The 431,587-nt window shown below is 40.1% G+C and overlaps 19 protein-coding genes, 9 long non-coding RNA genes and 3 pseudogenes across 40 annotated transcripts; 17 read left to right on the top strand and 14 right to left on the bottom strand.

Annotated features, from left to right (window-relative positions):
* Window positions 1-6,377: 6,377 nt before the first annotated feature.
* On the bottom strand, window positions 6,378-14,088 carry LOC106928566 (uncharacterized). Of its 2 annotated transcripts, XM_088015554.1 has the most exons (5): window positions 13,957-14,088; window positions 10,553-12,951; window positions 10,235-10,360; window positions 7,078-8,543; window positions 6,378-6,868 (listed from the first exon to the last, which is right to left on the bottom strand). In XM_088015554.1, exons 1-5 carry the CDS (start codon window positions 14,029-14,031, stop codon window positions 6,738-6,740), a joined length of 4,197 nt encoding a protein of 1,398 aa, XP_087871680.1. In that variant the 5' UTR covers window positions 14,032-14,088; the 3' UTR covers window positions 6,378-6,737. The 2 variants fall into 2 exon arrangements, with proteins under 2 accessions (XP_087871680.1, XP_014860385.2); XM_015004899.2 differs by having other exon boundaries at window positions 6,378-8,543.
* A 7-nt stretch (window positions 14,089-14,095) lies between these two features.
* Window positions 14,096-16,915, top strand: LOC148154403 (uncharacterized). The gene is made up of 4 exons (XR_015766097.1): window positions 14,096-14,232; window positions 14,840-14,966; window positions 15,589-15,774; window positions 16,328-16,915. It is a non-coding gene; the product is annotated as an uncharacterized LOC148154403 (long non-coding RNA).
* A 5,792-nt stretch (window positions 16,916-22,707) lies between these two features.
* On the bottom strand, window positions 22,708-25,969 carry LOC106928567 (uncharacterized). Of its 2 annotated transcripts, XM_088015718.1 has the most exons (3): window positions 25,884-25,969; window positions 25,265-25,432; window positions 22,708-23,382 (listed from the first exon to the last, which is right to left on the bottom strand). In XM_088015718.1, the coding sequence occupies exons 2-3, from the start codon at window positions 25,332-25,334 to the stop codon at window positions 22,949-22,951; spliced, it is 504 nt and encodes a 167-aa protein (XP_087871844.1). In that variant the 5' UTR covers window positions 25,335-25,432; window positions 25,884-25,969; the 3' UTR covers window positions 22,708-22,948. The 2 variants fall into 2 exon arrangements, with proteins under 2 accessions (XP_087871844.1, XP_087871845.1); XM_088015719.1 differs by lacking the exon at window positions 25,884-25,969 and having other exon boundaries at window positions 25,265-25,505.
* A 2,696-nt stretch (window positions 25,970-28,665) lies between these two features.
* Window positions 28,666-30,473, top strand: LOC106912237 (E3 SUMO-protein ligase ZBED1-like; annotated as a pseudogene).
* On the top strand, window positions 30,473-31,191 carry LOC148154404 (zinc finger BED domain-containing protein 4-like; annotated as a pseudogene).
* An 8,840-nt stretch (window positions 31,192-40,031) lies between these two features.
* LOC106928563 (atrial natriuretic peptide receptor 1) lies at window positions 40,032-53,687 on the bottom strand. Its single transcript, XM_088015226.1, has 23 exons — window positions 53,481-53,687; window positions 51,332-51,443; window positions 50,125-50,257; window positions 49,917-50,049; window positions 48,868-48,969; window positions 48,320-48,422; window positions 47,874-48,019; window positions 47,732-47,804; window positions 47,512-47,656; window positions 46,283-46,369; window positions 46,074-46,217; window positions 45,877-45,998; window positions 44,919-45,057; window positions 44,752-44,800; window positions 44,571-44,672; window positions 44,358-44,477; window positions 43,414-43,507; window positions 43,035-43,122; window positions 42,381-42,520; window positions 42,069-42,221; window positions 41,900-41,998; window positions 41,183-41,274; window positions 40,032-41,105 (listed from the first exon to the last, which is right to left on the bottom strand). The coding sequence occupies exons 1-23, from the start codon at window positions 53,685-53,687 to the stop codon at window positions 40,956-40,958; spliced, it is 2,733 nt and encodes a 910-aa protein (XP_087871352.1). The 3' UTR covers window positions 40,032-40,955.
* On the top strand, window positions 53,447-66,686 carry LOC106928576 (nephronectin). Its single transcript, XM_015004913.2, has 13 exons — window positions 53,447-54,131; window positions 55,714-55,814; window positions 56,907-56,999; window positions 57,502-57,621; window positions 58,169-58,288; window positions 58,363-58,494; window positions 59,445-59,519; window positions 59,740-60,453; window positions 61,139-61,222; window positions 65,100-65,198; window positions 65,270-65,456; window positions 65,545-65,629; window positions 65,727-66,686. Exons 1-13 carry the CDS (start codon window positions 53,995-53,997, stop codon window positions 65,811-65,813), a joined length of 2,034 nt encoding a protein of 677 aa, XP_014860399.2. The 5' UTR covers window positions 53,447-53,994; the 3' UTR covers window positions 65,814-66,686.
* A 4,039-nt stretch (window positions 66,687-70,725) lies between these two features.
* LOC106928577 (Fc receptor-like protein 1) lies at window positions 70,726-75,885 on the bottom strand. Of its 2 annotated transcripts, none has more exons than XM_088015644.1 (6): window positions 75,491-75,885; window positions 75,306-75,341; window positions 73,589-73,849; window positions 73,270-73,515; window positions 71,341-71,496; window positions 70,726-71,240 (listed from the first exon to the last, which is right to left on the bottom strand). In XM_088015644.1, exons 1-6 carry the CDS (start codon window positions 75,516-75,518, stop codon window positions 71,155-71,157), a joined length of 813 nt encoding a protein of 270 aa, XP_087871770.1. In that variant the 5' UTR covers window positions 75,519-75,885; the 3' UTR covers window positions 70,726-71,154. The 2 variants fall into 2 exon arrangements, with proteins under 2 accessions (XP_087871770.1, XP_087871769.1); XM_088015643.1 differs by having other exon boundaries at window positions 70,726-71,243; window positions 75,491-75,881.
* A 10,554-nt stretch (window positions 75,886-86,439) lies between these two features.
* LOC106906003 (myelin-oligodendrocyte glycoprotein-like) lies at window positions 86,440-91,453 on the top strand. Its single transcript, XM_014971074.2, has 5 exons — window positions 86,440-86,530; window positions 86,655-86,775; window positions 87,109-87,438; window positions 91,080-91,181; window positions 91,258-91,453. Exons 2-5 carry the CDS (start codon window positions 86,664-86,666, stop codon window positions 91,350-91,352), a joined length of 639 nt encoding a protein of 212 aa, XP_014826560.2. The 5' UTR covers window positions 86,440-86,530; window positions 86,655-86,663; the 3' UTR covers window positions 91,353-91,453.
* A 2,436-nt stretch (window positions 91,454-93,889) lies between these two features.
* Window positions 93,890-111,977, bottom strand: LOC106908306 (uncharacterized). Its single transcript, XM_088015597.1, has 10 exons — window positions 111,921-111,977; window positions 111,472-111,507; window positions 111,085-111,363; window positions 110,766-111,011; window positions 110,616-110,675; window positions 110,392-110,541; window positions 110,205-110,300; window positions 104,159-104,263; window positions 101,839-101,943; window positions 93,890-98,077 (listed from the first exon to the last, which is right to left on the bottom strand). The coding sequence occupies exons 1-10, from the start codon at window positions 111,949-111,951 to the stop codon at window positions 98,016-98,018; spliced, it is 1,170 nt and encodes a 389-aa protein (XP_087871723.1). The 5' UTR covers window positions 111,952-111,977; the 3' UTR covers window positions 93,890-98,015.
* A 20,203-nt stretch (window positions 111,978-132,180) lies between these two features.
* LOC148154405 (uncharacterized) lies at window positions 132,181-136,545 on the bottom strand. Its single transcript, XR_015766126.1, has 2 exons — window positions 132,876-136,545; window positions 132,181-132,810 (listed from the first exon to the last, which is right to left on the bottom strand). It is a non-coding gene; the product is annotated as an uncharacterized LOC148154405 (long non-coding RNA).
* A 157-nt stretch (window positions 136,546-136,702) lies between these two features.
* Window positions 136,703-163,788, top strand: LOC106910986 (uncharacterized). 3 transcript variants are annotated; one of them, XM_088015574.1, is made up of 10 exons: window positions 136,703-136,781; window positions 136,877-136,997; window positions 144,237-144,581; window positions 150,050-150,157; window positions 152,298-152,645; window positions 153,397-153,723; window positions 153,995-154,318; window positions 155,521-155,847; window positions 156,237-156,563; window positions 157,334-163,788. In XM_088015574.1, the coding sequence occupies exons 2-10, from the start codon at window positions 136,886-136,888 to the stop codon at window positions 157,420-157,422; spliced, it is 2,307 nt and encodes a 768-aa protein (XP_087871700.1). In that variant the 5' UTR covers window positions 136,703-136,781; window positions 136,877-136,885; the 3' UTR covers window positions 157,423-163,788. The 3 variants fall into 3 exon arrangements, with proteins under 3 accessions (XP_087871700.1, XP_087871701.1, XP_087871702.1); XM_088015575.1 differs by having other exon boundaries at window positions 157,337-163,788; XM_088015576.1 differs by lacking the exon at window positions 153,397-153,723.
* Window positions 163,789-166,047: 2,259 nt separating this feature from the next.
* LOC148154406 (uncharacterized) lies at window positions 166,048-167,488 on the bottom strand. The gene is made up of 2 exons (XR_015766124.1): window positions 166,748-167,488; window positions 166,048-166,467 (listed from the first exon to the last, which is right to left on the bottom strand). It is a non-coding gene; the product is annotated as an uncharacterized LOC148154406 (long non-coding RNA).
* Window positions 167,489-172,711: 5,223 nt separating this feature from the next.
* LOC106910198 (high affinity immunoglobulin epsilon receptor subunit alpha-like) lies at window positions 172,712-231,957 on the bottom strand. Of its 2 annotated transcripts, XM_088015621.1 has the most exons (8): window positions 231,873-231,937; window positions 231,351-231,386; window positions 230,954-231,232; window positions 230,635-230,880; window positions 181,228-181,353; window positions 181,005-181,091; window positions 174,325-174,411; window positions 172,712-173,724 (listed from the first exon to the last, which is right to left on the bottom strand). In XM_088015621.1, the coding sequence occupies exons 1-8, from the start codon at window positions 231,901-231,903 to the stop codon at window positions 173,681-173,683; spliced, it is 936 nt and encodes a 311-aa protein (XP_087871747.1). In that variant the 5' UTR covers window positions 231,904-231,937; the 3' UTR covers window positions 172,712-173,680. The 2 variants fall into 2 exon arrangements, with proteins under 2 accessions (XP_087871747.1, XP_087871748.1); XM_088015622.1 differs by lacking the exons at window positions 172,712-173,724; window positions 174,325-174,411; window positions 181,005-181,091; window positions 181,228-181,353 and adding exons at window positions 226,574-227,599; window positions 230,145-230,231; window positions 230,378-230,554 and having other exon boundaries at window positions 231,873-231,957.
* On the top strand, window positions 186,602-213,958 carry LOC106906656 (cell adhesion molecule CEACAM5-like). Its single transcript, XM_088015572.1, is given in 9 exon segments — window positions 186,602-187,116; window positions 188,203-188,547; window positions 196,855-197,199; window positions 199,381-199,725; window positions 201,902-202,240; window positions 204,422-204,766; window positions 206,925-207,269; window positions 209,452-209,796; window positions 213,406-213,958. Coding segments are annotated over 9 exon segments (2,778 nt in total). The 5' UTR covers window positions 186,602-187,040; the 3' UTR covers window positions 213,699-213,958.
* On the bottom strand, window positions 190,823-196,879 carry LOC148154407 (uncharacterized). Its single transcript, XM_088015553.1, has one exon. The coding sequence runs from the start codon at window positions 195,820-195,822 to the stop codon at window positions 191,359-191,361; it is 4,464 nt and encodes a 1,487-aa protein (XP_087871679.1). The 5' UTR covers window positions 195,823-196,879; the 3' UTR covers window positions 190,823-191,358.
* On the top strand, window positions 219,355-220,342 carry LOC148154408 (uncharacterized). The gene is made up of 2 exons (XR_015766117.1): window positions 219,355-219,494; window positions 219,946-220,342. It is a non-coding gene; the product is annotated as an uncharacterized LOC148154408 (long non-coding RNA).
* Window positions 225,194-300,817, bottom strand: LOC106906657 (putative high affinity immunoglobulin gamma Fc receptor IB). 2 transcript variants are annotated; one of them, XM_088015626.1, is made up of 7 exons: window positions 300,682-300,808; window positions 300,160-300,195; window positions 299,766-300,041; window positions 299,447-299,692; window positions 299,193-299,366; window positions 293,941-294,182; window positions 225,194-226,012 (listed from the first exon to the last, which is right to left on the bottom strand). In XM_088015626.1, the coding sequence occupies exons 1-6, from the start codon at window positions 300,710-300,712 to the stop codon at window positions 294,022-294,024; spliced, it is 924 nt and encodes a 307-aa protein (XP_087871752.1). In that variant the 5' UTR covers window positions 300,713-300,808; the 3' UTR covers window positions 225,194-226,012; window positions 293,941-294,021. The 2 variants fall into 2 exon arrangements, with proteins under 2 accessions (XP_087871752.1, XP_087871753.1); XM_088015627.1 differs by lacking the exons at window positions 225,194-226,012; window positions 293,941-294,182 and adding exons at window positions 296,681-297,285; window positions 298,978-299,064 and having other exon boundaries at window positions 300,682-300,817.
* LOC148154409 (uncharacterized) lies at window positions 241,148-242,809 on the top strand. Its single transcript, XR_015766103.1, has 2 exons — window positions 241,148-241,525; window positions 241,763-242,809. It is a non-coding gene; the product is annotated as an uncharacterized LOC148154409 (long non-coding RNA).
* On the top strand, window positions 260,494-280,945 carry LOC106912078 (butyrophilin-like protein 2). Of its 2 annotated transcripts, XM_088015593.1 has the most exons (8): window positions 260,494-260,598; window positions 270,908-271,255; window positions 272,021-272,344; window positions 273,204-273,524; window positions 273,915-274,238; window positions 274,957-275,280; window positions 275,671-276,000; window positions 277,743-280,945. In XM_088015593.1, exons 2-8 carry the CDS (start codon window positions 271,021-271,023, stop codon window positions 277,805-277,807), a joined length of 1,923 nt encoding a protein of 640 aa, XP_087871719.1. In that variant the 5' UTR covers window positions 260,494-260,598; window positions 270,908-271,020; the 3' UTR covers window positions 277,808-280,945. The 2 variants fall into 2 exon arrangements, with proteins under 2 accessions (XP_087871719.1, XP_087871718.1); XM_088015592.1 differs by lacking the exons at window positions 260,494-260,598; window positions 273,204-273,524 and having other exon boundaries at window positions 270,911-271,255.
* Window positions 300,818-310,126: 9,309 nt separating the features above from the next.
* Window positions 310,127-317,776, top strand: LOC106906654 (hepatitis A virus cellular receptor 1-like). The gene is made up of 2 exons (XM_088015713.1): window positions 310,127-310,390; window positions 317,123-317,776. The coding sequence occupies exons 1-2, from the start codon at window positions 310,321-310,323 to the stop codon at window positions 317,644-317,646; spliced, it is 594 nt and encodes a 197-aa protein (XP_087871839.1). The 5' UTR covers window positions 310,127-310,320; the 3' UTR covers window positions 317,647-317,776.
* Window positions 317,777-320,855: 3,079 nt separating this feature from the next.
* LOC148154410 (uncharacterized) lies at window positions 320,856-321,736 on the bottom strand. The gene is made up of 2 exons (XR_015766132.1): window positions 321,669-321,736; window positions 320,856-320,888 (listed from the first exon to the last, which is right to left on the bottom strand). It is a non-coding gene; the product is annotated as an uncharacterized LOC148154410 (long non-coding RNA).
* A 9,143-nt stretch (window positions 321,737-330,879) lies between these two features.
* Window positions 330,880-353,917, top strand: LOC106913621 (uncharacterized). The gene is made up of 8 exons (XM_088015583.1): window positions 330,880-330,963; window positions 344,288-344,635; window positions 345,403-345,726; window positions 346,104-346,427; window positions 346,817-347,140; window positions 347,859-348,182; window positions 348,573-348,902; window positions 350,049-353,917. Exons 2-8 carry the CDS (start codon window positions 344,401-344,403, stop codon window positions 350,111-350,113), a joined length of 1,926 nt encoding a protein of 641 aa, XP_087871709.1. The 5' UTR covers window positions 330,880-330,963; window positions 344,288-344,400; the 3' UTR covers window positions 350,114-353,917.
* Window position 353,918: 1 nt separating this feature from the next.
* On the top strand, window positions 353,919-364,785 carry LOC148154411 (uncharacterized; annotated as a pseudogene). Its single transcript, XR_015765999.1, has 3 exons — window positions 353,919-354,096; window positions 356,959-357,153; window positions 363,679-364,785. The product of XR_015765999.1 is annotated as an uncharacterized LOC148154411 (transcript).
* A 2,614-nt stretch (window positions 364,786-367,399) lies between these two features.
* On the bottom strand, window positions 367,400-376,323 carry LOC106910197 (high affinity immunoglobulin epsilon receptor subunit alpha-like). Of its 2 annotated transcripts, none has more exons than XM_088015624.1 (6): window positions 374,093-376,315; window positions 373,884-373,919; window positions 373,497-373,775; window positions 373,178-373,423; window positions 372,923-373,099; window positions 367,400-367,791 (listed from the first exon to the last, which is right to left on the bottom strand). In XM_088015624.1, the coding sequence occupies exons 1-6, from the start codon at window positions 374,121-374,123 to the stop codon at window positions 367,631-367,633; spliced, it is 930 nt and encodes a 309-aa protein (XP_087871750.1). In that variant the 5' UTR covers window positions 374,124-376,315; the 3' UTR covers window positions 367,400-367,630. The 2 variants fall into 2 exon arrangements, with proteins under 2 accessions (XP_087871750.1, XP_087871751.1); XM_088015625.1 differs by lacking the exon at window positions 367,400-367,791 and adding an exon at window positions 369,806-370,329 and having other exon boundaries at window positions 374,093-376,323.
* A 253-nt stretch (window positions 376,324-376,576) lies between these two features.
* LOC148154412 (uncharacterized) lies at window positions 376,577-377,763 on the bottom strand. Its single transcript, XR_015766122.1, has 2 exons — window positions 377,630-377,763; window positions 376,577-377,263 (listed from the first exon to the last, which is right to left on the bottom strand). It is a non-coding gene; the product is annotated as an uncharacterized LOC148154412 (long non-coding RNA).
* A 2,779-nt stretch (window positions 377,764-380,542) lies between these two features.
* Window positions 380,543-415,506, top strand: LOC148154413 (myelin-oligodendrocyte glycoprotein-like). 3 transcript variants are annotated; one of them, XM_088015661.1, is made up of 3 exons: window positions 380,543-380,834; window positions 413,796-414,155; window positions 414,329-415,506. In XM_088015661.1, the coding sequence occupies exons 1-3, from the start codon at window positions 380,762-380,764 to the stop codon at window positions 414,508-414,510; spliced, it is 615 nt and encodes a 204-aa protein (XP_087871787.1). In that variant the 5' UTR covers window positions 380,543-380,761; the 3' UTR covers window positions 414,511-415,506. The 3 variants fall into 3 exon arrangements, with proteins under 3 accessions (XP_087871787.1, XP_087871786.1, XP_087871788.1); XM_088015660.1 differs by lacking the exons at window positions 413,796-414,155; window positions 414,329-415,506 and adding exons at window positions 387,023-387,385; window positions 387,566-388,017 and having other exon boundaries at window positions 380,553-380,834; XM_088015662.1 differs by lacking the exon at window positions 380,543-380,834 and adding an exon at window positions 406,547-406,831.
* On the bottom strand, window positions 388,840-397,022 carry LOC106911191 (uncharacterized). Its single transcript, XM_088015649.1, has 6 exons — window positions 396,941-397,022; window positions 396,740-396,775; window positions 393,550-393,822; window positions 393,207-393,476; window positions 388,988-389,131; window positions 388,840-388,912 (listed from the first exon to the last, which is right to left on the bottom strand). The coding sequence occupies exons 1-6, from the start codon at window positions 396,972-396,974 to the stop codon at window positions 388,908-388,910; spliced, it is 762 nt and encodes a 253-aa protein (XP_087871775.1). The 5' UTR covers window positions 396,975-397,022; the 3' UTR covers window positions 388,840-388,907.
* On the top strand, window positions 389,300-392,710 carry LOC148154414 (uncharacterized). The gene is made up of 2 exons (XR_015766121.1): window positions 389,300-389,418; window positions 392,334-392,710. It is a non-coding gene; the product is annotated as an uncharacterized LOC148154414 (long non-coding RNA).
* Window positions 415,507-421,782: 6,276 nt separating the features above from the next.
* On the top strand, window positions 421,783-426,571 carry LOC106911757 (uncharacterized). The gene is made up of 7 exons (XM_088015617.1): window positions 421,783-422,101; window positions 422,175-422,420; window positions 422,494-422,655; window positions 422,882-422,968; window positions 424,394-424,492; window positions 425,228-425,326; window positions 426,303-426,571. Exons 1-7 carry the CDS (start codon window positions 421,804-421,806, stop codon window positions 426,365-426,367), a joined length of 1,056 nt encoding a protein of 351 aa, XP_087871743.1. The 5' UTR covers window positions 421,783-421,803; the 3' UTR covers window positions 426,368-426,571.
* Window positions 426,572-426,914: 343 nt separating this feature from the next.
* On the top strand, window positions 426,915-428,939 carry LOC148154415 (uncharacterized). The gene is made up of 2 exons (XR_015766127.1): window positions 426,915-428,377; window positions 428,456-428,939. It is a non-coding gene; the product is annotated as an uncharacterized LOC148154415 (long non-coding RNA).
* Window positions 428,940-431,587: the final 2,648 nt, after the last annotated feature.

The following is a 431,587-nucleotide window of genomic DNA, read 5'->3' on the forward strand; positions in this document are numbered from 1 at the left end:
GTCCCCCGAGCAGAACTCTGGGACCTCCGGGAACCGAGCGGAAAGAGATCGGATCATTCCACACTGCAACTGTGTCATTTCCCGTTTGTCGTTTGACAACACGCTCAGTGATTCCTTGTACACACCGAGACATTCTCATTAAAATTTTATCTTGAAAGCTCATTTTTGAGAAGTGATTTTGGTGGCAGAATGAACCGATTTGATTTCTCCAGGTGATTTCAGAGGATATGCAGCTGAGGTTCTTGTCAAACATTTGGACCTGAGTTCATTAATGAGGGCCACTTCTTACAGGAAGGAAACAACAGCATGCAGCTTAAAGGGCTGCCTGTTAATTGTCCATAAATCCAAATTGTAATGAGTTTTGAGACATCTCGCATAAGGAGGTCCGGCTTTTTTCATTGGTAGGTTGGAGCAGCGGTTCTGGAGCCAGCTGCACAGAACCAATGCAGAGAACTCAATCGGTTTAAATAATGCCAGAGAAACCCAGTTTAACACCAGAGAGCTAGCTCTTCCTCTGATCTTATCTGCATTTAATCATTGTAACATTAAAGGAACAGTCCTGTTACTGATTTATTAAACCATAAGCATTTTACATGTTTGCACCAAATTGGAAGCTGAAAATTTTATTTCAGGGAACAATCCACTTGATTTTTCTGAGTTTGACTTCTAATTGCAAATCAATCAGACATTTATCCTGAGTTTCATTTGCACTCAAATGTTGAGTTATTGAAGATCCAAATGAGAAAAATCGACTGGTGCAACTCCAGAACATAGATTATTAAACTGAAGCTGCTCTCTCAACATCTTGATGCGGTTTGTTAGTTTAACTTTTTATTTCTTCAGAAGGAATTAAAGTAGAAAAGTGTGGAGAAAAAAATGTGAACTCTGGAGAGGCTCAGATGCAGATGTCAACACCAAGCGGACTGGAGACAGCTCCTGCCCACAGCGCAGGGCATTCTGGGTAAATAGAACCAAAGCATTTCTCCTGTTAGCCAAGCATTAGCAGGAGAAATGGCTGAAGACAAAAGGGAAATCCTACAACTGCTAACATCTGATGCTACTTTGTTTTTATTTACATTTCATGAAGAAGGAAGTTATGCTTTGTGTCTTCTTCAGACGTTTTGTGTCGTTTGTGTCAGTGGTTCTTGGTGCAGCGCCCCCATAGGCAAGGAGAGGAACAGGTTGCTCAAAGGTTTGGCTGGTTTGACTCAGAGCAGCTGAAAATGTATCAAATGTTCCAACTTTGTCCTCAAATCGAACCGACGTGAGAACATCTTTACTGCTCATCCCTCTGATGTGTTCCCAACCCGACATCAAGATCCAAGATGGCAGCCAGAAATCTAAAATGTAAATCAGATCTCTGCCAGATCAGGACTGGTTGATTGATTAAAACACAGGGAGTTTTCCCCTGGACCCGGGTCGGTTTGGGTGTAAAACATTCCCATAAATTAGTTCTGACTGCAGGAGCAACAGGAAGGAAGCAGATCAGCTTTCTGAAGAGATCCACCGACGGCCTGAGGGTGTCTAAACTAACCTGCAGATGTTTACAGTGGAGCTGAAGGCATCGTGAACAACAGCTCTTTGTGTTGGAGTCCGAACTGCGTCTTTCACTCCCACATTCGTTCTCCTGCCGCACCTGAAGATGTGGAGGAAATGTTTACAGATATTTGTTTATCTTGGTGGGAGTCATGAGGAAATCGGCTCTTTGTGGGATCATCTGAACCCAAACATCCTCTGGATGAGGAGGAAGGAGCCTCCTCCTCCTCCTCCTGTAATCTGTCTGTGTGACCTCTTCATGTGCTGAATTATAATAAAGCATTTCAAAGATGAGGGGCGAGTGTGTGACACACACACACACACACACACGCAGGCAGAGTGGAGGGATGTCTGATGATTGCATCATGCGTTGCGGTGAGTAATGATGTGTGTGAGCAGGAGGAGGCAGCAGGCATGAAAATGAACAATATGTTTTCCTGTGTTTGTGTGAAATTTTCCTGCCTCAAGATGGAAGCTGAGTGTGTGTGTGTGTGGTGTGTGTGTGTGTGTGGTGTGTGTGTGTGAGCGTGGGCTTGTCATCTCTGTAATGCTGTTGCTATCTGACAGAGAAAGAAAGAAAGACAGAGGCTGGTTGTCCCTGACGACGGTGCGCCGTGTTGCCAGGCAACTGCGCTAACAATGGGGCCCACCAGCAGTGTTCTAGAATGTGGGCGTGGCCTGAGGAGCCGAGGGGCGGGGCTTCCCGCAGGCCTGACGTCAGCGAGGGCAGATGCCTCTGGATCCAACAGTTTCTGCTTCTAGAAACACAAAGTATTCACACCCCGCCCCCACATATTGTCTGGTTACAACTGTGGATAGAAATGAAAATTAGATGATTTCTAAAATTTAAATTTAATCTTTCTCGAGTCTTTTTCTACCTCAGCGTCTCCAGCAGCTTTAGAAACCAACAGACCAACATTTATGAATGTTTTTCTTTACAGAATATGCAATTTAATTCAATTTAAATAACCTTTTTCATCCCCAAAGGGCAATTTCAGTAAATAATAGATCAACATCAATCAGAGTGGAAGGAAACCAATCAGTTATCAATTGGATTTAGGTCTGGACTTTGACTAGGCCATTCTAACACATGAGTCAGCTTTGATTTAAGCCAGCAGTTAGGCTTGTTGCTACACAAACCTAACAAACAAACAAACAAACAAACAAACAAACAAAAAAACATAAATTTTGAAAACTGAAGAATAAAACTAATTTATAGTTTTTTGCTTGTCAAAGCAAACTTCCTGTGCAACCATTCAGGGAGAGTTTAAAGACAAGAACATCATTTTAAATGTGGGTTGTTTTTTTCATACTTCTGTATAGTTTCATGTGTCTTGACTGTTTATAAAAGCTCTAAGAAGAGGTGTACAATTAACCCTGTTGTACTGTGCAAAGACAATAAATCTAATCTAATCTAATCTAATCTAATCTAATCTAAATAATAAAGTAGTTAGAGATTTGTAGGAAATGTAAGTGTAAATTACTGTAGATAAAAACACAACAAAGTTTTTGCACATTTGTGTTGTTAAAAGAAAAATCTCTGAATTTTGGAGGATGACTTTCTATTATTTTGTCTATTTTTAGCAACTAAAATGTAAAAACTTGATATAAAAGACCATTTTGTTAAAAAGTGTTGCCAAGTAAAAGTCGTATTAACCACCAAATTAAAAGATGAGACCAGGGCGTTTCATCCCTTCACTGTTTACGTCCAGATTTACCGTCTGATTCTTCTGGTGCAGAATTATGACGCATGTCTCACATCAATGACGTAAAAGTCGGATGAAATGCCACATGCCTGTTCAGACCGATTTTAAAACTATCAGGTTTAATTTGGTTCATGGAAGTGGAACAAATTCAATGTTTTTGGGTGAAAAATCAGAACTGAGTCGATCAGAATGAGGTGAAGAAGTCGGATCAGAGTCACATTTTCCTGCTGTGTGAACGTAGATCAGAGAAACTTTGACTCCTTCTCGGAACACTGAGGTTAAATTAAACACAAATGGACCTTTTCACTTTACGAATCAGGTGATTGATGACAGTTGCTTCCACTGGGGTTTATTTAGGAGCATCGGAGTAAAGGAAGCTAAATACAAACACACCATATTTCAGATTTTTATTTTTAATGCCTCGTTTCTACCTAGTGGTACGGCACGAGTCGCACCGGTTTGACCGTGTCACTGGGGTCAAACCCAGACATCTAACCTGGCCTCAGGCAGCAGCATGTCCAGTCAGACTGATCTGACCGACGCCAGCAGCTCCATCCTGACCAAACCGTCTCATTGTCCTATGGATGGACAACTGAAGGGAACCAGAAACGGGTCGGTTGATCAGGCCACTTTTACACCAGAAACTTACAACTATATCTGAAAATCTTCCGATAACATCGGTAAATCACGATATCAGGTACGATGTATTCCTGTTTTCTTCTTTTCTGTCTTTATAACATTCTTTCTTTTTGGGAATGTTGTTTGTATGCCATTAGACTTTATTCTACTTGCTAAATATTAGCATGAAAAATAAAACTTACGAATTCGTAGGATATATTAGAATTATTCATCTCCAATCAGTTCTTTGGGATATGAATATTGCACATGCTGATATTGTGATGACGATATATTTGCGATGTATCATACAGGCCTAATGGAAACAAACAAAATAGCTCAGTGGAAACGAGGCTAACTGTCTTGAAAATCATGGATCCTTCCCGTATATTTCCCTCATTCTGTTGCATCAAAGCTAGTTAAAGTAGATTTAAGTTTTGTGGTTATTATGGAATAAATTGTGACAGTTGGAGTGGAGCGGATGCATTTGCAAGGCCGACTGTTCGTCCTCAGATCTAGGATTAAGAACATGAATTTAACCATTTTGTTTAGAAAACAGGAGATCCAGAGCTATTATCCACTTCTACAATCTCTTTTATCATTTAAGATCCACAGGAATTATGACAATAACATATATTTAACAACATAAGCAAATAAATCTAACAGTGTCAACTTAAACTACCGTTTTTCAGTCAAGGAATCGGATTTTTACACCTTCTGCTAACTTAAAGCTTCATAATGCTGACAGGTGTTGCAGGCGACTAATTAAAGTTTTCAAATGGAAGTGATGATGGAGGAGCTGGCAGCAGACGATGAAACAAAGATGTTTTTAACTTCCTTTCATTTGGTTTTAAGCCTCAGAAGCAGAGGAGGAAAATCTGAATGTCTGGTGATTTATTCGTCTCAAACAGGCTTGTTTCTTTCATGCATTGTGGGATTTGTATTTTTTTCTCACCAGAATAACACCAGGTTCCTCAGGAGGAGGTACAAATCATACGACTGGAAGAAAAATGATGGAAGAAGCCAAAAATAAGGGATGTACAATTTATTTTGATATAGTGTTAAATTCTGGCCTAAACTCAAATTTATAATACTTTACGCCTTTAGAATCTGAAATTAAATTAATATTTTTGGACCAGAGGGGAATGAGAGAGTAAACTATAATCTAGGATTTAAATCCAGGATTTTCTGGCCAGGAGGCAAAATAACTAATAAAATATGAAGAAAACTCATCAGTAACCATCCTATCGGTGCTAAAACGTTGTTAAAACTGTGTGGAAATGCTTAATCGATTCAGTTAAAATCAAAGAAAATCAGGCAGTGGCCTGAAAAACCTTCATATTTTGTTCACTTTGAATTTTTGCATAATTTTCTAGGTTCTGTTTTGCCATTTGGATAAATTAAATAAGTACTGGCGGAGCTTCCAGTCCATTAAGAGCCACAGATGCAGCCATTGAAACCACAAATAGAAAAACTTCCTCCCGGTTATTCTCGGTAAAAAGCATTCCCAGCTCTGCTGAGTCTCATTGCTCAGGCTGGTAATTGGCTGTGGCTCGGGCCTTGGCGCTGATCCGCCGCAGACTGTGTGTGTTTAACAGCCAGTTAATCGCACCCTGATAGGCTTAATTAGTGCAGCGGGGCCTCCGTCTCCGCCGATCCCCCGAGGCTCATTATCCCGCTCAGCTTCCTGCTCCTGAGGGCCGCAGAGGGCCGGGAGGAGGCGGCGGGAAGTCATGCGCCACCTGCTGGCGAGAAGCACCAGCTGCAGCCGACTTACTAGATCAAGCTATACTCACAATGAAAGGACGATTAATCGATTTTATGTTTTTTTATGAAGATTTTTTTTTTCTTCCACCAGTGATCTCATTGGGTTTCCATGAGCCGCCATTTTGTTTGTTTTTACCGCTATTTTAACTTTAAATTAATCTTTAGAATATTATGGTCAGGTAAAGATTTTTTATTTTGAATTAAAAGAATAAAATAAGTCTTCCTTAATGGAAAGACACAAATAATTTCTCTTTTATTAGCCATGTTTTAATTTCAATTTCATAGTGTGTAGCTATAATCATCCAAAAGCTTCTTACTAAAAACACTAAGATTACATCACATGTATTCTATTAAATTTAAGGTTTTTTTTATTATTATTCTTTTGCTGGAAGATTTTCTAAAACAAAATGAACTGAAAAATTACTCAAAAAGGCTGGAGACTGTCTGCATATTAAGACAAAAAGTTTGTTTCATTAAAATATTAGACCTTAAATTTATTGGTGAGCATTTATACAAAAATCTGATTTTATTTTTAAGTTGCAGCACTATCTGGGAAGAGTTCAAAGGTCATTTAGACTCCAAACAATCCCATCAGGCCTCAGTTTGCAGGTTCAAGGTCAAAGTTCACGCCAACTTTGCATTATAAAATGCGGAGATCTTTGCAGAAAACACGTCAGGACAAACTGTGAGGCACGGAGGTGGCAGTATGATGCTGCCACCTCCGCACAGCAATGAACTGAAACAACAGGATGATTTTCAGATCAACCTTTTATTCAGGTCTCCTTACAGAGCCAGTGAAGAGCGGTCCGGATGTCCACCAGAACCAGAACCAGAACCAGTTCCTGAAACACTTGAATCTGATTGTTTCTCCAGATGTTTCTAAACGGCTTCCACACATTTCTTTAGCATAAAAAAATTAAAAAGCATAAATATATTTGGATCAGAACACGATAAATGGGTTGCAGTCCCGACATTTAAAAACAACCTGGTCACTTTTCAGATCAACAACAGAGACAAGAAACAGAAAAATAGAAACAATAAAAAACAAAATGCTGAGTTTTTTCTGGAGAAATAAAAAATTTCTGTATTTATTTCTGTACATTTTCACCAGAATCAGGGAGGAATTTCTCCAGACGGCCGACCCAACAGCTGATTGTCTGACAGAGGTTCAAAGTTCCTGTGGGAGGATTGATGGGCGGAGCCAGATGGGAGGTGGGCGGGGCCAGAGAGGAAGTGGGCGGGCCAGAGGGTCGGCCGGAAGATTGTCTGTGGGCGGAGTCAAAGGAAAAATTGTGAGGGGAGACTGGGAGTCGGATGGGGTCATGTGTGTGGTGGGCGGTGCCATGTGTGTGGTGGGCGGGGTCATGTGTGTGGTGGGCGGGGTCATGTGTGTGGTGGATGGGGTCATGTGTGTGGTGGGCGGGGTCATGTGTGTGGTGGGCGGGGTCATGTGTGTGGTGGGCGGGGTCATGTCTTTGCGTGCCAAGTGGTTCAGTGTGCGGACTCTGCTCTTGGTTCTGGTCCTGTGAGCCCGGCAGGGCAGCGGAGCTCGGATTGTTCCGGTTCTGTGATGCCGAGTCGGACTCGGGGAGGCGAATCAGTTCAGAACGGGACTCAGACTGAGAACTGCGCTCTGATTGGATGAAGCAGAGGGCGTGTTGTGAAGGAGGCGGGGCTAAGGCCTTGTGGTTGGAGGCGGAGCCAGAGAGCGGCGGGACGCCGACCTCCTGACCTCCTGCAGCGGCGGCGCCGACAGGACGGACGCCCCCTGCTGGTGGCCGGTCCGGTCGGAAAGCAGCAGCGCCGTGAGAGTTCAGACCTGAGAAGAAGTCCCAGCCAGATGGACCGAGACCACCGGCACCGACCCGCCGGGTCGGGCTGACCGGGTTCCTGCGGTGAGCCGGGTGGAGGTCTGGGGAATGTGAGGAGGCCGCAGGGGTCAAAGGTAAATTCAGCTTCAAGCTTTCGCTGCTATGGAACGACTCGATGGAGGGAAAAGAACCGAACCTCAGGCTGGGGAGCCGATCAGAACCGGACCGGGCCGGGAGCCTGGGGGAGGCGGAGTGGAGCGTGGCGCCGCTGGCAGACGGCGACATGCTGAGCTGGTTCTGGATGGTTGGTATGGGAGGAATGGCGAGTGGGTTGAGACCCGGTGAGTTCCTGCTGGTCGGATTCGGGTCAGAGGACCGGCGCGGCCCAACATTTGGCGGGCTGGCGGCGCTGTGCGGCGGACTTCCAGCATCCTTGTGTTTGAGGGGCGGCGGCGTGTTCCTGTGGTACGACCCGACCGGACTGGCCCGCCGGAGGAGAGGCGGGACTTCCCGACCCTCCATCCTCTCCAGAGGAGGCGGGACGGAGTCCGGGTTCTGCTGACAGGCGGTAGGAGACGTTGGACCAGAACCGGTCCTCTCCTCCAGCCGGATAACTTCCTGCGGCGTCCGCTCTCTGTTCTCCGACAGGAAGCCGCCGTCCTGGGACAGGTTCTGTCGTGGTGGAGCGATCCGGTTCAGGTCGTCCAGGATGGCCTCCAGCAGGTACCGGTCGGACGGGTCCTCTCTGTGGCCCGGTCTCTTGGCCGCCGGTTGCTGGTCGTCAGACGTCTCCAGCAGGGAGACGGCGTCCTCCATGTTCTCGATGTCCACGTAGCTGTGGTCGCTGCGGTCGCCTCGGCGCGCCGCTCTGGACCGAACCGCCGCCTCCGACTCCGACCCGTCGGACCCACGGTCCAGAATGTCGGCGGGAAGCTCCCCGACCTCCACGGCCCCGCCCACTCCGGCGGAGGGAGCCAATGGGAGAGACGGGAGGTCGGAGAAGTCGATGGTCTGCTGGCTGCTGAGGGGGCTGCTGCTGCCGCTGTTGATCTTCTTCTGGCCGTTGTCATGGCTACTGTCGCTGTCCAGGGTGATGATGACCGGAGAGCTGAGGCAGGAAACACCGTCAGACAGGCGGCACAAACTTTACACATCATCAGTCCAAAGTCTAAACTCCTCTGAGATGGAGCACTTATTGTATCGCTCATCATTTATCGTGATAAATTTCTTGTCATGATAATAATTCAGATTTATTTTTGTCAAATAAATTCAAAATAATGTTTAAACCTCCAAAACTATTTACTTTGTTCAATGAAAACATCAATAAATTAAAATAAATCTGAAAAACTGTGTGCAGTTTAGTGACACCAATCACACGTTTGTCATGAGCAGCGTTTGAGTCTGTGGGGCTTTAACCGCTGTGACACACAGTCACCTGAAAAAGAATGAATTAATAAATCACTTCACCATTTTGTTGTAGGATTTTGTTTACATGTTTAGACTTTTACTTTTGTAAGTTTTTATTATTTTAATCAGACTGATTTTTACTGATGTGTTAAAACGTATTGATCAGGTCAGAGGTCGTCTGCTTAATCAGTTGTAACAGGAGGTTCCTGTTTTTATCTGAAAGCCCTTGTTGTTTTACACACACACACACACACACACACACACACACACACACACACACACACACACACACACACACTAAGGAACTGACTTCACAGGGCAACGCCCTCCGATAACCGTCTTTTCTCTCCCGGTGAGCTAACTCCGTATCGCCCAGCCGTTCTGAGGTTCACTGAAACAAAGCGGGTCGACCCGTTTGGGTCCAATGCTTTTTATTCTGTTTTTATTCTCAGCAACAAAAACAAGAACTTTCCTCAAAAGCCTCTATTTATCATAGATTTACGACTAAAACAACCCAGAATGTTTGAGGCAAAAAAGCTAAACAAGATGGCTACCAACGATTGGCTCGTTTAAGACATATTTACAGGCAAGGAAGGTTTTTTTTATCTTAAATGAAACAACAACTATAAATTGTTTGCGGAGTTGTGGCTTCATTTCTGTTCTGAGTGTGTTGTTCTTTTAGCAGATGGTCGTTTCTTTGAGTCTTTATACTCCAGCTAATGATTCACTTTCTGATTGGCTATCAACAGGCTGCCATATTGGGCCAAGACAATCAAAAAATATACTTTAAAGCAAATCAGTGCTCAAATGTTCATTTATTTAAGATTTTTATAAGACTTTTTTAGAGCCTAAAGCAGAGCTGGGAAGTCCTGGTCCTGGAGGGCCGGTGTCCTGCAGCTCTTCATGTCTCCCTGGTCCAACACACCTGGATCCAACAGCTGAATCTCCTCCTCAGTGCAGTCAGGTTCACCAGAGTCCTGCTAACGACCTCAGTATTTGACTCAGGTGTGTTGAAGTAGAGACACATCTAATAGTTGCAGGAGACCCTCCAGGCCTGGAGCTGCCCACCCAGGAACTAGAGTTTTAAATTATGCTTTTCTAACTTCCTGTTCCATCCAGCTGTGCTTCAGTGCCTTCTGTTGACCTTAATGTTGAGGAAACCAACTGTGAAATAATATTCATTTTATTTTCTGGCAGGATGTAAAACATTTAAAGTTTAGTTTTAGCAAACGTCTTTGAGCGTTTATATTTGAAAATTATTTGTTTTTAGAAAACATTTATTATGACATGAAGAGTGTGTGAGGTCAGGAGAAATGGTTGGACTGAGTTCTGTTGAAACAAACACAGCTCCTCTGATCAGAACTTCACCTGCTTCCTGTCATGTGACCTCACCTGGTGACCTGCGCCCTGCGGTGGCGTCTGCGGTGGCGCTTGTGAGCGGACGGCTGCGCGGCGCCGGAGTCGATGGTTCCCTCGTAGATGATCTCCACGCTGGGACTGCGGTCGTCTCTGGACCTCCTGCTGGTCAGAACACAGAGTCAGAAACACAGATTCTACAGGTGAGCCTGAAAACGAGCTGAGAACGGACAGAAAGACGGAAAAACACCGGAAACGATTCAACACATCCAACCCAGTTAGTCAGTTAGGATGGATAATCCAACAACACCATAAACACCACCACCACTTCCTCCAACAGGAAGTGTTTCTGACCTGCTTCCTGTCTTCAGGCTGCTGTCCCGCCTCTCCGCCTCCCTGCGGAGCCTCTTCTTGCGCTCCCTGTCGCGCTGCCGGCCGCGGCTCGGCCTCCATGACGAGTCCTTGCTGCTGTTCAGGTGCCGGCTCTTGTACTTCCTCTTCCCGCCGGGTTTCTCCACGTGATGCGGGCGCTTGGGGGAGCAGGGGGGGGAGGGCGGCGTTCCGGGGGAGGAGCAGAGCGGGGAGAAGGAGCGGGAGGGCGAGGAGACGGAGGAGGTGAGGGGGGACACCTGGCTGAAGCGGAGCTCCCAGCCGGAGTCCGGCGGGCTCGGCGGCGGCGAGGAGGCGGAGTCAGCGCTGGAGTCGAATGGCGACGGCGAGCAGCGGGACATCATGGGGGGGAAGATGGAGCGGTTGGGGTTGCAGAAGGTGCCGCTCTTCCCATGAGGCTCTCTGCTCCGGTCCCGCCCACGCTGCTTCTTCTTCTTCCTCCGGCGGTCGCCTTGCTGCTTCCTGTCCCTGCGGCGGCGATCCGGCGTTGCTGGGCTGAGGGAGCAGACCGACTTCCTGCTCCGTCCAGAACTCTCCGACCAGGAACCGGACCGTCGCCGGGAGTTCGCCTCCTTCTGCTGCTCCGCCCTGAAGGCTCCTGATGTGGAAGGAGGGATTATGGGTAGGTAAGGAGCAGGAGGGGGCGGAGTCTTATCGACTGTAGTTGAGCCAACTTCCACTTCCTCCTCCTCCTTCTTCTTCTCTCCCTCGTCTTCCTCGCTGTCGGAGGACAGCTGCACCAGCTCTGGAGTTCGCTCAGCGATCGGCTTCTTGTATCCGACGATCAGGCACTCCTCCTCCTCGCCGCGCGGCTCTGCTCCCTCCTGATTGGCCGGCTGCTGAGGTGCCGGGCTGAGCGGCGGCGGCGTGGTGAGCGAATGCGGCGGCTCTGCCGAGGTGTACGACGGTCCTGGCGTCTCATCGTCCCAGCCGGACAGGCTGAGGCTGCTTCCTGTTTGAATTACATCATCGTGACGTCCTGCCGCCGCCTCGGCTCTTCCTCCTCCCTCCTCTTCCTCCTCCTCGGAGATGGCGATGACGGAGCTGCCGTCGGAGGGACTGCTGAGCGGCTCCAGCTCCATGGCGGCGGCGGGCGGCTCGTACACCGCCAGCTGGTCGTAGCTCTCCATGCTGAGCGAGGACCGGGCGAAGCTCACCAGCTCGTGCACAAAGTGCTCGGTGCGGGCCAATAGGAACGGCCGCAGGTCTTCTTCTACGGCGGCGGCGTCCTCCAGGCCGCTGCGCAGGACGCGGGCGGTGATGGTGCGCAGCACCACGTCACTGAGCGGGGCGTGCGGGCCGAGCAGCACCGCCAGCTCCCGCCTCAGCCAGCCGTTCAGCCGGGTCAGGTGGCTGGTCCCCCGGCGAAACGTTTCCGCGGTGACGCTGCGAGGTCTTCCCTGGTTACCGCTGATGCCCCGCACTCGGATCCCGCTCTGGTAGAGCGCCTTGCGGAACGCCGTGACCTCCCTCTCCCTCATCTGGACGGTGCCGCCCTCCCTCTGCAGCCGCTGCCGGACCGCCAGGCGACACATGAGGCGGCGTGATGCGCGGGTGCTGGGTGCCGCTGCGCCCCGCAGGCCCGCCAGCTCCTCGCTGAGCACCTGCCGCCGCTCTTCGTCTCTCCTCATCATCTCCTCGGCGACCTCCTCCACCCGCATGTTGTCCATGATGAGCTCAGACATGTCCAGGTGGTACGGCGAGACGGGCAGCGGCGGAGAGTGCATGAAGAACTCCCACTCCCCGACGCGGTCTGTCGCCCTGCGGCCGCTCGCCGCCCGCTCACGCCGGCGCCGGCGCCGCACGGCGTCCCTGTCGGCCGCCACCAGGTGCCGCCTCAGCATCAGCCGAAGGTGATGCTGCGCGCCGTCCGCCGTCATGGCAGCCACAGTGGTGAGGAAGGTGCTAGCTGTGAGCTGGTTGGTGGCGCGTGGCGGCGGCTGCAGCGTGTACTCCTTGAAGTCGTCCTCAGCGCGCACCGAGTGCAAGATGGAGGCGAAGGGCTGCTTGCAGAGCGGACACTCCGCCTTATTGTGCGACCACTCCTGGATGCAGGGGAAGCAGAAGCGGTGCAGGCAGTGGTCCAGGTACGCCAGGTTGTTGAAGCGGTCCAGGCAGATGGGACACTTGGAGTCGGGTGACGCCTCAGCCGCCATGGCAGGTCGCGCGGCGCCAGATGAGGTGGAAGGAGGAGATGAGGCAGGGGCGGCTGGGGCAGAGGCCTTGGTGGCATTCTTCCTCCTGCTGCTCCGCCGGCTCTCTCTGGTTCTGTCTGCGTCTGCTTCCAGCGGAGCGCCTCCTGCTGGAGCGGCCGCAGCCACCGTGTCCCGCCGACGCAGCTTCATCCGAGTCGGCGCCATCACCTGAACACGGAGACACAGGGGCTCAGCATCACGTCAGAAACGCAGAACATTTCATTCACTTTGGGAAAACTCCCTCACTAGCATTTTACAGTATTTATCTGTTTTTAATAAGGATGCATGATAGAGAAACGTTTAATGTTATTGTTTACATCCGGAAAATTTGCATATGACGATTCATTTACCTGTCATCTACAGCGGCATAACATCACGCTGCAACGGGTCTATATTGGCATCAACATCTGTATCGGCCGGTTTTAGTCAATTTTTAACATGTCAGTATCGGTATGATAAATAAAACTGGGCCGATATTCATTTCCATCTTATTGTTTTCTGGAGGTTGGTCATGTGAGCATCATGCAGCGCAGGACTGTGGGGAGGTTAAGTGACACAAAGAAGGTAACTGTAGTAAGGGCAGTGAAATATATAAAATATGTAAAATATTAGTAAATATCAGTTATCAATGTTAACAGTGATATTATTATTGGATATCAATATCGGCCCAAACTTTCACATCAGTGAATCCCTAGTTTTTAACTTATACTTTACATTTTATAAAGGTTTACAGATATGTAAGGTTTCATGTGTGTGTGTGTGTTTTGGTTGTGTCTATCGTGTGTAATGTTCTCTCTTTGCACTAACCAGAACAGAACCACAGCTTCTTCTCTTATCGGAGGAACACAATCACACATCCTAACTCACATTTGTAAAGTATACACTCCCAGTTTAAGTCAGAATCTCTCAGATTCAAGATTGTTATGAATATTAAACACAAACTGAACGAACCAACTCCTGTTAGCCTAAAGCTAACGAGCTACAGTCAAGCTAACCTGTAAACTTTTAAAGACACAGCAATACGTCATTATTTTTAAACTAATTAAAGTTAATATCTACTGTTACATATAACTCGAATCGGAGTCATTACGTATTTAAAACCATAATTTTATTCCCTGTCTTTCTGCCTTCCTGACACTCTGTTATCATGCTAACTCTGTTAGCTCCACAGACCTCAGCTGAAAAACCCGTAGCTCGCTCCTCCTCATCCGGGCCTTTCTTCCTTCTTCTCCGCGCCGGTAGCGGCATTCACAGTCAGCAGAGAGGAACCGGCGTCCCCAGCTCAACGGTCCAGATCCAGATCCGTTCAGAACCTGTGAACAGTTCGGAACCAAAACATCAGGCTCTGGGTCGGCTGTTGTCCTAACTCAAGCTACAACCCAAGTAGCGGGGCATGATGGGAAACCAACAGACGTCCGCTCCTTCCCTTGAGCTGAAGATCGTCAAAGTGTGAGGAGAACTCACTAATACAAGAAATTGATTAATCTTATACATAATATTTTATGTAATTCAACCATTAGCTATTTCTGTTTTTACTTTTTTATTTCTGCATAACTCTCCATGGTATTTTATGTTTATTTGTTCTTTCCTAATAAGGTTTTGGAGACAACATGACATCGACAAAGCTCTTACTTGACCTAATGGTGCCATTGTTGTTGATATGTTGCACAATAAGTTTAATAAACATTTTATATTTCTTACACCCACTCTGCACCACAATAGTTTGTATCTTATTTTGTACCATTTGAATTCTTTATGCTAATTAGTCGGTCAATTTTATTATATTCTTCAAGTAAACCTAGCTCGAAGTGACACATCTTCTTCCGACCCGTCCTTTGGTTTCCATAGAAACGGATGTGCTCTTCTGTAACTGCGCCCAAAAGGCAGTTTTCGCAGAGCACCGGGGCATTTAAATCCAGTTTAACGGTCAATGTTTTAATGCAAAAATAATAACAACAATAATAAGAATGTCACAGAGAAAGTATTTAAGAAGCTAAAGCTGATGTTTAAGCTGTAAACAAACCTTTAACTTACAATTTACCCTCTTTGACACAAGATGGCGTCTTGGCGGCTGAAACGGTGTTTGAACTCAGCCGAAGAAGAAGCGAGAGCGTCTGAGTAAACAGACCCAGCGGAACATGGAGACTCTCAGCCGGAGGACCGTGGACAGGATTTATTCTGTGGTGAAACAGCTTAACCTGCTTTCAGATGATGTTTGCTTTAGAGTTGAAGGGTTTCCTGTTTGTAGCTGGAACACAGTGGACTATTTCAGATTTAAAATGATCACTGAGACACAAGAAAATATCAAGAAATCCACATGGAAAGGGAGAGGAAATTCCTAAAACATCTCAGAATATGGATGTGCTAATTAATTCTTAACTGTTTCTATGTTCATTTGAGTTGTAGCACCGTTTGAGGTGACGACGAAGCGGAAGTTGGCTTACGAGTTGAAAATGGTTAAAGGGCGATTCCGCCTTTTTTCTCTACCTTGAGCATCTTAAATTTGCTCTAATTTATAGTCTACAACACTTATACTCTATGCTCTCTAGAAGAACACCCCTCCTCCCTGTTTTAAAGCAAATGTACATTATTTTAATCGTAAACATGAACAACATGAAGAAAAACTATAGATTGTTTGTAGAACATTAATTACATGTGATTAAGTAAATCCTGGATCGGAACATAAACATGTAAGATGAGTGAGAACTGCTGACATCATACCTGATCTGGGGTAAAATCCTGTTACAGTCTGGATTAAACATGCTTCAGGTCTCTGGACTCTCCTGACCCGTCTCTGTCCTGCAGGTCCTACTGGGTCTGGTGGTTCTGTCCTGGTCTTATGTGATCTACGCCAGCAGGATCGCAGCTTATTGGCTGCTGGAGAAAAGGACTGGCCTGCTGCAGGAGGACTGATGGCGGCGCTGCAGGTTGGTGCTGGGAGACGTTCTGGTTCTGGACCAGAAACTACCAGCTGCAGGAATGAACAAACAGGTGGGTTCTGTTTACGCCTGTCAGGGTAACAAGTTTTGCTGGATGAAAAATGGTCGTTAATGAGATGAACAATAATATTGTTGTTGTTTTGAGACCATTTTCAAGTAACATAATGGTGATAATGGCTTAATAACGCAAGAACACATCAATAAACTTTAAATTCTAATGAATATTTAAAACTGGAACTGGAAAACATTTTAAATATCCAAAGTAAAACAAAACAACAGAAACTAAATAAAATGAATTATCAAGTCTGTAAACAAATTTGTTCTTTAAAAAGATAAATCATGCAAATGGAAATGATTGAGTTTTAATATATCATGCAATTGATTGATTTATTGCCAATTGTAACAGGCCAAGTCCTGTTTCAGTCCTGATAAGGTCGAGTCGAGCAAACAGGAAGAAGATCCTCCTCCAATATCATAAATATGATGAGGAATCTTCTTAGAGTCTTAGAGGGAGAAGGAAGCAAGGAGAGACGGTCAGACTGGATGGACTCAGCAGCCGACTGCAGCGTTCCTCAGGAACCAAACTGATGCTCTGTACCTTCCAGGTGGATCTGAGCCGTGGAGCCGTCAAAGAAGACGGAAGCAGAGAAGTTGGACAGGGACGCCTGGACAGTGACTCCAGTTTGGTCCTTGGAGAACTTCACACCGTGACCCGTCTGACCCGAGCCGTTCAGCGGCGACCCACAGAGACACAGCGGACTGTCAGAGCTCAGAGGCTGAGCCACAGGAACCTGCAGGTCTGTCTGAGAAAAGGAGCTGCAGGCGAGTCTGGAGGGGCTTCAGAAGGAGGCGCCCCCTGCTGGTGGAGCAGCAGAGAGACGCAGCTTCATCTACAAACTGCAGACGACAGCGGACCTGTGGCTCAGCTGCTCTGAAATGGTTCTGTAGCATGAGGAAAGCTTCACAATATATGTGTTAAATCAAAGAAAAAAAGGTTGTTTTTTTGCATTAAAACCAATAATGAAACAAACTTTGATGAGAAAATAGTTCATTAAAAACCTGAGGCAGCAGATTTTAATATCCAGGTTCATTTCCCAGCCTTGAGATGATCGATAACCAAAAGCCATTTATGTCTCTGTTTAATAAATTCACTATGTCCAAAGATGAACTGAGGAAATTCAGCTAAACCTGAATCAGACTCTTTCTGTTTTCTTTCTAAACATAGAAAACTCATTTATTAAAGTGTCTTCTTCTAATTTGTTCTGATTCCCAGAACAAATTAAAACCTGAAACTGATCCAGTTCTTTTGGGCTCAGGAGACGGGAAACCAGAAGAAGAAAGTCTAAGACAGAAAAAGGAAAATATTTTTTAAATAGTGAAATTTAAAGCTGAGAGTCGAACATCAGATCGTTTCTGGTGTTTTATTGCTGTAGCAGATCAGGCCTTCGAGTTAACATTTCCACTTCTTTTTAATTAAAACACAATATAATAAAACTAAATAAGTTGGAAATCAGTTTTTAAATTATGTGTCAACTGACAGCAGCAGATCTTTAATGTGTGGTGCTAAGCTGTTGGGTGATTTATAAACTTAAAGTTTTTCTCAGATCCTCTCCATCTTACTGGTTTCAGTCAGAAACAGCAATAAAGTGAATTTATTTTCATCTAAACATGTTTATAATGAAAACATGGGTGTTTATTAAAATGCAACATTAATAGATATTGATTTAAATATAATTACTAAAAATGAAAATATTTCAAACAATTCAATTAAGTTTTACTGAAAATAAAGACAAATTAAATTTATTGTACAACAAAACAAGCTATAAATCTGGAACAAAGTATAAAATAATGGCAATAACTCATCAGAAAAGTGATAAAACTTTTATTAAAAAAAAAATTAAGTCACTTAAAATTAGTACAAAATTATAGGACAGCCTGTAAATGTTGAAATTTTACACCATTGAATTTATTCACTCTGGTCAGTAAACCTCTTCACATTTCAACTGAATCTTTTTAACAGAATTATTCTGGAAACCACGACTGCCGTTTTTATTTTAAATTGTGTTTACATGCCGTTGCCTTGACAACCCCCAGTGGACCCAGAGGTGACACTCTGGAGGACCGCAGTCTGAGAACAGCTGAGAGTCGAGCAGGTTTCTGGATCAGAGCCGGCAACGTTTCCGGGTCTGAGCAGAACGCCTGAGAAACCGAGAGATGATTCAGTTCATCTGAGGAAAACTGGAACTTTAAAATGATTCAGTTTAAACTGGAACTTTAAAATGATTCAGTTTAAACTGGAACTTTAAAATGATTCAGTTTATCTGGGTTAAAACTGGAACTTTAAATGCTCAGTCTGGATTCAGAGGTTCTCTGACCCGATGATCTGCAGCTGCTCAGATCTGTGAATCCAAATGATAACTCAGTTTCAGGGTCATAGTTTGTAAAATTTACTGCTTCAACTTTGTTTCCTCCCACCAGAAATTCACCGACCTGCAGACATGCAGTCAGAACCAGAATAAAAACTGATTTAAGCTAAAATGTCTTGATAAAAACAGACAACAAAACAAAAAAATTAGACTTTAGGATTTGTAATTATTAACTCAAAGGTTTTCTGGACCTACCTTTTCAAACAAAGGGCTGGTGCGAACTGCAAAAGCTGTTTGTGAGCCAAAGTTCAAGAAACGAGTTATCAAACGAGTTAGCAGATTTAATCCAGTTAAGGTTTTTACAAAATGTAATTATGTAAAAATGTAGTTATGAAACATAAGTCATCAAATTAAATATCATGACTACATGTAGACAGGAAATACTAACAGCTCCATCCATCCATTTTGTTTGACATTTAGTGTTTAAATCATTTCTTAATCCTCACGCGGTCTGAAGACATTGTGTCATTTGGCTCTTTGCTCTGTGCGCGGTCCAGCAGGGTCGCAGTGACATTTTCTGAGTTTTGTGTTCAGTGAACTGACGGTCTGACGCTCTGGCTCCAGTGGCAGCTGGTGCGGTTTCCTGCTTTAACTCCACAATAGATGGAACTGAAACACAGAGACATGACAGATGACAGCCAGAGTGACCCATAAATCCTGGCTATGAAAGCAAACTACCTACCTGCCACTGATCATGAACTCAACCGTCACAGAAACAAAAAGTCTTTTCCTACTAGAGCCAGATGAATAAAATAAATAAAATCTCCCTGTTTGTCTCTGGCTTCCAGCAGAGAGACCCTCAGTTCAACGCAGGGTCTAGGGGGACAATCCTATGGGCCCTGACCAGCAGGGGGCCCTCCACAATTTAATTATTTATTTTTTGTTCATAGAACTTAAAAAAAAAATCAGGACCCTGTCAATTACAAAATTAATCATATTGTATTTTCAAAGATTGGTTTTAGCAGTAAAAGTTTAATGTTCCCCTCCCAGATCATAAAACACACATCCATATTTGCCCTGAACCCCCCCATCTGCGTTAAATGGTTCGTTCCTGCTTGGAGCTTCAGAGTGACGCTGTTCAGCTGCAGACAGTGGAAGACACCAACGACTGTGGCGGTTACTATGCTGCTAAGTTATAAAATCAGGTTTTCAAAAAAAAAGAAAAAAAAGAGGGAGAGAGAGAAAAAGGTAAGAGTGTTAATTTATAACCCAGTTTTTCCCATGAGAGGTGAGTAGACTGTGTGAGATTATCAAACATTTAGCATAATTAGTTTAGCTACAGATTACTGTTTGCCTCAATTTCACTAGCATTTAATGAATTAAGGAAAAAAATTACCAACATATTCATATATTTAACTTGTCCCTTTTACCTCTTAACAGATAAATCAATCAGCAGCAGCTCTAACCCACGTCCCTCCTGACCTGCCCTCTCCTGAGTGAAATTAAAGCTGCAGTATGTAACTTTATCAATATTTTTTTCACATATTTTTTTAAAACTGTCATTACGTTGTGACAGTGTGGTATGAGAGGTAATCTGTGAAAAATCTATTTCCTCTGCCTTTTCCTAGTGCTAGAAATAACAAGTCAGTGTCAGGAGAGTTTTAGTGCTGTCAATCACAAATCTCATGTGGTGCTACTCATCCTTCCTCCCCTCGCTCTGTGCTATTCTGCAGCTAGCATAGCACAGAGCTGTGCAGATTAAAACTGTGAATGCTTAGTTTAGTTAGCATAGCTACCAATGATGGCAGATAAACGGTTTCTTGTAATGATAAGTTGGTTCTCCCCCATTAGCACATTTAGCAGTGAGTGAATGAAGTTGATTGACAGCGCTAAGAGTGTCCTAGTGGTCCTGATTGTTTGTTTTGGTCAGAACGGTGCATTACTTTAACCAGTAATAGTAATTCAGGAAGCAGATGGAGGAGATTGATTGTTTTCACAGATTATCTGTCTCATAACAAACTGACATGATGACAGCTTTAACATAAATATAGAGTAAACATATTTTTTATTAAAGTTATACTGCAGCTTGAATAAAATGCAACTACACAGGATTTTTAGAAGTCTGGATTGCTTTATGTGCACGTTGCTTTTGACTGTTGCTCCTGGGGAGACATTTCAGTATCTAAAACTAATAGAAAAATGTAAGCAACCTACTTGCATACTGGATGTGGGACTGTTGGATGTTAAATTCATGAGCAGTAAATATTGCGCTATTTATCAGTATTGAACCAAAGAGCAAGGCAGATGCAGGCCTTTAAAATTGTGACGCTTTTTGTGGGTCAAACAGACTCAAATAATTGTAACAGCAGCTGCGCTGGGCAGGGGCCCAATCTATTTTTTCTCAGGGGGCCCAAGATTCCTGGCAGCGCCCCTGCTTGTAATAGTTATTTACATAATTCTGTACCACATGTGAATTTAAAATTAATTCCTTATTCTCATGTCTCCTTTTCAACAAAGTAAAATCTACTATTGAATAATTGTCCAAGGTTTTATTACTGGCAATGAAACAGTTTGACTTATGCTGATCTGACCTATTTTAAGTTCTGTTGTCAAAGTCCAAACAAACCTTCTATCTTTTTTTTTTCCCAACAAGGTTTAACAGTTTCTTGGGTTGGATGATCCTGTCTATGACCTCTTATATTAGCCAAATAATTTAATGTTAATATTTCTCCCATTTATACCAATAATGAAGCTGTTTAGTTGATCTAATTCTGTAAAGAGTCTCAATGTTTGATATTGAATATGATCTATCTTTTGTAAATTAGTATCTGCAGCTTCCAAAGTCTAATAATAATCTAATTAATCCAGTATTTATATAATCTTAAGCGCTGCCCTCTGTTCTCCATTCACTTCCAGTCAAACTCCTCATAACATTTAACACCTTCTTGCTTTTCTTTAAAACTTTTCTTGTCCATGTAATCCTCTCATCAAACCACAGGAAATATAAATTGCTTCTATTTCTTGATTATGTCATCAGTGATGCTTCTTCTCCTTCCATCAGGCAGGTTTAGGTGCGCATTAGCGCCACCAACTGGTCTGGCCTGTGATCAAAATAAAAAACAAACCAAAACAAAAATTTCATCAAATCTACCTAAATATTTAATATGCAAGTTAATATTTAGTTTAATTAAATATTTAGTTTGGAGCTCTGACATTCATAAATCTGGTGAAAATATTACTTTCAATTTTCTTCATGACAGAATAAATAAACCAAATGATTGCTGTTAATTTTTTTACTGCGTAGCTTTATAAATGGCGGCTCACAGAGTAAAATCAGTGGTGAGAGCAACACTTTGTGCTGTTGGTGGAGCTCCGAGCTCAGCGCAGCTCAGTGGTTGTGATTATTGGGAAAGTTAAACTTTGAAGTGCATTAAATCACTGAAGCCCTGAAATGAACTCTGCATCATCTGATTTTACATCCTTTTATCTTCTGCTTTTTCTGGACGATAAACTCTTCAGTCTGGTGTTTTGGTCTCAACTGGCTGTTTTTGAAGAACAATTTTGTTTCCAGCCTTCATGATTCATTATTTAATGTTGTTGTTTGTTTATTCTGGATATTTAAAATGTCTTCCAGTTCCAGTGTTAAATGCTCATTAGAAATGAGTTTATTGATCCTTATGAACTAGTTTTCAGACTAATCAGATGAACACAGATACATTTACACATTTACACATTTACCTTATGTCCAAGTAAAATATGTTATTTCACTAATGGAATTTATTAACTCATGTTATTTGTTTTCATTGAAACTAATTACAATTTACAAATTGTAATTAGATTACAATAACTACAGTTTATAATTAGCAATTTATAAAATGATAAATATCACTAAAACATTTGACTCATGGAGTTAATCTAAGCAATGGATGTTATTATAAACACATTATTACTATTAAATGTTAAAACATCACCTTCATGTGTAAACTCAGAATAAGCTTTAAGCTCATTCAGGTGTGTTAAAGCAATGATGTAGAACAATCTGCTGTGTGAGATTAAAGTTAACATTTAATTAAAAATTAGTCTCAGCGCCCCCTGCAGGATGAAGCTGCAGGATCAACCTGTGGCTGCAGCGGCTCACTGCAGTCCAGCGGTCAGAGGCAGCAGGACCAGCAGGCCCACTGGCAGGACGACGTTGGGTCTCAGGCCGTCTCCTCCGTGGCTGGTCTTGGCTGCAGAGAGGAGCCAGCAGACGGGACAGGTTTACATCCAAACACTGGAAACGCTGATGTGACTGAAGCAGAGGACAGACTCAGCTCTGAAACAGAGACGTCCTGCTCCGTCCTCAGCTTCCTGTCCAGATCTGCCACACATTTCATCCACAGGAACAAAATCAGCTCCCGTCAGTTACAGCAGTAACCTGTCTGTTCTGAATATTTACAGAATATTATAAATATACTCCAGCACTGAATGATTTCTGTACTTAGGATCACTTACCAGAATATCTCTAGGATATTATATTTTACATTTGTTGTTGGCTCACTAATTTGAGCACCTTTTGTTGATTTATTTTTTGTTCTTTAATAAAGTTACGAACATTTTAAGCCAATCAGAGGAGGACCTGCTGGTCTCAGCCTCCTGGCGGTTTTCAGTTTGTGTCCTAAAGCACGAACAGTTCAGAAACAATATGAAATGGGAAAAAAGTTATTAATTAACTGATTAAGTCGTGTTTTAGATTTTCTTGAAAAACTAATCAGTCTCGGCTGATTAGTGGGTGAACTCACTGCTGCACAGTGAACCCGTTTTTTACAGCAGACAGCCGCTCCCCTCTCTTGCAGGTACTGCGTACCCCCGCTAAATCTTTTAGGGGTACGCAGTACCCTGCCGTACCCGCCTACTTTCACCCCTGGTTCTGATACATAAAGACTGACCTTCCACTGTCAGCACAACGATGCTGACTGGGTCACTTTTCAGAGCGGAGCGGGCGCCGGTGCCTGTCGCAGCTTCGCCTGTCGCGCCTGCTCCCAGCTCAGCTCTGCACTCATACTTTCCAACGTCTTTGTCCACCACTTTCTTCAGCACCAGAGACAGGTCTCCTTTCTCTGCGTCTAGCAGAGACGTGCGGCCCTTATAGGCTTCCAGCTGACTTGCATCCACCTTCTTGTCCTTGTAGAGAAGAACCGGCGCCGAGGTCTGGTCGGGTCTGCTCCACTCTGCCTGGACAACAGCTTTGTCCCCAGCAGTTTTACAGGGCAGAATGACGTCTGCTCCAGCTTTAGCTTTGATTGGGACCGGATCTGCAGGAGGGGAACAACACAGAGGTCAGAGGTCACACCTCGAAGCATTAATTAATGATGTACTTTCTGAAACTGGCCTGATATCATAACAAATAGCATCAATAACATGTTGGTGGTGTGGCTGTGTTTTTGGGGATTTTGCAAACAATTATTTTATTGATCAAGTACTCAACGAAAAAGTTTGATCAAGTAAAATATTGGTAATTGCTGCCATAACATCAGTATTAAAATTGGATATCAACATCAGCTCAAATTTTCATGTTTGTGCTTCCCTACAAAGAAAAGACCCTCATTGGCTGATCGGACGCAGGAAATATGGCGGCCATCTTGGAGAGGTCGTCTATCCTACTTGGCTAAACCAAAACAGCAGAAGAAGTCAGATATGTTTGTTCGGATTGACAGACTGTTGGCGTGAGACAACATTTCACAAGTAAGATGTACATATTACCGTTTATATTTTGTGATTAGAATATTACTACATTGTATTTATGTCCAGTGGCAAAGTAAAGCTAATATTAGCTATAGTGCTGCTCGGTGTAACATCGGGGTTCAGCCTGCACGATGAAGGCCAAACAAGGTTTTGACCATCTTAAAAAGTTTTAATTATTTCCTGGCATTGATTCAGATTATCTGACACAAGAGCCGACCTTAGAAATAAAACATTATATGTTATTACAAATATACTATATAACATTCATCATCGGTTTACTCGGGTGGCAAAGACTATTATTTATATCTAATTCTTTCACTCTATAAAATGTAAGATACCTCAAAAAGCTCCGGTTTTAATTTTGAAGGTTTCCTAGAGACAATATGAGGAAGAAGTGGGGAATGTCTTTAAGAAGAGACGGATTCACTGCACAGGATGAATCTCAGATGCTGAATTTTTATTATTATTATAAAGTTTATTTGATAGGGACAGACACACATCGACATAGACCAGAGGTTCCCAAACTGTGGGGTGCGTCCCATAGGGGGGGCGCCGTGCCATTGCAGAGGGGGCGTGGGAAGCCATCCATTTTCTTTACACCCTTGTCCCTTAGAGGGATCGGGAGGGGTGCTGGTGCCTCTCCAGCTAACGTTCAGGGCGAGAGGCGGGGTCACCCTGGACAGGTCGCCAGTCTATGCAGGGCAACACACCTGTGCGGCAGCGAAGGAGAGCTGCTGCTGCTGTGCAGAGCTACACAGGTGTGTTAGAATCACGGCAGCAAACCAGCAAAATGCAAAGAACTTTTCACAGTTTTTCCCCCAAACTAACCGACTGTTTAGTAAAGCTGGTGGATGCAGGTAAAGTTAGCTAAAAGATGACGAGCTAATATCAATACAGCACCTTATGCGCCACTTTCATTTTCAACATGAAAGTGGCGCATTAAGGCTGGGGTTCATTTCCGGTTCGTCGGAAATGAATAAACAGGAAATTCTTTGCAGATATCAGAAGCAGTCTTATAATTTATGAAGTTTTGCTATCTTCGCATTTCCAACATTGTCGAGCTCTTTCTAATTTGTGGCAATTACTGACAATTTTGTGCAGGAAACATAAAATTCTGCAGGCAACTGTTTGGACACCTCAAAGGGGCTTCCACGTCATTCTTAATTCAGAGATCTAAAATTGTAATTTTGACTAGTCATAATTGTGTTGAAGATATCTTAAATCGTAATTACGGATATGTTTCCCGTCAAATGACAGATCCAGTGACGTCATTTGACTAGTCAAAATGCATTTTCAGATATCTGGAATGTAATTACGGATTGTCAGACGAAACCGAATTTATGTTAAAACGGCTTGCGCCTGCCAAACAGACCGACCGGTCCAAGATGGCGGCCCTAAGTGACGTCAGCGACAACAGGCAAGAGCGTTTCTATGGGAACAGCTGAATCTCACCTGGAGCAGTGACAAACTCCCAGAAGACCACAGACAGCAGGAATAGAGACGCCGTCAGAGAAGAAACCATGTCCTCGTTGCGTCGATCTCTCCGTCTAAAATTTAGATTCCTGCGACGTTTCTAAGTAGAAAATATCTCCAGGAAACACCAAAAAACCTGAAGTTTAACTGAAAACACAGCAGTCAGTTAGAATTGCGGAGAAAGTATGATAAATAAAGTAAACGACAGTGACCTGCACAGGCGGGAAAATGTGGAGGTGGAGCTAGCTTAGGGCTCCTGCTTCTTCTTCGTTTTTTACTTTTAGGTTTTGTTTGCAGTTTAGCAAAAACACTTTAGCAGCGCATTACCGCCACAGGTTATTTGGTAACCGAAATACAACGGAACATTTTTATAATTGAAATACAACAGAAGGAAAAAAATACATAATTGTCCAGTACGTTCATCTCAATTCTACACTGAGAAGGTCTTTATAACTGAAATGTAACGGAAGAAAATATACATTAACAGCCGATACGCATATATTAATGGTACACTCAAATATTATGTAAAAATATATGGATCAAAGAAAACACAACAGCCGCACGTATTTCTGAGTCATCCTAAAACATAAATACTTACAAAGACAAACGTTTTCCAAGCTACGAATCGTATAATGTACGTTCAATGTTCACAACCCGTTTACTTTCTGCTGACCAAACTACTGTTGACAAGGTTACTGAGAGAAGGACATCACAGATAGTTTGGTCCTAAGAACGCTCACTCGGTCATGTTTCTAAAAGTACAACACATTTTACGGTTATTTGTGTAATTACAAGACTTTGCAGGACATCGTGTTATTGTAGACTTAATAGGTAACATTATAATTACATTATTTTATGAATGATAGGTTTTGTGGGTGGTATGTCTGAGGCATGAAGCTCCAGAGCTGAAAGTAAGACCCAATGTTATGCCATTCGGTCAAGTACTGCAGGGGTAAAGGGGTGAAAAGTGAAGACAATTCCAGGGGCCCTGACCAGCAGGGGGCCCTCCACAATTTAGTTATTTGTATTTTGTTCATAGAAATACAATAAAAAATCGGGATCCTGTCAAATACAAAATTAATTATATTGTATTTTCAAAGATTGCTTTTAACAGTAAACATTTAATGTTACTCCTCCCAGACTAAAAAACACACATCTGTTTTTGCCCTGAACCCCCCTGGATCTGCATGAAATGGTTCGTTCCAGCTACAGTCGGTAGAAGCTGCAGCTCAGTACAGCGGCGACTGAAGCAGTTACTATGCTGCTCAGAAAAGTTATAAAATCAGATTTTCAAAACTAAAATAGAGGGGGAGAGAGAGAGAAAAAGGCAAGAGTGTTAATTTATAACCCAGTTTTTCTCCAAGAGAGGTGAGCAGACTGTGTGAGATTATCAACCATTTAGCTTAATTAGCTTAGCTACAGATTACTGTTTGCCTCCTTTTCACTAGCATTTAATGAATTAAGGAAAAAAATTATCAGCATATTCATACATTTAACTTGTTCCCTGTACCTTTAACCACTTAATAGATGAGTCAGTCAGCAGCAGCTCTAACCCACGTCCCTCCCGACCCATTCTCTCCTGAGTGAAATTAAAGCTGCAACTTTTTAATAAATAATTTTTTCACATATTTTTTAAAACTGTCATTACGTTGTGACAGTATGATATGAGAGGTAATCTATTTCCTCTGCTTTCTCCCAGGGTTGTCTAGAAACAACCAGTCAGTGGCAGGAGAGTTTCAGTGCTGTCAATCACAACCTCATGTGGTGCTACTCATCCTTCCTCCCCTCGCTCTGTGCTATTCTGCAACTAGCATAACACAGAGCTGTGCAGATTCAAACTGTGAATGCTCAGTTTAGTTTGTATAGCTACCAATGATGGCAGATAAACGGTTTCTTGTAAAGATAAGTTGTTTCTCCCTAAATTAGCACATTTAGCAGTGAGTGAATGAGGCTAATTGACAGCGCTAAGACCCTCCTCCTGGTTCTGATTGGTTGTTTTCATCAGAACGGTGCATTACTTTAACCAGTAATAGTAATTCATGGAGGAGATTGATTGTTTTCACACATTATCTGTCTCATAACAAACTGACATGGTGACAGCTTTAATAAATATGGAGAAAACATATTTTTTATTAAAGTTGTACTGCGGCTTGAATAAAATGCAACTACTTAGCATTTTTAGAAGTCTGGAATGCTTTATGTGAACTTTGCATGTTGCTTTTGACTATTGCTAATGGGGAGACATTTCAGTATCTAAAACTAATAGAAAAATTTAAGCAACCTACTTGCATACTGGATGTGGACTGTTGGGTGTTAAATTCATGAGCAGTAAATATTGTGCTAATTATCAGTATTGGACCAAAGAAAGCAAGGCTTTAAAATTAAGATGCTTTTTATGGGTCAAATAGACTCAAATAATTGTAACAGCAGCTGCACAGGGGGCCCAATCTAATTTTTTGTCAGGGGGCCCAAGATTCCTGGCGGCGCCCCTCGTTCAATGGCTCCAACAGGAAGCAGAACATAACTCAGAGACCCACTTCCTGTTAGAGCTGCTGTATGAAACTTTTAGCAACAATGTGTTTGTTTTCTCAGATTTATTAAGTGTCACCATTGTGTGACAGTTTAACATAAGACTGACAATCTGTGAAGAAATCTGTACTGTGTACTTCACTTTTTAGCATTCACTAACTTAAATAGCCTGTAAAGAATCTTTTAGCCAAACATTCACACCACTTGTTTAAGGATCAACACAGGATGATGAGAATCAAGTTATCCAATGTTCTATTTATTAAACAGAATGTTAGTTATTTTCTGACCTCTCCTGACTGATCAGAGGATCTCTGCAGCTCCGGATGATGGAAAATGACTGAATGCTTTAGGAAACTGTCATAATGGGTTCAAGTCTTTTCACCCACATGCAAGAACACAACCAGGAGAACAGATGAAAAAAAGGAGCAAAGTTTATTTTAAATAATTGAACAGGTTGAATGGTGGCTCAGATCCAGGGGAAGTGGGGAAAGGGAAACCAGGACTGCCAACGAGAGTAAATGGTTAGTGATGCGTTCAAGGGACGTAGAATAATACAAACAGGAGAACTGAGATGGATCCTACTTGGGTTCCAGACGAGTCTGGCTAAGGGGAAGGTGAACAGCAAAACCAGGGTTAATTTTCCGTGTTGGCTTGGGTGTGATGGTCCAAGGCTCCAAAGGTAGACCTGATACGGAGGATCTTGAATGAGGCGGTAGCGGCTGCGTTGGAGGGCGGACAGGCAGGTTCTGACAGTGGAGAATGAGCTGACGGCCAACTGTGGTCCAGGATCAGTGTTGAGCCTTCAGGGAGATGAATCAGCAGAGGGCTCGTGCATCCGGTAGGTAAAACCTATGGCGTCACGAGGAGGACTCACAGAGGAATCCAGGAAATGGAGCTTTCACAAGGAGCCCTCTCCTTGTGAAAGGCCAGTGAGCCGTGCTTCTTACCCATTTAAAGTTTGAGAATAGGTTGAGATCGTTTCGGCCCCAAGACCTCTAATCATTCGCTTTACAAGATAAACTGCTGCGAGAAGTCAATAGGAACTAGTGATGGGCTATCTGAAGCGAGGCTTCGAGGCGTGTACCGAGTAAAAAAGGGGCGTGGCCGATGAAGCCCCGCTTTGGAGCTTGTGTCACATTGAGCAAAATCACGTGATCAGCAACAAACGAGGCCTCGCATTGCATCTGCCACGTCATTGCTTCATTTTGCGTATCGTTTTTCAAAGTAAAAGCGCTATGAACCCTGTTGCTTCATGGGTTGTAGTAGGTGGTTTGGTGGCGCGTCAGCAGAGCCGTTTTCATCACCACTGGTTGAAACGGAGCCGTCAAAAAAGAGAGAAACCTCTCAGATCTGGGATTATTTTGAGATGACAGATCACAATAAGGTTTGTACAATGTTTGCACAAGATCTGACTACATTTGCATCATTAATAGCAACTTTGTGTGAACTTCGCCATCTTTTTATTTCAGGTGAAATGTTTGCTGTGTGACAGGGTGTTGGTCTACAACAACAACACATCATCAATGATTAGGCATTACAGGGCCCTACATGAAAATAAGTACACTTTAAACACAGGAGACACCAGCCAGAGTATGACAATGTTTTATGTGTTTAAAATTATTTCATTCATATATCTATCAGTATAATATTGTCATTTCAAGTGTTTTATACTTGAAAGTGTCTTACAGATTCCAGGAAGCATGTGCTAGATGAGGCTGTGGTAAACTTGATTGTAAAGGATTCCCAACCCTTTTCAGTAGTGGAGGATGAGGGAGCTCATTCATTTGCTGGATCCAACCTATGTTCTTCCTACCAGAAAGGTTTATATGTGTCAAAAATACCAGCTAATGTGGTAAATGGAAATCATTTCAGTTATTTAAATGCATTATTTTGCTTTTCATTTCAGGCATTAAAAAGGATGGTGGAAGAGAAATACTACAAAAGAAAAAGCCAAAGAAGACATCCAAAAGGTGTCTGCCGTCAGCCTGACCGCAGATATGTGGACGTCCATCAATATGGAGGCTTACCTGGCCCATAACATGCCACTTCATTGATCCCAATGACAAACTGGGCATTGCATTAATTGGAGTGGAGCATTTCCTTTCCACTCACACATCTGAGAATCTGGTCAGGGTGGTGCATAATCACATGGCGGAGTGGGGAATTACTGATAAGGTGAACTGTCTGGTGACTGATGCCGCAGCTAACATGATTGCATGTGCTAAGGTAATAAAGTCCAGGCACTCCATTTGCATTGCTCATGGTCTGAATTTATTAGTCCGAAAATCATTTGACCAGATCCCTGCCCTCTGTGACATCCGCGCAAAGGCTAAAATAATTGTGGCATATTTTCACTCAAGCACCACAGGTAAAGAAAAGCTAGAAGGGATTCAAATACAGATGGGAAGACAGTTGCAAAAGCTCATAATTGATGTGAACACATCCTGGAACAGCACCTACCTCATGTTGGAACATCTGTTTCAACAAAAAGAACCTGTGGCTGCGGCCCTCACAGCACTCAAAACTGATATAATCCCTCTGACTTCTCAGGATTATGAGATAAATGAGGAATCGTTACCGGTGTTGTTCCCATTTTTCCAAGCAACTTCAGAGCTCTCTGAAGAGAAAAGGGTGTCAATATCCAAGGTTATACCTTTAATGAACATGCTACACCATGCAGTGCTTACAAAGATGGCAAATATAAAAAGTTATGTTCCAAGACTTCTGTCTGAAAACCTATTGAGGCGTGTCAAAGAACAAATTGCAAAAATTGAATCATTAAGTGTCATGACAATGGCCACATTGCTGGACCCTAGGTTCAAAACTCTTGGTTTTGTCAGTCAAAGCAAGGCACAAGATCCAGTACGGCGGCTGAAAGCAAAATGTTCTGCACTAATTGCAAACAATGAAGGTAACCAGCTGCAGGATTCAGCAGATGCAGGAGAAGGCACCAGCAAATCTTGTGAGTTTTCTTTTTTATTTTCTTGTGACATTTGTACTACTGTATTTCAGTTGTTGGTGTGTTTTATCTGTAATGATTTTTTTGTTATTTATAGGTGAACTGTGGTCTCTGTTAGATTCTGCAGTGGACCAGAAGAGGCGTAGCTCTAATGCCACAGCAGATGCCATTGTTGAAGTGGAGCCGAAATGAACCTAAGGAGACGTGAAGATCCATTGGAGTATTGGCACACACACAAACATGTGCATCCCCATTTGTACCGTATGGCACTGAAGTTCCTCTGTTCACCTGCATCATCAGTGCCTTGTGAACGAGTTTTTTCCAAGGCGGGGGAGGTCACCTGCCGACGAAGAAACCGTCTAAAACCTGAAACAGTGAAAAAAGTCCTGTTCCTAAATAAAAACAATTAACCCTAAAATCTGAACAGTTCTTAATTATTTTTGTTTGATCAGGAGATACATCAGATTCACCCATCAAAAACAGACTAAAAACCATTGGAAGAGGCAAACTTTATTTGGACTGTTAAAAACCAGGACTACAACTCCCAAGACGAGATTATTTTAAACAAATTCTGTTTTTCAGGAAGCAAGTTTTTCACTCAAAGTATTCAGTCTGCCTCAACAATCACTCAATTCCCAATACAGCAAACAACATATCTTCATTGTCAAATAAGTCCATGACATAAAAGAAAACCCAACACAACCAGTGATGGTTAAGGATTAGATGGCTACAAATTATTTTAATAATTAAAACATGACAATTAAATGTGATTTAATTTATTATCCTGTTACTAAACATGAGTTTGATGAAAACTTTGTGACATTGCATTTACAATTTTTTTAAAAGTATGATCCAACTGAGTGACAAGGCTGTTAGAGTTTCACCAGCAGATGTCACTAGTGAGTGATGAATGAAGCATCGAGTAATGAACCTTTATGCAAAGCAAAGGGCTGGAAAGCTTCATGAGGCTTCGTTTGCCCATCACTAATAGGAACCACCTGAAGAAAGGTAACGACAAGGAGGATTACTAAGAGAATTCAAATCGCAGACAGAGTGAACGTGGACACTGGTTTCCAAAACAGGCAAACACTCAGGCGTTGAAGTGTCGGCCATCAGCTCCGTATATGCGCCACCTAGGAGCTGTCAGAATCAGACACAGGTGTGTCTACGGGGTCGACAGCCGCGCTCTCCAGGGGTGCAGCCTCCAGGCGCCATCTGGTGGATCAGGAAGGAAGCAGCAGGCAACAAAAGGAAAACGAAACAAAAACAACCAGGTTCTCAACAGAAACACTTTATAATGACTTTGGCTCTGACTATGACGTCACATGTTTAATCTAATTCTTCTTCTTGACTTGCAGAACTTACTGAGTCTGAATCAGGACCAGGAGTCTGACCAGTCAGAGATCATCTCTACTGAGGATCTTGTGTATGGACTTGGATCCATACACAGGAGGTTTATTCTCTATTCTTTGGTTCATCCCAGTCACATTTAAGCCCAAACTTTGACCATTCTGATTTATTCAGCTGGAACCTTGTTGATGTGCTTTGGATCATTGTTCTGGAGCTTGAAAGTAAAAATTTCACAGCATTCTCTTTAAAAATGACCCAAAACAATCACCAGTCAAACTGGTTTTACATACCAGTAATGCAAAACTGAGTCAGCTGCTCCAAGAGATTGTTGATGTTTGTACAGATGTTCCCTCACTGCACAAAGGTTTTTCTAAGCTTTTATGCTTTTCTAAGCATGAAAGCCTCACAGAGATCTGTCACACTGTGATCAGCTGACAGACGTCACAGCTGAGCTCGGTCACTGTCAGCTGTCAATGACATATTCTGATGGCAAATTACATTTATTTTGTCTTAGTTTTGATCAAAGTGTTCATGTCAATAATTTTTACATTTACACCAACTACTGATTAAACCTGTCCTGTTTTCAATCGGAAGCAAACAGGATTAATTTAATTTGAAATTTAAATTTGCCAGGGGTGTGAGTGCTTATGTTTATTATAACAATAACTCAGTTTGTAAATCTTGAGTTGTTTCTGTTAACTGTAGTTAACATGTTTATTCTCACAAACTTCCTGTTTGCTTCAGGCTCCAGTTTGTGGTCCAAACTGGTTCCAGTGACATCAGTATGAACAGATTCCAGTTTGATGTTTTTCTGCTTTCAGGAACAAAAACTGCAGATTCAACATGCTGAGTTTCAACAGATCAGATGAAGAAAACTTTCTTTACTTTGACTCTGTTACAGCACAGTTTCACTTTTGTAGCTCCTCAGAGGTCTGGGTGTTGTCCGTCTTTATGTCCTAATCAAAGTCTGAAGATGTCTGGTGGATTTAAAGGAGCTTCATGTTGGATCAGATTCCAGTTTGTTGCTTGATGCAGATGTTGTTCTCTGTGTTTAGCAGGAAACAGTGACATTTGTTTACATGTTTACTGTAAGGTTAATGTATTGTTGTCACTGAACGCTCCACCTCTCAGCTCCACCTTTTTCCATGAAGCCGTCGAGGTGAGTCCTTTATTCAAACTGAGATTTTCTCTCAATTACAGATAGTTAGCCTAAATTGGAGTTTCTTTTTTATCCTACCAGAGCTCGAACAGAAATTATTAAATTTAAACTCTGTTCACTGTTGTTCTTCAGAGGATTAATTTGAACCAGAGTTAAACTGGTTGAGGTGCCATATGAGGAAATGGTTGTTTTGACTCCGTCACACTTGCCTGTTGTGCTTTCTGTCATCTTCTTCATGCTTGTTTCTGCCGGTAAGTTTTATCTTAGATATTAAGATGGAATAACATGTTTTCATGAGACATGATGGGATTCAACAATATTTGTGTTGAGTATAAGAGCTCTGGGATCAACCCAACCTTTTGTTGATTTATACGCATCACTCTCAACTCTTCCTCTTTGTATTCTGTGGCTGAAAGCAAACCATGTTGTACTTATCCTATGGAGAATATGTTATTTATTATAGATGAGGTTTTTAATTAAATCTGGAGGTAACCTAAACATTTCCACATCTCCCAAATAATGTGATTCAATTCTGCTTTATGATCTGATAATTGCAGTCAGTTTATTGAAGTCAAATGATCACATTTCCTTTTATGCCAACATGTATTTGGTATAAAAAGTCCAGCAGATCCTCCATTTCTTACACAGAGGATCTGGTCTAAACCAGCTGAAACTGCAGGAGTTTAAAGGTCCAATCAGCTGCTCTGCTGCTAGAAACATCAGGAAGTTAAAACTGATATGATTTTAGCTGGAAACCAGGGAACTTTATGAAAATGATACTCGATTGTTTTCTCATTCTAAAGGCAGAATACCGATAAGAACCGATAACAAATATTAAAATAAGAAAGGCTAGTTGATTACTGTGAAATATTGCCATAGGCAGCTTTTTCAAGAAGACCACAATAGGTAATTGTGTGCATTTTTTCAGAAGATGTATGAAGCACATTTAAAATAAGTTCTGCTATTTTTCTAAAACGTTGTCGATCCATGGATGTCCTGTTGAGCAAGTAGGATTTGACAAAAACATTTTTGCTCTATAAAGGCAGAGAAACGGTTGAGTTGTTTTGTAGTTTGATTTTATTATTATTATTATTATTATTATTATTATTATTATTATTATTATTATTATTATTATTATTATTATTATCATTATTATTATTATTATCATTATTATTATTATTATTGTGTGTTTTTTTTCTTTAGATCAGTCTTGTTCATGTGATTCCAGTTTGTGTTTATTTCTTGTGTTTAGTCATTTTTTAGTTATTCAACTTTTATTAGGTTTAGTTATTCCTCAGTTTTTGATTTATTTCCTGTTCCTCTGTGTTCTCTCCCTTTCCTCACACCTGCGCTCAGTCAGCTCATCAGGTCTTGTGTTCAGCGTTCCTCCTCCCCAGTATTTGAACGTTTCTCAGTCAATGCTCACCACTTCCCCCTGTAAACTTCCCTGTTTTACCCTGTGAATTCTCCTCGCCATGCTTCTAGTGTCTCCGGTTCCTGTTAGTATTTGACTGCGATCCAGAAGAAGCTGTAGCAAAGCAGAGAGCAAGGGGAGGGTGTGGGTAGCATGCACATGAGGGTAATTGACAATGCTAAGACACTCCTCCTGGCTCTGATTGGTTGTTTCTGACTGAGTTTTGTGTTTCGTACTTGGGAGCACTGGGAGAAGACCAAGAAAATCACTTTTTAAAATAGATTTGATAACTGGTGACAGCTTTAGCAAATATATATAAAGACACATTTACATGCTGCTGGTTTAAGCCTGGCGTCAAAGATGTGAAGATCTGGTTAATTAAATCAAAAAACAATAATTTTGTTTTTTATTTACTATAAATTGAAGTTTATTATTTTAAATATTCATACTTTAACTTTGACCTCTGACCTCTCTGTTCTGTCGTTCTCTCTCCTGCAGATCAGATCAGTATGACAGCTAAACCTGGAGACAACGTCACTCTGCCATGCAGAGCTGCTGAAAACGAAGCTCTTATAGCAGCCGAGTGGAGCAGAACTGATCTGGAGTCAGAGCCGCTTCTTCTCTGCAGGGACACCATTTTTCCAGAGGGTCAGTGTTCATGCTTTCAGGACCAGGTGTCCCTGCAGAGTCAGGGTCACGGAGACGTGTCCTTGATTCTGAAGAATGTGACGACCAACGATACGGGAACGTATGAGTGTCGAGTCGTTCAGATGATAAACGATCGCAGGAAGAGATCCAGTCTGGACATCCAACCCATCCGCATCTTTAAGCTGAGAGTTGAACCAGGTCAGTGTTTCGGTCCTGGATCTGGGGCCTCGTGCGTTAAAGAGAGCTCAGTTTTCACACTAAAAGTTGGCATACGGAAAAATTTAGAAAAAAAATCCGGATGTATAAAGGATGTATAGAGCAGCTGCTGGATCGCCTGTCGCCTCCATAAATACATGTTAATGTTAAATAAATACCCAGAAGTCTGCCACCACGTGAAGCAGTAACCATGGCAACGTCCTTGTTTGAAGCAGTATGAGTATTTAAAATAATAATTATTATACATTTTATTTAAAAGGTGCTTTCAGGACACATAATGTCACCTCTCAACATTAAAATACATTTTAAAGAAACAAATTAAATCCAAATAAAAAAATAAAGATTTTGTGCAAAATGGCTGCCTAAACAGCAGCAAAGCGTCCAGCTGGGATTTAAAGAGGGACAGAGAGTCTTTGAGTGGGAATGTGGACGTTTAAATAGTAGAATCATGAGTATAAGTTGTACATTTACAGAATAAAGATGCTTTATGTCCATAAGGTTCATTCACAAAGCAGGCGGCTCCACTGAAGGATGGACCGGTATCGGTACCGCTCGGCTCCTTCTTTAAGTTCTGCTCAGAGATCCAGGATGATCAGTCTGGATTAATCTAAATACTAATAAAGCATCACCAACAGAAGATCAATGTGATCTCTGATCAGTCCTCCCTCTGAACATTGATGATGTTCTCCATCAGAACCACAGGGCTCCTCAGGTAGCGGCTCACCTTCATGCAGCTACTGATACGTGTGATTGTCTCCACACCTTCATCACCTGAACAATAATCAAACCTGTTGATTATTTTTAATCAGCAGGTTTGAGTTAATTTCACAGAGACTGAATAAAGACAGAAAACTCAAATCCCCAGAGTCTCTTTCAGAAGCCACGACTTTCCTGAACTTTCCGTCTTAAAGAGAAACATGCAGCTTCCTTCATTTACTGTGAAAGACAGAAATAAGATTTATAACGTAAAGCTGTTTAATTAAACCAAATAACTAGACCTAATTGCAAATCCACCTTAAATGATTATTATTATCTGGGAATATAATTTATATCTAACGTAAAGGTAGTTTACTAAAGATGCTGTTGATGAGACTGTAGAAAGATCAGACTGATACTTTTCTGGTTCTGTTCTGCAGGGAAGAAGGACAAACGGAAGAAGGACGGAGGAAACAATGTTGGTGAAAAGCAGAAACAAGCTGAAAATGGTGGAAATGCTCTTCACACTGTTGGTGTTGTTCTATTTATTGCAATTGTTTTCATTACTGGATGTTTGTTCTTATACTGTTGCAGGGATCAGTTGCAAACAGCATTCCGAAATTTTCCCCGTCTCTTCCCTATCCCATTTCTTCCCAGAGGAAACTGAAAAAAAAGTTTTCTAGGGAATTACAACCAAAACCATGCGTTTTGCATAATTTACATGTATTTACTTAGCAGCTTCTTATTTGCATTTGCCTTAGTTTCCTTGTTAGTTGCTTTTCTGAGATCTAGAATAGTAAAGTTTAAGACAACAGAGCTTAAAATCTACAGATTCTAAATTGTATGTTTGAATCCAGCTAAACTGCTGCATGGCCTTAAATTGAGCTTCTTAGTTTGGGTGAAGTTGAAGTTTGCTCACCTGTGCAGTTATCATACTGAAAGTTTGCAGTAGGGAGAAATTCTGAAACAGAAAAATATCTGATGCATAAAACTGTATGTCACTGCACATGTTGCCTTTATAAGTCTGAATTTGTGATGAATCTTGTTTATTTATTTGCGTTAGGGTCTGATGACATGTTTCCATATTTTAAATACATCCTGCCATATATTGCTCATGTTTCTTTACATATATTTCATTTATGTTTACATATATTTTTCTATATAAAATACATTTAAATTGTAATAAATGATGGAAATGACACTGATCAGCTCTGACAGGAGTTCGTTTTTTTTATTGCATTTTTGCTTTTTGAACCTACATGTACTTGTATTATGAATCTATCCTGCTTCTATAGAGAAGACAAAAAACAGGAAGTGAACATTTAGTTATTGTGAGATCCAGTAGAAAGCTTTGAGGTAATTTTCTGCCTGATCTTTATGTTTTTCATCTTTTCTTCTCTGGTTCTGGAGACATTGTGTCTGGAAACATTAAGGATTAATATAAAACTTGGGAGGAGGGGTTGAAAACACAGTAGACTTTGTTGCAGACGTTTTCCAGCAGGGGGCGCCGTCACATTGCTTTTAAACCCGTCTTTGCAGCATCTTTGCAGGAACCATCATCTGTTCGCCCTCTGAGCCTCTCCAGGGGGTTCCAGGATAATCCAGGTGTGTTTTCCTGCTGAAGCCGATAAAATCATGACGCCGTTAACAGCCGGAGATTCTTCTGGTCATAGACCAGTTCTCCCAGAACGTTCTCACCCCAGAACCAATCAGGCTCTGGAGGAACTTCCTGTCTGCAGCTCAGCATCTTTATAATTTTATTCAGAAAGTTAAAATCCTACAAGGTTTCAGATCATTAAACAATATTCTGTCCTCAACATGAAAAGTAAATCAGGCTAAAGAGGAACCTGAACCACCAATCTAAGACCACACAGAGAGAAAACCTGGAAAAGTTTCAACATTTCAACCTTTTTCTGATTCCTGCTCCTGTGAGCTGATTGGTTCCTGTGTTTCAGGTGTTTTACTTATTTATAAATGTATAGCAGAAACGTTTCACCAGAGCAGAAACCAAAACATCTCCAGACGACACACACACACACACACACACACACACACACACACACACACACACACACACACACACACACACACACACACACACACACACACACACACACACACACACACACACACACACGGCCTCTTTGATGCGGCTCCTCAGATGTGTAAATGTTGCCCTGAATGGGCGAGCGAGCAGCAGGCGGAGCTGGAGAGAGAGGTTGAGCACCCATTCAATCAGAAACACTTCAAACACACACACGTTGTGTTATCTGTAATTAAAACCAGGCTGTGTTTGGGGCCCCCGGGGCCTTCCTGCATATTAATCAGCCTCTTTGTGGGAACGGGTCGCATCGGTTCTGATCATCTGAATCATCCCTCGTTGTTCCCCAAGCAGCTCGTTTTAATCCTGATAAACTCATTTCATTAACTGAACCAGGGCTGCAGCTAACATGTAAGATTCAAATAAATACATGAATTACATTTTAAATAAGAAAATAAACATTTTATCACCTAAAATGCAAAACACAACTCCTTCAGTGAACCTTTGATCATCTGTAGTAAACGACGGATCTGCAGATAAAATACCAACACGAGAAAAATTCATCAGTTTCATCAGAGTCGGATTAATCTGGGGATTAATTTATGGATTAACTGATTAATAACTGGATGTCACAGATTTTATTTACAGAATTAGAATCAGGTGAAGCTAAAGCTACGAGTTCTGGGGAGATTTACAGAAAAAACACAGTTTTTCATCTTAAATCCAAAATGTAGATTTTTTTGAACAATTATAACTTAATTCCTGCTCTGAGTGAATTTTTTCATTAAATAGCATTTCGTTAGTGTCTGTTTACTTAACGATTAATTGATGAGTAAATTAACTGATGATTATTTAATCTGATTAACTGTTTCATCTCTTTACCAAATTCTTCCTCCATCCGTCCAGCAGATGAAGTTCAGACCAAACAGCAGAATAATCTAACAAGATCCAACCAGCTGCAACGGCCTAGTCAAAGTCCAGACCTCAGAGGCCTTAACGACCTGAAGCTGCTGCTCTTAGTTTTATGTTTTTTCTATTATCTGTAACTAGATTAGTAAATAATAATGAAGAATTTATTCTGTTTTCTCCTCCTCCATCATTAATCTCTACAGGTGAGATAATGAGGAACTGCATGAAGCACGGCGGTGGACGTATGATGATGTGGGAGCAAAGGGGATTCAGTTTTATGGCTTTAAGAGACAAGCAGCCAGAAATCTGTTCAATTTATTAACTGATTTAATGTTTTAGTATCGGTTCAGTTTGACGTCTGAGGTTCTGAGAACCGGATGAAGGTTCTGGTTCTGTTCATTGGTTCTGGTTCTGTCTGTTGGTTCTGTTCATTGGTTCTGGTTCTGTCTGTTGGTTCTGGTTCTGTCTGTTGGTTCTGGTTCTGTTCATTGGTTCTGGTTCTGTCTGTTGGTTCTGTCTGTTGGTTCTGGTTCTGTCTGTTGGTTCTGGTTCTGTCTGTTGGTTCTGGTTCTGTTCATTGGTTCTGGTTCTGTCCTTCATCTGCCGCCTGCAGATCGTCTCCAGTTGTTTAAATTCACCAACAGATTTTCTGAGCAGGAGGATCCAACATGGCCGCCTCCTTTCTGCAGACTCTCTGCTTCATATTCTGATTTATTTCAGTTTAATTTAATTCATTTATTTCAGGATGAATAAATTTTCCTCCAGAGAAACTGAGCAGAAAAACGACGAGACGTTTGGTTTGAGATAAAAACACAGAAAACTTCATTTCTTTACAGAATAACTTTATTTTATCTGTAACAATTAAAACCACATTTATGCATTTATTATGTTATTGGTCTGAGTTAATATTTTAACCTTAGATATAATATTTGTATTAACTACAAACAAGAAACTATAACCAATAGAAATAAAAGCTTTAAAACAATCTGTGAATAAACTATATGAAATACTGAAAAACTGTCATTATTTTTCTAACTTTTAGTGATTTTACATACAATATGAAAATAATAACTGAAGAAATAAATGTATTTATTCTAATGATATACGTGTATTATAAAATAAATACACATATAATACGAGGAAAACTCATGTAACTAAGAATAAAATATCAAAATAAATAAATAAACAAATAAATAAATAAATAAATAAATAAATAAGTTTCTAAAGGAGGAAAGTGATGATTCTTAATAAACTACATGAGCGCATCAGGACCAGGCTAAGAAATAATAACTTACAAGAATAAAGTGTTAAGATTACAAGAATAAAGTCAAAATATTCAGAGAATAAAATTTTATGAGAAAAAAGCCAGAATTGGACAAGAATAAATTTATGTTATTATGAAAACTTTGACGTGGAAAATCAGCCTCACAGCTGCGTTAAATGAGGAACATTGAGCCTCTAATGAAGTTATAGTTTAGTTTATCAAACAGGTGGATATTCAGGCAGGAGATCTAAGATATTTATGCTCCTTTTTAAACATCAGATTATCAGTAGCAGGCAGATTCCTGCTGCACTTTATTCTGATCATTTTATTTATTTTTTATCCTGGCCATCACACTCTGTCCTAATAAACAGACAAATTAACTCAATAAATTAACTTTAACTCTAGACTTTTCCACTCATCTACCACGGCCTGCGAACAGAAGCTGTAGATTTTAAAACTCGGATCGTCTGCGGTGAAGTTCTGGATCAGGCCGGGTCCAGGAGCAGATCGTCGCTGACGAACCCCGGCACCGGGAACGGATCCTTCTCTGGTTCCGTGTTCGGTTTGGCCGTCCTGCTGTCCGGCCCAGTCGTCTTCTTCCCCTCCAGCCAGTACGTCACCATGTCTCCTTTCCCCTGCAGGGACCAGGCTGTTACTGGGCGGCCTCCAGTGCTCCCAGTAGCAGCCTGAGTGGAGTCTGGTCAGGGCTCACCTTGACCTGGAGCGTTCCTCTGCACTCCAACACGTAGCCGCCGATCTCCTCCAGCAGGTAGAAGGCGCTGGAGCTGCACTGGATCTTCAGGGCTGGACGGACACAGAGGCAGCTTCTTAAAGGGCCATACCACCTAATTCAGGATACACCTGCCTGAGTGAAGAGTGTTTTCAGACTGCTGTGGTTCTCTTTCTCTGCACTGCGACAAACCAACCAAACCCTGTGAGCAACCTGTTCCCCTCCTGGCCTGTGGGGGCGCTGCACCAAGAACCACTGAAGAAAACGATACAAAAACTTCTGAAGACAATGAGAGCAACTTCCTTCTTCACCAAAAGGAAACAAAAATGGAGGCATCAGATTTTAGCAGTTGTAGGATTTCTCTTTAAGTCTTTGGCTAACGATCATGAGCCATTTCTCCTGCTAGGCTAACACGTTTGTTTTGGTTGTATTTACCCAGAATGCCCTGCTCTGTAGTCCACTTCCTGCTTTTGGAGCGTTCACATATGCATTCATATCACACCAGAGTTCACTTCAACCGAACCCAGGTTTGTAGTAGACCAGATTTCATGTTTTTGGTTTGTTTAACATTCACGCCTCCCCAAACAAACTGGACATTCTGAACAAACGGACTGGAGTTTGATTAAAGCAAACCAAACTGGACTGGTGTGAATGCAGCCTATAAAACCTGATCAGCTCGTGCAGTTTGGTCGTTGTTACCCAGGCTGGTGGACTCCATCCTGGACGACGTGTTGACCGTGTCTCCGAACAGACAGTACCGAGGCATCTTGGTCCCCACGACTCCGGCCACCACCGGACCTGAACAGAGGGACACGTTCAGAGAATAAATCATGACCAGTTTCAGCTTCCCAGCCGTCTGCATGCGTACCGGAGTGAATCCCCGCCCGAATCTGCAGCTGCATGCCGGGTTTGTGGGGAATCCTGAAGGTGCGACAGACGCCGACCAGATCCAGAGCCATGCTGGCGATCTCTGAGGCGTGCAGGATCCCGTTCTCCTGGGGGACGCCGGACACCACCATGTCTGCGCAGGGGGTGCCAAAACACAGGGTTAGCTACAGAGTTAGCTCTCAGTGTTAGCTAACAGGGTTAGCTCACAGAGTTAGCTCTCAGAGTTAGCTCACAGGGCTAGCTCTGAAAGGTGCATGAAGAAGCTTTAGCGTCAGCGTGTTTCTGCTCTTACAGGCGTCTCCGATGGTTTCCACCTTGTAGACGTCGTAGTTGTCGATGATGTCATCGAACGTTGTGTAGAGCTTGTTGAGGAAGTCGACCACCTGGTAGGGAGTGCTGCTGCTGGACAGCTGGGTGAACCCGACGATGTCACTGCAACGACCAGCAACGGCATCAGGCTGAGATCACACATCTCTAAGATCAATGCAGATTTTTAGCTGAAATCACATTTCCTTCATACTGCTAGTTAAATGCGACTGCAGTCAGACTTCTGTGTGAACAGTTTACAACCCCAAAGCGCAGAAGAAGAATGTTCACATCACACAGCAGTAAAGATGGCCGCCGCTGTCTGTGGATGGATTTATTTGGAGCCGACAGCATCAGATCATAAGACGAAGGAAGCTAAGAAAAAGAAGGTCCAGCAAACAGCGACGGCCTTTAGTGGAGCATTGACTGCAGCCTCTGACTCAGTTCTGACCAGATTTTGACATTTTTCAGAGTGTTGTGCCTCTGGTAAGGCACAGACCCACCAGGCAATGAGACTGATTGCTATGTTTTCAAACACGTTTACTAAATAAGTTCTCTAACGCGACACTTTGAAATGTGCATGAAAATCTATGACGGAAGTTCAGCTGCTGATCTGCAGGAGTTTAAGGAAATATGGTACCTGAAGAAGACGGTGGCGCTGACGTAGCTCTGAGCCTGTGATGGTTTCCCCTGACGCAGATCATCAGCTACCTGCTTCGGAAGCATACCTGCAGGAGACACACACAGACAGCAGGAGGACAGCTGGGGGACAACAAGAGGACAGCTGGAGGACAGCTGGAGGACAGCTGGAGGACGTCCATGCACGGTGGCCTGGATCTGTAAAACAAGGAAACCTGAACTGCTTCCCTCGCTGCCTGGAAAGTTCAGACTGAGGGATAAACCTCAGGAGTTTCCCTGTTTCCCCTGCAACACCGAGCCACTGAACTGAAGGATGGATTATTGATGATTGATCCACAGAAACTGATAACTCTGCTGTAGTTCTGTGTGGAGGATCTTACTGTACAGCAGCCGGTCGGTTTTCTGTTTCTCCAGCATCAGGTCCTGAGTCCTCTCGGCCACCAGGACCTCCAGGTGTTTGCTGTATTTCTCCATCTGAAACACAGAAACTTCAGTTCAGCCGACAGGAAACACAAACCTCACACATCAATCAGATCCTCCAGGTTTAATCTTCCCACAATCACAAAAATCAACAGGTTTTTACAGCTAATAGAACATTTGAGTTCATTTCAAACTTCTGACAAAAATAGTCACAAACTCTGGTTTAAGGTATAATAAACCACAGAAACACAAAATCTGACCAACTATTCTTCCTCTAGTTTCTATAGCAAATGTCTTAGTTCACTTGAAATGAAACAAAATTAACTTAGAAGTAACTTTTCAGCAAGATATATAAGCTTGTTTTAAATCAATAAAAAATGTGTTTTTATAAGTTAATCTGAAAGTGAAACTAGAACTTTTTCAGCAATATTCAGGAATTATTTACTTAAAACAACCTCTTAGTGAATCTCATCCTCCTGAAAAACCACTGCTAAGTTAGTTTTGTCTTATTTTAAGTGTAGTATAATATTTGCACCAGAAACTAGACAAAAATACTTGAAAATATTTTGTATTTTTCCAGTGTGACTCCCACCTGCAGGTGGCAGTATTACTCACTGCACTGCTGCCTCTTCCTTACTTGATGTCCAGTTATAGTCAGCGAGTAACAAAAAGTCATAATTATCGTCAAACATAATTGAAAATATAGCAAAGTTCCTTGCAAATGTTTCTAAAGTCGCACCAGAAAATTGGTCATTTTGATTACAAAAAAAAACCCAGACGCAATTTCAAAAACCTGGAGGGACTGACTGACATCGGCAGAACGCCAAACTTCCAGCGTCTGCTTCATTTCTCAGAAGAATCGTTGGATTCCAGGGAATTTGGACAAAGGTTTGCTCGTCTTTACCAGATTCATCATCATGTCCACTGGGCTGATTTTGATCGGGTTGATCCGGTGAACAAACTTCTTGACTTGATCAAAAGTGGGTCGGTGGACCGGGTTGTGGGAGCGACAGCGACGGATCAGCTTAAGAAAACCAGCAGATCAGGAGAGTGACGCTCAGAGTGAGCTGATATTAATCTGTAATTCACAAAAAGCAAAAGTTTCTGTGATTCACACCTCGGCATAGTCGGCAGGACAGGGACAGGTGTTGTCAGCTTTACTGGAGATCAGCTCAGGTAGCGGCAGACACCAGGCGCTCTCCAGGTTCGACTCTTCAGGCTGCACAGTTACAGTTACTTTAACTATTAGACTTTATTTTACCAGAGATAATCAGAGGCCTGGAGGAGCAGCTGCTTACTGGGACTGGGTCGCTGCGAGTCGCTATTTCCAGAAGAATGATGGAGTAGCTGGAGGGCAAATCCACAAAATGTTTCTGTTAGCAAAACTAAGATTTAGACATTTTCAGGTAGGGCTGAGCGATACGGCTCAAAAATAAAACTGGTCATAATGGGAACCGTTAAAAACCTGAACACGTCTCCAGCGAGTGTCAGCTCCATGCTGGAGTTCTGAAACTCGGGCGGCATGTAGACCTCCAGGAGCCTCCGCTGGTAGGAGGACAAAGGCTCGGCGCCGTCGTCCCTCCGGTATGTCCTCAACCCGAAGTCTGGAACAGGAGACAGAATAAACACTCTGAAACCGTCCTGAGACGAGGAGGCGGTGAAACTGTTGGGGGCTCGTCCGGGATCTGACAAGAACTGATGGATAGATGGGCCACACTTATTTACAATTTTATAGTAACTACTTAACTAAGTAAATAGTTAAGCAGTTACTTAGTTAGTCAGCTACTCAGTTAGCTATAGAATTAGATAGTGATTGTAGTGAATGTTAATCAGTTGGCTAACCAGCTAGCCAGTCAGCAATTTAATCAGTCAGTTTGCTAGTCAGTTAGCTGAATAATTCGATAGTGATTGTTAGTTAGATAGCTACTCAGTTAGCTACAGAATTAGATAGTGATTGTAGTGAATGTTAATAAGTTAGCTGGTAAGCTAGCTAATCAGTTAGCTGGTCAGTTAATGAGTTAGTTAGTGATTGAATTACATCTGTATATCTAAATAAAATGGGTGAATTAATTTCTGGCTGAATTATTTCTGAAATTTCAGTGTGACGGTCAAAGTTGGATGGGTTGGAAATGAGCTGTTGTCCGTTTAAAACGGGTCAAATGTGTCGAGTGTGAACACACCCAGAGTGAGTGAGTCTTTTTGGTAGTGACTTTACCAAACAGAAAGTTTATTCCTGTTTCTCCTTGGTTCACATCAACACAATATTTACTGTAGTTTGCATCCAAAATATAAAGGTTCAGTCAGAGCTAAATAAAATGATGATTTCAACTTGCTTTGAAAACATGAATGTTTAGATTTGAACTGGTTTATATAATCAAACTGCTGGACGTAGAGACGGTAACAGTAGCTGCGGTGCTGCTGACCTGTGATCTTGCACACCCAGCGGTCGTCTAACACACAGTTCAGGGACTTGAGTCGGCCATGACAGATCTTGTGCTGGTGGAGGTACGACATTCCTCTGGCGATGTCGCTGGCGAAGGAAAACCTGGCGGCCACAGCGAGGGAGAGTCATCATCACGTCACGCCGTCAACACGCTGCTGCTGCTCAGGTGGAGCTCACCTGAAGCCCCAGTTCAGGGGGATCTCCTCGTTCAGGAGGACGTCATGGAGACTTCCCTTTGGGCAGTACTCTGTTACTATGGCAACGTTCGGCACGTCGATGCATCCGCCGATGAACTTACACAGGTTAGGATGATCGAGCTCCCTGAACAGAGAGACAGAGTCAGAGACGTTTTCAGCTTAAATGAATCGCTTCCTGTCTTTTCTTACCGGACTTGTTTGACTTCCTGTCTGATGGTTTTGGACAGAGAGAAGGATTTGGTTTGGATCTTTTTGATGGCCACCGATCTGCCGTCGCTGCAGAGGAGAGATGTTTTTAACGGCAGGCGGTTTGAAAAGGCAAACAGGTTGAACATGTAGAATGAAACTCATCTGCATCATGAAGGGCCAGAATGTATCAATAAAACCCGTTAAACTGTTTTATAATAATGCATGTCTGTACTGCTTTAAATAGTGAACATCTTTTCACACCAATCTGTCCCTCCAGTATTTAATGATTTAAAAATTCTCATCATTCAGTCTCTGGAGATAAATTTGCAAGGAATTTTGCAGTAATTGCACTTATTTATGATGGGAAATTAGATTTTTTTTGTTACTGGAGGTGAGCAGAGTACTCAAAAAATTATACTCAAGTAAGAGTATCTCTACTTCAACATATTTTTAATCAAGTAAAAGTAAAAAGTATTTGGTAAAAAGTCGACTCAAGTACTGAGTAACTGATCAAATTATCAATCATTTAATATTTAAAATTGACATAATCAGACAGACCAAAATATAAAGTGGAAATATTGGTATAATAAGGACCAACATGATAATAATTCATATATAAAATAACACAATCAGGCAAAAGAAAATGTTTCCAAATCAGCTTCTTTCAATAAAAAACTAACAGAAACTTCAGGTGAGTGTCTGAGTCTGGTGGATCTTTGGTTGGTCTGTTTTTCACTCATTGGGGAAAAAATCCAGAAATTTTACTCAAGAGTAGAAAAACTTCAAAATTAAATTATTCAAGTAAAAGTAAAATGTTCAGCGTAGTAAAAATACTCCTAAAAGGACTTTAAAAAAGTTATTCAAGTAAATGTAGCTAGTTACTACCAGCTCTGGTCACATTGATCACAGACTTAACATCAAGTAAAACTGAATAAAAGTAAGAAATACTGCCCCCTGCAGGTGGGAGTTAGAATCTGTTTAACTCAAAGATCTTGCAGAAAATTAGCAATAAACTCACAATTATACATTAGAGTAATATTTTGTACATTCGCAAAATATTGGATGGACTGATTGATGCAGTTTAGTAGAATACAGATAAAGATAGTTTTAAGCAAAAGCTATTATCTTTAAGGTTTTATTTCTGCTTCCCTCTGGAGCCCAGAGGGCCTCATTAGCAGCTTTGGCGGGCCGTACTTGGCCCCCGGGCCCTCAGTTGGATGTGTGCGTACTAAATGCCGGTGCAGGTGAACGGCGCCCTCCGGCTGGCTGGCTGCGCGGTGCAGGAGCTGATGGCCGTCACACAGCTGATGTTGCTGTCGGTGTGTCCAGCCGGTACGCTCATGATGCTCCCCATGGTCAGGTGGGCCTCCGGGTCTACGGTCACAGCATCCAGTCATGACCCAGTCATGACCCAGTTCACCTCACCGCCCATCGGCTCACACCTGGTACCTTGTTTTATTGTGGAGAAGTCGATGATCCAGCTCTCGTCCCACAGCAGCTTCTCTTTCTGATACCTGAGCCACTGCAGAAACAGATTCCTGAGTGATTTCTGTCTTCATGGTGAAAGGATCGTCTGGTTTTCGTTTCTCACCACAGCCGTCAGGATGAAGGAGAGGCAGAGCAGGCTGAGCGGCAGGCCGATGGCCACCTTGGTGCCGGGACTCATGGGACATTCACCGCAGTCGGCCGGACAGGTGGAGCAGTCCTCTCCGTCCTCACAGGTTTTATCTCCACACACTGGAGGAAACATTCAGGAAGGAAAACACAGAGCAGAAATTAAGACAAAACTAGGAAAATGTAAAAACAATCTTCTTTCTCTGGAAAAAACCCAGAACTCCTCTAGCAGCAGTTTTAGCTTCACCTGGTTCATATTCTGTAAAATGACTCACCTTTTGTTATTAATCTGTTAATCCCATTAAAAATCACCAGATTAGCTGAGCACAGCTCAGGCTTTACTTTTACCAGTTAGATTATATTTCATATGTTTCCCCCCGTTGGACCATCAGAGCGTTGTGGTTGTTTCATTGACAGACGGACCTACAGCCGGCAGGACGGTGCTCTTCGCCTCCAGCGCCGCCTGCATGGTTCCCACCCTGATGTGAGCGATCAGTGAAGTCAGACCCGGATGGAACAGAACCACCTGCAAGACGACGCGCAGGGATCATTCACAAACATAATGAGGTTAAAGTATTTATGATCAAAATACCTGGAATCAAGAGGCCACATCTTTAAATGTGTTCCTGCTTAAAAATCCAAGATTTTTTCCACACCATATTTAATTTCTGAGTCTAACCTGTTTTTTTCTTTGCTTTCTTTATAAAAAATAAATAAGAAATTATAGAACATATTTTCAAAAAGTGTCTTTTATTTCAGTGATCCTTTGCTGGTTATCTGATGGAGTTATCAGGGTCAGACTATGAGAATCACTTTTCCTTTAAATATGTAAATTTTACTGCTAGTTATGAAACTGAACTGAATTTTTAAACGTTTTTCCCAGTTTGCTCTTTGAAGCTTCATTTAATTCATTTTAACTCGTTTTCAGGGTTTTAAATGTTTTGGACGTGTGACGCTCGGGTCCTCCTCGCCTTGGCGGTCCAGTTGGTCTGGGTCATCTTCCCAGTGGTGGAAATGGTGTGAGTGAAGATTTTCCCGTCATCAGGAATCCAGGGGCCACAGATGCTCTCAGTCTGTAAACAGCAGTTCAGTCTTAGGTAACAGTTTAATCATATTAACTTTAACTTAATGTAGTTTTATTTGTCCACAGGTTTAATCTCTGCAAAACATTCAACAAAAGTGAATATTTTTATAAATTCTCCAGTAGTTTTACGAAAAAAGACAAAGATGGAGGAGATTTTTACATTTATTATGAGTTAAAGTTTATTTTAATGTGGATGTAAAGTGTTTTATCACCACGGTACCAACAGAACCTCCTGAGCCTCACCATGGTACCATCAGAACCTCCTGAGCCTCACCATGGTACCATCAGAACCTCCTGAGCCTCACCATGGTACCAACAGAACCTCCTGAGCCTCACCATGGTACCAACAGAACCTCCTGAGCCTCACCACGGTACCAACAGAACCTCCTGAGCCTCACCACGGTACCAACAGAACCTCCTGAGCCTCACCACGGTACCAACAGAACCTCCTGAGCCTCACCACGGTACCAACAGAACCTCCTGAGCCTCACCACGGTACCAACAGAACCTCCTGAGCCTCACCACGGTACCAACAGAACCTCCTGAGCCTCACCACGGTACCAACAGAACCTCCTGAGCCTCACCACGGTACCAACAGAACCTCCTGAGCCTCACCACGGTACCAACAGAACCTCCTGAGCCTCACCACGGTACCAACAGAACCTCCTGAGCCTCACCATGGTACCAACAGAACCTCCTGAGCCTCATTATGGTACCAACAGAACCTCCAGAGCCTCACTATGGTACCATCAGAACCTCCTGAGCCTCACCATGGTACCAACAGAACCATGGTACCAACAGAACCTCCTGAGCCTCACTATGGTACCATCAGAACCTCCTGAGCCTCACTATGGTACCAACAGAACCATGGTACCAACAGAACCTCCTGAGCCTCATTATGGTACCAACAGAACCATGGTACCATCAGAACCTCACCATGTATCCCATCGGACAGGAGTGGATGTTGGCGTGATGGATGCAGCAGTTCTCTCCGTTCGCCTCGGTCCAGCTGGACGGACAGTCTTGATGTTCACAGAACCATCGGGCTGAAGCAGCATCTGTTATCGAACTGAAGACAGAACCACCAGGTTAGGAACCGGGTCCAGAACCGATGGGTTGTCTGGACCTGGTGGAACCGGCTGACCTTTGGGAGAAGACCCGGTTTTGGACGGCCCAATGGTAGAAGGAGTCCCGGGCCGTGACGGAGTAGATGACGGTGAAAACCTGACCGGTTTTTACCAGCTCTGGAGGCCGCAGAACCCAGGACATCTCCATGCCTGGACATCAGGAAACATGTTATAACAATGATAAACATCAGGAAACATGTTATAACAATGATAAACATCAGGAAACATGTTATAACAATGATAAACATCAGGAAACATGTTATAACAATGATAAACATGGAGATAATAAACATCAGGAAACATGTTATAACAATGATAAACATCAGGAAACATGTTATAACAATGATAAACATCAGGAAACATGTTATAACAATGATAAACATGGAGATAATAAACATCAGGAAACATGTTATAACAATGATAAACTTCAGGAAACATGTTATAACAGTGATAAACATGGAGATAAATGCCAGCAGAGGACTGGAGGTTGATCTGCCTTTATTAACATGCAGAGAACAAAACACTTTCACTTGGACTCGGCTAATATGAAATTCAATCCAAACTGATGTGATGAAGATGATGAGAGAAACATGAATGATTAGATTTTATCACCGTAAGTTAATTCAGTTTCTATGAAAAGAATGATTACATTTTTCATTTTCTTTTTTCCCCATCTTTCTGTCATGACTGATTTTATCGCCACCTACTGGGAACTCGTTGGTATTTCAGTGTTTTCTAAATTCACTTGAATAAATGTTAGAAGCATTTCTAGTAAAGTTCTCATGAACATTTCCTGACCCATCAAGTCCAACAAATCTGCCATATTTAAATCCCATGTTCGCCTCTCTTTCCCATTTTGAAGAGAAGCTAAAAGATCATGTTTGTTGGATTATTAGACTTCAAAAGAACTGAAAACATAATGCAGTAACCGTTCATTTTACAGAACTTTTAAGGAAAATCAATAGATAGGGCCCTGTTGATTTAGTTAAAACTATTATTTCTAAACTCATTTTTTGTTCTCCACTGATTAAACATTTTTTCACTAAAATTATAATTAAAAAATCTGTTAAAATGTAAATTACTGCAACAAAAAATGTATTATTTTATGTTAGCATCTTTAACACGGCTGACAGTAAACATGGCCTCTGCAGCTATAAACTATTAAAGTAATTATTCTAAACTTAATGCAGCTGCGTCTCTCTGTGCAGACAGACGAACTCTGACCTCCGCAGTCGATCATGTTGTACTCGTTGGGTCGGTCCAGAGGCCAGCAGTCGTACTCGCTGTTGTCCAGGTCGTGCCAACAGAACCCGGGCTGGACTCGGAAAACACAGACCTGGAAGCAACACGACACAAAAACACACCAGAGATCACAAACCTGCAAGATGAAGACACAAGAAACAACCATGCTGCTGCATAAGACAAAATAAATATAATTGTAATGGGTTTAAGATGGATGTTAAACAAAACTGGGTTTGAATTTTTTTTAAATAAAAACTTTCAGCCAAAAACACTCATCTGTGATAATAGAGTTCAGCTTTAGCTCTAAAAACAAAAACATCTTGGAAATGAAGAGTTGTTCTGAAAATACATATAATAATAATAATAATAATAATAATAATAATAATAATAATAATAATAATAATAATAATAATAATAATAATAATAAAATCCCATATTTCCCTGTAAGCTGCTTACCCACAGGAGAAACCAAAGTCTGAGCTGTTTCTTCATGTTGCTGCTGCTGCTGACAGAAACCTGCAGCTTCTGAGCTCCTCAGGCTGAGGAAGAGGAGGAAGAGGAGGATGAGGAGGAAGAGGAGGAAACTCAACCCGAAGTGACGAATCCAGGGATGAACCAACACCGCCCTCTGCTGGTGGGAACTGTCACTGCATGGCGAGTTTTACTCCGTTTAAAAATGAATTAGAGGGAATTAAAATATTTATTAATTTCTTGACATGAAGTCAATAAATTAACACATGAAACTTTATATTTTATGAAAATAAAACTCATTGGTAGCTCCTGAATTAGCTTTAATTGCCTTTAACTGAGCATTAGAAAAGTTTCTGAAGAGATCAAACATCCATAAAATCATCTTCTGTCCTCTTGAGTTTTCTTTCAGATTTTGGAGGATTTTTGATTTATATTCCTAAAAATGTAACATGAATGTCAGACCAGAGGAGACAGTAGGGGGGTAAATTTAAATTATGGGGGCATTTCCCTCATCCATCTGCTGGTGGCGCCACTGAATCGTTTGAGCAGCAAAACTGTTGAATAATCAGTTTAAAACACAAGAACAGCAGAACTTCATCTATTAAGAACAATTTTAGAGGGAATATTTACATTTTTAAATAATATTCTGATTCTTTCCTAAAAAGGCAGGTTTTAAAAAAGTTTATCCGTTTTTATTTATCATGGGAACTGATCTTCTACATCAGTCTATAAAATGAAAATAGATTTAAATATTTTATGTTTTGGTGAAGGTATTTTTCGATCCTTAAACGTTTCTTTAGTTTGTGATCCCACTGGAAGTTCTCCTGGTTCAGTGATTTGGTGTTTCTGTTGATTTCTTCTCTATTTTTGTTTATTTCATATCATATTAATACTCCAGACTCATTGTTGTCCCTTTCATAAAGCCGATGGTGCATCAGTTCTGTAAACTCTCTTTTCTCATAGAAAGTTCTCCTGGTTCAGCCGTGTCTCTTTCCTGGATGCAGACATGGATCCAGCTACTGCCAGACCCGATATTCATGTTTTATTGAGTCTCTTTTCTCAGCAGAATTAACTAATTTCTCTATTTTTGTCTAACTTTCTGTATTGAAAGTATTTGTGGCTCAAAGCTTCAGTGTTTGTCTCTTTATGCTACATTAACATTGTCTGCTTTAGTTCTATAGAAAGTTATTTCTGTCTTCATCTGGAGAGTTTGTCTTGCTTTAAGTGAGCTGTTCCTTTCTACAGTCGCCTGTGCATCATCAGTCATCAGCAGAACGTTTTTAGATAGATAACTTTTTACCAGGTGTTTAGTAGGCGTTAAAATTATTAATTGTGATTAATCAATTATTGAAATAATTATCAACTAATTTAGTAATCGATTAGTTTAAAAATGAATTTATTTGTTTATTTGCATCTTGCACATTTCTAATATTATATTAAAAAAGGCTTAAGTGATGAAACAGAAAGTCTGAAGAATGTGGCCGGTTTTTTTATCCGATTAATCGTCAGAGTAGTTGATTACTGAAATAACCGTTGCAGCTCCACTAAGCCTGACCTTTGGACTTTATTAGTGAAACATTTTGTTTTTGGGTTCTAAAATGAACTCGACCCGTGTTTCTAGTAAAAGAGACCCAAAAGGTGCTGATTAGAACTCCGTTACCAGATTAAAACCGGTCTGGGTTTTATAAATATCACCTATAAAGACGGATGAAGGGTTCTGGTCTCCAGAATTACAGAGCAGCCTGCGGTTCTGGATCAGATCAGAGTCCTGCGGCCCGGGGCGGTGGGTTCTGGTGGCTCCAGGGTTCCCGGTACCGCCCTCTCTGGGTTCGGGTTTCAGGCCGCCCTCGCTGCGAAGGAACCGCATGTTCTGTCCAGGTTCGGACGGCGGTGGCGCGTTTCCGGGAGGAAACAACAAAAACAAACCAGTTCCTTTGTTTGAACCCGGAGCGGCACGCGACTCTCACCGGTACCAACAACCGACCAATCAGAGGCGGCGCGAGGAGAGACTACCGGAGCGCGCGCGCTCAGCGGGCAGAGAGGAGAGTCCCGGAGGAGGAATGGAGCTGGTTTCTAACTGGTTTTAATGGTTAAACTGGGTAGGCTACAGAGCAGGAGGGTTCGTCTGACCGGCTAGAGCTTCACAGCATGCCAGGAAACTGGATTGTCCCCGGATGAACACTGGGAGCACTGGGAGCACTGGGACTGGAAAACCTCCCTGTTCTGTAACCTCAGGAAGGAGGATGCTGGTTCTGGTTTTCCTGTCCGGGTTCTGGATGTTGATCCAGGGACAGAGTCTGGACCATGACAGGTGGGTCATTCTGGTGACTTGAACTGGTTGAACTGGTTATACTGATGTTTTTATTATTATTATAAAAAATACAGTCTTATAATTAGAGTTACTGAACAGAAACTCCTCACTGCATCAGCTGTAAAATAATTTAGTTTTTAAAATGTGATCGCAGATTAATCGATTTTTTAAATAATGGTGAACTAATTTAGTGATTTATTTACTAACTGAAGTATACAGATTCCAAAAAGGACATTTACTGAAAGAACAACACAGTCAGAGCAGCAAATAAGACAAAGTCCCAAAAAATAAACATTTTGCATTTAAAATAAAAAACCTTCTTTGTCTGTAAACATGTTCCGGTCAGAAATCCTCAGTTTTAGCTTCACTGTTCAGATTATGCAAAATAAATCTCCTAAGCAGCTTTTTTATCCAGTTCTTATTGATTATTGGTAAAAATGTTTATTTTTTGGGTCGTACTGAGTTGAGCAGAAAGTTCTGAGCTTTTCATGTTATATTTTGCTTTTAAGATTATAAATATAAAAAAGTTCTCAGTGGTATAGTTGTAGCTTCATGTGATTCAAATTCTGTAAAAATAAAAGTAAAATCCCCTGTGAAGCAGTTTTTTCTGTCAGATTATTAATCTCTTGATCAATCTCTGTATTGATGTTAAGGTCTGAGATTTTCACATGTTGATATTTTGATATTTAACTGCAGATGCATATTTTGCTACAAATTACCAAGTTTTCACTAAGACAATGCTATTTCATCTTATTTAAAAATGAAACTGAATTGCCAATTTGCATTTTTAAATGTATTTCTAATGTTGCATAAAACACTCACGTGTTAAAAATGTGCAGCATGTATCATTTTGACTGATTAATCGTCAGAATAATTTCCTTTCACTTTGCAATCAAGCTTTTAGTTATAACCACAATAAAACGCTTTGATTTTTGTGGTTTTTATGAAAGAAACTAGAAAAGTTGGAGCAGAGTGAGTGTTTCTGTATGCAGAGTGTTTCTGTATGCAGAGTGTTTCTGTAGGCAGAGTGTTTCTGTAAAGTGTTTCTGTATGCAGAGTGCTTCTGCAGAGTGTTTCTGCAGAGTGTTTCTGCAGAGTGTTTCTGTATGCAGAGTGTTTCAGTAGGCAGAGTGTTTCTGCAGAGTGCTTCTGTAAAGTGTTTCTGTATGCAGAGTGTTTCTGCAGAGTGTTTCTGCAGAGTGTTTCTGCAGAGTGTTTCTGCAGAGTGTTTCTGTAAAGTGTTTCTGCAGAGTGTTTCTGTAGGCAGTGGGAGTTTCTGGGTCTCCAGACCGAAAGAGGAAAACCAAACAGAGGGATGGAAAGTATGCGCAGGAGGCCGAGGCGCCGCCGCCTCCTCATGTCAGGACAGGCTCCAGGAAACTGGAGATGTCAGGATGCTCCTCTGCTGGTCTCGACTAGCCGAGCTGACGCTAACCAAACACTCTGAGCGGAACCGGGCTGAAGGGGGGCGGGCTTTGACTAGACACTCACCCCGCTGCAGGAAATTAATCAGCGCGTTTTGATGAATCCAGCTGCAGGAAACGCAAACATGCTGCTTACTGGTGTGCGTCTGTGTTTGCAGCTGGACTGACCAGGCGGTGCTGTCCGACGGCCTCTGTCGCTATGGCAACGGCGTGGAGTGCTGCTGGGGCTGGAGGCGGACGGAGCGGGGCCGGTGTCAACGTGAGGACACCACAACACAACGACAGGAAGTTCAGGATGATTCAGACCAGATCCGACACCAGACTCTGGGGATTTACTGAATCATCAGAGTGTAAACAGAGTTTATCTGAATGATTTATGACAAACATTCAGATTATTTCCCTATAACCTCAACTCTGATTTATGGAATCATTCAGGCATGAAAAGCTCCTAAGCTGAAGAGATAAACCAGAGTTGTGTTTGCAAATGACCAGCAGCGCAGCAATAAATTAGATTATTAGTAAATAAAGGAAGCAAGATTTATTTATAAAGCAAATTAAATGCATAAAAATAGAGCAAAGTAAATCCAGGAAGGCAGTAAAACACTGATTAATAGTGATGATGAGCTCATAAACAGAAGTTTGACATTAGATTAGATCAGACCTCAGTGATCTGGAGGCCAAATGAGATCACAGCAGCTCAGAGACAACCAGAGGAAACGGTCTAGTTAAAGCTTAAAGGTCAACAAGGCACTGAGGCCTTGGAGTTGGAGGGTTGCAGGTTCTAATCCTGTTTTGGGGTCTTTCTGCATTGAGTTAGCACGTTCCCCCTCTGGGTTCTCCATCTTCCTCCCACAGTCCAGATACACGACTGCTGGGTGAATTGGCCTCTAACCTGTCCTCAGGGTGTGACCTTCCTCCTGCCCAGTCGCCTGCAGAGACAGATGGATGATGTTCTTGGCGTTGGGGCTCGTCTGAAGTCCTGGTGCGGTTCAGTTCAGACCACCTGAAGGGAGCAGCAGCCGGTCTGTCTGCGGTGGAGGAACAGAGGCAGGACGTCTGTCAACACAAACCCAAACAAACCGCACGCCGACTGACGGGTCGTTTATGTGAAACCCGCCTGGAGACCCGGGAACGAGCCCGAAGGATTTCCTGGAATCTGTTTGGGTTTCGCTGCTAATGAGCAAAAACATGTAGAACAGCAGCAGCTTCCAGGAAGATTAGACGCTGGGAAACGATCCGGCGTCAGCCGCTGGACGAGTTCATACATGACCGACCCGTCGCATGTTCACTGACGTGTGTGTGTGTCTGTATGTGTCTGTGTGGGTGTGCGTGTGTGTGCATGGGTGTGTAGCTGATTGTCAGCAGGGCTGCAAACATGGAGACTGCGTCGGACCAGACAGCTGCAAATGTCACCCAGGATACACCGGAAAAGCCTGTAACCAAGGTAACGAAGCATCCAGGTGAACGCAGGTTTGACGTGTTGGGAAGGTTTGGATTCCTGCAGCAGACAGACAGACAGACAGACACATTCCTGCAGTGGCTGTTTGACCTGTGAGAGCGTGTCGTACCTGCAGCTCCCCAAACACGCACACAACCACGCACACACACACACACACACACACACACAGGCACACACACACACACACACACACGCACACACACACACAGAAACACGCCATCTGCTGATTAGAGGCTTCAATGTGACTCACATCCTGACTTTAAGCACCCACTGGTTTCTGGCAGACGATTCATTCCCAGTTTAACCATCATCCTGCTGAGGATGAGGAGGCTCAACCTGCAGACACACGTTTCAATCCTCCTGTCATTAACAGAGCCAGAGGTCAGAGGTTAATCCAACAGGCCGACGTGAGGAGTGAAAGGAGAGAAAAGAGGAGCTCTCAGGCTGACGTTTGACCTCTGACCTCTGTGCTGTGGGTGTGTTTCAGACCTGAACGAGTGCGGAGTGAAGCCGCGGCCCTGTAAGCACCGCTGCATGAACACGGCCGGCAGCTTCAAGTGCTTCTGCCTGGACGGCTTCGCCCTGCAGCCAGATGGCAGCTGCAGGAGTGAGAGACCTTCAGACCTTCAGCTGCGACTCAGGCCGCAGACAACCATTTTAGCTATCGATTAATCGATTATTCTGACGATTAATCATCGATTACTCTGGCGATTAATTGGTTATCCTGGTGATTAATCGATTATTCTGACGATTAATCGATTATTCTGATGATTAATTAGTTAATCAGACAAAAAATTGCACATTCTGCTAATTTTTAAATTTTCCTTTTTAGTACAATATTAGAAATACGTCAAAAGATGTAAATAAATAATTCATTTTATAGACTAAAATGGATTAACAGCATCCCATTATTGAACATCGATCATTTGTAGCAAACGATGCATCTGCTGCTAAAAAATAAAAAAGACTGAAGGCTTTTATCACCGTTTTTGTAGAAAGAAAGAGAAATCATGCAAATATAAATTATTATATAACTAACTGATAAATTGATTTATTGCTTGTTGCAACAGGCCTAGTTGACATTTTGTTAACCGATTAATCAATTTACCGTTTCCTGATTCCTTGCCTGAATCGTTTTCATGTTGTGCTCTCAGACGTGCGGACCTGTTTCCATGCCAACTGCCAGTATGGCTGTGAGGTGATGAAGGGCGAGGTGCGGTGCACCTGTCCGTCTCCAGGGTTACGGCTGGGCCCGGACCGCCGCTCCTGTGTGGGTCAGTGTTGGGTTCTGGGCGGGTTGAACCCGGTTTGGTTTCCGTTTCCTCACCGCCGGCTGGCCTCTCCTCAGACATCGATGAGTGCGCGCTGGGCGCCGCCTGTCCGCGCCGCAGGAAGTGCGTCAACACGTTCGGGAGCTTCTTCTGTAAATGCCACCTGGGCTTCAAGCTGACGTTCATCGACGGGCGCTACGCCTGCATCGGTGAGGCTCAGCGGAGATTCACACTGCAAAACCACAAACGCTCATTCATTCATCTGCACAAAACAGAGACAAAACCACTGTGAGCATTTGTCTTAAACGCCTTTACAAAATAAATTACATTACATTCATCCAACTTCAAAAATCACCTGATTAGTAACGACCAAACCAAAGAGCAAAGCAAATCACTATCTCAGCCACAGCTGGGCGATCAATCTGTTTGATTGATTAATCAATTTTTTGTTTTTTTATGGTTGAATTTTTGGAAAATCAGGATATTTTCCTACCAATTTGCTCCTTGTGATGTCAGCGCAGCCGGGGCGGCCATCTTGTTTAACCATCGAGTTTTACAGCTTCTGTTTATTTGGGCTTTGATTTCAGGTCAACTCTGTGAACAAATATAACATTCAGGATAAGATTTTTATGAAAATAAACTCATAATGTTAAAAGAATATAGTCTTAGTAATACAAGAATAAAGTATAAATTTCACCTGATATTTAACCAGAAGCTCCATTTTAATCTGAAGCTCCATTTTAATCTGAAGCCCCAGTTTAATCTGAAGCTCCAGTTTAATCTGAAGCTCCAGTTTAATCTGAAGCTCCAGTTTAACCAGAAGCTCCATTTTAATCTGAAGCTCCAGTTTAATCTGAAGCTCCAGTTTAACCAGAAGCTCCATTTTAATCTGAAGCTCCAGTTTAATCTGAAGCTCCAGTTTTACTTCTTAAATTTAACTGAAGGTTTCATCCTGTCAGACATAGAAGATCTTTGATTAAAGCAGGAAACCAAGCTGCTGTTTCTCAGATCCAGACGGTTTTAAAGCTGTAAAACTTATTATTAATAATCTGAAACACCAGATTTTAACACTAAACTACCTGAATGTTTTTCCTGGACACAGAGTGATGTAGTTATTATCAGATAAAGTTCTAAAGATGTTTCCTCTGTTTGTGTCCAGATAAAGACACTCGGCCGTTCTGCTCCCTGAATCCTTCCTCTCCAAAGTGTCGGTGTAAAGATGGCAGCTGCAAAGGTAACGACTCCAGTTCTGACTCCTCAGAACCCGACCACTAAACCTTTAGACATTTAAAGGTTAAAGGTTAATGTCCTGATAGCTGATTAAACCTTTAAAGAAATCAATGAAGAAGAAATTTTATTCAAATAAATGTCTGAAAAAACTCAAAACCTGTAACTTCAGGCTGTTTGCTGAGTTCTGTTCATCAGCTCACAGGTTTGGGTTTTTCCTTCTCCAGGGATCCTCAGAGTGACTTTAGAGCCACACAGACCCAGAACTACAATTCCCACCACCGTTCCCACCACCACTGTTCCCACCACCGTTCCCACCACCACCACTGTTCCCACCACCGTTCCCACCACCACCACTGTTCCCACCACCGTTCCCACCACCACTGTTCCCACCACCACCACTGTTCCCACCACTGTTCCCACCACTGTTCCCACCACCACCACTGTTCCCACCACTGTTCCCACCACCACCACTGTTCCCACCACTGTTCCCACCACCACTGTTCCCACCACCACTGTTCCCACCACTGTTCCCACCACCACCACTGTTCCCACCACCACTGTTCCCACCTCCACCACTGTTCCCACCTCCACCTCTGCTTCTACCACCGTCTCCTCTACCGCTTACCAAACTACTGCTGCCTTGACGACCACTGTCATAGCAACCACCTCAATGGCTACCTCTACTGTTGCTATGACAACCAGATCCCCAATCACACAGCCTGCAACGACTGTCCCAACAACTCCGCCCACCGTCCCAGCTACCGCCGCTCCGACCACACCCACACCTCTTCCTGCTACCGCCGCTACGTCTGCTGCTCAGCCTACAGTTGCTATAGCAACCACGACGCTGCCCTCCAGCACCGGCGCCGTGGTGACGACAACGCTGAACAACCGGATCAACAAGGACGTGACGCAGAGACAGAGAGGAGACGTTCACAGTGAGGCCGCCCTCTGCCTGCTTGTTTCTAGACTAACAAAGAGTTTAATTTCCAGATATATTCATTAATTATTGATTAGGTTGTTTAAGATCCAGTGTGTAACTTTTACATAAATATTTTTTATTCCATATTTGTTAAAACTATCACCATGTTGTGACAGTTTGGAATGAAACAAATAATCTGTGAAAATATCCAGAAAAACAACCAATCAGAGCCAGGAGGTGGATCTTATCGCTGTCAATCAATCTCGTGTACGTGTTGCTAAATGTTTTAATAGTAGAGAATCAACATATCGTTACAGGAAAACCATTCATGTCATCAGTGGCTATGCTAACTAGCCTTAGCATTTGTAGCAGGCTATGCTGTGGCTAGCTAGCTGTAACGCAGAGAGAAAGGAGGAGGGGTTGAACACGAGAGTGATTGACAGCGCTAAGGCCCTCCTCCTGGCTCTGATTGGTTGATTCTGTCTGTAGTGTGTTTCTGCGACTTTTTTCACAGATTATCTCATTCTGTCATGAAATAATTATAATTTTAACAAATATGTCAAAAACCCTTTTTTAATCAAAGTTAGACACTGCAGCTTTAAATGTCTACATTTCATATGAATATTTATTAAATTAGTTTTAGTAGATAAATCAGAGGAGCAGCTGCCGTTTGCTCACTGTGGTCTGTTCCTGTGCTTCAGTTCCTCGGCAGCCTGGACAGAACCACGTCTGGGAGTTTGACATCGAGCTGGGGAACACGGCCCAGGACGCTCAGGACGACCCCGGTACCGCTTCCTGGGTTTCTGCTCAAATCTGCAGGGAAATGGAAAAACAACAGAGCATGAAGCTGAAGCAGCCAGAGTTTAGCTGCAAAAAAACAACTACTGGCCGAAACGCTCCTATTACAGTCAAAATTAGAACAACTGGAGACGATGACCCAGATTTATCGTAGCGATTCAGAGGAGAGGAGAGCTGCAGCTAATGATCCACTTAGTAATCAATTCATCTATATTATATAGATACAAAAATGCCACATGCTGTGGACTGGATCATTTTATGGCATCTGAAACGATTGATCAGATCAATCGCGAGTAACTGATTATTGAAGTAATCGTCAACTAATTTAGTAATTATTTAAACATGAACTGGAGTTAAATGAAAAGATTTTATTTGCCAAAGTTAAACCGATGGACAAAAAACATTTGTTTTTCTGTTTTTAACACATTTACTGGGATTATTAAAGTCTGAGAGGAAACTGGGTTTACCTTAAGCAGTTCTCCAACAAAACAAATTTGTCGTTGCTCTGACTCTGTCGTTGCTCTGACTCTGAAGTTGCTCTGACTCTGAAGTTGCTCTGACTCTGAATTTGCTCTGACTTTGAAGTTGCTCTGACTCTGTCGTTGCTCTGACTTTGAAGTTGCTCGGACTTTGAAGTTGCTCTGACTTTGAATTTGCTCTGACTTTGAAGTTGCTCTGACTCTGTCGTTGCTCTGACTTTGAAGTTGCTCGGACTTTGAAGTTGCTCTGACTTTGAAGTTGCTCTGACTCTGTCGTTGCTCTGACTCTGAAGTTGCTCCGACTTTGAAGTTGCTCTGACTCTGTCGTTGCTCTGACTTTGAATTTGCTCTGACTTTGAAGTTGCTCTGACTTTGAAGTTGCTCTGACTTTGAATTTGCTCTGACTTTGAAGTTGCTCTGACTCTGTCGTTGCTCTGACTTTGAAGTTGCTCGGACTTTGAAGTTGCTCTGACTCTGTCGTTGCTCTGACTCTGAAGTTGCTCCGACTTTGAAGTTGCTCTGACTCTGTCGTTGCTCTGACTCTGAAGTTGCTCTGACTTTGAAGTTGCTCTGACTCTGTCGTTGCTCTGACTTTGAAGTTGCTCTGACTTTGAAGTTGCTCTGACTCTGTCGTTGCTCTGACTCTGAAGTTGCTCCGACTTTGAAGTTGCTCTGACTCTGTCGTTGCTCTGACTCTGTCGTTGCTCTGACTTTGAAGTTGCTCTGACTCTGTCGTTGCTCTGACTTTGAAGTTGCTCTGACTTTGAAGTTGCTCTGACTTTGAATTTGCTCTGACTTTGAATTTGCTCTGACTTTGAAGTTGCTCTGACTTTGAAGTTGCTCTGACTCTGTCATTGCTCTGACTTTGAAGTTGCTCCGACTTTGAAGTTGCTCTGACTGTGTCGTTGCTCTGACTTTGAATTTGCTCTGACTTTGAAGTTGCTCTGACTCTGTCGTTGCTCTGACTTTGAAGTTGCTCGGACTTTGAAGTTGCTCTGACTTTGAATTTGCTCTGACTTTGAAGTTGCTCTGACTCTGTCGTTGCTCTGACTTTGAAGTTGCTCGGACTTTGAAGTTGCTCTGACTTTGAAGTTGCTCTGACTCTGTTGTTGCTCTGACTCTGAAGTTGCTCCGACTTTGAAGTTGCTCTGACTCTGTCGTTGCTCTGACTTTGAATTTGCTCTGACTTTGAAGTTGCTCTGACTTTGAAGTTGCTCTGACTTTGAAGTTGCTCTGACTCTGTCGTTGCTCTGACTCTGAAGTTGCTCTGACTTTGAAGTTGCTCTGACTCTGTCGTTGCTCTGACTCTGTCGTTGCTCTGACTCTGAAGTTGCTCCGACTTTGAAGTTGCTCTGACTCTGTCATTGCTCTGACTTTGAATTTGCTCTGACTTTGAAGTTGCTCTGACTCTGTCGTTGCTCTGACTTTGAAGTTGCTCTGACTCTGAAGTTGCTCTGACTCTGTCATTGCTCTGACTCTGTCGTTGCTCTGACTTTGAAGTTGCTCTGACTCTGAAGTTGCTCTGACTCTGTCGTTGCTCTGAGTCTGTCGTTGCTCTGACTTTGAAGTTGCTCTGACTCTGAAGTTGCTCTGACTCTGAAGTTGCTCTGACTCTGTCATTGCTCTGACTCTGAAGTTGCTCTGACTTTGAAGATGCTCTGACTCTGTCGATGCTCTGACTCCGTTGCTCTGACTCTGAAGATGCTCTGACTCTGTCGTTGCTCTGACTTTGAAGTTGCTCTGACTCTGTCATTGCTGTGACTCTGTCGTTGCTCTGACTTTGAAGTTGCTCTGACTTTGAAGATGCTCTGACTCTGTCGATGCTCTGACTCCGTTGCTCTGACTCTGAAGATGCTCTGACTCTGTCATTGTTCTGACTCTGACGTTGCTCTGACTTTGAAGTTGCTCTGACTTTGAAGATGCTCTGACTCTGTCGATGCTCTGACTCCGTTGCTCTGACTCTGAAGATGCTCTGACTCTGTCATTGTTCTGACTCTGTCGTTGCTCTGACTTTGAAGTTGCTCTGACTCTGTCATTGCTGTGACTCTGTCGTTGCTCTGACTTTGAAGTTGCTCTGACTTTGAAGATGCTCTGACTCTGTCGATGCTCTGACTCCGTTGCTCTGACTCTGAAGATGCTCTGACTCTGTCATTGTTCTGACTCTGACGTTGCTCTGACTTTGAAGTTGCTCTGACTTTGAAGATGCTCTGACTCTGTCGATGCTCTGACTCCGTTGCTCTGACTCTGAAGATGCTCTGACTCTGTCATTGTTCTGACTCTGTCGTTGCTCTGACTTTGAAGTTGCTCTGACTCTGTCATTGCTGTGACTCTGTCGTTGCTCTGACTTTGAAGTTGCTCTGACTTTGAAGATGCTCTGACTCTGTCGATGCTCTGACTCCGTTGCTCTGACTCTGCAGATGCTCTGACTTTGAAGTTGCTCTGACTCTGTCATTGTTCTGACTCTGTCGTTGCTCTGACTTTGAAGTTGCTCTGACTCTGTCATTGCTGTGACTCTGTCGTTGCTCTGACTTTGAAGTTGCTCTGACTTTGAAGATGCTCTGACTCTGTCGATGCTCTGACTCCGTTGCTCTGACTTTGAAGTTGCTCTGACTTTGAAGTTGCTCTGACTCTGTCATTGTTCTGACTCTGTCGTTGCTCTGACTTTGAAGTTGCTCTGACTTTGAAGATGCTCTGACTCTGTCGTTGCTCTGACTCTGTCGTTGCTCTGACTTTGAAGTTGCTCTGACTCTGAAGTTGCTCTGACTCTGTCATTGCTCTGACTCTGTCATTGCTCTGACTCTGTCATTGCTCTGACTCTGTCATTGCTCTGACTCTGTCGTTGCTCTGACTTTGAGGTTGCTCTGACTTTGAAGTTGCTCTGACTCTGTCGTTGCTCTGACTTTGAAGTTGCTCTGACTTTGAAGATGCTCTGACTGTGTTGCTCTGACTTTGTCGTTGCTCTGACTGAAGTTGCTCTGACTCTGTCGTTGCTCTGACTCTGTTGTTGCTCTGACTCTGTCGTTGCTCTGACTTTGAAGTTGCTCTGACTTTGAAGATGCTCTGACTCTGAAGTTGCTCTGACTCTGAAGTTGTTCTGACTCTGTTCCTCTGACTCTGTCGTTGCTCTGACTCTGAAGTTGCTCTGACTCCATTGCTCTGACTCCATTGCTCTGACTCCATTGCTCTGACTCTGAAGTTGCTCTGACTCCATTGCTCTGACTCCATTGCTCTGACTCTGAAGTTGCTCTGACTCTGTCGTTGCTCTGACTCTGAAGTTGCTCTGACTCTGTCGTTGCTCTGACTCCGTTGCTCTGACTCTGTCGTTGCTCTGACTCTGAAGTTGCTCTGACTCTGTCGTTGCTCTGACTCCGTTGCTCTGTTGCAGCGGCCGGTGATCTGCGCTGCAGCTTCAGTCGTGGCGTCTGCAGCTGGATCTCTGAGCGAGACGGAGATCTGTCCTGGGAATCTGTGGACGGTCCTGCAGGTAACGACACCTGGACATCAGCAGCTCTGTGGAGCAACATGACCCCAGAGTGATTCTGCCTCCTGGCCCAGGTGGGCGGTACCTGTCGGTCCCGGAGCTGAAGGAGGGCCAGCGCAGCGTCCGAGGCGCCCGATTGGCCGTCCAGATACTCCCTCCGTGGAACCGTGGCGACGCCTGCTTCTCCTTCTCCCATTGGCTGACGGGGCATCAGGTGGGAGTCCTGCAGCTATTCGTCCGCAAGAAAGGACGGGACCAAAGGTACCGCAGCGGCCGTGACCTCTGACCTCCAAGCAGTCTGCTGCTGGAGGGTGCTGGGTGAAAGCTTGACCCTGATTGGCTGTTTCAGGTATGGCTCCGCCCTCTGGAGCCGGACAGGTGGGCAGGGGTGGAGGCAGACACAGGTTACCTTGGAGACGCAGTCAGTGGACAAAGTAAGTTACATGATGATTATGATGAAGATTATTATAAATATTCAGAATTTGATCAGAATGATGATGATGATGATGATGATGATGATGATGTGTGCAGGTGCTGCTGAAGGCCGAGCGAAGACCCGGACGACGAGGCCAGATTGCGGTTGATGATGTCACACTGAGACGAGGGGCGTGCCGATGACATCATCAGTGGGATCTCATTTAAAGGGCCGGTCTGCTGTTTTCTATTTGGATAGAATCTCTTCCATCTCTGGCTGCAGATCTCGATGCTCAGATCAGATTTATTTATTGTTTGTTTGGTCGTTTGCATTACTTTTAAAATGTCGCCTCCTGCTGACCTCAGAGTGACCTGCTGACCTCAGAGTGACCTGAGGTCAGCAGGAAGCGTGAGGAGGAAGCGGTCGGTGAGGTTGAGGCGTTTTCTTACCCCTCAGGTGTTGAAGCCGTTTACAGGTGGAGGGAAAAACTCCGACTGAACAGAAACGGCTTTAACGCTTCTTCCACCATCACTGCCTCTGCTGTTTCCACGGTGATTTTAAGTCCCGCCCTGTTTTGGTTCTGGTTCCTGTTTGGATGAAATATGATGAGTTACTGTGACTGAGCTCCCATTGATACATTTTATTTATTTAAACCACATTTCCAAACAGATCAGATTAATAACATAGAAACAGAAGTGAAATGATCTGCTGATAATCCCTGTAAATTAATTATTACAGATTATTGATGTTGACAGTTTTCAGACCAAATAGTAAAACATTGTTAAATAATCTGTTTTAAATAATGTTTATTCATAACATTGTACTGTAATATCCAATGTTTATGTATATAAAACTGTGAAATAATAAACCTGTTTCTCTTTTTAATTAGCTCTTCTCTCAAAGTGAGTATAATTCTGTGAATCTGAGCAAATCTGGTGCTTTATTTCATATTTTACCTCAAATTTATGTGTTTTATATAATAGTAACTAAAATAACCAGTGTTTACTAATTAAATTAGTAAATGTAATACAAATGCAAACATTTTTATAATTTCTAATAAACAAATTTATGCAAAACTTATGAAACTCGTTTTGAATTCATCATGATGAAAACATTTTATATCAGCATTTTTTACAATCATTTTATAATCCTGTTTATATATTATTTGTCTGCTTTACCTGTTAAAGTGGGTGGGCGGGGCTAACACTGCTAGACACAAGGTGATTGGCTGGTTGTGTGACTAATGTTATTTTGATAATTTAGTTATTGAGCTGTAATGAGTCAAATTTTTATTTTTATTCATTTACCTGATGAATAACTGATACAATATCTTTATTTAATGTTTTTAATAGTTAAAAAACAGATATAAATATTAAATTGATTGGGTTTTGAGTTCTTGCTGGTTCAAAGCTTTTATTTATGATTGATTAAATATTTTGTCAAACAGATGAAACTACCAGGAGTTCAGAAGGTAAATGCATCTGGGAGGGCGGGACTTCCTGATGATTCATGTCAAACATCTGCTGCACAGAACCAGAACACATCTGGATTCCTGGGTTTATGGACTCAGCCTGTGATTTACAGCTGGTTCCCTCCTGCTAACGCTATAATTACCAAACAGGCTTCTCTTCTTCTCTGGTTTCTGCTGACGATCACATGACGTCATATGAGGAGGATAAACAGTAGACCAACAAGATGAGGAGAGTTTCTAATTTCATATTTATTTTTAAAGTTTTCTGGTGAATTTAAAGATGAAAAAGCGCCCCCTGCTGGAGGTTCCACGCACTACAACAGAGTTTTTCTTTCTATAAAAACTTGGGATATTTTGGTGCTAAAATGTAAGAACACTTTAAATAAAATTATTAAAGCTGAATTATTAAAGACTTGATTTGACTTGGAAAAAGTCTGAAAACATCAGTTATTTGAGGATCTGACAGTTTAAACTCTGGGTGGAGATCAGCGGACACGTTATAGCTCCACCTGGTGGCGGATGATGGGGGTTACATCGCGTAGGTCGCCATTCAAAATCTGATTGTCTCTGTAAAACAATCCAACAAGTTTATGGAAATAATAATAACCTTAAACATGTTTCATTAAGCTCACATTTCTGTATTAAAATGTGTGTTTTTATTGGTCTAATGTAATATTCTAATCTTTAATGTTATTTTCACTATTAGTTGTAAGTCTTAACTGAAATAAAGGATTGAAAACATAAATCTGTTATTTAGTCCATATATTTCATTTCAAATAGTGACTATCATTAACTAACTTTTCAAAAATATTCTAATTTATTGAATATGACTGTGTATTATGGCCTCTGTAAAATCTTCAGAAAAATCTTTACACTTTGTTGCTGATGTATGCCACAAAAAAGCTTGACTTGAACTGAAAGAGAAAATTTAAACATGGAAAATTGAGAGGTACTGCTTTTTCTTTTTGTTTTTTGTTTGTTTTTTTCTGATACAAAAATGTATCAGATATTGTGTAAAAAGTATAAGTGTTATTAACTAGTTGAGGAGAAATGTAAAATATTAAAATAATACTCTGTAAACATTGTTGAAATATGTGTAATTGAATAATAAAATTATAAAGAAACGTTAAACCTAGTTTTTTTTCTCCTCCTGGCCACCAGGGGGCGGTAGCGCCACCCGACCCAGCGGAAGACGTGTCTGCTGTCGGCTCCAGCTCATGACGAACAGGATCTGAGAGAAGGTCACTGCTCTCTCTACCTCAGCAGCGGTACCGGTTCGGCTTTTTGGACCTTTTCTCGAAGATTCTGGTGGTTTTTACGTAACACGGGAGATGTTTCTGTGTTAAATGACAGGAAGCCGGTGTGCAGCCGGTACCGGGCGGGTTCGGTTCTGTTTGTGTAGTTATTGGACCTCGCCGCCGCGGGTCGTTGGTCCTGAATGTTTGGGAAATCTGGTTTCGTTCATTAAACGGACCGATAAGCCGAACTCTCTGGACTGTGTTTGTTTTTCCAGCGACGCCTTTCTGTCCCTGCTGTCTGCTGTTCTGCTGGTGTCTCCCTGAGGGACCGTCTCCGATGGCTTCCCTGAAAATAACACTCTGCTCGGCCTTATATCTGCCCTCTGGGTCACCGGAACCAGCTCCCATTGTTACCTCTACTGGTCAGATGAACAGAGAGCAGAACATGGCTGTGAAGTGTAAATTACTGTGAGAACAGCTTAATAAATGTGTCTAAATAAAGCAAACAACTTCTGTCTGAGAAGCTGCATGTCCATTGGCTGTCAATGGGTCACGTGTTCACTCAGTTTACATAACGTCACCAAGCATTAAACACTAAATATTTAGTTTGGAGTTTAATTTTTGCAATTACAAAGACTATCTAGCTTCCTCAATATATATTTGAAACTAAATAAGTAACTTGCTGACTAAACTTCTGGTCAGAACAAAAATATTAATATATATTTTTGTTAAATATGCCAACTTATTGCTTTTAATGTTAAATTATGTAACTTTACAAATGGCATCCCATAAAATCTGTATTCCTTTAGTTGCAAACTAATTACGTAGTTTGGAGCTAAATATGTAGTTTGCTTAAATATTTGGATCAAGGCCAGAATCCTACCTGTTGGAGTTGCTTTTGAACCATAATTGAAACATTGCTCAAAATATTTGATGCATATTGATGATTAGCTCATTAAAATCTAATGTTTGTTGCTGGTTTTTCATTTGGTTATTGTATGATGTTTTTCTGACTTTATTTTTGTGTTTTATGATGTAAAACACCAAACTGCAGTGTTGCTGAAATGTTAAACATTTTTTTCTCCAGCTGCTGCTCTTCTTCTGTACTGTAGATCTCTTCACATGACTCCAGGGTATTCTAGATATTAATCTTATTCAAAATAAAGAATTTAGGAGCTTAAACACATTTTGTTGTAAGACACAACTTCACATATATTCAGTTTATAAAGAATTTGTTTAAATATTTTACTTAGACATGGTGCAGGTAGAATCAGTGTGTAATAAATAAAATCACATCATTCTGATTAAATAAGTTGTAATTACCAGTCTGTAAAATCTGTAGCTTGTGGATTTTCTTTTTAAGGGAGGCTAATTTGTTTATTTCATCAAAGAAATTAGAGGAATATCTCTTAAAACATTTTTATTCTCATAATCTCAGTAATGTGGCACTCTGTTTTTTTATGCTAGACCTGGTTGACTTGTTTCTGTGGTTCTGACAGGTAACTGAGATTGATTGAGGTGTAAAACATTTACATCCTGTAGATCAGGGTTCTCTGATCCAGCCTGAGGTCCTGCAACTTTTAAATGTTTCTCTGCTTCAACACACCTGAGTCAAATAATCAGGGTTTTGCAGGACTCTGGAGAACTTGAGGAAGTGATTCAGCCATTTGATTCAGGCGTGTTGGACCAGGTCAAGATCTAAGAGTTTCAGGACACCGGCACCTGACTGGATCTCAGGTGAAAAATAAAAGGTTTAAACGTCTATTTTCCCAGACTCTGGCAGCAGTCTGGGATGAGCTGCAGCTGAAAAATGTGATTTTTCACTCATATTTAGAGACAACTTTACAATAATCTGAAATCCTCACAAATTAAAGCAGAAATCAGATTGTATTTTTCAGGTTTTGGTAGGAAGCCTTTAATTATAGAATTGTTTTAAAATGGATGTAAGCTTATTTAGTCGTCCTCATATAAACATTAAAAGGTTTTCGGCTCTGCTTTGTAGTTTCTGTATTCACTTAAGCCTATTTTATGTTTGACCTCTGAACTTATTAGCATTTTGGAAACTAAAAACACAGCTGCTTTTCTTTTTCTAGATTAAGATGGATTAAATCCAGATCCTTTTAATCCTGACATTTCACTGTGACAGTAAGGAGGTTTGGCTTTCTGAGAGAAATAAAGTTGTGTTTTAGGAACACAGGTGTGATAAGAAATGCTGTCATATAATCTTATATAGGTGAATCATACATAAAAGTGGGCCAAGAACAAACCCTTGAGGAATCCCACATGTGATTTTCTTTTGCTCTGATGTTACAACTTTGTCCCAGTCTGCCCAGTAGAACCAGTTAAGTTCCCAACCCTCCATGTTATGATCCCATTTGTGCATTTAGAACATAAAAAGAGTAAAAGTTCAGTTTTATAAATGTCTATTTTTTATGAACACATGAAATATTACAACAAATAATATAAGGTCATCATATATTAAAGTCACTATAAACGATAAAAACATGTCAGTCTAGTTCATGAGCAGCAGGTGGCGCTGTAACAGCGCTGTAACATGCCAAAGTTTACCGTGAAACTGACAGTTTTCCTCATAAGGATTCTCCTCTATGCAGATGATATTGTGTTATTCTCATAATATTTTTTATTTCAGAAACTTCCTGAGGTTTTCTTCTTTAGGGTGTCAAATCTGCATCTCATATTTAAAATCTCTGACATGTTGAAGGAACATGTTTTCCCCTTCAGAATAAAGGGAGGCTTCAGTACCTTTGAAAGCTTAATAAACTGATCATGAAATATACATTTTGATACATTTTGACAGGAACATTGTCTCTGAAATTACACACAGTTCTTTGCGGTAACCTCGACCTTGACCTCTGTTCCCGGCTCAGACTCTGTGGGTGGGGGACTTTCCAGGTTGGTTTCTGCTGTCAAAGACATGGAAAGTGTTAAAACACAAACAGTCAACTCCGATGTTATTGTGAGTCAGAAGTTTCATCTTTGATGAGAAAGTTAAAGAGTTACCGAACGGTCTGGGCTGATATAATGACACCATGATGATGGTGGAGATGAAGTATGGACAGAACACCACCAGGTGGCGCAGCACTGTGTATGCGAGCTGTAGGGGGCCCGAGGCGGAGGGCGCGGCTCCGGAGGACGGCGGGGTGGCTGGAGGTTTGGCTGTAGATAAAACACATTTTAAATTAATGTTCTGAGTTCAGCAGGAGCTGAGAGGCAACATGCAGAAGTAACTTCATCTACAATCTGAGAGTCAGCAGCTCATTGGTTGGGTTGGTACAATCTGAGAGTCAGCAGCTCATTGGTTGGGTTGGTACAATCTGAGAGTCAGCAGCTCATTGGTTGAGTTGGTACAATCTGAGAGTCAGCAGCTCATTGGTTGGGTTGGTACAATCTGAGAGACAGCAGCTCATTGGTTGGGTTGGTATCTGAGAGACAGCAGCTCATTGGTTGAGTTGGTACAATCTGAGAGTCAGCAGCTCATTGGTTGGGTTGGTACAATCTGAGAGTCAGCAGCTCATTGGTTGGGTTGGTACAATCTGAGAGTCAGCAGCTCATTGGTTGAGTTGGTACAATCTGAGAGTCAGCAGCTCATTGGTTGGGTTGGTACAATCTGAGAGACAGCAGCTCATTGGTTGGGTTGGTATCTGAGAGACAGCAGCTCATTGGTTGAGTTGGTACAATCTGAGAGTCAGCAGCTCATTGGTTGGGTTGGTACAATCTGAGAGACAGCAGCTCATTGGTTGGGTTGGTACAATGTGAGAGTCAGTAGCTCATTGGTTGAGTTGGTACAATCTGAGAGTCAGCAGCTCATTGGTTGAGTTGGTACAATCTGAGAGACCAGCTAAGCTCCCGCTCCTCATTGCTCTCGCAGCTCATTGGTTGGGTTGAACGGTACAGGCCGGCCTTCGCCTGTATGACCCCCCATGACCTCATCAATGGTTCAAAACAGCGACTTCCTTAAACCACTTTGGGTAACTTCTCTCCACATCTCTTTAAGTCATGAGATTATTAATGTGTGACAGTGCAATGTTGAACAATGTTGCTTATGTTACACATATTTGCTGGCTTAAAGATGGAAAACCTAATAAGTGAGAACACCTTGATCAGACTACAGAAATAAAAGAGTGAGAATTATCTGGTATTGCTACATGCAGGCCTGAACTCGTTCTGCCTGACCCCAACCACAGCAGCTGCTGGTTCAGAGACGTTCTGATGTTTACAGGTTCAGTTTGGGCCTCAACAAACACGTTACAACCTCCATGTTGATTATTTTAACAGTTTCAAACACCTCAGCCTTCAGGACAAAAAGTGAACAAGCCAGCACAAAGAAGTGATATTTGCTCTCAGTCGCTAAACCGTTGATGATTGGTTGTTGGTGACGGTGGTAGGAGTCCCACCATGAGTGGGTTGCTGGTTCAATCCCTGCTCTGTCGTTGTGTCTTTGGGAAAGGCACTTCACCCTCCTGGCCTGCTGGCGGCGCTCAGAGGGCCCTGGCCTCAGTCAGACTGCCCCAGGGCAGCTGTGGCTACTATCCAGTAGCTCATCACCATCAGTGTGAATGACTGGATGTAGTGTGACGCTTTGGAGTCCTCTGAACTTGATAAAGCACAGATACAGGCTATTTGCCATCATAATGCTGTACTGGTGTAGGTTCCATCCTGACTGTTCTTATCGAGGCGTCAGGTGTGGATTTGAGGGATCAGTTCTTAGGAAGAGCCTCAGCTCAGTGTGTTGTCTACATCAGCAGGTGGTACCCAGAGGACCCTGAAGTATCCACCAGTTCAGGTGTGGCTTGTGAAACACAATGACTTCTAGATTATCAAGAAAAACTTAAAATGTGACATAATGTCATTATTCACTGAGAACATCACCTCATCACTTTTCCCTCAGTAGTTTTCTCAAGTTTCTGTGTTTTGTTTGTATTTTCTCACCTATGACAGAGATCCTGCTGGATGGAGACTCTCCCTGACCGCTGATGCTGCACTTATAGAGGCCTTCATCAGAGCTGGAGACATGGAGGAGGGTCATGTGACCTGAAGACTCATTGCCAATGAAGACACCATCTTTGTAGAAAGCAGCTGGGAGGTTGTGGGCTGGACTCTTTGCTCTGCAGCTCAGAGTGACGTCATCTCCCTCCATCACAGGGAGGACAGGACTCTGCAGGATCACTGATCCACCTCAACACAGAGACAAACTACAGCATTTCATCCATTTCCACACAGCAACACTAACTCCACAGTCTGATCTTACCAGAGACAGAGAGCTGGATGCTGCTGCTGGAGGATCCATTGTTGGACTCACACCAGTACACACCAGAGTCCTGTACAAAGAGGAATTCGATGGTGCAGGAGGAGTTGGTCCTTTTCCCCCAGCCGTCTCCACATGTTGACTGGCGTTTAGTTGTGTTTCTCTTCACGGTCCATCCTTCAGAGCCGTCGTCCGCCTCACACTTCAGAGTCACCCGGGTTCCTTCAAAAAGCTGAGAGGAGCTGAAATCCACAACAAGACGAGCTGCAAAGGAAGGAAGGGAAACTGATCAATGCTTAAAGCCGAACTTCAGGACTCCTGTCTGACGGTTCTGTTAGGAGTTTATTGCTTCTGGATTATGGACTATTTGTAAGTGGTCCTCTCCATCATCACTGTGTTTTGATAGTCTAAGATCACTTTTATTCAGTTAAAATCACTTTAAAAATGCTCATAAGATGCTGCACAATCAGACAAGGATGCAAACCAAACTTATCATTTCATCGTAAACCTTTTGATGAGGAAAGATATGACAATACAGCCGACAAGAACTGACAGCCCTCTGTGTTTCGAGCAAACACTTTTATAAGGTGAGAACATTAACATTCATATAGTTCATAAATAGGAGAGATTAATAAGAGGCAGTCAGTACTGCATCATGGAGAAGGTCCATCTAATCATTAGCAGCTGTGCAGAAAACGCCCCACCATCATGTAGCCTAGCATGTACGAGAAACGGAAACGTGTCTAGACTTTAAAGAGGCATGCTGCTTCTTCTTAGTTGTATAAATCTTGTGGCATAAATTCAGTTGAAGTTGATCATGATCAAATCAACAAACACGTAATTGGTTAAGATAACTAGTTCAAAGTCTAGTAAACACTAGAGACCCAACTGACATGTTAGCTTAACTTCAACAAGTCACAACAACTTGGGAAACAATCACAGTCACTTCCTGTCTCTCACTTCCGATGTCCATCATGGCGCCTCGATGTTATTAGGTCACGTAGTAGCAAAGGGTCAGTAGCTGCTCTGAGGTCGGTTCACACAGGTAACCGGTGCAGATGGGTCGTCTGCTGTGCCCAGACCAGATGACCGGTCTCTGAGTTCCCAGTCAGACCTGCTAGCAGCAGGACTGGCTTGAACTCTTCCCACAGGGAGGAGGAGGGCAGGATCAGTCTGGACTCTATCCGTCTGTCCAGAGCAGGGACGCCACTCAGACCACCGAATGACAGATCATCTCATTTTGGGGACATTTCAGTCATAATCTCACAGATTAAAGGTAAATCCAGAACATTAGCTTTTAGCTCAGAGTCTTTCTCAACCCGATAAACCAGAGCAGCATCTTTAGATCTGAAGACAAGCCGTCACCTCGTATTACATCAAACAAGTTTAATCCTGCCCTTTGAAATATAATCAAACTGTGAAGCTGACATTTTCTCTGAGTAGAGGCTCGTAGTGGCGCCGCTGTGACCTCACCAGGACTCTCATCCTGTTTTATTGTCCTGGTTTCAGGTCCGTTTCAGAGCAGAAGTGACACAAAGGCAACTTTTAGAAATAAGAAAGCAAATCAAACTTCATCCTAATCAGGCAGAAAAACTCTTTTAGTTCTCACCACTGCCATAAATAAATAACCACTAATATGTGATTTTAACCCACACAGAGTCTGTGATGCTTTGTGTCACCGTAGCAACCAGGAAGTAAATTTTCTCTAAAGTTTACTGACCTTGATGTGTCGAGCTGCACAGCAAAGAGGTCAGAACTACGAGAAACAACGAGGTTAGTTTTATCAGACACAGAAACATCATTAATAAAGTCATTTTATACATTTTGACCATCAACTTCCTGTTAATTTAAGCTGTTTTATCAATAAAAACAATAATCCAGACATTGAAAACATGTTTTACTCACAGAGCAGACGCAGAAAAACCATTTCCATCTTGACAGTGAGTTCAGAACGGTGAGCGCCTTCAGAGACCAGAAACCTCCCACTTCCTCCACTGGTTTCCTCCAACACCACTGGTGATGCTGAAACAGTTTTCCACAAAAACAACAGAAAACCTGTGAGACCAAACTTTAAAAACTAGAAAATAAAAGTTTAATCTGAACAAGTTTACGCTGCGTTCAGGGACCTTTAAAAAAAACTTGAAAGTGAACAGGTTTTAAATGAAACACCAAAAGCAGAACTTTTATTTTACATTGACTTTTTCTCCTGTTAAACAATAAAAATATGTATTTTATAAACAGATGAAGATCTTTCTGTTTGTGTTGGGCAACAGGAAGTGAAGGTCACACGCTTTCTGTCAGCGTTCAACACTTCAACCTGTGGTCGGAAAAAAGATCCTGAAGCTGCTCAGGGTGAAGAGACGCTTCAGCTGCAGGTTTTATTTACTGACGACCGAAACAACAACATGAGACCAAACGGTGAAAATCTGATCACTTTGTTCACAATACATCAACACAACGTCATTCAGCCAAAGGAAAACAAACATTTTCTGTTTCCACACGTTGATGTTTCCTCCACAGTCTGACTCTCAGTTGGTTTCAGTCACCTTGAGGTTCATGTTTACATGTTCAGTCATCGATGTACTGGGGCAGGTGTCAAAGGAAATGAGGCTTAACTGACTTCCTGCTCATATCTGTGGAAAAAATCTTAATATGAGCCGTTGGTGCTGCAGAAGCAGCATTTTTAAAACTCTGCAGCAGCAAAACGATCATCTGCAATCAGCCGCCGTCTGAGCAAAACGTGGGAAAAAACGGGCTGCAAGTTTCTCTGTCCAAAAGCAGAAAACACGGGTCCAATACAGACCACCATGTATGACAGTCTGCAGGGGATAATCTGGATAATCTGGTCCCAGCAGATTATCTGGGCTGGTACCAGATAATCTGGTGAATTTCACCAGACATAGCAGGAGGTTTCTGCGCCTCCACCACCGGAAAAAACAAAAGTTTCTTTGGAAACTTGACAACAATCAGTCCAGCTGTGGTGAAAATACAGACCAACTGGAAACAAGCTGCTGCTGAAATGCTAATGATGAGCATCATTAGCTGCCTTTCCATTACTACTGTGTGCTAAACTTGGTTGCTATTCCACTACCATCAACAAAACACAATGTTGTCATTTCAATGTTTCAGTTAATTGAGGAATGGAATTAAAATCACATGTGAATAAGTTTGTTTACACATTAAGGCATTAAAAACATGCAGTTTCAACTACAACTACTTCCTGTCATCCTCTTTGTCGTTTCCGCCAGTGGCAACATCCAGTGGTTGATCCCAGATTGTTTTTGTTCAGAACACTGATAAAGAAATGAGACTTTAAGTCTGGATGGGTTTTCCTGGTTAAATCATAACAATAATCTTTCTAACAGCTCAAGCCTGGTCTAAAATGGGTCATCAGCAGGACAAAAATCCCAAACACAGCAGGAAACCCACAACAAAATGGCTAAAAGAGGAAAGAAACAGGGATTTAATGGTCTAGTTAAAGTTCAGACCTTGACATTGAAGAAAAAAGAGGAAAGAAACACAGGGATTTAATGGTCTAGTCAAAGTTCAGACCTTGACACTGAAGAAAAGTGGGTCAAACTTTTTCCATAAAGATGAGAGAGACAGACAGTCAGACAGGAAACCACTGATGTTGGTTTACGAGCCGCTACAGCAGCAGAGGAACTCAGTTTGTCACTGAAGTAAAATATAAAGTATTAAAAACCTTTAAAGTTCAGGTCACTGGAGCATCAGGCTGATTTCAACCTGAACCACAGGGGGCGCTGTTGTTGAGGGGTAGTAAAACCTCACCTCATAAAGTTTCTGTTGATGATGAATCAGTAAAATCACCAAAGTGGACCAACAGAGTCTGACTGAGTTTTAACTGAACCAGGAACTCTGGAACAATATATATCATAATTTAAATGTTTTATCTATACTAATCATATTGTTGTCAAAATTAAAAAAATAATTTTTGGATTTAAAAGACATCAGTATAATTGAATTAGCTACAATAAAAAAATAACCAGATAAAAAATGTTAAAATGACTCAGATGGATTTGATGGAAAAATCTTTAGCAGCAGCTTAAACTGTTTAAACAGAACTGCTGGATTGAAATGTGTTTACAGTAGATAAAAGGTCAAAAGGTCAACTCTACTGTGGGGAAACAGGCAGGTGGTTTGGTTCATGAACAGCAGGGGGCGCTAAAACACATCAGGATTTAATTCAAAGGACAAAATTAACTTGTTTTGTTTAACTGACAGATGGACAAATATAATCTCATTCCCCACCACCCAAACTCTTCACTATCATAGTTTTTACTGTGGAGTGATTAATTTTAGATTTATTGATTAAATGCGCGGCTGGAAAGGTAAAACTGCAGTAAAAGTCTGTAAAGAGAGAAAATTTATTTGATGTTAGATTAGAAAACTTCCTGATGATTCAAATAAAACCTGCCTGTTTCTGAGAACTGCAGCGTTTCTGAAGAAAGGAAGTGAGTTGGAGGGGGTAGGGGGGCAGTTATTTCTGCTGTTGCCATGGAGACATGCTGACGTCAGTATACACTTTACTTAGCATTTCAACATGAGTTGAACTCTTGGACTGTCCAGCCAGTCTGAAGCTCCAGGTTCAATCAACACACAGAGGAGGAAATTATTTCTGGATCAAAGTCAAACTTTCTGCAGTTCAGAACCTCAAAGTGCGGAATCTTTGTTTAGTTTACAGGTTTGAGCCACTAGAGGGCGCCACTCGTGATTTATTCTATATTCACATCCCAGGAGTTTCTCTCAGTGTGTTAAATGAGCTGAAACATGAGAATCAGGATGAAAAATTAACAATAAAAAATCAAAGCAGCTCATGGTTTTATTAATGTTTTCATCTTAGACAAAGAACATAAAAACATTTGAGCTCAGAGAAAAATAAATCCTGCAGCAGTTTGAAGTTTTTTAGTCTTTAGCTCTTTTTGGGGAGGAACAAGAGAAGAAGAAAATCACAAAAACATAAGAAAATATTTGAAAAATACATTAAAACAATAATGAACAATCACCTGATATAAACACATAAAATGCAATATTTACATTCATTTTAAACATTGTTGTCTTTATTTAGCTCCATTATTGTCCTGCAGATTCCTCGCCGCTGCCAAAGAAAACCATGATACTGCCAATACTCTACATTCTTAATTGAATTTTAAAAAGTGAATTTGAAAGGAAAATCATGCAATATTATGAAAAAAAACAGCCTTTATTGAATCTAACCAACTTAGTCAAACTTGTATAGATTTAAAACCAGATCATATAACAGTAGCGCCTTCAGTTTACACCATTCTCTGCTGTAAATTACTATTATGTTATTTATTATTTGAACAGAATCTCAGTTCAGGGCGAGTTCCTGTTTCTGCTTTTCATTGTTCAGCAACAAAAACCCAACAAGTGACAAATATGACATCTGTCTTCATTGACGGCAACAGAAACACAAGAGAGGAACAAAGTTTGTTAAAACTCTAAAACTCAAATCCATTTGTGACCTTTTTGATGTGGATCTTATAATACAAACAGATTTATTGTGAAATGAAAAATAAAATGCTCTCTGTCTTTTCTGTCCTCCTGAGCATCGCTCTAAAACTGATGGAAACTGTCTGAACCAGTTGAAACATTTGCCAAAAGCAAACATTGCTGCTTCACCTTGTCCTCCTCTGGAAGTCAGACACCCCCTGAACCTGGGGTCTCCATCCTCCTCCTCCAGTTGATCTCCTGGCTTTGCTGCCATGGATGATGGAGAGTCCCAGGTCCAGGTAAGTAATCTTCACAAAATTACACTGTTAACAGCCATAGACATAATATAAGAGTAGACGCCGCATTGGCTGCTCCGGCGCAGGAAATCAATCAATCAATCAAATTTTATTTAGCACATTTCAGCAGCAAGGCATTTCAAAGTGCTTTATATAATTAAAATAAAAACAGCATGTGCCATTGAATAAGAAAGACATTTTGAAAAAGATTAAAAAAGATAAAAACATTAAAACCTGCACCCCTTTTAGGACTTAGACGTCGTTTAACTGGAACGTTTTCTGGGGGGCTTTACATCATTAAAACGTAAACAGTGAGAAAGAGAAATAAAAATAAATTAATAAATAGATAAAAAGTAAAGATAACATCGAAGACATCAAACCCACTCTAACCCTAATTTAGCTATTAGCAACTCTAACCAGGTGGGTTTTAAGTTGAGATTTAAAGGTCAGAGGTCATCACTTCTCCCAGGTTTCGGGCTGATCGCTGGTTTTCAGATGTAATAACTGAAGCTGAGCATTGATTCTAGTTCGCTCCTCTTTAGGTCCAAAGATGATAACTTCAGTTTGTTTCTGTTCAGCTGGAGAAAGTTTTGGCTCATCCACACATTGATCTGTTCTAAGCATCTATTCAGTGATTGGATGGGGTCAAAGGTCACCTGGTGACATCGTGATGTAGAGCTGTGTATCATAGTTATGGTAGCTGATCTTATTTCCTGCTATAACCTGAGCCAGTGGGAGCATGTAAATATTGAAAAGAAGGGGTCCTAGGATTGAACCTTGGGGTTCCCCACATGTGACCTTTGACCTCTCTGATGAGAAGTTTCCAATTGAAACAAAGAAATCCCTGTTCTTTATGTAAGATTCAAACCAGCTGAGCACTGGACCGGAGAGTCCGACCCAACTCTCCAGTCGATTCAGTAAAATGTCCTGGTCAACACTGAGGTCCAACAGAACCAGAACCAGAACCAGCACTGTGGTTCTCCCACAGTCTGTGTTTATATGGATGTCATTGAACACTTTGACTAGGCCAGTCTCTGTGCTGTGGTAACCATGGAAACCAGACTGGAAGGAGTCAAAGCGATTCATTATTGTTAGGAAGTTATTTAATTGTTTAAAAACAGCTTTTTCAATAACTTTGCTGATGAATGGGAGGTCAGAGGTCAGAGGTCGGCCTGTAATTCTGCAGCAGTGATTTGTCCAGATTGTTCTTTTTTATCAGTGGTTTGATAACTGCTGTTTTCAAAGAATGGAGGAAAACACCTGAAGAGAGCGATGAGTTACTATTTGGATCAGATCATTAATAACAGGCAGGACCTTCTTAAAGAAATGTGTGGGTAGGACATCCGGACAGCAGGAACTGGAGCTTCACTGACTTATCATTTCTTCAAGGGTTTTATAATGAAGTAGTTGAAATTGGGTCATTTTTCCTGCATTTGTTTTGTTTGGGCACAGCATTGGTACTGGCTTTGGAGTGGATGAGCATACCATAAGGTATGCTGGATTTACAGGTATGATAGACACTCAGAACACCTGTTCCCTTCGGAACCGTCAGTCACATCGCCAGTTGAACTAGAGATGTTGCTACAAAGCGATGGGTCACCAGGAAGCACCCTCCTTTATGCCTTAAGAAAATTAAAAATACTTTGGAAAAAATCCTGACATAAAGGATCATAATTCATGCATGAAAGAGTTAAAATGCTTGAAAGTTCTTGAATTTTACTGCTTGAAAAACCCTGAATCTTCCTCAAACACCTCAGTTTCTTTTCCCATGGTGGAAATAGGGTTTGACCTTTGACCTTGTTTCTCCTGTGCATTAGGATGTTTTCCACATCAAAAACTTGATGAAGGAAAGATGATTAAAGCAATGGAAAAAGAAGAAATATGTTGATTGTTTTATAGAAGAAAAGATCACTAAAGGTTTAAATGTACTTTAGTCTTGATAGGGAATTTAATACAGGTAAATGTTAATATGTAGAAGATCAATGGAACTATTGATGGAAATATAGAAATTAGAGTTGAAATGATTTATCAGATTAATCGTGATGAATATATTATTGAAATTATCAACTTCTATTAGTAAATGATTAATCATTACAAAACAAGATGAAAGAGCAACACACTCAGAGCATCCAAAACTACAAATATATATACATTTTGTAATTAAAATAATGATAAAACATTTGTCTGTAAATCTGTTTTGCCCAAAACTCCTCAGATGGCAGCTTTAGTTTTAATTTACAATACAAGAAATGGAGGGTTTTGTATTATTTGTATCCATAGGAAAATAAGTATTAATTGAAAATGAGGATGGCAAATGATCAGAGATACATGGCTGAAGGATTTCAATGGCATTCAAACAAAGCCCATGTGAAAACACCAGATCCAGAGTATGTCCCTTTGGCCCAACCACAGATTGTATAATTAATAGTTTTTTAAATAACTGTTACAAATTAGTGAAATATCTAAAGTTCTCACAAATTGATAAATGATCTCAAACTGAATCGTTTAATTTGAAGGATATGAGATTTATTTTGAGCGTTGCTGCAGTACACATCATACACCAGTTGGTGGCGGTAATGTGCACCTAATGTTTTGTGCTAAACGTCAACAAAACACTAAAACAAGAAGAAGAAGCAGCAGCGCTAAGCTAGCTCCATCTCCACATTTTCCAAGTACACTTCGCTGCAGCCTGCGGAAAGGGGCGGTGACGGACCACTGTCAGTCTCATACCTTATATGGAAATTGGACTATTACATTCCGGAAATGAAGGGGGCGCCAGTGACACCATTTCCTGTACCAGCCGTGTTTTAATAATTATAATAATAATAACGCATTTTATTTCACAACGCCTTTCAAAACACCCAAAAACACTTTTAACATTTAAAATTAATTACTAATTAGGAAATGACATACCACGTGTTACGTTATGTTAGTGACGTGGTATGTCAGTCACGTGGTATGTCAGTCACGTGGTATGTCCGCTTTTTTATCTTTATTAAATCTTTTTTTCGGATGTTAAAATTACATTAGTAACAAACAATCTACAATAAACAATAATAAGGAAATGAAGGGTGCGCCGTGTTTTCATAATTATAATAATAACGCATTTTATTTGACTACCCCTTTCAAAACTTACACTTTCAAAACTTTTCAAAACACCCAATAACACTTTTAACATTTAAAATTAATTACAAATTAAACGTTAAGGAAATGAGATACGTTATATATTACGTTTATTAAATCTTTCTTTTCGGATGTTAAAATTATATTAACAAACAATCTAAAAGAAGGAATCATGGAGATGTATTTATCTATCTTTACACCCTAACTATCCCAAACAAAAGTCATAAAACAAATTAAATTAATATTTTAGAGACAAATGTACATTACATTAAGAACACATCTATCCATTCCATTAATTATTATACACATATAGCGGGGTGGTGAGAGCTGCTGATGGACCCTGGACACATCGCCAGTCCATCCATAAACAAATACTTGCTGGTGTTGAAATTCAAATAATAGTTTTAGATGTTGTGAATGGTATTCTTAAAATAAATAAGTTAAAATCTAATATACAATGTCCTTTTCATTATTTCATAAGGACTAGATGGAAAAGAGGTTTGGTCAACAATTTTGGCCAACCTGGTCCGTTCATTCACAATTCTGTTTATTTGCCAAATATTTTTCTTATTATTCATATCTTGAATATAATTCACTAACAAATTAAATGACTTTTGAACTTCTAACAAGCTCAACTGTTATTGTTTACCATAATGTCTTAACCAGTAAACTGGTTGGTGTCCCACTATTCCATTTAGAAATTACAAATCTATTCTAATTGCAATCAATTTATAAACTGCGCTCCAAAGACCTTAAATATGCAATTGTTGCAGAACCCAGTGATTCATTTAAAACTTTAAATTCAGCTTCAACCTGGAAAGACTCACACAGAAAGTAGGTTTTAGAAATTTTATTTGATAAGAAATAATCTTCGGACCCGGCCGTAGACGCTGCGCTGGTCACCGCCAGAGAGAATGATCTGCTGTTCAGGAGTTATTTTTTTCTATATGAAAACCTTTTTTTAATAAATTCACTGGATACATAAATTAAACCTGTGTAAATTGTAACTATAACTGTCTTCATCTCACCTGATCACGGCGCCGGTCTTATCTCCTCCACCCTTCAGAAACTCCGGCTTGATGTGCAACTGCTCCTCACCTGAGCTTCCATCACTTCCACCTGATCTCTACTTTTGCTCAGCTTACCTTTAATCTTATGTTTGGATTATAACTTTGTAACTAAACAATGTTTCTGTATGTGCTTGCTTTATTATAAAACAGTTCATTCTGACTGTTAAAACAAGCAGAAACATTTGTGTTTCTGTTTGTGCCGTATGTCAGGTTTGTAAATGAAATTTGTATTGATTCCAGTCATTGTTGAAAAAGTATAGGAAACATTGTATTTACACATATAAAATATTGAAAATTATGAACTTAGCATGTATTTTAAATTGTTAAATCAAGGTTATCCAAATACTAAACAACACTGTTACAATATATTTACAACCATTTTATTGGCTCTACTCTACAACAAAATACAGCCACAATGTAACTGTGTGGAAATGACACCATTTCTATAAAAACTAAATAATTTCAATCAAATGAGTTACAACAAAAGTAACATTCAAAAATGTACATAATATTTTATTAACATATTTCAAAAACAAATGACTGAACAAGAAAAAAGGCAAATGTGCTTCATCATAAAAAAAAAAGAAAAAAAAACTAATATCTTCCTTGCATTTAGGGTATTTTCTTTTAACACTGAAACATAAGTTGTCAACCAGGATGTTGAGGGTAGTTTCAGACAGAGGTCCTTCTGAGTCTGTGGCGCGTGGACAAAAGCGTAATGATTGAATGTGTTCACACTCAAAAGGCAAAATCCCACTTCGCTTGGCAAATTGTGCATTCACATTACACCTGTCAAGCTCACACTCTGATCTGTGAAATTGTGACCAGGTGTTTTTGATTACATCTATAGGTTTTGATGGACCACAAAAGGATTTCTGAACAGCAAAAACACCTTTTTTTGCATCCACACACTGACTCCTTAAATGATGATTTTGTGAAATCAGCTCCACTTTTTCATGGTGTTTTCTTTTCAAATGAATACGAAGATTCTTTTTTCTCAGGCGCAGATTGCACATTTCACATGTAATCATATCTTCTGAGCGGACAGGCGCCTGTGTAGCCTGGATGTCTGTAGCTGCTGGACGGACAGGCGCCTGTGTAGCCTGGATGTCTGTAGCTGCTGGACGGACAGGCGCCTGTGTAGCCTGGATGTCTGTAGCTGGTAGGTGGACAGGTGGCTGGGCTGCTGCACAGCTGGACACCATGTGAAAAGTCATTCTGTGATTAACCAAATGATTAACAAACCTGTCCCTTCTGTCAATGGTGGAAAAACAGTAAGGACAATGGAAGTGAGTGGTGTCTCTACATGGTAGGCCACATCTGAAGATATGGAATTCTGCAGTAACAAAAAGAAATGAGTAAAATTTTAAAAAAGCATTTATATACATTGCAGATATGTTTAAACAAGATGTGATTCATTATCCCTCAGAACAGGGAGAATGAATCCCTGTTTTTCTTAGTAGCCTCATAGCTACTACAATAAAAGTAGTAGCTATTAAATACACAATTGATTGGTAGAAAAAAAGCCATGTTTGAATTAATCACTGTACATTCCTTAACATTGTTACTGTTTTGTAGGATTTAACAATTAATGGCTTCCAGATAACAAATATATATTCTGCAAAAAATGAATTTAAATTTTAGAAGTGATATTGCTCAATCTGCCATGGGCAGAGATTAACTAATCAGATTAACTCAATTACTCTGTAATTTTGACAAAAAAATAAATAATTAGGACCATTTTTCAAAATGTTATACTCTTACATGCAACATAATGTGAGTAACTTCACTGAATGAAGAACACATTTTAATACACAAAAAATTTAAACACGATACACAGATAAAAGTTGTTTATGTTAGGTTTCCTCTAACCTTAATTTGTTGTCTTGTATTAAAATGTTTCCTTTTTGGTTTTAAAATACCTAACAGTGCACATAACTTCATTTTTATTAATGTCTGCTTAAATAAATGGGTAATATTACATTGCACGTTATAATCAGTAAAACAGTACTTAATAATAGCCATTTCACAAAATACTTTGTTACTTTTAAATGTGTAGTTTGCTGCACAGTTACTAAAAATACATTGAAATACATTGAAAATACCCAGAGATGTACTCATCTCTGGGTACTATGATGGCAGCTGATAGCTTATAAAGAAAGCTGTTAGTTTATAAAAAATATTAGACTTTCCAGAAATTGAACATTGGTGTACAAAAACATATTTTAAAAAATATTAACCTTAAAAAATAAAATAAAATAAAAACACGAGAGAACTGATAAGTGTGTAAAAAAAAACATTCATTAGTGTATTTTTCCATACCGTTATGTTGAACCACAGCAGTTCTTGCAATGTGGTTCTTAACCTTGTAAGACTCATCCGCACTGTATGAGCAAAGGGGACAGTAGTACTTGTTGTTCATGCAGTACGGAACAATTTTAGCTCCGATCCCAGTGTTACAAATTGATACGTGCATCTGTGAAATTTAAATAAAAAAACAAATTTTGAGCATAAAATACATTTTTCAATTATACATTTTCTACTTTTAGATTTTTATCTAACGGTGGCCTGCACGAAATAATTAGCTATGCTACATGCTAAAATTAGCCTTCCCGAACTACGAATTTCACTCGTTTACAGCTGTCAATTATATTTTCTAACTAATCTAGAAAAGCGTATTGATTTACTCTGTAAAAAAAGATTTAATACGGTAGAAAGTACCTTTTGCTGACTTCCTGGTTTTTGCATTGTGGATCGCGTGGCAAATGTCAGTGGCGAAACCTCTCAAACTTCTTACACCGCTTCTTTAAGGTATTTATACTAGTGACTGTGAAAATAGCGCCCCCTTCATTTCCGGAATGTAATAGTCCAATTTCCATATAAGGTATGAGACTGACAGTGGTCCGTCACCGCCCCTTTCCGCAGGCTGCAGCGAAGACCCTCTCACATTTTCCCGCCTCAGCAGGGCTCTGTCGCATCGCGCAGTGAGTTATACATTTTTCTCAGTTTATTTTATTTAACCTAATTTATCCGCACTTCTAACTGACTGTTGTGTTTTCCGTCAACCTATATATTTTTTGGCGTTTCCTGGAAATGTTTTCCACTTAGAAACGTCGCATGAATCTAAATTTCGGACGGAGAGATCGACGCAACCAGGACATGGTTTCTTCTCTGACTGCGTCTCTGCTGCTGCTGTCTGTGGTCTCCATGCAGTTTGTCTCTGCTGCAGGTGAGATTCAGCTGTTTCACACAGACAGATCCTTCTCCATCAAACTAGTCGGATAGAATCACCAACGTTTATCTCCGCCATGTTGTGATTGGCATTTTTTAAAACTCCCCAGAGACAGTTTTTATACGCCGGTTTCAGGTTATTCTTTCTAAGTGTGTTTGTCATATTACTAACATGCAAGTGGCCACGACAAAACCAAGAACAAACCTCCACTAAAACACCTCAGAGTTCAGAGATCGGGTCCTTTCTTTGACTAACCATCTGTTAAAAGCTGATGTGGAAGAATAGAGGTCCACTGTGACCTCTGACCTCTGTGTGTTTCCTCTCCTTCAGAAGAGATCAACATCAAAGCTACCACTGGAGCAGAGGTCACTATGCCTTGCAGCGACCCTGACGATAACCCCATCGAGGTCGTAGAGTGGAGCAAATCCGGCCTGGGGGCAAAATTTGTCCTCCTGTTCAAAGACGGGATGATAGATCTAAGTAAGCAGCATCCAGATTTTAAGGACCGGGTGGAACTGTTGGACTACAAGATGAAGGGTGGAGACGTGTCTTTGGTTCTGAAGAAAGTGCAGATCAACGATACGGGAGAATATGAGTGTCGAGTCATCCAGAAGGTCGACGGGGAGGAACTCAGGATGAAGATCTACCTGGATGTAGTAGGTGAGTGTTGAGTCACTAAAACAAACAGTGAGATGAAACTCATCAGCTCCATCAACCTGCATGTAGCTCCGCCCCCTCCACCAGGTGAGTGTCTCTGGATCAGAACCTCCAGCTGCTTCCTGGTTCTGGTCAGATCAGATGATGATCGGTGACATGTTAAAGAATATCTCTATTAATCCCACACAATCTGTAATATTTCCAATAATTTATTTTCAATATGTGGTATTTGTGTATAATCTAAGAGGAAGTAGTTAGCAGCAGTTTGCAGATTTTAAACACACTTCCCATTAAGCCCATATTGTTGTTACAAATATTTTTTAGTGATATAATAATTAACAGTAATAGTTTTCTAAGCTGCTCTGGACAGTCATCATCATCATCAACAGAGACAGAGGCTGGAACACTGACAGAAATCAGTCAGTTTGGAGTTAATCTATATTACGTGTTACACTTGGTTCACACTGCAGCCTGAAGTGACCCAAGTCCGATTTTTTTTGTCAAATTTTTTTTTTTTTTTCAATTTTTTTTTTTTTTGCGGTTGCCGTTCACATTGCCACACACATGAAACCTGTATGCGTTCTGCAGTGTGAACGAGCAAATGACCTGAAAGTGTCCCGCATGCGCAGTAGAGGGCGCAATAACGTCAGTGTTCTGCCAACCGCCATAAAAAGAAGAAGTGCTCGGTGTTTAGTAAACATGGAGGCTAACGGTGGAGCTTAGCTTACATATTTGAAGTTGTTGTCCGGCCAGAGCAGCATATTAACAACTTAATCCTCATTATAGTCAGTCATGGTTGTTGTTTTTCTTCCCGCTTGTGGTATCAGGAAGCAGAATAGTGAGATTTGTTGAGTATCAGTGACATTCATTTCTGATGAATGCGACCTGGACGTTAGGTCGCATTTGAATGGACCTTACCACAGGGGCCGCATTTCATTGGCTAATGCCCATTTCACGTCACAGCGCAGCTACCACATGGTGACCATCTCACAAACACAAGCCACAGTAGTAAACACATGCTAATGTACATTGTGGACTAGCAGACCGGCAGAAAGTTTTTGCGTCAGGACTCGATAAAGAATGGTTCTCCACTGTCAGTGGGGAATCTGTTCAGGCGATGTCAGGTACCTGATCGTATTTGTGGAACTAAAATTCACAGATTTCTAAAATCTGAAACGGGATGCCTAGCTTGGATCAAAGCTTGTGCACGACCGCATTTGCAGCTCAACCGTCATAAGATCAATAAGAACAAAGGAGTGTGTGCTGGTGTGAGTATTATTACTTTGCTTTCTTTGTGTTTATTGAATGAAAAAAAGAAAGTTAATAATAAACACATCCGAGTATCAGGCCTAGGCACACTCAAACATTTGCCAACAACAGAAATCACTGATTTCAAAAGTAACCCTCAAAACCATGAATGCCGACTTACCCAGCCTTGCAAAAACAACAGACATCAGTGATCTTGTCCACAGCTATATTTATGCTGACGGTGTGAGGATCTGCTGTTTTCCTCATCGACCGGTAGCATTTAGCTGTGACAATGTTGGAGGCATCCCGTGGCTCAAACACCTTGATGTCGTCCATAAAAGATGACATGAACTTGTTGGTTCCCCTGTCCATTGTCGTGGCTGATATTTTGTGAAAATCCGGCAGAAATGCTACACTAGTCGACTCAGAAATACTTTGCAGAGAGTCAGTCGAAATGAAAGACGCCATGTTTACATAGAAACTAAGCTCCGCGAGGCTTTGTTTGTGAGACATGCAGCCACGTGGGATTTTAGGGGGCGTTTCTGGGCGGAGCTTGGTGAGGTCCATCGGATACGTATTAATATGGGTCGTATTCAAAAAGAATCCGACCTGTGCTGTTCAGACTGCCATGAAAAGATCGGATACAGGTCGCATTACGTCAAAAAAACCCTGATTGGGTCACTTCAGGCTGCAGTGTGAACACAGCCTTACTAGAGACTGCAAGAAATTAACTCTTCAATTTTCTAATTTACTGTTACTTTTGCCAACTGTAACATCTACTAGCTAACATTGTTATGGATTAAGTGAAGGAAACTGACTGGTGGTGACATGAAGACGATGCCTGAAGCAGGACTGTCCACTTATCTAGTCTGAACGCTTTGCTAACGTTAGCACTGCTATCTGTCCTTTTGGTAACATTAGCAGTGTTATCTGTCCTTTTGCTAATGTTAGCGCTGCTGTCCGTTGTTATTTCTTAACAAGATGATTCAAACTTTCCTTCCTCCACAGTTTGGATTGGCATCAATCTAATTGTGACAGTTTGGTAAAATGTTTCCATTGGTTGTTTGATTCATCATGTAAACACAGACATAAATGTACTGAATTATAATATTTGATCATTTCGATTGAGGCTCCTGCTAACTAGCTGCAAGTATAGCCTTGCTAGCTAGCTAGCTAAATTTTTGGCATCCATCATGACTAAGTGCAGATCTATTGGCCAGTTTAGTGGACGCTGCTCGTTTTCATGACAGAATCATTTCTGCTGCCGACCCAAACGATGACAGGTTCAGCAAAGCGTTGAAGCTCGGCGCTGCGGGGGTTAATGCTGTAGAGAAACACAAAGCTGCTGCCAGGAGCCTCAAGCAGAAATGTCAGGTTTTGAAAATCTTCACTCTAATGCAGTAAATTCATCCCTGATATTTATAGTTTCTACAGTCTGAACTTTTATTCAAAGTGGCTTTAAAAAGGTTCTGACATTTGACTCTGGATTTAACTGAACGTAGTTCATATGATGAGCTCAGCAGGTGCTCAGTTCCTCCAGGTCACAGGTGTCAAACTCCCGTCCTGCCGGCCCGCTGTCCAACCTTTAGATGAGCCTCTGCTGCACCACCTGAATAGAATAACTACATCGTTAAGGCTCTGGAGATCTGATCTACACTAGGAGGAGGGAATGAAGCCGTTTCATTCTAGTGTTTTGTACCTGTGGCACATCTAAAACCTGCAGGACTGAGGACTGGAGTTTGACACCGCTGCTCCAGGTGTTTGCTAATTGCTGCTGCCGCTAGTCTGGAGGAGCTGAGTGGGGAAGGAGGCTGCAGCTCTGAGTTTAGGCAGTGGTTGCCATGGAGATTAAAGGAGTTTCTCAGACGTTCATGAAAGAATCAAAACAATTTGCGACGTGTGTTTTAGATGAGGGAACAACATTTACATAACACCGCCCCTTTAACTGTTTAAAGGGGCGGCTTGTTAAGTGGCCGTTCAGAAAGTTCTGCTGCTTCCTTATTGGCTGACGAGGCGCCACTGGATGCAGCTTTGTGCCAATACGCTTCTGTTCGCCGCCATTTTTATGCTTAAAGTGTAACCTTTGAGATGTGGGTGTGGCCAGCAGCAGCTTAATGGGATTTAAAGTGACAGTGTCCCTAAAACAGCTTAAAATAAAAGTAAAATAATCTGAGAATGATTTTTATTTTATAAAACATGAAAATGTTTTGTATCCCAGATTTATACTAACATGTTGAGTAAGACAGATGGTAGTATGATGTTGTGTTACTTTGACTGGTCCATGTTTGTAGTCTCTCCTGGCTGTGTTACTTTGACTGGTCCATGTCTGTAGTCTCTCCTCGCTGTGGAGAGACTAGTTATCCGTTACTTTGACTGGTCCGCCTGTGTTCCCACAGCGCCGTTTCCTCCCTTTGTCATCATTCTGCTGGTTCTGCTCAGTGTGTGTCTGACTATTGCTACCGTCCTGGTGTATAAGAACAGACGCTACTTCAAGCAAGGTGAGTGAGTGGAACTGCGTTTCCCATAATGCCGCTGGCCCGGCCGGCCCGGCTCACCCTGTCTGTCCTCCTGCAGCCCGGGCGGCCCAGGAGCAAGAAGAGCAGAAGGAGGAGGAGGAGGAAGGGGAAAATGATTATGGTGATGACATAAAGTTGAACTCAGAGGATTAACATCATCAACGTCTCTGGACTCGCTAAACAAACATCAACATTTCAGAGGAACTTTATGTTTTTAAACTAAAATAAAACTAATTCCACTGGTTTTATTTAAATCTCAGGTTTGGTGGAAAATTAAACTTATTGAGTAAGTTTAAAACATCCAGTCTAAACATTAATATGCTCTGATTTTACTGGATTTATGTAAATAATCTGTAGTTAAGCTCCATCTAACAAACTGATTCATTTCAGTGATTTAGATTTTTGTTTTAATTCAGAAAAAGGAAATACCAGATCAGCAATTAATCAATTGATCACGTGATGAAGGTTTCATAAAATTACTATTTTATTCTGATACAACAGAAGAGCTTCAACAAACTGAGCAGAAACAAACCTGACTCCATAGGGCAAAGGTCAAATCGTTTTAACTTTATCATAATTATTGACAGATTAGATTTGATGATGAACATGAATTAGGTTACCCTAACCCTAACCCGCCCCCTTTAACCTGATAAACTGAGGCTCCGCCCCTTTAACCTGATAAGCTGAGGCTCCGCCCCTTTAACTTGATAAGCTGAGGCTCCGCCCCTTTAACCTGATAAGCTGAGGCTCCGCCCCCTTTAACCTGACAAGCTGAGGCTCCGCCCCTTTAACCTGACAAGCTGAGGCTCCGTCCCTTTAACCCAGGGGTGTCAAAGTCAAATGGACGGAGGGCCAAATAAAAAATTTTGCTACAAGCCGAGGGCCGGACTGATCGAATGTTCATTGAAATTTTTTTAAATGACTCATATAGTCTAGTGAACCTAATTGAACCTACTGAAAACCTAACAAATATATTCCAATATGATCAGATAAATAAAGCAATATTTTCTTATGGCTCTGTCAGTAATCTTTAATTTTCAACAGACACAACTGAAATATTTTTAAAATATAATTGGATTGAAATACAATAAAATAAAGTGCAAAAATCTATTAATCCACATATGTCAGAGTCAAGGCATTTAGATGTGTCGCCGGCGACACATCTAAATTTGCAGTACCGTAATTCCGCCACACGTAGCGCTAAGTGGAAAAATTCCAACGGTTTCTGAAAGGGGAGACGTTGCACTTTCCAGCAAGTATCGGGTTAATACGGTAACTTCGCAGCTGCAGCTGCAGAGAATGTAATTAATCCGGGGGGCACTCGTTTAATAGACGGTATATTTCGGCAATAACTTGGTGGATATTGAAAGTTCCGGTTGTTATGGATACATGGGTAAGTACATCATCTCACAGAACATTTAAAGAACTACTTACAGTTCAAATAAGGAAGATATTTTTTTTCAGACGGGGTGCCGGCTTGCTGCGGTCTGCGGGCCGGTTCTAATAATAAATCAAGATCATCCCAGGGGCCGCAAAAAACCTTCTCGCGGGCCGGATGTGGCCCGCGGGCCTTGACTCTGACATATGTGCTTTAACCTGATAAGCTGAGGCTCCGCCCCTTTAACTTCATAAGCTGAGGCTCCGCCCCTTTACCCTGATAAACTGAGGCTCCGCCCCTTAAACTACGGAGCCTGTAGAAAGTTTTCACCTCGGGATGTTTTAACGTTTTTATTGCTTGAACAAATCAATTATGATCAAGAAAATTTGGCTTTTGTGACAAAAATAAATAAAATATTTTTTCAGACGAATCTGTTGCTGAGAAATAAAAGGATTTTTAAACTGATGATCAGCCTCCTCTTCATCACCTCCGTCCTTCATCACTGGAGCAAATCAAACCTCCATCTAACTAAGATCTGTTGATAAAGACTCAAATAGTTTCAATCCAGATGTTTTTAACCGATGGACTGAAATGCGTTTACAGCAGATTAAAGGTCAAAGGTCAGAGTTGCTGTAGTGAAGCAGAAGCTGCAGGTGTGGGTATGACCAGCAGGTGGCGCTGCAGCACAGGATTACATTCAGAAAAACAGATGAACCAGGAAGTGAGACATTAGTGTGGAGGTGACGTCACGGTTCCACCAGATAATCTGAAGTGGCGCCCCCTGGAGACGACCCATTAAATAATCTGAATGTTTCCTCAAAACCAGGAAGTTTAACTTTGAAACGAGAAACTGGAAGAAACCTAAAGTTCAGATCAATATTTCTCCATGTGGACTGATTAGTTCTAGATTTATCTAGTAAATTTAATTATTTAAAAGTAAACATTCAGGAAATGTCTATAAAGTCTGCCTCCTTCTGAGAACTGGAATGTTTCAGAGGACAGGACGTGAGTTGGATGGAGTTTCCCGTTTCTGCTGTTGCCATGGAGACGTGCTGACATGAGTTAATGCTTTACTGCTAACATTTTGATCTGTGATGAACTTTAGACGGTCCAGTGAGCCTGAAGCTCCAGATTAAAGTAACAGTTAGACGCAGAGGAGGAATTACAGTCTGAGTTCAATCGTAGTTTACAGGTTTAAACCACCAGAGGGCGCTGTCCATGAGGTTTGCTCTAGATTCACATCCCAGAGTTTTAAATGAGCCAAACTGACTGAAACATGAGAATCAGGATAAAAAAAGAAACTGAGAAAGAAAGCAGTTTATGGTTTTATTTAGTTATTTAGACAATTAACAGAAAATCATCAGAGAGTAAAAAAGGTTTTAGCTATTTTTCTGTCTGCTGTCTTAGTGGTAGAAACAAAATCAGCAAAATATACAGAAATCAGAGCAATGAGCAATCACATTACACAAATACATAAAAATAAATACATAAAATGCAGTTTTCACAAACACTTCATCTCTTGTTTTTAGCTCCAATGTCCTGAACAGACCCACAGCATGATGCTGCCAACACTTTACAACCTCAGGAGAATTAAAACCTGAACTTGAACAAACAGCCTGGAGTGAGTTGAACACTGCAGGAACTTTTAGATTAATTTAGATTTTCAAAATAAAACGGTAATAATGCAGGTTCAGATGTTTACATACACTTCATGGACATTAATATCTTTATCCTGATTATTTAAAATAACTGCAGTGATTATTAAATAAGAACCAAGAACACCAGCTGATATTAAACAGATAATCTAAGAGAAAAATCTACATGTCAAAGTAAACATAACACAAACCTCCAGTAAAATCTGGTTAAATGTTGCACACAGATAAAGAGAAAAGCAGGATTTTAACCATTTTAACAGAACTGCTAAACATTATTAGACTGGTTCATTTCACACATTATTCATATATTTTCCATAAAGCTGAGGTTGAGTCCATTCCAGAATCAATATCCATAATAAAACCAGTTTGGATCTCATTCTGTTCCAGCAGCAAACTGGTTTCCATCAGACCAAACCAATCAACCTCAGACTGGAACCATCAACCACAGCGAGCCAGGTTAGCATCTCAGACAGGTTAGCATCTTAGCCAGGTTAGCATCTTAGCCAGGTTAGCATCTCAGGCAGGTTAGCATCTCAGGCAGGTTAGCATCTCAGGCAGGTTAGCGTTTCAGACAGGTTAGCATCTTTGACAGGTTAGCATCTTAGCCAGGTTAGCGTCTCAGACAGGTTAGCATCTTAGGCAGGTTAGCGTCTCAGACAGGTTAGCATCTCAGACAGGTTAGCATCTCAGACATGTTAGCATCTCAGGCAGCGCCAATCAATAAAAAACAGCAGTTCTAACTGTGACACCCTGAGATGAACTGAAAGCTGCAGCTAAAGGTTTTATAGTCACAGAAACGTGGAGCTGATTGGCCACAATGACAAGAAGAGTGTTTGGAAAACAACTGTCCAGCATGGTGGTGGCAGCATGATGCTGAGGGTCTGCTTTGCTCCCAGTGGTTCTGACAAAGATAATAATGCATAAAATTCTATAAAAATGAACAAATGAAAGTCAGACATTGTTTTTTTTAACATGATTCAACAGAATTATTTTAAAAATAAACTCATGAAACAGACCTGGACTAAATGATGGGACCCTGAATGAACATGTTAAATCCAGGTGTGTCACTAATTAGGTGTCTACATTCCTGTAATCAGTCAGTGGGCCTTTAGATGGCGCTACAGGTTGTCACTGTGCTGTTTGGTGACTTGGTGAGGACCAAACTCAACATGGACCAGAGGAAGAGAAGGAAAGAAAATTATAGACAATCATGTTAAAGGCCATCAGATCGTCTCCAAGCAGCTCGATGTTCCTGTGACTACAGCTGCAAACATTGTTCAGATATTTAAGGTCCATGGGACTGAAGCCAAAATAACTGGACATAATGGCTGCAGGAGGAAAACTGATGAGGAAACAAAGAGACGGAGGATATGAAGGGTCCAGAAAAACTTCATCAGGAACATCAGCATCAGATCAGACCATCTGATGTTTGAGCCAAAGTGAACTTAATGGGAGACGACAATGTTGAAGACAAATCAGAAAAAAACCTGGAATTTGCCAAATTACATGATGACACAAATATTCTGGGAGATTTTCCTCTGGACAGATGAGACAGAAACTGAACTGTCTGGCACATCAGCTCTACAAAATGAAGCATCCAGAAAAGATCACTGTCTACTGTGAAACACGGAGGAGGCTCTGTTATGCTCTGGGCTGCTATGCTGCATCTGATACAGGGTGTCTTCAATCTGTGCAGGTTATAATGAAATCTCCAGACTACCAAGGGATTCTAGAGAGAAATGTGCTGCTCAGTGTCAGAAAACTTTGGTCTCCTTATCCAGGTCAACAGGAAAATGATCCAAACACTCGGCTAAAAACACCCAGGAAACATTAAACTACTCTGAAGTGACCTCTGACCCCTGACCTGAATCCTGAAGTGACCTCTGACCCCTGACCTGAATCCTGAAGTGACCTCTATGACCTCTGACCTGAAGGAGCTGAAACATGTCGTCGTTTCAGACCTGAGAGCTGCAGCCGTTTGCTGCTGAGCAGAGATAAAATACCTGCTGAGGATCATAATCTCACTGACAGTTTCAGGAATCAGGTTAAACCAGAATGTCGACACTTTGCCTCATTTCTTTGGAAACTGAGTTAAACAGTTCAGAGAAATCAGATATTTATAACCACATGACTGATGTTTCAGGAGGAACAGGAAGCTGCAGCTTTTCCTGCTTCTGTTTTTAAACTCACACATTTCTCACCATGAACATCGTCAGGTTTTCACAGGTTTTAATCTCCCCTCAACAACTGGGCGGCTAATCACTAAATATAAATCAGAGGAACTGATCGGCTTCTCGTCTCTATCAGCAAAAATTATCACATTTCACCACAGAGCAGAAAAACTCTTCTAAAACTGATTGGAAAAAATGACCAGAAGCAGAAATGTTCAGATAGCAGCTGCAACATGTGAACTTCTGCTTTTAGATGTGAAAATAACCAGGAAATGTAAAGTTAGAGTGAAACTGAGAAGCTAAAAGGAGCTGATTTTAGTCTGACTGCAGCTTAAAGGAGCCAACAGATGAAGAAAAGTCTGGAAACATCAGATCCTGAGGCAACGATGGGAAGAAGGTCAAAGTTTAGATTCAGACAGGAAACAAAATGCAGAGTTTCTGCTGCTGGTGTTGGTTTATCATCAGGCGGCACTAAGTTACTGAAAACATAATTTAGATTATTAAACATTTAAAGTTCAGGTTACATTAGCAGTCAGGCTGATTTATGTTGCACAAAGACAAGCTGAGTTAGATCAGCCTCCTCTTCATCACTCCTTCATCCTGTCACTCCTTCATCCCCTCACTCCTTCATCCCCTCACTCCATCCTCTCACTCCTTCATCACTGAAGCTCTCAGCAGCTGAAGACGCTGTAATTAAAACCTTCAAATGAACTCAAATAAAAACTGAAAACTTATTTAGTTCATAAAACTGGTTTTAAAGGAAACGTTTCATGTTGAGTTGTATTAATATTTTAGAATCTCCAGCTTTTCATTCGTCCTGCAGCCTGATGTTACACATCAGGATAAACCAGAGCTCTGATATTCAATTTTAACCAAATTATATTTTAAGTTTTCACCTTAGTTTTCTGAAGTAAATTACAGTTTATATTTTAATTTATTCTGTTCAGGGTAACAGTAACAAATATGACACCTGTTGTCTCTGAATAAAACAGAAACACAAGAGAGGAACAAAGATTGTGGAGATTAATGGATCATAAAACTCACCTCTAAACCTGAGACTAACATGACATTAAAGTTACATAAAAACTAAATAAATTTATTCATTTATTAACATGGATTCTGATACTAGAAAATAATTTATTATGAAGCATTAAATAAAATCCCTTCCATCTTTAGAAGCTAAATTAGCATGAAGCTAATCTGAAATTTAAATTTCCAGATGAAAAACATTCAAACATTTCAACCCGGATCTTAAAATCCAACATGGCCGCCACACAGTAAAAGCTGCTGTAAGAAATGTTTTATATCCTCTGCTGGTCAACATGTTGCTGCAGAGTTTAAATGCAAGAAAAAATTAGCTTGGGCTGCTGTTAGTCATTAGCTCAGGCTGCTGTTAGCCGTTAGCTTGGGCTGCTGTTAGTCATTAGCTCAGGCTGCTGTTAGCCGTTAGCTTGGGCTGCTGTTAGCCATTAGCTCAGTCTGTGAGTGCATCACTTAGTTCATGCTACTGGTTTCCTTACCCGCTACTGGAAACCAGTTCAGCTAAACGTGATGTGATGGGCTGATCCCAGTAGATCCGACTCAGTGATGACAAGCCAACAGCTGCTGGAGGTCAGAGGTCAGCTCTGGGCGACCTCACTGAGGAGTAGAGAACATCTGGGTCTGGTTGATTCTCTGGAAACAAAAACAAAAATTTTGATAAAGAGTTTGAACTACAGCAAAGAAACAGGATAAAAACAAATAAACTTATTAATAAAGGCAGGATGTGAGCTGAGAAGTAATGAGTTTAAACAAACGTCACATTTTTCATATTTTATTCCTCAGGATTTATTTCCATGTGTCGACTTTCTGTATTTGTTTCAGTCATAAAGGGAAACGATCCTCCTGCCGTCACTTCAGATTCCTGACATCGACTTAAAGAGGAGAATAAAAAGATCAAATAGTTTTGATCGTATTTTGTAGATCTACATTTGATTTTTATTTCACTCAATAACAAATCGGAATAATTCATGTAACTCATAGAAATCATGAGAAAAGGAGCAGAAAGAAGTAGAAACATTTCTGTAAAGAGAATATTATCTGTTCACCTTAAAAACTATTTTAGACACAAAAACCCAGAAAACATCAGTTTGTTCCTGTTTGGTTTTGATTCTGTTTCCTCCTCTGTGATGGACCAGAGGTCGGTCCAGTCGGTTCTGCTGGTTCTGACCAACAGAACCAGAGGATGGACGGGTTTTCTCCTTCAAACTAACTTCTCCCTCTTTAGGCTGGAATATTCTGTTATTTTTTAAGAAGTTTACTAAGTGGATTATTTTGCGTTCAGATTGTGCTGTTTGGACCAGCAGGTGGACCGGTCAGTTCTGAACATTGATGGATCGGGTCGACCTGAACAGGCAGCAGGATGAAGTCAGAAACCATCAGACCTTTAAATGCTGCGGCTTGACAGCTGATTCTGATATTTATGAAAAACATCTTTAATTTACCAGATTCTCCCAAAGCTGGTAAATGAACCAGTAACATGTCTGCAACTGGACATAAAGTTTGGACCTGATCAGATCCAAACGGGACACTTCATCTGGATCCTGAAATGTTTTTATCAAAAATGATGAAATAAGAGATAAAACTCTGTTAGTAGAAAGTAGAGTTTAGGACAGAATGTCGACATTTTGCCACATTTCTCTGAAACCTGATCAGATCATCAGATTAATCTGGTATTTATAACGATGTGACTGATGTTTCAGGAGGAACATGAAGCTGCAGCTTTTCCCTCCTGTTTCTGTCATGAACATCATCAGGTTTTCTCTCATCTGCAGCTGCTCGGCCAAACTAAATATAAATCCTGCTGATGTGCTGAGAACAGGAACTGATCAACTTCCTGTCTCTATCAGAAAAACTTAACACATCTCACCACAGAGGAAAAAACAGCTCTAAACTTATGATTTGAAGAAATGAGCAGAAACAGAAGCAGAGACGTTCAGATAGCAGCTGGAGGAGGAAGAAGAACTTCTGCTTTTAGATGTGAAGAAAAAAACAGTAAAATGTAGTTAGGATGAAAACTGAGAGGCTAAAAGGAGCTGATGAAGCTGATGGCTGCTTTCAGGAGATGTTTACATGCATTATTATTATTATTATTAATTATTATCATCATCCAGCATCTTTGGACCAGATCAATACTCAGTGTATTGATCAGCTTCGTCTCTATTTTAAACTGTGACTTGAATAAAATCCAGTCTTCCCTCCTTCTTTCTTCCTAAAAGCATCAATCAGGCGTCTCTATTCAAACCAAACTGACTTTGTTTTTACCGTTTCAGTGAGAAACTTAAAGTTTGATGATCAGATTCTGTTCTGGTAAAAATCATTTCCTCATTTCAGCTCAGACCTAACAGACATCAGGAATCCCGACTCCAGTCCATGTTTCAATGCATCTCAAACACATGAATTAAATTAAATATCTCACGTCTGGTAAACAGACATGAACCTGTTCAGGTGTTCAGGCATCTAGAAGGATGACAACAGCTCTGAAGGACCTGAACAATCCTCAGGTAGTGAAACATTCATCAGGCTCTGATTCAGAAACATGAAGCTTGAAGCTTTGACAGGTTTCTATAACTCAGTTCTGCTCTTTGCTCCAAACTACAAGAACTCTGGGAAAATATTTAACTTTCTGTTCATGATCTGATGGAAAAATGAGGAAAACTTCATTATTCTGGAGAAAACAAAGATGAACAGATCAATTGTTTTCACGTTAAAAACTGTTTTGGTGTTTTCTCCTCTCTGCTTCTCGTTTTGATGGAAAGTTTCACCATAATGATGAAAGGATGATTGTGGTTTCACAGGAACAGTTTGTTTCGCCACAGACAGAAACAGAATGACGAAGCAAACAGAGACGGATCACTTCTGCTTTCTGCCACAATGAGACTCTGCTGCTGGGCTTTGACTAGGCCTTCTGTCTGAAAGCTGCTCCTCTGGTAAAGTTTAAATAAGGAGATGTTTTATTTACAGCAACTTGTAAAAGTACTGATAACCCTTAAACTTTTCATATTTTCACATTACAAACAAAAAAATAAATTTCACTGGAATTTAAGGTGAACGTCAAACAAAGTGGTTCATAATAGTGAAGAAAGAAAATTAAACATTCAAAACATTGTTTTACAAATAAAAACTGAAAAGTGTTTTTGCAGCCCTCTGTAAACGAGCTGAGCTGATTTAGCTCAGCCTGTTATAACGGATCCATTGGGATCCATTTAAATCCACTGAAGGTCCAGGAAGCCGTCGGTGTGTTTCTGCGACAGTCAGTGGGAAAAACCGCCGAGATTTTAGTCTGAACAGATTCACTTCACACTGACACAGAGAGAACGCTGCAGAAAATCCTCTGATAACCTGATTCACTATAAAGCCTCATCTGTAGCAGGTTACAGAGGAAATTATATATTTTCTGCTCATCAGCATCGTCTGCAGAAGCTGCTGTGGTGAAAAACCTCCTGATTATCTGACCATCTCACCTGCAGCAGCGTTTCTGATGCAGGAGGAAACATCTGTCAGGATTTTGGGTTTTTCTGGGATTAGAGTTATTATCATTTTTATCTGTTTTGGATTCATTAGTTTTGATCAGCTTGTGTTTTATTTAGATCAGTTTGTTCTTGGTTGTTTCAGTCAGATCGTGTTAATGTTTTAGTTTCTCCATGTTTCTGGTAGATTGATGTTTCTGTGAGCGTTAGGTTGTTTCTGTGGAGTCTCTGTTTTGTCCCCGATTGTCCTCGTCTGTCCCTCGTTTCCCCTGATTGTCTCCCTGTGTATTTAACCCCACCTGTCCTCCTGCTCCTGGTCTGATGTCATTGTCTGTAGTTGACACCAGTTGCTATCAGTTCTGAGTTTCCTGCCTTCTGCTCATTCTGTGCTGTCTGAGTTGTTGTTTATTCTCTATTAAATCATCATTAATGGAGTCGACTGCATCTGTTCTCACCTTCTAGCAGCAAATCATGACAGTTTTCTAAGCTCCTGTTTTCTTCTCTTCCCTCTCAGCTGCTGTCCTGGTTCATTTCTCCAGTAATCCTTCATTCATCCTGACATCAATATTTAACTGCTTCTCTTTATTTATCTCCTCTGTTTCCTCCTGTTCATCCATCTCAGGTTTTATAAATTGTTTTTCACATTTTTTAATGAAAACTTTATTTCATCAATGACCTTCTGCATTCTGCTTGCATTTTGGTCCAACTCCACACATCATGACATCAAGTCTGAAACCAGATACTGATCGACAGGCCAGCATGTTACCACCGTATTTTACTGTAGGTGGCGCTGTTGAGTTTTTACACTTTAACTTGACCTCAGAAAAAGAGAGAATCCTAAACTGAGAACAGAAGTTTGGGAGGAGAAGTCATGGAAAACAGAATCAAAGAAAGAAAAACCAGAAAACTCATCAGGAGAAGTTTTACCTCTGGCCTTTGACCTCTGCTTCTTCTTCTTCTCATTGATGACTATCTCTCCATACGTCACTTCTCCTGTTTTTACTGCTGAATAAACTCCAGCTGCTTCACTGCCTGAGAAAAGATAAAAACACATTTATTTGTCCAAACTGCTGCCTGCATGTAAAGATCATAAATCAGTCAATGCTGAATAAATAGCAACCAGTTAAAGTCTAGTTATAACCAGAATTAGAGCAGCAAGTGACAAATTAAACAGAAAATGAGATGCTTTGAGTTATTAGTCATGTTTTTTAGATTTAATTTGTCTGGATTTTAAATATCTGTTGTCGTTTTTTTTTTTTTTTTTTAATTAAAATCAGTGATCCTGAACAGAGCAGGATCAGTGCTCTGTTCAGTGATCCTGACACTGGTATTAACAGTGTTCAGATATTTTATTTTGTCCTGCAGTTTAACATGTTCTGCTTCACATTCAGATGAACAGAAACAGGAAACTGAACGACTGCAAAGCTGTTAGTCAATTAGCAGAAAAACCAAAAACTGCAGCACAAAGTCCAGATAAGAGAGAAAATTTTCACTGTGATCAGCTGGAATAAAACAGAGACTGACTGGAGTTTTACCTGATTTATTAATGAATAAAGGCATCAAACTACAAATAATTAACATTTTTAATCTAATGTTGAAAGTATAAAATATAAAGAAAAGGTTTTATCTCTCTAAATTAAATAAAAAGGAGCTCAAAACCAGATAAATCAGGAATATTTTCTACTTGTAAAGTTTTGCTTAAACAAATTTTATTCCTGCAAATTCATGTTTGGACTCGAGTCTCAGTGAGAAATGTTCTTGTTTTTTAGGACTTAGTTTTCTTATGCTCTACACACATAAACAGCTATTTTTTTATTTCTATTTAAAATTATTTAATCTGTGAATAAATGCAAAATAAGAAATGGGTGGATAATTGTTATATTTAATGATGCTGAATAAGGCAAGGCAAGTTTATTTATATAGCACTTTAAAACAGTATCACTGACCAAAGTGCTGTACAATCACAAAATTAATCAAATAAAAATCAAAATTAAAACACACTATAACCAACAATACAGTGACTTAAAACACCCTATATAATACATAAACATACCCAGATAAATACAGAAAAGCAGCATCTCAAACTGAATCAAAGGCCAACCGAAAAAGGTAAGTCTTAAGAGCAGATTTAAAAATTGCTAAAGAAGAGGCCTGTTTTACCGACATAGGTAAAGAATTCCAAAGTTTGGGAGCTGCAACAGCAAACGCCCTGTCTCCTCTCTGCCTCCTCGAAGTCCTCGAAGATTTTTTCAGCCAAAGCAACTCAAATCCATTTTTATTTTATTATGATTCTAAATTATAAATAACTTTTAAATGCTTTTAAGACACACCACATCAGTAATAAAGAACTATATGAAGATCTGACATTTTTATTTCAAATGCTTTAAAATTTTATGAAAATACATAATCATCTTTTTCTGCAAGAACTTACTGTGGTTATATTTTGCAATGCTTAAAAATTGTATTGGGGATAAAATTATTTGTTCTTAGAGAAATATAAATATTCAAATTTGGTTTCCAGAGTTCCAACATTCAAATGAATCTCCATCTCTCTTTTTTTTCTTTGTGTTTGTCATTAAAAAGCTTTGAATCCAAAGTTTCTGAATCTGTAAATAACTCAATAGATTTGATCCTGGTTTTGCTTCAGCCAGTCACAAGCTGATATTTTTTATTCATATTTCGGCATTATGTTTTGTTTTTGTTTTTCTTTTTTCAAAAGCTTCCAGGTTATGTCACCATGAAACTCCAAATCAATTCCCAGGTATGTTACTGAACTAGACAACAGTTTGAAAGAAATTATATAAACTCTATGTTTTATTTATTAATATTTCAAAGGGAATATGAGGAGTTTTATTAAACAATGTCCAGGTTATGCAGCCAAAAGGCTTCAGATGACGGCAGATTTATATTATCGTTTTATTACAATAACTTGATGCTTGAACTCATGTTGACCCAAAGATTTACTCAAGAATCATGAAGTTAACATTAAAATATTATTTCCAGCACAAACTCAGAAACCAATGATAATGAATGAGAAGCAGAAACTCACTTCTAAACATGCTGAATGTATTTTCATGTTTTTCTAAACTGAACAGTTTAATAAAGTTTCTCTGTGCTTAAACTGCAGGAACAGAGACGTCTTTGTTTCGTCATCTTTTCTGTTAAAAACATTTAAAAAAATAACTAAATAAACAGAACATTGAGAACACAGAACAGAAGAGCAGGAAGCTTTCTGCAGAAGTTTTACCTTTGGCCTTTGACCTCTGCTTCTTCTTCTTCTCATTGATGACTATCTCTCCATACGTCACTTCTCCTGTTTTTACTGCTGAATAAACTCCAGCTGCTTCACCACCTGAGAAAAGATAAAAACATTCATTTGTGTCCAAACTGCTGCCTGCATGTAAAGATCACAGATTGATCAAAATACCAACCTGTAGAACCAATATATAATCAATGCTGCAGCAGTAAATGTAAAATAAGAGGAAGAAAATCAGATACTTTGAACTATTGGTCGTTTATTAGATTCTGTTTGTCTGTAAAGGGGAAACAATTGTTAAAGTGCAATTTACATTTTAAATGTTTGGCATTTCTCATTAAAGATATTAATAAAATATTCTTTCAATAATTAGTGAAACACTGAGACAATCAGAGAAACGTGCATTTGTCTTTTACATATTTTAGTTTGAAAAATTAGACATCAGGCTAGTGAGAGATAGAGAAAAAATAATAATAAGAAGAGAAACTTAAACACATACAGTTCTCCTTTTATATCTTATCAGTCACATACACGGTGCCTCCTACCCGTCTCTCTCTCTCCTGTAGGGAGTTTCTCTCTGTTAAAAACTAAAGGGGCCTTTCAGTCTCTGGCTGTGGGACAGTTTATCCTTCCAGCTCGTTTTCTAACTCTGGAGGTTTATAAAAAGCAACTAAAACATTTTTATTTTCCCAGGCTTTTATTTATTCATTTTATTGTGTTTCTTATGTTAGTTTTATGTTTTGTATGGTTTTAAGGTTGATTTCTATTGTACAGCGTTTTGTGATTTATGTCTATGAGAAGAGCTTTATATATAAACTTTACTTACTTAGTTTCTCTCCTCTGGTTAATTGGTACCTCTGTCCCTAAATCAAACCCGATTCAAAGGAGTTTTAGTGGAAAGGAGAAGAAAAACACCTGCTCAGAAACCTTTGTTAGTTCATCTTCCCAGTAAAATAAGCCAAAGTTTATTCTGTCTTAAGACAACAATCCTGAACAGAACATCAGATATTTTATTTTTGTCCTGCAGTTTAACATGTTCAGCTCCACATTCGGCTGAAGAACAGAAACAGGAAGCTGGACGACCGCAGAGAAGTTAGTCAGTTAGTAGAAAAACCACACGGCTCCTACAGACTAGCGGCAGCATATGGAACGCCATGTATGTGACTTTAACATGTAAATAACATGTCTGCAGGTTGTTTACATGTTTTTTATGTTGTAAGTTTTTACGTATTGTTAAAGGGTAAACTCTGTGAGAACAAACATTTAAAACACAAGCTGTAAAAGGTGTTTTCCCTCTTTTCTAACTTTACTTCCTGTAAGCTTGCATCATGTCTCTTTTCATTGGCTGTTTCTGATCCTTAAATCATTTTAGTGACGATCAGTTTGACTATTTTAATTTCTTTATCAAGCCTTGCTACTTCTTGACTTTGAATAAAACTGTAATTTTTCATAAAAAATATGAAAACATTTACTTATTCAAATTCAATGTATAACCTATAGCCAGTTTTAAAGATGCGCATTGAGCATCCAGTGAGAATAATAGATATATCTCTGTGAACAAAGAACTATGTATGGCTTGTGTGTGTGTTAACATCTCACACACACTGATCCAGTGCATGGCTCTGTCTCTGTGCTGATAAAGTTTGTATGTGTTCCTCTGTTAAAGGACAAACAGCAGCTTTCACTCTCGCCTCATTGTTACGCAGCAGCACACAGTTTTGTTGCTGCGTCACGATGCCTCAAACTTCGCCAAACCAAATACCTTCTCTACTTCTGCTCCACTCCTGTCAGGCAGAGATCAGAAACTCGTCCCATGAAGCCCAAAAACAAACAAACATCCTCTGTGGCGCTTATTAATAACTCAGCAGTCATGAAGCCTTGTCCCTACCGGGGCCACAGGGCAATCAATGTATTGCAAGAAAACAATATGTATTGTGAGTGAATACAAAAGAAGTTGATATCCTGCCTTCTCCACTGCTGGTGGAAGAAATTGGACTTTGCTCTGACCTAAAGGTGCTCTATGAGGACGACTCTCTCTGGTCTGATCTGCTGGAGTCTCAGTGGGGAGAAGGATAAATTCATTGAGACAATCAGCAGGAAAAGGAGGCAAAAATATCTTTTTTTGTGGATGTGTTCTCACTTCACTGGGTTATGGACCTCAGAGCTGACATAACGTCCTGCAGACTCATTACTCACCACTGGCTCCTTTTATTTTCTCCATGCACCTGTTGCCCCGTCACACACTCTGCGTTTCCAGTATTTATGTCTTTTAACTTATTTCATTAAATTATGTATCTTGTAAACATTCCATTCTCCTGACTGCATTTGGTCCAACTTCGATTCCTGATCCCTACATGACAGAATCTGTCAATAACTGAAAACGCTGCCAAGCATTTTCTGCTTGTTCCCACTGTTGCTGTGATATGTCACATATGAGAAATACTGTTGGAGTTTTCGGTGAAGTGATAACGAGCCAATCAATGAATGTAATTAGCTGTAAAACAAATTGTTTTGTTGCTCTACCCAACTCGGTGCTGCTACTTCTACCCCTGAAGTTGATATGAAATCCTGAGAACAGCCAGAGCCGCATTGGATCTGCTAATTGAGAATGAATCTGGCGGAGGTGGACTGCAACAGAACTGGGACAGAACTGGGACAGAACTGGTGGGGAAGCGTTTACAGTCAGCCCAATCTGTAGGCGCCAGTCTGAGCTACTGGTCCTTCTCTACTCCAGTAGGAGTTTCCCAGCTGAACCATTTGTCCCCAGGCCAAACAGGATGCTTCACAAACCTTTAGATTTATTGTCCTGACATGTTTTCTGTTGTTAATGGACCCACAAAATGTGATTTAGTTCTGGGGTTTTATGTTTTTTGTACATTTATTGGTCATTGCATTTCACCTGGTTCAGATGAACATCTCTTGGTTGACATTCATGTCATAATTTGCTGAGGGTGCCAACATTTGTGAACAGTACATACATTTATATGTATCCATTATTAAGAATGAGAACATAAAACAGGTTTATGAGACTAGCAAAAGGAAAAAGGCCAGGTCCATAAATCTGGTGATAAAAATGCTTAAAATCTAACTTTATGAGTAAAACGTTTGATGTCAATGTCAAATTTATTTATATAGCACTTTAAAACAGGTGTAAAACGGCACCAAAGTCCTGCACAAAAACAATAATAAATAAGCTGATGAAAAGAAAAAGAGAAATACTACCAAAAAAATCCATATATATTGTTAAAATACTATAAGTAATAATTAATTTAAAAAAAAAATCTAAACAATAGAGTTACAGTATCAGGCCTCAAATGAATGCCAAAGAATAAAAATGAGTTCTGAGATTTAAACTGGTCCAGGCTGTGGGCAGATCTAATCTGGAAAGGTAGATTATTCCAGAGATTTGGAGCAGCAACAGAGAAAATCTCCTTTTGTCTTGAGTCCAGTCCGAGGGACTTTCTGTAGCAGCTGATTATTTGATTGTAAAATTCTGGACACAGAATGAAGTTTCAAAAGATCCTGAAGATAAGGAGGAGCTAACCCATTTAAAACTTTATAAGTTACTAAAACTTATAAAGTTCTGGGTAGCGCAGTTGGTAGCACTGTTGCCTTGCAGCAATTGGGGTCTTTCTGCATGGAGTCTGCATGCAAACAGCTGAAACACTGAGAGCCTTTAAATCTCAACTTAAAACCCACCAGTTTAGAGTTGCTTATGGCTAAATTATGATTAGAGTGGGTTTTGATGTCTTTGATGTTTTTAATGTTTTTATCTTTATTTTTCTTGTATTTATTACTATTTTTATTTCTTTTTTCCTTCTTTAATTATGTGAAGCACCTTGAAATGCCTTGCTGCTGAAATGTGCTATACAAATAAAATTTGATGTTTTGTTTTATTTGAGAGAGGAACCAGCAGCACTTCCTGACCCACTAAGGGGACAAGGTGTAAGAAAATGGATGGATAGTTTGATTCAGAACTGAAAAGAATTTATTGACTGGCAATTTCATCACAATATTTAAAGCCAGAAGCAGGAAATAGTCTTTACTGTCATAAATTTAGAGAGTTTTAAATCTGGTTCTGAGTTTTAGTCCATAAGTAACTAGTCAGTCGCTGCAAAATGAAAGAAACACTCATTACTGCACAGTACAACTACTGTTAAGACGCTACATTCATAAAAACATTTTTTATCTAGCTTTATAAAGAAGACTTGACAAACAGCAGCAAGTCTGCCGGTTTTTAAAACCGAACATTTAGTCCAACCAGATGAATCTGGTCGAGATGATTTTCAAAAACTGCAAGAGGAGAAAAAGTTTTAAAAACTGTAACACTATTTCAGTGAGTCACTAAAGACGTGATGGAAACTGATCTGATGCTCAGCAGCAGACCACAAACTTCTTGACCATCTTTGGAGATGAAACTTTTCACCACAAAGTAGAAAATAACAAAACTGTCAAAGTTTTAACCGAGTCAGAAACCAGTAAGACCACAGAGAGGCTAAACCAGTCGGAGCTGCTGGTCGTTACAAGATAAGGTTTCACTTCTTCTTTCACATCAGAGAGAAAGTAGAAATGGAATAAAGAACAAATTTAAAAGCTCTGGTTGATCTGCAGGTGAAGACACGACTAAATGTCCTGAATTATTTATTCTCTCTGCTTTCTAGAGCTCAACTTTACAATCAGCCTCAACATTATTAAGCTTCTCACTAAACCCAGAATTAGTTACTTTGTAACAAAGATTAGAAGTTTGTCAGTAAACTGAACTCCTTCACTGCCTGTATTGGTTCTTTGGGTTAAAATGTTTATTTTACACAGATATATTCCAGATAAAAAGTAACTGATCCATGTTGCACACATAAAGTTCCCTGACCTTAAATATTCAAGAACAGCTGAGAGACAAAGGCGTCAACATCTATGAGTCTAGAAAAGATCAGAGTCTTTCTGAGGGTTTCCAGAGAACCACAGAGAAAACATGAGGCAGCAGTGAAGCTTTCCAGGCTGACCAAACAAAATTACTCATTTTCAGATGTAAAGTATTGAAATAACATTTGTTTCAATACTGAATGTGTTAATATGTTGCTCTTCAACAAGTCATAGCAAAACACATTTGAACAGCAAAATATCTCCAGCAATAACTTAGGAAAGCAAAATTACTTTTACTGAACTTTTTAGCAGCACAAATACCCGACCACCGAACAGTCCTCCATTTTGGATGTGAAGTTACGACACAGAGCAGTTCTGTCACAATTCTCACATTGTTGCTGCTTGTATCCTGAACACTCAAAGCTTTATGTGACTTTGACTGAATCTACACTTCACAGAGGGGTGAAGGGTTCAGCCTGAGGATTGGGACCGGACTCAAGTCAACCTACCAGACCTGAGATGAACATGTTACTTATGACTGATGCGTGTCTGCCTCATATCTATTATTGATATTTTGTTCTTAGAAGGAAAAAATATTTGTTCCAAGTTGTAAAATAATCAAATAAAACGTTTCTATTGAACTTCCTCTGTCAGTGCTGGGTCCAGATCCAACATGGCCGCCCTGCCTCAGCATGCAGAGAACAAACCGTCTCTGTGTCTCATCAGATCCAGACTGAATCAGTCAGGATGATTATTTACTGCTGGATGGAGAGAAATCAGTTTTATGGACGTTTTGGTAAAACGGGCAGCTGGTTTCCAACCTGCTGAACTGAGACGACGTTCCCAGATCTGGGATCATCAAGAACCAGAGGAGAACAGACCGACTGGATCAGAACCAAACATGGCTGACCAACCTGACTGGATCAGAACCAAACATGGCTGACCAACAGCAGCATTGGACTTCACAAGATGGAGGAGAAGAAAAACATTGTTCTACTGTAACCAGATATAGATATATTTATATAAAGGTACCAATGTACAGTGATCAGCATTACGGCTTTGATTTAATTATAAACCATGTTCTTAAACTCCACCATCAACATGACATTAATAGAAACTTTTAATGGAGATACTGATCTGAAAATCTTACATAAACAAAAATATAAAAAATAATCACCATTTCTTGTTCCTGGTTTGGTTTTCTTCTGTTTACCCTGGGAGATCCTGATGTCACTGTAAGTGATGTCATCGTCTCCTCTTCCTCCTTTATTGTCTGAAATGAATCCAAAGCAGGAAGTTTTTCAGGAAGATCGGAAAACTTTCAGTGAATAAAATCATGAGATTTAACCAGAAGTTTGTCTCACCTTCAGGTTTATTTTGAAATTGTCGTTTCACCAGTAAAACCAGAACAACCAGCAACACCAGGAAAACCAAACCACAACCAGATGCAACAAGGAGATCCATTAAGGAAAAGCTGGAGGAAGAACCTGAACCAGAGATGATGGTGGGTCTCTCTAGAAAGAAGAAGCTGCTAAATAACCGTCTGCTGTGAAAATCAAGACTCAGAGATGAAGGAGAAGCTGCTCACCTGAGGAAGAGGAGGAGGAGGAAGGAGAGGAGGAGGGTGGAGAGGTGGTTGAAGGTTTCTCTAGAATAAAGATGGATGATTAATATATTACGAGATTGTGGATTCTAAGACATTATTAATGAGATTCACTGTTAGTGAATGACCTCTGACCTTCCACAGAGATCCTGCTGGATGGAGACTCTCCCTGACCACTGATGTTACAGTGGTAGAGGCCTTCATCAGACCTGTTCACTGAGTTTAGGGTCAGGTTACCAGTAGTTTCATGACCAATGAAGGAGCCATCTTTATAGAAAGCAGCTGGGAGGTTGTGGGCTGGACTCTTTGCTCTGCAGCTCAGAGTGACGTCATCTCCCTCCATCACAGGGAGGACAGGACTCTGCAGGATCACTGATCCACCTCAACACAGAGACAAACTACAGCATTTCATCCATTTCCACACAGCAACACTAACTCCACAGTCTGATCTTACCAGAGACAGAGAGCTGGATGCTGCTGCTGCTGCTGGAGGATCCAGACATGGACTCACACCAGTACAGGCCAGAGTCTGATAGGACCAAGTAGCTGATGCTGCAGGTAGAACCAGCTGGTTTCCCCCATCCATCTCCACATCGCTTCCTGGCTCCTCCAGTTGCGTTTCTCCTCACAGTTCCTCCATCAGAGCTGTTTTCATCCTCACAGGTCAGAGTCACTGATTCATATTCAAAGAACTGAGATCTGCTGGGACTCACAGTCAGACGAACTGGGAGGACTGGGATGGAAGAGATAAAGAACTCATCTGTTATTCCAGGATTTACTTGTTGAATCCAGAAAATCTTCAGACATTTTAAATATTTTATTAAAGTGAAAGATGACAAACCTTGGCCTGATGTCCAGAAGAGCAATGAGATCAGAACTGAAATGAAATAAAAGTTTTTCTCATTTTGAAATTAACCTTTCAACACAAAATGTTAGAGTCAGTACATAAATGTGAAGAATTGATAGTTTTTTATTCCTGTGCTAATATTTCAAAGGGTTAGATTTGTTTCTTGGATATTTATGTTTCTATCCTTAATCCAATCAGTTCTTAGGTGGTTTTAAGATTTTCACTGGTTATTGATCAACACTTTTGCTTATCCATTTTCTGATTGATCACTTGTTTAAGCGTTTCCCTTTCCTGCTGTTATGAGTTTGCGATGAGATTACACTTTAATTGCATGATTTGAAAAGTAAAGAAACTAGTTTTAATATTCAGACTTTGAACACATATTCTACATGCTGTTTCCCCTCAGCTCCATATCAGTTATTAAACATTATTTCTGTACTTACAGATCAGACGCTGAGCAGCTGCTTCCTTCATGGCTCTGACTGACTGAACCGTTTCACTAGAGGAGAGTTAGAGGAACCACCAGAGTCCGCCTCTTCCTTTATACGTGGCTTTTACAGTTTTAGCTTTTCTCCAATACAATTCACTTTTCCAAAAATGGTGCAGACTAAAAGTTTAAACACAGTAAAGGGGCATTTAATTATCTATACATAGATTAACAAACATAACTTTCAAATAAAATGGCCATTCTGCTTATACATAAAAAAAAAAAAATCAATGATGTAAACAGTGACATGCAGAAAATGCCGAGTAATTGGATCAGAGGTAATTTTTTTAACTCACAAAACAGAGTTAAATTAACTCTGTTTGGGATGCAATGGTTAACACTGATAAAATAACAAAAAAATAACTACTTTGTTAGTGTTAATTTAACACTTTCAAGTGTTAGGTATTTACTCCAAAATGTGTTACTTTATGATTCTGGTTAAAATTATTTATAATAAAGTAAAACTAAAACAAATTAGGGCTGTTGTAAACGAATATTTTAGTAATCGAGTAATCTATCGATTATTCTTACGATTAATCGAGTAATCGGATAAAAAAAATTATAAAATGAAATATTGGTAAATCTGGCATAATACCGGTGTTACTATCAGATATCAATATCAGTCCAATTTTTCATATTTGAGCATCCCTAACAGTTGCTTTTTTGTAGTTTAGAAAACTAACCTGTAACAATAATAGCTCACTTTCTAAGTTAACCAGAAGAAAAGTTATAGAAAAATCTGAAATTATATTGAATTTAATAACAAAGAGGCAGGCTCACAAATATGCTTATAAAAAATGTCTACAATCCAGCTTTTAGTTTATGTATTCATCTTCAGTGAGTTTAATAGATTAATTAAACTCACCTTGCCACCTAACCTGTCACGCTTTGGGTTTGAAAATACGGGAAATGCCGCCTGGAGTGGGAGGAGAGGGCGAATGAACGAACATGGGGTGGAGGGGAGGAAATAGACCAGCGGACTGACGAACCGTTAGACCGGGGGACGAACACGGGGGGAAGCAATACGGGATATTTACGACACCTTCACTGGTCACACTCAGAAACTCATCTACCAGCCATGTACGATGCGCTCCGCCACCCGTTTCTTCAGACCGGGATATGAAATTTATTGTGCGGTTCGTCGGTAAAGCTACATTTACACGGTAAGCATCAGCTACTCAGCCGCCCGCCCTGTTCAGGCTATCCGCTCACCTCAGCGCTCTTCCCGCCGTTCGCTTTCAACCAGCAGCCCCGGAGGAGAAATGCTGCCGTACTCCAGGCATTCCCCAGTCATTTTAAGGATGCTTATTGGTTCCCCAAAAACGATAAAAAGTCGGGCATTATCATCAATCAATAAAATCCCCACGGGCCAATCTTGAAGATTGGACTTTATGCCGCTGAGACTTAGCTTTTGTCAACAACTCAGAGGCGGAAGTGAGAGCTCCGCGCTACGCAAATGAAGTCCCGGCCGGAACACGGTGCGCTAACTAATAAAACATAAATTAACGAAGCTTCGAGGCAGGTAAATTTTCCTCGAGGAATTTTAGTAATCGAGGTACTCGAATCATTCGAGGAATCATTTCAGCCCTAAAACAAATAAATACATTTTAAACAATTGTTTTATTTTTGCAGCTGTGTTTCCAACATTTTAAACTGTTGTACAGTTAAACACTCATTAGCATTCCATATGAGTTTTGAATATCAAAAGGCTTATAAAATTTTAGATCTTTGATTTTCACAAGATATCTTTAACTATAAAAAACCCTGAAAGCATAAAAATGAACAAAGGTCTCTGTAAATAGCTGTTTAGGTAACAAAGGAAAAAGTGATTGTTAACTAAAAATATATCACTTGTCTTGCTCTTGTTGAGATTAGTTAAATTAGTTAAATCATTATGATTACTATTATGTGTTGAGATGCTTTACCAGGCCGAGAAAGAGTCACACGCTGTTAGACAAAGGGCCCATTTAAAGAGTTACATTTTTGATTCTGTTAGACACTAAGGTCCATTTCTCACGAGAAACAGAAACTTATCAGGCCACAGAGACATGGTGTGATTTCAGGGAGTGTCTTCAGTCCATATAATCAGCTGCCCTCCTCTTTCTCCTCAGATGCTGCACAGACTTTTTAGAAACTCTTCTCGGATGTAATGGTAAAGCGTCTCCTTTCAGCGCTGAAAGTTAATAAAATAAGTAAAGTCTGAATGTTTTTCTTGGCTGATTTTATGCTCCGTGTGTCAATACAAATTATGATTCATCGATTGAGACTCTCATTCTCAACAGTTGGTAGCAGAGGATGGTTTTGTGTTGACACATGAGCAGAGATTGGACTGGACGTTTAGGCGCAGACTTTCCGGAACAGTACTCTGGTGTAGGGCCCACATGAAAGGTAAGGACACTTGTTCTTTAATGTACACCACTGTACTGTTTCTCAGGTCTGTATAAATTTCAGATATCAGCCGTTGTCTGTACTGTTTCCCAGGTTTGTCTGCTTGTCACTCAGTTGTCTAAAATGTCAGCCATTGTTCGTTGTCAGCTGTTGTTCGTACTGCTTTTGATTTGTTTGTCTAAAGGCTTTCGAGTTATTCATAGGAGTAAGGTTAAAGTTAGTTAAATAGTTAATAGTCAAAGTAAAAGGTCGATTGGCTGGTTGCAGTCGGAGGTCGCCGTCCCCGGCTTTTCCCGGACGCGGGGAAGGTAAAGGCGAGGTTTTGTCGGTTTTATCCTTGGGGAGTTCTGCCCCCTAAAAAGAACGCGTTAGCCAATCTGTGACTTGCTCAAGAAACACAAAAGTGTTGAGAGGGGTCCACCATAGGAAAAAAGATGAGACAAGAGAATAAAGAGATAAGAGAATAAGATAAAGGTTGATCGCGATCTGTTCCTCTGTAGAGTAAATAAGTGAAGTAAATAAGTGAAGAAAATAAGTGATAAAAGAGGACATCATAGGAGCTGAAAAGCGTGGATCCATTTCTGTGTATCTGTCAGCTGTGTGTGTGTCTGTCAGCTGTGTGTGTAAGCTTCTGCCGCTGAGCAGACGTTATGTATTTAAATGTACTATTTTATGTTTATTGCAATGTGTTTTAAAACCATGGTCAAAATTGGGAAATTATAATCTGTGGGAGGTTTTTGACTTTGTCTGCTGTGTTTGATTTCCTCGCCGCCGTGCGAGCAAAACTGCTAAAAAAAAAAAAAAGAAAAAAAGGAGAAAAGAGAGAAGAGGTGATTTTTGAACCTAAATTTTGAACCTAAACAAATGGAGGGTGAATTTGAAAAGGAAAAATATGATCCAAAGTGGGGCATCGGGCCATGGATTGGGCTCGGTGAGCAAATAGAAGCATTAATAACCTATTCGTCAAAGCATGGTGAATATGAAAATAAGGGAGAAAGAGAAAAACTAAAGAAAAAAAAAAAAGGGGGCTAGAATACCTGGTGCAGAAAGGAGGCGACCTGTTAGACAGCCTTTGGGGAAATATTGGCTGGAAGCAATAAATTACACTAAGGGAAAACTTATTGAAACTAAACTAATCCTGCACAATTCACTAAATTCACATGTGGTAAAATGAACTGTATGAAGGATGAATGAAATTACATAACAGGTAAAATTGTAAACAAAATAAAGTGACATCTAATATGTTGAAATTCTAGAAATTTTTGCTTAGCTGTTGATGGGTTAAAATTTGAACTTAATGAAACTTTAAAAATGAGGTTTATACCAGACTTGAACTTTATCATGGATTAATCAATATTTGTCTCTCTCATTATCTTATCATAACAGGATTTCTTTTTATGTGAAACTTGGTCACCTTAAAATGTCTAAAGAGGGAACAGAATTGGTAAATAAATATGAGTATGTGTTTGATTTAAAAGGTGATTATGAAACAGCTCCAGATTCAATTAAGGCTCATTACAAAATATTCTTGTCTCAAAGACAATTTATGATTCTAAATCTACAGTAAATAATTCGGTTACCTTACTTCAAAATGAGAATGTTGGAAAAGGAGTAATCACATTTCAGCTTTGGTTTAAGACCAGACAGCATTTATTACAAGACTGCTTCATTTAGTTTGACATGTTTTCTTTTCTTTTCATTTTTATTAATATTAATATTATTGTTTTTATTTTTTCTAACAACTAACCAACTAATTTACTAACTGAACTAACTCTTGATTTCGAAACACATGTGTGTCTTGGTAGAAAGGCACAAATTGGACATGATGAAACTTTTAAAGTGGATATGATAATAATTGATTATGTAAAAACAAACTGATTGGACAACAAATGGCTCACAACATTTGTGCGCCTTAAATTTTGAGTGAATTGATACATAAATTCAAGTCCAACAAAACATTTGATTTGAAACGCAAAGACATCTTACAGTACTGCATAATTTTTGTCTACATCTTTTGCTCCTCTGCCTAAATTGATAAATTTTTCTTTTGTCAATCCAAAATAAACATTGACACTGCTTTTTAGGAAAGCAATCCAAATTCTGATCTGAACTCTTTAAAATAATGAAACTTTTGGCCTTTGCAGTACAGTTTCAGTTGGACATTTTAGACATATGTAAAAAAAAAAAAAAAAAGAGTCTGAACAATATTTTGTTTGTTTTCTATTTACATAAGAAAACAAAAGGGGGAAATGATAAATTATAAACATAAAACATTTCTGATAAATCTTTACATTTAGAACATCTCTTAGTCTACTTTCAATTCTAGACAGAAGTTTTGGAAAACTTGTGACACCCTGGAATATTTTAGTTTTGGAGAATAGTAACATGCAAAATTGCTTTCAAATTTTTAAATTATATCAACAGGGGGCAGAGAAGAAATAGACTCTAATTCCTAGTCGGTTTATAGATATGGTTAATTATGAATTTATTCATTTGACATTATTTAATGAGCTCTTACAGGGCCTTCCTGCATGACTGAAATACAGAGTCGTATAGAAGCCCTTACTAAATTGAAATCGGTAATTTAAAATTGAATAGCTTCAATCAATATCTATGCCATGTTTATTTAAATATTCATGAATTTCCTGCATCACCTCTAATTTTAATTGTATAAAGTTACAGTTGGATGTAATTGTTATCATTGAGAAAACTTTGGTCAAGAATACTATAAAATTCTACGGAGCCCCTTAAGAGGACACGGGCAAAAATTCAGATACAATGTGAACAATTTTTTAACCATACATAAATACAACACTCAGCAGTTTTGAAAAATATCAGGATAATGGTAACATGTTCATTAATGGTATAAGAATATTTGATTACAGTTTTCTTTTTGACCTAAATTATTAAGGAAATTTAACTAGTTGTCTTAAAGCGTGGCGATTTCACAAGGATGCTTTTGTGTAGAATTGGACACTATTAAATTAATTATTTTACATATGCATTTGAATAACCAATTTCTGAAAAGTGTATGTAGCTGAAATACTAAATTTTGTTTACATTTAATAATTTCTTAGAGTTTAATTTTTGATAGGAGTTGATTCCATAATCGGTTGATTCTGAAACATCTGAGGATGAATCATCTTAACGCATTTCTATTTCTCTTTGGAGCTCAGAGACAGAGGCAGTGGCCCTTATCTGAGCAGCTCCAGTGACCCTGAGCCTGGCTGAAACAAAAAAGAGGAAACAAAATAAAGAGCCAACTCTTCATCTACGTCACAAGCTAAAGAAAAGACATTTAATTTATAATTATGTGAGCAAAAGGTGGCATACACTTTTATTTTCTTAATTTACTTTGTGTTTTACTCTAGCAGTTCTGCTTCCTGTGGTCTGACGGACTGTAGGGGCCGGGTTTTATGGGTTCAGGGCCGTGTGAGGAGGTAATGCCCCGGCGTCAGGCCTCTGCTGTTCCCAGCCACGCTGACTTGGACATTTGCACTTTCTACACATGAATTGTGCCATCTTCTGCTGGACTGCTGTCTGAGAGCAAGGACCGACTGGACGATTCTTACAGCTTCTACAGAGGTCAGTGAGGCTGGGTTGATTTTTCCTGTTGTCACCTGAAGGCGGATTGCAGCTTGCAGGATCTCGCATTGGATGTCTGACTGTGATCTCTGAGGAAACACCTGGCTAAAGGACGAGGCCCAGGCGTCATTTCTGAGGGTCTCCTATGGCAGAAAAGACCAACAGCTTCTGCCCGACGTGAGACGGAGGTTTGAAAACAATGATTCATCTGCCGTATCTCCCTCTCCCACACAAGGGGGGCCACATACTTTGTCCAGATTTTTCTGCACAGCGGGACTGAATGCTGCCCTGGACAGATTCTGATGGGGCAAATGGAACATCACATGTAAAGTTGGACTGAGACTCAGAGGCGGTCCTGTTTGTTGCCATGGTTGGTCCTGGGATTTCCCTCAGTCTACAGGTTGGAGACAAAATGGCTGCCAACAAAACTTTGTAGCTCTTAATGATTTTTCTAGAATTTTCGAATTGTGTGATGTCACTTTTTCTCACCTTAAGTTTATTTACAGCAAATTCATTATCTACTGCCTTTGCACTCTGACCTCTGCTATTTGACCCCCAGGATAAGTTTAACGGTGCAGCAGGGTGTTAGAACTCTCTGCAGTTTACAGAAATATTGTTTGCCTGAATGATTATAACTCTGATTGTCCAACATCTGGTTAATATGTTTCTCTCCTCCACCAGGACAACAATTGAAACAGGATAAAAGTCGGTAAAATTGTTAATTTCCTGATTTACAAAAGCACATCCGACCACACTTCAAATACAAAAAAGGATAGTCTAAGTTCTAGTTGGTTCAAATTACAGTGGCTACAAATATAAAGACTATTATTTCAAGTTATGATTTAAGTTTATTTGGAATCCATTTCAAATCTTAGGAAAATCTACTCTTTGGAAAATTACTCAACCAAATTATGGGTTTACTGCACATATTTTCAATCAACTGTTAAATTCTTTCACTGAGGTGTAAACACCCTGGTTAAATTACATCCAACTGTTACAGTTAGCAATGAAACCCAATTTGGGCTAAATGATTTGCGTAGGTTTCTTAGGAGTTTCTGTACCGAAACACTAAACAGTGTTTCAATACAGAAACAGGGGGAGATGCATGGAATTACTCTATTCAAGCTAATTCTGAGTTAGCCACGGTGGAGGGGAGGAACACAGACTTCCTGGTCGACACCGGCGCCACACATTCCACACTGAACTCTGCCCCCCCTCTTTGTCTGGCATCACGAACAGTATCTTTAACAGGGTTCTCAGGGACTGAACAGAGTCTGCCATTCACTACGCCTTTGTCCTTCACATTGGGTAATCAGCACATGAAACACTCCTTCGTGAGTTCTCCCACAACTCCAGTTAATCTATTAGGAAGAGACTTACTGATAAAAATGGGAGCTACAGTGTTGTGTTCCGCTGATGGACTAACTGTTGCATTTCCTGATGGCACCTCCCAACGCTGTGGAAATTTTCACACAGATGGACAGTTTCTCATGCGATGCATGGAATCACTCTATTCAAGCAAATTCTGAGTTAATCTAATATATTGAGAAATTTTTCAGTTTTGGGCTTCAGCAAAATATAAAAGAGGTTAAATCAAAATTCACAAATGTTTTAATTACTCAAATGAGTTTCTAAACTAATACTGAATATTCTGAATTGAATACATGAAAATTAACAATGATGTCAAGATTTTAAATTATTTGATTGCTGCTTCTCTCTTGCTATAATTCAAAATTATTTGTTTAACCAAGTCATGCAGAAAGGTCTAACCTGAACATTATATCATTTAATAAATCTAGTTGTATCAAATTTCTCCCCAAAACTGCCAAAAACATTGATGAATATGATAAACACTACAAAGGAGTGTAGTTCAGTTAAGTAAACATTCTATAGAAGGGATTCCAGAGAACAAATTGTTCAAAGGTTAAAATTGTTGAACTTATGGGATTTAAAATCATGATGAGAATAAAATAAGTCAGTTAAATATGGAGTGACAGGGTTAACTTTGTTAACTTTATTCTTGTAAAAAATCAGGCTAATCATTCTTTGAGGGTTTAAAATGGGAAGAAAATATGAGGATTCACATAAAAAAAATTGGTCTAAATTGGGATTTACAAATTAGCAATGATGGAACTGATTAAAGGGGGTCAACAGATTGACAGAATAAAAAAAGAATCTAGTCCTATGTGTAATTGTTGATCCAATGCCTAAACATTTCTAATAATCATAATTTACAGTTTTTGGTCTGAGACAAAATAGGGTTGTCTTTTATTACATGAATGGAATATAATACAAGGGATCTTAATTCAACACGGATCATAAACTTTTCACACTATTGATGATATTTTACAAGCCTTTAGTGTAGAGGGTTACTTCTTATTAAATGAGGACTATTTGATTGAATCTCATTAAAATAACAAAAGCAAAAGATTTATATATGGTTTAAGATTTCTGGTAAAGTTTCTATTAGGGATAATCTTATATACATTTCAAATGATATTTCTTTGACAAAACATGACTGTGGGCAGTTTTGTACATTTATTTCATAATCTGATCTTTTACATGATTTTTTGTTTGGTTTCTGATTTTGTCTGATCCTATGAATATGCCAACACTTAAAACAAACAATGTTATTTTTGAAGGTTGAAATGTACAGGGTGTTACTGACTTTAAACATTTCTTTAGCTATTATTAAGAGGAGAACTTAAATAACAGATGTTACTGATATATTGATGCTCTATTGGCTTAGTAAGAAAAAACAACTTGATCTTCAGCTTCAAGGAGAAGCCTTTAAATAAAAAAAAGAACATTATGTTTACTAATTAGATGATGCAGAATCTTAAAGAACCTTCCTTGCTCTCCTCATCACCTGTGAATGCTGCTGTTCCCTGCCTGAGGTCCTCGGCTGCTCAGTGCATCATTTCCAACACAGAGAAGAGCAGCGGTACCGATAGAACCCACCTGCCTATCAGATGGTTTCCCAGAACCGAAAGACGACCGTGGACCTCCAGCTTTCTATAGTTTAAGGGCAGTACTAGTATCTAGTGACAAAACAACATTTTTTCATTCACTTTAATGTTCTTTATATAATCCATTGATTTCGCTTTTTGTTGTGTTTTTTCTGTTGCAGAATGAAGTCCAATCCTTTCTGGGTCGGGGTGTGAGACTGTGGGCGCCTTCCACGATTGGTGGACCGAGTTAAAGCTGAAACGCCACTGAAGCCTCCTGGGCCTGTCGGGGTTTCCTATCGAGCTGCGCCGGCTCAACATCTGGACACAAGCAGAAACTGATTTGACGTAGCAGGTCTCGCTATAGAGAGACTAATATGATTAGATTTTATTACTATTATTGCATTTTCCTTAGAGAGCATCTTTACTTGTTTCCTCATCACAGTTAATTCATATCAGTATATTTTGACTGTGCTGCCCTTGATCCTGATTTATTTTATTGGTTTGCTGCTTTATGAATGTGTTCATTGTTCTGTGCCTTTCAATACTCAGACTTCTAAGCTTTTCTTACCATTTCATTTTGTTTAACATTGCATCCTTTCTGTAGTTCATTAACTTTTAAATATTACAGTGAAATTTCAATAAGTTTGGTTTTTAAAAAACTAACACATTGTTTTACGCATCACTCATTATCGCTTCACTGACTTTAAAGGATAGTACCTTAACATTTCTAATTTTACTTTATTAAGTTTTAAGTAATATCTACTTTTTATTCATTTTACATTTTATTCATTTTAAAATATTAACCTAACACTTTATTCATTTTTGAATTTTATTAAGTTTTGAAATATAATCCTAACATTCTATTCAATTTACATTTTGGTTAACTCTAACAACTTAGTGAATATAATTTTAATACTTTTTTACTTTAAAGATGAAAATTATATCCTCCTAACACTTCACCCATTTTATATTTTCATAAAATTAACATTTATTCTTTTTAACTTGGATTACAAAAATATATAAAAACTAACACAAAAAATTTCAGACTTTGTTCTTTAATAGTTCATTACCCTTCTATGGCGTGACGTTGACCTGAGGTAACAAAAAGAAATAATAAATAAATAACAAGCAACATAAAGGTAATAATAATATTTGGTTCCAGAAAATGTAATGGTCCGACTTTATGATTGATGTGTAATTACAGATGATGAAGCTCTCACAAGTCTGCAGGAAAATATTTTCTTCTACAAAAAACAAAAAAAAAAAAAAAGTCATGCCATGGATGGTTGAATTTCCTTTTCCTAATTTTAACTCTAACATCCTTTAACAATTTTATTTCTTTACATGTTCTTCATTAGACTGTAAGAGGGACATTGTGGTTTCGATCCACCGCCTAAGAGGCATAGGGGTGCCCTGTCCGTTTTTACCCCCAAAATTGAAATGAAATGAAATGAGATGAAATGACATGAATGAAAGACAACAATGACTGAAATGATGAAATGTATGTCAAGATCTGTAAAAGCCTCGGGGGATGTTTTCCGGAAGGGACAGTGTCTACTCTAGGGTTTGTCTTCTCCTTTTTGGGCTCTTTTAGAGCCCAACAGGGGGTGTTGAGATTAGTAAATTAGTTAAATCATTATGATTACTATTATGTGTTGAGATGCTTTACCAGGCCGAGAAAGAGTCACACGCTGTTAGACAAAGGGCCCATAGTACAGAGTTACATTTTTGATTCTGTTAGACACCAAGGTCCATTTCTCACGAGAAACAGAAACTTATCAGGCCACAGAGACATGGTGTGATTTCAGGGAGTGTCTTCAGTTCATATAATCAGCTGCCCTCCTCCTTCTCCTCAGATGCTGCACAGACTTTTTAGAAACTCTTCTCGGATGTAATGGTAAAGTGTCTCCTTTCAGCGCTGAAAGTTAATAAAATAAGTAAAGTCTGAATGTTTTTCTTGGCTGATTTTATGCTCCGTGTGTCAATACAAATTATGATTCATCGATTGAGACTCTCGTTCTCAACACTCTCAAGTCCCCCACTCTAGGTGATTCCTTCATGTTGCCAACATCAATGTTATACAATGCAAAAATGTATAAAAATTCATTAATGCAGAGTCATAAAAGACATAACACAAAATGTCTTTTGAATAACTCATCAAATGCTGCAAGAAAGCAGTTTGCTTGGCATGGGATGAGTCACTTATCCATGATGATGTAGAGCAGTGGTTCCCAAACTTTTTCTTCTGCGCCCCCCCAGTGGTTTCCAAACATTTCCCGCGCCCCCCTATGGATTACAAATGGCTGTCTGGTTAAAACGACGCGTGTGAGGGGGGAGGGGGCATCGACTTTGTTGGGGGCAAAATGAATGTACATAGCTGAAAATAGACACCAACATCGGTAGCCTACAAGGTACTTGTTAAGCTTAAGGCTCTGTATTGATACTAGCTAGTCATCTTTTAGCTAACATTAGCTAGTCATCTTTTAGCTAACATTACCTGCATCCAGCAGCTTTACTCAACTCAGTCGGTTAGTTTGGAGGGAAAAACTGTGAAAAGTTCTTTGCGTTTTGCTGGTTTGCTGCTGTGATTCTAACACAAACCTACGTAGCTCCGCCCAGCAGCAGCAGGTCTCCTTCACAGGTGGAAACCCAGCGCGAGCGTCGTAGCGCTCATGTTGCGTTTACAGGCGGCTCGGAAAAACAGGTTACAACATGTTAACAACGGATTAAACAGTTTTAACTGCTGATAAAAGTGACAGAGGACACAGATATGGGAAGTGAGGAAGCCTCTACTGTATCAAACTGACATAGGAATAACAGAGAGTTGGCCATTCTAAGGTAAAAACCCAGCGCATACAGTGTTCATGTTTTTTTTTCATCCAGACGGCTTCCCACGCCCCCCCCTGCAATGACACGGCGCGCCCCACAGTTTGGGAACCTCTGATGTAGAGGATGTCAATCTTGCTCTGCTGACACCAAACAACAAGGAGGTATGGCTGCAGACCCTGTTGGTCCCTGAGATTTTCCTCTCAACTGCAGCATGACTAAAATTAAGGAATACATCCACCAAACATAAGAAACCAGACATATGGCTACAACCATATAAAACTTTAAGGATTCATACAAACCAATAAAATAAATGAATGTTTTCCCAGACATACTCAAAGCTGCCATTTAATCACCTGTTGAACGTAATGTCTATAACAGCAAAGTGATAAATTACTACACATACTTTTATTTCAATTACCTTATAAAAGACAGCAAGTCTCTCGACTGCATCCCATGCACTGATTCCTGGAGACTTCAGGTGGTTTTGGAAGGAGATGTCACCATCCTCAGGTACTCCTCTCTGATTCATTTAGCAGGAAGATGCCTAACAGGAGATTTCATTTTAGTGAAAAAATTGGGACTTTTTAACATAGATTTAGAAGTGTAAAAATACACTTACCTATTTTTATCAATCCCGTGAGCCATCAGTAGGTTCACCACTTGTCTTCTTATGTCATCATGTGAGGGTTTCTGTTGTTCCACACTGTAGTGGCGATTGTTTGTCAAACCAAACATCCAATAAAAGTTCCACCAAGGCACTATGAAGGCACTGGGGTCAAGTTTCTCAATGCAGGCAAAAGAAGGTTCAATGTCCAAACTTGTTGATTGTTTCTTGATTATTTATTTTCCTCTTTTTTGAAAACAATTACAGAGATCAAACTTTCCTCTGTTCTCATGCTACCTCTCTTACTCTGGTAAAAACCATCGGCCCCAAACCCAAATGCCTGCTGGTCCTTCACCAGGCCCCTGCACTTATAGGAAGTGGACTGACCCACATTACTTCCCGTCTAAATTTAGAAAATAAATAAATAAGAAAAATAAAACAAAAAATAAAGTCAACAATAATTAACCTACAAATAAACTGTAAATAATACAAAAACAGAAATTTAAGAATAAAGTAACAAAATTCAAATTGATAAAGAAAAATAGCTCCAACACACAGTCTTGCAGAATCTTTTGTAGAGCACCTTCAACCAGCTATGAAATGAAGAATAATTAAAGAAAAAGATATACATGGAGACATTTAGATTACCCAAAAATGGAACATGTTTAAGAGTTTAGGAGCACACTGAAATCATGTTACCTTTATAGCAGACACTGCATTATCAGCAGTGTCTGATACTTGACTTAACTTAAGACAAGTGTTCCTATGCACGTTGGAGGACATAACACTTCAGCGTTGGAATCGTTAAATGTAGCAGCAGAGCGATCAGAGCTCTGGAAGTCCTGTGCCGTGTCTGTAACATCAGTAAGTAATGTTTCTCCTCTGCAATTTCAGTTGGTTAAATCAAATTGTTTAAATTTAGAAACTGACTGAAGTCTCCTGCTTGGTACTGGGTGTGGCTGTAATTTATCCTCCCCAGTTCAGTTTAAGCAACATAAAACAGGTATGTATTGTTCTATCGCACTCATGCAGTTCAATGGGACAGAAATTACAACTACTTATATATAGAAAGTACTGGTAAGCTGATCCTCCAACTGTTGGGCCAGAAGGGGCTCTCTGGTCGGGGTGGAGTTATCCAGCTCTGGTAGACAATGGATTCCTCTACCTTATACCATTTTCTAAAATTGCTTACTAATCTGTAACTTAATTTCAGACATAAAGCTGCTGCAGCTCACTGGAGACCCTGCTGCTTTGTTTTATTTTCTGCTTTGTTTCCTAAATTTTCAGTTTGGTTTCTTAGTTTTGTGCTTTTGTTTAAATTTGTTTATTTTGGATCATTGTATGGTTCCGTGAGGGTAGCAGCTTTGGGTTCGTTTAGATTACTTTAGATTATTTATTATTATTTAGATTATTTTAGATTACTCAGTTAAAGTATTGATTTTTAATTACTGGTTATGTCTGAGGTTAGGGGTAACCTCATTTCCATGTCTGAATTGTAGTGTTTGTCTTTTTTTTTTTTTTTTGTATTTTGCTTTGTTTAACCCCACCCTTTTGTCTCCAGGCTGAGAGCTGAAGGCGGTGGGGGGCTTCCAGAGGGACTGGACCTGTGTGCTGTGCGAGTGACCGGTGTTGGGATTTCTTCATGATTGAGAGTCTGTTCACAAGTGTTTGGGGTGATTTATTTGGATTTATTAATTTGCTTTAGTAACCAGTTCCCCACATTTGGACTGCCCTCCCCCTGCTGGTAGCCTCAGTGCTGTTCACTTCCCTTCCCATTGTGGTTCCTTAAATTTTAATTGTCTTTTAAAATATGGAACAATACAGTGCATTTTTTGTGGAATAAAGTCTTGTTCTCATTGGTGATGAACCTTAAGTGCCTTACTGGTGATCTGTTTCCTTGGGTGCAATTCCCAAAGTAGCGTTATTGACACCTTCTGGTTGCCCTGCTTTGAGGTGCCGAGTATCAAAATTCATACCCTTGTGGTGCCACAAAGCGTAAAGAAATAGGTGGAATGAAGACAAAGGAAGGAGTTTATATGAAATAAAAAAGTCAGTGTTGCTAATACTAGTGAGAGAAACAGAAATTAATATATAATAATGAAGAGGTTAAGAGTTGGTCATACCTATTTAAATGACATGTCTAACTGGGAGGAAAAATAATAAATGTGAAGGATGTGGAGAGAGAAAATGTAGCACATGCATTGATGAATTGTAGAATATATGAGCCTGAAAGGGAGAGATTGAGAAGAATAAGGACAGAAATGGATTCAAAGGAATACAGGGAACTGAAGGGAACATAGTGGATATTTATAGATTAATGAAAGCATTTATTTTTATCTTTATAATAAATTTTAAAAAATGTATGTTGCTTAACAAGTAATGTCGCAGCCTTCTCGTTTCCAAAAAACAATATTCCAACAAAGGCCTTGGGTGTTAACAGGTGGTTTTTGATTTGAACGCACTTCCGACTTAATTTGTTTGAAAAAATATATTTATTGTAAAAATAGCGACAAAATATTACCAAAAATGTCCTACAACTTAGTCAAAAATGAAAGTAAACTTAATATGACGTTTCAAGTACAAAAAAATGAAAAATGAAAAGTGAAAAGCGAAAGTGAAAGTGGTATAAAAATCATTTACAAAAAACCTCCCATCCACACACCAAACAATCGCTCCACTCAGCACCCAGTGTGTTTTAATTACTCAAATTAATGGGAGGGTCTAACCAATTACCAACATAATCTAATCAATTCAAATATACAAATTAACTACAGATTTTGGATCTAAACTTAAATAAATTCTACACTCCCAAAAATAGAAAACTAAATTAGTAGAAGTTACCAATTGCAAACATTACATAAATGGCCACCATATCCCGGCCCCTAATTCTTTTATAATATCTTTAGAATTATAATATCTACATACGAGGCCATTACCAAATACAAGATCAATATTAACATTAGCAGATTTTTAGCTCTTCAATGTTTCTGCATCAATAAAAATTCATTTAAACATCAATTTATGCAGTAGTTCACATATATATATTTTTTGTGGTCCATTCGTTTTAGAAAAATGTAAAAGAAAAACAGTCAATGTTCCATGACTTCCAAGTTATTCTCTTGTCCATGTGCATGGTCTGTGTATGTATAAAAAGGTTTATGTAGCAGAATGTGATGTTCAGCATGTCAGTAAATGAGTATCAGTGTAAACGTAGAGCCAGAGGTTCCAGAACTTAGCTCAGTTGGAGACAAACATTTATTGTTGTCTCTATACAGCCTCCAGCAGGAGACATATCTTGTTGATCGGCTTCTCCAGCTCATTTGTTCTTGTCTTGACTCGAACGCGTCGAACTAATCCACTTGCATCTGCCATGGTTTCTGTGACGCGTCCAATAGGCCAAGAATTTCTCGGTGCAGCCTCGTCGACAACAAGCACCACATCATCAATGGCAAAGTTTCTGTGAGTCTTGTTCCATTTCCGTCGCTCTTGCGACAAAGGAAGATATTCTTTCACCCACCGTTTCCAGAACAGGTCCACAATGTATTGGGCTTGCCTCCAACGTCTCCGAATGTACAGGTCCTCTTTCTTGAACAAACCTGGCTTTTGTCGTTGTCTTTGACACACCACACAGTCTCTGATTATTTTTCTAGCTGCTGAATTAGCATGAGGGATCCAGTACTGTCGTCAAAGAGTAGAAAGCATGTGATTTCTTCCTCTGTGTCCAACCTTTTCATGGATATGTTGAAGAATGAGCTTTGAAACGTGGCTTTCTTTAGGCAATATTGAAGGATATTTTGTTTCTTCAGGTAATGTTGCTTTGTTCAGTCTGCCACCCAATCTCAACACACCATCAGTAACAACAGGATCAAGCTTGTACGGATGACTTGACTTCTTCACTGCACCAGAGCTCAGGGCAGCTATTTCATCACCAAAATGTTTTCTTTGCACAAAGCTCACTATGGCTTCTTCAGCCTTGAAGAGATCATCAATTGTAAGCCGAACATCCATTTTGTTGTCCTGATCATTACACATTTTATTTCCACAGTGTCTAGTTAGCAACTTCTTTGTTTGCGACTGTAGCAGCATAAATGGTGCGCTGCCACTTTAAGGCCAATTTCAGCTGCTGCATATAAGCAAGCCTTCACCTGTCATGAGGCTGCTTGCGTCGTGACGTCAACCGAATCTGCTTCCTTTGTTTGCACCGTTTTGGCCTCCTTTGCTGCACCTCCAATATCTGGACCGATCTGTCCCGTCATTCATTTGCTGACAGGAAGGTAAGGGCTTAGCGTGGCTAAGTAACGTCTACCCCATGTAAACAAAACCTTCACATAGCGTTTTCTTACAGTTGCACTGCATCTAGGCGGAATTGGGGATCTGATTATTTGGCTGTGCAGTCATTTATCAGGTCACAGGTAAGCAGCTGCTGCAAGTTGTTTTTGTTAGCAGTTGTATTAATAATTTGCTCTATTCTTTTTAGCTTTCTAACTCATCAGCATTGCACCTGGAGTGACACTCGCTGCTGTTTTGCCTACTTATAAATTGTTTTAAAATACTAATCTGCACTTTCCCTGGGGATAAAGTACAACATTGTAGGGCTATTGTATCACTGTTTTACTTGTATTGTTTCATTTTCTTGTCCGTCTTTTAGGGACTGAGGCTTCTGTGGTGGCGGTGGTGACCCCTGGTGGCGGTGTCTTGTCTTGTGTGTTTTGTTGGAGCACCTTTTTCTTTCTTTGTTTGCCGTGTTTTTGTAGTGTCCAGGGTGGTCCCCTTTTTCTGCACTGAATGTTGCCCCTTCCCTCACTACTTCCCCCATCGGTAAGCCTCAGTTTCCTTTGAAATTTGGACATTTTATTATCTTGTCAAATGCATTCACTGTTTTAACCATTCAATTTCAGATTATTGGAAATTAAAGATATTTTGAAGTTTAATAAATTTTGTAGAACTTTCTGAATCTTGTCTCCTCATTTCCAGTAGAACTTACCTGTGTACTTACTACATTATATTTTCCTGGATTTATCCCAGGTGGCGTTGTTGGTCATCGTAACCTTTAATATTTTATATTAAAGATTGCGTCAGGAACAGTCACGCTCTGCCCCAGGTACTTCTACTGCCCCTTCTACTTCAAGCACATCTCAGAGTGCTTTACCCGCCCCGGGTCCCCTTGTGTCAGAGAGGTTGGCGTTTGTGCCTCGTGACAGGAAATGTCCGATGTTCAGGGGAAGATCAGGTATAGGGTTAAATGACTGGTTGGAGGAGGCTGAGGTCTGTATGAGGGCACGTCACTTATCACCTGTTGATCAGGCTTTTTATTTGTATGATCATTTAGAGGGTGAGGCGCGAGAGGAACTCAGGTTCCGCTCTAGTGCTGAACGGACTGATCCAGATTGCATTATAAGAGTGCTAAAAGAGGTATATGGTTGTACTGATTCCTATGTCTCGTTGCAAGAGGCTTTCTTTTCTAGAAAACAGCAGGAGGATGAAACCCTTCAAGAATTTTCACTTGCACTAATGGGATTAATGGAGAAGGTTAAAGCCTTTGCACCCATTAACATGGTTAATGCTGATGTATTGTTGAGGGATCAGTTTGTGGAGCATGTTCTAGATGGTCCACTGCGGCGTGCATTGAAACAGTTTGTACGGGAGAAACCTGAAGCTACCTTACTTGATGTCAGTGCTGAAGCTATTAGGTGGGAACGAGAGGGCTCATCCGGTGGTAGTAGGGCCTGGAGTCTTTCAGTTCCATCACTTGGATTTCAGTATGCTGTCCAAAGCATGCTCAGATTAGTCCAAGGGATCAGGGGTCAGAATTAAGGGCACTGCGTGATATGTTGGCACGTCAACAAGAGCAGTTAAATCAACTTACTCAGAGCGTTGCCTCTCAGTCAAACTCATCAACAGTCGTCCCCCTCATAATGTCTCTATAGTCTGTAGACGGTGCTAACAGCCAGGTCATTATGCTAGGGAATGTGACGGTGTACGTGTCCCTTCACGTTTTCACTCTCAAGGCTCCCAACAGCCCTCTAGTTCCTTGCCTCATAACTCTGCGGTCTCAGAAAACTAGTTCCCACTGAATTGTTGAGCCGCAGTTCAGGTGGGGTCACTATTGGCTCAGTCGCAGCACCATGTAATGGTAGGGAAACACCAGAGCTTGTTGCATCGTGTCCTCATTTAGATGTGTGTTTGGGAGGTGTTTGGGTGCCCTGTCTAATTGACACTGGTTCTATGGTGTCAACCCTTACAGAAAGTTTCTTTAAGGATCATTTTAGGTCTGGGGGCCCTGATGGTTTATGCCCTTGTCACTGGTTGCAGCTTAAGGCAGCAAATGGGTTAAATATCCCCTACCTTGGCTACATAGAGCTTAGTGTTGAACTTTGTGGCAAAGATATCCCAAACTGTGGGGTTTTAATTGTAAAAGATCCTCCTGGCAAAGTGCCTCCCACACCAGGTGTTTTAGGCATGAATGTAATCCAAAAAATGCTATCATGAGCTTGTTGTGCAGCATGGTGCAGGGTTGTTTAATCGAGACAATGTCCTACAGGCTCCACATGAAATCTGGCCTGCATTGCAAAAGTGTCATCAAGCAAGCTTGCAGGATGCATCAGACTGTGTGGGGAAGGTAAAGGTGCGGGATCGGGCAGCATGTAGAGTTCCAGGTGGGGTTATGAAGCTGGTGGCTGCTACATGCACTGATCGGCTGTCACAGGCTGTACTATTTGAGCTTCCTGAGTCAGGTCTGCCTGGGGGTTTGCTTGCCTCTCCTGCTCTTGTCCGTGTGGTGCGAGGCACAGCCTACATACCGGTTGTTAATGTAGGCTCTACAGACATCTTGCTTTACCCACATACTGTAGTTGGTACTCTGCATCATGTTAATGTTATCAGTCTGCCTGCTGGTGTTACAGAAGAGCCCTCATATACAGCTAAGGTGTCCTCTCAGGCTGTAGTCTGAACTGTGCAGGACCAAATTGAGGCCATTGACCTTTCCCAACTACCCAGCACACATCAGGGTCAGCTGAGGACCAGTCTTAGGGATTATTCATCTGTTTTTGCAGAAAATGATGGTGACTTGGGGTGTACAAATAGTCATAATATACCCCTCATTGATGAGACTCCTGTAAAGCAGCATTACCGGCGTATACCACCGTCAGACTATGAAGCAGTAAAGAATCACATCAATCAGCTACTTAGTACTAATGTGATCAGAGCTAATGCAGCTTTTGTTTGTTTTTCCAAAAAAAAAAAAATCAAGATGATCTTTAAACTTTGCTCTACGATCGTATTTTTCTGCTATGTCAACCACAATAAGTCGCCATTTGTCACAGAGTCTAAAAGGCAACTTTGAAACAAGAATCCTCATATTGGTTGAGTTTTCAAGCTCATCAATAAACCCAGCTTCATCCATTGTGTTGAAACAACTTCTTAGAAATAATGTATAAGCTCTTAAAGCAGTGGCATCATCAGACTTTAAAAGTGACCAATTCAGAGCTTTGTCTATAAATGCAGATGTTATTTTTGCTCTGTTACCAAAGTTCCACTCAAGCTGTTTTTTGGCTTCTACATAAGCAGTTTCTGGACTCATGTGCATACAACTTCTCACTAAAGTTCATTGCTGACCTGAGGTAAACTGTTCCAAGTAATAAAGCCTGTCCTGCATGTTGTCTGTCTTAGTTTCTATTCCTTGCTCAAAAGCCTTAAGAAAGGATCTAAAATGCAAAGGATCACCACTAAAAACAGGGATTTCTACAGATGGCAGGAGTGACAGTCTTTGCTGTTTTACAAGTGTGACCTTGGGTTCAGCTTTAGATCCTCTTCTTACCAGATCACTCAGATAAGTTTGTAAAAATGGACAGAGGCACTGCTGCAGATTACAGTTTATTGAATTCACAAATGTTTCATGTGCAATAATAGTCAATTTATTTTTATTATACCAAATGACCACACTAAAGGTGGAAGTCTATGCTGGCCCTGGGATCCTTAAAGCTGAAAAATAATTAAAACTAGATAAAAATTTGACTGTTTGGGAGAGGAGTAAGAAAACAAAAATACAACTAAATACACCTAAGTGTTCCCCAACAAAAGCACACTCACACAAAAACCCCTAGTGAATACAAAGGAAAAAGAAAAAAAAGAAACTCCCCTTCCACTAGTCTCCTCAGTATAAATAAAACAGCCTAGGACCCAGGGACAGCATAGGTCCCAGTTTAAAACAAGTCAGCAGGCTACATAGAAAGTCCCTTTCTCAAAACAAACCCCCATAAAAGAAAAGTTATTTTTAATCAACAATAAACATCTAAAAATAACTGAAACAAAAGAAAAATTGAAATCAAAACAAATCAAGAACTGAAACAGTAGCAGGCCAACCTACACACAAAAGAAATCAAGTTAGACAAGAACATTAACCAGCCAGATAAATCATAAGAAACGGCCCTTACCTTCTCTAAAGTGAAACCAGCAAATGTTGCTCTTGACGTCACTCTAAAGTGCGTTTCCTACAACAATCAGTGGCGGAATCAGACAAATTCTAAACTCACTCCACAATTGATGTTAAACATACCTGTGCACAAGTTCTCAGCCTGCATCTGATCATCATCATCATCATCATCATCTTCTTCTTTTTGTTTTATGGCGGTTGGCAAACAACTTTCAGGTGCATTACCGCCACCTTCTGGACTGGAGTATGAACCAGATGTCTAATCCCTATAATCTCCCTATTAGACCTGTTTTTCTAAGAAACCTAAACACGGAATTAAAAACCACATCTCCAGATGATTTTTGTAGCAGATCTCTAATATTTAATTTAACTTTATTCCTATTTAACTCTTCTACTAATTCCTCTCTTTCTAGATTATATTTATTACATTCCATAAAAATATGTATAACTGTTTCCAACTTTCCACAAAAATTACATAACCCCGTACTATGTTTATTATTTTCAAAGTACTATTTAACCCTACATGTCCAAATCTTAACCTAGATATAATATCTTCCTCTTGTTTATTCCTATTTTCTTTTCTACACTCCCCCACTTTTTTTTGAATATTATAATAAAACCTTGCCTTCTTTTCACCCTCCCATTGTTTCTGCCACTTCTTCTTGTAATATATTTTACATATACTCCTTATCTCATTTTTACTATACTTAACTTCCAGTTCAACTTCATTTCTCTTACTCGCACTCTTTGCAAATGTATCTGCTAATTCATTTCCAACTATTCCGGTATGAGCCGGAATCCAAATAAATTTAACAGTAGATCCATTTTTTCCCATTTTATGTATTGATTTATTTATATCTATCAGAATGTCTTGTCTTGCTTCCGACTCTTGTTCCATAATACTTATTAATGCACTACTTGAATCAGAACAAATTAACACTTTCTTTTCGCTTAATTCCTCACTCCATTTTAACGCCATTGAAATAGCCAGTAACTCTCCTGTGTATACATTCAAACTATCCGTTAATCTTTTATTTTCCATAATGTTTAAATCTGGAATTATAAATGCTATCCCTACTCTATCATTTACCATTTTTGATGCATCTGTGTATATTTGTAAGTATTCTCCATATACCCTTCTTACGTATCTTTCCACCTCTCCTTCTACCGTTTGTCTTCCTTCTTCCAACAATGTTAAATCAACTTTCATCTCTTTTTGTATCCAAGGCGGATTACATGAAAAATCCACCACCGGGCTAATTAAACATTGATTTAATCCTATTTCCTTTATTTCTTTATTTATTATCCATCCAAAAACTATTTACATTTACATTCTTAACACTTTCTTGGCATGGTTGTAATATATTATTTATAGGATAACTTTTTTTTATGCCCTTTTACGTTTGCCCAAAACCCTACTCCTAATTGTTTCCTCCTTAACTCCAATGGCATTTCCCCCATTTCTACCTGTAGTGCTAACACTGGTGTCGTCTTCATTGCCCCACAGCAAATTCTTAGCGCTTGATACTGTATTTTATCTATTTCTTTTAATAAGTTACCTGAGGCAGAATTATATACCACACATCCATAATCTATTACCGATCTAATAAGTCCAATATATAATATTTTCAAAGTTTTCCTACCTGCTCCCCATTCTTTGCCTCTTAAACACTTCATGATATTTAATATTTTTTTACTTCTCTCTATTATTTTACTAATATGTATTTTCCATGTAAGCGTCTTATCGAACCATAAACCTAAATATTTGAATTTATCTACCCTTTCTACTTCCTTATCATACATTTTTAATTTTATATTAGCACCTACCTTCCTCTTAGTGAAGTTAACAAATTTAGATTTTGAACTTGAAATTCGAAATCCCCACTCTAGCGCCCAATCTTCTACTTTACCTAACGCTTCTTGCATTTTGTAATTTATAAATTTTATATTTCTTCCCCGTTTCCAAATAAGACCATCATCCGCATATAAAGTCAAAAAATGCAAATGCTGATTACCTGTCTCCCTAACAAGCCAGCTGCGCTCTGTCACAGCATCTTCCATATATGGGCAAGAGGAAGAGGGCGCAGCAGCACACATTCAGGGGAAACAATATGCCCCGGCTACACAAGCATCTCAGTGATTTCATTCCGCTTCTTCATGATCTCTGTTAAAGCACTACTATGAACATCAACCCGAGACATTTGTCTTGGGCTTTCCCCTTCCGGTTTCACTTTTAATGTTTCATTAATAGATGTCTCGTGAGGCATTGGCAAAGGTGCAAGAGTTGCCGATCGCTTCTGTGTTCTTGGAGCCTTTTCAGCTGTAGCAGCGGGTATTAACTCAGTAGATGCTGTGGAACCTGATGTTTCCTGGCTTGCGACGTCAACGCTGAAACTTTTCGGTTCTTGCGCAGAGTTGTAGATTTTCATCTTTGCATCCGCCTTCACCAGCTTGGTTCTCAAAGCCAATGCTTCTTTTCTTGCTTTTAACTGGAGTTCTTCCAGCTCAAGCGCATGTTTTTCTTGCAGCGCATCCGCCTCCGCTTTCAGAGCGGCTCTTTCCACCTCGGCTTCCATCAGCGCCATTGAAGCAGCACGGGAACTCGAACTCCGAGCACTAGAAGCTTTACTCACTATACTGGCCGCCGTGCTGGCCGTCTTGCTGGCTGGTTTAGCTGCGGACCCAGATAGCCTTTCAAAGTTTTTGCTGATCGTTTGTTGCGCAGTCTGTGAGACGCTGTCATCCGGCTCAACGTCACGGTCATGAGATGCCGTCTTTGATTCAACATCAAACGCTGAACATACTTCGCTCTTCTGTGCATCATGATCGCCATTCATCCAAACTTCGATCTCATCCAAGAACTCTTTAAAACGGATCAACTTTGGTTCATACCAATCGCCGTGATCGGTTTCTTTTTCATCATCGTTCAGAAGTTTTTGAACTGAAGATTGCAAGTCCATAAATTCTGCTAAATAATTATTAAAAGTTTTCATATGCTCATCTATGGAGGGTTTTGATTCTCCAGCATAAAGCATGAATGTCATTTCTTTTTCTTGTCAGAACGCCGAGTTTGGCTCTGCGCCTTTTAATTAAAGAGTTCCATTTCCTTTTGAAATCCTTCATCCATTTTCAACACAAATTTCGTTTCTCTAAATCCAAAAGATAATTGTCCAAAACAAACTTTTAAATTTGCAGCTCTCTCTGCTTTCTCCAAAAAGGTATCGCAGTTACTCACGAACTTTGTGCGTCTTCTCCAAGTCCATTCCATGAAGTTTCAGTCGCCCAAGTGCGATCATCCAATCTTCCAAGCTTTTCCAATATCCAAATGTTCCAAAGATAGTCCAAAAAATGATTTTTTGACTTAAATGTCGCGGCCTTCTAGTTTCCAAAAAACAATACTCCAACAAAGGCCGTGGGTGTTGACAGGTGGTTTCTGATTAGAACGCACTTCCGACTTAATTTGTTTGAAAAAATATATTATTTATTTCTTGTAAAAATAGCGACAAAATAATTACCAAAAATGTCCTACAACTTAGTCAAAAATGAAAGTAAACTTAATATGACGTTTCAACTACAAAAAAAATGAAAAGTGAAAAGCGAAAGTGAAAGTGGTATAAAAATCATTTACAAAAAACCTCCCATCCACACACCAAACAATGGCTCCACTCAGCACCCAGTGTGTTTTAATTACTCAAATTAATGGGAGGGTCTAACCAATTACCAACATAATCTAATCAATTCAAATATACAAATTAACTACAGATTTTGGATCTAAACTTAAATAAACTTCCAAAAATAGAAAACTAAATTAGTAGAAGTTACCAGTTGCAAACATTACATAAATGGCCACTACAAGTAATGTTACACACATGTGCAGTAGGTGGCAGTATGCACCTTTAAGTTGCTTGCGATCCGCCATTATGGAAAAGAAGAAGAAGAAGAAGAAGAAGAAGAAGAAGAAGAAGAACCCCACCCTTCTTCTGCCTTTGCAGGATTCTGTCGCAGCGCGCTGAGTTTTCGTTTTCTGAGGTTATTTCATTTATCAAAGTTTTTCCGTACTTCTAACAGCCTGTCTTGTTCTAAACACCAAACCTTCGTGTTCCTACAAAATCTTTTCCACGTAGAAACGTCGCATGAATCTAAGTTTCGGACGGAGAGACCGAACCAACCAGGAAATGGATTCTTCTCTGACTGCGTCTCTGCTGCTGCTGTCTGTGGTCTTCATGCAGTTTGTCTCTGCTGCAGGTGAGATTCTGCTGGTAACATGGTTAAAGTTATTAACATGTAGAGGGAACGTTCTCTACTATTCATTTCTGAATTATTAACAACAATCACCACAGCTCACCGCCATATTGTGAGTGACATAAGAACGAAGCTGAAGTTGGTTTCCCATTGCAACTTGCGATCCGGGAAATGACTAAAGGGCGATTCCAACCATAGACATAAAATAAGAATAGACCCGCACTGGCTGCTCCAATCAGAGCTAGCAGTAACCAGCTAGCCGCCATGCTAACAGGAAGTTTTCATTCAGTAACTCTGGATTGTTTATTGTAATGGAACCTGTTTTTGCCTTTGAATGTTTTATACTTTAATTTTTTTGGCAATGTTGAGAGGTTTTATTTTGGCTCTTTGTATTATTTAGCCTCTTCAGAGCCTTCATATGTTTTCAGTCTGTTAAAGGTATTATCAATATCTGTACAATTTGCACAATGCCTTTTTTGTTTTCTTCTTGAAAAACTTATAAAAACAAGTTTTTGTCTAAATTAAGGTGAATTCATGGTTCCTTTTTCCACATAATGTAACTGGTAGTGTTTATGATAAAAAAAATAATTATGTGATCGGTATCGGCAGGAAAAAAACCTGATCGGCACATCTCTACTCAGCACTGAGGGATATTGTTGTTCTGATCGATGAACTATTGATGTAAGTGCTCCACAGACATTTCAAACGCAAAGAGAATCGATCTTTTTTTTTTTTTTTAAGCAAGTCACAGTAAAAGACTTTCTGGTAAATTAATTTGATTCCATTTTATAGAGGCGGAACAGATTAATTCAGGCAGCTAAAATATTTTGTTCCCCGCTGCTAACTTTGGCAAATAAAAAGCAAATGTTATGAAAATCACAGGATTTATTGTTGATAATGAGATGATTAAAAACAGTAAAAGACTTTGCAGGTAAATTAATTTGTTTCCAATTTTTAGAGGGGGAACAGATTATTTCAGGCTGCTGAAATCTCCATTCTCTCCTCTTCTCCCCCATAACTTTGGGAAATAAAAAGCATCTGTTTCCAAATTCTCAAAATGATTATGTGGGATGGCATACTAGACATTTCCTTAATCCAGTAATCTGTCATATTTTACTTTAGAACGGGACTGACCAAAAAGTTTACACTCTGTTCTTTTCAGGAAGTCTTTATTTTTGTGCCCTGCTATCAGCCAGCTTCCCTCCTCCTTTATCAGAAATGTAAAATTATAAATGCACACTTCGTGTTGGGAACCTGTGTTTGTTGACTGACTTTTATTTGTGAGGCTTACGAGACAAAAGCTGAAAAAAGATCGATTCTCTTCGCGTTTAAAATAACACGAAACAGCGTAAAAAGACCTCCACACAAGACCTCGTTTATTTATGTATGTATTTTTATTTTGATAGCTGCCGATTAAACTGAAAGTTACAACATTGACATGAACAGTTTTTACCAAGAAATCGGTCAGAAGCGCCGTGAAAATGGTCAGATCCGCCGGATCCACGTCTCTGGCTGCAATGCGCGCTCCCGACACAGGGGGCAGAATTTCACAGGGGAACAGAATTTCTCACAAGATCTGTAAGAATTTCTGTAGCTCAGTGCTCAGTTAGGTAACGGAGTATGAACTTCATTCAATGTCATAATGGTTTTACAGTACCAGTGAATAGCTCCATTAGCATTTCTAGCAGTAATAGCTCCATTAGCGCTGCTTGTCTTTAACGTTTCTCCCAGTGCCTGTAGCGCTGTCTCTGGTTCGGCATCAGCTCTGCTGCTTAGAGTTCGGTGCGGTGGTAACAGCCACACTGGACTTAATTACCACCGACACCGGACCTCCATGGACCTGGTCGATCGGTGATGTCAGTGGCCTAGACAGTATAGCTCCTGTGAGCATCTCAAAGAGCGTGGTATAAATGGCTCAAAGTGTTGTGGAGAAATGTCCAGGGTCCAGATCAGGTCCTTCGTTTCCGGGCTCTCACACTGCGCTCTTCTTTCTTTCATGTGGGAAATTATTCAGATTCTGTCTCAATTTTTATTTTTTATCACAGCTGATAGTGACACAGTGTGGCATTATCTAAAATGACACCAGTCAAACGCAATATGATAAACAACTACTGGGGTAAAATTAGCTTTCCTGTTACTCTGTAGACTCCAGTACTGAATGGACCATTATGCGTCATCAACCCAGCGGTGAAAAAATGGCGCCCTCCATAGGTGAAATATTTAACAAAAGATGTACATTTTTGAAGTAATTATGAGTTGTGATGTATCAAAATGGCAATTTTTAAGTAATAGGAAAATTGCAACATATTTAGGCCAACATGTTCAACTAGTCGTGGATCCTTTTAAAATAGGGCTTAATCTGGGGAGCTCGAGAAGCTGCTGCACTTGGACACATTTTGTATCCTGTCCTAACATATCATGAACTTCTCTTTTTTTTTGCCTGTGGTGGCATTTATTTTGAAAGAAATCCAACAGGTGGAAAGAAGGTGGGTGGAGGAAGAAGACATGCAACCAAGGAAGAGGAGTCGAACTTGGGACAGAGCCTTGTGAAAGTATTCGGCCCCCTTGAACTTTTCACCCTTTTGCTGCTTTTCAGGCTTCAAACATAAAGATCTAAAATTTTTATTATTTTGTGAAGAATCAACAAGAGGGACACAATCATGAGGTGGACTAAAATTTATTGGATATTTTAAACTTTTTTAACAAATAAAAAAAACTGCAAAGTGGGGCGTGCAATATTATTTGGCGCCCTTGCGTTAATACTCTGTAGCGCCACCTTGTGCTGCGATTACAGCCGCAAGTCGCTTGTTTTTGTCTATCAGTTTTGCCCATTCTTCCTTAAAACAGCTGGAGCTCAATGAGGTGGGATGGAGAGCGCTAGTGAACAGCAGTTTTCAGCTCTTTCCACAGATTCAGATCTGGACTTTGACTAGGCCATTTTCACACCTATATACGTTTATTTGTGAACCATTCCATTGTAGGTTTTGCTCTATGTTTGGGATCATTGTCTTGTTGGAAGGTAAATCTCCGTCCCAGTCTCAGGTCTTTAAAGACTCCAACAGGTTTTCTTCCAGAATGATTCAGTATTTGGCTCCATCCATCTTCCCATCAGTTTTGACCATCTTCCCTGTCCCTGTTGAAGAAAAGCAGCCCAAACCATGATGCCGTCACCACCATGTTTGACAGTGGGGATGGTGGGTTCAGGCTGATGAGCTGTGTTGCTTTTACGCCAAACATATCTGACCAGAGCTCCTTCTTCCATATGTTTGGTGTGTCTCCCAGGTGGCTTGTTGCAAAAATTAACCAAACTTTTATGGATATCTTTGAAAAATGGCTTTCTTCTTGCCACTCTTCCATAAAGGCCAGAATAGTGCAGTGTACGACTGATTGTTGTCCTATGGACAGACTCTCCCACCTCAGCTGTAGATCTCTGCAGTTCAGAGTGATCATGGGCCTCTTGGCTGCATCTCTGATCAGTCTTCTCGTTCGAGATGAAAGTTTAGAGCAGGGATGGGCAATCCTGGTCCTGGAGGGCCGGTGTCCTGCAACTCTTAGCTATCTCCGTGGTCCAACACACTTGAATCCAACAGCTGACACTGCACGAAAAGTGGCGATTTTGACTGACGCGAACACAGCTCGTGAGCGACGGCTAACGACAGTTAGCAGGGTAGCTCATGGGAGTCAAGAACTGTCGATTGCGGAGTCCCATTAGCGGGGAGTGGAGGTGCGGGGGGAGCGGGCGGGCAGGAGGTGTTAACGACTCTACTTGGCATACGAACATATGCAAAGGCGCTTCAGCAGGCCCATGTGGATTCTCAGTCATTGGATGAAAAACAATTACATCACAGTTCATCATTGACGTTATTGGTTGGTTGTGTGCCCATTGGACAGCACTTATGTCTTCATAAATAAACCCCGCCCCAATCATTAATATTTTTAATGCTGCATTTAAAAAATCTATATAAAAAATAAATGCTGTATTAAAATATATTCATTTGATATTGCTTATATTCTACATGCTCATATATGAGGAACATAAAAGAGGCACAGAATTTTTTTTTTCTTTATTTCATTTTATTGTTTTTACCGTTTGCACACAAAATAAGACATAAATGCTGGTCCATTTCTGGACCATCTGGCAGTGTTTTTTTGTCCAAACATGATCCAACATTATGCTGCGTTCAGGACAGGCCCAACGTCTCTCCTGTAGCTTAGACCCGACGTCTCTGAGCTCCTGGCTGGGGGAACTTGGGATCTCCACCTCACCAACGTCCATCCTGACTCCCCCTCATAGGCGCCAACCACCTCTCTGCCTTCCTCCAGCAGCTCTTAACACAGAACAGACAATCATTATGAGCTACAGGCATCTTTATTATTATGAAACTACAGTCAAATTGTTTGGCAACTTCCAGCTTAGAATGCACACATAAGACATTAAAACTAAAAAACACACCCTATTAACACATTCTTACAGGAAATAAAAACTTTAATGGAAAAAATAGAAAACACTTGGAAACAATTGGAAGACAAAAAATTAAAAGCACTTGGTATTTTAAAAAATCTGTACACATAATGTAACTTGATGTGTAGTTTGTGCCAAAGCAGGTTATGAAACGGTGAATAACATACCATATCTGGGGTAATTTCATTGATGTCAAAGTTTTTATTATTTCCAAGGAGACCAATAGGCTTTATTAAAATGAATGATTAAAAAATGTGCAATGCAAAGACTACAACAACCTTTTTCCTCCCTGAGCTGCAGCCTACTGGTCGTTCAGAACAAATAGTGGCCAAGTGCAGGGCTCCATCTGTACTTATGGAGGTGGAGCAGATAGAGCTGTGCTTAGCGTAAAGGTAGCTTTATAGACAAACTGGAAAATAAATTTACTATCATTCTGCTCACAACAGACTGGCGTGTACATGGCTGGCAGATGTTTCTGTCTGACATAGGAGCCAAATCCTGTCGCTCACATGGATACAGAAGCTATAAATGGCTGGGCAAAGTGACAGTTAATCTATTAAGTTGACTGAATATGACAATATAAATTAAAAACAGGACTATGGAATTTTTTTTATAATTTTTAAATTGATAACATATTGGATAATACAGCAGTATTAATACTATATATCAATATAGGCCCAAATTTTCTAATTTGTGCATCCCTAACATTTACTTTTCTGTACTTGTAACTAACCTGTAGCAATAATTAGCTCACAGTCAACCTGGAAAAATATTATACAAAAATCTGAAATTATGTTAATTTTAATAACAAAGCAGTAGGTCCACAAAGACGCTTATGAAAATAATGTCTATGCTCCTGTTTTTAGTTTGTTTTCATATTCAGTCACTTTAATAGATGAACTCTCACTTTGCTCAGTCATTTATAGCTTTAGTGTCCAAGTAAGTGATTGGATTTGGCTCCTTCGTCACACACAGAAACACATATGTACTGCCATGATGCACAACGCCACCTGTTGGTTGTGACAAGAATGATGGGAAATGTATTTCCAGTTTGTCTATCTACACCAACCTACTTCCCAATGTGTTCTGTCTGATCCAGACACTAGGCAGCAGCTTCAGCAGGAGAACGGCTGTTGTATTCCAGGCATTGCACCAGACCTGTAAGGTTTGGCCACCCGAAAAACAATAAAAACCCAGACATCGATCAATGAAATCTGCCCGGATACCCCGGACCAAACTTGAAAATTAGAGGTTATGCTGCTAATCTGAGCATTTGTCATCAACTCACAGGTGAAATTGAGAACATTATGCAAAATAAATAATCACCCAGCTGAAACATGGTGCAATAAATAATGAAACGTAATTCATCAAACTCTGAGGCAGATAATTTGCTTTGATGGGTTTTAATAAATCACAGTGCTTTAATCATTCAAGGAATTGTGACATCTCTAGATTAGTAATAAATCTTACCTGCTTCTTTCTTTAGCTACATCTGGATGACTGGCAGTCGGTCCTGGATGCAGCTGGAAAACATTTGTGTGCATTGTCAATACATAGCATAATTACATTATGTACATAAACAATATTGAAGCATAAAATATCATCAACATTCTAAAATGGTAGATACTCACACACAGTTGCATCTCTGTCCTCGTCACGGACATCAGGACGTTCCTGTAGAGTCTGATTGACACAAATGTGACTCCTATTCTGTGGAGTCTGTGGAAATAAATGTAATATTAAAAAAATATTGTAGCAAATATATCGCTTTCTCAAAAATACATAAGTAAATAAGTTAAAATTATTCTCAACCAGCCATTATACAGTCGGGAATCAACGCAGTGACTGTACATAATACATACCGGCTTCATGGCTTCGTCCTCATATCCGTCCTCCGTCCACCATGTTGTAAATCTCTACTGCTTTCCACACTCTGCCTTGCTGCACTACGTTATAACAAAATAAATAAAATAACGGGAAGATCAGTTTTCCTTACAAATATGTGAGTGTTCACTATTCACTAAATGTGAAATCATAACTTACTGAATTTCTCTTCGTCCTGGTGGAAAAGCGCCTCGGCACCGTGGTCTGAGGCCTGGCTGTGGAGCCTTGGCCATTTTCTGGTCTGAAAAAATAAAAGGAGATGCGAGTATTTTTAAGAGTTCAGAACATCACATGTAATAAAAAATACAATACGAAATCTCTCCCTACACTTGTTTTGGCATTATGAAAACGACAGACCGCTTTCTGTAAGAAACAACATGAAGGTTGTGCTCCACGCGGCGAGTTGCTGTTCATTAAAAGTTTTCTTACTGTGAGTTCGGCCTTGTTGGAGCGCCACGGTGTCATCTGTTGTTTTCCGCCAGGACATTGCTTTAATATTAATACAATACAGTTAAATGGTTCATAAAAATGCTTCTGCCACATCTGAAACAGACCAGCTGGACATGAATTCAGTATTACCTGCAGCTCTTATAGAAAAGCATAGCTGATTATCAGAGAAAAAAATCAGTTTAGAAAGCCTTTATTAATATCAAAAAGGCTAAATTAAATGTTGTGACTCATTATCTTGCTGAGATCCTCAATGAGCCACAGGTTCTGACTGCAGGTTTCAGTATTTTGATATTTCTTCTGTTGGATGAATCTTCAGATTCATGCAGCTGAGCTTGTTGTTCCAGCAGCAGAAACTGATGAGTTCTCATCACACAGACATACACTGTCTAGTTAAAGTCCACTTTGACCTCTGACCTCTCTGCTCTGGGTTGTTTCCTCTCCTACAGGTCAGATCACCATCCCAGTGAAAGCTGAATCTGGACAGAAAGTCACTCTGCCATGTGAAGATCCTGACAAAGGGAAAATCCAATTCGTAGAGTGGAAGAGAACTGATCTGGGTTTAAAATATGTTCTCCTATACAGAGATGATCAGATTGCTACAGATGGCCAGCATCCATCTTACAAGGACCGGGTGGATCTGGTTGTTTATCAGTTGAACTTTGGAGACGCATCTTTGATTCTGAAGAATGTGACAATTACTGACAACGGAACATACGAGTGTCGAGTCAAATTGGAAAATAGTGGGATTAAAGTCATCAGCACCGTCAACCTGGATGTAGTTCTTCCTCCAGGTGAGTGTTTCTCTCTGGATCAGAACCAGCAGCTTCCTGGTTCTGATCCAGGAAGCTGCTGGTTCTGATCTCCTACCTAATGTCATAGTTCTGCATGGAGGAATGTCTTTGGAGGACATTTGCAAGGCAGGTTCCTGGTCATCTCCGTGCTCATTTATTCAGTTTTACCTGTGTGATGTTCCCACGTTCTCTATGACCCATTCTGTCCTCAGAGTTCTGACAGAATAATTATTTTTGTCACGTTTATTGACAAAGCATTTGAGAACAACATGGTTGTCCAAAGTGCTGTATAATGAGTTACCTGTTCTGTTCAACATTACACTTACAGTTTGTAACGTTCGTTGTTCCTGTTCACAGCAGCAGGTCTGTTTGTCTCAACCTTTCTGACCAGATTATTCTCCCCTCTGGTCTTCTGCTGTATGGGAGGCCAGGAGTGCGTAATTATGCACTCTGGTCTGAGACTGTTTTTGTTATATGCGAGCAGATGCTTCATGATGGTGGTCTGGATGGACCCAGTGAGGCACAGACTACATCCTGCTTCGCCTTTAACTCACTAGCGATGGCCTTAAAGGCCTATATGACATAGAATCTGGGGTTAAAATACATAACCAACGTTCTCCCTCTTAATTTAAATAATATCTTTCTCAAAAATTGTGCAATTATCACTCTACTGAATAATTTCATAACCATAAATTGTTGGAATCATTTCAAAAAAGCTTCAACAATCACTTTGCAGGTCCTTTTATGAAATTTAACAAAAATCCATACGTAACTTTGAAATTACTTGAGGTTGAGGAAATTGACCTCCCTTTTGTTCCCCTTAAAGTCTAATTTATATAACATGTGCACAAATGGAAAAGGCTAAACAAAAGAAAAATTTGCAGTAAATTAATTACTGATCAATGATTGTTGTTTTAGAACTGTTTAAGGTATTCATGAGTCAAATCTACATGAAGTTTGGTAGAAGAATAGCTGTGTTTTTCTTGTCAGTTATAAACATAAACTATGTTACACTGCAAAACATCTGGAAGTGGATTAACTTGGAAAAATGAAAGTTCACCTGCTGTTTTGAAAATGTAATTTAAGTCGACAAGAAAACTGTTTTGGTTTTAACTCAGAAACTAAAGTTCATGAAGTTGATTCAAAAACAGGAGACAAAATGTCCAAACATTGTTTTTAAGTTAATTTTTCCTGATTTTTAGTTTTAACTTCATGTTACAAATTAAATTAAATAATTATTTCACAATATACTTATTTTACTTTGGAATAATTTAAACTTCTGTTTAAAATTGCATGAACAAAATGTCTGCACTGGTAAGGAATTTTTATTAAACCTCACAATAAAAACATTTAGCGTGAACAGAACATTACACCCAAGGTTTAAAATAAACATTTTCCTTACCAACACACAAAAGCCAGATTAATGCAACACTTCCATCTCACAGAGCAACACAAGACACAAAAACATGCCTCTAAGCATTCTGGGAAATAGTTCCCACTTTTGTCTTCTTTCAGATTTTAATTGCTCACCCCAAAACTAGTTTATTCAACTCTTGGATTGTAAACTAAAGAGTCAGCACAACTTACTACTGTAAGTTTATATTTCTCTAACTCGCACATATTTAAGTTCAAAATCCAAAACTCACTAAACCCGGTTAACCATTTTCTTCTATCTCTCCTCATAGATGAATCAATGATCCATAGATGATGATTCATCTATGCAAGTTTCAATACAGAGATCAATAGTACCGTCAACTGGAACTAAAACAGTTGGTATTATACAGATAGTACATTCTTTATCCATCTGTGATCTGGCAGAATATTTAGCAAACTGATACCAGAGGTTGTCTTGGCTCCATGGCATCATCAGTGCATTGATGATTGGAGACGGTGCTGCTGCTCTTTCTCCCCTTGACAGAGAAAGTTGTGTCAGTACTGTTTTTCTTTTACCTCATTCCTCTCGTCCAGGAAGTAGAGGATGGGAAAGGTAATGACATCACTGATGACTCCTAGCACTAGGAGCAGCCTCCAGTTTTCATGCAGCTGGATGATGAGTTTTATCCGGCTGCCTCTCCTGAGTGGCTCTTCGCTTCACGCTGCCTCGTCAGTGCGAGTGGGCGGATCTTGCTTGTCTGGAGGCGATCCAGCGAAGAGTCTGCAGTGGACCCAGGTGGCTCTCTCTGCGACCTTCACTGCAGTGTGGGTGACGAGCAGGATCTGGTACGGCCACATCTTGGAATCCCAGTGTTTCCTCTGGAAATCTTTGATTAACAACCACTGGCCAGGCTGGAGAGGATGGAGAGGACCGTCTGCTGGAGTCGGCAGCGCTGCCTTCACTTTCTGATGAGAGAGAGAGAGACTCTGACAGACTTTTACAATTACCCAATATGTCATTTTTCAACAAATCAGTTGAACCCACCAGCCTCAATGGGTTCTACTCACACAGAGACTGGTCTCCCAAACAAAATTTCAAAAGGACTCAGGCTAAGTTTAGCTCTCACCCTGGTTCTCATGTACATCAGGGCCACAGATGAAGCTTTTACCCAGGTTAGTCCCGTTTCTGCACTGATCCTGGACAATTTAGACTTCAAAATGTCATTCTCCCTGCAGATTGAGGATGATAATGTGTTTTCCGTTGGAATCCTAAAGTCTGGCTCACTGCGGTTAATGTGCTGTTCACAACACAAGTGCCATTGATATGACATCAGGAATTTCCCATCTTGGATTGATTTCTGTTGGTAGACTTTTAGCAGTCAGGAAATTCCCTTTCATGATGTAATCTGTGCCTGGAGTGTGAGCTTTAACTTTGCAAGCTATTTCTTTAGGCAGAAAGAAATATTTCTGAAGTTAGCTATATTTAAGTTGGCTATATTTCTTAAGGTGAATTGAACAAGGCGTGCACACTTGTTCAATTGATATGATGACACCTGTCAATCAATTCAGTGGGTTTGTTACAATTTGTCCCGAAGTAAACAGTAAACATCCCTTCTGGAGGACAACGTTTTTTGGGTCTACCATGCGCTGCAGTTTGGCTAGAATTGATGATTGTTTGCTATTAAATGCGCTGCGGTCATAGAGATTTGGTGGGAAATAATCAGATGAAAATGTTAAAAGTTGTCAGTGGGGAACATGCAGAAGGCAGCTTTACACAGAGCATATAGATGTAGGAATGGACTTTATTCTATTGTCAAAACTGGAGTCTGGAAAAATGTAAAAGGATAAATGTCTGCAGCCGATCTAAGAGCAGCTGAATACAGATCGATGGTGTTAAAACACTGTGTCTGTATGAAGGTTTTGTCATCATTACATCATTGGTGTGAACAGTAGCGGGTTAAACAGTTGTCCAACCGAGTGACCTGTCAGCTCCTCAGTTCACCAAACCACACACACACACAAAAAGCTCATAAACCGATGACCCGCCAGAACCGCGCACACAGTAAAAGCTCTGGAAGGATTAGGGTTGCCACCTTTCAGAAATGAAAGTGAGGGACGCCACCACAGTACGCCGTCCTACTCTCATGGATTGAGATGGCCGCTGCAGTGATGGACAATATTTTATGGCAATGTTTTTGTTTTTAAAAAGTGATCCATAGAGCAATCATTCATACATAGAGTTCTCCAAAATTGTACTCCAGAGTAGCATATCTTAAACACGTTTAATTGAGCAGGTGTAAAATGTATTTGGTAAACTGCTCAAGTACTGAGTAACTGATCATAACACCTGATTTAATAATCACAATGTGTCCTCAGACAACTGAAAGTATAAAGGTTATATGAACATTCTAGTATTGTAAAGCGTATTACCAAAATATTTACCAAATTTACCACAGGGGCCAGGGTAGTCGGTGTTTTTCCATGGCGAGACTTAAAAAAAGAATGAAACAAAAACAGAGCAATATTTCATTATTTGATATAACAAGTGGGCCAAAGAGCCACTTGTGTCTCCAGAGATCCAGACTGCAGATCCCTGACAGATGGAAAGCCTGATCCTATACAGCAGCTAAAAGTGCAGCACTAGAATATTTAATTCATTGTTGAAGTAAAATTGTAAAGATTAAAAAAATCCACCACTGAGTTTTAACATAAGACATTTATTTAGTATAATTTCTTCTGTATCCCGTTGGCCCCATGGCTGCAGGTTAATAATTTAATGTATTATTAATGAAATTAATAATACATTAAATGAACACTGAATTAATATATCAACATTTCTTAATAAAACAAACAGAAAGCCCTAATAAACCTTTTAAAAGTAGGAAATATTTATGTATTTACTGTTAGTCTCTTAGTATGATTTGTTCTTCAAGTGGCCATTTGTATTATTTTGGCTGATACGACTAGAGCCTACATTAAATAAGCAAATAATTGATTGTTTAATAATCAAACCATAACAGTCTACTAAAACCACAAGAAGAAACTTAATTAATCAATAAAAAAATGTTCTGCACCATATCAGCCTCAGGAGATGATTGAGGGATGAAGAGATTTCTGGTTCTTCAGGTTCTGACGGGCCTGCAGTTCCTCTCCTCATCCATTCTGTCTGGTATCATACAGCAGCACACCCCGCCGGGACGAACACATTTGTTTTAATTGCCTGTGTTCATCCTCACTAACATGTTCAGCCTGGGATTTGCATCTTCCTTCTCATGTCTGTATGAGAGGTTTTGCTTCTAAGGGCGGTGGAGTATCGGGTTGAGGACGTTTTAAAAACATCCGGGTTGACAGCAGCTCACCACGGCTGCGTAGTGTCCATCTCTAGGCAACCGTAACAACAGCGTCGGTCCGTAGCGTTCAGGGGTCCTTCAGCTCCCGCCACGAGAATTTAGCTGACCTTAATATTTCCTGTGTTTTATTTTGGTCATTGTTACACTTAGTGTTTATGTGTGTGATAGGCGAGTCTATTGGACATTTGTAGAAATACGAAATCGTCCCAGGTCGGTTCAATACGGGACGGTTCCGTATTTTACGGGACGGGTGGCAACCCTAACCCCCACCACCCCAAGCCAAGAACTTCAGGCAACATTTCCTGTATTCTCAAACCCAAAGCTTGACAGGTATGGGGCAAGGTGAGAGTTCAGCTGACTGAAGATGAATACAGAAACTAAAAGCTGGATCATAGACATTTTTTATAAGCGTATTCGTGAGCCTCCCTCTTTATTATTAAATTGAATATAATTTCAGATTTTTGTATAACTTTTCTTCAGGTTAACTTAGAAAGTGAGCTGTTATTATTACAGATTTTTTCTAAACTTCAAAAAAGTAACTGTTAGGGAAGCTCAAATATGAAAAGTTTGACATATATTGATATCTGATAGTAACACTGCTGTTATATCAGATTTACCAATATTTTATCAATTTTTTTTATCCAATTACTTAATTAAACGTAAGAATATTCAATAGATTACTCGATTACTAAAATATTTGTTTACAACAACCCTAAACTCCTCCATCTTCATTTGTCTCCACAGATCCGTTTCCAGTTTGGGCCATAGTTCTACTGGTCCTACTGGTTCTACTGGTTCTGGCTCTGGTTGCTGCTGCAGGAGGTTTTTATTCCTGGCACCGCTGGAAACCAGGTGAGTCTCTAGAACGGTGTTACCCATAATGCCTTTGGTCAGTGTCTGCTCTCCTTCAGCGCAGCTCCTGGTGCATTGTGGGTCAGCAGCTCCTGGTGCATTGTGGGTCAGCAGCTCCTGGTGCATTGTGGGTCAGCAGCTCCCGGTGCATTGTGGGTCAGCAGCTCCCGGTGCATTGTGGGTCAGCAGCTCCCGGTGCATTGTGGGTCAGCAGCTCCCGGTGCATTGTGGGTCAGCAGCTCCCGGTGCATTGTGGGTGTTCAGCTCCCGGTGCATTGTGGGTGTTCAGCTCCCGGTGCATTGTGGGTCAGCAGCTCCCAGTGCATTGTGGGTCAGCAGCTCCCAGTGCATTGTGGGTCAGCAGCTTCCTGTCTCTCTGTCAGCTTGAGGACAAACAGAACCTAAAGAGTCGGTGAGGATGGAGCAGAGCTTGGTGGGTTGCTGCCAGGCAGCAGCTGGTTCCACTTCTTCACCAGATCAGGGGACATGGACACATGTCTCTGTCCTCAGAGAGTCCTCCAGGAGACAGAGAGACAGGGAGGAGACAGTCATGAGACCATCAGAGCTGTATGTCCAACCAGGGCCGGTTCTTGGCATGGATACATGAAGGCACAGGCAGAAATGTGAAGGGGCATCATAATGCCTACATATTATGCTCCATAATAATTGACTTGTTTTCTTAATGGGTTTGGGATAAACTGTGTCCAAGCCCAACAAGAAAACCGTACCCTAAAACCTTTAAAATTAAAGATACTCTTCATCCAAGATTGAACAACCAGCAACATAACAATTATCTACTTTGATGGTCTTTATCCAGTTATATATTTTAAACTAATTTGAACCTAGAGACAATCAAAATTTCAAACAGGATTAACAAACAGTATGGCTTATGCAGAAGTTTTTTGGTTAGAAACTGAACGCCTCAAAAGTTTTTCTTACCACTCCTATTTTCCTATTTTTCTTCACATCTTGCATAGCAGAGGACTTCAGCCATGCTCCTGTGTGGTACCAGGCAGGATTGAATGACATTAAAGATGCACCAAATGCAGGCTTTGGTTGGCTACCCAGCATTGGCTGAGATGGTGCACAGTCATTTAAATCAGGGGTTACAAAATGTTTCTATCCTTTGTGCAGGAATCTGAATTTTGCGTGTCATCCGGGTCACGTGTCTGAAACCCAGCTATAAGCTGCTGGTATCTCCGTTGCTCTCGGTTTTCCACAAGGCGCAGCAGAGGGTCAATTTTATCTACAAAGCTTCCTTCATGTTGGAGGCAGCTTGCTGGAAACGCATAATAAATGGTATTTCTGAACTGGGTTTGGGTCAGAAGCCAGGGTCGCAGTCTGCAGGTCCAAATACCAGTTTCAGTTATGAAGTGACTGAAACTGGTTTGATTCTCCCTTTTGCTCCCATCTCTGTAAGAGGGCTGGTGGATATTAAAAGCCATGTACTTTCATCCTTTCTTCACTTCCCTGGACTAACCAGGGGAGTCATTGCTCATGTTCTTTGCTTACCGTATTTTCAGACTTTAAGCTGCTACTTTTTTCCAAAGCTTATGTCAGACTGACATGAGCTTTGCAGCCTTTAACCCGGTCCGGCTTTCCGTGGATTTTTCTTCAACCACCAGGGGGCTCTTTAGCAGGAAGTGAATCACTGGAAGTCAAATTTAGCTATCGGTCTGCATTGCCAGATGCAACATGAACTTCTTCCTCTGGTTTCCGTGATGAGTTGGTATGAATTTAAAAACATTTCTCCGTCGTTCCTGCTGCTAGCATGTGGTAGTTCTAAATGAAAATCAGCACTTCCTCCTTTGATTTCCAATGATTCTCTTCCTGCATGTGAGGACAAGGCTTTTATTTATTATGTCAGTTTTGGTCCTTCATGCGCAGTGGGATCTTTGTGACGCTGTTTCAAAGCTGCTTGGAGGCTTATTGCATACTGAATGCTGATTGGCCGTTTGCTCACGGCAGAGGGTTTGAGTTTGAGCTTTACATTGGCTGCAGAGACAGGAGACGTTCGCAGCCTGTTCAGCGTGTTGCACAGTGAGATGTTTCATTATTTGTGAGAGGCTTCATGGAGGGGACAAATGAAGCGGATAGCTGTCCTCGTGTCCAACTCATCTTGTCCTCTGTTGTCTCTCAGTCCATCAGGTGGAGGTGGAATCAGGGACGGCGTCTGTCCTGCTGCCCTTAAAGGTCCCACGTTTCCCGTGGTTCTGCATATTCAGACTTCTGCAGGTGGATAAAGTGGAGTGGAGGGACAGAGACAACAGGACGGTCCATGTGTATCAGAACGGTTCTGCTCAGCCTGAAGAACAGAACCAGCTCTATAGAACCAGAACCAAGATGGATGAAAACCTGCTGAAGACTGGAGACCTCAGTCTGACTCTGTCATGGCCGACTGATGAAGACGAGAAAACCTACATCTGCAGCGTCTACAGCAGGAAGGGAGACGTCCTGATGGAGAAACAAGTCTGGCTAAAGGTCAAAGGTCAGTGGTTTAAATGTATGTTTAGAGACCAACCAGAAGAAATGTTTGGACCAGAACTGGTTCCATCTCTGAACTGGATCAGTTCTGGTTGTCTCTCATGAACTGTTTGACATTGACATGTAACTGGTTTTGTAACATTTAACCCTGACCTTCATCAGAACCGGGCCTCAGAGGTTCAGAACCTCCAGCTGGTTCTGAAAGATTCTGGATCTCTGCTCAGCTCCAGAACCAGCCTGGTCCAGTAGCTCCATCAATCCGTCCAGAACTCAGAGCTTCATGTCCATGTGGACTGAAGGACGTCCTGATGTGGGACAGAACCAGCCTCAGTCCAACTGGACCTTCTGTCTCCAACAGAGGACATGAAGTTCTGAGGTTCTGCTTCCTGTCCTCTGATTGGTCCACACTGACGAGACGGAGCAGCCTGTCCTCTGCTGGTCTCCATGGAGACGTGTCCTCGTCTTTCTGCCAGTCTGAGTCCAACTGGAGACAAACGATGGACAGAACCAGCTGGACACAAAGTCCAACTGCTGCTGGGGACAGTCTGCAGCTTCCTGCTGTCCTCACTGAGGACATTCTGTCCACCTGCTGCTGGTTGGACACAGCAGAGACAACAGTGTCTCTGTTCAGTGGAGACATGGGACACATTTCAGATGGAACCAGTCCAACATGTTGGACCTTCATCCAGTCAAAGGACATGTCCTCAGAGCTGCTGCTGTCTGTCCAACTCATCTTGTCCTCTGTTGTCTCTCAGTCCAACAGAAGGAGGTGGAATCAGGGATGGAGTCTGTCCTGCTGCCCTGCAGAACCACAGAGAGTCTGGATGGAGACGTTAAAGTGGAGTGGACGGACAGAGACAACAGGAAGGTCCATGTGTATCAGAAAGGTTCTGATCAGCCTGGAGAACAGCAGCATCCGAGCTACAAAGACAGAACCAAGATGGATGGAAACCTGCTGGAGAATAAAAACCTCAGTCTGACTCTGAGACGACCCACGTATGAAGACATGAACGTCTACACCTGCAGAGTCTACAGAGACGGAGTCGTCCTGATGAAGAAACAAGTTCAGCTAAAGGTCAAAGGTCAGTGGTTTAAATGTATTTTTCCAATCAGCTGATTGGTTCTGATCAATAGTGATGATTGGCTGATCAGAAGGTCAAAGGTCAATGTGATGTAATGAGTGATGAAGATGAGGAAGCAGAGCAGGAGGAAGAGGTCCAGGACAGACGGGGACCAGAGTCCAACTGCTGCTGGGGACAGTCTGCAGCTTCCTGCTGTCCTCACTGAGGACATTCTGTCCACCTGCTGCTGGTTGGACACAGCAGAGACAACAGTGTCTCTGTTGTCTCTCAGTCCAACAGGTGGAGGTGGAATCAGGGATGGAGTCTGTCCTGCTGCCCTGCAGAACCACAGAGGATCTGGATGGAGACGTTAGAGTGGAGTGGAAGGATGACAGAGGCAGGAAGGTCCATGTGTATCAGAACGGTTCTGATCAGCCTGGAGAACAGGACCAGTTCTACAGAACCAGAACCAAGATGGATGAAAACCTGCTGGAGAATAAAGACCTCAGTCTGACTCTGAGACGACCCACGTATGAAGACATGAACGTCTACACCTGCAGAGTCTACAGAGACGGAGTCGTCCTGATGAAGAAACAAGTTCAGCTAAAGGTCAAAGGTCAGTGGTTTAAATGTATTTTTCCAATCAGCTCATTGGTTCAATAGTGATGATGGGCTGTGTAGAGGCCAAGCCAAGGCTTTAAGCCAGGGGTCCCCAAACTTTTTCCTGCGAGGGCCACATAGCTGTTCCTTTCTCTGGTCGGGGGCCGGTCTTAGTCTTTGGAGAAAGAAACCTTATACGCCGGGGAGGGGGGGGGGACTGTTATGTCTTTGAAACTGTCGAGCGGGGGGGACGACACATTCACGCTTTTAGATAGATTTTTACCCAGAATGCAAATGGAAAAAACCGTGAGTGAAACGGTGACTGGGACTGACGAGTATATATTCCATTGAGGGAAAGTTAGTTTCACATCTGCTCAAGAGCCCCCCTGGTGGTTGAAGAAAAATCCACATATAAACCGGAAAATAGAATATATGAAAAAAAAAACACTGAATGCTCTCTGGCATGAGGAGGCGGGCCGGATCCGGCATTGTTCAGGGGGCTGGACCAAATGACGTGGCGGGCCGGATCCGGCCCGCGGGCCGTAGCTTGGGGACCCCTGCTTTAAGCCCTTAGGTGGTACACCAAGGTAAAGTTGATGCGCTGCATTATTTATCTGCTGAATTAAAATCAGAGCCGTCTTTGATCTTAGTGCAGGTGATTCATTTATTTTCCTTGATTCTCAGCAATAATTCCTCCATCATGTTGTCAGACAGAGCGTTCATCAGCATTCGTTGTTTTCAGCGTTCAACATGGCGTTAGCAGTCAAAAGCGGTTTCCCCCTTCCAGGTGGAACACACCTGTCCTCATCCACAAAGGTTCTTACCAAAATAGACCGATCACATGACCCAACACCATTAGGAATACAGTTATTCATAATCTGCTGCTACTAGCTGATTGGAAGGTCAAAGGTCAATGTGATGTAATGAGTGATGAAGATGAGGAAGCAGAGCAGGAGGAAGAGGTCCAGGACAGACGGGGACCAGAGTCCAACTGCTGCTGGGGACAGTCTGCAGCTTCCTGCTGTCCTCACTGAGGACATTCTGTCCACCTGCTGCTGGTTGGACACAGCAGAGACAACAGTGTCTCTGTTCAGTGGAGACATGGGACACATTACAGATGGAACCAGTCCAACATGTTGGATCTTCATCCAGTCAGAGGACATGTCCTCAGAGCTGCTGCTGTCTGTCCAACTCATCTTGTCCTCTGTTGTCTCTCAGTCCAACAGGTGGAGGTGGAATCAGGGGTGGAGTCTGTCCTGCTGCCCTGCAGAACCACAGAGGATCTGGATGGACACGTTAAAGTGGAGTGGACGGACAGCAGAGACAGGACGGTCCATGTGTATCAGAACGGTTCTGATCAGCCTGGAGAACAGGACCAGTTCTATAGAACCAGAACCAAGATGGATGAAAACCTGCTGGAGAATAAAGACCTCAGTCTGACTCTGTCATGGCCGACTGGTGGAGACGAGAACACCTACACCTGCAGAGTCTCCAGCAGAGACGGAGACGTCCTGATGAAGAAAGACATTCATCTCTGGGTCAAAGGTCAGTGGTTTAAATGTATTTTTCCAATCAGCTGATTGGTTCTGATCAATAGTGATGATTGGCTGATCAGAAGGTCAAAGGTCAATGTGATGTAATGAGTGATGAAGATGAGGAAGCAGAGCAGGAGGAAGAGGTTCAGGACAGACATGGACCAGAGTCCAACTGCTGCTGGGGACAGTCTGCAGCTTCCTGCTGTCCTCACTGAGGACATTCTGTCCACCTGCTGCTGGTTGGACACAGCAGAGACGACAGTGTCTCTGTTCAGTGGAGACATGGGACACATTTCAGATGGAACCAGTCCAACATGTTGGACCTTCATCCAGTCAGAGGACATGTCCTCAGAGCTGCTGCTGTCTGTCCAACTCATCTTGTCCTCTGTTGTCTCTCAGTCCAACAGGTGGAGGTGGAATCAGGGATGGAGTCTGTCCTGCTGCCCTGGACAATCACAGAGAGTCTGGATGGAGACGTTAGAGTGGTGTGGATGGACGCCATAGGCAGGAAGGTCCATGTGTATCAGAACGGTTCTGATCAGCCTGGAGAACAGGACCAGCGCTACAGAACCAGAACCAAGATGGTTAAAAACCTGCTGGAGAATAAAGACCTCAGTCTGACTCTGAGACGACCCACTGGTGGAGACAGTAATATTTACATCTGCAGAGTCTACAACATAGACGGAGTCCTCTTGATGGAGAAAAAAGTTGATCTGGAGGTCAAAGGTCAGTGGTTTAAATGTATTTTTCCAATCAGCTGATGGTTCTGATCAATAGTGATGATTGGCTGATCAGAAGGTCAAAGGTCAATATGATGTGATGAAGATGAGGAAGCAGAGCAGGAGGAATAGGTCCAGGATGGTTCTGGTTGATCCAGAAGAACCGACTGGATCAGTTCTGGTTCTGTTACCAGGAAGAGACGAAGCAGAGGAAAGAAAACAGGTAGAAAGATGAAAGAGCAGCTGGAAGGTGTTAACTTTGTCCTTAACACCATCCAGCTGCAGTTCAAATCCCTCTCAGTCTCTCTGTCGTTGTCCTTTAACTAGGCCCTTCTTCTCCTCGGTCTGTCAGACTGATGCTGCTGCTTGTAGCCACCAGAGCAGCTGCAGCTACTGCAGTAGCTCAGCACATCACTGGGTGAATGAGTGAATGCAGAGTGAATGCAGAGTGAATGCAGAGTGAATGCAGAGTGAATGCAGAGTGAATGCAGAGTGAATGCAGAGTGAATGCAGAGTGAATGCAGAGTGAATGCAGAGTGAATGCAGAGTGAATGCAGAGTGAATGCAGAGTGAATGCAGAGTGAATGCAGAGTGAATGCAGAGTGAATGCAGAGTGAATGCAGAGTGAATGTAGAGTGAATGCAGAGTGAATGCAGAGTGAATGCAGAGTGAATGCAGATCCTCTTGGATCCTCTGACTTGATGAGTTCAGGTCGTTTACCAACATCTGATCCTGATGCTGATTGATTGTCTCTCTAACTGTCCTCTGTCTCCTCAGCAGGGACAGACCAGGACCAACCAGAGGACACCAGAACCAGATTAATCTCCATTGATCCGACTCCACTGCTGGCTGATCAATCAGTCTGATCAGGTTGATCATCTCTGATCATTGATCCAGTCAGACTTTGGATCAGAGCCGATCTCAGTGAAGGTTCTGATGGACCAACAGAGACACTTCCTGGTCCTCTGGTCCAGTCTGCAGCCTCTGATTGATCACTATTGATTATTGATGACAGAATGAAGATCTGAAGGAACTGAATCATTTCTGCTGCCTGAGGAACCAGTTCATGACTGGAACTGGAACTGGTTTGGATCCATCTAGGAGGAGGAGAGTCCAGTCTGACCAGAACCATCATCTTCCTCCTCCTCTTCCTCTTCCTCCTCCTACTGCTACCCAAAATCTGAACGTTTTTCTTCCAGTCTAGAATATGGAGCTTTAACTAGGGCTAAACCAATTGAGGTTTTCTGGCTGATTGCCGATTACAGATCTTTAAAAATCTGACCTGCTGGTTCCAATTTTGGCCAATATCAATTTTTTTTTTTTCTCAGAAATGTTGCTACATGTGGGGAGAAAATTGCTGAGTTGGCAACAGTCTGTTAACTACAAACATAAGCCCTTTTCACACTGCAGGGTCTGGCCTGACTCGATTCGACCCGGTCCCATTGGTGCTATGGTCCTGGTCGTTTTGCATTCAGCAGGACACGTCACGTAAATCGACTCGTTGCTAAAGCTACCGAGGGGATCTCTCCAGCGACCGCAGAACAGTTTTCTTCTTGGGTCCCGTCCCAGTTTTTCTGTATGGGCTCATGAGCGAGGAAGGGAAACATTTACCTCAGCTTCACATTTAACCAAAAATAATCTCATCTGAATGTCATCTCTGAGCTGGACGCGCAGCCAGCTGAACTATCGCTGCTCCAGGCAGGATTTCCCAGCTGGAGCAATGCGAGATGCGAAAATCCCGTTTACATCCTGAACGATTTCTGATCGGTTCTTTACTGAAATGTTATTTTCATTTGCCGTTAAAATCTTTGGCTGAAGAGGCGAATCTAATCCCAGTGTAGAGTAAGAACAGATTATGATGGGAATTTATTGATGCAGCATATTGTTGACAGCCATGGAGAAAGTCCAGCGCTCCTCTGATCCAGAGATCTGGTCTTTGTCCCGCCCCCACAGCCAATGAACCAATCATCAGCTAACTCCAAACCGGCCCGGTCTGGCCGGCCCGATTGGAACCGCAGCTCTCTGGGTTCCAGGGAGCCGGACGGTACTGGGCTGGAAGTGCTAATGTAAACACGGTTGGTCGACCTGGGTCCAGCTGTGCAGTGTGAAAGGGGCTAGACAGACCTGACCTGGTGGGCCGGTCTGCCAGTCAAACAGAGGCTGATATTCACTGAGGAAGATCAGATCGACTTCATGTGTAAATATCGGCTGATCACCGATACTCCAAAGCAGGGGTGTCAAAGTCAAATGGACGGAGGGCCAAATAAAAAATTTAGCTACAAGCCGAGGGCCGGACTGATCGAATGTTCATTGAAATTTTTTTAAATGACGCATATAGTCTAGTGAACCTAATTGAACCTACTGAAAACCTAACAAGTATATTCCAATATGATCAGATAAATAAAGCAATATTTTCTTATGGCTCTGTCAGTAATCTTTAATTTTCAACAGACACAACTGAAATATTTTTAAAATATAATTGGATTGAAATACAATAAAATAAAGTGCAAAAATCTATTAATCCACATATGTCAGAGTCAAGGCATTTAGATGTGTCGCCGGCGAATTACGGTACTGCAAATTTAGATGTGTCGCTGGCGACACATCTAAATTTGCAGTACCGTAATTCCGCCACACGTAGCGCTAAGTGGAAAAATTCCAACGGTTTCTGAAAGGGGAGACGTTGCACTTTCCAGCAAGTATCGGGTTAATACGGTAACTTCGCAGCTGCAGCTGCAGAGAATGTAATTAATCCGGGGGGCACTCGTTTAATAGACGGTATATTTCGGCAATAACTTGGTGGATATTGAAAGTTCCGGTTGTTATGGATACATGGGTAAGTACATCATCTCACAGAACATTTAAAGAACTACTTACAGTTCAAATAAGGAAGATTTTTTTTTCAGACGTTGTGCCGGCTTGCTGCGGTCTGCGGGCCGGTTCTAATAATAAATCAAGATCATCCCAGGGGCCGCAAAAAAACTTCTCGCGGGCCGGATGTGGCCCGCGGGCCTTGACTCTGACATATGTGCTCCAAAGTTAAAGAAATCAGATCCAATAAAACAACTGACAGATAAACTGGTTCACCCACTTTTGACCAAAGAAAACGTGAAAATATTTTCTGCCTTTATGGTTTATGAAAGGTCCAGTTACACTTGTTGCATTTATTAATCTTTATTAGATTATAATGCAGACAGATTATTATAGTCCTGGATTATAATCCAACTCTGAGGTTTCCAGGCTGAAAAACATTGAACACCCTAAACTGTCCATTTGGTTTCTATTGCTATATGAATGCAGCCTTATTAATGTGCTTTCAATACAAATAATAGAAGCTTTTTTATTTTACATTTTTATTTTAAACATAATTTGAATATAAAAGTGAAGGCCTACTAAAGCCATGAACTGTTACTTTGCATAAAATGCAGAATTTTAACTTAGAGATTTCTGCTCACTAAATATCTTCACTTCTGACTGAAATGTAAACTGAACAAAAATATAAACTCTCCATGTCATATAAGAGTTTTATGAACATTTGTGTTAACAATATACAGAGAAACTCAAAGTATATTTTCAGTAATTCCTGATCTCAGCTCTGATGACTTTGTGGTTCGGCTGTTTGTATCAGATTAACAGACATGATGGGGTCAGGATGAGGATCTGATTCTGACCCTGTTGGCTTCCCGTAGTTTACAGTCTGAGGTCTGATGTTGCTCAGACAGATCAGCTGTGTGTCTCAGATGGACGATGAGGGGATGTGGAGAATGAGGAGGATGATGAGGATGATGAGGGTCTTCAGTAGACCAGTCCGGTGGTCTGATATCAGACTCTGAGCCGATCAGCTGCTGCTGGACGTCCCTCCATCCAACACAACATCTGAGGCTTTATGACACAATGTGACACTTTGGGGCCTTTTATTGTCCAGCTGCTGCTCATTTGGTCTGGTCGCCCAGTGGACATGTCCCACAATGCACTGGGAAAAACTCACTGAGTATTAATGCTGACTGACAGCAGGCTGGACTAAAATTATAGAAACATTACAAAATATCAGCAAATGTTCATTTACAGTCGTTAACTCCACATGGCAACAATATCTGACATATTTATATTTTTGTTCAGTGTATTTTAGGCCTGAAATATATTTTATGTGTCATTTTATTCATTTCAGGGCTGTTGTAAAATAATATTTTAGTAATCTGGTTCTCTATAGATTATTTTTACGAGTAATCAAGTAATCTTTTCTCTCACCTTCTTACCGTTCGCTCCGAAACGGTTTGTGGGAGGAGAAAAGCAGATGAAACCCTGGAAACTTCAACGTCATGCTGTTAGCATTTAGCAACAGCTCAGAGGTGGAAGTGAGAGGCTGCCCACCACAAACACTGACCTGGGCGAAACACCATGTGCTGAATAATTTAACGAAGCTTCCAGTCGGGTCAGTTTTCCTCGAGGAATTTTAATAATCGAGGTTCTGGAATCATTGGAGGAATCGTTACATCCTGATTAATTTGTTGTATGTTACATTCATGTTAATGTTTTAAAAGACATAACCTTGAATTTTAAACCCCCACATTGAAAACCTTTAATCTGACTTATTAGCAAAAGGTCATTAAATAATTTGGTCACTAACAGAATTATTCCATATTTAGTCGGACGTTACTGAGGCTCTAGACTCAGATTTTCTATGTTACCAAATAGAGTGTTCATATTCTGTGCTTGTATATCTATAATAATCATTTTTGCTCATGTTTTTGGATGTTTTTATGTCTTGTGAATGTTTTCTATGTATTTTGCTCGGCGCTTTAAGGCTGAATGAATCCGTCTGGATGTTTCTGGTTCTGCTGATCCTGTTTTTCTCTGAACATTCAGGATGAAGAAACTTTTATTTTTAATTGGACTCAATTCACTGGATGTTTCCTGAATCTTGATAATCATTTGAATTATTGATCCATCCTCATTTTCAATCAGCTGATCTCTAATAATAGATGAACTGATTGGTATTGAAGGTTAAACAATATTTCATTAAATAAAAATATCTGTTCACTTTCAGGAATTCATGACTAAACAGTGTTTATATTAATTTGATTTGTTTTCTAGGTCTGAGTGACGTGACTTAAAATAACATCTGATTTTCCTGATAAATCAAATTCCAGATTTTAGTAGATTTTTTTATCTCCCTTTTATAAAAATTAGAAAATGTTTTTCAGAAACTTTGTTTTATTTATTTCAACCATCCCTTCAGGGAGTGGACCTGAACTCAACATCCCACTAGATACAAACTAAAACATTCTGGTTGGTCCTGATTGAACCGACTTCACTCTGAGCTACAGAAACCCAAACGGTGCAGTGATGGAGAAAAATCCAGATTATCCAAAAATTTAATCCTCAGTAACAGAAAACTGGACAATTTATCACCCAGTCCTACTTTTTCAGTCTTTCTCTGTAAATGACAGTTTTAGTTTTTAATCTCATTTCTGGATGAATTTGTTTTGCTTTTTTCTGCAAGACTTTGCTAATCATGTCTGCTAAAATGCCAAGATGTGCTTAATACAGTTGTGGTCAAAAGTTTACATACACTTGTAAAAAACATAATGTTATGGCTGTCTTGAGTTTCCAATAAGTTCTACAACTCTTATTTTTCTGTGATAGAGTGATCGGAACACATACATGTTTGTCACAAAAAACAGTCATAAAATTTGGTTCTTTCATAAATTTATTATGGGTCTGCTGAAAATGTCACCAAATCTGCTGGGTCAAAAATATAGATACAGCAACAAAATTTGTCAATTTTGGTGATGTAGCGAGTTGTGTCAATCAAATTAGCTTCATGTCATGGCCTCTTCACTTCTTGTAAGTGATTCTGATTGACTACAGCTGTTGACTTCTCATGAGCCCATTTAAATAGGGCTCATTTGACCCAGTGATTAGACTCAGCTACAAAAGCTACAATGGGAAAGTCAAAGGAACTCAGTGTGGATCTGAAAAAGCGAATTATTGACTTGAACAAGTCAGGGAGGTCACTTGGAGCCATTTCAAAGCAGCTACAGGTCCCAAGAGCAACTGTGCAGACAATTATACGCAAGTATAAAGTGCATGGAACAGTTGTGTCACTGCCACGATCAGGAAGAAAACGCAAGCTATCACATGCTGCCGAGAGGAGATTGGTCAGGATGGTCAAGAGTCAACCAAGAATCACCAAGAAGCAGGTCTGCAAGGATTTGGAAGCTGATGGAACACAGGTGTCAGTCTCCACAGTCAAGCGTGTTTTACATCGCCATGGACTGAGAGGCTGCCGTGCAAGAAAGAAGCCCTTGCTCCAGAAAAGGCACCTTAAGACTCGGCTGAAGTTTGCTGCTGATCACATGGACAAAGATAAAACCTTCTGGAGGAAAGTTCTCTGGTCAGACGAAACAAAAATTGAGCTGTTTGGCCACAACACCCAGCAATATGTTTGGAGGAGAAAAGGTGAGGCCTTTAATCCCAGGAACACCATGCCTACTGTCAAGCATGGTGGTGGTAGTATTATGCTGTGGGGATGTTTTGCTGCCAGTGGAACTGGTTCTTTGCAGAAAGTAAATGGGATAATGAAGAAGGAGGATTACCTCCAAATTCTGCAGGAAAACTTAAAACCATCAGCCCGAAGGTTGGGTCTTGGGCGCAGTTGGGTGTTCCAACAAGACAATGACCCAAAACACACATCAAAAGTGGTAAAGGAATGGCTAAACCAGGCTAGAATTAAGGTTTTAGAATGGCCTTCCCAAAGTCCTGACTTAAACCCCATTGAGAACATGTGGACAGTGCTAAAGAAACAGGTTCATGCAAGAAAACCATCACATTTAGCTGAACTGCACCAATTCTGTCAAGAAGAGTGGTCAAACATTCGACCTGAAGCTTGCCAGGAGCTTGTGGATGGCTACCAAAAGCGCCTAGTTGCCGTGAAAATGGCCAAGGGACATGTAACCAAATACTAATGTTGCTGTATGTATATTTTTGACCCAGCAGATTTGGTGACATTTTCAGCAGACCCATAATAAATTTATGAAAGAACCAAATTTTATGACTGTTTTTTGTGACAAACATGTATGTGTTCCGATCACTCTATCACAGAAAAATAAGAGTTGTAGAACTTATTGGAAACTCAAGACAGCCATAACATTATGTTTTTACAAGTGTATGTACACTTTTGACCACAACTGTAATAATAAAATGTGATAATAAATAGTTCAGAAAACTTCCATCTGTTTTGTGTTTGAATTCATTTCATGTTGTTTTTCCAGGATCATGTTTTCGTGATTCTCTTCAATCATTTTCCAGAGTAAAATCTAATCTGAAACCTTCAGCTCTAACATTTGGCTGTTGGTCCTGTTGATTTCAGGCTGATCTCTGATTTCACACTGTAGAAGACTGTGTGCGTCTAGCTTGCGCTAATTTCAGATTTCTCATCAATTGAATCTTCCTCGGTCAGAAGGAATAGGCCAACTCCACCGGTGCAGCTTTGAAGTTTTATTGATGGAATAATAGGAGGTACATGGGAGATGATGGGACAGATGATGACGTAGAGATAGTAACGATGTAGTTGTATTTGGTTTTGTATGTATATGTATGTGGGTGTATAGATGTGTGTGTGTGTCCATATAATAAAAACGCACACAGGTCTCATACACACGGGATTAAAGAAAGATTGATGGTGGATGCTATCCGTTCATGGATTTTTATGCCATCGAGCCACACAGAAGCACAGAAAAATAACTTGCTCATCTACGTGAAAGTCGAACTACAAAAAAAAAAGATGCATCATGGGTATTGTAGTCCTAGAACGAACAGGTGGACTTTTAACACACACAAACATAAAACTGATTCTGTTCTTCATTTGGTCATAATTTATCCAATAAACTGATTTTATTGTGAAATTTTCACTGATTCCTTTAAATTCTCCTTCATATTAAAGTCAAGAACCTGAACCAGTTTGATGGAGACGTTTTGTTTCCCATCATCAGTTTCATCAGTTTGACCTTCTGACCTGAAGAAGGTCAAAGTTCATGTTGGTCTGAGTGAAGGACAGTCTGTCCGTCCAGCAGGACAGAGGAGGACAACATCAGGAGGTCTTCATCACAGCTCTTCATCATCTTCTTCATCATCTTCCTCATCCTCTCAGCAGGGATGAAGGTCAAATGTTGATTTTAATTCTTATGTTTGATGGAAAATAAAACTTAGGAAGTTCAAACAGCTGATAGTTTAAATAAATCCATCTGATAAACTTTTCTACTTCTGAACATTTGAGCTTTTTATGAACTGAACTCAGGTTTTAAGGCTGAATGAATCTGAGATTTATTTTAATTAAAAAAATCTGATTAAATAGATTATGATGTTTGAACAATGACAGTTTCAGGTTGATCCGTTTTATTCAATGTTATTCATTAATTAGGACATAAAGACGGACAACGCCCAGATCTCTGAGAAGCTCACTGCGCATGTCTGGGTTCTGCTCTTCTTGTAAATCACGTGACTTCAGTAGAAGTCACATTATTATAAACTAGTAAACATGTGACGTCATGTAACTGGAACAATCTACAATGGAACGATTCACAAATAAATGTATCCAGGTGTTAGAGTGGTCTAGTCAAAGTCCAGACCTGAATCCATTGGAGAATCTGTGGAAAGAGCTGAAAACTGCTGTTCACCAGCGTCTCCATCCAACCTCACTGAGCTGCAGCTGTTTTAAGGAAGAATGGGCAAGAATTTCAGTCTCCATGTGCAAAAGTACAGAGACAAAACCAAACGACTCACAGCTGTAATCGCAGCACAAGGTGGCGCTACAGAGTATTAATGCAACGGGGCCCAATAATATTGCACATCACTCTGCAGTTTTTTATTTGTTAAAAAAGTTTAAAATATCCAATAAATTTTTTTCCACCTCACGATTGTGTCCCACTTGTTGATTCTTCACAAAATGATAAAAAGTTTAGATCTTTCTGTTTAAAGCCTGAAAAACAGCAAAAGGTTGAAAAGTTAAAGGGGGCCGAATTCTTTCACAAAGCTCTGGATGAGAGCTTAACTGTGAGTTTTGTCTCTGTTTCATTTCTGCACAAGGTTCCAAAATCAGGACCAAATTTAAGCTCCAATACCAAATGACACATTTTACTCTGCAGGAACCAAAATTCATTTCCTCTGTTTCTATCCAGCTGCAAACAGTGCGACACAATAAACATCCTGTAGCTTTACAGAGTTACCCAGGAAATAATTACAGCTAAATGAGCTGATTGAGTGAAGGAAAACTTTATATTAATTTAGACTTTAGTATCAATGAACATCCATCAGCATTATGATTGGAAAGACACATTCAGAGGCCCCATGGCTGTGGGACAGTTTCCCTCACAGCTCCGTTTTGCCGACTGTGGAGGTTTTTAAAAGCATCTAAAAACATTTTTATGTTCCCAGGATTTTATCTCTTGATTCTTTTGTTTCTTCTGGTGGTTTTGTGTTCTACAGGGATCTTAAGGTTGATTTTTATTTATAAAGCGCTTTACAAATAAACTTTACTTACATTTTAGAAAAAGCACCTTTATCTAGCATCTATGAACACAAAGAGTTTCATACAAAAATCAAAGGAGAAACATGAAAGTAACAAAAACAGCTTTGAAAACATTTAATAGAAATAAACAAAAGTTCAAAAATATATAAATAAAATACATTTAAATTTTTGATCAGAGGATAAAGTTCAGTTTGGATCTCTGTGATCATTTATCGTCTGAACAGATCAACATGTTTCTGCGTCGTTGGTCTAGTCCTGCAGCCGGTTTCACCTGAACCGGGTTACGGGTCGATGTTCTTGTTCCTGCAGAGGAGAACCGGATCTGTTCTGCTTCATTCTCAGCTCCACATGGCAGACTGACGTCTTCATCATATGATCTGAGCTGGAGGAGAGGAAACAACAGAACACAGAGGTCAGAGGTCAAAGTGAGACGCTGAACATTTAAAATAACATTAATTTACTTTGTTACATTGGTTTATAACTGAATCAGCACTTGGTAATAAAAACCAAAACTCTCAATCCAAACTATCAACAATGAAACAAAAATAATTTTCTGATTGAATGAACCAGATCTTCATGTTATGACACCAGGCTCTACTTGACCCTTGACCTTGCAGACTTGCAGCAGCTTAACAAAATTTCACATCCTGGCTGCAACTTACACTGCTTTGTCAGTGCTGCGTTCAATGAGTGTGGGAAATGTCGGTATCAAAAAGCCACATGCGGTTCGCCTCCCCACCCAACTGATGATCAGTTCTGTGTCTCTCTGGCGGTTTGTTCCTCAATGTGAGCCTGAATCATTAAACCTGAGTTGATAAATGACGTTTTCCAGCTAAAATCAGGTCAGTTTAACTTCCTGATGTCGTTTCAAACAGCAGCTGGTCGGATCGTTACTTTCCTGCTGCTCAGTTCAGTTTCAGCCGGTTTAGACCGGATCCTCTGTAAGAAGTGGAGCCGTTTTCTGCAGGACGGCTCAGACCAAGTATGAGTTTTTGCCAAGTAAACATTTTTACCTCTTATATTCTACTGTAAGAAAATGTGGTAATTTTTATTATCATAATGTAAAACTGAATCACATTAGATGTGAGACCTGAAAATGTTTTTGTTTACCTCCAGAATTTACTAAAATAGTTATCTATGAAATAGGAGTAAACATAATCACCACAGGTTACATACAAAATGTTACAAAATGTTTGTTTGAAAAAAATGAAAAAAGAGAGATAGATTTAATCCCATCCTATCACTTAAAAAACTTTATTCCATCTTAATTTCTAAGCTAAAACCTGTCAGCAGAAACGAGCATGAAGCAGAAAACAGAGCCAACAAGTTAAAGCTGCCATTTCCTCATGCAGTGAGGCAGCAGGACACACGTCTGGTTTTAGATCTCTAAGAACAGTGGAGGGGGAAAAAAAAAAATCGATTTTATGCTAAAATGGTTTGCCATACAGAGACTCGCCCTCTCGGAGCTGAGAGGAGGATCAGTGAAAACAGCCATGACGTCATAGTAAAATATGGACATCTGTCTCTGGTTTCCATAGCAACACAGAGAACAACATCTGCATCAAGCAACAAACTGGAATCTGATCCAACATGAAGCTCCTTTAAAATCACCAGAGATCTTCAGACTTTAATTAGGACATAAAGACGGACAGATCTCTGAGGAGCTCACTGCGCATGTCTGGGTTCTGCTCTTCTTGTAAATCACGTGACTTCAGTAGAAGTGAAACTGAGCTCAGGATGTGTGACTGAGTTTATTTCTAATGTTTTCTTCATCTGATCTGTTGAAACTCATCAGGTTGAATCTGCAGCTTTTGATCCTGAAAGCAGAAAAACATCAAACTGGAATCTGTTCATGCTGACGTCACTGGAACCAGTTTAGACCAGAAACTGGAGCCTGAAGCAAACAGGAAGTCAGAAACTTTAAACTGGATTCTAGAAACTGATAAACATTCAGCTGCTTCATTATTATTTACATTCTGCTTCCTGTCGGGATCCAGATTCACATTATTATAAACTAGTAAACATGTGACGTCATGTAACCGGATCCTCCTGCTGCTGGAGTCTTCACATGGAACAATGCTGCCACCTGGTGGCCAGAGATGAACACTGCGCTCTGTTGTCCTTTTATCTACAGGCAGCAGATGGTTGGAGGATCCAGTGAAGAGTTTCTGTGTCAAACCGGTAAATGTGAAAACTTTTCTATCAGGGCTGAACTGATGATCTCTGTTGTAACGTCTCTAAGCTCAAAAAGGGGCGGAGCCTCAGCTTATCATCATCGGGCCACATTTCTCCTCTAACTGCTCTCCTCCTCTTCCTCCTCCTCCTCCTCCTCCTCCTCCTCCTCCTCCTCCTCCTCCTCCTCCTCCTCCTCTTCCTCCTCCATTTCATCTCCTGCAGCAGAAACAGTTTAAAGTTTCATCGTGTTTCTGGGTCATTTAGTTTCCTGGTGATAAATTATTTCGTTTTGCTCTGAGGCTCAGTGTAAACATACAGTTCTAATAAATTAGCGTATTGTCAAAACATCAGTGTGTTTGTCACATATTTCAAAAAGTGAAACTTTATATTAGAGTCATTAACCCCTTAACCTTCAACCTTCAGCCTGCATGCTGTTTTTCAATTGCATTTTCCTTGGTGAGAGTTAAGGAATGAAATATTTCAAATCTGTATTTCTTGTAATTTTGATGATTATAACTTAGAGAATGAAAACCCAAAATTCAACCTGAGGTTCTGCTCAGGTTCTGCTGTTTCTCAGCTTCCTCTTTATTCTTAAATAATTTAGTTGCTCACTTCTTTTCACTATTTCTCAGATTTATTTGTTTTTGTAGGATTCATCATATTTTCAGACCTTTTTTCTTGTTTAATCCTGGAGTTTCTGAAACGTCCCATCAGGCCCAGTTGGACCAGCAGCGGCTCTGAGAAGCTGCAGCTCCTCTCAGGACTCAGGAATCTGAATCTCTGGATGTAAAAACTGGGTCTGAGGTAAAAACACAGGAAGTGAATCAGGTTTAAACTTCAGACTGAACAGAAAACCAGAAACTCCTAAAATTAGATTTACTCTCATCATCGAAGGTCCTTTAGGAAAAACAGGTTTAAATTATTTTAAACAACCAGCTTTAGTTATGATCCTCTTATCCTCCGTAGATTCTCTCTGAGGTTCTGGTCGGGTCCGTTTGCTAGTCCAGCCCAGTAATGAAGCAGCTTCTGGCAGTGTTGGGTCGGAACCAAGTCCTGAATGAAGCCATCATCTCCACCCAGCTGGTCACCATGACGATCTCCATGGTCAAGTTACTGTTGACTTCAGGACATCCCTGCTGATCGTCTGCTGGTTCTGATCCAGTCAGTGAATCAGAACCAGCAGGTGACCCAAACATCACTGACTGTTTAAACCTCCAGCAGGGAGGATTCTGGTCCAGAAAACTCTTCCTCCAGACTCTGGAACCAAATGAACTGAAATGCTGCGTTTACTTCAATCTGGACAGAGTTTGGACCTCTGAGCTTCGGTCCGGTTCTGGTTCTCCTCAGTCTGTGTAGGATCTATGTGTAGTGGATCTAGATGTTCTAGCTCTAGTCTTAGTTGAAGCCTTGTGAAGCTTGATAATCCTCTTAACCCTCCTGTTGTCCTCGGGTCGTTTTGACCCGAGGACAACAGGAGGGCTAAGGCTGCAGTGGACCCTTTTTACAGCCACACTTTTTCCTTCCACTCAACTTTCTGTGAATCCATTTGGACACAGCGCTCTGTGAGCATTCAGCTCCTTTACACACGTTTTGTCTCCTCCTGATGAAGGATGTCCCCGTCTGTCTCCTGTCTGTCCATCGTCTCCATGATTCTGTCAGGCGATCAGGAAACGTCTGCAGCTGGTTGGACTTTAAGTTTTACTTTCTAAAATAACGTTAAACTGTCTCATGATGCTCTAATCTCTCCTGATGGAGCCGAGTGCTGCGGTTCTTACTGACCTCTGAATGACCTTCAGGATGAGGGGAATAAAAGATCTGCAGCTTTTATCACAAGTTTCATCTTAGATATGAATCATATTCATCACATGCTTCAAAATAAAAGGTTAAAAGTCAGTTTAAACTCAGAACCTGAATAATGTTTCACAAATATTATTTACATGAATAATAATTAATCCTCACTGAATTTAACCCTTCAGTTTCTGCCTCGGCTCTCAGGTTTCTTCTAGAAGTTTATTTATTTCTGCAGACATTAGTAACGAGGGACTCTACTGGTCAACATGCTGCTGTTCTTCTCTGGTCTGATCTCCTGCTGGACATCAGCAGACAGCGCCCCCTGCTGGACGTGATGATATGAACGTCTCCATCCTGTTGGGCCGCTACCAGCATCCTGCAGCATGATGATGAGCTGTTCATGTTTATGTCAAACCACAGAGTGTGACGTCAGTGTGACCTCAGAGTGACCTCAGAGTGACCCCTCCTCACCATGACAGACTTTCAAGTCACCATGAATGACTTTGGTTCATCTCATCTAAATGTTTTTAGTTTATATTCTTCAAATGTTATTTGCATCTAATTGGTGTTTAATTAATATAATTTTTAGTAAACAGAGCTAATGAGAGGTACTGGAGGTGGACCGGACCGGGTCGTTGGGTTTTTCTCTTCATCATCAGAACCGGAGGAGAGGTCGAGTGTTTAAAGCAGCAGAACCTGGTTGGTGAACTTTGACCCAGAAGGTGATGACATGTTTATCACAGCAGCATTAAAGCTCCAGTACCAGGTCCAGTTCTCCAGAATAACTGGACCACAGAGTAGATGTTCTGGTCTACAGAACCTCCTGGAACCAGAACCTCCACAGAGTCCAGACCAGATTCACTGCTGCTGTCAGTCAAATGAAAACTAACTGAAATAGTTCTGGTCCGATTGGTTCTGATGTTTCCTGAACGAGGAGGAATTAAATCTTTCCAAAGTGGAGATTTTTTTAAAAACTCAGTTTGTGTTTTTTTATTCAAACGTTTTAAACCGTCACTCCTCCATCTGCCCACTAGGGGGAGCACCTCTTCCTTGCAGCTCCTTTCAGATCTTTCCTCTCTAGAAGAAGGACGCAGCATGACACCTCCTCTGCCGTGCTCTCCTGGTCCATCCCTTTCAAACTCAAACTTCATTCATCGAGGTCCAGAGTCCTCTGACTTTAACTATCCCACTCTCATCAGTCCAGTTCTACAGATCAATGCTGTGAATTAATACTGGATCCATCTGAAGCAGAGAGACGTCTTAAAGCTGCAGGACTCCGGCCCCTGGAGAATGGAGTAGGAAACCCCTGGTTTAGTCTGACTGGTCGAGGTCAGAATGAAGAGCTGAACTTTCTGAGGGAAGTTATTGTTCTTTCCTAAATGTTTTTATAATTTTATTTAAAATTTTTGATGATTTACTAAAATAAATTAGATAAAATAGCAAAGCTGAATATTTTTTTATTTTGTAGATTTCCAGGATGTGTACCTGCAGTGTTTGTCCACCAGGTGGCAGCAGAGCCTGGATCACCTGTAGAAATATCAGCCATTCATCTTTTCATTCTGCTGAACTTCAGGAACGTTTTAACATTTTAAATGTTCTAAAAGCTTCATGATGATAAATGATGTTTGGATCCCATCAAGCAGCAGGTTTATTGATCGATTATTGATCCTCTGGTTGATCAGACATGATGCCTTTAACTCACTGATGGTTGATGGTAAAACATGAAGGATTCTTAAAGCTGCAGCTGGAGCTCAGAGGAACCAACTGGATCGAAACCAGTGAAACCCTCCAGTCTGATCCAGGCAGAGTCACTGGGAGAACTGGAGTCCAGATCCACTGGGAGAACTGGAGTCCAGATCCACTGGGAGAACTGGAGTCCAGATCCACTGGGAGAACTGGAGTCCAGATCCACTGGAGTCCAGATCCACTGGGAGAACTGGAGTCCAGATCCACTGGGACTGGGCAGATGTCCTTCCTTACAGATCATCATCATCATCATTAGAACAGATGTTCTGTCTGGTTCTGATCTCATTTTTCATTATTTAGTTTATTCTAACATGTTTTATGCTAACTTAGCATCACTGCTAACCATGAGCCTTCCTGTTAGCAGGAGCTTCAGATGAAGCTTCTTCCCTCCAACCAGAGGTCACATGATCGATGACATCACTTCCTGGCCAAACCTGCTGCTGTTCTATCTGCTGAACTGCTGACATTGTTAAAATAATTCACATTTTGGAATATATTTTAACCCATAAGTAAAAACATAAATAAACTGAACTATTTTACGTTGAGTTTTTCTCCATATAAACAGAAATAAACAGCAGCTCTGCTGCTGGGTTGGTTCATGTTCAATGATTACAGAAGAGAAAGTTTAAAATATTTTAACTTCTGATCATCTTTTATTTTGCTGAAATTTCTATTTTCAGCTGTTTTATTTTCTTTTTTCCATTTTCAAATCAAACATTTTCATAAATATCTTGATGCCATCAGAAACATTAGCAGAGAACCAGAGGAAACACCAGAGCTGAGCTGCATAGGAACACATCAGATCTGACCTTTGACCTTTGACATGTCATTTAGTTCTCAACTGAACCTGTGGAACCAGAAACTGAACATCTGGACTCAGATAAACTGGTTTTATAAATAAAATGACTTCATGCTGCTGTTTGGACTGGATTTTATTCAGGTAAAAAAGCTGGATACAGATGCATGCCGCACTTTTCAGATTATTTATTTATAAAAACATTTTCAAATCCATCGTTTTCCTTCCACTTAATTATTATGTAATAATGAATTTTGTGATTATTGATTTATAAGTGCTTATTTTAAAGGGACATTTCACACATTTACAATTAAAATACATTTTCAAAAAACTTTAATATAACAAATTAAAACAAACAGAATAAAAGTGAAGAACTTCAGCTCGTCTAATCAGAATTTATCAGTAAATTAAACCTGAATCAGTTTAGCATGATTCAGGTTAGCATGTTTTAGCATCTGCAGAGCTGATGATGTCACCAACCTGCAGATTATCTACAGTTTAAATCCTCTGATGGCTGAACTTTGGTCTGAATGAGAAACCAGAACCAACCGGGCCAACTGGACTTCATTATGACAGGAATAAACCTCACATAGCATTTAGCTAATATGTTCTGAATGCAGAAACAGTGAATTTAACATTAACTGCAGTTTATTGCATATTTTCTTTATATAGAATCAATAAACATCCTGAAGGTTCTGCTTTGGTTTCACACACTCAGGGATTTTGTTTGTTTTAACAGGTTTGTTCTGCGGTTTTGGTTTAGTTTTTCTCACCTGCTGCTGTAAATAAAAGTTTCCACTGCTGAGCCGCAGACAGAAACAGGAACATCATGTTTGTTATCAACAAGCTGCAGAACCGCAGGTTTCACAGGTTAAACTGGTTAAACTGGTTAAACTTGTTAAACTGGTTCAACAGGCTGAAGCTGCTGAGGTTTTAACAGTTCAGACATTTAAAACAAAACAGTGACTGGAAACATGAGAATGAAACAGTAAATACATTCATTTGGTTCTTCAGACAGATAAACTTGTTCACCAGGAGTTGATGGTTCTGTGCTTTAACTAGACCGGTGGACCTTCCTGCTGGAGGATTACCTCAGGGTGGAATAAACAACTTTTGGTTCTGGTTTGTAATCTGAAAAGAAAAAAATGAAATCAAATCAAAAATAAACCCAAACTGAACCTGAACTGCTTTGGTTTGTAAGGAGAATCAACTGGAATGGAAACGATTCTGAGTTTATGTGACTGAACTGAAATGACTGTAAATGTAAATACATCAGTTCATTTAAAGCCCCAGAGAAACAACATGTTATCACTTGGTGCCATTTGAATAAATGAATTGAAACTTAATCTATGATCCAATCTCATTGTGTTTTATAGCTTTATATCTGTAAATTTGTAGATTTTCCAGAATAACTGGTTCTTTTCTTTATTTGTTTATTTTCAAGCTTTGGCTTGTTGGTGCTTCAGTTCAAGCAGCTTTGATGTGTTTTTTTATTTTAAAGCTTATGCCTTCATTATTATAAATAATAAAAGCAGAAATCTGGTGCACATTGCTTATATTTAGAAAGCAGCAGGCATCATAAATCTGTACAAAATAATTTATTTTTCTGCCTTTCAGAGGAATCCAGTTTTATTCAACATCAGTGTTTTATGTTTTTGTTTTCTATCTCAGATTATTGATCTGAATAATAAGATTAATTTGTGATCAGTTATGTATTTAGAGACGTTTTACCTCTTTTCCTGGTTTCTCTGATGATTATCTGTCCATAACTGACTTCATCTGTCGTCACGGTGGAAATGACTGAAGGCGGATCGTTTTCTGAAAAATAACAGAGACTTTATAAAAAAACAGCAACACAATTTACATGATCAACATCAACTTACTGAAGCTTGTGGTAAATATATTTATATGTTAGTAAAATCCACAACATTAGTCCAAGAAAAGTCTCTGAGTCAGTCAATCAATCAATCAATCAATCAATCAATCAATCAATCAATCAATCAATCAATCAATCAATCAATCAATCAGATTTTATTTGTGTATTACATTTCAGGTCAACATGCTTTACATCATAAAACACAACTGAAGCATTACATTTTTCCATTTGCCATAATTACACATATAAAATGTTGATCAATGTTTCATTCATGATGTTTCAGTTTATTTATTCCAGATTTAAAGGCTCTCAGTGTTTCGGCTGTTTTACAGTTTTACAGAAGTTTGTTCCAGATCTGTGATGCATAGAAGCTGAATATGACAAATGTGTCGACCTCGTTATTAAAATGTAGATGTAGAAATAAATAGCACAGATTCACAGCTTCGGACAAAATAAGAGTTAATTAAAGGTAGAATATTTCCTTTTAATTAAGATATTTTTTAAAATAAAACATTAGAATAATATTTTATCTCCTGCTTCACATTTTAAAGACATATTTATACTTATTTTTAAGATACTTTCATTATTTTATTAGTCATTTTTTCTAATTCTAATGTTTCCTTTTTTCATTTTGTTAGTTATTTTGGGTTTAACTGAGTTTTACCAGCTCACTGAGTTTGTTGTATAAAGCATTTTAACTGGTGGTTGAAGTATTTTGTTAATAAGTTGATATATTTTGGAAACATGTTTATTCTGTGTAGGGTTTTATGTATAGTTATTGTTTTATGATTGTCACCAGGCAGACAATCATAAAACAATAACTAAAGAATATTTGGTAATTATGTTCTGCTAATCAGATGGTGCAGCGACTTGGTAAGTTTTTATTAAATTATTAACTGTTTTTATGAAATTACCAAACCAACTCGTGCTGAACGCCAGAAGAAAACTTGATGCTGTGGTGAAAGTTCAGCTTTAGGATAACGACCCTAAACATGCAGTTTTATTTTCTGTAACATATTTAAAATGTGTTGTTGTAATGTGTAGTTTAAGATTAGGTGATATTTAGATGTTAAATTTACTGTTAGACGTTTCTCCTCTTTCACTTCAGCTCTAGAAGTGATGAGAATATTTAAGGTACAAACATCAGTTATTATTTATGATGATTATAACAGTCATTAATAAAACTGTTTTCTGGTTTGAACCATTAATTTACATGAAGATCATCAACTGATGCTGCTCCATCACTATAACTGAGAAACTTTAACAAACAGCTACCAGAAGGTCTTTGATCTCATTCATACTGAAAACCTACAAACAACCAAAAGAATCCAAAAATCCACTTAATGCTATTTTATTACCTTCAGTTGTTCTGAAAATGATAAGAATATGAAATGACTTAAAAGAAATTTGAGTTTGAAATTTGAAGCCTTGAAATTGGCCTCTGTCTCTTTAAGAAGCTCCTAATCTTTCCAACACTTTGCCTTCAGCACATCCTCACAACAATGCTCCTCCATTATGCCTTTTACAACTGTTCTCTGAGCAGCAGCTCCTGTAAGGAGCTCAGCAGTTCCAGCAGGTGTTTGCTAATTGCTGCTGGCTAGTCTGAAGGAGCCGAGTGGGGAGGAGCTGGATTTAAAGGCGGGGCTACGTCCACCCAGGCGTTTAGCACAGCTGAATGGTTGCCATGGAGATTATGAAAGAATCATGGCAACAATCCAGGTATGTTTTTGATGAAGGAATAACGTTATAATATGATGTAAAGCTAAAAAAATATTTTACGTGATACTGTCCCTTTAAATATTGTGCAGACTTTGGCTCAGGACTGAGGCCTGAAGACTTTTCTGTTTATTTAAATCTTTCTCATATATTTATGGCTAAACAGCATAAACACATATCACTCTGTGTTTTTGGATACATGTGATAAAGTCAATCTATGGTTAAAGTTTGAAATGTCTGAGGGAATCATGATGGAATATGGATTCATTTCTCCATCTCACCATCAGAGTCACCGTTTCCCTCCATTTCCAAACCAAACATTCGATCAGAGACGATGGGAGGGATCACATCATCACGTCATCACATCATCATCACGTCATCACATCTTCACAACATCATATCATCACATCGTCACGTCATCACATCATCACAACATCATATCATCACATCGTCACATCATCACATCATCATCACGTCATCACATCATCATCACATCATCACATCATCACATCATCCCATCATCACATCATCACATCATCACATCGTCACATCATCACATCATCACATCCTCACATCGTCACACCATCACATCATCACACCATCACATCATCACATCATCACGTCGTCACATCGTCACACCATCACATCATCACACCATCACATCATCACATCATCACACCATCACATCATCACACCATCACATCATCACATCATCACGTCGTCACATCGTCACATCGTCACATCATCACATCGTCACATCGTCACATCATCACATCGTCACGTCATCCCGTCATCACATCATCCCATCATCACATCGTCACATCGTCACATCGTCACATCGTCATATCATCACATCATCACATCCAGTTTGATTTACAGATCAGAACCTTTGCTTGTAAAGTGACATAAGACACTTTCAGGTGCTGTTTGGTGTGAAGACAAAGTTTATAAATGAAACCTCTGATCATTTCCTGCTTTATGAAGATCAGGAGGCGTCTGCCTCAGTTCAGTGGTTCTCTTGTTTCTCCCATTTATTGTTACGCTGCAGCTCAAAAACTGCAACAAGCAAATGGTGGTAAAACACCAGCGGCCAATTTAATGTCTGTTAGAGGCGTTTATGTCTAAACTAGAGTCTGTTGGATGCAGCAGCTGCTCTTTGACCTTCGTCTCACTCGGTTCCCCTCAGGCGGCGACTCTTTCCAGCGACTGAACCTCAGTTACAGTTCAGGAAAACCTGAAAGCCCTCATGTCTTTAAACGCCTCCCATTCCGTTACATCAGTGGAAACACACCATCAACAGGCCACAGAGCCCAGCAGGCGGCCATGTGGCTGCCTGCTGGGTTAAAACTACTAAAGCTAGTAAACTTAATAAAGACTCAAACTAAAGGTCAGACGTTGATATTTTCTGAATGGCTTCATGCTGCAGTAACACAGTCCTGCTCTGAGTCTGTCAGGTACGGCTGCCAGGAGTGCCATGGCTTGTGGAGAGCATGGTAGCATGTCTGACTCTCAGCAGCGGAAACCACAATGCATTTCACCTTTGTTTACTCAATGTCACACGTTCACATCAAAGTAAAACAGTTTCTCAGGTTCGAACGGAATCAACAGCTCAGAACCACAGAGCCGCCAAACGGAGCAGCTCTGAGTTTAAACCTGATGAGAAACTCTGCTGCCGTCCTCATCGCGTGAGAAGGTCACATGACTAACCACCGAGCAGAGGAACGACGACGAGCCGGGTCAGAACCACGAGCTGGGTCAGAACAACGAGCCGGGTCAGAACCACGAGCCGGGTCAGAACCACGAACCGGGTCAGAACCACGAGCCGGGTCAGAACAACGAACCGGGTCAGAACAACGAGCCGGGTCAGAACAACGAGCCGGGTCAGAACATGGAGACACTGAATCAATAATGAGGACAAGAAGAACTTTGTTACTGTAAATATTTCTATACTGGTGAATATTTCATTATGATGACAAATTAAACCTTATTTTATTTTCTTGTTATGTCAAGAAAATGACATGAAAACAATCACAGAAATATACCAACAACATCCGTAGTTAGAATATTTTAAAGTTGGTATCAGTTTTGTAAAAATGTAAAGAACTTTCAGATGATTTTATCAATTTAAAATAATATATTATATCTATTGGCTTCAATACAATATTGGATGATATTAAACATCAAACGTTTACAACAGTAAAGTTTGTTGCTGATTACAAACAAAGTTAATTTTACAACATGAAAGGCTCGTCCATCACAATCATTAAAGACTGTTGGACCTCAAGGTTGGACCAAATACTGCAGTCTGGTCATGGATGTAACATGGTGGCTCAGATGTTGCTGTCTGAGGAGTTTATAAGCACTAAAGCCAAAATCAATCAACACATGCAGTTAATCACATTGATTGGAGGCAATACCAGTTTTTACCAGAAGATGTTTCAGAAAAGGAACCAGGAAGGATCTGCAGATGGAGATAAATCTGTCTGGGATTAAATCTGAAGAACCAGTTAAAGCCAAAATCCCAATCCTAATCCAGAAGATCCCAGAGGAAATCAGAACAATGTTTTAATCTTTGCCAACCTCATCACCTCAGTTAAGGTCAGAGGTCTTTATTCAACGGTATGGAAGACAGACTGAGGCAAAAACTGCCTCCACCAGGGAGTTCAAAGGTCAGAGCCACTGCTGACCCAACTGAACACAAAGGACTGTCTCATTTTAACAACAAACATCTTGATGATCCCTAAGATGTCTGAGGAAATGTTCTGTGGGCTGATGAGACAGAAGTGGATCCATCTGGAAGCTTAGCATCAAGTTGGATCTGTTATAAAACCAAGATGTTATTTCAGAACATGAGGTTCACTCTGACACATTTCTCTGAATCTAACAGAAGCAGAGCTTCACTAAACAGACCTGCTAACCAATCAGAATTAGGTTGAGGGTCGTTGGTAAAACTTTGACTCATATCCAGCAGTTGGTCCGCATGTCGCTCTGTGTCACTGTTTCCCAAACGGTTCATGAGTAACGAGCCTGAACTGTAAGATGAGGCCAGGAAACGACACCAATAGTGTCAGTAAAGACAAAAACAACAAATAGTTCTGGGCGTAGATGTGTAGTGATGGTTAACCCTTTGGGAAACGATGCTAAAAGTTCCCAAAAGGTCCATAGTTTGAACATTGAGCAGAAGAAGCTGCTGCATCCAACAGGCTGGAAAACATTTCTGTCCCGGCAGGATGAATCCGACCCACCATGAGGCCGACTGTCTGAGCTGCTCAGCACGTCTCACATTTACCTCCAACAGCTGCACCAGCATTTCACCTTTACTACCGATGGTGTGACTGAAAACTCAGTGTCTGCTGCTTCACTGCTGAGTCAGCTCTGCTCAGTTATGCAGGCAGTTACAGACTCAGACTCTGTTTCACAGCAGCCAGCAGGTGATCAGACACGGTTTCCCATCAGGTCTGATTTCATGATGAGGTGCAGCAGGATGAAAACGCTGCACGTTGCCAGTAAAACAGTGAATATTCTGGAGCTTTGATGCTGAAACTAAAAGTCGTCCTGCAGGTAAAAACTGACACTGCTTGGATGCAAACGTTACAAAAACCTAACGACACTTTATGACTACAGTCATGACCATCAGAGTCATTAATGATCATGATGAACCTCAAGCTGCAGTAATTTTACTATAATGTTTTGGCTCTTAACAGAAAGTGAATAACTTCTGGACATTTTACAGCTCCAGTCGTTGTGGTTGTGAACACAAAGGGATTCTGGGTAATGTCCAGGGGTCAAAGAGCACAGGGGCCCTGAGCCTGGAGATCTGGCCAAAGAATCCCTTAGGCTCACATTGGGTTTGTTCATCTCCTTTATTGTCCATTTAATTCAACAAATTCACCAGAATCTATAATTTAAGAGGTTATTTTTTAAAATGTTCTCCTGGAGTCTGAGACTTACTTTGACAATGTCTTAATGACACTAAAGGATTTACAGCAATCTGTGTCTTGGAGCCCACAAAACCATAAATTGTGCCGTTAAAGGTTTATTTTTAATATAATGTTATGTTATGTGTTAAAATTGCATCACACACAGTGTCTCCCTCCTAATGGAGGAAAAACATTCAGACTCAGACATTTTGTCCACATTCAGTCCTGGTTATAGATATGCTGACATATGCAGGTAATCAGTAATTAAACCCAAAGCTATTTTATAAAACCAGAACATTAAACCAGTTTTACTATGTAATTCTAGTTAAATCTTCCCTCAGGTGAATCGACTCAGAGCTTGTGAACCTTTAGCTGAAACACAGAAACAGGAAACTGGACGACCGCAGAGTCTGTGAGACCCAGTTAGCAGAAAAACCACAAACTGCTGCAGACGGTTCAACACAAAGAGAAGCTTTTACTGTACATGAACATCAATGTACTGTACATTAAGAACGAGCAACATCACTGAGTGTCCAACGGTCTGAAAACAGAATCTAATCAGAGCAGAAACATCATTTTAATACAGCAGGTTAACATGTTATAGTGTTACATTTATAAAACGGTTAATTGATATGATATTCATACAAATCAATTCAGAAAATTGACATCAATAAATTATATTTTTTATGTTCTAAGTAGTTTAAATAGTAAAACTATTTATTTGATGTATGTGCAAAACACACATGTAAAGTCAGAACAGTGTGTTAGTTATAATCCAATAAACATCTTATATCTGAATAAGACCTGAGGAAGATTCAGTTATTTAGTTTATTTATCTTTCTATCAGTCTAACAGTCTGTGGCACCAGAAAACTAACAAATACAAAAATACAATTTTACCTCCGTTTGGTTTGTTCTTCTGTCGTTTCCTCTGTAATATCTGAACATCACTGTAAGTGATGCTTTCCTCTCCATCTTCCTGATTATCTGGAAAAAAAAATAAATAAATAAATAATGAACCAATATATAGTTGAAAAATGTATAGCTGAATAATAAAAACATGTTTGGAGATCTGAATTTAAAAATAAAAACGCACACCTAAAATAACTGACATTGATCTCACCTTCAGATTTCCTCTTTATCTGACGTTTGACCAGCAGAACCAGCAGAACCAGTAGAACCACAACTCCAGCTGATAGAGACAAGAGACCATAGAGGAGAAACTGGGAGGACGTGGTTGATGGTTTCTCTAAAATAGAAATTTTTTATGAAATAATTGCCCAACAATTTCTTTTTAAAACCAAAGTTAATCTTTTCATCCTCTGACCTTCCACAGAGATCCTGCTGGATGGAGACTCTCCTTGACCGCTGATGCTGCACTTATAGAGGCCTTCATCAGAGCTGGAGACATGGAGGAGGGTCATGTGACCTGATGGTCCATCACCAATGAAGGAGCCATCTTTATAGAAAGCAGCTGGGAGGTTGTGGGCTGGACTCTTTGCTCTGCAGCTCAGAGTGACGTCATCTCCCTCCATCACAGGGAGGACAGGACTCTGCAGGATCACTGATCCACCTCAACACAGAGACAAACTACAGCATTTCATCCATTTCCACACAGCAACACTAACTCCACAGTCTGATCTTACCAGAGACAGAGAGCTGGATGCTGCTGCTGCTGCTGGAGGATCCAGACATGGACTCACACCAGTACAGACCAGAGTCATGTTCTCTGATGCTGCTGGTTTTACAGGTAGATCCATCTTTTCTCCACCATCCATCTCCACATCGCTTCCTGGTTCCTCTGGTTGTGTTTCTCCTCACAGTCCATCCATCAGAGATGTTTTCATCCTCACAGATCAGAGTCACTGATTCATCCTTAAAGAACTGAGATCTGCTGGGACTCACAGTCAGACGAACTGGGAGGACTGGAAATAAAATGATCGGTTGTGGAGAAAATACATTTTTTAAATTCTTCAAATCTAATATTTCCAAACAACATATTTTACAAGATATTTTTTTACCAACCTTTAACCCCAGTTGAGAACAGCAATGAGGCCAGAACTAAAGAAAATTTAAATATTTAGATCAGAAACTGAAACTCTTTAAAATCTGACTAGCTTGGGAGTCAATGCGAATAGTTATAAATCTAAATTCTTATATATTCTTTTACGCTTTGACTCCAAACTCTAAATGAACCCATGAGAAGGTGAGCAGATGTTAACGTGTTTGTACTCACAGAGTGAAGCTGGTAGACATGTTGGTCTCATCGTAGCTCTGACTGATCTGAAGCTTCAGCTCAGCTGGTTTTACTGAGCTGAACCCGCCTCCTTCCTCCACATCACGGGGTCAGAGCAGCAGAGACACATTCACTGGATCCACCTGAACTCAGGATCTACGTTCAGAATGACGGCGACAAGCAGGAAAATAATTGTTTTTATTCAATACTAAATTTAAATGTCCAAATATCCTACATAAATGATTTACTACATAAGTACAACTGGACAAAGGATGTTGAACATGGAGGTGCAGGAGAGGAAGAACAGAGGAAGAAACAGAAGTTAATGGATGTAGAGAAGGAGGAGATGGAGGGAAAGAGGATTTATGATGGAGAATGAGGATCTGCTGTGGCGCCCCCTGGTGGGAGCTGATGGAAAGAGATGTTCAGGAATACAAAGGGTATAACAGATAAAAACCTTCATGGTGGATTATATGAATATTAATTAGGATATAATACATATATTAGTATATATAAATTATTCTTGTTTAGAGGGTATTTTCACAGAAATTTATCCATGTGCAGCATGTGTGTAAATCTGTGCTCAGTGATGTACTGTCAGTTAATTTAATTAGATTAATCAGACTCTAGCATTGTGATTAAATGTGATTAATCACAATGTGTAACTTTCTAAGCCTGATAAATAAATAGACATCTTTCATGGTTCTTTCAGAAATGGAGCCCCAACATGTAACAAAGGGAAACTTATTCAACGACACGTTCATACAACCAGTAGCACTTGTTCAATATGGGACTTTTAGGTCATAAGATTTTATTTTCTAGTTCTTGGGTCCTCCACCCCTTACTCCACCGGAAGCCCAGAAGAAACTTCTGAATGAAACCAGAGGAAACTTAGCAACCCTGAGCAGGAGCTCCTAGTTTACATACCTTAGACCAGTGGTTTCCAAACATTTTCTGCGCCCCCCCTATGGATTACAAATGGCTGTCTGGTTGAAAAGACGCGTGTGACGGGGGAGAGGGGGGGCATCGACTTTTTTGGGGGCAAAATGAATGTAGTAGCTGAAAATAGACACCAACACCAGTAGCCTACAAGCTACTTGTTAAGCTTAAGGTTCTGTATTGATGTTAGCTAGTCATCTTTTAGCTAACATTAGCTAGTCATCTTTTAGCTAACATTAGCTAGTCATCTTTTAGCTAACATTAGCTAGTCATCTTTTAGCTAACATTAGCTAGTCATCTTTTAGCTAACATTACCTGCATCCAGCAGCTTTACTCAACTCAGTCGGTTAGTTTGGAGGGAAAAACTGTGAAAAGTTCTTTGCGTTTTGCTGGTTTGCTGCTGTGATTCTAACACAAACCTACGTAGCTCCGCCCAGCAGCAGCAGGTCTCCTTCACAGGTGGAAACCCAGCGCGAGCGGCGTAGCGCTCATGTTGCGTTTAAAGGCGGCTCGGAAAAACAGGTTACAACATGTTAACAACGGATTAAACAGTTTTAACTGCTGATAAAAGTGACAGAGGACACAGATATGGGAAGTGTGGAAGCCTCTACTGTATCAAATTGACATAGGAATAACAGAGAGTTGGCCATTCTAAGGTAAAAACCCAGTGCATACAGTGTTCATGTTTTTTTTGTTTTTCATCCAGATGGCTTCCCGCGCCCCCCCTGCAATGACACGGTGCCCCCCCCTAGGGGGCGCGCCCCACAGTTTGGGAACCTCTGCCTTAGATCAACATTAGATTATCTTTTTCTTTCTTTCCTTTAATTTTATATTGTGTTTGTATTTCCTTTTAACTCATGTAAAGCACTTTGAATTGCCTTGTTGCTGAAAATGTGCTTTATAAATAACATTACCTTACTGATGTCACACCGGGAACTACCCATGTGGCCCGTATCCAAAACCGCCACTGAATGCATGTTTTCTATAAAAGTTTTATATAATGTTTTATTGTTTTAAGCCAAATGATGTCTGAAGGTTCTCAGTCTTCCAGTATTTTATTTTCAGGAACATTTAAAAGAAGTTATTTTGGTTTTAAACACTAATATTTAAATGTTCCTCTCCATTCATTTCCTATGGAGCTTGTGCGATGAGGCCACAGTCTCTTGTCTTCATTCAGACAAGCAACTGACATAATTTGAGCATATTGAATTTTGATCTCATGCACATAAATGTGCACACATGGATTAACAAGGCAACAAAAGAAAAGCTCTTCATCTTTTGTTGCCGCCTGCTGCTGTGAACCAGGTAACCTCCACAGGAGAGAAGCTCTTAGGTTAAATCGGTGGGTCTGTTAGCCTCCATTACATAATATTACATAAGATGAACAGCATAGAACAGTTTCTATGCTGTTCATCTCCAGCTCGGATCCTCTACCAGAGGCCTGGGAGCTTCAGGTTCTTCTCAGTAACTTGGCTGTTCCCAGGACTTAATGACTCTGGACTGAGATGTTGGATGTTTCTCCAGGTTTCTGTTACTGACCCCAGAGCTCTGATGACCCAAGTTGCTGCTGTTGTCTCCACCTGCCAGGTGGATCTTCCCTGGGTGTCTCTCCAGGTTCTCGTGTTGCTTTTTCCACAACAGCTGTTCTCTGCTGCTCATCCAATGGGTCAGTTTTATATCATCTAAGTCCCACATGATCTTACGTCGGTCATTCTCCACCACCTTGGGAGTCGATTCCCACGTTGATGTGGAGCCTCCAGTTCACATTGTACAGAGATGATGCCTTGTACCAGCCACTTGTTTATGGTGATCCATGTGTTACTTCCTGCTAGTGTCTTGCACCTGCTGTGAGAGGCAGGATGGTTTCTGGGGCCTCTTTCCACAGCCTGGACCTGGACCTGGTAGATCTGGTTCTACTGCTCTGGGGTTCAGGACCTGCTCCTACACGGCCATGATCAGTGTTTCTATGCTGTCAGTCCAACCCTCTCTCACCGTATGAAGGATTTGATCATATTTCAGCTCCTTACATCTGAGTAAGTGATGTCGGTGGTTCATCCCATCCCTTTTTCCTCCCATTATGGTTCCTTCAGCTTCTGCTCTTCCAGTATATCTGAGACATTCACAGAGGACTTCATCCCTCAAGGCCTTCTTCCTGTTGTGTTTTTGGAGTTTGAATATTTCACTTTGGATTGTGGCTCTTATGCTCTCTAGACCTCTGCCTCCTTCTGTGTGGTTGAGGTACAGCCCGAATATAGGATCCCAGGACAAGTACAGGGATGCTACACCTGAGGTAGAATCCACCGTGCATGGTGAGCATCCGTCATGTCTGAACTTCAGGTTATCTGATTACCAGCAAGGCATTGCTGTTGATTGTCTGGACATTGATGTTGCCACTGAATTGTCTTGTCAGGACCTTCCTGACTCGTTGCAGGTATTTATTTGTTGCTGCTTTCCTTGTGACCTCTTTGTAGTTGCCACTTGCCTGTGGTGTTCAAAGGCTTCCCTCTGCTATTCTCTCTTCTGTGTGGATTATCTTCCTGTGTTTGTCACCATCCAGCCCCATTTCTCCAGCCTGAATGACATTTTGATGCCTTTGCTATGGATCAGGTGTCTCAGTCACTTTTAGCATACAGCTTGATATTTGTAGAGAAAGTGACAGATTGTGAAACCATTTCGGTTTGTTTTACTGGCTTTCCAGAATCGGACAACTGTTCTGTCAGCCAGCAGCTGTTGTCTGGCTACTTTATTACAATGCCTTTCTGTACCTACCATGTATCGATTCATGACCTCTGTTACCTTAGCTGCTATGATGCCTGAACGGAGCTACCATGTTGCATGTATAAATATTTATATGCTCGGCGCTGATCTGCTCAAGCTGCTCCAAAGGGCCACAGAACATCAGTGAGTTGAGAGACTTCATTTGACGCAAACAGCATATTTTAGAGGAGCCATGTTGTGATGACTTCCTGAAGGCGGAGTTTCAGAAAGAGCAGGAGGTTTTAAAGAGACAGAGGCCCAATTTCAAGGAGTTAAATTACAAAGTGAAACTTATTTTAATTTATATTTTATGAGACCCGAAGGTAACATAGTTACTTGATTGGGCTATAAAATGATGCTACATGTCTAGAAAATACATGAAACTACCCTTTAATGCAAAGTAAAAACCGCTTCTTATGATGCAGAAGGTACATTTTAACTGGTGAAATGAATTTTCAGCCCGTCAGATAAACAAGAATATGGTATATGACTAAATGTCTGGTTTCTATCATCTTTCCTCCGAGTCTCATTATTTTCTGTACCAAAGTCTGTTAAGATACTGGAGACCGGTGTGTGTGTGTGATGTGTGTGTGCTGGTAGCCTGAAGTAAACGCAGAGCGACGCTGTGGAGCGGCAACATGTCACAGCATGAACAGACCAGAACTGTACTGAAGGAGGCGCTGTTCTGAAGGAATGAACTGAGATCCGGTGAACGGATCACTGATCCGACAGACTCAGTTCAGTCAGATGAACAGTTCTCCTCATCGTCCTTCAGCTCCTCCTTCTTCCTTGTTTCTGTCGCAGCTCGTGGATCATCGGTGTTTCTGGATGTTTGGTATTTTATTGATTAGAGGCCCGATAAAGTGGAAATATAATAAGGTTTAATGTTTAAAATAAGGTTTAATGTTTAAAATCAGGTTTAATGTTTAAAGTGAATCTTCTGGTGTTTTGTTGTCGCGATAAGAGAAATACGTGAAACTGTGACGGCGGATAGAAACACGGAAATGGATTCTCTATCAGCTACTTCACTGTTTTCGGCCCTGATCTTCATCATCATCTTCGTCTCATCTGTCTCTACAGGCGAGTTTCTGGAGGAAAACTAAGATCCAAAGTTATTTTGATCTGAGATACGGCGATAGTTAAAGTTATGCTATCCACGGAGACGCATGTTCACATAATGATGATAATCACTGTTTATGGTCCCAGTTAGTGCTGGTTCACAGAACAACAGACTAGATCATCATGCAGAGACACCAGGAGCAGAAAAGCCTGTTGAAGCTTTAAAGACCTTAGAGATCGAGACGGTCGGGTCTCCATGTTTCCTCCTCCAGGGGCGGAGCTAGCCTTTAGCTCTCCGAAGGGCACATGGTTTGTGGGGCCCTGAAATGAGCAACAATTCAATATTTATCAGTGTCTCTGTTTACTTGGTGATGAAAACTGAGGCTCACCAAGTCAACCAGTTTACATTAAAGGGAATAATCAAATATCTAATTTGTTTTCTCTGATCAGTATTCAAGTTCTCATGACCATCATCATGATCTAAAACTGGTTTGTTCACCAGTAGATGTCACCAATATGATCCTTTTGCATTAGAAAAGAATCGAGACTGAACCTTCATATAGAAACAGGACAAATCCATTTATCTTTCTTACATAAACATTGTATCAAACTTTTCATTCTGGTGACTCTGACCAGTTCAATGACACAAAAACCTGTTTATTGTAAAATATCTATTTTGAACAATGAAGTTGTTTTTGCAGGTGATCAATCAGGTTCTGCAGTAATTGTTTAAACATCAGAATAATTCCTTCTGGATTATTTCTAATGTGTTTACTGCTTTTGTATTTATCATTTTCATATTTTACTTGTTCAACACAGCCTAGTGCTGCTTCAGTAGCAAATATCTTCATGTAAAAACCTGTTTTATCCACAACAGTAAAATAACTCAGTAGCTTCTTCCTGATCCTCTGTCAGGCATCACTCACAAAGCATTCTGGGATTTGTAGTCCTTTCTGCTCTATGGATGAATGATTACCTTGATGTTACTTTGTAGCATCTCTGTTCTGATGTTAAAGGCAGAAACTTATTCTCTTTAGGTTTCTTTGGTAAGTCAGTACAGCTGAATAAATGACCTTTAACCTCTCTGCTCTGTTTCCTCTCCTACAGATCAGACAAACATCACAGCTCATCCTGGACAGAACACATCTCTACCATGCAGATCTCCTGATAATAAACCTGTTGCAGTGGTAGAGTGGATCAGACCTGATCTGGGGTCAGAATATGTTCTTCTGTACAGAGACGATCAGCTTGATCTAGAAAACCAGCATGTGATGTTTAAGGACCGAGTGGATCTGCAGGACAGACAGATGAAGGATGGAAACGTGTCTTTGGTTCTGAGGAACGTGACGACTGACGACAGAGGAGCATACGAGTGTCGAGTCGTTCAGAGAGAAACAAACAGCAGAACAGAGACAGTCTTCATCATCAACCTGGATGTTCTTCCTCCTCCAGGTGAGTTGATGTCTGTCTGTGCAAAACTCCTGAAGGGATCTACCTTCACCTGCTCAGAGCTGCAGTTTCCAAGTTTCTGCCTCACTCCCCCTCAGCTCCTTCAGACTAGCCAGCAGCAATTAGCAAGCACCTGGTGGAACTGCTGAGCTCATTATAGGAGCTACTTCTCAGAGCAACGCTGGTAAAACTGTTAGTTAATAGAGGAGCCATGTTGTGATGACTTCCTGAAGGCGGAGTTTCAGAAAGAGCAGGAGGTTTTAAAGAGACAGAGGCCCAATTTCAAGGAGTTAAATTACAAAGTGAAACTTATTTTAAGTTATATTTTATGAGACCCGAAAGTAACATAGTTACTTGATTGGGCTATAAAATGATGCTACATGTCTAGAAAATACATGAAACTACCCTTTAATGCAAAGTAAAAACCGCTTCTTATGATGCAGAAGGTATATTTTAACTGGAGAAATGAATTTTCAGCCCGTCAGATAAACAAGAATATGGTATATGACTAAATGTCTGGTTTCTATCATCTTTCCTCCGAGTCTCATTATTTTCTGTACCAAAGTCTGTTAAGATACTGGAGACCGGTGTGTGTGTGTGATGTGTGTGTGCTGGTAGCCTGAAGTAAACGCAGAGCGACGCTGTGGAGCGGCAACATGTCACAGCATGAACAGACCAGAACTGTACTGAAGGAGGCGCTGTTCTGAAGGAATGAACTGAGATCCGGTGAACGGATCACTGATCCGAGAGACTCAGTTCAGTCAGATGAACAGTTCTCCTCATCGTCCTTCAGCTCCTCCTTCTTCCTTGTTTCTGTCGCAGCTCGTGGATCATCGGTGTTTCTGGATGTTTGGTATTTTATTGATTAGAGGCCCGATAAAGTGGAAATATAATAAGGTTTAATGTTTAAAATAAGGTTTAATGTTTAAAATCAGGTTTAATGTTTAAAGTGAATCTTCTGGTGTTTTGTTGTCGCGATAAGAGAAATACGTGAAACTGTGACGGCGGATAGAAACACGGAAATGGATTCTCTATCAGCTACTTCACTGTTTTCGGCCCTGATCTTCATCATCATCTTCGTCTCATCTGTCTCTACAGGCGAGTTTCTGGAGGAAAACTAAGATCCAAAGTTATTTTGATCTGAGATACGGCGATAGTTAAAGTTATGCTATCCACGGAGACGCATGTTCACATAATGATGATAATCACTGTTTATGGTCCCAGTTAGTGCTGGTTCACAGAACAACAGACTAGATCATCATGCAGAGACACCAGGAGCAGAAAAGCCTGTTGAAGCTTTAAAGACCTTAGAGATCGAGACGGTCGGGTCTCCATGTTTCCTCCTCCAGGGGCGGAGCTAGCCTTTAGCTCTCCGAAGGGCACATGGTTTGTGGGGCCCTGAAATGAGCAACAATTCAATATTTATCAGCGTCTCTGTTTATTTGGTGATGAAAACTGAGGCTCACCAAGTCAACCAGTTTACATTAAAGGGAATAATCAAATATCTAATTTGTTTTCTCTGATCAGTATTCAAGTTCTCATGACCATCATCATGATCTAAAACTGGTTTGTTCACCAGTAGATGTCACCAATATGATCCTTTTGCATTAGAAAAGAATCGAGACTGAACCTTCATATAGAAACAGGACAAATCCATTTATCTTTCTTACATAAACTTTGTATCAAACTTTTCATTCTGGTGACTCTGACCAGTTCAATGACACAAAAACCTATTTATTGTAAAATATCTATTTTGAACAATGAAGTTGTTTTTGCAGGTGATCAATCAGGTTCTGCAGTAATTGTTTAAACATCAGAATAATTCCTTTTGGATTATTTCTAATGTGTTTACTGCTTTTGTATTTATCATTTTCATATTTTACTTGTCCAACACAGCCTAGTGCTGCTTCAGTAGCAAATATCTTCATGTAAAAACCTGTTTTATCCACAACAGTAAAATAACTCAGTAGCTTCTTCCTGATCCTCTGTCAGTGTAACAGGGCGGCCGTTTGCGGTTGGATTTTACGGTGAAGAAGACTTCAAGAGGTAGAGTCAGGTGGAAACAGCAGTTGGTTTATTCTCTTCCCAGCATCAACACACACTCAATCACAATCCGTTTCTCTTCTCACACAGGTGAAACCACAGGCTTAAATAGTCTCAGCTGTGCTGGACCCAACCACCTCCAATTCACAGGGGGATCTCCCTTAACAAATCTCCACCTATTTAAATAAACTACAATTTATTAAATATAAACATTTAAATTTACTTTTTATAAATATTTTATATTTTTTCTTACACCAAATGAAACACCACAAAAAACCCATAAACAATTATCTCCCCACACTTTTCAATGGCCTCTCCCGAACCTATAAATGGTGTCTGGACCCCCGGGGTTGTATTTGTCCAAACACCCTGGAGAGGACACAGAAAAGACAGGTGAGTCACTCATTATCAGCACTCCACACCTAACAGATATTGCACAAACCTTTGCTCAGTTTTACCCACCAGTAGCTCCTTGCTCTGAGTAACAATTATCCTCCCTCCACAGGCAACCACCTCTCTTTCCAATGAGGAGCAGCTGTGCAGAGCCCAGAACAAAAGGCTACATGCTAATTACTAAAATATTCAATAAATACAATTAAAACTTCTCGTGTGCAAATTGTTGTTTATGTGCAAATCTCTGCTTAAAGTGCAGTGCTAAATAAAGTGCTTGTTAATAAAGTGCAAAAAGTGCTTAACAGTGACTTAAATACAAATAGACCCAGTAATGAAGCTCTCTTCATTACATTTCCTCCCTCCTCTCTTAAGAGTACCTCAGTCCTCTGACATTCTGGATAAACCGTCAGCAACCACATTAGACTTCCCTGGCTTGTACTGGACCGTGAAGTCAAATGGCTGCAGCGCCAGGTACCATCCAGCGATTCGGGCGTTGGCATCCCTCATTCGTCTTAGCCATTGGAGGGCACGATGGTCAGTCTCTAAAATAAAGTGACGTCCTAAAAGATAATACCTGAGGGCCTCAATAGCCCACTTCATGGCCAAACACTCCTTTTCCACGGTTGAATATCTTGTCTCTCTATCCAGCAGTTTCCGACTCAGAAACACCACAGGTCTTCTTTCACCGTCCACCTCTTGTTGAAGAACAGCTCCAAGTCCCACCCCTGAAGCGTCTGTTTGCAAGATGAATGGCTTAGTGAAGTCTGGTGTGTGTAGAACTGGATGAGTACATACTGCTTGCTTGAGGTCCTTGAATGCTCGATCACAGTCTTCTGTCCAGCACACTTTGTTGGGGGCTGCACCCTTTGTTAGATGGTTCAGTACAGCTGATCGTTCTGCAAAAGAAGGTATAAATTTCCGGTACCAGCCCACCAAACCCAGAAATCCTCTCACCTTCCTTTTTGTAGTTGGAACTGGGAAGGACTGGATTGCATCCATTTTCCCCACTTGAGGCTTTATTTTTCCAAACCCAATGACAAAACCCAAATACTCCACCTCTCTCTGGGCTACAGCACACTTCTTTGGGTTAATTGTCAGTCCAGCCAATCTGATGCGGTGTAGCACCTCCTGTAGGTGAATCAGATGCTCCTCCCAGGACTGGCTATACACCACAACATCATCCAAATATGCTGCAGAAAATTCTGAAACATCTCTCAGCACATGATCCATTAAACGTTGGAATGTTGCTGGCGCACCCTGGAGCCCAAAAGGCATGACTCTAAACTGGTACATACCAAAAGGAGTTTTGAAGGCGGTCAGCTCTCTTGCTTCTGGTGCCAAAGCCACTTGCCAGTATCCTTTGCACAAATCCAGCGTTGTGATGTAGCTTGCCGAACCGACTTTCTCCAGTAGGTCGTCAACCCTGGGCATTGGGTACGGGTCAAAATTGGACACAGCATTTAAATTTCTAAAGTCTATGCAAAATCTAAGGGAGCCATCTTTCTTTGGTACCAGCACAATCGGGCTGCACCATTCACTACTAGATTCTTCAATTATCCCCAAATCCAACATCAGTTTTATTTCTTTTTCTAGTACTGGAATCAACCGCTCTGGTATGCGATAGCTCTTTTGACGACTCGGCACATCTTCTTTAACCCGAATCTTATGTTGAACCAGTGACGTAAATCCTGGAACTTCTTGAAAGAGCTGAGGATCCAAGAGAGGTTTGACTTTTTCCTGCTCAGTAGGGGACAGATGAGAAATGTCAACCAAAGCACAGTCTGACATGTTAGTTGGAAAAAATTTCTCAGTCACCTCCTCATCCTTAACTGCTCTCACAAATAATTCCTGGTGCACTGGCTCTTGTTGGCTGTGGAACTCTTTCAACAAGTTGACATGAAATGTCTGATGCTTCTTAGCTCTTTCTGGCATGTATAGTTCATAAACCACTTTACTCACTTGTTTGGTGATCTCATATGGTCCATGCCATTTTGTCAGCAGCTTGTTGTCGCTGGTAGGAAGCAATAAAAGAACCTTCTGACCTGGAAGGAAGACTCTGTCTCTAGCCTTCTGATCGTACCATCTCTTTTGATGTTGTTGAGCTGCTTTCATGTTGTCCTGAGCAAAAGATGCCATTTCCTGCAATCGCTCCCTCATATTGATGACATATGCTGCAATGTTTTCACCCTCTGGTGTAGCGTCTTCCCAACAGTCCTTCAGTAGATCCAGCGGACCTCTCACTTGACGCCCATACAATAGTTCAAAGGGTGAGAAACCTGTAGACACTTGTGGGACCTCTCGGTAAGCAAATAACAGGTATGGTAGCCATTGGTCCCAGTCGGCACCTGTGTCAGAGACAAACTTGCGCAGCATATTTTTGAGAGTCTGATTATATCTTTCCACTAGCCCGTCCGTTTGGGGGTGGTAAGGGGTGGTCTTAAGTCCCTTAATCCCTAATAATTTATAAACCTGCTGCAACAGTTTAGACAAAAAGTTTGTCCCACAATCTGTGAGAATTTCTCTAGGTATTCCTACTCTAGAGAAAAGCTGCAGGAGACAGTTAGCAACCTGTCGGGCTTTAATGGATCTGAGAGGAAAAGCTTCAGGGTACCGTGTAGCATAGTCACATATCACCAATATGTAACGGTGACCTGTAGAGCTCCTTTCTAATGGGCCCACAATATCCATGCCCAGCCTTTCAAAAGGTGTCTCAATAATTGGCAATGGTTGTAGCTGGGCTCGAGCTACTCCTTTGCCTGAAGTCAACTGACATTTTTCACAGGAACTACAAAATTTAGAAATCTGGGTATACATTCCCGGCCAGACAAAACGGCTGCTGATTCTACTCAGTGTCTTATAAAAAGCCATATGACCTGCCCATGGAATTGAGTGACCCAGCTCCATAACTTTGTGTCTGAACTGTTGTGGAAGGGCTAATGCTTCACACTGTCCCTTCTTCTGATACAAAATGCCTCCTTTAATTATGTAAACTGCATCTTCTAGGAAGTCTAACTGACCCTGATGAGTTCCCCCCACCCCAGTTACCTTTTCAAACCAAGGTTTTAGTGTAGAATCAGCTCTCTGGAGTGCACCCAAATCTGAGGGAATGTCAAACTCAAAGAAGTTATCTGGCTTAGATAATTGTGCCATCTCTTCATCACCTGAGCCTTTGAACTTCTCCCTTCTTTTCTGAGCTTTTGACTTTTTTGTTCTTCCCGGTTCTGCTTCTAAAGACTCCCCAAAAAAGGGCAACTCTTCTAACACAGTCTTTGAACTTTGCGCTCTTGTTACTACATTACAAGGTTTCAATGGTTCTACTGGAATATCCGTTTTAGGACACGAGTTCTGGGCATCTCTGTTGGTAAGAACTTGGGGTTCATAGTCTGACTGGTGGATAAGGTCAAAGAGAGTGGGTATATCATTACCAAGTATAACTGTGAATGGCAAAGAGGGAACTACAGCTACCTGTACCAAGTATGTTTGACCTCCCACTGTCAAATACACCTCAGCAGTAGGGTAGACATGTTCATCTCCATGTACACAACTTATTTTAACCCCCACCCCACTTAGCTTTTCTGCTGAAATTAAGCTAGCATGCACTAGAGATTGAAAGCACCCAGAATCAAGCAAAGCTTCTTCTTTCTGCCCATTAACTAGAACAGAAACAGTGCAAACTTTCTTTTCCACAACATCCATAGCTGGTCTTGGAACAGAACACATAAGTGATGGCTTTGATTTAAGGGCAGGGCAGAAATGTTGTGTATGACCAAAGCCATTACAGTTGTAACATCTAATATCTTGGACTGAAGATTTAAAAAATGGCTTTTTAACATTGGGGGGTCTTTGGAAAGGGAACTGCTTTAAACTAGAAACTTTTCTAGCCTGACTTTGACCAGAGCCCTGTTCACCCCCAGTGGACTTACTTGATTGGGCATAGTGAGTCTCTCGGCCAAAATAAATGCTCTTGCTCCCCTTCCTGGCTGATGTGAAGACCTCTGCAAGAGTAGTTGCTTCTTTTGCCGTCTTTGGGTCACGCTCTCGTATCCAGACCTCCAACTCTGGATTAACCATCCTTAAAAACTGCTCCAGAATTATCTGCTCAGATATTTCTTCCACAGTAGATTTATCAGGTTTAATCCATCTTGAAAACAAGTCTTTCAATCGCACATAAAGTTCACGTGGCGTCTCACCTGATTCAATCTTCAGGGATCTGAAGCGGCGTCGATAAGTGTCAGCAGTGATTTCATATTTTGCCAGAATTGCCTCTTTCACTTTGTCATAGTTTTCAGAGTCAGCCATATCCATTAGAACGTAGGCTGTGCGGGCCTTGCCGGTCAACAGAGGGACAAGACGAACCGCCCACTCATCTCTAGGCCACCGACACACCTGGGCCATCCTCTCGAACGTCGTCAGAAAATGCTCAATGTCGTCATCAGTGGATAACGGAAGAAATCTTGGTTCAATTATGGACCTGGAACCATGAGCCACCTGGACATCACCACCATCAGATTCTTCTGATTCACCTGCATGTGCTTCAGATGTCCTGGGTCGAGCTTGTGTTCCTGATACCTCAGGTTTGTCCAATACAGCATGCACTTGAAGCTGCATTTGTTGAAATTGATGCTGTATGCTCTTCCACCTTTGTTCCTGGCGGGAAAAATCTTTATCAATCTTCAGGTCTCTAGCCACTTGAGACCGCATAATAGATTTCACCATCACCGCCAGTTCCTCCAACTTATCTTCAGGGTTGGTCGCTGCCATGGCCTCCATTTCACAGGAAGCTCCAGCTCCTTCATCAGGCTCTCCTTCTTGGCCTGGCTTTTTACCACTTCTGGTCATCATCTTCTCACCGTGGCATGACTGGCACACTTCTGACACCACTTGTAACAGGGCGGCCGTTTGCGGTTGGATTTTACGGTGAAGAAGACTTCAAGAGGTAGAGTCAGGTGGAAACAGCAGTTGGTTTATTCTCTTCCCAGCATCAACACACACTCAATCACAATCCGTTTCTCTTCTCACACAGGTGAAACCACAGGCTTAAATAGTCTCAGCTGTGCTGGACCCAACCACCTCCAATTCACAGGGGGATCTCCCTTAACAAATCTCCACCTATTTAAATAAACTACAATTTATTAAATATAAACATTTAAATTTACTTTTTATAAATATTTTATATTTTTTCTTACACCAAATGAAACACCACAAAAAACCCATAAACAATTATCTCCCCACACTTTTCAATGGCCTCTCCCGAACCTATAAATGGTGTCTGGACCCCCGGGGTTGTATTTGTCCAAACACCCTGGAGAGGACACAGAAAAGACAGGTGAGTCACTCATTATCAGCACTCCACACCTAACAGATATTGCACAAACCTTTGCTCAGTTTTACCCACCAGTAGCTCCTTGCTCTGAGTAACAATTATCCTCCCTCCACAGGCAACCACCTCTCTTTCCAATGAGGAGCAGCTGTGCAGAGCCCAGAACAAAAGGCTACATGCTAATTACTAAAATATTCAATAAATACAATTAAAACTTCTCGTGTGCAAATTGTTGTTTATGTGCAAATCTCTGCTTAAAGTGCAGTGCTAAATAAAGTGCTTGTTAATAAAGTGCAAAAAGTGCTTAACAGTGACTTAAATACAAATAGACCCAGTAATGAAGCTCTCTTCATTACAGTCAGGCATCACTCACAAAGCATTCTGGGATTTGTAGTCCTTTCTGCTCTATGGATGAATGATTACCTTGATGTTACTTTGTAGCATCTCTGTTCTGATGTTAAAGGCAGAAACTTATTCTCTTTAGGTTTCTTTGGTAAGTCAGTACAGCTGAATAAATGACCTTTAACCTCTCTGCTCTGTTTCCTCTCCTACAGATCAGACAAACATCACAGCTCAAGCTGGACAGAACACATCTCTACCATGCAGATCTCCTGATAATAAACCTGTTGCAGTGGTAGAGTGGATCAGACCTGATCTGGGGTCAGAATATGTTCTTCTGTACAGAGACGATCAGCTTGATCCAGAAAACCAGCATGTGATGTTTAAGGACCGAGTGGATCTGCAGGACAGACAGATGAAGGATGGAAACGTGTCTTTGGTTCTGAGGAACGTGACGACTGACGACAGAGGAGCATACGAGTGTCGAGTCGTTCAGAGAGAAACAAACAGCAGAACAGAGACAGTCTTCATCATCAACCTGGATGTTCTTCCTCCTCCAGGTGAGTTGATGTCTGTCTGTGCAAAACTCCTGAAGGGATCTACCTTCACCTGCTCAGAGCTGCAGTTTCCAAGTTTCTGCCTCACTCCCCCTCAGCTCCTTCAGACTAGCCAGCAGCAATTAGCAAGCACCTGGTGGAACTGCTGAGCTCATTATAGGAGCTACTTCTCAGAGCAACGCTGGTAAAACTGGTAGTTAATAGAGGAGCCATGTTGTGATGACTTCCTGAAGGCGGAGTTTCAGAAAGAGCAGGAGGTTTTAAAGAGACAGAGGCCCAATTTCAAGGAGTTAAATTACAAAGTGAAACTTATTTTAATTTATATTTTATGAGACCCGAAGGTAACATAGTTACTTGATTGGGCTATAAAATGATGCTACATGTCTAGAAAATACATGAAACTACCCTTTAATGCAAAGTAAAAACCGCTTCTTATGATGCAGAAGGTATATTTTAACTGGTGAAATGAATTTTCAGCCCGTCAGATAAACAAGAATATGGTATATGACTAAATGTCTGGTTTCTATCATCTTTCCTCCGAGTCTCATTATTTTCTGTACCAAAGTCTGTTAAGATACTGGAGACCGGTGTGTGTGTGTGATGTGTGTGTGCTGGTAGCCTGAAGTAAACGCAGAGCGACGCTGTGGAGCGGCAACATGTCACAGCATGAACAGACCAGAACTGTACTGAAGGAGGCGCTGTTCTGAAGGAATGAACTGAGATCCGGTGAACGGATCACTGATCCGACAGACTCAGTTCAGTCAGATGAACAGTTCTCCTCATCGTCCTTCAGCTCCTCCTTCTTCCTTGTTTCTGTCGCAGCTCGTGGATCATCGGTGTTTCTGGATGTTTGGTATTTTATTGATTAGAGGCCCGATAAAGTGGAAATATAATAAGGTTTAATGTTTAAAATAAGGTTTAATGTTTAAAATAAGGTTTAATGTTTAAAGTGAATCTTCTGGTGTTTTGTTGTCGCGATAAGAGAAATACGTGAAACTGTGACGGCGGATAGAAACACGGAAATGGATTCTCTATCAGCTACTTCACTGTTTTCGGCCCTGATCTTCATCATCATCTTCGTCTCATCTGTCTCTACAGGCGAGTTTCTGAAGGAAAACTAAGATCCAAAGTTATTTTGATCTCAGATACGGCGATAGTTAAAGTTATGCTATCCACGGAGACGCATGTTCACATAATGATGATAATCACTGTTTATGGTCCCAGTTAGTGCTGGTTCACAGAACAACAGACTAGATCATCATGCAGAGACACCAGGAGCAGAAAAGCCTGTTGAAGCTTTAAAGACCTTAGAGATCGAGACGGTCGGGTCTCCATGTTTCCTCCTCCAGGGCCGGAGCTAGCCTTTAGCTCTCCGAAGGGCACATGGTTTGTGGGGCCCTGAAATGAGCAACAATTCAATATTTATCAGTGTCTCTGTTTATTTGGTGATGAAAACTGAGGCTCACCAAGTCAACCAGTTTACATTAAAGGGAATAATCAAATATCTAATTTGTTTTCTCTGATCAGTATTCAAGTTCTCATGACCATCATCATGATCTAAAACTGGTTTGTTCACCAGTAGATGTCACCAATATGATCCTTTTGCATTAGAAAAGAATCATGACTGAACCTTCATATAGAAACAGGACAAATCCATTTATCTTTCTTACATAAACTTTGTATCAAACTTTTCATTCTGGTGACTCTGACCAGTTCAATGACACAAAAACCTATTTATTGTAAAATATCTATTTTGAACAATGAAGTTGTTTTTGCAGGTGATCAATCAGGTTCTGCAGTAATTGTTTAAACATCAGAATAATTCCTTCTGGATTATTTCTAATGTGTTTACTGCTTTTGTATTTATCATTTTCATATTTTACTTGTCCAACACAGCCTAGTGCTGCTTCAGTAGCAAATATCTTCATGTAAAAACCTGTTTTATCCACAACAGTAAAATAACTCAGTAGCTTCTTCCTGATCCTCTGTCAGGCATCACTCACAAAGCATTCTGGGATTTGTAGTCCTTTCTGCTCTATGGATGAATGATTACCTTGATGTTACTTTGTAGCATCTCTGTTCTGATGTTAAAGGCAGAAACTTATTCTCTTTAGGTTTCTTTGGTAAGTCAGTACAGCTGAATAAATGACCTTTAACCTCTCTGCTCTGTTTCCTCTCCTACAGATCAGACAAACATCACAGCTAAACCTGGACAGAACACATCTCTACCATGCAGATCTCCTGATAATAAACCTGTTGCAGTGGTAGAGTGGATCAGACCTGATCTGGGGTCAGAATATGTTCTTCTGTACAGAGACGATCAGCTTGATCCAGAAAACCAGCATGTGATGTTTAAGGACCGAGTGGATCTGCAGGACAGACAGATGAAGGATGGAAACGTGTCTTTGGTTCTGAGGAACGTGACGACTGACGACAGAGGAGCATACGAGTGTCGAGTCGTTCAGAGAGAAACAAACAGCAGAACAGAGACAGTCTTCATCATCAACCTGGATGTTCTTCCTCCTCCAGGTGAGTTGATGTCTGTCTGTGCAAAACTCCTGAAGGGATCTACCTTCACCTGCTCAGAGCTGCAGTTTCCAAGTTTCTGCCTCACTCCCCCTCAGCTCCTTCAGACTAGCCAGCAGCAATTAGCAAGCACCTGGTGGAACTGCTGAGCTCATTATAGGAGCTACTTCTCAGAGCAACGCTGGTAAAACTGGTAGTTAATAGAGGAGCCATGTTGTGATGACTTCCTGAAGGCGGAGTTTCAGAAAGAGCAGGAGGTTTTAAAGAGACAGAGGCCCAATTTCAAGGAGTTAAATTACAAAGTGAAACTTATTTTAAGTTATATTTTATGAGACCCGAAAGTAACATAGTTACTTGATTGGGCTATAAAATGATACCACATGTCTAGAAAATACATGAAACTACCCTTTAATGCAAAGTAAAAACCGCTTCTTATGATGCAGAAGGTATATTTTAACTGGTGAAATGAATTTTCAGCCCGTCAGATAAACAAGAATATGGTATATGACTAAATGTCTGGTTTCTATCATCTTTCCTCCGAGTCTCATTATTTTCTGTACCAAAGTCTGTTAAGATACTGGAGACCGGTGTGTGTGTGATGTGTGTTCTGGTAGCTTGAAGAAAACGCAGAGCGACGCTGTGGAGCGGCAACATGTCACAGCATGAACAGACCAGAACTGTACTGAAGGAGGCGCTGTTCTGAAGGAATGAACTGAGATCCGGTGAACGGATCACTGATCCGAGAGACTCGGTTCAGTCAGATGAACAGTTCTCCTCATCGTCCTTCAGCTCCTCCTCCTTCCTTGTTTCTGTCGCAGCTCGTGGATCATCGGTGTTTCTGGATGTTTGGTATTTTATTGATTAGAGGCCCGATAAAGTGGAAATATAATAAGGTTTAATGTTTAAAATAAGGTTTAATGTTTAAAATCAGGTTTAATGTTTAAAGTGAATCTTCTGGTGTTTTGTTGTCGCGATAAGAGAAATACGTGAAACTGTGACGGCGGATAGAAACACGGAAATGGATTCTCTATCAGCTACTTCACTGTTTTCGGCCCTGATCTTCATCATCATCTTCGTCTCATCTGTCTCTACAGGCGAGTTTCTGAAGGAAAACTAAGATCCAAAGTTATTTTGATCTGAGATACGGCGATAGTTAAAGTTATGCTATCCACGGAGACGCATGTTCACATAATGATGATAATCACTGTTTATGGTCCCAGTTAGTGCTGGTTCACAGAACAACAGACTAGATCATCATGCAGAGACACCAGGAGCAGAAAAGCCTGTTGAAGCTTTAAAGACCTTAGAGATCGAGACGGTCGGGTCTCCATGTTTCCTCCTCCAGGGGCGGAGCTAGCCTTTAGCTGTCCGAAGGGCACATGGTTTGTGGGGCCCTGAAATGAGCAACAATTCAATATTTATCAGTGTCTCTGTTTATTTGGTGATGAAAACTGAGGCTCACCAAGTCAACCAGTTTACATTAAAGGGAATAATCAAATATCTAATTTGTTTTCTCTGATCAGTATTCAAGTTCTCATGACCATCATCATGATCTAAAACTGGTTTGTTCACCAATAGATGTCACCAATATGATCCTTTTGCATTAGAAAAGAATCCAGAGTGAACCTTCATAGTAGAAACAGGACAAATCCATTTATCTTTCTTATAAACATTGTATCAAACTTTTCATTCTGGTGACTCTGACCAGTTCAATGACACAAAAACCTGTTTATTGTAAAATATCTATTTTGAACAATGAAGTTGTTTTTGCAGGTGATCAATCAGGTTCTGCAGTAATTGTTTAAACATCAGAATAATTCCTTCTGGATTATTTCTAATGTGTTTACTGCTTTTGTATTTATCATTTTCATATTTTACTTGTTCAACACAGCCTAGTGCTGCTTCAGTAGCAAATATCTTCATGTAAAAACCTGTTTTATCCACAACAGTAAAATAACTCAGTAGCTTCTTCCTGATCCTCTGTCAGGCATCACTCACAAAGCATTCTGGGATTTGTAGTCCTTTCTGCTCTATGGATGAATGATTACCTTGATGTTACTTTGTAGCATCTCTGTTCTGATGTTAAAGGCAGAAACTTATTCTCTTTAGGTTTCTTTGGTAAGTCGGTACAGCTGAATAAATGACCTTTAACCTCTCTGCTCTGTTTCCTCTCCTACAGATCAGACAAACATCACAGCTCATCCTGGACAGAACACATCTCTACCATGCAGATCTCCTGATAATAAACCTGTTGCAGTGGTAGAGTGGATCAGACCTGATCTGGGGTCAGAATATGTTCTTCTGTACAGAGACGATCAGCTTGATCTAGAAAACCAGCATGTGATGTTTAAGGACCGAGTGGATCTGCAGGACAGACAGATGAAGGATGGAAACGTGTCTTTGGCTCTGAGGAACGTGACGACTGACGACAGAGGAGCATACGAGTGTCGAGTCGTTCAGACAAACAGCAGAACAGAGACAGTCTTCATCATCAACCTGGATGTTCTTCCTCCTCCAGGTGAGTTGATGTCTGTCTGTGCAAAACTCCTGAAGGGATCTACCTTCACCTGCTCAGAGCTGCAGTTTCCAAGTTTCTGCCTCACTCCCCCTCAGCTCCTTCAGACTAGCCAGCAGCAATTAGCAAGCACCTGGTGGAACTGCTGAGCTCATTATAGGAGCTACTTCTCAGAGCAACGTTGGTAAAACTGGTAGTTAATAGAGGAGCCATGTTGTGATGACTTCCTGAAGGCGGAGTTTCAGAAAGAGCAGGAGGTTTTAAAGAGACAGAGGCCCAATTTCAAGGAGTTAAATTACAAAGTGAAACTTATTTTAAGTTATATTTTATGAGACCCGAAAGTAACATAGTTACTTGATTGGGCTATAAAATGATACCACATGTCTAGAAAATACATGAAACTACCCTTTAATGCAAAGTAAAAACCGCTTCTTATGATGCAGAAGGTATATTTTAACTGGTGAAATGAATTTTCAGCCCGTCAGATAAACAAGAATATGGTATATGACTAAATGTCTGGTTTCTATCATCTTTCCTCCGAGTCTCATTATTTTCTGTACCAAAGTCTGTTAAGATACTGGAGACCGGTGTGTGTGTGTGATGTGTGTGTGCTGGTAGCCTGAAGTAAACGCAGAGCGACGCTGTGGAGCGGCAACATGTCACAGCATGAACAGACCAGAACTGTACTGAAGGAGGCGCTGTTCTGAAGGAATGAACTGAGATCCGGTGAATGGATCACTGATCCGACAGACTCGGTTCAGTCAGATGAACAGTTCTCCTCATCGTCCTTCAGCTCCTCCTTCTTCCTTGTTTCTGTCGCAGCTCGTGGATCATCGGTGTTTCTGGATGTTTGGTATTTTATTGATTAGAGGCCCGATAAAGTGGAAATATAATAAGGTTTAATGTTTAAAATAAGGTTTAATGTTTAAAATAAGGTTTAATGTTTAAAGTGAATCTTCTGGTGTTTTGTTGTCGCGATAAGAGAAATACGTGAAACTGTGACGGCGGATAGAAACACGGAAATGGATTCTCTATCAGCTACTTCACTGTTTTCGGCCCTGATCTTCATCATCATCTTCGTCTCATCTGTCTCTACAGGCGAGTTTCTGAAGGAAAACTAAGATCCAAAGTTATTTTGATCTGAGATACGGCGATAGTTAAAGTTATGCTATCCACGGAGACGCATGTTCACATAATGATGATAATCACTGTTTATGGTCCCAGTTAGTGCTGGTTCACAGAACAACAGACTAGATCATCATGCAGAGACACCAGGAGCAGAAAAGCCTGTTGAAGCTTTAAAGACCTTAGAGATCGAGACGGTCGGGTCTCCATGTTTCCTCCTCCAGGGCCGGAGCTAGCCTTTAGCTGTCCGAAGGGCACATGGTTTGTGGGGCCCTGAAATGAGCAACAATTCAATATTTATCAGTGTCTCTGTTTATTTGGTGATGAAAACTGAGGCTCACCAAGTCAACCAGTTTACATTAAAGGGAATAATCAAATATCTAATTTGTTTTCTCTGATCAGTATTCAAGTTCTCATGACCATCATCATGATCTAAAACTGGTTTGTTCACCAGTAGATGTCACCAATATGATCCTTTTGCATTAGAAAAGAATCGAGAGTGAACCTTCATATAGAAACAGGACAAATCCATTTATCTTTCTTACATAAACTTTGTATCAAACTTTTCATTCTGGTGACTCTGACCAGTTCAATGACACAAAAACCTGTTTATTGTAAAATATCTATTTTGAACAATGAAGTTGTTTTTGCAGGTGATCAATCAGGTTCTGCAGTAATTGTTTAAACATCAGAATAATTCCTTTTGGATTATTTCTAATGTGTTTACTGCTTTTGTATTTATCATTTTCATATTTTACTTGTTCAACACAGCCTAGTGCTGCTTCAGTAGCAAATATCTTCATGTAAAAACCTGTTTTATCCACAACAGTAAAATAACTCAGTAGCTTCTTCCTGATCCTCTGTCAGGCATCACTCACAAAGCATTCTGGGATTTGTAGTCCTTTCTGCTCTATGGATGAATGATTACCTTGATGTTACTTTGTAGCATCTCTGTTCTGATGTTAAAGGCAGAAACTTATTCTCTTTAGGTTTCTTTGGTAAGTCAGTACAGCTGAATAAATGACCTTTAACCTCTCTGCTCTGTTTCCTCTCCTACAGATCAGACAAACATCACAGCTCAAGCTGGACAGAACACATCTCTACCATGCAGATCTCCTGATAATAAACCTGTTGCAGTGGTAGAGTGGATCAGACCTGATCTGGGGTCAGAATATGTTCTTCTGTACAGAGACGATCAGCTTGATCCAGAAAACCAGCATGTGATGTTTAAGGACTGAGTGGATCTGCAGGACAGACAGATGAAGGATGGAAACGTGTCTTTGGCTCTGAGGAACGTGACGACTGACGACAGAGGAGCATACGAGTGTCGAGTCGTTCAGAGAGAAACAAACAGCAGAACAGAGACAGTCTTCATCATCAACCTGGATGTTCTTCCTCCTCCAGGTGAGTTGATGTCTGTGCAAAACTCCTGAAGGGATCTACCTTCACCTGCTCAGAGCTGCAGTTTCCAAGTTTCTGCCTCACTCCCCCTCAGCTCCTTCAGACTAGCCAGCAGCAATTAGCAAGCACCTGGTGGAACTGCTGAGCTCATTATAGGAGCTACTTCTCAGAGCAACGCTGGTAAAACTGGTAGTTAATAGAGGAGCCATGTTGTGATGACTTCCTGAAGGCGGAGTTTCAGAAAGAGCAGGAGGTTTTAAAGAGACAGAGGCCCAATTTCAAGGAGTTAAATTACAAAGTGAAACTTATTTTAAGTTATATTTTATGAGACCCGAAGGTAACATAGTTACTTGATTGGGCTATAAAATGATGCTACATGTCTAGAAAATACATGAAACTACCCTTTAATGCAAAGTAAAAACCGCTTCTTATGATGCAGAAGGTATATTTTAACTGGTGAAATGAATTTTCAGCCTGTCAGATAAACAAGAATATGGTATATGACTAAATGTCTGGTTTCTATCATCTTTCCTCCGAGTCTCATTATTTTCTGTACCAAAGTCTGTTAAGATACTGGAGACCGGTGTGTGTGTGTGATGTGTGTGTGCTGGTAGCCTGAAGTAAACGCAGAGCGACGCTGTGGAGCGGCAACATGTCACAGCATGAACAGACCAGAACTGTACTGAAGGAGGCGCTGTTCTGAAGGAATGAACTGAGATCCGGTGAATGGATCACTGATCCGACAGACTCAGTTCAGTCAGATGAACAGTTCTCCTCATCGTCCTTCAGCTCCTCCTTCTTCCTTGTTTCTGTCGCAGCTCGTGGATCATCGGTGTTTCTGGATGTTTGGTATTTTATTGATTAGAGGCCCGATAAAGTGGAAATATAATAAGGTTTAATGTTTAAAATAAGGTTTAATGTTTAAAGTGAATCTTCTGGTGTTTTGTTGTCGCGATAAGAGAAATACGTGAAACTGTGACGGCGGATAGAAACACGGAAATGGATTCTCTATCAGCTACTTCACTGTTTTCGGCCCTGATCTTCATCATCATCTTCGTCTCATCTGTCTCTACAGGCGAGTTTCTGGAGGAAAACTAAGATCCAAAGTTATTTTGATCTGAGATACGGCGATAGTTAAAGTTATGCTATCCACGGAGACGCATGTTCACATAATGATGATAATCACTGTTTATGGTCCCAGTTAGTGCTGGTTCACAGAACAACAGACTAGATCATCATGCAGAGACACCAGGAGCAGAAAAGCCTGTTGAAGCTTTAAAGACCTTAGAGATCGAGACGGTCGGGTCTCCATGTTTCCTCCTCCAGGGCCGGAGCTAGCCTTTAGCTGTCCGAAGGGCACATGGTTTGTGGGGCCCTGAAATGAGCAACAATTCAATATTTATCAGCGTCTCTGTTTACTTGGTGATGAAAACTGAGGCTCACCAAGTCAACCAGTTTACATTAAAGGGAATAATCAAATATCTAATTTGTTTTCTCTGATCAGTATTCAAGTTCTCATGACCATCATCATGATCTAAAACTGGTTTGTTCACCAGTAGATGTCACCAATATGATCCTTTTGCATTAGAAAAGAATCAAGAGTGAACCTTCATATAGAAACAGGACAAATCCATTTATCTTTCTTACATAAACATTGTATCAAACTTTTCATTCTGGTGACTCTGACCAGTTCAATGACACAAAAACCTATTTATTGTAAAATATCTATTTTGAACAATGAAGTTGTTTTTGCAGGTGATCAATCAGGTTCTGCAGTAATTGTTTAAACATCAGAATAATTCCTTTTGGATTATTTCTAATGTGTTTACTGCTTTTGTATTTATCATTTTCATATTTTACTTGTTCAACACAGCCTAGTGCTGCTTCAGTAGCAAATATCTTCATGTAAAAACCTGTTTTATCCACAACAGTAAAATAACTCAGTAGCTTCTTCCTGATCCTCTGTCAGGCATCACTCACAAAGCATTCTGGGATTTGTAGTCCTTTCTGCTCTATGGATGAATGATTACCTTGATGTTACTTTGTAGCATCTCTGTTCTGATGTTAAAGGCAGAAACTTATTCTCTTTAGGTTTCTTTGGTAAGTCAGTACAGCTGAATAAATGACCTTTAACCTCTCTGCTCTGTTTCCTCTCCTACAGATCAGACAAACATCACAGCTCATCCTGGACAGAACACATCTCTACCATGCAGATCTCCTGATAATAAACCTGTTGCAGTGGTAGAGTGGATCAGACCTGATCTGGGGTCAGAATATGTTCTTCTGTACAGAGACGATCAGCTTGATCTAGAAAACCAGCATGTGATGTTTAAGGACCGAGTGGATCTGCAGGACAGACAGATGAAGGATGGAAACGTGTCTTTGGTTCTGAGGAACGTGACGACTGACGACAGAGGAGCATACGAGTGTCGAGTCGTTCAGAGAGAAACAAACAGCAGAACAGAGACAGTCTTCATCATCAACCTGGATGTTCTTCCTCCTCCAGGTGAGTTGATGTCTGTCTGTGCAAAACTCCTGAAGGGATCTACCTTCACCTGCTCAGAGCTGCAGTTTCCAAGTTTCTGCCTCACTCCCCCTCAGCTCCTTCAGACTAGCCAGCAGCAATTAGCAAGCACCTGGTGGAACTGCTGAGCTCATTATAGGAGCTACTTCTCAGAGCAACGTTGGTAAAACTGGTAGTTAATAGAGGAGCCATGTTGTGATGACTTCCTGAAGGCGGAGTTTCAGAAAGAGCAGGAGGTTTTAAAGAGACAGAGGCCCAATTTCAAGGAGTTAAATTACAAAGTGAAACTTATTTTAAGTTATATTTTATGAGACCCGAAAGTAACATAGTTACTTGATTGGGCTATAAAATGATACCACATGTCTAGAAAATACATGAAACTACCCTTTAATGCAAAGTAAAAACCGCTTCTTATGATGCAGAAGGTATATTTTAACTGGAGAAATGAATTTTCAGCCCGTCAGATAAACAAGAATATGGTATATGACTAAATGTCTGGTTTCTATCATCTTTCCTCCGAGTCTCATTATTTTCTGTACCAAAGTCTGTTAAGATACTGGAGACCGGTGTGTGTGTGTGATGTGTGTGTGCTGGTAGCCTGAAGTAAACGCAGAGCGACGCTGTGGAGCGGCAACATGTCACAGCATGAACAGACCAGAACTGTACTGAAGGAGGCGCTGTTCTGAAGGAATGAACTGAGATCCGGTGAACGGATCACTGATCCGACAGACTCAGTTCAGTCAGATGAACAGTTCTCCTCATCGTCCTTCAGCTCCTCCTCCTTCCTTGTTTCTGTCGCAGCTCGTGGATCATCGGTGTTTCTGGATGTTTGGTGTTTTATTGATTAGAGGCCCGATAAAGTGGAAATATAATAAGGTTTAATGTTTAAAATAAGGTTTAATGTTTAAAATAAGGTTTAATGTTTAAAGTGAATCTTCTGGTGTTTTGTTGTCGCGATAAGAGAAATACGTGAAACTGTGACGGCGGATAGAAACACGGAAATGGATTCTCTATCAGCTACTTCACTGTTTTCGGCCCTGATCTTCATCATCATCTTCGTCTCATCTGTCTCTACAGGCGAGTTTCTGGAGGAAAACTAAGATCCAAAGTTATTTTGATCTGAGATACGGCGATAGTTAAAGTTATGCTATCCACGGAGACGCATGTTCACATAATGATGATAATCACTGTTTATGGTCCCAGTTAGTGCTGGTTCACAGAACAACAGACTAGATCATCATGCAGAGACACCAGGAGCAGAAAAGCCTGTTGAAGCTTTAAAGACCTTAGAGATCGAGACGGTCGGGTCTCCATGTTTCCTCCTCCAGGGGCGGAGCTAGCCTTTAGCTCTCCGAAGGGCACATGGTTTGTGGGGCCCTGAAATGAGCAACAATTCAATATTTATCAGTGTCTCTGTTTACTTGGTGATGAAAACTGAGGCTCACCAAGTCAACCAGTTTACATTAAAGGGAATAATCAAATATCTAATTTGTTTTCTCTGATCAGTATTCAAGTTCTCATGACCATCATCATGATCTAAAACTGGTTTGTTCACCAGTAGATGTCACCAATATGATCCTTTTGCATTAGAAAAGAATCGAGACTGAACCTTCATATAGAAACAGGACAAATCCATTTATCTTTCTTACATAAACATTGTATCAAACTTTTCATTCTGGTGACTCTGACCAGTTCAATGACACAAAAACCTATTTTATTGTAAAATATCTATTTTGAACAATGAAGTTGTTTTTGCAGGTGATCAATCAGGTTCTGCAGTAATTGTTTAAACATCAGAATAATTCCTTTTGGATTATTTCTAATGTGTTTACTGCTTTTGTATTTATCATTTTCATATTTTACTTGTTCAACACAGCCTAGTGCTGCTTCAGTAGCAAATATCTTCATGTAAAAACCTGTTTTATCCACAACAGTAAAATAACTCAGTAGCTTCTTCCTGATCCTCTGTCAGGCATCACTCACAAAGCATTCTGGGATTTGTAGTCCTTTCTGCTCTATGGATGAATGATTACCTTGATGTTACTTTGTAGCATCTCTGTTCTGATGTTAAAGGCAGAAACTTATTCTCTTTAGGTTTCTTTGGTAAGTCAGTACAGCTGAATAAATGACCTTTAACCTCTCTGCTCTGTTTCCTCTCCTACAGATCAGACAAACATCACAGCTCAAGCTGGACAGAACACATCTCTACCATGCAGATCTCCTGATAATAAACCTGTTATAGTGGTAGAGTGGATCAGACCTGATCTGGGGTCAGAATATGTTCTTCTGTACAGAAACGATCAGCTTGATCTAGAAAACAAGCATGTGATGTTTAAGGACCGAGTGGATCTGCAGGACCGACAGATGAAGGATGGAAACGTGTCTTTGGTTCTGAGGAAGGTGACGACTGACGACAGAGGAGCATACGAGTGTCGAGTCGTTCAGACAGAAACAAACAGCCGGAGGATGACCATCGTCATCATCAACCTGGATGTTCTTCCTCCTCCAGGTGAGTAAAAATGTTTATTTGTCTCAAAGTTTTAAGCTGAAAGCTTCTTGGTCGTGTCAGAGTGAAACAGCTGAGAGTCCAGCAGGCTGGTTGTCTGAAACCTCAGTAGATTAACTCTGAGTTTGGAAAAGAACCAGGTTTCCTTTTCCAGAAATAGATATTAACTTAAACATATCACCATGGTAACTGGCTGCTGCAGTGCTCCAAACCACTTTTTGATGTTTTCTGTCTCAGACATTAAAGATCCTGGATTTTATTTCAAGTCTTAGTCTGGCTGTTGTCTTCCTGTCCAGTTCCATTTGATTCAACTCTCGCTTACAGCTCAGTCTGGGTTTTCTCCCTTTGACTTGAATTTCTTCAAGGAGATATTATATTGGATCATTAAGTGAACAGAAGGAGAAGTTATGAATGCTGATTTTCTGTCCTGTTTCTGTTCTCTATGAGGTTTTCATCACTAAAATAATGTCTGTTAATTATCTCTGAACATTAATCTATGAGGAACCTCAGCTGGGAGGACCTGGTGTTCACCAGTCTGTCCAGCAGGGGGAGTTCTCCCTGTTATTAGGAGCATTAATATGGAGAACAACGTATCATAGTGATGTAATATGATCTTTCTGTGACAACCCTGAAAGTCCACAGGGACCGAGAAGCCCTGACCCAAACCCAGATAATCAGAACCAGGGATGTAGTAACACTGTGAGCCACATTAAAAGAGCCAACCTAAAGATCCACTCAACTCCATCTTGCATTGAAATATGTTCTGCTTTACATATTAAGAAGCTACAATCTGTTAAAAAATAACAGATGTGTGCCCTGCCTATCATCCAATGGCTGCTGGAGATTGACTCCAGCCGTCACACAACCCTGCAGGGACAAGTGGCCGTAAAGGATGGATAATAACATTCCTGTGAAATGAGCAAAGGTCAGTGAGGTATAATAATGTGTGTTTGGACCCAACGATCAGAGAACCAAGGACTGACAGAGTCCTGATCCAGATTACAGACCGGAGGACAAAGGGACTGGTGAAAAACTCTGATTCCCAGAAGGCACTGCACTTCACACCTCGGTGTAAAATGAACATCATTGGTTGAGGGAGATTCTAGTAAGGATGGATCCCTGCAGGCCCGGCGGCATTGGGGGACACTGGGGGACATTTGGGGACTTTGGGTGATATTGGGGGACTTTGGGGGGCACTAGGGGACATTGGGGGATATTGGGGGGCACTGGAGGACTTTGGGGGGCACTAGGGGACATTGGGGGACTTTGGGGGATATTGGGGGACTTTGGGGGTATTGGGGGGCACTGGGGGACTTTGGGGGGCACTGGGGGACTTTGGGGGGCACTGGGGGACATTGCCCCCCCACAGAGTCAGCCATGCCCCCCTGGACTGGAAGCTTTTTGTTGTTTTTACCTTAGAATGGCCAACTCTCTGTTATTCCTCTGTCGATTTGATACAGTAGAGGCTTCCACACTTCCCATATTTGTGTCCTCTGTCACTTTTTTCAGCAGTTAAAACTGTTTAATCCGTTGTTAACATGTTGTAACCTGTTTTTCTGAGCCGCCTTCAAACCCAACATGAGCGCTACAACGCTCACACTGGGTTTACACCTTTGTGGCACTGAAGGAGACCTGCTGCTGCTGTGCAGAGTTACGCAGGTGTGTTAGAATCATGGCAGCAAAACGCAAAGAACTTTTCACAGTTTTTCACCCAAACTAACCGACTGAGTTGAGTAAAGCTGCTGGATGCAGGTAATGTTAGCTAAAAGATGACTAGCTATCAATACAGCACCTTAAGCTATATCCTGTAGGCTACTGATGTTGTCTAGTTTCAGCTACGTAGATTCATTTTGCCCCCTCTTGTTAAATTCGTCTGAAACCAGGGCGGTCTCCCTGTGACATCGCAGAGCTTTAAAATGAGCTCAGACACTTGAACTTGCCTTCAGGTGATTATCTGCATGTCAGGAAGCCTGAAGCTCTGCAGAAACCGAGTGTGGTCATCTTGGGTTAGCTGGTCAAGTGACAGACCTGCTTTTTCTTTGTGCATTGAAAGAGGAACCTTTGACCTGAAGCCTGCTGCTTTGATATCTGGAAACATAAAACTGAGCCCAACTGTGACCATCCAACAGTCTGAGTCCCTGCAGGATGAGATCTAGATCCTCCAGGTTCAGCTGATGAAGTGGTTCTAGGTCCTGTAGTTACCATGATCAGCCTGTCTGGAGGAGAAATTGGGACCATCTATTAACCAGTAGCAGCTGGTGCTATCCTGACCTGGTCAGACATACCAGAGGACTGCATGTCCTGACACTCCATCAGGTTACTGTGGAAAGATGCACTGATACATAAATGCAGCCCTTAAGGCCCTATAAGTTCAGAGCTAAGAGAGACCCTGACATTAACCTGACTGATGAACCAAAGTGAAGCACAGTTAGCATGCTAATCATGCATGCTACACACCTCAGCTAACACGGCAACCTTCAGGATCCTGAATCCACAGGATCAGGGTCAGGTGACCTGGACATGAGGTCATGTGACTGAGGTCAAGTAGAGAGGTGGCCATGAAAAGTGGTCAGTCCTCCTTCACCAGACAAACTCCCAGCTCTGCTGGTCCAAAGCAGAGCAGGCAGACTAACAGTAATCAGATTACTGGACCAGGAGAGGACGCAGCTCTGATGAGGTTTCACCCACTGCTGTGTCTTTCCTCTTTCTGCCAGAAGGTGGCGCTCCAGCAGGTGCAGCTGGTTTTATCAATGTCCCTCAAAGAGCATCAATGACCCGACAATGACCTCATAAAACTCTTTAATTCCTAACATGTGGAGACTCAACACCAAGAGACTCACAAAGCCGCTGACCCTGGCTGCTAACACTAACGGCAGCAGTGACCTTTAGCTGCATCCGTTGACCTTTGTTTAACCTGATGCCAGTTTTCAAGGATGATGTCACAACAGCATCTGCCATCTTGTGTAACATCCTCCCACTTCGTCTACTATATAACTTACCAGGTAGTCTTCCTTCACACACCTTTAAACCTTCACCCACTATTGTTTTTATTTAGCCTCAGTGCTAATTTGTCTTCATTCACTCATTTTCTGTGTTGTTACAGAGTTTACACATTTAATCCACTGTTATATATCCAATTCATTAATAAATGCCCTGGGATCTTATTAATGGCTATTGATTTTTAAACAAGATAGTAGTCTCCCAATCTAGATTTTTTGTTTTATTTTACAAGAAAAAAGCTAAACAAAAACAAAGATTTTAAAATAATGAACATTGTTAGTCAGAAACTTCTCCAGCTTCATTTTTTTGCTATGATAAAAGTTTAGGAATATAAAATCTGTGTAGAACAGCAGCTCAGGGTGACAAAGAGAAAAGCTGTTGGCAGCAGGTTATAAAAGGATTGTGTTACCATGGTGATATTTTGAAGATTTAGCTTTTATTTTGAAAAGGAAATCCAGGATTTTCCTCAAACTCAGTTTTCACATAATCACTTTGATGTTTTCTAAAGATGTTTTAGTTGAGAGTCTAGAAATCAGCTGGTCTGAGATCAGATGATGATCTTCAGTCATTTTCTACCTGAACATCAAACTAACATCTGGTTCTGTTCTGCAGGTGAACCTGATGGAGTGAACAAAGACGGATCAGGTCTGGTTCTGGTGGTTGGTGTGTCGGTTGGTGTGTCAGTTGGTGTGGTGGTTGGTTTGGTAGCTTTAGGTATTATTCTTTATTTGATCCGTAAAAAAGCTCTATGTTGGAGTCCAAAGCCAAATCAGCCTGTAGATCCAGCTGGAGCTCAGCAGCTTTTAACGAATCAGAACCAACCAGCTGAGCAGAAAGTCCAGTCTGACCTGCAGGATGATGGATCCAGAACCTCAGCAGATCCTTCATCCAGAATCACTGACTGACTGTTTTCATCGTCACCAAGAGGAAACATGAACTGGAACCAGCTGTTTGACCTTCACCAGAACCGTTACAGAACCAGAACCGTTACAGAACCAGAACCGTTACAGAACCAGAACTGTTACAGAACCGATCTAGAACCCGTCCAAACTGGACTGAAAGCTTCATTATTATAGGAACTGAATCAAACTGGGCTGCAGTTTAGCATCAGGATCAGTTTGTAACTTTTAGACGTTTCATCTGGAATTAAAATGTTTTTATTTCATCTTTCTGTTACTGAACTGAGGTTTTTATTTTACTTTATTTATATGAGACACATTTCAGTGAGAAGATCTGCTACAGTAAACACAGTCATATTTCTTACATTAGAATATAATTAATTTATTTTAGTAACTCAGTTCATAAAGTGAAACAGATTATTTAACAGATGCTTTCAAGCCTTTATTTCTGTTAATCATGATTTTCTGTTTAGTTAATGAAACACATTAAGATTAGAATATGACATCAGATCAATAAAAACTATTTTAAAAACAAATGTCAATCTAATAAAAAGTGTGTTTAGCTGCTTATTTTCAAAGGATACTTTTAATCTGACAAACAGGCCTCATCTGCACATATACTCTAACTTATTAAATATGACTGTATGTGTGTGTTTTATATTTTTTCATAAACTAAACCTTTTGTGTTAATTGTTCTTCCTGAAAGCATCTGAATCATTTCATTTATTCAGTTTCTGATATTCCACTGGTTCAATGTCTGATCCTGTTTCTGTTTCTTAAAGCTGCATGTATGTTGCTTAATTCTCATCTCAGAGTTTCCATATCATTATTAATGGGTCGTTTAATTTCTGTCTGACAGAGATAATGTTCGTTGCTATGGAGACGGTGTTGAGTCAGAACAATAAACTTATTTCATGTCAGAAAATCTTGTGATTTTTTTCAGTAATGTTGAAATATTTTCCAGTTAATGTTTTTGATTCCATGTTTTTAACTGTAAACATCTTCAGTTCCAGCACGTTGCTACAATCAACATGATGTTCAGGTTGACGAACAACATGAAACTTTAATTTTCTGAATGTTTCTCAGTCAGAAAATGAAACATTGATGCTATTTTATCATCCAGAGCTTTGATCAGCTGTATCTTATGTTATTATGTGTTACTGATAAATCTGACTTGTTCCTGAGGTTCAGAGCTTTTCTCCCTGATGAATCCTGAAGGTTTGAAGGTTTTTCTCCTGCATCTCTTCTGGATCAGAGCTGCTTTTCCTCAGCTTGGTGAACCTGAAGCTGCTGCAGTTCAGACTCCATCCTCCAGAGGGAAAGTCTCCATGGTGACAGCTGGCTGAGGGTTTATCCTCTTTTGATCCAGCTCCTCATTTTAAACCTCCTGGAGTCGCTCTAAATGAACTGGACTCATTTCAGGCTCATAATGTCAAACAGCAGCTTAGATTCAGTTAAAGTTTGAAAAATGTGTTTTCAGTTTGTGTCACAGTTTGAATTTCTGTTGTAATAACTTGTAAAATAACTCTGGGCTGATTATTGAATCATCTGAGGTCAGCAGGTCAACCAACATGTTCAGAAAGCAGAAATCAGAGCAGATGATGTTCAGCTCATTCACATCAATCCTGTATATTAAAATCATAAAACACAAACTTACCGTCCTTTAAATCGTCGTTAAAATGTAGAAATGTTTCTTCAATGCAGAAATTCTGGAGTTTCTTCAATATCTTCAAAATGTTTCAAAACGTTCCAGAAAAGTTTGACACGAGTTTTGTTAGATTTGATGAAAGTGGAAGAGAAGCTGTTTGGGTCAGGAGGTCAACCAGGGACGACTGGCTGACCTTTGACCTTTAAACTTTCATTTATAACTTTAGCACAAAATCAGCTGAAGTTTAATCTGTTATTTCTGGTCAGACCAGATTCTTTTAAAATCAAAAACCAACATGAACATAAATTTATTTATAACTGTCACTTTATTATCAAAGTTAAGTTGATTTTTAATTAAAATATTTGAAAATTGTCCCAAAGTAGCTGATTTTATTAATTTTATTTTGGACAGTTTCTGTTTTAGGTCATTAAATACTGTTAATCATAAAAATATATAATAAACCACTGATATACATTTAGTGTTTATGTAAGAAAATATTTTGAGGGTTTTTCAGCCATTGTGTTTCCAAAACTAATAAAATAATCCAGAATCTAAATCCACAACCAGCAGGTTAAAGATCAGATCGTCCAATCAGCTCTGAGAACATGAGGATCCCTGACCCTGAGCAAAGGTCACAGTCAGGATCAGCAACTAACTGAACAATAACTGGATCAGAACATAATAGTCTGGGTCTGTGGTGTTCATGTTTACTGTTACATTATGCATTATTACATTATCAAGACTATTTAAACATTAATAACTTAAGTCTAAATCAACAATCTCAATCTGTTAAACGTTTCTGGCGCTGAACTCTGGAGCCTTTACTGCCCCCTGCTGGTTCAGAGAAATAACTGCATGAATACAAAGTTTATCGTAGCTTTTTACTTTATTCTTTGACAAATAATTGACAGAAAATGAAACATCTTACAAACAATTCACCAATCTATCTATGTATCTATCTATCTATCTATCTATCTATCTATCTATCTATCTATCTATCTATCTATCTATCTATCTATCTATCTATCTATCTATCTATCTATCTATCTATCTATCTATCTATCTAGCTATCTATCTATCTATCTATATAAGCTATATAAGCTAGCTAGCTATTTAAGCTAGCTATGTATCTAGAGAGCTGATTGGCTGACAGGCCTTGACTCTGTTGGTTGTGGATTTATCAGGATGTATCAATATTACCAGATTTTGACATAAAACGTGAAAAAGAAAAAGTTTATTTCTTTAAAGGCAGATCATTTTTCTGGTATCCATTTCATCACCTGCTGTAACATTCAGCATCTTAAGTTCAACTCTAGTTCATGTTTTCCTTTTCTGTTTGTTTGCTGGTTTAATTTCACATTTAGTTTTTTGTCTAACTTAAAAAAACACAAAGTGTTTCTTTAAATGAGCTTCCCAAACAGGAAATCCAACATTTATCTGTATAAAACCAGAACCAAACTGAGAGACGAACCTGTTGAGGAGGAGGAGCTCCGTCAGGTGGATGAAGCTGATTGGACCAGAACCTGTTCTTGGTTCCTCCATCGTCAGTCAGTCAGAACCAGAGACCATCTCCGTCCTGATGCTGGTTTCCTGGATCCATCTGATCCTGCAGAGGATCAGACTCTGACTGCAGCTCATTTCTGTTCCTGCAGTCCAGAGGATTTGATCCCAGAGTGACGGAGAGTCCAGGATCAGCTGAGATCTTCATCTGATCTGCAGGAGAAACAGAAGTTAAACGGATCCAACCGGTTCTGGACCGGACCGGATCCTCACGTCCTCAATAAAAACCTCATAAACGTAACTTGACAGGAAAGGAAAGCATCCAGCTTCTTTATGAAATTGTATACATAATTTAAATTAAATATTTTAATTTAAAAAGTATCAATGAAACTCCAGGTAGAAATTAAAGGATCCAACAGAAGCTGTTTGAAATAAAATGTCTGAATCCTTAAAACCTTGAAAAGCAACAATTAAAAATAAACATTTTAGTAATGTTTATTTTTTATATATAATGAGTTTTATTAAGGTAAAAAAAAACAAGGTGATTCCTGTCAGGGTTTAACATTTAGTGAAAATGATTTAAAATCCAGAATATTAACAAATGTTAAATCTTAACAAAAACCATTAACACTATATTATTATTTACCATTATATATAAATTATATAGTTAATTCATTGCTTTGTTGTCAGCTGTAAACATCGCGGATCAGGAACCGGTTCCTCCGGTCCGTCGGACTGAGGAACGTTCACTGAAGTTTCTCCTTTTGTCAGTGAAACAAAGAGAAGCAGCTGATTGGATGAAAGAGTTTAAAACCTGACCAGCAGCTTCTGTCTCTAAATCTATAAATGACTGAAAACTTTAAAGAGACTGAACCTCTGAAGTCTGACCACCTGTAACCTGGACACACCTGGACACACCTGGGCTCCATGGTGACGAGTTTGTTGTGCAGACATCAGTAAATCATCCAAGTTAGTAAAATATTTCTTTAACAATCAGAGTCACAGTTTTCTAGATTTAAATAATCAGACCTGGTTGAACTGAAACTAAACTAAATGTTGGATTTAAATAAAGGCAGAAAAGTGAGAAAACTTTATTTGGTTATAAAATGACCAACAGCCGACTCATCATTTCCTCAAGAAACAGAAAGTGGTTGGATGAACAATGATCCCACAACTGATCACCATGACGACCAGGTTCCTAAATAAATGACTTTCTGACAACCAACATCATCAAACCATTAAAAACATGACATTTAGTTAAAAGAGTTAAACTTGATCAAATCAGACGTCTGGTACCAGAACCAGAACCAGTTTGTTTTTATCTGCTGAACCAGCAGCTCATTATTTACTGTTGGACTGAAGCATGAAGGAGGAAATAAGGACATGCAGGGTGTCCTTATTTACAGACCTGGTTGAACTGAAACTAGAAAAGTTTATTTGGTTATAAAATGACCAACATGTTGGACTTTAAATGTTAAAGTCCAACATGTAAATGTTGGACTTTAACATTTACATGTTAAATGTAAATGTTATCCAAAACAGCTGAGACATCAGAACCTCAGACTGGGACCCATCAGAACCTCAGACTGGGACCCATCAGAACCTCAGACTGGGACCCATCAGAACCTCAGACTGGGACCCATCAGAACCTCGTCTGCTCTGGTTCCATGTGAATTAAAGAACCAAAAAGAAGCAAAACTTCCTGACTTTGACATTTTTGAGGATTTCCCCAGAAACTGGATCAGGTTCCTGTTTGGTTACCAAATGAAACAGAATCTGGTTTTGCATAAACAAATGATCCAAAAGGAACAACCTGATTCTTTATCGGGTTTTGGATCAGAACCGGGAGAACTGGTATGAATAGTGAACTGTTTAATCTGGACCAGATCAAATCATCTGTTTCCATTTTAGATAAATTATTTTCAATAATATTTTATAGAATCTATAGTTATTAAACGTTTAGATAATAAACTTTATTTCCATCTTCACACAGCTCTAGATGATCATTCAGGAAACGATCAGTATCAGTTTACACTCATGGAAACTTTTTTCTAATAATCAATAATCACTTTTCCAGCGTTAATATCTGAGGTGGTGAATTTATATTTATTCTTACAGATCAACAGATTTATTTCAGTAAATAAAATCGTTTTCTCTTCATGTCAATCAGAAAGTAAATCTCACCTGGTGAGCGGCTCCCAGCTGATCCATCTGACAGAGTCAGAGCCAAATCCAGCCGGTTTGTTGGTTTGTTTACGTCAGTCAGCTGTTGGTCACATGATCCAACCGGTTCACCTCATTGGTTCCCCAGCAGGAAGGCGTCTCTGCTCCTCATTGTTTCTCTTCTTCCTGATTCTTTGACTCGAGTTTCCAGTTTTTCCACCTGCTGAGTTTTAAAGCCGCGGATAAAACAAACATCAGCAGAATAACTTTATGTTCATGTCAGATTAATATCTGCTGGGCGGAACAGGAACTGATCAGAGAGTAAACCCGCATTGGCTGCTTCGATGCAGGAAACACGGCGGCCATCTTGGAGCGGTATACCCTCCTACTTTGCTCAAGCAAAACAGCAGAAGATGCCTCAGCACTGAGGGATATTGTTGTTCTGGTCGATGGATTATTGATGTGAGGGCTCCACAGACAACATTTCACAAGTAAGATGGACATATTATTGTGTATATATTGTGATTAGAATATTACTTTACTGTATTTATGTCCACCGGCGAGATACCAGCTAATATTAGCTACAGTGCTTGGTGTAATACGGGTTCAGCCCCGCTATGAAGGCTAACTGAGATTCTGTTAATATAAAAAATTAATTATTCTCTAACATTGACTTAGATTATCTGACACAAGGGCCTATATTAGAAATGAAACAATATAACACATATTATAAAACTTATGTGTTATAACATTCATTCACCGGCAAAGTTTACACAGGTGGTAAATACTATTATTTATATTCTTTCACTCTGTCAAAACTAAGATACATCCTAAATCTTCCGTTTTTGTGCATATATATATATATATATATATATATATATATATATATATATATATATATATATTTAGAGATGTGCCGATCAGGTTTTTTCCTGTTTCAAGGTTTCCTAAAGACACGATGTGAGGAAGAAGAGGGAGATGAAGAGAGACGGATTCACTGCAGCACGGATGGATATCATCGGATTTTGGACTCAATCAGCTGCTGAATTTCTGAAGCTGGAAATAATATATATTAGGCTGATAATATGATTCAGTATTAATCTTTATTTATGTGTTTGTATAGTTATATAAATATATATTGATATTACTAAATAATTTATTAAATACATTATGAACGGCTGTGTGCTTTGTAATATGCTCTTCATACATCGATATCAGAATATTCCATTCCTATTCTATTGTTATAGCCACTAAGCATATTTAAATATGATGAACTATGTATTAAAAACATACTTAAAAATACAATTGTTTATAAATGTTGCTTTGATAGATGTTTGAATATGGTTTACAGTAACAAAGTGTGTTATGATCAATTAAATCTGCTGATACGTCATTGTACCTGTTAAACACATAAGGCTGAGTGGAGAGGTGGACCGCTCCAAGATGGCCGCCCTAAATCTCGTCAGCGACAATAGGCGAGAGCGGTCCATGAGGCGTCTATCCTTATATTATGTCTATGGATCAGAGGGTCAGTTTGGATGACATCACTTCCTGCTTCCTGTTAGTGGGAATAAATGGGAAAATTTTCTCTGCAGCCTGAAAATCCAGAGAATCTGATCCTGATGTCACATGATGATGCAGGTTCACAACAACAAGATGACAACCAGAACCTGAAGGGCCTCAGGGCCGACCGCTTCCACTGCTGGGGGCCCAAAAACAAGATGGAGGAGGCGGCGGATCCCACTGAGCTTTGACTGGTTTCACTGGGTCTCCATTGATGGATCCAATCCTCCTCCAGTCTGACTGACTGTCCTCCTCCTGCTTCGTTCCGATGTCATCATCCCATTGAATGGCTTCAGGCTGTCCCTCCTAGCAGCCTGGTTGGTTTTTACCATTCATATCGCTGATAGATTTTTAAAATCTTTTTTTAAAAGCTTTATTTATAATTTACCAACTATTTTTGAGTACGACATCAATGATTTACTCCAAATAAATTTAAGAAGAGTGAGGATGGATTTTCTGTTTTGACTGCATGACAAACGGTTCTGGAAACGTTTCAATGTTTTTGATTCAAATAATAAACATAAGAAAAGATCCCACAAAATTCTAGGAAGAAGAAGAAGCTGATGTTATTATGCGACACTTTTACACCTGGTGAGTAGAAACCTGAATGTGTCAAAATGTTTTTGTACTCTAAAACCAAAAAATAACTCTACAGTGTTACGTTATATAGCTGCTGATGGTAGTTTTAGGGTTGTGCTGCGAATGGTTGAAGACATTTAGACACGTTTGTAACATTTCTTTTTCCTGAAAAAATACACTGGAAGCTAAATTAGCCTCTTGGAGGCAATCGGGTTAAACTGGACCTGTAATACGTTTAATTAGCCGTGATAGATTCACATGTTAGTGTTTATAGTCATACTTGTTGCCACTTTGTAAAATCGGAGGGTTAATATAACATCAGAGCCACCAGGCTGTGATGATCCTTAAAGTTTTGTTCATGAATCCTGTCTGAATTCACTGACTGCAGCTTCATTTACTTGAATTAAAAACCAACTTGCATCAGAACAGGAGAACTTCTTTCCTCCTGTCTGTTATTTGTTGCTGTTGGAAGACAGATGAAGAGAAATAAAGAGCCTCTGAAATCTGAACTGTTCTTATGTTTTCATCTCAACAGGTTTTTCTTTGGTCACATTATTTCCCAAATTTATTTCTGCTCCTTTAAAACAGCAACAAAGGCAGTTTTAAGAGCCACGTCTGTCATTTCTGTCGTCTTTCTGTCCTTAATGTGTCTGTTGTTCATTTTATTTGTGGATAGTTCTGTTTGCTTGTTGGTTCATTTTCTGTCTGTCCATCTTTATGTTCTTTTTGCACTTTGCCATCATCATGGTCCATGTGGGCTGATGAAGAGCTGAGAACCTGATCTGTGAACAGAGACCACAGCTGAGGAGCATCAAGTGATGCTACCAGAGAACCAGGAAGAGACTGTGACAGTGATGATCTGCTTCCTGTTTCCAGAAGCTCAGATCAGCCACATCGGCATTCATGCCACCTGCTGGCCATGTCCTTAAGTCAATGTGGCCGACAAGAAGAGGAAGCATAAGTTTTGTTTTCTTTAGTCCTTTATTTATTTTCCATCCATTTTCTAACACCCTTGTTTGTCCCTTAGTGGGACAAAGCAGTTAAAATATTTGCTGCTCTTAATGAGCCGAGCAACAAAGTCAGAGTTTTTACTGGTTAGGAGTTAAATTCAGCACAGATCCATTAAAACCTGCTCTGGAGCTACAGAGACGTCCAGCAGAAGAGCTGATAACTTTGTCCTCAAGTCTATGGATGGAAAGACCAGATCCCACTGTGACATGGTGCCAGATGACAGACTGGAAACACCTTCACCTGAAGCAGCACAGCATCACTGATCTACAGTTAATCACCATCAGGTTCCAGCTGTGGACCCAGAGGCTCCCATCCTGCTGCTGCTGGGAGGAAACGTCCTGCATGAGGTGAGAGAGCAAATAAATGGAGCTCATGAAGCTCCACATGCACAGAGACTCGACTTGGGTTGTAGTGGGAAGTTTTCATGGATCTACAAAGGTCAGAGTGGACGCACATCCTTTCTCAGTCCAAACAGTGTCCAGATCAAGGAGAACTATGGACAGCATCAGATCCGTCCCGTTGTCATGGAGACATTATCCATCCTATGTACTCAGAGAATCAGGAACATTCAGAACGATCCAAGGATGAAAACTAATCAGGATCGTCTGACTTCTGGATAGAGAAATCCACCAAAATGAGGATCACAGCTGGGTGGCCCCTTTTCCATTTCACTCTCTGAGATTCTTCCAAGTAACCAGAAACATCCAACGATTCGCCTTGACCCACTCAGGAAAACTGGAGAAAAGCCAGAAATGGAAGAACAAGGAGTTCATCCAGGAAATGCTTGATAAAAGCTGAGCTAGAAGAAGGTAAAGATCTCTGGTGTCTTCCAACATTTGGTGTCTGTAAGTAACCAGGACAGATCAGGATGGTGTTGATTCAATGCTGCACATGAAGGAGGATTTAAACGATGAACAGCTCTGACAGGAGATCTGCTGAGGTTGAGAAGAGAACTGGTTGTTGTCACAGCTGATGGATGATAGAGATTATCTCTGTTTCCTCTGGTATGAAGATCACAACCTTGACAAGAACATTGCAGACAACATGTTTGGAAACACGCAGCTATGGACGGCACGAGCCGAGCTGCTGAAGAGGATGAGAACAAACACGGCTCTGATGAAAGGCAGTTTAACGTCGACCATCTGTGCAGGATTAAATGATGAAATCTAACAAACATCCAGAGTCGCTGAGGGATTTTCCTATGATCTTCCACAAGCTAAAACCTGGTTAACGTGTCAAACATACATTTATAAATCTCTCGTTTCTCCACCTGTTTATGTGAATCTTCAGTGTTTATATCTGACATCTAAACGGTTCCTCTGTAGTTCAGAGAGCAGAGAATCTGTTCATGAAGCTGTAAATGATGACAACACTCAGACTCTGTCCTTCAAACCTTTCATTATCTAAGTTCAGCTCTGTCTCTGACCAGAAAGAAACTTTATCAGCAGGAAGTTAAACTCCAGTTATAATACTGACCTGGTTACTGAAATGGAGAGATTCTGACCAGCAGCTGAAATAAAATTCCTTCATACCAACGAGATGAAACTTATCAGATCTGATCTCAGCTGAACCTGAATCTGATCTGAAGGACATTCCTGTTTACCTGCCTGGACCTGAACTGAATACTTGGTTTGGAGGAGAGACAGCAGATCTCACAGCTTCACTGCTGGTGATCAGTTTGAACCTGAACTGTCTGGTGGAAACAGATGAATGTGAATAATTTCCATAAACGGCGACGCGCTGCACCGTTTACCCAGTGAGTCTGTGTGACGACGCTCTGCAGACGGAAACCAGGCAGGTCTCAGTTTCACTGAGTCGGCCTGCAGCTGAGCAGAGAGGAAACCTGGTCCTGATGCTTCATTGATGAGTTTGATACTTTTTAATGTACAATATTCATTTTAATTATCTTCTTCAGATGGATCATTTCTATCTCAATAGCAGCATTATGTTAAAATCTGACCTTTTCTCTAGATTATATTGTTCCTAAATTGTTTTTTTAATTTTAATACCCTGAACAAAAATATAAATAAGTCAGATATTGTTGCCATGTGGAGTTAACGACTGTAAATGAACATTTGCTGATATTTTGTAATGTTTCTATAATTTTAGTCCAGCCTGCTGTCAGTCAGCATTAATACTCAGTGAGTTTTTCCCAGTGCATTGTGGGACATGTCCACTGGGTGACCAGACCAAATGAGCAGCAGCTGGACAATAAAAGGCCCCAAAGTGTCACATTGTGTCATAAAGATGTTGTGTTGGATGGAGGGACGTCCAGCAGCAGCTGATCGGCTCAGAGTCTGATATCAGACCACCGGACTGGCTCTGCTGAAGACCCTCATCATCCTCCACATCCTCATCATCCTCATCCTCATCTGACCGACTCCTCATCCTCCTCATCCTCGTCTGACCGACTCCTCATCGCCTCATCGTCCATCAGACACACAGCTGATCGGTCTGAACAACATCAGACCTCAGACTAATTTACAGGAAGCCAAAGGGGTCAGAATCAGATCCTCATCCTGACGCCATCATGACTGACTGTCTGTTTTTCATATTTCTATGTCTGTTTTTCATGTAAATGTGAAACATAAATGAGATCAACTGATTGTTATAATTCAGTAAATATTCACTGTGTTCTTCTCACACCACTGAGTCTGAGAGCTGCAGGAAACATCTGAACTTCTCTGTTTTTCTAGAAAAGCTTCTGTAATCTGTAATCTGATCAGATTACAGATTATCTTAACCTGCTGCAGCCACAACACAGAGCTGGAACCTGTGATCAGGCTCTGACATGTCTGCTCAAAGTGTCTCAGTCTGTTCTTCCTTTATCATTACAGTTCATTTTATTTTAAACTGTTAAGTTTTTATGGATTATTTATGGAATCTACAGGGATTAAGATTTTTCATAACTGGAGGTGAAACTTGGTTCTGCATCTTTTGATTCTTTTTTAAATGTTTTATTGGCTCCAGAGGCTTTTATTTGAGAGAGGAGGAAGTTAAAGATGCTAAACTCATAAATAAAAAATGACACAAAGGATTCGATTGTTTCTGCTCACAGCCAAACAGGAAGAGATTTAATGCACATCTATGGAACCAGAACATCTTCATCGTTACAGAAACACTAAATCTCTCCACCTCTGCTTCTGACATCAGTTTTTATAGTCTCAGCTCCACTGGTGTGTGTTGGGAAGCTTACTGGTGTTACTGGTGTTACTGGACTTCTGGCTCCGTTTACACTTGATGTGTGGAAACCAGAATCATTTGGACCTCTTGACCTGAACATCTGCTCCATTTCAGACTGAATAACGACGGTGTTGTTCTTTTCTGTCCTTCCTGGTCATATTTGGTCCAACTCGACTTCTTCCTCCAGGAGTCGGAGCGGGTCGGGTCAGGCTGACCTGATGGGGGGAAACGTCTTTACCACAAACAGCTCAGTGTCTCTAACTTACCCCTGTTCTGGTTTCACCTGCAATCCTAACCTCAGCAGTGGTTAACCTATTTACTGCTGAGGTTTTCATGCCTTATTTAATGATATATTATTCTAATATTCTATTAGAATAATATATTCTAATAGATAAACATTTAAGATTATAAAGTCCACTTATACAACTTAAATCATTAAGATAAACATGGCTGACGCCAGTAAGTTTAATATAGAGATTAAACTACATTGATTTAAAGTTGGTCCTAATTCCACTTGTATGAGATAAAAACCTGTTATAACAAATTATAACAGCAGCAGGTCGGGGGGCAATTAAATTTTTTACCATGGGGCCCAAGGCATGGCCCCTTCCTGCCCTGGATGGACTTGACCTCTGACCCCATGACAGCCAGAGATGGGAACCAGCATCTGTAGCTGTGAGGATAAGCAGATGATGGCTGAAAGTTTAAAAAGTTTAGATTTTGAGTCAAAATGAATCTAAGTGCTGCAATGTTTCAGTTTGACCACATGGGGGCGTTAATGTAGCAGTATGTAGAGATCGTTGAGGTTCAATTATAAACTGATGTGAATGAAAAGGTTCGGTTTGGTTCTGAAGGGCAGATTTCTGGAACCAGATGAAACTGAACATGTTTAGTTTTCCTGTGAATCACTGAGTTAATATTTAGGTTTATAATTTCCTGACCTGCTTTATTCCATCAAACAGGAGGAAGAAATTATTGGTGATAAATTCTCCATCAGATTCATCTGAAGTGAAAATCAGCTTCAGACACCAGAACTGTTTCTTTCTGCTGTTATGAATCCATGGCTGAGTCTATAAACTGAAAATAAAACAGTTTTACTGAGTCAGCATGTTTACCAGCTTCAGGTCACATGACTTCACTAAACACTCAGACTGATGATGAAGTGATGATTTTATGTTTTTATGTCCGAATTAAACTCAATAAAAAGTTTCTGATGAAACAGTCTGGGCTCAGCTACTGTGAAAAATAAAACTTTTTGTTTATCTAAGACAATTAAAGGCAAAAAAGACAGAACCCAAAACAATAAACAGTTACTACAATCATTACTTTATAAACTTAACTAGAGCATGTCTGACATTGTGTAGCTAAATGTTTCTACGTCAGGCTACATGGATGAGCTCCTCTCTGCTGTAGTTGGGATTTGCTGTTTGCTGCTGATCAGAAGCATTTTGTGGTTTAAACAAACATTATTTTTCTAAGTTATGAGAAACTTCTGTTAAAATCATTAAGGCTCAGAATCAGTCCAGTACCGGTACCGGTCCACATTCCAGGGGAGAAAGACTCACCTGGTGTAAATTATATTTTTAGCTGTTGGAGTTAAGAGAAATTAATTAATCAAAGAATCTCATGAATGTGTGTAGAGCTGCACCGATTGCAGTTTTCTGGCCGATCCCTGGTTACCGATCTTTAAAAAGCCTAATTTTAGCTGATATGAATTGTTTTTGTCTGAATTGTTGCTAAATGTAGTAAGAAAGTCACTGAGTTTCCACAGTGGGTGAATATTGTTAACTGTAAAGGTTCAGACCTGGTTGGTCTGTCAGTCAAACGTCTCACTGAGGACAGAGGATGAGTTATAAACCTTTGCTGATGAAGATCAGGGGATAAGATGGGCTTCATGTGTAAATATCAGCAGATCACAAGTTAATGAAATCAGCTCCCACAAATCAACTGGTGGATGAATCAGTTGGTAATAAATGTATATAATGTATACAATATGTTGAATACATTAAACATTCAGATGGACATTTTTCTGGACCTGAAGTTGATTTTATTCTGCTTTCATTTATTGTAATGATCATAAATCAGATTCTTCTGAATGAACATCTTTATAATGTTTCCAGTTTATAACAGAAAGCTATCAGAGTATAACTGATGTTTTCTCCCTGCTGTCAGTGGATCCAGGAGTTTCAGCATCAAAGTTTTTCTTCTTCTTCTGTCCTGGTGGCGTACAGAACAGCAGTGAAGCAGCGCCGCCTCAGAGCTGCAGAAGAAGAAAACATCAAATCACTGGAGCTGAATCATTTAGCTGCAGCTAGGCTAGCCTCTTTAGCTGCAGCTAGGCTAGCCTCTTTAGCTGCAGCTAGGCTAGCCTCTTTAGCTGCAGCTAGGCTAGCCTCTTTAGCTGCAGCTAGGCTAGCCTCTTTAGCTGCAGCTAGGCTAGCCTCTTTAGCAGCACTGCTGTTAGCATGGCTAATGCTAGCTGACTAGCCTGAAGCTAACTGTTGCTGCTGCTAACAGATGATGAACTATAAAATGACTCAAAGCTTCCTGTCAGTAGAAATGTAATTATTAGATAAATGTTATGGATCCTGATCAGATGTTTCTGTTTCCATGTTCTGCTGATGGAATCTGGATTAAATCTGGATTCTCTCTGGATTAAATCTGGATTCTCTCTGGATTCTCTCTGGATTCTCTCTGGATTCTTCCACTAGATATAAATGTTACATTAATCTGGTTCTCTAAGCTGCTGTCAGGAGGGACTCTGGATGTTTTCATGGCTGTTTGTCCAGTGAAGAACAACAGAGACAATATTGAGTTTTATTTGGATCTGAACTTTAACCTCTGATTTAGAAAGTTAAACCTTTGGATTTTAGAGAATAATTTTATTTATTTAATTTACTCTGTTTCTTCCTGTCATAATCTGATGTTGCAGGAAACTAAACTCACTGATTTGTCATCAGCTGAACTGAAGGATCTGAATGCAGCAGAATCAGAACCTCTGAGCTGATTGTTCATGTTTTCAGAGCAAAGTTTCCTCTGAACTGCAGCTTTAATGGCTGAACATGGTGAATGTGTGAGAATCCACTGATCTACTGAGATCTAGAAAATATTCATCTATACCAGCTCATTCTGCCCCCAGTGGCCATTAAGAGTAATGCAGGAAAACCTGGACAGTGTTACAGAGAAACACAGAGGATCAGAATGACAATAAATAAAATGATTGGAAATACATATCTCTATAAGTGACAAATTAATATGAGTTTCCTTTTTACATAATGCTGTAATATTTGTGTTGAAGTGCAGCATTAGAGCAGGTTGGCTGCATCAGGAAGCGTTTTCTGGTCTCTACCAGCAGCTGAAACCTCAAAGCTTCTCACCTTTATTCACCCAGTGAGACGTTTCCACATCACAGTGAGAAGCAAACAGTTTATCAGGTTTGAGTCGACAGCTGAAGACCAAACCACAGCCTGAGGCTCAGCCTGCTGCTGCAGCTAAAGCAGCTTCACATGTTTCTGTCAGGCATGAAAAACAGCCTGATCTCTGATGATCATCACAGGATCGTTTCTATGTGAGGCTCAGAGAGGAAGAAACCAGGACCAACTGGTCACTGACTGAATTAACAACAAAGATTCAGACTCTGTTTATTTCACTGATGGAAAACTAAACATTTATTCAGGAGCTCAGACTGGAAAACTGAGTCTGAAGTGAAAATATGGACATTTAAAATAATAAATATTATATTAAAGTCAGTATAAACTCATCCTCTCTGTCAGTTCAGATTAAACTATTGGCTCTTTATTTTGTTTTGGTTATTTTTCTTGTTCACAAAGCTTTTGTGAACAAAAATCTGTCAATCTAAGCTGCTTTGTTTTTGACATTGAGGTTTTGTTTTTTCCATTATTTGATTTTCTTCCTAAAATAAAATCTCATTTGATCCTCATTTAAATTTCTACACATCATAATAAAGTTTTTCACTGATTAAATTAAAACCCTGAATTCCTCCAGTAGACAGTAACTGGTTTCTGGTCCCAGTTTGTCCAACCAGAACCATTTCCTGATTCTCTTCTCATCGTCTTCATTAAAACAAACCAGGAGTTTGATGACTTTTATCTCTGATGTGAATAAAATCAGATTAAAGGTTCAAACAGAAACTGGAGAGTTAAAGTTTCAGACGACACGAATATGAAAAACTAACTAAACATGTTTAAAATGTTAAACTGTATTTCAGTGACTGTTCATCGCTCCTGCAGTGAATCTGTTGGGTTTGCAGCGTTGCCATGGCAACCAGAAACAGGAAACTGGACGACCTCAGAGTCTGTTAGCGTCAGTTAGCAAAAAACCACAAACTGCTGCAAAGAGTCAGAGGAGCAAAGTTTAACTTTAACCTGCTGAAATAAACTAAAGACTAACAGAGACGAACTGGAATTATTTAGTTTTTAAGTTTGGATCAAACATTTTAACTCATTTTATGTTAGAAATAAAATGAGCAAAATAAGAAAATCTCACATCACAACATGAAAATATAACAAATTAGAAACAGGAATTTCATTTTGATCCAATACTTTATAGTATTTAGGTGATTAAAAGGTTTATTGATATATTAATATAACTGATTAATTCATAATAGTGACACATTTTCTTGTGATTCAAATATTTAAAATTGGAAAACTATCAACCTTTATTTGTCTGGAGGTTTTGCATAAAATATTTGAACATCTAATTGATAAATGAATTTATTCTGACTAATAGAAACTCAGTTTCAGTTCTTTAGTTTTTAACAGATGAAACAAAACAAACATTTTTACCTTCATTTGATTTGTTTCTCTTTTCTTCCTGCTGTGATATTTTAACATCAGTGTGAGTTAATCTGTTCTCTTCAACTTCCTGGTTACCTGAAAATTAATTATTACATTTAAATTATTTTACTCCAGCTGAGAAATCATTAGACTTTTTTAAATATGAAAACTTAAATGGAAATATAAAAACTCACACCTAAAATAATTTAGAATAACATTTGCATGAACTATATTGATCTCACCTTTAGATTTCCTCTTAATGTGACGTTTGACCAGCAGAACCAGTAAAACCAGTAGAACCAGAACAAAACCAGCTGATAGAGACGAGAGACCATAGAGGAGAAACTGGCAGGAAGATGAAGATGATGATGATGATGGAGGAGGAGGAGTTGATGGGGACGATGTGGTTGATGGTTTCTCTGAAATAAAGTTTTTATTCAATAATTGGGCATCAATTTCTAATGAAAACCAAAGTTAAATAATATTTTCCTCCTCTGACCTTCCACAGAGATCCTGCTGGATGGAGACTCTCCCTGACCGCTGATGCTGCACTTATAGAGGCCTTCATCAGAGCTGGAGACATGGAGGAGGGTCATGTGACCTGATGGTCCATCACCAATGAAGGAGCCATCTTTATAGAAAGCAGCTGGGAGGTTGTGGGCTGGACTCTTTGCTCTGCAGCTCAGAGTGACGTCATCTCCCTCCATCACAGGGAGGACAGGACTCTGCAGGATCACTGATCCACCTCAACACAGAGACAAACTACAGCATTTCATCCATTTCCACACAGCAACACTAACTCCACAGTCTGATCTTACCAGAGACAGAGAGCTGGATGCTGCTGCTGCTGCTGCTGGAGGATCCAGACATGGACTCACACCAGTACAGGCCAGTGTCTGATTGGAGGAGGTACTTCATGTTACAGGTAGAACCAACTTTTGCTCCCCATCCTTCACACTCAGCTCTGGTGTCTCTGGTTCTGTTTCTCCTCACAGTTCCTCCATCAGAGCTGTTTTCATCCTCACAGATCAGAGTCACTGATTCTCCTCTAAAGAACTGAGATCTGCTGGGACTCACAGTCAGACGAACTGGGAGAACTGGAAGAGATAAAGAACACACCTGTTATTCCAGCAGTTATTCTTTATTTCTTTTCAGAAAATTGATCCAGAAACATTTTTAAATATTTTCAAATATTTTAAGTGAAACATTACCAACCTTGACCCGGTGTCCAGAACAGCAGTGAGATCAGAACTGAAATTAAATAAAATTTTTATTTTAAAATTATGAGTTTAATTATGGCTCTTGACTTAATGTAATGTTTTGATTGTTGATTCTATGTTGCATGACTTTGTATTTTTGTTTTTGTTATGATGTAAAGCTCTTTGAAATGCCTTGCTGCTGAAATGTGCTATACAAATAAAATTTTATTGATTGATTGATTTAAAAAACCTTTGAGTTTTAACCAACATCAGATTCTCTACATAAATGTGAATCATTTATAAAGTTGACCTTTAAAGTATCTTAAAAACTTCTTGTGCTAGTATTTCAATTTACAGATGTTTTTCTTGAATACTTAATTTTTTTCTGCTGTCAGTCTGACTTTGCAATGACATCACACTTTTTATTGCATCATATTTACATAAAATATATTCTCACATTCAAACCAACGTTTCTGGTTGGATTCTGGATATTACATTAATTTCCATATCAGTTATTAAACATTATTTCTGTACTTACAGATCAGACGCTGAGCAGCTGCTTCCTTCATGTCTCTGACTGACTGAACCGTTTCACTAGAGGAGAGTTAGAGGAACCACCAGAGTCCGCCTCTTCCTTTACATGTTAAGGTTTTAGCATGTCTTTCTTCCAGATAATGCTACAAAATGCAAAGAAACAGAATTTTATAATATTTTTATTCACTATTCAAAAATTACTACATCCATTTATCATAACTGCTGCCTCACATTGTCTGATTTTAGATGACCATGAGTTCTGTGGTGGAAAATGTTATCAAATAATACATATTGACTTTGTTGATAATACAATGTTCTTATCACAATCCCCACTTTTGATTATAATGTAATATTTTATGTTAATCACATCAAATTTTATTCCCACAGGTCTTATAGTTTTTGCAGCAGTGTTCTCTACAGCAGGACGGTTTGTTTGATCTTTTTCTTGCCATAAACTTTAATCGTTACCCATCCCTCTTTATGGTCCGTCATGTTTTCTTCTGATTGTCCATCATTTACAGCAAGTTCATGTCTTGTATATTTCTTATAATTTTCCCTTCTTTTCTTTCTTCCTTTGTTGCAGTTGTGGCAGCACTAGATGGAACTGATGAATATTATGCAACTTCAGTTTTTGGACCCAAAAAATAAGCAGCTCAGCAATGCCACCCAGGGAACAGTGGCAGAGCTAGACTTTTAAACTTGGGGGGCCCAAATTATATATGTTACACTGAGAGGTGTGGTGTGGAAGGAAAACTCAACACCACACCTTGTTCACATTCAGAGTGAGACCAGCATTCTGGATCCTTGCCATTACAACCTTTAGATGCTGTAGGTGATTCTCCCAAATTTCACTGTAGATCACATCATCATCCAGGTAGGCAGCAGCAAACTTTGAACAGTCACTAAGGATAATGTCCATCAACCTTTGAAAGGTAGCTGGTGCTCCATGAAGACCAAATGGTAGAACCGTGTAATGGAATAAACCCATTCCTGGAATCTGAAAGGCTGTGTATTCCTTACAGGATGGATCTAACGGCACTTGCCAGTAACCCTTACATAAATCTAATGTTGTGATGTATTTGGCCTTCCCCAGTCTTTCCAGTAGCTCGTCAATGCGTGGCATGGGATAAGAACCAAACCAGGAAATGCTGTTTAACTTTCTTAAGTCAGAACAAAAATGTAGTTGAGTCTTTTTTAGGAACCAACACAATGGGATTTGACCACTCACTTCTTGATGGCTCCATCACTCCCATGTCCAGCATCATCTGGACCTCTTTTCAGTGGATCCATCATTCTTTCTGGAATCCTGTAAGGCTTAAGACGAACAGGTGTTGTATCTTTCAAAGTTATTTTGTGTGTTATAATTTCAGTTCGCCCAGGTACATCTGCAAACAGAGATGGAAAAGACCGTTTAATCTCACCCAGCTGTTGCCACTGATCAGGAGTCAGATGCTTTGGAGCCTCTTCAGATTTGGTCAGTTCTCTGCATGGACTCATTTCAGCTTCCCCATCTTTCAACATGGCACCGTCTTCAGGCTGAACATCTTGTACCATCAGGATCTGCTTCACGTCCATTTCTGGAACATTTCTTTCATGATACTCCTTTAATAGATTTACATGAAGCAGTTGCTTTGACTTTTGTTTTTCTGGACAGATAATTTCATAAGTCACTGGTCCTGCTCTTCTAACCACAGTGTAGGGTCCTTGTCATTTACCAAGCAACTTACTTGGTCCACTGGGCAAGAGTACTAAGACTTTCTGGCCAGTCTTCAGCTCTCTTTCATGGGCACGTCTGTCGTACCATACCTTTGCTTATGTTGAGCCTTCTCCATATGATCTTTAACTTGTTCTCTGTACTTTTCCAGGTTGTCTCTCATCTGAAGTATGTAGGAGATGTTTGTTGGTGAAGCGGAGGAGACAGAACAAGTGGCTGTGGAAAGGGAAGTCTGGGCCTCCCTTCTGAAGCTGCTGCCCCCACGACCCGACCCCGGATAAGTGGAAGAAAATGGATGGATGAATGAAATTATCACTAACTTTAGATAAAACCAAGTTTATGTTATTCGGGAATTGTAAAGGATAGTGATGGGTCCGGCAACACCGATGTGTCGGCTCATGTATCAAGCCCCATGACCAAAACCCCGTGTCGTTGCGCGTATTGGTTTCAGCAAGTCACGTGACCGATACAGGAACTGTTTCGAAATTACATTAATGCGCCAAACTGTGTTTATAAGGAAGAAAATCTGTCAATCTGTCAAAAGCATTGGCCAAAATAACTCTTGATCTTTTACAGCATCAACTATGGAGCAGCTTCAAAGGAAAGGTTTCCTCAGTGTGGGACCATTTTGATCTTATATCGGAAAATAAATTTGTTTTCATTTTTGTTGCTTCATCCGGTTCTTGTCAGTTTCTACTTGATCTATCTGAACCCAAATTCAGCTGAAATTGACTCTTAGCTTACTTTCATATCATGTTCTGCAGGTTAAGTGTCGCATTTGTTTAACTAAAATGTCTTATTTAAATAAATCCACTTTTTCAATGCTGAGGCATCATGAGGCATGAGAATGAAGTCCCAGATAAACTCAGATATGCAGCCATTCTACAAATGACTCAGGTGCTTTTTATAAATTATTTCATATACAGTGATCCCTCGCTGTAACTCGGTTCACCTTTCACGGTTTCGCTGCTTCGCAGATTTTTTGTGCAGTTTTTTTCCACGGTGTTCTGCGTCCTGATTGACCGTATGATTGGTAAAAACAGTCTCCGCTCTTCTTCTCTACCTGAGTGCCAATAATGTTACGGTATTTAATACAGATTGGAAACTGAAGCTTTGAATGCCAGCTGGAAAAAAACTGTGGCCAGAGGCAGCAGAACCCGACCGGAGGCTCAGATCCGTCGCTCTGCCGGAGATCCAGCTGTGAATCTCAGGGCAGCTTGGAGGAGACGCTTTAATGTCATGAAAACCTCAACTTCAGAAGTTTACATGTTTGAACAGTGAAGAAAAGATTGAGCATTTCTGTCATTGGTGTGAAGATCTGGAATAAACTCACTAAACAGCTGAAGCAAAGTCCAAGCATGAGGCATTTTAAAAACATACCTCATGGTGTTATAAGTGTCATGATGGGTTTTAGTTTTCTGACCCACATGCAAGAACACACATGGAGAACAAGAAAAGGTTAAAATGATTTAATGAATCAACAGAACAATAATCTGAGCTGCTGGTCCAGGGAGGGGTGCAGCGACTGGAGACTGGAACATTGAGGTGAAGAGAAGATGAGGTTAGTTCACAGACTGTGGGAAATATGAAGTCTGGGCTGAGAGCTTATTTGGGTCGGAGGCGTTCTGAGTCAGGGGGGGAATATTGATGTTACCAGGGTAGAAGATTCAGTGTGGTGTTGCTGCTTGGCAGAAGGTGGGTCTGCGTTGAAGAGTACATGGCATTGGAGGGCGGACAGGTAAGTTCTGTGACATCCAAGGAAGAGGAGCACAGGGGACAGCAAACGGGGAGATCCAGGAAGGTTAGTTTAACTCAGGAGTGTCCAAAGTTGGTCCTCAAGGGCCAGCATCCTGCACGTTTTCGTTCTCTCCCTGGTGGTGGTAGGAACCTTTTCAGCTTGTCAATATTCCTCTTAGGGCTTCTAACAAGCCATCATTTGATGCAGGTGCGTTAAACCAGGGTGAGAAATAAAACATGCAGGATGCCGGGCCTCCGGGACCGACTTTGGACACCCCTGGTTTAACTGCTTGAAGACTAGTGGGACTCGGGCTACACGTGGGTACGTTCCACAGCGTCACGAGGAGATACAGACACAAGGAAACAGCCAGGGTCTGGTAGCAGGTGGTGAACCACCACTAGTGATGGGTCCAGCAACACCGACGCGTCGGCGCATGTATCAAGCCCCATAGACCAACACTCGTGTCGGTGCGCGTATTGGTTTCAGCAAGTCACGTGACCAATACAGGAACTGTTTCAAAATGACTCTGGATGCCAAACTGTGTTTATAAGGAAGCGAATCTGTCAAAAGCATTTGCCAAACAAATTCTTGATCTTTTACAGCATCAACTACGGAGCAGCTTCAAAGGAAAGGTTCCGCAGAGTGGGACCATTTTGATCTTATACTGGAAAATAAATTTGTTTTCGTTTTTGTCGTTTCATCCGGTTCTTGTCAGTTTCTACTTGATCTATCTGAACACAAATTCAGCTGAAACTGACTTTTAGTTTACTTTCATATTATGGTCTGCAGGTTAAGTGTCGCATTTGTTTAACTAAGCTCTTATTTAAATAAATCCACCTCTTCAATGCTGAGGCATCATGAGGCATGAGAATGAAGTCCCAGATACACCTGGAATAAACTCTGATATACAGCCATTCTACAAATTACTCAGTTGCGTTTTATAAATTATTTCATATACAGTGGTCCTTCGCTGTAATGTGGTTCACTTTTCACGGTATCGCTGCTTCGCAGATTTTTTTGTGCAGTTTTTTTTTCCACGGTGTTCTTCGTCCTGATTGACCATATGATTGTTAAAAACAGTCTACGCGCTTCCTGAGTGCCAATAACGTTGTTTAATACAGATTGGCCACTCAGGAGATGAAAACTGAAACTTTCAATGTCTCCTGGAAAAAAAAAAAAAAAACTGTGGCCAGAGGCAGCGCAAAACCCGACTGGAGGCTCGTTTGATGAGATCCATCGCTCTGCTGTAGATACAGCTGTGGATCTCGCAAAGCAGCTTGAATGAGACGCTTTAATGACGTGACTACGGATCACATTGAGGCCCGATTGATGCACACGCACATCCGCTGACCTGAAAACAGGCTTTGTTCTTTGGTTTCAATGTAAAGTATTTATTTATGCAGTGTAATAACTGTAAAAATGAAGGTAATTATGTAGAGGAATATAATTCTACTAATAGTTAAAAGGCATGTTGTTGGTTGATTCACATTAAGATATGTTTTGACTGAAAAGAAATGTACTGGGTCAATCTGACCTAGAAGTCAGAAAGGAACTCATTTCATGAGTAGAGCACCTTTAAATTCCTCTATAACTACTTCATGAATTTCGCCTATCACGGGTTATTTTCGGAACGCAACCCCTAAGAAAAATATTTACTGTAAATGTAATGTTATGTAATGTTTACTTAATTTTTTTCTACAGCAGGAGAAGTTTTGTCAAAAAAGCGTAACAGGCTAAATTTCAAAAATGTTGTAAAAACTTATTTTTAAAACAAAAATGTGTGGGAAAAAAACAGTCCATGCATCCTCATTCCAAACACATTCACTTAAATTTTCACTTTATGGTACATATTCACATTCTTTATTGACTGTATATCAAATATATTTTAAATGTAATGAAGATATGACATAATACAACATATAATATTCAATAAAATACAAAGACTTAAATCTTATTGTATAGACTAGGTCATCAAATCACAACGTTGCCTGTAGGAATTTTTAATGTCCAGCAGGTGTCAGTATTGAGCGACACAGTATCGACACAGTATCAATACAGTGTTGCTATGAGTCGAAACGCCTCATGACGCCTCATTTACCCATCACTAACCACCACAGCATCACAAGGAATCACCTGAACAAAGAGGCACACAGGAATCACTGGGGACTTCACAGAGAAATAAGATCAGCAAGATAAATAGGAGGCCTGAAGTTCCATTACTGTCTAACACTCTGGCGTCAAAGGCTTGGCTGCTCCTCCTAATGACCAAATCACCAGCAGGTGAGAAGGTAGGCCGGCGGCAGCCGGTCTCGCCCTCCAGAAACAGTCCATTGGCGCCCTCTGGTGGAGAAACACAGACAACCCCAACAGCCCCACCCTGGAATCCCAACAATAAGATGAACAGGGATGATGAATTTGGCTGGGAGTTACAGCACTGTGGATGACTTGGGCAATTGGGTGTGTGTGTGTGTGTAAATGGGTATATATTATGTATGTATATATGCAGGTAGATGTGTATGTGTGTATATATGTATATGTAAGTATGTGTGTATGTATTATTTTAATCTGGTTCAGGACATGTTATTTTATTTATTTTGTTTTTTTTAGAAGGGATACAGGAAATGGGAAGATTATTTGTGTTATGAATTACTGAATGTAAAAGGGATTTGATTATATAAGTTAAACTTCATACTCATTTTCAGAGGCACAGTCACCAAACAAGTGGTGTATTTACATGTGTATTTGGTAGTAATGTGTTGTATTTGGATTTACTCACATGCTGTTTTTATTTTAATTATGTAAAGCACTTTGAAATGTCTTGCTGCTGAAATGTGCTATACAAATAAAATTTGATTAATTGATAGAAATATAAAAGTCTTTATTGTGTGTGTTGGTGAAATGTCTGTAAAATAAATGATCATTATCAACTTTTATTCATCTTTTCTTTTTCTTTTCTTTAGATGAAGCTCATGAGCAGGATATGAACATGCTACATGTGATCACAAGTTGAGGTTCAACTTGTTTGGTTTATTTTTGTGCTTAAAAGAAATTAAGGAAAGGAGCACTTTTTAAGTAAATCTTTAAATTAATAAAATAAATAAAAGTGAATCTAAAAGAAACGGAAAAATTTACCCTGGTTACATAAGCTTATGCAAGTAATTATTTAATTTTAAAGAAAACTAAGTTATTTCATAGAATTTGATAATTTTTTTATGTATGTGAGTGATTCTATAATTGCAGATACATTTGATGTCCAGAGTCATTATTTTTGGTCTGGTATATTAAAATATTTCAATTTTTAAATGTTTTAGTAATTTATTACTCATTTTAATGGATCATAATATTTAACAAGTAAAAACATTTAAGTAAATACATTTAAAATTGTTTTATGTAGCTGAAAAACCAAGACTTCTTGTTGTCCGAGTTGGGTACTGTCTTTTTTATTAACCTGAAAAATGATGCAAAAACCTGTTTTATTATTTTTCTTTGGTGAATTTGTTTTTTCTGTCTTTTTTTTAAACTGCCTAAATGGTCAATTTAATAACAACATCACATTAAATTAACTCAAAATACCCTTAAATTTTTATACCCTTAAAAAATCTGTGTCCAAGAATTTTCTGCTAACTCTGTTACCATATGGTTTTGTCCCTGTAAATCTGGGAAATTGCCTTCTACGGCTTTATAAACTGCATAAAATTAAGTCATTTACTTTTCCTGTAAGACCTCAAACACAGAGAGGTCTATGTGCCATTCTCTGGGAAATATTTTAGTCTAAAAATCACAATCACCAGGTGTTATCGTTTTCAACGTCAATCTTGTTACCAAAGTATCATGAGAAAAATACCACAGATTTTTGATCAGAGACAAGTTTATTTAATGGTTTTTAAACCATTATCTCATTGGTGTCATGTATTTTCAGAATTTCTACTCATAAGTGGAGTTTTTAATAAAAATGTTTGAAATGATCAACTCTGTTACCAAACAGGATAACAGAGTTGATGGTAAGTTTTCAGTTCTAAATTATTCTGGTCCTGTCAATTCTGTTACTAACACCAACTCTGTTAGGTAACAGAGTTGACATGTTTATGACATACTTTCACAAAAACAAAAAGGAAAACTGTTGTCCAGAGCAACATATACATTGTTGGTTGACTTCTGCTGTGATTTAGTATTACTGACCAATTTTATTTCTAAAAGAATGATGGTTTTCAATGAGTTTTAATGAAAAACGTTTGACCCTATGCGAATAACTCTGTGAAAAGTTGAGTATGTTTTAATTTTTTAAAATGTATTTTTAAGTAAAACATCTCCATTTAAAGTATTTGGGTAGTAGGACACTTGGTGTCATGGAATAAAAATATTTTAGTCTGATAGAATTTATTGTTTTTTTCACTCACTGTCTATAATGTCTGTAACAGAGTTGACATACCGCAAAGCATATGTTTTTTCTGAGAGTAGTCACTTAGTATTGCTACATCCACCACAACGTGGTGGAAAATGACCGAGCTAAGATCCTGTGGGACTTCCAGATCCAGACAGACAAGATGGTAATGGAGAACCAACCGGACATTGTGGTGGATAAAGAACAGAGGATGTAAGAGCGGAAATACTATCTAAGGAGTTGTTTGGCGGAAAAAAGACACTGGCGCCTCGGTGAAGACCTTGGCTTCGCACTAGGTCAACCTGACCGAATTCTTCCTTCCATTTGCGTGCAAAGCGCAAATGGAGCCAGAATTTACTGGAAAGGATGTCTGTTTGTGCAAGATAAAATCAACAATTTGAGATAAATTGTTCTATTCAGCAATTCTGAAATGGAGCAGATGTTGAGTTCGTGAGGTCCAAAATATTTTAAAGGTCGCCCAATACACACTCAGTATAAAGCGTGCCAGAATCTTTCTGCAAAACAACAGTTGCACGCCATTGGTTGAAACTTTCCAACACACACTGATGAAGATGGAAAAGTATAAAACAGGTCGGGATTAAGACTTCGGGGAGATTTTTGTGACAAGACAATGACGATGAAGATTTTTGTATTGAACTGAAGAAACTGTAATGAGGTATCCGTGGTAGTGTAATAAATCTCCGGCTCGTCTATGGCCTAGCAGCAAGAACTACGTCTCTGTGCGTTATTTCCTTTACTTAGATATTTAAGAGTATAGCCACCTTTCTAATCCTCAATAAGGAAAGCCGTTGTGGTGGATGTAGCAATACCAAGTGACCACAACATCAGGAAAAAGGAGAAACTGGAGAAATACCAGGGCCTCAGAGAGGAACTGGAGAAGGCCTGGAAGGTGAAGACCACAGTGGTGCCTGTGGTCATCGGGGCCCTCGGGGCAGTCACCCCCAAACTGGAGCAGTGGCTCAAACAGATCCCAGGAACAACATCAGACATCTCAGTCCAGAAATGTGCAGTTCTAGGCACAGCCAAGATACTGGAGGAGAACCTGAAGCTCCCAGGCCTCTGGTAGAGGACCCGAGCTCAGAGGATGAAAGAGAGAGAGAGAGAGAGAGAGAGAGAGAGAGAGAGAGAGAGAGAGAGAGAGAGAGAGAGAGATAGCCCACGGAGGGTGAGAAGGGAAATTATATATATATATATATATATATATATATATATATATATATATATATATATATATATATATATATATATAGAGAGAGAGAGAGAGAGAGAGAGAGATAGATATATATATCTATATAGTTACAGCTGCTTTAGCAACAAAATCAAATAAATCCCTTTTTGGCAGCAAAGTTATGTTTCAAAGTACTGTACCATAAGGATGGATAGATAGATAGATAGATCTATGTGGCGAAAACGGGCCTCTATAGAGCTTTGGAGCGTGACGTCACTGCTCTAGTCGGAGGGGTATCAGCGCCATCTTAGGGGTCCATAGACAACAGTCTCGCAGTATAAAAAAAAACAGTCTCGCAGATTTTTTCAATCCAAGTTACTTAAAATAATTTAACTATGGTACGAACTTGCTACGTTATTGTCTGTAATGTCCGATCACACGACTGAAACGGTAAAAGGATATAAGACGGACTTTGGTTTCACTATTATCCTGCTTGGAAACAACGTGAGGAGGCTAAGCTATCGGTGCTAACGAAAAGAAGACGAATGTCCTGGTATCAGCGGTGACACGTCTTGATATCACGTTCTCCAAAATCCCCAGATACCTACAAGTTTCCTCCAGACATTTCCTTTCTGGTGAGTGTCTAAATTTGCTTTGTTGGTTTTGTGTCATAATGTTGTTCTATGATTTTGTCCGAGTGTTCTTACGTTCAGTTTCTGTTGTTTAGCTCGGGCTAATATTGTTTATGTAGCATAGTCCGAGTTTTGTCAGTGGACATCGAGGTTATTACATTATTGTGAAGTAAACTATTTTACTAGTGTTATCAAATTTACAGCTTTAATAGCGATGTGTTCTGATATGTCCTCTTAAAGGCAAACCGACGTATGAAATGGATGAGCTCAATCCTGACTGGGGTCCAGTGCTGAATGTGGGTCACTGCGAGGTAAACGCCACAACATCGGACCGACATGGGCGTCAATTAAAGAGGAGATACAGCAAAACCATCAACAGGTTACTGAGACTGATTTCATTATTTACCCCAGAAGAGATAAATAATGAAAACACAGTAGCAGAGGCAACAGAAGAGGAGCAAGTTGGAGAGGCTGAGGAGGAAGGAACCCCAGGAGAGGAGCTCAGCAAGGCTGCAGACTCTGAAGAGGAACAGGAACCATTTGTGTTGAAATACAGTTGGAAGTGGCTGTTCTCTCATTTAATAATTTAATGTATTAAACATTCATGAATCGTTTGATTCAAGCACTTCAAGTTGCATGTAAACGTGAAGAAAAGAATCACATTTTAAGTAACAATTTGATATTTAAATATTCAAGTAATAAACATACATGTAATGAGATTATATTTTTAAATAAATATTTTATGTGATTAAAGGAAACAATTATATAATCAGACATCTGTCAAGACACTGGGTTTTTGGGTTTGTTTTGCTTTTCATTTTATTAACTTTGTGTTTCAATTCACTTAAGTGGTTCATGGTATTTAGTGTAGTTAGAATAATATTATTGCTTTTCCTTGTTTGTCTGAGTCCATGTCAAGCCTTCTTTAATGACTATTCTATTTTATCCTTCTAGTTATTTCTTATTTCAGCCTCCCTGCAGGGTTTCTAGTAATGTTTATTTCTTAATTTGATCACCATAGGTTCAGTTATTGTTCCATGTCTGAGTCTGTATCTTTCTGTGTCATTCTAGTTGGGTTATTTCTTTGTTTAGATCTTCTAGTTTCTCTTGCTCTGTGTTCCTTAGTTCTTATTGTTAGATCAGCCTTGTTTCTACATCCACATAAAGTAAGTCCACTGCCTGCTGCATTTGTGTCCACCGCCACATCATGACACAAACCAGATGAAAGAGCCCATCTTTAAACATTTAATGTGTAATTAAACAATAAAGGTGACAAATTTTATGAAATAGACCACACTTTAATAAATATTTGTTGTATTTAACATATTTCAGGTAAGTGAACATGTAATGACATAGATCCTGGCCTAGAATTTTATGCAATTGAACATTACAGGTAACAAGTGATGATCATCTGAGGTAATACATTTTATGAATTTTCTTTTTTTTAAAAATATAATTCTGGTTAAAAAAAAAAAAGGGTCAAAATGGAATAAAAATATGCCTAATCTATATAGTTTAATAGAATAATTGTACACAGATTTTGAGTTAATAGGTTACATGACCTACAAGCTAAGAAAAATAAAAAATTTTGACTGCAGAAATAGCTAAAAAATATATAAAAGGTGTTCAGATGTAATAAAGGTGAGTGTGCCTCTATACAATCTAGTAGAACAATTTCAAGCAGATTGAGTTAATGGGACACAATTTGGAAGCTACTGAAGAAAACATTTAATATTAAAATTATTGAATATGACTTAAAATTTTAATAGAAGATAGTGTGCCTCGTGTAATAGCATGAATGTCCACTTTTTGGTATCAGTTGGTCACAAGACAAAGCATTTATGCACAGGAGTGTTCGGAAATTGACAGCAGCAATGTGAAACTCCGAGCGCTTGTGGAGAGACTTAAGAACAGCTGGCCGAAATTAGCGTTCATAAATCGGATCAACCTTGAGCTGAACGTCTCTTACTCCGTGGAGCTCGGTTTATCCAGTATCCAACTTGAAAACAACTTTACTGCGGTTGGTAACACAATGAAAACACCGGTGTTCTGAATAGTTTGTTTTGGTCTGTGGACCCCAGACATGGCGCCGAGCAACGAAAACGTCATATCCTGTGACGTCAACTCCAAAGCTCTATAGAGCTTTGGAGTTGACGTCACAGGATATGACGTTTTCGTCATATCCTGTGACGCCATGTCTGGGGTCCACAGACCAAAACAAATCATACCTTGTGGTAATGCGCACATCGATGTTACGTTTCTTTTAAATCCGTCATAACTGTGACGGATTTACACATTTTGTGTGTTTCCTCGGAAGTTTACAGTAAAAAAATAACAATAACAAAACAATAAACCCTGATGAGACCAAGAGTTTTTTTTCCAATTTTAAGTCCGTTCTTGAATCCAGGGTGATTAATGGTCCATCAATCAATAATCCGACTGTTTTTAGTCCATGATCCAAGGCAATAGGTCCAGAATGAGAAAGTAGTTTGGTTCGATTAAGTCCTGCCTCAAAGCTGCGGTGATCCGGTAGCTCGCCATCCTGGGTTGAAACGGGGTGGGAAAAACCTGACCTAAACAAGGTCATAAATAAAAAATGAAAACAAATTAGCCTTCACATTTAAACAGTTATCCAATGTTTAGTTATGCAAAATAACTAAACATTCACTAAAAAATAAAAAAATAGCTATATTCCATAAAATATTTCTCAGGAATCATTCAAATGAATTTCAAGTTAAAGATCACATTAATGTTACAGATCAAATTAAAGTGCATTTTCAAGAGTCAATTAAACTTAATTGACTTCAGTATTGTTTCAATAAACAATTTTTTCCTTTTTTCTTTTGCTTTGTTGTGCAACTCCAAAGAAATTAACCAATTCCAGAGTTCTATAGGCCGTCAACAAAATCAATGAAAAGTAACTAAATCTATCCTAAAAGGATGAATTTACAAAAATCAAAGGGACTATTTAATATTTTGAGGATATATCCTCTATTCGGCCAAGAAATTAACAAAAAGAAAACGACCTTTTAATCAATAAGACCAATTTCGAATCACCAATACATAGATTGAGTGGGCGTGTCGCCACCACATTTCTATTATTAAAAAAAACAAAGTACATAAAACAAACAACTCGCCGTCAAGCGGTTGCCAGAAAACACCCAATATAATCGATCGGCTGTGTTAATAGGGCTCGATCCAGCTGTATTCTTCCATAAGTTTGGAAGACGCCAAGCACAAGCAGCTAGCCACAGTGACATCAGCAACAGCAATGCAGGAGATCCGAATTCACCTGTGACCTGGAACTTAAAGTGTGCCATCATTTGACCCGCCAAAATAAAATACAGGCTGATTATTTTGTGCAGATTACAACTGCAACTCGAGCACAAACACCATTAGGTTTGGGTGCAGGTCGTGGGTGGTACACCATCTATGGGTAGATCTGGGCAGAGAGCAACTGGGAAAAATCCAGTGACACGTTTTGATTTTACGTAAACTCTGTGGACTGGTCTTGGAGCGTAGCCCATCTCTATCCCCCTCAGGACAAAGTTGTAACCACACGCGCACTCAGGTGAGAATGACTGACTGTGTGTGAGCCTCCAGCGTCTCTTAAGATGCGTACTGGCTTTAAATCAAAGGGATCAGGTGTCAGTGAGACCAAGCCACCAAAATGAATGGTTCAAAACAAGGATCAGGTAATTTGTAACTACAACCAGTGCTCCTATTTTGGGGTTCTGTTTTCACAAAACCAACACCTTTACTTTGTTCAGAATTTTGCTGTGATTTACGTTTTAAAGCTAAACAATCAGTGATGACATGTCCAGGTTTGTGACAATAGAAACACTCACAGCTTTCCTTTGGAACTGTGGGTTTAACCAGTTGAGACTGTAGCACAGAGCTAACATGTGACTTTTCATTAATAATGAAAGATGACATACGGGTAAGCACATACTCATCAGCAAGAACAGCAGCAGACGAACGAGTGGTCACCTTCTGTTCATTTAAATACAACACCACCCAGTCAGGGATGCACTTTTTAAAGACTTACAACAATATTAGCTGACTCAAAGTGTCATAATCGTTGACCTTGGATGCGGCGCACCACTTATCAAAGAGAAGGCCTTTCTCTCTGGCAAACTCAACATGTGTTTGTCCAACAGATTTTTTGCTGTCTAAACTTCTGTCTATAAGCTTCTGGGACCAATTCATAACCTGTAAGACAGCAGCTTTAACCAGGTCGTAGGAGATGCATCTTTAAAGGAAGTGCTGCCAACACCTCTGGAGCTTTACTAGAAATTAATAATATGTGAACGGTAGATTGCTCGCTGTTTCTGATTGGTTCCTGTTTTTTTTTTTTTACAGTTAATTAAAATTTGAACTGAAATTTCTAGTCATTCTGATCGGCTGAAGTTGGGCGAATCTAATTTAGGTTCAATTTCGGTTGCTTTTTCTTAATTTTTTTTAAAAGTAGCTGTACGTAGCTTTTATTCTCATGCTATTTTTGCTTCCTGAGAAATGAATAAATCTCTTTCTCATTCAGTGATGTGCGTCAATAAATTATTTTTTAATTAAAAATTCAGAAACAACACTAGTCATAATATCAACAGTAACAGTAGCTCATCTCATTTGAAGGGGGGTAACGTACCTGGATAAGTGGAGTGGAGCCGGGACCATTAGAGCCAGTGGAAATGGGGCAATGAGAATGTTGGAGATTAAATTCAGTTGAGAAATTATTAATTTCAAAGGGAAATTAAATATGTCATATTATCCAGCTCAGATCATCAATAAACCTCAGAGGCTCTGCTTGTTTCAGATCTTCTATTTATTCAGTTCCTTTAATAAGCAGGTGAAATATTAACTGGTGGCTGGATTTTCATGAAGCTTTTATGGATGTTTTGATCAAATGATTTTTCTAAAAATTATGCTGCGAGGAAGGCAACAAAAAGAATCCTGCAGAGATTATGTTTTTTTAACCATATTTTTAAAATTATTTAAAATTGTCTTCATGAAAACATCTTTTTCTTTTCTCAGTATTTATACCGACTTTGACCTTTGACCCTGATGTTTCTTCTGTTAGATGAATATCTTCATATTGATGGATCTGAGTTTGTTGTTCCAGCAGCAGAAACTGATGAGTCTTCATCACAGAGACCTGCACTGATCACTGTCTAGTTAAAGTCCACTTTGACCTCTGACCTCTCTGCTCTGTTTTCTCTCCTTCAGATCAGAACAACTTCATAAAGACAGCTGAACCTGGAAATTACCTCATTCTGCCATGTAAAGATCCTGACCAGGGGCAGATCAGAGTCATAGAGTGGAGGAGAACTGATCTGGGTCCAGAATCTGTCCTCACGTACAGAAATTTTCAGTTTGATCCAGAAAACCAGCATCCATCTTACAAGGACCGGGTTGATCTGCTGGTTGGTGAGATAAGGAAAGGAGACGCGTCTTTGATTCTGAAGAACCCAACGACTGACATCAGTGGAACGTATGAGTGTCGAGTCGTTAAAGAAAATCATGGAGAGAAACTGATCAGCACCATCAGCCTCCAGGTTTCTCCTCCTCCTCCTCCTCCTCCTCCTCCTCCTCCTCCTCCTCCTCCTCCTCCAGGTGAGTGTTTGTCTCTGGATCAGAACCAGCAGCTTCCTGGTTCTGATCCAGATCAGATGATGATGATCTTCAGTCACATCAGACTAGAGGTTAAAGGTCACATATCTAGACAGTGTTTGATTGATCATGACCTTTAACCTTTATAATTAATATCAATTGAATTTGATTCCTTTTACCTTAAATACAAACTATGTTCATGAGTTATCAGAAAGGTCGGCTCTGCTGGTGATACCAGAGACTTTTTTGTTGTCTGTCATTTTGACTGACAGCATAAAAACAAAACTGTCATTAAATTAAGATGTAATATTGAATAACTTAGTTTTATTTTAAAGTTTATAAGCATAAGTAAGAAGTTGATGTCTTAAACTAAAATTACGTACTGATATTTTACTAAACGATGCCTTGTATAGGCGTAACTTCCTGAAGGACTGGTGTGGACATGTCCTCACCAACTCTGGCCTGAAGGGGACAGTCCCACCAATATTTCCTTCACCTTTTTTCTTTATGTGCCTGCATCTATTTGTGTACTCAGGGTTTCTACGCGGTAGTGAAAGGTAATAAATTACCTCAAATTAAGGCCAATAAAACGTAGTAAATTTTCTTCATCCCTTCAAAAATATTTTTCATTTTCCATTGACGCTCACTTATTGTTTTAAGTTCGTTTGACTAAAATCTGTATAAAAAATAACTACCGTACTGGCAGGACCTGAGCTGTCACTGATGGATGCGCAGTGTTGGAGCCGCCTAACGTGTTGAGACTAACTAGTCATTTTGCGCTTCGCCATGGGAAAATATACGTTTTCACAACTTTGGCTCGATGGTCCGAGATTCAAAGACTAGGAATGACCGGAAGGCATTTTGTAAAGTATGCAGGAAAAATCTAAATTTGACCTGGAATGACGTGACTGTGATCAAATCAGAACGACCGGATCAGCCGCCATTCATCAGCAGCGGATTCCTGCGTGGGTTGAGGCTCCACCGTGGAGCAGATCCCCATTTCGTCTTTTGGTGCTAAATGAAGCGATGCAACTTCAAACTCAAGCTCAGCTACGAGCTGAAGTTTTACCAGTGACGCAACGGGAGCTGCAGACAGGCAGCGGACCTTACTGACTCTAAAGCCAGCGCTCAGAGCTGAGCTGCTCTGAGCACCGCAGCAACTAAAGTAAGTTAAATAACACCAACTGCATCGCTAACAACAGATTACAGTGTGAACACACTCAAAAGTGAAAATTTCCACTACAATTGTAGGAAAAGTGATACAACATTTAAGTACCACTTTATCATTCATTATTAGCATAGGTGCCGGAACAGGTGGGGTCAGGGGGCCATTGTCCCCCCCACTTTACGGCCCTGCCCGTCCGCTGGTCCCACCAGACATTTCCACAGGCTGCATGTAACTCTGACAGTCTGTGACTGACACCTCTCTGTGTTTCTATGCAGACAGAGGCACAGATAGAACCTGCAGCACTGAGATCTGGACCAAAAGGCTCCAGATCATAACGGTCACCCAAAGGTTCACCACATGCAGCAGCTTCGGGTCGGGTTGGGACCAGGAACCGAGCTGACACCTGAAAAACTGTTTTGGCTCTGATCCGGTCCAGGCCTGAACCAGTTCTGCTTAAAGATTAAATTAGATTTCTATATTTATAGAACTGTGACGATGTTTTCTTTCTAACTGCATTGGGATGAAAGAAAAAACAAAAAAGAGACATTTGGACCCACATGTCCGTTTACGGGTCGGACCAAATGCTGACCCACACTTTGCCAGAGCAGATCATTTTGGCTCTGTTGAAATTAATTTTTTTGCTAAATAACAGGCACATTAAAGTTTATTCATGGTGTTTTTCATTTTGTTTTTAATGCAAATATATTGTCAGCAGTCTGGCTGGTTTTCTGTTCCACTCAGATCATCTTTTTCCCTCACAATCTGTGGAACAAGCAGCAAATATAATCTGCTCCTTTTGACTTCAGACCCACAGCATCCAGATGGTGCAGAGCTGCTGCGCCGTAACATGATGATGGAACCGTTAGGTTGTCCTGCTGCTCTAAATTGGCATTGCTGGAGGATATTTGACATCCATTTTATTATATTTTTTAAGCTTCCAAATGTTGGACCAATCGTGGCTTTTGACATATCTACCCATCTTCGGCATATTGTGCGTATTTTGCACTTGCAATAAGCAGGTGAGCAATTACTTAAGTATGTTTTGATCACGTATGTCAGGCTGTGTATGAATATTTGTACCTCATGCCTGAAAAGTTAATGCTGTACAAATAAACTGTAGACACACACCATCTATAGTTTTGGACCAAGCTTGACGCATTGATTTTTAACCATTAAGTTGATGATGAAATAATGACAAAACCTTCACACAAACATGATGCTTTAATACCGGCGTCAATCTCTGAATTCAGCAGTTCATGAGGTCTGCTGCCGGCATTTATCCGTCTTTTACATTTTTCCAGACTCCAGTTTTGAAAATGGAATAAACTCTATTCCGTCCTCCAAGTGCTCTGGGTAAAGCGTGTCTTGTGAATTTTCCCCACTTTTAACCATTTTTTTGATTATTTTCCACCAAATCTCTTTAACCGCAGTGCATTTGACAGTCAGAGTTAAACCCACTGTGCACTCATTATAAATGACATAAACCAATTAAATATCAAGAACTATTTTATTTTAAGATCAAAGTAACAATTCCATCAATGGCATCCACGAACAATGGACAGTACAACCAATCACATTGTATTTTGTTCATTTGAGAATTCCAACAACAAAGCTAGCTAACAAGATACAAGTGCAGAGATGACAGACGAACTGAACAAAAATAAAATAAAATACAATCAGACAAAATTGAACTTCCACTTTTTATCACTGAAATCCCCGACGTCAGCAACACCATCAAACACAGATACAGGACCTTCTGAGACAGTCAGAACATTTGGGCAGAGAGACCAATGTTTCAACACTGAATGGTACAGAGGCAGAGAATGGTTAATGTTGTCCGTCAGTAAGAAGTGAGCTTTCTGCAAAGTGTGCAGACTTGCCGCTGTGAAACGGCTCGTCTCATTTTCTAAATGTGGAGATGACTGCTTTGTGAAGATGGGCATTAACAATTGGAAGAAATGTCCAGGGCTTTTGGACAGCCACGAAAAATCCAGTTTTCATAAAGAAAGTATTAAAAAAATTTGCTTACTTTAGTAAAACACTAATAAATGTCCAACTCGACAAACAAGTTATAACAGAACAGACGAGAAGAAGAGAGGGGCTAATTGAGCAGCTCGGCTGTCTGTGTAACCGGATCCTTTTCTGCGTTGTGCTGGTTATTGAGTGAACAGGCCGTGACGCAGTTTATCTTTTAAAAGATGATTCTCGGTTTATTTCTGTCAAGAATACAAACAAAACAACCGTGTTAAAGGCTGCCCGCTCCAAGTCCTACACAAAACAAAAGTATATAACAAAAATTAACTTAATAGATCTATAAATAAACTGAATGTATTTAGATGGAAAAATAAAACGCACACACCTCTCCCGCAGGTGAGAGGTGACAAAAGGGGAGGGGCTAAGGGGCACAAACAATTTAAAAACAATACCACAGAAGAAGAAATAAAAGGGAGGGGCTTCAATCTTAAAGTAACACGGTTAAAAGAATGACAGAGGTGTTTCAGAAAATAAGGAACAAGACAAATAATCAAAAAAAGACATTTTGTGTAATTATAACAAAAGAGAATTACAACCAGGTTACATCTGCAGGGTCTGGCTGTCCGGGTCCAGACTGATGCAGAGCAATTTTCAAACTCTAGTTGAACTAGTAGCCGAGAAAAACGTCTCTCTGAAAAATTTTTTGTCAACTAAAAAATATGCATCTCATGAAACAATAAACAAACTTTTACACGAGATGTATAGTGTTGCACACTTAATAATTAATCAGTGTGGCTTTGCGCAGGTTCTTTTATTTTGATGAACGCTGTTGAGACATGAGAGCGACAGTGAGCGCCTTCACTGACCAGCCGTTACTGCGCTTAATTGCCTTTGGCTCGCTCACAAGCAAATATTTACAACACGAGTCGAAGAACAAATATTTACAACACGAGTCGAAGAACAAATATTTACAATACAAGTCAAAGAATTAACAAAAAAAAAAAACACTTCCACACATATACCTCGCCACTCCGCTCCAGCCCACCTCCCCCACAAGAGACACAAACAGCAGCGCTAATTGACATTTACCTGTTGAGACATGAGAGCGACAGTGAGCGCCTTCGCTGACCAGCCGTTACTGCGCTTAATTGCCGTTGGCTCGTCAGGAGCGGTCACTGTGCTCTATGTGCCCACTGGTGGCGAACCATTGTAACTGCAGTACAGCGCATCTCAGCAAGAGAAGTGCAGCTTAAGAGCGCAGCCAGCACGAGAAAAACAGAAGCAAGTAAACAAAAAAGAAAAGGGAGGGGGTGTAATTATTTCTGATGTCCATTCTGTCACAATAGGGAGTCTCTCACTTCTCTCTTGGATGAGATTAAGACAGAATCACACCACTATACGATAATTGTTGATGAAACCCGTGACTGTGCTGGGCATGAGCATTTGTCTATGTGTATCAGATGAGTATCGGCTGACTGTCGTTCATGAAGACTTTGTGGGAATGTATGACTGTCCAAATACAGATCAATTACCCTCACAATCAAGGACATGTTACTGAGATGTGGCCTTGGTATTAATAACATGAGAGGACAAACGTACGATGGTGCATCCGTTCTCCAGGGACAAATGTCAGGTGTGGCCAAATGTATCAGACATTAATCCCAAAGCTGTGTCAATCCACTGTGCAAACCACAGTTTAAATTTAATTCTCCAAGAGGCTGCTTCAACGTGCAATATTGTACGTGGTGCATTCAGTTTAATTCAACACATACATGAAGTCATTAAAAACTCACCAAAACATCTCGCCATCTTTGCTGCTGCTTCCACATCCACCACCAGCTAGAAACCGCTGTGCCCCACTCGCTGGACAGCGAGAAGCAGTGCAATAAAATCCCTGCTGGATAATTTTGAGGCTGACTATGACACCTTGGATGAAATAATCCGAATGGGAACACAGAGGCATGCAAAAATCACCAGGGCCCCAAGCTTTGACGCAGTTCAGTGTTTGTTTTTTTTTGGACTCATAGTCTTTGAAAGTTTTCTCATCTGCAGAAGAAGTGGCAAGGATGCTCCAGTCTACAGCCGTTTCACAAGAAACTATCCAGTCAGGGGTGCAGATGCTCCAGAATCACTACAGAAACTTGAGATCCACAGAGACATTCCACAGCATCTTTGAAGAAGCCAAAAACGCAGACATTAACGGCCTGGTTCAGGAGCCCACACTCCCCCTTAGGCGACGCGCCCCACGCCGCTATGACGACAGTAATGCACCTCATCAGTGAGACAATCCAGAGTATTTCAGGAGTCAGTTCTTTGAGGTAGTCGATCTTCTGACCTCTGAGTTGACACGCCGGTTTAATCAGCCTACTCTTCATCTGCTGATGGAGGTGGAACAAGTCCTCCTCAAAGCAATAAACAAGGCACCAGGCAGCATCAGCATCCCTCAGAATGTGGTGGACATGTACAGTGGTGATGTTGACGTGGAAAGGCTTTCCATCCAGTTATCAATGTTTCCAGTAGTCCTGGAGTCTCACAGTAGCTCCACTGATGGGCCCATTAATCTGGTCACAAAAATATCTACAATTACGGACATGCTGGCAGCCCAGGGGCAAGGCACCGATCCCTACATAGTGAAGTTGACAGGCTTCTCCGTCTGTATTTGACGGTCCCAATGTCAAATGTGACGGCTGAGCAGAGCTTCTCTGGCCTCTGTCGACTGAAAACTTCCCCCCAGTCAACAATGACAGAACAGTGGCTTAATCACCTACTGTTTCTGCATATACACAAAGACTTAACTGATGCTGTGTATCTCAACAGAGTACTCCGCAACTTCTGCTTCGCCAGTCAGCGAAGAGAGGCGTACTTCGGAAAATTCTGAGCTCTGAAACTTGGTCTCAGGATGTAAATAATTACAGCGTCAGTTGGGAGACATACTTACAAATGTAAGTATTTACACATACGGAAGTGTTTGTTTTACAAATGAAATGTTTGTTTGTGTCCAAGTCTGACAAAGTTGCTGTTGTTTTAATAGTGAGTGCTCTTAACTGACTCCACCACAGACTTGTCTCTTCGTGTTGTTCTGAGTATTGTGCCTTTATGCTGGGCTGACAACGTCACTAAAACGGTGCTTGTTAACCACCTTAGGAGTTGTAAGAAATCTGCTACTGAAATGAACAAGCGTTTGTGCTAATCTTCTAGTTTTTACTCTTGAAATACAGCTTAACTACATCGTTAAAATAGCTTAATTCACTCACCGTGTCAAAAGACTGGATTTACAGCGCAAGTTCGTTTCTGCACCGCTGTTCCAAATTGTGCTCTTGTGCCGGTGCATCTTATCTACCTGTGTTTACTGTTTTCATGGTCATTTGGTTGGTTTTACTAATGATCATCATTCATAATAAATGATTTGGATAAACAAGTTATTGATGGAAAAACTTGTCATTACTTAAATTTTGATTGTTTGATGATAATTCAGTACAGGTAAGAGCGTGACACATAATTAAATGTCTATTAAATTTTAAAAATGTCTTTTAGTTTTAAAAGTCATAGTTTAGCTAATTAAACTTTATCAGTTGTAAAATTGCCAGGTGATTTATTTGAGGTTATGCAGTGATCAGAATCTGTCAACAGTGATGGGAGTGACAAAACAATAGAGACACTTTATTTTAGCAAGACCACGCTTTACTATTGATAAACAGAAAATGTTTCCCCAAATCTGATAACTGTGAAAGTATCCATTTACAGTACCGCGCCTGACATTCAAGGTACGTTGGAACTTAGAACAGAGGGAGCAAGGTGATGAAACACCCCAACGCCCCCCACCTCAAAACTGAATCCAGCGCCGCTGATGATTAGCTGATAGCATTTAGACACGTTTCATGTTATTGTTTACATCCGGAAATGTCGCGAAGGGAAAAAGACGCTTCTTTTCCTCACCATTCGTAGCTGACGCGGTAGAACGGTTCCGTTAACTAAATGGAACCTTCTTAATTTAGAGCAGTGCGCCACAGCAAAGGGAAAATAACTCAGAAAAACCGTCAAAGAACAACTCAAAACCACTCATATCTTTCCGTGTCGGCTAGCTACACGGAGACTCGTTGCAACAAACAGCTCTCCACTATGTGTATGAGGATTCAACACCATAAAACCCGTTTCCAGCTCAATCAGATCTTGTCTAGCCAAACTCCGAGTCAACCAGGTTTCCTGTTTGTTAATGAAACTCAGATTTAATGGAAAAAAGATCAGATTATGAAAATATTCTGTTATTATAACTCGTCTAGGGCTGAAACGATCCCTCAAGTGATTCAAGTCCCTCGATTATTAAAATTCCTCGAGGAAAATTGATCTTCCTCGAAGCTTCGTTAATTTATGTTTTATCATTTAGCGCACCGTGTTCCAGCCGGAACATGATTTGCGTTACAAAGCGCTCTGACTTTCGCCTCTGAATTGTTGACAAAAGCTAATTAGTGTTAGTGGCATAATGTCCAATCTTCAAGTTCGGCATGTGGGGATTTTATTGATTAATGATAATGTCTGGATTTTCATCATTTTTGGGGTACAATAAGCATCCTTAAAATGACCGGAGCGATGCCTGGAGTATGACAGCCTTTCTCCTCCTTGAGCTGCTGCTTCAGAGCGAACGGCAGGAAGACGCTGAGGAGTATTTACAGAGCTTTGGAACGTGACGTCACTGCTGTAGACGCAGGGATAGCAGCGCCATCTTTGGTGTCCATAAACAACCGACAAAAACAACATTCTCGCAGATTTTTTTTAATCCAAGTTACTTAAAATAATTTAGCTATGGTAGAACTTGCTGCGTTATTGTCTGTAATGTCCGATCACACGACTGAAACGGTGAAAAGATGGAAAACAGACTTTCGTTTCACTATTTTCCTGCTCGGAAACGACGCGAGGAGGCTAAGCTAAGCTATCGGAGCTAACTAAAAGAAGACAAATGTCCTGGTATCAGCGGTATTACGTTCTCCAACATCCCATGATGCCTACAAGTTTGCTCCACACATTTCCATTCTGGTGAGTGTCTAAATTTGCTTTGTTGGTTTTGTGTCATAATTTTTTGCTATGATTTTGTCCAGGTGTTTTCATGATCAGTTTCTGTTTAGTTCATTTAAGTGGGTCAACCTTGTTTAGCTCGGGCTAATATTGTTTATGTAGCGTAGTCCGAGTTTTGTCAGTGGACATCGAGGTTCTTACATTATTGTGAAGTAAACTATTTTACTAGTGTTATCAGATTTACAGCTTTAATACTGATGTGTTCTGATATGTCCTCTTAAAGGCAAACCAACGTATGAAATGGATGAGATCAATCCAGACTGGGGTCCAGCGCTGAATATGGGTCACTGCGAGGTAAACGACATGGGCGTCAATTAAAGAGGCGATACAGCAAAACCATCAACAGGTTACTGAGACTGATTTCATTATTTACCCCAGAAGAGGTAAAAAAAATGAAAACAGAGCAGCAGAGGCAACAGAAGAGGAGCAAGTTGGAGAGGCTGAGGAGGAAGGAACCCCAGGAGAGGAGCTCAGCAAGGCTGCAGACTCTGAAGAGGAACAGGAACCATTTGTGTTGAAATACAGTTGGAAGTGGCTGTTCTCTCATTTAATAATTAATGAGAGAGATCCATGAATCGTTTGATTCAAGCGCTTCAAGTTGCATGTAAACGTGAAGAAAAGAATCACATTTTAAGTAACAATTTGATATTTAAAATATTTCAGGTAAACATACACATGATGAAAGATTATATTTTTAAATAAACATTTTATGTGATTAAAGTAAACAATTATGTAATCAGACAAACTGTCAGGACACTGGGTTTTTAGGTTTGTTTTGCTTTCTTTAAATAAAAATAACATCTTCATAAAGTAAGTCCACTGCCTGCTGTGTTTCTGTTCACCATCATGACACAAACCAGATGAAAGAGCCCATCTTTAAACATTTAATGTGTAATTAAACAATAAAGGTGACAAGTAAATTTTTATGAAATGGATCACTAGTGGGATATTTCAGGTAAGTGAACATGTACCGTATTTTCCGCACTATAAGGCGCACCTTCAATGAATGGCCTATTTTTGGACGTTTTTCATATATTAGGTGCACCGCATTACAAGGCGCATGCTTCATACTATTATTACACATCCACATTTATAAAAAAGTGTTTCCCGCGTACTTTATATAGTAGGCTGGCCCAGTCATTGTTTCACTCACGGTGTTGGTGTTGCGATATTGTGCCCAACTGCTTTCTGGGTAACACAGACCAACCGACACGCTGCCGCCGCAGTCTCTGTCTCTCTTCCCCTGCCCCTCCGCCCCTGGCTTTAAATGTATTATCAAATTTTATTAACAAACCAGAGTTCTGACAGCTATCCCAGCATGCACCGCGCACTTCTACAGGGGAAAAAGAAGTTGGCGGCTGCTTACTGTAGTGGACCAACTACGTAAGCAGCCTACTGCATGTCTGTGCAAACATGACGTCTTTCATTTCGATCTGAGTCGATTAGTGTAGCCTTTCTGCCGGATTTTCACAAAATATCAGCCACGACAATGGACAGGGGAACCAACAAGTTCATGTCATCTTTTTTGGACGACATCAAGGTGTTTGAGCCACGCGATGCCTCCAACATTGTGCGCGTCGCAGCTAAAAGCTACCGGTCGATGAGGAAAACAGCAGATCCTCACACCCTCAGCATGAATATAGCTGTGGACACGATCACTGATGCCTATTGTTCTTGCAAGGCTGGGTAAGTCGGGCATTCATGGTTTTGATGGTCCACAATGTACTAATGTACATTGTTTACTACTGTAGCTTGTGTTTGTGAGACGGTCACGCATGTGGTAGCTGCGCTGTGACGTAAAATGGGCATTAGCCTATGAAACGTGGACCATGTGGTAAGGTCCGTTGCTAGACCTGTTGTGGCTCAATATTGGTCCATATATAAGGCGCACTGGATTATAAAGCGCACTGTCGGCTTTTGAGGAAATTGAAGGTTTTTAGGTGTGCCTTATAGTGCGGAAAATACGGTAATGAAATTAGGGTTGCAACCCGTCCCTTAAATATGGAATCGTCCCGTATTTGGCTATTAAATGTCGCGTCCCGTATTGAACCAATACAGGACGCGATTTGTTCCGTATTCTTTAAATGTCCAATAGACATGGCTATCACACACAAATCAACATTAATTATAACAATAATGACCAAAGTAAAGCAGGAAATATTAAGGTCAGCTAAATTGTCGTGGCGGAAGCTAAAGGACCCCAGAATGCGGACAGACGGACACTACGCAGCCCCGGTGAGCTGCTATCAACCCGTGCTTTTTTTAAAACATCCTCTATCCGATTCTCCGCCGTACTTGGAACCAAAACCTCTCATAAAGATACAGATGTGAGAAGGAAAACGTAAATCCCAGGCTGAATGTCAGTGAGGATGAATACAGACAATTTAAAATTAAAATGTGTCCATCATCCTGGCGCAATGTGCTGCTGTATGATAGACAGAATGCATCAGGAGAGGAACTGCAGACCCATCAGAACCTAAAGAACTAGACATCAGCGTCTCTTCATCCTCAATCATCTCCTGAGGCTGATATGGGACAGAACATTTTGCTGTAAGTTTCTTATTGTGGTTTTAGTAGATTATATTTGTTTGATTATTTGCTTATTTAATGTATAATAATATCAGCCAAAATAATACAAATGATCATTTACAGTGTTCAGTGGCCATTATTGAACCAGACCCAGACTTGCAGCCCAGGGGTGGATCTAGATGGGGGCCAACAGGGGACCAAAGAAGTTATGCCAATTAAATGTCTTATGTTAATACTCAGTGGTGGATTTTTTTAACCTTCACAATTTTACTGAATTAAATATTATAGTGCTGCAATTTAAGCTGCTGTATAGGATCAGACTTTCCATCTGCCATGGATCTGCAGCCTGGATCTCTGGAGACACAAGTGGCTCTTTGGCTCACTTGTCATATCAAATGATGAAATATTGCTCTGTTTTTTTTCTTTTGTTTCTTTTATTTCATTCTTCTCCAAGTGTTGCCATGGGGAAACACACCAACTATCCTGACCCCTGTGGTAAATCTGGTCTAGAACCAGCCTCCAAACCTAACTCCTTATTTATATAAATATTTTGGTAATACTCTGTAAAATACCAGAATATTCACATAACTTTTATATTTTTATTGTCTGAGGACACATTTTGAATATTAAATCAGGTGTTGTGATCAGTTACTCAGGGGCTTACCAAATACTTTTTACACTCGCTTAATTAAGCGTGTTTTTAAGTTATGCTACTGTGATTGGAGTACAGTTTTGGGGTACTCTGACCAACTATGCATGAATGATTGCTCTATTGGTGATGTTTTTTTGTTTTTAAAAAGTGATGTCTATCACTGCAGTGGATGTTCCACCACATGAGAGTCGGGCGACGTGCCGTGATGGGCGTTCCTTATTTTGATTTCTGTAAGGTGGCAACCCTAAATGAAATAGGTTCTGTCCTAGAATTTTATGTAAATGAACATTACAGGTAACAAATGTGATGATGGCCTGAGGTAATACATTGTATGAACATTTAAAAAATATATTTTTTAATATAATTTAGGTTAAAAAATAAAAAAGGGGTCAAAATGGAATAAAAATATGCCTCGTCTATATAGTTTAGTAGAATAATTTCACACAGATTTTGAGTTAATAAGTCACATGACCTGGAAGTTATTGAAGAAAAATACTAAATTTTGACCAAAAAAAAAAGGAAACTGACTTAAAATGGAAAACAAATGACTGTGCCTCATCAGTGATTCTGAGTAAATAGGTCAGATGACTTGGAAGCTATTGAAGAAAACATTAAATTATTTAATATTAAAATGATTTAAAATATTGTATACGACTTTAAAATTGAATAGATATTGTGTCTCATGTAAAACCATGAATTAGCACTGACAGTTAGTTGGTTACAATTCAAAGCATTTATTAACATTTGTTTGTTTGAATGTTTGGTTTGGTAATTTGTTAACAGTCCCTCAGTGAACCTTCGGGCGCTTGGACTGGGATCGTTGGAGAACCGCTAGCCGACATTAGCATTCATAAATCGGATCAACCTTGAGCTAAACGTCGCTTACTGCATGGAGCTCGAATATCCAACTTGAAAACAACGTCACTGCAGTCGGTAACAAAAAGAAAACACCGGTGTTCTGACTAGTTTGTTTTGGTCTGTGGCCACCAAAGATGGCGCCGAGCGACTGCGCCAGAGGTAAACGTCACATAGTGACATAGGTTCCAAAGCTCCAAAGGACACATTTTTTAAAAATCGTCTTTATTCATCCTCACTAACATTATTCAGCCTGGGATTTGTGTCTTCCTTCTCACGTCTGTGTCTTTACAAGAGGTTTTGGTTCTAAGGACGGTGGAGAATCGGATAGAGGACGTTTTAAAAAGACCCGGGTTGACAGCAGCTCACCGCAGCTGCGTAGTGTCCGTCTCTAGGCAACCGTGACAACAGCGTCGGTCCGTAGCGTTCGGGGGTCCTTCAGCTCCCGCCACGAGAATTTAGTTGACCTTAATATTTCCTGTTTTTTATTTTGGTCATTATTGTTATAATTAGTGTTGATATGTGTGTGGATAGGCGTGTCTATCGGACATTTATAGAAATACGGCACGTATTGGTTCAATACGTGCCGTATTTTATGGGATGGGTGGCAACCTCACCCCCCATCACCCCAAACCCCACCACTCCAGGTGACATTTCCCGTATTTACAAATCCAAAGCTTGACAGGTATGGGGCAAGGTGAGAGTTCCTCTATTAAGCTGACTGAAGATGAATACAGAAACTAAAAGCTGGATCATAGACATTTTTTATAAGTGTATTTGTGAGCCTCCCTCTTTATTATTCACTTGAATATAATTTCAGATTTTTGTATAACTTTTCTTCAGGTTAACTTGGAAAGTGAGCTGTTATTATTACAGATTAGTTTTCTAAACTTCAAAAAAGTAACTGTTAGGGAAGCTCAAATATGAAAAGTTTGACATGTATTGATATCTGATAGTAACACTGCTGTTATATCAGATTTACCAATATTTCATCTTATCAATTTTTTTATCCAATTACTCTATTATTCATAAGAATATTCGATGGATTACTCGATTACTAAAATATTTGTTTATAACAGCCCTAAATTCATCCATCTTCATTTGTCTCCACAGATCCGTTTCCAGTTTGGGCCATAGTTCTACTGGTTCTACTGGTTCTACTGGTTCTGGCTCTGGTTGCTGCTGCAGGAGTTTTTTATTCCTGGCTCCACTGGAAACCAGGTGAGTCTCTAGAACGGTGTAACCCATAATGCCTTTGGTCAGTGTCTGCTCTCCTCCACAGCAGCTCCTGGTGCATTGTGGGTCAGCAGCTCCCGGTGCATTGTGGGTCAGCAGCTCCCGGTGCATTGTGGGTCAGCAGCTCCCGGTGCATTGTGGGTCAGCAGCTCCCAGTGCATTGTGGGTCAGCAGCTCCCAGTGCATTGTGGGTCAGCAGCTTCCTGTCTCTCTGTCAGCTTGAGGACAAACAGAACCTAAAGAGTCGGTGAGGATGGAGCAGAGCTTGGTGGGTTGCTGCCAGGCAGCAGCTGGTTCCACTTCTTCACCAGATCAGGGGACATGGACACATGTCTCTGTCCTCAGAGAGTCCTCCAGGAGACAGAGAGTCAGGGAGGAGAGAGTCATGAGACCATCAGAGCTGTATGTCCAACCAGGGCCGGTTCTTGGCATGGATACATGAAGGCACAGGCAGAAATGTGAAGGGGCATCATAATGCCTACATATTATGCTCCATAATATTAACATTGTTGACTTGTTTTCTTCATGGGATTGGGATAAATTGTGTCCAACCCAACAACAAGAAAACCGTACCCTAAAGCAGGGGTCCCCAAACTTTTTCCTGAGGGCCACATAACTTTTCCCTTCTCTGCTGGAGGTTGGAGTCAGTTTGTAACAGAAAAAGTGACGATTGCAGGAGCCTAAATGTAAAAATATTTTGTTTTCCTGAAAGCACAATCAAATAACCCTCTCTGGGTTCTTCACAGAAAAAATCCAGGAAGGATTATTGTCCGTATTTTCCAAACTATGAGCCGCACCGGACTATAAACCACAACCCAAAGTTGTTTTTTTTTAACCAGTAAACATCCACATATAAGCCGCAGATTTCTCTGCTGCTCCAGGTTTTCCAGCGATGCAGCAGCAGCAGAGGGGCGGACAGCCAACATCTAAGTCATAACAGGTCAATTGAATATCACATTTATTAGGATTGAAAAATAAAAAATTGCCAAGTTTAGATTTAACTGAACTGATTACGGTAGTTTCCAAACGGAAACTGTAACAGTAAAAGTGCTGATCCTTCGTGTTGCTACTAGCATGAGCTAAATCAGAGGTCCCACCTTTTTATTACCGCGGACCGTCAAGACTTGGACATTTTGTTGAGGCCCGGGAGGGAGAGGGGGATGAACCGTCAGATAACATGTTGGTGTTCCTGCTAAATCCTGAATATGCCCTATTTAGGTCGTCTTGGCCCTTTTATCGCAGCCTGTGGGGTTTACCTTGACTGGGAACGAGAAAACAGCTCACATATCGAGCAACTGAGAGTCCAGTGGATATCGGAGATGATATGTGGAAATGTTTATTGTTATATGTAAAGGTCGTTATTATATATGTTTATGTTTATTCAGTTAAAAATGTTAACTATGAAAAAACACAGTCACCTCCAAATCATAGTGCAGCAAATAGAGCAGCTGCTCCCGCTGTCTTTTATCCACCGCCTTTTCTTTTTGTTTCTTTTATCTCTTAAAATGTCTCCACAAACTGTCACTATTGAACTACATAATCATCCGTGTTTGGTTATTCTAAATTCCTGCTATGTTGGGGGTTTTACTGGATTATCCTCTGGAATCGGTTCGTGTTGCTCCTGCCTTGAGGCTGGACACAAACCGATCGAACCTGTTGGACTTTTATCAGCTCTGTGGTCACAGAGGTTTGGAGAATCGGCCGACATCCTTAAATCTTTCCGTCTAAACCAGACTTAAGACTCACAAGCTCTACTCATCTCCTCTCACCCAAACACTCCGACTCTGGTCGCTATGGTAACGTTTATATATATCCCTTCAAAATAAGATACAGATGCGCCACAAAAACGAACATTTTACTTTCGTGAAAATTTTAGCTCACGATAAAGACTAACGGAGCCCTGAGCTTGTTTCTCTGCAACGAGACGGTCCCATCTGGGAGTGATGGAGATAATAACACCCGAAGTGTTGCTTATATCCACAGCCTGCTTGGTCTCTACGTGGTGAAACAGTTTGAAGCTTCATTGCCTCATTAGCAGCCGGTCGCCGCATGTTACGCAGAGCGGCTTAATGTGGGACTCACCTACCAGTCCGGGATAAATCCATCCTCCTGTCTCTTCTCTGGGCCTTTTCCCCTTTGCAAAGAAACTTTCCAAAGACATCTGATCCTTTTCTTACTCATTTTGCTGCTTGTGGGCTCAGTGTTGGCGCACAAGTAACAGAGACTTCCAATAATTCACTTCCTGCTAAAGAGCCCCCTGGTGGTTGAAGAAAAATTCACATATAAACGGCTTATAGTCCGGAAAATACGGTAAATGAAAAAAAAAAACTCTGAATGCTCTCTGGTATTGTTCAGGGGGCCAGACCAAATGTGGAGGCGGGCCGGTTCCGGCCTGCGGGCCTTAGTTTGGGGACCCCTGCCCTAAAACCTTTAAAATTAAAGATACTCTTCATCCAAGATTGAACAACCAGCAACATAACAATTATCTACTTTGATGGTCTTTATCCAGTTATATATTTTAAACTAATTTGAACCTAGAGACAATCAAAATTTCAAACAGGATTAACAAACAGTATGGCTTATGCAGAAGTTTTTTGGTTAGAAACTGAACGCCTCAAAAGTTTTTCTTACCACTCCTATTTTCCTATTTTTCTTCACATCTTGCATAGCAGAGGACTTCAGCCATGCTCCTGTGTGGTACCAGGCAGGATTGAATGACATTAAAGATGCACCAAATGCAGGCTTTGGTTGGCTACCCAGCATTGGCTGAGATGGTGCACAGTCATTTAAATCAGGGGTTGCAAAATGTTTCTATCCTTTGTGCAGGAATATGTCATAAAAATGTTTCTAGCACCTTCATTTATACTCCAACTTCTATAACTTATGGATTAAATTAAAGCTGAGAAAATTACTGATACCTTAATAAAATATATGTACAGTTTGGTTTCTGTCAGTACTAAAATGCAATAGAACACTAAACAAACTTTATACTGGGCAATTAATTTATTTTACATAATTACTGCTGTAGAAGCTACTCAGACAGTACAATGTGAGTGAAGCAACATTGAAACAATGTCAGGCAGAAACATTGAATCCATGTTGAAGCCTGACATTGAAACGAAATTGAAAGTGGTCAGTGACTTTTGTGGAGAATCCTCCGTTCTCATTGCTAAGTTCTTGATGTAAAAGGTTGAGGAAGAGTCAGTGAGTTGATTAAATAAATTCCAGTTATTAATATCAAAATGCAGCCGGTCCATTTCTCGTGTTGCCTTTATGAGCTAGCAGGACAAATTGGCATCAAGCAAAAGCTTGTCATTCTCTTTTTAGCCTCTATCTAAGCTACACCCTAAGTAGGGTGTTCCCTAGTGTGTCACTTACTTTAACAAAGTGTTTCTCAGTCCTGGTCCTCAGGCCTCCTGCCCTGCATGTTTTAGGTGTTTCCCTTTTGCTACACCTGGACTGAATCTGTGGGTGATTCCCTAGTAAAAAACAAAGTATACTTTAGTGATATTTAAATAGTATTAAATTACAATTTTTAGTATACTCAGTATACTTTAACATACTTTTTTTGGAACAACTTCAAATTGTACTTAGTACACTTTAAGTATACTTTTTTATGTACTATTTATATATTTTGAGTGTACTAATTCTGTCATAGAATTTTATGTGTTGGTAACAGCAGATTTTGTTGTTGAAAATGTAGCTAGCTCCTCATAGAAAAAACAAACTTACATCATGAAGACGATGTGGAGGTTCATCCTCAGAGCTGGTTGGTGATCTGGTGGAGCAGAGCTGCTTCTGAGACAGAAAGTCTTTAGGTTTCTAACACCCGATTTATCTACTTCCTCTCTCATCTTCATTTGCTTAGTTAGGCTGCAAACATATGTTGAAGATAAAAACATTGATGAACGAGTTAGAACAACAACCTCACAATATCAAAGTCTCTCTGTCATATGGCGCTTAATTAAAACCAGGTTAGTTTATGAATTAAAGTATAAGTCGCAGCAAACAGCCTCCATGCAGTTATAACATGAATGATTACTATAGTAATAATCATACAAGTCACAATAAAATTAAAAAAAATAATTATTTATGAAACCAACGTAAGTTATATATCTTTACTGCACTATTTAATGAAATTAAGATAATTAATAAGCAAACTTACCACCAGCTAGCAACACGTTAGCAGCCTTCGTCCCTCCGGGCTCCTTTTGTGACACACATTTCATTTCCATCGGTTGTTGTCCCGTTGTGTTGTCATCCAACTCGGATTAGGACGTCACCAGCTTGAATTTACCAAAATTAGTAACTATTGTCAAGGCCCTCTCTACTTTTAAGGCAATATTATGCGAGCAAAAATGGTGAATTTGAGTTTTTTCTTCTCTGTGGCGTTTTTTAAATAAATGAAAGTGTGCAATACCGCCACCATCTGGTCTGGAGTATGAACTGGAGCTAATGCCATTGATTATAGGTCTTAAATCATATCTGAAAATGGATTGGATACTTTCTTAGACAACATTACATCATGATTATAATTGTTTTATTCTTTGCAATTTTAACAAAAATAGTAAAAGATTATTAAGTCACCTAAAAGGCATACTTTTTATGTGCTTAAAAAGTATGCCTAAAATTATATGAAAAGTACTTTATAGGTGCCTAAAGACAAACTTCTGCATATGTATTAATTAGTTTTATTTTGTAATCAGGTTGCTGCGTGTTGCAGACTTCTGCCCAGGTCCCTCTTGAAAATGAGATCTGGATCTCAACGGGGTTCACCTGGTTAAATAAAGAAAATTTGAAAAAGGCATATTTTATTAGCCTAAAATTTACACTGAGATGCAATTTAAAACAGTGAAATTAATAATTTAAAGTAGTGTTAAGTGAATTTTCAAAAATTCTATTTTGAGCATATATTTTAAAACATACACAAAATATATTTTAAATATACTTGAGCAAGTGTATATTTACACTTAAGCAAATATATATTTTGTTCACTTAAAGTATACTTTTATTTAATATATTAAAAGTGTATTTTGGTACAGTTATGTTTAAGTGTGTTTAGAGTTCTAATTTCGAAATTGGTATAAGCATACTTTTAGTATACTTCAGATATACTTATAGATAGTACACTTAATACTTAGTATACTTAACGTGTACTTTCACAAATGTAAGTGTGTTTGAAATATACTAAAGTATACTTTTTTCCCCCCTGGGTTAACAGACTTCTGCAGTTCTTGATGGCTGCAGACAGGGGCGCTGCCAGAAATTTTGGGCCCCCTGAAAACAAATTAGATTGAGCCCCCTTTCACAGCTGCTGTTACAATTATTTGAGTCTATTTGACCCATAAAAAGCGTCACAATTTTAAAGGCTTCACCTGCCTTGCTTTCTTTGATTCAATACTGATAATTAGCACAATATTTACTGCTCATGAATTTAACACCCAACAGTCCCACATCCTGTATGCATTTAGGTTGTTTAAATTTCTTCTATTAGTTTTAGATACTGAAATGTCTCTACCCACGAGCAACAGTCTAAAGCAACATGCAACTACACATAAAGCAATCCAGACTTTTAAAAATGCTAAGTAGTTGCATTTTATTCAAGCTGCAGTACATAATTTTAATAAAAATGTTTTCTCCATATTTGTTAAAGCTGTCACCATGTCAGTTTTTTATGAGACAGATAATCTGTGAAAACAATCAATCTCCTCCATCTCCTCCCTGAATTATTATTACTGGTTAAAGTAATGAACCGTTCTGACCAAAACAACCAATCAGAACAAATAGGACACTCTTAGCGCTGTCAATTAGCCTCATTCACTTACTGCTAAATGTGCTACTGGGGGAGAAACAACTTATCATTACAAGAAACCATTTATCTGCCATCATTGGTAGCTATGCTAACTAAACTGAGCATTCACAGTTTTAATCTGCACAGCTCTGTGCTATGCTAACTGCAGAATAGCACAGAGCGTGGGAGAGGAAGGAAGAGCAGCACCACATGAGATTGTGATTGACAGCACTAAAACTCTCCTGCCACTGACTGGTTGTTTCTAGAGAACCCTGGGAGAAAGCAGAGGAAATAGATTTTTCACAGATTACCTCTCATACCATAATGTCACAACATAATGACAGTTTTAAAAAATACGTGGAAAAAAAATGTATATAAAAGTTGCATACTGCAGCTTTAATTTCACTCAGGAGAGAACGGGTCAGGAGGGACGTGGGTTAGAGCTGCTGCTGACTGACTCATCTATTAAGTGGTAAAACGTACAGGGAACAAGTTAAATATATGAATAAGTTGGTAATTTTTTTCCTTAATTCATTAGAAGCTAGTGAAAAGGAGACAAACAGTAATCTGTAGCTAAGCTAATTATGCTAAATGTTTGATAATTTCACAGTCTACTCACCTCTCATGGAGAAAAACTGGGGTATAAATTAACACTCTTGCCTTTTTCTCTCTCTCCCTTTCTGTTTTTTGTTTTTGAAAACCCGATTTTATAGCTTTTCTTAGCAGCATAGTAACCGCCACAGTCGTTCATGTCTTCCACTGTCTGCAGCTAAACAGCGTCACGGTGAAGCTCTCCAAGCAGGAACAAACCATTTAACGCAGATGGGGGGGTTCAGGGGAAATATGGATGTGTGTTTTATGATCTGGGAGTGGGAACATTAAACTTTTACTGCTAAAACAATCTTTGAAAATACAATATGATTAATTTTGTAATTGACAGGGTCCTGGGTTTTTTTTTTAAGTTCTATGAACAAAAAATAAATTATTAAATTGTGGAGGGCCCCCTGCTGGTCAGAGCCCCACAAATTGTCATCACTTTTACACCCTTATATTGCGTCCCTGGCTGTAGAAGGGTTCATCTAAAACATGCAGAGCAGGACTGAGGACTGGAACTGAGAAGCTCTGCTTTAACCTGAGCTTTGAGGACGTTTCCTAACATGTCCTTTCCTTTAGCTTTAGCTCTGCAACTACCTAAAAGAGATGGAAGGAAAACACAGAATTATTTATTCTTAACACTTGCATGTTGAGTCAACTTTAGGGTGTCGACCATAACTGACACTGTATCAGTGTTGATTCATCCATCATCTGAATGTGGATCTGCATGCACATGTGAGTTGATTTTATATTGAATGAAAGTTAAGGAGTCAATCCTGATTCATGTACATTTTTGGTCTACATCATAAGATTCTAGGTGTTGCACCAACTACTCAATTCTCTCTGCAATGACTTTTTTTGGGGTCAGCCAACTTGTCGCAATCACCAAACAAAACAGATTTTTCCAAGAAAATGAAAGAAGGTGAACTAGGTGAGTTCGTCAGATAGCTCAAAATATATATAATTAATTTACCAAAGAGAAACTAAAAATTCCAGCTAGAGCTACCGAATAGGGGCGTTGCATGGTGCAGTGGTGCAGTGGTTAGCGCGGTGCCCCGCATATAGAGACTGTAAACCCCCGTAGTCTGGAGTCTGACTCCCATCCTCGGTTCGCTGGGCCCGTGCCTCTCTCCCTCACCCACCTCTCCCTGCCCACTTCCTGTCAGATGCCTGTCAAATAAACTACTTACTGAAAAAAGAGGAGAAAAGTGGATCAATAAGCTACAGCTAAAAACAGGAGGTGCAGAAACTAACAATACCAGTTTGCAGCACCACTTTCTAACAGGAAACAATCGCATCGTTTAAATTGTATTTTCAAATATTTTATTGGACGGTAACTTACAAAGCCAAGCATTCATAAGCTAAGACATATTATTTTCATGCCCTAGCGTGGTTGTCCTCAGAGCGCTAATGTTGTTAGCAGCTAGCTCAGTGCCGAGTCACGGACAGAAAATATAAAGTTTATTCAGTGGGACTTTCATGCTAAGAAAAAAAGCTAAATAAATTAAATAAAACCTATCCAGCCATACAGTCACAGCGAGCTGTTACTGTTCCCCACATGCTTCGTGTCTGGACACTGTTAGGAAAATAAATTTAAAATACGCTAGTTTTTAAACTTAACCATATGTACAATATTATATAAAATTATCAGCATTTTAAAATAAGAAAATTGGGTTCCAAATTGCCTCCATGTCACTTTAGGTTATACAGCAGGGATCTGGTTTTTGATGAATTGCTCAGGCAAGAAATGGAGCAAGGTCTGGGTGAAAAATAAATCTCTCGTAAGATAACTGGGGTCTATATTCAAATGTTTAGAAAGGGAGGAACTGGGAGAGATTCCAGATGTTGAACTGGCATGAGAAAATCCTGTTTGAGAATGACCTTTGCTCTCTCTCTGACCTTTGCTCTCTCTGACCTTTGCTCTCTCTTTCTCTTCATCTTTGGTTTTGAATAGGTCTTAAAGAAGGTAACAAAACTAGACCATCCCATTTAAGTAATTTGAACTGCTTAGAGGTTTAGAAGGAGAGGACACACCTTCAATGCATATATTAAAATTAGGATGACACCTCTTAATAAAAGTCTCCCCCTCACAGCAACAAGCCGAATTGCTTTGTTTGCATCCACGAGCAGTTCCCAAAGGCGCCTTTGCTTTTCTCTTATTTTTGCATTTTGTTCATTTTTCTACTTTTCTCAGGTAATTAATGTCTGTTTATGGTTTGGACATCTTGATGGTTTGGATGTGATGCTGATCTGTTTTTCTATGCATTTAATTGTCTGAGTAAAACTCTAGATATGTCTGAAGTTGAATGATGACTGGTTGTTTTCTGTGTGGTTTCCACTGTGTACATGAGGAACCCTGGATTCTAGGGACACTAGAGAAAAACAAGGAAAGAAGTTTAACATTTTATTCCTCAAAGTCAATAACACGAACTATACTGGCCAAACACGAACATGGAGGTTTCTGTAGATCGGAGCGAATCGTTGACCTACAATGGACCTGAATCCATCAATGACTCAACATTAACGTACAACTCCAGCATGAATTTGAGTTTAAAGAAGCTAAATAAATTATTTACCAGGAGATTAAAGCTCATAAATAACATGGTTAGTTCGTTGTTAGCGATAGCATCGTTATCATAGACTAAAATTAAAATAGCACAACTCACTACTCACCCAGCAGAAACAAGTCACATCCATCTGATGCTGCTTTTGATCCTAAATGAAACCTGTAACTAAATGATTGATTCTCCAGGCTTTTGAAAACTTTCTTCTGGCTCATCGTATAACATGAGGTCTGCAGGTAGTGATGCGTTTCGCCTCGATGCGAATAAATCCTCACGATTATAAGAGAAGTCTTTTTAACCGAGATAATACGGATCATATCCTAAATATACACATATTCTTTTTAGATGCCTCGTCTGTTCCAGCCAATTTAGGGCGTTAGCTACTGTTGTGATCAACTTTGCTTTGTTTTGAACCGGAGAACTCCCCTTCTGGCCCTCCATCTGAATTTCGCGTGTCATCCGGGTCACGTGACTGAAACCCAGCTATAAGCTGCTGGTATCTCCGTTGCTCTCGGTTTTCCACAAGGCGCAGCAGAGGGTCAATTTTATCTATAAAGCTCCCTTCATGTTGGAGGCATCTTGCTGGAAACGCATAATAAATGGTATTTCTGAACTGGGTTTGGGTCAGAAGCCAGGGTCTTTCATCTTTTCTTCACTTCCCTGGACTAACCAGGGGAGTCATTGCTCATGTTCTTTGCTTACCGTATTTTCGGACTTTAAGCTGCTACTTTTTTCCAAAGCTTATGTCAGACTGACATGAGCTTTGCAGCCTTTAACCCGGTCCGGCTTTCCGTGGATTTTTCTTCAACCACCAGGGGGCTCTTTAGCAGGAAGTGAATCACTGGAAGTCAAATTTAGCTATCGGTCTGCATTGCCAGATGCAACATGAACTTCTTCCTCTGGTTTCCGTGATGAGTTGGTATGAATTTAAAAACATTTCTCTGTCGTTCCTGCTGCTAGCATGTGGTTGTTCTAAATGAAAATCAGCACTTCCTCCTTTGATTTCCAGTTTTGACTTCCAATGATTCTCTTCCTGCATGTGAGGACAAGGCTTTTATTTATTATGTCAGTTTTGGTCCTTCATACGCAGTGGGATCTTTGTGACACTGTGTTTCAAAGCTGCTTGGAGGCTCATTGCATACTGAATGCTGATTGGCCGTTTGCTCACGGCAGAGGGTTTGAGTTTGAGCTTTACATTGGCTGCAGAGACAGGAGACGTTCGCAGCCTGTTCAGCGTGTTGCACAGTGAGATGTTTCATTACTTGTGAGAGGCTTCATGGAGGGGACAAATGAAGCGGATAGCTGTCCTCGTGTCCAACTCATCTTGTCCTCTGTTGTCTCTCAGTCCAACAGGTGGAGGTGGAATCAGGGACAGCGTCTGTCCTGCTGCCCTTAAAGGTCCCACGTTTCCCGTGGTTCTGCATATTCAGACTTCTGCAGGTGGATAAAGTGGAGTGGATGGACGGAGGCAACAGGACAGTCCATGTGAATCAGAACGGTCATAATCAGCCTGAAGAACAGAACTGGCTCTACAGAACCAGAACCAAGATGGATGAAAACCTGCTGAAGACTGGAGACCTCAGTCTGACTCTGTCATGGCCGACTGATGAAGACGAGAAAACCTACATCTGCAGCGTCTACAGCAGGAAGGGAGACATCCTGATGGAGAAACAAGTCTGGCTAAAGGTCAAAGGTCAGTGGTTTAAATGTATTTTTAGAGACCAACCAGAAGAAATGTTTGGACCAGAACCGGTTCCATCTCTGAACTGGATCAGTTCTGGTTCTCTCTCATGAACTGTTTGACATTGACATGTAACTGGTTCTGTAACATTTAACCCTGACCTTCATCAGAACCGGGCCTCAGAGGTCCAGAACCTCCAGCTGGTTCTGGAAGGTTCTGGATCTCTGCTCAGCTCCAGAACCTCCTGGTCCAGTAGCTCCATCAATCCGTCCAGAACTCAGAGCTTCATGTCCATGTGGACTGAAGGATGTCCTAATGTGGGACAGAACCAGAACCCTGACAGAACCGGCCTCAGTCCAACTGGACCTTCTGTCTCCAACAGAGGACAGGAAGTCCTGAAGTTCTGCTTCCTGTCCTCTGATTGGTCCACTCTGAAGAGACGGAGCAGCCTGTCCTCTGCTGGTCTCCATGGAGACGTGTCCTCGTCTTTCTGCCAGTCTGAGTCCAACTGGAGACAAACGATGGACAGAACCAGCTGGACAGAGTCCAACAGCTGCTGGGGACAGTCTGCAGCTTCCTGCTGTCCTCACTGAGGACATTCTGTCCACCTGCTGCTGGTTGGACACAGCAGAGACAACAGTGTCTCTGTTCAGTGGAGACATGGGACACATTTCAGATGGAACCAGTCCAACATGTTGGACCTTCATCCAGTCAGAGGACATGTCCTCAGAGCTGCTGCTGTCTGTCCAACTCATCTTGTCCTCTGTTGTCTCTCAGTCCCAGAGGTGGAGGTGGAATCAGGGGTGGAGTCTGTCCTGCTGCCCTGCAGAACCACAGAGAGTCTGGATGGAGACGTTAGAGTGGAGTGGATGGACGGAGACAACAGGACGGTCCATGTGTATCAGAACGGTTCTAATCAGCCTGGAGAACAGAACCAGTTCTACAGAACCAGAACCAAGATGGATGAAAACCTGCTGAAGACTAAAGACCTCAGTCTGACTCTGACATGGCCGAAATATGGAGACAGAGGAATCTACAGCTGCAGAGTCTACAGAGACGGAGTCGTCCTGATGGTGAAACAAGTTCAGCTAAAGGTCAAAGGTCAGTGGTTTAAATGTATTTTTCCAATCAGCTGATTGGTTCTGATCAGTAGTGATGATTGGCTGATCAGAAGGTCAAAGGTCAATGTGATGTAATGAGTGATGAAGATGAGGAAGCAGAGCAGGAGGAAGAGGTCCAGGACAGACGGGGACATAGAGTCCAACAGATAGATAGATAGATAGATAGCATTTATTGTCATTGAACAGAATTCGACGAAATTTCCATTGCAGCTCCCGTGCAGGAGGTCAAATATATACAGTATAAATAAGCAAACACACAATAATAGTAATAACAATATATACAACTAAATTAACTAAAAGCACTCAACCATACCAGAGAAGTAGCAGCAGGTCCAATTATGGCAAGTACAGATAATGTAACAGTGCAAAGTGCAGAACAATATGGCTGTGTGGTGGAGGGGAATATATATGTGTGACTGCGAGGTTATGATATATGTTGGAGGGGGGGAGGGCAGGGAGTAATGGCTCTGACGGCTGTGGGGAAGAAACTGTTTCTCAGTCTATTTGTTGTAGTCCGTATATTCCTGTACCGCTTGCCCGATGGCAGCGGCACAAACAGTCTGTGACCCGGGTGGCTGGAGTCCATCGCTATGGATCCAGCTCTCTTCTTGAGAGCTGCTGGGGACAGTCTGCAGCTTCCTGCTGTCCTCACTGAGGACATTCTGTCCACCTGCTGCTGGTTGGACACAGCAGAGACAACAGTGTCTCTGTTCAGTGGAGACATGGGACACATTTCAGATGGAACCAGTCCAACATGTTGGACCTTCATCCAGTCAGAGGACATGTCCTCAGAGCTGCTGCTGTCTGTCCAACTTATCTTGTCCTCTGTTGTCTCTCAGTCCCAGAGGTGGAGGTGGAATCAGGGGTGGAGTCTGTCCTGCTGCCCTGGACAATCACAGAGAGTCTGGATGGAGACGTCAGAGTGGAGTGGACGGACAGAAACAACTGGAAGGTCCATGTGTATCAGAACGGTTCTGATCAGCCTGGAGAACAGAACCAGTACTACAGAACCAGGATGGATGGAAACCTGCTGGAGACTAAAGACCTCAGTCTGACTCTGAGACGACCGACATATGGAGACATGAACCTCTACACCTGCAGAGTCTACAACAGAGACGGAGTCGTCCTGATGGTGAAACAAGTTCTGCTCCAGGTCAAAGGTCAGTGATTTAAATGTATTTTTCCAATCAGCTGATTGGTTCTGATCAATAGTGATGATTGGCTGATTAGAAGGTCAAAGGTCAATGTGATGTGATGAGTGATGAAGATGAGGAAGCAGAGCAGGAGGAAGAGGTCCAGGACAGACGGGGACACAGAGTCCAACTGCTGCTGGGGACAGTCTGCAGCTTCCTGCTGTCCTCACTGAGGACATTCTGTCCACCTGCTGCTGGTTGGACACAGCAGAGACAACAGTGTCTCTGTTCAGTGGAGACATGGGACACATTTCAGATGGAACCAGTCCAACATGTTGGACCTTCATCCAGTCAGAGGACATGTCCTCAGAGCTGCTGCTGTCTGTCCAACTCATCTTGTCCTCTGTTGTCTCTCAGTCCATCAGGTGGAGGTGGAACCAGGGGTGGAGTCTGTCCTGCTGCCCTGCAGAACCACAGAGAGTCTGGATGGAGACGTTAGAGTGGAGTGGATGGACAGCAGAGACAGGAAGGTCCATGTGTATCAGAACGGTTCTGATCAGCCTGGAGAACAGCACCAGTTCTACAGAACCAGAACCAAGATGGATGAAAACCTGCAGGAGAATAAAGACCTCAGTCTGACTCTGAGACGACCCACATATGAAGACATGGACCTCTACACATGCACAGTCTACAGAAATGGAGTCGTCCTGATGATGAAACAAGTCTATCTCCGGGTCAAAGGTCAGTGATTTAAATGTATTTTTCCAATCAGCTGATTGGTTCTGATCAATAGTGATGATGGGCTGTGTAGAGGCTAAGCCAAGGCTTTAAGCCCTGAGGTGGTACACCAAGGTAAAGTTGACGCGCTGCAATACTTATCTGCTGAATTAAAATCAGAGCCGTCTTTGATCTTAGTGCAGGTGATCCGTTTATTTTCCACGATTCTCAGCAATAATTCCTCCATCATGTTGTCAGCCGCACAGCGTTCAACATGGCGTTAGCGATCAAAACCTGTTCCCCCCTTCCAGGTGGAACACACCTGTCCTCATCCACAAAGGTTCTTACCAAAATAGACCGATCACATGACCCAACACCATTAGGAATACAGTTATTCATAATCTGCTGCTACAAGCTGATCAGAAGGTCAAAGGTCAATGTGATGTAAAGAATGATGAAGATGAGGAAGCAGAGCAGGAGGAAGAGGTCCAGGACAGACGGGGACCAGAGTCCAACAGCTGCTGGGGACAGTCTGCAGCTTCCTGCTGTCCTCACTGAGGACATTCTGTCCATCTGCTGCTGGTTGGACACAGCAGAGACAACAGTGTCTCTGTTCAGTGGAGACATGGGACACATTTCAGATGGAACCAGTCCAACATATTGGACCTTCATCCAGTCAGAGGACATGTCCTCAGAGCTGCTGCTGTCTGTCCAACTCATCTTGTCCTCTGTTGTCTCTCAGCCCAACAGGTGGTGGTGAAATCAGGGGTGGAGTCTGTCCTGCTGCCCTGCAGAACCACAGAGAGTCTGGATGGAGACGTTAGAGTGGAGTGGATGGACAGCAGAGACAGGAAGGTCCATGTGTATCAGAACGGTTCTGATCAGCCTGGAGAACAGGACCAGTTCTACAGAACCAGAACCAGGATGGATGAAAACCTGGTGGAGAATAAAGACCTCAGTCTGACTCTGTCATGGCCGACATATGGAGACATGAACCTCTACACCTGCAGAGTCTACAGAGACGGAGACGTCCTGATGATGAAACAAGTTCTGCTCCAGGTCAAAGGTCAGTGGTTTAAATGTATTTTTCCAATCAGCTGATTGGTTCTGATCAATAGTGATGATTGGCTGATCAGAAGGTCAAAGGTCAATGTGATGTAATGAGTGATGAAGATGAGGAAGCAGAGCAGGAGGAAGAGGTCCAGGACAGACGGGGACACAGAGTCCAACTGCTGCTGGGGACAGTCTGCAGCTTCCTGCTGTCCTCACTGAGGACATTCTGTCCATCTGCTGCTGGTTGGACACAGCAGAGACAACAGTGTCTCTGTTCAGTGGAGACATGGGACACATTTCAGATGGAACCAGTCCAACATGTTGGACCTTCATCCAGTCAGAGGACATGTCCTCAGAGCTGCTGCTGTCTGTCCAACTCATTTTGTCCTCTGTTGTCTCTCAGTCCAAGAACAGGTGGAGGTGGAATCAGGGGAGGAGTCTGTCCTGCTGCCCTGGAGAACCAGAGAGGATCTGGATGGAGACGTTAGAGTGGTGTGGATGGATGCCATAGGCAGGAAGGTCCATGTGTATCAGAACGGTTCTGATCAGCCTAAAGAACAGAACGAGTTCTACAGAACCAGAACCAAGATGGATAAAAACCTGCTGATGAATAAAGACCTCAGTCTGACTCTGAGACGACCGACTGATGGAGATGGAGGGAAATACACCTGCAGAGTCTACAGCAGAGACGGAGTCGTCCTGATGATGAAACAAGTTCAGCTAAAGGTCAAAGGTCAGTGGTTTAAATGTATTTTTCCAATTAGCTGATTGGTTCTGATCAATAGTGATGATTGGCTGATCAGAAGGTCAAAGGTCATCAATGTGATGTAATGAGTGATGAAGATGAGGAAGCAGAGCAGGAGGAAGAGGTCCAGGATGGTTCTGGTCGGTTCTGGTTGATCCAGAAGAACCGACTGGATCAGTTCTGGTTCTGTTACCAGGAAGAGACGAAGCAGAGGAAAGAAAACAGGTAGAAAGATGAAAGAGCAGCTGGAAGGTGTTAACTTTGTCCTTAACACCATCCAGCTGCCAGTTCAAATCCCTCTCAGTCTCTCTGTCGTTGTCCTTTAACTAGGCCCTTCTTCTCCTCGCTCTGTCAGACTGATGCTGCTGCTTGTAGCCACCAGAGCAGCTGCAGCTACTGCAGTAGCTCAGCACATCACTGGGTGAATGAGTGAATGCAGAGTGAATGCAGAGTGAATGTAGAGTGAATGCAGAGTGAATGCAGAGTGAATGTAGAGTGAATGTAGAGTGAATGCAGAGTGAATGAATGAATGCAGAGTGAATGTAGAGTGAATGTAGAGTGAATGTAGAGTGAATGCAGAGTGAATGCAGAGTGAATGCAGAGTGAATGTAGAGTGAATGTAGAATGAATGAATGAATGTAGAGTGAATGTAGAATGAATGCAGAGTGAATGTAGAATGAATGAATGAATGCAGAGTGAATGTAGAGTGAATGCAGAGTGAATGCAGAGTGAATGTAGAATGAATGATTGAATGCAGAGTGAATGTAGAATGAATGCAGAGTGAATGCAGAGCGAATGCAGAGTGAATGCAGAGTGAATCCAGAGTGAATGCAGAGTGAATGCAGAGTGAATGTAGAGTGAATGTAGAATGAATGAATGAATGCAGAGTGAATGTAGAATGAATGAATGAATGCAGAGTGAATGTAGAATGAATGAATGAATGCAGAGTGAATGTAGAATGAATGTATAATGAATGAATGAATGCAGAGTGAATGTAGAATGAATGAATGAATGCAGAGTGAATGTAGAATGAATGCAGAGTGAATGCAGAGTGAATGTAGAATGAATGAATGAATGCAGAGTGAATGCAGAGTGAATGCAGAGTGAATGTAGAGTGAATGTAGAATGAATGAATGAATGCAGAGTGAATGTAGAATGAATGAATGAATGCAGAGTGAATGTAGAATGAATGAATGAATGCAGGGTGAATGTAGAATGAATGCAGAGTGAATGCAGAGTGAATGCAGAGTGAATGCAGAGTGAATGCAGAATGAATGTAGAATGAATGAATGAATGAATGTAGAGTGAATGAGTGAATGCAGAGTGAATGCAGAGTGAATGCAGAGTGAATGCAGAGTGAATGCAGAGTGAATGTAGAATGAATGAATGAATGCAGAGTGAATGTAGAATGAATGAATGAATGCAGAGTGAATGTAGAATGAATGAATGAATGCAGAGTGAATGTAGAATGAATGAATGAATGCAGAGTGAATGTAGAATGAATGCAGAGTGAATGCAGAGTGAATGCAGAGTGAATGCAGAGTGAATGTAGAATGAATGAATGAATGCAGAGTGAATGTAGAATGAATGAGTGAATGTAGAATGAATGAGTGAATGCAGAGTGAATGTAGATCCTCTTGGATCCTCTGACTTGATGAGTTCAGGTCGTTTACCAACATCTGATCCTGATGCTGATTGATTGTCTCTCTAACTGTCCTCTGTCTCCTCAGCAGGGACAGACCAGGACCAACCAGAGGACACCAGGATGTCACTGATGGCTGATCAGTCAGTCTGATCAGGTTGATCATCTCTGATCATTGATCCAGTCAGACTTTGGCTCAGAGCCGATCTCAGTGAAGGTTCTGATGGACCAACAGAGACACTTCCTGGTCCTCTGGTCCAGTCTGCAGCCTCTGATTGATCACTATTGATTATTGATGACAGAATGAAGATCTGAAGGAACTGAATCATTTCTGCTGCCTGAGGAACCAGTTCATGACTGGAACTGGAACTGGAACTGGTTTGGATCCATCAGGGAGGAGGAGAGTCCAGTCTGACCAGAACCACCTCCTCCTCTTCGTCTTCCTCCTCCTACTGCTACCCAAAATCTGAACGTTTTGCTTCCAGTCTAGAATGTGGATCTGTTAATTAGGGCTAAACCAATTGAGGTTTTCTGGCTGATTGCCGATTACAGATCTTTAAAAATCTGACCTGCTGGTTCCAATTTTGGCCAATACCATTTTTTTTTCTCTGAAATGTCGCTACATGTGGGGAGAAAATTGCTGAGTTGGCAACAGTCTGTTAACTACAAACATAAGCCCTTTTCACACTGCAGGGTCTGGCCTGACTCGATTCGACCCGGTCCCATTGGTGCTATGGTCCTGGTCGTTTTGCATTGAGGAGGACACGTCACGTAAATCGACTCGTTGCTAAAGCTACCGAGGGGATCTCTCCAGCGACCGCAGAACAGTTTTCTTCTTGGGTCCCGTCCCAGTTTTTCTGTATGCGCTCATGAGCGAGGAAGGGAAACATTTACCTCAGCTTCACATTTAACCAAAAATAATCTCATCTGAATGTCATCTCTGAGCTGGACGCGCAGCCAGCTGAACTATCGCTGCTCCAGGCAGGATTTCCCAGCTGGAGCAACGCAAGATGCGAAAATCCCGTTTACATCCTGAACGATTTCTGATCGGTTCTTTACTGAAATGTTATTTTCATTTGCCGTTAAAATCTTTGGCTGAAGAGGCGAATCTAATCCCAGTGTAGAGTAAGAACAGATCATGATGGGAATTTATTGATGCAGCATATTGTTGACAGCCATGGAGAAAGTCCAGCGCTCCTCTGATCCAGAGATCTGGTCTTTGTCCCGCCCCCACAGCCAATGAACCAATCAACAGCTAACTCCAAACCGGCCCGGTCTGGCCGGCCCGATTGGAACCGCAACAGGGAGCCGGGCGGTACCAGGCTGGAAGTGCTAATGTAAAAACGGTTGGTCGACCCGGGTCCAGCTGTGCAGTGTGAACGGGGCTAGACAGACCTGACCTGGTGGGCCGGTCTGCCAGTCGAACAGAGGCTGATCTTCACTGAGGAAGATGAGATCGGCTTCATGTGTAAATATCGGCTGATCACCAATACTCCAAAGTTAAAGAAATCAGATCCAATAAAACAACTGGCAGATAAATTGGTTCACCCACTTTTGAAAGAAAACCTGAAAATATTTTCTCCCTTTATGGTTTATGAAAGGTCCAGTTACACTTGTTGCATTTATTAATCTTTATTAGATTATAATGCAGACAGATTATTATAGTCCTGGATTATAATCTAACTCTGAGGTTTCCAGGCTGAAAAACATTGAACACCCTAAACTGTCCATTTGGTTTCTATTGCTATATGAATGCAGGCTTATTAATGTGCTTTCAATACAAATAATAGAAGCTTTTTTATTTTACATTTTTATTTTAAACATAATTTGAATATAAAAGTGAAGACCTACTAAAGCCATGAACTGTTACTTTGCATAAAATGCAGAATTTTAACTTAGAGATTTCTGCTCACTAAATATCTTCACTTCTGACTGAAATGTAAACTGAACAAAAATATAAACTCTCCATGTCATATAAGAGTTTTATGAACATTTGTGTTAACAATATACAGAGAAACTCAAAGTATATTTTCACTAATTCCTGATCTCGGCTCTGATGACATCATGGTTCGGCTGTTTGTATCAGATTAACAGACATGATGGGGTCAGGATGAGGATCTGATTCTGACCCTGTTGGCTTCCCGTAGTTTACAGTCTGAGGTCTGATGTTGCTCAGACAGATCAGCTGTGTGTCTCAGATGGACGATGAGGGGATGATGAGGATGTGGAGGATGATGAGGGTCTTCAGCAGAGCCAGTCCGGTGGTCTGATATCAGACTCTGAGCCGATCAGCTGCTGCTGGACGTCCCTCCATCCAACACAACATCTGAGGCTTTATGACACAATGTGACACTTTGGGGCCTTTTATTGTCCAGCTGCTGCTCATTTTGTCTGGTCACCCAGTGGACATGTCCCACAATGCACTGGGAAAAACTCACTGAGTATTAATGCTGACTGACAGCAGGCTGGACTAAAATTATAGAAACATTACAAAATATCAGCAAATGTTCATTTACAGTTGTTAACTCCACATGGCAACAATATTTGACATATTTATATTTTTGTTCAGTGTATTTTAGGCCTGAAATATATTTTATGTCTCATTTTATTCATTTCAGGGCTGTTGTAAAATAATATTTTAGTAATCTGGTTCTCTATAGATTATTTTTACGATTAATCAAGTAATTAATTAATCACCTTCTTACCGTTCGCTCCGAAACGGTTTGTGGGAGGAGAAAAGCAGATGAAACCCTGGAAACTTCAACGTCATGCTGTTAGCACTTAGCAACAACTCAGAGGTGGAAGTGAGAGGCTGCCCACCACAAATGATGACCTGGGCGAAACACCATGTGCTGAATAATTTAACGAAGCTTCAAGTTGGATCAGTTTTCCTCGAGGAATTTTAATAATCGAGGTTCTGGAATCATTCGAGGAATCGTTACATCCTGATTAATTTGTTGTATGTTACATTCATGTTAATGTTTTAAAAGACATAACCTTGAATTTTAAACCCCCACATTGATAACCTTTAATCTGACTTATTACCAAAAGGTCATTAAATAATTTGGTCACTAACAGAATTATTCCATATTTAGTCAGACGTTACTGAGGCTCTAGACTCAGATTTTCTATGTTACCAAATAGAGTGTTCATATTCTGTGCTTGTATATCTATAATAATCGTTTTTGCTCATGTTTTTGGATGTTTTTATGTCTTGTGAATGTTTTCTATGTATATTGTATTTTGCTCGGCACTTTCAGGCTGAATGAATCCGTCTGGTTTTTGAGTTAATCAGGATATCTAATATCTAATTTGTTTTCTCTGATCAGTATTCAAGTTCTCATGACCATCATCATGATCTAAAACTGGTTTGTTCACCAGTAGATGTCACCAATATGATCCTTTTGCATTAGAAAAGAATCAAGAGTGAACCTTCATATAGAAACAGGACAAATCCATTTATCTTTCTTACATAAACTTTGTATCAAACTTTTCATTCTGGTGACTCTGACCAGTTCAATGACATAAAACCTGTTTATTGTAAAATATCTATTTTGAACAATGAAGTTGTTTTTGCAGGTGATCAATCAGGTTCTGCAGTAATTGTTTAAACATCAGAATAATTCCTTTTGGATTATTTCTAATGTGTTTACTGCTTTTGTATTTATCATTTTCATATTTTACTTGTCCAACACAGCCTAGTGCTGCTTCAGTAGCAAATATCTTCATGTAAAAACCTGTTTTATCCACAACAGTAAAATAACTCAGTAGCTTCTTCCTGATCCTCTGTCAGGCATCACTCACAAAGCATTCTGGGATTTGTAGTCCTTTCTGCTCTGGATGAATGATTACCTTGATGTTACTTTGTAGCATCTCTGTTCTGATGTTAAAGGCAGAAACTTATTCTCTTTAGGTTTCTTTGGTAAGTCAGTACAGCTGAATAAATGACCTTTAACCTCTCTGCTCTGTTTCCTCTCCTACAGATCAGACAAACATCACAGCTCATCCTGGACAGAACACATCTCTACCATGCAGATCTCCTGATAATAAACCTGTTGCAGTGGTAGAGTGGATCTGACCTGATCTGGGGTCAGAATATGTTCTTCTGTACAGAAACGATCAGCTTGATCTAGAACAGTGTTTTCAACCTTCTTTGAGCCAAGGTACACTGTTTTAATTGAAAGAATCTTGAGGCACACCACCAACCAAAAATGTAAACAAAGATACTCTGTAGTCGCCTATATTATATATATATATATTATATATATATAATATATATATATTATATATATAATATATATATATATATATATATATATATATATATATATATATATATATATATATATATATATATTATATATATATAATATATATATATTATATATATATAATATATATATATTATATATATATATATAATATATATATGGTCTTCCACCCACGCATTTAATTTCAGTGGTGATCAGGGGAAATAATTTTACTAGTGGTTTGTGAGTGCGTGTTTCTATTGAGTCTTGATTTTCTTCAAGGGTTCAAGAAGAACTGGCAGGAGTTTACAGAAACTCCTGCCAGTTTCTTGTGTTTATGTGTTCCTATAAACACATCCTATGATGTGTTTATAGGAATCAAATAAACACAAAAATGTATTTTTATCACATTTTACATTTCTTATTTCAAATTGCACGTTACATGTCCATTTCAAAAATACACCTGAACAGGGCCACAACAATGTGGTCTTAAATTTAAAGAAGTTGTAGAAAACTTCAGTGTTTTACAAACTAATCCACAAGCATTCTTATAGCCAGAATACAGAAAATAATTCTTATTCTGAAAGAAGCAATAATATTTGGGAAAGATTTCACTGTTACAATATGAAGATTTGCATGTACAAAATGTCAATATCTGTTTATTTTACCCATCTAGTGTGAAACCTGTGCATATTTGGATGAAAACAGCTGATTTCCTGGCAGAAATTGAAGAAAGACAAAGCTCTTTCCTCAACAGCTCTCAGTCTCTCTCTGGTTTCAGTTTTTATAGTATCCAGGCTTGAGAAGCTCACTTCACACAGATATGTTGTGGGAAATGGACCCATGTTCTTTCTAACTACTGCTGAGCTTCACTGTCTTTTCATCACTGTATCTAGCAGTCTTGCTAGATACGATGCTCTCACCGCCATAGACATAATATAAGGATAGACGCCTCATGCCCCGCTGTCGCCTATTGTCGCTGACGAGATTTAGGGCGGCCATCTTGGAGCGGTATACCACTCCACTCGGTCCTATGTATTTAACAGGCACAGTGACGGATCAGCGCATTTAATCGATCATAACACGCTTTTTTGTTACTGGAAACCATATTCAAACATCTATCAAAGCTACATTTATAAACAATTGTATTATTTAAGTATGTTATTTAAGTTATTTAAGTATTTAAATATGCTTAGTGGCTAAAACAATAGAATAGGAATGGAATATTCTGATATTGATGTATAAAGAGCATATTACAAAGCACACAGCCGTTCATAATTTATTTAATAAATTATTTAGTAATATCAATACATATTTAAATAACTATACAACACAAATAAAGATTCATAATGGCACAAATAAATAATTAATACTGAATAATATATATATATATTTTTTTTTTTTTTTTTTTTTGCCGACTTCTAGCTTCAGAGATTCAGCAGCTGAGATTAAGTCCAAAATCTGATGAGATCCATCCGTGCTGCAGTGAATTCGTCTCTCTTTATAGATTTCTCCCTCTTCTTCCTCACATCGTGTCTTTATGAAACTTTCAAAACAAAAACGGAAGATTTAGGATGTATCTTACTAGTGAAAGAATTACATATAAATAATAGTCTTTACCACCTGTGTAAACTTTGCTGGTGAATGTTATAACACATAAGTTTTATAATATGTGTTATATTGTTTCATTTCTAATGCTCTTGTGTCATATAATCTAAGTCAATGTTAGAGAATAATTAATATTTTTAGATGTACAGAATCTCAGTTAGTCTTCATAGCGGGGCTGAACCCGTATTACACCAAGCACTGTAGCTAATATTAGCTGGTATCTCGCCGGTGGACATAAATACAGTAAAGTAATATTCTAATATATAATATAATCACAATATATACACAATAATATGTCCATCTTACTTGTGAAATGCTGTCTGTGGAGCCCTCACATCAATAATCCATAGATCCGAACAATAATATCCCTCAGAGCTGAGGCATCGTCTATTGTTTTGATTGAGGAAAGTAGGAGTTTATACCGCTCTAAGATGGCCGCCGTATTTCCTGCGCCGGAGCAGCCAATGCGGCGTCTACCCTTATGTCTATGCTCACCGCTACCTGTAACATTCATGCATCACTAATTCTCTTGTTTTAATGTAAAATGCTCTGTACCTACTGCCATCTAGTGGTAAGAAAATTACATGACTACGCCGCTAGCCACTACTAACCATGGTTTCGTTCACACAAAGCTTAAGTGCAGCGGCTTTATTTCTCTCCTGTAGTGGCAGATCGACAGCCCTCAACTTAAAAGCTGCATCATATGAGTTTGAAAACATTTCTCCGTCGTGCCTGCTGCTAGCATGTGGTTGTTTTAAATGAAAATCAACGCGTTCTTCTTTGATTTGCAATTTTGACTTCTAATGATTCACTTCCTGCTAGAGAGCCCCCTGGTGGTTGAAGAAAAATACACAGAAAAACCGCACCGGGCTACAATCCGCATGGTTCAAAATTTAGGAAAAAAGTAGCAGCTTATAGTCCGGAAAATACGGTACCATAGGTGAAATTGAATAATTTCCACGGCACACCTGACGATCACTCACGGCACACTAGTGTGCCGCGGAACAGTGGTTGAAAAACACTGATCTAGAAAACCAGCATGTGATGTTTAAGGACCGAGTGGATCTGCAGGACAGACAGATGAAGGATGGAAACGTGTCTTTGGTTCTGAGGAACGTGACGACTGACGACAGAGGAGCATACGAGTGTCGAGTCGTTCAGAGAGAAACAAACAGCCGGAGGAAGACCATCGTCATCATCAACCTGGATGTTCTTCCTCCTCCAGGTGAGTAAAAATGTTTATTTGTCTCAAAGTTTTCAGCTGAAAGCTGCTTGGTCGTGTCAGAGTGAAACAGCTGAGAGTCCAGCAGGCTGGTTGTCTGAAACCTCTCAGTAGATTAACTCAGAGTTTGGAAAAGAACCAGTGCTGCAGTACGTGAAACCACTTTTTGATGTTTTCTGTCTCGTACATTAAAGATCCTGGATTTTATTTCTAGTCTTAGTCTGGCTGTTGTCTTCCTGTTTTATTCCATCTGATTCAATTCTCGCTTACAGCTCAGTCTGGGTTTTCTCCCTTTGACTTGAATTTCTTCCAGGAGATTTTCTATCAGGTCAATCAGTGAACAGAAGGAGAAGTTATGAATGCTGATTTTCTGTCCTGTTTCTGTTCTCTATGAGGTTTTCATCAGTAAAATAAAATCCAGAATTCTCAAATTTGACGAGCTTGTAGAATTTAAAATGGCTCAATTTATGTTCAAAGTATCTAAAAAGTTGTTACCTGAGCACATACAGAGCACGTTTTCTGAAAGAGAAGGGGGGTATAACTTAAGGGGTCACTCAAACTTCAAGATCCGCAATTTTAGAACAACAAGAAAAAGCTTCTGTATTTCAATTAAAGGTGTAAAGTTATGGAACAAGTTACATGAAGATTTAAAACAAAGCAATAGTTTAACACAATTCAAAAGAAAGTACAAAGAGGTAATTTTCAATAGATACACATACGGGTGATAGAAAGCAATAAGGTGTGTATTGCAGATAACTTGGTGTAAGGGTTTAGAAAGACAAACCAGCATAAAATGGGAAAATGTATAGGTAAATATTAGTAACTGTTACTTCTGACTGCCACTTTGATTTTGATTTTTTTAATGACAGTAGGACTCTAAAGTTTCAAGTGTTTAGGGGGTAGGAGTTTATAAGTTCTCACTTCTTCCTACCCCATTTTGAGCATGATATGTTAACTGAAACAAAAAAATCTGTATTTTCTCTTCTTTCTTATGCACTTCTTGTTACTGTGCACTATTTTATTTTTATATTTGTATCATGTTCGAATAAAATTTCATTTCATTTCAAATTTCATTTCATTTCAAAATAGTTTCTGTTAATTATCTCTGAACATTAATCTATGAGGAACCTCAGCTGGGAGGACCTGGTGTTCACCAGTCTGTCCACCAGGGGGAGTTCTCCCTGTTATTAGGAGCATTTATGTGGAGAACAACTTGTCATAGTGATGTCATATGACCTTTCTGTGATGACCCTGAAAGTCCACAGGGACCGAGAAGCCCTGACCCAAACCCAGATCATCAGAACCAGGGATGTAGTAACACTGTGAGCCACATTAAAAGAGCCAACCTAAAGATCCACTCAACTCCATCTTGCATTGAAATATGTTCTGCTTTACATATTAAGAAGAAGCTATGATCTGTTAAAAAATAACAGATGTGTGCCCTGCCTATCATCCAATGGCTGCTGGAAATTGACTCCAGTCATCCCACAACCCTGCAGGGACAAGTGGCTGTAAAGGATGGATAATAACATTCCTGTGAAATGAGCAAAGGTCAGTGAGGTATAATAATGTGTGTTTGGACCCAACGATCAGAGAACCAAGGATTGACAGAGTCCTGATCCAGATTACAGACCGGAGGACAAAGGGACTGGTGAAAAACTCTGATTCCCAGAAGGCACTGCACTTCACACCTCAGTGTAAAATGAACATCATTGGTTGAGGGAGATTCTAGTAAGGATGGATCCCTGCAGGCCCAGCGGCACTGGGGGACACTGGAGGACACTGGGGGACATTGGGGGACACTGGAGGACATTGGGGGACACTGGAGGACATTGGGGGACACTGGAGGACACTGGGGGACATTGGGGGACACTGGGGGACATTGCCCACCCACAGCGTCAGCCATGACCCCCTGGACTGGAAGCTGTTTGTTGTTTTTACCTTAGAACGGCCAACTCTCTGTTATTCCTGTCAGTTTGATACAGTAGAGGCTTCCACACTTCCCATATTTGTGTCCTCTGTCACTTTTATCAGCAGTTAAAACTGTTTAATCCGTTGTTAACATGTTGTAACCTGTTTCTCCGAGCCGCCTTTAAACGCAACATGAGCGCTACGACGCTCGCGCTGGGTTTCCACCTGTGAAGGAGACCTGCTGCTGCTGGGCGGAGCTACGTAGGTTTGTACGGTGGCCGACAGGTGCAAATGCGCAGCAAAAGAGAAAACATGCAAACAAAAGAAAAGACACCCCCCCGAATCAAATGCAGCAAACAAAAAAGAAAACACCCCCGAATTAGAAAACACCCCCGAATTAAATGCAGCAAACAAAAAAGAAAACACCCCCGAATTAGAAAACACCCCCGAATTAAATGCAGCAAACAAAAAAGAAAACACCCCCGAATTAGAAAACACCCCCGAATGAAATGCAGCAAACAAAAAAGAAAACACCCCCGAATTAGAAAACACCCCCGAATGAAATGCAGCAAACAAAAAAGAAAACACCCCCGAATTAGAAAACACCCCCGAATGAAATGCAGCAAACAAAAAGTGTTGAAAACGGAAGTGCTCCAGACCACTATGGGGAGTCTAACAAAAAATAGCTGTGTCCGAATTCAGGCTCTGCATCCTTTCAAGGGCCCTGAGAAACTGATCCTTCGAAGCATAGACATAATAAAAGAGTACACCCCCCCCCCCACGATTGGCTGCTCCGGCGCAAATACACTTTGCTTTGCTCAACCAAAACAGCAGAAGATGCCTTCAGCACTGCGGAATATTGTTGATCGGATCGACGGACTACTGACGTGAGGGCTCGACAGACTTTTCGCAAGTAAGATGGACATATTACTGTGTATTTTTGTGATTAGAATATTACTATACTGTATTTATGTCCACTGGCGAAATACCAGCTAATGCTAGCTATAGTGCTTGGTGTTCAGCCCCCGCTCTGACAGCTAACCGAGATTCCGTAAATCTTAAAATGTTTCAGTCATTCTCCAACATTTAGATTATCTGATACAAGAGCCTACTATAGAAATGAAACAATATTATAAAAATCATAACATTCACCAGCAAAGTTTACACAAATGACAATGGCTATTATTTAATTATTTAACTCAGTCAACGTAGGATAACTCGAAAATGTCCCGTTTTTGTTTTGAAGGTTTCCTACGACGTGAGGAAGAAGGGAGAGACAGATTCACTGCACAGCACGGATGAATCTCGTATCGGATTTTGGACCCAATCTCAGCTGCTGAATCACTCTTAAACCAGAACTCGTAGGCTGGAAAACATTATATATATATATATATATATATATATATATATATATATATATATATATATATATATATAATATGTGTGTGTGTGTGTGTGTGCGTGCATAATCATGCATAGCCTAATGTATATTATTCAGTATTAATGATTATTTATTTATGTTTGTATACTTATATAAGTATGTATTGATAAGACGAGAGCGGTCCATTAGGCGTCTGTCCTTTTATTATGTCTATGTGAGAAACGGCCCGATCTACAGAAGACGGGTCCTTCGAAGGCCACGAATATGGACGACCAGAAGAGAGAAGCTGTAGCCTCCGGCTAGCTGCCTAGCCTCCATCTCGGCGTTATGTTGCTTAGCAACCGTGACAACGTGAAGCACAGAGCAACGAAGTAAAAAAAACGGACTCAGTTGTTTTTTACTCTTTATTTCTGTATTATTCTTCACCTTTTGTAATAAAGGTTGTTCCATAGTAAAAAGAAAATCTGTCTGATTCTAAAATGTTTAATGTATACAAGGGATATTATTAATTTTCAAATACTCTCCAGATCTCAGGTAGTAAGACATTACAGTTAAATAAACTATGTTTGAAGGCTTAACTTTAATCAGTCAAACCCATTTGCTCAGGAATAAATTAAATACTTTATTAATATCTACGTGGAGCGCCCGGCCAGCTGACAGCTTGCGAGTGAAGCTGGCTGTTAATGCAGCGGGAGAAGACATCTCCGAAAACGTCGGAGCAATATTGGAAGTAGGTGATTTATTAATGAACCGAGCAGATATTTCAGATCTACACATCTACATTCTCGCCTAAAAACATTGTAAAAAATAAATTTGTGTAATTTTAAGTGTAATACAGCAAAAATTATTTTGTCGCCATTGCTGCTTTTCTGAACACCCGCTTTAAAGGATGCAGAGCCTGAATTCGGACACAGCTATTTTTTGTTAGACTCCCCCTAGTGGTCTGGAGCACTTCCGTTTTCAACACTTTTTGTTTGCTGCATTTCATTCGGGGGTGTTTTCTAATTCGGGGGTGTTTTCTTTTTTGTTTGCTGCATTTAATTCGGGGGTGTTTTCTAATTCGGGGGTGTTTTCTAATTCGGGGGTGTTTTCTAATTCGGGGGTGTTTTCTTTTTTGTTTGCTGCATTTGATTCGGGGGGGTGTCTTTTCTTTTGTTTGCATGTTTTCTCTTTTGGTGCGCATTTGCACCTGTCGGCCACCGTAGGTTTGTGTTAGAATCATGACAGCAAACCAGCAAAACGCAAAGAACTTTTCACAGTTTTTCCCTCCAAACTAACCGACTGAGTTGAGTAAAGCTGCTGGATGCAGGTAATGTTAGCTAAAAGATGACTAGCTAATGTTAGCTAAAAGATGACTAGCTAATGTTAGCTAAAAGATGACTAGCTAATGTTAGCTAAAAGATGACTAGCTAATATCAATACAGCACCTTAAGCTATATCCTGTAGGCTACTGGTGTTGTCTAGTTTCAGCTACGTAGATTCATCCCCCGTTAAAAACTCTAACAGCAGCCAGGTCTGAAACCAGGGCTGTCTCCCTGTGACATCACAGAGCTTTAAAATGAGCTCAGACACTTGAACTTGCCTTCAGGTGATTATCTGCATGTCAGGAAGCCTGAAGCTCTGCAGAAACCAAGTTTGATCATCTTGAGTTAGCTGGTCAAGTGACAGACCTGCCTTTTTCTTTGTGCATTGAAAGAGGAACCTTTGACCTGAAGCCTGCTGCTTTGATATCTGGAAACATAAAACTGAGCCCAACTGTGACCATCCAACAGTCTGAGTCCCTGCAGGACGAGATCTAGATCCTCCAGGATCAGCTGATGAAGCGGTTCTAGGTCCTGGAGTTACCCTGATCAGCCTGTCTGGAGGAGAAACTGGGACCATCTGTGAACCAGTAGCAGCTGGTGCTGTCCTGACCTGGTCAGACATACCAGAGGACTGCATGTCCTGACACTCCATCAGGTTACTGTGGAAAGATGCCCTGATACATAAATGCAGCCCTTAAGGCCCTATAAGTTCAGAGTTAAGAGAGACCCTGACATTAACCTGACTGATGAACCAAAGTGAAGCACAGTTAGCATGCTAATCATGCATGCTACACACCTCAGCTAACACAACAACCTTCAGGATCCTGAATCCACAGGATCAGGGTCAGGTGACCTGGACATGAGGTCATGTGACTGAGGTCAAGTAGAGAGGTGGCCATGAAAAGTGGTCAGTCCTCCTTCACCAGACAAACTCCCAGCTCTGCTGGTCCAAAGCAGAGCAGGCAGACTAACAGTAATCAGATTACTGGACCAGGAGACGACGCAGCTCTGATGAGGTTTCACCCACTGCTGTGTCTTTCCTCTTTCTGCCAGAAGGTGGCGCTCCAGCAGGTGCAGCTGGTTTCATCAACAGTCTCATAAAACAGAAACATCAACTCTTTAATTCCTGAACATGTGAAAACTTTTCACCAAAAGACTCACAAGGCTGCTGACCCTGGCTGCTAACGCTAACGGCAGCAGTGACCTTTAGCTGCATGCGTTGACCTTTGTTTAACCTGACGCCAGTTTTCAAGGATGATGTCACCAAGCAGCCATTTTGTGTGCCGACCTTTCACCTCAGCTAGTATGTAATTTACCAGTTAGTCTTCCTTCACACATGTTTAAACCTTCATGGTTTTTATTTAGCCTCAGCGCTAATTTATCCTCATTCACCCATTTTCTTTGTTGTTGTCAGTTTAAAATTAATTTAATCCTTTGTTAAAGATCACAAATTTATATATCTAATTTATTAATAGATGACCTGCAACCTTATTAATGGCTATTGATTTTTCAACAAGACAATAGCCGCCCAGTCTAGATTTTTAAAAAACTTTACAAGAAAAAACAAAAACAAACATTTTCAAATAATGAACATTGTTGGTCATAAACTTCTCATCCAGCTTCATTTTTCTGCTATGATAAGAGTTTAGGAATATAAAATCTGTGTAGAACAGCAGCTCAGGGTGACAAAGAGAAAAGCTGCTAGCAGCAGGTTATACAAGGATTGTGTTACCATGGTGATTTGTTGAAAGTTTAGCTTTAATTTTCAACAGGAAATCCAGGATTTTCCTCAAACTCAGTTTTCACATCATAACTTTTCATTTTGATGTTTTCTAAAGATGTTTTAGTTGAGAGTCTAGAAATCAGCTGGTCTGAGATCAGATGATGATCTTCAGTCATTTTCTACCTGAACATCAAACTAACACCTGGTTCTGTTCTGCAGGTGAACCTGGTGGAAGGAATGGAGACGGATCAGGTCTGGGTCTGGTGGTTGGTTTGGTGGCTTTAGGTATTATTCTTTATTTGATCCGTAAAAAAGCTCTATGTTGGAGTCGAAATCCAAATCAGCCTGTAGATCCAGCTGGAGCTCAGCAGCCTTTAACGGATCAGAACCAACCAGCTGAGCAGAAAGTCCAGTCTGACCTGCAGGATGATGGATCCAGAACCTCAGCAGATCCTTCATCCAGAATCACCAAGAGGAAACATGAACTGGTACCAGCTGTTTGTCCTTCACCAGAACCGTTACAGAACCAGAACCGTTACAGAACCCGTCCAAACTGGACTGAAAGCTTCATTATTATAGAAACTGAATTAAACTGGGCTGCAGTTTAGCATCAGGATCAGTTTGTAACTTTTAGACGTTTCATCTGGAATTAAAATGTTTTTATTTCATCTTTCTGTCACTGAACTGAGTTAATGATTAAGATTTTAATTTATTTATTTCATTTCACTGAGAGAATCTGCTACATTAAACTCAGTCGTATTCCTTAAATTATAATATTATTGAAAAGTTCATTTATTTCAGTAACTCAAACAGAAATAGATTAATCAGGTTGATGTTTCTGAGCTTTTATTTCTACCTAATTGTGATTTTATTTCCTGCTTAGTGAAAACAATGAAGATTAATATTACATAAGGCCAATAAAAAACCTTTTAATGCAGAAAAGTGAATTTACAAAAGATACTTTTAATCTGAGAAACAATCTGAACGTAAATTATAACTTATTAAATCTGACTGAATGTGTTTTATATTTTTCAGAAGCGAAACCGTTTGTGTTAAATGTTCCTCCTGAAAGTGTCTGAATCATTTCATTTGTTACTTTTCAGATATTCCTGGTATTAATGCAGCATTTCTCCAGTCAAACCAGAAACGTTTCACTGGTTTCACTGGTTTCACTGGTTTCACTGGTTTCACTGGTTCATGTCTGATCCTGTTGCTGTCACTTAAAGCTGCATGTTTGTTGCTTAATCCTCAGGTCAGTTTTCATATTAATGTGTGGTTTAATTTCTGTCTGAGAGATAATGTTCATGTCATGGAGTCAGAACAATAAAGTCATAAATTCACTGTTTTTATTGTAATAACTTGTAAAATAACTCTGGGCTGATTATTGAATCATCTGAGGTCAGCAGGTCAACCAACATGTTCAGAAAGCAGAAATCAGAGCAGATGATGTTCAGCTCATTCACATCAATCCTGTATATTAAAATCATAAAACACAAACTTACCGTCCTTTAAATCGTCGTTAAAATGTAGAAATGTTTCTTCAATGCAGAAATTCTGGAGTTTCTTCAATATCTTCAAAATGTTTCAAAACATTCCAGAAAAGTTTGACACGAGTTTTGTTAGATTTGATGGAAGTGGAAGAGAAGCTGTTTGGTTCAGGAGGTCAACCAGGGACGACTGGCTGACCTTTGACCTTTAAACTTTCATTTATAACTTTAGCACAAAATCAGCTGAAATTTAATCTGTTATTTCTGGTCAGACCAGATTGTTTTAAAATCAAAAACCAACATGAACATAAATTTATTTATAACTGTCACTTTATTATCAAAGTTATTAAGTTGATTTTTAATTAAAATATTTGAAAATTGTCCCAAAGTAGCTGATTTTATGAAGTTTTGGACAGTTTCTGTTTTAGACCATTAAATACTGTTAATCATAAAAATATTTAATAAACCACTGATATACATTTAGTGTTTATGTAAGAAAATATTTTGAGGGTTTTTTCAGCCATTGTGTTTCCAAAACTAATAAAATAATCCAGAATCTAAATCCACAACCAGCAGGTTAAAGATCAGATCGTCCAATCAGCTCTGAGAACATGAGGATCCCTCACCCTGAGCAAAGGTCACAGTCAGGATCAGCAACTAACTGAACAATAACTGGATCAGAACATAACAGTCTGGGTCTGTGGTGTTCATGTTTACTGTTACATTATGCATTATTACATAAACAAGACTATTTAAACATATTAATAACTTAAGTCTAAATCAACAATTTCAATCTGTTAAACGTTTCTGGCGCTAAACTCCGGAGCCTTTACTGCCCCCTGCTGGTTCAGAGAAATAACTGCATGAATACAAAGTTTATCGCAGCTTTTTACTTTATTCTTTGTCAAATAATTTACAGAAAATGAAACATCTTACAAACAATTCACCTATCTATCTATCTATCTATCTATCTATCTATCTATCTATCTATCTAGCTAGCTAGCTAGCTATCTAGCTAGCTAGATAGCTAGCTATCTAGCTATGTAAGCTAGCTATGTATCTAGAGAGCTGATTGGCTGACAGGCTTTGACTCTGTTGGTTGTGGATTTATCAGGATGTATCAATATTACCAGATTTTGACATAAAACGTGAAAAAGAAAAAGTTTATTTCTTTAAAGTAGATCATTTTTCTGGTATCCATTACATCACCTGCTGTAACATTCAGCATCTTAAGTTCAACTCTAGTTCATGTTTTTCTTTTCTGTTTGTTTGCTGGTTTAATTTCACATTTAGTTTTTTGTCTAACTTAAAAAAACACAAAGTGTTTCTTTAAATGAGCTTCCCAAACAGGAAATCCAACATTTATCTGTATAAAACCAGAACCAAACTGAGAGACGAACCTGTAGAGGAGGAGGAGCTCCGTCAGGTGGATGAAGCTGATTGGACCAGAACCTGTTCTTGGTTCCTCCATCGTCAGTCAGTCAGAACCAGAGACCGTCTCCGTCCTGATGCTGGTTTCCTGGATCCATCTGATCCTGCAGAGGATCAGACTCTGACTGCAGCTCATTTCTGTTCCTGCAGTCCAGAGGATTTGATCCCAGAGTGACGGAGAGTCCAGGATCAGCTGAGATCTTCATCTGATCTGCAGGAGAAACAGAAGTTAAACGGATCCAACGGACCGCTGGGTTCTGGACCGGACCGGATCCTCACGTCCTGAATAAAAACCTCATAAACGTAACTTGACAGGAAAGGAAAGCATCCAGCTTCTTTATGAAAATTTATACCATCTGATCAATGAACCTTTTGGAAATAAAATGTCTAAATTCTACAAAGAACTACAAAATAAACGTAATACTAATAAATAACTAGAATCATAATAAAACTAAAGTAACTAAAGGACTGAAATACATAACAGCTGATCCAACCAGAGAACAGAACATAGATACAAATAAACTAGAATTAAAACCTAAACAATCCAGAACCAGACCTTACTTTACATCTCTACATGAAATAATCTGTGTTTGTTCCCAGAATGCAACACTGCATCAGTGCTGGATTATCATCAGAAATAAAGTTTGTTATAAAATAATGAGATTTCACTGCATTTAAATTTCATTTGGCTTTTATTCATTCTCAACAAGATGATCAGAGAATCTGATTGGGACATCAATCAGATGAATTCATTAACAAAGCTCTCTGATTGGCTGCAGAATGAAATGATAACATGAAAACATGAACACAGTCACCACTGAACTGGGTTCAATTCATAGAGATGAACTGGGCCCCATGTGTGATCAACTGTCTCAGGTTTTGATGTTGATCAGGAATTACAAGCAGCTCTTCAGCTGTAGTTTCAGAATCAGGGAACATTTCTCAAGCTGAAGGGATCAGAAGTTGTCAGGATTCTCTGAACGGTGGATCATCTGAACCAGATGATCTTTAATCTCTGTCAGATCCCAGGTAGAGGTGAGTTCAGATAGAAATGTTTGTGCCAAATAATCAGCTTTATATCTGACAGATCTGATGAGGAACCTGTGAGTTTACCCTGCCAGCATACCTAGGTGGGCCCTACATGGGCCCCACATGGGCAAACCCATGTGGGGCCACCGTGGAACCCGCGGACAAACCCATATGGGACCCATATGGTCTGCCCTCCTTTCCCCCATATGGGGCCCACCTAGGTATGCTGGTAGGGTATTATATTAATGCAGCAAATTAACAAACAAGAAAGTACAAAGATAACACCATCCTGTTTATGTTTTCCCCTTCAAAAACTTTAAATATACCGACTATTATTCAGTTCCTACTGTTTAACCTGATGTCCTTTAACCTTAACACGTGTCCCACAGCTATATGTGACATGATGTGATGTCACATTATTTCTTTAAAACAGAAGCACATAAATCTCTTTTCAACCTACAAATTACCCTAATGACATAAAACTCACTATTAGCTCAGAGGATGTTTGATTTTGTAGAAAATGTAATATCACTCATAACTGTGTCGTCCTGACAGATATCAGGGTATCTTTTTATATATATTTTTATTTTTCTACTGAATTTATTCACTCAACACTATTTATCTCCCTAAGCTGCTGTAAACCTCAAATGTTAAAGCTGTGATTATAGTTTGATTGTTTGAATCTGAACATCTCAGTTTGTTTCAGTAAAGTCTCCACTGCAGGTCCAGACAGAAACTCTGATTAAATTGAACTCAGGCTTTGTTGATCCATTGCTGCTGATCTGATGGGATCAGATTAATCAACTGGTCTGGTTTCTGTCCCGCCCCCTGGCAGTTCTGGCCAATCAGAGCAAAGATCCTCACACACCTGGTTTGATTCACAAACTCTTTCTGAAATTCTGAAAGTGATTTATTATTTTCTGAAATATGTTCCAAAGTCGGTTTTTAACATTTGATGAAACTATTTATTTTTGTCCAGAGCTGATTTTTGTCTTTTTAGATTTCCAGGATGTGTACCTGCAGTGTCTGTCCACCAGGTGGCAGCAGAGCTTGGCTCGTCTCAGCCTTTCATCTTTTCATCCTGCTAAACTTCAGGAAAGTTATTCAAATCTTTATAACATTTATCATCATTTATGATGATAAATGATGTTTGGATCCCATCAAGCAGCAGGTTTATTGATCGATTATTGATCCTCTGGTTGATCAGACATGATGCCTTTAACTCACTGATGGTTGATGGTAAAACATGAAGGATTCTTAAAGCTGCAGCTGGAGCTCAGAGGAACCAACTGGATCGAAACCAGTGAAACCCTCCAGTCTGATCCAGGCAGAGTCACTGGGAGAACTGGAGTCCAGATCCACTGGGAGAACTGGAGTCCAGATCCACTGGGAGAACTGGAGTCCAGATCCACTGGGAGAACTGGAGTCCAGATCTCCACTGGGACTGGGCAGATATGGATGATTTATCATCTAATTTATGGGTTTTATTATGTAAATCAGACAGAAATCCAACATGTGAGTTACAGCAAAACGTTTCAGCTTTAATCAGTTTAAACTGAACCAGGAGATCATCTGGGTTTTTGTTCCTTTTGTTTTACAGAATAAAGTTACAATTATGAGAATAAATGTAAACTTTAATTTTAAGAATAAAGATGATAAATAAGGGGAAAAAACTTCTGGGTCATTTGAGTTATTTTATTTCAAAGATATTTTTAGACAAAAACACAGAAAACAACCTGAAGGAGCTGCTTTGGTTTAACACACTGAGGGATTAACAGGTTCATTCTGAGGTTTGGGTTTAGTTTCCTTCACATGTAAATAAGTTTCCACTGCTGAGCCGCAGACAGACAGACAGACAGACAGACAGACAGACAGACAGACAGACAGACAGACAGACAGACAGACAGGAACATCATGTTCAGGCTGAAGCTGCTGAAGTTTTAATAGTTCAGACATTTAAAATAAAAACAGTTTCTGGAAACATGAGAATGAAACATTAAATACATTCATGAGGTTTTACAGAGAAGAAACTAAAACATTCAGATGGACATTTTTCTGGACCTGAAGTTGATTTTATTCTGCTTTTATTTATTGTAATGATCATAAATCAGATTCTTCTGAATGAACATCTTTATAATGTTTCCAGTTTATAACAGAAGCTATCAGAGTATAACTGATGTTTTCTCCCTGCTGTCAGTGGATCCAGGAGTTTCAGCATCAAAGTTTTTCTTCTTCTTCTGTCCTGGTGGCGTACAGAACAGCAGTGAAGCAGCGCCGCCTCAGAGCTGCAGAAGAAGAAAACATCAAATCACTGGAGCTGAATCATGTAGCTGCAGCTAGGCTAGCCTCTGTAGCAGCAGCTAGGCTAGCCTCTTTAGCTGCAGCTAGGCTAGCCTCTTTAGCTGCAGCTAGGCTAGCCTCTTTAGCTGCAGCTAGGCTAGCCTCTTTAGCTGCAGCTAGGCTAGCCTCTTTAGCAGCACTGCTGTAATATTTGTGTTGAAGTGCAGCATTAGAGCAGGTTGGCTGCATCAGGAAGCGTTTTCTGGTCTCTACCAGCAGCTGAAACCTCAAAGCTTCTCACCTTTATTCACCCAGTGAGACGTCTCCACTTCACAGTGAGAAGCAAACAGTTTGTCAGGTTTGAGTCGACAGCTGAAGACCAAACCACAGCCTGAGGCTCAGCCTGCTGCTGCAGCTAAAGCAGCTTCACATGTTTCTGTCAGGCATGAAAAACAGCCTGATCTCTGATGATCATCACAGGATCGTTTCTATGTGAGGCTCAGAGAGGAAGAAACCAGGACCAACTGGTCACTGACTGAATTAACAGCAAAGATTCAGACTCTGTTTATTTCACTGATGGAAACTAAACATTTATTCAGGAGCTCAAACTGGAAACCTGAGTCTGAAGTGAAAATCTGGACATTTAAAATAATTAATATTATATTAAAGTCAGTATAAACTCATCCTCTCTGTCAGTTCAGGTTAAACTTTAATTTGTTTTGGTTATTTTTCTTTTTCACAAAGCTTTTGTGAACAAAAATCTGTCAAAATATGCTGATGTTTTTTTCCATTATTTGATTTTCTTCCTAAAATAAAATCTCATTTGATCCTCATTTAAATTTCTACACATCATAATAAAGTTTTTCACTGATTAAATTAAAACCCTGAATTCCTCCAGTAGACAGTAACTGGTTTCTGGTCCCAGTTTGTCCAACCAGAACCATTTCCTGATTCTCATCGTCTTCATTAAAACAAACCAGGAGTTTGATGACTTTTATCTCTGATGTGAATAAAATCAGATTAAAGGTTCAAACAGAAACTGGAGAGTTAAAGTTTCAGACGACACGAATATGAAAAACTAACTAAACATGTTTAAAATGTTAAACTGTATTTCAGTGACTGTTCATCGCTCCTGCAGTGAACCTGTTGGGTTTGCAGCGTTGCCATGGCAACCTGAAACAGGAAACTGGACGACCTCAGAGTCTGTTAGCGTCAGTTAGCAAAAAACCACAAACTGCTGCAAAGAGTCAGAGGAGCAAAGTTTAACTTTAACCTGCTGAAATAAACTAAAGACTAACAGAGACGAACTGGAATTATTTAGTTTTTAAGTTTGGATCAAACATTTTAACTCATTTTATGTTAGAAATAAAATGAACAAAATAAAAAAATCTCACATCACAACATGAAAATATAATATATTAGAAACAGGAATTTCATTTTGATCCAATACTTTATAGTATTTAGGTGATTAAAAGGTTTATTGACATGATATTAATATAACTGATTAATTCATAATAGTGACACATTTTCTTGTGATTCAAATATTTAAAATTGGAAAACTATCAATGTTTATTTGTCTGGAGGTTTTGCATAAAATATTTGAACATCTAATTGATAAATGAATTTATTCTGACTAATAGAAACTCAGTTTCAGTTCTTTAGTTTTTAACAGATGAAACAAAACAAACATTTTTTACCTTCATTTGATTTGTTTCTCTTTTCTTCCTGCTGTGATATTTTAACATCAGTGTGAGTTAATCTGTTCTCTTCAACCTCCTGGTTACCTGAAAATAAATTATTTTATTTAAATTATTTTACTCCGGCTGAGAAATCATTAGACTTTTTTTTAAATATAAAAACTCACACCTAAAATAATTTAGAATAACATTTGCATGAACTATATTGATCTCACCTTTAGATTTCCTCTTAATGTGACGTTTGACCAGCAGAACCAGTAAAACCAGAACAAAACCAGCTGATAGAGACGAGAGATCATAGAGGAGAAACTGGGAGGAAGATGAAGATGATGATGATGATGGAGGAGGAGGAGGAGGAGTTGATGGGGACGATGTGGTTGATGGTTTCTCTGAAATAAAGTTTTTATTAAATAATTGCCCAACAATTTCTTTTGAAAACCAAAGTTAATCAATATTTTCATCCTCTGACCTTCCACAGAGATCCTGCTGGATGGAGACTCTCCCTGACCGCTGATGCTGCACTTATAGAGGCCTTCATCAGAGCTGGAGACATGGAGGAGGGTCATGTGACCTGATGGTCCATCACCAATGAAGGAGCCATCTTTATAGAAAGCAGCTGGGAGGTTGTGGGCTGGACTCTTTGCTCTGCAGCTCAGAGTGACGTCATCTCCCTCCATCACAGGGAGGACAGGACTCTGCAGGATCACTGATCCACCTCAACACAGAGACAAACTACAGCATTTCATCCATTTCCACACAGCAACACTAACTCCACAGTCTGATCTTACCAGAGACAGAGAGCTGGATGCTGCTGCTGCTGCTGGAGGATCCAGACATGGACTCACACCAGTACAGGCCAGAGTCTGATGGGTGCAAGAAGGTCATGATACAGGAGGAACCATCAGCTTCTCCCCATCCATCTTTACACTCAGACAGTTTCCTGGTTGTGTTTCTCCTCACAGTTCCTCCATCAGAGCTGTTTCCATCCTCACATTTCAGAGTCACTGATTCTCCTCTAAAGAACTGAGATCTGCTGGGACTCACAGTCAGACGAACTGGGAGAACTGGAAGAGATAAAGATCACACCTGTTATTCCAGCAGTAATTCTTTATTTCTTTTCAGAAAATTGATCCAGAAACATTTTTAAATATTTTCAAATATTTTAAGTGAAACATTGCAAACCTTGACCTGATGTCCAGAACAGCAGTGAGATCAGAACTGAAATTAAATAAAATTTTTATTTTAAAATTATGAGTTTAATTATGGCTCTTGATTTAATGTAATGTTTTGATTGTTGATTCTATGTTGCATGACTTTGTATTTTTGTTTTTGTTATGATGTAAAGCTCTTTGAAATGCCTTGCTGCTGAAATGTGCTATACAAATAAAATTTTATTGATTGATTGATTTAAAAAACCTTTGAGTTTTAACCAACATCAGATTCTCTACATAAATGTGAATCATTTATAAAGTTGACCTTTAAAGTATCTTAAAAACTTCTTGTGCTAGTATTTCAATTTACAGATCTTTTTCTTGAATACTTAATTTTTTTCTGCTGTCAGTCTGACTTTGCAATGACATCACACTTTTTATTGCATCATATTTACATAAAATATATTCTCACATTCAAACCAACTTTTCTGGTTGGATTCTGGATATTACATTAATTTCCATATCAGTTATTAAACATTATTTCTGTACTTACAGATCAGACGCTGAGCAGCTGCTTCCTTCATGTCTCTGACTTTGACTGAACCGTTTCACTAGAGGAGAGTTAGAGGAACCACCAGAGTCCGCCTCTTCCTTTACATGTTAAGGTTTTAGCATGTCTTTCTTCCAGACAATGTTACAAAATGCAAAGAAACATAGAATTTTATAATATTTTTATTCACTATTCAAAAATTACTACATCCATTTATCATAACTGCTGCCTCACATTGTCTGATTTTAGATGACCATGAGTTCTGTGGTGGAAAATGTTATCAAATAATACATAATGACTTTGTTGATAATACAATGTACTTATCACAATCCCCACTTTTGATTATAATGTAATATTTTATGTTAATCACATCAAATTTTATTCCCACAGGTCTTATAGTTTTTGCAGCAGTGTTCGCTACAGCAGGACGGTTTGTTTGATCTTTTTCTTGCCATAAACTTTAATCGTTACCCATCCCTCTTTATGGTCCGTCATGTTTTCTTCTGATTGTCCATCATTTACAGCAAGTTCATGTCTTGTATATTTCTTATAATTTTCCCTTCTTTTCTTTTTTCCTTTGTTGCAGTTGTGGCAGCACTAGATGGAACTGATGAATATTATGCAACTTCAGTTCTTGGACCCAAAAAATAAGCAGCTCAGCAATGCCACCCAGGGAACAGTGGCAGAGCTAGACTTTTAAACTTGGGGGGCCCAAATTATATATGTTACACTGAGAGGTGTGGTGTGGAAGGAAAACTCAACACCACACCTTGTTCACATTCAGAGTGAGACCAGCTTTCTGGATCCTTGCCATTACAACCTTTAGATGCTGTAGGTGATTCTCCCAAGTTTCACTGTAGATCACATCATCATCCAGGTAGGCAGCAGCAAACTTTGAACAGTCACTAAGGATAATGTCCATCAACCTTTGAAAGGTAGCTGGTGCTCCATGAAGACCAAATGGTAGAACCGTGTAATGGAATAAACCCATTCCTGGAATCTGAAAGGCTGTGTATCCCTTACAGGATGGATCTAAAGGCACTTGCCAGTAACCTTTACATAAATCTAATGTTGTGATGTATTTGGCCTTCCTCAGTCTTTCCAGTGGCTCGTCAATGCGTGGCATGGGATAAGAACCAAAACAGGAAATGCTGTTTAACTTTCTTAAGTCAGAACAAAAATGTAGTTGAGTCTTTTTTAGGAACCAGCACAATGGGATTTGACCACTCACTTCTTGATGGCTCCATCACTCCCATGTCCAGCATCATCTGGACCTCTTTTCAGTGGATCCATCATTCTTTCTGGAATCCTGTAAGGCTTAAGACGAACAGGTGTTGTATCTTTCAAAGTTATTTTGTGTGTTATAATTTCAGTTCGCCCAGGTACATCTGCAAACAGAGATGGAAAAGACCGTTTAATCTCACCCAGCTGTTGCCACTGATCAGGAGCCAGATGCTTTGGAGCCTCTTCAGATTTGGTCAATTCTCTGCATGGACTCATTTCAGCTTCCCCATCTTTCAACATGGCACTGTCTTCTGGCTGAACATCTTGTACCATCAGGATCTGCTTCACATCCATTTCTTTCATGATACTCCTTTAATAGATTTACATGAAGCAGTTGCTTTGACTTTTGTTTTTCTGGACAGATAATTTCCTAAGTCACTGGTCCTGCTCTTCTAACCACAGTGTAGGGTCCTTGCCATTTACCAAGCAACTTACTTGGTCCACTGGGCAAGAGTACTAAGACTTTCTGGCCAGTCTTCAGCTCTCTTTCACGGGCACGTCTGTCGTACCATACCTTTTGCTTTTGTTGAGCCTTCTCCATATGATCTTTAACTTGTTCTCTGTACTTTTCCAGGTTGTCTCTCATCTGAAGTATGTAGGAGATGTTTGTTGGTGAAGCGGAGGAGACAGAACAAGTGGCTGGGGAAAGGGAAGTCTGGGCCTCCCTTCTGAAGCTGCTGCCCCCACGACCCGACCCCGGATAAGTGGAAGAAAATGGATGGATGAATGAAATTATCACTAACTTTAGATAAAACCAAGTTTATGTTATTCGGGAATTGTAAAGGATAGTGATGGGTCCGGAAACACCGATGTGTCGGCTCATGTATCAAGCCCCATGACCAAAACCCCGTGTCGCTGTGCGTATTGGTTTCAGCAAGTCACGTGACCGATACAGGAACTGTTTCGAAATGACATTAACACGCCAAACTGTGTTTATAAGGAAGAAAATCTGTCAATCTGTCAAAAGCACTGGCCAAAATAACTCTTGATCTTTTACAGCATCAACTATGGAGCAGCTTCAAAGGAAAGGTTCCTCAGTGTGGGACCATTTTGATTTTATATCGGAAAATAAATTTGTTTTCATTTTTGTTGCTTCATCCGGTTCTTGTCAGTTTCTACTTGATCTATCTGAATCCAAATTCAGCTGAAACTGGCTTTTAGTTTACTTTCATATTATGTTCTGCAGGTTAAGTGTCGCATATGTTTGACTAAACTGTCTTATTTAAATAAATCCACATTTTCAATGTTGAGGCATCATGAGGCTGAGACTGAAGTCCCAGATAAACTCAGATATGCAGCCATTCTACAAGTTACTCAGGTGCTTTTTATAAATTATTTCATATACAGTGATCCCTCGCTGTAACTCGGTTCACCTTTCACGGTTTCGCTGCTTCGCAGATTTTTTTTTGTGCAGTTTTTTTCCACGGTGTTCTGCGTCCTGATTGACCGTATGATTGGTAAAAACAGTCTCCGCTCTTCTTCTCTACCTGAGTGCCAATAAAGTTACGGTATTTAATACAGATTGGAAACTGAAACTTTGAATGCCAGCTGGAAAAAAACTGTGGCCAGAGGCAGCAGAACCCGACCGGAGGCTCAGATCCGTCGCTCTGCCGGAGATCCAGCTGTGAATCTCAGGGCAGCTTGGAGGAGACGCTTTAATGTCATGAAAACCTCAACTTCAGAAGTTTACATGTTTGAACAGTGAAGAAAAGATTGAGCATTTCTGTCATTGGTGTGAAGATCTGGAATAAACTCACTAAACAGCTGAAGCAAACTCCAAGCATGAGGCATTTTAAGAACATACCTCATGGTGTTATCGTAAGTGTCATGATGGGTTTTAGTTTTCTGACCCACATGCAAGAACACACATGGAGAACAAGAAAAGGTAAAAATGATTTAATGAATCAACAGAACAATAATCTGAGCTGCTGGTCCAGGGAGCGACTGGAGACTGGAACACTGAGGTGAAGAGAAGATGAGGTGAGTTCACAGACTGTGGGAAATATGAAGTCTGGGCTGAGAGCTTATTTGGGTCGGAGGCGTTCTGAGTCAGGGGGGGAATATTGATGTTACCAGGGTAGAAGATTCAGTGTGGTGTTGCTGCTTGGCAGAAGGTGGGTCTGCGTTGACGAGTACACGGCATTGGAGGGCGGACAGGTAAGTTCTGTGACATCCGAGGAAGAGGAGCACAGGGGACAGCAAACGGGGAAATCCAGGAAGGTTAGTTTAACTCAGGAGTGTCCAAAGTTGGTCCTCAAGGGCCAGCATCCTGCACGTTTTCGTTCTCTCCCTGGTGGTGGTAGCAACCTTTTCAGCTTGTCAATATTCCTCTTAGGGCTTCTAACAAGCCATCATTTGATGCAGGTGCGTTAAACCAGGGTGAGAAATAAAACATGCAGGATGCCGGGCCTCCGGGACCGACTTTGGACACCCCTGGTTTAACTGCTTGAAGACTAGTGGGACTCGGGCTACACGTGGGTACGTTCCACAGCGTCACGAGGAGATACAGACACAAGGAAACACCCAGGGTCTGGTAGCAGGTGGTGAACCACCACTAGTGATGGGTCCAGCAACACCGACGCGTCGGCGCATGTATCAAGCCCCATAGACCAACACTCGTGTCGGTGCGCGTATTGGTTTCAGCAAGTCACGTGACCAATACAGGAACTGTTTCAAAATGACTCTGGATGCCAAACTGTGTTTATAAGGAAGCGAATCTGTCAAAAGCATTTGCCAAACAAATTCTTGATCTTTTACAGCATCAACTATGGAGCAGCTTCAAAGGAAAGGTTCCGCAGAGTGGGACCATTTTGATCTTATACTGGAAAATAAATTTGTTTTCGTTTTTGTTGCTTCATCCGGTTCTTGTCAGTTTCTACTTGATCTATCTGAACCCAAATTCAGCTGAAACTGACTTAGTTTACTTTCATATTATGTTCTGCAGGTTAAGTGTCGCATTTGTTTAACTAAACTGTCTTATTTAAATAAATCCACCTTTTCAATGCTGAGGCATTATGAGGCATGAGAATGAAGTCCCAGATACACCTAGAATAAACTCTGATATGCAGCCATTCTACAAATTACTCAGTTGCTTTTTATAAATTATTTCATATACAGTGATCCTTCGCTATAATGCGGTTCACTTTTCACGGTATCGCTGCTTCGCAGATTTTTTTGTGCAGTTTTTTTTTCCACAGTGTTCTTCGTCCTGATTGACCCTATGATTGGTAAAAACAATCTCCGCGCTACCTGAGTGCCAATAACGTTACGGTGTTTAATACAGATTGGCCACTCAGGAGATGGAAACTGAAACTTTCGATGTGTCCTGGAAAAAAAAAAAAAAAACTGTGGCTAGAGGCAACAGAACCCGACCGGAGGCTCGTTTGATGAGATCCATCGCTCTGCCATAGATACAGCTGTGAATCTCGCAAAGCAGCTTGGAGGAGACGCTTTAATGACTGCGGATCACATTAAGGCCCGGTTGATGCACACGCACATCCGCTGACCTGAAAACAGGTTTTGTTCTTTGGTTTCAATGTAGAATATTTATTTATGCAGTGTAATAACTGTAAAAATGAAGGTAATTATGTAGAGGAATATAATTCTACTAATAGTTAAAAGATATGTTTTGACTGAAAAGAAATGTACTGGGTCAAATGTACTGGGTCAATCTGACCTAGAAGTCAGAAAGGAACTCATTGCATGAGTATAGCACCTTTAAATTCCTCTATAACTACTTCACGGATTTCGCCTATCACGGGTTATTTTCGGAACGCAACCCCTAAGAAAAATATTCGCTGTAAATGTAATGTTATGTAATGTTTACTTAATTTTTTTCTACAGCAGGAGAAGTTTTGTCAAAACAGCGTAACAGGCTAAATTTCAAAAATGTTGTAAAAACTTTTTTTTTTAAATAAAAATGTGTGGGAAAAAACAGTCCATATTCCAAACACATTCACTTAAATTTTCACTTTATGGTTCATGTTCACATTCTTTATTGACTGTATATCAAATATATTTTAAATGTAACTGAAGATATGACATAATACAACATATAATATTCAATAAAATACAAAGACTTAAATCTTATTGTATAGACTAGGTCATCAAATCACTACGTTGCCTGTAGGAATTTTTAATGTCCAGCAGGTGTCAGTATTGAGCGACACAGTATCGACACAGTATCAATACAGTGTTGCTATGAGTCGAAACGCCTCATGACGCCTCATTTACCCATCACTAACCACCACAGCATCACAAGGAATCGCCTGAACAAAGAGGCACACAGGAATCACTGGGGACTTCACAGAGAGATAAGATCAGCGAGATAAATAGGAAGCCTGAAGTTCCATTACTGTCTAACACTCTGGCGTCAAAGTGTGGGCTGCTCCCCTCTTTTGTGCTCCTCCTAATGACCAAATCACCAGCAGGTGAGAAGGTAGGCCGGCGACAGCCGGTCTCGCCCTCCAGAAACAGTCCATTGGCGCCCTCTGGTGGAGAAACACAGACAACCCCAACAGCCCCACCCTGGAATCCCAACAATAAGATGAACAGGGATGATGAATTTGGCTGGGAATTACAGCACTGTGGATGACTTGGGCAATTGGGTGTGTGTGTGTGTGTGTGTGTGTGTGTGTGTGTGTGCGTGTGTGTGTGTGTGTGTGTGTGTGTGTGTGTAAATGGGTATATATTATGTATGTATATATGCAGGTAGATGTGTATGTGTGTATATGTGTGTATGTATTATTTTAATCTGGTTCAGGAAATGCTATTTTATTTATTTTGTTTTTTTAGAAGGGATACAGGAAATGGGAAGATTATTTGTGTTATGAATTACTGAATGTAAAAGGGATTTGATTATATAAGTTAAACTTCATACTCATTTTCAGACCCACAGTCACCAAACAAGTGGTGTATTTACATGTATATTTGGTAGTAATGTGTTGTATTTGGATTTACTCACATGCTGTTTTTATTTTAATTATGTAAAGCACTTTGAAATGTCTTGCTGCTGAAATGTGCTATACAAATAAAATTTGATTAATTGATAGAAATATAAAAGTCTTTATTATGTGTGTTGGTGAAATGTCTGTAAAATAAATGATCATTATCAACTTTTATTCATCTTTTCTTTTTCTTTTCTTTAGATGAAGCTCATGAGCAGGATATGAACATGCTACATGTGATCACAAGTTGAGGTTCAACTTGTTTGGTTTATTTTTGTGCTTAAAAGAAATTAAGGAAAGGAGCAGTTTTTAAGTAAATCTTTAAATTAATAAAATAAATAAAAGTGAATCTAAAAGAAACGGAAAAATTTACCCTGGTTACATAAGCTTATGCAAGTAATTATTTAATTTTAAAGAAAACTAAGTTATTTCATAGAATTTGATAATTTTTTTATGTATGTGAGTGATTCTATAATTGCAGATACATTTGATGTCCAGAGTCATTATTTTTGGTCTGGTATATTAAAATATTTAAATTTTTAAATGTTTTAGTAATTTATTACTCATTTTAATGGATCATAATATTTAACAAGTAAAAACATTTAAGTAAATACATTTAAAATTGTTTTATGTAGCTGAAAAACCAAGACTTCTTGTTGTCCGAGTTGGGTACTGTCTTTTTTATTAACATGAAAAATGATGCAAAAACCTGTTTTATTATTTTTCTTTGGTGAATTTGTTTTTTCTATCTTTTTTTTAAACTGCCTAAATGGTCAATTTAATAACAACATCACATTAAATTAACTCAAAATACCCTTAAATTTTTATACCCTTAAAAAATTTGTGTCCAAGAATTTTCTGCTAACTCTGTTACCATATGGTTTTGTCCCTGTAAATCTGGGAAATTGCCTTGGCTATATAAACTACATAAAATTAAGTCATTTACTTTTCCTGTAAGACCTCAAACACAGAAAGGTCTATGTGCCATTCTCTGGGAAATATTTTAGTCTAAAAATCACAATCACCAGGGGTTATTGTTTTCAACGTCAATCTTGTTACCAAAGTATCATGAGAAAAATACCACAGATTTTTGATCAGAGACAAGTTTATTTAATGGTTTTTAAACCATTATCTCATTGGTGTCATGTATTTTCAGAATTTCTACTCATAAGTGGAGTTTTTAATAAAAATGTTTGAAATGATCAATTCTGTTACCAAACAGGATAACAGAGTTGATGGTAACAGAATTTTCAGTTCTAAATTATTATGGTCCTGTCAATTCTGTTACTAACACCAACTCTGTTAGGTAACAGAGTTGACATGTTTATGACATACTTTCACAAAAACAAAAAGGAAAACTGTTGTCTAGAGCGCCATATACATTGTTGGTTGACTTCTGCTGTGATTGAGTATTACTGACCAATTTTATTTCTAAAAGAATGATGGTTTTCAATGAGTTCTAATGAAAAACGTTTGACCCTATGCGAATAACTCTGTGAAAAGTTGAGTATGTTTTAATTTTTTAAAATGTATTTTTAAGTAAAACATCTCCATTTAAAGTATTTGGGTAGTAGGACACTTGGTGTAATGGAATAAAAATATTTTAGTCTGCTAGAATTTATTGTTTTTTTCACTCACTGTCTATAATGTCTGTAACAGAGTTGACATACCGCAACGCATATGTTTTTTCTGAGAGTAGTCACTTAGTATTGCTACATCCACCACAACGTGGTGGAGAATGACCGAGCTAAGATCCTGTGGGACTTCCAGATCCAGACAGACAAGATGGTAATGGAGAACCAACCGGACATTGTGGTGGTGGATAAAGAGCAGAGGATGTAAGAGCGGAAATACTATCTAAGGAGTTGTTTGGCGGAAAAAAGACACTGGCACTTCGGCGGAGACTTTGGCTTCGCACTAGGTCAACCTGACCGAATTCTTTCCTTCCATTTGCGTGCAAAGGGCAAATGGAGCCAGAATTTACTGGAAAGGATGTCTGTTGGTGCAAGATAAAATCAACAATTTGAGATAAATTGTTCTATTCAGCAATTCTGAAATGGAGCAGATGTTGAGTTCGTGAGGTCCAAAATATTTTAAAGGTCGCCCAATACACACTCAGTATATCGTGCCAGAGTCTTTCTGCAAAACAACAGTAGCACGCCATTGGTTGAAACTTTCCAACACACACTGATGAAGATGGAAAAGTATAAAACAGGTCGAGATTAAGACTTCGGGGAGATTTTTGTGACAAGACGATGACGATGAAGATTTTTGTATTGAACTGAAGAAACTGTAATGAGGTATCCGTGGTAGTGTAATAAATCTCCGGCTCGTCTATGGCCTAGCAGCAAGAACTACGTCTCTGTGCGTTATTTCTTTTACTTAGATATTTAAGAGTATAGCCACCTTTCTAATCCTCAATAAGGAAAGCCGTTGTGGTGGATGTACCAATACCAAGTGACCACAACATCAGGAAAAAGGAGCAACTGGAGAAATACCAGGGCCTCAGAGAGGAACTGGAGAAGGCCTGGAAGGTGAAGACCACAGTGGTGCCTGTGGTCATCGGGGCCCTCGGGGCAGTCACCCCCAAACTGGAGCAGTGGCTCAAACAGATCCCAGGAACAACATCAGACATCTCAGTCCAGAAATGTGCAGTTCTAGGCACAGCCAAGATACTGGAGGAGAACCTGAAGCTCCCAGGCCTCTGGTAGAGGACCCGAGCTCAGAGGATGAAAGAGAGAGAGAGAGAGAGAGAGAGAGAGAGAGAGAGAGAGAGAAAGAGAGAGAGAGATAGAGAGAGAGAGAGACCACCCACAGAGGGTGAGAAGGGAATTTATATATATATATATATATATATATATATATATATATAGAGAGAGAGAGAGAGAGAGAGAGAGAGATAGATATATATATCTATATATAGATATATATATCTATATAGTTACAGCTGCTTTAGCAACAAAATCAAATAAATCCCTTTTTGGCAGCAAAGTTATGTTTCAAAGTACTGTACCATAAGGATGGATAGATAGATAGATAGATAGATAGATAGATAGATAGATAGATAGATAGATAGATAGATAGATAGATAGATAGATAGATAGATAGATAGATAGATCTATGTGGCGAAAACGGGCTTCTATACAATTTCAATAAAATTCAAAAGGAAAATACAATCCCGGAAGTATTTCTTTTAGCGCATGCGTAAATGAGCTGAAGGGAGGGCTCCTGCTCCTGGCACAGATCGCGCAGTTACAGCCCCACCCTTTCTGCCTCTGCAGATCTCTGTGGCAGCGCGCTGAGTCTGTTCTAAGTTAAACTTCAATGTTTTTTGTGTTTCGATAAAATGTTTTCCACTTAGAAACGTCGCAGGAATCTAAATTTTAGACGGAGAGATCGACGCAACCAGGACATGGCTTCTTCTCTGACTGCGTCTCTGTTCCTGCTGTCTGTGGTCTTCATGCAGTTTGTCGCTGCTGCAGGTGAGATTCAGCTGTGTCACACAGACAGATCCTTCCCCATCAAACTACTGCTGCTTATCAGTTCTACAGACCAGATGGACATAAATGAAAATGATATTAAATGGAGCTGTGGAAGAACAACATATGCCCCTTTTCCACCGGCTCTACTGCAGAGTCTTATTTCTCCGCGTTTCCACAGACCCGGCTCGGCTCTGTAGCCTCCTTGCGATGGGATGGGGTGAGGAGGGTTTGAAGAGTCTAGGAGTTGTAGTTTTTTAATTAGAGCAGATCTATGGCGATCTAGATGCCAAAAAATGGCGAAAATCTAACTTTATTGAGTTTTCACGAATCAGAAAAAGGTTTCATAAATCCCAAACATGGTTATAAATATTCTGCTATTAGAGAAGAATAATCTAGTCCAGGTTTGAAGTGTCTATGAGTTGTAGTTTTTAAACTAGAGTTGATTAAAGATGCGGAAAGTAGTGAAAAATTACGTGGAATCGCCCTTTAGATATTGGAAGCTGGAATTGGAAACCAACTTCAGCTTCGTATAAAAAAATTGGAGTAATTATAAACGGAGCACTCCGATTCTAAGGAATGTGCAACTGAGTAGGATTGTAGTGTTTCCAACGTAGCTGTTGGTGACACCGAGTTAAACCACAAATGAAGACCCTGGAGTTCAGTTGCAGCTTGTTTGTCTTCATGAACATGTGGTGAAAACTGAAATGACAAAAAATACGCTCCATCTCAACATGTGGAGACATATATACCCAAACTAAGTGGTTCAAGTTTGCTGAAATAACATTACAGGAAAATCAACAATAATATCCAACTAAACAGTATAATCTGCCATATGATGTAACTTAAGGCGTTCCTGCATGACAATTCAGAGTGGATGACATCTGGTAACATTTCCATGCTGCCTCTTGCATGTGAACCTTTGTTTCCAAAGCAAAACCGGAATACCAGAAGTACGTAACCGGGACCGGAAGTAGACTTTACCGATAATGTATTGTATTACCAATAATGAACAAAACCGGCTCTGCAGCGGCTTTATTTCCCTCCTGTACTGTCAGATCGATGCTCCTCAACTTAGAAGCTGCATCATATGAGTTTGAAAACATTTCTCCGTCATGCCTGCTGCTAGCATGTGCTTGTTCTAAATGAAAATTAATGCGTTCTTCTTTGATTTACAATTTTGACTTCCAATGATTCACTTCCTGCTAAAGGAAGTGAATCATTCCCTGGTGGTTGAAAAAAAATCCACAGAAAAGTCGCATGTTCAAAGTGTAGGAAAAAGAGTAGCAGGTTAAAGTCTGGAAAATACGGGAGGTGAAATTGGACAATTTCCACGGCACACCTGACGGTCACTCACGGTGCACTAGTGTGCCGCGGAACAGTGGTTGAAAAACACTGAACTACAACACACGCCCATGTAAAACTCATTAAGCTACTTTACCGCTAAGTCAGGATGCCATATAACTGTTAATAAAGTGTATAATGATCTACGTCATGATTCTATGGCCAGACGTAAGGGCAAAGAGAAAAGAAAAACAAATGTCGCAAAATTTCAAACTCGCTACAAAACACGGAAGTGATGGAAACTACAAATAAGCGGTGAACAAAGATGCCAGTGTTCTGTCAGATCAGCATATGTTGTCAGATAGTCGTACGCTTAGCTCAGACATGTATGCGATGTCATTACCATATGATTTTATTATTTAATGGTTATAATACAATATTTAGTAAAACTTGTTTAAAGGACACACTGTCTACTATCAGGGAGCTGCTCCATGCAGAGGATCGTAATTGTGAGTTTAATCACAGGCAGGGACAGGAACGAGATCGTTAAGTTTTGTAACGTAATGACCGTGAGTTAGCATCGCTGCTAGCAGCTCGTTTCTCTGAAGAGCTGACGGTAATAAAATGAAAAGCAGAGAAAATCTGAGATCTGTCATAGATCTGAGTTGCACCGACAGTATAAACACCAGAACTACACAAGGTCATCTTACGACACTTTTGTAAGATGTGATGTGAATTTTATTTTTCATTTGTATTTAAAAAATAATAAAGTTCATGATCTGAGTTTTTATCATTATGATTGGGCCTGGAAATTTTATTTACAAGACAAAATAAAATATCTGTATTTATTTAATCCATCAGAACCAGAACCTCGAGGTTCTCCGTTGCTGAGTGTTGCTGCAAATCAGAGGAGAAATAACCGCAGCTGCTCCAGACCGTAATACAGAGAATCTCCCCACTGGACCAGAACCGAACTAAATCAGATATTAACCTGTTATTGAGAGCAACTTTCCACTGGAAAGAGTCGTCAGAAGCCCGGGACTGTTGTGCTGTTCGTGGCTGTTCTCTAATAATCAGACCACATTTAGTTTGTGGCTGCAGCAGCAGGTGTGTTTTGAACTGCTCCCAAAACAAAGGCGGTAGTTTTCATTGCCTACTGGCAGATAAAGAAACAAAAAGAAGTTGGTTAACAATTTTAAACTTGAAACCCAAAATGCTTTTTGTGCTCATTTCATTGTGTGGATAGAAAGTCAAGGGAAGAAAATCTGCATCTGAAGCAACTGAGTCAGTGAAGTAGCTAACTTTGCTAGTGCAGGTTATTTACAGACATTTCTTCAAGTCGTCATCCCTCCCGGCATTAGCTGTAGGTTGCGGTAAAACTATTTCCACATGTAAGCTGTGAGACCTGGAGTTCCCACATATTTTATAACCTAAAACCTCTGTGGAAAGCTGGTTAGCGAGTTGCTAATATGCAAACAAATGGCGGTTCTGGTTAGCGGCAGAAGTCTCGCCCATAAATCATACAAAGCCTCATGGGACGTAGGAACAACGTGAATAATGGCCGCTGCAGCTAAAGGCTCGCTAACCACAATTATAAAAGAAATCACTCTCTTTTTAGCATCTAAGCAAGTGATTGTGACATTTTTACTTAAATAACTTGCTACTTTACACTTTAGGGGGACAGTTTTCACCAGCTTCAGACATTACTAACCTGGAAACATGAATAAATTGCCTCAGTGAAAGAGGAGCCTGAGGAGCGATGGGGTGGCGGGGCTCCTCACTTTTGGCCTCTTGGTGAAACGCTGTCTGCATTTGGTTCCGCCTTTTTTTCCTTTTGATTTAACATGGTATTTCTTTCAGATTCAGTCTAAAAAAACATACATAATACATTGGAATACTAATAATTTATGTGGTGGCTTATACTCTTAAGCAGATTTTCTTGACTACGTTGATTAAAATCTCCCACTTTATGGTGTTTCACACCAACAAACTGAATAATCTTAAGTGCAAATTAAATTACAAAATGTCCAAGTAAGTCAGTCTAAAGTAAACTCGGATAACCCTAAAGAGAAAAAAAAAAACACACAAAGGGAGCATCAAACCTCCCAAACACAAGCTTCTAGCTTGTCAAAACAATCTAGAGCAGAGTCAAACTGAACAAGCAGAAACAAAATGCTTCCAGACTGCCCAGAGCAGTTACAATTAGTGATGGTTCAGACGACACAGAAACCTCGGCACATGCGCCAAGCAAACAAGATGAAACCCTGTGTCGGTGCGCGTACCACTTTAAGGAAAACCACGTGACCGAATCACTTCCTGTGTCGTTTGGATGTGACCCTGCCAAATTGTATTGATGAGGGTGAAACTGTGTCGACACGTTTGTGGGTTTTGTTGGATGGAGAAACTTTGTGTTCTTTGCTTTGCGTTGGTATTTGACTGCAGGTGTTTTGTCTGTCATACCTCGTCAATCCAGCATACCTTGTGGTAATGCGCACATCGATGTTACGTTTCTTATAAATCCGTCATAACTGTGACGGATTTACACATTTTGTGTTTTTCCTCAGAAGTTTATAGTAAAAAAATTAGCAATAACAAAACAATAAACCCTGATGAGACCAAGAGTTTTTTTTCCAATTTTAAGTCCGTTCTTGAATCCAGGGTGATTAATGGTCCATCAATCAATAATCCGACTGTTTTTAGTCCATGATCCAAGGCAATAGGTCCAGAATGAGAAAGTAGTTTGGTTCGATTAAGTCCTGCCTCAAAGCTGCGGTGATCCGGTAGCTCGCCATCCTGGGTTGAAACGGGGTGGGAAAAACCTGACCTAAACAAGGTCATAAATAAAAAATGAAAACAAATTAGCCTTCACATTTAAACAGTTATCCAATGTTTAGTTATGCAAAATAACTAAACATTCACTAAAAAATAAAAAAATAGCTATATTCCATAAAATATTTCTCAGGAATCATTCAAATGAATTTCAAGTTAAAGATCACATTAATGTTACAGATCAAATTAAAGTGCATTTTCAAGAGTCAATTAAACTTAATTGACTTCAGTATTGTTTCAATAAACAATTTTTTTTTCTTTTGCTTTGTTGTGCAACTCCAAAGAAATTAACCAATTCCAGATTTCTATAGGCCGTCAACAAAATCAATGAAAAGTAACTAAATCTATCCTAAAAGGATGAATTTACAAAAATCAAAGGGACTATTTAATATTTTGAGGATATATCCTCTATTCGGCCATGAAATTCACAAAAAGAAAACGACCTTTTAATCAATAAGACCAATTTTGAATCACCAATACATAGATTGAGTGGGCGTGTCGCCACCGCATTTCTATTATTAAAAAAAACAAAGTACATAAAACAAACAACTCGCCGTCAAGCGGTTGCCAGAAAACACCCAATAATATAATCGATCGGCTGTGTTCATAGGGCTCGATCCAGCTGTATTCTTCCATAAGTTTGGAAGACGCCAAGCACAAGCAGCTAGCCACAGTGACGGCAGCAACAGCAATGCAGGAGATCCGAATTCACCTGTGACCCGGAACTTAAAGTGTGCCATCAGTTTGACCCGCCAAAATAAAATACAGGCTGATTATTTTGTGCAGATTACAACTGCAACTCGAGCACAAACACCATTAGGTTTGGGTGCAGGTCGTGGGTGGTACACCATCTATGGGTAAATCTGGGCAGAGAGCAACTGGGAAAAATCCAGTGACACGTTTTGATTTTACGTAAACTCTGTGGACTGGTCTTGGAGCGTAGCCCATCTCTATCCCCCTCCGGACAAAGTTGTAACCACACGCGCTCTCAGGTGAGAATGACTGACTGTGTGTGAGCCTCCAGCGTCTCTTAAGATGCGAACTGGCTTTAAATCAAAGGGATCAGGTGTCAGTGAGACCAAGCCATCGAAAATGAATGGTTCAAAACAAGGATCAGGTAATTTGTAACTACAACCAGTGCTCCTATTTTGGGGTTCTGTTTTCACAAAACCAACACCTTTAGTTTGTTCAGAATTTTGCTGTGATTTACGTTTTAAAGCTAAACAATCAGTGATGACATGTCCAGGTTTGTGACAATAGAAACACTCACAGCTTTCCTTTGGAACTGTGGGTTTAACCAGTTGAGACTGTAGCACAGAGCTAACATGTGACTTTTCATTAATAATGAAAGATGACATACGGGTAAGCACATACTCATCAGCAAGAACAGCAGCAGACGAACGAGTGGTCACCTTCTGTTCATTTAAATACAAGACCACCCAGTCAGGGATGCACTTTTTAAAGACTTCCAACAATATTAGCTCACTCAAAGTGTCATAATCGTTGACCTTGGATGCGGCGCACCACTTATCAAAGAGAAGGCCTTTCTCTCTGGCAAACTCAACATGTTTGTCCAACAGATTTTCTGTCTATAAGCTTCTGGGACCAATTCATAACCTGTAAGACAGCAGCTTTAACCAGGTCGTAGGAGATGCATCTTTAAAGGAAGTGCTGCTAACACCTCTGGAGCTTTACCAGAAATTAATAATATGTGAACGGTAGATTGCTCGCTGTTTCTGATTGGTTCCTGTTTTTTTACAGTTAATTAAAATTTGAACTGAAATTTCTAGTCATTCTGATCGGCTGAAGTTGGGCGAATCTAATTTAGGTTCAATTTCGGTTGCTTTTTCTTTTTTTTTAAGTAGCTGTACATAGCTTTTATTCTCATGCTATTTTTGCTTCCCGGGAAACTAATAAATCTCTTTCTCATTCAGTGATGTGCGTCAAGAAATAATTTTTTTAATTAAAAATTCAGAAACAACACTAGTCATAATATCAACAGTAACAGTAGCTCATCTCATTTGAAGGGGGGTAACGTACCTGGATAAGTGGAGTGGAGCCGGGACCATTAGAGCCAGTGGAAATGGGGCAATGAGAATGTTGGAGATTAAATTCAGTTGAGAAATTATTCATTTCAAAGTGAAATTAAATATGTGTTATATTATCCAGCTCAGATCATCAATAAACCTCAGAGGCTCTGCTTGTTTCAGATCTTCTATTTATTCAGTTCCTTTAATAAGCAGGTGAAATATTAACTGGTGGCTGGATTTTCATGAAGCTTTTATGGATGTTTTGATCAAATGATTTTTCTAAAAATTATGCTGCGAGGAAGGCAACAAAAAGAATCCTGCAGAGATTATGTTTTTTTTAACCATATTTTTTAAAATTATTTAAAATTGTCTTCATGAAAACATCTTTTTCTTTTCTCAATATTTATACCGACTTTGACCTTTGACCCTGATGTTTCTTCTGTTAGATGAATATCTTCATATTGATGGATCTGAGTTTGTTGTTCCAGCAGCAGAAACTGATGAGTCTTCATCACAGAGACCTGCACTGATCACTGTCTAGTTAAAGTCCACTTTGACCTCTGACCTCTCTGCTCTGTTTTCTCTCCTTCAGATCAGAACAACTTCATAAAGACAGCTGAACCTGGAAATTACCTCATTCTCCCATGTAAAGATCCTGACCAGGGGCGGATCACAGTCATAGAGTGGAGGAGAACTGATCTGGGTCCAGAATCTGTCCTCACGTACAGAAATTTTCAGTTTGATCCAGAAAACCAGCATCCATCTTACAAGGACCGGGTTGATCTGCTGGTTGGTGAGATAAAGAAAGGAGACGCGTCTTTGATTCTGAAGAACCCAACGACTGACATCAGTGGAACGTATCAGTGTCGAGTCGTTAAAGACAAGAGTGGAAAGAAACTGATCAGCACCGTCAGCCTCCAGGTTTCTCCTCCTCCTCCTCCTCCTCCTCCTCCTCTTCCTCCTCCTCCTCCTCCTCCAGGTGAGAGTTTGTCTCTGGATCAGAACCAGCAGCTTCCTGGTTCTGATCCAGATCAGATGATGATGATCTTCAGTCAGATCAGACTAGAGGTTAAAGGTCACATATCTAGACAGTGTTTGATTGATCATGACCTTTAACCTTTATAATTAATATCAATTGAATTTGATTCCTTTTACCTTAAATACAAACTATGTTCATGAGTTATCAGAAAGGTCGGCTCTGCTGGTGATACCAGAGACTTTTTTGTTGTCTGTCATTTTGACTGACAGCATAAAAACAAAACTGTCATTAAATTAAGATGTAATATTGAATAACTTGAATAGTTTTATTTTGAAGTTGATAAGCATAAGTAAGAAGTTGATGTCTTAAACTAAAATTACGTACTGATATTTTACTAAACGATGCCTTGTATAGGCGTAACTTCCTGAAGGACTGGTGTGGACATGTCCCCACCAACTCTGGCCTGAAGGGGACAGTCCCACCAATATTTCCTTCACCTTTTTTCTTTATGTGCCTGCATCTATTTGCGTACACAGGGTTTCTACGCGGTAGTGAAAGGTAATAAATTACCTCAAATTAAGGCCGGTAAAAGGTAGTAAATTTTCTTCATCCCTTCAAAAATATTTTTCATTTTCCATTGACGCTCACTTATTGTTTTAAGTTTGACTAAAATCTGTATAAAAAATAACTACTATACTGGCAGGACCTGAGCTGTCACTGATGGACTCCAAGCTGCTGTGTGGATGCGCAGTGTTGGAGCCGCCTAACGTGTTGAGTCATTTTACGCCTCACCATGGAAAAATATACGTTTTCACAACTTTGGCTCGATGGTCCGAGATTCAAAGACTAGGAATGGCCGAAAGGCATTTTGTAAAGTATGCAGGAAAAATCTAAATTTGACCTGGAATGACGTGACTGTGATCAAATCAGACCGACCGGATCACCCGCCATTCATCAGCAGTGGATTCCTGCGCGGGTTGAGGCTCCACCGTGGAGCAGATCCCCGTTTCGTTTTTGGTGCTAAACGAAGCGATGCAACTTCAAACTCAAGCTCAGCTACGAGCTGAAGTTTTACCAGCGACGCAACGGGAGCTGCAGACGGGCAGCGGACCTTACTGACTCTAAAGCCAGCGCTCAGAGCTGAGCTGCTCTGAACACCGCAGCATCTAAAGTAAGTTAAATAACACCAACTGCATCGCTAACATCAGATTGCAGTGTGAACACACTCAAAAGTGAAAATTTCCACTACAATTGTAGGAAAAGTGATACAACTTTTAAGTACCACTTTTTCATTCATTATTAGCATAGGTGTCGGAACAGGTGGGGTCAGGGGGCCATTGTCCCCCCCACTTTACGGCCCTGCCCGTCCGCTGGTCCCACCAGACATTTCCACAGGCTGCATGTAACTCTGACAGTCTGTGACTGACACCTCTGTGTTTCTATGCAGACAGAGGCACAGATAGAACCTGCAGCACTGAGATCTGGACCAAAAGGCTCCAGATCATAACGGTCACCCAAAGGTTCACCACATGCAGCAGCTTCGGGTCGGGTTGGGACCAGGAACCGAGCTGACACCTAAAAAAAGGTTTTGACTCTGATCCGGTCCAGGCCTCAACCAGTTCTGCTTAAAGATTAAATTAGATTTCTATATTTATAGAACGGTGACGATGTTTTCTTTCTAACTGCGTTGGGATGAAAAAAAAAAAAGACATTTGGACCCACATGTCCATTTACGGGTCGGACCAAATGCTGACCCACACTTTGCCAGAGCAGATCATTTTGGCTCTGTTGAAATTAATTTTTGTGCTAAATAACAGGCACATTAAAGTTTATTCATGGTGTTTTTCATTTTGTTTTTACTGCAAATATATTGTCAGCAGTCTGGCTGGTTATCTGTTCCACTCAGATCATCTTTTTCCCTCACAATCTGTGGAACAAGCAGCAAATATAATCTGCTCCTTTTGACTTCAGACCCACAGCATCCAGATGGTGCAGAGCTGCTGTGCCGTAACGTGACGATGGAACCGTTAGGTTGTCCTGCTGCTCTAAATTGGCATTGCTGGAGGATATTTGACATCCATTTTATTATATTTTTTAAGCTTCCAAATGTTGGACCAATCGTGGCTTTTGACATCTATCCATCTTCGGCATATTGTGCGTATTTTGCACTTGCAATAAGCAGGTGAGCAATTACTTAAGTATGTTTTGATCACGTATGTCAGGCTGTGTATGAATATTTGTACCTCATGCCTGAAAAGTTGATGCTGTACAAAGAAACTGTAGACACACATCATCTATAGTTTTGGACCAAGCTTGACGCATTGATTTTTAACCATTAAGTTGATGATGAAATTATGACAAAACCTTCACACAAACATGATGCTTTAATACCGGCGTCAATCTCTGAATTCAGCAGTTCATGAGGTCTGCTGCCGGCATTTATCCGTCTTTTACATTTTTCCAGACTCCAGTTTTGAAAATGGAATAAACTCTATTCCGTCCTCCAAGTGCTCTGGGTAAAGCGTGTCTTGTGAATTTTCCCCACTTTTAACCATTTTTTTGATTATTTTCCACCAAATCTCTTTAACCGCAGTGCATTTGACAGTCAGAGTTAAACCCACTGTGCACTCATTATAAATGACATAAACCAATTAAATATCAAGAACTATTTTATTTTAAGATCAAAGTAACAATTCCATCAATGGCATCCACGAACAATGGACAGTACAACCAATCACATTGTATTTTGTTCATTTGAGAATTCCAACAACAAAGCTAGCTAACAAGATACAAGTGCAGAGATGACAGACGAACTGAACAAAAATAAAATAAAATACAATCAGACAAAATTGAACTTCCACTTTTTATCACTGAAATCCCCGACGTCAGCAACACCATCAAACACAGATACAGGACCTTCTGAGACAGTCAGAACATTTGGGCAGAGAGACCAATGTTTCAACACTGAATGGTACAGAGGCAGAGAATGGTTAATGTTGTCCGTCAGTAAGAAGTGAGCTTTCTGCAAAGTGTGCAGACTTGCCGCTGTGAAACGGCTCGTCTCATTTTCTAAATGTGGAGATGACTGCTTTGTGAAGATGGGCATTAACAATTGGAAGAAATGTCCAGGGCTTTTGGACAGCCACGAAAAATCCAGTTTTCATAAAGAAAGTATTAAAAAAATTTGCTTACTTTAGTAAAACACTAATAAATGTCCAACTCGACAAACAAGTTATAACAGAACAGACGAGAAGAAGAGAGGGGCTAATTGAGCAGCTCGGCTGTCTGTGTAACCGGATCCTTTTCTGCGTTGTGCTGGTTATTGAGTGAACAGGCCGTGACGCAGTTTATCTTTTAAAAGATGATTCTCGGTTTATTTCTGTCAAGAATACAAACAAAACAACCGTGTTAAAGGCTGCCCGCTCCAAGTCCTACACAAAACAAAAGTATATAACAAAAATTAACTTAATAGATCTATAAATAAACTGAATGTATTTAGATGGAAAAATAAAACGCACACACCTCTCCCGCAGGTGAGAGGTGACAAAAGGGGAGGGGCTAAGGGGCACAAACAATTTAAAAACAATACCACAGAAGAAGAAATAAAAGGGAGGGGCTTCAATCTTAAAGTAACACGGTTAAAAGAATGACAGAGGTGTTTCAGAAAATAAGGAACAAGACAAATAATCAAAAAAAGACATTTTGTGTAATTATAACAAAAGAGAATTACAACCAGGTTACATCTGCAGGGTCTGGCTGTCCGGGTCCAGACTGATGCAGAGCAATTTTCAAACTCTAGTTGAACTAGTAGCCGAGAAAAACGTCTCTCTGAAAAATTTTTTGTCAACTAAAAAATATGCATCTCATGAAACAATAAACAAACTTTTACACGAGATGTATAGTGTTGCACACTTAATAATTAATCAGTGTGGCTTTGCGCAGGTTCTTTTATTTTGATGAACGCTGTTGAGACATGAGAGCGACAGTGAGCGCCTTCACTGACCAGCCGTTACTGCGCTTAATTGCCTTTGGCTCGCTCACAAGCAAATATTTACAACACGAGTCGAAGAACAAATATTTACAACACGAGTCGAAGAACAAATATTTACAATACAAGTCAAAGAATTAACAAAAAAAAAAAACACTTCCACACATATACCTCGCCACTCCGCTCCAGCCCACCTCCCCCACAAGAGACACAAACAGCAGCGCTAATTGACATTTACCTGTTGAGACATGAGAGCGACAGTGAGCGCCTTCGCTGACCAGCCGTTACTGCGCTTAATTGCCGTTGGCTCGTCAGGAGCGGTCACTGTGCTCTATGTGCCCACTGGTGGCGAACCATTGTAACTGCAGTACAGCGCATCTCAGCAAGAGAAGTGCAGCTTAAGAGCGCAGCCAGCACGAGAAAAACAGAAGCAAGTAAACAAAAAAGAAAAGGGAGGGGGCGTAATTATTTCTGATGTCCATTCTGTCACAATAGGGAGTCTCTCACTTCTCTCTTGGATGAGATTAAGACAGAATCACACCACTATACGATAATTGTTGATGAAACCCGTGACTGTGCTGGGCATGAGCATTTGTCTATGTGTATCAGATGAGTATCGGCTGACTGTCGTTCATGAAGACTTTGTGGGAATGTATGACTGTCCAAATACAGATCAATTACCCTCACAATCAAGGACATGTTACTGAGATGTGGCCTTGGTATTAATAACATGAGAGGACAAACGTACGATGGTGCATCCGTTCTCCAGGGACAAATGTCAGGTGTGGCCAAATGTATCAGACATTAATCCCAAAGCTGTGTCAATCCACTGTGCAAACCACAGTTTAAATTTAATTCTCCAAGAGGCTGCTTCAACGTGCAATATTGTACGTGGTGCATTCAGTTTAATTCAACACATACATGAAGTCATTAAAAACTCACCAAAACATCTCGCCATCTTTGCTGCTGCTTCCACATCCACCACCAGCTAGAAACCGCTGTGCCCCACTCGCTGGACAGCGAGAAGCAGTGCAATAAAATCCCTGCTGGATAATTTTGAGGCTGACTATGACACCTTGGATGAAATAATCCGAATGGGAACACAGAGGCATGCAAAAATCACCAGGGCCCCAAGCTTTGACGCAGTTCAGTGTTTGTTTTTTTTTGGACTCATAGTCTTTGAAAGTTTTCTCATCTGCAGAAGAAGTGGCAAGGATGCTCCAGTCTACAGCCGTTTCACAAGAAACTATCCAGTCAGGGGTGCAGATGCTCCAGAATCACTACAGAAACTTGAGATCCACAGAGACATTCCACAGCATCTTTGAAGAAGCCAAAAACGCAGACATTAACGGCCTGGTTCAGGAGCCCACACTCCCCCTTAGGCGACGCGCCCCACGCCGCTATGACGACAGTAATGCACCTCATCAGTGAGACAATCCAGAGTATTTCAGGAGTCAGTTCTTTGAGGTAGTCGATCTTCTGACCTCTGAGTTGACACGCCGGTTTAATCAGCCTACTCTTCATCTGCTGATGGAGGTGGAACAAGTCCTCCTCAAAGCAATAAACAAGGCACCAGGCAGCATCAGCATCCCTCAGAATGTGGTGGACATGTACAGTGGTGATGTTGACGTGGAAAGGCTTTCCATCCAGTTATCAATGTTTCCAGTAGTCCTGGAGTCTCACAGTAGCTCCACTGATGGGCCCATTAATCTGGTCACAAAAATATCTACAATTACGGACATGCTGGCAGCCCAGGGGCAAGGCACCGATCCCTACATAGTGAAGTTGACAGGCTTCTCCGTCTGTATTTGACGGTCCCAATGTCAAATGTGACGGCTGAGCAGAGCTTCTCTGGCCTCTGTCGACTGAAAACTTCCCCCCAGTCAACAATGACAGAACAGTGGCTTAATCACCTACTGTTTCTGCATATACACAAAGACTTAACTGATGCTGTGTATCTCAACAGAGTACTCCGCAACTTCTGCTTCGCCAGTCAGCGAAGAGAGGCGTACTTCGGAAAATTCTGAGCTCTGAAACTTGGTCTCAGGATGTAAATAATTACAGCGTCAGTTGGGAGACATACTTACAAATGTAAGTATTTACACATACGGAAGTGTTTGTTTTACAAATGAAATGTTTGTTTGTGTCCAAGTCTGACAAAGTTGCTGTTGTTTTAATAGTGAGTGCTCTTAACTGACTCCACCACAGACTTGTCTCTTCGTGTTGTTCTGAGTATTGTGCCTTTATGCTGGGCTGACAACGTCACTAAAACGGTGCTTGTTAACCACCTTAGGAGTTGTAAGAAATCTGCTACTGAAATGAACAAGCGTTTGTGCTAATCTTCTAGTTTTTACTCTTGAAATACAGCTTAACTACATCGTTAAAATAGCTTAATTCACTCACCGTGTCAAAAGACTGGATTTACAGCGCAAGTTCGTTTCTGCACCGCTGTTCCAAATTGTGCTCTTGTGCCGGTGCATCTTATCTACCTGTGTTTACTGTTTTCATGGTCATTTGGTTGGTTTTACTAATGATCATCATTCATAATAAATGATTTGGATAAACAAGTTATTGATGGAAAAACTTGTCATTACTTAAATTTTGATTGTTTGATGATAATTCAGTACAGGTAAGAGCGTGACACATAATTAAATGTCTATTAAATTTTAAAAATGTCTTTTAGTTTTAAAAGTCATAGTTTAGCTAATTAAACTTTATCAGTTGTAAAATTGCCAGGTGATTTATTTGAGGTTATGCAGTGATCAGAATCTGTCAACAGTGATGGGAGTGACAAAACAATAGAGACACTTTATTTTAGCAAGACCACGCTTTACTATTGATAAACAGAAAATGTTTCCCCAAATCTGATAACTGTGAAAGTATCCATTTACAGTACCGCGCCTGACATTCAAGGTACGTTGGAACTTAGAACAGAGGGAGCAAGGTGATGAAACACCCCAACGCCCCCCACCTCAAAACTGAATCCAGCGCCGCTGATGATTAGCTGATAGCATTTAGACACGTTTCATGTTATTGTTTACATCCGGAAATGTCGCGAAGGGAAAAAGACGCTTCTTTTCCTCACCATTCGTAGCTGACGCGGTAGAACGGTTCCGTTAACTAAATGGAACCTTCTTAATTTAGAGCAGTGCGCCACAGCAAAGGGAAAATAACTCAGAAAAACCGTCAAAGAACAACTCAAAACCACTCATATCTTTCCGTGTCGGCTAGCTACACGGAGACTCGTTGCAACAAACAGCTCTCCACTATGTGTATGAGGATTCAACACCATAAAACCCGTTTCCAGCTCAATCAGATCTTGTCTAGCCAAACTCCGAGTCAACCAGGTTTCCTGTTTGTTAATGAAACTCAGATTTAATGGAAAAAAGATCAGATTATGAAAATATTCTGTTATTATAACTCGTCTAGGGCTGAAACGATCCCTCAAGTGATTCAAGTCCCTCGATTATTAAAATTCCTCGAGGAAAATTGATCTTCCTCGAAGCTTCGTTAATTTATGTTTTATCATTTAGCGCACCGTGTTCCAGCCGGAACATGATTTGCGTTACAAAGCGCTCTGACTTTCGCCTCTGAATTGTTGACAAAAGCTAATTAGTGTTAGTGGCATAATGTCCAATCTTCAAGTTCGGCATGTGGGGATTTTATTGATTAATGATAATGTCTGGATTTTCATCATTTTTGGGGTACAATAAGCATCCTTAAAATGACCGGAGCGATGCCTGGAGTATGACAGCCTTTCTCCTCCTTGAGCTGCTGCTTCAGAGCGAACGGCAGGAAGACGCTGAGGAGTATTTACAGAGCTTTGGAACGTGACGTCACTGCTGTAGACGCAGGGATAGCAGCGCCATCTTTGGTGTCCATAAACAACCGACAAAAACAACATTCTCGCAGATTTTTTTTAATCCAAGTTACTTAAAATAATTTAGCTATGGTAGAACTTGCTGCGTTATTGTCTGTAATGTCCGATCACACGACTGAAACGGTGAAAAGATGGAAAACAGACTTTCGTTTCACTATTTTCCTGCTCGGAAACGACGCGAGGAGGCTAAGCTAAGCTATCGGAGCTAACTAAAAGAAGACAAATGTCCTGGTATCAGCGGTATTACGTTCTCCAACATCCCATGATGCCTACAAGTTTGCTCCACACATTTCCATTCTGGTGAGTGTCTAAATTTGCTTTGTTGGTTTTGTGTCATAATTTTTTGCTATGATTTTGTCCAGGTGTTTTCATGATCAGTTTCTGTTTAGTTCATTTAAGTGGGTCAACCTTGTTTAGCTCGGGCTAATATTGTTTATGTAGCGTAGTCCGAGTTTTGTCAGTGGACATCGAGGTTCTTACATTATTGTGAAGTAAACTATTTTACTAGTGTTATCAGATTTACAGCTTTAATACTGATGTGTTCTGATATGTCCTCTTAAAGGCAAACCAACGTATGAAATGGATGAGATCAATCCAGACTGGGGTCCAGCGCTGAATATGGGTCACTGCGAGGTAAACGACATGGGCGTCAATTAAAGAGGCGATACAGCAAAACCATCAACAGGTTACTGAGACTGATTTCATTATTTACCCCAGAAGAGGTAAAAAAAATGAAAACAGAGCAGCAGAGGCAACAGAAGAGGAGCAAGTTGGAGAGGCTGAGGAGGAAGGAACCCCAGGAGAGGAGCTCAGCAAGGCTGCAGACTCTGAAGAGGAACAGGAACCATTTGTGTTGAAATACAGTTGGAAGTGGCTGTTCTCTCATTTAATAATTAATGAGAGAGATCCATGAATCGTTTGATTCAAGCGCTTCAAGTTGCATGTAAACGTGAAGAAAAGAATCACATTTTAAGTAACAATTTGATATTTAAAATATTTCAGGTAAACATACACATGATGAAAGATTATATTTTTAAATAAACATTTTATGTGATTAAAGTAAACAATTATGTAATCAGACAAACTGTCAGGACACTGGGTTTTTAGGTTTGTTTTGCTTTCTTTAAATAAAAATAACATCTTCATAAAGTAAGTCCACTGCCTGCTGTGTTTCTGTTCACCATCATGACACAAACCAGATGAAAGAGCCCATCTTTAAACATTTAATGTGTAATTAAACAATAAAGGTGACAAGTAAATTTTTATGAAATGGATCACTAGTGGGATATTTCAGGTAAGTGAACATGTACCGTATTTTCCGCACTATAAGGCGCACCTTCAATGAATGGCCTATTTTTGGACGTTTTTCATATATTAGGTGCACCGCATTACAAGGCGCATGCTTCATACTATTATTACACATCCACATTTATAAAAAAGTGTTTCCCGCGTACTTTATATAGTAGGCTGGCCCAGTCATTGTTTCACTCACGGTGTTGGTGTTGCGATATTGTGCCCAACTGCTTTCTGGGTAACACAGACCAACCGACACGCTGCCGCCGCAGTCTCTGTCTCTCTTCCCCTGCCCCTCCGCCCCTGGCTTTAAATGTATTATCAAATTTTATTAACAAACCAGAGTTCTGACAGCTATCCCAGCATGCACCGCGCACTTCTACAGGGGAAAAAGAAGTTGGCGGCTGCTTACTGTAGTGGACCAACTACGTAAGCAGCCTACTGCATGTCTGTGCAAACATGACGTCTTTCATTTCGATCTGAGTCGATTAGTGTAGCCTTTCTGCCGGATTTTCACAAAATATCAGCCACGACAATGGACAGGGGAACCAACAAGTTCATGTCATCTTTTTTGGACGACATCAAGGTGTTTGAGCCACGCGATGCCTCCAACATTGTGCGCGTCGCAGCTAAAAGCTACCGGTCGATGAGGAAAACAGCAGATCCTCACACCCTCAGCATGAATATAGCTGTGGACACGATCACTGATGCCTATTGTTCTTGCAAGGCTGGGTAAGTCGGGCATTCATGGTTTTGATGGTCCACAATGTACTAATGTACATTGTTTACTACTGTAGCTTGTGTTTGTGAGACGGTCACGCATGTGGTAGCTGCGCTGTGACGTAAAATGGGCATTAGCCTATGAAACGTGGACCATGTGGTAAGGTCCGTTGCTAGACCTGTTGTGGCTCAATATTGGTCCATATATAAGGCGCACTGGATTATAAAGCGCACTGTCGGCTTTTGAGGAAATTGAAGGTTTTTAGGTGTGCCTTATAGTGCGGAAAATACGGTAATGAAATTAGGGTTGCAACCCGTCCCTTAAATATGGAATCGTCCCGTATTTGGCTATTAAATGTCGCGTCCCGTATTGAACCAATACAGGACGCGATTTGTTCCGTATTCTTTAAATGTCCAATAGACATGGCTATCACACACAAATCAACATTAATTATAACAATAATGACCAAAGTAAAGCAGGAAATATTAAGGTCAGCTAAATTGTCGTGGCGGAAGCTAAAGGACCCCAGAATGCGGACAGACGGACACTACGCAGCCCCGGTGAGCTGCTATCAACCCGTGCTTTTTTTAAAACATCCTCTATCCGATTCTCCGCCGTACTTGGAACCAAAACCTCTCATAAAGATACAGATGTGAGAAGGAAAACGTAAATCCCAGGCTGAATGTCAGTGAGGATGAATACAGACAATTTAAAATTAAAATGTGTCCATCATCCTGGCGCAATGTGCTGCTGTATGATAGACAGAATGCATCAGGAGAGGAACTGCAGACCCATCAGAACCTAAAGAACTAGACATCAGCGTCTCTTCATCCTCAATCATCTCCTGAGGCTGATATGGGACAGAACATTTTGCTGTAAGTTTCTTATTGTGGTTTTAGTAGATTATATTTGTTTGATTATTTGCTTATTTAATGTATAATAATATCAGCCAAAATAATACAAATGATCATTTACAGTGTTCAGTGGCCATTATTGAACCAGACCCAGACTTGCAGCCCAGGGGTGGATCTAGATGGGGGCCAACAGGGGACCAAAGAAGTTATGCCAATTAAATGTCTTATGTTAATACTCAGTGGTGGATTTTTTTAACCTTCACAATTTTACTGAATTAAATATTATAGTGCTGCAATTTAAGCTGCTGTATAGGATCAGACTTTCCATCTGCCATGGATCTGCAGCCTGGATCTCTGGAGACACAAGTGGCTCTTTGGCTCACTTGTCATATCAAATGATGAAATATTGCTCTGTTTTTTTTCTTTTGTTTCTTTTATTTCATTCTTCTCCAAGTGTTGCCATGGGGAAACACACCAACTATCCTGACCCCTGTGGTAAATCTGGTCTAGAACCAGCCTCCAAACCTAACTCCTTATTTATATAAATATTTTGGTAATACTCTGTAAAATACCAGAATATTCACATAACTTTTATATTTTTATTGTCTGAGGACACATTTTGAATATTAAATCAGGTGTTGTGATCAGTTACTCAGGGGCTTACCAAATACTTTTTACACTCGCTTAATTAAGCGTGTTTTTAAGTTATGCTACTGTGATTGGAGTACAGTTTTGGGGTACTCTGACCAACTATGCATGAATGATTGCTCTATTGGTGATGTTTTTTTGTTTTTAAAAAGTGATGTCTATCACTGCAGTGGATGTTCCACCACATGAGAGTCGGGCGACGTGCCGTGATGGGCGTTCCTTATTTTGATTTCTGTAAGGTGGCAACCCTAAATGAAATAGGTTCTGTCCTAGAATTTTATGTAAATGAACATTACAGGTAACAAATGTGATGATGGCCTGAGGTAATACATTGTATGAACATTTAAAAAATATATTTTTTAATATAATTTAGGTTAAAAAATAAAAAAGGGGTCAAAATGGAATAAAAATATGCCTCGTCTATATAGTTTAGTAGAATAATTTCACACAGATTTTGAGTTAATAAGTCACATGACCTGGAAGTTATTGAAGAAAAATACTAAATTTTGACCAAAAAAAAAAGGAAACTGACTTAAAATGGAAAACAAATGACTGTGCCTCATCAGTGATTCTGAGTAAATAGGTCAGATGACTTGGAAGCTATTGAAGAAAACATTAAATTATTTAATATTAAAATGATTTAAAATATTGTATACGACTTTAAAATTGAATAGATATTGTGTCTCATGTAAAACCATGAATTAGCACTGACAGTTAGTTGGTTACAATTCAAAGCATTTATTAACATTTGTTTGTTTGAATGTTTGGTTTGGTAATTTGTTAACAGTCCCTCAGTGAACCTTCGGGCGCTTGGACTGGGATCGTTGGAGAACCGCTAGCCGACATTAGCATTCATAAATCGGATCAACCTTGAGCTAAACGTCGCTTACTGCATGGAGCTCGAATATCCAACTTGAAAACAACGTCACTGCAGTCGGTAACAAAAAGAAAACACCGGTGTTCTGACTAGTTTGTTTTGGTCTGTGGCCACCAAAGATGGCGCCGAGCGACTGCGCCAGAGGTAAACGTCACATAGTGACATAGGTTCCAAAGCTCCAAAGGACACATTTTTTTAAAATCGTCTTTATTCATCCTCACTAACATGTTCAGCCTGGGATTTGTGTCTTCCTTCTCACGTCTGTGTCTTTACAAGAGGTTTTGCTTCTAAGGGCGGTGGAGAATCGGATAGAGGACGTTTTAAAAAGACCCGGGTTGACAGCAGCTCACCGCAGCTGCGTAGTGTCCGTCTCTAGGCAACCGTGACAACAGCGTCGGTCCGTAGCGTTCGGGGGTCCTTCAGCTCCCGCCACGAGAATTTAGCTGACCTTAATATTTCCTGTTTTTTATTTTGGTCATTATTGTTATAATTAGTGTTGATATGTGTGTGGATAGGCGTGTCTATCGGACATTTATAGAAATACGGCACGTATTGGTTCAATACGTGCCGTATTTTATGGGATGGGTGGCAACCTCACACCCCAGCACCCCAAACCCCACCACTCCAGGTGACATTTCCCGTATTTACAAACCCAAAGCTTGACAGGTATGGGGCAAGGTGAGAGTTCCTCTATTAAGCTGACTGAAGATGAATGCAGAAACTAAAAGCTGGATCATAGACATTTTTTATAAGCGTATTTGTGAGCCTCCCTCTTTATTATTCACTTGAATATAATTTCAGATTTTTGTATAACTTTTCTTCAGGTTAACTTGGAAAGTGAGCTGTTATTATTACAGATTAGTTTTCTAAACTTCAAAAAAGTAACTGTTAGGGAAGCTCAAATATGAAAAGTTTGACATGTATTGATATCTGATAGTAACACTGCTGTTATATCAGATTTACCAATATTTCATCTTATCAATTTTTTTATCCAATTACTCTATTATTCATAAGAATATTCGATGGATTACTCGATTACTAAAATATTTGTTTATAACAGCCCTAAATTCCTCCATCTTCATTTGTCTCCACAGATCTGTTTCCAGTTTGGGCCATAGTTCTACTGGTTCTACTGGTTCTGGCTCTGGTTGCTGCTGCAGGAGTTTTTTATTCCTGGCTCCACTGGAAACCAGGTGAGTCTCTAGAACGGTGTTACCCATAATGCCTTTGGTCAGTGTCTGCTCTCCTCCACAGCAGCTCCCGGTGCATTGTGGGTCAGCAGCTCCCGGTGCATTGTGGGTCAGCAGCTCCTGGTGCATTGTGGGTCAGCAGCTCCCAGTGCATTGTGGGTCAGCAGCTCCCAGTGCATTGTGGGTCAGCAGCTTCCTGTCTCTCTGTCAGCTTGAGGACAAACAGAACCTAAAGAGTCGGTGAGGATGGAGCAGAGCTTGGTGGGTTGCTGCCAGGCAGCAGCTGGTTCCACTTCTTCACCAGATCAGGGGACATGGACACATGTCTCTGTCCTCAGAGAGTCCTCCAGGAGACAGAGAGACAGGGAGGAGACAGTCATGAGACCATCAGAGCTGTATGTCCAACCAGGGCCGGTTCTTGGCATGGATACATGAAGGCACAGGCAGAAATGTGAAGGGGCATCATAATGCCTACATATTATGCTCCATAATAATTGACTTGTTTTCTTCATGGGATTGGGATAAATTGTGTCCAACCCAACAACAAGAAAACCGTACCCTAAAGCAGGGGTCCCCAAACTTTTTCCTGAGGGCCACATAACTTTTCCCTTCTCTGCTGGAGGCTGGAGTCAGTTTGTAACAGAAAAAGTGAGACGATTGCAGGAGCCTAAATGTAAAAATATATTGTTTTCCTGAAAGCACAATCAAATAACCCTCTCTGGGTTCTTCACAGAAAAAATCCAGAAAGGATTATTGTCCGTATTTTCCAAACTATGAGCCGCACCGGACTATAAACCACAACCCAAAGTTTTTTTTTTTAACCAGTAAATATCCACATATAAGCCTCAGATTTCTCTGCTGCTCCAGGTTTTCCACAGCGATGCAGCAGCAGCAGAGACAGCCAACATCTGAGTCATAACAGGTCAATTGAATATCACATTTATTAGGATTGAAAAATAAAAAGTTGCCAAGATTAGATTTAACAGAACTGATTATGGAAGTTTCCAAACGGAAACTGTAACAGTAAAAGTGCTGATCCTTCGTGTTGCTACTAGCATGAGCTAAATCAGAGGTCCCACCTTTTTATTACCGCGGACCGTCAAGACTTGGACATTTTGTTGAGGCCTGGGAGGGAGAGGGGGATGAACAGTCAGATAACATGTTGGTGTTCCTGCTAAATCCTGAATATGCCCTATTTGGGTCGTCTTAGCCCTTTTATCACAGCCTGTGGGGTTTTTCCTGACTGGGAACGAGAAAACAACCTGCTGAATGTGACAGGTAGCCAATCAGAAAGCGCGGTGACGTCAGAACAGAGGGGAATCCCAAACAGCTGACATATCTGAGAGTCCGGTGGATATCAGAGATGATATGTGGAAATGTTTATTATTATATGTAAAGGTCGTTATTATATATGTTTATGTTTATTCAGTTAAAAATGTTAACTATGAAAAAACATAACTCACCTCCAAATCATAGTGCAGCAAACAGAGCAGCTGCTCCCGCTGTCTTTTATCCACCACCTTTTCTGTTTATTACATCTTTTATCTCTTAAACTGAGTCCACAAACTGTCACTATTGAACTACATAATCATCCGTGTTTGGTTATTCTAAATTCCCTCTATGTTGGGGGTTTTACTGGATTATCCTCTGGAATCGGTTCGTGTTGCTCCTGCCTTGAGGCTGAACACGAACCGATCGAACCTGTTGGACTTTTATCAGCTCTGTGGTCACAGAGGTTTGGAGAATCGGCCGACATCCTTAAATCTTTCCGTCTAAACCAGACTTAAGACTCACAAGCTCTACTCATCTCCTCTCACCCAAACACTCTGACTCTGGTCGCTATGGTAACGTTTATATATCCCTTCAAAATAAGATACAGATGCGCCACAAAAACGAACATTTTACTTTAGTTAAAATTTTAACTCACGATAACGACTAACGGAGCCCTGAGCTTGTTTCTCTGCAACGAGACGGTCCATCTGGGAGTGATGGAGACAATGACACCCAAAGTGTTGCTTATATCCACAGCCTGCTTGGTCTCTACGAGGTGAAGCAGTTTGAAGCTTCATTGCCTCATTAGCAGCCGGTCGCCGCATGTTACGCAGAGCGGCTTGTAATGTTTGACTCACCTACCGGTCCGGGATAAATCCATCCTCCTGTCTCTTCTCTGGGCCTTTTCCCCTTTGCAAAGAAACTTTCCAAAGACACCTGATCCGTTTCTTACTCATTTTGCTGCTTGTGGGCTCAGTGTTGGCGCGCAAGTAACAGAGACTTCCAATAATTCACTTCCTGCTAAAGAGCCCCCTGGTGGTTGAAGAAAAATTCACATATAAACGGCTTATAGTCCGGAAAATACGGTAAATGAAAAAAAAAACTCTGAATGCTCTCTGGTATTGTTCAGGGGGCCAGACCAAATGTGGAGGCGGGCCGGTTCCGGCCTGCGGGCCTTAGTTTGGGGACCCCTGCCCTAAAACCTTTAAAATTAAAGATACTCTTCATCCAAGATTGAACAACCAGCAACATAACAATTATCTACTTTGATGGTCTTTGTCCAGTTATATATTTTAAACTAATTTGAACCTAAAAACAACCTAAATTTCAAACAGGATTAACAAACAGTATGGCTTATGCAGAAGTTTTTTGGTTTGAAACTGAACGCCTCAAAAGTTTTTCTTACCACTCCTATTTTCCTATTTTTCTTCACAACTTGCATAGCAGAGGACTTCAGCCATGCTCCTGTGTGGTACCAGGCAGGATTGAATGACATTAAAGATGCACCAAATGCAGGCTTTGGTTGGCTACCCAGCATTGGCTGAGATGGTGCACAGTCATTTAAATCAGGGGTTACAAAATGTTTCTATCCTTTGTGCAGGAATATGCCACAAAAATGTTTCTAGCACCTTCATTTATACTACAACTTCTATAACTTATGGATTAAATTAAAGCTGAGAAAATTACTGATACCTTAATAAAATATATGTACAGTTTGGTTTCTGTCAGTACTAAAATGCAATAGAGGACTAAACAAACTTTATACTGGGCAATTAATTTATTTTACATAATTACTGCTGTAGAAGCTACTCAGACAGTACAATGTGAGTGAAGCAACATTGAAACAATGTCAGGCAGAAACATTGAATCCATGTTGAAGCCTGACATTGAAACGAAATTGAAAGTGGTCAGTGACTTTTGTGGAGAATCCTCCGTTCTCATTGCTAAGTTCTTGATGTAAAAGGTTGAGGAAGAGTCAGTGAGTTGATTAAATAAATTCCAGTTATTAATATCAAAATGCAGCCGGTCCATTTCTCGTGTTGCCTTTATGAGCTAGCAGGACAAAATGGCTTCAAGCAAAAGCTTGTCATTCTCTTTTTAGCCTCTATCTAAGCTACACCCTAAGCAGGGTGTTCCCTAGTGTGTCACTTACTTTAACAAAGTGTTTCTCAGTCCTGGTCCTCAGGCCTCCTGCCCTGCATGTTTTAGGTGTTTCCCTTTTGCTACACCTGGACTGAATCTATGGGTGATTCCCTAGTAAAAAACAAAGTATACTTTAGTGATATTTAAATAGTATTAAATTACAATTTTTAGTATACTCAGTATACTTTAACATACTTTTTTTTGGAACAACTTCAAATTGTACTTAGTACACTTTAAGTATACTTTTTTATGTACTATTTATATATTTTGAATGTACTAATTCTGTCATAGAATTTTATGTGTTGGTAACAGCAGATTTTGTTGTTGAAAATGTAGCTAGCTCCTCATAGAAAAAACAAACTTCCACCATGAAGACGATGTGGAGGTTCATCCTCAGAGCTGGTTGGTGATCTGGTGGAGTCAGAGCCTCTTCTGAGACAGAAAGTCTTTAGGTTTCTAACACCCGATTTCTCTGGCTTCCTCTCTCATCTTCATTTGCTTAGTTAGACTGCAAACATATGTTGAAGATAAAAACATTGATGAACGAGTTAGAACAACAACCTCACAATATCAAAGTCTCTCTGTCATATGGAGCTTAATTAAAACCAGGTTAGTTTATGAATTAAAGTATAAGTCACAACAAACAGCCTCCATGCAGTTATAACATGAATTATTACTATAGTAATAATCATACAAGTCACAATAAAATTAAAAAAATAATTATTTATGAAACCAACGTAAGTTATATATCTTTACTGCACTATTTAATGAAATGAAGATAATTAATAAGCAAACTTACCACCAGCTAGCAACACGTTAGCATCCTTCGTCCCTCGGCTCCTTTTGTGACCCACATTTCATTTCCATCGGTTGTTGTCCCGTTTTGTTGTCGTCCAACTCGGATTAGGACGTCACCAGCTTGAATTTACCAAAATTAGTAACTATTGTCAAGGCCCTCTCTACTTTTAAGGCAATATTATGCGAGTAAAAATGGCGAATTTGAGTTTTTTCTTCTCTGTGGCGTTTTTTAAATAAATGAAAGTGTGCAATACCACCACCATCTGGTCTGGAGTATGAACTGGAGCTAATGCCATTGATTATAGGTCTTAAATCATATCTGAAAATGGATTGGATACTTTCTTAGACAACATTACATCATGATTATAATTGTTTTATTCTTTGCAATTTTAACAAAAATAGTAAAAGATTATTAAGTCACCTAAAAGGCATACTTTTTATGTGCTTAAAAAGTATGCCTAAAAATTATATGAAAAGTACTTTATAGGTGCCTAAAGACAAACTTCTGCATATGTATTAATTAGTTTTATTTTGTAATAAGGTTGCTGCGTGTTGCAGACTTCTGCCCAGGTCCCTCTTGAAAATGAGATCTGGATCTCAATGGGGTTCACCTGGTTAAATAAAGAAAATTTGATACAGGCATATTTTATTAGCCTAAAATTTACACTGAGATGCAATTTAAAACAGTGAAATTAATAATTTAAAGTAGTGTTAAGTGAATTTTCAAAAATTCTATTTTGAGCATATATTTTAAAACATACACAAAATATATTTTAAATATACTTGAGCAAGTGTATATTTACACTTAAGCAAATATATATTTTGTTCACTTAAAGTATACTTTTATTTAATATATTAAAAGTGTATTTTGGTACAGTTATGTTTAAGTGTGTTTAAAGTTCTAATTTCAAAATTTGTATAAGCATACTTTTAGTATACTTCAGATATACTTATAGGTAGTACACTTAATACTTAGTATACTTAACGTGTACTTTCACAAATGTAAGTGTGTTTGAAATATACTAAAGTATACTTTTTTCCCCCCTGGGTTAACAGACTTCTGCAGTTCTTGATGGCTGCAGACAGGGGCGCTGCCAGAAATTTTGGGCCCCCTGAAAACAAATTAGATTGAGCCCCCTTTCACAGCTGCTGTTACAATTATTTGAGTCTATTTGACCCATAAAAAGCGTCACAATTTTAAAGGCTTCACCTGCCTTGCTTTCTTTGATTCAATACTGATAATTAGCACAATATTTACTGCTCATGAATTTAACACCCAACAGTCCCACATCCTGTATGCATTTAGGTTGTTTAAATTTCTTCTATTAGTTTTAGATACTGAAATGTCTCTACCCACGAGCAACAGTCTAAAGCAACATGCAACTACACATAAAGCAATCCAGACTTTTAAAAATGCTAAGTAGTTGCATTTTATTCAAGCTGCAGTACATAATTTTAATAAAAATGTTTTCTCCATATTTGTTAAAGCTGTCACCATGTCAGTTTGTTATGAGACAGATAATCTGTGAAAACAATCAATCTCCTCCATCTCCTCCCTGAATTATTATTACTGGTTAAAGTAATGAACCGTTCTGACCAAAACAACCAATCAGAACAAATAGGACACTCTTAGCGCTGTCAATTAGCCTCATTCACTCACTGCTAAATGTGCTAATGGTGGAGAAACAACTTATCATTACAAGAAACCATTTATCTGCCATCATTGGTAGCTATGCTAACTAAACTGAGCATTCACAGTTTTAATCTGCACAGCTCTGTGCTATGCTAACTGCAGAATAGCACAGAGCATGGGAGAGGAAGGATGAGCAGCACCACATGAGATTGTGATTGACAGCACTAAAACTCTCCTGACACTGACTGGTTGTTTCTAGAGAACCCTGGGAGAAAGCAGAGGAAATAGATTTTACACAGATTACCTCTCATACCATAATGTCACAACATAATGACAGTTTTAAAAAATATGTGGAAAAAAATGTATATAAAAGTTGCATACTGCAGCTTTAATTTCACTCAGGAGAGAACGGGTCAGGAGGGACGTGGGTTAGAGCTGCTGCTGACTGACTCATCTATTAAGTGGTAAAAGGTACAGGGAACAAGTTAAATATATGAATAAGTTGGTAATTTTTTTCCTTAATTCATTAGAAGCTAGTGAAAAGGAGACAAACAGTAATCTGTAGCTAAGCTAATTATGCTAAATGTTTGATAATTTCACAGTCTACTCACCTCTCATGGAGAAAAACTGGGGTATAAATTAACACTCTTACCTTTTTCTCTCTCTCCCTTTCTGTTTTTTGTTTTTGAAAACCCGATTTTATAGCTTTTCTTAGCAGCATAGTAACCGCCACAGTCGTTCATGTCTTCCACTGTCTGCAGCTAAACAGCGTCACGGTGAAGCTCTCCAAGCAGGAACAAACCATTTAAAGCAGATGGGGGGGTTCAGGGCAAATATGGGTGTGTGTTTTATGATCTGGGAGTGGGAACATTAAACTTTTACTGCTAAAACAATCTTTGAAAATACAATATGATTAATTTTGTAATTGACAGGGCCCTGGGTTTTTTTTTAAGTTCTATGAACAAAAAATAAATTATTAAATTGTGGAGGGCCCCCTGCTGGTCAGAGCCCCACAAATTGTCATCACTTTTACACCCTTATATTGCGTCCCTGGCTGTTGAAGGGTTCATCTAAAACATGCAGAGCAGGACTGAGGACTGGAACTGAGAAGCTCTGCTTTAACCTGAGCTTTGAGGACGTTTCCTAACATGTCCTTTCCTTTAGCTTTAGCTCTGCAACTACTAAAAGAGATGGAAGGAAAACACAGAATTATTTATTCTTAACACTTGCATGTTGAATCAACTTTAGGGTGTCGACCATAACTGACACTGTATCAGTGTTGATTCATCCATCATCTGAATGTGGATCTGCATGCACATGTGAGTTGATTTTATATTGAATGAAAGTTAAGGAGTCAATCCTGATTCATGTACATTTTTTGGTCTACATCATAAGATTCTAGGTGTTGCACCAACTACTCAATTCTCTCTGCAATGACTTTTTTGGGGTCAGCCAACTTGTCGCAATCACCAAACAAAACAGATTTTCCAAGAAAATGAAAGAAGGTGAACTAGGTGAGTTCGTCAGATAGCTCAAAATGTATATAATTAATTTACCAAAGAGAAACTAAAAATTTCAGCAAGAGCTACCGAATAGGGGCGTTGCATGGTGCAGTGGTGCAGTGGTTAGCGCGGTGCCCCGCATATAGAGACTGTAAACCCCCGTAGTCTGGAGTCTGACTCCCATCCTCGGTTCGCTGGGCCCGTGCCTCTCTCCCTCACCCACCTCTCCCTGCCCACTTCCTGTCAGATGCCTGTCAAATAAACTACTTACTGAAAAAAGAGGAGAAAAGTGGATCAATAAGCTGCAGCTAAAAACAGGAGGTGCAGAAACTAACAATACCAGTTTGCAGCACCACTTTCTAACAGGAAACGATTGCATCGTTTAAATTGTATTTTCAAATATTTTGTTGGACGGTAACTTACAAAGCCAAGCATTCATAAGCTAAGACATATTATTTTTATGCCCTAGCGTGGTTGTCCTCAGAGTGCTAATGTTGTTAGCGGCTAGCTCAGTGCCGAGTCACGGACAGAAAATATAAAGTTTATTCAGTGGGACTTTCATGCTAAGAAAAAAAGCTAAATAAATTAAATAAAACCTATCCAGCCATACAGTCACAGCGAGCTGTTACTGTTCCCCACATGCTTCGTGTCTGGACACTGTTAGGAAAATAAATTTAAAATACGCTAGTTTTTAAACTTAACCATATGTACAATATTATATAAAATTATCAGCATTTTAAAATAAGAAAATTGGGTTCCAAATTGCCTCCATGTCACTTTAGGTTATTGTTGAGAAAATAAATTTAAAATAAGCTAGTTTTAAAACTTAACATGTCTTGATTCAAATGGCCTAATTGTGATTTTGAAATTAGTAATGTATTCTGGCTCTTTGACCTTTATTTTACTTTTAGTTACAGCAGATGGTTTGCTAGGATCGTTTGAACTGCCTTTTGTCTGTGAGAAAACAATACAGTGGAAGTTGTAGCTTTTCACACTCATCTGTGAGAGGCCGTAAACACGGCAGGGGTTTTAGGCTTGAGAGAGGGTCAGAGATAGCTCCTGGTTGGATGAGCAAAGATACGCCTTATTTGAATAAATTAAAGATAGGAATACGCCTTTTACTATAAAACTTTCTACACAGAAGTAACAAATCAGATTTGCTCTTGCAATTCTCCAAAGATGTCTTTCCACGTCTTTGCTTTTCTTTCTTTCTTTCTTTTCCATTTATGTCAGGTAAATGAATGTATGTCTCCGTTGTTCTGCAGTTTCTGGTGTAAGTTTGTGCATTGTCTTACTTCTAAGTTTATGCATTGTCTTATATTGGATTAAATTCTGTAATTCTGTGATGTCAACACGCATTGTTGTTTTTCCTTGTGGCTACATGTGGCCCGCCGAGAGGACCTGGGATCTAAAGGAAGAGAGAGCCAAACTTTTTACCAAAGTTAAACTATTTTAGAAATTCTTCCTTAACATTATACAGCAGGGATCTGGTTTTTGATGAATTGATCAGACAGGAAATGGAGCATGGTCTGGGTGAAAAATAAATCTCTCGTAAGATAACTGGGGTCTATATTCAAATGTTTAGAAAGGGAGGAACTGGGAGAGATTCCAGATGTTGAACTGGCATGAGAAAATCCTGTTTGAGAATGACCTTTGCTCTCTCTGACCTTTGCTCTCTCTTTCTCTTCATCTTTGGTTTTGAATAGGTCTCCCGTCCCATTTAAGTAATTTGAACTGCTTAGAGGTTTAGAAGGAGAGGACACACCTTCAATGCATATATTAAAATTAGGACTACACCTCTTAATAAAAGTCTCCCCCTCACAGTAACAAGCCGAATTGCTCTGTTTGCATCCACGAGCAGTTCCCAAAGGCGCCTTTGCTTTTCTCTTATTTTTGCATTTTGTTCATTTTTCTACTTTTCTCAGGTAATTAATGTCTGTTTATGGTTTGGACATCTTGATGGTTTGGATGTGATGCTGATCTGTTTTTCTATGCATTTAATTGTCTGAGTAAAACTCTAGATATGTCTGAAGTTGAATGATGACTGGTTGTTTTCTGTGTGGTTTCCACTGTGTACATGAGGAACTCTGGATTCTAGGGACACTAGAGAAAAACAAGGAAAGAAGTTTAACATTTTATTCCTCAAAGTCAATAACACAAACTATACTGGCCAGACATGAACATGGAGGTTTCTGTAGATCGGAGCGAATCGTTGACCTACAATGGACCTGAATCCATCAATGACTCAACATTAACGTACAACTCCAGCATGAATTTGGGTTTAAAGAAGCTAAATAAATTATTTACCAGGAGATTAAAGCTCATAAATAACCTGGTTAGTTCGTTGTTAGCGATAGCATCGTTATCATAGACTAAAATTAAAATAGCACAACTCACTACTCACCCAGCAGAAACAAGTCACATCCATCTGATGCTGCTTTTGATCCTAAATGTTTGACCCAACCTGAAACTAAACGTTTGATTCTCCATGCTTTTGAAAACTTTCTTCTGGCTCATCGTATAACATGAGGTCTGCAGGTAGTGATGCGTTTCGCCTCGATGCGAATAAATCCTCACGATTATAAGAGAAGTCTTTTTAACCGAGATAATACGGATCATATCCTAAATATACGCATATTCTTTTTAGATGCCTCGTCTGTTCCAGCCAATTTAGGGCGTTAGCTACTAGTTGTGATCAACTTTGCTTTGTTTTGAACCGGAGAAATCCCCTTCCGGACCTTCATCTGAATTTCGCGTCATCCGGGTCACGTGTCTGAAACCCAGCTATAAGCTGCTGGTATCTCCGTTGCTCTCGGTTTTCCACAAGGCGCAGCAGAGGGTCAATTTTATCTACAAAGCTTCCTTCATGTTGGAGGCAGCTTGCTGGAAACGCATAATAAATGGTATTTCTGAACTGGGTTTGGGTCAGAAGCCAGGGTCGCAGTCTGCAGGTCCAAATACCAGTTTCAGTTATGAAGTGACTGAAACTGGTTTGATTCTCCCTTTTGCCCCCATCTCTGTAAGAGGGCTGGTGGATATTAAAAGCCATGTACTTTCATCCTTTCTTCACTTCCCTGGACTAACCAGGGGAGTCATTGCTCATGTTCTTTGCTTACCGTATTTTCGGACTTTAAGCTGCTACTTTTTTCCAAAGCTTATGTCAGACTGACATAAGCTTTGCGGCTTTTAACCCGGTCCGGCTTTCTGTGGATTTTTCTTCAACCACCAGGGGGCTCTTTAGCAGGAAGTGAATCACTGGAAGTCAAATTTAGCTGTCGGTCTGCATTGCCAGATGCAACATGAACTTCTTCCTCTGGTTTCCGTGATGAGTTGGTATGAATTTAAAAACATTTCTCCGTCGTGCCTGCTGCTAGCATGTGGTTGTTCTAAATGAAAATCAGCACTTCCTCCTTTGATTTCCAGTTTTGACTTCCAATGATTCTCTTCCTGCATGTGAGGACAAGGCTTTTATTTTTTTGTCAGTTTTGGTCCTTCATACGCAGTGGGATCTTTGTGACACTGTGTTTCAAAGCTGCTTGGAGGCTTGTTGCATACTGAATGCTGATTGGCCGTTTGCTCACGGCAGAGGGTTTGAGTTTGAGCTTTACATTGGCTGCAGAGACAGGAGACGTTCGCAGCCTGTTCAGCGTGTTGCACAGTGAGATGTTTCATTATTTGTGAGAGGCAGTGTTGTGGTACTCGAAGTTGGTCTTGGTCTTAAGACCGGTCTTAAGACCATTTTTTGATGGTCTCGGTCTCGTCTCGGACTCGACCGCATTTGGTCTCGGTCTTGTCTCGGTCTCGGGCTCTGAGGACTCGGCATTTTATTTCAAGACCAGTCAAGACCGCAACTGTGAAAATATCACTAAACATGCAGCATACTGTCCAGTTTATTTAACATCTTTGTTTTCAGTGGATGCAAAACGCACCGATTAAAATCCGAGCAACTACGTGTTTCTGTTACTCCCCCCACCCTCCCCACCTTTCACTCTCCCTCCTCCTCCCCTCCCCACCTTTCACTCGCGCGTGGCGCTCCAGGACATGCGCAGTGGTTTCCTCTCAGCGGCAGAAAATGTTTGTCTGATCGTCAGTAATATAATAGTGCTGCATAAATCATAAGAAATCCGATGGCCACAGCTAACTCAGCAGCACTTCGCTTTCACAGACGGTGGGGACAACGTCTAACTTTTTTCGTCACTTAGAAAAGTAGCTCAAAGAAGGTAAGCTCCGTTAACGTGATGTTATCAAAGCTAGCTGTACAGAGACACATAAGCATTGTGATGAAAAATGTTATCACTCACTGTGCTGAATTATTGTGCAGAGGTGTAGACTGACTTGTCGCATATATGGGACAACGCTATGTCCAAAAGTCTGCAATATGGTGAGGTGACATTCAGAAACAGTCGATTCTTCTCCACGGCTCTTTACTTATTAGATAGGACTGGAGTGTCACTCACTGAGAGCCGTTGTTCTATCAGATAGCCATACGCTGTCAGGATAGCATACATGCATTAAGCATTAAGAAGTCCGACCGTCAGAGGAGTTGTCAGTTCACCATACGCACCAAGTTATGACGAAAATAAGTCATTAAATTGTTTTCAATGATAACTATATAGATATACATGGTTTCAAAGTGTATTTAAAGCAGGTCTGGCTGCAGCTGGAGTCAGCTACAACACACGCCCGTGTAAAACTCACTTAACCGCTAAGTCAGGATGCCATACAACTGTTAATAACAAAGTGTATGACGATCTATGTCATGATTCTATGTTGTTGATTAAATGAAATCTTATGGTAATGACGTGTCTGACAGATACAGCCGGTGTTCTATCACATAGCCATACATGCAGTGAGTACCATGCCAGCGCATGCGCATTAAGTCCGACCGTCAGTGTAGTTGTCAGTATACGCAACAAGTTATGACGGAAATAAGTAATTAAATTGTCATAATATGACATAATGTGATAACTAGATGGATATACATGCGTTGTCGTGGTTTCAAAGTGTATTTAAAGCAGGTCTGGCTGCAGCTGGATGCCATACAACTGTTAATAATCAAGTGTATGGTGATCTACGTCATGATTCTATGTTGCTGATTAAATAAAATCATATGGTAATGACAGCGTATGCATGTCTGAGCTAAGGTATGACTATCTGACAACGTATGCTGATCTGACAGAACACCGTGATCTGACCTGACAGAACACCCGTTCTTTGTTCTTGTAATGCTCTGTGTACACTGCATCATTATTTTATTTAATTATGTACGTTAATATTTAAATTAACAAATAACTAAAACACAAGAACGAAAGAGCACGCAGAGCATGCACATTGCTCTTTGATTGTTTTTGTTCAAAGTGGCAGCTGTAATGTCTGCCATGGTGTCAGACTGCCTGGCTTCATGTACTGGGATAGACAGTGAAAACAGTCACGATGAGCGCCTTCTGTTTGGTTACTTCTTGCTTGTTGCTCCTTGGTCAGTGTTCATAGTTGAGCGTTATTTACCGTCAGGGCATTGCCTCAATTGCTATGTTTAATGGTGCAGACAGTGGTGGTGGTTTCTTATATGAGCAATATGGGCAAATGCCAAGGGCGTTATGTTTTTAGGGATGGCACGAGACCATCACACTTTTTAGCACAGAAATGGAATATTTAATATTGGTAAAATGTATTAAGTATTTAATATCTAGGTGTTTTATGGTAATATGGATCTTTCAGATTATTTTGAGAAGCAATTTCGATCATATTTTACATTTTATTGTGTCATGTAGCGTGGGCCGCTGGTCTTGGTCTTGACTTGGTCTCGGACCCCAAAAGTCTTGGTCTTGTCTCGGTCTCGATACACTCTGGTCTTGGTCTTGTCTTGGTCTCGGGTTGGGTGGTCTTGAACACAACACTGGTGAGAGGCTTCATGGAGGGGACAAATGAAGTGGATAGCTGTCCTCGTGTCCAACTCATCTTGTCCTCTGTTGTCTCTCAGTCCATCAGGTGGAGGTGGAATCAGGGACGGCGTCTGTCCTGCTGCCCTTAAAGGTCCCACGTTTCCCGTGGTTCTGCATATTCAGACTTCTGCAGGTGGATAAAGTGGAGTGGATGGACGGAGGCAACAGGACGGTCCATGTGAATCAGAACGGTCATAATCAGCCTGAAGAACAGGACTGGCTCTACAGAACCAGAACCAAGATGGATGAAAACCTGCTGAAGACTGGAGACCTCAGTCTGACTCTGAGATGGCCGACTGATGAAGACGAGAAAACCTACATCTGCAGCGTCTACAGCAGGAAGGGAGACGTCCTGATGGAGAAACAAGTCTGGCTAAAGGTCAAAGGTCAGTGGTTTAAATGTAGGTTTAGAGACCAACCAGAAGAAATGTTTGGACCAGAACCGGTTCCATCTCTGAACAGGATCAGTTCTGGTTGTCTCTCATGAACTGTTTGACATTGACATGTAACTGGTTCTGTAACATTTAACCCTGACCTTCATCAGAACCGGGCCTCAGAGGTCCAGAACCTCCAGCTGGTTCTGGAAGGTTCTGGATCTCTGCTCAGCTCCAGAACCAGCCTGGTCCAGTAGCTCCATCAATCCGTCCAGAACTCAGAGCTTCATGTCCATGTGGACTGAAGGATGTCCTGATGTGGGACAGAACCAGAACCCTGACAGAACCGGCCTCAGTCCAACTGGACCTTCTGTCTCCAACAGAGGACAGGAAGTCCTGAAGTTCTGCTTCCTGTCCTCTGATTGGTCCACTCTGAAGAGACAGAGCAGCCTGTCCTCTGCTGGTCTCTATGGAGACGTGTCCTCGTCTTCTGCCAGTCTGAGTCCAACTGGAGACAAATGATGGACAGAACCAGCTGGACATAGAGTCCAACTGCTGCTGAGGACAGTCTGCAGCTTCCTGCTGTCCTCACTGAGGACATTCTGTCCACCTGCTGCTGGTTGGACACAGCAGAGACAACAGTGTCTCTGTTCAGTGGAGACATGGGACACATTTCAGATGGAACCAGTCCAACATGTTGGACCTTCATCCAGTCAGAGGACATGTCCTCAGAGCTGCTGCTGTCTGTCCAACTCATCTTGTCCTCTGTTGTCTCTCAGCCCAACAGGTGGAGGTGGAATCAGGGGAGGAGTCTGTCCTGCTGCCCTGCAGAACCACAAAGAGTCTGGATGGAGACGTTAGAGTGGTGTGGAGGGACGGAGACAACAGGAAGGTCCATGTGTATCAGAACGGTTCTGATCAGCCTGGAGAACAACATCCAAACTACAAAGGCAGAAGCAAGATGGATGAAAACCTGGTGGAGAATAAAAACCTCAGTCTGACTCTGTCATGGCCGACATATGGAGACGAGAACCTCTTCACCTGCAGAGTCAACAGAGACGGAGTCGTCCTGATGGTGAAACAAGTTCAGCTAAAGGTCAAAGGTCAGTGGTTTAAATGTATTTTTCCAATCAGCTTATTGGTGATGATTGGCTGATCAGAAGGTCAAAGGTCAATGTGATGTAAAGAGTGATGAAGATGAGGAAGCAGAGCAGGAGGAAGAGGTCCAGGACAGACGGGGACACAGAGTCCAACAGCTGCTGGGGACAGTCTGCAGCTTCCTGCTGTCCTCACTGAGGACATTCTGTCCACCTGCTGCTGGTTGGACACAGCAGAGACAACAGTGTCTCTGTTCAGTGGAGACATGGGACACATTTCAGATGGAACCAGTCCAACATGTTGGACCTTCATCCAGTCAGAGGACATGTCCTCAGAGCTGCTGCTGTCTGTCCAACTTATCTTGTCCTCTGTTGTCTCTCAGTCCCAGAGGTGGAGGTGAAATCAGGGGTGGAGTCTGTCCTGCTGCCCTGGAGAACCACAGAGGATCTGGATGGAGACGTCAGAGTGGAGTGGGTGGACAGAAACAACTGGAAGGTTCATGTGTATCAGAACGGTTCTGATCAGCCTGAAGAACAGGACGAGTTCTACAGAACCAGAACCAGGATGGATGAAAACCTGGTGGAGAATAAAAACCTCAGTCTGACTCTGTCATGGCCGACATATGGAGACATGAACCTCTACACCTGCAGAGTCTACAGAGACGGAGACGTCCTGATGGTGAAACAAGTTCTGCTCCAGGTCAAAGGTCAGTGTTTAAATGTATTTTTCCAATCAGCTGATTGGTTCTGATCAATAGTGATGATTGGCTGATTAGAAGGTCAAAGGTCAATGTGATGTAATGAGTGATGAAGATGAGGAAGCAGAGCAGAAGGAAGAGGTCCAGGACAGACGGGGACACAGAGTCCAACTGCTGCTGGGGACAGTCTGCAGCTTCCTGCTGTCCTCACTGAGGACATTCTGTCCACCTGCTGCTGGTTGGACACAGCAGAGACAACAGTGTCTCTGTTCAGTGGAGACATGGGACACATTTCAGATGGAACCAGTCCAACATGTTGGACCTTCATCCAGTCAGAGGACATGTCCTCAGAGCTGCTGCTGTCTGTCCAACTCATCTTGTCCTCTGTTGTCTCTCAGTCCATCAGGTGGAGGTGGAACCTGGGGTGGAGTCTGTCCTGCTGCCCTGGACAATCACAGAGGATCTGGATGGAGACGTTAGAGTGGAGTGGAAGGATGACAGAGGCAGGACGGTCCATGTGTATCAGAACGGTTCTGATCAGCCTGGAGAACAGCACCAGTACTACAGAACCAGAACCAGGATGGATGGAAACCTGCTGAAGACTAAAGACCTCAGTCTGACTCTGAGACGACCCACATATGAAGACATGGACCTCTACACATGCACAGTCTACAGAAATGGAGTCGTCCTGATGATGAAACAAGTCTATCTCCGGGTCAAAGGTCAGTGATTTAAATGTATTTTTCCAATCAGCTGATTGGTTCTGATCAATAGTGATGATGGGCTGTGTAGAGGCTAAGCCACGGCTTTAAGCTCTGAGGTGGTACAACAGGGTAAAGTTGACGCGCTGCAATACTTACCTGCTGAATGAAAATCAGAGCCGTCTTTGATCTTAGTGCAGGTGATCCGTTTATTTTCCACGATTCTCAGCAATAATTCCTCCATCATGTTGTCAGCCGCACAGCGTTCAACATGGCGTTAGCAGTCAAAACCTGTTCCCCCCTTCCAGGTGGAACACACCTGTCCTCATCCACAAAGGTTCTTACCAAAATAGACCGATCACATGACCCAACACCATTAGGAATACAGTTATTCATAATCTGCTGCTACTAGCTGATTGGAAGGTCAAAGGTCAATGTGATGTAAAGAGTGATGAAGATGAGGAAGCAGAGCAGGAGGAAGAGGTCCAGGACAGATGGGGACCAGAGTCCAACAGCTGCTGGGGACAGTCTGCAGCTTCCTGCTGTCCTCACTGAGGACATTCTGTCCACCTGCTGCTGGTTGGACACAGCAGAGACAACAGTGTCTCTGTTCAGTGGAGACATGGGACACATTTCAGATGGAACCAGTCCAACATGTTGGACCTTCATCCAGTCAGAGGACATGTCCTCAGAGCTGCTGCTGTCTGTCCAACTTATCTTGTCCTCTGTTGTCTCTCAGCCCAACAGGTGGTGGTGAAATCAGGGGTGGAGTCTGTCCTGCTGCCCTGCAGAACCACAGAGAGTCTGGATGGACACGTTAGAGTGGAGTGGATGGACAGCAGAGACAAGAAGGTCCATGTGTATCAGAACGGTTCTGATCAGCCTGGAGAACAGGACGAGTTCTACAGAACCAGAACCAAGATGGATGAAAACCTGCTGGAGAATAAAGACCTCAGTCTGACTCTGTCATGGCCGACATATGGAGACATGAACCTCTACACCTGCAGAGTCTACAGAGACGGAGACGTCCTGATGATGAAACAAGTTCTGCTCCAGGTCAAAGGTCAGTGGTTTAAATGTATTTTTCCAATCAGCTGATTGGTTCTGATCAATAGTGATGATTGGCTGATCAGAAGGTCAAAGGTCAATGTGATGTAATGAGTGATGAAGATGAGGAAGCAGAGCAGGAGGAAGAGGTCCAGGACAGACGGGGACACAGAGTCCAACAGCTGCTGGGGACAGTCTGCAGCTTCCTGCTGTCCTCACTGAGGACATTCTGTCCACCTGCTGCTGGTTGGACACAGCAGAGACAACAGTGTCTCTGTTCAGTGGAGACATGGGACACATTTCAGATGGAACCAGTCCAACATGTTGGACTTTCATCCAGTCAGAGGACATGTCCTCAGAGCTGCTGCTGTCTGTCCAACTCATTTTGTCCTCTGTTGTCTCTCAGTCCAAGAACAGGTGGAGGTGAAATCAGGGGAGGAGTCTGTCCTGCTGCCCTGCAGAACCAGAGAGGATCTGGATGGAGACGTTAGAGTGGTGTGGATGGACGCCATAGGCAGGAAGGTCCATGTGTATCAGAACGGTTCTGATCAGCCTAGAGAACAGAACGAGTTCTACAGAACCAGAACCAAGATGGATAAAAACCTGCTGATGAATAAAGACCTCAGTCTGACTCTGAGACGACCGACTGATGGAGATGGAGGGAAATACACCTGCAGAGTCTACAGCAGAGACGGAGTCGTCCTGATGATGAAACAAGTTCAGCTAAAGGTCAAAGGTCAGTGGTTTAAATGTATTTTTCCAATTAGCTGATTGGTTCTGATCAATAGTGATGATTGGCTGATCAGAAGGTCAAAGGTCATCAATGTGATGTAATGAGTGATGAAGATGAGGAAGCAGAGCAGGAGGAAGAGGTCCAGGATGGTTCTGGTTGATCCAGAAGAACCGACTGGATCAGTTCTGGTTCTGTTACCAGGAAGAGACGAAGCAGAGGAAAGAAAACAGGTAGAAAGATGAAAGAGCAGCTGGAAGGTGTTAACTTTGTCCTTAACACCATCCAGCTGCCAGTTCAAATCCCTCTCAGTCTCTCTGTCGTTGTCCTTTAACTAGGCCCTTCTTCTCCTCGCTCTGTCAGACTGATGCTGCTGCTTGTAGCCACCAGAGCAGCTGCAGCTACTGCAGTAGCTCAGCACATCACTGGGTGAATGAGTGAATGCTGAGTGAATGCAGAGTGAATGCAGAGTGAATGAATGAATGAATGAAGAGTGAATGCAGAGTGAATGCAGAGTGAATGCAGAGTGAATGTAGAGTGAATGTAGAATGAATGAATGAATGCAGAGTGAATGTAGAATGAATGCAGAGTGAATGTAGAATGAATGAATGAATGCAGAGTGAATGTAGAATGAATGCAGAGTGAATGCAGAGTGAATGTAGAATGAATGAATGAATGCAGAGTGAATGTAGAATGAATGTAGAATGAATGTAGAATGAATGCAGAGCGAATGCAGAGTGAATGTAGAGTGAATGCAGAGTGAATGCAGAGTGAATGCAGAGTGAATGTAGAGTGAATGTAGAATGAATGAATGAATGCAGAGTGAATGTAGAATGAATGCAGAGTGAATGCAGAGTGAATGTAGAATGAATGAATGCAGAGTGAATGTAGAATGAATGCAGAGTGAATGCAGAGTGAATGCAGAGTGAATGCAGAGTGAATGCAGAGTGAATGAATGAATGCAGAGTGAATGCAGAGTGAATGCAGAGTGAATGCAGAGTGAATGCAGAGTGAATGCAGAGTGAATGTAGAGTGAATGCAGAGTGAATGTAGATCCTCTTGGATCCTCTGACATGATGAGTTCAGGTCGTTTACCAACATCTGATCCTGATGCTGATTGATTGTCTCTCTAACTGTCCTCTGTCTCCTCAGCAGGGACAGACCAGGACCAACCAGAGGACACCAGGAAGCCACTGCTGGCTGATCAATCAGTCTGATCAGGTTGATCATCTCTGATCATTGATCCAGTCAGACTTTGGATCAGAGCCGATCTCAGTGAAGGTTCTGATGGACCAACAGAGACACTTCCTGGTCCTCTGGTCCAGTCTGCAGCCTCTGATTGATCACTATTGATTATTGATGACAGAATGAGGATCTGAAGGAACTGAATCATTTCTGCTGCCTGAGGAACCAGTTCATGACTGGAACTGGAACTGGAACTGGTTTGGATCCATCAGGGAGGAGGAGAGTCCAGTCTGACCAGAACCTCCTCCTCCTCTTCGTCTTCCTCCTCCTACTGCTACCCAAAATCTGAACCTTTTTGCTTCCAATCTAGAATGTGGATCTGTTAATTAGGGCTAAACCAATTGAGGTTTTCTGGCTGATTGCCGATTACAGATCTTTAAAAATCTGACCTGCTGGTTCCAATTTTGGCCAATACCATTTTTTTTCTCTGAAATGTCGCTACATATGGGGAGAAAATTGCTGAGTTGGCAACAGTCTGTTAACTACAAACATAAGCCCTTTTCACACTGCAGGGTCTGGCCTGACTCGATTCGACCCGGTCCCATTGGTGCTATGGTCCTGGTCGTTTTGCATTGAGGAGGACACGTCACGTAAATCGACTCGTTGCTAAAGCTACCAAGGGGATCTCTCCAGCGACCGCAGAACAGTTTTCTTCTTGGGTCCCGTCCCAGTTTTTCTGTATGGGCTCATGAGCGAGGAAGGGAAACATTTACCTCAGCTTCACATTTAACCAAAAATAATCTCATCTGAATGTCATCTCTGAGCTGGACGCGCAGCCAGCTGAACTATCGCTGCTCCAGGCAGGATTTCCCAGCTGGAGCAATGCGAGATGCGAAAATCCCGTTTACATCCTGAACGATTTCTGATCGGTTCTTTACTGAAATGTTATTTTCATTTGCCGTTAAAATCTTTGGCTGAGGAGGCGAATCTAATCGCAGTGTAGAGTAAGAATAGTTTATGACGGGAATTTATTGATGCAGCATATTGTTGACAGCCATGGAGAAAGTCCAGCGCTCCTCTGATCCAGAGATCTGGTCTTTGTCCCGCCCCCACAGCCAATGAACCAATCAACATCTAACTCCAAACCGGCCGGTCTGGCCGGCCCGATTGGAACCGCAACAGGGAGCCGGGCGGTACCAGGCTGGAAGTGTTAATGTAAAAACGGTTGGTCGACCCGGGTCCAGCTGTACAGTGTGAAAGGGGCTAGACAGACCTGACCTGGTGGGCCGGTCTGCCAGTCGAACAGAGGCTGATCTTCACTGAGGAAGATCAGATCGACTTCATGTGTAAATATCGGCTGATCACCGATACTCCAAAGTTAAAGAAATCAGATCCAATAAAACAACTGACAGATAAACTGGTTCACCCACTTTTGAAAGAAAACCTGAAAATATTTTCTGCCTTTATGGTTTATGAAAGGTCCAGTTACACTTGTTGCATTTATTAATATTTATTAGATTATAATGCAGACAGATTATTATAGTCCTGGATTATAATCTAACTCTGAGGTTTCCAGGCTGAAAAACATTGAACACCCTAAACTGTCCATTTGGTTTCTATTGCTATATGAATGCAGCCTTAATGTGCTTTCAATACAAATAATAGAAGCTTTTTTATTTTACATTTTTATTTTAAACATAATTTGAATATAAAAGTGAAGGCCTATTAAAGCCATGAACTGTTACTTTGCATAAAATGCAGAATTTTAACTTAGAGATTTCTGCTCACTAAATATCTTCACTTCTGACTGAAATGTAAACTGAACAAAAGTATAAACTCTCCATGTCATATAAGAGTTTTATGAACATTTGTGTTAACAATGTATAGAGAAACTCAAAGTATATTTTCAGTAATTCCTGATCTCGGCTCTGATGACTTCGTGGTTCGGCTGTTTGTATCAGATTAACAGTCATGATGGGGTCAGGATGAGGATCTGATTCTGACCCTGTTGGCTTCCCGTAGTTTACAGTCTGAGATCTGATGTTGCTCAGACAGATCAGCTGTGTGTCTCAGATGGACAATGTGGAGGATGAGGATGAGGAGGATGATGAGGGTCTTCAGTAGAGCCAGTCCGGTGGTCCGATATCAGACTCTGAGCCGATCAGCTGCTGCTGGACGTCCCTCCATCCAACACAACATCTGAGGCTTTATGACACAATGTGACACTTTGGGGCCTTTTATTGTCCAGCTGCTGCTCATTTGGTCTGGTCACCCAGTGGACATGTCCCACAATGCACTGGGAAAAACTCACTGAGTATTAATGCTGACTGACAGCAGGCTGGACTGAAATTATAGAAACATTACAAAATATCAGCAAATGTTCATTTACAGTCATTAACTCCACATGGCAACAATATCTGACATATTTATATTTTTGTTCAGTGTATTTTAGGCCTGAAATATATTTTATGTCTCATTTTATTCATTTCAGGGCTGTTGTAAAATAATATTTTAGTAATCTGGTTCTCTATAGATTATTTTACGAGTAATCAAGTAATCTTTTCTCTCACCTTCTTACCGTTCGCTCCGAAACGGTTTGTGGGAGGAGAAAAGCAGATGAAACCCTGGAAACTTCAACGTCATGCTGTTAGCACTTAGCAACAACTCAGAGGTGGAAGTGAGAGGCTGCCCACCACAAACACTGACCTGGGCGAAACACCATGTGCTGAATAATTTAACGAAGCTTCAAGTTGGATCAGTTTTCCTCGAGGAATTTTAATAATCGAGGTTCTGGAATCATTCGAGGAATCGTTACATCCTGATTAATTTGTTGTATGTTACATTCATGTTAATGTTTTAAAAGACATAACCTTGAATTTTAAACCCCCACATTGAAAACCTTTAATCTGACTTATTAGCAAAAGGTCATTAAATAATTTGGTCACTAACAGAATTATTCCATATTTAGTCAAACGTTACTGAGGCTCTAGACTCAGATTTTCTATGTTACCAAATAGAGTGTTCATATTCTGTGCTTGTATATCTATAATAATCGTTTTTGCTCATGTTTTTGGATGTTTTTATGTCTTGTGAATGTTTTCTATGTATATTGTATTTTGCTCGGCGCTTTCAGGCTGAATGAATCCGTCTGGTTTTTGAGTTAATCAGGATATCTAATATCTAATTTGTTTTCTCTGATCAGTATTCAAGTTCTCATGACCATCATCATGATCTAAAACTGGTTTGTTCACCAGTAGATGTCACCAATATGATCCTTTTGCATTAGAAAAGAATCAAGAGTGAACCTTCATATAGAAACAGGACAAATCCATTTATCTTTCTTACATAAACATTGTATCAAACTTTTCATTCTGGTGACTCTGACCAGTTCAATGACACAAAAACCTGTTTATTGTAAAATATCTATTTTGAACAATGAAGTTGTTTTTGCAGGTGATCAATCAGGTTCTGCAGTAATTGTTTAAACATCAGAATAATTCCTTCTGGATTATTTCTAATGTGTTTACTGCTTTTGTATTTATCATTTTCATATTTTACTTGTTCAACACAGCCTAGTGCTGCTTCAGTAGCAAATATCTTCATGTAAAAACCTGTTTTATCCACAACAGTAAAATAACTCAGTAGCTTCTTCCTGATCCTCTGTCAGGCATCACTCACAAAGCATTCTGGGATTTGTAGTCCTTTCTGCTCTATGGATGAATGATTACCTTGATGTTCCTTTGTAGCATCTCTGTTCTGATGTTAAAGGCAGAAACTTATTCTCTTTAGGTTTCTTTGGTAAGTCAGTACAGCTGAATAAATGACCTTTAACCTCTCTGCTCTGTTTCCTCTCCTACAGATCAGACAAACATCACAGCTAAACCTGGACAGAACACATCTCTACCATGCAGATCTCCTGATAATAAACCTGTTGCAGTGGTAGAGTGGATCAGACCTGATCTGGGGTCAGAATATGTTCTTCTGTACAGAAACGATCAGCTTGATCTAGAACAGTGTTTTTCAACCTTCTTTGAGCCAAGGTACACTGTTTTAATTGAAAGAATCTTGAGGCACACCACCAACCAAAAATGTAAACAAAGATACTCTGTAGTCGCCTATATTATATATATATATTATATATATATAATATATATATATTATATATATATAATATATATATATATATATATATATATTATATATATATAATATATATATTATATATATATATATATATATGGTCTTCCACCCACGCATTTAATTTCAGTGGTGATCAGGGGAAATAATTTTACTAGTGGTTTGTGAGTGCGTGTTTCTATTGAGTCTTGATTTTCTTCAAGGGTTCAAGAAGAACTGGCAGGAGTTTACAGAAACTCCTGCCAGTTTCTTGTGTTTATGTGTTCCTATAAACACATCCTATGATGTGTTTATATGAATCAAATAAACACAAAAATGTATTTTTATCACATTTTACATTTCTTATTTCAAATTGCACGTTACATGTCCATTTCAAAAATACACCTGAACAGGGCCACAACAATGTGGTGTTAAATTTAAAGAAGTTGTAGAAAACTTCAGTGTTTTACAAACTAATCCACAAGCATTCTTTTAGCCAGAATACAGAAAATAATTCTTATTCTGAAAGAAGCAATAATATTTGGGAAAGATTTCACTGTTACAATATGAAGATTTGCATGTACAAAATGTCAATATCTGTATATTTTACCCATCTAGTGTGAAACCTGTGCATATTTGGATGAAAACAGCTGATTTCCTGGCAGAAATTGAAGAAAGACAAAGCTCTCCCTCAACAGCTCTGTCTCTCTCTGTTTTTAGTTTTTATAGTAACCAGGCTTGAGAAGCTCACTTCACACAGATATGTTGTGGGAAATGGACCCAAGTTCTTTCCAACTACTGCTGAACTTCACTGTCTTTTCATCACTGTATCTAGCAGTCTTGCTAGATACGATACTCTCACCCATAGACATAATATAAGGATAGACGCCTCATGCCCCGCTGTCGCCTATTGTCGCTGACGAGATTTAGGGCGGCCATCTTGGAGCGGTATACCACTCTACTCGGTCCTATGTGTTTAACAGGCACAGTGACGGATCAGCGCATTTAATCGATCATAACACGCTTTTTTGTTACTGGAAACCATATTCAAACATCTATCAAAGCTACATTTATAAACAATTGTATTATTTAAGTATGTTATTTAAGTTATTTAAGTATTTAAATATGCTTAGTGGCTAAAACAATAGAATAGGAATGGAATATTCTGATATTGATGTATAAAGAGCATATTACAAAGCACACAGCCGTTCATAATTTATTTAATTATTTAGTAATATCAATACATATTTAAATAACTATACAACACAAATAAAGATTCATAATGGCACAAATAAATAATTAATACTGAATTATATATATATATATATATGTTTATATTTATATATATGTTTATATATATATATGTTTATATATATTTATATATATATATATATATATATATATAAATATAATTTTTTTTATAAAATAAAAAATATATATATATATATATATGTATATATATATATATATATATATATATTTTTTTTTTTTTTTTTTTTTTTTTTTTTTTTTGCCGACTTGTAGCTTCAGAGATTCAGCAGCTGAGATTAAGTCCAAAATCTGATGAGATCCATCCTGCTGCAGTGAATTCGTCTCTCTTTATAGATTTCTCCCTCTTCTTCCTCACATCGTGTCTTTATGAAACTTTCAAAACAAAAACGGAAGATTTGGGATGTATCTTACTAGTGAAAGAATTACATATAAATAATAGTCTTTACCACCTGTGTAAACTTTGCTGGTGAATGTTATAACACATAAGTTTTATAATATGTTATATTGTTTCATTTCTAATGCTCTTGTGTCATATAATCTAAGTCAATGTTAGAGAATAATTAATATTTTTAGATGTACAGAATCTCAGTTAGCCTTCATAGCGGGGCTGAACCCGTATTACACCGGGTTCAGATACCAGCTAGGCGAGATACCAGCTAATATTAGCTGGTATCTCGCCGGTGGACATAAATACAGTAAAGTAATATTCTAATATATAATATAATCACAATATATACACAATAATATGTCCATCTTACTTGTGAAATGCTGTCTGTGGAGCCCTCACATCAATAATCCATAGATCCGAACAATAATATCCCTCAGAGCTGAGGCATCGTCTATTGTTTTGATTGAGGAAAGTAGGAGTTTATACCGCTCTAAGATGGCCGCCGTATTTCCTGCGCCGGAGCAGCCAATGCGGCGTCTACCCTTATATTATGTCAATGCTCTCACCGCTACCTGTAACATTCATGCATCACTAATTCTCTTGTTTTAATGTAAAATGCTCTGTACCTACTGCCATCTAGTGGTAAGAAAATTACATGACTACGCCGCTAGCCACTACTAACCATGGTTTCTTTCACACCGAGCTTAAGTGCAGCGGCTTTATTTCTCTCCTGTAGTGCCAGACCGACAGTCCTCAACTTAAAAGCTGCATCATATGAGTTTGAAAACATTTCTCCGTCGTGCCTGCTGCTAGCATGTGGTTGTTTTAAATGAAAATCAACGCGTTCTTCTTTGATTTGCAATTTTGACTTCTAATGATTCACTTCCTGCTAGAGAGCCCCCTGGTGGTTGAAGAAAAATACACAGAAAAACCGCACCGGGCTACAATCCGCATGGTTCAAAATTTAGGAAAAAAGTAGCAGCTTATAGTCCGGAAAATACGGTACCATAGGTGAAATTGAATAATTTCCACGGCACACCTGACGATCACTCACGGCACACTAGTGTGCCGCGGAACAGTGGTTGAAAAACACTGATCTAGAAAACCAGCATGTGATGTTTAAGGACCGAGTGGATCTGCAGGACAGACAGATGAAGGATGGAAACGTGTCTTTGGTTCTGAGGAACGTGACGACTGACGACAGAGGAGCATACGAGTGTCGAGTCGTTCAGAGAGAAACAAACAGCCGGAGGAAGACCATCGTCATCATCAACCTGGATGTTCTTCCTCCTCCAGGTGAGTAAAAATGTTTATTTGTCTCAAAGTTTTCAGCTGAAAGCTGCTTGGTCGTGTCAGAGTGAAACAGCTGAGAGTCCAGCAGGCTGGTTGTCTGAAACCTCTCAGTAGATTAACTCTGAGTTTGGAAAAGAACCAGTGCTGCAGTACGTGAAACCACTTTTTGATGTTTTCTGTCTCGTACATTAAAGATCCTGGATTTTATTTCTAGTCTTAGTCTGGCTGTTGTCTTCCTGTTTTATTCCATCTGATTCAATTCTCGCTTACAGCTCAGTCTGGGTTTTCTCCCTTTGACTTGAATTTCTTCCAGGAGATTTTCTATCAGGTCAATCAGTGAACAGAAGGAGAAGTTATGAATGCTGATTTTCTGTCCTGTTTCTGTTCTCTATGAGGTTTTCATCAGTAAAATAAAATCCAGAATTCTCAAATTTGACGAGCTTGTAGAATTTAAAATGGCTCAATTTATGTTCAAAGTATCTAAAAAGTTGTTACCTGAGCACATACAGAGCACGTTTTCTGAAAGAGAAGGGGGGTATAACTTAAGGGGTCACTCAAACTTCAAGATCCGCAATTTTAGAACAACAAGAAAAAGCTTCTGTATTTCAATTACAGGTGTAAAGTTATGGAACAAGTTACATAAAGATTTAAAACAAAGCAATAGTTTAACACAATTCAAAAGAAAGTACAAAGAGGTAATTTTCAATAGATACACATATGGGTGACAGAAAGCAATAAGGTGTGTATTGCAGATAACAACTTGGTGTAAGGGTTTAGAAAGACAAACCAGCATAAAATGGGAAAATGTATAGGTAAATATTAGTAACTGTTACTTCTGACTGCCACTTTGATTTTGATTTTTTTAATGACAGTAGGACTCTAAAGTTTCAAGTGTTTAGGGGGTAGGAGTTTATAAGTTCTCACTTCTTCCTACCCCATTTTGAGCATGATATGTTAACTGAAACAAAAAAATCTGTATTTTCTCTTCTTTCTTATGCACTTCTTGTTACTGTGCACTATTTTATTTTTATATTTGTATCATGTTCGAATAAAATTTCATTTCATTTCAAATTTCATTTCATTTCAAAATAGTTTCTGTTAATTATCTCTGAACATTATTCTATGAGGAACCTCAGCTGGGAGGACCTGGTGTTCACCAGTCTGTCCACCAGGGGGAGTTCTCCCTGTTATTAGGAGCATTTATGTGGAGAACAACTTGTCATAGTGATGTCATATGACCTTTCTGTGATGACCCTGAAAGTCCACAGGGACCGAGAAGCCCTGACCCAAACCCAGATCATCAGAACCAGGGATGTAGTAACACTGTGAGCCACATTAAAAGAGCCAACCTAAAGATCCACTCAACTCCATCTTGCATTGAAATATGTTCTGCTTTACATATTAAGAAGAAGCTATGATCTGTTAAAAAATAACAGATGTGTGCCCTGCCTATCATCCAATGGCTGCTGGAAATTGACTCCAGTCATCCCACAACCCTGCAGGGACAAGTGGCTGTAAAGGATGGATAATAACATTCCTGTGAAATGAGCAAAGGTCAGTGAGGTATAATAATGTGTGTTTGGACCCAACGATCAGAGAACCAAGGATTGACAGAGTCCTGATCCAGATTACAGACCAGAGGACAAAGGGACTGGTGAAAAACTCTGATTCCCAGAAGGCACTGCACTTCACACCTCAGTGTAAAATGAACATCATCGGTTGAGGGAGATTCTAGTAAGGATGGATCCCTGCAGGCCCAGCGGCACTGGGGGACACTGGAGGACACTGGGGGACACTGGAGGACACTGGAGGACATTGGGGGACACTGGAGGACACTGGGGGACATTGGGGGACACTGGGGGACATTGCCCACCCACAGCGTCAGCCATGACCCCCTGGACTGGAAGCTGTTTGTTGTTTTTACCTTAGAATGGCCAACTCTCTGTTATTCCTGTCAATTTGATACAGTAGAGGCTTCCACACTTCCCATATCTGTGTCCTCTGTCACTTTTATCAGCAGTTAAAACTGTTTAATCCGTTGTTAACATGTTGTAACCTGTTTCTCCGAGCCGCCTTTAAACGCAACATGAGCGCTACGACGCTCGCGCTGGGTTTCCACCTGTGAAGGAGACCTGCTGCTGCTGGGCGGAGCTACGTAGGTTTGTACGGTGGCCGACAGGTGCAAATGCGCAGCAAAAGAGAAAACATGCAAACAAAAGAAAAGACACCCCCCCGAATCAAATGCAGCAAACAAAAAAGAAAACACCCCCGAATTAGAAAACACCCCCGAATTAAATGCAGCAAACAAAAAAGAAAACACCCCCGAATTAGAAAACACCCCCGAATGAAATGCAGCAAACAAAAAAGAAAACACCCCCGAATTAGAAAACACCCCCGAATTAAATGCAGCAAACAAAAAAGAAAACACCCCCGAATTAGAAAACACCCCCGAATGAAATGCAGCAAACAAAAAGTGTTGAAAACGGAAGTGCTCCAGACCACTATGGGGAGTCTAACAAAAAATAGCTGTGTCCGAATTCAGGCTCTGCATCCTTTCAAGGGCCCTGAGAAACTGATCCTTCGAAGCATAGACATAATAAAAGAGTACACCCTCCCCCCCACGATTGGCTGCTCCGGCGCAAATACACTTTCCTTTGCTCAACCAAAACAGCAGAAGATGCCTTCAGCACTGCGGAATATTGTTGATCGGATCGACGGACTACTGACGTGAGGGCTCGACAGACTTTTCGCAAGTAAGATGGACATATTACGGTGTATTTTTGTGATTAGAATATTACTATACTGTATTTATGTCCACTGGCGAAATACCAGCTAATGCTAGCTATAGTGCTTGGTGTTCAGCCCCCGCTCTGACAGCTAACCGAGATTCCGTAAATCTTAAAATGTTTCAGTCATTCTCCAACATTTAGATTATCTGATACAAGAGCCTACTATAGAAATGAAACAATATTATAAAAATCATAACATTCACCAGCAAAGTTTACACAGATGACAATGGCTATTATTTAATTATTTAACTCAGTCAACGTAAGATAACTCGAAAATGTCCCGTTTTTGTTTTGAAGGTTTCCTACGACGTGAGGAAGAAGGGAGAGACAGATTCACTGCACAGCACGGATGAATCTCGTATCGGATTTTGGACCCAATCTCAGCTGCTGAATCACTCTTAAACCAGAACTCGTAGGCTGGAAAACATTATATATATATATATATATATATATATATATATATATATATATATATATATATATATATAATATGTGTGTGTGTGTGTGTGTGCGTGCATAATCATGCATAGCCTAATGTATATTATTCAGTATTAATGATTATTTATTTATGTTTGTATACTTATATAAGTATGTATTGATAAGACGAGAGCGGTCCATTAGGCGTCTGTCCTTTTATTATGTCTATGTGAGAAACGGCCCGATCTACAGAAGACGGGTCCTTCGAAGGCCACGAATATGGACGACCAGAAGAGAGAAGCTGTAGCCTCCGGCTAGCTGCCTAGCCTCCATCTCGGCGTTATGTTGCTTAGCAACCGTGACAACGTGAAGCACAGAGCAACGAAGTAAAAAAAACGGACTCAGTTGTTTTTTACTCTTTATTTCTGTATTATTCTTCACCTTTTGTAATAAAGGTTGTTCCATAGTAAAAAGAAAATCTGTCTGATTCTAAAATGTTTAATGTATACAAGGGATATTATTCATTTTCAAATACTCTCCAGATCTCAGGTAGTAAGACATTACAGTTAAATAAACTATGTTTGAAGGCTTAACTTTAATCAGTCAAACCCATTTGCTCAGGAATAAATTAAATACTTTATTAATATCTACATGGAGCGCCCGGCCAGCTGACAGCTTGCGAGTGAAGCTGGCTGTTAATGCAGCGGGAGAAGACATCTCCGAAAACGTCGGAGCAATATTGGAAGTAGGTGATTTATTAATGAACCGAGCAGATATTTCAGATCTACACATCTACATTCTCGCCTAAAAACATTGTAAAAAATAAATTTGTGTAATTTTAAGTGTAATACAGCAAAAATTATTTTGTCGCCATTGCTGCTTTTCTGAACACCCGCTTTAAAGGATGCAGAGCCTGAATTCGGACACAGCTATTTTTTGTTAGACTCCCCATAGTGGTCTGGAGCACTTCCGTTTTCAACACTTTTTGTTTGCTGCATTTCATTCGGGGGTGTTTTCTAATTCGGGGTTGTTTTCTTTTTTGTTTGCTGCATTTAATTCGGGGGTGTTTTCTAATTCGGGGGTGTTTTCTTTTTTGTTTGCTGCATTTAATTCGGGGGTGTTTTCTAATTCGGGGGTGTTTTCTAATTCGGGGGTGTTTTCTTTTTTGTTTGCTGCATTTGATTCGGGGGTGTTTTCTAATTCGGGGGTGTTTTCTTTTTTGTTTGCTGCATTTGATTCGGGGGGGTGTCTTTTCTTTTGTTTGCATGTTTTCTCTTTTGGTGCGCATTTGCACCTGTCGGCCACCGTAGGTTTGTGTTAGAATCATGACAGCAAACCAGCAAAACGCAAAGAACTTTTCACAGTTTTTCCCTCCAAACTAACCGACTGAGTTGAGTAAAGCTGCTGGATGCAGGTAATGTTAGCTAAAAGATGACTAGCTAATGTTAGCTAAAAGATGACTAGCTAATGTTAGCTAAAAGATGACTAGCTAATGTTAGCTAAAAGATGACTAGCTAATGTTAGCTAAAAGATGACTAGCTAATATCAATACAGAACCTTAAGCTATATCCTGTAGGCTACTGGTGTTGTCTAGTTTCAGCTACGTAGATTCATCCCCCGTTAAAAACTCTAACAGCCAGGTCTGAAACCAGGGTTGTCTCCCTGTGACATCACAGAGCTTTAAAATGAGCTCAGACACTTGAACTTGCCTTCAGGTGATTATCTGCATGTCAGGAAGCCTGAAGCTCTGCAGAAACCAAGTTTGATCATCTTGAGTTAGCTGGTCAAGTGACAGACCTGCCTTTTTCTTTGTGCATTGAAAGAGGAACCTTTGACCTGAAGCCTGCTGCTTTGATATCTGGAAACATAAAACTGAGCCCAACTGTGACCATCCAACAGTCTGAGTCCCTGCAGGACGAGATCTAGATCCTCCAGGATCAGCTGATGAAGTGGTTCTAGGTCCTGTAGTTACCATGATCAGCCTGTCTGGAGGAGAAACTGGGACCATCTGTGAACCAGTAGCAGCTGGTGCTATCCTGACCTGGTCAGACATACCAGAGGACTGCATGTCCTGACACTCCATCAGGTTACTGTGGAAAGATGCACTGATACATAAATGGAGCCCTTAAGGCTCTATAAGTTCAGAGTTAAGAGAGACCCTGACATTAACCTGACTGATGAACCAAAGTGAAGCACAGTTAGCATGCTAATCATGCATGCTACACACCTCAGCTAACACAACAACCTTCAGGATCCTGAATCCACAGGATCAGGGTCAGGTGACCTGGACATGAGGTCATGTGACTGAGGTCAAATAGAGAGGTGGCCATGAAAAGTGGTCAGTCCTCCTTCACCAGACAAACTCCCAGCTCTGCTGGTCCAAAGCAGAGCAGGCAGACAGTAATCAGATTACTGGACCAGGAGAGGACGCAGCTCTGATGAGGTTTCACCCACTGCTGTGTCTTTCCTCTTTCTGCCAGAAGGTGGCGCTCCAGCTGGTTTCATCAACAGTCTCATAAAACAGAAACATCAACTCTTTAATTCCTGAACATGTGAAAACTTTTCACCAAAAGACTCACAAGGCTGCTGACCCTGGCTGCTAACGCTAACGGCAGCAGTGACCTTTAGCTGCATGCGTTGACCTTTGTTTAACCTGACGCCAGTTTTCAAGGATGATGTCACCAAGCAGCCATTTTGTGTGCCGACCTTTCACCTCAGCTAGTATGTAATTTACCAGTTAGTCTTCCTTCACACATGTTTAAACCTTCATGGTTTTTATTTAGCCTCAGCGCTAATTTATCCTCATTCATCCATTTTCTTTGCTAGAGCTTAAAATTAATTTAATCCATTGTTATATATCCTGCAACCTTATTAATGGCTATTGATTTTTCAACAAGACAATAGCTGCCCAGTCTAGATTTTTAAAAAACTTTACAAGAAAAAACAAAAACAAACATTTTCAAATAATGAACATTGTTGGTCATAAACTTCTCATCCAGCTTCATTTTTCTGCTATGATAAGAGTTTAGGAATATAAAATCTGTGTAGAACAGCAGCTCAGGGTGACAGAGAGAAAAGCTGCTAGCAGCAGGTTATACAAGGATTGTGTTACCATGGTGATTTGTTGAAAGTTTAGCTTTAATTTTGAACAGGAAATCCAGGATTTTCCTCAAACTCAGTTTTCACATCATAACTTTTCATTTTGATGTTTTCTAAAGATGTTTTAGTTGAGAGTCTAGAAATCAGCTGGTCTGAGATCAGATGATGATCTTCAGTCATTTTCTACCTGAACATCAAACTAACACCTGGTTCTGTTCTGCAGGTGAACCTGGTGGAGGGAACAGAAACGGATCAGGTCTGGTGGTTGGTTTGGTGGCTTTAGGTATTATTCTTTATTTGATCCGTAAAAAAGCTCTATGTTGGAGTCGAAATCCAAATCAGCCTGTAGATCCAGCTGGAGCTCAGCAGCCTTTAACGGATCAGAACCAACCAGCTGAGCAGAAAGTCCAGTCTGACCTGCAGGATGATGGATCCAGAACCTCAGCAGATCCTTCATCCAGAATCACCAAGAGGAAACATGAACTGGTACCAGCTGTTTGTCCTTCACCAGAACCGTTACAGAACTAGAACCGTTACAGAACCCGTCCAAACTGGACTGAAAGCTTCATTATTATAGAAACTGAATTAAACTGGGCTGCAGTTTAGCATCAGGATCAGTTTGTAACTTTTAGACGTTTCATCTGGAATTAAAATGTTTTTATTTCATCTTTCTGTCACTGAACTGAGTTAATGATTAAGATTTTAATTTATTTATTTCATTTCACTGAGAGAATCTGCTACATTAAACTCAGTCGTATTCCTTAAATTATAATATTATTGAAAAGTTCATTTATTTCAGTCACTCAAACAGAAATAGATTAATCAGGTTGATGTTTCTGAGCTTTTATTTCTACCTAATTGTGATTTTATTTCCTGCTTAGTGAAAACAATGAAGATTAATATTACATAAGGCCAATAAAAAACCTTTTAATGCAGAAAAGTGAATTTACAAAAGATACTTTTAATCTGAGAAACAATCTGAACGTAAATTATAACTTATTAAATCTGACTGAATGTGTTTTATATTTTTCAGAAGCGAAACCGTTTGTGTTAAATGTTCCTCCTGAAAGTGTCTGAATCATTTTATTTGTTACTTTTCAGATATTCCTGGTATTAATGCAGCATTTCTCCAGTCAAACCAGAAACGTTTCACTGGTTTCACTGGTTTCACTGGTTTCACTGGTTCATGTCTGATCCTGTTGCTGTCACTTAAAGCTGCATGTTTGTTGCTTAATCCTCAGGTCAGTTTTCATATTAATGTGTGGTTTAATTTCTGTCTGAGAGATAATGTTCATGTCATGGAGTCAGAACAATAAACTCATAAATTCACTGTTTTCATTGAAATAACTTGTAAAATAACTCTGGGCTGATTATTGAATCATCTGAGGTCAGCAGGTCAACCAACATGTTCAGAAAGCAGAAATCAGAGCAGATGATGTTCAGCTCATTCACATCAATCCTGTATATTAAAAATCATAAAACACAAACTTACCGTCCTTTAAATCGTCGTTATAATGTAGAAATGTTTCTTCAATGCAGAAATTCTGGAGTTTCTTCAATATCTTCAAAATGTTTCAAAACGTTCCAGAAAAGTTTGACACGAGTTTTGTTAGATTTGATGAAAGTGGAAGAGAAGCTGTTTGGGTCAGGAGGTCAACCAGGGACGACTGGCTGACCTTTGACCTTTAAACTTTCATTTATAACTTTAGCACAAAATCAGCTGAAGTTTAATCTGTTATTTCTGGTCAGACCAGATTCTTTTAAAATCAAAAACCAACATGAACATAAATTTATTTATAACTGTCACTTTATTATCAAAGTTAAGTTGATTTTTAATTAAAATATTTCAAAATTGTCCCAAAGTAGCTGATTTTATTAATTTTATGTTGGACAGTTTCTGTTTTAGGTCATTAAATAATGTTAATCATAAAAATATTTAATAAACCACTGATATACATTTAGTGTTTATGTAAGAAAATATTTTCAGGGTTTTTTCAGCCATTGTGTTTCCAAAACTAATAAAATAATCCAGAATCTAAATCTACAACCAGCAGGTTAAAGATCAGATCGTCCAATCAGCTCTGAGAACATGAGGATCCCTGACCCTGAGCAAAGGTCACAGTCAGGATCAGCAACTAACTGAACAATAACTAGATCAGAACATAACAGTCTGGGTCTGTGGTGTTCATGTTTACTGTTACATTATGCATTATTACATTAACAAGACAATTTAAACATATTAATAACTTAAGACTAAATCAACAATCTCAATCTGTCAAACGTTTCTGGCGCTGAACTCTGGAGCCTTTACTGCCCCCTGCTGGTTCAGAGAAATAACTGCATGAATACAAAGTTTATCGTAGCTTTTTACTTTATTCTTTGTCAAATAATTAACAGAAAATGACGCATTTTACAAACAATTCATCTATCTATCTATCTATCTATCTATCTATCTATCTATCTATCTATCTATCTATCTATCTATCTATCTATCTATCTATCTATCTATCTATCTATCTATCTATCTATCTATCTATCTATCTATCTATCTAAGCTAGCTATTATTGAGAAAATAAATTTAAAATAAGCTAGTTTTAAAACTTAACATGTCTTGATTCAAATGGCCTAAATTGTGGTTTTAAATCAGTAACTTATTCTGGCCTATTGACCTTTATTTTACCTGTAGTTCCAGCAGATGGTTTGCTAGGATCGTTTGAACTGCCTTTTGTCTGTGAGAAAACAATACAGTGGAAGTTGTAGCTTTTCACACTCATGTGCAAACCCATCCATTAAGAAAAAAATCTTTAGGTACTGTTAAATATTTATTTTTTTGTAATCACGGCCTTTCACAGGCCGTGTTTACGGCCTGTGAAAGGCCGTAAACACGGCAGGGGTTTAGGCTTCAGATAGCAGGTCAGAGATAGCTCCTGGTTGGAGGAGCAAAGATACGCCTTATTTGAATAAATTAAAGATAGGAATACGCCTTTTACTATAAAACTTTCTACACAGAAGTAACAAATCAGATTTGCTCTTGCAACTCTCCAAAGATGTCTTTGCACGTCTTTGCTTTCTTTCCTTCTTTTCCAAGTCTGTCAGGTAAATGAATGTATGTCTCCATTGTTCTGCAGTTTCTGGTGTAAGTTTATGCATTGTCTTATATTGGATTAAACTCTGTAATTCTGTGACGTCAACATGCATTGTTGTTTTCCTTGTGGCTACACGTGGCCCGCCGAGAGGACCTGGGATCCAGAGGAAGAGAGAGCCAAACTTTTTTCCAAAGTTAAACTTATTTAGAAATTTCTTCCTTAACACTATCTATCTATCTATCTATCTATCTATCTATCTATCTATCTATCTATCTATCTATCTATCTATCTATCTATCTATCTATCTATCTATCTATCTATCTATCTATCTATCTATCTATCTAGCTATCTATCTATCTATCTATCTATCTATCTATCTATCTATCTATCTATCTAGCTAGCTATCTATCTATCTATCTATCTATCTATCTATCTATCTATCTATCTATCTATCTATCTATCTATCTATCTATCTATCTATCTATCTATCTATCTATCTATCTATCTATCTATCTATCTATCTATCTAGCTAGCTAGCTAGCTAGCTAGCTACATAGCTAGCTAGATAGCTATCTATCTATCTATCTAGCTATCTATCTAGCTAGCTATCTAGCTATCTAGCTATATAAGCTAGCTAGCTTATAGCTATATAAGCTAGCTATGTTTCTAGAGAGCTGATTGGCTGACAGGCCTTGACTCTGTTGGTTGTGGATTTATCAGGATGTATCAATATTACCAAATTTTGACATAAAACGTGAAAAAGAAAAAGTTTATTTCTTTAAAGGCAGATCATTTTTCTGGTATCCATTTCATCACCTGCTGTAACATTCAGCATCTTAAGTTCAACTCTAGTTCATGTTTTTCTTTTTTGTTTGTTTGCTGGTTTAATTTCACATTTAGTTTTTTGTCTAACTTAAAAAAACACAAAGTGTTTTCTTTAAATGAGCTTCCCAAACAGGAAATCCAACATTTATCTGTATAAAACCAGAACCAAACTGAGAGACGAACCTGTTGAGGAGGAGGAGCTCCGTCAGGTGGATGAAGCTGATTGGACCAGAACCTGTTCTTGGTTCCTCCATCGTCAGTCAGTCAGAACCAGAGACCGTCTCCGTCCTGATGCTGGTTTCCTGGATCCATCTGATCCTGCAGAGGATCAGACTCTGACTGCAGCTCATTTCTGTTCCTGCAGTCCAGAGGATTTGATCCCAGAGTGACGGAGAGTCCAGGATCAGCTGAGATCTTCATCTGATCTGCAGGAGAAACAGAAGTTAAACGGATCCAACGGACCGCTGGGTTCTGGACCGGATCCTCACGTCCTGAATAAAAACCTCATGTAACATAAACTGAACTTTACAGGAGAGGAAAGAAAAGCATTCAGCTTCTTCAGGAAAATTTATACCATCTGATCAATGAACTTTTTGGAAATAAAATGTCTAAATTCTACAAAGAACTACAAAATAAACTTAATACTAATAAATAACTAGAATCATAATAAAACTAAAGTAACTAAAGGACTGAAATACATAACAGCTGATCCAACCAGAGAACAGAACATAGATATAATTAAACTAGAATTTAAACCTAAACAATCCAGAACCAGACCTTACTTTACATCTCTACATTAAATAATCTGTTTGTTCCCAGAATGCAACACTGCATCACCATCCTAGTTATACCTAGCATGGTAGGTATGCATGCTGGTATAACTAGGTATACCTAGCTATGCCCCATATAAATACATGGGCCACTGTGGAACCTGCAGACAAACCCATATGGGACCCATATGGTCTGCCCTCCCTTCCCCCATATGGGGCCCACCTACGTATGCTGGTAGGGTATTATATTAATGCAGCAAACTAATAAACAAGAAAGTACAAAGATAACACCATCCTGTTTATGTTTTCCCCCTTCAAAAACTCTGAATATACCGACTATTATTCAGTTCCTACTATTTAACCTGATCTCCTTTAACCTTAACACGTGTCCCACAGCTATATGTGACATGATGTGTGTCACATTATTTCTTTAAAACAGAAGCACATAAATCTCTTTTCAACCTACAAATTACCCTAATGACATAAAACTCACTATTAGCTCAGAGGATGTTTGATTTAGTAGAAAATGTAATATCACTCATAACTGTGTCGTCCTGACAGATATCAGGGTATCTTTATATATATTTTTATTTTTCTGCTGAATTTATTCACTCAACACTATTTATCTTCCTAAGCTGCTGTAAACCTCAAATGTTAAAGCTGTGATTATAGTTTGATTGTTTGAATCTGAACATCTCAGTTTGTTTCAGTAAAGTCTCCACTGCAGGTCCAGACAGAAACTCTGATTAAATTGAACTCAGGCTTTGTTGATCCACTGCTGCTGATCTGATGGGATCAGATTAATCAACTGGTCTGGTTTCTGTCCCGCCCCCTGGCAGTTCTGGCCAATCAGAGCAAAGATCCTCACACACCTGGTTTGATTCACAAACTCTTTCTGAAATTCTGAAAGTGATTTTTTATTTTCTGAAAAATGTTCCAAAGTCGGTTTTTAACATTTGATGAAACTATTTCTTTTTGTCCAGAGCTGATTTTTGTCTTTATAGATTTCCAGGATGTGTACCTGCAGTGTCTGTCCACCAGGTGGCAGCAGAGCTTGGCTCGTCTCAGCCTTTCATCTTTTCATCCTGCTAAACTTCAGGGAAGTTATTCAAATCTTTATAATGTTGATGGGATGTTTGGATCCCATCAAGCAGCAGGTTTATTGATCGATTATTGATCCTCTGGTTGATCAGACATGATGCCTTTAACTCACTGATGGTTGATGGTAAAACATGAAGGATTCTTAAAGCTGCAGCTGGAGCTCAGAGGAACCAACTGGATCGAAACCAGTGAAACCCTCCAGTCTGATCCAGGCAGAGTCACTGGGAGAACTGGAGTCCAGATCCACTGGGAGAACTGGAGTCCAGATCCACTGGGAGAACTGGAGTCCAGATCCACTGGGAGAACTGGAGTCCAGATCCACTGGGTCTGGTCAGATATGGATGATTTATCAGCTGATTATGGGTTTTATTATGTAAATCAGACAGAAATCCAACATGTGAGTTACAGCAAAACGTTTCAGCTTTAATCAGTTTAAACTGAACCAGGAGATCATCTGGGTTTTTGTTCCTTTTGTTTTACAGAATAAAGTTACAATTATGAGAATAAATGTAAACTTTGATTTTAAAAATAAATAAAGATGATAAATAAGGGGGAAAAAACTTCTGGGTCATTTGAGTTATTTTATTTCAAAGATATTTTTAGACAAAAACACAGAAAACAACCTGAAGATGCTGCTTTGGTTTAACACACTGAGGGATTAAGAGGTTAATTCTGAGGTTTTGGTTTAGTTTCCTTCACAGACAGACAGACAGGAACATCATGTTCAGGCTGAAGCTGCTGAAGTTTTAACAGTTCAGACATTTAAAATAAAAACAGTTTCTGGAAACATGAGAATGAAACATTAAATACATTCATGAGGTTTTAGAGAGAAGAAACTAAAACATTCAGATGGACATTTTTCTGGACCTCAAGTTGATTTTATTCTGCTTTCATTTATTGTAATGATCATAAATCAGATTCTTCTGAATGAACATCTTTATAATGTTTCCAGTTTATAACAGAAAGCTGTCAGAGTATAACTGATGTTTTCTCCCTGCTGTCAGTGGATCCAGGAGTTTCAGCATCAAAGTTTTTCTTCTTCTTCTGTCCTGGTGGCGTACAGAACAGCAGTGAAGCAGCGCCGCCTCAGAGCTGCAGAAGAAGAAAACATCAAATCACTGGAGCTGAATCATGTAGCTGCAGCTAGGCTAGCCTCTTTAGCAGCACTGCTGTTAGCATGGCTAATGCTAGCTGACTAGCCTGAAGCTAACTGTTGCTGCTGCTAACAGATGATGAACTATAAAATGACTCAAAGCTTCCTGTCAGTAGAAATGTAATTATTAGATAAATGTTATGGATCCTGATCAGATGTTTCTGTTTCCATGTTCTGCTGATGGAATCTGGATTCTCTCTGGATTAAATCTGGATTCTCTCTGGATTAAATCTGGATTCTCTCTGGATTCTTCCACCAGATATAAATGTTACATTAATCTGGTTCTCTAAGCTGCTGTCAGGAGGGACTCTGGATGTTTTCATGGCTGTTTGTCCAGTGAAGAACAACAGAGAAAATGTTGAGTTTTATTTGGATCTGAACTTTAACCTCTGATTTAGAAAGTTAAACCTTTGGATTTTAGAGAATAATTTTATTTATTTAATTTACTCTGTTTCTTCCTGTCATAATCTGATGTTGCAGGAAACTAAACTCACTGATTTGTCATCAGCTGAACTGAAGGATCTGAATGCAGCAGAATCAGAACCTCTGAGCTGATTGTTCATGTTTTCAGAGCAAAGTTTCCTCTGAACTGCAGCTTTAATGGCTGAACATGGTGAATGTGTGAGAATCCACTGATCTACTGAGATCTAGAAAACATTCATCTATACCAGCTCATTCTGCCCCCAGTGGCCATTAAGAGTAATGCAGGAAAACCTGGACAGACTGTTACAGAGAAACACAGAGGATCAGAATGACAATAAATAAAATTATTGGAAATACATATCTCTATAAATGATGAATTAATATGAGTTTCCCTTTTACATAATGTTGTAATATTTGTGTTGAAGTGCAGCATTAGAGCAGGTTGGCTGCATCAGGAAGCGTTTTCTGGTCTCTACCAGCAGCTGAAACCTCAAAGCTTCTCACCTTTATTCACCCAGTGAGACGTCTCCACATCACAGTGAGAAGCAAACAGTTTGTCAGGTTTGAGTCGACAGCTGAAGACCAAACCACAGCCTGAGGCTCAGCCTGCTGCTGCAGCTAAAGCAGCTTCACATGTTTCTGTCAGGCATGAAAAACAGCCTGATCTCTGATGATCATCACAGGATCGTTTCTATGTGAGGCTCAGAGAGGAAGAAACCAGGACCAACTGGTCACTGACTGAATTAACAACAAAGATTCAGACTCTGTTTATTTCACTGATGGAAAACTAAACATTTATTCAGGAGCTCAGACTGGAAACCTGAGTCTGAAGTGAAAATATGGATATTTAAAATAATTAATATTATATTAAAGTCAGTATAAACTCATCCTCTGTGTCAGTTCAGGTTAAACTATTGGCTCTTTGATTTGTTTTGGTTATTTTTCTTTTTCACAAAGCTTTTGTGAACAAAAATCTGTCAAACTAAGCTGCTTTGTTTTTGACATTGAAGTTTTGTCTTTTCCATTATTTGATTTTCTTCCTAAAATAAAATCTCATTTGATCCTCATTTAAATTTCTACACATCATAATAAAGTTTTTCACTGATTAAATTAAAAAGCTGAATTCCTCCAGTAGACAGTAACTGGTTTCTGGTCCCAGTTTGTCCAATCAGAACCATTTCCTGATTCTCATCGTCTTCATTAAAACAAACCAGGAGTTTGATGACTTTTATCTCTGATGTGAATAAAATCAGATTAAAGGTTCAAACAGAAACTGGAGAGTTAAAGTTTCAGACGACACGAATATGAAAAACTAATGAAACATGTTTAAAATGTTAAACTGTATTTCAGTGACTGTTCATCGTTCCTGCAGTGAATCTGTTGGGGTTGCAGCGTTGCCATGGCAACCTGAAACAGGAAACTGGACGACCTCAGAGTCTGTTAGCGTCAGTTAGCAAAAAACCACAAACTGCTGCAAAGAGTCAGAGGAGCAAAGTTTAACTTTAACCTGCTGAAATAAACTAAAGACTAACAGAGACGAACTGGAATTATTTAGTTTTTAATTAAGTTTGGATCAAACATTTTTACTCATTTTATGTTAGAAATAAAATGAGCAAAATAAAATAAAATCTCACAACATGAAAATATAACATATTAGAAACAGGAATTTCATTTTGATCCAATACTTTATAGTATTTAAGTGATTAAAAGGTTTATTGATATATTAATATAACTGATTAATTCATAATAGTGACATATTTTCTTGTGATTCAAATATTTGAAATTGAAAACTATCAACCTTTATTCGTCTGGAGTTTTTGCACAAAATATTTGAACATCTAATTGATGAATGAATTTATTCTGACTAATAGAAACTCAGTTTCAGTTCTTTAGTTTTTAACAGATGAAACAAAACAAACATTTTTACCTTCATTTGATTTGTTTCTCTTTTCTTCCTGCTGTGATATTTTAACATCAGTGTGAGTTAATCTGTTCTCTTCAACCTCCTGGTTACCACATGAGACTTTTTCAAGTATATACAAACGGAAAGAAAAATATAAAACTCAGACTGAAAATAACTCAGAGTTATCAGCTGATAACTGATCTCACCTTTAGATTTCCTCTTAATGTGACGTTTGACCAGCAGAACCAGTAAAACCAGAACAAAACCAGCTGATAGAGACGAGAGACCATAGAGGAGAAACTGGGAGGAAGATGAAGATGATGATGATGGAAGAAGAGGAGGAGGAGGAGGAGTTGATGGGGACGATGTGGTTGATGGTTTCTCTGAAATAGAAATTTTTAATTAAATAATTGGCAAACAATTTCTAATGAAAACCAAAGTTAATATGTTCATCCTCTGACCTTCCACAGAGATCCTGCTGGATGGAGACTCTCCCTGACCGCTGATGCTGCACTTATAGAGGCCTTCATCAGAGCTGGAGACATGGAGGAGGGTCATGTGACCTGATGGTCCATCACCAATGAAGGAGCCATCTTTATAGAAAGCAGCTGGGAGGTTGTGGGCTGGACTCTTTGCTCTGCAGCTCAGAGTGACGTCATCTCCCTCCATCACAGGGAGGACAGGACTCTGCAGGATCACTGATCCACCTCAACACAGAGACAAACTACAGCATTTCATCCATTTCCACACAGCAACACTAACTCCACAGTCTGATCTTACCAGAGACAGAGAGCTGGATGCTGCTGCTGCTGCTGCTGGAGGATCCAGACATGGACTCACACCAGTACAGGCCAGAGTCTGATGGGTGCAAGAAGGTCATGTTACAGGAGGAACCATCAGCTTCTCCCCATCCATCTTTACACTCAGACAGTTTCCTGGTTGTGTTTCTCCTCACAGTTCCTCCATCAGAGCTGTTTTCATCCTCACAGGTCAGAGTCACTGATTCTCCTCTAAAGAACTGAGATCTGCTGGGACTCACAGTCAGACGAACTGGGAGGACTGGAGATAAAATGATCATGAGGTCAGTTGTGGAGAAAATACATTTTTAATTCTTCAAATCTGATATTTCAAAACAACATATTTGAAAATGTAAAATGATTTACCAACCTTTTACCCCAGTTGAGAACAGCAATGAGGCCAGAACTAAAGAAAATTTAAATATTTAGATCAGAAACTGAAACTCTTTAAAATCTGACTAGCTTGGGAGTCAATGCGAATAGTTATAATCTAAATTCTTATATATTCTTTTACGCTTTGACTCCAAACTCTAAATGAACCATGAGAAGGTGAGCAGATGTTAACGTGTTTGTACTCACAGAGTGAAGCTGGTAGACATGTTGGTCTCATCGTAGCTCTGACTGATCTGAAGCTTCAGCTCAGCTGGTTTTACTGAGCTGAACCCGCCTCCTTCCTCCACATCACGGGGTCAGAGCAGCAGAGACACATTCACTGGATCCACCTGAACTCAGGAGCTCAGCTCCACATCATCAGATGGTCAGATTACAGCGTTTATTTTTACTCTGTTTTTCTTTTATAAACCAGCTAAAGCTCATGTCTTCTGTACATCAGGACTGAATCACTGAAGTTGTAAATAAAGTCACTGGGACTCCAAACCAGAGAGTCCATGTCTGCTTCTGTCACCGTTTCTCCGTTTAGGTAGAATAGTGATGGCAGCACAGAAGAGGTCAAAGGTCAGGGCTGGAAGTGCTGCTGAAACCTGACCTGTACAAATCAGCCTTTCTCAGTGTTTTAGTCATAAATGGAGGATCTTTGTTGTACATTACATTAAACTGTTTGCTTTACGGTGTGTTGGCATCACGACCTTTGACCCCACATAGTTTCTGAGACCAGAGCTCTCTAACTGCTCTGGATGTTTCAGGTGTTTCTCTGCTGCTGCATTAATTGATCAGCAGGTCCTGCAGCAGCTGGAGGTTCAGGAGGAGACGCTGTGATTGGATCAGCTGTGCTGCAGGGAAACATCTGAACATGAAGGATGGAGGTGAGGGAACCTGCTGCAGAACCTCTAAACCAGATCAGTTTAACGTTTAACTCTCAGATCAACACCATCATCTGAGATGACTGCAAAGCCTCCGCCATGACGCATCTGGGACCATCAGGCAATAATATTTAGCTAAATATAATAGTTAAATAAATGAGTCTGAACTGATTCTCAGAGCCTCCATGATGTTCAGACATCATGGTGGGGAGGAGGACAGAACTGCATCCTCTGTCAGAATATGGGCAAGAACAGGGCCGGCCCAAGGCAAAGCAAACTAGGCGGCCACTTAGGGCCCCGGGCCGCTAGAGGACCCTTTAGTGCAGGAGTGTCAAACTCCAGTCCTCTGCTGTCCTGCAGTTTTTAGATGTGCCACAGGTAGAAAACACTGGAATGAAACGGATTAATTACCTCCTGGTGTAGATCAGCTCTCTAGAGCCTTAATGACCTGATTATTATATTCAGGTGGTGCAGCAGAGGCTCATCTAAAAGATGCAGGAGGACTGGAGTCTGACACCTGTTAGTGGAACTGATTTTTTTTAGTAATGATTTCTATGTAATTATATTAACAAAAACACACAATTTCATTATAAATTTGTGATTTTGTTTACAAAAATATATATTTGATAATGTAGGTGGAAATCATTGTTCATATGGACAAAAAGAAAAAAATGATTTGCTCTTGGACGCCCCCTGGTGGCCGCGGTAGGTGAAGCTTCACTGGTAACATGAGCTGCAGCTTTAAAGCTCATCCAAACCTCGAAATATCTGGAGGAAGTTAAGTTATCAAACAATGTCTCAAAAGAGGACTTATCCTTCAGGAAGAGAGAAAAGAAAGAGGAAGAATAGAAAAGATGAAGGTTTGTTTTCTCTTGGTAATTTAATGTTCATCAGAAAGATTAGCATAGCTGCTAATAGTAAATTAGCCTGATAGCGACCTGGACCGGTCCAGTTCAACAGCCAGACATTTATGCTAGGCTCTCTGTGTGAAACTGAGTTTATCTGAGCATTTTGTGGCTAAAACAAACATTATTTTTTACATCAGTTTATAAGTGAAGGCCCAGAATCAGTCCAGTACCAATCCACATTCTCAGGTGAGATGGCAGTTTTCAGGCCGATCCCTGGTTACCGATCTTTAAAAAGCCTGACCTGCCGATTTTGATTTTGGATGATATGATTTTTTTTTTTTGTCTGAATTGTTGCTAAATATAACAGGAAAGTCACTGAGTTTCCACAGTGGGTGAACATTGTTGACTGTAAAGGTTCAGACCTGGTTGGTCTGTCAGTCAAACGTCTCACTGAGGACAGAGGATGAGTTATAAACCTTTGCTGATGAAGGTCAGGGGATAAGATGGGCTTCATGTGTAAATATCAGCAGATCATGATCCCCCAAAATGAAGGAAATCGGCGCAGATAAATGTACCCTCCATGATACGTGCATATAGAATATAATGTAAACAGCTCTGCCAGAGATGCAATAAGATGATCTAATGATCGGCCTGCTGACTGCAGCCAGTCCACATTGTTAGCAGAACCAGAGGGCCCCATAGGGTTGGGCCGGCCCTGAATAAGAATATATATTTTTCAACATCAGCTGGTTTGTGAATAAAAACTTATGTCTGATGTTGAAGCTGCTTCTGTTTATTTTCAGTAATTGTCCTGCAATAGCAGGAAAACCCTCCTCTCCCCTAAACATAGAAAACTTCTGACTTTAACTTTATCTTTCTGCCCCAGTGCTGGACTAAATGCCCCTTCCTGAGGTTTGTCAGTATTTAACCAAGTTGTTCTAGAGGTTAAACAGTCAGATATTATCAGGGTTTATTTAGTGAAATATCATCAAACGTTCTTATTTCATAACTTCATGACCTTTGACCTTCTCTCCTCTGGTCTGTTTAACCATAATCTAAGGATAGACCCTCATGGACCGCTCTCGCCTATTGTCGCTGACGAGATTTAGGGCGGCCATCTTGGAGCGGTACTCCACTCCACTCAGCGTTATGTGTTTAGCAGCACAATGACGTATCAGTGGATTTAATCGATCATAACAAACTTTGTTACTGTAAACCATATTCAAACATCTATCAAAGCAACATTTATAAGCAATTGTATTTTTAAGTATGTTTTTAATACATAGTTCATCATATTTAAATATGCTTAGTGGCTATAACAATAGAATAGGAATGGAATATTCTGATATCGATGTATGAAGAGCATATTACAAAGCACACAGCCGTTCATAATTTATTTAATAAATTATTTAGTAATATCAATACATATTTATATAACTATACAAACACTAATAAATAAAGATTAATAATGGCACAAATAAATAATGATTAATAGTGAATAATATTATCAGCCTAATATTATTTCCAGCTTCAGAGATTCAGCAGCTGAGATTGAGTCCAAAATCCGATGAGATCCATCCGTGCTGCAGTGAATCCGTCTCTCTTTATCTCCCTCTTCTTCCTCACATCGTGTCTTTATGAAACTTTCAAAACAAAAACGGAAGATTTAGGATGTATCTTACTTTGACAGAGTGAAAGAATATAAATAATAGTCTTTACCACCTGTGTAAACTTTGCCGGTGAATGTTATAACACATAATATAAGTTTTATAATATGTGTTATATTGTTTCATTTCTAATATAGGCCCTTGTGTCAGATAATCTAAGTCAATGTTAGAGAATAATTAATTTTTTAGATTAACAGAATCTCAGTTAGCCTTCATAGCGGGGCTGAACCCGTATTACACCAAGCACTGTAGCTAATATTAGCTGGTATCTCGCCGGTGGACATGAATACAGTAAAGTAATATTCTAATCACAATATATACACAATAATATGTCCATCTTACTGGTGAAATGTTGTCTGTGGAGCCCTCACATCAATAATCCATCGACCAGAACAACAATATCCCTCAGTGCTGAAGCATCTTCTGCTGTTTAAACAAAGTAGGAGGGATGACCGCTCCAAGATGGCCACCGTATTTCCTGCGCCGGAGCGGCCAATGCTGGTCTACTCTTATATTATGTCTGTGTTTAACAGCTTCAGTCTCAGATCAGCAGCAGAAACAGAAACAATAAATCAGGGAAACATGGACTTGATTAGCTCTGTATTGTCTCCACATGATGACTGTTTGATCTGATTAAATATTAGATTATTGATTAATATGGATTGTTGCTATGTTGAATGATGTTTTAAGATCTTGTTCTTTGTGCCTCTTTTTAACTTTGAGCCCTCCAAAAGTCTCTGCACGGCCCTGGTAAATATGATGATCTATACCAGATTATAAACTAGTTTGCCTGTGCAACAGGTTATAAAATAGACAAAGAAAACAATAAACGTACCAAACCAAGCAAACGTTAAAAGAAAACATTTCTTCTTTCTATCCATATTTCCACCGTCTTCCTTTGGAGTTCCCTTTAGTCTGAGGATCCTTTGTGAATCGGGGCCTTTCAGGCTCCAGTTACCTGATTAGTTACCTGTGATGGAGGAAGAGGTGAGTCAGAGCAGACGAACTCTGGAATTAAGGCCAACTGTCCTGCATGTTATAGATTATAGACATGATTCCTTGTTCTACCACAGCCGACTCAAACGACTGCATGACCTCCTCAGCATGGCTCCATTTGCTGCTGGAGTCTGATAATCATTTATTTAAATCAAGCAGCAGGAACCTAAAACATGAGGAGCAGAGCTGGGAGCTCTGGGTCTGAGGGTTGGTGTATCAGAGGATGCTCTGTTGTTTCAGGGCCTGGCAGCTGGCAGGTCGGTGCTGCCCCCTGCTGGTAGAGTAGAAGACAGAGCAGAGCAGCTGTTCCTGTGGGAAATCTGGATGTTTAATGTGTTTTACTGTATTTAATCTTTTAAAATGAGAGTTAAAATGTCTCTATTTCTTAATGAGTCCAGAGTTGGAGCCCAGCAGACTGGATTATTGATCAGGTTGTTTCTGCTGATCAGATCAAACTAAACCAGCAGCAACAGAGGCTGAGCAGCAGCTGCTTTATTACAGGCAGCAACATGTTGGATAAGGTGAGTTATGCAGATAGCAGGACTACAGAGACAGGAAGTGACATCAGACATGCAGGTGGATTAACATCAATTTGTTAATGCAAATGCAGTTATTTGTTCTGTGGGTTCTTTATTAAAACCCATCAGATGAATAAATGCTGACATGTTGGACATTAAAGGTGTGGTATGTTGGTGCGGATTCACCTTTAAGGTGGGCAGCACCAACGTTCCCTTTAAAGCCAGGTGTGTGGGCTCACTCATACAACTGCTTTGAGCTGTGGAGATGGCGTTGTGAACTTGTGTGATCCTGTCTTTCCTCAAGCATCAAGTAATGGTCTTCAGGTTAGGTTTGTGATTTTCCTTCTGTTGGATTTTAGATTAGTTTGTGGTTTTAGATTAGTTTGTGGTGATTGTGCTTCCTTTGGGTTCAGGATCGTGGTTGGGTTGGTGCTCCCGTTTTGCTCTCTGAGAGTGGGTGTGATCAGACACACGTCGTGGGCGTGGAGCTCTTAACCGAGGTAGGTGGGTTCATTGACAGCTTGTTGGGCTCAGTGCCATAGTTCACCTTAAATTTTATTTTTAGATCCTGAGGTGTTCGGGACTTGGTGGTGGATTGTTGTGGTTTCCTCCCTCCTCCTCCTGCCGCACCTCGTCTAATTGTCTGTGGCGCAAGGGGAAACAGCGCAAGGCTGCTTTGTCTTTACTTTTGCTTCATGTCTTTTCAGCTGGGTGTCATTTACCTAATTGATTTATTCTTTATTCTGGCCAGGGTTCAACCGTTTATGGTGAGTTCCCCTATTATTTTTCAGTACGTTTATTTAGAATTTGTATTTTTTTTTTCTTTGTTTGCATGTAGGTTTAATTTGTCAGTTGCTTGCATGATTTGGTTTATTTAGTTTGTTCAGTGCTTTGCTCGTCTTGGTTTCTGTTCATTTGCTTTGCATGTTTTCTTTGGTTGGGTTGCAGTGTTTTTTTGTTTTGTTTTTCTGCATTGATATTCTTGATTAATTATTAATTGGGTTTGAAAACAACTTGCCGCTGAAGAGCTGATGTGCAACATGTATTTTGTGAAGTTTGTAAACTGTCTTCTTTAACACATATATTCTATTGTTGTAGGCCTATTTTAAACTTTTGGAAAAAATAAATTATTAAATTCTTTTTTTTTAAACATTATGATCCGCCTCTTTGTTGTCCTGACCTGTCGTGGCCTTTTTGTAGATATTGGAGGTTGAATAGTCCTGGGGCCAAGATCTCAGATCTCAGGTGGAGTTGTTGGATGTAATACTTTAAAATTTAATAGTGGACACTGCTGTTGCCACAAAGGGTTAAAACTCCACCTGAACATGAAGCTCCATCAGCCAAGACTGACAGGATGAACCAGGATGTTCAGCTGCTGATCTTCGTTTCTGGGTCACTGAGAACAAACCACTTTGTGTTTCCTGTTTATTCAAACAGCTGAACAGCTTTCAGTTTCTATTATAAATCATTAAATAGAAACTTTCTCTCTCTGTGTGACTGAACTCCTGACTTTATGTTACTGAGCAGGTAAGAATAATAATAAAACTTTTATCTTTTACTAGAGAACAAAGTTCAGTAGAGAACGATGAAGCTGACTACAGATCAAAGATCTGAGGTTATTATTGTTCCTGTAGCTGTGAAGCCAAGTTGTGGCTGATTTACCTGAACATGCGCAGATCAGATCAGATCAGATCAGATCAGATCAGATCAGATCAGATCAGATCAGATCAGATCAGCCAGTTTAGAAGAATAGTTTCTCTTTCCACTCCTCCTCTAAGCTCCTCCTTCTTCACCAACCGTTCAGTCAAAGTCACATCGACGCTTCGTTTCCTCTAAGCTGAATTTTCTTACATGTTTAGTGGCCAACATGATCTAACAGGGTTTATTTTTGAAGGTTAAATTGTTTTATGTTAGAATAAAACTATATTTAACTCAAACTGGTTTAACTGGAAGACGAGGAATGGCGACTGGATTTGCTGCGTCACGGCTCCTCGTTCTGCTCTTCCTGATCTCCGTCCAGTTTGGTTCTGCTGGTGAGTTTTACCTCAGATATGAAGAATAAATGATAGATAATGTTTATCTGATGAACCTCTGATATAAACTCTAGTTTAATGCTGGTTTTAACGGTTCGTCGTTCTGTTCTATTGTTTCTGAAATGACGTCACATGACGGAAATTCTTTCAGTTTCCCAGAAATAACTAACCCAGTTTAGTTCTACTGGTCTAACTGGGTTAACCAGGTGATTTTCCTGCATTGAGACTGGAGCTGCTGTTGTTCACAATAATATCTTTGTGTTTTGATGTTTTATTTAAATTAATTAGAAGAAGACATGATGGGACACTAGAACATTATTACCTGGGTTATTAGACAAAAAGGCCCACAGCATCACAGACACTCTACCATGCTCATTATGCCTTGCAAAAGTATTCACACCCCTTTAACATCTTCACTCTCACATTAAGCCACAAATTTCAAAGTATTTTATCTACATTTTGTTGAAGAATGAACAATAAATACTAATAATACATTATTATGATGCAGAAGATAAAGGTTTCATGGTTTTCAACATTTTAACAAATTCTCACTTCTGCATTTTGTCCCCTTTATTCCTACACTCCTAAATAAAATGCAGTTCAATAAATTTCCTTCAGAAATCAGTAAATAGTTTATAGATTAATCTGATTCCAGCTGCAGCTTACAGAACCAGAACCGCCTGACTGGACCTGTGTTGAATTAGGTCAGCCAGTTTAATGGGGTTAAAGTTTATACAGTCATTATTATTTTAATTATTTTTAATTATTTAGTTTCACTTGGTATTAAAATGCTTTTATAATTATTAGCCAAAAAAGCACATTTTGTTGGTCATATAGTTTGTAAAGACAATAAAAGTTAAACGTCCAGGGGGTGAAAATCTTTTACAGGCATCACAATGGTGGAGATTTTATTTATATTTTTAGGAAGGACCATCTCTCTTAACATTATTTTTGCATCAGTATTTGGATTTATATCCAGATTAAATCCAGTAGCAGTCATGCAGTCACATCAGTACTGACATATCTGGCTGAAATTAAAAGATGATTTTTCCCCAAACCTGAACAAAAAAGTGCTAAAATGATTTAGTTTGTTTTATTCATCTTGTTTTATAACGAGCCTCATGTGGGAATTTGCAGTTATGTTTTTATTTTTAAAAACTGGAGACACATTAGATTATAAATCAAACCAAAACATAAACTCTCATGAGGACAAAGTTAGATTTTTTTTTTTTACTTTGAAACTCACAAATATGTAACGGATAATTTTTCTATCTTAGAATATTTACATCCCTTACATTTCTTAGAGCCGTGCATGACGACAAACAAAACATTCAGTAAATTCAGTCGATTCATCAGATTTCAGTGCTGCTGTTTAAAATACAAGATAAAACTATTTAGATCAAAATGCAGCTCCTGGTTCATATTTGTTCAAAGTATTTAGAGAAGATTCCTGAGTCACAACAAGACACCAGGAATCAAGACAGGAAGGTTCACATCCAGTCTGACCAACACAAGCCTCCAGGTGTCACGAGACATTGTGCATTTCATGCATCTTTAAATGTTTTTACAGCAGCTTTCAAAAGTATTCAACTTAACTTTTCCATTTTTGTCACATTGTAACAAGTATATTTCATTGGAGTTTAATGTGATAGATAATAGTGAAGTAGAAAACATTTTTTTACAAATAAAAACTGAAAAGTGCGGTGTGCAAAAGTATTCAGCCCCCCTGAGCCAATACTTTGTGGATCCACCTTTTGCTGTAATTGCAGCTGCTAGTCTGTAGGGTTTGTCTCCACCAGCTTTGATCATCTTTTGACTGAACATTTTTTGTTTTTCTTCTTTTCTAATCATATCAAGTTCAGTCAGATTAGATGCAGAGCGTTTATAAACAGCAGGTTTCACCTCTTGCCACAGATTCTGGATTGGGTTTAGGTCTGGACTTTAACTGGGCCATTCTAACACATGAATATGTTTAGTTTTAACCTGTTGTCCTTGTCATGATGAGGTGGGGAGGTGGACAATGTCAGTGTCCAATTTATTTACATAGCACTTTAAAAGCAGGTTTAAAACTGATGACGAAATAAGTTCATGAAAAAAATAAAGAGAAATAGTACAAAAAAATATATATATTGTTCAAATAATAAGAGGAGTAATGAGTAAAAAACCTATCACTATTAGGTTGAAGTGATAGAAATGATGATTTAATAATGATTAATGCAGAGCACAGAGAAGTCCAGGCAGCACAGGGGAGCAAAGAGGCAAAGACACTCAACACTGGGAGCAACGACTCTGATGTGAGACTCAGGATAGACATGACAAGAATCAGAGAAGGAAACAGGAGGGGTTAAATACACAGGGAAGGTAATCAGGGGAGACGAGGGACAGCTGGGGACAACCAAGGGGCAGACAGGACAACATGGAGACTCAACTGAACACAGAAACCATAATAAACACAGAAACCCAAATCCTCACAGTCCTGCTGGAAGCTGAAGCTCAGAGTCTTTCAGAGTCCAGCAGGTTTTCTGTCTGGATTTGGTTCCATCTTCATCAACTCTGACCATCTTCCTGTTCCTGCTGAATGTAGAGCCTGAACATATGTTAAAAACATGATATTGATTGATTAACAGCTATATTGATCATATTGGCAAGTATTTATTTGATTCAGTATTTAGTTAGAGCAATGTGATTGGTTTATCTGCCCAAATTAGTTTATTTTTTATTTCATAGATTTCTGTCATGAGAATACCCCTTTAAGAACGACACAATGCATGATGGGAGTTGAAAAGTTCATGACCTGTGATGTTTTTACGGAAAAAGAGAGAAAACTACACATGCTGTATGCTCGAACCGTGGATTTGTTTAATAAAGCTGCACAAAAGCTAAAATATATTTGAGTTTTTAAGTTCTTTTTAAGAGTGTGACATGAACCCCACAGCATGATGCTGCCACCACCATATGAGACAGTGGGGATGGTGTGTTCAGAGTGATGTGCAGAGTTGGTTCTGTTTACTCCTCAATCTGAGGCGTCACAGAGCAGCTGGATTTAATTAGATTAGATTAGATTAGATTAGATTAGATTAGATTAGATTAGATTACACACAGCTGGACTCTGGTTAATCTGAAGGCAACTGGTTGCTCCCAGAGACGAGGGGTCTGAATGCTTTTGCACACCGCACTTTTCAGTTTTCCATTTGTAAAAATGTTTTGATTCATCTGTAAGTTTTTCTTCTTCACCATCTGAGTTGATCTTTCACATTAAATTCCACTGAAACATATTTATGTTTGTAATGTGGCAGGATATGGAAACGATCAGGGGTGTGAATACTTTTGCAACCCTCTGTAGTTTCAGACTATTTATTTGCCTAAAACATTGTTGTAAATAATTTATCAGAACTTTGATTTTACTGGACCAAAACAGCGTAAATCTGAAGTTTAGCTTATAATTTCCTTTTTTAATACAAGTTGATATAAAACTCCTCCTCAGTCAGAGTGAAATAAAGACTCATGTCTGCATCCACTGAGGTGACAGTAAAGTTGGAAATAAGTGGATAAATTTCATAATGTGAAAGTTTCAAATGATGCTTGTGTAGAATGAACAGTATCATTAAATACAATATTAATCTAAACTGTCTTTGAGTGAAGGATACATTATTTGTCATGAAGCCTAAATTACAGGAAAGGAAAAAATAAAAATATATTTTCTGAATCACAATATTAACTTTAGAGGATTTAATGAGCAGAGGCTGATAGAACAGCTAAAACTGCCCTGACCTGTAAAAGTAGAGCTAGTTTAAGTAGAACAACCATCAGCATCACTCAGACCGTGTTACCATGGAAACCAGCTGGGTGACTGTAGCTCAGGGCGAAGTATCTTTCAGTCTGAAGGTTTCACGATCGATTCCAGTTGATTAACTCAAAATGAATCAACTTGACCCAAAACTGCCAACTGATCTGCACATGTGTGTAAATGTGGATTTACTGTAACCTGCTTGGAGCGATCAATAAAATAAAAGATTTATTGATTCACTCGGTCCAGCTGGTGTTGACATTCAGTCTGTTTAAAGCTGAATGTGATGCAGGAACAAGTTTGGAAGAAAGTGGAATATTTCTGTGTGACAGCAGCTCATGCTCTTAGTGAGCAGGAAGTGATGTAAAGACCAACGAGGAAGTTAGAAATGTATTAACATGCAGCACATCTGTAAAGTATTCACAGCTTCACCTGTTTCACATTGTTCTTTCTGCCTTTTTCCAAATTGTATTAAATTCATTTCCTCAAAATTCTTCACACAAATACCTCATGATAATGTGGAAAAGTTAAATTTGTTGCTAATTTAATAGTAAACCAAAAATCTAGTTTATTATTCAGAGGCTTTGCTTGATGCTGTTCTGATAAAAGTTGAGCCGTTTCCACAGATCATCCTTCAGACGTTTCCACAGAGTCAGTCGGATCCACCTGTGGTGAATTCAGTGATTAAAGTGAGAAAGGTTCACCTGTCTGTACAGAGGAGGAACGTAGCAAACGTCACGGTTGGACAGCAGGGAAGTGAAACAATAACCTCCCAAAATCCTTGTAAAAGCAGACGGGGTGAAACGCTCACAGGTCCATTTAGCTTCAGAACAAAAGCTAAAAACAGGAGAAGCTACATTGTTTATCCAGATGGTGGACTAAAGCAGTGAAATCATGATTAAATAAAATGCTTAATTCAGCCTCTGATTAAAGTTAATCGGTTTGGATCAGACGGATCCAACTGGACCGATTAACCAGCCCAGATTTCTCCTCCAGATGTGAACAGAAGGGAAGTTATGAGGCTGTTCAGACCCAGCAGGTTTAACCTTTAACTTCATGGATCTTATGTAGTTATTGGGACCACAGTCTGGTGGGATTCTCTGTTTAACTTACTGAATATTAATTAAACTGCATAGAAATAAATATAATTAAATAGCCTATGTTTTTCTGTCAGTTTCTTTTGGTTCAGGCAGCCTTTATTTGAAAGTATTTAGATGGAATAATAGGCAAAGGGAGAAGACGTGCAGCAAAGTCATCAGGCTGGGACTCAAACCCACAACCTCCATTTAAAGGGCCAGGGCCTCAGTACTTGGGCCTTAGCCATGTGCAGCACACTGAATATCCTCCATTAATATAATTTGAAAATTGATGGGTAAAAATAGAATATGACAGATTTACACTGTCAGTGAAAATGATGGACAAGAACCGCTGAGTGAAGGTTCTGGAGGAGCCGAGCCAGAGTCCAGACTGGAACCTGACCGAACGTCTCTATGGAGATCTAAGATGGCCGACAGACGTCTCCATCCAACCTGACGGATCTGGAGGAGAACGGCAGAGGAAAATATATTAATTTAACACGATGTGGAAGAAGCATATTAAACTGTAGGGGTGGTAAAGTACTGGATTACCTTCTGGATCCCCTATGCAGTCAGTCTGGTTCTGGTTCTGGGAACCTGCAGAGGATCCAGGAACCTCCTCATCTCACTGCCTGTTCATCTCTGTTACAAACTGTGAAAAATGTAAATGAACACATTTGCTGGACTCTGCAGTGGTGAGCATTAGATACTTTATACACATATAACATGTTGAGTTAACCCACCTGCTGAGATTGTTACTGATTTAGTTTATCAGACCAAATCACACAGTTCCAGTTAAACTTCCTGTAGACATGAACAAGATCCATGTTTACATGTGATGGTAGAAAAGAAAAGGCTAATTAATGATTGTTATGGAAATGGTTCATGTATTTTGAACCTTCTTAGTCGTTATAATAAATGATGAATTGAGTTTACAAAGACAGGATCTGTCTGTTGGTAGCTGATGATTCATTAAGTTTGATGTTAGTAGTGATCTGGTTTCTCATGGATCTCGTATTTCACACTGTTGATTAAATAAAAAGCAGAGCTGGGATGTTGTCAGAGTTCCTGGTTTGATGTGAAGTGAACTTAGTTTCTGTTGCCATCTGTTCATGTTGCAACATTAAATAAAGGATGAAACCTGTGAACAATCTCTACTGGATAAAAATGACTAGCATTTTATTTGTGCCGATCATACTTTATGTTATACATTATAACATTTCATTACTGAGTGCTGTTACACTTTAAGACCAGTGTCCTCTCCATGATGCCTCATCAGAGTTCCTCTTTGACCTCTGACCTCTGTGTTGTTTCCTCTCCTACAGATCAGACAAACATCAGAGCTGAACCTGGACAGAACGTCACTCTGCCATGTGTAGCTGATAGGAACAAGGATGAGTTAATCATAGACTGGAGCAGACCTGACCTGGGAGAAAATGATCATGTTGTTCTGTATCGAGAAGATAAGTTTGACAATGAGGGTCAGAATCCATCCTATAGGAACCGAGTGGATCTACCGGACAGAAAGATTAAGAACAGAAACGTGTCTTTGGTTCTGAGGAATGTGACGACTGATGATACTGGAAAATATGAATGTAGAGTTCATCCCAGTGGAAGTGATCGCAGGAAGAGATCTTATCTGAAGAATGAGCCCATCTGTAACGTCGCCCTGCTTGTTTCTGCTCCAGGTGAGTCTGACTGGATCAGAACCTGCAGCTGCTTCATGGTTGTTGATGTGAGAGAGAAACATGTCAGATCAGATGTTTGAGTTGAGACTGATCTCTGATCACTTAAATCACTAAGTGATCTGAGATCAGCAGGTGATGATCTTCAATCGGATCAGACTAACTCCTGGTTCTGTTCTGCAGGGAGCAAAGATGAACTAAAGAAGGATGAAGGGAACGAGGAAGGACAACCAGAGGATGGAGGGACCAACACTGGACTGATAGCTGGTCTCTCAGTTTTAGTTGTTCTGGCTCTATTTGCTGTTTCAGGTTTTCTGCTCTATAAAAAACTGAGACGTTCATCACAGGAACAGAAGCAGCCTCCTGCAGCAGAAGCAGAACTTCAGACTATGAAAGTTGAAAACCATCAAGAAACTGAATCATGAACACTGAGACATTTTTCCAGCAGAACAAACTTTCATCACTGAAACACAAGATCTGCATTTAGGAAAAAACTATATAACTACTAAATATCTATGTGTAAAGTTTTCTTTTCATAAATACACTAGATGTTCTGGTTAAACTTTTTTTTCTGAACCAGTTCTTTCATTTACACTGTATCTTTTTTTAACTATAAATGTTTATTAATTTCCCAACCTGACGTCTGTGCTGCTGTTCATGTGTATCAGTCTCAGCTGTAGAGACAGTGAACCGTCCGCTGAGGCTTCAGTGTTTGATGCTGTGATCCTCAGTTTGATTTCTTGCCTCAGGACATTTATATGGAGATAAAATATCTATAGCCTTTTTTCCGATCAGGCTACTAAAATAAAAGTACCACTAGAATCCTTAAAAAAAGAACCAAACAGCTACAAAAAAGAGTTTATTTCTAGAAATTCTAGTTAGTCCTGTCACCTGTATCTATCTAATACACTTACATAATAACACTGTTCTTAAGATCTGAAATATTTTTATTTCTTAAACAATGTTAACATGCACAATAATAAAAATACTAATTCTATATTTCAAGAGTAAAATAAAACATAATACAAAGAGTACAAACATATTTTTAAAGACATATTGACATATGTTTATGTCCATGTTATATGTTTAGCCTATATTACGACACTTTGGTGTCAAAATATCGTACATATGAAGTTCTTATTTTAAGAAAAGCATTAACAGAAAAAAATTTTGATTTTTGCTTTGAATATAATGAAAAGGGGGAAAAAATCAGCGACTTCCCACAAAGCTGAAAGATAATCAGTTGCAGACATTCATTAAAGCCCTTTAACCTGTTACAGTAATAGTTTACTAAACGTTATATATAATGCTGCATCCAGTTCTCTAATCACACATTATAATACAGAATGAAAAAATAAACAGACAGGCTGTGACAAACCAGTCAGAAAAAAAAAAAAAAAAAAAAAAATATATATATATATATATATATATATATATATATATATATATATATATATATAGAAATGTTGATGATTTTCTTTGGAGATTGTCCATTTTCTGCTCCTCTCCTGGAGACACTAGGATTTTATCCTGTAACAGGAGGGAAAATGTTAACAGGGTTTGGTTTATTCTTCCATTCATTCATTATTTGTCATTTAGTATTACCTGGGGATCTGTGTTGATATAAAGATACGAAGAGGAGAGTAGAGATGAGGTACGGACAGAAGACCAGCAGGCGGCGCATCACTGTGAAGACTAACTGAAAGGGGTTTGTTGCAGGAGGCGGAGCTTTGGAGGCGGAGGGGGCTACTGTAGGTTTATATGGAGAAAAAAATAATTTAAATGTTATTCTTGTAATAAAAAATAATAATTTCAGATTAATTTACTTTGGCTCTAGTGACCTTTATTTGATCTGACAGGAAAGCAGGATGTGAACAGGAGAAAAGGTGCAACAAAAATCACAGGGTCAGACTTGAACCTATCATGGACTGAGGCCTCCATATGGGTCGAGCTTTATCCCGGCACCACACTGAACCCAGCAGAATAATTTTACAAACTTTATCAGCTTTATCTGAGAAGAAGAGCTGAAAGTTCATGTCATGAACGGTGTAGTTGATGGTGGTGAGGAGAGAACGCTGAGGCCCAGGTTATGGTGATGATGATGAATTTAATGGTGAAAATAAAGCTCCACAGTCCATACAGGCAGCACGGCAGAGACTAGCACACAGCTAAGTACCGGTAGCAACTGATTAATCAGACTCGACGGGAGCAAGCACAAACCAGGACTTTACAGTTCAACTGGCGAGTGACAAACTACGACACGACGGCAGTAGACAAACTTAGACAAGGACCCGACGAAGAACACAGACACAGATGGGTTTAAATACACAAGGAGGGTAATCAGGTAAGTAGACACACCTGGGGAGCAATCAACGGGGAGGACAGGACAGAGACTCACAGGAACACAGGACTGAACACAGAGAAACTCAAAAATAAACACACAGAAACACGGAACCTAACAGTACCCCCCCCTCAAGGGCGGATACCAGACGCCCACAAAAACAGTCCAACAAAAAAAAACAACCCAACTGGGTGGGCGGAGGGGCGATGGCCGGAGGGCAAGTGTCCAGAAAACAACAAAGAAAAACAACCCAACTGGGTGGGCGGAGGGACGGGTCCGGCGGGCGTCGCCGGCGCAGGAAGCGGAGTCCCGGAGGCGGGTCCGGCGGGCGTCGCCGGCGCAGGAAGCGGAGTCCCGGAGGCGGGTCCGGCGGGCGTCGCCGGCGCAGGAACCAGAGACGTGGAACCGGGTCCGGCGGTCTCTTCCGCCGGCGCAGGAACCAGAGACGTGGAGCCGGGTCCGGCGGTCTCTTCCGCCGGCGCAGAGGCGGATCCAGCGGGCGGCGTCTCCGGCGCAGAAAGCCGAGACGTGGAGCCGGGTCCGGCGGTCTCTTCCGCCGGCGCAGAGGCGGATCCGGCGGGCGGCGTCTCCGGCGCAGAAAGCCGAGACGTGGAGCCGGGTCCGGCGGTCTCTTCCGCCGGCGCAGAGGCGGATCCGGCGGGCGGCGTCTCCGGCGCAGAAAGCCGAGACGTGGAGGCGGATCCGGCGGGCCGGCAGGAAGGCCGGCTGGGATCTCGGGCGGAGCAGACTCAGGAAACTCGGGCGGAGCAGACTCAGGAAACTCGGGCGGAGCAGACTCAGGAAACTCGGGCGGAGCAGACTCAGGAAACTCGGGCGGAGCAGACTCAGGAAACTCGGGCGGAGCAGACTCAGGAAACTCGGGCGGAGCAGACTCAGGAAACTCGGGAACTGGAAGCTGCGCTCCGGCAGCGGGCTCGGGGAGCTCTGGCTCGGGGGAAGGCTGCGCTCCGGCAGCAGACTCGGGGAGCTCTGGCTCGGGGGAAGGCTGCGCTCCGGCAGCAGACTCGGGGAGCTCTGGCTCGGGGGAAGGCTGCGCTCCGGCAGCAGACTCGGGGAGCTCTGGCTCGGGGGAAGGCTGCGCACCGGCAGCAGACTCGGGGAGCTCTGGCTCGGGGGAAGGCTGCGCTCCGGCAGCAGACTCGGGGAGCTCTGGCTCGGGGGAAGGCTGCGCTCCGGCAGCAGACTCGGGGAGCTCTGGCTCGGGGGAAGGCTGCGCTCCGGCAGCAGACTCGGGGAGCTCTGGCTCGGGGGAAGGCTGCGCTCCGGCAGCAGACTCGGGGAGCTCTGGCTCGGGGGAAGGCTGCGCTCCGGCAGCAGACTCGGGGAGCTCTGGCTCGGGGGGCGGCTGCGCTCCGGCAGCAGACTCGGGGAGCTCTGGCTCGGGGGGCGGCTGCGCTCCGGCAGCAGACTCGGGGAGCTCGGGCGGCTGCGCTCCGGCAGCAGACTCGGGGAGCTCGGGCGGCTGCGCTCCGGCAGCAGACTCGGGGAGCTCGGGCGGCTGCGCTCCGGCAGCAGACTCGGGGAGCTCGGGCGGCTGCGCTCCGGCAGCAGACTCGGGGAGCTCGGGAAGCTCGGGGGGCTCTGGAGCAGGCCATGCCACCAACCTTGCCGCTTGTCGCCCAGGCGCCAGCCTGGCTGCCTGAAACCCCAGCACCACGGGGACTGTGGCGACTGGAGACGGGCAGACGGAGGTGGCGGCTGGAGACGGGCAGACGGAGGTGGCGGCTGGAGACGGGCAGACGGAGGTGGCGGCTGGAGACGGGCAGACGGAGGTGGCGGCTGGAGACGGGCAGACGGAGGTGGCGGCTGGAGACGGGCAGACGGAGGTGGCGGCTGGAGACGGGCAGACGGAGGTGGCGGCTGGAGACGGGCAGACGGGTTTGGGAGGCAGAGGGTCGCCCGCCATGACGGCCAGAGTAGTCTGGCGCTCCCACTCTGCCTCCAACAGGAGCTTCTCCAGCCCCAGATGCGGCAGTCGCGGGACCCAGTACTCCAGCTCGTACACCAACCGGGTGACCAAACCGAGCCGACGACAGGCAGAGTTCGGCTTGGCCATAACCTCCCCGAACTCCTTTAAAGTCCTTTGCAGGGCGGCGACATCTCTATTAACCAATGGGTCCATAATTGGCAATCCTCACCGGTTTGGTCGGGTCCTTCTGTCATGAACGGTGTAGTTGATGGTGGTGAGGAGAGAACGCTGAGGCCCAGGTTATGGTGATGATGATGAATTTAATGGTGAAAATAAAGCTCCACAGTCCATACAGGCAGCACGGCAGAGACTAGCACACAGCTAAGTACCGGTAGCAACTGATTAATCAGACTCGACGGGAGCAAGCACAAACCAGGACTTTACAGTTCAACTGGCGAGTGACAAACTACGACACGACGGCAGTAGACAAACTTAGACAAGGACCCGACGAAGAACACAGACACAGATGGGTTTAAATACACAAGGAGGGTAATCAGGTAAGTAGACACACCTGGGGAGCAATCAACGGGGAGGACAGGACAGAGACTCACAGGAACACAGGACTGAACACAGAGAAACTCAAAAATAAACACACAGAAACACGGAACCTAACAGTTCAGCTGTTTTCACTTTGGTTGCTGCCATGTTCAAGAAAACTCCAACTGGACTAACAGTGGAAACACTTTGTGTTAGAGTTTCCCTGCTCTAATTAATTCACTAACCATTATCCCGCACTGCTGAAGAGAGCTTTTTCACTCACATCAATTCTTCATACACTGGAAAAACATAAATTAAATATAAAATTTCATACCAGTTGGTGGTTCTGCACCATTTGCTGATTGTTTTGTTTCATTGTCAATTATTTTGACTAACAGTGTCAAAAATAAAATTAATATTCTGTTTTTACCCATCAGCTTTTAAAATTATACTACTGACATTTAATTACATTTCATTTTTATTATGTTTAACCTTTAATAAACTGAACAGATGATCTGCATCATGTCATCATCAAACTGAATACATTTAACTTTTTCTGCAGTGAAAGTTTTTAAAGGTAAATTTCACCAACTGAAGTGATCAGAAGTCAGCAAGACTCTCTGATGGTCACCTGAATCCACACACACTCCACACACACTCCTCTCAGCAGGAAGGAGAATAATCCAGCAGCAGACCAGCTGTATGAGAAGCTCTCTAAAACACTTCAATGTGATCAGAAATGATGCTCTGATGGAAATTTTTCTTTTATTGATTGATTTAGTGAGTCCCACCATGTTCTTTGTGAGTAAAGCAGAAACTGTCTGTTTCTGCACCAAGTGGTTAGGTGAGTGTAATCTGTTAAAATGACGGATGGATGATTTTTCCATCACTGTTTAGGAAAATGTCAAAGATGAAATATATTCAGTTATCACAACTTCTATGCATTCACACAAAAATGAGCAGGTATTTTTACCTGAATGTTGTGTTGAATAGTGAGTAATATTATATACACTTACTTTCTTGCTGCTTGACCTCCTGACCTTCCACAGAGATCCTGCTGGATGGAGACTCTCCCTGACCGCTGATGTTACAGTGGTAGAGGCCTTCATCAGATCTCTTCACTGGGTTTAGGGTCAGGTTACCAGTAGTTTCATTACCAATGGAGGAGCCATCTTTATAGAAAGCAGCTGGGAGGTTGTGGGCTGGACTCTTTGCTCTGCAGCTCAGAGTGACGTCATCTCCCTCCATCACAGGGAGGACAGGACTCTGCAGGATCACTGATCCACCTCAACACAGAGACAAACTACAGCATTTCATCCATTTCCACACAGCAACACTAACTCCACAGTCTGATCTTACCAGAGACAGAGAGCTGGATGCTGCTGCTGCTGCTGCTGGAGGATCCAGACATGGACTCACACCAGTACAGGCCAGAGTCCTTTTCTAAAACATAACTGATGCTACAGGTAGAACCATCTTTTCTCCCCCAGTCACCTCCACACTCAGTCCTGGTTCCTCCAGTCGTGTTTCTCCTCACAGTTCCTCCATCAGAGCTGTTTTCATCCTCACAGGTCAGAGTCACTGATTCCAGTTCAAACAACTGAGATCTGCTGGGACTCACAGTCAGACGAACTGGGACAAAGACAGGTGAACATAAATCCATCAAGGTCAAACTCAAGTCATATCAGTGGCAGCTATTGCAGCACTTCTGGTAACAGCTGCTGATTTGAACCTGCCGTCTCTCTGTAAATTCAATATTTAACAAAAAGCACAACTGCATACAACTTAACATGATTAGATGTTCCTGTAGGATTTTTAATACTGACACAATTTGGCTTTACATTAAATGGTGTAATATGAAAATCAATATTGCCAGGAAACTTTTCTTTTCAATTTGTAATATTTTCTTAAAAAACGTGTAATTTTGGCTCTTTGTGATTATTTTTTTCTGTTGTAAGTTGTAACTCAGCCATATTTCTAACGTTTCTGATGTCCTTCAAGCCTGGGAGCCTCATTTTAAACCAGACCTGGCTGGGGCCACAGTGAGGGGCCACAGTGAGGGGCCACAGTGAGGGGTCTTTATGGGAACCAAGGCTGGACCAGCAGCAGCTGGCAGAGGGTCCAAACCCCTCAGCATGTCAACACAGCATGTTGGTGACTGGGATGCAGTCATAGTCAAGGCCAGACAAGGAATATTTATTTGAATAGCACATTTTATGTATAGGACAATTCAAAGAGCTTTACACATACATTAAAATAATTTAATAACAGAAAGTGGTAAATTACTGAAATGCAACAGTAAATAAAGTTTGTAATTTTGACTTAAAACATGACCTTGACAACCTGAGGGTTCTAGCTGGTTCATAACGGACCAGGGCATCAGTAACACATTTTGGTTTAAATATTAAGAGATTTTAAACAAACAGCAACATTTTTACATTCATTCTGTGACAGACAGAAAGCGGTCTAAGATGGACCACTCTCTTGGTTCTGGGACTTGAGCAGCAGCGTATGGATCTAACTGCAGCTGCTTGACTGAACTTTTTAGGGAGACCCATGAAAACAGCCTTACAGACTTTTTTACAGCTTTCTGTTAATTTATTCATAAATAAAAAGCACTGACTTGTTTTTCTATGTCCTGCTGCAACACCAGTCACCTAATAGGCTGAATATTTCTTTCTCAGCTCTAAACATAAACTTATCTTCATTTTACTGACCAACTTGGAGTATTCAGCTCTATTTCTGCTCTTAGCCAAGCAAAAATATATTTTACATGCATTGATTATTTAATGGGAATATTCTGACTGTTCTACACCCATCATCTGGATCTCAGGGTGTAGTTAAGAAGAGGAAGGTGTCTCATTTTTGGACCTCAGAGTCTCTTCATTTCTTTTTCCAGATGGTGTGATTCTGTTAGTACACATGTCAAACTTGAGGTCTGAGGGCCAAATCCAGCTGACCCCAAGTTTCTATGTATCCCTCCATTATGTAGAGCAACACAGAAATAGAATCTTGAAGGTTGCAGTTGTGTGTTTAAATATTATTTTGTAAATCAAATCAAAGCATTTTTTCTGCATACAGCCAAATTACATCAATCTAGGAGATGTTTATCATTTCTAGGAGTGCACTGATTGCAGTTTTCTGGCTGATCGCCAATTACCCATCTTTTAAAAAGCTTAGCTGATTGATTCCAGTTTTGGCCAATACCATTTCTTTGTCTGAAATGTTGCTCGATATATCAAAAAAGTTTCTGAATTGGTGACAATGGGGTGACTATTGTTCACTGTACATGTGCAGACATGATCTGATCTGATCGGCCGGTTTGTCAGTCAAACTTCTCTCACGGGAGGAAAGAAAAACACAGTGGTTGATTTTTAGACCTTTGCAAGGTTGATAACCTCGGTGGATAAGATCAGCTTCACATGTAAAATCACGATCTCCCAAAATAAATGAAATCAGCACCAATAAATCGGTGCACTCCTAATAATTTGGGTTCTGTCTCTCAAGCTGAAACAAAAAAGTTTTAATGTCCTGATCCGTCTGGGTTCAACCTGTAACTTGTGATCATCAGATATAAATGACTGAAAGACTGAGATACACGAAGCTGAATGTTGTTTCCTCCTCTGAGGCTGCAGAGGCCATGGCTTCTCATCCACACAGAGATCAGACTGGAGTTTCTGCTTTTCTGCAATGAAACTAGTTTTACCTACATGGCTGCTCAGCCATCTTAGTGAAAATATCTAAGATCTTTTCTCTGTATGATTATTATGTTTAGATTAAAAGTTAGATCAAAAAACAAACGGTAAATTCTTCCAGAGTCTTTCAGTTTCTCTAATCTAAAGCAAACATTTTGTCATGGTCCGTGTTTCTATATTGTTGTTTTGAGATTTTCTGTGTTTAGTCCTGTTTCCCTGAGTCTCTGTGTTGTCCTGTCAGCCCTTGATTGTTCCCAGGTTGATTACCCCATGTGTATTTATGTCCACTTGTTGTCTTTGTCTCTTGTCGGGTCCTTGTCATACATTAGTTGTTGTGTGTCGGCTCTCCAGTGGAACTGAGAAGTCCTGGTCTGTCTAGCTCCTGTTTCAGTCTTCAGTATGTCAGTGCTACCGGTACTAGCTGTGTGCTATGTTCTCTGCCGTGCCGCCTGATCTGGACTGTTTTGAGCATTTTCATTAAATTCATCATTTTCATCTACTTCCTGGGTCTCAGCGTTCACTCTCACCACCTCAACCACAACTTATGACACCTTTTCCATAACAGTTTGGCTAAAATGCTCATTTGGTCTCCAGACAGGAACAGAAAACATTAAATTAATGATTAAATAGAGGCAGAAGTAACGTTAAGCTCCAGAAACCTGAAATCAGTGAAACATGAATAAATGTCCACAGTTTTTAAAAATAAACTCAAGCTGAAGGTTTGAGGACATCAGAAACGGCTCCTCCCCCTAAAGCCTTATAAGCTTTGATGAAACTGCATTTCATTTATCGTTTTTTCACCCAATCTAATTAACTTTCCTTGATCATTTTACACTGTGATGACATTGACTGACCTTGGTATGTTGAGCAGATCAGCAGTGAGGTCAGAGCTGAGGAGAGAAGACAGGTTATAGTTTTATATTCAGTAAATCATCAGACTGGATACATAAACTGTGTAACTGCAGAGCATTTAGTCAACTTTCACCAACAAACTCCTGTTCTCTGGAATCAATCACCTAATTTAAGCTGTTATAAAATAATAATAATTTACTTACTCAGCAGACACAGAAATGATGCTTCCATTGTCATGTTGACATATAGATGAAATGGTTTCTTCTAAATGAACCTCATCATGCTCTGCAAACTGAAACCACTGTGGTTTCCTCTATGCTGAAGGCGGAGCAGAAGCTGCATGTCTGACATGAGACATGTGAAGCAGGGAGTTAATAATGTATCAACAAAATAATAATATATTGATCTTTGACTGGTAATCTACACATCCTGATTAGAATAAGATAATGGATTTCTGTTGGTGCTGACCAGAGTGTAGCTCATACTAACACAGACTGAATGTTACAAAGCCAGACTCTTTCCAGGTATCACCATCTCTCTGTCTGTGGCAGCTGGTTAGCTGGAGGAAGTGGTTCAGTTTTGCTTCTGCCGCTCTCTGCAGAAATACCTGCTGTGGTTGGAAAATGTGCTGCTCTGACCTACTTCTGCAGCAGAATAAGTTCCTGTATGTACATTTTGATTTTAATGCTCAGATCTTTGTTGTTGTTCTTCTCATCTCACTATATTATTCATACACTGTAAGGACTGTTTTCCTTACACTTTCTATGTTGTGTGGACCAACTGCTCTTTATGGACCAAAGTCCAGTCCACAACAAAAGAAGGTAGAAGTTATTTGTAGGACCAAGGTGTGATTTGAGTTTAGGTTTGGTTTGGGTTTAGATGTAGAACTCAAGTTAAACTTCAGTCAATGGAAAGTCCCTGCAAGGATAAAGACACACTGTGTGTGTACATGCGTATATGTGTGCGTGTGTGTGTGTGTGTGCGTGTGTGTGTGTGTGTGTGTGGCTATCAAGGCTGGAAAAGAAAACCTCAGTCCTTATCGCTATAAATACTTTAATAAATAATGAGCTGTTCACTTTAACAGTTTTATAAAAGTACAGTAGAAAGCAGATAAAAATCAGAGACCAGGTAAAAACTCTTCTATCAAACTGAGAGACAGTTTGATGGGTCACCTCCCCCCCACTTCCATCCCTCCTGGCATCTGTTACTGATGGGTGATTTGACCTCTAGGCTAACCTGACCCCCTGCACACACTCCACTTCCAGAACTAATTAGTTCACTTCCTCCCCTTCATATTTCCTACAGATCTCTAACTCTAATAATAAATGTAAACGCACTCTGATCAAAGAATACCTTATTCCTCTCCAATATGTGTTTTCAGTTCTCTTATCTGTGCACTGTGAGGCCAAAGCAGATCTATAGACATCATATAGGATCTCACACACCCTGGCCTGCAGAACAACCAGATGTAACAGGAGCTTCTTCAATCTGGGCCATCAGAGTACTGCTAGATTATCTGCATATCCTGTAAAAAAGTTTCATACATGTGGTGGATTTAAATAACTCAAATCTACTATTTTAAATAATGCTGCTACTTTCTGTTAAACAAAATGTTGTTTTTCTATTTATTTTATTCATAGACTTTTTTATTTATGATGCTGAGCATGGAGAGATGCAGTTTAGTTGTATCATCTGAATGATAAGTTCTGCTTACTTTCTAGTGTGGAAAACTGGATAAAAACTTGTCCACATTTGATTTTTGTTAGAACACAAGAAAAATAAATGAGGTACAAATAAAGAGCAAGAGTGAAATGTTAAGAATATTTAAAATAAATGACTGACGCCTATTGCATGAGAGTCGCAGCTCAGTCAGTCTCACTCCTCAATATATAAATATACTTAATGTTATGGCAACAGATCCAATATCTGTGTCATTCCTTAGACACTGGAAGTAAAGGACGCGTGCGAACTGTGAATTTAACAAAAAACTATCTGTAAAAAATACAAATACAAAAATGACGATAAATCAGTCCCTTTTCTTTCTTTCCAAAAATACACAGTCTACACGGTCAAAAACTGTTTTTCCTCCGTGTCTGAGTAATCCGCACAATAGTTTCTTTTTTCTTAAGGCAATATACAACCCAACAGGAAGTAAGCCTTTCAAAATAAAACTAAATTGCACAATAAAAATGCCTAAACAAATATCAATTGTCCTAACTAAATTTTATAAAATACAAACAAACCATCTTACACATAACTTAAATATTTCCTATTTATGGCTCTAACACTTAATTTTCACAAAACTTAATAAAAAATACTATTTTAATCAGGATCTGATATGTTTTGCATTTCCAAAGATCTTATAAAACTGATTTTGTTTTGTGAGGTTTCTGTTTCACCATCACCCATTTGGGAAATCTTCAGTGGCTGTCAAAAGTAAAAACTTCACCCACACCTTTAATACAATTCTGCTTTTTAATAACTTGTTTTGTAATCTCCATTCTCTCTGATGACTTATATATTTTAACCATTCACAAACTGTTCTTGTGTTTATTGTAGACAAAACTAACTGGGGGTTGAGGGGCAGGATATTTCTGCTGGGTGCCTGGACTCGTTCCTTTCTGCCTCTAAAACTGGGAAAGTTTCAGTTGAGCTCCTTTTGTCAACATGTATCATATTTTTACCAATAACATTGATTGTTGGAGGCAGAAACACAAAGACACAGAAATAGAAACAGTTAAAAATTATGTACATATTTGCAGCCATTTTTTTAAATAAAGAAATTAAAAATAGACTGCTGTGTAAATGTGCCTACTTAGTTTCACAGCAGAGCAGCTGCCAACTCTGTTGTGATCATTAGAATCATAAACCATTTCTCTAGAAAGAGTAGCTTTCTAGAGGCGTCTCCATGTCATGGTAGTTTGTTATGAGACAGAGAATCTGTGAAAAGATGGATCTCCTCCTCCAAGTTACTATTGTAGTTTGAAGAAATGCACAGCGTCTGGTCAAGAACAACCTATCAGAACCAAGAGGAGGGGCTTAGTGCTGCCAATCAATGCTACTCAATGTGCTAATGGTGGAGAAACACTTACTGTTCCAAGAAACTGCTATCGGTGGCTATAACTAGCCTATGTGCTACTTTTAATGAGCAGCTTTAAATGTGAAACAGTGGTTCAGTACAAACCAACCACAGGCTAAGTTCTGTTAACCAAAGAGAATCTCCAACACCCATCAGTGTCAGAAATGTGTTTTTAAAAATCAGGATGTCTGACTTCTGTCCTTTCATCACTCCTGTCTCATCTCCTTCAGTCTCTTCCCTGTGATCAGCATCAGACTCTGAAAATGAAAACATCAACACCAGAACCTTTCTGTCTGTTTATTCTTCTACTGAGATCTGTGTTGGACCTTTCTGATCTGCTGCAGTAACTAATGAAGTCTGAGCTTCTCTGTTGGAACTGAAATGTTATTGCGCTCACACAGAGCGATGTGTTCATGTCCAATTTGATCATTTAAACAGCACCATGTGTTCTGGGTCCAACATTTGTCCTCCAGAGAAACATTTTCAGAACTAACCCAGAATGCTGTGAACAGGAAGAGAGAGAAGCTCTGATTGGCTGCAGTTACCTGATGGATCACCTGTAACTGAGGAAAAGGAGAGTCAGAGGGTCAGAGGCTGATCTGCTGCTTCAGGGTCCGGCAGCGGGAAGGTCGGTGCTGCCCCCTGCTGCACAGAGTTGTTCCTGCAGCAGGGGGCAGCAGAACAACTATAGAAGACGTCTTTATGCGTTTTACTGTAGTTAATCTTTTAAAATGAGAGTTAAAATGTCTCTATTTGTTAATGAGTCCAGAGTTGGAGCCCAGCAGACTGGATTATTGATCAGGTTGTTTCTGCTGATCAGCTCAAACTAAACCTGAATGAAGGAGCAGCAGCTGCTTTATTACAGGCAGCAACATGTTGGATAAGGTGAGTTATGCAGAGAGCAGGACTACAGAGACAGGAAGTGACATCAGGTCTCCAGGTGGGGGCGGGGCTTGTAACTGGGAGCCGCTCCTTGGGACTTTCCAGAGAATCTGAAACCAGAGAAACCAGTTTGGTCAGAAATGAACAAGTTGAATCTGGTCTGATCTGGAATCAGTTTAAACAAACACTTATTGCTGAATCGGGGGATAGTGTTAATGAAAATGCAGAGTTATTTGTTCTCTGGGTTCTTTATTAAAACCCATCAGATGAATAAATGCTGACATGTTGGACATTAAAGGGTTAAAACTCCACCTGAACATGAAGCTCCATCAGCCATGACTGACAGGATGAACCAGGATGTTCAGCTGCTGCTCTTTGTTTCTGGGTCACTTTGTTTATGACTGAGAACAAACAGACTTTGTGTTTCCTGTTCAAACAGCCGAACAGCTTTCAGTCCTGAAATAAATCATTAAATAGAAACTTTCTCTCTGTGTGACTGAACTCCTGACTTTATGTTAGTGAGCAGGTAAGAATAAAAATAAAACTTTTATCTTTTACTAGAGAACAAAGTTCAGTAGAGAACGATGAAGCTGACTGTAGATCAAAGATCTGAGGTTATTATTGTTCCTGTAGCTGTGAAGCCAAGTTGTGGCTGATTTACCTGAACATGCGCAGATCAGATCAGATCAGATCAGATCTTTCTTCTTCTTCTTCTTTTTTTGTTTTATGGCGGTTGGCAAACAACTTTAAGGTGCATTACCGCCACCTTCCAGATTGGAGTATGGATCAAAGGCTCATACCCTCCTCATAATACCCGTTCTTCTAAGAAAATTAAAGATGCTATCAAACACTACGTCCCCCGATGATCTCTGAAATATCTCTCTAATATCTAATTTATTTTTATTTCTACTTAATTCTCTAAGTAATACCTCTCTTTCTCGTATGTATTTGTTGCATTCTAAGAAAATATGTTGTACTGTTTCTAATTCTCCACAATAACTACAACAACCTGTATTATGTTTATTAATTAACTTAAGAGTACTATTTAATCCTGTATGTCCAAACCTGATTCTTGATATAATATCTTCTTCTCTTTTCCTTCTGTTACCTTTTCTATCTTCCCCCACTTTTTTTTGGATACTATAATAAAATCTCGCTTTCTCTCCTTTATCCCACTGTTCTTGCCATTTCCCCTTGATGTATTCCTTTACAATATTTTTTATCTCACTTTTACTTATCTTAATACTTAAATCAACAATTTCCTTTCTTGATGCACTCTTAGCGAAACTATCAGCCAGTTCATTACCTACCACGCCAATGTGGGCAGGAATCCAAACAAATTTCACCTGCGAGCCCTGATTTATAATCCTGGAAATTAAGTGAATTATATCCAATATAATGTCTTGCCTTGATTCTGACTTTACCTCTTGGATACTAATTAATGCGCTACTAGAATCTGAGCAAATTAAAAACTTTCTATTTTCCATTTCCTCAACCCATTCTAAAGCCATTAAAATTGCCATTAGTTCACCTGTATACACTGTCAGTTTATTATTTATCCGTTTGTTTTTCATAAAGTTTAAGTCTGGAACAATAAATGAAATACCTACTTGACTATTTACCATTTTCGAAGCATCTGTATATATTTGAATAAATTCTGAATATTCTTTTTTAATATAATTTTCCACTTCATCCTTTCTTAATTCTTTTCCCTTTTCCAATAATTTTAAATCAACTTCAGCCTGTCGATAAACCCATAACGGAATGACAGAAGTACTAACCACAGGACTAATTAGAAATTGATCTATTCCAATATCATTTACTTTATTTAAAATTATCCATCCAAAACTTTTAATTTGTTTCTTTTCTTTTTCTTGACAAGGTTGTAATGTCATATGTGGAGGATGGGCTTCACTATGTCCTTTAATATTTGCCCAATAGGTTAAGGCTAATTGTTCCCTCCTGAGCTCTAATGGCATCTCACCCATCTCAACCTGTAGAGCTGACACTGGAGTAGTTTTCATTGCTCCGCAGCAAAGTCTTAACGCCTGATATTGTATTTTATCTATCTTCGTCAGTAAACTACTTGACGCCGAGTTATATAACATGCAACCATAGTCAAACACTGACCTAATTAGTCCGATGTAAACGGTCTTTAGTGCTTTCCTATCTGCTCCCCATTCTCTGCCTCTCAAACATCTCATAATATTTAAAATTCTTTTACTTTTTTCCACTATTTTATCTATATGTATTTTCCATGTGAGTTTTTTATCAAACCACATACCCAAATATTTAATTTGCTCTTTCCTCTCTATAATATTCCCATATAATTTAAGATCCATATTGGTATTCATTCTTCTATTTGTAAAAACAACAAATTTAGATTTGGATATGGAGAATCTAAATCCCCAGTCTAAAGCCCAAGCTTCCACCTTGTTTAATGCTTCCTGTACTTTCCTGTTTATAAATTCTGTGTTTTTCCCCCTCTTCCAAATGATGCCATCATCTGCAAATAATGAAACACCAAAGGATTTATCTATACTATTAAACATATCATTAATCATTATAATAAATAGCATAGGGCTAATAATACTGCCTTGGGGAGTCCCATTTTCAACTTGATATTCTGAACTTATTTCCCCTCCTACTTTAACTCTAATATTTCTCCCAGTTAAGAAATTTTTAATCCACCTATAAATTTTTCCCTTTATACCTAATTGTTTTAATTTAATCAACAGCCCTTCTTTCCACAGCATGTCATAAGCCTTTTCCACGTCTAAGAAGATTGCTATCACACTCTCTTTATTAATCTGGGCTCGCCTAATTTCATGTTCCAGACACAAAGCTGGATCAATTGTACTTTTGCCTTTCCTAAAGCCAAATTGATAGTTTTTAACCTTTTCCTTAGATTCTAAGAAATAAATTAACCTGTTATTTATCATTTTCTCCATAATTTTACCCAGACATGATGTTAGAGCTATTGGTCTGTAACTTTCAGCTGCATTTGGGTCTTTCCCTGGTTTGCAAATAGGAATGATGATGGCTTCTTTCCATTTATCAGGTAATATACCTCCTTCCCAAACTTTATTATACAAATTTAGAATTACTTCTTTACTCACATCACTAAGTTTACTTAACATATTATAAGTAATTTGATCATTTCCAGGCGTTGATTTATTAGAATTCCTCAGTGCTCTATTCAACTCAAACAAGGAAAATTTCACATTAATAAAATTATCATATTCTTCATCATTTTGAATTAATTCAATATTTCGCTGTTTAGTAGTTTCACGTCCTAATTTTTCTTTGTTATCTAGATTCTCTGTACTACGTACCTTTGCAAATATTTTTGCTAATACCTCAGCCTTATTTTTATTATCTACAATACTATTTCCATTATCTTTTATTATTGGAAAAAAATACTTTTTGGAATTCCCAGACATTTTTTTAATAGTATTCCAAACCCTGTCTAGTGCAGTATTTTTCCCCAAAGATTCACAATATTTCCTCCAATAATCCCTTTTAGCTTTTCTTATAGTTTTCCTGACTTCTGCCTGTTTTCTTTTATAATCCGTTAGGTTTTGGAAACATATTATTTTCTTAAGTATCTTAAAAGCCTTATTTCTCTGTTTAATTACTATTGAACATTCTGGTGTCCACCATGGAACTATCTTCTTTTTTCTATTACCACTACTTCTAGGAATACATGATTTGGCTGAATTTATTATACACTTGCTAATTTCTGAATTTAACTCATGTATTGGTTTATTTATATCCACATCTTCCAGGCTAACCTCACTCATAATTTCAAATTTATCCCAATCTGCTTTCTCAAATTTCCACCTCCCCTCAAGTTTTATCTGGTCTTGCTTTACATTTAAACCTATATTAACAAAAATCGGATAATGATCGCTCCCTATTGTGTTTTCTTTAAATACTTCCCAGCTACATAAACCAGCAATAGATTGAGAGACCAAGGTCAGATCAATAGCAGATTCTTTACCCCTTACCAAGTCCACCCGAGTGCCTTCTCCATTATTTAAAATGACCAATTCTTTTTCTTCAATTAACTCTTCTACAATTCCTCCATTATAATCATCCTGGTCTCCCCATAAAGTACTATGTGCATTAAAATCCCCACACCAAATTATTTTCCCTCTCCAGTTTCCTATGATTGTTTCAAGTTTTAATTTTTCTAATATTTTACAAGGATTATAAAAGTTTATTATTTTAATATTTCCATTATTTGTCCAAACTTCAACAGCAGTAATTTCTAAATCTGATGTTATTTGTATTTGAATAAATTTTATGTCGGTCTTAACAAATATAGCACAACCTCCTCCACTGCCATTTGATCTGTCTTTACGTACGTCTGAATAACCCTGAATACTAAACTGTAAGGATGGTTTGAGCCATGTTTCTTGAATGCATATTATATCTGGTTTTGGGTGCAGGTTATTAATGAATCCTTTAAGTTCCTGACCATTCGATATTAGACTGCGAGCGTTCCATTGTAGTATTAAAATTATGTGACAGTTTGAGACGCCTCCAGTTCAGATGCTCCTTCACTCTGAGTTCATCATGAATTTTTTCCCAGGATACATCTTTGACCTTAAAAAATTTAGTAGCTGCTTTTACTATGATTTTAATTTTTTCTGTTTTATTTTTTGCTTGCTCTGAGCAATTAATGATGTATGCAAGAAAGGGAATCAATTTTTCTATCGTGATATTACCCTGATGATTGTCTTCCACTGTCTTCTTTTCATAGCTTAATTTTGGAGCGCTATCATTTTTTTTCACCTGTTTCACTGCTTCAGCATAAGTTACTTTCAGTTTTAATTCTTTGAACTTCAGCTGCTTCTTTCCTTACATTGCAACCTGCATATGCTGCAGTATGATTTCCTCCACAGTTACAGCATTTCACAGGGTTATTTCCACACTCACCATATGGATGTTCGCCTCCACATCTCCCACATCTCTGTTTCCCTTTACAGACATTCGCAATATGTCCATACCTTTGGCATTTAAAGCACCTGAGTGGTGCTGGAATATATTGCCTTACATTGAAACTTATGTAGCCAACCATTACCTTATTAGGCAGAACTCTATCTTTGAAGACCAGTAGTACAGATGTACTGTCCGCTCTTTCTCCATTCCTGAAAGCCTGTAGCCGTTTGATGTCTGTGACCTCCCCTCCTTTAATTAATTTCTTCAGCTCCTCTAGATTTTCTCCTACAGGAATTCCTGAAATTACTCCTTTTGCTCCTTTCTCTTCCCCAACAACCTTTCTTTCCAGCACCTCCTTTCTACACACCATCTGTAGTTTAAGAGCTTTATTCTTTTGTTCGGCATTTTTGCAAATAATGAGCAGACCTCCATTGCTTAATACTTTAGCTAGCTCTACTTCTCCAATAACTTTTTTAAGTCCGTTCGACAGACTAATGGGACTTATTCCAAACAAATCATGTCCAGTTTTAAATTTTAATATAACTTTAAACTCTTCCATCATAACTTTCTTCCTTATTTCAGCTGTTTCTTCCTCATCCTCAAGAGATCTTTTCCCAGTGTTTATCTCTTTTTTCGCCTTATCTCTCCCCCTCCCGCTCTTCTGTTTTCTACCATAGACCACCCTGTATCCATACTCTCGTCCTCCCTATTTCCCCCACTACTACTTGCCATCTGATCCACTCACAACCCGGATTATGCCAAAACCACCTCTGGATTAATTTAGCAAATGCCAGTTAGCACTTAATCGAAAGCCGCCTCCTCGTCGTCACTCCCCGGCGTCTAAAGTCAGCTGACTGGAGTGTTCCCTCCAGATCAGATCAGATGAGATCAGGCATTTTAGAATAGTTTCTCTTTCCACTCCTCCTCTAAGCTCCTCCTCCTTCACCAACCGTTCAGTCGAAGTCACATCGACGCTTCGTTTCCTCTAAGCTGAATTTTCTTACATGTTTAGTGGCCAACATGATCTAACAGGGTTTATTTTTGAAGGTTAAATTATTTTATCCTAGAATTAAACTATATTTAACTCAAACTGGTGGAACTGGAAGACGAAGAATGGCGACTGGACCTGCTGCGTCTCCTCTCCTCGTTCTGCTCTTCCTGATCTTCATCCACTTTGGTTCTGCTGGTGAGTTTTACCTCAGATATGAAGAATAAATGATAAATAATGTTTATCTGATTAACCTCTGATATAAACTCTAGTTTAATGCTGGTTTTAACTCTGTTCGTCGTTCTGTTTTAGATTGGGGTTTTTTTATAGCATCACGTGACCAAAACCACGTGACTTTGTTGTAGAGCCGTTTCAGTTTCCCAGAAATGACTAACCCAGTTTAGTTCTACTGGTCTAACTGGGTTAACCAGGTGATTTTCCTGCATTGAGGCTGGAGCTGCTGCTGTTCACAATAATCTCTTTGTGTTTTGATTTTTGATTTAAATTAATTTTCTGGCAGATTCTAGAAGACATGATGGGACACTAGAACATTATTACCTGGGTTATTAGACAGAAAGGCCCACAGCATCACAGACACTCTACCATGCTCATTATGCCTTGCAAAAGTATTCACACCCCTTTAACATCTTCACTCTCACATTAAGCCACAAACTTCAAAGTATTTCATCTACATTTTGTTGAAGAATGAACAATAAATACTAATTATTACATTATTCTATGATCCAGAAGATAAAGGTTTCATGGTTTTCAACATTTTAACAAATTCTCACTTCTGCATTTTGTCCCATTTATTCATACACTCCTAAATAAAATGCAGTTCAATAAATTTCCTTCAGAAATCAGTTAGTAAATAGTTCATAGATTAATCTGATTCCAGCTGCAGGGGCCTCAGACTCATGTTGGTTTAGGGGCCTCATGCAGCTTAATCTGATCTGCAGGGGGCCACACAAGTAAACTCATTGCAAGATTAAATAGAACCAATAAAAGTGGATTTTTATATTAAATTAATTTTACTTTTACAAAATATATTATGAATAAACTCAGTTTTTAAGAAAAATATCTGCAATTTCAACAATACTTTTACTCAGTTAAGCATTTATTTAAGTGCATTATGCATAAGAACTGATCTCAGTGATTGTGGAATGTAGCAAAATATTTATTCATAGTTTTTGTAACTTATTAACACTGTCCTGCATCACAAAGTACATCAAACATATAAAAACTAAGAAATGATTTTAAATCAAATTTTCACATCTGGGAAGTAATTTGAACAAATTATCTGGCTTCATTTGGTGAAGCCAGATAATTTTATACCTCCCGACCCCACTAAGGGACTAGAGTATTAGAAAATGGATGGATATGTTTTTTTCATGAATCATGATAATCCATTTAGCCCCCTAGCTGGACTAAATCGTTCGGCGGGTCGGTTCTGGTGTTCTGTCTGTCTGTCTGTCATACCTCCTGGTAATGCTCACATCGATGTTACGTTTCTTATAAATCCATCATACCTGTAGAAGTTTCATTTTGTGTGTTTTATTTCTCAGAAGTTTACGGTAAATAAGAAAAATCCAGTTATTTCCAGGCAGAGTCCAGAAAGATGTTGTTCTGCTTGTTGCCCAACAGCTTCGGTCAGCATCCAGCTATTCATCAGCTTTTTTAGGACATATTCCTGCAGTTTTCTAAAGAAGTATTAAAATATTAAAAAGGTAGATTAGCTATAGGGACAAAATATCCCGACCAAATTTGCAGTCAAACAGTGTTTGTAGTAATAATGACGCTAAACGGGACGAATGTCTTGTTTACAGTTTGGTAACAATATTAGAAACAGCAAAAGTCATTTATGTTAATATGTTTGATTAACATAGCAGCTTAATTAGATAACATTTACCGTAAACGTCTGAGAAACAAAACACACAAAATGAAACTTCTACAGGTATGACGGATTTATGAGAAATCTGCTGAGTAAGCAGTATGTGACGTAACATAACACGTTACCTTAAGGTTTGCTGGATTTACAGGTGTGGCAGATGGTCAGAACACCTGGCTGCAGGCCGTACGTTTGACACCCTGTTATAGAGCCTTTCACAGTCTGATCTTCTGCTTTAGGAAAACCAGGCTCCTCTGCAGGTTTTAAGGATCAGTTTTTACCTGCAGACTAAAAACTGTAAAGCATCTGACAGTCAGTCAGTCTGGAGGAAGAACATCTGGAACATCAGTTTCCTTCAGGTTCTCAGCTGGATTTAGATCTGAGCGTTTAAACAGTTCAGCCTCATTCAGACCCCTTATGAATAATAAGGGGTATAGAAATTATAGAAAGTATTCACACCAATCGCTGTTGTACCATTTTATTAAAAAAATAAAACATTTAAAATCAAAGTAAAAACTAATTTCTACATAATGACGACATTATGTAGATATCTATCCTCCTTCCAGTCACCCCCCCCCCCTCGCCATGAATACTGATGGACCAGTGAATGGACCTTACAGAACCAGAACCAGCTGTCTAGTAGAGACACTCACTGATCTCCATCCATTCATTGTGAGTCGACCAGAACCACCTGACTGGACCTGTGTTGAATTAGGTCAGCCAGTTTAAAGGGGTTAAAGTTTATACAGTCACTATTATTTTAATTATTTTTAATTATTTAGTAGAAATCAGTTTGCACTTGGCATTAAAATGCTTTTATAATTATTAGCCAAAAAGGCTAATTTTGTTGGTCATGTAGTTTGTAAAGACAATAAAAGTTAAACGTCCAGGAGGTGAAAATCTTTTACAGGCATCACAATGGTGGAGATTTTATTTATATTTTTAGGAAGGACCATCTCTCTTAACATTATTTTTGCATCAGTATTTGGATTTATATCCAGATTAAATCCAGTAGCAGTCATGCAGTCACATCAGTACTGACATATCTGGCTGAAATTAAAAGATGATTTTTCCCCAAACCTGAACAAAAAAGTGCTAAAATGATTTAGTTTGTTTTATTCATCTTGTTTTATAACGAGCCTCATGTGGGAATTTGCAGTTATGTTTTTATTTCTAAAAACTGGAGACACATTAGATTATAAATCAAACCAAAACATAAACTCTCATGAGGACAAAGTTAGATTTTTTCTTTACTTTGAAACCCACAAATATGTAATGGATCATTTTTCTATCTTAGAATATTTACATCCCTTACATTTCTTAGAGCCGTGCATGACAACAGCAAACAAAACATTCAGTAAATTCAGTCGATTCATCAGATTTTAGTGCTGCTGTTTAAAATACAAGATAAAACTATTTAGATCAAAAATGCAGCTCCTGGTTCATATTTGTTCAAAGTATTTAGAGAAGATTCCTGAGTCACAACAAGACACCAGGACAGGACAACATGGAGACTCAACTGAACACAGAAACCATAATAAACACAGAAAACCCAAATCCTCACAGTCCTGCTGGAAGCTGAAGCTCAGAGTCTTTCAGAGTCCAGCAGGTTTTCTGTCTGGATTTGGTTCCATCTTCATCAACTCTGACCAACTTCCTGTTCCTGCTGAATGTAGAGCCTGAACATATGTTAAAAACATGATATTGATTAACAGCTATATTGATCATACTGGCAAGTATTTATTTGATTCAGTATTTAGTTAGAACAATTTGGTTTATGGCTAAATATGTGCTCACATTAGTTTATTTTTTTATTTCATAGATTTCTGTCATGATAATACCCCTTTAAGAACGACACAATGCATGATGGGAATTGAAAAGTTCATGACCTGTGATGTTTTTACGGAAAAAGAGAGAAAACTACACATGCTGTGTGCTTGAACCGTGGATTTGTTTAATAAAGTTGCACAAAAGCTAAAATATTTATGAGTTTTTAAGTTATTTTTAAGGGTGTGACATGAACCCCACAGCATGATGCTGCCACCACCATATGAGACTGTGGGGATGGTGTGTTCAGAGTGATGTGCAGAGTTAGTTCTGTTTACTCCTCAATCTGAGGCGTCACAGAGCAGCTGGATTTAATGAGATTAGATCAGATTAGATTAGATTAGATTAGATTACACACAGCTGGACTCTGGTTAATCTGAAGGCAACTGGTTGCTCCCAGAGACGAGGGGTCTGAATGCTTTTGCACACCGCACTTTTCAGTTTTCCATTTGTAAAAATGTTTTGATTCATCTGTAAGTTTTTCTTCTTCACCATCTGAGTTGATCTTTCACATTAAATTCCACTGAAACATATTTATGTTTGTAATGTGGCAGAATATGGAAACGATCAGGGGTGTGAATACTTTTGCAACCCTCTGTAGTTTCAGACTATTTATTTGCCTAAAACATTGTTGTAAATAATTTATCAGAGCTTTGATTTTACTGGACCAAAATAATGTAAAGCTGAAGTTTAGCTTATAATTTCCTTTTTGAATACAAGTTGATATAAAGCTCCTCCTCAGTCAGAGTGAAATAAAGACTCATGTCTGCATCCACTGAGGTGACAGTAAAGTTGGAAATAAGTGGATAAATTTCATAATATGAAAGTTTCAAATGATGCTTGTGTAGAATGAACAGTATCATTAAATACAATATTAATCTAAACTGTCTTTGAGTGAAGGATACATTATTTGCCATGAAGCCTAAATTACAGGAAAGGAAAAAATAAAACTATATTTTCTGAATCACAATATTAACTTTAGAGGATTTAATGAGCAGAGGCTGATAGAACAGCTAAAACTGCCCTGACCTGTAAAAGTAGAGCTAGTTTAAGTAGAACAACCATCAGCATCAGTCAGACCCTGTTACCATGGAAACCAGCTGGGTGACTGTAGCTCAGGCCGAGTATCCTTCAGTCTGAAGGTTTCATGATCGATTCCAGTTGATTAACTCAAAATGAATCAACTTGACCCAAAATTGGCAACTGATCTGCACATGTGTGTAAATGTGGATTTACTGTAACCTGCTTGGAGCGATCAATAAAATAAAAGATTTATTGATCCACTCGGTCCAGCTGGTGTTGACATTCAGTCTGTTTAAAGCTGAATGTGATGCAGGAACCAGTTTGGAAGAAAGTGGAATATTTCTGTGTGACAGCAGCTCATGCTCTTAGTGAGCAGGAAGTGATGTAAAGACCAACGAGGAAGTTAGAAATGTATTAACATGCAGCACATCTGTAAAGTATTCACAGCTTCACCTTTTTCACATTGTTCTTTCTGCCTTTTTCCAAATTGTATTAAATTAATTTCCTCAAAATTCTGCACACAAATACCTCATGATAATGTGGAAAAGTTAAATTTGTTGCTAATTTAATAGTAAACCAAGAATCTAGTTTATTATTCACAGGCTTTGCTTGATGCTGTTCTGGTAAAAGTTGAGCTGTTTCCACAGATCATCCTTCAGACGTTTCCACAGAGTCAGTCGGATCCACCTGTGGTGAATTCAGTGATTAAAGTGAGAAAGGTTCACCTGTCTGTACAGAGGAGGAACGTAGCAAACGTCACGGTTGGACAGCAGGGAAGTGAAACTATAACCTCCCAAAATCCTTGTAAAAGCAGACGGGGTGAAACGCTCACAGGTCCATTTAGCTTCAGAGCAAAAGCTAAAAACAGGAGAAGTTACATTGTTTATTCAGATGGTGGACTAAAGCAGTGAAATCATGATTAAATAAAATGCTTAATTCAGCCTCTGATTAAAGTTAATCGGTTTGGATCAGACGGATCCAACTGGACCGATTAACCAGCCCAGATTTCTCCTCCAGATGTGAACTGAAGGGAAGTGATGAGGCTGTTCAGACCCAGCAGGTTTAACCTTTAACTTCATGGATCTTATGTAGTTATTGGGACCACAGTCTGGTGGGATTCTCTGTTTAACTTACTGAGTATTAATTAAACTGCATAGAAATAAATATAATTAAATAGCCTATGTTTTTCTGTCAGTTTCTTTTGGTTCAGGCAGCCTTTATTCAAAAGTATTTAGAAGGAAAAATAGGCAAAGGGAGAAGACGTGCAGCAAAGTCATCAGGCTGGGACTCGAACCCACAACCTCCATTTAAAGGGCCAAGGCCTCAGTACATGGGCCTTAGCCCTGTGCAGCTCACTGAATATCCTCTATTTATATAATTTGAAAATTGATGGGTAAAAACAGAATATGACAGATTTACTCTGTCAGTGAAAATGATGGACAAGAACCGCTGAGTGAAGGTTCTGGAGGAGCCGAGCCAGAGTCCAGACTGGAACCTGACTGAATGTCTCTACGGAGATCTAAGATGGCCGACAGACGTCTCCATCCAACCTGATGGATCTGGAGGAGAACGGCAGAGGAAAATATATTCATTTAACACGATGTGGAAGAAGCATATTAAACTGTAGGGGCGGTAAAGTACTGGATTACCTTCTGGATCCTCTATGCAGTCAGTCTGGTTCTGGTTCTGGGAACCTGCAGAGGATCCATGAACCTCCTCATCCTCACTGCTTGTTCATCTGTTACAAACTGTGAAAAATGTAAATGAACACATTGCTGGACTGTGTAGTGGTGAGCATTAGATACTTTATACACTTATAACATGTTGAGTTAACCCACCTGCTGAGATTGTTACTGATTTAGTTTATCAGACCAAATCACACAGTTCCAGTTAAACTTCCTGTAGACATGAACAAGATCCATGTTTACATGTGATGGTAGAAAAGAAAAGGCTTATTAATGATTGTTATGGAAATGGTTCATGTATTTTGAACCTTGTTAGTCGTTCTAATAAATGATGAATTGAGTTTACAAAGACAGGATCTGTCTGTTGGTAGCTGATGATTCATTAAGTTTGATGTTGGTAGTGATCTGGTTTCTCATGGATCTCGTATTTCACACTGTTGATTAAATAAAAAGGAGAGCTGGGATGTTGTCAGAGTTCCTGCATTGGTTTGATGTGAAGTGAACTTAGTTTCTGTTGCCATCTGTTCATGTTGCAACATTAAATAAAGGATAAAACCTGTGAACAATCTCTACTGGATAAAATGATTAGCATTTTATTTGTGCCAATCATACTTTATGTTACACATTATAACAGTTCATTACTAAGTGGTGTTACACTTTAAGACCAGTGTCCTCTCCATGATGCCTCATCAGAGTTCCTCTCTGACCTCTGACCTCTGTGTTGTTTCCTCTCCTACAGATCAGACAATCAGAGCTGAACCTGGACAGACCATCATTCTGCCATGTGAAGCTGCTAGGAACAAGGATGAGTTAACTGTAGAGTGGAGCAAACCTGATCTGGGAGAAAATGATCATGTTGCTCTGTATCGAAATGATCAGTTTGATGATGAGGGTCAGAATCCGTCTTATAAGAACCGAGTGGATCTACAGGACAGAGAGATGAAGAACAGAGACGTGTCTTTGGTTCTGAAGAATGTGACGATTAATGATAATGGAAAATATGAATGTAGAGTTTTTCCCGGAGGAAGTAAACGCAGGAAGAGATCTTATCTGAAGAATGAACCCATCTGCATCATCAACCTGCTTGTTTCTGCTCCAGGTGAGTCTGACTGGATCAGAACCTCCAGATGCTTCATGGTTTTTATGAGCAGGAGAAACATGTCAGACCAGCTGTTTGAGTTGAGACTTTGTAGAAATCAGCTGATCTGAGATCAGCAGATGATCTTCAGTCATCTCCTACCTGTTATACTAACTACTGGTTTTGTTCTGCAGGAAACAAAGATGAACAGAGGGAGGATGGAGGAAACGAAGGACAAAAAAATGATGGAGGGAACAACGCTGGACTGATAGCTGGTCTCCCAGTTTTTGCTGTTGTGGTTCTTCTACTTGCTGGAGGTTTTCTGCTCTATAAAAAACAAGTTTCCTTCTGCAGCAAGAGCATAACAGTCATTTGAATGTTCAAAGCCATTAAGAAACTGAAATGTGAATAATGAGGTATTTTTTACTGCAGAAAATATATTCAGCACTGTAGCAGAACATATAAAGTTAATCTCTGATTCACTTCATCTGTTTCTATCAGAGTTGTAATTACAAATTACGACATGTAATTTTATACAGTCAGAAGATTTTGAAATGTTCTTTAGTCATTTTGGATGCAGGCTCTATTGTACTCATTTTAAAATATGTTTTTAGCAAGTTTCTGATGGTACATCTGATGAGAATGAACTCCATCTCCTCCTTTTTACTTTTAATATGAACCCCCTGTACATAATTATTCACACTCTTTAATTCTTTATTGATCCAGCTTTAGCAGCAGTTCCAGCCTCCAGTCTTGTTGAATCTCATTCCTCCAGTTCAGATCATCATTTTTCAGGCATTTTTCAGGTTTTTCTCTGCCGTCCTCCAGATCCATCAGGTTGGATGGAGACGTCTGTCAGCCATGTTCTGATCTCTGTAGAAATGTTCAGTCAGGTTACAGCCTGGACTCTGGTTTGGCCATGTTTCTTTTATTAAACAGTGTTTTTCCACCATCCAGACCTGATTGGTGGATCACTGCGGGTTTTCCTTCTGGAAGCGTCTCCTCTCTCCACAGAGGAACCAGTAGCTCTGACAGACTCACCATCAGCTTCTTGGTCTTCCTGACTAAACCCATCTTCTCCTGAACCCCAATTTAGAACCAGCAGGTCTAGTTAAAGTCCTGCTGGTTCCAGACTTCCTCCACTGACCAGTGATGGAGGACACTTAAGTTCACTGGGACCTTCAGAGCAGCAGAAATGTTTCTGGGTCTTCCACATATTGGAAACTCAATACAATCCTGTGTCTGAGGTCTACTGTTGAATATTGTTTTCATGTTGACTTCCTGTTGTGGGCGGAGCTTTGCGCAGGTGACATCGTTTCTCAATAAAAGGCCACAGGTTGCTCTGATGAGCACTGCACTCAGGCCAAACGCATCTGGTGGCTCTGTGGGTTGATTTCCTCCATCCGTCCTCGGCATTTCCAGCCCTTTACTAATGGCAGCGTCTACAGGTTATGGGCCCAGGAAGGAGCTTGGCAGCCGATGGAACCGATTATGTTTTGACGGAGATGAGAAGAAGTATGAGTTGTGGGAAACCAAGTTCTTAGCCCACTTACGTCTGCTTGAGCTGAAGAGCACCATATTATTGAAAGACGAACCCGATGATGCGGAAGAAGACGCCACCAAGAACGAAGAGGCATATGCAGAATTAATCCAAGTTTTGGATGATAAGAGTCTGTCCCTTGTCATGAGAGATGCTGCAGATGATGGCAGAAAAGCCTTAAAGATCCTGAGAGATCACTACGCTGGTTCTAGTAAGCCACGAGTGATCAGTTTGTATACGGAACTGACGTCTCTTCAGAAAGCCGTCAATGAGAACGTCACTGATTATATTATACGAGCAGAAACTGCAATTACAGCGTTGCGTAATGCAGGAGAAGTTTTAAGCGATGGCCTGTTGACTGCAATGATTTTAAAAGGACTGCCCGATGAGTTCAAGCCATTCTCTGTTTATGTTACACAGAGTGATGAAGAGTTAACTTTTGCCCAATTTAAAACCAAGCTGTGGAGCTATGAGGGCACCGAGAAGTTGTGTTGCGGACTCCGCGGAAGACTGCGTGATGAAAGTTAAAGGAAGAGATGATTGGAGCACGAAATTCACCTGTTATACCTGCGGCCAGAGAGGTCACAAAGCCCTGGATTGTTCTTCAACCTCGGGCGAGCGCAGAGAGTCGAGACAGTGGTGTAGTTTCTGCAGGAGCGCCACGCATAAAGACGCAAACTGCCGGCGGAAAAGGCGAGACAAGGTGAAACAAGCGAGGGATGAGGAGGACCACACGTTCGCTTTCAAGGTGAAGCAGATTGACGACTCCCAGATTTATGGCACGAAGATAAAGGGCCTCATGATTGATTCCGGTGCAACAAAGCACATTGTGACGGACGCGGCAAAGTTCCAGGATTTCGACTCAACGTTTAAGCCTCAGAGCCATGTGTTGGAGTTAGCTGATGGCATGAGGGCCAGTGGCGTCGCGCTGAAGAAAGGCACCGCCAGAGTTCGTGTGAGAGACAATAATGGACGGGTTGTGGAGATGATGTTGAGGGACTATGCTGAATATTTACAAGTATTTACAGATGCTTCTAAAATGTTAAATGATAAAATTGGAATAGCATTTATAATTCCGGACTTAAACATTACGAAAAATAAAAGAATAACAGATAGAATGACAGTTTATACAGGTGAGCTAGTGGCTATATTAATGGCTCTAGAGTGGTGTGAGGAAACAAGAAAGAAGGAAATATTGATTTGTTCAGATTCAAGCAGTGCATTAATAAGTATTTTAGAACAAAATTCAGAATCGAGACAAGATATCATATTGAATATTAACCAATCAATTTTTAAAATGAAAAAATATGGATCTAGGGTTAAGTTAATTTGGATTCCTGCTCATATTGGGATAGTAGGAAATGAATTGGCGGATCAATTTGCTAAGAGTGCAGCAAAAAGGAATAATGTTGAGGTAAATATCAAAATAAGCAGAAATGAGGTCAAGAATATTAGTAAAATATATTTTAAAAAGAAATGGCAGGAATTATGGGATAGAGAAGAAAAGGCAAGATTTTATTATAGCATTCAAAGAAAAGTAGGGGAACGTAGGGAAGGTAATAGGAATAGAAAAGAAGAGGATATTATATCCAGGTTAAGGTTTTAGGCATACAGGGCTAAATAGTACTTTGAAAAAAATTAATAAACATAGTACAGCGTTGTGTAATTATTGTGGAGAGTCAGAAACAGTGCAGCATATTTTTCTAGATTGTGATAAGTACAATCGGGAAAGAGAGATATTAGTCAGAGAGTTAAATAGGAATAAAGTAATTTTAGATATTAAAAATCTGCTGCAAAGGTCCTCTGAAGATGTAATATTTAACAGCATTTTTAGTTATCTTAGGAAATCAGGTTTTATGGGAAGATTATAGTGATAGGACATCTAATCTATACTCCAGTCTGGAAGGTGGCGGTAATGCACCTATAAGTTGTTTGCCAACCGCCAAAAAACCTAAAAGAAGAAGAAGAAGAAGAAGATGTTGAGGAACACCTTGTACGTCCCGTCATTTTCCCAGGACATCTTTTCAGTTAAAGCCGCAACAGCCCAAGGAGCGACAGTCATCTTTAAAGACGGACAGAACAGGCTCATCCATAAAAATGGTACGGCTTTTGATATTGATGTTCATGACAGATTGTTCTATTTAAATACTCTTGCAGATGAGGTTGATGAATGCAATGCATGTATTGAGATATTTGAAATGTACATTAGATCAGGAATTATGTTTCAAGAAAAATGATCTAAATCTTAAACTTACGGCATACTGTGATGCTGACTGGGCGGGAGACGAGGACAGAAGAAGTATGACTGGTTATTTTTTGTTTATCAGAAACTGGACCTATTGTTTCCTGGAAGTCTAAAAAACAGTCCACAGTTTCTTTATCTACATGTGAATCTGAATATGTTGCTTTAGCTGCTGCTACACAGGAAAGCATTTACTTGGCCAATCTAATGAATGGAATGGACTCTGGACATGAATATACACCTGTAACCATTTTTGAAGATAACCAAGGTGCAATTGCTCTTTCTAAAAGTCCCGTCTACCGCCAAAGATGCAAGCACATAGATATTCGTTATCACTTTATTCGATCAGCACTTACTGATGGAAAAATAACTCTTTGTTATTGTCCAACAACAGAAATGGTGGCTGATATTTTCACAAAGTCTGTAACTAAAATGAGAATGGATAAATTTATATGTTTTCTTTTTGGTATGTGAATGAAATGTATTGTCAGCATGAGAACAAGTGGGGGTGTTGAATATTGTTTTCATGTTGACTTCCTGTTGTGGGTGGAGCTTTGCGCAGGTGACATCGTTTTTCAATAAAAGGCCACAGGTCGCTCTGATGAGCACTGCACTCAGGCCAAACGCATCTGGTGGCTCTTTGGGTTGATTTCCTCTGTCCGTCCTCGGCATTTCCAGCCTTTTACTAATAGCAGCGTTTACATCTACATAGGATTCCTCTGATTTCATGCTGGGTGTTTGACCTTTGCCCTGCACTGTCAGCTGTGGTAGAAAAAGTTGTGAGCCTCTCCACATTAAGCTCAATTAACTGAATTTACCACAACTGGACTCAGGAAAGCTCAATGAACAGATCAGCTTTGAGGTTTATGGAAAATGTTTGAATACTTCAGTAAATGTGATTTTCTATTTTTAGTAAATTTGCAATTATCTCCAAAACCTTTTTCCACATTGTCATAATGGGGTATTTTAGGAAGCTGATAATTTATTGTAAATTGAAATGAAGTTTTAACATAAAGTGAAACACTGTGAATACTTCAGATTTACTATTTTAATATTTTTGTCATTTTAAGAAAACTGGGTGTACATATTTATTTCTGTACAGATTCTGATTGTGCAAAGCAGAATATATAAACACTGACTTATCTGTTTGCTGGTCTGTCAGTGAAGATTTTTGCTTTTTTAAATAAATTATTAAACAATTTTTTCACTAATTCATAATTTGTTTGTAAATATTTACATTTGATAAATACATCAATATTCTGGTTAAACTAATAAAAGTGTTAGTTTGCGGTCAGAAAGAAACCAGACTGGAACCAGCAGTTTCAGAGCTCTCAATATTTCTTTTATCTTCAGTTTCACACACTTCAGTTTACAGCATATCATGTCAGTCAAAACAAGAAGAGGGAGAATCTCATCTGAACCACCTGGCTTTTAAGGGACTGGCTTCCACCAGGACTAACTAGAGGGGTGGAGACATTCACATTTCTAGAAAGAAAGAACAAACGTTGGTACTAAACTATTCCTAAAAAATGTCTACAGTTATAATTAACTCAAAACTAGAAACAAAAACAATCTGGACCCAGTCAAAAATAAAAATGCTTCTCTCCTCCCTCTCAGAAAATGGATTTCCTCAATGAGGCTGATTGGAAACACCAGTTCCTTGTCAGCACTGCTCATGGGTGCGTTTCCATGGCAACACATGACCAGGTGACCTCAAAGAGATGAGAAGATAATTAAAACAAGTAAATAAATCAAATTACTTCCTCAAACACAATACATTTACCCAAATAAGTTAGAATGTATAAAGTACACACACAAAAAGCACATGTTAGCGAGGGGGTAAATCCCTCACAAGTGTAAAACATTATTATTGTCCTGGCCAGTTGTTTCCTCTCCACTGCCACATCTCCAAACATAAAGGTTTATTTCTCAGCTTTACATCTCTGCTGGGTTATTTCTGGGGCATCAGACGCTCAGCAGTGGGACAGGTGAACCACATGCTGAGGCTACAGGTGTCCAGTCTGCTATGCAGGGACCCTGGGTTTGATTCCTGGATAAATGCCATTATCTGCTCTACAAGATAAAAACAAGGAAAAAAATAAACTTTATTATATATAGTGATAGTAAAAAGAAGCAATAAAAATAAAAGTCACATTAGAATTAATCAGTATTCCACTTAAAAAGCAGCAATAAACAAATGGGGTTATATTCTTGATTTAAGACAGTTATAATTAAAGCTAGTAATGTAAATCAAAATGACCAGTGTACTATTCTACTACAAGGAAAACAGCCAAAAAGGTTCAGTCTGTTATCTATAAAAACCTGCCTTAGAAGCAGAGGTTTATGGAGCACTGTTTGTAAAGTTACACTGTAAAAAGTTAACTTCAATATTTTGGTTTTTTTTGCCTGTCATGGAAAAATAAATGAGGGTGTTCATTTTTCAAAGTCATATTCTCACCACAATATTCCCACATTTATAAATGTCAGTTTCAAACTAAATATTTAATTCACAAGTTAAGTATTTAGTTCCCAACTAAATGTTTAAGTCTGAGATAATTTAGTTAACAAATCAAGTCATGATTAAACTCAACACTTAAATATTTACTTTATCGAAATATTTAGTTCTAAAGTAAATATTTATTTTTCTAAGTAATCATTTAATTCACAAGCAAAATGAAATATTGCATGTGAGCATTATTTCACAAGCAAGAATACACAATCAAAATATTAAATATTTTGCTTGTGAATTAAATATTTAGCAAGAAAGCTAAATGTTAAGCTCAAAGCTTAGTCAAAACATGTATCTAAGACTCAGAGGGGGTGTAGCTAAAGACCACTAGAGAACTGGGACACACTAAACTCTGAAACCCTCCAACATGAACATCTGAATAAAGGACACAGGAGCGGCAGTGTGAGGTTTGGGGCAGAGTCTGTGTCTCCCATGGAGAATGGACCAAAATAATGTCAAACAACAATGAAATCGTTAATATGCTTTAAATGGTTCATTTGACCAGATCCTCCTATAAACAAGCTCTTTCTGTTGAAATGAACCTCCTATTGTTTCACTGTAGCAGTAAAATGTTTTTCTTCTGTTGAATTTGAATAAGATCAATCACATCTACATCTGACATAAATTTGCTGGTTGAAACTATTTTAAAAAAAAAAGTTAAAGAAAAACAAACATGTTTAGAAGAACAAACCTCATAACCCTGTTAAAGGAAGAAGGCGGTCTTTATTTATCAGCAGGAAACGATGAGCAAAGTCAGATCAGTCAGAGCCGCCATGATGGAAACATCTCTACAGTTTATTGAGTGTAAGTAAAGAAGATTTATTTATTTAGTGATAATTCATTTTCTGTTCTGATAGAAACTGATTCTAGAAAAGATTATTTAAACTGTGTTTATATTTACTTTCCTGGAAACATTATTTGTATTATATGAGAAAGCTCAGTAGAAAAAAAAAATTTGCTGTCAGAGTTACTACAGTTGCTGCAAACTGCTTGATCTGTAAGCAGTTTGCAGCAACTCAAAAGGCTTAAAATGTCGTCTTTGTGCAAAAGATGAAATAAAATAAACTGTTTGCGGAAATTTAGACAGCAAATGTCAAGTCCTGGTGAACCAACAGCTTTACATTGAGTTATTTTATTGTAACATCAAAATCTCTGAGCTTTAAATCCACAATGTACATAAAAAGCATGTGGTAGTAATTAATTTTTTAAATTACTAATACATGTCATTTCTATTCAGTTGTGACTTTACTGGTTTGCTGCAGCATCAATAAAGGTTGGTAACTTTTACAGTGTTAAAATGTTTGAAAATGTATTAAAAAATATTAAGCATTACAATAACTATTTCATTTTGTTAAAAAAATCAACAATTATTAAACTCATGAGTACATTTCACATTTCAGTCTCTCCAGCTGCTCTGACTGTGAGTCCCAGCAGATCTCAGTTCTTTGAAGGAGAATCAGTGACTCTGACATGTGAGGATGAAAACAGCTCTGATGGAGGAACTGTGAGGAGAAACACAACCAGAGGAACCAGGAAGCGATGTGAAGGATGGGGCAAATTAATTGGTTCTACCTGCAGCATCAGCTATGTTTTAGAAAGGGACTCTGGCCTGTACTGGTGTGAGTCCATGTCTGGATCCTCCAGCAGCAGCAGCAGCATCCAGCTCTCTGTCTCTGGTAAGATCAGACTGTGGAGTTAGTGTTGCTGTGTGGAAATGGATGAAATGCTGTAGTTTGTCTCTGTGTTGAGGTGGATCAGTGATCCTGCAGAGTCCTGTCCTCCCTGTGATGGAGGGAGATGACGTCACTCTGAGCTGCAGAGCAAAGAGTCCAGCCCACAACCTCCCAGCTGCTTTCTATAAAGATGGCTCCTTCATTGGTCATGAAACTACTGGTAACCTGACCCTAAACCCGGTGAGGAGATCTGATGAAGGCCTCTATAAGTGCAGCATCAGCGGTCAGGGAGAGTCTCCATCCAGCAGGATCTCTGTGGAAGGTCAGGAGGTTCAATCATCCAGCTGTCTGAGTCCTGATACATGTTTAATATTTAATAAATATTTATATTTCAGAGAAACCAACCACCTCCTCTTCACCTGCAACCACTCAGCCTCCTCCTCTGCCTACTAACTACACTCTCTATTCTATTGTCTGCATCATTGCACTGGTTTTACTTCTGCTACTGGTTCTACTGGTTCTACTGGTGAGGCGAGGAATTCATAGGAAATCTGACAGTAAGAGACTCTAAATATATTATTAATGTTTGTTTTACTAAATAATTTTAGATGTACATTTAAAAAACTATTATAACCATATCCAGTAGTTTTTCCATCTCCTTTTCAAATCTAAATCACATTTCCAAACAGCTGATAGTTTCTCATTAGAAGGTTTTATTCCTGTCAGATTCGTTGATTTAAACAAAGTTTTTACAAAGTGAATTAATTTTATTTTCTATTCCAGGTGAAGGACAGGAAGTTGAAGATGACAGAATCATCTACAGTGATGTCAGAATAAAACGGCATCATGAGAATAAAACATTAAATAAAGGTCAGTTTGTGTCGTTTACATTGTTTTACTTTATCAGGATATTTTATTATAAAAAAGCAGACCATTTCAAAACTGGAAGATTTGTAGGTTATTATTTGTTTTACTCTGTTTCAGTTTCTACAAGCTGTGTAGTTAAAGTTTTACCTCGTTTTCAGGATTGAGGCTCAGTGGATAAAAGATTTAAGATCAAGTCCAGTTTTTATTCCTGTCATGTTGGTTTGGTTCAAGTTGCTCAGAGTGAATGTGTCTCTAGTCAGGAGAGCATTAGGTCATAAACTTGGCCCAGGAGTTCCTGACAGACCAGCTGTGTGTAGATATAGATATATAGATGCTATCCTGGGTCATTTTCAGTCACATTCTATACAATAAATCCTATTTGTTCATGTTTAAAGTGTAAATAATGTTCAACAGACATAATATTTTGAAGTTATAAAGATAAAACCATACTAACATCACTAAAGCTGATAAAATTGGCATCATCTGATGTCTGATGGAGAAACCAGAACCAGAACCAGAACCAAACAGGTCAGAGGTTCTTATCACTGCTGAGGGTTTTCATTTTTAACTCTGAAGTTTTCATCACCATCTTTATGTTTGTAGTTTCCATCTTCATGGATAATATAAACTGATTGTATCTCATCATGTCAGTGACTAACAGATCATCTTCCTCAGAGAAACGAGATGAAGACGAATCTGGACCAACGTGAAGGAAACTCAGCAGCTGGTCAGGAGCCCAGACATTCAGGGCCTTTAGAAACACAGAGCATAGACCTATTAATGCTGTTAAACTTGGTTTCATGGTTTCACCAGAGATAAATGCAGGACATTAAGTTGTACATTTACATGATAAAGTTAATCTGTAAAAGTCCACAGACTCGTCTTCATAGATGGTTTTTCCTCTGCTGAGCCTCACAGCCTCTAACAGCCTCTGTGGTTTCCTGCTTCAATGTTTCACCTAAATATGGAACAACAATCATGTTTTCCACAGAAACCAGATGATAGAAACACCATCAGTGTCAAAATGCTTCAATTAATGTTTAAATAGTTTTATTTCTGCCTTTTGTCTTGATTTTATTCCCCTTCCACAAACCATGTAACCTTCAAGTGCAGCTCAGAAAAAATAGTTTCATTTGAAATTCAGAACAGAAGAAATATAATTATTTTAGACATTTGCTCAATATTCTGACTTTAAGTCTTCAGATATGAAAATATAATTATTTTCTGGTAAATTAACTCAGTATCTCTCTGTCATGTCATTATTGTCTTTCTAAGCAGCTGATTTTAAATGGAAAACATTTTTTTATGATTTTGATCTTTGCTGCTGTAATATTGATTCTAAATAAAAATCAGTTTTATTGACTGTAGCTTTAGATTCTGTATTTCTGTTTATAACATAAATGAACCATTTCTTGTTTTTCTGATCAGAAACGGATCCAGCTGCCGTTTACTCTGCAGTGAGAACAGACGACATTAATTATGGACAGATTGTCATCAAAAACAAGAAACTAAAGTCAAAACCAAGAGGTAAAAATCTCCTCAATTATTTTCATTCAGTTTTAGGTCATAACAGCTGGAAGGTAAAAATTAATGTTCCAAAAACAGTGAAACTGTTTTTAGTTTTAATTTATGATGTTCTGTTATATAAAGGATCATAAATTACATCCAGTTTATCAATTAATTTAACTAATGACATTTCAAAGGGATTATTGATTATAGTTCAGTATTTTAGTGAATATCTGAGTTCTGGTCTCTGCAGCTCTGTGGTTTCCTGCTTCAGTTTCACCTCAATATAGACATTCATATCTACAGCAACATGAAGCACAATACAGAAAAACATCAGAGTAAAATTAATGTTACGAGTTTAAATTAGTTTTATTCAAACATTTTAGAGGATTTTTGTTTAATTTTGTTCACTTTTCACAAATCATGTTGCCTTCAAGTGCAGCTCAGAAATAATTATTATGTTTCTTTTGGATCCTTGTTTAATATTCTGACTCCAGTTTTAAAAACTTTCTTCATGTGGAATCAGGACGGTCAGATTAAAGTAAAATATTATTTTCTGGTAAATAAACTCAATATCTCTGTAGCATGTCTTTATAATCTTTATCAGCAGCTGATTTTAAATGGAAAACATTTTTTTATGTTTCATCTATTTTGTGATCTTTGCTGCTGTAATATCAGTTTTATTGCATGTAGCTTTAGATTCTGTATTTCTGTTTGTTGTAACATAAATTAATCATTTCTTGTTTTTCTGATCAGAAATGGATCCAGCTGCCGTTTACTCTGCAGTGAGAACAGACGACATTAATTATGGACAGATTGTCATCAAAAACAAGAAACTAAAGTCAAAACCAAGAGGTAAAAATCTCCTCAATTATTTTCATTCAGTTTGAGATCGTTGCATATTTTATAACTGTATTATAACCAGAGGACTTGAGGTTTAATGTTCCTGATAAAAAAATAATTAAAAGTTCTAATATTTCATAATGGTTAGATTTTTTATCTGAAGTCAGATTTTCTCTCATATTAAAAGAAAAAGGCTCCATAATGAGACGTAACATCTGATGTTTAACATTAATTAAATGTTCATGTAAACGTTTCTGTTCAGAATCAGTAAAAACTGCATCACTAATTTTAACGACTGAAAGTTTAAAAACCAAAAGGTCATTGTGAATTTCAGCATTTCAGATTTTTACTGACTGAAATATAAACTTTCATCTTCCACAGTAAAACTGAGTCGGTCAGATTTCTGCTGCGTTTGTTGAAATAAACTGGAAAGAATTAAAATCTGTTTGTGATGAAAAGATTCAGATCAAATCTGGAGCTTTGAGTTGGGGAAGAAATGAGGTCAGACTGTTAGAATCAACCTGCACATTTTCTTAATAAATACATCAGTTATATCCCTTACATTGTTATTTTAATCTGTGCTGGTTTCACATTTATTGATCAAGTCTTGTTACTCTATGAATCTTTAAAGTATTAAAGTCTTCAGCCTGCTGCTTTCTTCTACATGTAACAAACTGCATCAATGGTAACTAAGTATCTATATTTTATTTCATTTTCTTCCTCATGCTACTCTAACTCGTCGTCTCCTCCCTGCTGAGCCCAGCAGACTGAAGCGTCTCTGTGGTTTTGGTCTCTTGGTCATTTTGTTCCATCAGTTTATTTTCTACTTTGTGGTGAAACGTCAGTTTGCTCAGATACATTCTGGTTTCACAGCCATGAATTATATTTAGCATCAGCTGCAGAGGTGTTAGAAAACTAAACTCTTCATGAAGCAAAAACAAAGTTTTTTTTAATTAAGTTAATCTAATATTATTTCTGTTTCCTGCAGGTTCTGATCCAGATGCAGTTTATTCCTCAGTGAAACAAGAAGAAACCGGAAGGATCAGAAACTGATCAGAAACTGATCTACATTTATAGCTCTATCATACTTCGATGGCATAAAGTAGCATGTATGTAAACTCTTAATGTGTTTCATTGAAATGTAATTAGTCTAATTATTAGACACTATTTACAATGAACTCAAATATTATTGGAATGTATTTAGATTTATTAAGGTTTACTAAAATAAACCTATTAAAAATACTACCAAAAGTACAACTTCAGAAAAGTATTGTTTAAAATGTACATTTACACAGATACATGCAGCATCTATTTTAAAATCATTATCCAAAGTATAACTTTAGTAACATATTTAATTAGAATTTAAAGTATATCATAGAAAAAGTAGATACTTTCAGAAAGTGTACCAAAAATATATTTTAAGAAAATACTAAAAACTCTTTTAGAATAATCTTAATAAATATTCCCACTTGATAACATACTAAAATGTACTTCAGAAAAATAAATATATTTAAAATATAGTTTAGTATCTAATTTTTTCACCAGGGTGAAGCTGAGTGGCTGCATGATGAGAATCTGAGAGAGTCTGAGTTTAGACAGTGAGTCAGATGGAGGAAGAGACAGTTCCTCCAAAAAGAGCACGTTCTCATGCATGGCAGCACTTTGACTTGATTAACCACAGGAAGTCAAGTCAACAGCACCTCTTCCAAGCTGCAACACCTACAGGCCAAAAACCCAGAAACCAGGCCCAGTCCAGAACCTGCTGTGGTTTCCTCTGGTGCTGCAGCAACAAGGCAAGGTACTTTTAATGGTTTTAAAGTATAACAATGTAAATACACATAGAAAATAAGGAGTTTAAAATATCAGAATATTTTTCTTAAACTATGTATTTGAGGTAGGCAAGCTGAACTGGATGAGGTTCTGGTAGACATGGTGGTTCTGGATGGTCAACCATTTAGAGAAGACAAAGGATTCAGAGCCTTTGTCCAGAAGTGTAACCCCACTTCTGCTCTGCCAACTCGACAAGCTCTAAAAACTGTTTGAAAACGAGCATAGAGGCCAGAGAGAGGCAGACATGTGAGCGTTGCTATGGATATGTGGACCTCTGTTAATACAGAGGCCTTCCTTGGAGTCGCCTGCCATTACACAGAATGCAATGAGCAACTGTTCTGCTTGGTGTTGGTCAGATTCTCACTGACAATTTGAAAGTGGCAACAGAGTCTCTTTTAAATGAATGGGGTTTATAATTTATTGTTTAATACCAGAGAATGCAGTCAACATGCTTTCTTGTGCAAAGTTGTTTCAGGTATGAAATGTGCCCTGTTTTGCCCAGTAGTCTAAATCTAATTGTGAAGAAGGCTTTGGATTGAACTCCAGAACTCACTGAAATCAGATTAAAAGCCAGAAGGATCAGAAGATGTTCAAATCAACCTCTGAAGCTCAAGAGAAGCTTCCTGAGCTCCAACAACTCCTGGGAAAACCACCACACAAGCTGCTTCAGGACGTTGAGACAAGATGGAAACATGGAGTTGTACTTATTTTACGTTTCTCCATGAACAACATGAACCAGTAGGAGCAGATTTACTATATAGCTGCTGATCCTCCTTTCATTTCTAGCAGTGAACATGAAGCCATCAGTGAAAGTCTAGACATTCAACCTTCCCTCTACAGAACCGTCAGCAGAACAACATGTTTCTGCCTCAGAAGTCATTTCATTAATTAGAATGATCCAGTCACTTGGTCAGTATTTACAACATTTTCTGCACAGTAGATGTAATGTAGAAAATGTGCAGATTTTGGATATAAAATTCAAGACTCTGACTTTTGGGAATGAGACACATGACCAGGAAGCTGTGGCAAAACTAACTGCAAACTTCAAACCTGCATATGGAGAGGGAAGAAACATCATCACAGGTAAACATGCATTTACTGTTTCTGCAAACACATCACTACACTATATGGATTAAAACTGACTATATGCACTTTTCAGTTTGTGTCAGGCCACCTGATATGCAGCATCCAAGGAAACTGATGATTTATGGGAGTTTCTTGATAGTCGAGTTGGTTAGTTGTTAATGTTATCATCATCTGCAGCATATTTATATTTAAATACTGACCAAAATCTCTTTTGTTTTCTTCTAGGTGCCACTCAGGACACCCAAAGTGTTACTGCAGATGCTGCAGTTGAAGTTTATTTTTAAGGTTTATTGCCTCTAGTGGCCTTTATTTGACAGTGAATTGACAGGAAAGCAGGCAATGAGAGAAGAGGAGGAGAAAAGGTCACCAGGCCGGGAACCAAACCTGCAACAGCAGCATTGAGGACTAAAACCTCCATATGTGGGTTGTGCTGAACCCCTGCACCACCAATGCAACAGCACACCACAGTTGAAGTTTAATATTATTTGTCAGAGCCCTACCTGTGCAGAGAGGGAGGTCCATTTGCATACTGGGCCCAAGCATAACAATTCTTCCACATCGAAACAAATTGGCAGAACAATATTTGCACATCTGTGCCATGCAGGCAGGACTCTCTAATCTGGAGAGGCAGTGAGCCAGAGGAGGAGCAGACTGAAGCCAAAATCAGAGGAAAGGATTCTTTATTTTTAATAAAAATCTTTGAATGTCACTCAAAGCCTCTTCTTGAATGACTATCATGACATCACATAAAATTATAAGTTCTCAATACCAGTGTTGTGTTCAAGACCACCCAACCCGAGACCAAGTCAAGACCAAGACCGAGGGGAGTCGAGACCGAGTCAAGACCAAGACCAGCGGTCCACGCTCCATGACACAATAAAATGTAAAATATGATCGAAATTGCTTCTCAAAATAATCTGAAAGATCCATATTACCATAAAACACCTAGATATTAAATACTTAATACATTTTACCAATATTAAATATTCCATTTATGTGCTAAAATGTGTGATGATCTCGTGCCATCCCTAAAAACATAACGCCGTGGGCATTTGCCCATATTGCTCATATAAGAAACCACCACTGTCTGCACCATTAGCAATTGAGGCAATGCCCTGACGGTAAATAACGCTCAACTATGAACACTGACCAAGGAGCAACAAGCAAGAAGTAACCAAACAGAAGGCGCTCATCGTGACTGTTTTCACTCTCTATCCCAGTACATGAAGCCAGGCAGTCTGACACCATGGCAGACATTACAGCTGCCACTTTGAACAAAACCAATCAAAGAGCAATGTGCATGCTCTGCGTGCTCTTTCGTTCTTGTGTTTTAGTTATTTGTTAATTTAAATATCAACGTACATAATTAAATAAAATAATAATGCAGTGTACACAGAGCATTACAAGAACAAAGAACGGGTGTTCTGTCAGGTCAGATCACGGTGTTCTGTCAGATCAGCATACGTTGTCAGATAGTCGTACGCTTAGCTCAGACATGCATACGCTGTCATTACCATATGATTTTATTTAATCAGCAACATAGAATCATGACGTAGATCATTATTAACAGTTATTAACAGTTGTATGGCATCCAGCTGCAGCCAGACCTGCTTTAAACACACTTTGAAACCACGACAACGCATGTATATCCATCTAGTTATCACATTATGTCATATTATAATTAATTACTTATTTTCGTCATAACTTGTTGCGTATACTGACAACCACACTGACGGTCGGACTTAATGCGCATGCGCTGGCATGGTACTCACTGCATGTATGCTATTCTAACAGCGTATGGCTATCTGATAGAACACCGGCTATATCTGTCAGACACGTCATTACCATAAGATTTCATTTAATCAACAACACAGAATCATGACGTAGATCGTAATACTTTGCTATTAACAGTTGTATGGCATCCTGACTTAGCGGTTAAGTGAGTTTTATACGGGCGTGTGTTGTAGCTGACTCCAGCAGCAGCCAGACCCTGCTTTAAATACACTTTGAAACCATGACAACACATATATCTATATAGTTATCATTGAAAACAATTTAATGACTTATGTTCATCATAACTTGCTGCGTATGGTGAACTGACAACTCCTCTGACGGTCGGATTTCTTAATGCTTAATGCATGTATGCTATCCTGACAGCGTATGGCTATCTGATAGAACAACGGCTCTCAGTGACACTCCAGTCCTATCTAATAAGTAAAGAGCCGTGGAGAAGAATCGACTGTTTCTGAATGTCACCTCACTATATTGCAGACTTTTGGACATAGCGTTGTCTCATAATGCGACAAGTCAGTCAACACCTCCGCACAATAATTCAGCACAGTGAGTGATAACATTTTTCATTACAATGCTTATGTGTCTCTGTACAGCTAGCTTTGATAACATCACGTTAATGGAGCTTACCTTCTTTGAGCTACTTTTCTAAGTGATGAAAAAAGTTAGACGTTGTCCCCACCGTCTGTGAAAGCGAAGCGGTGCTTAGTTAGCTGTGGCCATCGGATTTCTTACTATTTATGCAGCGCTATTATATTACTGACGATTAGACAAACATTTTCTGCTGCTGAGAGGAAACCACTGCGCATGTCCTGGAGCGCCGCGCGCGAGTGGAAAGTGGGGAGGGGAGGGGGAGGGAGAGTAAAAGGTGGGGAGGGGAGGGGAGGGGGAGTAACAGAAACAGTAGTTGCTTGGATTTTAATCGGTGCGTTTTGCATCCACTGAAAACAAAGATGTTAACAAATAAAGTGGACAGAATGCTGTACGTTTAGTGATATTTTCACAGTTGCGGTCTTGACTGGTCTTGAAATAAAATGCCGAGTCCGCAGTGCCCGAGACCGAGACAAGACCGAGACCAAATGCGGTCGAGTCCGAGACGAGACCGAGACCATCAAAAAATGGTCTTAAGACCGGTCTTAAGACCAAGACCAACTTCGAGTACCACAACACTGCTCAATACTAATGAGATGAAAAGATTAATTCAAGGAATAACATTTACAGACCAACAGAACAAGGTGTCACTATTGATAAAAAAGGTCATGTTTATTGTAACATCTTCCTTTCAATTTTATATAAACTACCAAAACACGTTTCATTGGAGAACATGAGCTCTAATGAAAATGGACATTTAGATCAGATCAAACTAAACACACTCACTCACCACCCTGACATTTCTCTGCTTGTTGCTGCAGCCGTTGCAGCAGCAACAGAGGCTGAGCAGCAGCTGCTTTATTACAGGCAGCAACATGTTGGATAATGTGAGTTATGCAGAGATCAGGACTACAGAGACAGGAAGTGACATCAGACCTCCAGGTGGGGGCGGGGCTTGTAACAGGGAGCCGCTCC

The sequence above is a fragment of the Poecilia mexicana genome, unplaced genomic scaffold (genome assembly GCF_051168715.1).
Source record: "Poecilia mexicana isolate PSO_F unplaced genomic scaffold, ASM5116871v1 scaffold_18, whole genome shotgun sequence".
NCBI lineage: Eukaryota > Metazoa > Chordata > Actinopteri > Cyprinodontiformes > Poeciliidae > Poecilia > Poecilia mexicana.

What these genes read in the sequence shown, in the direction of transcription:
- LOC106928566 (XM_015004899.2), bottom strand. Translation starts at nt 14,031, where the DNA reads ATGCCGCTACCGGCGCGGAGAAGAAGGAAGAAAGGCCCGGATGAGGAG. An exon ending in AGCCTGAAGACAGGAAGCAG is followed by an intron (nt 10,361 to 10,552) that starts GTCAGAAACACT and finishes TCTGACCAGCAG; the next exon opens with GAGGTCCAGAGACGACCGCA. An exon ending in CGCAGGGCGCAGGTCACCAG is followed by an intron (nt 8,544 to 10,234) that starts GTGAGGTCACAT and finishes TTCCTGCCTCAG; the next exon opens with CTCTCCGGTCATCATCACCC.
- LOC106928567 (XM_088015718.1), bottom strand. Translation starts at nt 25,334, where the DNA reads ATGGTTTCTTCTCTGACGGCGTCTCTATTCCTGCTGTCTGTGGTCTTC. An exon ending in GGAGTTTGTCACTGCTCCAG is followed by an intron (nt 23,383 to 25,264) that starts GTGAGATTCAGC and finishes CCCCTCCTGCAG; the next exon opens with ATCCGGTCCCAATCAAAGCT.
- LOC106928563 (XM_088015226.1), bottom strand. Translation starts at nt 53,687, where the DNA reads ATGCGGTTCCTTCGCAGCGAGGGCGGCCTGAAACCCGAACCCAGAGAG. An exon ending in AGACCAACTGGACCGCCAAG is followed by an intron (nt 48,423 to 48,867) that starts GCGAGGAGGACC and finishes GTCGTCTTGCAG; the next exon opens with GTGGTTCTGTTCCATCCGGG. An exon ending in AACCGACCGGCTGCTGTACA is followed by an intron (nt 43,123 to 43,413) that starts GTAAGATCCTCC and finishes TGTCTCCTGCAG; the next exon opens with GTATGCTTCCGAAGCAGGTA.
- LOC106928576 (XM_015004913.2), top strand. Translation starts at nt 53,995, where the DNA reads ATGAACACTGGGAGCACTGGGAGCACTGGGACTGGAAAACCTCCCTGT. An exon ending in CGGAAAAGCCTGTAACCAAG is followed by an intron (nt 57,000 to 57,501) that starts GTAACGAAGCAT and finishes GGTGTGTTTCAG; the next exon opens with ACCTGAACGAGTGCGGAGTG. An exon ending in AGACGCAGTCAGTGGACAAA is followed by an intron (nt 65,630 to 65,726) that starts GTAAGTTACATG and finishes TGATGTGTGCAG; the next exon opens with GTGCTGCTGAAGGCCGAGCG.
- LOC106928577 (XM_088015643.1), bottom strand. Translation starts at nt 75,518, where the DNA reads ATGGAAATGGTTTTTCTGCGTCTGCTCT. An exon ending in CATCCAGCTCTCTGTCTCTG is followed by an intron (nt 73,516 to 73,588) that starts GTAAGATCAGAC and finishes CTCTGTGTTGAG; the next exon opens with GTGGATCAGTGATCCTGCAG. An exon ending in CAGCAGGATCTCTGTCATAG is followed by an intron (nt 71,497 to 73,269) that starts GTGAGAAAATAC and finishes TTTTATCTACAG; the next exon opens with CCAAACCTCCAGCCACCCCG.
- LOC106906003 (XM_014971074.2), top strand. Translation starts at nt 86,664, where the DNA reads ATGAATCTAAATTTCGGACGGAGAGATCGACGCAACCAGGACATGGTT. An exon ending in GATCTACCTGGATGTAGTAG is followed by an intron (nt 87,439 to 91,079) that starts GTGAGTGTTGAG and finishes GTGTTCCCACAG; the next exon opens with CGCCGTTTCCTCCCTTTGTC. An exon ending in CAGACGCTACTTCAAGCAAG is followed by an intron (nt 91,182 to 91,257) that starts GTGAGTGAGTGG and finishes GTCCTCCTGCAG; the next exon opens with CCCGGGCGGCCCAGGAGCAA.
- LOC106908306 (XM_088015597.1), bottom strand. Translation starts at nt 111,951, where the DNA reads ATGAAGGAAGCAGCTGCTCAGCGTCTGATCT. An exon ending in ATTTCAAAATAAACCTGAAG is followed by an intron (nt 110,301 to 110,391) that starts GTGAGACAAACT and finishes GATTCATTTCAG; the next exon opens with ACAATAAAGGAGGAAGAGGA. An exon ending in CAAACCAGGAACAAGAAATG is followed by an intron (nt 104,264 to 110,204) that starts GTGATTATTTTT and finishes ATCTTTTCTCAG; the next exon opens with GTGGTGAAGCAGCTGGAGTT.
- LOC106910986 (XM_088015574.1), top strand. Translation starts at nt 136,886, where the DNA reads ATGAATCTAAGTTTCGGACGGAGAGACCGAACCAACCAGGAAATGGAT. An exon ending in CTGGCACCGCTGGAAACCAG is followed by an intron (nt 150,158 to 152,297) that starts GTGAGTCTCTAG and finishes GTTGTCTCTCAG; the next exon opens with TCCATCAGGTGGAGGTGGAA. An exon ending in AGTTCAGCTAAAGGTCAAAG is followed by an intron (nt 153,724 to 153,994) that starts GTCAGTGGTTTA and finishes GTTGTCTCTCAG; the next exon opens with TCCAACAGGTGGAGGTGGAA.
- LOC148154407 (XM_088015553.1), bottom strand. Translation starts at nt 195,822, where the DNA reads ATGATGACCAGAAGTGGTAAAAAGCCAGGCCAAGAAGGAGAGCCTGAT.
- LOC106910198 (XM_088015621.1), bottom strand. Translation starts at nt 231,903, where the DNA reads ATGAAGGAAGCAGCTGCTCAGCGTCTGATCT. An exon ending in GATAAAGAGGAAATCTGAAG is followed by an intron (nt 181,092 to 181,227) that starts GTGAGATCAATG and finishes TTTTTTTTCCAG; the next exon opens with ATAATCAGGAAGATGGAGAG. An exon ending in GAAGAACAAACCAAACGGAG is followed by an intron (nt 174,412 to 181,004) that starts GTAAAATTGTAT and finishes GTTATTTTTCAG; the next exon opens with AAAACGATCCGCCTTCAGTC.
- LOC106912078 (XM_088015593.1), top strand. Translation starts at nt 271,021, where the DNA reads ATGGACGGAGGCAACAGGACAGTCCATGTGAATCAGAACGGTCATAAT. An exon ending in AGTTCAGCTAAAGGTCAAAG is followed by an intron (nt 272,345 to 273,203) that starts GTCAGTGGTTTA and finishes GTTGTCTCTCAG; the next exon opens with TCCCAGAGGTGGAGGTGGAA. An exon ending in AGTTCTGCTCCAGGTCAAAG is followed by an intron (nt 275,281 to 275,670) that starts GTCAGTGGTTTA and finishes GTTGTCTCTCAG; the next exon opens with TCCAAGAACAGGTGGAGGTG.
- LOC106906657 (XM_088015626.1), bottom strand. Translation starts at nt 300,712, where the DNA reads ATGAAGGAAGCAGCTGCTCAGCGTCTGATCT. An exon ending in AGCTGCTCAGCGTCTGATCT is followed by an intron (nt 300,196 to 300,681) that starts GTAAGTACAGAA and finishes ATTTAATTTCAG; the next exon opens with TTCTGATCTCACTGCTGTTC. An exon ending in GTTCTGGACATCAGGTCAAG is followed by an intron (nt 300,042 to 300,159) that starts GTTTGCAATGTT and finishes TATCTCTTCCAG; the next exon opens with TTCTCCCAGTTCGTCTGACT.
- LOC106906654 (XM_088015713.1), top strand. Translation starts at nt 310,321, where the DNA reads ATGGCTTCTTCTCTGACTGCGTCTCTGTTCCTGCTGTCTGTGGTCTTC. An exon ending in GCAGTTTGTCGCTGCTGCAG is followed by an intron (nt 310,391 to 317,122) that starts GTGAGATTCAGC and finishes TCTCTCCTTCAG; the next exon opens with ATCAGAACAACTTCATAAAG.
- LOC106913621 (XM_088015583.1), top strand. Translation starts at nt 344,401, where the DNA reads ATGGACGGAGGCAACAGGACGGTCCATGTGAATCAGAACGGTCATAAT. An exon ending in AGTTCTGCTCCAGGTCAAAG is followed by an intron (nt 346,428 to 346,816) that starts GTCAGTGTTTAA and finishes GTTGTCTCTCAG; the next exon opens with TCCATCAGGTGGAGGTGGAA. An exon ending in AGTTCTGCTCCAGGTCAAAG is followed by an intron (nt 348,183 to 348,572) that starts GTCAGTGGTTTA and finishes GTTGTCTCTCAG; the next exon opens with TCCAAGAACAGGTGGAGGTG.
- LOC106910197 (XM_088015624.1), bottom strand. Translation starts at nt 374,123, where the DNA reads ATGAGACCAACATGTCTACCAGCTTCACTCT. An exon ending in GTTCTCAACTGGGGTAAAAG is followed by an intron (nt 373,776 to 373,883) that starts GTTGGTAAATCA and finishes TTTTATCTCCAG; the next exon opens with TCCTCCCAGTTCGTCTGACT. An exon ending in CATCCAGCTCTCTGTCTCTG is followed by an intron (nt 373,424 to 373,496) that starts GTAAGATCAGAC and finishes CTCTGTGTTGAG; the next exon opens with GTGGATCAGTGATCCTGCAG.
- LOC148154413 (XM_088015660.1), top strand. Translation starts at nt 380,762, where the DNA reads ATGGCGACTGGATTTGCTGCGTCACGGCTCCTCGTTCTGCTCTTCCTG. An exon ending in CGTCCAGTTTGGTTCTGCTG is followed by an intron (nt 380,835 to 387,022) that starts GTGAGTTTTACC and finishes CCTCTCCTACAG; the next exon opens with ATCAGACAAACATCAGAGCT. An exon ending in CCTGCTTGTTTCTGCTCCAG is followed by an intron (nt 387,386 to 387,565) that starts GTGAGTCTGACT and finishes TCTGTTCTGCAG; the next exon opens with GGAGCAAAGATGAACTAAAG.
- LOC106911191 (XM_088015649.1), bottom strand. Translation starts at nt 396,974, where the DNA reads ATGACAATGGAAGCATCATTTCTGTGTCTGCTGA. An exon ending in GATCTGCTCAACATACCAAG is followed by an intron (nt 393,823 to 396,739) that starts GTCAGTCAATGT and finishes TCTTTGTCCCAG; the next exon opens with TTCGTCTGACTGTGAGTCCC. An exon ending in CATCCAGCTCTCTGTCTCTG is followed by an intron (nt 393,477 to 393,549) that starts GTAAGATCAGAC and finishes CTCTGTGTTGAG; the next exon opens with GTGGATCAGTGATCCTGCAG.
- LOC106911757 (XM_088015617.1), top strand. Translation starts at nt 421,804, where the DNA reads ATGAGTACATTTCACATTTCAGTCTCTCCAGCTGCTCTGACTGTGAGT. An exon ending in CATCCAGCTCTCTGTCTCTG is followed by an intron (nt 422,102 to 422,174) that starts GTAAGATCAGAC and finishes CTCTGTGTTGAG; the next exon opens with GTGGATCAGTGATCCTGCAG. An exon ending in GAATAAAACATTAAATAAAG is followed by an intron (nt 422,969 to 424,393) that starts GTCAGTTTGTGT and finishes TTTTCTGATCAG; the next exon opens with AAACGGATCCAGCTGCCGTT.